Here is a 506,091-nt window from a genome sequence, read left to right on the forward strand (position 1 = left end):
CAACCACAATTGCCATCTCCGCTTTTATAGCAAATGTCTTGAGTAACTGGATTTTTGGTTTTAGTTTAATACTAGCGTTTATTGTCGGGGCCATGGAAGAGCTAGTTCGATCTGCTCTCTTTGAAGTCGATAAACTGTATTTTTTCTGTGTGTTGAAAGACAGGGTCGTTGATGCAGATCCAATGGAGACAGGGTCACAAGGAGTGTGTCTTTTTTTTTCTCTCTCCCTCTCTCTTTTCAGTTTTGTGCCCTGATTTACCCTGGATATCGTCTAAATTTGTTTCGAATAAATGAATTTGATTTCAAACGCTTTTTTCCGGGGGGAAAAAAAGAAAAGAAAAAAAAAATCTTGTGGATAGCCTTCTTTGTGATCTCGCACTTTGCCAGTACACCTATGTGGGTTCTGAAACAATTCTATATATAAAGTAGGCCTATACGTAAATACAAATATTGATATGGGGTATAGCTGTTCTGTGTGATGACGGCAGGTTGTTTAGGCTGGCCCTCTTTCTAGGTGTCCTCCTCTATAATGCGGGTATAACCCAGACCCTGTGTTTGAGGACGGGAGTGCCCCTGTTTCTATAATTGTTTCCTGCAAACTTACCCCACCATCACCCCAAACGCAATGTAGCCTAGGTTTCTGTACTAAATAATCAAGAATTTCTGAGTGAGTGATTATTTAGATTGATTGACTTCCTTGGTCATATGTTATGGTTGAGACAATGCGATAAATTACTTTATTTTTAAAGGTTACCAGTCAAAACTGGTTTGCTGGTCTCCCAACCTGCTGGTCTTTTGGCTGGTTTTAAAGGTCACTTTTAAGATCGTTAAACTGAGAAACGTGCTGTATATATCCTTAGCAAGGTTGTTTGTCCAGTTTAACCATTTTGGCCAGGCTGTGAGACTCCAGCTAAAACCAGCAAACTACCTTATTATGGCTGGCTTAAGATGATTTTGTTTGTTTGTTTCCAGCATAGTGGTAACGCTTTTAAAATGCATAAGAATTTAATAGGCCTTTACTGTCTTCCTGTTTTAGCTTATTAAAATGCCCTACTCCATGTTTTCATAGACATGCTCATTTGGATGCTGGAATTTAGGCCAGTTTGCAATCAACTGTGGTGCTGATGATGGACGCGCCTGGAACTGCATCATTCCCTTTTGCAAGATGCGTGATTTAAATAGACCTTATACAGAACTGACTATGGCCTGCATCTATCCTCGTTTTCGAAATAAATTTATATATTTATTTTCAAAATTAGCGTAAAATAATAAATCTCCAAAACAGCGCATTTGCAGTCCTTTGCGTAATTTGGAAAGTTACATATAGGCCTAGTGAGCAGATTAATTTATTTTCCTCTGAACTTGTTTTGAGGCAAAACATTTTTTACAAAAATATGCTTCAAATCAACCTTTTTATAAAAGCAATATCGGGTAGAACTATATATCATATGCATTAAAGTAACGTGTTCTTTCGATCAAAATTATTCTCATTTGTGAGCGCACCTTATAAAATCAGAACAGTGGAGATTATGCGCTTCCTAAACGAGCAGAGCATGCTGCCTGTGTCAGGTCCGTGATGTGAGTCTTCTATCATTCATGCTATAAACGGCCTTCACAAACTCTGTCCATCGCACAGTTCTCCACAGGTGTGCCACAGCTGTGAGCTTGTGCCAAAACCAGCATCAAACGCTCTGAGAGCTGTCTTTATCTGTCTGAGGTGAGCTTTTCATATGAGACACGGGCAAGCGCTCTTCACAAGTGTTATTGAAACCCATCTTAAATATTACCGAGGCCGTGATCGCAGAGGTGTTTATGGTTTGTTTATGCATGAAGCCATATCTCTTTGACTGGGGCTGTCCACTGTCACATCATCATGCCATACAGGACGCTTGACGTTTGCCGGTGTCTGACACCTGTGGGATTAAGAAAAGAGTTATTCCAGGACCCCAGAGCCGATGGAAGACATTCGTGTAGAGCATGACATTTTATATAGAGGTATAACCAACCACTGCTCTGACTGCTGAACTGTTTCTCTTATATGTATCTATCTTTAGGGCCTTGTTCTGTAATACCCCTGAAGATTGCCAAATCTGCAACATCTAACACCATCATTTTAACTCATTAAATTATCGATATCACTATCATAGAAATCCATAGGGTGGCAATAGAAGATTTGTTTAAAATATGAGGATCTACACGGAAAAAAAGGAAGAAAGTAGGTGTCAATTGTATAATTTTGGTTTATTATTTGATTTGTCATTATCACCTGAATCGGCTTTCCATTAAAACATATTGTTGCGTAGGCCTATTTCTTTACTTTCTTCCAATCTTGAAATTCGATCGCAGACAGTGGGAAAATTAGGTAGCCTGTATCAGTAATATCCCACAAAAAAAAAAAAAAAAAAAAAAAAAATCCCTATTGTTTTTCTGAGAAATTAACGTAGCCTAGAAGCAAAAAACAATAGCATACAGAGCATTTGCTATTAACTCTTAATGTTTTTATCAATCACTACAATAAATCCCAAGTAAAAGAAAGAAAGAAAGAAAGAAAAAGAAAGAAAGAAAGAAAGAAAGAAAGAAAGAAAGAAAGAAAGACAAAATACAAGAAATACAAATACAACAAGAACAAGAACAAGAAAATACAAAAAGAACAAATGCTAAAGGGGGCAACATGAAACAAAACGGGTTAATATTGCCCTTCCAGGGACCCACGACCTAGATCAGCATGACCTCACTGCGTGTGGATTGTTGGGAACTCGTTTGGTGAATGCAGACATCATCTCCCCTCAAAGCTGGCCTGTTAATCAACAATGCCGGTAAACTTGGAAAACCCTGGTGCTTAAATGTGCAATATGGCGCAGGAGCCGTACAGGGCCAGTAGGTCAGCCCCTCTCCCCGATGGTAGGTGTCTGGCCCTCCGGCTCTCTGGCTACAATAATATCCAGTGGCTCCAACGCTGAGCCTGGATAATGCATCTGTCCAAGACCCGTAATTACAAGATCATAACATTTCCCCAGCCAGCACCCAACACAGCACTCGGATCCCCTTCATAAGCTGCGCTCATTGCGCCAGTGTCAAACTGTTTGATCTCTGGTGGCAACACTGCTGGAGAAACATAGCCTACTACATTCGCAAGTCCACTGTTTGGAAACTCGCCAGAGCAACATTGTTTTGCACAGATAACGTAACTGAATGTTTGTCGTATTTGGTAGCCTATTTATTTATTTTTTTACCCTAAATATTGCGCAACATGACTATTGCTGATCCATCATTGTTTACAATTTTTATCTGCTCCATCTCAGTCTTTAGTTGTGTAGCTACTTCTAATAAGCCTATACCCAATTTTCTCATCAAGTTGATGATCACAATTATGCTTATCTCATCTGCTAATATCAGCGCAGGGATTTCACTTTGACAGTTTCGTTTAAGATTTCCGATGTCATTGATTTTAGTTGCGATTGTATGGTTTGCTTTATTATTATTACTGTTAGCCTATTATTATCATCATCATAATCTTCCTCATTAGAGTTATTCAGTGCAACGCTGTGGAGATTTGCTTCTAGTCTTAATTGACTATGAACCCTCCCCATTTTCACACATTACTACGTTGTAAAAAAGAAACCAAGTTAATAAAACTCAGAGGTGTGTGTGCATTATGCACGGAAAGCACATTCATACTGACTTCAGAGGACAGAGTGCCAACACGACACATGGCTCTTAAGCCATTTCTCTTTCACGTTTGATCACGATTACTGTCATCCTATTCAAAATAAATACAGTAATAATAATGTGATGTGTTTAATACTTCAGAACGAAAATTTGTCATGGTGTTATGACGAAAAAGTGTAGCCTATATTAAATGTGTAAAGTTATATTTTGGGCGTTCATATTTAAATCTTCATTCCGTTTTTACATAAAAATGCATTTAACATTACTGTAATTCCGATAGCAAAAGTTGTCACGAAAAATAATTAAACACTAAGTCGCTCATTTACATTACTCAATGCATCATAAATTTACGTTATAAATTGTTTACAGAGACATTTTTGGGGTGAGAAATAATTAACTGCTCGTAATTGCTCGTAAAAAAACGAGAAATGGCACTATTTGCCCTACTTTTTGTAGGCTACACCTGTAAATCTATATTTGGGACGCAATGTGAAGGGAAGAAGGTTGGAGTGGGTATCCATCAGAGTGAAGTCAGAGGGACTGAAATGTGCATTGAGAAAGAACAGGTTCTGCTGCAGCTCCAACTCTCTCCTTTATGGCTTCATCGAGGATATTGAGTAAGAATGTCAAGAGTGGCTTGTCTAAAACATTTATCACTAAATATGAAGACTAGACTACAAGATCATTCCCTGATCACCGATGATGCTAGACGGCCAATTAGGTGGGGAAACATTAGATTAAAATAAATACATGAATAAATAAATAAAGTGTGTGGCTAAAAACAATAGCATAGCCTACACATTCATTTTCATACAACGGGTTTGTTAACATAAAATAGCTACTGCTTAAAATTGTAACACAAATAGCCTACAGAAAACACGTGAATTACACGAGTATTAAATGAAAATAATATTCAACCAATACATTATAACAGCTTTCTTTCTTTCTTTCTCTTTCTTTCTTTCTTTCTTTCTTTCTTTCTTTCTTTCTTTCTTTCTTTCTTTCTTTCTTTCTTTCTTTCTTTCTTTCTTTCTTTCTTTCTTTCTTTCACATTATTTTACATGTTTTGCCAGTAGCTACATTATTATTTTACACATTTATTATAAATGTTTACATGAATGTGTGCGCGTGCAGTTTTTTTTTAAAGGTAGAACAATAAAGACCAAAACCAGGACAAATGAAAATATATTGTCATAATAACAGCACATTATCGAAAATTAAGTCAATAATATCGATGCCCTTTATTTGAATTGAGTTTCGTATAGTCCGTAAATTCGTGGAAGAAAAAATACAGAAAGCAATTCATCAATCGCGTGAGTTGGAAAGTAATATTCTTTTTTTATATATAAAGGTATGGCACGCATATTGTTTTGTGTTGTATTACCATTAAAATATGCTGCACTGACAACATTTATCCATTTTAAAATGTTGTTATTAAAAAGTTCTCCAATCTCGAAGCTCTAATCGAGCAGTATATAACTATTTCTTTGTTTTAAATATTAATCTCTTTTCATTATGAACAGGAAAATTTAACAAAGAAACAGAAAATAACATTTACAAAAAAATCGCATTTAAAATTACATTTTACCATTACAATTAAAATGACACCAACCACCATAACAAAATGTTTACAAAAACATTAAGACATAATTAGCCGACATGTCCTCTTGCACCAGTTTTATTATTTCATATTAAATTACATTTTCTAATTTATTGGAAAACCTTTTTTTCCTTTTAAGATAAAAAATAATTATACTTGCTTTCAGTATTGGTTCGGTGTAAATATTGCTTTGAAATGTGCCTCTATTTAAAAGCAGTTTCAAGCGCATGCATTCATATACAGTAATAGATCACTGAGAAGTTTCAAGGCAAAGCATTCACCTGTAGCATTTAGCCCTTTAAACCACTAGGTGGAGATAAAAAAAAAAAACCTTCAACCGTGTGGTTTAGTGGAAGGCTTTCAAGCGCTGTCTTTAACATCCCTCTAGACTGGATTAAAATAAAACCAGGTCACCATAAAACCACATGCATGTGAATGACACTGAAAGAGAAAAAGAAAACTGGATGTTATGCAGTCATACACCCTTAAACTGTAAGCTCATGTCAATCTCAATGATCCAAAAACATTCATTTTCTATCACATCATGCAATAAAGATCATGACAGAGCCTGAGAAGCCCCCAAAGTGTACTCTTTCACTTCCCCCTCACAGTTCCCTCTGTATGTCTTTTCCAACCAGACTTGTATACTTACAGAAAAAATTGTCCCAGGGAACCCTCTTACTCACCCAGACCTTAAAGGGTGTTCTGTGAGTGGGTTCGACTTGAGAAGAACCCAGGTGGCCACATGAAGGCTGTGTTCCCCCGCCTCTTTGAACTGTACAATGTACAATTGCCAAATGAAAACAAACGTTAATAACGTTAATAAAAATTCAAAAAGGAAATGAAGAGATGGCAACAATACATTAAATGCTAACCTAAGCATTCTTTATTTTTACAACATAAACCACCTTAAATGTATGTATAGTTGGCTCTCAGAATCCTGTCTCAATCCACACACCGATTGGTGTGAATGACTAGCTAAATTATGAAGATACAACCGTGAATGAATCTCAGTACTGACCAAAGCCCTATATTATGAACAGGCAGCTAAATCTCTTAATAATCAAGCTGTGCTCAGCATCAATCACATTTCTCATCCCACTGGCCACAGTTTTATAGCTGCTTCAGACACTAGCTGCTGAAAAGTTAAAAGTGAAGCCCTGTACCTGGATTATGTTGCCTTTTGATGTTTTTCTCTCAGAGGTCCCTGCAAAAGACATACGTATCCACACGCGCGCACACACACACACACACAGACAGTCAAAAAGGCCCCTTCTGCCATCTAAAGGCCAAGAAACAAGACAGACCACCAACAGCCACAGCAGAGACTGTTAGGCTTTTATGGGCCTTGACCGCCTATAGTGGCTTAGAATGCATTGGGTTCAGTTTTTTGGGTTGGGGGGGATCAGTTGAGTTAGGTATAATATGGCCTCCAAAGCCCTGAGGGAAAACGGTGAGTTGTAAATTCAAGAGTCCATGAGGCTTTTTAATGGCGCACTGCGATACGAATGAGACTCAGGTCAACTTTCAATTCAGACTGAAATTAAACAAACAGAGGCTGAACGTGTTTAAAAGCACCGTGGCTTTTGTTTCGGGCCTCATTCGAGACAAAAGCATCAAAGAGGACAAGGAACTCATTGTGCGACGTCCTCTGAGACAATTGAATTGCATTTGATGGCTATGATCTAGTGACAGATGAGTGATTTCATGGAAAAACAGAGGGAAAACAAGAAGGCGTAAAGCAGGGAAGCAAAACTGCCCTTTTGAAATGGGGGAGGAGTGATAGAAAAAGGAAAAGAACAAATGACAAATAGAGAGGAGATAAACCACACTGCCTGCTGACACACATCCAGGTCCCTGCCTCCACAGCAGTATCCCCTGTGCCATGGGTCTTTCCTCCAGCATGGCGTTGTTTGATATAGAGACCAGGCCTCTGAAGCAACAGGGTGCCGACCCAATCACAGGCTTCGCCCATCCCCTTGGGTTACTTTTGGCATTCACTGAAAAAAAACAGATGGCGGCTTGCATCTACCAGCCTGGCTACAATGAACGCGAGGAATCTGTTGTGTTTTCCAGCCTGTGATTGTGCTCAAGGCTAAGCTCTGAACACAACAGGAAAATGTTCTACAAGCAGGATTCTTATGAGTGATGCAAATTCGTTGGGTTTCCAAAAGACTACATCTCCCAGAGATCTTTGCAAGTCTGTAAAGCACCACTGAGTAACAGTGTTGAAAGCTTTGGAGGAGACGCCAATGCTAAGCAGAGCTGCTCAAAAGGGTGTTAGCACCTGGGTGGTAAGGCAACTTTCCCATGTCATAACAGCTCTTGCAGTTTCTGTCACACCGATTACATAGCTGTAAAAATACTTGAAATGCACTGCATTAAACGGCATCAGATTTATTACTCTCAGCGATAACGCAACCTCTGTGTTCGTCAATATGCCCTTCGTGACACTTTGACTGACAGGTCCAAGTATGTGCTGTCAATGCAGAACAATAGCCATGCTTTATTCAAAGAGCCGCTAAAAGGATGTTTGTCTGAGAGAATGACATTGACCCAGACACCTCTCTAGACACTTGAAGGTGATACTAAGTTCACTTCAAATTCATCTAAACCCATGAGGAAATCAATAGTGAAGGAGAATATACAAAATAAAACGATAAATGCAAAAAGTTATTAGCATGACTCATGGAGAACCCATGTGGTCTTAATGACAAAGCCTCTCTCTGTAATGACCTTAGTTAATGGCTGCATTGCTAAGGGGCCCCATGTCTGCGAGACACAGACAGGCATGAGATGACAATAAGAGAGGCCCAGGCAACTAATCAACCACTGAGAACGATACCTTCTTAAAATAGACATGTTAAAGAGAAGCTTTGGAAAACAAAATGATGGTTGGTTGTGAAATCATTTCGTCGACATGGACTCCCAAAATTTAAATTCCATTATAATAAGTTTTGATATGCTTAATATAACGTATACACTAAACTGTAATAGTATAATTGAAAAAGCATTAGTAATTCAAATTCATGCATAAAATGTAGACACGGACAACCATTCAGTGAGTGGAAAAAGGGAAACGTAAACCCCTAATTCCTACCAAACAAGCTGTTTCTCACTTTTGGTTTATGGGCAGCACCACACACACACACACTCAGGGTAAGGCTTCACACCTCATTAGCTGAAATAAAACCCATGCAAGCATTTGAACGAGTGAGGCCAGGACATTTTTACCTGCCTTTGCAATAATAAAGCAAGAATGTTTCATGTATTACAAATTTATGTCCAGGCTTTGACTTTTAAAGCTTAAAAACTAATTCATGTTTGTATTTAAAGGGATAGTTCACCCCAAAATAAAAATTGTATCATCATTTACTCACCCTTATGTGAGCCTGAATATTTTTTTCCCCCACACAATTGTTACAAAAACTGTTACCAACTTTCTTCGAAATATATACTTTTGTGTTCCATCAAGGAAACAAATGTGTAGAGGTTTGGAACGCCATGAGGGTGGGTAAATGATGACCGAATTTTTATTTTTTGGGAGAGCTATCACTTTGTGTACATTCTTAAAAATAAAGGTTCTTTATTGGCACCGGTGGTTGCATGAAGAAACTTTAACATCTATGGAATCTTACCATTACACAAAAGGTTCTTTATAGTGGAAAAGCATTATTTAGATAGATAGACAAATCTTTTTATTGAATTTTCCAAAATTTACACACCAATCACATCTATTACAACATAGCACTTTAAAATTGCAATTAGTGTTTGGAATGAATCTGTCTTCAAAATACAAAAGGAAAGGTCTCCAAACTTTAAAAAAATCTTTTAATGGAGCCTTGCGTGGAGTATTTGAGTTTCTCTAACTTTAAATATGCCATGACACTTTCTACCCACTTGACATGTGTTGGTGGTTTATTTGACTTCCATTGTAGGAGTATTAGCCGTCGGGCCAGCAAAAAAGAGAAAGCCAATGTCTCTGATTGACCTGGTGGTAGTAAGAGGTTCTCAGATGTCTCACCATATACTGCTATTATTGGATCTGGTTCTATCTCCTTTTCGCAAATGTATGAAAATGTCTCAAACACCGCAGACCAAAATGGTCCTAGAACTGGACATGTCCAGAACATATGGCCCAAAGTAGCCTCACCTCTGTGACATCTAGAACACGTCGGGTCTATTTCTGGGAATATTCTCGCCAGTTTACTTCTAGAAAAGTGTAGCCTATGAATTATATTAAATTGTAATTGCCCATGTCTGACACAAATGGATGTTGAATGAATTCGCTTAACTGCTGACTGCCAGACTGTCTCTGGGATTACACTTCCAAAGTCCTCTTCCCACTGTTTCTTTAAAAAATCTAAAGATGGTGAGGCTACTCTTTGGATCAAACTGTAAACTGTTGATATCAGACCCCGCTCAGATACACTCAAGTCTAAAATATCCTTGATCCAACTATGAGGAGGAGGGGTTGAAAGGGTATTAAAATATATTTTTTTTTACTAGGCTTCGTACCTGCAGATACCTATAAAAATTATATTTAGGAATAGCAAATGTTTTGACCATATGTTCAAATGACATAAAACTACTGCCCTGAAAAAAACCCCTTACATATCTGAGTCCCTTTCTAAACCATACCTGAAACGCATGATCAATTAAGGATGGTGGAAACAATGCATTGGAAGTAATGGGTAGTAATGAAAGTGCTTGAAAGCTTAAAGTGTGACCTAAACTGGGCCCATATTTTTTTAAGGAATTAGTCACCAATGGATTGCTTGGCAGATACTTCTTGTTGAGTGGTAGTGGGGCACAGAGCATTGAAAACAGAGAAACTGGTCCACAAGAAGCCTGTTCCATTTCTACCCAAACAGGTTTATTCTCCTGATTCAAATGCACTGCCCGGAAAAAGCATTATTTAGATTATTAAAATACTCTTCATACTAAAGTACTTTTAAGAACTGTTAAATGAAAAGTACTTTGGGAACCAAAAATGGACTTCTATGGCATCATTGCAAAATCCCTGCTTTTGGAACCTTTATTGCAGGCTGTTTTAAATAAACTAAATATAATGAAACTGATATTAAAATAGTTAAATGGTAATAAAAATAAAGTTTTAATTTAAAATAATTTTGGTTATTGGTTTAGCTGCATGGACAGCATTCCAACATTAGCACTTATCAGAAACTTCAAACATAAAAAAGCATGAAAATGTTTCCTTCATCGCTGTGTAGTGTGTGCTTTATCGGAATGGTTCTTCTATGGCATTACAGCAAAAAACCCACCTTTTGGAACCTGTAGTCTTTCTAAAACTAAAATGACATTTTTATTCCTGTTTTTATGCTTTATATTTAGAAAGAAACTAAACTTTCATATAGGCATATGTGATATATCTGATGTGTTTACTGGCAATTGAGACATGCAATGCAGTGAGGTATCTGTAAAGAGTCAATTATGAATGTACTTCATGCTGTAATTGTGTATGTACCAATTAACAGATGTCCCTGTCTCATTGTGGGATCATTTCTCATGGAAAACTGTCTCGTTAGGCCAAGAACTAAAACAATTTAGCTATCACATTTTCCATTATCGCTGTGTGGTGTGTATGTAAGCTGTTATATGGGATTTCCTGTGGCTGCGTGCCTTCTCTGTTTTAACTGTGTCTCCAGCATTCTTTCCCAAGCAGGAAAGAAAGGGACAGTGACAGAGAAAATTGAGAGAGATACTTTTCCACACTGGGACAAAGGCAAGTGAAGTTTTTTTATATACTGTTTATATATATATACTTTCCTGTTTCGACACAATTCACATAATTTGAATATCCTGCATTTTTACAGCTCTGGATAAAGAGATTTATGGCTGTGTGTTTCTCTGGGTTACATAGCCTTTCTTATTGCAGGGTGAAAGGTCAGTGATAATGTGTATGGGATGAAGCAGAGATGAAACACTAAAGCTCGGCTATCTCTGCAGCCCGTTTCCCACAGTAGATATGTCATAGAGGGCCTCTTTTTCCTTACCTTCCCTGACCCCTGTGCTGATGTGTGTGCCTGGATGGTTTTGTCATTTGTTGTGCTTAACATTATAGACATCGTTCACCACCAGGATAGGGCCAATCTTCGCTCTGTGCAGAAATGGCTCCTGCTGAAAAGTCTCTGATAAGTGTTGGAATGCTATCCATGCTGCAAAACTGATGACCGAAATGACAGGAAATAAGTTATTTTTATTATATCTTTTATTAATTTTATGTAAATTCGCATATATATATTATATAAACTTTCATTGTTACTATATTTTTCAAGGAATGTTATTTTCTCCAAACAAATGCTGTCAAGTATGATTTTATTTCATGTTCTGCTGAGACTGATCTTTATTTTCTATATGTGTAACAATAATAGATAATACACAATAGATAATACTGAAGCTCTGATCCAAATAAATAATGTAGAAATAAACACAGAAAGAACATGCACATGTTAATGTTAAAATTCATTGCTTTCACCTATTAAATATTTACTTAAACAAATGAAGATTAAATCTGTCATATTATACAGTATACAGTATATACCAGGATTAAATTGGGCCTGGGACGATTTACCATGGTAACTCATCAGAGGTCTTTCCTCATACATTTAGACTATAGTTCTAAACATTTTACTCATTCTTATTCATTCAAGCAATGATGCGACGCATATGTAGCCTATTGCTGAAAGGAACCAAGTGTCTTCAGAAAAGTTTCGATTGCATTTCAACTTTATCTGATAAAGTAGATTCACAGCTCTGCTTTGTTTACTACCGTTTCTGTGGAAAGCATTACATGTTTGACGTTCCAAAAGCGCCTCCTACTGGCAGAGAATCAAACTGGATTGTCAATAAGCCTGTCTGCTGTTTCCCTCATCCGCCCACATACCTCTGTTTTAAATTAATATAATCATTTATACTTCTGTCCCATCTCTTTTCTTAAAAAAATGAAATGTGAGGTTTATCACATATTATTAATTTTTTTTTTTAATTACAGTCTCTCAACTGTAATTAAATAATGTTTTTACTGTCATTTCACAGTTGATTATGTTACCATAGACATTGCCCTACTCTGCTCATATGGTATTAATTTTTTATTTTTAAATACATTTTTGCAGGAAAAATGTCTTAAAAAGTTGTAAATTAGATTTGTCTTTAAATAAAAAAAAATGAGAAAAACCTTGCTACGTGTACTGCGTCAGGCTAACCGAGACTTGTCATAGCACTTGCATATTGTTGCTCTTTTGTTGGTTTTGATTGCTTCTATTGTCCTCATTTGTAAGTCGCTTTGGATAAAATTGTCTGCTAAATGACTAAATGTAAATGTAAATTATTTTAAAAATCCTGCAGACATTTGAGCATTTCCAGCATTTTAGTGTTCATAACAGAGGGCTCTCTCAACTTGTTAGATTTTATAGTTTGTCAATTGCTATAACTGTTAATTGTAACAATATAACTGTTAATTGTTTGTTAATTGATTTTGTAAGCCAGAAACCCCATGAGCCCCGCCACATAACAAATCCCATTTTAACCCCTGTGTGTATATATGTGTGTGTGTGTGTGTGTGTGTGTGTGTATACTGTATATATATATATATATAATTTTTTAATTTTGTTTTTTAATATATTTTATTTTGTCCTCGTGACTTGACCTTAAAATGTGATTAACAATGCACATGCTTAAAAATAACTTTCTTTTTTGCATTCAATTGTTTTTAGATGAACAACATTAATAAAATTCATAATACATTCTATGGAGTATTTTTTTCACCCATTGCCTTTAAAAAAATCATCCGTATATGCAATACAAACCTTCCCCCACTGCAGAGCATTTCAGGTAACATGTGGAAGCTAATGAGTAAGTCCAGACCACATTAAGTGCATGCTGCATAGGTGCTGTACAGGGATGAAAAGATAAGAAAAAGAGATAAGAAGTACCTCATACAGTGCCTCTCTTCTCTCTGAATGAGCAGTTCTCTTTGATTAGCCAAATGAGCGGAGCGTCTGGTTGTGGATGTTAACGTGATTAGGCCTTTGCTCCAATGCCTTGATGTCACATACCCTAAAACCAGAGGCTTTAGTGGCACTGAAGGCCAGCTGGTAGATTGGTGGCTGGACTCTGGACAGCAGGCTGGGCTGAGGACAGCTGTGGATGGAAATAAGAGGCTCTTAATGGGCCATAACTAGACCACCCATTGCTCTTATGCCTACGAGTAACACTGAACAGGTTACCATCAAATTTAATTCTCATGGGTAATAATGCAGAAATAATTATTAAGTGTGTTAATTGAATTCAGACATAAAATGATCAACACATTAAAGCGATAGCTCACCAAAAAAAATTAAAATTCTGTCATAATTTTCCTACCCTCATGTCTTTCCAAACTCACACGAGTTTCCTTTTTTTGTGGAACATAAAAAGAAGACATTTTCAAGAAAGTTGGTAACCAAACAATTTTGGTGTCCATTGACTTACATTATGGACAGAAAATACAGGATCGACATGAGGGTGAGTAAATGATAATACAATTTTCATTTTGGGGTGAACAGACTATTACTTTAAGCCAAAAGCCATATAATAACCAACAATACAAATGACAGGTTATCGTATTTTATTTTACAAAATCTTACTGAACAAAATTAGATTTCTTTTATCAGTATGGACACAATTTTGTATTATTTAATAATCATTTAAAATGTGTAATTAGGTAATGGCTATACAATATAAAGAAAAATAAATAGTAAGTTTGGATTATAGAGCAAGATTTCGACATTTTCATTGTTTCATTCTTTGCTGTTTTTTAAAATATTAAAGCACAGCTCTCAAACACCTTATGATTATATTAATCAATGATATATCACTTTTAACCGTGTTTATAGGTGAACATATACTATGTAATAACTTACTGTGTTTATATTAATGTAAACATGCATTCAAATATTTTTTGATTACATCATGTTTAAATGGTTCATTGCATCAAATAAATCAATCAGTAAATATTTTAAATAAATTTAATTTCAACACACACACACACACATTTTAATACACATCTACAAAGCCTTGTCTAGATTACTCAAGATAAGTTCAATATATTACCTAAATCACTACAAATTTGTATTAAGTGGATTACTCTCTCTCTCTCTCTCTTTTTTTTTTAAATGTTACACCTACAGCCTCAATGATTCATTTTTATCAGTGCACTATATAAAATATAAAAAGTATAAAACATTATCATAATAAATGGCCAACATCAGCAATTTCCATTATTTAAAAAAAATGAGAGAACTCTGGAGTTGGCAATGTTGTGGTATCTGTGGGGAAAATATGCAATCACTGAAAATCTTGGAAACTGTTTCTAGGCTCCATGTTTCCATGTGTAAATCGTAGCGGTTCTACACAATAGCCACTCTGGTTTCTGCAGCTCTGAAGGCCTTTTGTACGACACTGTGTGTGTGGGCACACAAGCATTGGGCACACCCTAATAACACTGTCCGGGACTGCAGTCGTCTTCATGGCTATTCGTGCAGTCACAAGCAATTAGGAGAATCATATCTCTGTAACACAAAGGTTAGCAGCATGCCAGCTTTCATCTCCACTGTCCCTCTCAGTCTGCGGGTGGCACTGTCAAAGACAGCCATTATCCAGCCTCGCAACTTCCGGGCCAGAAATAAATGATATTGCTGAGTCGAAAAGTCTTGCATGCCGACTGCCAGAAAGCCATTGAGGATTTCCCTAACTGCTGTGTGGGAAGCATTTCTTCATCTTTAAATAAATACATTTAGCACTGACCCAGTGTTTAGTGACCACTGATAAGTAGCCAAGTGTGTATGTTTTGGTCAGTATGAGTGCCCTCATCCACTAGCAGCATGATACAGTATGTGAGAGGGCAACGTGAGGAGCAAAAGGGAAGCAGGAAGCTATAAATCAGACAAACTGCCCGACTGATTGCCCTCGCTAAATCAAATCAGCGAGCAAATGCTTGAATTCTCTCCCTGTCGCCCTAACCCGATTTCAAAACCGGCTCCGCGAAACAACTGATCAGAGAATGAAGCCTCGGGACTTAGAGAGGATGTCCAAAGCCAGTCCAACAAACACAGGCTTGCAAACTCAAACCCTGGCCAGGCAACCGCTGACACTCACCAGATACTCAGCAGCCCCGGTGCTAATCCGTTTAGCCTCGGCCCCACTGTGGTTCTGCATAGCCATCGGCTTTTGTTTCGGCTTTGTGAAAAGAAGAGCTAACCGAATTTTGGGATGGGTAATTGATGCCAGCATGTATGGTTGTTCTTGGAACAGGAGAGGGAGAGTTGATAACATGGTTATATTGTATACGCAACGATTAATCGTAATGTGAAACAGACACAGTGTCTTAGCTGACTTTGTTATTTGTCCATTCCGCATCGTGTGATGTAGTCTGCCTGTGATTTATTGAATCAATGACATAATGTTGCTTTTACCAATCTCATAATGTTTTTTTTAGCCTTCAAATCCTTCATTTGACTAATATGATATCATGCCTCCGTACTTAAAATTCTGCTTCATTTACTCTAATGCGTCTCTTAACTTTTAAGAGGAGGCGAAAGTTCTACATTTCCAGACTCCACTCATTCTGTGAATATGTGCTTTTAAAAGTTTGCATTTATCAGTAGTTTTGGGAGAACTAGGTTTCTTATCCATATCTTAGTGAAGAGAGGGATCAGAGGTCAAAGTTCACCTTGTAGTTCCTAAAAGTGATGATAGGCTCAGCAAGGCTCTGATAAGAAGGAGCCTGCAAGCTCTGCGTATTCTGGAGCCATCAATCCAGAGATAAAGGAAATTTACACTCTGAAATACTGATTTTTTTTTTTTAATGCTTTGATTGACATTTGAAACTTCTTGTGACTCTCATAAAAGAAAATGTAAACATACTGTATTTTGTAGTGCATTTTAAATTGCAATTTCTATTTTATACTACCACACAAATAAACACAAGTATTAAAAGGTTAATGTATTTTCAAAGTCAAATCTCTTATAGTTTATTGATATTATTATCATGTTATTATAATTGTGTGTAGTCGGTTTTGCTCCATATAAGATTAGTCATTAGATTAATTGTTTCTGTTTCCAGAAAGCTGCTGATTAAACTGCGAGTTTGGTCTGGATTGTGTATTAAGTGTCATGAAGACAAACAGGAAACAAGGTTCACAGAATGCAGACTTCAGACTTTAATTTTTTTTTTTTTTGTGGGATTTAGCTCTCAATGAAAAACCACTGTGGGGCTTGACTGCAAATAATAACGAGTAATACTACTATTTTGTTTTTAACGAACAGTACTACTATTTTCTTGTACTGATGCTTTTTTATTGTAACTTGTTTGCTTCATTTGAGTAGGGAACAGTAGCTCCCTGTTGGAAAAAAAAAAGGAAAAGGAGTTGTGCGCAAACTGTTTTGTTACTGTTAATGGAACAACACCTTAGTCCATTCACATGTCTACAATAAATGTTTTGAGTCCAATATAAATATGGAAATAGTCCATAGATCAACAAGCAAGGTAACTAAGGAAATATTTACATTTGGATGGCTCTAATAGGGAGAGAGGCAAAATGCCAGCGGAGCCGCAAGTGGTCAGTTAGTTGTCAGCTCTGCTAGGTATAATGTCTCTGCCCAGCCTCTGCACTACCTAAAGATACTGCAGAGTTTTAATTTTCCAAGTGGTGTAGACAGCAGATCTGAGTAATCTGTGGAAACATTTGCTTTGAGATATTCTACACCATGACAGATCATCAGAGCTCATTACAAATTGTGTTTAACTTTAGTTAAGACAATAATCTCTTTTTTTAATGTCTGTACACCAAAGAATCAAAGAAACTGCCTGCAGTTTCCAAAACAGCATTATAATGTTAAATTTATAGAACTATGTAAAATTATAATTTGTAAATATATATATTCCAGTTTTCTGAAAAGGATAAGGTATACCATTTATACAATTTATCTATTTATTTTATAGAATTATATATTTAATGTTAAATTCTGTGGTTGTTTAATTGTATAATATTATTGTCGTGTATATTGTGTGGGCACGGACCATAAAGTATATAAATTTACAATGTATGAAATAATGCAATTTTACAATATTTTTACAATATTTTGCAACAAAGTAAATATAAATATAAATAAGAACACACACTTTTATTTTCCTACAAGTTCCCAAGGGAATGTTTTGTTAATTATTTTTGACATCAAAATTATCCCAAAAAGTTAAAGTTAAGTAATGCCCCCCTCCCCCCCTCCATCACAAAAGCCAATTACTTTAGTGTTTTATTGCTGTTTCTCATACTCAGTGGAATTCACTCTCAAAAAATGGTTTTATCAGATATGTAAAAGACACTTAAAAAGTATCTTCATAAAATGAAAGTACATTTTTACAGTAAAGATGACACGAACAAAAGATAAAGATGTCAGAGGCATGTTTTTCATGGTTCCTGGTTTTCATTTACTTCAGTATACTGGAGACTGATGGCCAGTGTCACAGCACCAAAACCCATACTGATTTATCACCTAATCAGCAGCTAAATGGGAAAAAAACAATGCATCATTGTTTTTGGAACACTATTAGGATTTGGAATTCTTCATGCGTACTCAATTTGTTCTCACACACACATATTTCTGTACAGAGAACACCAATATGGTTCTGATTTGGATGTCCTTGCCCTCTCAGACATTTCCTCTCAAAGAGATGGGCTGAATTTGAGCTAATAATTCAGGTGTGCCAGCTTGTAAAGAGAAATAGTAAATAGAGGTAAAGAGGAAAAAGCGTGAGTGGAAGAAAAGAGGAAGAGAGAAAGGTTAGCGGTTGTAGAAATAAGAGAGGAAAGTGAGAGACATTTTAGGTTTTCAGATAAAAGCGCAGCACACCCTGTATCCCTGGACATTTTTATGACCCCCTTTCAAGATTACTGTGCAGAAATACCGCGGCTCATTTGGAAATCAATTAGCCGGCGGGGTGATGAGGTGTAGGCCTCTCTCAGCCTGACACCCGCTGTCCCCGAATTATTGTCAGCACTAGCGTGGCTCACGCCCACCTCCGCTTTTGGGCATCTGGACTACACATGTTGGCTCTCTCTGTCTGAAGGCCCCTCTCCCTGAAGCAGCTAAGCTCTCCACACCAACAGTGAATCCCTCGCAGCTCTATTGAGATTAGATGAACATTTTAGCGATGTGATAGAGACCCTCTCGATGCTTTGATCCTCCGGCGGATCATCTGCACGAGCGACAAGGAGTTAAATACGCAGACTACGGCAACGTGTCTACAACTCATTTATATTGCATGCTGTCGAGGCAGCTTTTGAAAAACAACCACAGTTTGCATTTTCAAGGTTTCTGAGACATCATAAAGCAGATGCGAACTGACAAACTAAGCATTCTGATTGGAAAACAAGGGAAGCGAAATGTCAATGACTTGGCTGAGGAATGGCACTAGTGTTGTTCTACAGTAGGAGTTTGGCTTCAGTATCTCAAGCAGATATGCAGTAAATGTGCCTGAATGGGATTCTGTTTTCTCAGTGCGGTGAGGTCACCACTGGCGTTGGGGGTGCCAGTGTCCCAAGCCACCACTGCTGGCCTGCTGTTTGATCATTTAACCCCCCACCCCACCACCTCTTAGCGGCCCCCGGTCTCCCTCCCCTTGCTTGGGCACTGCATGCAGATTAGGACCCAGCTAGGTGCCAGTGTTATCTGTGTTAGTGCAGAAAAGGTTACACTACACTAACAAGAATGTCCCTGGTCATGCATGACAAAGTCCAGCTGCCTGCTATCCAGCAAACGCTGGCTCGATGTTCAGAAGGTTCCACTTAAAAGTCGCTGGCGGGGGGGTTCGGGAATAGGGCGAGCTGCAGGCGTCTCTGGAGATTACGGACTCTAACTAGCCGTTTCCACCTCAGAGAGGAATGGACCGGCTCATTGTGCTGCTATTGGCCCTCGGTCGTTGCTGTAGTTTGGGCCAGGCAGATGAAATCATTTACCTTTATAACCTCTTGAACTTTTTTGGTAGTTTTTGCTTTGTTCGTCAAGGAAACGATGCTGTATTAGCGTTAGTTGATTTGGATTGAGTCTATGACAAGAACAAGAACAACTTCATGTAAATGTAATAGCAAAACCTGGACAAAAACTATGGTACAAATTTAAATAAATAAATATTTCATGAAATTTTTTTTATATTACCGTATTAACTTCAAGCCTTTCTTATCAAATAAATAAATAAATATTTTTTTAATCTCATGAAATGCTTTTGATAATTAGCATATAATCTTATCAAATAAATAAATAAATAAATATTTGTTTTATTTCAAGAAATGTTTTTGATATTAGCGTATTAACTACATACCTTTCGTAAATAAATAAACAAATAACTAAATAAACATTTCATGAATTGTTTTTGATATTAGCAAATTAACGTTGAATCTGTCTTATCACTCTCCTTTCTTTTCCTTTCCTGTTGTTTCATTTAAACCAAACTGTGCTGATAAAAAAGCGGGCACCAATGCAGACGGCTAAATGATAGATGCCGGTCTTTTGTCACCATAGCCTTTGTCACATGACCAATTGTACTCTATTATCCTGTCAGGCTGTTGATAATGGAGAAGATTGCTTGTTTAGACTATGTAGTGACTCCCTTTAATTCACCGTGGCTCCACAGTGACACCTTTAAATGGCCATCATTGGAAAATCCACATTTTCCAGAAGGACTTAAAACAACAGGAGCCTGGCTGGAGCAAAATTATCTCCTCTTTAGGCCTAATTACCTCCTCACGTTTAATCTGCAATCTGTTACAAATTCATCCCATTGCAGACCAGTAAGTGGCGACTGCCAAGAAGAACTACTCAAAAGAGATATGTTTCAACTATTAGACATGGACAAACAGAAGACAAATAATGTGAATGGGAATCCTAGAAAGTTGTAGACCAAAAGGAAATTTTGTGGGAATGTGGTCAGCGCTCATAAGTGGACAACCTGGGGCTGATCTTTAATCATTCATTCGTGATTTTTAATTTATTTTTTTTCTTATTCTACACAGTCGATGTAATTGTTCACATGAGCATCCATCTCAGAAAAACAGATGATCTTTTGATCTCAACACGATCATTCATTTGAATCCGATCAGAGGGTCAGCTTTAGAGCAGCGATATGTAACGACCACATCACAGTGACCTAATACGTTTAAAAACGATCCAAGGCAATAATCGAAAATGCAGTACAGTGCTCCATTGTCTGGGATGAAGCAGCAGCTTGTCTTCCAAAAGGCCCCTTGGAGTCCACCATTCCCCACTCATAAGGTCATCATTGTCAAAATTGCAAAAACCGACAGTTTTTCCCCATGACATATAAATCACACTCAATTTTGAGAAGCTCAAACAACATCACAGACCTTGATCTCAGACTGAGAGCTACAAGGGTTTGATATGGGACCCGTCTATTCACCTTTTTTCCCTGAACAGCTGTGATTTAGGAAGTGTTGTTATGGAACAGAACATTTGCAGTGGAGGATCCAGTGAAACAGTCCAAATTTGCAAAGTGCTACTGACAGTTAAATCAAGCAATGCAGTGGTTAGAGCTCTGCTGAAAGGTGACAGAACTTAACCGCTAGATCATGTTAATGTGGAGTGGTTTCTAAGCTCTGAGGCCTTGGGAGTAGTGTCCTTTAAAATATTTGTTCTGGAAAGCCATATTGCTATATGCAGTATATAATTATTTTTGGGCAGCTTTTCACAATATAGGCGTGGAATCTCAACATCGAAGTGACACCAAGGACACCAATGTGAAAATTAGTTTTGAGAAAAGTAAACAATGAATCTTGTTTCTGCTTCAACTTCCAACTCCTTGGAAGTATTGCCATGGAGACCCCATCTGTGATCATCTGGCCATGAAGAGTTTATGTTTTCCAACAATTATAACTCATTTTTTTTAATAGCGACTTCTCAACAGCCATGACAGACTGCTGTGCTGCTACAAGCTAAACTATTTCCGAGTTCAAGGGGAATTAGCAGAGCTTTGTGTGGTAAGTGACTTCATAATTAAATTATTTTATGAGCAAGCAATTACCTGAGAGAACTGTTGTGAAGCCTGATAGCCTAATACATCCAGTCACAACAATCACTAAAGATTGCTTCCTGGAAAAGCGAACACAGAGCTGAACGTCTAAAGCTCAAGCAGTTGCAGCATATCTAGTACTAACATGCAGTGACAAAATAACAATATTCAACAAATCCCTTTAATATGCTAAAAAGCCCCATGTTTTAATTTTTTGTATTAAAATAAGTTTTAATATTTTAGGGGAGTGCATAAAGTATAAGACGTCAGAGTAATACAACTGTCTTGATATCATTTAAAAAATGGCATTTTAGAAAATAAATCTTATTAATTACTTTGGCATGTTCTTTTACTGCTACAACTAATTTATTTTTTCAATTTTAACAAAACTTCTTTACTGTTTATTAATAAAACTTTTGTCTATCAAATCAAATTTATGTAGTGCAACCAACATTAAGCAGAGGGAACATCTGCAAACCCTCATGACTGTATGTCAAAATAAAAAATACATTTAAAAAAATGCAATATCAGTTATTTTGACATTTTTATCACAAAAATAAATTATACTTATGAATGAATAATTCATGATATATTAGATTTTACATTTAATAATACTTTAAAAAAAATACGTAGAAAAATTAAACATTGAAAACATGTGCATGTACACAAATAAAACTTTTCAAAGTATAGGGAAATATGTTATTTCTTTTGAATTCATGTAATACCACATGGAATTTTTAGAGTAATTAAATTTATATTTATTGTAAATTGTATAAAGGTTTTTCAAAGCAATACGAAACCAAAGATTATGACATGTGTCTTAAACTTTATTTAAAAATATGTTTTGACTCATATAACAACAGAACATTGTTATGCACATTGCCATTTAACAACAGGACAGTGTAGCTTTTTGTAAAAGAATGCATAAAATTTAAAAAAAGAGGAAAAAAAAGAGAGAATGAGCATTATGTAGCTTTCCTATACTGTAGCAGAGAGCTAATGTGCAGAGTGCAGTATGGATGATAGAGGCTCAGCTGTGTACATACAGTAGATGGCATCTGCTTCCTGTAGCATTAAAACAAAACAAACCGCTTGACATTCGGGAGCTGCAATTGTTTTGCTTGTTAAATTTCAAAGCAGCACAGCTGTATGGATTAGACAAGAACAACTACCACAGCCATTTTTCTTTCCATGGCACGCATCCTCACACGCTTAGGATTGTGAGTGTTGCTGGATCAACAAGCAAGCCAGTAATGTTGACGTGTGTGAGTGCAGAAAGTGCTTTACTAGTTCTACATTTATCACCATAATAATCTGATTGGAGTAACTAGATCTGCCGCAATTTGGCAAGCGGTTGTCTTGCTCAATATTTTCTGATTAGGATTTGTGGAATCTCATGATGTTTCAGAATCCTATTCATCACATAAGCACGCAATCATCTTCAAACCAACCGTCCATTAGAGCCCACATGTGCTTTCCTCGATGTCCGAGATCTGCTTGCTGAATTCCGGCACCTCCAGCATAAAAGCTAATGTTTATCCCGCTCACTCAGTATTTCACTCTACAGCATCACTTCAGAGAAGCCAGATGCCGGAGGTTGGATCCACCGTCCGGTCATCAGACATTGACAGAGAGATGAAAATAAGGTCAATCTCCTCACAACAAAAGCGTGGCAGAGTCACAGCCGCCGATACGCTCCGAGATCAATGAGGCATTGCCAGAGTCCTCCTCTCATAACCTTAAATCACAGGTACTTCAAAGAGCCACGGATGGAGCTGGAGATCCATGGAATGGGTTGAAAGGGGGGGACAGTGGCCTGCGGTGCCCTGGATCAGATCGTGTTATCTGCCCTGGTCAGCTTGACCTCCAGGATAGCCCATCTCACCCTCCAGTGTACCGCACCATAAATTCACTCTACATGCTGTTAATGTTGCAATCTGGGAGCCAGGTTTCAGACTTCAGCGCACAAATGTCCATAAAGCGTTCAAAGGAATGTTACACATTTGCTAATCAAGACGGTGCTGTTCGTGAAGGTGGTCAAACAGGGTAATGAGGTAATAAGTTCCCTATAAAGATACAGTACATTTTCTGTTTGTTAGTGTTCACTCTAGGGTTAATACCTCTCTAAAACCTTGTGTGAGCATACGATGGGGTTGGAATTTGCACTTTGTATAGATTACATTTTTAAAGTTGACACAACGAAAAGTTACAAGCAATTCTACTACTAAACTAATATTTCTTAGCGTTACAGCTGATCAAATAAGAAGATTATATGTATATAAACTTTTGTTTTGTCACCAAGGCTATTTGATCCAAAAATTTATTTTGTCAAATATTATTAGAATTTTAAATGGTTTTCTATTTGAATATATTTTAAAATGTAATTTATTCCTATGATGGCAAAGCTGAATTTTCAGCAGCAATTACTTCAGTGTTACATGATCCTGTAGAAATAATTATAATATGCTGATTTGATGCTTAAGGAATGTTTCTTGTTAAGAAATGTACTGCTTGATACCCCCACCCCCATTCATGAACAAAAACATTTTATATTAGGTGGCTTTAACTACTATTCACTTACATCAAAAAATAAGTACAATGTATGGTAAAACTTTATTCTAAGGTGTCCTTGCTATACGTTACATGCACTTACTATTATAATCACAATAATTTATAGTTACATTCAAGTAACCCTAAGCCAAACCCTAACTATATAGTAAGTACATGTAGTTCATCAATATTGCTCAGTACTTAAATGTATAATTACACTGTAACTAGGACGCCTTAAAATAAAGTTTAAACCAAAGTACTTATTGTGTTCATATTATATGGCAAAACACTTTTGCTACTATTGAGGTGGGATACTGGTGGGACAGGTTTGGTGGTATGGGTAGGCGTAAGGGTGTATTAAGGTGTAAGAGATGGGTCAACAGTGTAATTATGGATGCAATTACAGGAATTAATTACAGATGTAATTACATGGAGGTATTTTAATAAATATAAGTACAAAGGCAGAAACATGTATGTACACAATAAGTACATTGTATCAAATTGTTTCAAATTATTAATTTAAATGTAAATAAATAGTAGTCAAGGTCACCTAATATAAAAAGTGGGGCCAAAAAAATAAAAACCAAAAATATATATATAAGAGATAAATAAATAAATTGTACTGACCACATACTAAGTATATTACTTCTAAACACTGAACATGAACCACAGACCCCCCTGTGAAATCTACGCATAGCTGCAACCATAAATCTCAGTTGGAGTCATGGACTCTAAACACTAAATAAAATCCCTACCTACTTCTCACGACTCTGTGTGCGTGCATACATGCGTGTCTACGCATGACATAACGTGGGAAAACCCAAACAGAGATAGCGGCGCGAGCCAGTGACATACTCGCAGCACGGCCGCTGGGCCCCTCTCCCCCTCAGAAGCCCAGATACTAATGACGACTGTTAACATTCCTCCCTTCAGCCTCACATGTGCTCTGGCGCCCTGAGGAGCGCCGAGAAGAGGGGTCTAACACCGCTGACAGGTCAGAGCTTTCTCACCTGTAGTCCAAAGCTTCAGTGCACGCAAATGCTGTTCAGTGGGCAAAGGTCAGCAGGCAGTCCATTTGATGGGTGTTGTGGACTTACAAGTCGGCCCACTTGATATACTGATAATTTTTTATTGCTTATTGGAAGCAGAATGAATAAATCTGAATGTACCTATTCGGAAATGTAATATATATTCACATAAGTGTTAAAGCTAAACATGTTACCTATAAGGCAGTATATAATTTTCACATATGTACCTTCTTCAGGTAGATGAAGAAGTTTATAACATAAAATACCCATAATCAAATTTGTATGTACATATGTTAATAATATCTATATGATAGTTTTTATATGGTATTATATGTTGCAATCATATATGTCAACAAATGCAACTTGTACAAAAAATCTAATACAAAATACAATGCTTATATATGTTCTTGTAAAAACTTGTAAAAGTACAAAGTCTAAATATAATATAATATAATATAAACATGTATTGACATACTGTATATATATATATATATATATATATATATATATGTGTGTGTGTGTGTTTGTGTGTGTGTGTATGTATACACACACACACACATACACAAAACTGTATTAAACATATATAAACATACATATTTGTATGGACTGTATATTACTACATGAAATTGTTGCAGTTTCCAGGTTGTAAAAACCATTGTTTTTACAATGATAATATATTTATATGGAAATGTACTATGCATACACATACATAAATCAATTTGCATATGGCTATGTAAGTTTGTAAGTAGCATTCAATTGTTTTTTTGTTCTGTTTTAGTCTTTTTAGTCTTAGATCTAAGAAAAGAGCAGTGCATCAATTTCTGCAAAATTTCACTCTGAACTCTGAAACAGATTGTGCCGTTACCCTTCTTTTGAATTGACTGCTTGCTGTGGGTTTCATGACGCACATCCAATTTGAAATAATGCGGCTCACTTGTTTCTGGTTATGTGTGTTTACAATCTGCTGCAGTTGCCTAGTTCCCAAATCGCCACTTTTAATGAGTGTTTGTGAGCGGATTTCATATAGTGACATTTTCAGTGACAGAAAAAGAAACTTTACTGTGTGCAGCATCTTCAAAACTCGATGGAAAGTTACATTTTTCAAGCTTTCCAGTCCATGCAATTTGAGAAAGTAGTGACTGGTACTGTAAATATACAGCAGCTCATTTCACTGTTTCTCCTCACATGAAAGTCTAGTTGCTAAAGGTCTCTATAATATCTAAAGAAAGCTATCCATTAGCATTCCCATTCATCTCAAGTTGCTCTCTTGGTGCAGAATATACAGATACTCAGATGGAAAAAATATCTTTAAGTTAAATGGTTAGTTTCAGCGTCTACCAGCAGGGGCTAACTGGATTTTGCTAACCAGCCAAATTTTGACCCTTTGGTAGTAGCAGACATTTCTCCACAGATTAACTTGAACTACAAATCACAAAGAGTTGAAGGAGACTAGTAAATGGTTTAGTGCCAGCGCCCTTTCAGTAAAACACCTACACCCTTCAAACACTGCAATGATCCATTGTGTGGGAGAGTGTTGAATTAACTCTACTAATAACACAAAACTAAACAACTGTTGTACATTATGTATTATCTGATTATATCTTCAGGAAGGATGCACTGAATTGATTAAAAGTAAAGAAACATTTCTATTGTTACAAAAACTTTTTATTTCAAATAAATGCTGTTCTTTTGAACTTTTCCCTTCATCACAAAATTCCGAAAATAATAACTCAAATGTTTTCAACATTGATAATAACAATAAATGTTTCTTGAGCAGCATATCAGCATAAAAGATTGATTTCTGAAGGATCATGTGACACAGAAGACTGGAGAAATGGTTGCTGAAAATTCAGCTTTGCCATCACAGGAATAAATGATATTTTAAACTATGCTAAATATAAAACAGTTATTTTACATTATAATAATATTACTGTTTTACTGTATTATCACTTCTTTCAAAACATTCAACATATTCTATAGATTATTGAAAGGCAGCGCACACAAATAGTATATATATATATATATATATATATATATATATATATATATATACACACATACATATATATATACATACATATATACATATATATATATATATGCATATACATACATACATTTTAGTGAACTGACAATAGTTTTTACTGAATATCTGCCTTCCTATGAATTTTGGGTTACAATGTCCTTATGTTACATACACTTACTATTATAATTACAATAAATTGTGCATAATTACATGCAAGTAACCCTAAAGCAAACCCTATTCCTGACAAAAATCATATAGTAAATACTTGTACAACTACACTGTAACAAGAACACCTTAATAAAGTGCAAATTAATATTGTTATGTGTATATAAAAGATTAATAAGGAAATGCAGAAGATGTTGTCCATCGTCTGTTTATTTACATAATTACTTCTTTACTATCCATCAGACCATGTTTGTATTTCCATATTCCATCATTCAGCATACCAGCAGATAAAGGTACACACAATCTCCTCTGTGACCAAGGCCTCAGGCACCATGCCTCACGCCACATTTCTCTTTACCAATGATCGGCTTTAAAAATACACCCCTGGCTTGAGACACGGTCAGTTACAGACTAATGATCAATCACAGACTGGATGGCCGACTCCCAGGACTCAATTTGCTCGCGGCAACAAGTGCTTTATCATAATTACTAATCAGCCACATTCAGTGAGGCCGACTAGGAGACTAAGAAAATGACAAACATAGGAGTGACTTCATAACAGAACCAGAACTTTTAGCTCTGAGACTCCTGTTTCCAAACAACACAGAGTTTCTGAGAGCTGTTGTTGTTGTTGTTTGCAAGAAGGCAAAATGTGACAGAACGTGCAGCGCCTTGGCGGGCTGTGATCTTGTGTCCATGTTGGCAAACAAGGGAGGCAGACAGGGCGTGACCTTTGACCCCTGCCTTGTGCCTTGTCAAACAATCCCTCCTGTTGGGAGTAATTACTGCACTGAGAGGCCTCTATTTTAACATGCTGCGAGGCTTTTTCAGTCACACCCAGATTTAAATAGCACTGAGCTGTTTATAGAACACGGAGAAACTCACAAGAGGCTAATATGCATTATCTCCAAACACATATGTAAACACGCACACTCTCCTTTCAAAGAATGCTTATGTTGTTTGTATATGATGCTTTGGTTATAGATGTGTTTAAATTAGTGTGAATTAGGGCATTCAATCGATTAGCATTTTTAAATGAACTTAATAACTTGATATCATCAAAGGAAGCACAAACAAATGCATAAATAAATACGGAAAATATTTTCTGAGAAAAAATCCCAAATATAATTCAACAACATTCTATTATTATATGACAATATATATTTTGCATGCACAGTTTTTAAACTGTTAATTATATTAAGTGCTAAATATTGTGTGTGTGTGTACATGTGCAGACATAACTCCAAAAAACATGGATGTTTTAGTGAACCTGTGGCTCCTAAAAGTAGAAATCTTCCTTCCTATGAATAATTGCATGAATATTGTTATCTGAAAGAGAAGTACAATGTTGCGTGAGTAGTCAATGCATTTAACAAAAATGTCAATATTTTTTCCTTGTAAAATTCCATAACTGAACCTACAGCCCACAACAATCCATTTGGTTTGCACTCGATTTTAGAGATGTTTTGAGCCATTTACACAGAAACATTGCATACATCTGCACAGTTTTATAAATTGTCAATGTACATGTGCAGATACATGTTTGGCTTGTGTATCCTGCTGTGTTCAGCTGTATATTTTAACACATTTTTAATTATTTGCACCAAATTAACATATTACATTGACAACTGTAATATATATGAACAAATGTTTATAAATATGCACACTATAACAGGCAAAAAATCTTTATGTAAGCGTTTGTTTGCTGTTTGTTTTTGTCTAAGTGACTTGAATGTTTTAAAGCTAAGGTCAGATGACTGACTACTAATGGCACCGTGCATCTGCTCTTTGCGGATTTCCTTGAGACAAGAAGGAAATCAGGGCCATTAGAGCATTAAGCATCCATTTGTTGTTGTAACGTCTAATAAATATGGCCATTTAGTCTGCGTGCTGGATCTCAGGCTCCTTGACACACATCAATTTTCTTAGGCCCACGTCTGATTCCCTGCCAGCAGTCTTCCAAACTGTTTGCTCTCCTGACAGCGTTATCCAAGAAAACTTCTGGAAGCTCCCTGAAATAAACCACACTTCTGTGTTTCTGTACTAAACTGATATAGCACCCAAAATCTGGAAGTCTGCATTAAATTATTTACTCCCACGGAGCTTTCAGAGCGACTCCATAGGAGCACGGTTAGTTAAAAGGGAGCTGAAGCTAAAGACCCTTTAAAGCTGATAATATAGACTCTATACAGCAATTGACTCAAGTGCAGTCAATTAGCTGTGGTCAGAGCTAATGTGTGACAGAGTTAATGCACCATGAACAAAAGCTGGTCAAGCGCCCATCGGCTTCAGTCAGGGAGTGGTTGAGTGAGGGGCCCAAGTGCATCCAGTGTGGGCTCCCTCGCTGTAATCTGTTTTAGGAGAAACAAATGGACAAGATAAGTTAATTTGGCTCAGAGGCCATCACTCCTTGGAGCCCTCAGGGGCCGTGGGATGCTCAAAAAAAGGTCGGCTCCAGGACTCTTTACCCTCTGATTTAGCACGCGCCTACAGACGGTGCTGCCTCAAACTTTGTTACCATAATCGCATGCGGATCTAAGCAACTAGCCTTTATGTACTTCTTTTTATTTAATTCTTTTTTCTTTCTTTTTTCGGTAGAAGATACAAAGATAAGATTACAGAGAAAAAAATTAGGAGGACAGGTTAAGAGATAGTCCCATTAAATTTAATAAGTGTTGCAGTACCACCTGTTGCTCTAAGCCACAGTGCAAGAGATAGAGATAAAGAGACAGAGAGAAAGGGAAAGAGGTTGTATGTGTGTGGCTGGTGCATGTTAAGATCTCTGTCCCGGAGGGCAGTCAGCTGGCAGGGGGCAGATGTCAGCATTAGCTGATGACCGGCAGCACTTTCTCCCTGACACTTTGCCTGAGGAGGGGAGGGATCTCAGACTCACATAGATGCAAACAAACAAGCACTTCATGTATATATCCTATTGGTAAAACTATTGGAAACATGAACACTTGGAGAGTAGGTTGGTTTCAAATAGAATGCAAAGAAAGGTGTCACATAATCTGTTTTCATAGACAAAATCAGAAGGGTTTTGTAAACATCAGCAATATTTCTCCACTGCCTTTTCACAGTATCATGCACACTTCTTGTCCCTTCACTATTCATTACTGTAACCTTAAGGGTAACTTTTCCTAATAACTTCATGACTTGTGTTATACTACGTGAAAAAAAAAAAAAAAAAAAAAAAAAAAAAAGAAATATATATATATATATATATATATATATATATATATATATGTATATATATATGTATATATATATATATATAGCCACTGGCATGCATTAAAAAATGTATTTGGTTACTTTAAAATGATAATCAATTAATAAAAATTATTTAATTATTTAGAAATTATTAACTTATAAATAATTCTGAATTATACAGAATAATATGCTATTGTGCCTGGGTTAGTCGCCAGCATCTCCGTGAGCCGGGGGCAGATTGAAGAATGGACACATGAATGGAATGGAAAATGAATTATAGATTTTATATTTTAAAATAATTTCATGATAATTTAAAATTTTAAACTTATTATAAAGTAATTCTCAATAAATTATTAAAACGTACACATTTTGCGTATTAAGTTATGCAGTATATCAGATTTTAAGTTTTAATATTTATCACCTATGATTCAGTTATTTAACTTTTATTGGATAGAAAAGGACCTATACATTGCCATTAGAGTAAAATTACTGAACATAAACATAGAAGCCTAATAGAAATGCTCATTTTAGATGAACATTTCAGATGGCACTTAGAGGCTTTTGCATCTGAACTCTTCGTATATTTATAACTAAGAATAATAATTTATATAGATTATATAATTTGTAATAATGTCCAAAGTAAAAGTTAGACAACACTGTTTTTCTTCCAGAAGTAATGGTAACCAACCTGATAACTTGTCTTTTGATATGTTGTAATCACGTAAGCAGGCAATATTCCTCTGTGGCAACAGTGTGACAGCTGAACTGAATATAGACATGACTCCTGTATACAAGACAGAGATAGCAGTACAAGCTCAAACAATGCTTGACACAACTTTTCCCATCATATGACCAAAAGTTGAGCTAAGACTGGTGACGTGAGCGTGTTTACCAGTGGAAATACTGAGAGACCCTAGTCTATCAATGCTTTATCTGTTGTTTCAGACTTATTTATTCAATGATAATGTCTAAACCTTAATGCAGCTCAATGGCTCATTGGGAGAATACAATGTGAAATGGGCCATTATGTCTTTGTTTTGGCGTCGATATGCAGTTACATACGCAATAGTGTGTGAAATGTTTACATCAGGGATATAAAAAAAAATTGCTAAACCTGCCATTCTGAAGGAAATATTGCAGCTGTTATTTATAAATCAGGTGATTAGATAAATTGTACTAGTGTGGAGAGCGAACTTCTTAAGAAAGATACACCTTCAGGATCTGAAAGCATTTATCTTACAGTAGATTTGCCAAATCATTTTCCATTTCCCAGCTTTTCTCCGTCTCTCCTAAATCTGTCTGGAGTAGAAGTAACATTGTCCGCCTTTACTCATAGCTCGGAAACAGCTGGAACTCTGAGGTTTCGTCAACCAATAAAACCAGTTTCCTATCCACAAAAATATGTCTTTCTCACACTGCTCCGGCCGGCTCACCCAAACCACAGTACTCCCGAAATAAATCACCAACACACACCGGAGACAACTCGGCTGACCTTTGTCAAACTATACCAATCACTTCCCTAAACTCACCTCATCTAAATCACACATCTGTGTTGAATGTGTCACAATACACACACTCCGGAGTGAGGAGAGTGTAACGAGAGTGTGTTTTTTAAGGAGCAGCGTATATGTGCACTCATGAGGGCCTGCATAAATGGACTGTGCTTTGAGGTGGACTGAAGCTGCCTGTCAGAGCTCCTTATTGCCTCTCCTAATGAGTGTTCCACTGCTGAAATGCCTGACAAATATATGAGGTGGAATGCATCCATATAATTTGCTCTAAAGATCGCCCTTGTTTCCCAAGGACTGGAAACAATGAATAGAACATTTTTTGTGGGAGTGTAGGGCTTTGGGGAGGGGGAACGTGAGCGGGAGAAAGCGAGAGAGCTGAATAAATGACTAAATAAACCAATCAACGAATGCCTGTAATTTCACGTCACGACAAAAACTACAACGCCACCATTGAGGTAATGTCTGAACTCACTATCAAATGCTTATTCCAATTTTTGATAACGCACATCAAAAATAATGTTCTGTCTGGAATAATGATGAATGTTTAATGATAATGATATTGTGCCACGTTGAAGGGTTCAGAGATTTCCTCCTATGCCCAAATAAATAAATGAGTTTATGCTGCAGACATCATTATTAAGGTTGGCAGAGGAACATATCGAGATAAGAGCCGATTTGTAATTCATTAGTTCATTTTAAAAGCATGTAATGCCTGAAATAATTATGTTATGATTTATATTACCCATTTGGTAATGTTGGTAACACTTTACAATAAGGCTCTTTTTGTTAACATTATGAACTAACAATGTCGTTATTTTCAACATTATTAAAATCAAAAGCTGTATCTTTTAAAATTATCTTATTTAAATGAGCTACGAATTAAAGAATACTTTTATATTTTTATTTAAAAATTAAGAAGCTTTGTAACAAATGTATTACTTAATGTTAGCTGTTAGTTACTGCATTAGTTTTAATTAATGCAACTACATTGTAAAGTAATATTCTATGAACAGTTTGTGAAAAATATGCTCATTTTACTATGTGGTTAAATAACACAATGCTATCTAGTTACATATGTGTTTTTACAACTAGTCTTACAGCTACATGGCCTTGTTTTCACAGCACAGTTATTGCTGCTGTTGGGTCCATTAGGCAGACTGCTGTTTAAAATGAAAACTGTGGCCTTGAATCGGTGCACTGTCTCCTCTAATAGAGAGATGAAGGAATGAGGTCGGGAAGTATCCATAAAAGCAGTTTTATGGGGTTTCTTTAAGGCTCTCACTGAAGTCTGATCAGCCACCTTCCACAGAAAAAGAGACAGAAAGGACAGGAAATAGTGAAACGTAGCCCTAAAATGGACTCAATGACTGGCACTTAGCCCATTACTCAGTAAAACACTCATCTCTATCATCTATGATCATCGCCATCTCAAGGACACTCTAAGATCAAAATGTTTCCATTATAACAAGATAATCTTTCAATTAAGCTGTTCAAATGCATGGGGAACGTTTTAACGTATCTGTCTCTTACTATTTAACCATGGTAGCCTGTTTCTGCTTTGAATGAATGAAATAATGAATGAATGAATGAATGATGGTTATACTGCTTGATTGACTTTATATCTCCAAAACTGAGTCTTAATATCTCACAATGTGACTTTAAATCTTTCAATCTTCATTCATAGACTGTATGTGTTACAGATTGGCCAGGCTCTATCACCAGCCAATTACAGCGCACTCCCTCACCTGAGTTCTGATCACACACACCTGCATGTCGTTGAACCACTCATCACCCAAGCCATAAATACACACACCTCACAGCACCTCACTGTCCGGTCTCACTTATACGAAGAGGACCGCATATGATACCACAGCGAATTACCTGTCAAGACTAAGATACCCAGTTACCGTCCCATCGCTCTCTATCTGGTCAATCGAATTACTCACTCACCTGATCCTGAATCCATAGCTCTGCTGTTCGTCAATAAATACCTGTTTATTCACTAACTTCTTTGTTTCAGTGTCTTATTTTGAACTTTATCTCACAATAAATAATAACCTGTCTATAAATCTAACAGTTAATCTAATTTTCCTAAAATAAATTTATAAATTCTCAGGAACAAAGTCTCTAAAATAAGCAGATTAACCCATGTAGTCATCCTCTGTCAGTTCCTCTGGGGGAGTAAGACAGGATATGTTTGACTGAACAGAGATATTGGGAAGGAACATATGTTCTCATTATTTTTGGAGCCAAGGTATTGATGTTTCTCAATTGGGTCTGTGTTCTGTTACCGGTAATATTTTATGATAATTAAGATTTCAGTCTTGTGCTAATGACTGCGCGGTCACAAGGTTTAAATGATGGCTAATCCTTTCGTTAACCTCCTCCAAATGTTATCAGTGGGCTTTCAACCAATGTAAATGTGCTAGTCTTCATGAGCAATACTTCTTACATGAACTCATAAGAGACTCCCAAGTATTATATTTGATATTTCTCATTTGGGAGACATTTAGAATCACAACAGCTGTGAATAAGAGTGCTTGCGGTGAGAAAGGAGGACTAGAGAAACATTCTTCTGCTATCTGCAAAGATGTCTATCAACCGCAACCAAAACCTCAAAATCTAAACCCTTTAAAAGTCTCCTCATAAAGCAAACAAAAAAAGTATTTGTCTCACAAGGTGCATGACAATGAGATCAATCTTAAAAGCTAAAACAACACATTTTATGTGACATAAAGATATAGCTCACCCAAAAATCACTTACCATCATCACACTAAAACCCATGCTCTTTCTTTTTTTCTTGGAAAATAAGTTATTTAGCAGAAAGTCCAGACTGATGTTGATATTCATAGTTAATATTTACTGTATGGAGCATTTTGGACATCCTGGTAAATAACTGTAGTTGTATTCCACGCACAAAAAAAAGAAAAATAGATTTATAAATTCTCTTTATGAAGCTGTTGTAAGACCAACGATTCCTTGGCTTGACCACCAGGTGTGTCTTGCACAAACTCAGCCACAAAGTGTCAAGTCAGCAGAGGCGAACCACAGTATTTCCCCTAACTTTAATTGCTTTCAAAATATGCTCTTGTCTATGGAGATTGTGCGGGGTGTCCGATGGTGATATGTAAAGAAGATGGCAGCTCCAGTGATTGTGCGGGTGCAATTATCTCTAATGGTAACAAGGGACCTTCCGGACCTATTCTGAAGAATGAGTGTCCCTTTCGTCTGAAGTCAAAGTAGCGCAGCTTTCAGCTATTAGACTAGTCTTTTTCAAGCCTGGATTAGACCTGGATCTTTGTTAGCCAACTTAGACCATGACCTGACTCCTGAAACTCCTGCCTAGCTCATTATTTCTGCGCAACGGAACTGGACAGTTGTTACTGTTTAAATTAATTTCCTGTGTAAAAGGAAAGCACTGATAAGATATTATATGAAACAAAGGAGAACATTTTCATATGAAGTTCAATCATGTGTTGTTTTCTAAGTTCAATCATCAGGTATTGAGCACCAAATCTAGTCTCATTACTTTCTTTTCATATAAGATTAGAGTAATGACTACTGACATTTACACTGAATACATTTTAAAGCTCTATCAAAATAGAAAACAGTTATTTTAAATTATAATAACATTTCACAATTTCTTATTATGTTTATTATTAAGATGTTAAATATACTTAAAATATTTTTCATTGTTTGCCACATAATGGAAATTATGTGCACAAATAAATGTAACTATAAATTTGTAAATACTTTTTTCCTGCAAAATACAATATCATACAATGCAAAACATTACTGCTTGCTTTATAGTTTGTCATTATAATTTATTTTTTCAAGACTTTCACAAAGAGTCCTTGCAAATGAAAAAAAAAATCATGCTATCCAGCTGAATAACATTATTATAGTGAGAAATCAGCTGATTTTTGAAGTCAAGGCAAAACATATGGAAGTACAAAATCAACAAATGCAAAATTTAATTTGAAAAGGCAGGTGAACCCAAAAAATTTTCATCAACTAACACAAAACTCTCACACACTGGCCCCATCATTACTGTTGAGCCCTGCAAAAGCTAGTAAACCTCATTCAAGACCTTGTTTACAAAAAGGTTCATCACATGGATTACACAATGGATCATTTGCAAATACCGAAGCACCAGTTATGTATGGTACTCATTCAGCATCTCCAGCAACCGAAGTGGCCTTTAAGTCTGGAATGGTATTCCTAATTCCCAAAAATGAGCCACAAGCCAACGTTGCTTTTGTTGTCTGATTCCAGTGTGCTATCATGACACAATGAATGGGATGGATGACAAGAGGAAAATGAGGTAAGAGAAGGAGTGGCACTCACAAGAGAGTGTCGGTGGGAGAATGACAGAGGTTTACTGGAGCTGGTGTGGCAGAGCTAAAGTGTTCATTATCACTCTGTTAGTGATTTGATTGACAGTTGTGGATAGCTTTATCAGTCTGGCTCCACTGAGGACTTTGTCTCAGCATTGTTTAGCTCTAAGGCGTCTAGGAATAGAGCGAGCGAGAGAGAGACAGGGGTTTGCAAAGTCGCGACTGTGGGAACCACAGACACTCTGACAATCTAGAGTAGTTCACAGTCAATAATAAGCTATATCTTGCCAAACAGTTAAAAAAACAAATGCCATGCCACTATAAACTGAACACAAAATGGTCACATTCGGAAAAAAAAAATCATATTCTACAGTAATTGAGTTGTGAATTAAGTGTGTTAATGTTTGAAGTCTCATTTTCATTATAAAGAGTGTGATGTGGGCTACGGCATCATAAAGGGTGGAGGCTCTCATTTAAGGAATACAGGTCAAATTTCACTTGACACATCACAGCAAAGCTCACAAAGGGGAGCCATCCTTTCTAGTTTCTGTCTGTCTGTCTGCCAGGAAAGAAGTTCAAGCGCAGATTAGCTCTCTCATCTGTCTACTGACACATGTACTTGTCTATACACAAGCTAGGATTTACAGTTAGCCTTGGGCTACAAAGCAGCAAGCTAGGCTAAGAATGGCAGAGAATAATGAGGTACTTGAATTTGCAATGGACTCTCTATGGAAGATTGATCTTTTATGTTTTGCTTTGTTCTTCGTCCCACTTGTTGTTCTGGGTCTCTATGAACATTAGAATGCAGCGTTATCCATTAAGAACAAACAGCTTTGATAAGATCTACATTTGACTTGTCTTTGGAAAGGTCTCAGTTGGTTCCTACAAAATATGATTTTGTTTAAATTATGTTCCTTATTTGTGTACTGTAGCTACCATACAGAAATGTAATATATGGCATATTGTCCCCAATCAAGAGTGATATTGCCAAATATGTTATCTACAAGTTGACATATAATTTCTATGTAAATTCTCTGTTTACATGAAGATAATACATTTTAGTCCAGGTGATATGTGCAAAATTTGAGGTGATTTGTTCACTTTGTCATAAAAGCATGAAACTTGGTACAGTTATAAAGGTTGGGGCCATAACCAAATTACGTATTTTGTGTCATATTTCCTGAACCAAACATGATAACACAGAAAATGTAATGTCTAGCCCTTTGTTTTGATGGTCAAGGATTACAATGATACCATACACAGTTCAGATGAAGAGTTAATGGTGAAATCAGCAATGTGAGAAGGAAATAACATATCTGAGCATCACAGTATCACAGCATTTACAAAAGTCAATATTATGGCTATTCATTTTTTCTTTCTTTAATAACTAATATTTTACACAATAGTACAATAAAAGATTGTTTTAATTATTAATTCGTTACATTTATATAGCACTTTTCTGGGTACTCAAAGCACTTTACCTGAAAGAGGGAATCTCCTCAACCACCACCAATGTGCAGCATCCACCTGGATGATGTGACAGCAGTCATATTGCGCCAGAACACCCACCACACACCAGCTTAACTAATATATTATTCAGTAGTACAATAAAAGCGTTACGTGTAGCTACTAGTAAAAGCGCACAACGCATGAGTAATCCAAAACAGAGTCTTTTAATGATAAATCCACACAAGAAACAGAAGGAATCCAGGAGCAAGGGTTAGCACAACACATAGAATCAAAACAATAGCAGACAAAGGAGCAGGGCAGGACACGGGACTTAAATGTTGGAGACAAACGAGATAATCAATCAGACACAGGTGGAAACGAATTAACTAATCAGGGAACACAGGAAAAATAGGTAATGTGGAGCAAAGCAAAACACAACCAAAACGTGACAAAAAGATTGCCTTCAAGAATACTCAGTCTAATCTTAGTATCTTGGGCTTAACTGAGACCTGAATTCGTCCAGAAGACTTTGCAACTCCTGCTGTTCTCTCTAACAACTTCCCTTTCTCTCACACCCCCTGTCAGGTTGGAGGGGTACTGGTCTTCTCATTTCTAATAATCGAAAATACTCAACCCACTCTTCCCTATGCAATAAAAATTATTTTGAGTTTCATGCTATTATGGTAACAGCTTTATACGGCATCTTTATATAGGAGCTGTATGGGCTGCTGTCCTCATTATCTGTGGATGGCAGTCTACTTGTAGTCTTTGGTGACTTCGAAAACCATCTGGAGAAGCCTTACACTGCAGACTTCCACTTCCACTCCTGGATTCATTCGATCTCAAATGGCTTACTACCACAAGCACTAACAAATCAGTCAACCAGCTTGACTTAATTTACACATGCAATTGTATAACAAACAGCATTTTTTAAAACCTCTAGACATCTCTGCTCATTTCTTTATTACATTTAACCTACATATTACTACCTGTCTGCCACCAATTCCTCTATCAGTTACTTTTAGGCAAAACCTTCGCTCCCTTTCACCCTTCCATCTTTCCTCTGTAGTGTCATCCTCTCTTTCCCTCACCCACCCATTTCTCATCTCCGGATGTAAATACAGCAACTGACACTTTATGATCCACTTTATCTTCTTGTCAAGACAATATCTGTCTAGACAAGCCGGTGCATACTACCCCTTCTAACCTAAAAAGTTGCCCCATGTATCATCATCTTTACTGTATTTTGCTGAGCAGTCTTTTGGGTGGCTCACCAATGTACTAGATTTCTCTAATACAAAAAAATTAAGTAGGCTTGAATAATTTTTTGTGGGGAGAAGAATTTATTGAAGATGGTAGTGTAGCAGTTCTTCTATAGCGATATTAGCATGTCTTCCTTCAATCAATCTTAACCCTTTGTGGCGGGAGGAGCCAACGACAGACACAGTGGGTGTGGCATCAACCTCGGAGAGGTTTTTATTAAACAATAAAAAGGGAAAATAAAGTGTCCAAGGGGAAAAGTGTCCAAATAAACGGGGAATCTGGTGTCCTCGTTGTGCCGCGGGGCTAGTGAAGGAGGGTAGTGTTCGTCAGGGAAGGGTCCAGGGAAGGGGCGGAGTCCGGTGGCCGCACGCGCTCCCCTCTCGGGGCCGGGAGCGAGTGGCGGCGGCGTCTCTTGCGCGGCTCCTTCCATCTCCTGGATTCCCGGCGCTTCTGGGGGATTCGGCGGCCCGGCATCCTGGCCCGTCAGCCGCCTAACGGGTGCGGCAGTCCTGCTCGACGCACCCTTCCTGGACCCACGAGGACACCAGCGTGCATGCACGGGGAAGAGACCGGTCTCCCGAGGAGAGGCGCGCTCGGCGTTTAAACGGCGGCGGTGATGAGGCTCTATTCACGTCAGGTGCGCCTCATCACACGCCGCCAGCCCTGCGTGTTCAGCGCCCCTCCTCTCTCACACACCCACTCCCGTCGGGAGCCTGGTGAAGGGCGGCGAATACGGGACGGGGTGGTGATGATGGACAGGGGGGAGGCAGCCGACTCGTCACACTTTGTATGAATCCTAGCTTCTCCCAAAGTTCTGTCCGTGGGATATCATTTTATACCTGAATACAAAAGGGCTAAAAACAATACTGCCAGGACCTTCCCACTGGAGATCCTGCAATCTACAAGATGTTCCTGAGGAATGCTGTTCCTTTGTTATTATAATGCAATCGACCATTTGGTTCACACCTTTATAGACACAGTCACATTATTTATTTCACAGAATGACCAATCAGGTTTCAGGAGTAGCCTTTCAACTGAGACTGCTTTGCTGTAGGTCACTGTAGCCCTGCAGGTAGATAAAGCTGATTCCAAAACATCAGTTCTTATTCTGCTGGATCTATCTGCCACTTTTGACTCTATGAATCATCAGATTATCCTGTCTACCATCATCGGGTCTGCACTCCACTGGTTTGAATCTTATCTCACAGGTAGGTCTTTCAGGGTTTCCTGGGGAAGAGAAGTATCCAAAGAACATCAACTGGTCACAAGGTTTTCTCAGGGATTAGTTCTTGGGCCCCTCCTCTTCACTATATACTCTATATCACTGGGACCCATCATACAGGCACATGGTTTCTCCTGACTTTGCTATGCTGATGACCCACAGCTCTATCATTCATTTCAACCTGACAATCCAATTGTAACATGGATTTCAGGCTGCCTGGCAAACATCTCGGCATGGGTGAAGAAACATCACCTGCAGCTCAACCTGGCAAAGACTGAGCTTCTCATTTTCCCTGCTACTCTGACTCTACAGCATGATATCATCATCCTGCTAGGTTCATCAAAAATGATTCTTTGGTGACCAGCTGACCTTCAAGGACCATATTGTAAAGACAGCTCAATCCTGCATGTTTGCATTGCACAACATCAGGAGGATCGGGCCCTTCGAAACAGAGCATGCTGCACAACTTCTTGCCCAGGCCCTTGTCATTTCTAGGCTGGACTATTGCAATGCTTTTCTAGCTGGACTTCCATCATGCGCACTCAAACCTCGATAATTTTTTCAGAATTCAGCGGCACGATTGGTCTTCAGCGAGCCCAAAAGGGCCCACTTCACACCTCTCTTTATCTCCCTGCACCGGCTGCCGGTTGCAGTTTGCATCAAGTTCAAGTCATTGATGTTTGCATACAGAACAGCCACAAGCTCAGCACCCTGCTACTTCCTCCTCACTCTTACAAATCTACATCCCCTTCAGAAGCCTGAGATCTGTAAGTAAGAGATGCCTCGTGGTAACATCACAGACAGGCATTTTCATTCACATTTCCTGGCTGGTGAAATTATCTCCCACAATCGCAGTAATTAACAGAAGACCCGACACGTTTGCTGACAGCAACACTAATCTAATCCATACCCGACCCATTAGACATAAAAACTGGGACCCGAACCGCACCTGCATTAAATCTCCTACATGAGGTAGACAAAACTGATATTTTTTAAAAATTTTATTCAAAATGTGAATAGATTAAATACTGAAAGCATGCAAAGAGCTCGCCCTTTAATATTATCAGTACAGCTGTCATTGGCTACATTGCTCAGCGTGTACTGGATCGAGTCGAAATAGTCGTAACCCGTAACCCACCTGTGCTTGTCACCGTCTGGCCCGCACCCACACCACACCCTACACATAAATATTATTCCACCTGTTACATCAAAATATTAGCGATTCACCTGCGTGTACTCGCCCACGTGCAGGACTCTGGCTTCCCCCATGTGGACAACATAATAGACAACTCTGGCCCCAGAGAGTGATTGTAAATTAGGTTTACATTAAATATATTTGAAATTTCATTCTGCATTTTCTGAGATTTCATTGTAATCCTTCTCATAAATTCACTGAATTAACCATTAACTGTTCACCTGATTGCATTGCTGTCTGTGTGTGATGTTAGAGCATTGTTGAGAGAGAACAAGAATGTATTGGAAACACACTACCACCTACCTGACTCTGCCTGAGAGGTAAGGAAAAATACACTTACCTGAGATTATTTTTTATATCTCTGAAATATATGGTCATATTCTTGAAAACAATCTTTTAATGTATTGAATAAAGCTATTAGTTAATTATCAAAGAAAGAAAAAAATAATAGCCATTATATTGACTTTTGTAAATGCTGTGATACTGTGATGCTCAGATATGTTATTTCCGTCTCACATTGCTGATTTCACCATTAACTCTTCACCTGAACAGGTATAACAGGTATATTGCTGTATATGGTCTCATTGTAATCATTGACCATAAAAACATAGGTGTATGTTTTCATCACCTTTTCTGTGTTATCATGTTTGGTTCAGGAGATATAACACAAAATACATAATTTGGTTATTGAGGAAAATAAAACGGTCGCCATTGCAACCAAAAGGTGTTTTTGCGATGGCTCCATTTCTGAAAATGTTTAAGGTCGCAAACTATACAAGTTTAGCAAGTTTCATGCTTTTATGAAAAAGTGAACATTGTTTTCACATATCACCTGGACTATTTATAAAAAAAATCCCCATAGTAAAATTTGTATATGTATATATGTTATGTATATGAATATTTTAATATGGTATGTAGCAACCATATATGTCAACAATATATATATCTTATTTAAATATGCAACTTTATTAAAACAGCATATATACAAAAATCTTTGTTTGTATACTGTATGTTTTTTGTAATAAATGTATAACTATTGTGTTTACTTATATAATATCAACATTGACAACATTGTATTGAGGGGATTTAGTATAGATATACATGTACATTATATGCCCATAAATGTATTATGCATACTAGATATACATGTTAATATGTAAACTGTTTCAATTTCTAATAGGTTTCATATGTGTTTTTACTTCATGTGACAATATATGTCATATATGTACATGCATTAAATTTCCATATATTACATTTGCAAATGTAAAGAAGTTTTAGTGCATTACTGTTTCTAACCTAATAGTACTCAGAACCGTATATGTTCTCTATCTGATATTAACATAAATATTAATAAATATTGTCCCTGATCAGCCAATGCTACACTGTATAAATCATTTTTTGAAGTAGTAAATAAAACCAAAAACATATTATTGGAGTATGTTTCACAAGAAAAAAACTAATTTAAGTATTTCTGCTTCAAGATTTTATGTTTATTTCAATGTAATACTTGCCATTTCTTCATAATTATTTGTGTTTTAGAAGATGGCTGAGGTTTCTGATTGCTTGGCCTATCAGTCCCGTCTCACCAGACCTGTGATAAGTCTATCCATCAGTCCACACATAACTTATCTACTCATAGATTCAAGTGGGCAAACCCTCATCACAACGGCACTAACCCATGCAGCTCACTACCCCCCATAACCATCTCCATCTCTTCTCATTCAAAGAGCCACAAAAAAGTCTGCGCATTTTAAACAAATCACTTATTCTCTCTAGAAAGGCCACTGACTAAAAATTGTCTGAGCTGCCCATTGTGGACACTGGGTCCTAATTAGCTCTGCTGGCACAGGCCTGCTGCTGAGACAGGGTCAGCGAATAATTGGATTTGTTACTGAACTGTACATCGCTGGCGGGGATGGACAGGACCACCAAGGGTAACACTTGCCACTGCTGGAAAAGCACCCCAAAAATAGTATTCAGAACATTCATGCTATTTGAGGGCATTCATTGTATAATCTATTCTTTAAATGCTGCTATAACTCTTAAACATACTTAATATTCTACTAACATTTTATTATTACATTTATTTAGTATGCATGCACTGGTGAGGAAAAGAATGTGAAGCCCTTGTAGTTATCATTGGTCAAGTAATAACAGTGGATTAATCTTCATCTGAAGTTTAAACAATGATCTGATTCAAGAATCTTGAAAGATTCTGATCCAAGGTCGTTGTTGTTGTTTTATATATCAAAAGTAAGAGCAAAGACACTAAAAATTCTACAAAAGATTTGATGCATTTTTTTTGTATATATAGACATATCAAACGTAAAAGTAAAGACATTAACAATGCTACAAAAGATTTTGATTTAAAATAAATGCTGTTCTTTTGACCTTTATATTTATTATCCATAAATAAATATAAAATAAATTACATTTTACAATATGGAATACTATAGCAAGTTATTTAAATGTATAATAATATTTCATAATATCCCTGTATTATAGATGATTCATAGATGACTCTTACCAGACTTTTGTACAGTAATGTATAATCTTTTTTTTTTATTATTATACAAACAATCTTTTGCATCAACATGTTCAATCAAGATTTTAAGCTTTAAGAATATGCTTATTTTCTGTTATTAGTTGTAAAAAATATAGTACTGTCACTGTCATGGTTTTCAGCACTTCCTTTATTTGTAAATTATACATAGTAAATTATACATTACAGGCTAATTATATACACCATGGCCAGCATTCAGATGAACTAACAAAAATAGCATTATGTGGGAAATGTGTTTTAGGTACAATATTGTAGATACAAATCCTATACAAGTGATGATTCTGCAATGCTCTCTAACTGTAATTTATTGAAATAGAGTTGGAAGCACATAAAATCATAGACTAGAGCCTGTCAACTGTTCTCAAAGAACTATACCTCAGTGCTTATCTCTCCCTCTTTCTGTCTTACTCAGACCCCTACAGACTTATCAGGGAGCCCTGAGGCACCCATAACTTAGGCCCTGGCCTGACAGTACAGCCCAGGCCGGCAGCTGACAATGCAGACAGCGTAGGGCATAATCTTTCTTTCTCTTCTCTATTTCTCTCTTCCTCTCTCTCAGGGCTCTTTCACTCAGCCCCTCCACTGCGCTTCTGAACTGTCAGTGGTGAGCTGATAAGAGCTGATCGATGGCTAGCGCTCTGGCTCCACTGTGACCCAGCCCAGCGGAGGGTTCAGTGCTCAGACAGGGCAGAGGGCTAAAAGGCTCCAGCAAGCTAGAGGACCACAGATTGACCTCTAGAGCGTACCACATATACAGTACGCATGCCTTGTGTTTGTAAGTTAAGCACTAACATTGAGATTTTGGGAAATGCAAAGAACTGAAACAGATAAGGATGCTAGCTTAACACTCTGAAGAATGATACTACAAATATGTGCACAAGCACAACATAAATGGATAATGCATAGTTTGATGGGATGCTAAGGATGTTAATAATTAGTGCTGGGCAACGATTAATCGCATCCAAAATAAACGTTTTTTTGTTTATATAATATATGTGTGTGTACTGTGTATATTTCTTATATAAAGACACACACATACAGTATAGGCTATATTTTGAAAATATTTACATGTATTTATATTCATATAATTTATATATTTAAATATATTTAATATATAGACATAAAATTTTTCTTAAATATATACATGCATGTGTGTGTATTTATATATACATAAATATACACAGCACACACACATATATTATGTACACAAAAACGTTTAAATTGGATGTGATACATTGCGATTAACCTTTGCTTATCACTACTCATAATCTACACTAGTGGTCAAAAATATATATGCTTTTGAAAAAAAGTCTCTTAAGCTCACAAAGGTTCCCCTTCCAGGGAACTCACATTGCGTCGGTAACGACACTTTGGGGAACCCCCTCAGCGTAGCGCGTCTGAAGCATAGACTGTAAAAAAAGATGGACGACGCATCTCCGCTTCCTTCCATTGTAGAAAAGTGAAGCGAATACATCTCAGTATGGCCGCTGCCATTGTGAATAAATGACGTCATTTGGAGCCCGAGTCTGCGCAGTAGAGATTCGTTTGGAACCCGAGTCTGCACAGTAGATTCGTGAGGTGGAGCTGCGGAACCAAACTCCCGCCCAAACTCCCGCAGACCCAATCAACCATAACGACACGCCCCGTTTTTATAGCATCAAATTACTAGCTAAAATAAAACTTACCACAAAAACGAACAATTGAACATATATCAGCGTGATAACAACTACCTTAAATGACCAAAATTATATTTTGGAAAATTGTATTGGAAGTGTAATAAATTTTTTTGTTATGACTCCATTAGTTTACATGGAGAGGGCGGGGTTTATGACCTGTACTGCAGCCAGCCACCAGGGGGCGATCAAAAGGCACGCAGCTTCAGTTTCCAGTATGAGTGAGACACACCCGGTCTGAAGCATGAATGAAACTATTCTAATCCTAATTGGTGTTGCATCATGACGTAATGTGATGGCATACTCGAAAGATACAAAGGGACGCCGGCACACAACAGAGTCAGCTTTTCGCTCTTCAGCAAGCTCTCTGTGTCATTGTGTGTCTTATTTGGTGTTGTTTGTCACAAGCAGTATTTTGCCATGGCGAGTGGACAGTTCAAGCGGTGTGTGCATCCCTGCCCGAGGTTTTTAATGGGTGGGGACACACATCAGCTGTGTGTTCATTGTTTGGGAGTGCAGCACGCCCGGGCAGCTCTCGAGGGAGCTGCCTGTGCGGACTGTGAAGCTCTGCCGATCAGAGTGCTGCGCTGCCGCCTGGCTGTGTTTAATGAGGCTAGCCAGGCTCACGCGCCCCGCGGTTCGGGTCCCGCGTCAGCCGAGGCGGTGCGGCGGCTTATATCATGGGCCTCGCAGATGGATCTGTCAGGAGGGCTCGAGACTGCTGCGGCACATTCTCAGTCCTCGTCTGACAGTTCCGATGTTCTCACCCGATGTTTGAGCTGTCTGATTCCGAGGAGTTAGACATGCTCAGCACCGAGGCGGGTGGAATTGCAGAGAGCTCGCCACTGCATTCACCTGCATTTGAGGAGCTCGTTGATGTGCTGTCTCATGCTGTGGCCAAACTTAATATTAACTGGCCACAAGAAAAACAGGAAGTGCAAGTGAAAAGTAAATTGGATGAGCGCTTCCTGCAGCACAGGTCTCAGCCTTAACGCCGGGGTTTACCATTTTTTCCTGACTTACACAATGAGTTGTGTATGTTATGGAATAAACTGTACTCCGCTCGACTGTCTACCCTCCTGTGTTAGATTATAGTAACATTTTGGGAGCGTGTGAGTACGGTTATGGGACGATGCCTCGGGTGGAAGAGCCTTTAGCCAGCTACCTCTCCCCTGACGTTGCGTCGTCCCTTAAAGCCCCGGTACTGCCCACCAAACCTTGTCGGGTTACATCATCATTGGTAGGCAGGGCTTATATGGCGGCTGGTCAGGCTGGTGCATGCCTGCATACAATGGCACTGATGCAGGCATACCAGGCTCATTGTTTAAAGGATTTAGATGAGGGCAAGGGACCAACTCCGGGTGATTTAGCGGCTCTGCGTAGAGCTGCAGATTTGTCTCTCCGTGTTACCAAGGAGACGGCCCGTGCCATCGGCCACTCCATGGTGGCTATGGTTGCCACGGAGAGACATTTGTGGCTAAACTTATCAGGGATAAAGGAGAAGGACAGAGCCTTTCTCCTAGATGCCCCGATATCGCCTTCTGGCCTGTTCGGCGACGCAGTCAATATGGTCATCGACAGGTTTCTGGAGGCAAAAAAGCAGTCTGCAGCATTTAAGCAGTACCTCCCTCGCCGCTCTAAATCTAAGAAGGCTGCTCTGAGTGGGCGGCCCCAGCTGTCATCAAGCTCCTCGTACCGGCAGGTACAAAAAGAGAGTGTCGCTTCAAGAGCCCCTCCTCAGGGATCTTGGCAACAGAGGCGACGCTCTCGCCCGAAGCCTGCCGAGCCGAAGGTCGATTTGAGGACCGTCCTTCAGGCTAGAAAGGCTTCGGGAAAGAGGTCCTTGCTCTCGCAGGGCTTCTGAGGGTTAATCCCCATGGGGTGGAGCGATCGAGGTCATTTCCACCTCGGAACCCTCAGGAAATCGATGTTGGTATCCCACCATCCAGTACGCTTCAGGCCACATCAATTTCCGGCGAACGCACGCTACAGTGTCCACCCCAAAGGCTTGCGGCCTTGCAGCAACAGTGTCCGCACACAGAAAATTGTTGTCGATCTTTGCCGGTATGCCGCTTCCGCGATACTCGAAGAACACCCGAGGTCAGCCTCAAGAGGCTGATTCCCTTAGTAGATTATATCGGCGCATGACAATGCCTTCCGAATATATCTCCATGGGTCCTGCGTACAGTAGAAAGGGGGTACAGACTGCAGTTTGGTTACCGCCCCCCAAAGTTCAATGGGGTGGTCTGGACTGTAGTGCACCCAGAGCAGGGTCGGGTGATGGAACAGGAAGTTTACTCCCTGTTGGTGAAGGAGGCCATAGAACGTGTTCCTCTGCCAGACAAGGAGTTCGGGTTCTACAGCCGGTACTTCATAATTTCGAAAAAGGATGGAGGGTTGCGTCCAATTTTAGATCTGCGGCACTTGAAACGTTCTCTCAGGAGATTCAGGTTCAAGACGCTCACTATTCCTACTATCGTGAGTCAGATCAGACGTTCCTCTGTGGTGCATGGAGGATGAGGCCTGCGACTCGTTCCAGAGTCCCAACTTGGGATCTGGCTGTGGTCCTGGAAGGGCTGTCACTTGCCCCCTTCGAACCTATTGAGTCGGCTACGGCAAAGAACCTGACCTTTAAGATGGTCTTCCTCCTAGCGATTACTTCGCTCAAGAGAGTGGGGGATCTCCAGGCCTTGGATATCTTGCCAACCTGCCTGGAGTTTGCCCCTGGAGGAGTTAAGGCCGTTTTACACCCTAGGCCCGGCAATGTGCCCAAGGTGCCATCTAATGTGGCACCGCTGGTGGTTCTTCAGGCCTTTCATCCTCCGCCTCATGTGTCGGCGGAAGAAAAGAGGCTTCATCTTCTCTGCCCTGTCAGAGCTTTGAATATCTTTATTCAGAAGTCTTCTCATTGGAGGAGGTCGGAACAGTTGTTGGTGTGCTTTGAATCACCCAAGAAGGGACTTCATGCTTCCAAGCGGACGATTAGTGATTGGATTATTCAGGCTATTACCTTGGCCTATCAGGTGCGCGGTTTGCCTTCACCTGTGGCCTTGAGGGCCCACTCTACTAGAGGCATGGCATCCTCTAGGGCCCTCCTTTCAGGAGTCCCGTTGCAGGAGATCTGCGATGCGGCTGGGTGGTCCACCCCGCAAATCTTCATCAGGTTTTATAGCCTGGACCTTCCCTCCACACCGGGTGCACAAGTGCTCTCATCCTAAGTTGTGCCTGGTTCAGCTTCACACTAGGACAGGCATGTTTCGGGGTAGCATAGTGGGTATACGTTCCCAAAAGTGTCGTTACCGACGCAGTGTGAGTTCCCTCGAGGGGGAATGTCTCGGGTTATGACTGTAACCCTTGTTCCCCGAGAAAGGGAACGAGACACTGTGTCTTTTTGCCACACCTCTCCATGCCTGGGAGCGGCTTGATTCATCGCAAAAGCTGACTCAGTTGTCTGCCGGCGTCCCTTTGTACCTTCTGAGTATGCCATCACATGTTACGTCATGACGCAACACCAATCAGGATTGGAATAGTTTCATTCATGCTTCAGACACGCTACGCTGAGGGGGTTCCCCAAAGTGTCGTTACCGACGCAGTGTCTCGTTCCCTTTCTCGGGTAACAAGGGTTACAGTCGTAACCCGAGACGTTTCAAAAATGCAGTAAAAACAGTAATACTGTATAATAATAATAATAATAATAAATAGCTATAACAATTGAAAATTTATATTTAATCTATTTATATTACCATTTCTATTTCATTTCTATTTGAATATATTTTAAAATGTAATTTATTTCTGTGATGCAAAGTTGAATTTTCAGCATCATTACTCTTCAGTCTTCAGTGTCACATGATCCTTCAGAACTCATTTTAATATGTTGATGGGTAATATAACCAGTACTATTGTTTTTAATTTATTTTTAATCAAATAAATGTAGCTTTGGTGAGTATAAGACATTTCTTTCAAAAACTTGAAAAATCCTATAATTCCAAATTTGCAAAAATTTATAAACAATAAAAATAATTATTTCCAAGTGCCTCTTGACTGCATTGAGAGTTGTAGAGCGCTGTCTTGTAAAAGCCATGCCTAAAGCCATTAGAAGAAGGTTATGATGGATTACAGGGTTGAAAGAAAGCAAACACCATATTTGGAGACAAATAGATAAAACGGTAACCTTGTTCCCTCTTGGATTGAACATTCCAGGGCTGTAATAAAATGTGCGGGTGATAGTCACAGGACTACTCGTCATATACAAAAATAAATCAGCGGGCAGGTATGTAAACAGTCTCAGACGTTTTTTTTCCACGCTGAGCTTTGCAGATTATAGACTGACTTCCCTTTGGACCAGGTTATTTCCTCTGACACTCAACGATTAGATTGTATCACCCACAAGATTTATCTAGTTTACTGTAGTTATAACTCGTTACGGCAGATTGTTCCGTGTTGCCTTGGCAGGGCTGATTTATAGCCTGCTGGCACAGTCCGTTTGAGCTGAAAACTGCAAGAGGAGAAGTAAATTTAGGGGATTAGAGTGAGAAAGAGTTTGTGGAATCACGCAACACCATATACATCTACAAATGAAAGGGAAACAATTTGGTCTGCAACCCTTTTTTTCCATCTCTTGCTCTTTTTCAACTTCTCTCACAATTCATTTTCATTTCTTATTGAGACCTTGAGCCAAAAGCTAACAAATCTTCCATTGCTGCTACACAATCTGTAGTGTAATAATGCTGCTATCTTTTTACAAAGTTTAAGTTTAAGTTTACTTTTAGTGAAAAAAGTATAGAGTCATGTATGTCACACAAAACAAAATGCACAAAAACAAATCACTTAGTGGTACCAAGCAAGAAGCTCGCCATTGTATCGAAAGGTGGAGGGAGTGACAGAAAGAAAGCGCTGGAGCGAGACAAGAGCAAAAAGAAAGAGCAACAGACAGCTGAAATGGATTTTCTGTTTCTAGTGGCTCTTTGGTAAAATGAAAGTGACAAACAGCTGCTTACACTTGGCAGGCGGGCTGGCTCTTCGCAGCTGTTTCAAAATAAACAGAAATGGAGACCCTTGTAAAGTTTACATTCCGTACCAAACTCTCCCTTTAATTATTTTGCAATCTGTCCGCTGAGCACTTTTTATCAATGGGATGTTTATGCCCCCAATAGATTAAACTGAATGCATGTTAAACACAGATAAGTAGTTACTTCTTGTTGAACTGCTTTTAAAGCTAATTTTGGTTTTGGGTGCAATCCCACAAATGGCAGCATTCACTGATTCACTGAGTGCATGGCTGAATGTGACCAGTGAACTGAAGCATACAGGCCCCTCATGGGGCTGTGAGTTTAAAAAGAAAGCATAAAGCATGTAGAGAGAAAAAAGAAAGAAGGAGAAGGAGCAAAAAGTAAAACTTGAATGGACTCATATATATCAGGTGACAAATTATAAATGAATCTGCCTCAGGTCTCTGCCTATTCATGTATGTTTATTGAAAAGAAAATGTTTGAATAGATGTAAGAATTGTGTAGTATAAACAATGGAGCAGCCGAGGGGGAAAAATGATGGGCACGCATGACAGGTATTGATGTAGTGTTTATGAAAGACTATGTATGAGTGTTAGACTAACTATCCACCAGCAGAACACTGTTTGCCCTCAGGGGTCCCTCAAAGGGACAGAGCATTTCAGAGAAGACATCCTGGCACCTAATCATGTTTGCGGTGGTTGTCATTGTGGCTATTTTCTTTTATCACAAAAATAATAAAATTTTAATGCCATAAAAAGGAAGAACTGCATGTCTCAAACAGTCCAAAATTATTAATCTATGGACCTTCTTGTTTTGACTCTGGAAGGATGTTCTTGAATGCAAAGCAATGCTTTTCAATAAAATCAACAGGAGTCAAAGAGGGAAATTATGAAAAGTTTTCAGTTCAGTTATTTTTTTGCACAGAAACTTTGGCTGCCAAGTCAAAAGAGAGTTAAAAAGGGAGGGTTTGAGGGTGTCTCACTTGGATTATTTACCCCAAACTTTCACCTCAGTTTAACTTGAACTGTCTTCGCTGTGATTTATCGAGAGATGTTGAACTATGTGGAGCAGGCCAACTTATAGGAATGTTGTTGATGTTGCACCTCGCTGAAAGACTTCCTCACTCTTGCTGAAAAAGTCTATTTAAGCAAAGGGATGCACAGCGATGTGTAAAAATAATGTAGATCTACATAAGAGCATGGTAAAATACTGCAAATCTAGGATACAATTTATTTCTGAGTTCAATAAATAACTGGGTCTGCTTAATTTAGTTGTCAAAATGGCACAAAAAAAAAAGATGATTCACAGTGATGCCAATCAGGAACAGGTTTGTCATAAAGTTCATTCAAAAGGTTGCAGAAAATATTTTGTTATGGACTAGTTATATTTGTCCACAGGAAAGCTCATAAGAAGATTGCACAATATCTATAAATCACCTAAAATACTTTTGTGAATACATTTGTCAATGCTGGGATATACTTGCAAATCCAACAGAACATTGAATTCTACTGAATGAATATGGTTGAGTGGGGGAAAACGCCCCCCTACTGTTTTTCCCAAAATAACCACAAGATAAGGTCCAGATCAATTTTTATTGTAGTCATGGACTACATTGACAAGAGTGATGTAGAAGTTTTCACCATGAAGCTTACACTGGTGATGTACTGGAGAGAAAACTAATTTCACAGTAAATGATCTCATTTTCAGCAGTAAGACAAAAACTGTTTTAAAGCTTGTTGTTTTGTAGAACATCATAGTTATATATGATATGAGAACAGTATGGCCTATAGATAGAGAGTATGTGTTGTTTAATAAAAATATAACAATATTTTCAGAATTACATAATGTTTTTCTCAAACATAGTGGGGTAAAAATAGAGCCAATTGGGGTAAAACGCCTCCAGGGGGCAATGGGCAATTACTGTAGTTATTCTGTTCTGAACATCTGAAATCCTTTGTTTTTCCATCAAATGATTTCTAACTAGTTGGTTGAATAAAAAAAATTGGACTTTATATTTAAAATATTACCTCAATTTAGCATCAGGCAGCTAGTTAGCTAGAAAGTTATCATCAGCTAACTTTTTTCTTTTTCTTTTTTTCTCAAATAGACTATAATCATTTTGTTATTCATAATTATTGATTATATTATTTTTTACATTTTAAGATTAAACTGCCTGTACTCTGATTTTGCTGTAAATGTTTAAAGCAAATTGCTTTGTCAGACTGGGGGGCATTTTGCCCCATAGGTGGGGTAAAACGCCCCCTTGGCACAAATTACATTTTTGTAAAAAATCTAATAACATGAAAACTCCGGACATTTTTCATACTTGGTTTATAATTTATGTCATTGTCACTAAAACTACGATAACTTTTCTGAACACATTTAATGTTTGTTTCACTGAAAAAAAATGGCACAATCCTTACATTCTACCCTATATAAGGTAATAGGGCTAATGCTCATTGAAGCCCTATATATTAAACACTAAAATTGCTTAGTTCCCTCGAGTGACACTACAATGACGCTGCAGCATTTTCCTTTACCCATATTTAGTAATGGAACTTGTTTTGTACCTAAAATAACAAGGACCAACATTCACAATATGTCAGCATAGAACCTTCCGGGTCCAGGATTGTTGGCAAAGATACACATCTGGAAACACTTCACACGTTCCAGACTAGTCAAAGGTGAGAACCAAGGTATGAGCATCAACTTTAAAGGAGAATGTAACCGAATATGATTCTTCTCAATACTAGACTCTGCAAAGTACTGAACAATTAAAAAATTATACAACCCCCACAGTTATGATAGATTTACTATAGTGGCAAACATACAACTACATCATAAATGTAGTTAAAGATCTCTGCTGACAATTTACTTTAAGATAAATTTACAATAATTTATGGTCTGTATACTTAGCCAGACATTTAGATAAATAATATTTTGAATTTCAAATTAATAATCTAACTTCGCTCTTAAGACTCTTCGACATTTTTGGCTCTAGGCCCTGTTGAATCTGACATATCTCATATGGTGACTTTAATGTGTTTTTGCTGACTTGCCATTTGTTCAGTGGAACATGAATCAAGTTGTAACTGAAGTATTCTTTATGCACAATGCATTTGCAATGTTGTATTTTGCAGGAATCTGTATGCAAATCTATCAGACTTAACCTATAAATCATAGACTACTACAATTCTATATAAATAAAACAAATAACTGTGCCAAAAGTAACTTTACTGTTAACAGACCTAAAATGAGAGTGACTAGCTCATAATATAGAATATAATAGATAATTCCCAAGTGTTACAATCTGAGGAGGAGTGTAACAGTGATTGAAAAAAATTATTTTATTAACCAATTGTGTCTCACATTAGAACTCAGCTAAAAAACAAAAGTGTTGCTAGCACATATTAATATTACTGAAGAATTTTAACCTTCATAATCTGCTGATGCTTTTAGCTGTCAAATGTAAAAATATATATAAATTTTTTATATTTTTTTTTATATATATTAACACATTAAGATACATCTTAGTGTTAAAACGTTGGGATTGCATGTTTACGGTTGTATCATATATATGAGAACAATCTCATAAAATTGTAAAGCAGCTGTTTAAGTCAACATTTGTATGGTTTCCCATCACTGCACTCAGCAGCCTAAGGCCAGCAGACAAAACACAAGTGATTCAGTTACTCTTTGCATTTTTATTTAAATAAATGATATCGTACAACAAAATGAAATTGTGCAGTTCAATAAACCAACTTAACAGAGATGTTTAAAAATAAGACTATAGGTAATAATTATAATAAAACCTATGGCCATTCAGCATTTAAGCTAAATCTGAATATTCAAAAATAGCATTCAGTTCATCTCTCCATTAAAAAAATTAAATAAAATATAAAATAAAATGGTCTACATTTATTCATTTACAACAACAACAACAAAAAATTATTTAAAGCAATTTTTATGCAAGTGGCATACTGATGTTTTGTGAAATCTGGACTTATATTTTGATCTACAGGTTAAGATCTCACATAACCAGGAAAGTTTAAAACCAGGAATGGATGATTGACAGGTAAGAACGACTTTCAGGAAGCTTTAGTGTTTACATTGCAAATGCAATTTGATTACATGTGTTTCAGATCACAATATATTTTTGATTCTGTTTACATCTGTACTTCTGTCCACTTGTGATTAGACTGACCAAATGGATGTTAATACCAGGTGTAAATGAGGCCACTGATGCTTTAGACAGGTCTTAATCAGCAGTGCCTAATCAATGGTACCTAGCCTTAGTGCTAATGTGGACAAGTGGCTAGTTTGACAGCATCTGTGTTAAAAATTACACCTTGTGTTTGTGTAGCAGTTAGCAGGAGCACTGGAGCCTGTTTAACACATCACACCGTGTCAAAATGAATACCTCATTCCTCCCTCTCCCTCGTCAACCCCTCTCTATGCTCTTCTCGTCCATCATTGTCCTCTTTTTGAGGTTGAGTCTGTGTTATGGGCACAGAAATGCCTTTGAAAGTCTGTTTATGGGTTTACGGTGCCTTCCTGGCATGTGGTAGAACAGCAGGACTCTGCTAACAGTCCCAGCAGGAGTTAGAGACCCCAATGTAGCCCCGCTGAGTACCGGAGGATAGCCCAGTGATACAATAATAATAGTTGTCAAATCTCATGCAGAGCACAGATATGGCGAGTCTTTGACCTGCTTCTTCCTTCACTCTCAAAACGTGAGCCACATATACTAAAATGACCACAGAAGGCAAAGATTGATCCTGTGGGTTCCCAACAAGATTAAAGAAAGAACAACAAGCCATTTCTGACATAATGGCATCATTTGCTTGGTTACATTGAATTTGGAAGTGGAGATAGCCTCAGTCAGAGTTTGAAAAGGTCCACAAAGGGAGAGGGAGAGAGAAAGCGAGGGGGTGGCCCCTCCGGAGCGACTGGGTCGTTAGGATAAGTCTACGGCCTCCAGTCGGCCTCTCATCCAGATAACAAGGCAAAGACAGCCTCACAGATCAAGAGGCATTATCAGAGACTCTTCCTGGGCAGTGGAGCATTAAAGTTCCGAACAGATCCAGCACTCTCTCAACCCTGTTGGGACCACCGCCAGAGACCAGCAGGAGGGAAATGAACCTCACATCAGAGCTGATGAACATTCCTTAAGAAACTACTGAATGAAGGACCAGATTCATAAGAGTTGACACAACATTTAAGCATCTAAATGATTCACAATATTTGGATGCTTCTGTGAAGTGGCCTGTGGGTTTAGACCGCAGAGTCTGGGAAGGACAGTACCCACATTGTCAATCAGTCTTTCTTCATAATTGAATATTGAAGGACAACTGTAGCTTGATCAACACTGTATGATGCCAAGCTACAATCATGTTAGTTTGTCAAGACTAGCTTCAGCAAATTTTGGACTCGTATGATTTCACTCAGACTAAAGTATTCGCATGACACTTTAAAACAAAGGTGTCAAATTCTGCTCCTGGAAGGCCACTATCCTGCAGAGTTTAGCTTGAATTCTAATCAAACAAACTTGAACCAGATTACCAAGGTTTTCAGGATAACTAGAAACCTTCAGACTGTTTTGGGGTTGGTTGGAGCTCAACTCTGCAGGACATTGGTCCTCCAAGAAGAGACTTGGACACCGCTGTTTTAAAAAAGATGAATTATTGGTTTAGTCTGAGAGAAATCAAACATTTTAAGTCCATGTAAATGGTGACTGCACCTTGTAGTGGATGGTTTGACAGCACTGTTGCTAGAACACAAACCTGGTAATCTTGAGAACATTCTTCTTCTGCCAAACCTGTTAGGTTTGAGGATTCCATCATTATTCTAAATGAGAACCAGCCGGCAGACACAGCTCCAGGCTAAAACCTCTCCTCCAAGGGGAGGCTCCATAGAAATGCATTAATTTTATTTCCAAGCATCTAGTGGCCACATCAACATCACATGAAACATTATCATTGAATTTATGAAACTGGACAAGAACTCATTCTATACAAAACCGTCGATAGCACCATAGAATAATCTTGTAAGTAACTGAGCTTGCTCACTATTTCCCTCAGCATGAGGCAGACTTGACACATATAGATACAACTACGCTAAGTCAGTAGGGGGTGGAGGGCTGGGGTATTAAAAGATTAAAGGCTCCCGTTTTTACTATATATATTTATGTTGTGTAGCGAGACGCGAGATACAATGGCACTGTGAAGTCAGTGTCCTGTTACTGTTTTTTCATCGTCGTTTTCAATTTGTTATACTGAGGCTCAGGGTCTGGAGGGCAGGTAACATTTGTCATGCAGTCTTTTGCCTTAAAAGCCATCTGTGCAGAGGCTAATTCATTTCCTCTTTCTGCCGACCGCTCCTCTATAAACCCCCACCAAATAAGTCATTAGAAATAAAGTCATCATAAAAACCGCTCCTGCAAGACGAACATGACTGCCTCTCGGCCTGGGCGAACAACAACACTTAAACATCATTGGATCCCTGCACTCATAGAGATTAACCGGCGCCAGAGAAAGAGAGATGCCATGGTAACAGTAGGCCTGTGCCTTGAGGAGGTTTTTGATTTTTGGGGCTTGGAACTCTCTGTGCCATTTTTCACCATTCACCCAATGAGTTTGACTTACATTCACCTAGAGGACCGCATATACCGTGATATGAATCACTGCTGTATATAACAACCACATTATATATGTATCTATATGGGCCTCTTGGCTCATACTGGACAGTGTTCTAAGAACAGAAGTTTTAATAAATCAAGGGGCGCCACGGTGTGAAGCAGCATTTAGAAAGTGCCCGAGTCTATTTCTTGCTCTTGCTACAGATGAGCAATACATCCTGCCTAGAGTTGTGAAATTCTTCATTTTATTTTTTGCCACTAGCGTCAACGTTCTGCTGCAGCAGAATTAAAAAGAGCGCATATCACATTTTGCACTGGCTACAAAATAAAAGTTTACATTTATTGAAAATTTGCCTACAAAACAACCACCTTTATCTAAATTTACTACTTGTGTGCCCTCCAGAAGCTTGAGTTCTGCAAGTGAACAGCACATTATAGTGCCAACCCAAAAGGGACAAAATCACTTTCACAGACTTTTACCTTAACTGTGGAATGACATGCCCAACGTGATCTGAGTCTTTAGCCATCTTCAAGAAACAGCTGAAGACACATCTCGTCCATATACACTTGACCCTCTAAAAATAACATTCTCTATTCTATTTCTATTCTATCTACTTGTATTCTTTTTATTATACAAATAAACATTGGCTCTCTAACACTAGCATTTTCTATTCTTTTTCTATTCTATTTCTTATTCTTTTTATTTATTAGTAAAAAATAAATAAAAAAACCTACGTGTGCGTGTACTGCGTTAGACTATCCTTGTCACAACAGTTACATATTGTTGCTCTTTTATTGGTTTGATTGATTCCATTGTCCTCATTTGTAAGTCTCTTTGGATAAAAGCACCTGCAAATCGATTAAATGTAAATGTAAATGTGAGAGGAATACACCAGTGTGTGGCATCACATACACCAAATCATATAGAACCGACATTTACGTACCATATTATCTTTGATACCCCTACATGTGGATCTCTATATAGAACTAGTCATTTCAAGTACTCCAAACTTTTTTGTGTTTCAAAAGGTCACGTTTTCCTCCCTAACCTCTAAAACTTCCAAAGAAATAAGAGCTTATCAGTTATCGTGAATTAGAACATGACCATCCATCTCCCAGATAGAAGGAACTCTACATCGAGAGGCTTGCTGGAGATGACTCCAGCCCTCCAGGGAAAGGAGAAAAGTTCATGCAGAGAGCGAGACAAAGAGAGAGGAAAATGTACTCCCTCTTCATCCTCAAAAGATGGGCCGCCTTGTTTACAAATTGGACATGTTGGCTACGGCTCTTATACTATGCCAGAATGTAGCATACTGGTTTATCTGTCTGACATTCTTCAAACAGCTCCGTGAACTTCCATGTGAACGTAAACATGTACAGAGGGAGAGGCTCTGGTAATTGAACTGCGAACATCCTTGATAGGAACATCCTAAGGCATCATCAGCAAAAGGAATTATCTGCTCATCACCAAAAAGGGGAAGGGAGAATTCTTATATGAGAGGTTCAAACAGCACATTTCTGTGTAACAAGAGCCAGTACATTTATGCTGACAGTTATTACAGAGGACAGAAAACATGATTTGAAGAAAGAAAAAAAAATCTGTTTAAATTATTACCATTATTAAACATTCAAGCTTTCCACAATAACTAGTGAAAGTCATTATTTGAAGGTAGCAAAATAAGTTAAGCTGAGAAATAAATAAAAGTTGAGAAAATAAATAAAGTTGTAAAATAATTCTCAAATTTGGTTCTACAAATATGATATGATATGACAGATCCCTGTAGTACTATTAAAGTACCAACCAATTGTGAGGGTATAAAATAAATTCATTTGTCTATATTTTTTTTTAATTTGACTGAAAATGTTCCACTGAAATTATGCTATAAATTATTAACTTAACAACAATAAAATGTTTTGTAATTATTAAATAAAATAAGTAAAATATAGTAACATAAAACTGAGTTATGAGTAAAAAATTAGTTAAAAATGCTCTTAGATGCATATGTCAGCAATGTGCAACAAAACTCTTGGAATATTGGTTTGACTACATTTCAGGCATTGTTTTAACTAGAAGAGGTTTCTGCTGTGATAAAACTTTATTACATTCTTAAAGGCCCAGTCATGTTTTTTGATTATCCAGAACTTCAGATCCAAGACATTGTTAAATTCCCAACAAAAAGAAGGAAATAAAACCCAATTGTTTTTGAGGCAAAAGTCCTAAATCAATGTTTACCACATGTGCCATTGATAAAGGCATCTATAGTGTGTCTGTTATAATTACAAAGCGAAATTAAGCCTGTGCAATTGCTTGTGAAGTTAACTTATACCTATAATTGACCTACTCTGTGATCATTGTGGACTATATTAAATATATTTACAGTTGCAATAATAGGGGTAGTATGCACCATCTGGTCATTTTCAAATAATGTGGTATTAAATGATTCCATCATTTTGTAATAACATCAAAATATTTAAATTTTAGACCTGTTTCTCAGTGAATTTATAAAATAAATTGATTTTTATGTGTCTATGAAAGCTCTTTTATTCATTTCTCAAATAAGAAGGATTTTACATTCCGCTACCCTGTTAAAACACTTTATTTATGAGACATCTATTGTTATTTTAAGTTCAGCAGCACATTCCTTTACTGTGGTGACAACACTAAAATAATCAGAGTCTGGACCTCGTCTTTACAGTTCCACATCCTGAGCCTTCTCAAACTTTTATGATTTGTGGCAAAACAAAAAAATATATCTTTCCCCTTTTCGGCTTTGAGCAAGCAGTCCCTGTATATGTAGTTGGATCAAATCCTGGAAAAAAGGATTCAGATGTAAACACAGCAAACGTTTGGGACACTGAAGTGGTCTGAAATATAAGTGGGATTCATAAAACCAAAACATCAAACGCATTTTCAAAATCCTGAGTGCAACAATTTCAAATAATTCACAATGACTAATTATATCATCTCAAAAAGAGCCATGTGACCTTGCCTTTGTACACTTACAGAGATGTGAACGACTACATTACTGTAACTGTGAATATGAAACTTTAAAATACAGAAAAGAATACACATCTTTCATTAAAAAATTTTTTTTTTTTCACAATTTTAATTATATAAAGTGTTACACTATATAACTCTCATAACAAATGTATGGACTACAAGTAACTTGGCAAGAAAACCAATTAGCACCATTTCCAGCACAGAAAGGGTAGAAGTGAATGCAAGCACACTTTATTTTAGGGTCTCTTAACTAGTTGCTTATTAGCATGCATATTACTAGAATATTAGCCATTTATTAGTAGTAATTAAGCACATATTAATGCCTTATTCTACATCCCTAATCCTACCCAGTACCTAAACTTAACAACTACTATACTAACTATTAATAAGCAGAAAATTAGGAATTTATTGAGGGGAAAGTCGTAGTTAGTAGTGAATAAGTGTTCCCTATTCTAAAGTATTACCCAAGCATCTTCTAAATATTACAACAGCACATGTGGTGTGATCACAGGGGTCCAGCATCTCCAGCTTAGGCAACACCGTGTCAATGTGGTTCATGCACACACCATCAGTGTGAGCTGTTCATAATTCCCAGTTACTCCTCTTCAATCCCAGCGGTTATCTCTATCCTCTCCCTCCTTTTTTCCTGACATTTTAGAGTTCACTCCGTGATATGCTCATACTCCTAAAAGTGCTGCTTTTAAGGCCCTCACTTAAAAGATCTTGTTATAAAGCTCTGAGAAAGAATGTCCAGCATGCCCAAAAACACTTTCTAGGGTATTGCTCCACTGCACTGATGTATGTGTTCCTGTTAACAATATTTTAGCATCCACATGACCTTCGGCTGAGTTCTATATCCTGAGAAAATATGTCTCCTAATACCGGAACGGATTATTTTCTGTCACCATATCTTTGGGGAGATGTCGACATAAATATGCACACTTCCTCACCGCAAAAGATTTTAGCACATTGGTTAAAGTTATGGCCATGGCTGTAAATCACTGGATCTAGATTTGTGCTCTCTAAAATGCGTAGGATTGAATCATAAATGATTTATCTTGTTCATCTTCACAAATTAAAACACTCCCCTTACAAGAATAAGAATTATTCACTGCTCCTCACTCCAGAAGCCAGTGCCATCCACTGCTTAACAGAGTTTCAAAGACTTGTGCTAATTTGAGCCGTTGACGCAGGGCCAAAGAGTTTCCCTCAGCTTCATTTATCACTTTTTTCCCATTCTTTTAGATTATCTCTGCCAAATTAGCTGTAAAGTTCATGCCATTAGTTACTTTTGGTTTATCTACAAATATCTCTGTCTTGTCTAACTGGATCTCTGAGGAGTTTCAGGTCCTCGTTTAGAATGCTGATTAATTATACAGGTTCAGGTGACCTGGATTGTTGCCATCACTCCCATTACTGAACTTTTCGGGGCGCTCACTCTTGCCGTTGTGTTTCTGACATTTTTGGCCGAATAGAAAATATGAATCAATGAGTATGTATAATTTGTTTCTGCTTGGCATCACAAGTATGCCAATAAGAGGCAAACTTTATCAGAGAAACACTAAAACTGCCAGGTGTACACAAATTAATAAAGGCAATTCATCATCTATATGAGAAACATCCAGGTCTTGACGTCCCTGACCAAATATAGAAAAAGCCGTTATTATTCTTCAAATGGAAAGGACATATTAGTTCACATTAAATATTGCCCTGAAAAAAAAATGACCTGGCTGTGCTTCAGCAGAGAAGTGTTAATGTTGGCACTTCTACTGTGTACACTTTCAGTAAATTGTTTTAGTGTTTATTTGCTCAGATATGCACTTAGGGATGGATGAATGGGAAATCAGACATCTCTTCTCTTCTATCTTTCCTTTTTCAGTCATAATGACTCACCAAGGTGCAGGAAAGTATGTCATTGACAATTTCCACAAGAGCTCTGAGCCATCAGTGACAGGAGTGCAAAAGAATGGCCTACAATTAAATAGCCTGGAAGGTGCCTCAGCTGTGGTGTACCATCTAAATTAGTGAAATTTGGTGATTCTTGGTAATTAAAGGGCTTGAATAAGACGAATGAGCTAAGTTGGTATCCACACTTTTTTTCTACTAATTCAACATCACTCACTTTAAGTTGTTTGAGTTATAATGATGGTGTACTCTCACTTTTTTTTAATGGCATCAAAATAATACCACAGCTTGTTTGCACCAATGTTCAAAGTGTTTAAGGACATGTTCAGAGTAACACTTGCCATGTGTCAGGATCATGGACCTGTTTTTGTTGTGTTTTGCTCCCCATGTGTTCTGTGACCCAGTTTTTCCCTCATGTTAATTGTTAATTTGATCCCAGGTGTCTTTAGTTCCCTCGTTATCCTGTCTTTAAAAGCCCCAGTCCGTTCAGTTAGTGTTTGTCGGTCCTTGAATTGTCTTCCCTGCCTGTGATCTTCTGGGTATTAAAGACTCTCGCTTAGTGAATTCCTCGTCTCATGGCTTCCGTGTTCCGTGCTTCCCGAGAGTTGTGACACCATGCTATTTTAAAAACATCCAACATTAATTAAAGATGTGTTCAGTGGAAATTAAGCGTAATCAATTTCATTTATTTTATTACATTAAAAACGTACCTCATTTTCATAAAAAAACAAAGCAAACACTGAGGTTACAGTGAGAAACAATTGGATGGAAAGCATTTTTGGAAGATTAATTTGGAAATAATTTTTGGACAATCTATAAACAAAAATGTTAAGACTTATAATTCTATTTTAAACGTTTTTTTTTTTTTTAACACTTAATAGTAATTAAAGAAATATTCTCGGTTCAACAAAAATTAATCTTAATCAGTTTCATTGTAGAATAATGTTAATGTGTTCTATATAATTGCGCTGTCCTTGGAGCGGACCTGACCTACATTTCACTGCTGGTTATAATTGTGTATGTGACAAATAAAAATCTTGAATCTTGAATCTTGAAAATGACCACATTAGAAAGAAAATTATTTTGAAATAATTCTTGGACAATTTATAAACAGAAATGTGAAGCCTTATAATTCTAAAAAAGCACTTACATTAAAATGTGTGTATTATTTGACCTGCACAACTGTTTAAATATTCATTTTGTTGTGATCGACATTATGCCAACTGCTGTCAATTGAGCTGATATTGTGATTTTTAGTTTCAGCACTTTCAACACAAGACCTCTCAACTTACTTCTAGAACTAACACCCTCAATGGTGCAGAAGTCATGACAATTCACAAAGAAACAACAAAGGGAGTGAGCCAAAGTCCAGCGAGACTTTGACCAGTGTGACTCTGACCAGTCTGAACCCAGACTCTTCATTCTCACTGCAGAAGAGCTCAAATTTATTACTTGTTATCCTTTCCCCAAATCTCCCTAACACCATTACATAACATGCCCAAGGTAATGTACACACTAATGGGGAGAGTGGTGTAAATCCATCAGTATGCCATAAATTAGCGCTAGGCACACTTGTGTGCATGGATTACATTGTTGGGGGGTGGGGATAATGGCCGCCAAGAGAGCCCTGCCATGATATACGTCGGTTTTGACGCGAGCGGCACTACTATAAATCGGCCAGGACCACAAACTCAGGCCAAGTAATGCCCAAACAGTCTGGTAAAGATGTCCCTGGATGCCTGGGATTTGACTCATATCTAGGTATTTATCTCTTTGGAATTCCACCGCAGCTCTCTTTGTCTTTCTTTCCTATACATAGAAACAGAAAGACCCACCCACTTTCCCTAGTGAATAAAGAACATGCCGTGTTAACCTAGACACACTTTATGATTGGTGGAGGCATGGATGGACTAAGGTGAAATACTGCAGAGTCAAGAAAAACTCTCCGTCATAGCCGCTGTGACAGTCTACCCTCAACGCATTTATAATGGAATGGATGTTTGGTGTGCCTGGTGTCTCTCCACAACGGTTTGATACGATGACCCACCGTAGAAGTCTCACGAAGCCTAATGGCTCCACTCAGTGGGAAGGAAAACACAGGCACTGACACACGTCCATTGTTTATTCAAATAAATACTGTAAATAAACTGCTGTTGTCTTGCAATAACTGCCATAAAAATATACGGCTGTGAAAGTGTGTAATAACAAACTAATCCTTGTTTGTTTTATTCCCCCATGGAAACAGAGAAAGAGGAAATGGAATGAAAAGACCTGGAACAAGAACATTCTGAGAAGATAGCAATAGGAACTGCACTAAAAGTGGTTTTCACAATGTTTTCCAAAAGACTTATTAGTGATGACCCTACATACAGAAGACTCAGTCTAGACACTAAGTGTAATATATTCCGTTCAGAGTTTAGCGATGCTTTTTTTTTTTTTTTTCAGCTTCGCAAAAACAGTGCATTGCCAAATACGACTCAGAGAAGACATACTGGAAACCCTAGTGTAAAGTCATACAAATAGACAAGTCCAAGACATAAGGAAAACCAAAGTTGGCCTGGCCTTTGCAGCCAAAACACAGCAAGCCACATAAGCAGCTGTGAAGAGAGCAGCCAATGACAAGTAAGGTAAAGGCCTTGTTTTGCTTGGCACATCAGAGCCATTGCAAAAAGATGGAGTAAACTGGGAAAAGTCCATACTTTTGCTAGGCAATTCCCATCCATCATTTTACCAAAAAGAAGGAGCTGGTCTATTGGCATTCATATAGAATGATTCAATTGAAAATTACAACAATTCAGCTCCACAAATATAGTGTCAGATTTTGAAAGGTTTTAAACAGCTGCATTAGATAAAGTGATTCATGGCCTCACGATTCATTTCTGAATGTTTTGTTAATAATCAGACATGCAACATTCCATAATCTCTAGGGAATACACCAGCTGTAGTAACACTCAAGAAATGAGCTGATCATCAAACAGTTTCTCTCATCCATGTAGCATGATTGGATAAGAAGGGCTTTCAGACATGTGTGGCTCAGAGTCCAGAAGGATGTGATGCAAAGCAGAGTAATCCACAAGTGTGTGGTTGATTGAGGGACACAATAAACCAAAGCTTGTTAACAGAGACAATATTATGGGGAACTGAGAAAGGAGATTCCCTGATGTTCAGCCTCAAATATTTATGACAAAGCCTGTTTAACATTACAGTTCACACAAAAAAAGACAATTCTATATATATTTTTTCAAAATATCTCCTTGTGTTTCCAAGAATAAAGAAAGTCTTAGAGGATTGGTACTACATTAAGGTGACTAAGGACAGAATTTTAATTTTGGGGGTTGAACTAAGGTATAATGCCACAACCTCTTTAGAAAAACCTTATTGTTTCAGAAACTGTGGCATAAACTGAGAAAGAGGTCATTTACCGCATCCTGTCTACCGATTGGTGTAAGATGTCATGTTGTTGTGCATACGATGTGCACTGCAAGCATGTGCACATATGGCTCTGATTAAAGCCCAGATTCCCTGTTTTTTATTGGATTTGGGATGTATTGCATAAACTGGTTAGTAGTATTGTGTTAGGGCCAAAGAATGTGAATTATGAATCTCATTTGTCTCTGAAATTACTCTGAGCTACAGAATATATATATATATATATATATATATTCTAGTCGGTAAACGCAAAGACTCTGGGAGCTGAAATTGCTTTAGGTGGTTGCAGCTGCATTAGTGATGCAGAAGCATACAGCAGAAACACCGGAGGGCAGACTGATGATGATGATGATGATGATTGGAAAAGTGAGCTTGACTGAAAACAAGCTGTCCTCATTAGTGTAATGATTTTTCACCCTCATTTTATTTGGGTAGAGATTGATTGGTGATAATACTTAATGTGGTTGCAAATAGACACAGGAGGAAATGGCTGCATGGCGAGCAAATATGAAGTCTGGTGTGTGAACGGATGAGTCGTCCGTGTCTGTTACACTGGGGCTTGTCTGAGTGCACTGGCTCTGAGGCCTATTTTTCCCACATGTCAGCTCTCGTATTACTGTCTGTAGGTCTTCAACGTTGACCTCAATGGTGCAAAACGGACAGCAGCCTGATCAAGAGGCACATGGAGATTAACCCTCTATTCAGTCCGGCCCTTTTTCTCACACTTTTCTGCTTCACGTAATCAGAGAGTAACTCAGGAGGGCAAGAAACAACGGGAGGGTTGATCTTGTGTTTCTGTGTATGTGTGTGCGGTGAAAGGAAGTGAGTGTTGGTGAAGGAGAGGTGAGGAGACTTTGAACCATCAAAAACAGTGCAAGAAGAAAGGGGGGATGAAAACAGAAGTGGGTGGTGATGGAAAGATGAAGAGGAGGAGGGAAGAAGTCTGCATTTCAGTTGGGAAGCCTGCAAAAACATACAGAGGGAATGAAGATAACTTGGAGAGGAATGGAGATAGTGGCAGTGGTTCTGATCAGGTGGAGAGTTAACCATCATTGGAAAGCAGCAGAACCGGCCTATCCACAAATCGCTTCAAAATCTGGGCATTCTGGGAGCACAAGAGCACATCTTTCAAGCTGGCTCTGAAAGTGAGGATGAGATATTATGTGTTAGGGGGTGAACAGGTGTTAGAAGACATGGGCTTCTGAGTGATGATTAGTATAGATAAGAATTATTGATGCGTTGGAGAGAAGGAAATGAGTGACAGGAAAGAGAGAGGAGGGTTCTCAAGAATGAATATTTGAAAATTGATTGCAAGAATTCACAAGAGCTACAGCTACTGATAAAAGTGAAGTGTTTAGGCATTCATGATGCACATGCATGCAACTGTGAACAGCCTTAGAGATTTGGAAATATATAAAATTTATACTGGTATCAGAAACTGCTATGTTATATATGGTGTTATAATTACCCTTCTTCTAATGTTAATTTAAAAGCAGTCTTCTCACACTGTTACCAATGAGTTCTATCCGCTTACCAAATTTCCATTTATTAGTAAATAACTTTAATTTTTATTAAGCATATAAATCCATTTTATAGATCTATTTTAGACCTGCATGTGTTTAATGGTTATGTAAACAGCTTTTAAATTAAACTATACATTTAAAAATATAAAATATCAATAAAATTAAAAGACTTTTACAATTGCACATTACAGTACTAAAAAATGCATTCAATGTTTGTTATTCTTTTGTAGAAACCCCTGCAATAAAAACAGGAAAACCTCACCATCTTTCTTTCTATAATATCCTTAAATATAATATAAATATATTTAAATATACATTTTCCTAATAATTACTTTTTAATGAGTGTCTGTGTCATTTATTTAATGTCTAGATATTTAGGTAAAATAAACATTGCTTCATATTTTTAAAGTCAAATAATCAATAATAAAATCAATGGTATATATCTATCTTAAATACTCACATAAACTAATGTTGTGAATTAAACAAAAAACTTTTCTATGAAAAATTCATTGACAAATAACATTTTAAATGAAATGGTGGAATGCATTAATACAACAACATCAGCAAGAGCGAGACTTTTCCCACATTTTAAAATATGCTCTTTTTATTCAAATCAAGGGAATTATTAAATAAAGGGAAATAAATAGTCTTCTTTTAAATAATTAAATAACGACATATTTGCGATATTAAAGACAATTTTGAAACGGTATTTTGTTTTAGACGTTTTTTTCAGCGAAAGAAAGAAAGAAAGAAAGAAAGAAAGAAAGAAAGAAAGAAAGAAAGAAAGAAAGAAAGAAAGAAAGAAAGAAAGAAAGAAAGAAAGGTGTGTGCCACAACAAATAAGTTCACCGCATGTTTGGAATAACCTGTTTATAATGACTGTGATTCATGAGGGCAGATGAATTGTATTAAAATCTCGTAAATGTCCCCTAAATCTGGCCTTTTGCCTGTTCCATGTCAGTTGACATATCAGATGGGCTTAATACTGATATAAATTAAGCTGAGGCGCTTGTTACGGTTTACCTGTCGGCATATTAGTGGAGAGGCAAGGTGGGAAAACATGTCAGTTTTCAGAGACGGTCAATTATCACAGCTACATCAGCAAAGAGAACAAACGTCTGGCAAAGAAGTTGGGTAACGTGATTTGGGTGGATTTTCCGCCGGTGTGACTGAGCGGCTTTATTTTAAGTCACTGGATTGAGGAAATGTTGAAAATAGCACACGACTCTCTTAATGAGACCTCCAGAGGAAAGAAGGAGCCCACCGGTCACTGGACTGACTGGGGGATGGGACATAAGGCTTCAACCCTTTGCAGGATCAGGTATGTCAATAAAGAAAATGTTCATTTCAACACACTTTAAAATTCAGACTGTCTATATAAAGGAAACGCATATGATAGTTCAGTGGGATACTTTATGAAACATAACAATAATCACCATTCAGAACTGAGCAGGAAAACTGAAAGCAGAGGTGGGATATAATCATTAAATACATATAGATTTAATACATTGATGAATGTGCAGACTATTTAATTAACACGACGCATCTCACGGAGGTTTAAAACGACATCACGGTTAAAGGAATTTCTTCTTCATTGTAAAATACTGTAATTCTAGATTATTTGTTAAAAACATTAACAAAGCCCTATGAATTACGTAGTTTCAGTTAAATAGAATTACAACATGCATATTATTATTATTTTATTTTCTCTCCATTCATCGTTTGCCTCAGTCCTGTTAATGCCAATACATATTCATACATTCTGATCATAGAAAGTATATTAGTTTTGATTCATGCAACGATTATTAAATAACTCTCTTATGCTCAAATATTTGGTTCTGCATAACTTTATTTATTTTTACAAAATTCAGTTTGAAAGGAGATCAAAAGGAGGAGGAGGGGTCTATACCAGGAGTCTGACCAAGTGACCTGCAGGCTGATTATATGTCATTAACTGGAGACTCGGCCTATTTAAATTACTCGAGAACTTCCATTCAGACCGATGAATTACGCCTGAACCCCACACACAACACTTAAACACGAATAAATCATGAACCTTCTTTTGTGAAATTTGTGAAATTTTACACACACACACACACACACACCACTCCCTCTTTCTCTCCTTCCTCTGCCTCTCCCCTCAGTTTTCTCTCTCTCTCTCTCACACACACACACACACTGACACACAGACAGGAATAGCTATGCCCATAGATATTCACACATTGTTTAACATCGCTGTTATATCTGGCACCTGGAGCAATACACTGTGAACTGTCCAAATTAAAAGACTCAAATGCCAGCTCAAAGTCCTCCGAAAGGGCTCGCAATCAGCACCGATACTCGCATGGTTAAAAAAATAATAATAATAATAATAAAAGGATTTACAACCAACACTGCTCAGAATTACCATGTCTTTTGGATTCAGTTCAAATTTTCTGCACTTTTCTACACTACGCTCAAAATATGTGTTCAAACATAGATGTAGTGAAAAATAAACGGCCAATTGAGGATTAACAGATCCAGGAAACATAATTCTTGTAAAGTGTTTCGTACACAAACATACGATATAAACATATATTACAGTCAAAATCACTGTCCTGCTCTTGATGATGTCTAAACTTTAATGGCATAAATAATATTTTAACAACGCGCTTATTTGAACTTTACACGATGAAACAGCGTCGTTGTTTACTTTAATACAATAAAAATCCAATTAAGCTGTCGATTGCTTGATCATTTCAGTCAAAAATTAAAAATGCACTTTAAAAGACTAATGCTTTTACGGTATTACCCTGTTTTATACATTTTACATTAAAATTATGTTTTACATTATCATAATCTTTTTTTTCTATAGGGCTACTTGTTTTTATGTGTTTATAATGCGTTTCTATTAGTTCATTAAAAACTGTTATAGGCCTAATACGGAAAGGAAAATAGATCCATTTATCTTACTACTGCCAAATTAAAAACATTTTTGTTTCATGCACTGAATATATATGTAGATTAAACATTTACACATACAAACTAGATTTCTGCATTTTTGCCTTTTTGTTATTTTTATAAAATCAGACTCTGCATAGCATTATTCAACTCGTTTTTGACAAGCGAAAAGTATAATTATATTCCCTAGATGTATCAAAGGCGCTATCTATCTATCTATCTATCTATCTATCTATCTATCTATCTATCTATCTATCTATCTATCTATCTATCTATCTATCTATCTATCTATCTATCTATGTGCACTTAATAAAAGTTTCAATAATTAGGCCTAAGGAATTTTACAGCCGACTGTAGCTAGTTCAAATTATCATATAGATCTACACATCGTGCTTACTATACCAGATAAAAATACACAGCACACTGAATACAGTTTTAACATGTTTTAAATGTCAAATCTTGATCTGCACTTTGCTATTCTTTGTTTTGTTTTCCCCCCTCAAGAAGCAGTGATACTTAAAAAATAATAACAATAAAATTTTAAAAAATAAAATAATAATCTCATCGAGGTTTCTAGTTTGAATACGATCCATCTCTATTTGGTTTGTTAAAAAGGCATCTTATACCAATGTTTATACTCTCAGCTTATCTGAAAAGGAAAAAGCAATTTTATTTAGCCAGTCTCATTGCTGTATTAAAGGCATTGAATTAAATACGAAAGACTGGATGTATTGTGTCACACACATAGTATACATTTAAAATGTATAAAACACTTAAATGCCACTGGCACGCGCGCACACACGCACATACGCACAAAATATCAAATAAACATGGAATTGCAGCATACGTTACCAGTCCCTTTTGCATGTATTTCAAATTTATTTTATACATGTTGTGTATATAGGCTATATATGCTATAAGTGGGCTTTCTTTGCAAGGGTTTGTGCAATTTGGGAGCGTAAACACCCTAACGATGCAGTTCATGTCCCTCCTCCTCTACAACGTTATTGGCTGAGAACAGTTTTGACGACATATATGAACCCAAGCAGCTCAAAAGATGTAGCTGACATGGAGATCAAACGTCGGAATTCGCCTGCTTCCACAGAGTGAATCAAGCTGCGAATTGCTTGCACAACATCGACTGGGATTGGAAATTTGTCCATCCAACGCTCCACCTCATTGATTCCACGGGTTTGAAATTCAGAAAAAAAGGCTCTGAACACCGCTAAAACATTAATAAATATTAGCAATGGGACTTTCTCGTGATGGATATTTGCAGTGGAGAACATAAGTGTAAGTAAATAAATTTTCACTACTAATTCGAGTGCTGTTACAGCTGAAGCCTGTTTTGTTCGTCTGTTGATGATCTGCTAGAAATTCAGCGGTGACTTTGTTATGGACAAATAAGCAGGACGGCATTTTTACTTTCTGCTAGAAAGCAACAAATGAATTCTTTTTATGGGGAGGCAACCAGTGTGTAAATCGTCAAGTCAAAGTACGCACAATCTGAGAGCCAAAGCGTACTCCGTCTGTGGTTCGCCTTAGGGTACACAAGTCTGTCGCCATGAGTTTAGTTGGAGGGTTTCCCCACCACCCGGTGATGCATCATGACGGCTACTCCTTCGCTGCCGCAGCTGCTGCCAGTCGCTGTCATGAAGAACCCCCCTATTTTCATGGGTGGCTTATCAGCCATCCGGAGATGTCTCCTCCAGACTACAGTATGGCACCCTCCTACAGCCCCGAATACTCGGCGGGAGCCCCCGGGCTCGACCACTCGCACTACGGAGGAGTACCGGGGGCTGGCGTCGTTGGAATGGGACCCCGACCAGTGAAACGTAGACCCACGGCAAACCGAAAGGAGAGGCGCAGGACTCAGAGCATCAACAGCGCCTTTGCAGAACTCAGGGAATGCATTCCCAACGTGCCCGCGGATACGAAGCTGTCCAAAATCAAAACCCTTCGTTTGGCTACCAGTTACATTGCTTACCTTATGGACATTCTGGACAAAGACGAACAGAACGGGGAAGCAGAGGCCTTCAAAGCGGAATTCAAAAAGACAGAGGCCAAAGAAGAAAGGCGAAAGAAAGAAATGGTAAGGTCTTAAATAAAGTGAATAGATCTTCATAAACGTCGAAAAAGTATATTGTCATATATTAGACTTACATATAACCTAATGAAAATTTGCTTTGACTTTGATATAAAAGCTTAAAAGTATGGAAAACTTTATTTTTAGTGAACGCTTCTGTGCCTGTATCTTTGTTGTACAAGTTAATTTATTTAATTTGCTGTCTTTACCGTGACCAGTACGTTAATAAAATTTGGTAATGTGTAATAGCTATACAAATAATCTCTTTTGTGTTGTTGTTTTTTTACAGAACGATGTTTTGAAAAATTCAGGGAGCAGCAATGACAAGAAAACTAAAGGGAGAACTGGTTGGCCGCAGCATGTGTGGGCATTGGAACTGAAACAATGAGACTAATGCAAAAGACACGAAATGAGGCCATCTGACACTCATTTTTAGTTGTTCTCTCACTTTATTTAATGGAATATTTATGTGCAATTTCCCGCTACGGACAGTGGATATTTGAGGAAAAAACATTCCATTTTAGAAGGAGGATACTCTCTTGGTAAGAGATTGTGTGTTGCTGTCTGATATTGGTTTATTATTGTTTGTTTTCTTGTCCAATTGTGAATCAAAATGAGATATCTGCCACTAAGGAGTACACGTGAAGTTCTGTCTCATTCTGTCTCTCTATCACTCTCAATATCTATCTCTGTCTCTCTCTTCTTTAACTATGAGGAAGGTTAGTTGATGTTATGATATAGTAAATGTTTTATTTGAAAATGTCATGAAGTGTTATAATGTTATTTTGTGGTCGTACAATGCTGGTGTCAAACAACTGTCGAGTCCACCCAGTGCACTTCCGTCCAGAGACACAAAATTTTAATAATATTGGAGATGTAAACAATGTAATTAATTCAATAAACCACTGTGTTTTTAACAACCTTAAACCTTTTGTTGTATTGAAATGTAATTTAACATAAAGATGCCACTTGGTAAATTGCACACTAAATAATTCTTCACAGAAGATAAGTGCTGTTCGTAAGCAGAAAATAGACTACACTATAGAAATGAATGATACGTTTCAGGGACTATAGAGACTCTTGAATATATTTTCAATTATACTTACATCAAACAGCACTCACGCGATGCATACCCAGCAGCTCATCGAGCACAAACAGAATTCAAGCAGCCCAAACTGTGTCCTGCTTTGAGACATAGGCTATTGGCTTTTAAAAAGTAATCAAAAATTTTGAAGACAAATGTTTTCAATTTATGCTAGCAACACTAAATAGGCTACTAAAAAAATAGTTACAATTAATTACAAATAAACTGTTATTGCTTGCAGTAGCTATGAGCCTTGCGTACAGGTATAGGCTAATTATTTTTTACAAGGCCTACCATTCAGGCTGCTTCGGGTAACAACGTTGTCTATAGTTTCAAGTAACTACAATTAGAAAATAACTGCTAAATATAATTATAGGCCTATGTCAAACAAAAAATTTAAATTCATCTTAATTTGAAATGCATTTGTCAGAGTGCATGACGAAATTTGCACATTAATGAATTACAGCATTAAATGAACATTGTTGAACAGGTGATACGGTTTCTGCAGCAGGTGCCAAAAAAGATCAAATACTTGGCTAATTAAATTAATTAAAATGATGATTTGCTTCCATGACTGTACATGGTGTTTTATACAATGGTCATATAGGCTTATACAGAAAAAAAATATATCAGAATAGTAGCCTATATTATTGATTGAGGAAAAATCCAGAATACCATCTAAATCTCGAAGAAGGCATGTAATGTTAATTAGGCTATCCTTGACAGTATTTTTAAATATACACGATTCTAACATTGAAACTGCACATGCTAGATCGTACAAAATACAATTATACTCTGTTTAATCGCTATAAGGGGGGGGGGGGGGGGGGACTACAAGATGTTTAATTCCATAAATGCTAAAATAAATGATTGAGTAGACTCACTGGAGCCTGTGGAAAATGCCCAAATGACGTTAACAACAAAATACGGAGGAGGGCCAGACTTTGCTGGAGCAACCAAGGCCTGCTCAGATGTGCAAATGATTGATAACATGCCGATCAAAATGTGCAGCTGAAACTTCCCACTGGTGTGGAGAGGGGTTAGCACCGCAATTCATAGAACCGATTTTTGGCAATGGCCGTATCAACAGAATCAGTCGTATCCGCTGGAATTATGGAATAATAGATAATAAATTACGGAATAATACCGTGACGTCAGTGATTTATTATAAATTCTTCATGTTTTACGATTTTTAAAATGATGCATTCTGTGCATATTTAGAAAGAGCTTTTTTTTATATTTTTCTAACATATTTCTTGACAGTTATTAGCTTTTTTGGTGAATTTTTGTGTGCTAACGTGCTACTTGCTAAGTGCTTTTCTCTCGGAGCAGGCCTCATAGTTTTCGTCTAAGGTTAAGACATGCAATCAAACTGACATCTCCGCCAGAGTAAATCTGCTTAGGAAGGCACAAAGACAATTTAAGACCCATCCAGTTGCATTAAATTACCGCTTACGTTACATTGTATTGTCTGATTCCACAGGTTCTATGCTCTAATAATTGTAGATAATTTGTTGAGAGTGTCAAGATGGCGTCTCAGATAAAATTAACCGTCTGTATTCCCTTGATTAAGAATACAGATAATACTGTGACCTCATTGTGACCTGCTGCCGCTGCTGTAACAGGTATGACTCTCCAAACGGAAGAGAAACACATATCTTACATTGGACACCATGATTCCTGAAGGCCCAGAGTAGTAAAGAGCCCTTATTTCCTCTAGCACTAAAGCAAATTAATTCGTCTAATCCATAAATAGACTATACAATTTCATAGGTATATAGCTCTTTTATCTCTCACTTCCCATCAACTCATGTCTCATATGATTTAATATCTCTAATTCTTATTAATCCTGACCAGCACAAAAAAAAAAAAAAAACTTTTTTAGTCTATCTAGTTTTCTTTATATCAACTTGGCACAAGCCACTTCCCAGCATAATAACAAATTCACTAGGTCTCTTTTGTGTAATTGTCAAAATCTTAAAGTTCGAACCTATAGGGTTGTATTATATTTTAAAGCATGGACCAAACAGCATCTTTTTCTTGGTATTACAGACATCTGTAAACCATTAGCACATAAGACCCTCCTCCATTTTTTTCTGTCTGCAGTAGTGGCTAGTAGACATGTTGACGTCAGAACAGAGCCATCCTGTGCCTATATGGTAAACGTAATCACATACAAGGCCTATGATCCTACCTCAACCTAAGTCCAAGCATCAAAACCGTTCAGTAGAAATCACTTAGCCTATATACAGCCTAAAACAATCTAAAACAAAGTCTGTGTAGTGGCACGATCTCAGATAAAACATTTTGATTAAAAACAATCGCGCAAAAAAAACTAGACCTGAATGTCGCAGTCTTTATCTAATATTAAATTCAGAACAGATACGCAGACCTTTTTAAGCAATGTCGTGTGTTCTTAAAGTTCGTGAAGTTTTAGCACTTGATATGGTTTCCCGTACATTACATTTTAATATAGATCTGGATCACCTCGGTGTAATTAGATGTAAATTATTATTTTTTTTACATTTTGTCCCACATAAATGTGTTGCTCATTGTGTCCCAATATAATAGATAACAATCTAACTTAATTTAGGTTATGCGAGTTAAATGATTTTGGGCGCGTTTCGCAGCCATTTTGATCTAAGTTTTGCAACAAAACAAGTCTGATATTGACTGAAATGGAGAATTAAACACCCTATTTTCAACAAGGAGAGTAATTAAAGCTTAAATACAATATTCCAAATGATTTCGAATAAAATAAAATAAAGAAGTTACGAAATTCTTTGTTTATAAATTTAAGATTTGCATGCCACTTTTTGATCTACTTTTTGTCATCTTAATTTATATTTTATTAGCCTATATTTATATTGTTTATATATATTGTCATTATTTAACTATTATCCAGAGGTTATATGGCTAAATCGCCTTCATTGTAGATCAATGGATTATTAGTCACTAACCCAAAAACGTTTCCCGTGAATCATACAGAAATATCGATATGATATACTTCTCAAATAGTGTATGAGGTTATAAATTACCAGCTAATTTCCTAATAATTAAACAACCAGACAATGCGCCATTCTGACTGTGTTTTGCTGAATGTTCAGGCCAGTGCCCGTGGTGCTGTCAGTTGTGACAGTTCCCAGATGGAGGCCGCTACTGTATGCGAGATTGAGTTTCTCACAGAAACAACTCCCTCTTCTTCCAAACCGTCCTCCAAAAGTTCTTCAGGCACTCTTGCACACAGACTTCTCAAACAACGGTAACGCGGAAAGAATGAGCTGAATGAGCTTTGAAGGAATAAAGACGCTTCGCTCCATGAGGTTATGCTTGACGAGAAGAGATGGCTATACATCTGCATTACAAGCTAGTGGCAGGATCACTGACGTGTACTACGGTAAACTGGTTTTACCTCCTGGAAAGTAATTTGTTGGCTTATTACAACTGGCACAAAACTATCCTGAAAAGCAACTAAGAGCTTGCTTTCTTCATCTTTTGTATCAAAGCCATGGTAAAAATCAGCCGTTCGAAATAGGCTAATTATCATTGATGTGCTGCTTTTGTCGTTGCTGCTTTGAATTGCCACTTTTACTATTTGTATTGTGGTGCACAACGTTCTGAAATCGATTATTTGTAGCTATTTACGAACACCCATTTTTTTTTCTTTAAAAAAAGAAAAAAAAGAAGAAAAACTTGGCGATGCTTCTACAAAGATGGCCCTTCAACATTGATAGATTTTAAGTGTTGTAATTACAACGTTATGTGCAATTAGGCTACTCGACTGCACGGTAGGCTAGTGTACTCTTGGCATTTGGCATATTTTTTATGTTGTATTATATTCTCTGCACAAAAAAAAAAAATCTGTTTGTAAAATAAAAATGTAATTTGATTGTGAACGTTATATTTTGACACCAGAACATCTTACACAACAAAATATAACATATAAATATATAGTGTTGCATATCATAGCTAGGCTACATGTATAAAAAAATCTAATTAGCTAAAAGAATTCCAAGCGAATTTACTTTGCGTGTGCTGAACAGCTGGCCTCACGGCTCAGCACAAAGACTCCTTCACAGACATTTCAGAAAAATCTTATACTGCATAAAAACCGTCACGTATTGAGCCTGTGAGAGGAGAGGAAGACCTCCCAAGTGGTCAGAGCATGCGTGTCATTTCAAGCGAGTCCTCTAACACTCCATTTATCCCTGCGAGCATGAGGCGACTGCTCTGTTTTGTCGGTGATAAACATTTAAAACCTTTAAACGAGAGCATAAATCCAGATGGGGGGAAAATCACATGAAAACGGCTGCATTTTTAAAAACCGACTTGTCAAAAATAACGGATCTGAGCGCTTTAAGTAGAAAATGTTCAAATTGAGCAAGCCTGAAATATTCAAATAAATTTGGGTGCAGTTTTTCGGGAACGTGCGGTCGATAACAAAGGAATAGCGCCCGGTAGAAATGCTGAATGTCAAAGGGTCACACTTTACATTATAGATACACAAAGCCGCTATAAGTGTAATTGTAATAAAAAAACATGCTTCTTAGGTAATTTAAGGTAGTTATTGTTGTGAAGATGTAGCCTAACTGCATAGGCTACTATTTATAGGCCTATGATAATATAAATAACAGGGATACTGTAATCACACTTAGGTGCATGTGCAGCTTATGGACATAGTGGTTGTGAATTTCATATAGCGCCCGAAGGTGAAGATTGTATATGCTAATCTTATCACCTATAGGCTACTTTATCTTCTCCTATGTTAACTGTTGGTTGTGTGAGGAGATGGCGATCAAATCATTAACGGTAGGCCTCATATTGCCATCTATTAAGCCTAATAGTAATGTTTTTTCAACTAAGCGTCCAGGATTGACATTGCCTGACCCTCACCAAATACGAGCTTTTTTATCCCTTTCATTTAAATGGAACCCATAGGAGTGGTGGTACATCTTCAGTGAATAATACATCTTCAGTGAATAATAAACAGACTTCGTTCATCACAGACACAAATTATTCACAGTGTTAACTTTTTAAACTGATCAATTAAACAAAACGAATACAGGTCTATTTGGACCAATGACATATAGAAGCTGTCCTCGCTTAATAGCCTACTCAAGCTTATAGCTTCACTGCTCGTAGGAATAGGCTATTTCGTGAAGATGCAAGTCAAACTAAGATTTTAAAAAAGTGAAATTAGTGCTGAAAATAAATGGTGAGATTTTTTACGAGGCGATTGTGATTTAATTGTGACTGTAAGCTATATGTGAATGAAGCAAATTAGATATTACAAAATATGTCCTTGAACTTGGCATTTTTCGCTTTGTTAAAACCAATCTTTCACTTATAACATGTGGCCTGTTGACGTTTAAATTAAATCGATGCACTCGTGTAACTTGTGTTTTTAATAATAATAATAATAATAATAATACCATATATGCTGTATTTAATTCAAGGTATTTTACGGATAATATAGAGGATGCGATCTCAGCAAATGTTACTTTTGGTAACAACATGCGTCTTTTTTCAGTAGGCTACAACATGTAGCTATTTAGAAAAACGAAATCCACAATCGAGAACAAAGGGAAAAATTCAGGTAGACGCCAGTCAGAAGACACATACATTATTGCCCAGAGGGCCCAAGCTGTCATTACGATGCTGGCTGATGGCCGATGGTCTATAAAGATATCTTAAGCTCCCTCTGATAGACTATGAAAGGCTACTCTTGTGGTTCTAACCATCTGACTATCGCAGGAGGAAATAGCCTAAACGACTTTCAAAGAAACCCCATATCACCTAAATCCACGCAAATGCAGCAATATTGGACTTTTTTTAATTTAAAAATAAAATGAATTAAACTCAGAGGTGGACACAGTACACAACTCCATTACTCGAGTGAAAGTACAGATACTGCTGGTCAAATATTACTCCATTACAAGTGAAAGTTGTAAAGACAGGTTTTTACTTAAGTACAAGTACAGAAGTACTTGAATTTAAAAGTACTCAAGTACCAAAAGTACTTTTTTATTTTTGTTTTATGTAATACTTGCAATACCTTATGCCTCTGAAGCAATTTACAATGCCTTGTACCCACTGAATACTGACTAACTTGTAGTATTTTTGGATTAAATTTATAGAAATAAAACAAGTGATTTGACAAAAAAATAAAAATAAATTAACATCCCTACCCACCCCCACAAAAGCAGGATGGTAGTGATCTCTCACCGTTCTGGCAATGTGCACACATCAGTGAAAATGCTGTAAATACAGACTGATAAAAACTTAATTTAAAAAAAAAAAAAACCAGCAACACAACTGTAGCTGTATAACTTTACAACAGCAACACTGCTTTAACAAAAAAGCAAAACAGCAAGATGTATTTGACATCATCGCTCTCGCGGTAGGTTGATGTCATACAGAGATCGTCTGTGCAGTGCTGCTTCAATTGTGTTTTGTTAGAAGACGCACAACAGTTCTTCTGTGGCTTTATAGGTAATATTTTCGTTTACACAATTTTGCTAAATCAGACAATGTTGTGTCTAATATATCCCACAATATTAACTTCTTATCGAATCATTGCAAAAACATATCACATTTGCAACTGGTCAGTGTTTAAAAAAATGCTGGGAAAATCACTTCACGTAACCCGACAAGAGTGATTACTGATATGCTGTCAAAAAAACACATTTTCAAAAAGAAAAAAAAAATCACTCACTGTCTTTCAAAGCTGCTGCATAACGACTTTCTACTTCGAGGACCTTGAGTCACAAGTTTCCAGAAAAAATAATACTCGAGTAAAGTAAAGATAGGCTGCTCAAAAAGTGTACTTAAATACAATACTCAAGTAAATGTACTTCACTACTGTCCACCTCTGATTAAACTGCGTGTCACGTGCCTTTATATTAAATTCAGTGTGCACTGTGCAAAATGCAAACACAACATTGCATCCCCAATCATGATATTCATCGCCATGTAATGAAACGAAAGGATATGAAATTATTAATGAATGGATTTCCTTTAATAACTTCATCACAAAAGTGCGATACAACTAATTACAGAAATCAGTCCTCAGTCTTTGCGAAGTCTGAAAATGAATTCATGAATATTCGAGGAGATGGGCCAAAAGCTAAAACTAGCATTCTAACATTAACAGCGATGAAGCAATTCTCAGACGACTTTATGTATCTGCAATACACATATGGCCGGTCAGTTTTCCAATCATGAAAGCATCTGTTACTGTGCACACCACAGACCTTGAATGTGCAACAACAGACTGTAAAAATAACCTCATATGGCATGTGGTAAAATACAAACGTCCAGTCACTGCTTGTGGCTGATAGAGTGAAGTATGAGTTGAGAGCATGGTGCCGGTGCCCAACTGAAACGTGCGACTTTTGGGAAGAGTGGCTTCGAAGGACAGCAACTCATGAATCAATAATGAAGAGCAGAAACAGTTATACCATGCCAACCCCAGGTTCTCCTGTCACTCAGGGGCCTCTCAGGCCAGTATATGCGGGTATAGGTTCCTCTCCCATCCATCATGGGCAGTAATGGAGAGTTTCTGGAGCAGTCTGTGGCTGACTGTTTTAAACCACAGCGATGACAGCTATCTGCTCCCCTGCTCTGAGCTACCCTTCTTTCTCTGTATATTTACTATCACATTTATTTTTCTCTCTGTTATTCTCTTACATCTTAACATGTCTCATCAGGGGTGCCCTCTATAGATCACAAAGACTTCCCGGCGTGATCATATTGGATATGCATTTTCAGTTTGTGTTCCCATTCACATTCAAACTTTGTTCCGGTTAGTAACTATCACAGATCTAACATAAGACGTCCCGAGTATGACATATGACTGGAGAATGATTCATGGCTATGCTGAAAAGACAGCGGCCTAAAAAGTTAAGACATCTCTATTATAATAGTAGCCTGATGAACACGTCACTATTTGTAAAATGCATCTTATTGGGGGTAAAAAGGACAAAACTCCAGCTTTTGTAAAAACGAGTTCTGAATTAAACAATTATTCCCTACAAAAATTGGGATTAACATCGACAATGCTTATAGCCTGAAAACTGAATGATGTGAAGTTTCTTTTTCTGACTTCATTTGTGCTTAAGCTTTTGCGTGAATTGAACAAATTTCATGTTTATTATTTTAAATACTGAACCTATAGCTATCGAGTAAATAAAATATAGCCTAACTGATTTTTTGCAGAGCGATCTAGGCTTTTTGTTTTAACAGACTTTCTTACTTTTGCGATTCGGGGTGCAAGCTTCAGGGATCAGGGGAGACATGGAGACAGAGGCCCAGTGACTGAACCTGATAATGATAAGGATATTGAGCACGACATTCACCTTGTTGCCAGTAATGAGAAGTTCATTACGGGAAGCTGCGCTTTTGGGACATTCGCCAATCCCCCATTCATCAGCCTGCAAAGCTCATTATAGACCGTTTCGCCGTTACAAGCTCCCTCTGAATTTAATTCATACAGTCTAGAACAATCAACAATCACAATGCTTGATTGTGTTTTTTTATTTACTTATTTATTTTGTTCTATTTTATTGTCTGTAAATTGTTGTGGTTATCATTAGCCTACTGTGATCACTGGCAAAATGAAAACTGTATAGGCTACTGATGTTAAAGTCACAATGTAGCGGCTGGATTGCAAATATTACATAGCCTACATAATTTGCCTATTTACATTGTCTATTTTGTATATTGTGTATACCTAATTTATCTGTTGTGTTATGTTTCATTATTTCCTTATCTTAGGCTATTTTATATTTTACTGTCTGTGTCCTGCTGTTGTTTTGTGCACTGTAAGCTTCTTCTGTCACACAAAAAAAAAAAAAAAAAAAAAAAAAAAAAAAAAAATCCTTGTTTATTTAAACAAACATCAAATCTTATTCTGATTGCGATATTGTTTAAGTGCAATTTTGCTTTTGTACAGGTGACTGCAGATCTACTTGCGATGCACTTAGAACTGGCCTAGATTGCTCCATGAAAACTTTCGAGACCTGCTTGATAGTGCTTTGCGAAACAGCCCGCAATGGCATTAAAATAAATTAATAATAATGATAAAATGACGTTATTTGCTAATATTTAAACTTAGTCATGGGACACCAAATCAGCGTCCCTATATTATGTATTTGCGTGTAAATGAAAAATTATTTTATTTATTATAAAATAAATAAAATACCTATGATCTGGTGATCCTGTTAATGTTCGTTAATGAACAATTTTTTTTTTTTTACAGAGAATGTCTGTGAATATGCTATTTAAATAAAAAAGAAAACATGGGCTAAGGGGGGAAAATAACTTCTCCACCAACAAATAGTTGTTTAACAAATAGTTAGTTTTATTTTATTTATTTTTTATTTTTTTTAGTGCCTGTTGCGAGGTTGATCCAAACATTCAGACCTCATTATAGAAGTTAAAACAGAAGCGATGAGGCGCATTTGAATGTTTCTTACAATTTGCTCAATAACTTTATTTATTTATTTATTTTTGTCATCGGTGAATGAGATATAATAATTCTGAAAAACAAAAGTGCACTGAAGCCCACTATAAAGTGCAACTAAATTGTTTGTCATCATTGCTTTTCCCACTCATGCACGCTTATTGATTTAGGAGTGGCAGATTGATTTGGGACTGAGTGGCCCCATGTTTATTGGGCACACAAGTCCACAGGTCTGCTGGTATTAGGACTTCTCACGGGTGGCCAGGCCACTGTGATACACCACACCTCACTGCTTTCATTGCTTGACGCAGAATGGTTTTGATCATGGTCAAAGGACAACGCAACACCTTGATTCCATGATGCTGGAGAGGGTGGTCAGTGTAGCTGGCACAATGTTAGGACACTGCAACAACAGTTCAAACATTTTCTGACGAAGGGTCCAATTCAAAGCGTATGTGATAATAACTGACTTACATTTCACTGCTGGTTATACTCTGTATAATTGTGTATGTGACGAATAAAAATCTTGAATCTTGAATAATACTGACTAAATCTGATTAGCCTAGCCTTCAGAATAAATATCAGGAAGTGTCGTGAAGTCGTGATAGCCTTTGCAATAGGTTACTTAGGTTGTACTAAAATAAGGTAAACGGGAGAATAGCGCTACATTTGATCATGACATGGTTGAAATGTCATCTTTAACTTTTTTTATTTTTATTTTTTTTTTAAGATTCAAATTAAATGTTTATGTGATTGCTTTGTGCAGAACAACCTATTACTTTTACATAGCCTGCTCATCATTCCTGCATTCATCGGATTTCATTTGATCTGTTTAATTTTCTCAGATTTGTAGTTGCAAGCCTCCTGCAGACTCACTACATGGCTCATACGACTGAATGTGATTTACCCTGGCAAAGCTGTGTTCTTTGTTATTTATTTATTATAGGCCTATTCTGTTTGTTATTTTATGAACGTATTTAATAGGCCTATAAACAGAATCAAAGGTTAAATAACATCACATAGCCTACTTACATATAGTATAGCCTACATTAAACCAATAATTAATTAAACGTAAATAAAATATCTTCATCCTTATATAAAAGTTACTGCATACCTAACTGTATTAAGGTTCAGTGTAATTTCGCGGGTTTTGTTTATTTATTTATTTAATGTTGTCCTGTTGATGTGCATCTATTCAAATTTGACAAATGTAAAGCACTTTGAACTGCAATTGAAAGATGTTAAATAAATATAAATAAAGTTTATTATTGTCCTGCATGACTCTCTTTGCGATGTACTTCGATGCGATTTACTAACTGCTTGGGGTTTCGATACTTTTGAGAAAATATATTGCCTACTATTCGATCATAACAATTAGGAAACCTGGATGATAGGCTACTGGTATGCAACAATACGCAAGCCCATGTAGTTTGTGTAAATTGTTAAATAAATAAAATGTTGAATTCAAGAACGATAGCAATGCACTGCTAATAAAGGAGAAAAAAAAAAAGAATAGAAAAGACACTCAAAAAACTTCATTGGCATACTGCACAAGCCTGCGGTAAAGCGCTGTTTCAGTCTCAGTGATTAAGGGGGAGCTTTAAAAAGGATTGTTGTTATGACACTGATCTCAGCGCGATTAGAGCACAAACCTTGGGTGATTGGAGCTGTCAAATAGCCACTACTGAAGCTGTCACTGTTCACAATCATTAGCAGAGAACAGCACCAGAAATGTTCTTTTCACAACGATCAATGAGGTAAAAAATAACTTTCTGTTCTTCAGAAAATTATTACTTTTGTAACACTTTAATGGAGAAGGAATAAATATACAATTATCCATATCCATGCGGCCACAAGTGAACGAAACTGAATGAATCTCCTAAGTAGCTTTTGCTGTTAAAGCGGCTCGTCTCGATAGCTGTCTCAGTTTATTATAGCCTACTGTCTCCAGTAGTAAAACATGCTACATATTTTTAGTAGAATAAATAAATAAATAACAGATCATACTTGTGTCTATACATAACAGGCCCATACATATTTCTAAACCACTGATTACTATCTGTGCAAAATAAATTGCACAATATCCATAGCTGTTAATATATAGACTATAAAACAGAATAAGTACATAGGGTAAGCGCGCCACCTTGTGGTCATTGCGTGTTATAGTAGCCATACAAGTCCATTGACAAGAAACAAGACTAAATACTGGGCTGGCTACAGCGACTTTCTCATAAACGTCATTAGGTAGTGGCAAGAAAACACATTAGTAAAATCAACTTGATCTTTGGACCATCCATAAGTACAATTCGTAGAATTTAAATAGACAAAACAACAACGTTATCCTCGCAATTGCATTCATTTAGCCACTGTTCCAGGCATGCTATAAAAATATTCGGTAGTCTACAAATGCCGCGTGATAATACACGAATAAATTAATAACTAAAATATAAATATTTTTATAATAATATAAGATGGAAATATAAGCCATCTTTAAGTCATATGAACTAGGCCTATGTCTGATCTACGTTTGAAACTGACAGTGGTTTTTGAAACTCCACTTAAGACGCAGCCAACATCCAGCCAGCACGACTTTTCTCATAAGATATAAAGCAAATATATAAAGCAAATATAGCTAGCATACACTCACTGGCCACAGGTATGCCTGTTCAATTGCTTGGTAACACAAATTGCTAATCAGCCAATCACATGGTAGCAACTCAATGCATTTAGGCATCTAGATGTGGTGAAGACGACTTGCTGAAGTTCAAACCGAGCATCAGAATGGGGAAGAAAGGGGATTTAAGTGACTTTGAAAGTGTAATGGTTGTTAGTGCCAGACGGGCTGGTCTGAGTATTTCAAAAACTGTTGATCTACTGGGATTTTCACGCACAACCATCTCTAGGGTTTACAGAGAATGGTCTTATAGTGACATAAATAGAGCCATTTTGTCACTTGAGGTGTTGTAGGGTGGTTTCTGACGCGTGAGATCCAAACATGTAAAATCATCCTCCAAATACTACTGCTTTATCAGATTTATTCATCACACAGCTCGTACAGGTCATCTTAACTCAAAGTTCCTCTGCACAATGCACATAAAATCCCATCGGATGCCTTCACATATTTACCTCCAAACACGGTCAAAAGATGTTGTGCTTCCCTCTAATTACACACCTGACTTTCTTACTCTTTACCTACTTATGTACTCAATAAGGCCCACACTCCACCCAGTGGTCTAAAACAGAATTACAGGAGACATAATGGCTCTTAACAGCCCCTAATTGTACACGGCAGGTAGACATTACAATTCAATACAATATTAATACAAAGAGCCATTAAAGCCCAAAGCAACACTGTAAACTTTGCATTAATCAGTCCTCTGTAGCTTAGAAATGAAAGTATTTGCAATTAGTCCATTACGTTTCCATGCTGTCATACAACAGACAAAGCTTTGTCACAGGTCTCTCGAGTACACTGGTTTTATTTTGTACTCGCACAGAACGTACAAGTCCATTTTTATCTGGAAAGACTTCCAGAACTCGTCCCATCAACCAAGATCCACGTGGAGCTGTTGAATCCACAATGACAACATGTCACCAGGAACAAAGTTTCTTCTTTCCTTATTCCATTTCTGCTGATCTTGAAGCAAAGGCAAGTATTCATTTGTCCATCTTTTCCAGAATAAGTCACACATATACTGGACCTGTTTCCATCTCCTCTTGCTGCATAATTCAGATTTGTCGAATAGTCCAGGTGGTAATACTGGTTTACCTTTCATCTGAAGAAGGTGGTTTGGAGTAAGTGGGTCCAAATCATTAGGATCATCTGATAGCTTGGTTATTGGGCGATCGTTCAGAATGGCCTCAATTTCGCACAGCACAGTATGGAATCCTTCATCATCCAAAGTTTGCTGATGTATGATGGAACTCAAAATTCTTTTGACCATTCTGATCACCCGCTCCCACACTCCGCCAATGTGAACCTCCCGGTGGATTGAAACTCCACTGGACACCTTTCACGATCATTGCCTTTTGAATCTTGCTCTTATTCCATGAACTGAGCATTTCCTTTAACTCCCTTTCGGCTCCAACAAAGTTCGTACCATTGTCCGATCTTATGCGAGTTACTTGCCCTCGTCTGCAAATAAATCTTCGTAGAGAGTTGATACATGAATCCGTGTCCAAAGAATAGAATCTTTTAACTTCCACAGGACCAAAATAATCCACTCCGACATTTGTAAATGGAGGCAGATCTGGAAGAAGTCGCTCCTTTGGCAAATCTGCCATCTTCTGCTCACTCACCTTAACTCCAAAACGTCTGCAATGACCACAACTAAATATGATCTTTCTGGCAGCTGCATTACCCTTAATGATCCAATATCTTTTCCTCAACCTGGAAAGCATATGATTTCTTCCACCGTGGCCTAACTGTTGATGTATATGCCACAAGATGAGTGTGGCAATATGCTGATCCTTAGCCAGGATAATCGGATGCTTTCTTTCCTCAGGCATAACCGAATTCCTCAATCATCCTCCAACTGTCAAAAGACCGTCTTGATAAATAGGATCCAATTTATACAACTTGCTGTCTCTTTTTATTTTTGAAACAGGTGAAGACGACAGAGCAGCAATTTCCTTTTGGAACTGCTGCCGTTGACTGAATGCAACAATAACAACTTCAGCTTCATTCAGATCCTCCAAAGTTAAATTCGGTGCGATCACAGAGCCTGTTAGTTTTTGAAGCTCTTTCTCTATCTTCTTAGAAGAAAATAATACTCTAGAATTGTCTACAGAGGTTTGAATTTCCTTCCGCTTTTGACTCCGTTGTTTCAGAACTTTCTTTAACTTCAAGAGCCAAGCAACAGCAACCTTCAACTTTGTCCAGTCTGAAAAATTAGTAATCAGTCTATGAATAGCATTTGTTGCATTTGCCATTTCATTTACAATAGTGCTATTTACACACATGTTTCTCTTTACCTCAGGATCAACCGTTTTAAGAGTAGAATCAAATATTTGTACTGGCCATTCTTCCACTGGTTTCCACAGATAACCTGGTCCATTGATCCATTCTCTGTTTGTTAACAGCTGGTCTGCTTTCAGACCCCTGGAACAACAGTCTGCTGGATTTTGAGATGTAGGTATGTATCTCCACTGTAACGGTGTTGTAATTTCTCTTATTGCAGAGATTCTGTTAGCAACAAAGGTAAGAAAAAAGCAATGCAAGAAAAAAGCATGGATCCATCATGTCTTGTCTCAACGGTTCAGGCTGGTGGTGATGGTGTAATGAATGAATGAATGAATGAATGATGCATTTATATAGCGCTTTATTGTGTATTGCTGTACACCCGAAGCGCTTTACAATCATGTGGGGGGGGTCTCTCCTCAACCACCACCAGTGTGCAGCATCCACTTGGATGATGCGACGGCAGCCACAGGACAATGGCGCCAGTGCGGTGTAATGGTGTGGGGGATATTTTCTTGGCACACTTTGGGCCCCTTAGTACCAATTGAGCATCGTTTAAATGCCACAGCCTACCTGAGTATTGTTGCTGACCATGTCCATCCCTTTATGACTACAGTGTACCCATCTTCTGATGGCTACTTCCAGCAGGATAATGAAACATGTCACAAAGCTCAAATCATCAGACTGGTTTCTTGAACATGACAATGAGTTTACTTTACTCAAATGGCCTCCACAGTCACCAGATCTCAATCCAATAGAGCGCCTTTGGGATGTGGTGGAACGGGAGCAACTGCATGATGCTATATGGATCAAAATCTCTGAGGAATGTTTCCAACACCTTGTTGAATCTATGCACGAAGAATTAAGGCAGTTCTGAAGGCAAAAGGGGGTCCAATCCGGTACTACACTGAAAAAAACAATAAGTAGAATTTACTCAATTTTTCTTTGGCAAGTTTTTGCACGAATGTTTTTCAAGTAAATTTCACACATATGGAAATTAAGTAAATCTACTTAACTAAGTTAAGTAAAATTAACAAACTGAATGAGTACATGTAACTTGACCTGTTAAATTTTATTTAGTAAATTTTACTTACAAATCTGATGTAATTAATATAATTAAGTAAAACCAATTGTTCTTTTACATACATTTTACTTATTTTATGCAGTGCTGGCAATTAATTTAAATTAAATTTTACTGTTGTAATGTGTGTGACAAAATAATACCATGACAATGTGTAATTAAGAGTCTTTTATTAGGAAGAAATAATGCAAGAAATAACAAGCGCTGAAACCTATGATGCTTAAGATCACTTTGCAATAGTTTAAACAGCTTGAGCAATGAGAAACATCCGCTTTCAATAACATATTAAACACATTAAGGCCCGGTTTCACAGACAGGGCTTAGACTAAACCAGGATTAGGCCATAATTCAATTAGGACAGTTAAGTAATTTTATAAACATGCTTAGAAAAAAAACATTACTGGGGTGCATCTTGAGACAAACCAAAGGCACTGATATATTTTAAGATCAGTCAGTGCAAGTTTATTTCAGTTGAAACAGCTTAGACTTACATTTTAGTCTAGGACTAGGCTTAAACCTTGTTTGTGAAACCAGGGGTAAAACTCCAACATTAGCAGTTTTTTGCATAGATATGACAGCTTCTTAATCTCAGTATCAAAACATGACTAACAGACTGCAGTTACAAATAAAACCTGTTAACTAAGACCCTGACCCCACCCCAAAAATGTGTAGTTAAGAGTTTTTTATTTGGAAGAAAAAACAATGCAAGAATTATCAAGCACTTACAGAATATATATTTGTTCTGTACTCACAATTATTGAAAACACAGGTCACTGTTTCATACTTTTTTAGATGACCTCGAATGTGCTCAAAGTATTGTTTTTCTGAATGGTTACTTACTGCATTACAAACAAGACACCTAAATGACAGGGTCTGTGTAGAGTCCAATGATCCTCTGTGATCTCTAGACAAATGAGAGTGCAGGGAACTCCAGGTCCTGAAGCAACAAGGACAATCTGTTTATGGGCAAGTTGCATTTTTTGCACAACAACCTCATCAGTTCATATTTAAATGCTTAAATCTAGAGAAAAATATGAACTGCACCCCTGTGTGGACATACAGACAATTCCTTCCATTCGGTCTCTCCCTTCTGCCCCTTTCACCAGGTTACAGCAAAGACAGAACAAAGGACTGGATGCACATGAGAAATATTCTGCAATTAAGAAAACAGATAAAAGAAATAAGTTAACAGCATACAATTTTTAAGTAAAAGTTGATTAGTATTTGCATTTCACATAATGTATGTCACTAATTTTGATTAAACGAACAAGGAATTTTTACACACTGTAGAAAAGATGGCTATCTTTGAGTTGTACTTTTTTTTTCTGGCTCTTCAGCCAGCCATGCAGAAGGAGATTAGTCTTTAGAATGAGATCACACAAAAAGTGGGAAATAATAATAATTTAAAAAAAAACTCAATGAAACGTCAACACTTTATTGATCCAAATCAGATCAAACTCATAAAAACATGACCGTACAAGATCTCCACGCCATTTCCTTCCATTAAACCACGTTAATTTAGTAAATCGTGTCCATACTGTAGTAATCTTTCACTCGTCTTTTTTTTTTTAAGTCATTTACATTTAAGTGGACACGATTGAATAAAGAAGGGACCTATTAATAAACAGAACGCACAATTTAGTAAATTAATTAAAGAATGGAGGGATTACTTACGATTTATATAAAATGAGGGAAGGAAAACCTCTTCATGTATTTTTAATTCGAGGCCACAACATACTTTTTTTTTTCGAAGAGCAATGCACAAGCAAACAAAATAACACATAACATATTCTCGAATTTTGCCCGTATTTATTTGAAACTTGAAGTTTAAATTTAAAACTGGTTAAATACTTTGCAAAGTAGCCTAGCGTTAGCTTATATGGTGCTCCTTTAACAAAGCTATCTCAAGAACACTCTAAACTTTTCAAAGGCACGAAATTAAGTGATGACAACACGATCATCTAATGAAATTACATTTCTTGAATAAATTTAATCTTAAAATACGTAATATAATGCAGTTTTAAATAATACTTACTTGCCAAGAACAGATAGAGATGTAGAAGCCATCGATCTTCGCGTGATTTCTTTCCACGCATGCGCATATTCCTTGCTTGAAGACTGCGTAAATCTTACATGATTTTTTTAATTTGCTTCAAGTACTTTATTAAATCGTGTAAATATGATAGACATTCACAGGTCAAATTTACTTGTATGTCGGATGTCTAATATTTATAAGAAAAAAATGAGTATATATTTAGATTTTACTTAATATTCAGGAGTGTTTAATTTTACAAAAAAATCTTAGCCAAAGATGTATGATTTTTCTTGTTTTATTTACTGAACCATAAAATCATTTTTTACAGTGTAGCAAGGTGTACCTAATAAAGTGGCCAGTGAGTGTATAGCAAATATAAAGGTAAGCATCCAACAACACATTGAAAGCTCACACGTGGTTTGGACTCTCCATGACGTAAAAACTGTATTTTCTCTCCCCATACCTTAGCCTACCCCTCACACAGAACTTTCTGTATTTTGGAGTTTCAAAATGCACCGTTTAGTATGTTTTTTTGTTTTTTTAAGCCATTTGGTTTATGAGGACAACGTGTCCTAAACCATGTTCACGTTGTAATACATAGGCTATGTCATTATATTTATAAACCAAACTTGTATACACACACACACACACACACAAACATATTAGACAGCTGCCAAAGTCATACGGCAAAAAAATTAAAAACAATATTATTGTCATATTCTGCTAATATTCTCTGCCTTTCAGTATCCACAAATATCAGGTAGCCTAAAATAATAATCATAGAATGAAAAAGAATAATATTTAATTTTCTAAACCTAAGATTTTGTGATAGTGAAATATTATGACAATGTGAGCTGTTTTCTATTTGATATCAAATTATTCCTGTGGTGCAAAGCAAAATTTTCAGCATCGTTTTTCCAATCTTCAGTGCTTCACAATCCTTCAGAGACATTTCTGCTGATTTGCAGCTCAATTAATGGTGCTCCGTTATTGATAATGGTTCTTATTATTTAAAAATAAAATAATATTTTGTGGAAACATTTTTTTCATGATTCGTTGATGCATTTGTTTGAAATGGAATCTTTTGGAACATTACTGTCACTTTTGATCAATTTAATGCATATTTGCTAAATAAAAGCATTCACACCAAACATTTTAATTGTATATTTCAGCATAAATATTATAGGATGCCACAACTGTTTTCAACATTGATAATAATAAATATTTATTGAGCAGCAAATCAGCATATTCACTGATTTCTGAAGGATCATGTGACACTGAAGACTGGAATAATGGCTGCTAGCTTTGCATCAAAGCAATAAATTACTTTGTATATATTACAATAGAAATCATTTATTTTAAACTGTAATAGGCTAATATTTCGCAATATTAGTGTTTTTCTTGAATTTTTGAGCACATAAATGCAACCTAAGTGAGTGTAAGAGATTTCATTAAAAACCGTATTTTCCAAACCTTTGACAAGTACTATTCTCTATACTTCCCTGTTTGGAGTAACACACAGCATCGGTTCAGTCCCCTCTAACCGCCTGCTATGCTACCTACCCCTGTGCTGTTCACGGCAATAACAAGATCTGACCGCCAGAGCGCAGTATGCTAGACATCTGGAAGGGAAGGGCTGCATAAATATTTCTATCTGAAGAGTTCAGATGCAAAAGTGCCATCAGAAATTTTTCAAAACACATTTTACAATGAACTTGTTTTAATGTGTCCACCTTTAAATTAATTTGTTTAACTTTAAATTAATAGTTTTATATTTTTAATTCCATTAATGTAATTCGCAGTTATTGATGGGCTTGTAGTTCTTTCACTCACTAAAGCCTTTAACTACATAGACTTGTACTTGCTTTTTTTCCGATTTTCATTTAGTTTTTTTCCAAATCATTTTATTTTGTAATGGTGTGATTCTCCTCGTAGCTACAAGCAAGTATAACGCTTTAACAAAGACTTTGTCAAATCCCTATGGGAAAATGAATGGGGAAAATACTTCCGGAACCAGCAACGCAACACTGCCTAATTAATATTCATGACCTCGTCTTTATCGTTGGAAGGTTGGTAATTCCGCAAGAGGGCGCCAACTACACCGGATCCGGTCAGCGGTGGTCTTTGTAGCTATTTTGAACCATCTATTAATACATGCACATGATCAGCAGAAGCTGTTTTTGTTTGTTTGCGTTTTCTTCGTCAGCGTGGTAGACCGATATTTATACAAAAATACAGTAATGTACAAATATACAAAGAAAATAGATGCACTTTTGCAAATATCCAAGAGTTGGTGAGACGAACCCACATTCTGGGCTGCGTTGACCAATAGCAACGTAAACTCTTACATCTTAGACCCATTGAAACCAATGGAGCCAGGATCAATTTAGGCTTATGATATTTTTGGGGAAGGCAGCCCTGTTCAATGTAACAATGTAACGATTAAGAAAACTGTGACTAAATAATGGGACTGGACATTTACTGCTATGATTAATAATTTGAAAAGAGTGAGTATGAAAAGCTCATTGTGCTTTACATAGCCTGTGTTACAGACATCTTTATTGGGCGTAAGATCTCTTTTGTAACTCCATGCAAGAAATCATCAGCCTTGAGCAATCCTGAAGAAATTGTTTGCTGGAAATCAGTGATCAAAGCAATTTAGTGTGATAGATAGATAGATAGATAGATAGATAGATAGATAGATAGATAGATAGATAGATAGATAGATAGATAGATAGATAGATAGATAGATAGATAGATAGATAGATAGATAGATAGATAGATAGATTGAATGAAGCTGTTTTAAACTGTTCTAAACTAGGCCTCCATTAGGGGGCAGCATTTAAAAAAAATGCTTTAAATGGTGCCATTGTGATAGTGTTTTACATTTGGCAAATACAATTTAACCTGATTTCAACTATGAAATGTAAATAAATAAATAAAAACAATGTAGTGTTTACTAATATATAGGACACACTTCTATATAATAGGGTTCACATGTGCGTGTGAGAGTCTACACAAATGTAATCCTAGCTGGGGTTTTTTATTTTTTTATTTAAAGAACAGATATCTATCAAAGATCGTGTTTGTGGAAGTGAGTAATGTCATGAACAAAGGAGATCACTGAGGACATCTGAAAAAAAGTTGATGTTGCTCATCAGGCTAGAAAAGGTTACAAAACCATCTCTAAAGAGTTTGGACTCCACAAATCCACAGTCAGACAGATTGTGTGCAAATGGAGAAAATTCAAGACCACTGTTACCTTCCCGAGAAGTGGTCGACCAACAAAGATCACTCCAAAGCAGAATGTGTAATAGTCTGCAAGGTTGCAAAAGTTCCCAGGGTAACTGAGCCTACCATCAGGAGAACACTGAGCAACCATGGTGTGCATGGCAGAGTTGCAAGGAGAAAGCCACTGTTCTCCAAAAAGAAAATCGCTTGCTAAAGATCATGTGGACAAGCCAGAGGACTATTGGAGAAAGGTTTAATAGATGGATGAAGCCCAAATAGAACTTATCGGCTAAAATGAGAAGCTATTATGTTCTGAGAAAAGAACACACTGCATTCCAGCTTAAGAATCTTATCCCATCTGTGAAACATGATGGTGGTAGTATCATGGCTTGGGCCTGTTTTGCAGCATCTTGGCCAAGACAGCCTGCCATCATTGATGGAACAATGAATTCTGAATTATACCAGCAAATTCTAAAGGAAAACGTCAGGACATCTGTTTAAGAACAGAGTCTCAAGAGAACATGGGTCATGCAGCAAGACAACAACCCCAAGCACACAAGTCATTCTACCAAAGAATGATTAAAGAAGAACAAAGTTAATGTCTTGGAATGGCTGAGTCAAAGTCCAGACCTTAATCCAATTAAAATGTTATGGAAGGACCTAAGCAAGCAGTTCATAGGAGGAAACCCACCAACATCACAGAGTTTAAGTAGTTCTGATGTAAGTATAATGATCAGCATTTACAAGAAACTTTATCTTCAGTTACTGCAGCAAAAGGGGGTCACACCAGATATTGAAAGCAAAGATTCACATACTTTTGCAACGCACAGGTATGTAACACTGGATCATTTTTCTCAATAAATAAAATATTTTTCTCTCACTTGTTTGATTCAGTTCTCTTTGTCTACATTCAGGACTTACAGTCATGGTCAGAATTATTGGCACCCTTGGTAAATATGATCAAAGAAAGCTCTGAAAACATACCTTCATTATTAATCTTTTATTTTAAAAAAAATCACAAAAATCTAACCTTTCATTGAACTAAAACAATTAAAAATGGGGGAAAATACACGTTGGACACAATTATTGGTACCCCTAGAAATTCTTATGAGTAAACTATCTCTGAAGTATATTCCCATTCATATTTAAAATTTTGAGCACTCCAGGGTGATTATGATCATGAAATTATCCAGACGTGGCTTCCTGTTTCACAGAAATATAAATAGGAGGGAAAACAAAGCCCACATTTCCATAATCACCCATCACAATGAGAAAAACCAAATAATATATTTCTGATGTGCAGCAAAAGATAACTGAGCTTCACAAATGTGAAAAGTGACAATTCCCATTTCAACCATCAAGGCAATAATTAAGAATTTCCAATCAGCAGAAAATGTTATGAATCTGCCTGGAAGAGGACATGTGTCTATATTGTCCTAATGCACGGTGAGAAGGAGCGTTTGAGTGGCTAAAGACTCTCCAAGGACCACAGCTGGAGAATAGCAGAAAATAGTTGAGTCTCATGGTCAGAAAACCTTAAAAAAAATTGTCAAACAACGCCTACATCACCACATGTTGTTTGGGAGAGTTTCAAGAAAAATTATCCTCGCTCATCCAAAAATAAACTACAGCATATTCAGTTATCAGACACGACTGGAACTATGGTCAGATGAAACAAAAAAAATAGCTTTTTAGCAGCAAACACTCAAGATGGGTTTGGTGAACACAGGGATAAGAAGTACCCCATGTGTACAATGAAATATACTGCTGTTTTTTGGTGTTGTGGGCCTATACCATCTGGTTAGATGCTAACTGCATTTCGTTGCCCTGTACCTTACATGTGCAATGACAATAAAGTTGAATATAATCTAATCTATATTTCTGCTGGAGGTCCTGGACATCTTGTTTAGACACATGGCATCATGGATTCTATCAAATACCAACAGATAAAAAATCAATAAGTGACTGACTCTGTTAGAAATCTTAAAATGGGCCATGTTTGGATCTTCACACTGAACAATAATCCAAACACAAACCTCAAAAACAACACAAAAGTGGGTCACTGTGCACAAAACCAAGCTTCTGCTATGGCCACTCCTCTGACCTGAACCCCGTAGAAAATGAGTTGTGAACTGAAGAGAAGAAGCACCGTCATGGAGCTGGGAATCTGAAGGATCTGGAGTGATTCTGGATGAAGGAATGGTCTCTGATCTCTTGTCAGGTGTTCTCTAACTTCATCAGGTATTATAGGAGAACATTTAGATCTGTTGAATAAAAGGGTGCCGTTAATTGTGACCAATGTTTATTAGAGAAAAACATTTCATAATGATATTTCCCCCCATTTTAAGTTCTTATCAAATGAAAGGTTAGATATTTGTGATTTTTCTTTTATAAAAGATCAAAAGGATTAACAATGCAGATTAATTTTCACAGCCTTCTTTGATCATATTTACCAAGGGTGCCAATAATTTTGACCATGACTGTATATGAAATCTGATGATGTTTTGGATCATATTTATGCAGAAATAGAACATTTTAAACTTAAGGGTTCACAAACGTTCAAGCAGCACTTTACACACACACACACACACACATATATATATATATATATATATATATATATATATGGTAACAATATTATCCATATTTTGTGTAGTTTTTAAGGCTTTATTTATTTAATGCAATCTACCTTAATAAATCATGTAAAATCTCTTAAATTATTTAATCTATGACACAATGAATTTAATATTATTAGTGAAATGTACTCATTTATTTTAAGTTGATTTTCAAAAGTCTATGATTTTGAGTAAGGCCTGTTTATATTTGACTGAATTATTTTGTACAATTAAAAGTGTATACGACCAGACACCTCAAGTAGGAAAAAACATTACTGCACTAGCATTAGCAAAGTTACTGCTCATTGAACAAAACATCATGCCTCAGTACATGCAGTTATCCATAACCATAAGCCCTATGGTAATGATAGAAACTTCAACATAACAGAAACTCTTTCAAATGTTAAACATAACTGAACATTAAACATTAATAGATGTCAAAAACACATAAAGAACACTTAATTTCAATATTTACTTTCCTTATCCAGCCATATGCAAAGCATGCAGGAAATCAAAAATAAAATGGCAGAATTAATTTAATTCTCTTAAAATAAATAGGTAGGCTTCTTTCCTTAATTTTTTTTTTTCAGTTGAATAAAACCTCAAAACTTCTTAAGTTCCTAAAAAAAAAAAAAAAGAGGAAAACGTATCTCTCAATACTTTCTATACAACACCGAACCCCAATTTATTTAATAAAATGCACTTTTTAATTATCATCTTATTTTTTTAAATGAAAATTACAAGACCCATGATAAATTTTTTTACAGCATATATGTGATACAATCCTGCAAAAAGACAACTAATTATAGCACTCTTCACATTTCCAAAAAGAGTATTGTTTTGGTTTGTATCAGCATGTCTGCTCTTGCCAGATCTTGGAGCACTCTAACAGCACCGCACCACAGATACAAACAGGATATGCTTCATGTACAAATCTAAAAGGAAGAGCATGTTACAGAAGAGAGATAATAGCACAATGTTTCACCTGTTCTATACGATTTGTGCAAGTCTAAAGAATGACAGATTTTCAAAGTTCAAACTCCATGAGTCCACAACAAAAAGTTAAGTATAACAAAGAATAACAAAGACCAGAAAACCAACTGTTTTTCTACTACAGAATTTCACATTTAATTAAATGTGTCCTTGCCATGTAGCCAATCGGTCTACTCAGTCCTCTTATTTGACCACAGTTCAGACATTAATCAGCCTTTCAATCATGCCTTTTGTGCTCAGGGTACTTACAGAGCCATTTGGCTAATTCTCCAGAACTGTTTTACACTTCAATTGTCTTAACCTATTCAAATCCAATGGCTAAAGGTGGAGAGAAGTGATTCAGGAGAATGTGAGGTGTTGTTTTCATGCTCAAACATCGCTGGTAACAGTGTCATGCTAATTCATGCTGATGTCCTCATTTAGTCCTCCATCAGAGTTACATCTAAAATTTGTAATTTTGTACAAAGATATCAGATGTTTGTGTAATTTTAGTAATATTTAGAAAGTTTGCATAAATACACAATTTGTGTTCATATAAAACGCTTCCTTTTGTTATACTGCCCTCGTTCTTCATACACATTTAAGTTCCAGTTGCCCCCCCTCCCCCTGGCCTTTAGTTATCTGAACAGAGAAACTGAGGGTGTTTGCTACAATCAATCTTTATCGCTACACAGTGCATGGAACTGGCTTAAGCTGCCCAAGTGCCCATAATAAGATTTCAGCTAGGCTAAATAAACTGCCTATCCTTTTTCTTTTTCTTTTTTTTTAATTGCATTGGCACATTTACATGTATTAGTGTTTTATGATATTAACACTGGCACAAATTATATATATATATATATATATATATATATATATATATGTGCACGAGGCCGCAGGACTATTTTCTTCCGCCACGGATTTAAATCTAAAGTGGACAGTTGAACAGCTCAACCCAAGCCTCCATTACTAATTCCAAAACGTCACTTTAGAACTAGTAACGAAGGAACTGTGAGTAGCTTCATTGAAAACTTATTGTATTACTGTCGTAAAAGCTTGCTGTATTAAATAAGCATTATGAGAGAGATGGACTGAGCGACTCTGATTGCCTGCATCTGATACAGGCATCACATTCTCCCAAAGTTACTTAACTTGCAATTAAGTTTAAATGTCCACTGAGGAAAGCGTTATCTTTGTTTGGACGTCAATATCCTTTCATTGATTTCTGATGACATCGCTCCTTAGTGCATTTGTGAGCTGCATCAAGCTGTTGTTGAAAGTAAAAATAACTTCCGTTTAGAAAAGCGTTTATTTTTCTAAGTAAACGTGTTTATTGCAGTGCTGACTCATAAAAACAGTCTGTTGTCGCCGTCTAATGGTAGATTAATGTAACTAAAATCACAATCACGAACACACGCACCATGAATACTATTATTATTTATATAAAATACTAATAATTGAATAATCATATTTAATAAACAACAACAACAGTCATCATAAAAGTTGCTAGGCAATTCAGTCAACCGTAAGCAAAGGCACCGCGATATACAGCATTGAATTTACATAAATGATCAACTTTTGCCTAAACTATTTGCTTTGGAACAAATAATAGTTTAATGAGACCAAAGACTGGTTAGATTTACCCAACACGAATGATATCTCGTGTGTTTAACCAGTAGCCTATAGAGACATTAGAGCCAGCGGTAAATTCCAGAAGATCTGGCCGCGGTGAGGCGCTCTCTGCGGGTGTAATGAGCGCTGAACTGCCGCTGAACCGCTGGAGATCCTGTCTCTGAAAACGTTGAAGCAAATGTTCAAATAGACCTTATCTTTATTAACAAACCGCATCCTTTAAGTCCAAGCAAGCACATTCTCGCCGAAAAAATGCTTAAAACTGCATTCCGTGACACAAAACAGTATTATTTTTAAATTATAGTGGATATATCCGCCATGACACTAGATCGACAAAACGTAGATAAACCACTGATCTATAATCAGATGTGAGAACCAGAACAAACTGTTGTATAAATATATATATATATATATATATATATATATATATATATGCACATGATCTACCTGTAAAAAGTTTTTGAACAGTAAGATTTTTAATGTGTTTTAAAGAAGTCTCTTCTGCTCACCAAGCCTGCATTTATTTGATTCGAACAGAAAAAAACTGTAAATTTTTAAAATATTTTTACTATTTAAAATAACTATTTTCTATTTGAATATATTTTAAAATGTTATTTATTCCTGTGATTTCAAAGCTGAAGCTAATTTTTTAGTATCATTAGTCACATGATCCTTCAGAAATCTGCTCAAAAAACATTTTATATTATTATGATGTTGAAAACAGTTGAGTAGAATTGTTTCAGCTTTCTTGGATGAATAGAAAGTTCAGAAGAGCAGCATTTATCTGAAATAGAAATCTTTTGTGACATTATAAAGGTCTTTATCATCACTTTTGATCAATTTAAAGCCTTGCTAAATAAAAGTATTAATTTCTATAATTTCTTTACCAAATAAATAAATTATAATAATTATACTGACTCCAAACTTTTGAATGGTATAGTGCAGGGGTGTCCAAACTCGGTCCTGGAGGGCCGGTGTTTAGTTTAGCTCCAACCTGAATTAAACACTGAAACAGTTAATCAAGGCATACTAGAAGCGTCCATGCAGGTGTGTTGAGGCAAGTTGGAGCTAAACTCTGCAGGACACCGAGTTTGGACAGCCCTGGTGTATAATGCATAGCTGTCAACATTGAACATTGAAAATAAGGGAGATTTCCCGGACTCCATCCCCAAAATAAGGGATTTTTTTTATATATACTATAATGTTACAAAAGCTTTTTATTTCAGATAAATGCTGATCTTTGGATCTTTCTATTCAACAAAGAAACCTGAAAAATATTGATAATAGTAATAATAATAAACGTTTCTTGAACAGCAATATATATTTATATATACACATGTGTGTGTGTATATATATATATATATATATGTGTTTGTGTGCGTGTATGTAATATAAAACATATATATATATATATATATATATATATATATATATATATATATATATATATATACACATTTTTTTCAAGCTCCAAATCTTGGTAGAAAATACAAAAACATAGTACAGCTAAACTTAAGTACAGCTTAAGGCATATAACAGACAAAGTGGGTGAAAAGTACTTGAAAAATAGCCATGGGATGGTTGTAACATACACTTTAACGTATGAGGGGGTGAATCTACACACACGTCAGCTTTTGTCCACATGGCGCGACATTGTTTGAATCATTACAAACTTTACCACAAAACCTGAATGTGATTTGTTTGGCAGGGAGATCATCCCTCAAATACTTTCACTCAGCGTATGTAACTTATTCATATTGGTTTCTGACAGTCGTTTCAAAATAAGAATAAAACGGATGTGCTTTTCCTGATTCAAAGACTTGCCGCTCATTATTTTAAATCCCCAGTTCAACCAATAGCCGACAAGATCAGTAATTTTCATAAAGAAACTTGACTGCGGTCATAGACAGCCAATGGGAATTCTATACCGCTCCCAGAACGAGATTGAGGTCTCTGCAGAGTAAAAGAGGGCGTTTCTGAATTTGTGGGTGTTTTCAAACTGCTGGGAGTTTCTCAATCATACAAACAAAATGATCCCCCTTACCTAACCCCACCCCTAAACCTACCATCACTATGACGTCAGCCAATCAGGACACATGGTCTAAAAACGCCCCGATCTGGTAACTCCCATTACTTTGCTGCAGAGACCTATACTTGCCCAGAACGTTGCCGATTCAAATTTGAACTTGTCCCAACCAATAAGACGAGAGCTCTGAGGGTGGAGTCTATGGGCATTTAATCAAGTTTGTGCGCCCTGCAGCAAAGCGACAAAACAGTTTACGAGAAGGTTACGTACGTTTTGCCGAGCTCGAGCAGTTGAGGCTGATTATAGGTAAGCATGTCTTGGTTTATCTGGAAAGTGTTTTTAGAATTTATTTATTTTTTAATGGAGCTTTTATCGAGCGAGTCTAAGAAAGATGATTGTGATTATTTATTGTTCGAATTAAGCATTTTATCACGAAACCTAAGACTTTACTACTATTTTAGTTCAAATTAAGTAACGTTAGAGTGTTGTTTATGAAAAGAAGAGTTCTCGTCTTCGCTGTAGTTTTGTTAATTTAGTGAACGCACACGTTAGGTTTTCCTGGATTTGAGCAGCTTAGTGCTGTTGTGAAGTTAAGAGCAGCCATGACCGGCTGGAGTTTGAGGTCGTGCCTGTGTCCTGAGCCCGAAGCAGCTCAAAGTCCTACGAAGTAGTGTGCCTGGCTAATTTGGTGGGTTTGTTTTCGTTTAAACGCGTAGAATCTGAAACCATTTGCTGTCGACAGACATTCTAGAGCATATTTCCTGCAGTTTAGGCGGGAAAACAAAATGGAGGGCCGCTTATTGTTCTAGTTGAGTGATCTGGTGGAAACGAAGCAGGAACTTGATCGGATTAACTAGAGTTTAGTGAGCGACCGTTTCTCTGTTGCTTTACCAGCATACAAAACGACACCTGAACGGGGTTTTGACTAATACATACTGCTGGTTATTTTTTCTTGTTTAAGTTTTTGGTGTTTTTATCACTTTTTAGCATATCACAGCCATGGGTAAAGATCCTACTAAACCCAGGGGAAAGACGTCCTCTTACGCGTTCTTTGTGCAAACCTGCCGGGAGGAACATAAGAAGAAAAACCCAGGGACCTCGGTGAACTTTGCAGAGTTCTCCAAGAAGTGCTCTGAAAGATGGAAGGTGAGTTGAACATAAGGGCTGCAATGTTTTTCCGGGGGGTGGTGGTTGTTGTTAGGGAGGGGGCGGGGCAGAATTACACGACGCATCTGTTACCCAAGTGAATGAGGATAAAGAGCCACACACTGCGCCTGGCAGAACCTAATCATAGTCTCATGTTTTTCAGACCGTGTCCTCAAAGGAGAAGGGCAAGTTTGAGGAAATGGCCAAAACCGATAAGGTCCGCTATGACCGGGAGATGAAAAACTACGTGCCTCCTAAAGGTGCAGTGGGAGGGAAAAAGAAGAAGGATCCAAATGCTCCCAAGAGACCCCCGTGAGTAGTGCACAAATAAACCCATGAGATTTCTTATGTTTTGACTTAAGTCTAATTTTTTTTTTTTATTATTCCTCTCCTCTCTCATCAGATCTGCGTTTTTTGTTTTCTGCTCTGACCATCGCCCAAAGGTGAAGAGCGACAACCCTGGCATCTCTATTGGTGACATTGCAAAGAAGCTTGGGGAAGCGTGGTCCAAACTTTCACCAAAGGAAAAGTCTCCATATGAGCAGAAGGCCATGAAGCTCAAGGAGAAGTATGAAAAGGTAACGGTTGGCCCAATTTTAGGTACTTCCAATAACAATTTGCTGTTTTTCTCATATTAACACACAATTTCCAACCAGGATGTTGCTGCGTATCGCGCCAAAGGAGTAAAAGCAGATGGTGGCAAGAAGGGTGGACCTGGCCGGCCAACAGGAAAGAAGGTTGAAGCTGATGATGATGATGATGATGATGAGGAAGAGGATGATGTAGAAGAGGATGAGGACGACGAGGATGATGATGACGATTAAAACTTATCAGGAAAACTTGAGCTGAGTTGTTTGCAAAACAACGTGAATGCATTTTTTGGCATTTAAATTTTCAATACATGTACAGAAATGTGTATAGTTTAATACATATTGAGGTCATGTGCTGTTTTGTAAATGTAAGTGGGTTTTTTTTTTTTTTTTTTAGCACTGCTTTTTGTCTTGATAGCTGTGGCTTCTTTGGTTTCTTTTCCCTGTTCGATATTATTTCTACTGCCATTTTTAAGACAAAAGGAAAAATTTGGATTTGTGTAGTGTCAACTTTTAAAACAAGCTTTAAAGTTGTGAATTTGTTGAGACTGAATTTTTTTTTTTTTTATTAAACTTTGTATATTATGACCAATTCCCCTTTTCAGTGTGTGCAATTTTGCAGAATTTCTGTTGTCATACCGTGTCCAAGTTCCTAGCAGCTAGTGCTGCTTAGTTGAGTAACTAAGATTATTGATATATATATATATATATATATATATATAAAAATACTAAGACTAGGCTAAATGCTAAAAACTGTTTTTGGGGGGGGGTTTAGTAAGCGGTTACTGAACTAAACCTTTTAGTTTCCATTCCGTTCTGCTTTGGTTTTCAAACTCTTAAAGCTGTTCTGTATGTGCTCCTAGTTTTACAAGCAGGTGCAACTTTTTAGCCATTTGGTTATTTAAGAGGGAAATACTAATTTCACAGGTAGATGACAATCTAAAAAATAGGAGTAAATGCACATGCAACCTCTTCTGTAACAAGTTGCACTTGAGTACATTAATAATTTGTTCTGTTTAGCTTTTGCTTGGCCATGTGACAAGCGGTCCTATATACCGGTTGGGTATATTGTTCTATGCAGTCTCAATAAGGTGTGCCTAATCATACACATGACATTTGCTCCCGTGCATCAAAAAGACTGCTTGCACATCTGATGCTTTTCCTGTACAAAATAGCATGAAACTTCTCAAAGGGAGGTGGTCCTTTATTTCAGCAACTCTGAAAACAAAATGTAGAACTAATAACCTGTTGATCTTAAAATGTGAGCTTTGCAACTCTTTTGGACACAAATAAGAACAACTCTGTAGTCAAGAAACAATAGCATGGCTTCAGGATTAAATATGCTGAAATGGCCTACTTTTCATGGTTCCATATAATAGATTACATTTAATCTAATATAATTTTGCTACAGAAAAAATTTGATTTATGCCTCTTAAAAATATATATGATCATCTAAATGGTTGAAATCATTTAACCTAAAACAGCACTTTCATTCAGCAGCAGACTGGTAAAAAGGTTCCATTTATTTTCTTGAGAAAACAACCGTTATAAGTTAGATATTTACATCTTCATTGGGAAGCCCACCATATCTCAAAATGTTAATTTAGAAATATTTACATTGTACAAAAGAAACCAATGTACACATTGCAATCATTCTTGCCCTTAAAACAACTTTGCTCGAGATGATTTTTGGCCATGAATAGTATTATAATCAAACATTGATTTTCACATACAAATAAACATCTATTCCCCCAACCAAGCAAACATTGTATGCAGTAGACAAAAATAAATGTATCACTTTTTTTTTTCATTGTTGACCCTATTTCCCAATTTCCCTTTTCTCTCCACTCCCATTATTTACCCATAGTATATGGCAAAAAAATGTGCCATTATGCCAAAGACGAAAATAGTTCAAGTGACAGGTTGTCATCTCAAACATAATGAAGGTCCAGTGTTAAAAAAATATATGCAACCCAGTACTTGATGAACAACCTGTATTTTATAATGGAGCAGCAACAAAAGTGGTATTAGATAATTCATCTCAGCACATATTGTGAAAGGGAAAAACATTCTGTTAGGTAGACCCCTCCAATCCACAGATTCCTAAGAAAAACCCATGCGATGGACACTGGGGATGAACCGATGTAAACATTGCCTTCAATGGAGAAAAAAGGTTGGTTTATGATCAGAGTTCAGAGTTATTCAGGTGATAACTAAAACTTAATTAGTCACATGTATACTGGTAAAACCTGTTGCTGTAGTGAGTGTCTATCCTTGAAGCACATTTGAGCCTGGCTCTCAAACTGCCACAATGTTGTTCATCTCCCACTTCTGCGAGCTCTTACTGTTGTCACAGTCAGCTATATAAACTTTGTGCAAGACGTCAGAGCGATCCAAGCATTTCCCTGTAGGTATATGTGTGAATCGCTGTAGATCCTATGAGAAACCAGAAGCATTGGAAAAGTTAAACACAAGAATCGATACAGCAAGGTAAAAGAGTAAAGTTCGTCAACAACCTAACAACAAACTATTTGTACAGTATTTATTACTAGATTTTATTGATCATTGTTATTACATGTTTGTTAACAACCCATTAACTAAAGAATTTTATGTTTTTATATTTTACTATTGTTCAAAGGTTTGGGGTCAATATCTTTTTTAAAGATATTAATACTATTCATATTATATAATATTAATTAAGATAATATATTAATTCATTAAGGTACACTAACCTTTTTTGTTAAAAATATTAAAAATGTATATACGGAGCAAGTACATCACAGATCCATCTTTCAAACCGTGTTTTTTTCTTATCCATAATCACTACGGTACACCTGTAATATAATACTAGGACGACTTTAGACCGGAGAAGTCCAGTAGCTGCGTGACAAACAGAGAGAAGTAGCTACGTCTAAAATGTTCTTCCGCAAGACGCATGCAGTTTTGTTTAATAACCGCAAGAGCGCTAAAAGTTACACAGTGTACCTTTACAGTAATTTGATTAATTTAATGAGTCCTTAAAGACTTTTACATTGTAAAATTCTAATTAATACTGTTATTTTGAACTTTCCAGTCACCAAAAAAAATCAAAGTTATTTTGTTATTATTTATTGTTATTTTATTTATAACAATATTTCACAATATTGTTGTTTTTACTTATTTTTTTAATTAAATAAATAAAGCCTTGGTGAGAATAAGATGTTCTTTCAAAAACGTTAAATAAAATCTTAACTTACAACAAACTTCTAAACTATGGTGTATATATTAACTTGAATTTCTCTGCAGATAATAATACATTTTTAACAATCAACCATGATTAATGTAGAAGCATTTTTATTGTTATTTCTTGCATGCAATTACATAAACTAGTGTTAACTTACTACTGAAACATATTGTAAAGTGTCATATACAGCTTAATTTGTGTATAGGATTGGACTAAAAAATTATTATTCCAAATGTTTTGATGTAATTAAAATTATTTATTTGTTGTAAAAATTGCAGTTTTATTGATTTAGAAACCAAGGCCAAAGATGACTCGATACCTCCTGTGACATACCTTAAAATATCTCCACTCCGTGTGCTCGTTTAAGCTGCAGTGTGTTATGATGACAGCAGTTCCGTCTCCCCCCTTTGTCAGGCACTGGTCATACTGCATGAGCTGGTTTGCTTCATTAATTCTAAAGAGCTAGAGAAAGGCATAAGCAAAATCAAGAGTGTGAGAGAGGAAAAATAAAAAACTTGCTATACAAACTGTAAAAAGTAAAGTACTGCTGCTAATTTGTTTTCCTGTACCTGATTTCCACCCATTCTATGACAAGGCCCAATTTCGACATTGCCACCATTGGTGTGGCCCATGCTGTCGATGCAGTAGCTGGTCTCAAACCCACGGATCTATTGAAAATAGAAAACGACTGAATGATGACAAATGCCGATATCTTTAAACCAGTTTCTACTGTGTTTTTCTTTGTATTGATCATATAAGCACCTCTCCCCATTCCACATTCTTTGGAGGCAATGGGTAATGTTGAGGGATGTCATAGGCGATCTCTTCCATGAACCACTTGAAGCTCTTGCAGCGATGTTCCTCTCTGAACTTTTTCAAGCTGCTGATGTCTCCGTAGGCCAGCGTCAGAGTCTCAGGTCGACTTGCGTAGAAATAGTCTTTATACTCATCCCACCACACCTCCACCACCCGCACATAGTTCTACACACAGCCAAAGAGGTTACAAACTGGATTTAAAGTGTAAAGTATAGCTGTAAACCAGCTTTGTTTTCAGATTCAGAGAAGCATGCTCATATAAAAAAAAAAAAAAAAAAAAAGAGAGAGACTTGAACTGACCTTAAGTGTAGGGGACGAGCCTACATGAGCAGGAGGTGGGTTTCCCTGCCATCCCTGCAGACGGTAGATGTGCCCCACCCGTGAACATGGCACGAACAGAAGCTGCCCACCACACTGCCATATCTACACAGGACACACACACACACATGGCAGGGATTCAGAAAGGGTTCACACACAAACTGCTGAAGTGGGAGAAATGTGTTGCTTTGTGCAATTAATATAGAGGATAAAACACCCTGAAGTTTATTTTGTGATAAAGAGCATCTAACTGTAGATTACACTATATAAAAAAAATACTTTACTTGAATCAATATATGGGCATAAAGTATTGATATGAGTGAAAATTATTTTATTATCCTATTTGTAAAGAAATCTGACATCAGACTGAACACAAGCACAGCTACGTAAGGAAAAACTGAGCAGTCAAATGTGACATTGACAAAGATCATTATTCAAAATTAATTGACTGAATGACATGGAAGTGACCAATCAGAATCAGTATTTTAGTGTAATAGAACAAATAAAAATAAAAGCAAGCAAACAAAACAAGTCTTGGAAAAAAAATTAGGAACACAGAAACAGAATTATCTTGTATGCACACTTTGGAGAACTAAAAAATTCTAGTAAAAGTTTAAACTGAGAGAGCACTAGCAATTTAAAATAAAAAGTTTACCTTGTAGGAGATCTCAAAGTTTTCTCCTCCCCAGATCTGAAGGCCTGGATCATAGAGGCCCAGCTCGAAGAAGAAATCTCTCTCTATTGCAAAGAGTCCTCCAGCCATCGCAGGAGACCTGACACACACATTTACCTGTCAGGAATTGTTTTTGTTTCCCCCTTACGTTTCACACACAGAAACAGTACGGCATTTTAGAACATTAATAGACAAGGCCTTGTTCAGACTGGCAGTAAAAATCTGAAATTCATTTTGATAAGCTTTAAAACAATTTTTACTAATATGCTTATAATATTGTGTGTGTGTTTGGCCACATGTAACGTGAGTTTGAACGGTTTAAACAATACATTTTAAAATCAAATTTGAGGCAACAAGAAAATCTGATTTCTTTCCTGTAGTGTGAACAAAGCCAAAAGAAACACCAAAACAAGAAGTAAAATGCTGTCATACTTAAAAATAAAAAGCATTCCTATTTAAATAAGAATGCTCATGATTAGTCTCAGTGCCTTTTTACGGTGGCCGTAGTACACAACACAACAAAATCTCCATAACAATAATTTTGCTGTGTAATGGCTTGTTTCCGTTGTGTTGTGTTAATTTTGTTGTGTTGCGCTAATTTTGTTGAGCTGTGGCTTGTTTCCATTGTGTTGCGACTTGTTTCCGTTGTGATGTGGAGATTTCGGTGTGTTGTGCACTACTGGTACACTGAACCTTTTTACTGTTTGCAGCAGAACTGCAAAACTGTTAGCACATAGAAAACATAACACTGTAAAGAAGTTCAAGTAAAAATTCAAGCAGCATACACAATTTCCCCGTTTGGTGACTAGGCCCATGCACTTGGGTACGCTTATGCAAAGTCACTACCACAGAAGTTTGTAGAGATGACAGAATGGAGACTATGCAAAGAGAAGCAGAAACAAGGTCCACAAGTCGTTAGTTTAGTGGTTCTAGTAGTAGCGACTTTACCAGAACAGCCATGGTGGAGTCATAATATATTAAGTATTTTATTAAAATCATTTCATTGCGTTATGACCACTTCATAGCAGTTAGTATACAGCTTTAGAAATATTTAATGAGTGTCATAAGAGCCAAACTGTTAAAGAGCAGAGATAAGCAAACCACCACCAGTCTTTATAAGTGAGAGGCAAGGTCTCTCCACTTATGTGTATTGTGGTCAGCCCTAATCAGCTCAGGAAATTACCGATAGGGCTCAGTTCTAGCTAGTCTCTTCTGCTTCTCCTTGCTATTCAGAGGCACGCGTTTCCAAAGCATGCTCCAGTCCCATGCTCCTCTGGCAAAGCCATCCTCGTCTCCACCCGCCTGGGGCTCGATGGTGAAAGTCTTGCCGTTAATAGAGTCTATGAGAGGCACTGTGCACGCCGTTCTAAACATAGCCACAGAGGATGGAGGAGAGGCAAGAGGGATGTCCATGCAAGCAAACATGGACATACATACACAGACAAGGGGGACAGGGGAGACAAAAACAAGAGAGAGACAGAATGGGTTTAATGATCATGCTTATGGGAGGGTGGAAGTTTACCGATAAGGCTCTGTCTTATGCTTTCTCTTTGCCTTTTCCCTGCTGCTGAGAGGGACCCTTTTCCATAGGAGGCTCCAGTCCCAGGCGCCTCGCGCCAGGCCGTCCTCATCCCCTCCCTGCTGTGGCTCTATGGTATAATCATTGCCGTCTATGTAATCTATCAACGGTACTGTGCAGACCGTTCTGCAACATTAACACAACATACATTTAGGTTAAGATTTAAAAAAGAAAATAAAACATACCTGGGTAGTACATTAGAAATAATTTTTTTAAAAAGAAATGATATTTTATATCAATATTCTAATAACTTGTCCAGATAACTAACATCATGTGGTCTAACCAATACGCAGAAACATAAAACAGCATTATTTCATAGACAAGATCACTGCAGACACTCTTAAAATAAAGTCTCTTAAAATATTAAATAATTTGACCTTTTATGACAATACAAAAGTTCAGACTGTATGTCATGTACTGCAACTCCACAAAATATGGATATAAATATTTTCACTTGTTCAATATTTAAAAACAAAATTGATCAATGATGTGCACACTCATCTGTTTTCGAGGTGCAAGGAAAATATTACGATTTATTTTTAGGTTACACCACATCACATTTTCAGGGTCATCCAATTTAAACCTTTCTCTTAAAAAAATGGTATAACATTTTTCATAAATATGAAATCAGCACGAATAGGAAAAGTACACTTCTAGAACCCAGCACTTGCATTTTAAACTAAATTCAACTTATTAAAAAGAAAAAATGTATCCTCAAAGTCTCTTTCAGCTGGCAAAAAATCATCCTAGAGCTTAAATCATACCGGTCTTTTGAAATGGGGGCCACCAACGGAGCATACCAGTTCACCTCAACTTCACAATGAGCATCGAGGTAGATCAGCACCTAAGGACAGAACCACAATGTGACACAAACAAATCACATTTTTGTAAACCCATTAAACACCATGTTGATAATGGGGCCCAAACCTGTCCCAGGGTGGCTTTGCGGGCTCCTATGCTCCTGGCCTGGATCAGACCCTCTCTCTTCTCATTGCGGAACAGTTTGACCAACCCATTCCATTGTTTTATGTACTCCTCCAGCCTCTCTTTAAGATGAACTAATGAAAGAACACATAAACAATCCCAAAAACTGTCAGATCATGTTATATATATACATATATATATATATATACATATATATATAGTCTAATGTACCTGATGAGCACCATGTCAATATGGTATGAGCGATATAATGTGCAGAGGCAAAACTTCCAGCTTTCTGCCTGCACATATTAATTATAGCCTAACAGTGGATCTAATTTGACCACTTGCAAAAAAAAAAACCCCAAAAAAACAGTGCAGACAGTCAGCCCTAAAGATTGCATTTGAAAAACAAATCGAAGCTGTGTGCGGCATCAACAAAGTTTTTACTGACCTTTATTACTAAATGCATAAAATATTCTGAGCCTATACGCCCTTTATTGATTCTTATCGGCTAAGTCTGCAGCACTGCATTCATTCATAGTTCCCCTGAGAACGATCTCTTAAGAGTAATGATCTCCATTCAGTAACAGACTGCTTGCCCCATATTAATGAGCAAGTGCCCAGCATTAGTCTTCAGGCAGACTGCCTACAGATTGAGGAAACAATATGTCTCTTTCACTTAGGAGAGCAGAATGGACTCCTCTAGAGAGGGGTATCAAAACTAAAACCATTCGTCACTTTCTTCAGGACCGTTCACACCAAGAGTATTTAGAAAACTGAGGACCAAGTAGCAAAAAGAAAAGAAAAAAATAAATACTGAAGTATTCTCCATATTTTGGAGAATTTCATTACAATCATTATAATTTTCTAAATGCATGTTATTAATTTTATTGTGAACAATTCATCTGGGCATTAATTTCTTTATTTATTTTAACCCTATAATTTTTAATAAAAAAATGTCAATATTCAATCTTCTGTTAAAACTTCATGGCGATGTGTGTCTGATTTCTCCATCTATTTAGTTTGCTTAAACCCCACCCCTTTCTTACAATCAACCCTAAACTCATATTCAGTTGATATTCCAATCAACAACTGACAGATAGAACCAAGTTCCTGCCCTATTTTTTATAATTTTTTTTCAATAATCCGTTTCACTCAGATGTACATTGCAATGTGGAAGAAAACATCAGTCTTGCATTTCTTCACAACTTTAATTAAAAGAGACTCAGCATCAGAAAGGGCATAAGATTATCAAATTTTCTTTGCATCTAATTTACAGATTAATTCACACTAAATTCAATCAAATTAGAAAACTCTCTAATGTCAAGTCTATTACCAAAAAGAAAACCGTGAACACTTCAGTTAAATGAACTGGTACTGTTTGTAATCTTTTATTTGAAATTAACAAATGGACAAGATAACCAATTCACTCAGATTCAGGCTTCCTAATGGTTTTTGATAAGGAGGACAGGACATTATGTTTGATTATTGCCTGTTTACTCGGCTGTTGCAACACAATAAAATGTGTAAGGGATGTAAACAACAGCAACACTACTTCCAGTTAGTGAAATATCTATACTGATTTGAAAGCAGCTGAGCTGCTCTGCGACACAAGTCAAGTAATAGGTCTCCTTTGTGATTATTAATACACACTGGCATCAATGCACCTCTTTTTTTTCCATGTTTGTATTGTAAATATGACTTCAGTGTTCTTTTTGTTTGTTTTTTTATTTTGCACAAAATAAGACCAGTATGTGTGCTGACCTTAAAAAAAAAAAGTGACAAGCACAGAGTACACACATGCTATGTAGTGTTTGATGAAGATATGAAAACAACGTTCACACTACCTTTGTTACTGAAGTCATCAATCATGACGATCTCAGCCAGGTATTTCCTTGGGGTTCTTTTGATGACGCTGTGCACCGTCCTCATCAGGGTGGACCAGCCCTCATTATGGAAGACAATGATCACACTGGAGGTGAGGAGGTTTTCATCATAGTGCCAGTATTTACACCTACAGACAAATATATATACACATTATAAAGCACACTATTTTGGAAGTGAATGTTGTTGTGGAGTTGATCTCATGGTGTGCACTTGCACACACAGTATAGCATGCATTAGTGATTTTTACACACTAGCATCCTCCATCCTGTGGAAGCAATTTGTGAGACAGGAAACAGCAACTTTGCACACGGTTTCCTCTGTATAAATGGAGAGCAATGCCCAAACACACTTCCTCATTCTCTTTCTAAGCTCGAATTTCAAGTTTCTTTATTCAGTTTCATTTACTTTCAGTAGATAACTGACAGTTGTGTGTGGGACTGGAGGAGAAATGTTGTTTACAGTAGAGTTTGAATTGCACAAACTCATTCTTATTTATAGTTATAGTAGAAATATAGAGGTAGTTGGAAAAAGATTAAATTTCAGGCCTACTTGAGCTATGAAATTGAACAATAAGTACAAAAAAAAAGCATTATAATGAAAATTATTTTGTCTTTGTTTGTAGACTCCAGGTGGGTTATTTGCACTAGGGTTTATTTTATGTACAAATTCTTACATAGTGCAAACAGAAGATTTAAATTAAAAGCCTGAGTAGCTTACAAAACAGAAAATGTATATAGAGGTGCATCTCAATAAATTAGAATGTCGTGAAAAAGTTATTTTTTTCTTGCAAGTTATTTAAAAAAGTGAAACTTTCATATATTTAGATTCATTGCATGTAAAGGAAAACATTTCAAAAGTTTTTTGTTTTAATTTTGATGATTAGAGCTTACAGCTCATGAAAGTCAAAAATCAGTATCTCAAAACATTAGAATATTTACATTTGAGTTTCAATTAATGACCATCCCTACAGTATACATTCTGGGTATCTCTTGTTCTTTGAAACCACAATAATGGAGAAGCATTGACAGAACATTGACAGCCTCCACAATGACGGTAAGTCACAGAGAGGGTCATTACTGAAAGGTGTGGCTGTTTACAGAGTGCTGTATCAAAGCATATTAAATGCGAAGTTGACTGGAAGGAAGAATTTGGGTAGGAAAATGTGCACAAGCAACAGGGAATACTGAGAATACGGTCAAGCAAAGCTGATTCAAACACTTGTGAGAGCTTCACAAGGAGTGGACTGAAGCTGGAGTCAGTGCATCAAGAGTCGCCATGCTCAGACGTCTTCAGGAAAAGGGCTACCAAGTTGTCTCTGAACCAGAGACAACGTCAGAAGCGTCTTACCTGGGCTGTGGAGAAAAAGAACTGGACTGTTGCTCAGTGGTCCAAAGTCCTCTTTTCAGATGAAAGTAAATTTTGCATTTCATTTGGAAATCAAGGTCCCAGTGTCTGGAGGAAGAGTGGAGAGGCACTGAATCCATGTTGCTTGAAGTCCAGTGTGAAGTTTCCACAGTCAGTGATGATTTGGGCTGCTGTGTCATCTGCTGGTGTTGGTCCTCTGTGTTTTCTGAAGTCCACAGTCAACGCAGCCATCTACCAGGAAATTTTAGAGCACTTCATGCTTCCTTCTGCTGACAAGCTTTATGGAGATGCTGATTTCATTTTCCAGCAGGACTTGGCACCTGCCCACACTGCCAAAAGTACCAAAAGCTGGTTCAATGACCATGGTGTTACTGTGCTTGATTGGCCAGAAAACTCGCCTGACCTGAACCCCATAGAGAATCTATGGGATATTGTCAAGAGGAAGATGAGAGACACCAGACCCAACAATGCAGATGACCTGAAGGCCGCTGTCAAAGCAACCTGGGCTTCCATACCACCTCAGCAGTGCCACAAACTGATCACCTCCATGCCACGCCAAATTGAGGCAATAATTAAAGCAAAAGGAGCCCCTACCAAGTATTGAGTAAATGAATATACTTTCCAGAAGGCCAACAATTGACTAAGAATGTTTTTTTATTGGTCTTATGAAGTATTCTAATTTGTTGAGATAGTGAATCCGTGGGTTTTTGTTAAATGTGAGCCTAAATGATCACAATTAAAAGAACCAAAGACTTAAATAAATTCAGTGCACACTGCACACAGACTGAAGTAGTTTAATACACGAGTTTCACAATTTGAGTTGAATTACTGAAATAAATGAACTTTTCCATGACATTCTAATTTACTGAGATGCACCTGTATGTGACCCTGGACCACAAAACCAGTCATAAGGGTCAATTTTTCGAAATTGAGATTTATACATCACCTGAAAGCTGAATAAATAAGCTTTCCATTGATGTATGGTTTCTTAGGATCGGACAATATTTGGTTGAGATACAACTATTTGAAAATCTGGAAATCAAAATACTGAGAAAATAGTCTTTAAAGTTGTTCAAATTAATTTTTTATTAGCATTGCTAAGAACTTAAGTATTGATATTTACAGTAGGACAATTTACAAAATATTTTCATGGAACATGATCTTTAATCAGTTTTGGCATAAAAGAAAAATCAATACTTTTGACCCATACAATGTATTTTTGGCTGTTGCTACAAATATACCCAGTGACTTAAGACTGGTTTTGTGGTCCAGGGTCACATATGAGGAAACTCTTGATGCATAAAGTAAATAGGACACAGATCTACCTAAGCCAAGCCTATGCATGTAATATAGGCTTGATTAAACTCATTAGATGCTGTAACAAACACAACATTTCCTTCCCAAAACCATAACAAAATATTGTTTCCTGTCTGCAACATACTGCAAGCAATACTTTTTTCTTATGGCAGTTTAGCCTCTTTTAACATCAGATTTAAGTGCCATGTAACAAGTCATAAGGCCTAACTTGTCTTACATAGCACAGTAAAGCCACTCAACTGGAAGAGCAACTCACTCCCATGACATTCAGTCTCAATGGAGTTCGGGGTGTGCTGCACTACTCAAAAACAGGCTGTCACCATTAAATGCTAATGCTACCTGTTCTTTAAAATTACACCGATGGATGCTATTTACACGTTTTAGCTAATTTGAGCACTTAATCTCTGAGGTAATGTTCGGTTGTGACGTCAATTTGTAGGCCAACTCAGAGGGCTAATTCATCATATACTCCCTAGAGATTTTCTATTGGGTTATCTGAATACCAGTTTTTGATTTGTGTGTAAAATATGGCCTTGAAGAGATTACTCGAAGAGACTTTCATGTTTTGTTCTAGGATATAAATTACACATATACTTCAAATGTGAGTTTTAAATAAGCTGATATGAAGTAACTATAGAAGAACTACAAATATTGTCAGAATCAATAAGCACAAAAACCCACATCCTTGTGGTGGCTGAAGTCTTTATTTAGCAAGCTGGCTTTGAAATTCAAAACAAGGGTTAAAGTTAGGGTCTCTTCAGGTAATGTTAACCGCACTGACCTTATTTTACTCAAATCAAAAAAAACAATCTTAATTTGATGCCCATTTAAAGGTAGCAGTGTATTCTGACAATTTCTTTAAAGGCTAGAATATGTTATATATGGGACTGATTATTTGGAGGGCTTTAAATGCATGAAACGGATGAATAATTTCATGTCTGTTTCCCTTCATGTCGCAATAAGTGATGTAATTTTCACAAGGCTGAAGTGACTGCCTCAAGAAACCCGTTTGCTCCAACAAACAAAGATATCAGATTTAAAATGGCAAAATGTTTCGCTGTTAACATGCTTCAGGAGGAAGGCATGACTAAATTATAAACTGAAGCAAAACCTCACTTCAGAGAAAACACTGACATCTTCAGACAAAGGTTGGTATCACTGCATACTCACCAATACAAATGCTCAAATCATGTTATGGTTTAAATCTGCATAGTTAAGTCTGAGAGAGATACAAATATCTAACACCTGATCATTTTGAAAGGGCCATTTACCAACCAATAATGAAATGCCACCAAAAATCAGCGCAGGTTGTTCTGTTTCCAGTAACATTTACCTTTTTACCTTTACACCCTTGCCTGGACCAAAGAAAAGCAGTGTACATTGTTTCAGCCCTGACTTGGATCCAGACACCCAGATTTCTCTACTAAGAAAGGATTTGATTTCCCAAGGAGGAAGTGAGTTTTAGCAAGCATGCGTGCGCATTTTTAAAGACATCCTGGCATTGAGTCAAATATGTAACAGTGATATTACAACACAGCTGAATGAATAAGCACGACCGAGTTGAACTGAATTGAATGACCCTGATTGATTTATTTGTTTGATATAAAATTTTCAAACTTTATATAAATTCAAGAAAGTATAATGGTCAAGTTCAATACAATTTTCATGAAAAGTATAGTTCACCCAAAAAAATAATATTCTGCCATCATTTACTCCACCTCATGTCATTCCAAATCTGTATGACTGTGTAAAATAAAAATATATTTTGAAGAATGCTGGTAAAATAACAGTGTATTGTGTAATGACATGAGTAAAGTGGTCATATCTTTTTCGGGTGAACTATCCCTTTAAAATCCATCTTTCAGGCTCTCTGCAAAACGAGTGGCACTGACTACAATGCCATAAAACCCCAGTAATGATTAAACTGCTGATGCTGCATGTTGTTTTGACTATCAACTCAATGTATAACAAATCGGAGGTGTGATCATTATATAATTACGTCAGAAAATAAATCCTATTAAACAATGTCCAAACTGGATGCGCTACAGGGGTCAGATTTGAGGTTAGACCTGTTGTTATAGCCTCAGGTCACTTCTGAAACTGTTTAAATTTATAAAGCAGTCTCAGGCAGATAATCCAGCTTTCCATCTTGAGGGGAGTTAATGAGAGAGACTGCAGCATATCATTCGGCTGTGACGTGGCCAAACAACATTTTGGTGGCTGAATTATGGGCATAATGCCGATCTTATTTAACGTCTGGAACATTAGTAATAGAGTGCAGCACATTATCTTTTGAGTACTAACTGTCCTCTGTGTGAAAAGTGTATAAGATACAAACATTAATGTACTGCAACACAGTACACTTTTTATATCAGAAGGTATTTTGATATTCACCAAACTACTTCCACGTCCCATGGTGTTACGTCATGAAAATTATGATATTGTGATGCTACCATGAGCAAAATGAGTGGGAACTGGAAAAAAAAGGAAATGACGTGGCTAAAGAAGCAGGTAGTTCATTGTCTACTATGCCACTGAAATAGCTTGTTTAAAAAGGTGTGTCCTTATCGTTTTCATCTTTCTGGGTGTGATCACAAACATAACTTGGAAAACCAACATGTCAGACCTGACTGTCTACAGTGCGAGTGTGGCCTGATCATCTTAAACTTGAGTAAATTTTTTTTTTTATAAAAACTGTAGTCAAACACATGCTAAAACAAGAGAGGATCATCCAGTTAATATCTTGTGAAGCAAAAAGCCTTTAAAAACTATGCAAAAAATGTCCAAAAACCCAAAGTTACCACCACACCCACACTGTCCTCTCATACACACCCAAATACATTCAAAAATCAGAATGGCCTGCGTCCTCATACTCACTCTTCATGTCGTAAGTCGCCGACGGTTCGATCCAGAGAGATCATGTCGCTGGCTACCATATTAAATCCAAACTCCTTGATGCTGGCCTGAACAGAATCTTTGTACTCCGGTCCCAGTGTGAAAGCTTTGCAGCCCTCTCCCGGTCCGCCCTGGACCCCCTGAGGCTCAGGTTCCTTAGGCTCAAAGTTGCCTAGAATTCCTTTCTTCAACACAGGTTCACTATACACATTGGTGTGAGGCTTGAAGGTGATATATTGCTTCTGGATGACATTCTGCTGGTTCTGGGCTTGGAGTGCAGGGTTTGGCTTGTCATAATTTTTCTGGCGGATAGACTCCAGATCGACCTCAACTCCTTCAACGTGGGGCCAAGGAACAACTGGCTTGAACTGGTCGGCCATGTCATTATTGGGAAGGTTGGGCTGCAAGAGTTTACCTGCATCTCGTCCTGCCTATGAAATGAGACAAATATATGAGACAAAGTGGTGGTGATAAAATTCTAAACATATAGGCCTAGTTTTTTATTTTTTTTTTTAAATAGTTATAAACTAGGTTGTGGTACACGTGTCTTTTCATTTTGAAATCCTTAAGGTTTTTTTAATACAGTAAATGTAATTTCGAATGAACATTTACTTAACAGAAGCAACTTGTTTACTTGATTATCTATACTTTGAGAAATCATGTTAAAATGTGACCAGTTATGCTACAGCAGGCTTTTAAGGAATGTTTATTTGTCCCTCTCTCAAAAGGTTATTGGTTTTTACGATTTTGTTGTTATATGTTGTATAAAGGTTCAATAAACATTTATTTACAAAACATAGATTCTGACTATTATTTCACGTCGGCGATACAGGGTTAAACAAACATTTACATAAGAACCCATTATTCAAAACATAACCTAAAGTGAAACGAGTACAAATAATATATGCTCTGTTCAAAAGTAGTTTGCAAATAAATCCAACGTTAACTACAATGCCAGAATGACATGCCAAGGTAAACCAGACATTGACAGAAAACTGTCAAGTGTGCCACGTGTCAGTGTGCAGTGAACACGCTTGCATTTCTATACAATCTCTTGTGAAAGTAGAGAAGTGCGTGTCGGGTTATATTCTTTTATTCGGCCTTTAATTCAGTCGGCAAGCATATTGACCCCCCTATTCAATCTCGAAGACCCCTTTAGTCCACAATCAGTACTAAAACAGCAAACCACATAGAAATGATCTTATTTTACTTGAAAACATCTTTTTTTGTGATTTTACATACATGATGCGTGTCTCAAATAAAGAACCAGTAACCACAATAACGACCTTCCTGGTTTTCACTGAATTTGACACTTGTGAGGATGTAGAGAGCGACATTTAGCTCTACGTGCTAGCAGTTTACAGCCATATTTGCGTGTTTTAGTTCATTTGAATGGAAACGCACATTTAGTAACATCTCGGGGTGAATATAAACGTAGGCGTCTGTTACAATTCATCGGTCAGTTCTCGCTGCTCATCTCCATGACAACCGCAGCAGTTAGCATGCTAATCATCATGCTAGCCGAGCCTGCTGAATACCAACACAGGCTGAAATTAACAGCACAACGAAAACACTCACGTCCCAAGATAACTCAAGAACAATAAAGCGATACTTTACCAGTGCGCCAGCAAACGGGTTATCGTCGCCTGCCGTCGGTGTCAACGAAGACCAAAGCAAAACCAGCCCCAAAAACGTGCCGATGACCAGTAAACTTCGAAGGATGAATCCAACTTTTAACCTCATTTTGAAAAATCAGTTGACAAATATTAAGAAAGAAAGAAAAAGGGGAGCCAGCACAAATAAATAAACACTCCGCAGCTTGTATGGCCACATCGAGTCCCTCCCTCACTCTCTGTTTCTTTCTCTCCTTTCTCCTTTATTCAATTATATTCCCTCTGTCCTCTTTATGATTGAGTCACGAAAACAAGACAGTGATACAAAAAACCGTGCGTGCGCCACGCAGCCATGAGATCTGAACACACACGGATGTGTGAATGAACCACACGGACATGCGGCGTGATTGATAGGAAATAAAAGATGACGTGTTACGGAGACTTCCACAAATGTTGCTGTATAGGCGTCTACAGGCACAACTATTGCAAAAGATTTTGTGTCTCACACACACACACACACACACACACACACACACACACACACATTACTGCTCTTTTGTTCCCGAAGAGATCGAGAAAACCAATTGTTGGTTTTGGGTGACCTTAAAGTATTGTGTTAACCATCTGGTATATCTGGGTAGTAACGGATTACATGTAATCTGGATTACGTAATCAGACTCTAAAAATTAAGCACTTTTAAAATAGGTTTCTCATAATCAGACTACAGTAACTTTTTATGGGTTACATGATTACATATTGTTTACACAATAGCAATAATTGATTCATTATTTATTGATTTTCATATTCTAAATGAAATATAATCTCTTGATAGTCTTCCAGTTTTGTGGACATTCACACAGAGATCAGTCATTATTCAGGTAACTACACAGCATTGGACCACTGGATTTACACAAAATCATTTCAGGATTAGGAAGTGTTTCTACTTTACATCAACTACTGATGAACACGTTGATTTTTATTTATTTTATAGTCAGTTATTTTACCATGTATTACTTTGGAAGGTGTTTGTCTTTCGAACACATCAGAGTACACAAATTCACCAACTTTTTTTGTCATCTGATCCACTTTCTTTATTTGAAGTAACCCTGAGATTTTTATAATAAAATAAAATAGAAAATAAATATTTTAATAATGAAGCATCACATTTGTATGTTCATGGTTCTCTGATGTTGGTTATGGTCACATGATATGCAAATAAACACACACACACACACACACACACACACACACACACACACACACACACACACACACTCATGTTGGGTTTCCATGTTTTATGGGGACATCCCATAGGCGTAATGGTTTTTATACTGTACAATCTGTATGTGCTATTGCCCTACACCAACCCTACACCTAAACTTAGCCCTCACAGGAAACATGCTGCATTTTTAGATTTTCAAAAAACTTTATGCTGTATGATTTATAAGCTTGTTTCCTCATGGGGACCAAAAAATGTCCCCACAAGATTAAGATTTACTGGTATTACTATCCTTGTGGGGACATTTGGTCCCCAGGACGTGATGAATACCAGGTGCACACACACACACACACACACACACACACACACACACACACACACACACACACACACACACACACTATATATACCAGTTGTACCAGGAAATTCCTAATATGGACAAAAGCATCCGGCTATTGTTGTATGATTGAAAACAGTTGTTTTCACAGAGAGAAACGTTTGGAAATATGAAGACATTAAACATACGATTGCGACAAATATGGTTTGTGTTTTTCAAGTCATCTCCAGGTAATAAATAAAGTAAATGAACAATGCAGTGCTAATTGACATAGGCCTAGCATTTATTACAGTCTAGAAACTATTCTGCCTTAGTATGTGATAAAAAGTGTTTTATATAAACAAATCCTTATTATCGGTTATTGCCCAGCAGTGTATCTGATTTCTAAGCCAATTAAAAGCTAGAAATTAAAGAAAAAATAAAGTTGCCTATACACTAGGCTTACCAGTCAAAAGTTTTTGAACCGTAAGATTGTTAATGTTTTTTAAACAAGTCTCTTCTGTTCATCAAGCCTGCATTTATTTGATCTAAAGTACAGCAAAACAGTAAATTTTTTTAAACAGTTTTACTATTTAAACAGTTTGTTCTATTTTAATATATTTTAAAATGTAATTTATTGTTATTTCAAAGCAAAATTTTTAGCATCATTACTCCAGTCACACGATCCTTCAGAAATCATTCTAATATTCTGATTTGCTGCTCAAAAAAACATTTATTAGAGTAGAATGTTTTCAGCTTTCTTTGATGAATAGAAAGTTCAGAAGAACAGCATTTATATGAAATATAAATCTTTTGCAACATTATAAATATCTTTATCATCACTTTTGATCAATTTAAAGCATCCTTGCTAAATAAAAGTATTCATTTCTAAAATGTATTTTCCAAAAAAAAATTATACTGACTCCAAGCTTTTGAATGGTATAGTGAGTGTATAATGTTACAAAAGCTTTTTATTTCAGATAAACACTGATCTTTGGATCCTTCTATTCATCAAAGAATCTTGAAACAATTTACTAAACTCTTAAATATTGATGATGATAATAATAATTTAAAAAGGTTTCTTGAGCAGCAAATCAGCATATCAGAATTATTTCTGGAGGATCATATGACACTGAAGACTACAGCAATGATGCTGAAAATTCAGCTTTGATCACAGTAATCAATTACATTTTAAAATATATTCAAATAGAAAGCAGTTGTTTTACAAATAGTAAAAATATTTCACAATACTGCTTTTTGCTTTATTTTGGATCAAATAAATACAGGCTTGGTGAGCAGAAGATACTTCTGTAAAAAACATAAACAATCTTACTGTTCATAAACATTTGACTGGTAGGTTATATAGCCACTGCTCCGTGTGTGTGTTCACTGCTGTGTGTGTGCACTATGGATGGGTTAAATGCAGAGCACGAATTCCGAGTATGGGTCACCATACTTGGCCGTATGTCACTTCACTATCACTATTCACACTATCACTATATCTATTACAGAAATGTTATATATATATATATATATATATATATATATATATATATATATATATATATATATAGTCGTGGTCAGAATTATTGGCACCCAATATGATCAAAGAAGGCTGTGAAAATTAACCTGCATTGTTAATCCTTTTGATCTTTTATTTAAAAAATTCAGAAAAATCTAACCTTTCATTGGATAATAAGCATTTAAAATGGAGGGAATATCATTATGATATACATGTTTTTTTCTCTAATACACATTGGTCACAATTAACCAATGTGTATTTTTTGTAAGGTTTTCTGACCCCGAGTATTTTCTGCAATTCTCCAGCTGTGGTCTTTGGAGAGTCTTTAGCCACTCAAACTCTCCTTCTCACTATGGATTAGGACAATATGTCATCTTCCAGGCAGTTTTGTAACATTTTGTGTTGATTGAAAATTCTTAATTATTGCCCTGATGGTGTAAATGGGAACCATCTGCTTTCACTGCTCTAGCTCTTTTCTTAAAGCCACTTCACTAATTTGTGAAGCTCAATGATCTTTTGCTGCACATCAGAAATATATTATTTGGTTTTTCTCATTGTGATGGATGATTAAGGGAATTTGGGCTTTGTTTTCCCTCCTATTTATATTTCTGTGAAACAGGAAGCCATGGCTGGATAATTTCATGCTACACCTCTGGCTGTTTAAAAGGCTGTTCCACAGGTGCACATGCAATATTTGTTTGTGGTTCTTTTGTAGTGGACTATTAATCTGAATTGAAACTGGTATGTGGAAACAGGTAGTTTCCTTATTAGAGCCATCTAAAATCAAAGACAAAACTGGTCATATATGGTCTGTGGAATCAGGGAGTTTCCTTTTTAGAGTTATCCAAAATCACAGGCAGAAGAGGTAGAATATAATTTTTTGGAGGGCTTTTATTTTGTAATGCAACATCAGATCGTCTTGAAACTGGTTGAGTGACACCCTGGGGTAGTGGACTATTAATCTGAATTGAAACTGGTCTGTGGAAACAGGGAGTTTCCTTTTTAGAGCTAGGCAAAATCACAGGCAGAACAGGTAGAATATGATATTTGAAGTGGTGTGAGGAAACAGGGAGTTTTTTTTGTGGAGACAGGGGTTTTTATTTTTATAACTATGTGTATTTACAGATAAAAAATGGTTAAATGCAAGTTGTAAAAGGCTTTTTTTTCTCACCAGACTGTTTTTTTTTTATTATTAATTGGTCTATTTATTTATTTATTTATTCATATCAGACCGTTTTAAACTTATTATTTCTATTTATTAATTAATTTATTCATTCATTCATTGAGAGAGAAACTGACTGAATGAATGCCACAGATCGCTTTTCCTTTGATCTGAGTTTTTACTCGCTATTACCGCAACGCCTAGTATATGCGCGCAGCACAAAATAAAGTGGCGGCTAGAATGGCCGTCTTTTTCGAAGTGGAGGCTGGCCTGACCGCGGTAGCAGATTGGCCCTCCAGGGAAAGATCTGAGGAACCCTGCTCTAGTTAGGCTACTCTGTCAAACACTGATCGGTCTGTGCCGCGCCGCTTTACGTCAAACATACCTAATACGTACGCGTATTTGCATCGTCTTTACCGTAGATCCCACCTTCTCACACACTATGATTGGTCCATTATGTACAATGCTTGCATGTTATTGGTCAAACTTTTCCATCATTACCTTCAGCAAGTATGAAAACAGGAAAACAAATCCTGGCAAGGACGTGTCCGGGGAAAATGGCACGTTTGTGCACTGCATTAAACCCTCCTTAGTGCACACCCTTAGCGACGAATAAATAATTCGTTGTCGGCAGGATTCGAACCTGCGCGGGAAGAACCCAATGGATTTCTAGTCCATCGCCTTAACCACTCGGCCACGACAACACATCCGCCTCACTCTTTCAAACTTTCAAAACTTTCAAAGAACAAATACTGTGAAATTCACTCGGCTTGTAACGTTAAACTTGATTGTATCAGTGATAAACCACTTGCAGTAAGATAAGAACACATTTGTAGGAGATAAGCTCCTCCTAGTGTTCACGAATGGAAACGTTTTCCCGCTGGAGATACTGCATATTTGCGGCACGTTTTCACTTACTCCTCGAATCAGAACTTGACCCAGCAAGTCAGTAGGTTCTTTGTCAGTCAGCAGAAATAAACAACAGTAATGCTAATAAAATAAACTGTAGCCTATAAAACTGCAACTTCTAAAACATGTCACAACTTGCCCTTACTTCACATTCATGAAAAATGCCCTTGCCCTAAAAACATATGTCTCTTAATTTACAGAATAAAATTCACAACAATTACTTGGGTATTTGATATCCACATGCAATTGGTCTGAACCATAAACTGAACAGCACTTGTAACAACTATGGCCTCACATAAGCTAAAGCACCTTACAGCAACCCACACCAAAAATATAGTATTACTGTGGTATTAAACCTTTACCTGTGCATATTTGCTGATTATTGTTGTAATGGAAATATACCAATTAAATATAAAAAAATTTTATCTGCTGGGCCTATTTAGTCTGTATTCATATTAAGTGGGTAAGACAGGCTGCCAAACACCATAAATGCTACAAAACCTATAATTAACTGTCCTTTATTCATTATGAAGGAAAAGACACATTTCTACCTCGCAGGAAGGACATTTATAATGTTAATTGCTGCTGTCACTAATATGTCATTAACATGTAAGTAAAAAAAAACATGGTAACAAACAATATGCCTACCAGATTTTGTTATCAAGTAGTGGAATATCAAAACTGAAGGAGTGACTCCAGGTTCAGTGAATTTAAAGGGGAAATAATAACTTGTAGTTTTAAAAGTAAGAGTGATATTGAACACAAAAAAAAATGGCTCAACACCAGAGGGAGCCAAACCACTACTTTTGAGATAATCTATCAGTATGACAAAGATGGACCACACAGACAAGAGACACAGATCCACTCATTTTCTGCTTTATTTATAGACGAGAAACTCTGTAACAAGATAGATTCCATTGAAAAAGTCAAAGATCTCATTTAATTAGGTCAATCCAACGCCAACCCAAGTTTGTTTGACTCTAACAGATAACAGATAGTCAATACATATAACTTAAATCTGGAAAAGGCACCAAATAAATACAAATAAATATACAGTCGAAACAATCCCAGAGAAAAATAAATAGCGTTACAAAAAAAAATAAAAAAATCTTAGAGCAAACTTTCTGGTTTTGTACAAATCCCCCATGCAATCTTCAAGGACTGATACAGAACATTCTTTCACTGGACTCCACTTCCAAAGTCCTAGAGCTGCACTGTTTTTTAATGTATAGGGAGCAACTGGGGGCCCCAAATTAGACCCATACTAGGAGAGTACAGGCTATTTATATTCTCCTCGACCAGCAAGGTGCTCATTGTGGATGCGTTTCCACCAGCCTCGTGTCTCTCTGTGTTTGTAGTCCCCTCTTTCAAGAGCCTGCACTTGCTCAGTCTGCTGCAGAACCTTGAGAGGAACCCAGAGCCAGACAGTAAGAACATCCAGGCCCACGTTAAGGATTGTGGGAGGTGTGTGTATGTGTGGAAGCCAGATGATTGGCTTGACCACAACCCCAGGTCCTATGAGCTGGTGCCGCTGTTGAATTTGTCCAGAACGGTAGTGTTGAATTTCTGGAACATCCACTGTTGTGTTTCAGACTCGGGGTCGCACTTGTTCATGAAAATCCGCTTATCGCCGGGGCTACAGTCCATGCAACCGTTGCTCACCAGGTGGTACAAAGACTTATCCTGGAGCAAAAAGAAGATGGGATGGAGAAAGAGAGAGAAAAAAAATAAATAAACAAGAAACACAGTCACCGGGACTCTGCTGGAGGTCTAATCCTGCTTTATCTCCCACTAGCCTTCAGTCAGATTACAGGGGTGGAACTGAAGAACCAGACACGGAATCCGCTAATCAGAAAAGCTGACTTCATTTAATGGCTTGAGTTTGGAGGTGAAATGTGAGAATTTGATAAATGATGGATGAGAGGGGTGGGAGGTAGAGGAAGGTTAAAGGTAAATTAAAGTGAAAGAATGAGGGAGCGCTTTAACATCAATCTCCTATCAAAAAGTAGAAGACAACAAAGAAACTATCCACTTGAAAGCGTTCTCCACAGCACACAGGGCATGTATATTTTTGCGCTAGAAACCACTGAGTATGCCAAACAGAGCTGGTGAAAAAATAGAGGATGTGTCCCTGAGGGAGTGATCAGGCTGAGCAGAGGAGGGACATGCCTTCGGGCTTTCGGCTCCAGTTCTGTGCCGCTCTCCCCTGGGTTGATTTACTGTTCTCTGTGCCTCAGGCAGCTACACTGCCAGGTACCACCTCTTCCTTTCAACTGTATATTTCCTCTCTCTATAGCGCCGTCATTGACCTATCCTGCAATGACAGTGATTTCTTTGCTTGGCACCTTAAAGCTCTTATGTGAGAGAGAATATCTCAGTTTAGGCTCGTTGTGCCTCGCTAGAAGGCTAGAAAAACTGAGCTTCTGCATTAGATTCCGTCGTTATGATGGGCCCAGAGCGCCAGGCGTTAGTCCACAGGGGCTTCTGTAACAAGGTGTGCACTGCTCTGTTTCTGTAGATATACTTTATTGACCTCCTAAACAAGATGTGGCGAGGGAATATGGCGGAAGACAGGTGCGGCTTTTCCTTAGAGATGGTATATGAAAATGTATGAAGCTATAAGAAAATGTAACACCTGGGTGTAAAACATTACTCATGTAGACTGTAATGGATTTTATCTCCATAACGCCAAAAGCTTTTGTATTCCGTCACTTGTCTTTATTTATATTGTTCCTACAGACAAATACTGTGCCTACTACTTTTTCTTAAAATATGTACAATTATTTATTTTTTAAAGGGCATATACATTTATATACATTTTCCTAAAGTTATAAAATCTTTTTGAAAACAAAGTATTTCTATATTTATTAATCGCAAGGCTTATGTTTTCATCTAATGGCTGACAATAATTTTAAAAAACATGAACAATTCAATTTTGCATATATATATATATATATATATATATATATATATATATATATATAGTAAATCTAAAGTCTTATGCCTACATATATAGTTACATTTTCTCAAGAAGTTTGTCAACTTTTTTTCTTTAAATGTATATACTATAATTACATTTTTGCAATTCGTGTTGCTTGAAAAAGATGTTATTTTATCAGAACACATCTACAGAGAACATGTTACTACATCTACCAGCAGGGGCTTATAAGATCAAACTGACTAAAAAACCTTGACCCCAGACTTGTAATCCATGAAGAAGCTTTTGAAGAAGCTACATGAAAGAAGTTAAAACTAAAGATGAGAGTACAGTAATTCTTATACATTTGTGGTATTTCAGTGAGTGGGTAGCTATGATCACATTTTTGACATCATTACCTTCCTGTAGCTCCAGTGCTGGTTGCCTTTCATACCATGGCAATCATACAGGGTGATGGGGCTATTCTGACTAATAGCATCGAAGCAGAATTTTCTGGTGTGCAGGGGATCCCCAGGCCTGATGTCCTCTCTCCAGCCAAACGTGAAAATCTAACCACCACAGGGAACAGTGATTCTCTCAATTTCAAGGAGACTATCACAGAATGAGCTTCATCAGTTAGGAGCCTTATACCTGCTCATGTGCCCATGTCCGCTCTGCGCCCTCTTTCAGACAAGTGTCCAGACGCAGCTCGGTGCCCGTGGAGCCATGTTTAGAGTCGATACACAAACCAGACGCCGCATTACGGATCTATGGACAGAGAAATAGATTTGTTGAATGCCACCCTTCAATTGCACAAGGATTTCGCAAGGTTAGCCTTAGCATTGCTATTGTATCTAACAAGGTTCAAGAGCAAGGAATTGGAGATCAAAAAGTTTGTAGGACAAATCTGTACTGTAATGCACACAAAAGCACTGTTTCAGCTAGTGAGCTGCCTCGCTGCCTGTACTCTCTACATAGGCAGCTGTGTTTGAAGGTAGCATACTAACAGTCATGGAAAACAGCCAGGCACTCTACACATACAAACAACGCTCCACACACAAAATTTCAGTATCAGCGACGTGAGACGAGTAATTAAATAAGCATAAAATGCACAATACTAATACTTTTTTTAGTTGTTAAATATTGTACGTTTATTATATAATTTATCAGTTCTGAATACATTATACATGGTTCAACAATAAGGAATGTTCTGCCCTGCCAGCATTTTTAACTAAGCAGCCCACCACAAAAAAGTATTTTAATTTATCATTTATTTTTAAATGTGCCAGAAATACTGATTTATCCATATATATAATTTAAGTCCTTTAAACTGCTTTTGCTAAAAACCAATGGCACAAAAAATGACTCATTATTGGTTAATAATTTCTATTCCAGTTGTTCATGTTTACAAAATTTGGTCTTTATTGCAATTTCAATAAAACCTCAGATTTCACAGTTCTGTGAATATTAAACTGTCTAAAATGATGCCGATTAATGAATTGAGAATGTCAAAAGCCTCTGCAAAGTCCTCTGCACTTCTTCCTCAACTGTGCGGTTAGGCACAATCCGACCCCTGGTCTCCAATCTGTTCCAAGTGCTAAATCGGCCTATATAAATAATGATTCATTCAAAATACACCTGTTCACAAAGACGCGTGCACTTTCCCCACTGCATGAACTCCAGAGAGTTCCGCTGCCCCTTGTCCTTATATTGGTCTCTTTTTTTTTCATTTTTTGATTGGCTGTCCAGGTTGCCTAATTTTCTTTAAGGCATTCAGGTGTACCGACAGTGCAGCTCAATAATGCATGAGCGGCTGGAGCCACTGCCTCCTGAGCAGACACAGAAGAGCGGGCAGAAGTTTTGGCCAATTCTGCTCGCTTAGTAACCTCACTAGGGAGACATGAGGGGACCAGGGCCTGGGGCAAGGTCACACATGCACACACACATGCACACACAAACACAAAAAGGAGACCTAACAAAGAGGAAGAACTGTGGTGGAACATATTATGCTGTGCAGTGTAGTGCATGCACAATGCATAAGCTTCCACCGCTGAAATTGTGCACTGCATACCAAGCCCATAAGAGGAAACAGATTACAGGGTGTTTGTTGGAGCCCATTTCCTCAAATATGTTTTTCTCACGCTCATGAGTCCTGAACGATTGAGGTGAGGGATTTAGGGTTTTTGAGCTCTTGGCAAAGCACGACTGTTGAAAGTAATTGGAAATCAGTTAGTAGGCAGCACAAATCAACATGAAGTTCTGCTCCATGCCTTCTGCTCTGTGAATGCATGACTTAAAGCAGATTTTTCTTGTTGGTAACTAGATGCATTTGCTATTGCTCGCTGTCAGAAAGACTAAAATTCACTCGAAATGTTTGAATGAGTTTAAGCCACAGCTGAAAACTAATGCAATCAAATCGGTTTCTACAGCAGATGAACGCTACAAGCTTTCTGAGGCGGGTGAGGACAATGCATGACATCAGAATGAAAGATCCTAACCCTTGCGTTGGTCTTTATTACAGTTCAGGTCAACACTTTACTGCTTATTATTTACGGGAAAGGAAACGGTGCACGATTTGAGCTGTGATTTCTTTTCAAATGAGCTGGATTGGAGAATCGAGCGAGTCTGACAAATGGAACAAAATGAAAGCGAAAAGCAAGGTCACACCAAGCTCTGCCTTGCCAGTTTATTCTTAAAAGCTTATTTTTGTTCCCGAGGTTATAAAAAGAAAACATGTTTAATTCATTTTCTTGTCTATTAGCAGCCTCGCGCTCTCTTTTGGACCTGCTGTCGAGTGATGTTTTCGGGATGAATTATTTGACTTGTTCAACACGGTAACAAAGACATGCATTAGAATCTAATTTACTGCTAGATGCAAGCAATTTACTACCAAACCCCATTTCTGTGAAGTCAGAGCAGCTATAAATGTGTTCCAATATGTTTTAAGAAGCTCAAAGCCAGTGTTGTGGCTTTTCGAAAGCCTCTGTTCTCGTCATTTCTAAAGTTCCTCTAAAATTCAGCAGGAGGTTGTGCTGATCAGAAAGAAACTGCAAGAACATTTCCTCTTGCATCATTTTAAGTGCTCAATTTTGATTTATAATATTTATACCACAAAATAAAGCAAGAATATAAATTAAAGCATAGGAGGTTACACTAGAAGTGTGCATGCAATCACAAGCTCTTTAGAGGTAAATGCAGCAGAATCAGAGCAAATCAGCATGGGTCTCTCCTCTCTTCTTCCTCTCAAGCCGCAGGAAACCTGACAACTGCATTTACACTATAACAGCCTTTGGCAGCAATGGCTACGAGCATAGAAGTGGCTAAAAAGTCTGCTGATTGCATTATTTAAGGTATTTGAGTGTATTGAAGAGGCAATGGATGAGAGAGAGAGTATATACGTGTGCAGGGGGGCGAGTGGCATATGGTTGACAGCCTGCTTACCCATTTCACTGCCCTGTCAGCAGGAGGTCATGCCGACGGTGACCCCTGTCCTTTGCTGAAAATGCCGACAAGGGCCCCCTTCATTCCTTAGCTACCCCCATCTCTCTCTCTCTGTCATGGCCCGTGGGGGTGGCTTCGAAAGTCCAATGAGGCTCTTTTATTGTGCAATACATCAGGCGGGGTGACAGGTGGCCGCGCGGGCAGATCAGCTAGAGAGCATGGCATATGAAGCTATCAGCCTGACAGTCAAATTACTATCATTTCGCCTCAGGAAAGGAGATATTTACCATGCATAAATTTCCCCCGAGCAGGTTCCCCAGCCGCTCGCCACACAGCCTTTCCTTTTTACAATTTACAACAATTTATGTCGCTAATGCAGAGAGAGCCAATAAGTGAAACGGACGGCATGTTGTTGGCTAATGGACTTTTTTGGGCCGCCTCCACTGAAACATTTGAAACAGTTTCCATTAGTACCTCAGTCTGTATGTGCAGTTCGGATACTTTACGGTAAGCGTCAGGCCTCCAATTAATTCGGATGGGAAATTAATTACATTTGTAAATTATTACTTGCCTTTTCTGACACATCACAGCAGGGGATTGAAAAAAGAGGAGATGGTGTTCCCTGGGGGGATTCATTAAGGCATGATGTCTGTGAGGTACATCATTCAGCAGTGATTAAAAAGGCCCATCAAAATGCACAAGATGGGAATCAGTCCATGCATATTAAATACCCCCCACTATAACAGACATGGCAGAACTGCAGATGGAGAGAAATGGAAGGCCCGTTTCTCCACACGTGTTCCTGAGAACCGCTGTTCTGGCACAGGAAACCCAGATGATAATGAATGACTTGAATAGCCTGTCTGCCTGTATCAGCTTGAGTAATAAATGTATTACGCATCTTCTGTTTATTTATGGATTAGGAAGCAGTGCTGCAAACAATGGTTACGATGTGATGTCGCTGTATATTAGACAGTGCGGCTTTAGGTGAGGATCAGCCGCCTGCTTGTCTTTAGTGAAAAATATGTTATATCTCACCAGGCAGTGCTTCTCATAAATCAATGAACATTTCTGCATAAACTCTATGTCAGATGCACACTCACACATGCCTATACCTGTACTGGCATGCTCTGTCTCACATAAGATGTATTCACGACTGTGTCGTTTTTAGTGCATAACTCAAACCAAGCAAGCGGGGAATCTATCTATCTATCCATCCATCCATCTATCTCATATACACCACTGTTACTATTTACACAAAAATTGGTTTTATTCAAATTGCTCTGTTGTTCTAACTGCACTGATTTCTTTAAAACTCACAGCCACTTACATTCCTTCCCTTTCAAGCTCCATTTCAGCATCTTTATGTAGATGATCCAATTCAAATTCCAAATCATGAATAGAATGATTGAAAGCCAGTTATTAAATTCTGCATTTTGCTCAATCCTGGCATGTGCACATTTTAAAAGGGTCTTTGATCACCCACCTCTCCCCAGGCAGCAGGCGGTGGCTCCACAGGTGGGTAATATTTGGGAAGGTCCCAGGCCACAGTGTTCATATACCATTTGAAATCTTTACATTTGAGGTGTTTGCGGAGCTCTTTCTGAGTGGTCAGGTCACCGGTGGAGAGATGGCGGTACTCGGGCCGGCGCTGATAGATGTACTCTGTGTACTCATCCATCCATGTCTCTGCCACTCGCTTCAGGTTCTATGAGACAAATTAAGGGAAATATATGATTGTCGTTTGAAGGGGTGAGAGAATATATTGATTCTCCAATGCATCACATTTTTCTCTTCAATGATTCAGAATCGATTCTGAGCTTAGTTTTTCGCCACATATGGATATACTTTCATTTATGCAGTTTGGAATGCAGTACATGTTAGATGCACGTACTTTGTGCTTGTTGTCCTGAAGCTTGATCTGGAGAAGTTAAATGCACTTGCATCTCTGAATAATTTTATGATACGAAATTGATGTAAACACAGTCAGTTATGTTTTCAGAACAGGACAAAACATCTGATATGTCGAAATTGATCTGTGTATGTGTAGTGCGAATGCTGCCTATTAAAGCTGCCACTGTCTATGATGCCATCAAATCAGCTATAATGTTGAAGAAAAAAAGAAAAACCCAACTATGACTGTCTGTAAACTTTCGGATACTTAAAGCACTCTTACTGAAAGTACTTTTTGTTTATCACTTATAGCTTTCTCATATAATTTAAAATTGAGGATACAATGCATCGTGATATTGAATTTAATGGAAACGTTGACATGATAATTGCAAACGTAAGTGAATTGAATCGTGAAACCAGTGCAGATTCAAACCCCTAATATATACGGTCTACACACACACACACACACACACACACACACACTGTCAAGAGCAGTAGAGTGCTACCTGTTGTCTTCGTACTAATTATCTCTTATCATGTGTGCAGAATATGAATAAGATTGTCTCAGGAACATTGTGAATCTAGAGCACTATAAACTAGCAGAATTGGGCCACTGTAGAGAAACACTCTATCCTTTCTCATTTGGAAGGATAGTGAAGTTCTACTCACTCTTGCCAGGCTGGTCCCTGAAGGCACCTTGTAGGGGACGTACTTCCTGTAGATGTGGCCCACCCTCGAACAAGGTACATCATACATGCTGCCTCCGCACATCCACACCTGAAAAACCACATACGCACACACATTCGCAAACATTTATACTACATCACAGTACATGCAGACTTGTCTCCATCCTTCATTCTCTCAGACAGTTGAAAAAGCTCAAAAAGCCTCATGCATCACATCCTTGTGAGCTCCTGCACAGGCAGTCTGAGAAGGTCTCAGTGGGAATATGTGGACAGACTAGCTATAAATATTGCTACGCTTCCACATCATACCAGCAACAAGCAACGTCCTCGCCGCGGGCTCCAATTACAGATCGACTGGCATCCGCTGTAGGAAAGAACTAGAGTTTTCCAACTGCCTCACGCTTGTGTCTCTACTTTTCCTCTTTAAACCAAAAGAAAAGAGAGATAAAGAAAGAAAGCATGGCGTTCAATATGCTTCCCTTCCCATCTCTCTCTTTCTGTTCTACAAAGGCCAAGGCTTTGATGTGCCTGTCCGTATCGAGTATTGGCTCAGGCATGGTGGAGTGTGGACTCGGCCAGGGCCACTGACACACAGAGGGAGGTGAGAAGGCAGGGGGCTTCTACTTGGACGACTTGAGTCTGATGGTTTCTCTGGGCTCAAGAGAGCTGTCTGCAGATATCAAACCGCACAGACAGAACTTGAAACTTGAAACTTGAAACAGACCTATCTCTCCTGCCAGGCGGTGGGTTAGCGGTCAAGCTAACTTCACAGACCCCATCGTTATGGGGAGAAAATCGTTCGAAACATCAGTGCTACAAAGCCAGTGAGAAAAAGCCCCTGCCGATCCCTCATTTGAGGATAAACGAAGAAGCCATGTAACAAATGAAGTTTTAGGAATCATTTTCACATTTTTTTCACAGCCTCTTTTATCACAAAGCATGAAGGGAGGCAGCCATGGCAGGACTTTAGATATTAAGATGACTTGAATTTCATTTAGAAAGCTGCCTACATCGAACAGATGGATGAAACTTGGACGGAGCGTGGCAGGCAACCAATCAATGGGATAACGCCAGGCCCAATCAGCCCTGACTTTTATTTCAGTTTGTATTTCAGTTTATTTTACGTCCATATTTCAAGGTAAAATGTGAATGCTATAACTTTATGACAAATTACAACAGGCACATACCATGCATACAAGGAAATAACAATAAAAAAACCCTGTCAAACAGACGGGTTAGCCTCTAAACTAATTTTGCGGTTGCCATAGTTACTAGAAAGGCACAGAGGATGGTGTTCCAATAACAAAGTTCAGTGCCAGCACAAGTGAGAGTCTAATGAAAAAGAGTGGGGTGGCAGGTATGTCAGAACTGATAAATAGAACACTTCCTCACCTCCATCGGTGCCAGTTTTGGCCCCGCTAATCAAAACCGAATCACTTCAGAGCCACAGTCAATCACTGGATCACACAATCTAATTAGTTTCAGCAGTCTAGCCAGTCTAAACACAAAAACACACACGTGCAGACTCACAGCTCCACTATCTTTAACCGCCTTATTTTGGCCGACTGGTGTGCTTTTTGGCTTTGCTTAGTAACACAGTGAAGAAAATAACCTCAGCCGTCCAATCTCATTCAGGCTTTATTGTTGAAAAGAATGAGAAAAGATTGTCTAGACAGACAGACAGGGAGCTTCACATTAAGTGTGAGAAAAAGGAATCTGGTATAGTTAAAGTTATTGGTTTGCAATAGATCAGGAGCTATTGGATGTGGTTTTGGAAGGTGTTTCTTGAAATCCATTTTAATGGGTCTTCTTGTGCTCTGTTTGATTATTTTGGTCTGAAAGGCCAACTGCAGGAAGCAGTCTTCGTAAGGTCTGTGAGAACTGATGCATTATTTGCGAATTGCATAGAGGAATCGACCCAGATGCTTTAACTCACCTTGAAAGATATTTCAAACTGCTCGCCGCCCCAGATCTCAAGGCCTGTGTCATATCCTCCCAGTTCCCAGAACCACTGTCGGTTTACAGCAAACAAGCCTCCGGCCATCACAGGAGACCTGCAGGAAGCAGAAAGACCAACATGATCAGCCATTTCTTAGAATTCATACTGCATTTTTTAGAATAAAGTCTTAATAGAACCTGAAGGACAGTGTGCAGGAAGGACCACAAATTAAGGTCAAATAACCCCTGGAGAAACTCAGGACGGAACAGTCACTTAATATAAATGTATTTAATAAAATTCTCATGATGAATCACTTGTGTTATATTATTTCTCACTTGCAAATGGCTTTGGGTTATATTGAATAAATCAATAAATGTAAATAAGAAAAAAAAAGTCTATATTGATGAGTAGGTGGATACACTAGGGCTTGCATGACTACTATCAGCAAACTGGTACAGGAAAGTAGTCGACTAGTCAGCGGGTCAATGTTTATCATAAGTATATGACTCACAATAAGTTGTGCAACTTCGAACACAAATCCAACAGACAGAGAGTCTGTGCCAGAATAATGCTGCTTACATTGTCATAAATAGTGTAAAACTCTCCATATTCCACTTGGTTATAGTTTCTGCCAGCTTATTGGCAACATTTGATTACTTATCATTAATTTACAATTAAAATTATTCAGTTGAATTTGAACTGAATTTGAATTTAGATAGCAAACAGGTTGTGGAATTTCCATTTGAATGTAAAGGAGCATAATTAAAATAATTAGAATCCAAAGCAACTCATATAACTATTTTTAATTAGCAAAATCTGCCAAAGCTTAAAAAAATGTTGTATAATCCTTGAAGTTTGAAGGTTTATAGACCTTAGTGATGACCGACAGATAGCTTTGTCATCACAGTAATAAATTACATTTTAAAATATATTAAAAAAGACAACAGTTATTTTAACAGACAGACAGACAGATAGGTCTTTCAACTATAACTGTACTATTGTTACAATATGTCAGTTGTCAGACGGTTTGTGTGTATTGTGACAGGATTCAGTGGGCATCCCTTCTGCACATCACTGTACAGAAGCAGAGAATATAACACATGGAACCATCATAGCATGAATTAATTAGCTCATTTTACTTTCATGCATCTCTCCAGGTTTCTGTGTTTTGAAAGGTGAATCATAATCTACATCTGAAAACGGTCCCTGATGGTAGAATCAGACACAAGCTGGAAGCTGAATTCTGCTCAGTGACACGATCGGGTTCACAGTCCAGTCAAAATCACTTATGTGAAAAGTGAGATTTAGTGGACAATTCAAGGCAGATCAAAGTGAGAGAGTTGCAGTTAAGCAGATGTCAATCAAACATGCAGATGAGTTGCTGTTATCCTCATTGTGCTATTTTCATTAATGCTTACTGTGCTTCCAAAACTTCCATTCGGTCGTTATATCACATGTACTTAAAGGGCTTAAGCCTGCCAATCGTGTTTGAGAGGGGATACTGATGGATTTAATGGATCTCTCCAGTTGTTCAGTGGTGTTTGAATCCCAAGACTTGGCTAAAGCAGACATGAAGCGGTACAAAGTGTCTGTTGGTGTAAGTAGTGCAATCTTTTAATAGAGCATGTAGAATGAAATATGGTAATGCAAGGGCTGGAATGACAGCATGTTTTGGGATTATGCTTATGCATATACTGCACTTGCACACTGCACTATGGGCGGATATTTCATCCGTTGTTGGTGGTAGTGGTGCGGGTGGCAGGCCTCATTTATTCATCATGGGTGGCCTTTACACAGTCAGTGAAATTGACAACTGTGTTTACTAAGAGGTGTGACTCTCCAATTGTCCTCTTCGAATTGTTTGTATGAACCTAATTTAGATGATGTAGGAATAAAGGGTATCATTTGAATCAATGTGCAGAATTATGGGTCGTTTGAGTTTTCCCTCTTTTCCTCGCTTTCCTTCGGTTTTCAATAGCTTGTAAAAGTACCGTGTGCATTTTTACTTTCACTTTTAAATTTGCGGGAATTCGCCGTCAAGCAGTTGTCTGTTTTTAGTTCATTTGAGTTTTCCCACTTTCCCTCACTTTCCTTTGCTTATAAAATAACAAATAACTTACAAATTTGAAATAGGTATACTAAACTGAAAATCAGTAGACACTGAGGAACAAATAATTATAAAACTTATAACGTTTATTAGCGATTAAGAAAGTTTGGAGGCACGGACTGCATATACCTTGATGTAAAATAATGGGAAAAATATCACAGTTTAAATAAAATAAAAATCAGCAAATACTGTGGAACCAAATAAATGAGAAACGAATGTTAAAAAAAACAACCTTCCAATATCACCTTAGATAAATGGCAGTTCAACAGGCTTTTCAAAATCCAAAATATTTTTAAAACAGGGGCTTTTACATTTAGTTTTGAAACTCTTCTGCCGTTGTCTTTTGTCTGTCTCACCTCACTCTTCTTGTCAGTCAGCTCGACTCACTGTCCTCACGTGATAAATGAAATCTGATCTGTGAAGCATGACTGTCGTTTGTTCGGTGAGCTGCATTGAGCAGCCCCGTTCAGATTGAATTGTAGTGTCTGTTCTCTAACTGAACTAAATTATTTTTATTACTATTAAAAAAATCTAAATGACGGTGGGGGACGGTGCACCGGTGGGCAAGTGACGTAACCAAATCAATACAACAAACCATTGTCAAAAACAGTCAGATTGGCATCTTCACTGTTCGCGTCATGAAACCATTTCTATGGAACGATTTCAAATATTAAAAAAGTGATATTTTTTGCAGCTCTGATCATCCGATTAAATTTTTTGAATAATATATTGAATATGTAGGAAGAGTTAAAAAAATAAATAAAAGGAAGGATTTGATATGAAGTCTTAATATCATCTTTCATCAAAGGCAAAACAATAAAACAACAGATGGATTGACCTACAAATACATACTGATATATCAGGCTGATTTTTCTCCAATTAAAATGAAATAACTATGTGACCACCGAGTGCAGAGTATCTGGTGGAAATGTCATGGTCAGCATTTAACAAGGATGAAAAGTGCAAAGTGCTGGGTTCTGTGTGATCTAAACTAAGCAATGCCAAAATATTATGGATGGCTAAAAGCAGGAAGCGGAGAGGAGAATGAACGAGAATGAGCAAGAGAGTAAAGACAAAGAGGCAAGCCATAAACAATAATTGGAGGAATGGGTTTGTGTACAAACGGCCAAAGTAGAAAAGCAGCACGGCGCCAAAATCAATTTACTCTCACGCAATACTCTCTGGCCTGCTTCCTTCTGATTTAATAAGGTGCTGAAATATAACAGTCTACTTGATCAAGGCAGCTAATGGAGGAACAAGCACTCCACTGGAGAAATTACCATGTTGCTTTTTTCCCTTCCACCGCCAGTAACAGCAGCTCCAACAGATTTTGTGGCGTTGTGGAACATGCCATCCTGGAATGGACGTTTGTGTCTTGGCTGTAGCAGACGATGGACTGTGTGAGTGCTTAGCCAGCTCATTGGCTATGGGGTTTGTCGATGGTATATTTGATCAGCTGGGCACCCAGCTAGGAGACTCAGGCAGAAAGAAATAGAATCACTTAGGCATCAGGAGAGGCAAGAATCAGCGATGGGGATGATTGGAGCAACCGATCAACAGGCTCCGGGGAGCTTTGACGACTTGACAAGTTTCTTTGATGGCTCTAGCCACAGCTAGGGCTCTTGATTGTATTTGCTCGCTCTCATCTCCCAGTGCATTCATGCATGCACAATGACACGGTCCATTTAGGATGTGTCTGTTTTTCAACATTCAGTCTCTTATTCAGACACTGAGGAGGGAGCTGATTACTTCAGGGGGCCGCTTGCATGGTGAGGTTGCCGTGTGAGGTAAATATAAGGATGTAGGAAGAGCTGCGGTGGCTGTATTGATTGGCTATTTAGGTCTTGGTCTGAGGGGAAAGTGTGGGTCGATGTGGTGGAGTGTCAGTGTGTGTGACGGAAAGGCAGGTGAAGGAAGCAGAGAAACCTCTCATCAGGAGTGTTCTGCACCACTGGAGCATTCCAGCAGGTCAAATATCTTACTACAGAAGAAGGGAGAGGAATATAAAAAAGAGAGAGAGCGAGATAGAAATAGAGGGGCCCTCCTGGATGTAGACCCCCTAGCTAAGTATAAATCTAACAAGATGAGCCCTTCCTGTGAGGTGATGTGAAGTGAAAACGAACATGGAGGGGATCTGTGTGATTTTGCCTGGAGCGAGGAGGGATTTTAATATGGAAAGTCAGAATGTTGTGTGTTCTTACTCTGCTACACAGGCACAATGTGTTAACAGACTGTAAGGCAGCAGTTTTTAAGACTATTAGCAGTGCAGAAGAAAGTTTAATCAGAAAAATCAGAAAACAAAAAATAAAAAAACAAATCAAACTTTACCAAAAAATGACACTTATAATCAGAAAGATAAAAACAACAGATTCTTTTTTTCTGAAAATTCATGACTGAAAGTAATAATATATTGTACAATTTAAAAAGAGTAAAAAGATGTATCAAGAAATGATAAAGTGTTCCTTTAAAGACAGTTCACCCAAAATAAGAATATTGTGTCATTATTTACCTAATCTTTTTTTTTTCATCTGCAGAAGATTTTTTTTAAGAATGTTGGAAACCAAACCGTTTTAGTTACTTTCCACTATATGGAATACAGTGAAATATTTCTCAAAATATATTATTTTATGTCCCACATAAAGGAAGTCATACAGGTTTGGTGAAACACAAAGGTAAGTAAATTATGATATTTTATATTTGGAAATATAAAATGGAAATAAAATCCTAATCAGTCACAATGTGACATGATTCCATTTGTCTGTTCATGTTGAAAGCAAAAAGAGGGTGTGATGGAAAACAATCAATCACAAAACACAGCCTCTCTTTTTGTGCACTCAGCATAAAACTAAGAACACCTTGTGTATGAGAACACGTAGTGTTTTCATGACTTCTGTGATGCTTTTTATGGTTTTCCTTAAGGAACTTAAGGGATTTGCTATAAATGTATTTTTCTAAACTCCCACAATCAGTTTCTCCTCAGCAATTTTGGACATCTAAAATACAGGTAGAGTGCTACTTTGGTCCAATGAGAATTCTGCGTGGGCGGGGCAAACGGTGTGACACTACAGAAATGGAAACGAATGGAAGTGGCCACTTTCTAAGAGTTAAAGCTTAAAAGTGTCAGCTCACTAATTAAACAGTCCTGCTGAAAATGTCTTATGCTTTAAAGGGGTCATATGATGCGATGTCATGTTTTTCTTTGTCTTTGGAGTGTTACAAGTTGTTTGTGCATATATAAGATCTATAAAGTTGCAAAGATTAAAGTCTCAAACCCAAAGAGACATTCTTTATAAAAGTTAAGCCACGCTCTCCTAAAATGGCTCATTCAAACACACCCCCACATGTCTACGTCACGGTGTGGAAAGATTTGCATAACATCGCCCAAACGTATACGCAACGAAAGAAGGCCTAACTTTTATTCTCACTGTAGTATTGTTGCCGCCGCCATGTCCTGGAGATGTTGTGAAAGCGAAAGTACTTTGTTTGACCTTCCAAATGAGTACACAACAATAAATCAGTGGTTAAGTTGTATTTACAACGCTGTTCCAGAACAATACAACGCAACTATTCGAGTGTGTGCAGTGCATTTTACAGAGGACTATTTCCTGAACCTGGGAGAAAGTAGCCTACAATGTGAGCACTATGAATGGCTGTGAAGTGAATACTATAAAGTGGGGCAATTACAACGTTGGAAGGACAATTCAGACTATTCAAACGCGAGTTTTGAGCAGTGTAGAGTAGTGCTTGTTGTTTGGCGTTTCAGGCAGACATGGTAATGTTTACACGGCGTGCAAACATTATTGTTTTAGTCTCATCGCACCGGGACACGTCATCACAATACGGTAAGGGATGTAACATTTCCGTCACACGCTTGAGGTATTCGGCCAATCACAATGCACTGGATAGCTGGCCAATCAGAGCACACCTCGCTTCTCAGAACAATGAGCTTTGTAAAAATTTACGCATTTCAGAAAGGCGGAGCATATGGAGCAACAATAATGTACAGTATGTGGAAACTAATGTGTTTTTTTGAACCTCGAACCACGTAAACATTGCATTTACACCAAATGCACAAAATAATGTTCTTTTTAGCAACATCATATGACCCCTTTACAAGTACAAATATACTGTATATATATTTAGACAAACCTTCATGACCCAAATATCTTTGAGAAAACAAGAAAACAAGGCAGTATTTTTGGATTGCCTACATTTTGTTTAAGTCACATATATAGGAATGCTACTTTATTCAAATTAGAATTCCATTTGGACTGGACTAACCAGTGCAAGAAATAAAACCATGTGACCAACAAAATGTAACAAAACTCAATGCTTGTCAAACTCAGCTGGTTTGGACCAAAACAATGATAACATTTACTGTATACTTAATTGTGTTTAATCTGGTCTAGATGGTGTAAAGTTAGCCAATACAATAACAAAAAAAAAAAAAAAAAAAAACTCATTTAAAATCATAAAAATCTAGAAGAAAAGCCAGATATGCAAACAAACAAATAAAGGCAGAGAAGAAATGAAAAACCCAGAGTGGAGTTTGAGCGTGATTATAGAATGCTTTGAGCGAAGATGGGAAATTGCTGTCGCTCCATTCTCTTAACAGTAGGTGTGAAACAAGCACACACACAAACACACACACTCTTCTTTTCGTCTGTATGTAGGACACTCTCTGTGGCAGCTTTCTCTCGGGGTCTTGAGGGACTCAGTAGGGTCTCGACCTCTCAGCCCTGTTTCACACTCATTAGCATTTATCACCTTCTCACACAGTGGCCACTCTAAAACTGCTCTCTTTCTATTACCATTCAGCACAGTGCCCTAAATACACAAGCACATGCACGCACACGCACACACAACGACTCCCAGAGGACATGCATGCCCCGTGTTGACAAGCCCTCTTGGTGGTCTGCCGATTCCACTGGGGCTAATAAAAAGCAACACTAAGGGGTAATTGGTGCAGGTGATTCTGTAAACTCTGCCACGATTGCCATTTTTAGAGAGAGTCTTATGAAAGGCTCTTTTTCGACTATTAATTTGTGTTATTCCTAAATTAAATACCATAATCTCTGGAAACAGGTCTCAGGGGAGAGAGAGGTATTTACATATAGAGTCACAATGAGGTTTTCTCCCTTGACTTTTGGTAATTATTCTGAGAGAACTAGAGAGAGGAAGAGACATTGTTTGTGCATTGTATTCTAGCTAAATGTGCTGTCAGTCTGTGTGGCTCCACCCGTCTGTCCTCTGCGGATGGGCTCTAAGTTAAAGGGTCTGTTTGCTTTGTGCTCATTCTAATATAAATAATCATTTGTTCAGGCTGGTTGGAGACAGCCCTTCAGAGAAAGCCCCTAAGAGCAGCTTGCATCGATCCCTGTCGCTCCTGACATAAATTTAGAGTAAGGACGTGCAAAACAATGTATTTTTGGAAACACTTTACTATAAGCTTTAGTTTGTTAACATACTAGTGCATATGGCATCATGAACTAATAATGAACAACAATGTTTACAGCATTTAATAATCTAGGTTAATCAATCAATTATATTACTAATTTCTACATACACTTATGTTCATTGTTTATTCATTTTTGTTTATGAAGCATTAATGCTCATTTACACTTTAAATGTTAAAATGTATTAGCACAAATAGAAGTTAATATATATTAATAAATGCTTTAAATATATTTATTACTAACAGTTTATAATGTATCAACTGAATGGTTAGTTTAATTAAGGTAGTTTTTGGCTCGGATGAGGGTTACATAATGTTTATTTTCATAGCAAACTCAACTGAAGACATTTATCACTCAACTGAATATTATATTAGCTACATTTATAATAAAAATTATATTTTATAAAAATACACTAGCTTTCAAAAGTTTGAGCTCAGTACATTTTTTAAGAAATTATTTTATTTAACAAGGATATATTAAATTGTTTAAAAATAACATTAAAAGACTTAAAAGTCTACAAAGTTACAAAAAATTATTTCAAACAAATACTACTTTTTAAGGCTTTCTATTCATCAAAAAATCCTGGGAAAAAAATCAGTTTCCAGAAAAATATTAAACAGCAAAACTGTTTTCAACATTGATCATAATAAGAAATGCTTCTTTAGTAGGACATCAGCATAGAATGATTTCTACAGGATAATGTGACACTGAACACTTCAGCTTTGCCATCACAGGAATAAATTACATGTTAATACATGTCAATATGTTAATATATTCACACAGAAAACAGCTAAAAAGTTTTAAATTTTGCTTTGTTTTTATTGTATTTTTGATCAAATAAATGCAGCCTTGGTGAGCCTTTCATACAAATGAATTTTCTTTAACACTCACTCAAGATTCATTAACTCCACATAGCATCTTAAAAAAAGGCAAAGCTCAAGAAACTAAAACAAACTTCCTAAAACATTTGTTTAAATGTGTATGGCTGTAGCACTATAGTAATTTACAGGGGATTAATTTAAGCCACAGCCAGCTGTCAGTGCGCTAATTAAAACACTACCACTGAAAATATCTAATGGCAAAAAAAACAAACAAAAAAAAAACACTTAAAATATTTAAGAAAATCTAGCCAACCTTCTTGACCCATTCCTAATTCAAAGCATTTGTGACAGAAAAAGAAGAAAACAAAAACAACTTTTTTTGCATCATCTTCATGCACCCCCCCCTCCCCCGATCATGGAAAAAGTGCCAGCAACGCAGATGCCAATCACAATTTGCATTCAAGGCCTGAGCAACATAAATCCATTTAAGTTCTCCCCAAATACAACATTTATGAAGCTTAAATGTCTTTGTGGAGCAAGGAGGACACAGGCTGAAAATCTCATCAGCTTTTCTTTTCTCTTTCTCTCTCTCTCCCATCATCCCCGCTGTCCCTGTGATTTCCATAAATATAAATCCACTATTTACTCCCGTCCCTGGCAAATTCAGCAGGAAGATTTCCATTCTCAGTAGAAAAGACCTCCATTTGGAAATGTCCAATCTTGCTTGAATGGTGGGTGGGAGGGGAGCGAGTTCCAGCATAATCATCTCTTTCTGAGTCCTATTGTGCAGCTGCGTATTAAATGGTTAAAGTCACGCGAAACTGTGGGGGACTTAGAAGAGATTTGTAGTGGGAAATCATTTCCAGTGTACTTCCTTGAAGTCAAGGTCACAGTATGCATAAAGTGAGAGAGACACAGAAAGAGACAGAGACGGAGAGGCGGAGAAAGGATTGAGTCCATTGTCATCTATCATACTTTCCAGGAATCCCATTATACCTGGAGAGAAAACTTCATATGCATTTGCACATTTTTGTGAGTTCAAGGTGTCGTACACACCAAGCAAGGGCATATGTGTGAAAGGCAAGGCCGTGAATCACTATTAAAGCATATGTACACCATGAATCCATTATTCATTTCCTCCTCAGAGAAAGGCGGAAGATAGGGGACAATGCGACCCCATTATAGAAAGTCATCTCTAATGAATAAAGGGCCAATAAGGTCTGTAATATATGGAAATAGGATCCTGCTTTTATCATCTCCTGCCATTGACTGTGACTTCTCATCCTGGCCAGAAGGGGGCGATGTGAGGACAAGGATTCAACTTCAGCTCTGAGTTCCCTGTAGGTTGAGAAAGATTCACAGACTGGGGTTATAATATAATTTAACCCAACAGCTAATGCATGTCGCAAGGTAGTGAGGTGAATCATTCGCCATGCTTCCATTAATGCCAATACGTTGGGTTACTCTTTCTTCTTCTCTCAATCAATCAAAGAGAAGTCAGGGAAGAAAGCTCTGACTTCTCAGCGGATCAGTCATTGCACAAATGAGCTGTGATCCAGATAGAGGGCCCGCTTTCATCTTGTAACAGGCGGTAAGATCTATATTAAGGCTTCTTAGCTGCGTACGCTTCATACATGCGAGTCTAGGTTGCTCAGCCAGCAGTCGAGGCGAGAGGTAATAAAGTATTAAAATAAAAGGATGGGGGATTTCGAAAGCCAGAAGGATTCTGTTCCACGGTCGAGGGCGGCTCGCAGGAGAGGCTCATTACATACCCGTCACGTCGCAAAGTTTTCTGCATCTCTCTTTCAGCGCCGATGTCTCACGGAGAGCAAAAAAGGGTGAGTGTAGACTGAACGGATGCGTTTTGTCTTCCTCTCCTATGCTTCTTTTTCACCCTCATAAAAATGCCTCAGCCTGCTCCTTCAGAAGTAAAGTTAGCAAATTGGCAGAGGAGACGTCACCCCTCTAGCAACATGGCTCTGACAGAAGAGTCTTAGCCCACGCGAGAGGCTTGAGTGCAAGAGGAGAGACACGTCAGTTTCACTTTGGCTTGTTAACTGCTTTAGGCAGATGTTACTGTAGGGGGACTTTTCACAGATAATTGAAGGGGAAGATAAACAGCATACGGGGGACTTAGGACTGCCTGGTACACCAGACAGAGTTAAACAGAACTGTTTGTGACTGTACACACGTGGAATGGAAGGCAACAAATCTCTGTTGTGGTTTGCAATACGCATCAAACAGGCCTGGGTCTGCAGAATGAATCGAATTTATAAAAACCCACTGAAATGTTTGAGGGTTTAGTGTCACATTCATGAGTAATGTTTCACAGCAAACATTTTGGCTGCCCTTCCTGTGAAAGAGACAAAGAGAGTGAGAATGGGAGCACAGATATGCAGGTCAGAGTGAAAATGTTAGCTGGTGGGAGTTGAGTTTTATTGGTGGCATGGTGTGAAATAAAAACAATGGAAATCAGAGCCGGCGCCAGGTCACCTCCATCGGGGGGCGCATTTAAATTTCTAGGGGGGGCATGATGGAAAGTGGGGGGTGTGGGTTATTTCCAGCAGGGACATAGGCCCTGCTGGAAATACATGCATTTCTCTCTCAGAACTGAACTCTAGTATCACTCTGTCGTTGCATCCTGCCGTCCAACTATCCCTCTTAATTCCCCTCAGGGACTGGCATGTAATGAGAAATGTCTCCTAGTACTCAGACTGTATTACAGAAGATATGAAGAATATTACTTTCTGCATTGAATTTGTGTATGCATTTCCCCTGCTTTGATTTTTCATAAGCATTTTCGCCAAATGACAAATCACAAAATGAATAAAACTTCAGTCATTAGAGAAATCAAATCCCTAGTTCTTACACTCAGATTAGTTGTTTATTACTTTTACTTCAGATCAAATATATAAAAAAACTTTGAACCGTAAGTCGGAGACAAAAATCCTGATGTGGGGATAGTGTGGGTGCGTCACAATATTAGAAATATTTCTGTTTTAAACCATGAAGGCAAGCCAGTGGATATCATACAAGCAACGTGCAAACTTTGTGCAAGGCTTATGCCGGTGAACGTCTTTCACCATGAAAGTGAATTTAAAAACTGACATCGCTTTCAGCATCTGATGACGTGTAAATTCTCTCAGAGACGATGAGAGACGAATCTGCTACTTAATCTGCGGTATATAACTGTTATTTTATTTCCTTAATGTTTCTCTTGTGGCCCGATCATATTGAAAACAATGAGAAGAAACGTATTTCGAGTGTAACAAGTTGCTCTTCAGTTTCATTGATGACTGAAGTGTTAACAATTTTATTTAGGCCTATAATTAATTTTAAGATATAACAGACCTGTTTTAAAAGACATTTTAAAAACATTATCAATGAGGAGTAGCCTAAGTTAATAGCCTAATCTTTTATTTTCCTCACAGCACGTCAGTTATGCGGTGATGTGCTATGAAATTATTGCAGAGCAAATTAATTGGAATATTAATTTAATAATAAAAGTAACCTAATAATAATAGCCAGAATGAAACATGCCTACATTTATTGGAAATGCCAAATACTCTTAATAATAATGCTTTTGACAACATCTCTGGCTATTATCGATACATGATCATCGTCTTTCAACGCACCCCATCGCATTATCACTGGGCCCCCAACACGTTATTCATAAGACAACGCTTCCCTGCCAAACACAGAATTTTCAGGGTTTCTGTGTTTTCACTGTTACAAGCTAGGGGGCGCTATTACGCATCTCCTGAATGAGTATAAAAAGTGCCGATCAAGAACACACACCAGGAAGACGCAGAAACAAGCCATCTCATATGTAAGTACAGGTCCTTTTCAAAAAATTAGCATATTGTGATAAAGTTCATTATTTTCTGTAATGTACTGATAAACATTAGACTTTCATATATTTTAGATTCATTACAACACGAAGTAGTTCAAGCCTTTTATTGTTTTAATATTGATGATTTTGGCATACAGCTCATGAAAACCCAAAATTCCTATCTCAAAAAATTAGCATATCATGAAAAGGTTCTCTAAACGAGCTATTAACCTAATCATCTGAATCAACTAATTAACTCTAAACACCTGCAAAAGATTCCTGAGGCTTTTAAAAACTCCCAGCCTGGTTCATTACTCAAAACCGCAATCATGGGTAAGACTGCCGACCTGACTGCTGTCCAGAAGGCCATCATTGACACCCTCAAGCAAGAGGGTAAGACACAGAAAGAAATTTCTGAACGAATAGGCTGTTCCCAGAGTGCTGTATCAAGGCACCTCAGTGGGAAGTCTGTGGGAAGGAAAAAGTGTGGCAGAAAACGCAGCACAACGAGAAGAGGTGACCGGACCCTGAGGAAGATTGTGGAGAAGGACCGATTCCAGACCTTGGGGGACCTGCGGAAGCAGTGGACTGAGTCTGGAGTAGAAACATCCAGAGCCACCGTGTACAGGCGTGTGCAGGAAATGGGCTACAGGTGCCGCATTCCCCAGGTCAAGCCACTTTTGAACAGAGAAGCAGCACTGGACTGTTGCTCAGTGGTCCAAAGTACTTTTTTCGGATGAAAGCAAATTTTGCATGTCATTCGGAAATCAAGGTGCCAGAGTCTGGAGGAAGACTGGGGAGAGGAAAATGCCAAAATGCCTGAAGTCCAGTGTCAAGTACCCACAGTCAGTGATGGTCTGGGGTGCCATGTCAGCTGCTGGTGTTGGTCCACTGTGTTTTATCAAGGGCAGGGTCAATGCAGCTAGCTATCAGGAGATTTTGGAGCACTTCATGCTTCCATCTGCTGAAAAGCTTTATGGAGATGATTTCATTTTTCAGCACGACCTGGCACCTGCTCACAGTGCCAAAACCACTGGTAAATGGTTTACTGACCATGGTATTACTGTGCTCAATTGGCCTGCCAACTCTCCTGACCAGAACCCCATAGAGAATCTGTGGGATATTGTGAAGAGAAAGTTGAGAGACGCAAGACCCAACACTCTGGATGAGCTTAAGGCCGCCATCGAAGCATCCTGGGCCTCCATAACACCTCAGCAGTGCCACAGGCTGATTGCCTCCATGCCACGCCGCATTGAAGCAGTCATTTCTGCAAAAGGATTCCCGACCAAGTATTGAGTGCATAACTGAACATAATTATTTGAAGGTTGACTTTTTTTGTATTAAAAACACTTTTCTTTTATTGGTCGGATGAAATATGCTAATTTTTTGAGATAGGAATTTTGGGTTTTCATGAGCTGTATGCCAAAATCATCAATATTAAAACAATAAAAGGCTTGAACTACTTCAGTTGTGTTGTAATGAATCTAAAATATATGAAAGTCTAATGTTTATCAGTACATTACAGAAAATAATGAACTTTATCACAATATGCTAATTTTTTGAAAAGGACCTGTATATGCATATGAAAAATAATGCGATCATCAACATTAACTGCATACAAATGAAAACTGCCTAATGCAGAGTGAAATGTCAGTCCAGAAAGTGGTAAAGGCCTGTGTAAGCTTTGGGATTAGGCCAACTGGTGGAAGCCATCTACTGCATCTTTGCTTTGATAATATTACTGAATATGACCTAGATGTAGTATTTGTTTTAAACCTATCTACAATCAAGTGTTGAAAAAAACAACAACAAAAAACAATGCTTGAAGCTAGAATTAAATGGATTTTTTTTGTCTGGTCTTTATTTTGGTGTATTGCATGTTCAAACATTCATACAAAATATTCTGGGGACCATGAAATATGGTAAAACAATATGGTCCAGTATAATGGTTATGTTTAGGGGTGTAAGTATGGGTATATTTTTTTGGTCAGCTTTTCAACTTTAAACATTAATTTCGCTAAATATTGGCAAAAAGGGAGTTTTTCTGCCTGCCTATCTAAATGTTCTTGGCACACGCTAGTCGCATGTAGTCAGTAATGCTGACAGCCCGGCAGAGTGGAACAGATATACAGAGGTGTGTTTGATCCCTGACAGGTGGGCATGGGTTGAGCCAGTGACTGCAGAAAATATGACTTGCCCTCAGGCCTTGGAGGAGGAGTGGGATGCTGGATGAACTACAGTGGGCCGTACTGGGCACAGCATACATAAGAACCAGCAACCCGAGGGGAGGGAGAGGTCTGGAGTCCACAGAAAGTCACAGAGGTCTGTGGATAAAGCCCTGCAGCATCCCACTAATGTTAACATTCTAATCCACATGTGTGCAGCAGCAGTCATGAAAGGCTGGTTGTAAGAGTGTGTTTTAGTGTTGGTGTACATAAGTGAGTGAGAGAGTCTTCACTCAGACTTCTGCAGTGGAGACACAGCGCGCCTGCACATATAAACACAAACACATACTCCGCCACATTCAGGAAAGCTGATTTTCTCAAGACCTCATATCCACCCCAAAAATTAATCCACAGCTTAATGCCTGGTATGGCTAGTCTGGGGCGCAACGTGCTGTGATGTGATAGGGGACTAAAAAAGCATGCAGACACACACACACAGATATTCACTCTCCCAACACACAAGAGTGTTTCTACTGCAGTGATTCCCATCTAGGGGTGAAATAATTTCGATTTTGTTTGGTTAAAACAATAAAACAAGTTATGAATTTATTATAAAATTATAAAATAAAATAATCTTGTGATTTTTTTTCGGCAATAAATCACCATACAATTTTAAGGAAAGAGATCAAAATAGTACACATGAGTCAATTTATGTGGATGACACATATTTGCTTATATAAAGACCCCAGAGAGAAATAGATTTCTTTCTCCACTCAACTCACTTGGCAGTTCCTAAGAAAACAAACCATTTTTTACTAATTTCACTGCGTCAAATGTCTCAAATCAAACTAAATCTGGTTATAAAATAACAGATTCAGTATTTCTCAAATTGCTTCAATTTACTCAAATCGTCTCAGTTTGAGAGGAAGATACTTGATGTGTGAGTTTTTCACCCACTGTTTATTATTTATTAATTTATGTTAAATTATGTTAATTTAATTTTGAGAGAATTATTTCAATAATGGCCATATCCAGTATAATCAGCATTTGAAGAAACTCATATCTGGTTAATTGTAGATGACTTGATGCCTTCCGATGGGGTTGTGAGGGTACATCAGACAAAAAAAAAAAAAAAAGTTGGGAAAAGCTCTACTGCTTGTGAAGCTGAAGGTTAGAGAGCAGAACTAATATTAAACTCTGAATCATGGATTGACTTGAGCTGTGGTAGAAGATCTGGTAAAAAAATGTGTACAAGTACACAATGAAACACAATGGAACAGTATGGAAATGAAAGACTTTGGATTAAGGCTCCTGACTAATAATTGAGGGTATCATAAATACAGGTCATTGGTCAGAGTGACGTTTCATATATCCTCATTTCATGCACCACAATACAGGTTTAATGAGGTCAATCACAATGTCTCAGTGCAGTAGATATAAAGGAGATTTTGAAACAGACTGGCAGATCAAAAGCTAAAGCAAATTGGAGAGGGAACAACAAAGAATACAAAAAAGGAAGTCAGAAAGAAAAGAAAAGAAAATAAAAAAGTCAAAATTTCTGGATTTTCATTAAATAAAAATAATAAAAAAAAATGGGCAGCAGATTTTTTTTTTTTTTTTTGATTTGCCAAAAAAAGAAAACAAGAAATCTCTGAAAACAAGAAAAACTGTCCACTTATGTGCTTTAGGATCATTTATTGGGTCAATTTGCTCAATAATCTGTGATTTGGAAGAATACATGGTATGTTTGTGTTTCTGTAACTCAAATTGTAGAGAATGGCACTAAAAAGAGTAGAAAAAGTGTTTATTAGTGTATACATTTGTATAATATTCTCTCCATGTCTTTACTTAAATTTTGAAAATTGATCAACAAATTAGGATAAATGTTTAAATATGATATAATATTATAATATTACAAAAGATTTCTAATTCAAATAAATGATTTTTCTTTGTATTCATCGACTTTGTATTCATCAAAGAATCCTAAAGAAAAATCTTAAGGATCATGTGACACTAAAGACTGGAATCATAGCTGCAGCTTTGACATCACAGTAAAAAGATAACATTTTAAAATATTAAAACAGAAAACAGTTGTTTTAAATTGTAATATTTCTCAATATCATTGTTCTGTTTTTTCTGTAATTTTGATCAAATAAATAAAGAATGTGCTTGTCCATTCCACTGCACTACTTTTATATTATTTATTTATGTGAACACACTAGAAAGAACTGTTTGAGACTTTATTACATTGGCATGTAACAGTCTAAGACTGATTTCACTCACTCATATGGGTCGCTGGGGTCTGGTCCTTGTAGCTCAGATGGGATGGGAATGCGTTTATAGTACATCTCCCAGTCAAAGGCTCCCCTCATGGCGTCTCCCGCCTGTGCCTCGTATCCAAAGTGGTTATGGTCAATCACGTCAATCATGGGACACACAATGGTTTTGGGGTTCTGGGCAATCTGGTCTGCAGGCAGAAGGCAAGAAGAGAAAAGGAGAAGTTGTTAGGTAAAGCTAGAAATCTACCATTTCCGTCTCATCACAAACACTGTGTGGAGAAGAGGAGGAAAGAAAAGAAAGGGGAGCCAGTGCGTCTCAGGAGTCTCCCTTCCCTCCTGGATCACTTGCTCTCCTTCGCTCTGCTTGGCTGAGTATGGCGACCTTGTGAAATTTAAAGCCGCCACAGCCGCCCGGCGATTAGAAACAATTACAGTGCTTCAAAGTAGGTTTGCTCCATGGAGGGCTGAACAGAAAGGACCCAAGGCCCTTAACTCTAACTCTGTCAGTCAGCAGCCGCTAAGCCATCCCAGATCTGTCACCCACACTCTCACTCAACACCACTGCACTACTGGACCATGGAGATCACAGAGAGAAAGCAAAAGAGAGGGAACCAACCTGGAACATGGGCTTAAACACACAACACCACACACCTTAAAACAAATACATCATAAAGATTAAAATCAAGAGCACAATCTCCACAGTCTGTCTGAAACTGAGGCTGCAATGACCATTTAGTAATACTCACAATGATAATTCCTCATCATTTTATTTTAGAACATTAACCCCCGGTTTCACAGACAAGGCTTAAGACTAGTCGCAGTCTAAAATGTAAGTCTGAGCTGTTTCAACTAAAATAAACTTGCTCTGGCTGATCTTAAAACATATCAGTGCCTTTGTTTTGACTCAAGATGCACACCAGTAATGTTTTTTTCTAAGGCATGTTAGTAAACATTACTTAAATGTCCTAATTTAACTATGGCCTAAACCTGGTTTAGTCTAAGCCCTGTCTGTGAAACTGGGCCTAACTCTCTTAAAACACACTTTGCTATACTTTTATCTACTTGGTTTTAATCCAAGCCAATTTACGTTGTATTTAAATTATGGCAGCGGCTATGTGCACTAAGTGTAAATAGCGATAGACGCTATTTACTCCAAGTGCAAATAGCATATTTTTTTAGTGACAGATGCTATTTACACTAAGTGCAAATAGCGATGGATTCTATTTACACTGTTAAAATAGCAAGATTTTCTGCTATTTATACTACTTATTGCAAATAGTGGCAATTATCTGCACCTCAGTATTGTAGTACATTATAAAACTGTAAATTAGTGTAAATTATCATTTTAATTCAAATTTATTAAATGGATGCCACCTTATTTGGACAATAAAGCCCTCCCTACACCTACCCTAACCCTACCCGATACTTTATTTTCAACTTTTTGATTATTTCCTTAATTTTTATTGAAAATAAATGCCTTTCTGATGCGATATGAGATTTGAAAAGGGAGAAAAAAATGTTTGGCAAAAGGTGGGCTCGAACTCGGATCGATCGCATCAAAAAGCATGCACCTTACCATCTACGCCACTGAAACTGACGTTGAATTAACTTCTTTTTTTATTGTTGACTAACCCAATCACACGTTAGTGGGCGGAGTTAGTGTAAATAGCTTTTGCCAACAAGATGGGCTATTTGCACTTAGTGTAAATAGACACTCCGTTAAATTATTTTATCAGTCTATGCATTATTTGGGAATCAAAACTACAGTATGACTTTGGCATTGCTAGTGCCATAATCAACTGTTTGAGCTATAGGATTGATATTCATTTTTATTCAGCATGGATGCATTAAACTGATCAAAAATGACAGTAAGGACCTTTATAATGCTACAGAAGATTTCTCTTCCAAATAAAATGTTTTCTATTCATCAAAGAATCCTTAAATAGCACAACTGTTTTCAACAATGATTACAAGAAATGTTTCTTGAGCACCAATTCAGCATATTAGAATGATTTCTAAAAAAAATCAACAGAGATTTTTTGCCCCTGAAAATAATGAAAATTCCTACCACAGCATAACTTCCACCACATCTCAAATTATGTGTTAATTAACATTCTTTGATGGAAATGACATTGATGGAAAGTGCATTTTGAACTCTTTTGTACTAATAGCAATTTCACAGTGTCTTAAATACCTAAAATAATATATTCACACATTTTGAATAATATGTGTAACTCCGGCATCCAAATTTGCCCATTGGCCTCTGACCATCATGGCCTCCTAATCATCCCCATACACTGATTGGCTTCATCACTCTGTCTCCTCTCCAGCAATAAGCTGGTGTGTGGTGGGCGTTCTGGCACAATATGGCTGCCGTCGCATCATCCAGGTGGATGCTGCACACTGGTGGTGGATGAGGAGATACCCCCCTTACCATGTAAAGCGCTTTGAGTGCCTAGAAAAGCGCTATATAAATGCAACAAATTATTATTATTATTATTTGACAAAATCATGCAGCTTGAATGGAAAATGTTTTACACTAAACATAAAAAAGTTTTATTTTCTATGTTTTCGCACATCACGTCTTGTTTCATCTCAAGATCTTCACTGACACTTCACAGTCATATTTCTTGTAAAAACTGATATTAGATATTTTTCACGCAATAAATACTGAAATGTAACAATTCATTTTTAAATTTTGTAAAATTATGAATTGTCACAGTTCAAGATTTAAAGTCTACGTGTGGCAGAAGGGCTAAAGTATGGCTGGGCGATATGGCCAAAAAAAATCATGATAAATTGTTTTCATGTCAGTCGATATCGATGATAATCACAATAAATTTCAAATCTTTATTTCTTTTAAGTTTAAAGGCAGATTTTTGCTCCCAAGAGAAATTTGTAGAAACCAGACCATCAATTGTAGATTTAAACTACTCTTTATGGTCAGAATATGACAAACACTTCCTATTGTTGAGTTCTTTACACTTTTCCAGTGATTTTTCCTTAAAAAACTAAAAATCTTAACAGAAAAATTCATTTCTTAGTTCTAATGAGTGATATAGTTTCAAATCATGAAACATGTTGTGTTGCCTGACTTTAATTCGATATGAATATCCCATATTTCTGCCACAATACCATGGTGCAGTTAGTGTTACTACAGTAAATCCATGGTAAATAACGGTGATTTGTAAATTGAAAAGTCTTGTTTGAAAAGATTGTTTGTCCTGCTTGTCAGCGCTGTTTCATTTGGCTTTAAATCACAGAGACATTTGTGTTCTTCGCTGAATTCAAGTGCTTCACACTGGACTTCAAAGCGCTGTTTAGTGCTCATGTGACCAAGACTCATCAGCCGTTCCATTTTTGGTGCATAAACTTTGTTTAAAATATTTTTCAAACTCTTGTTAACGTTTTATAGAGGAAAAATAAATCGCAATAATTCTTGTTAATGTTGTATTGCCCATCTGTACCAAACCAATATACAAAAGACATTTGGAAAGCAGTAAAAAAAAATAAAGAAATGTTGAAGGTATGGAAAAACTTTTCCAAGACTCTTTTAAAGTGATCTCCATATAACGTAAAATTAAAAAGTTGGAAAACGATGGATGTAGGTTGTATGTTTTATTTTTTATATATATACTAGTCAACATCCATTAGTTAATTTTGTCAGCTATTTTCAATTTTAGTCTTAGTCCCATGTTAAATGTCCTTGTTAGTTTTTATCATATTTAGTCAACCTTATTCTATGTAGTTTTAGTCGACTAAAAGTCTCAACATTTTAGTTTAGTTTTATAAATGGCTGTATAATGGTTGAACTGATAAAAAATTATTTTTGCTCAAAATTATAAATCACAGTGATTGTTGTCATTTGAGAAATTTACTTTTGCATTTCAGGTATTGCACTTTCTCCAGTAAGCACAAATCATGTGGACTCATACATGGTTTATTTTACCTCATCTAGTGTACTGATTTATTATAGGCTTTTTTATTATATAAATTAATACCGAAGACTCTGTCAATCTCTCTGTCTACATTATGAAAACTGGTCAAACAAATGAAGAATATATTATAACAGTGAAATTCCTAGTAATTCCACTAATTCCAAATTTCAAAACCTATTTCTCTATTAAAACAACAGCGGCTGAGTAAGTGCATTTATTCAGCAACCACAATCGCAAACAATAGGCTACAGTCGAGATGACTGGCTGAATGACACTTTCATTATTTCACTAAATCACAGCTTGTTTGTCGGTGTTTTCAGGTCATCGTTGGTGGTGCTTTCGCAATGAGGAGCGAGCACGTGCGCATGGTTGCCAGATTGCTTAAAATGAGCAAAACACCGGGCAGAAAATGTATTCTTGTAACAGCGAAGCTCTGATTCTGGGATTTGAATTCTTGATATCTGGCAACCACACACATAAAAGCTCACATAGTAGAGGAGTGTAGAGCAGTCTGCAATAACGGTTTGTCTCCTTTTTTTAACGAAAAGAAAAATACGTTTTTGGTAAAGTTTGGATTTTTTTGAATGCATTTTAGTCTCATCTTTTTTCATCAACTACATGTTGATATAGTCATAGTTATCGTTTATTGACCTTTTTGTCGTCTCATCTTAGTCATGGGAAAAAAGCTAGTCAGCAAACATTTTATCATAGTTTTCGTTAACGAAATTAAAACTAATCTCCACAAGCATCCAGCATCCATCCATATGATGTGATGGCAGCCAAGACACTGTCCTCTCCACTGATAACTGGAGTGTGGTCAGACTAATTTAGTCAGTTCTCAGGAGGTCTCCCATCCAGATACTAGCCAGGCTCAACTGTGCTTAGTATTAGATAACCAGTCAAGAGCTGCAGAGCTATAATCTGTTGGCTTTCTCACGCAGTAGTTTTCTCTGCTTTTTCTATTCTTGCATTGTGAGCAGCACAATCAATTTTGGTAGTATCCCAGTAGCTTAACTACAACTAAGCACAAATTACATGAATAGACATGTACTGCAGTGCAATGCTACAAATAGCTGTTATGAGTACATGACGAATTTACTGTCAGCTTTGTGTCATTAGTTAGGATAGAGGACGTTTTCTGTCGAGAGCTGTTGGCTTTGCATTTGTTTGTGTGTGTGTGTGTGTCAGTTCAAGAACAGGCTTTCCTAAAAAGCTACCGCACAAACAACCACCTGCGTTCTCCTGCCAACACTCACATATCATGGCTTTGTTTTCTCTCTGGCACCGAGTATACACTTTCCTACCATAAGAACCCGCTCTGCTGTGGCGCCTACTGGGGCTGACTCCTTTGTTTGATTCTTTATCCTGTTGCAGATGTATTTAAGTAGTCTAATCTGAAAACCAAGGACTCCATCTGACGTCTGCCCATTGAGGAAGACAAAAGAAGAAGAATTTAGAGGAAGACTAAGGAGATTTCTGAATTAGATTGGATTGATTTTTGGAAGAGTAGCAAAAACAGCATGAAACCAGACAGACCAGACTGCACATTGTAACATTTCAGTGCATTTCTAAAACAATTAGAAGACAAAGGACACAAAGATCACACTTTAGGAGGACATAATACCAGCACAAAGAAATTTGAGTTGTTCTGGAGATGCTGGATGTTCCTATAGAGGACAGAAGATCTATTTTACTGGAATAATTTACCCTAAGGAGGTCAGCTAACTTTGTGTTTCTCAGACATACTTTATGATTATGAATCACACATGTCTGTGTTTTCACACAGCCTCAGTTAAAATTACAGAGCAAATGACTGTTTTTCAGTGGTCCTCTGATAACATTTAATACTGTCTGGATAGGAATGTCTGTGATGGCTCATTTTCACATGAATGCTTCTCCTCATTAATTTTGACTGCCGTTGAATCAACTAAAGCAAAATTTCACATTGTCTTGTCTGGTTCACCTTAATTACAACTTTCTAGGTAACAATTGGTGGCACAAGTGCTGTTGGCATGCTATCTGACATAAAACAATAATTAAATTAATAAGGAGATCAGGGAAAACTGCCAGTGTCAGCATCAGATATGATCCTCATTTTAATTTCTTCCCTCAACCGATTAATTAATGTATTTATTTTGAAAGATGTCTGTTATGCTCAACAAGGCTGCATTTATTTGAATAAAAACACAGTAAAAACATTTTGAATTATTATTACAATTTAAAATAACTGATTTCTATTTGAATATATTTTAAATGTAATTTATTCCTTGATGCAAAGCTGAATTTTCAGCAGACATTACTCCAGTCTTCAGTGTCACATGGTCCTTCAGAAATAAATCTAATATGCTGCTCAAGAAACATGTCTTAATATAATCAAGTTTGGAAACATTTGAGCTGCTTAATATTGTGGAAACCATTATACATTAGGTACATTTTTTACGGGATCCTTTGATGAACATTATTTTCAAAAGAACAACATTTATTTGAAATAGAAATCAAATAAAAATGTATTTACTGTCTCTTTTGATACATTTTAATGCATTCTTGCTGAAAAAATCTTACTGACCCAAAACCCCAAACTTTTGAACAGTATATACTGTACATATATATATATATATATATATATATATATAGTTTTTTTGTATAGTTTAAAGTATAGTTTATATTTGTTGTGATGCATGTATCCAGAGCACATCACCTTTTGTAACAGCCACATCCAGACAACAACAATTTCAACCTTACTAAAGACTGCAGACATCACAGTATCATCATGAAAATCCCTGACATTCTGTGTTGATAACTTTAACTCAAATGCTATTTAGAAAACCAATCTAGTCTGAATAGTACTGTGAATTTACTCTCCCTCAAAATAATCACTATTCAAGACAATTACACGAGTAAGAACGATAGTAATACAGCATCCAAAAAGGGCTGAATCTACTACCAATACCTATTATGAATGAATGAATGAATGATGCATTTATATAGCACTTTATTATGTATTGCTGTACACACAAAGCACTTTACAATCATGTGGGGGGTATCCACCTGGATGATGCGACGGCAGCCATAGTACAACAGCGACAGTGCGCTCACCACACACCAGCTACAGGTGGAGAGGAGAGAGAGTCATAGAGCCAATCAAGTGGATGGGGATTATTAGGAGGCCATGATTGACAAGGGCCAGTGGTAGCAATTTGGCCAGGACACCGGGGTTACATCTCTACTCTTTACGAGAAATGCCATGGGATTTTTAATGACCACAGAGAATCAGGACCTCGGTTTAATGTCTCATCCGAAAGATAGTGCTTTTGACAGTATAGCGTCCCCGTCACTATACTGGGGCATTAGGACCCACACAGACCACAGGGTGAACAACCCCTTCTGGCCTCACTAACACCTCTTCCAACAGCAACCTAGTTTTCCCAGGAGGTCTCCCATCCAGGTACTGACCAGGCTCAACCCTGCTTAGCTTCAGTGGGCAACCAGTCTGCAGGGTGATATTATACTGTGGCTGTGGCTTATTATAAACTTCTAGACAATCAATCAATCAATCAATCAATCAATCAACAAACAAACAAAGAAGTGTGTGTGTGTGTGTGTGGGGGGGGGTGGTCACAAAGAACATGGTCTATGGAATATTTTAACTATTTACCAGTTAGTGATACAAAAAAAAACCTTCCGTAAAACATTCTGAGCCATAAAAACATCTCTAAAATGAATCACGTTAACATTGCAAACTTTGAATTTAAAGCAAAAAAAGTAAAAATTTAAGATGTGACAACCCATGAAACACTGTGTTGCTGAGGCGAGGAAAACAAACCGAGTCTTTAATATATCCACAGAAAAAACACAACCACTTTAAATGACGTTAGACAGGACAAAGAAACAGGGGAAACTGAACGCTTATAAAGACATGGAACAAAGGAGCAAACAAGATAATTAATACAAGACAGGTGAATAGAATGAACTATGATTGACCAATGACAGGAAAAACCAAATAAGGGCAAACAGGAACTAAACGGAAACCAACGTGACACACTGCAAATGCCATTAAATAAATAGTTTTTATTAATAAATAAATAGGTAAGTAAATAAATAGTCAGCAAGGGTTTTTTCCCCCTTTCTTTTTTTCAAATGTATATCAAATTATTTCATTATATACAAATATTTTATTAACCCAGAGTCTTTTATTGATTACATCATTCACAATGTTTCATGGGAGTGTGTTTTTGCTGTTGTTTTTTTATTATTATTTTTTATTGGGGATCTTGATCTCATGGTAACAGTGACTTCTGTTATTGGCAGAATCAAGAAGGACTTCTCATTAGGATTATGGGTAAAGTAGATTTTCCACCAGAAGATCTTTTACTAAATGTATTTTTAATGACACTGAACTAACACAGCCTTATGGCTTCTACAAGAGTATTGGGAAACACTCTCAGATCTCCCAAAGGTTTATATTTCATTGTAAGAAAAAAAAATCTCTATAAGAAGACATTAATTAAATTTTTACTTACAGAACTCAGCTACTGTACACGATAATTGCTGGAGGGTTCTTGATAAAACAAAGTACCATTTGTGCTTGTGTAAAAGTTTGTTTCCTTTGGTCATTCCATTTTAAAGGGATGGAACCTTGGTGTATCTGGCCAAACATCATTTATAAATAGTCTGGTTACATCCTATCTAACAAACAATGGTCTGATGAGAAGATTACATCTTTACATTACAGATCAGAGCTCTATTTCAAACACTTGTGCATCAGCTCCTCTCTAATCATACATGCTAGGCCGCATCCCAGCATGCCTCTCAAAGGCCATACATAGCTTACTGTAACCAATTAGAACTCGCCGTGCTGTGCCCACGTCTCTGGGATGACCACCTGATGTTCAGCCCAGCAAAAAAACCCCCAAAAAACCCAGACAGATCAAGCCTACTAACTAAAAACCGAACTCCCATCAGATCAATAAGCATCGATATGTTCAAAACATTTGCTGAAGTAGGCATTTTAAAATATCTTGTAACAGGGTCATGCTCATCAAAAGCCATCTGGATTTGCAATGCTCATGTGGCGCAGCAGGAAACACTATAGATTCTATCCTCAATGAGTCTGAAAACAAGAACGGTTTTTCTGTGATAAAAGGAACAAGCCACAGACAAGAAACAAGGAGATGGAGGATTTTTGTTTTTCTTAATCAACCGACTGCAGGGGGAAAGACTTTGGACAGGAAAAAGCAACTGAATTTTGAAATGGCTAGATTCAAAAGAGAAAGATAAGCACAAAGAACATTCTGTGGGATTTTCAGTGGCTTGTGTTTTCTCACAGTGATAGGCATAAAAAAACAGAGAAATCTGTGGCTACGTGCTGTTTTTTATCTGGACTCACCGAGCAGTGGCGGCAGCCAGTTGATGTTGGCTTCACAGTGAGAATCCAGGAAAGTAAGGACTTCTCCTCTAGCCACTGATGCTCCCAGCAGCCGCGTGCGGATGAGACCCTCACGCTTCTTGGTGCGCACGATACGGACCTTAGGAAATCTGGACATGTACTCCTCCAGATGCGCCCTCAGGTGCTCTGAAAAAGTGGCAGAGAAAAAAAAGACAGAAATTACTAAAAAGAATGCACCAGGAAAAAAGGAAAATAAGTCTAGGCTTGTGTTCTGTTAAAGGAAAAAGGAGGGAGATTGATTGTGTGTTGCGGTGCAGTGGTGCGGTAATTTAATCTCGGAATTGTTTCTCCATTCTCGTGGCCCCATTCAAGGGCATTAATGTTTAACACCCCATAAGATTCCACCGTTGTTAACACTTAAATGAATTGTTGAATGTCTTCGTTTCTAGAATATTAATCAGAACAAACAGACCCAATGTTAATTCTTTTGCTAAACTTGATTCAATTGCAGTGATTCTACATGATGAAAATTCGTTTTTTTAAGCAAAACTTACCATGAATGCTCAACTCAGTCTGCGCAATGCAAGTACAAAAACCTAGTTGATTGAATAAGTACCAATAAATAAAGATGTGAATAATTCACTTTTTTTCAGGCTAGTTACATCGAACATTAGCATTACACAAAATGTCTCCCGTTTTTTTTTTTTTATCAAAAACATAAAATAATATTTAATTTATTCTTCTGCTCCAGTCAGATGCAAAGCATCCTGGGATCTAGAACTACACTGCCCTGTTTCAGTCAATGCAACAAAAATTATTCATGTAGTCACACAAATGATTAAGTAAATTTCCATTTTACAAAACTGAAATTAAGACAAAATGCTCAAGAATTGCTGCATTAACTCATTAAATTTATATATATTTTATGCCCAACACATTTGGAAATCAGCTTTCAATGCAATGTTTTTCAGCCAATATGAGTGCACAAACATCTTTAATTATGTGAACATGAGGTAAACACAAACGAAAAGCGAAACAGATGGAAAAAGTAGATTTTCTCAGTGTTAATCAGGGAGTGGGTAATGTATTTGACCCCTTTCAGTGACAGCACAAAGAAACAGCAAAGGCAGTCATTTCAAAAGGGAAAAATGGAGGGAAGTCTTATCTTTCCACACATTACTGTTTGTTCATTTTCAGAAGCAGCAGGAGTTTGCTGCAGCTTGTCGACCGTTTGCATATTATTCAAATACAAAGCATTAATACCTACACAAACTCAATCACCGCTTCCCAGCTGCTGTGTCTGTGCAAGAGTGTGCGTGTGTCCATGTGACTTTGTGTGATTAGATGCTTTGGAGGAACCAAATACATGGGCTTTGGATTACCACCAATAACATAAATCCATTAGGTACAGCAGCCAGGTTTGAACTGGAAGGACCGGTGAATTTCTTCATTACATATGAAAGCCGTGAAGCAGGCATCATTAAAGTTATGCACATGAAAAGAGTCACGCTTTGACTCAAAAGGTTTGTGCGCTATGTTCAACTTCAAGAAGTAATCGTTCATACATTTAAAAACCTCTGAAGTTTTCACTTTAAAGATGCTATAATGGTTCTTCCTGCTTCATGAATACTGAAAGAGATGTCTTCAAATCAAAACACTAGATTTTTTTTCAAAGCACACAAACAATGTTTGACAAAATGCATCTATAAACAGCTGATATACATCCACAACAGCATGAGCATGAGCACTTGAAAACTAGAGTACTCAGAAATTAGAGTAATGACCTGTAATTACTTTCTTTTTTTCATCCAATTATATACAAACATGTCAAAAATAGTTTTCTATTTAATAGTTTCAGTTACTCAAAATACATGCATCATTTCTAAACCAATGAACATTTCATTGTTATGTTCATGTCTTTATTTCAAATATTCTATAGTGTTGCATCCTTCCCCTCATGGGCATTTCATAATTTTGAACTATCCAGTGTCAGTTAAATCTTTCGCACTTTCTCTCTCTCTCTCTCTCTCTTTTAATTATGCACATTTGAATGTAAGGAATGTTTTACTTTAAGACACCTTTCATCATGAACAATTACAAATCACCTACAAATGATTATATAAATCTTAATAGTAATAATTCAGATTGATGTGGTTTTTAATTGGTAAAAAAAGATCAGAATATCTACAGTATTTGCCTTATAATTATGCAACTTCTGCAAGCTTGAAATGCAGAAACAATGTAAGCCATAATTTCCACTGAAACCTAAATGCCACTTGAATAAAAACATAATAATGCTGTCCTCCACTTTCTGATACAACCGGACGTGTAAAACTGGACATTTAAATATGCCCTTCGCTGATTGGCTTGCGCCATGCGAATTTCTCGCTCAAGTTGAAATTTTTCAACTTGCATGGAAGATGCAATTAAGGCAAATATTGTGTGCTTCCTGCAGTCGCGACGCCCAATTTGCGTCATTCATGTCACTCGGCGTGAATTTGCGTCTATTTGTGTCTTTGCATTGACTTTGTATGTAATCTACTCACACAAATAATTAAATTCACATTTGGTATGCACAAACGATAACTATAGAGCGCTTTGAAAATATTGCAACAACATTGTCATTTGATATACATTGTTTGGGCGGGGCAGTTTATCTAAACCATTGGCAAAAAAATGCGGGAGTGTTCAGGAAACCTGTACGAAAACAATCATTAAATATATTTAAATTCTGAAAATATTAATCAATACATTTAATTTCGAAAATAAGTTGCACAGTGATCTGTTGTTTTTCCCTTTTGTTTTTAAGGGAGAATTTATTTAGCAAGAAACCCATGTGACATGATATTTACACGTATGATGTCTGCATACCTCCGGTAAACTCCAGAGAAGACCCATTGTGTCAGAAATGCAGCACTGACATATTTATTTTTAATGTGGCACTGAAAAGACTGGCAACTTAATAATAGTAGCACTTCAGACCCTCAGAGAGTTTCTGGTTTGTGTACAGAGAGCTCACTGCAGGCCCCCAATGCAATTATAAACAACCCAAACAGAGCAGGACATCTGTGATGAAAAATAAAAGCGTATATTAGCCGATGGGGAGACAGTATGTGGGGCGTTCATCTGGTGGACGTCTAACAGCAATGTGTGTGTGCGTGCTTGTTTCTCTTGTTCAGTTCTTTCAGGACAGAGGCCAAACTCACTTCAGGGAACCTCCAGCTGCATCCTCACTGTCTACTAAACTCCGACAAAGTCACTTGCCAGCGCAAAAGTTGCATTCAAGCATTTCAATTCAACTCCCAGGGTGTCTGGCCTTCAAACAAATGGCCCCAATAAAAGTGACAGCCTCAATATGAGTTGCCACTGCACTCTGATCCCACTGAGCTGAGGTGGGGAGGAGACTCGCAAAACTTTTCCAGGCTGCCTTTGTTAGTGTAAGTGGCTCACAGAAGCGAAAGTGTCGGGTGGGTTTTCTCTCTCTCTTTTTCCATGTCCTACGAGCGCTTGATTAAACGAGGTCATAAATCATTGGTGCTGATGCGTGGCAGGCCAAGCGGTGGGGAAGGAAGTGACAAATAAACAGTTATGAGGAAAAGGCAAAGTTTCGTATCCCGCTGGCATAAGGCTGACAAGCCATGATGAAGGGCAGGGCGCATTCTCTGCTTTGATGGTTTGCAGACAGACCTCTCTGGGCCACTACCTTCCCAACCTGGGTGGAAAATTTCATTTTTCTCTTTCCCTGGTGGTCTGTCATTAAGACAGATGGTCGAGAACCACTTGCCCTGCTCAAGGTTTTGATAGAAGCACGTCTTCCCGCACTGTACCCTTCAAATCACATTCAAATCAACACTGGTGAGATGTGAGACTTTCTGAACAGTGCTTCATTAGAGCTTGTTTCTTTGAAACGAGAGCTACGGAGGAGCTAAAATTACCATTGTCTCTGCAATTCAAACTTAACGAGCGAGAGATTCACACCAATGAGTCACTTGCTTTAATTGTTGCTGTGTTACTGGATGAACTCACTTAGAACCGTATTGTTTTACTGGAGCGGCTGCTATTAGGCAGACAAAAGAATATCCCCTATTATTAGCTGAGAGGCATAAAATATAATAATAGGAGCTCTGACCATATGGTGCCCTTTGGTATCCTTTTTTGCAAACTATCAAAAGACATTGATCTTTAAAGTGAGTTTATAAGGTTATTTGGGGTGAGGGGGTGGCATAATAAAACAATAAAAAAAGTTGTTGACACAGAGAATATCTAATAGTGTCAGGACACACAATTGAGCCACACATACAGTCCATACAAACAAAGAACAATGTAAAAATGTTGCTTTTCTAAGACCTCACAAGAGATCAAATTCTGAAGTTAATTAGGAACATAAATATGTAAGCTTGTACAACACAAACAGGTGGATGCAAAAGACATTGTGTGTGTCTGTGGATGTTTGTGGGTTATGTGCAATTACAGACACTGTGGAAATGCTGCTGAGAAACTAATATAAGATTTATTGGAATTAATCACGTATTTATTCTACACTGCAGCAGATTTATTTTGCTTCAGAATGCACTACATAAAAAATTCATTCCAATTCAATATCACTGTTTCACTGCATTTTTGTCAAATAAATGCAGATTTTGTGAACATGAGACGCTTTTCAAAAATATGAAAAAATGTTACCGATCCCAAACTTAAAGGCATAGTTCACCCAAAAAAGTAAACCCTGTCTTTATTTATTCACCCTCAAGTTGTTTCAACCCTGTTTAAGTTTAAAAATTGATGGTCCCTATTGACTTCCATAGTATTTTTTCCCATACCATGGAAGTCAATAGGGACCATCAACTGTTTGGTTACCCACACTCTTCAAAGTATCTTCCTTTGAGTTCAACAGAAAAAAAGAAACTCATACAGGTTTGGAATAACTTGAGAGTGAGTAAATGATGAGACATTTAAAATTTTTGGGTGAACTAGCCCTTTAATAAAACATTAGCATATGTAATTTCCTTCACTTCAAGGCTAATTCACACTGCACAGACAAACGCCAACAAACACCAACAAACTAGTCTGTCGGAGTTTGTTGGATCAGTGTGTTACCCCTGTTGGCGTTTGTTGGCGTTGGTTGCTTAATCGGCGTTTGTTGGGTCGAGGAATGTCTGAGCAGTGTGAAAGGGTTTTCCAACAAACTACAACAAACTTTCCATGACGATGCGCATATTTCATTAAAGCGTGCATCATCCACGGCCTCTTTCAAGTTATTTGCAGAAGAATGACACGCAAAGACATTAATAACAGTAAAATTTTGATTGTGGTTACAGGATCATCAGTTTCGTCCCCAATCAGACTTACACCATCTACACCAGACGCAAGCTGCGTGGTGCGACACGACTAAATACAATAGAGGTTCTATTTAATCAGTGACGCTGTCTACACTGGATGCGGCGCGATGCGACAACTGTCACGTCCGGTGTAGACACGGTGTTACTTGACTCTCTGTGACTCGAAGTTTGTTGGCGTTTGTTAGCCCGGGTGAACATGACAGTTATTTTTAATAAAATTCTAAATCCAACAGCCAACTTGTTTGTTGGTGTTTGTCTGTGCAGTGTGAATTGGCCTCAAGATGTAATTCATTTACATTATACTTATCCAAGGCCTGCAAATCAATCAGTTATTCTAAGATAAACAAGTGCCCTATTTTCGACATGATACATCACTGGCATGTTGCATCACTCACCAAGTATTTCTTCCTCACTAGCTGTGATTTAGCTAGTGCAGGCTTGCTGTAATGGACTCATTATAGTGAATGAATTAGCTGTTTTGTCTCGGCACGTGTGTCGTTGGGCTCCAATAATGCTGCTGACGTTGTAGTCAGGATTAGTCTGTGGCCCCCAGAGAACAGGCACAGAGAATAAAACATCCGCTAAGCACAGGCACCTTGAGCGCTTCGTTGCCACTGCCTTTATTTATAATATACTGTGTGTTTTTGAAGCCTGCCGTTGGCCAGTGTGTGAATAAAAGAAAGGCACCCGCCCCCCTTATTGCCCTGCTTGTTGGCTCCAATTTACTCAACCGCCGTTTTCCTCAGGGGGAGATATGCACTCCCTTGAACCGTTCATAAATCCGTCTCTGCAGCGAGATCAATGTACAGACTCAATCCCAATTTATTACATTGCAGCTGTAAAGAGGAGCAGAAAATGAGGCCTGCGCAGGAAACCCAAAGGGATCCTGAACGTAGAACAAGGGAAATGTCTAACAATGCTTGACAATGTGGCAAATTATTTTGTTGTAGCAGTAAGCCTGTCTCAAATGCCGGGAGACGCATGCTTCGTTCAGAGTGTGGTCATCAAAGCAACAAAAAAGACCGTGAAGCTTTAATAATTCAACAAGCTAACAGACAAACAACAAAAAACTACTTCAAGACAACTTTTAAGTGTTGTTCCTCTCTGCAAGACTTGGCATAAACCTCTTTAGATTGACAGATTCAAGATACTGCTAGCTAATTAAAATGTCAAACCTTGATTAAAATCGAAATTGGTATTGAACACAAAGATTCACAACATAATTCGTTCCAGGATTGTTTTTCAGCGACTTGAGGACCATCACAATGGTTTTTAGTTTTACATTTAGAAAACTATGCACCAGATTTTGACACAGTTTATTCACTGTTTTTGCCTTTTCACCAAAAAATCCTTAAAATCTAATCAATATTTGATCATGTTTTATCAGCTAATTTGTCAATTTTACTAAAATGGCATTCAATTTCAATCAATTAGAATAACGTTTAAGTTTAAAAATTAAATCAAACATCATTTTATATATTAAACATAACGACATTTAACAAAAATGTGTGAATGATCTGATCTCCTGTGTTCATTCAGTTTCATTTCATGGAGCTCAGGCAGAGCAATTCCTGAGATTATTTACAATAACTGGATTATCATAATCTTTCTAGATTTCACTTCTTCAAATAACATTGTGTGTTTTAAATATCGTTTAGTCTCAGTTTTCTTGTCGTAGTTTCATCAGCAGTATATTTTAATAGAACTGTTTGATAACCATCACGATGTATATTTTTTTCTCATCTTCATTATCGCTGAAAAAAATCTAAAGACTTAATTAACAAGCGTTTATGTCACCAATTTCATTAATAAGATTAAAGGGTTAGTTCATCCACAAATGAAAAATCACAGTCCTGGTAATACAAACCTTTTTTCTTCAGTGGAAGACAACAGGAGATGTTTTGAATGACGAGGAATGTAATTTTACGCTGGTAACGTTACCAAATAATAGGCAAAATACTGCAGCACACATTTCCTAACAATAAACATACATTTTCAATTTTCTATTGAACTTTCAACACATTCAATTCTAGAGTATGAAAGGACGAGGTCTTTGAGGGTATAATTACAACCAAACCTCTACTTGGTAGCAAGAATATTATCTGTTTCCAAAGGAAAGGTCTTTCATGCAACATTAAACATCTCAAATGGAGGAGGAGGGAAATAAAAATACGTTTTTATTATTTTTCTATATTCCTCTCCCTGCTGAACACGAGTCAGAGACTCCGGGAAACAGAAGACCTTGGAGGTGAAAGGTTTATGTTGGGTTTTAAGGTTAAAGAGAGACATTCACAACAGTCTGCTCTCTAGAGGATTCAACACAAGATTACAGGACTCTGGGTTGAGTAGGCGGCATATTCTGTTAAGGTACAAGTCTACTTTTTTAGAATAGGCTGTTTTCCACTCTTATCATTTTCAATGAATTTCAAAGTCAAACTTCTCAAACTTTAACTCTGAGATTTATTAACCCATTCAAATGTCAAAAAACTAAAACGACAAGTGAACTGACCACAGATTCTCAGCAGAATTGGAGGACTTGTGTGGGCGATTGCAGTTAAAGACAAGGTATATGTAATGACGTGTGAGGACAGCAATTGATATTCCTCTGTCAAAGTTTGCTGCGTAGGGTGTATGATAATTTATTCGGCTTGTGTTTCAGACAACAGTTGCTATAGCCTAAGAACAAAGACATGGCCTGGATTCTATTGATCTGCCAACTTTGTTTGCCTGTGGACGAGAGCAGCAGGAATAATTGTCAAGGCAAAGAGAGGTGGGACTTCTCCATTGTGATGACCAGCATCCTCTCTACCACAGCTGTCCAATCAAAGGCCAGATGGGTAATTGGCCAGGCTATTGTTGGTGAGGCTAGACAGTGGCGGTGAACCGAGAGGTGAAGCCCCTCCATTAGCCTCCCTCCAGTCCTCTCATAGAGCCCACATCACAGCGTCCGTTTGTTTATCGCTGAGGGGGAAATGTGGCCTTGCTCTGTATGCGGCAGGAAAGCATGCGCCTGCAATGGTCCCTCATTAATGGAGAGGCCGCCTCCACACGAGGCAGGTTTTGTTTGAAAGATTCACCGGTTGCTCAATGCGGCTCTATTAAAAGAGACAAGGTCATTCATCTCGGTGTGGAGCGGAAAGCACGTCAAGCAACAATGAAGCACTACACATGCTGATTACTAGCCAAACAACCCGCTCCCCATCGTCGGCGGTGGATACATGGAGAGCGAGACACGTAAACTAGAATTAATGCCACTCTGCCTATTAGTATTGTGCATGTTTGAAAGAAAACCAGACAATGACATTCATTCTTCAGTTTTTTGTAACATCAAGGACAAGCAGTAGCTACTCTTTCATCAACACAAACTTAGTATCTAGATGGAACATTTCCAAAAAAACATTTGTCATATTCCTGTGATGACCCTCAATGAAACCTGTAATGCAACTATAAAGTTTGTATTGAAGTTTTTCTAAAACCTAGCTTAAAACACATTTGAAAATGTCTTTAGGTTTCAAAAGACTGTTTGGACCATTTTTAAGATCAGTTTAAATTTAGTGGCTCTACAAAGGCCAACAAGTTTCTTAAACAAATCAAAACAGCTTTTTTTTTTTTTTTTTTTTTTTTTTTTTTTTTAATATTGAATTATTCAGATGTAGTTTTTGGGGAGTCAGAACACATGGCATTTCACAACCTAAAGGAACCTTGACCTGTCATAGAAACTTTAAATTATACAATACTTTAAGAGACTTAAAATCTACACATTAGCTCTCTGATGCATCGTGGTCACTCCAGTGGACAGATATTTGGAAGCCATTTTGAACCATTTAAGATCTTGCATCATATCCCAACCACCAACTGGCGGACCCCCAAAGTGTTGTCTATGATTCCATTTAATTGTTGTCTTTTTATCGATCTTTTTGTTTTGAGATATTGCATAATACATTAAAAATGGCGGCGGGAAAAGGCGATGCAGCATGTTCCTCAGGAGTGTTAAATACTTTTATTCTCAGAAAACCAGACAGGTACAACATCTTTTTTTTTTCAACTAAATAGGATGTCAGAAATAGATTTATCTAGATTTAAAAAAAAAATTTCTTGTAATTTTTTTTCTGAAACAGAAAATATATCTGTCCTCTACAATGGACGTCATTCACTATGGCCCTATATATCAGTTCTGCCTTATTTTGTATGTTTATTAAAATTATGATATAATTTACACTTGAATGGTTTTATTGAACAGAAATATTAAATAGTCTTCGTTTTTTGTCATTATTGTTATTTCAATGCTAACAGCCTTTATTTATTAGGTCATATAAAAATGTAAGTAGACATGTATGCTGCTGTATGAGTGCAGATATATGTGTGTGCATGATTGTGTTCGAGTGTGTGGTGGGAGGGTGTGTGTGCTTGTGTGTGTTCGTATTTGTGCTCACATGTGTATGAATAGCCCCCCACTCCCACCATCCCCCACAGCCACATACACCTCTGCCCCATAGACACACACTCTTACGTTTTGTTTGTTACACTTCACATTTCTGTGCCGTCATGACAGCTTGTTCTTACTGAATGTTCTTATGTGTATTCAAACCATTTTCACATAGTAAATATTTTAAAAATGTGTTTTTTTTAAAGACCACACATTTAGTTCTATTGATTCACTTTTTATACTTTTGATGCATGGTGTCAACTACAGTGGGCATAATATGTAACTCCCTCAAAATATAATACTGTCTATTGACAAAAATATTTTTGGCATGATTTTTCTCTTGTTTAAAAGTAAAACAAACATGTAAAAAAATATTACTTTATGATTTAATAATTCATACATCAGAGGGCTAAGGTCCTCTCTATGATACTATTTCCAGTTTTGTGTTTTTCCCCTGCATGTTTGTGCATGTTTTTTCCACCACATGACTTTGTAACATTCACATGGCATTAATAATAAAAAAAGAGAGATAATTTAACCTGAAATAGATTCAAACCAATACAACATTGCACGTACTGTCAAGTGTCCAAGTACTGGCAATCCAATGAAGCAGAACAGGTTTGGGCCTGGCCTGCTCTTGGATGGTAGACCCCCTGCATGCTGATGGAAATGGTGTTAGTGGGGCCAGCAGGGGGCGTTCATTCCTTCAATGGTTTGGGTTCAGAATGTTTCAGAGCTGTGAAAAGTTTTGGCCCTTAAGATGGGAAGTAAAACTGAGTTCTGATCAGTGCATTTTTATTTTTACTTGTTTTAAACTCATGCTTTATTCAATTTATTGGGGTGGTGATGGCGCAGTGGATAAGACACATGCCTTTGGTGTGAGAGACCCGGGTTCAAATCCACTGTGAGACACCAATGTGTCCCTGAGCAAGACACTTAACCCCTAGTTGCTCCAGAGGCGTGCGACCTCTGACATATATAGCAATTGTAAGTCGCTTTGGATAAAAGCGTCAGCTAAATGAATAAATGTAAATGTAATGTAAATGTTATTGAGTTTTATATATACTGTATATAAATATATTAGAAAAAGAGACAAATATTGTGAATAATATTTTTTGGCTAGGGCAAAGCTATATAAAGCTTCTGACAGACTGGCGTGTACAGTGGAGCTACAGCAGACAATGCAATTTAACTATAAAATTTATTAAATATTGGGTTGTTTTTTCCACCAAAACCTGAATACATGCTAAATGTTTAGCCACCTCCACATTTTTTTATTAAATTTTTTGGCTGACAGTCTTGCATCATTAAGAATACAGACTGTTTTCTTAATACAATATATTGCAATTGCATTGCAATTCTCACAAACAGATATTCAATAAATTATGCCCTTTTATGTTCAACAGAACAAAAAATCTCAAAAGGGTTTGGAATGACATCAGTTTAATAAATAATGAGAGTATTTTCATTCTTTGGATGAACTATTCCTTTAAAATTGAATGAATGTTATTGCATTAGATAACAAAATATCAAACCAAGTGGCATTTATTTTGAAGCGAGCACAAGCACAAATTCCATCAAAATATTTAACAGAAGTTCAAGTTAGTTCTGAGAAAACAGAAACTATGATATTTTAATATTTTTAAGTTTGATATAAGTGCCAAAATATTTTTGAGGGCCAGTGCTTGCAAAGCCTTATGAGTGCAAACCAAAGTGTGAAGCAAAGGTAGTTCATATATTCAAAATGATCCCCCCTCCCAACACCCCTTTTTGTTAATTGCCAAAAAAGCAATAAATTGCTCCAGATGTAACAGACTAACCTGAACATTCTTCACCTCTGAATAGACTTTCAAACATGGACTATCTGTGGCATACAGAAAAAAAAAACTCTCCTATCAAATTCCCAATATAATGATGAGAGCAAGTGTCTGCCATTGATGGATGTGACAGAGCACCATGGGAGCTGGAGAAGAATAAGAAAAAAAATATGAACAAGTCATTCTGCAGAGAAACAGTGTACGTACATTACAGTGGGACAAATAAGTATTTGATACACTGCTGATTTTTCAAGTTTTCCCACTTACAAAAAATATATAAGTATACTTTACTAGTTTTTTGATTTGCACATCATGTTAAAACATGGGTTTTTTCTGCCATATAAAGGCCTCTTAATGTCAGCAGAGCTCTATAATGGCATTTGTGAGATGGCAGTGAGTGCTGTTTGATGAACACTTATACATAGGCAGTTATTAAACCTAGAGAAACATTCAATCAATGAACAGTCACAACAGTGCTTTTATTCAAGTCTTCTATTGTGTACTTATGCAAATTAAGATTAATAAGTACAGTGTGACCTGTGACAGATGAATGTACTTAAAAATAGGATAAATGATTGGACACACAACCTTTGATCTCAACCGCAAGAGATATGTGATTTATTGCTTTCTTTTATAAGTTGATATGTCAATTTGCTACCCTTACAATGCACGATTAGATGTTGCATTGCATTTTATTTTTTGCACTTAGCATTTTTCCCTGCAATCTGGGGATCTATTTTTGTTTCTCAATCTACTAATTGAGAACTATTGAATTTATGCTCACTTTCTTTTATCTGCCATTCGTATGCCATTTACTGTTTGGTGTTAAAATTCTGCAACAAAAACAAACCTCCCCCAACAATTTTCATTTAAAAGAAAGACGAAAAACAGTAACACTTATGCCCCTAATGGCTGCTTTCAGGCAGTTACACACTCCAGGTAGCCTCCATTGCACTTCAATGCACCACATCGGGTTAGATAAATACTTCTGTGCTAAATTCAATATGGAAAGCTTTTTCTTCCATTATAATTAGAAGACAGCCAAAATTGAACACTAGCGATGTCAAAGATGGGGAGGGTATGATGGAAGCAGACACATAAACAAACCGTGCCATTTTAACGGAAATTCATTTGAAATTATAAGTCATTTCATGTATTTGAAGCCTCAAAGCATCAAGCAGACAGCTTGAGTGGAACCCCATTATCTGTCCATTAAAACAATCTGCTTTGGAATCAATTTTTCATTTGGTGAGATTCTGTTTGTTTGAAAAGGTGACGTCTCAGCCAAACAGCAATTTGCACAGTTTAGGCAATGTTGTGGCGGTGAGACAGAGTAATGTGCACTGACAGGGCAATAAAACCGAATTGCATGCCTTGTAGTGCAAATCACAGATTAGCTCAACACCATTATACAAGGACAGCCATTTGATGTGATTGTTTTGGTTATTCATAGCAGAGGTTCTCAAATTATTTTGCTTTAAAAACCCAGAACAAAACGGGTCTCAATATAGAACCAAACTTGTTTTCAGATGTAATCAAAAATGTCCTTAAAATCTATTATTATATGCATATTATTATAATAATGTTTGGTCTCTAAATGTCTCTTGAATTTGGTTGTTAAAAGCCAATAATTCACTGCACATATTGGCAACACTTTATTTTAAGAGTGTCTATGTTACACACGTTACATGTATTTACTTTTATGATAACAATTAATTATGCATAATTACATGCAAGTAACCGTAACCGAATCCTAACCTTAACCATAAACAGTAGTAAGTACATGTAGTTAATTAATATTACTCAGTACTTAAATGCATAATTACACTGTAACAAGGACACCTTAAAATAAAGTGTAACCCACAAATCACTTTGTGATTGGCATGTCCTTTTTGCAAATAATTTGCAAATATATTTAATCTTTGATCTAGTCTGGGTCATATTTGACTTATTATATTGTTGAGTATTACTAATATTGATTATCTTTTAAAGTTTATTACTTTAATCTGAAAAAAATGATTTTGCTTTGACGCTTTAAAAATCAAGTTTCAGCCACATCTTTAAACAAACAAATACATAAAGTAAACCTTCAAAGTACTTTAGGCACTAAATCAGTGCCATATGAGTTTGCATAGTCTACTTGTTTGGAAAAGGTTTGTTTTGTCTATTTGTTTTGGAACGATCTGCTAGTTCCTTGTAATTTTGCCTACCAGCAACTTGGAATGCTGGAAGGCAAGTCATATTTGGCCAGCACCATCCATCTCACAACAACTTTAAACTTCAGTAGAACTATTGATCTATGTTTGTCAGCTCAGCGCTACAGATTCACTCCACCAGCATGGCTGAAGGCAGCAGCTCAAACTCCAGGCCTGGCACGCTTCACGGCAGCAGCTAATGTTCCTTCGCTACACGTAACTACAACAGCCTGCACAAAAAGTCCTCTGCGAACTCTCAGCTGAGAATCCAGTGTACAGTGAACGAGAGCAGCTCCCACCACTCCACGAGACAATAACCAGCACTGGATGTAGCATTGCACATCCAATAAAGTCCCTTGTCTTCAAGAAAGACACAAAACAAACAGAAAATAAAGCAGCAATATGAATTCCACTGACAGAGCACCTTGAAATCCTATTGTTCCGCTCTACTGATAAACAAGCGCGGGATAAGCGCAAACATTAATTTTGGGCTTTTGAGTCCTGGAGACGGAGGATTACATAAAAGACTCAAATAGACCCTGAGAACAACACTGTTGATATATATATATATATAAAACAAGCACACAAAACAACAACAATGGAAAACAAGACATAAAGCCCAAATTCTGAGCAACAGACCTTACTTTTATCTACAACTGAACAGGTTATATTTTAAAAAAGGCTATTAAAAAGAAGTCCAATAATGGACTGTCTCTCTAAATAATGACTTAATTAGCAAGTTGCTCCACAACCAAGCCAACAGATGGAGCTGGAACAGGACAAATAGAAGTCATCTGGAAAGCAAAATACAGAAAGCTGCAATCAGCACCTCCAAGAAAGCAGAACAAACCTTTGTTCTTCAGGCGAGAAGAGCATTCAGAGCATGAGGCACTACGCGGAAAGTCAAGTGATTTGGAGGAGGAGGCCGGGTCAGCAGAGAGTTGCCATAGCTGGGGTTAGTGCCAGAGTGCCTGACCTTTTAAAACTAGCCAAATATTCCCATAGAGACGTGTGCTGTGTTCCAGCGGTCGACCGTTTCCCCTCCCCTGAACACAGAGAGGATCAAGGGGGTGTGATGGACGTGCTAAAGAGGATCAATCTATTTGTGAAAAACTTCCACAAACCATTGCCTTCACTGTAATGTGAAGTTGGAAGCCTGAACGTTTGTTAAATCATTAACAGCTGCATTCATCTTTCACTAATTACAGAATTATCATAAATGTATAAATGGTGCCTGGGTGACTATGCATAATGCAACAAAATACAGATGGCAACAATAGACCTGAGAAAACATAACTAACTCCAATTTATGCTAAAAAGCAAGACCTTCCTTTTAAACAAATAACCCAAAATGAAAACAAAACATCATTAAAATGAAGTAAATGAATGTACTGTGCTAATGACACTGTACTTGATGACAGCTGAAGCAGGTACATTCAACCACTTCACATTAAAGATAAACATGATAAAAGCATGGACGTAGTCATTATATTGACTATTTGAGTGTTTCATTTTCTGCAAAACCATAATGCTATTCGATCAGCAACATAAACATTCGTTAGTTGACTGTTGAAAGCATAGTAATGACATGGTTTAGCAATGATGATATGTAATATGAAAACCTTTGTGCTTTATTTTAATCCGCAAAATTGCAATACTTGTTTAAAGCTATTTAAAGTACCTAAACATTAAAACTATATATAACAGCAGCAGCTCATACTCTGAAATGTATCATAGCAACACGTTTGGCAGGAAAATATTTTACGATTTGAATCTCACAGCATGCAACATGTCAAGCTAAATGATCACTGACACCATTGCAAACTCCAGTTCCAAGCATACAACCTATATTTTTTGATTCTGGACTCTCTCTGTGTGTGTGTGCGCGTGTCTTTGTGTGTATATGTATAAACAGTATATGGATAGGCTATGATTCCTATGTATGATTCCTTTATTTTCAGCCATAGCTTATATGGCATATGGCCACAGCATATCCTTATATACAGTTATGGACAAAAATATCGGCACCCTTGAAATTCTGTCAAAAAATGCAACACTTCTCTCAGAAAATTGTCCCAATTGCAAATGTTTTGGTATTCACATGCTTATTGTTTTTGTTTGCACTGCAACAACACACAAAAAAAAAAACAGAAGAAAAGTCTAAATTTTCACACAGAAAAAAAATTCACACAGAACTCAAAAATGGACTGGAAAAAATGATTGGCACCTTGTCCAAACTGTAAGAAATAATGGCTTTTCAAGTATTTGATACTCCTGTAATTTGTATTTAGACACGCCTGCGGCAAGTAACAAGTGTGGGCAATATAGTATTCACACTTGCAACCAGTTAAAATGGAGAAAAGCTGACTCAACCTTTGTGTTGTGTGTCACACTGAGCATGGAGAAAAGAAAGAAGTGTAAAGAGTTGCCTGTGGATTTGAGATAAATTTTTTTTGGAAAAATATGGACAATCTCAAGGCTACAAGTCTATCTCCAGAGATATTAATGTTCCCGTGTCCACTGTGCGCAATATAATCAAGAGGTTTACAGCCCATGGCACTGTAGCTAACCTCCCTGGACGTGGACGGAAGAGCAAATTAATGAAACATTACAACGAAGGATTTTTCGAATGGTGGATAAAGAACCCAGATTAACTTCCAAACAAATTCAAGCTGATCTGCAGACACAGGGTACAATAGTGTCAGCTCGCACTATCCGTCGCCATCTGAATGAAAAGGGATGCTATGGTAGGAAAGGAGGCCACCACTGTTGACACAAAGGCATAAAAAAGCAAGACTGGAGTTTGCCAAAACTTATGTGACAAAACCACAATCCTTCTGGGAGAACGTACTGTGGACAGATGAGACAAAAGTAGAGCTTTTTGGTAAAGGACATCATGGCACTGTTTACAGTAAAATAAATGAGGCCTTCATAGAAAAGAACACAGTCCCTACAGTTGTAAGAGAACTGTTGTGTGTGTGTCATGTGTTCCTGCCTCTTGTGCCCATATTTGGTTTGTTTCCTGTCCTTGTCTCATGTCATTAGTAGTTTATTCGAATCCAGCCGTGTCTGTTAATTTACCTGTGTATTTATAGTCCTGTCTGTGTTGTGCCATTTTGTCTGGTCTACTCGTTACTTCCCGGTGTTTGATGTCTGCCTTGCCTTGTCCTACCCTGATGTCCAAGTAAAGTATGTTTTTGAGTTACATCCTCGTTTCCGTGTTTCATGTGTGCACCGTGACAACAGTCAAACATGGTGGAGGTTCAAAGATGTTTTGGGGTTGCTTTGCTGCTTCTGGCACTGGATGCCTTGACTGTGTGAACGGTATCATGAAATCTGATGATTACCAAATAATTTTGGGGCGCAATGTAGTGGCCAGTGTCAGAAAGCTGCGTCTCCACCAGAGGTCATGGGTCTTCCAGCAGGACAATTACCCGAAACACACTTCAAAAAGCACTCAGAAATGGTTACAAACAAAGCGCTGGAGAGTTCTGAAATGGCCAGCAATGAGTCCAGATCTGAATCCCATAGAACACCTGTGGAGAGATCTCAAAACAGCAGTTGGGAGAAGGCATCCTTCAAATATGAATGACCTGGAGCAGTCTGCAAAAGAAGAGTGGTCCAAAATTCCAGTAGAGAGGTGTAAGAAACTCATTCATGGTTGCAGGAAGCAATTGATTTCAGTTTTTTTTTCCAAAGAGGGTACTACCAAATATTAAGTTAAGGGTGCCAATAATTTTGTCCAGTGCATATTTTTGGGTTCTGTGAGGAATTGCATCAGATTTGACTTTTCTTCTCTGTTTTTTGTGTTGTTCCAATGCAAACAAAAAATAAATAAACATGAGTACCAAAACATTTGCAACTGCAACAATTTTCTGAGAGAAGGGTTGCATTTTCTGACAGAATTGCAAGGGTGCCAATATTTTTGGCCATGACTGTATATACATCTACATACATATATATGTATATATACACATATACATATACATATTGTCACGGGGTGAAGAATCACACGACAAGGACCGTTCCAATAAATGCCCCGGAGGGTGGATTTATTGTCCCAAAAAGGGAAAAAAAAAAAAGGTAACAAACAGGTGTAATAGTGCGCTCGTGCAGTCTGTGCTCTCTTCCTCGGTCCTTGTGCAGGGTGCTCGTGCTCTAAGTGGGCTGTCCGGTCACACGCTGCTGTCTGTAGGAGCAAAGAGATCAGAGAGAGAGTGGTTAGCTGCAGTCTTTCTGGAGGTCCAACTCCACAGTGGCAAGATCTGCTGGGCTTATAATGCTGCCGGCTGACGAGCTGCAGCTGGGCCGGATCAGCCGTTAATGAGGAAGTGCAGGTGCTCTGCCTCCGTTTCCAGGGCGACGCTGATGAAATACCGGGACGCTCGTCACACTCCCCCCCCCCTAAGCGTTGTCCTGGTCCTGTTGGAAATGTGAGACAGTAGGGGATTAACAGGGGGTGGGTGGGGAGTGACCCCTGACAGACCTGCAAAAGCTGCCCAGATCCGAGAGAGACCGTCGGCGTTGGCGTTCGCGGCCCCGGCGCGGTGACGCACAACGAAGTGGAAGTCCTGGAGCGCGAGGAACCAACGAGTCACCCTGGCATTGGTGTCTTTGGCGCGGGCCATCCACTGGAGGGGCGCGTGGTCCGTGACCAGGGTGAACTTCCGGCCGAGGAGGTAGTAGCGCAGCTCCAGGACTGCCCACTTGACGGCCAGGGCTTCCTTTTCCACGGCGGCGTAGTTTCTCTCGGCTGGGGTCAGCTTCCTGCTGATATACAGGACGGGATGCTCCTCTCCTTCTTGAACTTGTGACAGGACGGCTCCCAGTCCTGTATCGGAGGCATCCGTCTGCAGCAGGAAGGGGCAGCTAAAATCTGGGGCTCGGAGGACAGGCTCGGAAGAGAGCGCCTCCTTGATCCTTTTGAAGGCCTCTTCTGATGCTGACGACCACTGTATCTTCTCCGGCTGCCCCTTCCTGGTCAGATCTGTCAGGGAGGCAGCTAAGGAGGAGAAGTTAGGGATGAAGCAGCGATAATACTCTGCCAACCCCAAGAAGGCTCGTACCTGGTGCTTCGTCGTCGGTCTCGGCGCGTGGCGTACGGCTTCCACCTTTTTCTCCTGTGGGCGAATTAGACCCCGGCCTACTTGGAACCCCAGGTACTTTGCCTCTGAGAGCGCAAGATGGCACTTTCGGGGGTTGGCGGTGAGTCCAGCCCTCCGGAGCTCGGAAAGCACCCTCCGCAGTCTCTCCAGATGATCCTCCCAAGATATGGAATGGACCACCACGTCATCCAGGTAGGCCGCAGCATACGCCTGGTGGGGCCGTAAGAGGACGTCCATCATACGCTGGAACGTGGCGGGTGCCCCGTGGAGGCCGAAGGGAAGGGTCCGGTACTGCCAGTGGCCACTAGGGGTGGAAAAAGCAGTTTTAGGTTTGGCATTTTCTGAAAGGGGTACCTGCCAATAACCCTTTGTGAGGTCCAGCGTTGAGATGTACCGGGCCCTTCCCAACCGATCTAGAAGCTCGTCCACTCGCGGCATGGGGTAGCCGTCAAACTGGGAGACTTCATTCAGGCGTCGATAGTCGTTGCAGAAACGGAGGGTGCCATCCGGTTTCGGGACCAGTACGATCGGACTGGACCATGGGCTGCGTGAAGGCTCGATCACCCCTAACTTCAGCATCTGTTGTATTTCCTCCTCAATGGCTTGCCGACGAGCCTCAGGGACACGATAGGGCCGTTGCCTGACGATAACTCCGGGAGGCGTCTGGATATCATGCTGGATGACGTTGGTCTGCCCGGGAAGAGGGGAGAACACATCGGAGAACTGACCGACCAGGTGCTGCAGCTCTCCCTTCTGGGCGGCCGAGAGGTGGGGATTAGTGTCCACAACCACGGGTTCTGTGCAGGCGAGGGCGATGAGCTGGTCCCTAGTCCCAACCCACTTTTTCAGCAAGTTGACGTGGTACAACTGCTCTGGTCTTCGCCGGCCTGGTTGGCGGATTTGATAAGTCACCGGCCCGATCTTCTCCAGCACAGTGTACGGCCCTTGCCAGGTAGCTAGGAACTTGCATGCCACTGTGGGGACTAGGACCATGACTCGATCGCCGGGTTGGAATTCCCGTGGCTGGGCCGCCCGGTTGTATTGGCGCTGTTGAGCCTGCTGCGCTTTGCTCAGGTGTTCCCGGACTAATGGCATGACACGGTCGATCCTTTCCCTCATCTCCCTTACGTGCTCGATGACTGAACGATGGGCTGCCGGCTGCTGCTCCCAGGCTTCCTTTGCCACATCCAGGAGACCCCGTGGTTGTTGACCAAAGAGGAGCTCAAATGGGGTGAAGCCAGTTGAGGCTTGGGGGACCTCACTGATGCCGAAGAGGACGTAGGGGATCATGAGGTCCCAGTCACGCTTGTCTTCAGCCACCACCCGTCTTAACATCTGCTTTAGAGTTTGGTTAAAACGTTCGACCAACCCGTCTGCTTGGGGGTGGTAGACCGTGGTCCTCAACTGCTTCACCTTCAGCAGCCGGCAGAGGTCAGCCATTAGCCGGGACATGAAGGGGGTTCCCTGATCGGTCAGGATCTCCGCTGGGATGCCGACTCGGCTGGACAACAGGAAGAGCTCCTGAGCGATGGCTTTTGCTGTGGCCTTCCGCAGGGGGATCGCCTCTGGGTACCGGGTGGCGTAGTCGACAATCACCAGGATGTGTTCATGTCCCCGGGCAGACTTAGGCAACGGCCCTACCAGGTCCATCCCGATGCGCTCGAAGGGCACCTCGATGATGGGCAGCGGTATCAGCGGGCTGGGGGGAGGTTTCCTGGGTGACGTCACTTGGCAGGTGGGGCAGGCCTGGCAAAACAGTTTCACCTCGGCTTCCATTCCTGGCCAGTGAAACCGGTCCCGAATCCGTTGGATCGTGTTGGCCGGCCCGAGATGTCCCGCCATGGGGTGTGAGTGTGCCAACTCCAACACGGTCTCCGTCTTCGTACGAGGCACCACCAGCAGTAATTTTTTCTCCCCCCTCCGCTGTGCGACACAGTATAGCAGGCCCTTCTGAACCACAAAATGCGGGAGAGGAAGGGGCCCAGGCTGAACTTCTTTCCCGTCCAGGATCCGTACCTGGGCCCAACAATGCTTCAGCCGGTCGTCTTCCCGTTGTTCCCGGCCAAATGAGCCCCCTCCTGTCACCTGTTGGAATACATCAAAGAAAAGATTAGGATTTAGAGAGGGGGATTCGCCATCTCTCCCGCTATCCGAGGCTAGAAGGACGGGGCGTTGATGACGGCGCTTTGTGGGCGCCCGTCTATGGCGGCCCCCCCCCGGGCTGGCAGGCTGGGTGAGAGCCGCTAGGAGGCGGTCAAACCCTGGCCAGTCTCGGCCGATCAACACCGGGACCGGGAGGTCTTTCATTACTCCTACCTCCACTGGCCAGGATCCGGGAGCGGCGGCGATGATTACTCGGCGGGCTGGGACGTGCCGAGTGTCTCCATGGACACAGGTGATCGGCAGGAACGACTTGTATTCCGTGCGAGGGGCCAGGACGTGAGACTGGACCAGGCTGACGGTGCTGCCGGAGTCCAGAACGGCCCGGAACGGTTTTCCGTTAACCTTCACCTCCGCTTCAGGGGCCCCAGCGGGAAGGTCATGGTGCACGATGCAACCTGCCAGCCAGGTTCGAGTGGGAGGTGTTGGTGGCTCCGTTGGCATGGGCTCATCCCTCGGGGAGGGGACCGCCGGCCTGCTTTGGTGTCGCGAGATGCCCTCCGGCGTGCGTCGCTCCTGGCCCACCCTCCGGGGAAACGGTGGCGCTCTCTCCCCAGCGTCCCGTTGTTGGGCCGCATCCGCCAGCTCTATGGCCCCCACGAGCTCGAGTGTCGTGGTCGGACTTCTCATGGCGACCGCCTGTCGATGGGAGCGGGGAAGGGCCCGGAGGAGGCGGTCGATGACCACGCGCTCCGCTACCTGGGCGGCCGAGGGGAATCCGTCAAGCAACCAGTGATGCGCGAGCCGCGTGAGCTCGGCGGCTTGAGCACGGGCGGGCAGTCGAGGCTTGTACTCCCACTCGTGGAACTGCTGAGCCGCGCAGATTTCGCGTTTTACTTCGGCATACTGGTCAGCGGCATCGGCGGGGAGAGCAAAGTACGCTCGCTGAGCTTCACCGGTCAGCAGGGGTGCCAGCGCCCGTGCCCAGTCATCCTGAGGCCACCCTTCCGTGGTCGCGGTGCTCTCGAACATCTGTAAGAATGCCTCCACGTCGTCATGGGGGGTCATTTTTGGGAGCAGCTTTGTTGCTTGTGCCCGGGCATCTGGTAGCGGAACGCGTTGGGCAGCGGCGGCCCGGAGAGCTGAGAGCTCCTGCTCGGTCTGTCCTTGCCGGGTGGCCAGGTGTTCCACTATCTGTTGCTGGCGGATGCTGACCTCGGTGAGATGCTTTAGGAGTTCATCCATATTGGGGAAAGGGAGGAGCGCACACCTGTGACAGAGGAGAGGGAAAAAAAAAACCCCGGGGTGAGAACAGTCAAGGAATGTGATGTCGCTTGTCGGGGATTCTTCACTGATATGCTCGCATTCTCCACCACTTGTCACGGGGTGAAGAATGACACGACAAGGACCGTTCCAATAAATGCCCCGGAGGGTGGATTTATTGTCCCAAAAAGGGAAAAAAAAAGGTAACAAACAGGTGTAATAGTGCGCTCGTGCAGTCTGTGCTCTCTTCCTCGGTCCTTGTGCAGGGTGCTCGTGCTCTAAGTGGGCTGTCCGGTCACACGCTGCTGTCTGTAGGAGCAAAGAGCTCAGAGAGAGAGTGGTTAGCTGCAGTCTTTCTGGAGGTCCAACTCCACAGGGGCAAGATCTGCTGGGCTTATAATGCTGCCGGCTGACGAGCTGCAGCTGGGCCGGATCAGCCGTTAATGAGGAAGTGCAGGTGCTCTGCCCCCGTTTCCAGGGCGACGCTGATGAAATACCGGGACACTCGTCACAATATACATATACATATATATATATATATATATATATATATATATATATATATATATATATATATATATATATATATATACATATACATACATACATATATATATATATATATATATATATACATACATACATATATACATACATACATATATATATATATATATATATATATATATATACATATATATATATATATATATATATATATATATATATACAGTATTATATATATCTCTTTAGAGCAGTGCTTCCCAAACCTGTCCTGGAGGGCCCCCCTGCCCTGCATCTTTTATATGTCTCCCTTATCTAACACACCTGATTCCACTCATCACCTTGTTAGTAGAGACTACAAAACCTAAATTGGTTGTGTCTGATTAGGGAGACATACAAAATGTGCAGGCCAGGGGGTCCTCCAGGACAGGTTTGGAAAGCACTGCTTTAGAGGATAATTTAAAAAGGGTCATCAAATAGTTTTATTTCTGCTGTAGTGAAACTTTAGAGAGTGTCAGAGGGTTGCTCTGAGACAAAGTTTTGGACTTCTAGCTTTCTGAAGACTTTTGTAAAGGTTAAAGCAACTGAACCTATAAATATTCATATTCCGGTAAAGGCGGGTCATCCAGGTCAATAAGGTTTAGGAATATCCCAGGGTCATGCTTTAGAGCATGTCAAAGAGTTGCTATAAGATGGACTTATTCATATTCTAGCCTTAGCTATTCAAAGTCAAAACATGCACTTTTATGCTCAATTTTAACAGTGCTAAAATGCTTTTTGTTTCCAAAATTCACTGTAGCAGACCCCGTCCGAATGATGGTCAACACTTTACTGATGTTTCTTGAAGTTTTATTAGCGTTCCTTTTTTACTCAAGAAATCACCGTAAGAGCTGAATGAAGCGATATAAAAATGTACATTAACATTACTAGACATGTTCTGCAATTTTCACGAAACACTTGCTTTTAACTAACACTATACAAATACACAAAGCTTATGCCTTTTCGGGGGGTGCTGAATAAACTTATAAACAGTCCTTTTGTGCACGAGTTCTGTTAAGCCATCATGAAGCGTTCGCTCTCCATACCATTTCTCTTTACTCTCTCTTTGCCATGAAAGCAGATTCCGTTTCAAAATAAACGTCCCCCGTAAACAATGGAAATAATGCGATCCTTAATGTTTAACATACAAAATATTTCAAAGGCAACACAAAATAAATTGAGAAATTAAAGATAACTCTTATTAAAGTCTGTTATACTCCCACCAAATTATCAATGTTTCTCAAACATGACTAATTTTCACTCATAACCTTTGTGTGTATGTAAAATAGAATAAAGTCCTTTTGAAGATGCATTTACTCCGCTTCCAACAACTAGACCAACTTCTTCAACTACACGTTCAATAGTGGACATTCTACTATTGAGATTTTATGCATTCGTTCTCATTTCTTGTTTAGTCTTTTATCACCAAGTGCTACTCTGGCCTTTCTTACCAGTCCATCTGGGCTCAGAAGAGTCTCTATAATCCTTCCTAATCTCCATTCACTCATTGGTAAGGTTTCATCAATATCCATGACCACATCAACAATTTGAAAGTTCCTTTTTGGAGCATGCCAGCATTGCCGAGCAGCGATGTTGTGAAGATACTCTTTTTCCATCTGCTACAAAACTGTTCAGTAAGGTACTGCACACGTCTCCATCTCTTTTTCGTATGCACATACTCTCTTATGAACTTTCCTGGTGGAGGTAGGGCTGTGGTGGATTTCATGGTAATCAAATGATTAGGTGTGAGCGGTTCTAAGCTCTTGGGCTCATTCAGGTTGTCAACTCTAAGGGGGTGACTACTGACTATTGCCATGGCTTCATAAAACAAGATGCGTAATGAAGCATCATCAAGCCTGAATGATGAAAGTGCAATGGTAGCGCTAAGAAAGCTCCGTACAGTTTTGATTTGCCGCTGCCATACACCCCCTGCATGACTGGAATGGGGGGCATTCAAACAAAGTCACACTGTTTATCTGCAAGAAAACTAGTGAGCCTTTCTGGATCAGGTTCCTGCAGTGCTGAGTTCAGCTCGTTCTTCGCGCCTACGGAATTGGTACCTTGGTCACGACTTATTTGCCGTACTGTGCCTCGAATTGCAATAAAGCACCTTAGACTGTTAATGAATGCATCGGTGGACATATCTTCTAACATTTCTATATGAATAGCTCTTGAACACAGGCATGTTAAAAGCAGACCGTACCTTTTGTGATGTTTTCTTCCTTCTTTAGTCACAAAAGGACCAAAGCAGTCCATACCACAATACATAAAAGGTGGAGAAGGCTCTGCACGTTCTGAGGGAAGATCACTCATCCTCTGTCCTTCAGCAGATCTTCTCAGCCTTCTACAAGTTATACAGTTGCGAATGTAAGATGTGACCGCTCTATTTATTCCAGGTATCCAATAGCCACACAATCTGATTGCATTAATTGTGAAACCTTTACCTTGATGCTTTACACTTTCATGACAGTGTGCAATTATCAGCTTTGTTACATGATGCTCTTTAGGAAGGATCAGTGGGAGTATGATGAGTGACTTAATCTACCCCCCACCTTGATCATATTATCCTTGCCTTAACACATCGATCTCTTTCTGATACTTTTGCTTTTGTACTCCTTTTAAAATCAAGCATTTAGCATCCACTTGTTCACTTACAGAAGCCGGTAAATTTCATCCGGTAATCTTGAAGCACTGAATTTGTGTCCTCATCCTTCCACCATAAAAAGCGCAGATAATCACGATCCTTTTCTTGGACATGGAACTGGTGGAACATTTTCTCAACGTTGCAAGTTACTGCTAGGGGATAACTTCTGAACCTTACAAGGACTCCTGTGAGATTGTTTATCATGTCTGGTCCTGGTAGTAAATGTTCAATGAGGCTTGTACCTTTAAATTTTGTGGAGCAGTCAAAAACGACCCGTATATATCTGGTTTCTTTGGATGGTAGATGCCATGATGTGATATGTACCACTTTTCACCACTGGTTTCATCATCATTCACTGCTTCTACGTCATCTCTGTCAAGGATGTCATTCATGTAAGTAACGTAGTCTGTCTTGTATTTCTAATTTTTACAGAATTTCTTGTTCAAATGATTGAGTCTGACAACCGCAAGTTCTCCTTAAGTATGGTCGCTGCTTAAATGGAAGAGGCATTTCATAATGTCCTTGAGCATTTTTCCTTATTCCTTCCTTGAGTTTGTCTAGGAACATGATTTCCTCTTGTGAGACTGTCTTGTCATCTGCTGTGACATCCTAAAAGTCCGACTCGAGTATACGAACTGCATCCACAGGTGTCAAAGCTGGTATTTCCTTTGTAGCTATTCTGTGACAAAGACTGAATCGTATTGATTCATTGATACTTGGTGTGGAGCAGCCCACAATACTCCATCCTAAGTCTGTTAGAATAGCATGTGGTTCCTCATCCTTACCTAGTATGACTTGCTTGGGAGCTAGCACTCTGGGGCAGTTATAGCCAATCAGTAAACCTACTGCACAACTAAGAAGTGGTGGCATTTTGTCTGCAATTACCTTCAGATGACTCCAGTTCTCTGCTTTATCCTGCGTTGGTATGTGATCATGATTGTCAGGGATACACTCCTTTGTGTAAACTGGAGAGAGACTGATATGTACTGATGAATTGTAACCTCTTACACGAAGATCAGATACTCTTGGCAATGGTCTTTGGGGGTGCTGAATAAACTTATAAACAGTCCTTTCGTGCACAAGTTCTGTTAAGCCGTCATGAAGCGTTCGCTCTCCATACAATTTCTCTTTACTCTCTGTTGTATTGTTCTGTATATGTTGTTTAAGGCATAAAAAAAAAAAAAAAAATTCTTTACTCTCTCTTTGCCGTGAAAGCAGATTCCGTTTCAAAATAAAAGTTCCCCGTTAACAACGAAAATAATGCGATCCTTAAACAATGTTTAACATACAAAATATTTCAAAGGCAACACAAAACAAATAGAGAAATCAAAGATAACTCTTATTAAAGTCTGTCACATTCACCCCTAAAACAAAACATGCAAGAATAAAATATGCACAAAAAAAAGGGGAAAAAAGAAAGAAAAAAAGTGATTTTTATATCCAGTGGCTTCATAAACACGCTTTTAAGGGGGAAAGAAAATACATCATCAATATTAATGTTTTGGTCTCTGAGGGCTTGAGAGTAAAAATATGATGATTAATGAATGAAGCGGCAGCTGAATATGTTTCTTTGGAGATAAGAGAAGAGATAAGCGAAAGAGAATGAGAAAGAAAAACAGAGAGAGCGTACAGTAGTAATACATATTTTTAAATTGCCAGACGATTTCTGTAGTGCCCTCACGTAGCTCAGCATTCATTTCTGCCACACAAACCAATCTTTTGACACTGTAAATTGTAATTATTTTATTATTTGTTGTAGAGGATGGGGAGGCAGAACACTTTTACCCTTGCCGTGGATTTAAATCCCATTTAAATGGGGTGGTGACCAGCCAAATTCATTAGACAGGAAAAACGCAACCTCTTTCACACCACATTGCAATGTGGGTTTATTTTACACCTATCAACTTGCAATTCATTTTCACTCTCCTTAAACAAAGCACTGTGAAAAGCAAAAAAAAAAAAAAAAAATGAACCACTGTTATTATCACCACATTCAAACAAAAGCACTTTTTTCCTCCACTGGAACAACATGGGAATTTTGCTTCACCATTCTTAATTATCATTTCTCATCTGCAAAGATGTTAACTTTACACCTTAGGAAAGGTTTCTAACGAAGCGTGTTTTGATAATATGGTTTGTATTCACATTTACATTTATATCCAATTTCACATTCAAGGAGTGCTCGCAGTGCACAGTCACTGAGGCAAAATGCTTATATTTTCTCTTAGGGTACAGATTTGTAAGTAACACAGAGAGTGTAACATGAAGACTCACTCACATTGTTTAGACTGATCTGTGCCAACAATAATGACATACAAAAAGTGTAATGCGGCCATATTTTAAGGTTCCTATACATTTTGTTTTCTTCAAATGCTAATAAAAAATGTATGGGAACCATAAAAATTGTTTGCATTTCTGGGGCAAGATATGCTGTGGCCATCTATTCAAAAATAATAATTACCTATGTTTACAGTCTTGTGTAATAGGGCTATATAGGAATATACCATGTCTACATTTACAAGGTTAAAAACACAATGAAATAACAATGAATGTTGTGGCTGACAACCAACTGCTATAAAGACCAACAATAAAATTGTAGACAATTTTTGCCTAAATAACCTTAAAATATAACACTAAACTCTAAACAACACTAAAATCATTTTAGTCATTTTAGATGCTTCAAGTTACATCATAACATGTATTAAACAGTATGTAAAACGGATATTAATTTTCAGATTTTCTAAGATTACATTTAACAGTCTCATTAAATTATTAGTGGTTTGCCATCATCCAATGCTCACTTAAAGATAATCTAAATGTAAAGATATAAGCGGGCAAAATTAAATATCCAATACTGACCATTACTAATAAATTAAAGAATCTCTATTATAGACCAATACAGCACTAATATTTTGCACCTCTACTTAATGTAATGAACTTCAAAGGTTTTCAGAGTGAGTACACTTGCTAAATGGAGATAGAATGTGTGACAAATAAAACAAAAACTGGACTGGAGTATATAGAAAGACAAGCTACCAATTACTTTCTTACTCCCTTTTGAATGCTGAAATGAAGGCACAATCTAACCCCAAGAAACACCCCTGAACATCCAAAAGATCATCTACTGTACATGCCAGCAATGGCCATATAAAATTAACGGCAGCTGAAAACTGAAATTTGTCTTAATCACTGCCAACAGCCCATGAAGATCCTGCTCAGTGCCAAGTCTCATAAACATCTGTTGAAACTGAATTAATTTTTGGAAAAGAAAAAAAAGAAAAGAATTCCAAACACATGCTTGTCTAATTTTCCTTTTTTAACATTTGAGAACAAACTCTGACCTGCACGACAAGCAGGCACGAATCCAAAGCAGGCGTGAAATATTACATGTGGTGCTGTCAAAAAGCAACATTTGGCACTCCGCACACAAGAGACAGTAAGATGTGAGGCGAGAGACTGCCAAATAAAGCCCCAGGGTATAAAACTCTGTCAGCATCTCAGAAAAGCGCTCGTGCCATAATCACGTCACTGTTGCAATGTCTCCATGATAACAGAAAGAGACTGCAGGGCCTGCGTCCTGTAAGTAATGAGGTCACATCTGCCTGTTACAGCCCAATCAAATCTCCTTTATAGGGGGGGATTATGGCATAATTAAAAAATAATCCTCATTGGCAAGAGACAGATAAGAATGGCATGAAAAACATATTCTCTATAAAGTGCGGTGGGACAGGATGACAGACAATCTGATTACATATTAAATCAAAGAGTAGACTATAGTACAGATGAAGATTAAGATATAGTACAGTCACGCAGAGTATTACGCAATCTATCTACACTGTACAGATTTCAAAGTGGTACAAATTTTGCGAGATGGATTGTGATTATGATTGGCCCCCTTTTTGCATCAGGAGATTATTATTATAAAAAAAAAAAAAAAGAAAGACAGCGATGGAGAATTCAAATTTAGTTGGTAGGTTGCCTGAACAATTAGTCAGCTAATCCAGGGATTTTCAAACTTTTTGATGCCAAATACCTTCAAACATGACAATCCACCTTTTATAGAGTTGTTTTAATAAACTTAATTAAAATATACTTGAGAAATATACTTGAGATAAAAACAAAGATGCTGTAAAAAAAAAGGGGATGAATTTACAAATAAATTTTCTCAAAGAGTGTTTTATTGTGCAAACTGTCTAAGGGGTTGCTCACACAGAACACTTTTTCCCATTCCAATGCCCAACTTTTCCATAGTTTTTCTATGGAAATATGTTCTAGACGGACATGTGTGACCATTGCACTCACTTGCGTCTTTTGCATCGTCTTGCACATGAGCGGCGTGTTTTTAAGACACTGTCAAGTTAAAAGAATTTGACATTTTACACGCATCGCCACTCAACAATGTCAGCTCCTGGAGGCGGGTCAAGCATTGCAAGTTTTTATTTACAGTAGCAAGTTGGCATGGCAACTTTTTTATTTGACAGCAAAATGCGTTTTTAGACGCAAAGACGTGTTCTGTGTGAACGGACTTGTGCGGACTTTTATGTTGAAGTCGTGGCTCGTGTTTGTGTTTTTGTAGTCCTTTTATAGTCTTTTTCATTGATTAGTTCATTATTACTCCCAGTTGTGTCTTGTTAGCCCTTGCGCTGTGTGTATTTAAACCCCATTGCTTCTTGTGTTCAAGCAGTGGTTTTCAATTTTGTGTTTCCCCAGTGTTCCTTGGTTTCTCGTATATATGTATACTGCTTTGTTAATTCTATTAAATACATGTACCCTGCACTTAGATCCTGCTCTTTCCTGAAATCAGCAGAGATGATAAAAAGCTGTATGATGGCCTGCCAAGTTTTTTTGGGGAAAAAATTCAAACTGATTGAGCTAGATGATTGTCAACAATCATGGTCCAATCCCTAGACAGAGAGACAAAAACAGAGACAAAACATTAGCTGGAGAGAGAAAAAATAAGAATAGTTCCACCTTCAACCTCAGCTTGGGGAGCTATTTTGGCTGTGTTCCTTAACTCTCCATTCAGGCCTGCTGCGTGGCTTTGCAAGTGGGTGAGATGCTGATCATGGTCTGTTGGCCAAACCGGACAGGCCTTTTGCAGTGTGAAGGGGCCCACGGCGGTGCGGAAAAAACAACCACGGTTATGATTACACACAGAGGAGCGCTAGACAATACACAGTCTGCTGTGACGGCTGCAGGACACTTGTGTTACGCTCCAGTTTCCCGCCTCTGTCAGCAAATATCTACCTGTCACACTCAATTACAGCCACTATGTGTTAGTGCAGCCAGTGCACACAACTTCCTCTGCACACCGTACAGGACTACAGCTGTAGCTTCAGAAAAAAACACATTGTAAATCCTCATGTGGGGCACTCATCAATTCGCATGAAGCTCCTCACGCATCCACACAATTATCCTTGACATCCACTGGGGGAAAACAAACCTTTCAAGGTCTGTTTAAGCACAATCACTGCACCTAATCGAATATGTCAAGACTGACGGATGGCAGTCGGTGGATGAACGGGAAAACATGGGGGAGTCGCCCCAGACAATGTGACTCCCCAAGACTCCTTGCGTGTTCATACACGTGTGCAATGCATTTTGTTGAGCTCAATCATCCCTGGCTCAGTTTTTGCTTCATGACCATGGTGTATATTTGCGTAGAGACAGCTCTGCTGTGGGCAAAACATTTTACATTATTTATATCTCTAGCATCAGATAGAGGGTTTATTTAGCTGGGTAAATATTTGTTGAGGATACTCAAAAATGAATAGCCAAATATATCCGTAGGGCTTGTCCACCCATAAAGCCTCTTAAGTCAGTCTGATGAAATGTACAATATTTAAATAAATGGATTTTGTAACAGCCTCTTGGAAATCTAGAATGTTATTTTCTTTTGTGAAGAGACCATGAAATGGTTATAATAAAATTATGATGACTTTAAGTACCGAATGAATCTACGTGACCAAACATTGTCAACATAAAAATCCTGAAGGACTCTGTAAGATATGTCAGTCTGCAGACGGGAACCCTCACAGCTCATCAGTGCTGAGCTAAGACTAAATTACTGTGAATATGGCAGGCAAAGCCGCTTCTTTGAGGGCTGAATTGCAATGACATTTTCTATCCAGAACATTCTGGAAATGAATACTCTTCCTTTAGCTATCTTTTTGCCTCCTGTAGTGAACACAGCAGTATTTATCCTGTGATTACAGAGAGAGAAGGACATCCTAGCTTTGGGGTTTGGACCAGGATGGTTTCAGAAGATTTTTTATGGATTGGTTGGAAGCAACAGCGCTGTTAATTCCCATGGTGTAACAAATGACTTTGCTTAAATTCACAGAGCCAAGGACAAAAATTGTATGGGTTTTCTACCACTGACAATGGCCCCGCTGTAACGGTAAGAATCTGTAAAATATTTTTCAAGTCTATGCTGGCTTGTCTGAAAATGTGAAAAGTATGAAAGTGTTCATCCAACCAACAGAATGGAGATGCCCAAACCATACCAGTTGTTTGTCCAAAAACACAATTATAATGCAAAAATTTATATTGATTGTATTTCATTTTAGTATTCAAACCTTAACTTGTTGTTCGAAACTCTTAAAAGTAACAGAGAGGAGCACAGCATATGAATGAAGTGATGATCTTGTGTTCTTTACAACTGGTTATAACAAAAAATGAACATCAGAGTGTATGTTGAAACGTACAACTTGCTGGAATGAAAAATCTCTCATTTAATCACCCGATCAGTGTTTCTGCAGCGAAAAGTTGTCAGTAAAACAGTTTGTAAACAACATGTCAACTGATGTTACATTTACCTCATGAAATTCATTCAATATACAAGAGCCCCTATGTACTACTAATTTGAAAGTCGTGTTAGAACTAGCAATGGTGGCTTGCTTGGATAACATCACAAGTTACATTGTCTGCTTTTGTTCTGACAACAAAAACAGTTCAAAACAAAGCCACAGCAGATCCACAGTGGTGATTTGATGCTGATTAATTCAGTGTTTTTGAACAAGTTAGTAAATGGTTCAATCACTTACTCATTAATTCAAGTCACTAGTCATTTTCCTGAATGAATCTGTTGAATGAATGATTTAGTGACTCCCTCTTAAAGGGTCATGAAACCCCAGACTATTTTTTTCAGTGATTTTAGCAGAGGTGTTTGTGTTGCACACCATAGAAGACCATGTTAGCATCCGTTCATTTTAATTGATGGCGAAAACTGGTTAATTTTAAGCTTTTTTGCACTATTTTAATTTTCCGGGTTTAAAATCTACATCGTGTTGACGTCACAATTTGTGACGTGGCAAAGGACTATGGTACATCAATGACGCGGCGGTGTCTATTAAATTATTCATGAGACTGCGTGTTCTTATCCCATGAGAAGATGCTTCGCTTAATTATTCACAACAGCATGTGTTGATTTGCTATGACAGACGTTTCAGACAGTGAGATTGCGTACATTAAAGGTGGGCTAAGTGATTTCTGGTAGCCAATGTTGATATTTGAAATCACCAAAACAAACACACCCCTACCCCAAAAGGGTCTCGCCCCTATTTTGATAGCTCTGCCCCACACATATGCAACCCAGACAACGATTAGTTCGGTGAAACAAAGCAAAACCAATGTTACAAAGTGTCTACACCGCACCACGCCCACTTTTTTATGTTTTTTTTTTAAACTGAGGTGAGAACTAATCAGTGCTGAAACAGGGGGTTTCATGACCCTTTAAAGACATACTGGCGCCACCTACTAGCATATTAATGTAATCTGTAGAAAGACCATAGAAACAAAAATCAGCACTCGCAAAATGATGTTCAACTAATCAGACTCAAAGACTGTAACTACTGTAACTGTTGATTAATTGACCCTCAACAATAGGGGGTCACACTTTAGTTTGGGGACCAATTCTCACTAGTAACTAACTATTAACTATGACTTTTGCCTAAATAAAGTCCTAATTTGCTGTTTAATAATATTTAGTAAGGTAGTTGTTAAGTTTAGGTATGGGGCTAAGATTAAAGGGTTATTTCACTCAAAAAAAAATTATAATTAGCCTGTGTTTTAATCATTCTCGAGGCATCCTACATGTATATGACTTTCTTCTTTCAGACGAATCCAATCGGAGTTATATTAAAAATTGTCCTGGCTCTTCCAAGAGTTATCATTGCGGTGGGTGGGTATTTTTTTCAACAGTCCACAAGACATCAAATAAAATGTGCTCATCCATAATAAAAGATGCCTCAAATGGCTCCGGGGAATGAATAAAGGCCTCCTGTAGTGAATCCATGCCTTTTTGTAAGAAAAATATCCATATTTCAAAAATAATAAACACTTTTATATCACTTCATCTAACTGTGTTACGCGGAAGCCATTCCGGCTGATGACGTAGGATGTCGGCGTTGCGTAATTAGTGACGAACACGAGAGAGAACAAAACAAAATGCCAGTCATGAATCAGAAGTACAAACCGAGGATTTCGATATAAGCCAAGAGGAGATTGGTTTTCCTTCGTAAAAAGTATAAGGACACTTTGCTTCCTGTAAATAAACTCTAAAGACTAGCATATCTCAGAGGGGCGCGCGCCTACTGCAATGATAAAGCTTCGAAGAGCCATAACAATTTTTAATGTAACTCCGATTGGATTCGTCTGAAAGAAGAAAGTCATATACATCTAGGATGCCTCGAGTGCGAGTAAAACACAGGCTAATTTTCATTTTTGGGTGAACTAATAAAATAAATCAATAAAACTAACCCTTAAGGTATTTAAAACTTATTTGCAGAATAAAGCATTAATATGTGCTTTATAATTACTAGTAAACAGCCAATATACTAGTACTACGCATGCTAATAAGCAGCAGCTGAATAGTGAGAATTGGTCCTTAAAATAAAGTGTTATCATTTTAGTCAAAACAATGGCGCAGGTGACGTGTATTAAGAACAGTCTATCCTATTGTCTACAGCTATACAATCAGATACTTTAGGGTTCAGAATGTTTTTGGAAAACCAGAAACCAATGTAAAGCTGTTACAATTCATGTTGTAACATAATAAAGAGCAGTGTCTTAATGTTTCCCTCTTTAATCTTTTTATTTGGCCCCAAGACTCAGACAACCATCAGCCCACGCTGGTACCAGCTCAAATGAAATTTGTCATTTTGCGGGCAGTTTTATCCAAAGAGACAGTAAGCCAATTGCAGAGACATTCCTTCAGGAGCAATTTTAGGCAAAGTGCTTTGCTCAGATGTACCACAGTAAAAGAGGGAATTTGTGACCCCACTCTATTCCCCCTCAGCAGCACTTGTACTGAACTCCAAACCCTTCGGGATAGCAGCCAGAAAATATATGAATTGAAAGAAATGAATAGACAATTCAAAAGAAGTTTGAAAGAAAAAAAGAAATACAATATATATATATATATATAATGAATCACAGGTTCCACAAAATATGAAGCAGCATAAACTTTTTCATTGTAAAAATAGTAGGAAATGTTTCATGAGCAGCAAATCAGCATATTCAACTGATTTCTGAGGGATCCTGTGACACTGAAGAGTAATGGTTGTTGACAATTCAGCTTGGCATCACAGGAATAAATTACACTTTAAAATATATTAAAGTAAAAAGCAGTTATTTTTAGCCTTGCTAAACAAAAGAGACTTCTTTCAAAAACATGGAAAAAAAAATCTTACAGACCCCAAATTTTTGAATGGTACTGTGTGTATATGTGTGTTTGCAAAAGTTTAATTTGTAGTGTAGTTTTATTACTCTGTAAGCTGTTTTGCTTTTACCAGCTGAAAACCACATAGGTCGTTTATTTCACAGACATTCTAATAGAAATTGATAGCTTATATTTTGTTCATTCGGTGTGGGACATTTGTGAACTGCATTACAACAGCCCAATACGTCTCTCAGTCATCAAGAGTATTCAGTGTAAAAGCAGTTGTAATGAATGAGCAGCTGAAATTTATTAGATCTTTCACAGGCAAGAATGTGTGGTTGTGGGTGTCAGTGAAAAACATAATTTGCAAACACAGACCTGTCTTTTTCTGCATTTTTTTCTCTTAGATGAAGAGACTGAATTTCCTACGGTTTTATCCACATGGCTACAGATGTATCAATAAAATGTCACCCTGCCATCACAATGAATGATTAGTGCTTTCTGTAATTTTCTTGTGACCTAAACTGTTCCACCAGAATTATTACAATAAAATGTTTGTACAATGTTTACTGTTTATTCCAATTATACAGTGAACAATAACTTTTTTTTTAACAATGATTTTCCATAATGGTTTCATTGTTAAAAGCCACATTGTTTTTGGACTAGGTTAGATCAGTGGTTCCCAAACCGGGGCTTGAGATCCCCAGTAGGGGTCATTACAGATTTACGAGGGAGCGCCAAGCTCACTCTAGCTTGACAGTTACAAGTAGGAATTAAACAGATACCCCTGGAGTTTAGTAGTTCAGTACAGTTTAGAAATGAGTAGGATGTAGAAATGAGTGGGCATAAGAACATGACATTTCAAAAACGACATCACTGTTCATCACATATTTCTTGTTTTTAAATGGTACCCTGGTATCGCCATCCTTTTTAAATAATTGTGTACTGTAAAGTGTTTTCTAAGACCTACTTTCTTCCAAATACAGTCTCTCTGGAAGCTTTGGAATATTTAAAAAAAATAAATTAATAATAAATTAAATACATTTATGGTTACATAGTTATTTAAGTTACAGTAAACATTCTGTGATGTACTCAAGGCCAACTGTGTGCCAATGGTGACACTTCACTTGAATTCTTTTCAGGATTTGACACATAATGAATTGTCTCTTCCTAGGCTGTAATGAGATGCAATGCACCACACTAATGTCCTCTGAAACAAACAAGTCAATCATACGGATTTTGACATTTCTAACAGAATTCAATAGATTTGATTTAATTAACCTACTATACTGTACTCTGGAGTTATTTCCAGTTATAATAATCATTAGGAATATTTTAGATGGTATGGTAGAAAGCCATAGCTAAATGTGGTTATTTAATGTTATTGTTACGGAAGGGGACTCAACACAAGAGAGATGGTAAAAAGGTAAGATTTATTAAAGCTGATGAGCGGTGATGGATGACTGACTAGGTGAGTTCAGATAGCAGATACTTTGAGATGACTGGATACTTGAATGACTTGTCTTGGTGTCTTGACAGGAGCTTGTGGATATCGATGGTGCTACACACCTCACTTCTGGCTGGACAGAGACTCGGGAGAAGGATCTGGATCTTGGACACGGATGATGACAACACTTGGAGGAAACACAAGAGGTAAGTACACACACAGGTTGGTAACAGGTCGATAGCTGCGATAGCATACGTGAGTCCACTTCGTCTGAACGAGACCGGACGTCTGACGGTTGTGAGGTGTGTGGTTTTATAGTGGCTGGTGATGAGGTGAAGATTCAGTGCAGGTGTGCTCATTAGTACTTTGGTGAGGGTGCTCGCTGTGATTGCGTGGACTGAGAGCCTGGTCGATCTGTGACAGTTATTGCTGTTTAATAAATTGCCTGTTTTTAATAAGACCAATATTAAGAAGAGTGAACTGAGGAGAATATCACTGAGGAAGATGATATAAGTGTGGAAATACACATTGCCGTTTGTTCAGGAATACTTTCAGGTCTTTCGCTAGTCAATAAAAAAGGTTTTCAAAAGGTATGTTGTTTATATTTTTGTGCATCAACCGAAGTGTTTTCAATTAGTTGTTTGCCCAACTTTGCAGAAAAGGAACCCACTGGAGTGCAATTGATACACAACACTCCTCCTCACTCTCTATTTAAAAATTCTCAGGTGTTTCAACTCTGACTCTGAGGATAAGCTTTTCATTACTTCTTACTGTGTAAAATTAATGAAATGTTAGTTCAAGATAGAACATGTGAAAACACCAGAGTTGCACGTAAATGTAATTTACCGAGTCTAAGTAAGATGAATAGCTTGAGCATTAGGCATTCATCAGGGTGTTCAGGAACAATAAAATGATGATGAAAGCTTAATGGCATTATTTGATATCAGTCATTCCATTTAGGCTGATACCATCTATTTCAAATTGTACTTGTCCTTGTTGACAAAGACCTATTAGCTTATATTACCCAAAGATCCATGCTCTCTTAATATGTATGTAATGTATGAAGAGGCAGAGTGGGTGGCACAGATGTTACTGTTTGACACATTCACAAAATGTTGTAATGTTGTCAAATTGACAAAATAATAATGATTAAGTTTTCCATTTCCATTGCACAATAGTAGAAAAAGAGTTTTGAGATTATTAAAATGTTCCTCTCAAAAAAGATCTTTTAAGAACTATATCACAAAGATTCTTTGGGGAACCAAAAATTGTTCTATTATTCTATGGCATGGCTACAGAAAACCCTTTTGAAATCTTATTTAAAGAATGCAAACATCCAATCTTTGCTTACTTGAACGTGTGAAATTCTAAATGAAAACATCAACACTTGTTCATCTCATGACAGCTCATCATGTAAAGCAATATGAGCTGTATTCTCTCAGAGCTTATATTACAGCTTCATCCCAAGCACATGTGAGTGCGATTCCTTCTGGGACTCCTGTTGCATTTAAACTAGTGCTGTCAAATGATTAATTGTGATTAATCGCATCCAAAATAAACATTTTTGTTTACATAATATATGAGTGTATACTGTGTATATTTATTATGTATATATAAATACAAACACATGCTGTATATATTTAAGAAAATTATGTTATGTTTATATATTACATTTATTTATATATAATATAAAATATAAGAATATAAAAATATAAATGTATATACATGTAAATATTTTCTAAATATATAATATGTGTGTGTGTTTATATATAAATAATAAATATACACAGTACACATAAATATATTTCGTAAACAAAAACTTTTATTTTGGATGAAAATAATCACGATTAATCGTTTGACAGCACTAATTTAAACCTAATTATTAGTGCAATGCCTTGTAGAGCAGGATACACACACAAAATAATTTCAAGACAGCACATTCCTTAGCAGGAGTTAAGACTTCCACTCCCAGCATCTGCATTTGACTGACTGGCCGATTTTCTGCCCAAAATCTCCTTATCTCAGGAGACCTCTAAAACCCAGGATAAATTAGAGGGAACATCTGAACTAGATTTAGAACAGAACCTTCAATGTTGTTCCTGACCGGTTTACCATAAATAAAAGTCGCATAATCAACAGTACAAAGTATGTGGCATCTGGAAAGGCTCCAGCACAGACCCTCCCTGATATCTCCTGATTGTTTAATATAAAATTAAGGTATGTACTTTGTGTATACCAAATGCCTGTTGTTTGATTTTGAATGAAAGCTAGTTGCGTCAGCAATAATTTGGTGTGGATGAAAGTTGACTTTTCTCATCGTAATGTAATGATTAAAACACTTTTAGGAATCTGCTAGGATATGTTTTTCATTTAATGAAATAACTCAGCAAAGGATTTACGCACGGAAAACTGAGCCGTGCGGGGCGGGGCTCCGCCCTACAGAAACACTTGTGATTGGATCAAACAGAAAAAGGGGCAGACTGAAATTAGCCCAATAAAGACAGACACCCAACTTCGGTGTGCTGTTGCTTGCTGCTTGCTCGTGCGCTGTTTGAAACTTCGGCTCCTCATCTGATCACGCTGTTAAGCGCTCTCAGCCATACACCATCTGGCGAGGATCCACAAATGCCTTCAAAGTTCTGACCAAAGAAACTTTAACACCTGAGGCCGAAATAACTCTAAACAGACTTCCTAAGAGCATCATCATGTCACAGAGAAACCAACCAATTGCAAGAGGGCATCCCCAGTGACATCACGCAACGACGACTTCAGCAGCCAATCCGCACCCAGGGTTCCCTCAACCTGGAAAGGAACGAAACAACTCAGAGCAAGTAATCAAATAATTCTCCATAATTCTGCTGGAAACTGGTTGCATTCATCTTTAAGTTGAAGTTGAAGTTAGAGCATTCTTGGAAATGAGCATTAGAACCTTAAACTCTCTTCAAATCAAAACAATTCATTGCCTGCAGCGTGTATGTGTGTTTGTGTGTGTACGTATTCTGTTTTGTGTTATTTTAGCTTAGTAGTGTTGTAGAGTAGCAAATAAACTTTGATTTATTAAGAAATCTTGTGTCTGGTGTGATTTTCAAGTCTTAAACTATTTGCCAAAGATCCTGTTACCTATGCTCATGAATTTTGATAAAGTACTATTTGGTTTGTTTTATCGTTGGCCACGAATCAGATAAACAAAATTGTTAAAGATATACTGAACTTAACGATTCGCTGGACTAGTCGTTAAATCCTTTATACGTTTTGATTGATATCATATCAATATCGAATCTTAAGAGTAGATTCCCTAAAAGCTAAATTAAAATAAGGGCTAATCCTTACATTAGCATAAAAACTAATTTTCACTTAGATATACTTTATATCATACCTCTTGCTCTTCTTTATATAACACATTAAATTTACTGTAACTACTTTGTAAATCCCAATATGATGATTTATAGTGAGACAACAAACAAGCCTAACGTCAACATACGGATCACTCAAAGAAACAATGGCCCCAGGAAATGAATAAGTTTTGGAGCTGTGCACCTGTCAACATAAATACAATCAGCCTTTCAAAACAGTGCCTAACAATGTCGGCAGCAACAAACACCATTTAGCTTCCCATCCAAGCGAGCTTGACATTGTTCACCTATATGCTGCTTCTCACAGGGTTCACACCCACATACAAACATGAAATCAGAATAAACAAAATGCTCTCCTGAGAGAAGACAGGCAGCTCGGAGCTTTTCATTGGCGTATCAGACAGACTGGGCACGGTTTATACGGTTTCATCCTGTTTTTATGTACCATTCCCAGATTTGAACTTCACACAGGGATGCACTTTCCCCTTGCAACCTTTTCTTTTAACATCACTTGCAAAGCAGTAAAATAAGGGAGACCTTCAGAGCCAATAAAACCGTCACTTTTGCTGCTGAATATGGATTTGTTTGAATATAGATTCTTTCGTTGAGTCAGCCCGAGCGGTGAAGGTGATCTATGTGGATGGATCGATATAAACTACTGTGTGCATAAAACAAGTATTTATGATCATTACCGCATGGCTTGCGTGGGTAGAAATCGGCTGAAAGTAAAACAGATACTCACTCGCTCTCCTCCCTCTCTTTCACAATCTCTCTCCCCTCTCATTATTTCTCTGCTTCTATAAGCTCATCTCATAGAACTGTGTGAACTCTAAGCAGTTATTGGTTTAGACTTCCATAATGTCTGCAATCCAGAGTGAATCACTGATGCTTCTCACGAGCCAGGAATGTTAGCAGGTGGCCAGAGATGACAGCTTATATCTCATCTCGGAGACCTTTTGTAGACTATTTGCGGCAATTTATCCAGAGATGAATCTTAATTCATTATGGCCCTCCATTACAAAGTGAAGCGTCCATCGCTTCATCGGAGGAGGCAGAAATTGCAGCTCTGATTGAATGCTCTGATTATCACCTCTTAGATTTTTTTAATTATTTTCAGCTTATGATGTTTAAACACAATTTTCAGGCTGATGATACACCTAGAGAGATGATAACATCATTTCACATTTCCATCGGGTGTGACTGCAGACATGCACATGTATTGAGCAAATGCAGATCAAAACGGCACGTTAAAAAATTAATCATCTCTGCCGGACGCCGACGACAGGAATGTTTGCATACATTTGTCTCAATGGTGTGAATGCAAGTGTGCGAGCATGTCAGCATGTGAAGAAATGAGCGGGAGAGTGTATAGTGATATAAAGGTGTTTTGTTTTTGTGTGCGAACGTGTGTGCGCCCTTCGCAAGTCAGTGGGCGATGGCACTATTATCAAAGGCAATCTTGTATCATCAAATGCCTGCAGGTCAATAAGGCTTTATGGGATTAACGCCCCCAGATTAGACCCCATGCTTAAAATCATTTGCTGGCATCAGCTAATTAAATGTGGAGGAGCTGGTGAGGTCATTCAAAGGCATATTCCGTCCTCCTCGTTTTGGCTAATTACCTATCATCGTGCCTTTCTTTAATCATACATGGACAAAGGGATGACGGTAATTGTGCTGAACGTGTACATCTTCAATTCTGGACCTAATCAGAACGTAGGATTGTTTGTTACTGAGTAAAGAGTCAGTCTTTAGCATCACAGTTTGGAGCTGTAGAAAAGAAGCTATTGACTAAGCTGAAAGAGAAACTGAAGAAAAATAGAAGAAGGGAGAATAAGAGAGAGAGGGGCAGCCTGCTTGGAAAAGAGGGTTTGTGATCGACAGTGTTCCTACACTAAGTACTCGTATGTAATGATGCTAAAATAGCAGCAATTTTCAAGTTCACACATCAGAGTGAAACTGGGAAATGGGAAAGCGAGAGAGGCTGTGTGAGAGCGTGTGAGTGTGAGCGAGAGAAAGAGAGATCCAAAGTGACATTCTGAAGAAGAATTTTTCCGCCATTCAGAAATCCTCCAGCGAGGCCGACATGTCTGTAGCCAAAAGAACACGGAAACCACTCAGGTTCTGCCTGCTGCCCGGTCCAATTAAAGGAAAAACTTATCTGAGGACAGTCCTGGACCAAAGGCCACCGTTCATGCCTGTATGGAAGATTTGAAATGTGCTAATTTAAACATGTTCACATTCAGCTCCCAGAACTTCTACTCCTCCTTGCAGATTTCTGTTGACATGTGTAAGACAGCACCTACAGAGCTGTCGACTCAAACCAGGGAGACTTTGCATCCACTTCCCCTCGGAATTTCTGTATCTGTCTTTCTGTGAAGCAGTAACATGGTGTATATGCAGTCCCTCCAAGGAAATATCATGTTTATATTTTTGTTACTTTTTGCTTCTCTATATCTCAGCCGCAGTATTGTACTGAAGGCTTTACCCTAAAAAAAAGTAGCTTTAAATATCAGAACTGCAACTTTGTTTCTCATAATTGTGACATTAAATCTCACTATAGACGGTTTCATCAGGTGCACGTGCCTGGCCTGAAGTTAACTTCCGGTCTGTTTGTTTATCAGTCTGGATAGTGGCACTGGCAAGAAATGCAGTTAAAGTTAAAGTGATGAGTAATGAAGTTGGGCTCAGGTTGTTGTGCTGTGGGATGTGTTTCACATACATTTATTTATTTGTGGCAAAATAAATCAATACACGTAATGCACGTTTAAAAGTCAAAATGAAGCGCGGGTGTTTTTATATCACTGTATTTCTGATGTAACCATGGCTCCCCCGAAGTGAACGAGACGCTGCGTCTCGGGGCCATACTTCCGGCATCCCTGCGAGCGGTTGCTTCATTTCCTGAAGCTGACGCCGGTTCCACTGCACGTGCTTTTATGCTTCCTGGCCGATTACGTAACCCGCCCGTGACGTCTCGCCCATCCATTGGACAGATTACACATGTGATTCAGAGCGCCCATAGCGTTTCGACGCAGCGTCTCGTTCCCTTCAGGGAACCATGGTTACATGCGTAACCTGAGACGTTTTCTTTTCTCTTTGGAGTGTTACAAGCTGTTCATGCATAGATAAGATCCCTAAAGCTGCAAAGACTAAAGTCTCAAACCCAAAGAGGTGTTCTTTATAAAATTTAAGACTCGACCACGTCCTCCTAAAACGCCTCGTTTAAACACGCCCCCACATGTCTACATCATGGTGTGGGAAGATTTGCAAAACACCGCCCAAATGTATACGTAAAGAAAGAAGGCGAAACTACTATTCTTGCTGTAGTATTGTTGCTGCCGCCTCCGCCATGTTGTGGAGATACTGTGCTTCGTTGTGAAAGCGAAACTACTTTGTTTGGGCTTCCAAAAGAGGACACAACTAGAAATCAGTGGTTAAGTTGTATTTACAACACCGTTCCAGAACAGTTCAACCCAAATATTAGAGTGTGTGCAGCGTATTTTACAGAGGACTGTTTCCTGAACCTGGGAGTAGCCTGTCAGCTTTGCACAAAGGCTGTTTCTATAAAGTGGGGCAATTCCAACTTTGCAAGGACAGTCTGGCGCTTCTGACTCACAGCCTGTAAATACGTTTTCTTATTTAGAATTTGCCACTGACGATTCAAACACAAATTTTGAACTGTGTAGAGTAGCGCTTGTTGTTTGTCGTTTATCTGATCACAAATGCAGACATGGTAATGTTTCCGCGGTGCAATGCAACGCAACGTGTAAAAAGACAGTATAAGTCATTATAATCAGTAATTATGTCCCCACTGGATTGAACAAATGCCTCGTTTAAAATGGGTTTGTTTGTTTTTGTGTCATCATTTTTAGCAACGTCATATGACCCCTTTAAGTCGCTGATTTCAATCTAAATCTTGCAATCGCTACTGTTCATCATGTTCAAATGTTCATCACTACTGCTTTATAATTCATTCATTTTTTTCTTGCAATTGGGTGTTGTGTCTTGCAAAATTATTTTATTTCTCACAATTTAGACTGTATTTCTTGTAACTGAAACAATTTCAACTTCAGATCTCACAATGTGACTTTCTTTCTCAATTTAGACTCACATTTACCTTTTCATTTTCTTTTATTCTGGGTCAGAAACAAGCTTCATAATATAGTATATGAGCAACACCCATATTCAAGATATATCTCTCATTAATCTAAGAGGAATGCACTGAATGCTGCAGCTTAATCAAATGAGCATGAAAATAGATCGAGCACACTCCCTATCAGACTTATTGCTGTCACTGATTTCACTGAAAGCTATGATAAATGGTCTGTGCTTTGTAGTGCAAACTACAAAGACCGCAACTCAATTTCGCATATTTGTAACTTAATCAGAAATAAGGTATTATGGACCCACTTAAAGTGCACAAGGAAATCAAAGGGCTAAGGCAGAACCCACACAAGCACACAGTGACACTCATATAATCCTGAGCAGATATGTAGAGTCACACACACACACACACACACACACGCTCTCTCTTTCTCTCGGTCTCCACACCTCTTTGAGACAAAAGAGTGATCTGTCTGGCACTTCTTGCATTGCTCCTCTTCACGGCTGACCTCGGATGTTGTTTGGGCCGTAATAACCATTAATCACACTCCTGTCCCTAGGGTCGGGTAATGATCTCTGCTGGACCTCGCTGAAGAGCTTGAGTCAAGGACACAATCTTAACACTTTATATTGTCAGCGGGCAACTCCTTACTTCAGGGCTGAAGATACTCTTTAATGCTGATGTACGAGCAGCTGTTGCGACTGCCAAATCTTAATAAAAGGTATAACGTGTAAATGTGTGACTTTCAGAGAAGTGTCTCCCTGCCCACAATTGCCCCCAATGAGCTGAATAAGATAAATAAATTCCACTTAATTAGTCATTAAAGTTAAAGTGTCATTCCAAATCTGTATGACCTTTAGATATTTGGAAGTAAAAAAAAAAATATATATCATATGAACAATTTAATAATTTCATGTGTTCTACAGAAAAAGACATAGGGGAGATCAGGGTGAGTTGAGCTAGTTCTTATGGTGTGTTTAAAGTGAGCACATGACAGTAATGGGTCCAACTTAAATACAGTATGTACATACATTTCAGGATGTGGTGCATCTTTGGGGATAATCACTATGAATCTAAGTTAAACTGCTTATAAAATATGGCTTTCCAAAAAAAGTGGTCTCTTGGCTCAACTTACAGCCAGTGAGGGGTAAATTGAGCCTAGGGGGAGGGTAAGTTGAGCACATGTAGTTAAACTGTGCCATTGATTATGTTGAAGTAAAACATTTTCACCTTAAGAGAAATTCAATAAAAATGACTTCTTAAAATCTATGTGTAAATCTTGTGATGGACTGGATCCTTGTGAAGGGAAATAAAATGTCATAAAATGGCCTATTTAAAATTTTCAAAAAAAAAAAAAAAAAAAATCAAAACAAAGAATGAAATAAAAATGTTTGGTCTAAAATTAATTAAACATAACATAAAAATACAGTAAAATAATACTTTATAATCATAAGAAGGGGTGATCCACTGGCTCAACTTACCCCAGGGCTTTCGGCTCAAATTACCCCACTCCTACCATTTTAACCTTTAAATGCATGAATGTTTCACCAATCACTATAACATTTTCGGGTCTTTAGCGGTCCGGACCTATATATCCAGCACGGATGGATCTCTAAATATTGGGACAGCGACACAATTCTAACATTTTTGGCTCTATACACCACCACAATGGATTTCAAATGAAACGAACAAGATGTGCTTTAACCGCAGACTGTCAGCTTTAATTTGAGGGTATTTACATCCAAATCAGGTGAACGGTGTAGGAATTACAACAGTTTGCATATGTGCCTCCCACTTGTTTAAGGGACCAAAAGTAATGGGACAATTGGCTTCTCAGCTGTTCCATGGCCAGATGTGTGTTATTCCCTTATTATCCCAATTACAATGAGCAGATAAAAGGTCCAGAGTTCTTTTCAAGTGTGCTATTTGCATTTGGAATCTGTTGCTGTCAACTGTCAAGATGAGATCCAAAGAGCTGTCACTATCAGTGAAGCAAGCCATCATTAGGCTGAAAAAACAAAACAAACCCATCAGAGAGATAGCAAAAACATTAGGCGTGGCCAAAACAACTGTTTGGAACATTATTAAAAAGAAGGAACGCACCGGTGAGCTCAGCAACACCAAAAGACCCGGAAGACCACGGAAAACAACTGTGGTGGATGACCGAAGAATTCTTTCCCTGGTGAAGAAAACACCCTTCACAACAGTTGGCCAGATCAAGACCACTCTCCAGGAGGTAGGTGTATGTGTGTCAAAGTCAACAATCAAGAGAAGACTTCACCAGAGTGAATACAGAGGGTTCACCACAAGATGTAAACCATTGGTGAGCCTCAAAAACAGGAAGGCCAGATTAGAGTTTGCCAAACGACATCTAAAAAAGCCTTCACAGTTCTGGAACAACATCCTATGGACAGATGAGACCAAGATCAACTTGCACCAGAGTGATGGGAAGAGAAGAGTATGGAGAAGGAAAGGAACTGCTCATGATCCTAAGCATACCACCTCATCAGTGAAGCATGGTGGTGGTAGTGTCATGGCGTGGGCATGTATGGCTGCCAGTGGAACTGGTTCTCTTGTATTTATTGATGATGTGACTGCTGACAAAAGCAGCAGGATGAATTCTGAAGTGTTTCGGGCAATATTATCTGCTCATATTCAGCCAAATGCTTCAGAACTCACTGGACGCGCTTCACAGTGCAGATGGACAATGACCCAAAGCATACTGCAAAAGCAACCAAAGAGTTTTTGAAGGGAAAGAAGTGGACTGTTATGCAATGGCCAAGTCAATCACCTGACCTGAATCCGATTGAGCATGCATTTCACTTGCTGAAGACAAAACTGAAGGGAAAATGCCCCAAGAACAAGCAGGAACTGAAGACGGTTGCAGTAGAGGCCTGGCAGAGCATCACCAGGGATGAAACCCAGCGTCTGGTGCTGTCTATGCGTTCCAGACTTCAGGCTGTAATTGACTGCAAAGGATTTGCAACAGTGAAAGTTTGATTTATGATTATTATTCTGTCCCATTACTTTTGGTCCCTTAACAAGTGGGAGGCACATATGCAAACTGTTGTAATTCCTACACCGTTCACCTGATTTGGATGTAAATACCCTCAAATTAAAGCTGACAGTCTGCAGTTAAAGCACATCTTGTTCGTTTCATTTGAAATCCATTGTGGTGGTGTATAGAGCCAAAAATGTTAGAATTGTGTCGATGTCCCAATATTTATGGACCTGACTGTACTTTTTGAAGCTTAGAAGGGTTCAATTTGAGCAGATTATTGTACCATCGCCATCATCGTCAGAGCGCACTTCCACAGTACATTCAGCATCTGGCTCAGATTCGCAATCTCAAACATATTCATATCCACCATCAAATGACAGTTACATGTATATTTTATGGCATACAGTAATTGCTTTGCAGTATAGCCATTCAAACCAGTTACATTTTTGCTTATGTTCTTTTGTTTTAAGCCTGCGGTGATTACGAGCAAAATGTCACGTCATTATTGTCTATTAAACAGTGCCATCTCGAGGAGTAAACGAGAATTGCATGCATTGATTTATCAGATATTTGAATATTTATTTACGCAGAAAAAATATACTTACAATTTTTTTTATAAAAATGATCAGAAAACAGACATTCTTTTAAATTGTATTATTTTTTTCTTGTTATATTGTTTATAATGAATAGATGAAAAGAGGAATACTAAGAAAGTTCATGTCTAACTTTAAAAAAATGAAGGAGGGAGAGGGTAATGAATGACGTCCCGGGTCACTAAAGGTATGCATTTAAGGGTTAACAAACTTGTATCATCCAGCAGTTTAGAGCTAACATAATGCTAACACTACAGCCTTATATTATAACTTCCTAAAGCAGAAACACGTGATATTTTTTCAGATTTGTCAGTAATTGTTCAGACACAAGAAGCATGAGTCCTTGAACATTAAAACATCACTTTGAACAGCAAAAACAAACAAACAAAAAACAAACAAAAAAAAAACAATGTTTTAACTTAAATGTAGTTACCAATTATTTCATGGGCCTCTCTTCATTACAGGGTGAGTAAAATGGATAACTCTTAATATATTTGTGGTCCCATCACCAATTTTGTTTAAGGTTGCGTAGAAACAAGGGGTGGTTCAACTTCCCATAGGCTCAAATCACCCCGCTCTCCCCTACAGGTTTGGAACAACATGAGGATGAGTAAATGATGCTAGCATTTTCATTTTTAAGGGTTAAGACTGGATGAGATGGAAGTCACATTTAGTGAAAGGAACGGTTGTATTGCCCTGCCCTGAGTCTGAGAGCTAAATGCTAAGTGGATGTATCAGCATCAGTCCTCTTCTATACACTAAAAATTCCCTGTTAAAACAAATATCGTACTGATAGGAAGCAAATATAATATTGCATTATTTCAATTCCGTGTTGGCCCATGAATATTTGCAATGGCATTAAAGCACAGCATCTCAGTTCCCCTGTTGTTATTGCCCAGCTCAAACTGTGTGTTGAGTGCTTGTTTTGTTGATTATCCAGAAGCTGGTATTTGCTGTCACAGAGCAAACAAACAAGATTGTGATGAAATCTTTAAATATATATTTGTCTATTCATTTATTCATTTCATCCAGACATGTTTGTTTATTCGTGTGCCATCTGATCAACGAGTCTTTGAGAAAGCGTAAAAATTGAGACCTTTGTCTTGGGATTACTTCCAATTTCAATCAGTTTCACTCATTTTAATTTGCTTTCTGTTAATTTCATTTGCTGGCTCATTGCGCAAATAACCGCAGAGAGGATGATACTGATGATATTGCTTCCAGACAAAGAGACCCATTTGTCACTTTATCAAATGTGTCAAGGTGTTTTGAATGGAAATCTGACCCAGTGACAACTGAGGGGAATGATCCATTGAGTTGTCAAGACAGCTGGATGAGATCTCTGTTTGTCTCTGCTGGGCTTCATGCTGTCCAAATTCACACCACGTACAACACTGGCATCAATCTGCACTGGTTTTCTGCTGGGATGGAGAGACTTCAAAGGAGAAGTGTGATGTAAACATGCAATCGAGAGAGGGGGAGAACAAACAGAGAACAAAGATGAGGTATGATGCTCCCAGGCTGCCGGCAGTGGCAGAACTCGATCCAGACTCATATAGAGGTCCGATTTCCACCACGGTAGTGCTTTATCTGTAGCGTGGCAGGGCGGACCACATGGGTTTACAGGTGCATAGAGTGCAAGAGTACCACAATGCATCAACACCGTCAACAAATATAGCCATCAGATGAAAGTTAATTACAAACTTCCTAGCGGAAACCATTGTGCTAGCCATCAAAGACCATGTGTTTGAATCCAAAGAAACATACATACTTATAAAAGATAGATATTTCCAGCGCACAGTAGGACGCTTTGGACAAAAGCCTCTGGCAAATCAGAGGTTTTCAAAACTGGGGACCTGGAATCCCCAGGGGATAACAAATAGTGTAAAAATTCATCAATTATGCTTTTTGAAGACAATTACTAATACATTTGAATTGCACATGTTTCTCTTAAGGTTTATACTTCTTACATTAGACCATTAGTGGTTAGAACAAAAATGCTGTTAACTTAATAAAAAGAAAATCATTTCCAGATACTTTATTCACTTCTTTTGGCTTTAGCTAGAACAATGATAATGTTAAAGTCAATTAAAAGCCATTTAATTTAGCAAGTAAAACTGTCATGAATCCTGTCCATGGAGTTCTATCCGCTTGCCATCTGATACATTTCACTACGGACTACAGTTCCCATCATCTACTGTACTGATATACACACAGCTGCATCCAATCAGACATGCTTTATAAGCCCTGGACTTCCTCTATCGGATCGCCGAGTATTGTTCTGCGTTTATCACTCACCTGGTGATAGCTGCTATTCCGAGCCATTCCGTGTTTCAGTTTAGTTAGTGTTAAAGTTTAGTTTAGTCTTGTTCTTTCCCTAAGTTTATAGCCTGCCTTGTATTTTTCTCTTGCCTTGTCATTTGGACTCTGTTTGCCCCTGCCTGGTCTATTACCATGTATTTAGATTATCTCTCTTTGATTTGCCCCCTGCCGATCGACCCCATCTGTTCACTGGACTGCTCTTGTCTTTTGCCCTTGCCATACCTGTTTGCTGGTGTTTCGACCCTGCTTGTGTTTTTGACCACGTCTCTCTGTCTAATAAAGCTTGCAAATGGATCCGCACGTCTCTCGTCTTGCTCACCCTTTTACAAAAACATGTCTTTTTAATAACAAGTCGTTTTTTAATAACAAGTAGTTATTTTTTTATTAACTATGTAGTGTTGACACAAAGTATAAAGTATACAAATTTGGGGTCAGTAAGATTTATTTATTTATTTAGCAAGAATGCATTTAATTGATTAAAAATTACAGTAAACATTTAAACTTCAGAGATTTACATGTCAAATAAATGGTGTTCTTTTGGACTTCCTGTTCATCAAAGAATCCTGAAAAATGTATCAAAGTTTCAAGAAAAATATTAGTCAGAACAATCAGCATATTAAAATGAGTTTTGAAGGATCATGTGACACTGAAGACTGCAGTAATGGCTGCTGAAAATTCAGCTTTGCCATCACAGGAATAAATTACATTTTAAAATATATTTAGACAGAAAACAGTTATTTTAAACTGCGATACTTCAAAATATTATTGTTTTTACTGTATTTTTGATCAAATAAATGCCGAAATATTTCTGATTTTATAAATGTTTTTGAAAGAGGTCTCTTATTCTCACCAAGGGACCTCTTTCAAAAACATTTATAACACACTGCTGTTTGTCCCCCATGCCCTGAAATGGCATCTTGCATCAAGCTAGATGGGGTATGAGTGGCAAGTGGCGTATCTTCATGCTAAGCACATCAGCGGGGCTTATAAGTCTGTCTATGGCAGTAAGAGAGCAGAGATCAAGAAGTGAGATTTTCTGGTCTGGATATTGACAGTTCTGAGGGGCTCGGTGCTCAGAGATGACTGTAACACTGAGGGATTAGGGAATGAGAGGAAGCAAGCACAGCTGACAGAGACAGCAACAAGCTCGCCTGTGCGAACGCATATCAACCTTCCCTACACACACACACACACACACACTCCTCAGAGCTCGCAAATGAATTTGAGTGATGAATAACAGGGCCAGTCAGAAAGAACAACAGAGGATTTACACAAGGTGTCACCATGCCGAGATAAAGAGCAGCCGGTGGAACAGAAAGTGTGTTTTCTGTGTGTGGGTGAACGAGAGAAAGGGAAATGGAATAAGTATAGTGGCTTCAAAAGAAAGTTTAGTATCATGGTGCAATGAAAGCAATAGGTCGGCCCAGAGGAAACACCTCTGCATGGAAACACATGTAGTAATCTAAAGATGAATGTGGGAAACATTAAATTACTCAACCGTGGCATATAATTTGCTGCAAGAACATACTCTGTGTGCATTTAGGGAAAGAAAACAAACAGAATACAGGAGCACTGCATCAACAACCGCAGAGTCCTACATTTAGACTTTAAGTGACTAAATTACAGATGTTTGATTAATGCTAATTAGTCACCTGCTGCAACTGGCCTTGGAAACAAGTAGGCATGTTGGGAATCTACTTGTGGAATGTAGCTGTTAATTTAAAGACAAAGGTGAATGTGGAAAGTATGTAATCTTTGTCTCTCAGCTACATAGATTCATCTGGAAGACGAATACCCCGGTGTTTGGAGACAATAGGCTAGACTTAGCTCATTAACAGCGACTGACCTTTACAGCCCTCCTCTATAAGCCAAGTCTATTTGAAGCCGAGGAGCCACTGTGTGTGTGCAAGAGAGAGGAATAAATCAGGCGACTTTTTCCTTCTTTTTTGCATATTCTGTTTATACTGTGATCCGAGATGTCAATCACGTAACTGAACTTATCAAAATACAAATCTTCCTAGGAATATTCATGAGGAGAGAGGCATATTTGTGGGTATTTTGTTACAATGTCATTAAAGGTGCAAATTTTCTCACCAGCATTTGAATAGTGAGTAGCATTACATATAAATGAAGACAGAACAAAAACACTAATTATCATGTCAGCCTGCAGAACATTTAACACCTACAGTAGGGCTGTTCATCTTAAAACTTATTTCTTCTTTTTACTTTCTTATAACTTTCTTATTTATCAGATTTTTTACTTATCAGAAGAAAAAACTTTTTCTTCTGATACAGTAATAAAGGGAAAATAAAGCCTTAAGCAATTTGGCCTAATCTTTTAATATATATATATATATATATATATATATATATATCGTACTCGGTTACTAACGTAACCTCGGTTCCCTGAGATACGTGAACGAGTACTGCGTCGCTAGACGCTATGGGAAAAACTCCTTTTTCTCCGAGGACTGAAGACTTTTTCAATCACGCAGTGTGACTGCACGGCCATTGGTTCATGCAGTAAATAAAAATGAACCATGAACCATTTGACGAGTGTCAGCGGCGCTGCACGAGTCTATGGCGGCAAAGCCCGCCAGAGCCCGCCAGAAAATGCGGGGCCATCTGGCTATATAAGCGGGCGCTTCGCCATAGGAAATCAGGCCAATTCGACTGAAGCGACGACCTGAGTCGTGCAGCTGAATAGCATGGCATGGTACGCAGTACTCGTTCCCGTATCTCAGGGAACCGAGATTACGTTAGTAACGAGTATGTTCCTTATCGATACTTCACTTGTACTGCTTCGCTAGACGCTATGGGGAACAAATACTTTCCCGCCATGCCATGAAGAGAAACGACCAACTTAAACTGGCCTTGAGCAATAAGGCTCAGAGGGACCAATTATGAGCAGGAAGAATCCTGCAGGAGACACGAGGACCGAGCTCCTAGAGGTCAGTCCAGCCTAGATATCGTTTCAACGGTCATAAGTACAGCCTCAGCACCAGGAATGGGGCCAAGAACGTTCTTGAAGTATCAGGCAATGCCTGAAGTGACAGCTTAAGAAAGGTGTGTGCCCTTTAAGCAGAGAGAACCCGAGCCTGTAAGGCCGGGACATCCAAGTTATAGAACCTGGCAAATGTGGACGGCGAGGCCCAGCCGGCCGCTGCACAAATGTCTGCCATGGACACACCACTAGACCACGCCCAGGAAGAGGCCACGCCTCTAGTGGAATGGGCTCTCACTCCAATGGGGCTCTGGAGGCCCAGGGAGGAGTATGCTAGTGCAATAGCATCAACTAACCATCGAAATATCCTGTGCTTTGTGACCGGAGACCCTTTGGTGCGGCCGCCAAAGCAGACAAAGAGTTGTTCCGATTGCCTAAAGGGCGCGGAATGCTCAATGTAAGTTCTCAATGCCCTGACCGGGCAGAGAAGGTTGAACTCCTCAGAAGGGGGGAGCGCAGAGAGTGTAATAACCTGGGCCCTAAACGGAGTGTAGAGGTGAGCCCGCCCTGGCAGTTTATGTATGACACCACTGTCATGCTGTCTGAACAGACTAGCATGTGGTGTCCCTTCAGGACTGGCAGGAAGAACCGAAGAGCTCGACATACTGCTGTCATTTCGGGGCAGTTGATGTGCAGCTGTCCTTCTGCGTTCGTCCAGGAGCCGAAGGACGGTTCGCCATCGCACAGAGCCCCCCAACCTGTGTTGGAGGTATCCGTCGTAACAACCTTCCTTCTGTAAACCAAACCAATTGTCACGCCCTGTTCGAACCACCGTAGGTCCTTCCAGGGGACCAGGGCTGACACACAGGCCTGGTCCACCCTGATGCGGATGCGTCCACGACACCACGCATGAGGCAGAATTAGAGGTTTCAGCCAGTACTGAAGGGGTCTCATCCTGAGAAGGCCCAACCGAAGAACTGGCGATGCGGAGGCCATGAGGCCCAGCATCCTCTGAAACGATTTGAGTGGGTAGAAGGCTCCAACTTTGAAGGAAGCCACGAGCTGCCGTATGGCCAGAACACGATCTGGCGCGACTTTCGCCTTCATGTGGGCTGAGTCAAAAACTGTCCCCAGGAACGAAGTTCGTTGGCTGGGGGACAGGGAGCTCTTGGCCAAATTGATCCTGAGTCCCAGGCCTTCCAAGTGACTGAGGAGGAGGGACCTGTGGGCTATCAGCTCTGCCTTCGACTGTGCTAGAATGAGCCAGTCGTCAAGGTAATTCAGGACACGGATTCCCATCTGTCTCAGAGGGGAGAGAGCCGCGTCTATGCACTTCGTAAAAGTGCGGGGAGCTAGAGCCAGCCCAAAGGGCAGGATCGTGTATTGATAAGACACTCCCTCGAAGGCGAATCTCAAGAATTGTCTGTGACGGGGGGCTATCTGGATGTGAAAGTAAGCCTTTCAGATCCAGCGAAAAGAACCAGTCCTCTGGGCGAATTTGTGAGAGGATCTGCTACAGTGTAGTCATTCTGAACGGCCGTCCCATGAGGGCACGGTTCAGACGTCTGAGATCGAGGATGGGCCAGAGGTCGTCATCCTTTTTGGGGCTGAGGAAATAACTGCTGTACAAGCCTGACTCGCTCTGAGCTGGGGGAACTATCTCTATAGCTCCTTTTGCCAGCAAATTCTTTACCTCGGCTCGCAGAACGTGAGCGTTTCTGCTCAGCACTGAGGTGTAGACTATGCCGCTGTACCGCGGGGTCTTCGAGCGAATTAGGAGTTAGGGTTAGGGTTAGGCAGCTTTTGATGTCATTATATTGAAACTGTTGAGTTTTCTAAAACAGGATTACAAACTCAGTTTATGTGTTTTAAACTACATTTACTGCATAAACAACACAAATATTTTAACTTTGCTTTATTGTGTACACTCTTATTTGTCACCAAGGAATTACATTTATGCCCCAACATACATGGCAGAAGAAAATTCATAAAAGAAACCTTCCAAACCCTAAAGATTTTTTGTAGATGAGAAGCCTGAGAACGATCACAATCCATTAATTATTTATCCCAGCAAATATTGACAAAGCTAATAGTCCAGAGATAATCTATTCCTGATCAGACTTCCATTTGGAAAAGCAAACATTGCCACGTCTCTCTGAAACCTGTCGATTAGAAGACACCACTCTCTAAGAAAGTGTCGTAATGACATGAATCATCTGCAGATATGGACTTTTCTAAATGCAAATCATGCAAGCAAATTTACATTTTCGTGTCACAACAGCCAATTTCACTGCATGAAGAACTGTCATCGTCTAGGCACATTCTGACAACAAGCATTTCAAGTTAATTACTACAGGCATGTTACTGAGCAAGTTAAAGCTACTACTTCAATCAGTGATTTTCATTCAAGCAATGTCCCCTTTTTTATTTTCTAATTAATTTAATTTATTTAGTTTTTTACATGTACACCTGTGTCCCTCAACAGATGGCAAAACCTGGTCCCATTTGCACTCATCTGACAGCAGTCTTAGAAGTAGACAAGACAGAATGAGACAGAGGGCTTCCAGCTCCACCCGTAAGAGCGCGCACACACACACACACACACACACACACACTCTCACGAATTCCTTTCATAATGATTTCAGACTTAATTCACACCATGCAGCCATTCACACCGGTTGCCATGGAGTCAGCAGAGTATGGTTATATAAATAAATGGAAAGGACAATGCAGGGGAAAAGTTCACTTTGCATCAACACTGGGCTTTCAAGTCAGAATGTTCCAATGTTAATATTAACAAGCCTTAAGTTGTCTAAATTCCATATTTTGGAGCATTTATTCTCCTATATTTACCTGTTATTCCTTTCTTTTATCCATTGCTGAAAAAAGTGACAATTTCAAATACCAATCTATGGTACATTCAACTGTTAATGTATATGACAATCAAATCTTAATTTTATAATTGTACACAATAACACAAACACACATACACACACACACACACACACGTTAGTTTTTGTGGTTTATGGGGACTCTCCATAGGCGTAATGGTGTTTATACTGAACAAACTGTGTGTGCTATTGCCCTACACCAACCTACACCTAAACTTAGCCCTCACAGGAGACTTTGTGCATTTTTAGATAAAAAAAAAAAAAACACCATTTAGTATGTTTTTTAAGCCTTTTGAATTACAGGGACATAGGCAGTGTCCTCATAAACCACCTTCATATTGTAATACCTCTGGCATACCCATGTCATTATACAAATTTGTGTCCTCATAAACCACATAAACATGCACACACACACACACACACAGACACACCGAACTGAATCAACTAGCTACATAATTCTAAAAGCAAATGTTATATATGTAAATCCCTAAAACATTAAGTATAGGGACACTGTAGGTCCGTGTACCTTTGTATAATTTGTTTGTTTATTTAATATTGAAATCTGAAAAAAAAAAAAAAAAAAAAAAAAAAACAGCAAATTTTTCGCTTTTCATTTGTTCAAACAAAATGAAAATTCAAGAATTTGTCTTAATTTTTCGTTTTTACGATCAGGGACAGAAAACGGATAAATTACTTGAATGATCTCTACATGTAGGCGGAATGAAACGCCCCTCTCCGCTGATCGGTCAACCAAACATTACAACATAATAATAGTCTTCCGTTTCTACAGATTCTTAACATGTTTATTTCTACTATATTTTATCTCTTTCTCTAAGCTACAGTGCGGGGAAAATGTATTGTAGTGAAGCGCAGACCAGTAGCCTATGTATGTGAACGTACACAGCAGTCGTAACTTTCGTTTTAGACAATACGCTGCGTTTTGGACAATGGAGGAACCTAAATAATATGACAGATATGAAAAGAAATGACTTTGTGTAATTTACCTTCACAGCACATCTATAAGCTATTTTTCTTTTTTTGAGTTTTATTCATAGAGAACTTTATAGGAAATCATATGTTGTTATCCCATTGGCATGGGACTATTAGAGTGCTGTTTCAGTGAAATGTGAATTTGACGTCATGATTTGAAGGTGAACTCATTTGAGTTATAATAACAAATCCAAACTAGAGGGTGACATGGGAGTGGATTTTCAAACCTCTCCCGTCCCACTCCCACAAAAAAATAAATAAAATCCTGTCCCGTCCCAATCCCAGAAGAATGACTTCCATTCCCTCCCACTCCCGCGTTGTTGTTGCTGTTTTTTTGGGGGGCCAGAATCTATCAGTTACTGTAAAAACAGTACAGATCACAGCATGCTCACCAAATGTCCAAAATCTATTTTTTTGTTATTTTATTGAACTGAAAGCCAGTTTAATGCACAGTGTGCATTGCACACACATTGAATTGCATGTAAATCATCCATGCTAACACACGTTTTCGATTAGATTTTTTTTTTTTCATTTGAAAAGGTATACATTTCACTCTCTATAGATATAGTTTTCATTCACAGAGTTTCGAAGTTTCTCACTAAGGTTCACAGAGACCTAGACGGCAGAAAGCACATCCTGTTTGCTTTAATTATTTTTACAGAAGCTCAATGTTTCGTTGTTATTCTGAGTGCACACTGATTTTCTTTTTACCTTTTGTATGCCATATTTAATGTTAAATTCTTACATCAAATAAATTACAATAATATGACAATAGGCTTTTACCAATTAAATCAGTATTCAGTGATATATAACCTGCGTCTGAAGATGCTTTAAGATGTAATTAAAGTTTAATGCTGATCAGATGGCTGCATGTATATTTACATAGCAATAACAAATATACAATTTAATGAAATTAATGTTTTATACAACATTTTTGATACAGAAATTAAGGATAATTAATAAATAATTATTAATTATAATTATAATTATAATTGTACTAATAATTAATAAAGGAGCCTTTTATTCAATTTATTCGTTCAAAATGCTTCATTCATTCATTTAGGAATAAAATCAAGTGGCTGTCTATAATAATTGGTCATTGAATTGTTGTCTATAATAATGGGTCATTCAAAGACTCTGATTCATTCAGGAATGATACACCACTACTGCGAATTAGTCGCACAATGGTTATGTGGTTTAGTTGGCAAAGAAAATAACAATTTTGTATGCCATCAGTTTGCCGGCCAATACTCAATATTAACTAAATAAACTCAGCTTACTGTCTAAAACTACATATGTTCACATAAATTTATAATAGTCTACACTTCGCTACAATATCTCCTGCGCTGCAGTGCATTGCGCAGTTTTGCCACAGATTTTAATAGGTGGTTAGCTATAATAAATCAGGCGGCCGTAACAAAGATGTAGGCTAGTAGGTAGTTGTGAGTGCAGGTGTGAAGTAAATAAAAATGTATCAGCTAAACTAATATTTCACGGGTACGTTGCAGAATTTAAGCCTACACAAAAGAAAACTCTGTCTCGGCTCTGCCTCGGTACGGTTTGTGTCAAGCCATTCCTTAATCTGGCTGTTTAATGAAGAGAAAGAAATAAAATGTAGTAGAAAATGTAGTTTCTCCCCAGCCTGACACAAACGGCTCGATTAGTTCCGGGTTTGATGAAGGCCCGCCTTCCGGAAAACGAAATGCGTTGTGATTTGTTAGCTGTCCCAGTGCGTTGTGATTGGCGAACAGCTTAGACGGTGTTTCAGTATTGCGCCGCCCCTTGCCAAAACAGCAAGTACGTCAATATTGCCATATCATCATACCTCGAGAATATTGAACCTTTGCATGCACGGATATTGCAAGACATATTAAAGTGGTAATGTTATTGTTGTTGTTGTTTTTTTTGGCTAAATCACGTTTTAGATAGGATGTCAACAAGAGCTTAAAAATATACAGATAAGTGCAACAGTAATATGTATTATGTTTATTGTTCTTCAATTCTAACATTATAACATGAATTGCACTGAAACTGTTATACAGTTGAATTTATTTATACCATACAGACTTACACTATTTGTGGCCGCATATTTATGCAAATTAATTCTCTGCTAGCGGGAGGCGCTGTTGGCGCGGAGAGACCGAGGTTTCCCCGATAACGCTGTACACAAAACAGAGCTCCGCTCACAAACGCTGCTTTATCAGACATTATATGCAAGATTAAATGAAAATAACATCCAAAATTTTCTGAAAACAGTAGGTTTCCTCAGAAAAACTATATAAAATGATGCGGGTGTGATATAAAAACACCCACACTGGGTGCAGTGAAACGTGCAGTGCTCAACCAAGAGTTCTCCCCACCCCTCAACCATTAAAATTTCCATAGGCGGGATTTACAATTTGTGATGTCACAAATACAGGAAATTAACTTTGTTGTCAGGGTTCTGTCACTTCGGTCTAGTATATTCATGGTTTTGTGACGGAGCCCTGACACTCCCTTCTTGTCTTGTTTTCTGGTGAGCGCGCTGCTTCGAGTTTGCTCGAGCTGCGCGCTCTCTTGTCTGCGTGCTCTGTTTCATGTTGGGGCGTGGTGTTCGATCCCGGCACTCCTGTCTTGTTCAGACTCTGTTCCGTTTTCGTGTTGGGGTTCGGACACTCACGCTCCAGGTTTGTTCTTGCTGGGGAGCGTGCGATTTCGAGTTTGCTCGGGTCGTGCGCTCCTCTGTCCTCTGTGTGTGTGTGTTTTTTTTCGGCACGCGGTTCGGTCGGTCGCGTTTTGTTTTGCTCTGTGTTGCAGCAGTTGGTGTTTTTTCACTGGCTGCGTGCTTTCATGTTTGTTTTTTGTGAACACGCGGCTTATGAGTCTTCTCATTAGCTGCGTGTTCCTGTCCTGTTTTGCACATGGCTAGTGATTTGTTTTGCTGGCCATGTGCTTGTGTTTTTGTTTTGTTTGAGCACATGGCTGGTCTTGTTTAGTGCTATGTGCCATGTGCTCTCGTCAATTGTCTTGACCCCACCCACCTTGTTTTCTGATTATTGGTTAATCTGCCCCACCTGTTACCTCATTACCCTCCTCATTTGCTCCCTTTATAATTTCCTTGTGCTTTCAGTCCTGGGCCAGTTCGTCGTCATATGTTCCCCTGTCGTGTGCTGATCCTGCCTTGCCTTGTCGTGCCCTGTCCTGCCTTGCCAAGCCTGCCAGCTGTCCTGTTTTTTCCCCTACGGGGTAGTTTTGGTTGGTTTTGTTTATTTTTATTATTAATAAAAGCCCATTCTCTGCAGTACTGAGTCCTCGCCTCATCCCTTCTCCCCACAACCCTGACATTTGTAGTCCAAACGAGCCGTTCATTGTAGTTCTTGAAAAGGGATTTTAAAAAAACAAAATATCTCCCTTTGGAGGGGACTTTGAGATTTGTAACTTTGTAGATTGTTTTATGCCCAAACATACACACTACACACTGACTAAAATTCAAAAAGTGAAAAAGCATAATAGGACCCCTTTAAGAATCCGCCATTGTAGCGGCGGACTCTTATTATGTTTTTTTTAGGACTATTATTATGTTGTAATGTTTGGTTGACCAATCAGCGGAGAGGGGCGTTTCACTCCGCCCACTTGTAGAGATCGAATATTCAAGTACTTTATCCGTTTTCTGTCCCTGAACGTAAAAGCGAAAAATGAAGCCAAATTCTTGATTTTTCATTTTGTTTTCATTTTTCAGATTTCAATATTAAATAAAAAAATTAATTATACGAAGGTACACGGACCACTGTATTACAACATCCATCTAAATCCGTGATTTAACTGTGAGGTTAGTTATTGCAGTCTGCATTTGCAAGAAAAGCCACAGGAGAAATGCTGTCTGTCTGAAATTGTTTCCTGCTCTCCTGTGAACTCCCTGTCTGCCCTTTTGAAGTGACTTTAGGCTTAAAAAATACAAGCAAATGTTTTTATTGAGGTGCAGGATACATTATAAAAAGCTGTCGTGGGAATGTCAGGAGATTTTTTTCCCTGACCTACTGGATGGAAGTTGACCGCTGCACTTTATACCAACCCACCTACGCAGCCACCTACGCACACACACATACAGACAAACGCGCACAAAGTCTGAATGCTAGACCGGATATGTCTCCCGGAGGCACAGTGAGAAAGAGTGTCTGTTGCTTTGGATACAGTGTGCGTGTAAAACCCTCCTCCAGCTGGCCCATCATTGTCTCTCATGACTCTCTCAGAGACCCGGAGAGTCCTTCATTATGAGTCCTTCAGCTTAAGACGTGTCTCACCTTTTTCACATAGCTCTGTCATGGCTGGAATTTAATGGATCACAGCCTAATCCAGCATATCAAATGCAAAGCAAGTACTGTAGCAATGCTACAGAAGCACGTGTTTTTCAGCTAGAAAAAATTCTAGAGGACTATCTGCAGTGCAGAAGCAGGTGCTGTATTGAGGACTGAAGAAACAGCCACAAGCTGATTGCAATAAGAGTTTTAGTTTTTCCTTAGTCAAGTACATCATGTTCCCTGGAGATCTAAATTAATGTCTAAACAAAAATGATGTTCTGCATATAGGGGTTTGAGATATATATCATCTGCTATAATATCGTAATTGTTGTTTTAACGATGTGCGATCTGACAATATCGAGTATTTTGCAAAAAACATTCAAAACACTCCTACAGAGTACACGCATACATTACGCAAAGTCTAGACTAGTGCACATTTAGAGTGTGTTCTTTCACTGCATGATTCAGTCTAATGAAATGCCTTTAGATTGATCACAAATTTAAGACATGGGGGCAGAAAATGAATATATTTCTACCACTTTATATAGCCTGGTTAATCAGTTTCACACCGTTTTTTTTTTCTCCAAAAATGACCATGATTACAAATGTCATATTGATTTTTTACAATAGTTCAATAAACAAGAAGTTAATTAAAAGACTTATGTTTAAGACACCATATTTCCTATTTTTGCACTATTTCGACAACAAAAACTAATTCCAAACACAACCAAAGCATTATTTTGCATCTCTGGGTAACATGACGGTGTTTCGTTCCTGAATGAATCAACAGTTTAAATGATTCGGTTCAATCGCAATAACTCAAATATTTACAGTGACTTGCAGCCACCTACTGGCAGTTTTATTTTCACATTCAGAGTATCTTTTATTATTTAAATAATTTCAAATATCAGTACTCAACACTTTTAAAAAATTTCACTTGTAAAAATGCCCATAAAATGTAAAAATCAGTTAAAACTTATTAGAAAACATTAATTTCTTTCAGTGTGAACTGACCACGAGACAGAAAATCCCAGAAAATATCGAGATATTAACTTTTTGTCAATATTGCACAGCTGTAGTTCTGCGTTTAAATACATTTACTAAAAAATGTCCATCTACCTAAATATCATTATTTTAGTAACATGAATTGATAAACTGAACGGATAGTTCACCCAAAAATTAAAATCCTGTCATTAATTACTCACCCTCATGTCGTTCCAAACCCATAAGACCTTTGTTGATCTTCAGAACAGAAGATATTTTTGATGAAATCTGAGAACTCTCTGACCCCGCACAGACAGCAATATAACTGAAATGTTCCAGGCCCATAAAGATAGTATACTAACTTATAAGGATATTGTTAAAATATTCAATTTTTTTTGGACACAAAAAGGATTCTCGTAGCTTCATAAGATTATGGTTGAAACACTGATGTCACATGGACTACCTTAACGATGCCCTTACTGTTTTTCAGGGCCTTGAACGTGTCAGTAGCGTTGCAGTCTATGCAGGGTTAAAAAGCTCTTGGATAGCATCAAAATATCTTAATTTGTATTCCGAAGTAATTTGTATTCTTACAGGTTTGGAACATAATGCCAGAATTTTCATGTTTGAAAAAACTAAGACAATGCTGAAGGAACTGTTCCATCACGAAGCAACACAAGGTGGTATTTTATTCCTGAATGATTGATTCAGTGAATCAACAAAGGCAACAATATAACTTTAGGTGCTCAGGTCTCATAAATTGAATCTGAAATTTTTCAACAGGGAGGCTAAAATATGTATTAAAGTTGGGAAAAAAGTAACATTTTAGTATAGGGACCAATTCTCACTATTAGTTGCTTATTAGCATGCCTATTATTAAAAAAATGGCTGTTTATTATATACTTATAAAGCACGTATTCTGCATGACCATAATCTACACCCCTAATCCTACCCAATACCTAACTTAACAACTACCTTACTAACTATTAATAAGCAGCAAATTAGGAGTTTAATGAGGCAAATGTCAAAGTTAATTGTTTGTGAGAATTGAACCTTAAAATAAACCACCAAAAAAAAAAAAAAAGATGGCTAAAATTAACAAACAGCTTTTCCACCAACAAACTAACATGCACTTGTCCTTGCCTAGAACAACTTCAGTAAAAAGCCCTTGCAGTATTAGAAGACGTCCTCCTGCTCTAAGCATGGCTAATTTTTAATGTGCAGTGCCACCTCATTCCCCCTCTCCCTTATGAATTTTAAATGCCTTTTATAGGAGCACAGTGTAAGTAAACAGAGCCTTGTGTTAAATATTAAAAACTGATGGGCCATGACTGATGGGACAGACCCTGTCTTCTGCCCTCACTTGAGACCCACGCAGCAAGAAAGTGAAACATAAATCAGCCAACAACCAAACACAGACAGACTGTGGGAACCCCCAGGGACGAGACCCTATGAACGAACCACAAGTTGTCTCTGATGAGTGAGTGACAGCGATCTGAGCTGGCTGACAGATTCTTGCTGATAGAAAGAACTTTGGCTCATTATTTCCCAGACTGAGATACAGCACCTACTTTATCTTTATTTTTTCTGGATATAGACTTGTCAACCACTGCCTTGGCAGAGGGCAACTGTCGAATATTCAAAAGGTTTCAAATGCTGTTATTATGAACATCAAGGCAGAATATGAGGATGAGATATTCCTTTTGAAGACTGACTGTAGTATCCATGTATAGCTGTATCACTAAATTTGCAGAGAATTAGGGCTGAAAGGATGCATTGACTAAAATGATTATGTAATCGCATCACTATTTACATTAATTTAAAATATTCGGACATGTTTCACACCACACAAGACTTACTGGAGCAGATAAAGAGTTAATTTGCAAAATATGATAAAAAAAAAAACACTTTAAAAATGTTGTGCGTTATTTTCCACATATATCACATTCTGAACCATGAAAATGTTTTGTCACAAAAGCTGGTTTTGTCTACTGTCAAGGCATCGCAAGTTCACGTTTTACAGCAGAAACCAACAAGAGCCCTTATTGTTTGTGAAGAGAACCCGATAAGTCCGTTTTAGCAAATCAGCACGCACTATTCAGGTCAGGTGACAAGACTGCTAGTCACTTCGAAAAGATGCACTTGCTGAGAGGAGTTTCGTCTAGCTGCATTTACACTGATATGAATCGGATAGGTGCATTGCTTCTTCAAAGTAAGCGAACAGATCGGACATTCCCCTGTTAATGCGAGTTGGATGTAATATATTTTTTAAACATCTCGCAGTACAGATATATCTATTACAAATTAAACATCTGGTTGACTAGCAGCATATTGATTGAAATGTCCCTGCTCTATACCATCACTGTAACTAACGAACACATTTGGTTTTAATGGATAAAGCAAAAAAAAAAAAAAACTATATCAGGGCAGATTAGAAAACAGACCCACTAACTTAGCAATTACAAAGCTGAAACATTAAATGTGGAGTTATCTGCTTTAGCCAAAAAATGACAGTTTGTGTTATCTGCTTTTGCTAAAAAAAAAAAAAAAACTTTTAATATATATATATATATATATATATATATATATATATATATATATATATATATATATATATATAAATACTTTCAATGAACTTTAATTTTGTACGTTACCTGTATTTTTTGAGCTATTATTACTTAATTAAAACAACCCAGCTGCAGTTTGATTGATATTTAATTTGGAATGCACAATAAAAAAAAGAACTTGATTTATGAAAATTAATAAAAAATGAGCTTTCTGTTTTTGCAAATGAACTCTTCAGATGCTAATGGCTAGTATGCTTAATATGGTTGCATTCATACAGCCTTTTGTTTTTATAAGCATTCAAAGTCATTGTCGGTTGTTTAAAATATATGATGGATAAACTCACTCATTCAAGTCATTCATACAGATATGTATTCAACTTCAAGCTGCTGAATTATGAAAACATCTTATGACACCTGTAAGTAAATGCTGTTTTCAATCCTGAACAGTGACTGTGAAAATGCAGCACAGACATTTGTAGATGCTTTTTTTATTTATTGGCAGGTTAACTAAAGTCATTAGTAAGGATTAATGGACTAATCAGAAAATAATAGGCCAAAAAACTTTTAGTTTAGTTTTAATTTTAATTTAAAATACATTATTTCCATACTAGGTGTTCTTCAAATCCATTAACATATTAATTTACATATCACTTAAGACTTACTGATTTAAAAGTATAATTAAACTTTATTTGCAGTATTTCTTTATTGCACAACGCACATTTCTATCACTGTTAATAAGGACTGTATGATTTCTGTATAATGCATTTAATGTCTTTAAATGCAACATATTTAAAGTGTACCTGAAGTATACTTGTATATCTCAGTATATCTTTAGTTGGATTTTAGCACTACTTCCTCACAATTAAAGTGCATTAAGCACAACATTAGTTGTTTCAATTTAACATCAGTTTAGTATGCCAAAATACAATTGCAGGGTATTTTTATTAAGCACATAAATATGTAAATGTATTTGTAGCATACTTAAAACAAAATTTCAAATACATTTAGTATATTTATTCACTTGAGTAAATACATTCAATGTAAAAAATAATCAATAGATTAATAGATTAATTGATCATCAAAATAATTGTTTGTTACAAAGCATACTTGTGATACACCACATATGATTTTCAGACTAATTAAGTGTATAATTTTATATCACAGTTAACTGTGACATTATCACCAGATTGGAGGAAAACTGTAGCATCAAGTCTAGAATCTGCAGAAAGAGCAGTGAGTCTCTCATCAAGTTTCCTCTCACCTGTGGCTTCTGAGGAGCTGGAATCTGGTAAGTGTCTGCCAGTGAAACTCTCACATGAAAACTGCCCATATCATGGAAATGAAGAAAGTCAATCTTCTTCAGACAAGCATTAAACTCCCCGTCTTCCTTTGGCACCCAAACCAGTTGTACAGACTTGTCTATGATTTGCTGGTGGAGGAAATGAACCCTCTTGTTGCACTCTGTCCAGTGTAGGCTAAATCAGCTGTCATCATACCTACTAAAACAGCATGAATCTGCTGCACTACACCCAGCACTCATGACACTCAAGGTCACCTGCATTAATAATCATGATTCATTGTAGCATCTTTTGGGTGTGAATGAAGGTGTCTTCAGCAAAAACTGTAAGGGTACAATAGCCATGTATTGTACCAAGTGTGCCAAATGAATGGGAAATATTTTTATATCAAGGAATTTGTTCTATTCCTTTTGTGGCAAACAGAATGGGTCTAGCTCATGAATATTAATTAGATGATGCAAGATTTGTCTATTCAGCTTGTTACCGTTTGTTAAGAACACTGCAGAAGTTTAATGGTGCATCCTATTTGTCAGGGCCTTCTTTAGTTGACGCGGGGCCCGGTGTGAGGTAGGGAGTGGGGGGGGTCCCCCTCGTTCTCCGTTCACAATTGCGAGTCACCAGTTGCACCACCCAAAGGACGGCCCTGCCATTTCTACTGAAAAATTCAGTGGCGTGCGCAATACTATACCACCACTAACTTTGGACATGAGAGTTGGATATTTTCTGTGCATATACTGTTTTTATGCATTTTTATCAAATAATATTGCTTATACCAAAACCGGGATTTGTCTGTGTCATCTCGGGTGTGTTAACTCCTGGCTCCCAACATCCAACTTCCAAGGTAAACTGAGCAGCATAAAGACAGCAAAGGCTTCTGCTTGGTCTTAAAATCATTGTTTTAAACATTGCCTTATGTTGCTACCTTGCTATAGGTAATTGAGAGCTATGTTAAGCAAGTAGGCTGAATTTGTTTGCTAACCAAAGCCTAACTAAGAACACAATATATGATATGTAAATTAAAACAAAAAACATTAACTAGTTAATGCTAAGCAAGTAGGCCTAGTTGTATGCACTATTCTAAGCCATTATACTGTACAGCATAAATAGTATAGTAGCACAGTAGTGAAAATTTCATCGACAATTCCAAAAAGAAGAAGAAGTGCACTTTAAATACCCGGATGAAATTTTTTTATGTTAGACACTTAATGTTGGACACTTCAAACTTCAAACACTAGATTGTTGAGTACATAGTGTATAGTATAAGTACACAGTATATGGCCATTTAATGCTTATTAGAAAACAATTAATTTCTATCACTTTGTAATATTATTACTTCATAAAACAATGACTTCAGATCAACATTTTTTCTTCCAAATGCAGCCAAGCTAAATGAATATTTTAAAATGAACTTTAAAATTTCTAAAAGTTATAATAGCTGCTACACCCCTGCTTTCCACATCATTTGCCTGTAAGACCATCCATCAACCTGTCAAACTAAAGTGAAAAGGTCATCTGAATTTGCTGTATGACAGAGTAAAACCAGGCAGACTGTGAGAGACCACATAGGGTTGAACTGCTGCCAAGAGCCCAAAAAAAAGGCCTGATAAATGAATGTTGTTGTGCAACACGGCAGGATAGAAAAGCATGTGAGACCCGATTACCCACTCCAACGATTTCTAGTCAATTCTCTTCTACTACAGCAAATAATAAACTGACTTCCTGCATAATGGGCAGAGTTCCAATCAAAAACGGCCTTCTGAGCAGTCAGATGTGCCTGAAGACAGATTGGAAGAAATGAAGGAAGGGAGATTAAAACAAAAGAGAGAGACAAATTGAGAGCAGCTGACTGGTTCAACTTAAAACCCTATTGCTGTTAAGACACAGCATTGTATAGTTAGTACACTGAAAAGGGCAGTTATATGTTTGAATTAGGCAGTTACAGCACAGAGCAGGGCATATAACACAAATAATGTGGCCATTAAGGCACAGGAAAAGCTCTGAGGGGGATTGATTATTTCTGCAGAGAGTCCTTCAGTGATTGCCCCACTGAGACACTTTCAGTTCACACTCCAGCTATGACTGATCTCAATCCAGGTGAGGATCTGTTTGATTTGTTTCATAAAAAAACTGGAAAGCAGACTCAAAGGGAATACAGTCATGTTTTTGCCTCGTAACTCCGCTGAGTGCTTTTGTGTGGTGTCGGGCGGCACTCTACTGTCTGTGTTCTTCTATGATGGATGCCCTATCTGATCAGAAACATCTCTCTATAGGACGAGGAAATAAAATGGCTGAAATCGTCAGATAGAGTGCACACTGAGCCATTCCAGCACCTCAACTGAAAATTTAAACCCTGACAGGTTTACTGACAAACCTCTGCAATTCACAGGCAGTGTCCAAGACAGGCGGGACGCTCAATAAAAAGCACATTCACACACACACACACACACACAGACAGATGTAAATCTACCCGGCCTCTGTAATGGCTTCTCAACATAGATGTCAGCTGCTGATGTATGGGCTTGCAAGCTCAGCTAGACGCCCGCAGTTACTGACTTTGTGCTGCACATCCTGGACGTAAGCAAACTACCCATGATGCTCTAATAAATGAACATTTACAATGTGCATTTTACAGATTAAATGGGACAATTCACCCCAAAATGAAAACCCTGTCATCATTTGCTCACCTTCATGTCGTTCCAAACCTTTATGACTTATGACATACTGTGGAATACAAAATAAGTTATTATTGAAACATGTCTTCGGCTACATTCACACTGTAGGCAAAAGTGGCCAAATCCAATGTTTTCACACATATGTGACTGAGATCTGTTTTTTCTTCCCTTAACAATGTGAACAGCACAAATAACATGGAATCTGCTTTTTTTTAGATTATGCTTTGGGCTTTTTTAGATTATGCTGCCGAAGTGAGTTCAATGAAAGTCAATGGCATCCAAAATGGTGTTGTTTAAATAGCATTTGAAATATAATATTGTAACAGCTGTTTAACCAAAAAAAAAAAAACATTATTCAAAATATCTTCTTTTAAGTACCGCAGAAAAAAGTCATACAGGTTTGGCATGAGTGTGAAAAAATTATTATTCATTTTTTAACCTTTCCCTTTACTGTAGGCTAACCAGCAGTTTCATTGTTCTTTTCATTCTGCTTATTCATTAAAAAAAAAAAAAAAAAGGTTTGAATTTGAACAGGGAAATATATATTTAAAAACTGAAAGTGCTCTTGGTGACTTTCTCCTTTAATTTCATAATGCAAATTAAATCAAACCTCTTGGCCTCCTATTAACTTTTGACCTTCTCTGTTTTGTTCCTCGCTATACATACAAAAAATACTGCAGCGTTAGATTAGCCTCATGCAGAGATTCAGTAGAAAATTCATTGAACTCTGTCTGACAGAAAACACATCCTCTCTCCCTCTCACTTTTTTCACTCTATTTCTCATAATGCAGAAAAATGTCCATGGCCTTGCTGATTCATACAGATATATATGCCATAAAACATGTTTATTGATGTTTTACAGCAGGTTGGTTACCTAGAAATAAAAAAAAAAAAACCCAGAGTGCAGCGGGACACTTGAGAAATAACATTACCTTGCAATCTACACAGCAAAACAGCTCTAAAGAAAACTGTTTACCACATATTTGTCCAACTGTCAGCTTCAGTGAATTCATAACAAACACAGCGAAGCATCTAGATTTCTAAATAATGACAAAAAATGTAGAACACACCCAGACTCAGTCTTAAAATAAAACCTCAGGCCAAGGTGGTGAGAACTTTCTAGATACCTCTGGGTTTGCTGAAGGACTGGAGCACGTTAGAAATTCTCTTTGGCCAGCGCATAGCGAGTGCATTAGTAATGGATGATTCCAGTTCTCCCTCCTGTTTTACAGAGATATCCACGGTGGATACACTGCAGCATTATACAGGAAGCTTCATTAATATTCATCAGCTGAATGGTACTTTATGCAGTCCAACAAGACATGTCACTTTAACTCTACGTCACACACCATCCCAGGATCCCAGGATTACTGCATACTCAAATGTTTCCAAGGAAACAAGAATTGCAATAGAATTCTGATTGGGTGCTTGCGCTGACAGCACTTTCACATTAAGTGGCTGTTGTCTCCCCCTATTAACTGCATTTTCGGGTGTGAACAGTATTGGCTAGATAACCGTTAGACTGCATGGCTCTTGCATTATTATCTGAACTGTACGCGAGCCCCAGTGCTGTGACAAATCTTGTGAGAAAAAGTGAAGACCTTTGGTAGGTCAGGAGAGCAACAGGCCTCCTCGGAGTTGGGAAAGTCAGACTCCCTGTCAGAAGAGATAAGGATTTGGCCCCTTAGCAGTGGCAGGAGATTTCAGGTGATATCACTACTATATTATCTAAACGAGAAAATCCTCCCTGAAGTCAGACCAGGGCAAAATCAATAGACTACTGGTGCGAGGAGAAGATAGCTAAACTTCATATGGGGATGAATTTGAAGGGAAAAGAAATTAGAACAACATGCCTACATTCAGGGGTGCATTTTGAAAAAATAGGTACAGGATGGATAATTAGGCAAAGGATAATGTTTTTACAAACATTACTTTACTCAAATAGAGTTATTAATGTTCCTCATTACTCCAAGCTATTAAAACGGTTACAGTGCTTGGGCGTAAACAGCTATAGTTATGGTAATGATCTGTATTACTTAGTGCATGAATAGTTTATTGTGCTTATTATTAATATAAATACAATTGTTTATTGAACATCGATGTCTTTTATTAAATTGCTTTTGCACTGCATTAAGCCACTTGAGCCACTTCACTTTGTATCATAACAACATCTCTGAACCATGGTGAAATGGCTGAAATACTTTCTCAGGGCTTATTGCTTTAGTAATTAAATTAAATTGGAGATACTGAAATAGTAAATGTTAAATCTTAAGAATCTTTCAAAAACACTATAATTTTTTCAAATCCTTTAAACTCGCTCTCACAAATACTTGACGGCTCTTGAAAGTAAACATATATCGTTTTGTTTTGCTTAATTTGAATAAAGTTATAAAACCCGGATAAAGACTGCAGTATTTTTATTGGCATATTAAAATGAATCTTAAAGGTGCCATAGAATGCATTAATACAATATTTTATATTGTTCTCTGATATCTACATAGAAGGTATGTGGCTTAGGTAAGGGCAAAAATTCTCATGTGCATTTACAACCCTAGGATTTCTCCCTAGAATTAAATGGTCTGTTATTGGCTTATTTGGAAGGGTCATGAATAATAATGTTGAGCTCTGCTCTGATTGGCTGTTTCACAGTGTGGCTCATTTCAGTACCTCACACAAGAAAAAGGAAACACAGGGAGGCAAATATATATTTCAATACATTCTCTCGCAGTTATATCCTTGGGTAATTATACTCTATATAAAATGCGGGCATCAGGGAGCCGCTATTAATATACAATGCACTGAAACTGCTTTCAAATGCACGGTCGCGTTTTACTTTCACTTTCGAGATTTGCGATCGCACGAACTCTGTTTATACTATGGAGCGGCAGTTCTTACCACACATTTTACAAAATCATTTGCTTGTCAGTGGTGCTCAGGATCTGTAAATCATTCGCCATCATCCTTAGTCATCTCTCCTTACGCTATTTATGTGGTAAGTGAAATCTAATGTACTGCAAAGTAACAGGCTTCCGCTAGCAAGGAGCTAACCATGTCCCTTTAGTGGCTCGTGTTATTTTATTAGAACGCGTTTTTTGCTTTCTGTGCATTTCTGAATACAGACACCAACCCATCCCTGCACTTCACATCCCCTGCACAGCGTGAAACATAACATTTATTTCCATGATCTGCCATTTTCACTGTTGTCCTCGCTTGTTTCTTTACAATACCTGCAGAACATCTGATGGTTCGGCTGGCGGCTGGCCTAGAACATATGCAAATGTTGGGGGCGTAACTATTAGTGATCCCGACTTTTCAGTGGTCTTTTTTATTCACTAGATTTACATAAGAAGGAGGAAACAATGGTGTTTGAGGCTCACGGTATGTCATTTCCATGTACAGAACTCTTATTATTCAACTATGCCAAGGTAAATACAGTTTTCCATTCTATGGCACCTTTAACATAGTAATAGTTAAACATACAATGCTGCAAAATAAAAAGATATACAATTATATGAAAATAATAGGCTATCATAGTATGAAATGTTATGTTATATTTATTGTTCATTGCCCGCTGCTTATGCTGAGACTATGCGATCAGTTAAGCATGAACCGGTCTCCACAAGAACACAAGTCCGTTCTCTGCGTTCTTGGAATTGAGAAACAGTCCATGACTTGATTAGCTGGATCAGGTGTCTTTATGCTGCCTTCACATGCTATCGGAATTATCGTAAATTCGAGTTTCCTAATCGGAAATTGGACGTGAACGGCCTCTCAAGTCGTATTTACTACTGGGAAATTTGGAAATAATTTTGATACCTGTGCTTCCGAGTTGGGCGGGTCATAAACTTTAAACATGGTGGAGGGGACAACTATTGCTGCTGTCAATGCTGTTCTCACAACAACTACATCCCTTTGTCTTGTCGCTAAAGTAGTGTATTAATAGGCTAGATATGAACGATCATTCAAAGAATAATGTCTTTTATAAGCAGTGAAATAAGCATGTATTGGACTGAAATTCCAGAATTGTCAGCAAACTGCATGTATAGTGCGGTGAATGTTTATATGATTGTCAACCAATGGGATGCTACATTTTATTCTTTCCGACATTAAAGCACTTGAAAATGACAAGCTCGTAATCTTGTTCATAAATGGGAAAAATAAAATTTCCGATAGCACGTGAAGGCAGCATTAGGGTTGAATCTAAACTGTGCAGGGCTATGGCTCTCCAGGAACTGAGTTTGACACTCCTGATCTAAACAAAATGTAATGATCACCTGTTTCAATATGTACTGTCAAATTATATATATATATATATATATATATATATATATATATATATTTTTTTTTTAACTGTAACATAAACGAACATAAAAAATCTAAGTAAATATCACTTTTTGACGTCAAATTATGAAAATTATAAGTGTGAAATTATTATTTAATTATTATCTACTAATTTTTTTTTCAAAAAGGTTCCAAATGTAATTCCCTTTACTGTTCTTTCCACTGAGAAATGCTATTAAATAATCATTTTAGACAGAAATTACACTGTGTGAAAAGTCCATATTGGCCGTAGTTGAAGAAATAGCCATATTTCGCACTGTAATGAAGAATCACTAGACCCTTACTGAGGCATGAGCCCCAGTGAAATACTGCTTTTTCTGATTAATCCTTGTCTCAAGTCATATGTGTTTTCTAACAGTCATTTAGAACCGGAACTATTGTGAGTTGTTGTTTCAAATGAATTGTTTCAAATGTTTCAAATGAATCACTATTGACAGAGCTTCAGACCAGGGGCGATTCTAGGATTTTTTTTAATGGGGTGGCACAGGAGGAGAACAAGAACCAGTCAGGGGGGCCCATGGGAAAAGTCATGTGCAAGTGGGATGACATAAAAATGGCACTGCACAAGTGCCTGGACAATGCATCTATCTTTTTATAAATAAAAACCATTGAACAGATAATAATTGTTCTCAACTGCTTTTATTGTCCAAACAGACGTGTGTTTTCCCTTTTAATTTTTTTTCCATTAAATTCTGTCTATAAATAAACAAACCTCTAACTTAATTAATCGTCAAGTAACATTTTAGAATAGGGAACACTTATTCACTACGACATTTGCCTCAATAAATGACTAATTTGCTGCTTATTAATAGTTAGTAAGGTAGTTGTTAAGTTTAGGTATTGGGTAGGATTACGGATGTAGAATAAGGTCATGTAGAATAAGGCATTAATATATGCTTAATTACTACTAATAAATGGATAATATTCTAGTAATATGCATGCTAATAAGCAAATAGTTAAGAGACCCTAAAATAAAGTTTTACCAATCATCAATATTACACACATAGTATATTTAATAGCCATATTCTCATCTAACTGAATAAAGACAAAATCATTTAAAGGGGTCCTATTATACTCTTTTACAAAGTCTTGATTTTGTTTTGGGGGTGTACTAGAACATGCTCTCATGCTTGGTGGTTCGAAAACCACATAATTTTTCACATAATTGACATTATTACAATACCTTTCTCCCCAGCCTGACACAAACGGCTCGATTAGTTCCGGGTTTGATGAAGGCCCGCCTTCCGGAAAACGATATGTGTTGTGATTTGTTAGCTGTCCCAGTGCGTTGTGATTGGCAAACAGCTTAGACGGTGTTTCAGTATTGCCCCGCCCCTTGCCAAAACAGCAAGTACGTCAATATTGCCATATCATCAGACCTCGAGAATATTGAACAAGAGGATCGTGCAGAACCTTTGCATGCACGGATATTACAAGACATATTAAAGTGGTAATGTTATTGTTGTTGTTGTTTTTTTGGCTAAATCACATTTTGGATAGGATGTCAACAAGAGCTTAAAAATATACAGATAAGTGCAACGGTAATATGTATTATGTTTATTGTTCTTTAATTCTAACATTATAACATGAATTGCACTGAAACTGTTATACAGTTGAATTTATTTATACCATACAGACTTACACTATTTGTGGCCGCATATTTATGCAAATTAATTCTCTGCTAGCAAGAGGCGCTGTTGGAGCGGGAGAGACAGAGGTTTCCACGATAACGCTGTACACAAAACAGAGCTCCACTCACAAACGCTGCTTTATCAGACATTATATGCAAGATTAAATGAAAATAACATCCGAAATTTTCTGAAAACAGTTGGTTTCCATCAGAAAAACTATATAAAATGATGCGGGTGTGATATAAAAACACCCACAATGGGTTTCGATTTTGAAACGTGCAGTGCTCAACCAAGAGTTCTCCCCACCCCCCAACCATTCAAATTTCCATAGGCAAGATTTACAATTTGTGATGTCACAAATACAGGAAAACAACTTTGTAGTCCAAACGAGCCGTTAGTTGTAGTTCTTGAAAAAGGATAAAAAAAAAATAAAAATCTCCCTTTGGAGTGGACTTTTTACTTTGTAGATCGTTTTATGCCCAAACATACACACTACACATACGGGCAAGCATATTTTGGGGTGGGCCGGTGCCACTCCATGCCACCCCTCTAGACACGCCCCTGCCCCAGACCTAAAAAATAGAGTAAGGAGCCATTGGCTCCTATAAGAAAAAAATGTAGGCGCCAAATTAATTTGTTAGGTGCCACAGAATAAACGTGTTTTATTTATTATTATCATTATTTAAATTTTAATATTTCAATCATACTGTCATGTGTTTATGTCTCATCTTTTCTTGACTTTATCAGCATTTTAATCCATCTTATAGTTGACCTGGGAACTAAGGTTAACTTAAAGTGGGAACTAAATGTCTTTTCCAACTTGAAATATACAGTCACAAAGAACTGTTCATTACACAGAATCTGTACCAATATCATGGACCATAAGCATCACTTGGCCACTGAGTGCCGTATGGGCTCCTCCTCAATGCATCCTATAAATGTTGTCATACAGTATGTCTTTCACACATTCAATCTGTTTTTCTTCATTAGTAAAATGCAATTTTATAGGAGGAGTTGAATCATGTATACAACAGGTTCAGTAAAAATATTAATATGCAATAGCGCATAAATATAGCAAAATGCTCCTCTTTATAGTTATTTTTCTAGCTGACTGATGACCTTATGGACACCGAATGGTTATTCTGAGGTAAATGTATTATTACGTTGCAATGTTTACAAGCTTTACATGTTTTCCGCAGTTTGAAACACTGAATGAGCTTTTATGTGAGACATTTCAGTAAGTTGTACTAGTTGTAAGATTCAGTAAGTTGTAAGTTGTAGACTTTTCTACAACTTACAACTTTTCCAAGATGGCGCCGCTGTGTTCGGACGCCGATCGGGTCGCTCCGCTGAGATTTTGCTTAAACTTACTTTTTTACCTACTTTTACTTTCTCTTTTTACACATTTCACGTCGGCACTGATCACCTACAACATAGAAACACTTTTGGACATTGGAAACCGCTACACCAACCTGCTTCAGGACACTTTATCCACGAATCCTGCGTGGCCTCTGGAGATTCTTCAGAACGCGGAGACGAACAATAACCCCCCGAGGCGACGGATCAAGAAACACCGCGGGAAGCGCGCTGTAATTCGAGTCAGACTCAGGAAAAGGGCTCACAGTCCTCCTCTTCCAAGCATTCTCCTTGCTAATGTCCAATCCTTGGAGAATAAGATGGACGATCTTAGAGCCAGGATTAGTTTCCAACAGGACATAAGGGACTGCAACATCCTTTGTTTGTCAGAAACGTGGCTTTCGTCCATGGTCCCGGACACTGCTGTAATGCCGAGTGATAACTTCTCTGTCTTTCGGACGGACAGAACAGCAGAGGCCGGTAAATCCAGGGGTGGAGGAGTATGTTTCATGATCAACAAGAAATGGTGTGATCCCAGGAATATCTCCATTCTGTCGCGTTCCTGCTCGCCTCATCTGGAACATCTTTCCATTACTTGCCGCCCATTTTATCTGCCCCGGGAGTTTTCATCTATCATTATTACTGCTGTGTACATTCCACCACAGGCGGACACCGGCTTGGCTTTGTCTAAGCTTCACGATGTGCTCAGCGGCTACATTAACAAACATCCTGACGCTGCCTTTATCATCGCGGGGGACTTTAACAAAGCCAACCTCAGACAGGTCATGCCGAACTGTGCTCACCAACATGTATCCTGTCCAACTTGAGGACCAAACACACTGGATCATTGCTACACTCAGTTCAAGGATGCCTACAAAGCCCGCTCACTACCAGCTTTTGGCAAATCGGACCATGCCACAATTTTTCTAACACCGGGATACAAACAAAGGCTCGTTCAGGAACCTCCGGTGCAGAAAGTAGTGACGCGCTGGTCCTCCCACTCAGAGGCTATGCTGCAGGCGGCGCTTGATGACGTCGACTGGGACATGTTCCGGGCGAGTTCTTCTGACGTCAGCGAGTTCACGGATGTAGCATTAAGTTTTGTAAACACGCTAACCGAGCAAGCTACAGAAACAATAACGATAAGGACATTCTCCAATCAGAAACCGTGGGTGGACAGAACAATCCGTGCCGCGGTTAACACACGCACTGCCGCTTACAATGAGGCTCTTCTGTCTGGGAATACGAGCGAGTACAAAGCATCGTGCTATGCTCTCCGACGCGCAGTAAGAGCCGCTAAACACAGATACAGAGAGAGAATTGAGTCTCATTTTCAGCTCAACACTCTCAACGGATGTGGCAGGGACTGAGGACCATCTGTGACTTCGGAAACAAATCCTCCGCGGAGGTGAGAGCAGATCCGTTGCTGGCCGACGAGTTAAACATCTTCTACAGCCGCTTCGATGGCAACGGCGGCGGCGCGTCAGGAAGCAGCAGGCAGAGCAGCGATGATCCTGTAATCACCGTGTCGGAGGATGAGGTTCGGAGGGCGTTAAAGAGAGTGAACGTCAGGAAAGCAGCCGGTCCTGATGGGATAACCGGCCGTGTTCTGAGGTCCTGCGCCGATCAGCTCCCTGGTTTGTTCACTTCCATTTTTAATGAGTCCCTTGCTACCTCCGTGGTTCCCACTCCATTAAAAAAATCCATTATTATCCCTGTGCCAAAGAACAATAAACCCTCTTGCCTGAATGACTATCGCCCAGTTGCCCTCACATCTATAGTCATGAAGGTTTTTGAGAGACTTGTAAAGAGCCACATCTGCTCCTCCATCCCTGATACTTTGGACCCTCTTCAGTTTGCCTATCGCCCAAACAGATCTACGGACGATGCCATTTCTCACGTCCTTCACTCTTCCCTCACACACTTGGACAGCAACAATGGGAATTATGTAAGGCTGCTATTCATTGACTATAGCTCAGCTTTCAACACTATAGTCCCCATCAAGCTGGCTTCAAAACTCACAGACCTCGGCCTAAACTCCTCACTCTGTGACTGGATTCAAGACTTCCTCACCGGCAGACCTCAAGTGGTGAAAGTTGGCCAGTTCACCTCAAACTCCATCACTCTGAACATAGGAGCCCCACAGGGCTGTGTCCTGAGTCCCCTGCTCTACTCTCTCTACACGCATGACTGCGTGTCCTCTCACAGCTCCACATCCATTGTCAAATTCGCTGATGACACTGTGGTTCTGGGCCTCATCTCCAACAACGATGAGACCGCATACTTGGATGAGGTAGAGAGACTCACATCATGGTGCCAGGACAACTGTCTCTCTCTGAACGTGAGCAAAACTAAAGAGCTGATCATGGACTTTAGGAAGAGACAGCAGCAGCCCTACTCTCCTCTCAGGATCAGTGGGACCCCTGTGGAGAGGGTGAGTAGCTTCAAGTACCTCGGCGTAAACATCTCAGAGAACCTGACTTGGACTACACACATCCAAACACAGGTTAAGAAAGCCAGGCAAAGACTGTACCATCTGCGACAGCTGAGGAAATTCAGGGTCTCACCAGCAATCCTGAAAACTTTCTATTCAGGGACCATAGAAAGTGTATTGACTCAATGCATCTCAGTGTGGTATGGAAACAGCTCCAATCAGGACTGCAAAGCACTACAGAGAGTTGTGCGCTTAGCTGAGCGCATCTCAGGGTCTGCTCTCCCCTCTCTGCAGGACATCTACCTCAAACGCTGCAAAAATAGAGCTGTCAAAACCATCAAGGACTCTAATCACCCTGGTAACCATCTATTCACTTTGCTTCCATCTGGTAAGCGCTTCCGTAGCCTGATGGCAAAAACTGAGAGACTTAGGAGGAGCTTCTTCCCCCAGGCCATCAGGCTCCTAAACTCTAACTCTGTGTCATAATATCACTTGACTCCATGTAATATCACCATATCAATAAGTTATTCATAATTATTCTCCATGTAAATATCATATATCAATAAGCTATTCATAATTTTTCACTACCTCATATTGCTGCTATTCAAATACCCTGTACAACTTTTTGCACATTATTTTTTGCACATTCCTCTCATTACTATTTGTCAACAACATACTGACCTGCACATTTATATTTATATTTTTTTATCTTATCTTATCTTATCTTATTTTATCTTATCTTTTATTTTATTTTATGTTTGTACTTCTTAATATTTGTATTCTTTATAATTGCACTGTCCTTGGAGCGGACCTGACCTACATTTCACTGCTGGTTATACTCTGTATAATTGTGTATGTGACAAATAAAACTCTTGAATCTTGAATCTTGAATCTCTCTTATAAAATAGCCTATCTTTTGATGTTAATTCATGTTCTTTATGTAGTAGTAAAAAGAAAGATATAATGGCTTCACTTGCCGCTTGAACTGAGGCACTAAAGCAATCAAAAGAGTCATCACATCAAAGAGTGCCAAAACCGTATTTATTGCTTGAATTTCATAATGAATTTGGCATAATTTCAAAGCTGATACTTTGTTTATTAAAAAGTAACAAAGCACAAAGCTTTTTGCGATTACTGGACGACAAGTGCGCTACAAATAATTTGAAGTTCACGCTTTAACAGAACACAGCAAAGACTAAGATCTTGATAAAAAGCCACCATATTAGTAATGATTATAAACAAGAATTGTTAACGATATTGCCAATATCCACACAGATGACAGCTTTACCTGTTGTAGTTTGTTCAAGTTGTGCATGAAATACAGTGCTTTTGTGCACGTTTACTTGCACGTCTCCGTCATTTCGATCTCTCTCACGCTGCACAACTGAGCTACGTTTAGCAGGTGTGCCATCAATGCTGATGAGGACTGTTTGAAACTATTTTTTCAACTAAAACTTTGTCAGTTTAATACGTGAACATAACAAAAGATGTGATCGCAAAACAATTGAAATTTTTTTAAGTCATAACGTAAATATAGGCTATATAGTAGCCAGTGGCAACCTCAGCAAAAACTTCACTCGTAAATTAATATTTCTGGTTGCAAATGCGAACGTTTCAGTCGCAGTCTGGAGCCCTGATTGACCTAATTGGTCAAGTAGGTTTGAAAAAATTCTGATACTGATTCAGTTTTATTAATTTGGACAGTTCTCCCAAGCACTGAATCGGCTGCAGTGGTTTCTCACAACAAAATAGTAATGGGATAATTTAGACAGTAAACAAAATAAGCACTGTATGAGGAGATATTTACTATTTATTAACAAATTACATATTGATTAAAAATCAACTGCAGGAAAGAAAACTTTAAATGTCTTCTATCATCTGTCAACAACAAGTCAACTCTTCATTGTGCAGCATGTGAAGCACTCACGAAAGACTAGAAAACTTTTTGGTAAGGAACAGTCTGATCCCTGGACAATTTCTCATTTCTGTTGGCTTTAAGTGACTCTTTCACCTTTCTGAAAATGTCCACAGTGTAATGATTAACAGGCCATTTTCTTCTTCTTCACTTCTAAATACACTTCTTCTATAGAGCCGCAGAGTGGATAGAAGCCACCATGAAAGGTTTTTTTTCTCTCAGAGGACTTGCTATCTGCACTCCTCACATGTAATAATGGCTGCAGAATTTCTTTTGGAGAGAGTGTTTCCATCTGTCTTTTCCAGTGCGTTCACTAACAAAAGCTCAGCAAGATTCTCTTTTCAGCTTCACAAATGCTTCCCTTCAAGCACTGTGGAGGTATCGATGGTTCAACCTTTAGGGAAAAAAGAGGGGGGGGGGGCTATTTATCTTGAAAGTAGAAAAAATGACTGAATCATGTTTCCCAACGCTTAAGTACAGAATCATGCTGTTTTACATCACTGTATGCTGGCGAGCAACTGAGAGCGAAAGCAACAAGGAAGGCCTTCCTTTGCAAACATAAATTAGGAAAGACAGAAACAGTTCTGAAAAGTTCAGTATGATGTAATTCAAAAAAAAAGTCGGGGGATTCATTCTCATGTCAGGACACTACACCCAAAAACATCTCTGCTATTGTGATGCCTTAAGCTGTATTTCTACACTGAATGATCAGTAAGACTCCAACAATAATGAAATAATAATGAGGTTTGAATCCCCAGTCCCATTGTGCTCCTCTGAGGCTGAACTCCAGCAGAATCTGGACAACACCCGCAGACAACACGTCCACTCCTCATGTCCCTGAGAGCTCAATGCTGCTTTATAGGAAATCAATAAAAACGCAAACTCAGTGGAGCATTTGGAGATCAGTAGCACAGCTGACTGTATGGTGGGTTAGACAGTGGATCGCTGCTCTTTCTGTCTTATTACGGAAATTAGTGAACAGCCTTCACTCCGTGAGCTTGACATTTGAGATTTTTTTTGTGTGTGTGTGTGGGGAGGGGGGGGGGATGGATTTGGTGAGACACATTTTTAAACATAGCATTTCTATAGTAAACCTAAAAATTCACACTCTGTGTAAATTCATACTGAAGTGATTTTACTTATGGAACAGCAGCAATCATGTGAGAGATCATGGCTACCAGACACTGCACACAGATTTGTAATTTGAGAAGCAAATTACAAGACAAATAGGCTACAATAAAGATATAAATTAAATAAACTCATTTTTCAAATACAATAGGTTTATTTAACATATACATTTTATGTAGCATCTTTTGTTGTTTGATTATTCTGAGATAGGCTGTCCCTTTAAAACCGAATGTATGGATGTAATATAGCATGACACATCCGATTTTCAAGCCATAACAGACACTGTATTAACGTGAGATACTCCACACGATGGACATTTTGACAGATGTGTGCATATTTGACAATTCACGGCAATTCATATTTGACAGCGCTTCTGGTGTGTGTCATACAGCGTGATTCCGCCTATCCCGTCTTAACCTACTGCAAGTTAAATGATAACGAATTGTGATTAGATAGTAAAATTGAGCTGAAATACGGCACTGCCCCGGGAAAAACGGGACGTCTGGTCACCCTACCATAACTGACTTAGGCGAGCCAGGCACATATAACAGTGACTTTGAGAGATCTCAAATATGTGGCGGCTGCCTTTCGCGATGTGACTGTAGCCTAGGTGAATAGATAGGCAAATATAATGGCGACAGGTCGCCAGGACGGCTCATTTAAGCAAGCACAGAATGTCGAATCGAGCGAAAGGAAAAGCAGCATAAGCATAAAAAAAAAAAAAGGTCTGAGAGCACAAAAAAACAGAAATATAACCAAGGAAAACATGATTTTGTGTGCAAGTTGGATAATTTTGCATTAATATTTCAGTTTTGTGCAATATGAATTTAAATGTTTTAAAGTTTTGATTTATTCTCATTATTTTTTTAAATGTGTTTTTACATTTTTGATTTACGTATATTATTTTTCGATCCGTTGACCATTGTTTGCTATTCTGAAAAAAATCTGCTTTCATTTTTAAATTTTGTGCAATATAGTTTTTAAATGTTGGTTTCATGCTTATTATTTTTTTTTTATCCGTGACTGCACTACTTTAGACGGAAACATTATCCCATGCTACTAATACCCTACTAACACTCTAATGAGAGTTGTTATGTAGGTGCAACATTACTTATAGTCAACAGAATGTGTTAAAGGGACCATTAAAATAAAGTGAAATCCAAACTAAACACTAACACTTCCAACCTAAAGGAAAGCATATCCATTAATTTTACTGCAAACAGTAACATTTTATAAAATAAAATAAATTTAAAGTGACAGACAGATAGATGTTCAGTGACCTACTGAAGTAGACCTTCTTTATGATGAAGGAGAGGAGTGTGAAGTCAAAGGTACAGCGGGTCAGTTATCAACCCATCAATTATTTATTTCTGAATCATCCAGGCAGAAGCAGGAGTGGGTAAAGAACAGGACACTCCACACTCAACGTTACTCACTCGTCTCTGAGAGCCATAACTATGTGCATATTTGGTTTGAAAGCTACATGGATTAAAATGAGGGCTTGTGAAAATACTACCATACCACATCGTCATCTAATCTCTCTCTTTTTTTTTTTTCGGGACATGCTTGGCAACGCTTCCCCTAGGATGTTTATGCTGGAAAATGAAGAAAACAAGTAAACACAGCAAAGCCTGGACGACTGAAGGATGCCTGGAGCATACGCAAGCCTGGATGGAAAACATAATGAATGGACTGTGATTTACAGTAAAGAGTTATCTATGCATGAACATGGGAATCTAATGCAAGAATCTGAGAATCTAATGCAAGAAATGGGGAAAAAAAAGAATGTTTCTTTCCGTGTCCTTTCACAAGGAGCACAGCAGAAACGTATTATACTAAAAGAATATGTGCACTGAATGCAAACAGAACTCTCAAGCATTCCACATTTTTCTAACATCCTGTATGAAACATTGTGAAGATAACAGCTGACAGGAGATGCTCCGACCGCAAGATAAAAGAAAGTTAGTCGTCTGAACTATAACTCTCTTTGTGCCTCAATCGATGAAAAAGCATCTAACTCCTCATAAAACTTAATCTATCTCCAGAAAGACAGAAGGGAAGCTGAGATTTCTCCATATTTACTTTTAAATTTAGGCACCAGGGACTGGAGTGGATTGTCTTTGATGCAGTTTGAGACTGCATTGTGCGGCTGTATTTAATTATACTTCCTTAGCTCCATCGCTAATAACGTCCAAACACACACACACACACACACACACACACACACACACACACACACACACACACACACACACACACACACACTTAGTAAGCAGAGAGTGAACTTTTTATTCATCTAATCCCCCTAGAGCTTGCCTGTGAAATCTTTATGAGACTGTACGAACCCGATCCATCTGCACCCCTCCACTGCTGGGGAAAGTGTCCGGTGCATGAGACGCAAAACTAATGTGAATACGTACTTGCCTATGTGGACAAAGGCAGAATTTACTTTGAAGCAGACCTCTTGCAGAGCTGAAATTAACCTATCTCAGCTTTCTGAATAAACCATGAAGGGTATAAAATTTGCCGTCAGTCTGGGATTAAGCGTCTGGCGGAAGAATTTACGTGGGTTTCCTCAGTGTGGCTCTCTTGTCCCTGTCAGCAAGACCTTCTGAACTCTATCCATTATTCAGGCCTGCAGTAACAGGCCTAACTGTGCAGCCGCTTTCCTGGGTTCATCACTTCTGACAGAGGAGCTCCATTCCTAAGTATTCAGTGTTCATCTGGTAAAGCTGGCAGCTGGCCAGGGTGTGCAATCTGCATTTGAATGGCGGGAGTGCAGCTAACTGCTCTTCATCACCGTCTAAGACTGCATTTAGGGGTATATGGACGTTTTGGATGCTTTTAACACAGCAAAGCACAATGCACATATTTGATCTCTTGACACATTTCTGATTTTTGTCCCATCATAACCAGCTGTGTTACAACAATCATGCACCAAGACTACAGGCTGTGTTTTTAGTGTAAGTGCTCACAATGTTTAACATGACAGCGCTGAACATTACATGATTGTGTGTACTTGTTCTTAGAAAAATCTTCACAATTATCCAATTAATTTTTCAAAAGAGCAGAAGACTACTCATGCATAACTTTTTTTCAGACATTTCCTTCATTATCAGGAAAAGTTGTGCATGAAATGTACAACAGATTATCACTGGGGCAGTACCTTTATAGGGACAATTTTGTACCTTATCTACCTCCTAAAAGGTGTATATTAGTACCTTGGAGAAATTATATGTACTCTTAAAGAGATAGTTCACCCAAAAATGTTAATTATGTCATTAATTACTCACCCTCATGATTGTTCCAAACCTGTAAGACCTTCATTCATCTTCTGAACACAAATAAAGTTATTTTGTATGAAATCCAAAAGATTTCTGACCCTGCATAGACAGCAACAAGGCCCAGAAAGGAAGTAGGGACATTATTAAAATAATCCATGTGACATCAGTGCTTAAACCATAATTTTATGAAGCTATGATAATACTACAAAAATAACGACATCATTATGTCACAATATTGAAGTCAGTAGCAACTTCCAGTTTACATGGACTTTTTAGGATATACTTTCAGGATAAAAAGCTGTCACGGGGGTGGTACCCTTTCAAAAAGTACACTTTTGTACCTAATTTACCCCTAAAAGGGTGCCTACTTATACCATAAAGATACATATTAGTATCTAAATTGTATGTATTAGTACCTAAATGGTACAACATGTACCTTTTGAAAGGATTACCACCACAGTGACAAGCTGTTGAATCCCTAAAGGTACAATTTTTGCACATTTTGTTCTGAGAGTGAAGCATATAGCAAAAAGACATTTCACAAATGCTTGACATATAGTTGCTTCAAGTTGCTTCATAGTTGTTCACATAAACATTTAATAACTGTGGATATTAATGACAGAAAATTGTGAAATTTTGATAAGATGAAAAAATGTCAGATATGTATTGGATTTACAATCAAATAAAAAATCAAATAAAAAGTCGTAAAAGTCGTGACGTATTGTCAAGTATGGTGACCCATACTCGAAATTGGTGCTCTGCGTTTAACCCATCCAAGTGCACACACACAGCAGTGAGTAGTGAACAAATGCACACACACACACACACACACACACACCCGGAGCAGTGGGCAGCCATGCTGCAGCGCCCGGGGAGCAGTTGGGGATTCGGTGCCTTGCTCAAGGGCACCTCAGTCGTGGTATTGAGGGTGGAGAGAGCGCTGGACATTCACTCCCCCCCACCTACAATTCCTGCCAGCCGGGGGCTCGAACTCGCAACCTTTCGATTACGAGTCCGACTCTCTAACCATTAGGCCACGACTTCCCCAAATAAATCCTATCCCCTAAATAAAAACTTATCTGATGGGTTTTTACTGTTTATGCTACGGTAACAAGATTTTGGAAGAAGTGGAACTGGTTGAGAAAACAGATCTGGCCATAATCATGTAAAGTCAATGCACTATTGCTCAGCGAGGCCACACACACACACATTTACAGTGAGAGTTGCTCTGCGTGAGCAATGGTTTTAAGGAAGCATCTGTGTTTTTAAGAAAGATTAATATGCTCCATTTGTGCTTCCTCTGAAAGATGCTAAAACGTCAAAAATGAAAAATGCTCACTTGTACATGTAATGAACAGACCGAACACCCCAGCCGGAGTGGCAAGTCCTGGAAAAGAAGCTTATCCCAGTTGGATTGCATTTAACTGAAATTAGCATATTTTATCTTGCATAATACAACGTTCCAGGCACATAACTTATGACCTTATATCCTCATATGACACTTGTCCTCCAATCAAATCTGATTATGAGATGCCACGCTTCAAGAATTACATTTAAAACCACCCAATGTTGGACTGGACCGGATTAACCTGATTAGACAAAAATGCGGAAAAAGCATGCCTAGGATTTAATTTTTCAGTGGGAGTTATTCACATTGGGAAATAAGGTGAATTAGAGCAAGAGTCGAGTGAAATATCGAATGCTCATCTGCACTCTGTGAGAATGCCGTCTCGCTATTAACCTGCCCTTTGAAAAGTGGCCATTCTTATGTCCAGTAATTGCGAATGATACGTATTCCTTCAGGATCTTGATGTCTCTAGCGGGATGAGTGTGAACAATTATCAGATGAGATGTGCAATTATTTCCAGCCGTGATTCGCAAACAAAGCAGAGGTCAGAGCCTAAAGACCGAACAACATTCTCAACATTAGATTATACAACACTTCTGCTGTTAATTCACTCATATCTACTGGTGCAGTCTACTTATTACTTGGCAACACAAACTACTGTAAAGGCTTGATTTTATCTGTTAAGCTCCACCCTCTTGGTTACTAATGTACTTTACAGTTTCATAAGTATTAAAAAGTTGACTGGTTATTATTCTCACACGGGCTGGATAGATTTGTGACATTACAAAGTAGTTTTATAAAGAAATTGTAAAATTATGCAGTAACAAGAATAAAAACTGCAGAGATTGTTAATTAGAATGAGGCAAGAACTTATGTCAACTGAAAAAAGAAAAGCAACATTTGAAAGTAATTACAAATGACAACACTGAAGTAAGACAAAACTGTCTCTAACATTTCAACAATGCATTCACTGGGATACTGTTGTTAATTATGAAACTACAATGACCTCAAACAATATTTGATATCACATAAAGTGAGTTATATACATTTGCCTTGGAGCAAATTCATTTTGGAATGAGGGCTGATACATAGTTTAATCCAAAGTGTGAATTTAATGATTTGGAAGAAATAAGAAGAAAATATCTGCTTGCATCCCTTCTCAGTACCTTGAGGCAACAAATATTAATATAGTTTTAGTTGATTTCTGTAAAACTGCAGTTAAAACTAATAAAACACACAAATCTTTCATAGACTTACATAAGAAAAGATCAAAAGCATCTGAGAAAATGACCAACAGCAACTGTAGCTATAAGGTAGGATTCGTCAAAAAAATAGTGAAGTGCCAATCTATTGGATAGTCAAAAGTGAAATTAATTCAAACAGTGGTTTTTCTACTGGTTAAAATTACATTTTGTATAAGATTACAAAGATAAATAATATATATATATATTTTTTTTTTTATCAGATGAATCATTAAGACCAGAAAAGTGTATTCAGTAAGTAAACAGAGTCAATTTTGATCTCACAAACTCCATCAACTAAATGTGAAAACTAGACCTCAATAATGTAGCGACCAAGACTGTGATCACTTTGAGCTGCTGTGGGATTAATAAACCGAGTTTAGTTAATGTATAAAATGGCAAGAGCAGCAGTTTTTCCCGTGAGGCATTACAAAGTGGAGCCGTATGGTGCATTCGTCTCGAGCGATAAGGAGAACACAGTGTAATTAAAGCAAACATCTCCTGAGATATGGGACTGAATGGGACATGAACGGGGGATCCATGCTTTATAACAACAGCTCAATCCCCAAGTCCCTCGACGGAAATGGTGCGAACCAGAAACTGCTGAGGAGGAAACTACACGACCCGGACCTGTGTCATCTAATTAAATCAATTAATTAAATAACGTACACGTTCCTCCTTTGATTGTTCCTCTTTCAATAAAGCCAGAGGGGCAAAACTCACAAGCGATGTCCCAGACGCTTGAACACCGTGTTAAAATATCAATTTGGCTTCTACTAGCATGGGACACAAATACCTCTTTGTTTCTGCAGATTAAACAACATGGTGAAAATAAACCAAAGGGCTATTACTCAAAGGCTGCAGGCACCTCCTATTAATGAGTGCCATCTATCAAATCACAGTATTTACCCCAGCAACTGCCTTGCATGGAGAGCAAAATGTATTTGAGACTGGGCGCACTACGTCCTGATATCAGACTAGGACTTCTGCAAGAAAAAAAAAACATGTATCATCAAGCAAGCAGAGGGACTGTGACCTCTTTATATTGGACCTAATACGTTTAAAGAGAGAGCGAGAGTGAACACCATTTCCAACAAGGAGCAAAGTGCTCAGAAATCATGATATATGACTTCAAGAGTTTCTGTGTGTGTGTGTTGGGAAGGGGAGGCGTTATTATGGAACTTTTATCCATGGACACGGCATCATGAGCACAAAAATTTTTCAATATGAACACTACGCAGAGAGATTAATGCCCCTTGTCCTTTGATTCTTTTCTGTGCTTACTTTCAATTGAGTCCGAGCTCTCATAAAAAAAAGAGAAATACAATCCCCAAGTTCTCAGAGCTCCAAATGCAAATCTTTTAAAAGCAAAATGGAGTTTGTGAAAAAGAACTTATAGCAGGAAGACTGTTAATATCGCTATCAGTGAAGCAATTGGGTATTATAAGAACTGCTGGCTCTACTGTCTGCTTAAGATGGGAAGAAAATTTCCCACTGGGTTTAAATAGAACAGCGATGGAAGGAACTAGAATAGGGGATTAATTCTTTCAATGCCCTTCAAAAAATGCATTTGTTAAAGCAAATTATCACACTTATAGCCTCCACCTCCCTGAAAAAGCCTGAAATAGTTTTTAGGACAAAGCAGTTTGCGAGATCTGTATGAGACACATGCATTTAGCTCCTATTTTTTCATTTAATTATGTGAGTAAATCTAATTAGTGCCTTGTTGTCTGGCAGCGGCTCTCCCATGAGGGCAATACTTGCATTTTACTGCTTCTCAGACTGTGGAGCTTCAGTCATTTCCCTCAAGGCTTTCATGAAAGAACATGGTTTAGTTCAGACCCTTAGGAGCAGATATCTCTGAGCAGAAGACCTTAATGCAGAACATCACCCCAATTCTGCAGTCAATCTTATTCCTTTTCGGTTAATGAAGACCTAAAGGTACCATATCAACTCCCACATTACAGACTCATTCATTCACCCTCACTGGAAACAAGATGAAGTCCAAAACGAATTGCGCTGCTTTCACTGTACTTCAGGGAGACGAAATGAGACTTTTCAGAGGAAAAAGGCTGAGTTAAAACATATATAAATATGAGCAAACTGGACCGGGGTGGGAGAAACTCTCTCAGGTGGGCCTCATCTGGCTTCAGTGTTACACTCCAGGGTCGCTTTCATCTCTAGAGCCTATATCCGCACACAGAACATGGCCATTTTTGCTCCCAGCACACATACAGGTCTTTTTAATTGGTCTGCACTTGGGTCGCCATCTGCCGAGCTTCAAGAGGCACTGTAGGACTGTCCAGGCCTGACCTCACTTCCCACTTTAACAAATGGATCGCCTCAGCGGGCGGCTGGGACTTGGGAGAGGCGTTTATTGCGGTCATTTGCCTCCGGTTTCTTAGCTTAGCCATTTATTTTCCTGAACCTCCAGAACATGTCAGGGTTAGGGCAGCCATCACCGAGCTGGCATAAATCAGAGGTTTCCTTGATAACAATGACACTGAAGTGCTATACGGCCCTATTTGTCATCCTTAAGGATTTTAATGGAGTAAATCAAAGCCATTAAGTCTTAACCTTTGCATGGGCCCCGGATGCCATGAGAGTAGCCCTCCACTGAACTTGAAGATACATTTCATAGTCTTCATTTGAGCCGTTTACACTTAATCATAGGTTAGGTATATTGAACTGTACAAATTCCCTTCATGGCATGCAGCAGTGGTTTGCTATGGTATATTTACAAAATACATAAATGAAATAGATATGGAAGAAAAGAGAATTAAAACCGACAGATTGAACTTTACTAACTTGCCAAACCTTCAAACCATTAAAAATGCAACAAAATGGTGTTCCCCTCAACATGTACATTTCTTTTTTTTTTTCTGTAGCTCTGATATAGTCACTTGTTTTCTCTCTGTCATGGCTTGCTACTTGTACAATCTCTTAACATGAAGCATTTAGCAATAGATGAATGTACATGTGTTGCATGTACATGGGCTGCCGTCGGCTAATGTCAAAGGCATATAGTGAATGAATGTACAAAATCAAGCGTGAGATGGTGTCTCATTGACAGCAAGCACATCTATACGTTATAAGCTATTATCAGCCACAATCTGGTAACAAAAGAGCCAATCTACTTTGCTGTGAGGCCTCAGTTTTATCAAAATATTTTATTCTAAAAACAATGTATGAAGGTTACTTCACCCAAAATTCTGTCATCATTTACTCAACGTCATGTTGTTCCAAACCTGCATGATTGTCTTTCTTCTGTGATCTCTGTAAGGTTTTTCTTTTCAAGAATTTCATTTTTATAATTAGGTAATTTTCATAATTATCATTTTTATATATTTATCATATATATATTTAGCTTCCCAAAATATATATATATACAGTATATAAATGCTCATTATAAAACAGATTCTTCAAGTCTTTTAAATAATTTAATGTACAGGACAGAAAAGAGATTGCCATTGACCCAATTATCATGCCAGTTTGAGGTGGAACCTTTTAGTCTGAATCTTAGACAAGGTGAAAAAAAAAAAAATAGACAAAGTGCAGGTAAAAGGGGTAATTACACACTTCAAACCACGTTAAGTTCTGCATTATATGTGTCTTAACTGAGGTCAATTATCTCATCACAACTCTAAGTCAGAGGCTATATGGTGAAAAAAAAAGTAAAAAGCGCACATGTGGAAGGAAAGATTTAGCTGAGGAGGAATTTCAGTCAGCCTGTCACACTTCTAACGTGAGACATCATCAGAGATAGCAAGGTGCTGGACCTCCAGCTCGACTATGTGTGAAGTGAAATCAGCTCAGTTCAGCACAAGGTATATTCAAGAGGAAGTAGATGGAAGGATTGCAGATCGGTGCCCTTTTTTACAGTCATGGTCCAATCAAACCTGTGGAACTACAGGACTGCAGTCTCCCTGTAATGAAGGAGCATGTGAAGGGACTGTCTGAGAAAGACGCAATAAAGGAACCGAATTCAAAGGGGCTCTTCTGGGAAGATGGTGAGCGGTGACTTTTTTAACCAGGTATACTGGGTGCTAAGATTAAGACCCCTCCCCCTCCTCCATCTCCTCCTCCTCATTGGCTTTTAGGGCACACTCAAAGAGGGAAACACCGTGGCAGGTGTCGATTTAAAAGTATGCACATTTCCTACCTTATTTGTAAATGAAATTAATCTCTAATCCTTCTTCTAGCATTTCAGGTTTATCCATAGTTATTCGAATGCTAGAAAAACAGCTTTTTTTAAGTAAAAACCGCCAAATAACGTTTACACGTAGTTATGTTATGATACGTAATATTCAGAGGGTGGGGAGATGGGGGATTTCCTGGTTTATGTCTCTGCAGCGACTGAATTATGTATTTATTTATTTTTATTCCCAGTGAATAGGAGTTAAAACTCCCACCCAGGTGGCATTACTCCAGTAATAGACCATGCAAAACCACCAAAATAATAATATTTTTAAAATCTTGCCAAGTAATGATGGAAACAACAATAAAATCAGGGAAGGACTTTAACTGTAAGAGACACAAGCATACAGAATACGTTTCGTCTTTTTTTCCTGATGTCTGTTATTATTTAAAATTTTTCATACATTTTTATAAACTCTTTTTTTAATTTACCACTTAAGCATGTTGACAATAACGTATATCTTCACCATTGTCTATAAGATATGTTTTCAGTGGACTTTCAAAATTTGCTTTGCTTGAGAAAGCATGAAAATATACAATTACGATGTTTTTTTGTTTTTTTTTTCATTTCATTTTGTCACATTCATTTAGCATCAAACACAATATGAAATCGAATCGAAATCTGGCAGCACCAGTGCATTTTTCCTCTTGGGCGAGCGCTTCGCCGACAGCTTACCTCGTGCATGAAATCAGCCACATGCCAGCAAACCAATGAGAACGCGCAACAATCCTGAAGAGTCTCACAGCGATAGAGTGGAGGCGCCAAAGCTGCAGAGAATCCGCTCACCCGGAAGCTTCCGTAACTGATGTAGATTTACAGAATATTACTGTTGTTTTTCAAATAAATAATTTTACGTACTTATTCCCCACACTTTAATAAGCTTTAAGTTACATCTCAAATGACAAGGTATCAACTTATAATCATGTTTATATTAATTATCCCATGAACTCATTCTCTCAGACGACCTGGCTATGCAGAGCCTTCGCATCTAATATGGATGGAACACCACTGTTAGAACCCCTGGTGGTTATATACGGTAATATGACAACATTGGCATGATCTCTTGACCCAACAATGTAGACTGCAAAAATCAGTTGTTGTGTATAAGAGGGAGTCCTACGCCAACCTATATTTGACTCCATGGAAGTGAGAAGGTTATCTGAAGTGGCCCTGAGGGTTAGTGTAGCTTCTTATGCACGGCTTCCATGCTTTCTGTCTCTCATGTGTATAAAGCTTTTCCTGCCAACATGTCATGTAATGCCATTGCCCGAGAGCTGTGCTGTCTTCATGGATGACTGGGTGCTGCCACTGCTGTAATCACTTTGCATGTAAGATATGCAATGCTAACAGATTCGCAGACACAGTAATAAGCCGGCCCTCTTTAATACAGGGAAATTGAGCATGTGGAAGTGCAAGACATCTGGACAGCAGGGAGCATCGGGAAAATGAATGAAAGGAAGTGTTACGCATAACTGATTTTTTTCAGCATTGGTTACCATGTTTTTGGTGACTGGGTCTACAGTGTATGAGGTGAAATGGTTAAATATTTAGTAATAGGAATCACGATTACACAAGACTGATCAAAAAACAAAGCATACACATATAGTAAGTCCTTTCTATACTCCATATGGTGCTATAATGCACAAAGTCTTTGGTCAAATTTTGATTATTGTTTCAATCAGAAACATGGTGTGTGGATACACTGTCATTATTATATAATCAAAAAGAAAATCCTTATTGGCAGTCTTCAATGGAAACTGCAAGTTATGCATTTTGTTTGTCAGACTCTATTGACTTTCAATATACAGAGAAAAACAGTTCTTAAAAATACCTTCTTTTGCTTTCTGGATAAGAAATAGTCAGAGAGGTTTGAAAGTAGTTCAAGTAATTAATGACACATCTTAAATTTTTGGGTGAAGTATCCCTTTAAGGAATACTTGCTTATGACTGCTAAATCTATCTTCTCAGTCAAAAGTAACATATAAAAATAGACTATTACATACAGTAATTGCTTTGAAGCATTGTTTTTAACCTACAGAACAATTTCTTGCTATGTGCCACTGACTGCATAAGATCAAAGCTTAGTGTACTTGTTAAGGGCGCTAATTGTGCATTCTTTATATGTGTTTAGAAAAAAAGTAAAACACCACAATAAAACAAACTTACCACAAATTTATTTTTACTACTCTAGAAAGTTTTCCATCTAATTAGAGGGAAAACAATTGTGCAGAGCATAAGGGTGTAGAGAAGCTTTCTTCTCCAGTTAATTTAATTGCTCTGTCTAGTTAGAGACGATGAATCTTATTATCATTCTGGAGTCAAAAAAAAAAAAAACACGCCTGCATGCACACACTTTGGCCTAATTTTAGCATCCCAAATGGTTAGTTGTTCTTTCTGAATATCATAATATGCTACTATGGTAACAGAGTTTCTTCTGCATATTTGAGGAAACGTCTTCAGAAAGCGGTCAGAAAGCTTTAAATCGATGAATCAGTGGGGATGGAAAATGCAGACAAAAGATCAGGTATTTCCACATAAAGGGACTTCAAAACGGATGGCAGTCAAAGGCTACTTTTCCAGCATTTAATAGAGGGTAATTGCGAGCTTGGGTAAAACAAAGCAATAAACGGAGAAAACGTCTTGCAGATTTCACTGATTTATACTATTGCTTTCCTTTGTTTGCTTGATGAAAATTACAGGGACTGTTCAACCCTGCTTCTTCTAAGCTGAACAAGCTATGAAATCTATCTGAGTGAAGACAAGAAAAAGAAAAAAAACATGCTGGAGATGACTGAGAGCTGGGTGTGTTTCTGTCATTTCCCACCATGTTTATCGTAATAGTTATTGTGCATCAAAAGCACCAAAATTAAATGGTTGTTTCCATGACTGCGGTGTTCTATAAATGATCTGAAATGAATCGAAATGAGAAAAAGAGAGAGAACTAGAGAGGAACAGGAGGAGAGTCACTGGTTTGCTGATAGGTAATAAAGACTGTGTGTGGTAGAAAACATAGAGCAGTGGCTCTCAACAAGGAGGGTGTGACCCACAAAATGACAGAGTACACTTAAATATACTGAATGTGTACTCGTAGAGTAATTCAAATCCTAAAAGTATATATATATAATATATATATATATATATAAAACTACTTGCAGATAATATGTAAATAATATGTATGAAGACAAATTTTTAGACAAATTTAAAGGATTCACTTTCATGACTATTTCATAACACACTTATGCACACTTAAAATAAATAATATATATAAAATAAATTATATAATAAAATAAAATGGTAACACTTTAGTATAGGGACCAATTCTCAATATTAAATAGCTGCTTGTTAGCATGCCTATTATTAACATATTGGCTGTTTATTAGTACTTATAAAGCATATATTCTGCATGACCATATTCTACATCCCTAATCCTACTCAATACCTAAACAACTACCTTACTAACTATAAATAAGCAGCAAATTAGGAGTTTATTGGGGCAAAAGTCATAGTTAATGGTTTGTTAATAGCGAGAATTGGATCTTAAAATAAAGTAAAATAAAAAAATATTAATAAAATAAAATAATCAATATTAAATTTAAGATAATTTTCCCACTCCTACATAGCTATTGCTTTTATTGGACAATAGGGTCCCACTTTATACTAGGTGGCCCTAACTATTATGCTAAAAGACAGAGAGAGAGAGAGAGTCGGTACTGTTCAATCCTGCTTCTTCTGAGCTGAACAAGCTATGAAATCTGTGAAATCTATGAAGACAAGAAAGAAAAAAAAAACATGCTGGAGATGACTGAGAGCTGGGTGTGTTTCTGTCATTTCCCACCATGTTTATCCCCCTTTTTTAGGGAGCAAAGAAAGAACTGCCCTTCGACAACTTGTAACTTATTCTTTATACTCTCTAATAAAACTTCATATAAGTAATTTCCTAGTACATTCCAGAATGACTGAAAAAACTCTGCTGGTAATCCATCAATTCCTGGAGAATGGTGATTTGATAACTGGCTCATTGCTTTAGTGATTTCCTGTTCATTTGTCAGCTTTGGCAGATCACTCAGCAAATCAGAAACACATTCAGGATCACAAGTCTCAGCACCATACAAGTCCGTATAAAAGTTAACTGCCAGTTTCCTTATTTCCACTGGGTCAGATGTTATGACCCCATCAGGCCGGCGAAGATGATACATTTGCTTTTGCTGGACACTTTTCCTTTCAAGATTAAAGAAATATGAAGAAGGAGCATCCATGTTTTTAATTGAACAAATCCTTGCTCTTATTAACGCTCCCTTCACTTGTTCTTGTAATAATGAAGTTCCTTCTTTTTTGTTAGATGCTCATTGTGTACATTTCCATTATTGTTATTATTCAAAAGCATGTATATCTCTTAGAATTTTTTTGTATAGCTTTTTTCACCACAGACGTAGAACACACAACTGCAGAATATCTGAGTACAGTGAAAGATTGTAAATTAAGAAGACAAATGACGAGGTGCAGACTGAGCAGTCATACTCTGACTATAGAGATGGGCAGATATCCACAGCACTGGCTGCCCAAAGAGAGCTGCATCTGCCCACACTGTACCCATGGGGAAGTGGAGACAGAGCAACACTTCCTCACCAGCTGCCCTAACTATGAAGTAATTAGAAAGACATTTTATCCCAAATTTGAAACACTTTGCCCTGACTTCAAAATGTTAAACAAGAAAACATAACTTCAATATTTATTAGGTGAAAAACAAGATTGTATCTTATTAGCAGCAAGATACATTGAAGCCTGTCACATAAAGAGGGAGGATGCGCCCACACACACGCACACAAACACGCACACACACCACTAAATTTTTAATTGTTCATAGAATTCTAAAATTTGTAGAATTGATTTGTTCTATTTTGTTTAAAAATATATACACTGAATAAAAATATAAACACAACACTTTTTTATTTTTGCCCCCATTTTTCATGAGCTGAACTCAAAGCCACCCGGACAGCTGCTGCAAGAATCGGTTTGCATAACCAAAGAATTTCTGCACAAACTGTCAGAAACCATCTCAGGGAAGCTCATCTGCATACTCGTAACCGACTTGAGTGGGCAAATGCTCACATTCGATGGCATCTGGCACTTTGGAGAGGTGTTCTCTTCACGGATGAATCCCGGTTTTCACTGTACAGGGCAGATGGCAGACAGCGTGTATGGCGTCGTGTGGGTGAGCGGTTTGCTGATGTCAACGTTGTGGATCGAGTGGCCCATGGTGGCGGTGGGGTTATGGTATGGGCATGCGTATGTTATGGACAACGAACACAGGTGCATTTTATTGATGGCATTTTGAATGCACAGAGATACTGTGACGAGATCCTGAGGCCCATTGTTGTGCCATTCATCCACGACCATCACCTCATGTTGCAGGCCCCATGTTGCAAGGATCTGTACACAATTCCTGGAAGCTGAAAACATCCCAGTTCTTGCATGGCCAGCATACTCACCGGACATGTCACCCATTGAGCATGTTTGGGATGCTCTGGATCGGCGTATACGACAGCATGTTCCAGTTCCTGCCAATATCCAGCAACTTCACACAGCCATTGAAGAGCAGTGGACAACCTGATCAACTCTATGCGAAGGAGATGTGTTGCACTGTGTGAATAAAAAATGGTGGTCACACCAGATACTGACTGGTTTTCGGACCCCCCCCCCCAATACAGTAAAACTGCACATTTTAGAGTGGCCCTTTATTGTGGCCAGCCTAAGGCACACCTGTGCAATAATCATGCTGTCTATTCAGCATCTTGATATGCCACACCTGTGAGGTGAATAGATTATCTCGGCAAAGGAGAAGTGCTCACTAACACAGATTTAGACAGATTTGTGAACAATATTTGAGAGAAATAGGCCTTTTGTGTACATAGAAAAAGTCTTAGATCTTTGAGTTCAGCTCATGAAAAATGTATGTACTTATTTTTTATTTTTTAATACGTATTTGTTCTATATTTAATGTAAACACTATGCTTTGGCAATACATTGTAACAATTGTCATGCCAATAAAGCACATATTAAATTGAAGAAAGAAATTGAGAGAGAGAGAGAGAGAGAGAGAGAGAGAGATAGAGAGAGAGAAAGAGAAACAAGCAGTGTTGTTTTATTCACAGCAGAAATATCAGAGGAAATACTTTAACTAATACGGGGGGCCTTTGAATCAAAAACGCTGAGAACCACTGGTAAAAAGAGGATGGCACTAGATTTGAAAACAAATTCCAAATTCTCCACCCCACAAAACAGATTATGATAGAACTCGACTGCATAAAATCATGACTCCAAAGAGCTTAAAAGGGTCTTAAATTATGAACAAAGGTAATTGCCTGTAGAATCTTGAAAATCACACACATTCTCAAACGAATATTAATGACGTCTCATCTCATTTTGCCTCATCTTTGATTTTTGTGTACATATCTGTGTTTGTATGTTAAAAGCCTCTGCTACAGTTTTGCTGAACTCTAGAGCCCTTTTTTGTAGCCTTGACCTCATTTTACAGTATAATTCCCTGATGATATTTCATGTAAAGCCTGTCTTAAGGGAATATAAAACATATAAAATTTTCAGCATCCGCAGCGGCTAATGTGAACTGTCACAAGGACTGTCTGCCATTAAATATGACAGGCCTCTCTGTAGTACTGCCACCCAACCCAGCAAAATTCCATCTGCCATCACGCTGCATTAGTGATGCCACATTACACCAGGTATGACATGAATATTTTACTGCTCCAGGTGGGCATATTTGCTGCTCTTGCAGTTCACTGACTCAATGAACTATTATTTGGCAGACATGTCCATGGAGACCATTAGCGATTATAAGCACAAATATTTTGGTCTCTTAAAATGTAGACAAAGCCTTAGAGTTTTGCTAAATGAAGGGTGATATGCAATGCAATTTTCCCCTAAGCATCATCTGAATTAAAAATGAATGATGCAAATAAAAGCATGCCAATGATAAAATATCCACATTCACTGGCATTATCAAGGAAACATCGGTGTGTGACAGGAAGACGAGTTTGTTCACCTCAGCATCCTGCCAAGCTTAAACAAAGAGCTGTTTCCCCGTCACCTCTGTCATGCGCCGGCCAATCAGAGGCCAGTAAAGAGCAGTGTTTTATTAGCCTACATCTGCCGTGCAGCTGCTCTCTTCCCATCAGGAGATTCTCTTTTTGGCAGGTGTCAGCGGCCGCCAGATGCATCCGCCACCTCCCAGAGACCTGTCGCATCATTAAGCCATCAACACATCACTGCGGACAGAGAGAAAACAGGCCATGGCAGGGACTAATCCAGCTGCAAACCTGTCCAGATGAATAATACATCGGCCCGCCAGACAAATGCTCAGTTAAGCAGGAGTGGACCACCGTGCCCTGCTTGGGAGGGTCCAGAGATTGACTTCCTCCCATCAGGGTTAGTAAGCAGAAAACACTCTTCTTTTGTGCTGAGCTTCAGCATGTTTGTACAGAGAGGGAGATTCTCATGGGTGACTCCTCCTGTCTGTTTGAGCTGCACAGAGTAGATTTTATCCTTACGTGCAAGGCTGTTTTTCTCCTCTCTACATCTCCTCTCTTAGCTAGCTGCAGGTCTAACAGCTATGGATACACTATTCAGTTGCACTGTGGGTTATACACAACAAATTTATGTATTCTGTAAAACAGGTCTCTTTACTTCTGGTATGTGCTTCATTAAATATAGAGCTGTTTTACTCAAGATGCATTCAAAGGAGCTACCAAAGATGGGCATAACCACTGTCCATCACATATGCAGATATCTAAAGGTTTGCTATTTTTCTTCATTTAGATATTAAAGTCCCCCTGTAGTCAAATATTGTTTTCCCTTAAAACTCATCTTTGATCATCAAAATTACATTTTTAAATTTTCTCATGCCTTAAAATAGCTTGAATGTAACTCTACACCCTTGCCTCATGTACTATATCGATGAATCTATGAATATGCAAATGAGCCCCGCCTCCACTCAGTCACACCAGCCAGCACCTCCTGATCCACTGAACTGTAGTAAACGTGAACGGACAATGACTGATATAACTATGTTTTTACTAGCAGACAACTAAAGTGAATACTGTAACATTCGTTAAAGTTAATTAATTGACGATGTTGTGTCCTAAAATGTGAGTGTGACTGTTTGAGGTTGTGGACAGGTGTCTTTTATACTGATAACGAGTTCAAACAGGTGCCATTAATACAGGTAACGAGTGGAGGACAGCGGAGCCTCTTAAAGAAGAAGTTACAGGTCTGTGAGAGCCAGAAATCTTGCTTGTTTGTAGGTGACCAAATACTTATTTTACAGAGGAATTTACCAACTAATTCATTAAAAATCCTACAATGTGATTTCCTGGATTCTTTCCCCCCATTCTGTCTCACATAGTTGAAGTGTACCTATGATGAAAATTACACGCCTCTCTCATCTTTTTAAGTGGGAGAACTTGCATAATTGGTGGCCGACTAAATACTTTTTTGCCCAACTGTATATGTGTATAATTATCAGAAATTATCATTCTTGTGTTTGTTATTCTTTTGAAATAACTTAAAAGGACCAGCTGATCAAAGCCATTTTTTTTATGAATGGCATGGTAACATTTTTCAATTAGTTAACATTAGTTAATGCATTAACTAACAATAAGCAGCCAGCACATTTGTAACAGTATTATTAATCTGTTGTTAACTTAGTTAATATAACTGCTCAACTGCTCAGTGTTAGTTCATGTCTGTTCAGGTCATTTATTTTAATAGTGTAGTAGAAAATTCTGAAAATACCATTAACTAAGATTAATGAATGCTTTAGAAATATGTTTAATTGTTACCTAATGTGGTCACACTTTATTTTAAGGTCCAATTCTCACTATTAAAGGTGGGTAATGTAATTTTTCAAAAACGTTTTAGAAAATTGAGTCGGGACCGTGTACCAAAATAAACTTGTAGCCAATCAGCAGTAAGGGGTGTGTCTACTCATGATATGGAGGAGAGAGCGTTCAGTGAACAGCCGAGCCGAGCGACAGAACGATAGAGATGGCGGATAAAAAACAAAAGAGGAAAACAACTGCGGAACGATAAGGCAAGATGTAGGACCCGTGTAAATATCGGATCAGCTTTCCAGCACTCAAGGAGAACTCAAGGAGCGGAAGGCCTGCGATCGAACGCCGAGGTTGCTTTGTTTCTTCTCGATAGGTGAGTAACACCGTATCTACACTGGGTGCGCCGCGACGCTGCCTACACTGGACGCGTGTATTTCAGGCGAGAATGTAGTTGTTTAAAACTCAAATCTGCGGTTTATTTATAATAACAGTGCCTATTTGAAAATGTGCTTCGCCGATTTCGGAGACTTGAGCTCCACACGATCACCGGGCACCCTGTGCTCATGTATCCCGACGAGAGGAGCATAACCTCGGCTAGTCCTTCTGACATTTGCCACTGGCTCTGATGTCTCTGTAGTGGATAAACAATAAATATAATTCACTTTGGGTAAATCTAACAGGTAATCTTTAGTCTTTATTCTATTGTTCTATTAATATGTTAAAATGAAAATGAAAACAGGCAATGTTTGATATAATATTTTGTTTCATTATAATGTATGTACATTCCCTGAACTACATTTCTGCGGCTATTAATATGTTTAAATGAAAACGAAAAGAGGCAGTGGTGTTTGATATATGTAGTTCGTTATAGAAACGGAGACGGTTGTATGCTGGAGAACAACATGTTTATTAGCTCACCTCAGGAGCTCATATCACTCAAAACACTTGCATTCGCTGTATCGATAACGTATCCCCACAAGGGGGCATACCAAGACCGGAAATACCATATATGTACATAGTCTGAATGCATTTTAACTTTATTACCCATCATTTATCTACATCCCCTTTCCTTAGTTTTGTAAATCCCTCTAAGTGAAAACTCTGCAACTTCACGAACATCTTTATAACATCTAGAAATTGCAAAACTTAAATTGTAACTGAAAATGACAACTAAATATCAGAATTACTCCTTGCAATAGCACGTTCTTTATGTTAGATTCCCAACAACATGTGTGCTTAAACAGAGTACTTAGGATTGGGCTTGGAGACCCGACCATATCTAGTACGGTATGGGAACTTTTGATCTGTTGGCTCAGCAGGAATGTTCTCCTCATCATGCACAGCCTCTTTAGACACATTGTTGCTGTCTGGCATAGATTTGAGTTGTGACAACAGGTCCTCCAGAGTAACTTGTGTGCAGTGTGGAAAAGGTTCCTTTACAGGGAGTAGATGTCGACGATTTCTCCTGTACTCTTTACCATTGGACTCCACCACATACGATCTGGGCTTAGCAAGAGTGCTTTTAACAACTCCAATCTTGTCGTGTCCTTTTGTTGTTTGCATCCTCACTACTTGGGATTCATGTAGTGGAGATAGTGGCTTGCTCCTTTTATCATAGAACATCTTCTGCATTTGTCTCTTTTTGGAAAGTTGTTCTTTGATTTTCACAGTGTCCTTGGATCTTGGCTTCAGCATTTGCTTGCTGATTGGCATGTTGGTACGTGTTACCCTGGACATCAATCTCTGTGCCGGTGAACCCAGTATCTTATCCCGAGGAATGTTGCGGATGTTCAGCAAATTCAAATACAAGTCTGTCCCATCCCTCTTAGTGGTTTCAAGCAGGCGCTTCGCACTACGAACGGCTCTTTCTGCGAGACCGTTCGCCTGGGAATATTCAGGACTACTAGTGATGTGACCAAAGTCCCACGAACTTGTAAAATCTCTGAAAATCTGGCTTGTGAACTGGGTGCCGTTATCGGTGATAAGCTTTAGGGGAATGCCGTGCACAGAGAAGTGCCTCTTCAGTTTGTTGATGACGTTTTGTGAAGACAAATTTCTAAGTGGATTTATTTCAAACCACCCAGAGTACGAATCTACCAGCACTAGGTACTGTTGGTTGTTCCAGTCAAATATGTCAGCGGCAACGACAGACCAAGGCAGTCCTGGGATCTCATGTAGGTGCAATGGCTCTTTTTGTTGATGTGGTTTTAAAGCATTGCATATGCTGCAGGACTGCACAAAGTTGTCAATGTCCTGTGTCATAGTCAACCAGAAAACGACATCGCGTGCTCTACGTTTGGTCGCTTCGGCTCCTGCATGGCCTTTGTGCAAGATCTGTAGATATTCACTCTGTAGGCTGTAAGGAATTACAACTCTTGTTCCCTTTGTGATGATTTCATCCTCAATACTGAGCTCATCCCTGAAAGGAAAGTAGGGTTTTAGTTGCACTGGAACACTCTGAATTCTCTTTGGCCAGCCGTTCTTGATGGTGTTGCACAGAACTTGCAGAGAGCTGTCTTTTTCAGTGTGTTCTCTGAGCTCTTGCAGCCGGTTGACTGAAATTACTTGGACAGCCATCACCTCGAAATCCTCCTCGACTTTGAGATCCGTCACCTTCCTGGGAGCACGTGACAGTGTGTCAGCCAGATAGAGCTGCTTTCCTTTCTTGTATGTAAGAGTCAGATTGAACTTGTGCAGCTTCAGTATCATTCGCTGGAGTCGTGCTGGAGCAGTATGTAGGGGTTTGTTCAGAATCGTGATAAGGGGTTGATGGTCTGTTTCCACTAAGACCGGTTTCCCATAGATGTAGTCATAGAACTTCTGACAGGCGAAGACCACTGCCAATAGCTCTTTTTCAATTTGAGCATACCTCATTTCCGTTTCAGTGAGAGTGCGTGAGGCATAGCTAATGGGCTGATCATCCTGCAGACATGCTGCGCCTAATCCATATTGAGAAGCATCACACGTGATGGTCACCGGTTTGCTTACATCAAAGTATTTCAGCACTGGTGGGAATGTAATGCACTTTTTTAGTGTGTCAAATGCCTCTTGTTGTTGCTGTGACCAGCACCAAACTACATCCCTGTGAAGCAGCTGTCGTAGTGGTGCTGCCAGTTCACTGAAATTTGGGATGAATTTGCCGAGGTAGTTAGCCATGCCCAAGAAACGTTGCAAGGCAGCTTTGTCATTTGGCGGTGGCATCTCTGTAATGGCCTGTATTTTGGCTGGATCTGGCTTTAATCCGTGTTCTGTGAACAGGTGGCCCACATAACTGACTTCTCTAAGCCTGAACTTACACTTTTGTGGGTTGAGTTTCAGATTCACTTGCCGTGCTCTGTTTAGAACTTTCCTCAAGTTCTCGTCATGCTCCTTCTCCCCTTTTCCTCCAACAATGATGTCGTCTACAATTACAGCACATGGAAAGCCTGTGAAGATCTGTTCCATTGCCCGCTGGAACACCTCTGATGCCGAATTAATGCCAAAAGGCATGCGCAAAAAACGATATCTGCCAAAGGGTGTTGCAAAAGCGGTACACAGGGAAGATTCATGGTCTAGCTTAATTTGCCAGAATGAGCTTTTAGCGTCAAGCACTGAGAAGACGCTTGCATTGGACATTTGTGAAGCTACCTCTTCTACTGTGCGCATAGGATGATGAGGGCGCATAAGGGCTTCATTTAGATCCCGTGGATCGATGCATAGACGGATCTTGTCAGTGTCTTTCTTGTGTGTGGCGACCATTGAGGATACCCACTGTGTGGGCTCTGAAATGGGTGTTATGACGCCCAATTTTGTCATGTTGTTCAGTTCTGCTTCTACTTTGTCCCGCATTGCCACAGGTATTCTGCGAGGGGGCCGTACCACTGGAGTAATGTCTGGGTTGATCTTCATTGAGTATGTCACAGGTAAGGTGCCCAACTCGTCGTCAAACAGGTCAGCATACTCTGTGAATATTTCTTGTGAAAGGTTTTGATTTTTGTTGAAATCAATTCCATACACTTCTTCTTTGAGAGATATCAAGTTCATTTTTAAACAGTCTGGCAGGCCCAGCAATGATTTGACATTCTTATCAACAACATAAAACTGCAACAGGTGTGATTTTTGTTTGCTGGTCAAGCATTGCAGCATCACAGTTCCTCGTGTTTGAATCACAGTGCCTCCATATGCCACTAATGTTGCTTTTGACTTTTCTTGGATTTTCTCTTCTTTTCTCACTGCTTGGTATGTTTCAGTTGAAATAACATTGCACTTTGCTCCTGTGTCAATTTTAAGCTCAAGGGGTTTACCATTTACTGTCAGGCTGCAGTGTATTTCTTGCTTGTTAGTTGTACTTTGATTGACTGCATTTATTTCACTGGCACCAAGACACAGCCCGTCGATATGAAATGACTCCTCGCTGCTGTCTGTGTTTACATCATTGATTTGGTGAATGAATTTGAAATTGTCTTTTGATGCAGATCGGCACTGGGACTTGAAATGATTTAACTTTTTACAACGGTGACACTGTTGTCCAAAAGCTTTGCATTGATCACGCTTTGCTAGATGATTTCCACCACAATTCTTACAGTTGACAATGTTCTTTGTCCCGCTCATTTGCTTTTGTTGCGGTTGCTGCCAGTGAACTACGGCTTTTCTCCCTTTTGCTTTAAAGGCAACTGCATCAACGCTCGTAGGCCCGCTACGCGGTGCAGCCAGTACCTTTGTGTGCTGTTCGGTTAATTCGCTGATTTGGCATATTTTAACAGCTTTCGCCAGAGTTAGATCACTTTCTCTGAGCAACACTCTTCTCACACTATCATTGTCTATGCCGCACACCAGTCTGTCTCTAATTAATTCGTCCGTGAGCTCACCAAAGTTACATGTTTTTGCTTTATTTCTTAGTGTACTCACGTAGGCCTCGATGGTTTCCCCTGGTTTTTGATTTCTGGTATTAAACGAATGTCTCTCCATCGTCACGTTTGTCTCCGGACTGCATACTTCTCTGAATTTTCGCTTTAAACATTCTGGATCTTCTCTTGACTCCGCTGGTGTAACTACATCCCGCCCATTGGCAGCCAGTATCGCTGGAGCATATGTGAATGAACGCTCTCTTTCAATTGCCTCTGGTCCCGCAAGATTGAGGAGTATGTAGGCTTTAGTTTTATCTGGCTTTTCACTGTGGGCTGCTGCGATGAATATGTCGAATTCCAGTTCGAATTTTCGCCAGTTTTCTGCTATGTTGCCGTCGAAGATCAGCGAGTCTGGTCGGCGAAATCCTTCGGTCATTGTGTTCTCCTTTATTTTCTTTCTTTCCTGAATATTTTAACTTCTGACACCATGTAGTTCGTTATAGAAACGGAGACGGTTGTATGCTGGAGAACAACATGTTTATTAGCTCACCTCAGGAGCTCATATCACTCAAAACACTTGCATTCGCTGTATCGATAACGTATCCCCACAAGGGGGCATACCAAGACCGGAAATACCATATATGTACATAGTCTGAATGCAATTTAACTTTATTACCCATCATTTATCTACAATATATTTCTGTAAATACAGCAATGAAGATTGGAACAGCCAAGGCGAGCTGACTGACGTTAACAAGTACGCTGCTCTTTGTAGAATTACCAGACTTGCGTCCTTCCGTCCGTGGGAGTTCACACACCCGAGTCTAACACATGAAGTCTGAACTAGCGAGGATGCAAGTCGGAAATTTGCGTACTTGGTATTGAGAAACGCGCGCAGACCTAATGTTACGTCACCAAACTATTTGCCTAAACTTCTCGGTACTTTAGACCGCGATGGAAACACAGACAGCAACAGGTCTGGGGGAAAAAAAAGTTCCTGGCACATATTGTTCCAGGTAATTTCGGTGGAAAAGCGGCTTATGTTTCAGAACTAGTCGTTGCCTGGGTTGCATAGGCTACATATATGTGGGGCGGATCTATGGAATTATTTTTGTGTCTTTATTATTCAAACAAAAATTCTGTATTTGAGAGCAAAACTAATTATTTTGTAATTAAAAAATAAAAGTTTGCAAAAAAAGTCTTCTTAAGGTTCAAAATTAAAGTAATTGAAAACAAAATAATTTGCAGTGCGTGTAAATCTTTAAAAAATATATATTTTTCTTTGTGCACTTCAAAAACGTTTCATCACTAACACAAATGTTGCTCTCTTTCCTGCCTTCTTTTTTTGAGGGTCTAAAACTTTTGTTTGCGAGTTGAAAAGTTTTGCTTGCGAGTGAAGCTGTGTGTCAGTGGGCGGTCTCTACGCACCAGGATGAAAGGCCCTTTTCTATTGGCCACTCTCGATTGAAGTGACAGGTTGACCACGCCCACTACGCTTTCCCGGCGCTGACGCCAGTCTGACAGAAGAGTGAGCTTCTAATTCAAGATTCAAGATTTTTATTCGTCACATACACAATTATACAGAGTATAACCAGCAGTGAAATATAAGTCAGTTCCGCTCCAAGGACAGTGCAATTGTATAGACATATATTAAGAAAAAGAAAATAATAAAAAAAAAGAATAAAATATAAGATTAAAAAAATATAAATGTGCAAGGTCAGTATGTTGTTGACATAAATAGTAATATAACAGGAATGTGCAAAAAAGTTGTACAGGGTATTTAAATGGCAGCATATGAGGTAGAAAAAATTATGAATAGCTTATTGATATGGTGATGTTAACATGGAGTCAAGTGATGTTATGACACAAAAAAGCAGCAATGGCCAGCAACCGCTCCTTTACTGGGTAAGTTAACTAATGTAACATCTTAAATTCAGTGACTAGTGAACTGAATTATTCTCTCTTCTCATGCTCCCCCACCTAAATATATAACGTTAGCTAAGCCTGTATGTAGTTGGTGATACCGCTGAATAGATTTGATTAGACAACAGTACCTTATCTAACGTACAAGTTTCTATAGTCTTTGGTTAGCTAGCTGTTTTGTGTGTGTGTGTCTGCCAACTTCAGTAAGGAAAAATACGGTACAATCGCGTGTATGTATTTTATGTAAGTGCCTAACGTTATGTTAATTAAACTACACACACACACACACAACAGTTAGCTAACCAAAGACTATAGAAACTTGTAGCTAAGGTACTGTTGTCTAATCAAATCTATTCAGCGGTATCACCAACTACATACAGGCTTAGCTAACGTTATGTATTTAGGTGGGGGAGCATGAGAGGAGAGAATAATTCAGTTCACTAGTCACTGAATTTAACATGTTAAATTAGTTAGCTTACCCAGTAAAGGAGCGGTTGCTGGCCATTGCTGCTAGATGCTCGCTCTTCTGCCAGACTGGCGTCAGTGGCTGGAAAGCGTAGTGGGCGTGGTCAACCTTTTACGTCAATCGAGAGTGGCCAATAGAAAAGGGCGTTTCATCCTGGTGCGTAGAGACCGCCCACTGACACACAGCTTCACTCGCAAGCAAAACTTTTCAACTCACAAACAAAAGTTTTAGACCCGCAAAAAAAGAAGGCAGGAAAGAGAGCAACATTTGTGTTAGTGATGAAAAGTTTTTGAAGTGCACAAAGAAATATATATATTTTTTAAGGATTTACACGCACTGCAAATTATTTTGTTTTCAATTACTTTAATTTTGAACCTTAAGAAGACTTTTTTTGCAAACTTGTATTTTTTAATTACAAAATAATTAGATTTGCTCTCAAATACAGAATTTTTGTTTGAATAATAAAGACACAAAAATAATTCCATACGGATCTATCAAAATAAGGGCGAGACCTTTTTTGGGGTAGGGGCGTGTTTGTTTTGGTGTTTTCAAATATCAACATTGGCTTCCAGAAATCGCTTACCCTGCCTTTAACAAACCATTAACTACAACTTTTGCCTCAATAAACTCCTAATTTGCTGCTTATTAATAGTTAGCAAGGTATTTGTTAAGTTTAGGTATTGGGTAGGATTAAGGATGTAGAATATGGTCATGCAGAATATGTGCTTTATAAGTACTAAGCAGACAATATGTTACTAACAGGCATGCTAATAAGCAACTAGTTAATAGTTTAAATGGTTTAAAAGAGTGTGCAAATCTGTGTGTGACTCAGACTACACTGTTCAAGCTTTAGGTTACTGCACACAGCTTGCAACAACTCAATAGAAAACGCAATTATTTGACATATCCAACCACAGTCAAGTTCTTCTATGCCAAACCCAGTAAACAATTTCTTTATGAACCATGCTTTGCGCACTGATACATTGTCATGCTGAAACAAAAAGATATGACCCACAAAACGAAAATTGTTTATATAAGCAGATTGCATGGATGTATGCTTGATTTTATATACCTGCTGACAGTGAGAGTAACTGAAATAGTACAACTCTTTAATTAAAAGAGGGTGTCCACATACTTTTGCATATAAAAAACTATTGACGAGAAACAAACAAGTGAAATTTGTATTCATTACACAGCGTCTTTAAAAACAAGAGGATTTGCTGGGCTTTACTCATGACTCAAATCTAATTAACAAAGTCACAGTTGAGTAGTGCCAAAAGTCACCTCTGCTTTTATCATTACCATCATTTGCCGAAGGAATTAATTGAAAATACAATTAGCTGTACTTGTAAGTACACTGCCATTTCTCAACAACAAAACCCAGTCTAAATCGCTCTAAAAAACTGTGCAGACACGCTTCACCAGTGACCCAACTCTTTGCACGCCCTGTTAAGCATGACCTCACTCTATGATAAAAGAAACACAATCTGTTTAATGAAAATGGACATCAAAGCTCAAAGCGGCAGGGAACATGTATGAAAAAACCCATCAGATCAAATGCTTGTACGTGGAGAGGATATTTCTAAGTGGTGCGTATTAGTATGAGGATGAAAAACAGGACTGTCGTGTACTGCAGGTTTGTTCCTACCCATAGAAATCAGGCTTTTTTTTAAATGTATGTGTGTGACATGTAAGGATCTCATTCAAGTACAAAGTGTGTCTTTTTGTATTCAGTTGTGGTTCTCCACGTCCCTTTTTCTCTATGCAGCCTGACAAAAGTGGATCAAATGCACATTCAGTCCTTGAGGAATGGTAGGATCCCTTTATGAATATTATGCTTAAACAAAACTCTTCCTTTTAAACGTAACGGTGCAAAAACGTCTGCAAAAAGGAGATACTTGCATGATCATAAAATAAATGTCATTTGCACATACTGGCCATTAAAATTACCAATGGCTTTGTTGTGGTGGGGTGGCAGAGTGCACAAACTGGCCCTGTATCCTTGTGCAATGATTTGTCATGTCAGATGGTAATAAATAGGCCCATCTCGGCAGAACAGCATGTTCATCAGTCTCAGTGCCGAGGCGAAAGCCGCACTAGTCCAGCCTGTCTGTTTCAAACCACTACATACCATGGCCTCACAATACCTCAGTCTTGCTCTCACTAGCTGCCCCGGAGTTCACATTACGGCATGTTACAGGAAGATATTTGCAGGGTCACATGGTTCTTGATGCTCACCGTTCTTCTATGGCAGATGGAATCAGATTCAAGGCTCTGTCTCGTGTGCAATGCAGCTAATGGAATCGCCTGATGTGGTGTCCACCTATTCTAGTGCTGTTCTGCTCTGTTACATTTGGATGGTTGCAAAGCCCTCACTCTAGAAGAGTCACGCTGGTCAGCCTTGGTCTGTGAGTTTCCCTATTTTTGTCTCCAAATGCTGGAACAAAGTGCTTATCATTGTCACAACAGCCAAAGGGACACTGGACTGAACTCTGCTATGACAACCATGTGGCAACTACTACACCAGGCATTATATTGATTTATAATGGGGACCAAAATTCAGAGACCATTATTGAAAATGTTTCCAATGCTTCTAAAGATTTCCAATTTTTGTAAAAGTGAACAATTTAACCTTTTTCACACATGCACGCACACACCACAGTTCAACAGCTGGTAAAGGTTGGTAAAATAGTTTGTTTCATTCATTCATTCATTCATTTTATTTATAATAATATATGGAATATTTATAAGACACAAAGATTCTTTATAATATTAATACTAATTTACACAAAAGGATGCATTAAATTGGTCAAAAGTGTCAATAAAGGCATTTATAGTATTAAACAATGACTGAATTGGAATTTTTACTTGAATTTTAGAACTTTGTGTATTTTCACAGCAGCACTGGAGTTAAAAAGTGGTTAACACAGTCAACACCATAAACTGGCTTATTGATACGTGATCTAGAAATAGCAAAGAATTGTAAATAAATATCTTCATGATAATATCATAACACTTCTCTCTTTTCACAGTTTTGTCCTTTGCTTTTTATTTCCAGGTTTAAATGACCTTTTGGGGGAAGTCGTGGCCTAATGGTTAGAGAGTCGGACTCGTAATCCAAAGGTTGCGGGTTCGAGTCTCGGGCCGGCAAGGATTGTAGGTGGGGGGAGTGAATGTACAGAGCTCTCTCCACCCTCAATACCACGACTGAGGTGCCCTTGAGCAAGGCACCGAACCCCCAACTGCTCCCCGGGCGCCGCAGCATAAATGGCTGCCCACTGCTCCGGGTGTGTGTTCATGGTGTGTGTGTGTTCACTGCTGTGTGTGTGCACGCTGGATGGGTTAAATGCAGAGCACGTATTCCGAGTATGGATCACCATACTTGGCCGTATGTCACTTCACTCACTCACTAAATCCTATGACTTTTGGATCTCACTGTATGCTGTATCTTCACAACATGCTTTAAAACTTTAAAGTATATTTGCATTGATAGCTTGCCAGTATTTTTCTACCTGGCCTCATGGTATAAACGTACCTGGGCACACTTTTTAGCAAGACGCAAAATACGTACTGCACTTATCACTGCAGTTTCAAAAGAAATGAACACTAGAGGCAGTAAAACTCCAACGCCTTTTATTCCTTTTCACACAAATTTACAGAGTTTCGATTTATAAAGCGTAATTTTCGCACAATTACTTGAATATCATGTTATGACTTCAAAACAATATCAATATGCTGGGAAATTTGAAAACTGATGCTTTTGAACGTTAGCATCACACATATCCAGCTTCATATCATATCATATTCATATCGATTTTCATAGATGGCAGGTTTGTTCGGTAGCTCACAGAGTACGGAGATGTACTTGAGAGCGAGGAGCTCCGGTTCGAATCCTGTGTAACTACGGTTCGACAAAACTCTGCATTTAAGGAAGTTCAAATAGCACGGTTGCATCAACAAATAAGTTTTTATATCAGTTTTGCATTTGTCAACACTATCGGGTAGGTTTAGGGTTGGGTATGGTGTAGGGCATATTTCCAATACAATAGAGCATTAATTTTTAGCGACGGTCCCCGGATATTTGAATTCTGAACCGACGAAATAAGTACCTGAATCAACGTAATAAAAACACAGCAATACATACCTATATCAACGTAATAAAAACGCGCCAGGGTTTACGCATTGAACCCGTGTTTTAGCGCCACTCAGTGGACATCTTTTCCCTTTGAAACTGCGGCGAAACGTGCAGTAAGGTACATAAAACAGTCTCGCTAAAAAGTGCACCCAGGTATGTTTATGCCATGAGACCAGGTTGGTATTTTTCTACAAGGAGATATATTACATGAAATAAATACCTCCTCAAAGTCCTCCTCATATGCTAGTTAAGGAGATGATTGCACTTTTACTGTTGTTAATTGCAGTAGCTCACGGTTATGTATAATAAATACTCTGCTTTGCTGTTTTCTATTATTCATTGGCAATATGCATCACAGCTGCACCAGATCGCTTAACAAATGATGTTTTATTAACAAAGTTTGGGAGGAGCACGTTCAGATAATTAACCTAATTAACACAAGAGAAGAACAATCAGTAATCAACCCAGTTAATAAGATAAGAGTGTATATATACACAGCAGACTTACCTCTGTTCATTGGCAGTTTTCCAGCATCCCTCCACCACCCCTTCTCCGCACTTACAACTATTCCTGTCCTAACCTGTAGGGGGGGTACTCTGGGTTTGGGCCAAAATTCCGAGCTCCGAGCCCTCCCCTCGGACAGCACGCCAAATATGCATAAACTTTATTCTATTTATTACAGTATATGTAAGTGTGAACTCGTGAACTGTCTAAATACGCATTGGTGACTGATATATGATGCAATATTTACAAAGAGATATTCAAGGCGAACAATTCATCCACAGAAAAGAACACATGAAAAAAAGAAAGAAAAAAAACAAACATCAATTGCTGTGTGCTCTAATGCCATTACCGTAGCACGATTGTGAGCGAGACTCTTATGGGGTCTTGCATTATTCTCTCTGCCAGACTGGCATTAGCAGCTAGGCTGAATTCACCACAGCATGGGACAGCATGGGACTGTGCTCTTTGTAATTAGCTGATCATTACACAATCAGAGCCATTCAGGACAACTCCTAATCAGCTTGGAGACATGAGGCTGATTGTGCTCAAATAGTAATGATAATAGTTGCCGTTTTTCAAATCCACCACCAAAATTGTGCCGGTGGCATCGTGGCACACTGATTTACAGCCAAATAAATAACCGTGCTGGCCACAGCTGCATTCGGCCAAGTCAAGGGAGTCTTATTTTTTCATAGCAATATTCAATTTGCGAGTTTCTTTCAGGGCTCGGCGTGTGCAAGGCAGTTTATTTCCCAGCTTGATTTCAGTTGACTATGTCAAGTGAAAACAGAAGCCAATAAGCACCACACACAATAGTCTCTGCCTTCTCCTCCTCTACTGTGCTGACTGCAAGTTCAGTCATTACATTTGAACAACATCCATCAAAGCTGCTTTTACACTCCCACGTGATGGTAGCTGCTCCTCTACAGAGATGTTACTCTATTTCTTGAGGACAATAATGGCTTTGTATTGAGCAGCAGCACAATTGCCCTAAATGGAGAATAATTTCCACCCATTTCTCAGCCGAGCAAGGCGATGCGACGGATGGCATGAGAAATTATTTTTTGTTTGGTGTTGGATGTTCTTTTGATACCCCTTCTTTAAGAAATCGATATATGACAGCGATATGATAATTGCAAAGGTCTCCCTCCAGTTGACCACTCTTGCAGATAACCCTTGCTAATTCTGCAAAAGAAAAGCAATGAATCTTGTTAGGGGGTCTCTCTAAATCTGGCTGATAAAAAGTCATCATGCTGGGACGGTCGTGGTTTGGTTATCGGCCTGTTAGATCTCTATGACTTCTCTTATCACTTCAGTACTGGTCATTAGAAATGTAGAGTCTCTTTGAAAAATAATTGAAGCTTAGCACCTTTATGAATGCTTACATACTGGAAATGCTGTGCAAAACTTTCATTAACTTCACCTGAAGTCTTAAGCCTTTCATTCACATGCCTTCCAGACACAAGCATGGCGACACAATTAATTAATCCTGAAAGGGTGTATACAATAGAAGGCTGTAAGGTCGAAGGCTGAAAACATTATCAGTAATCTGCAACAATAGACCTCTAGCGCTCACATAATGATGGAAAAATGGCACTAGTTGCTGCATTATATTCCACTCATGCACACAGAATGGTGGTTGCCAGAGGTAGAGCTTTGGTAATGAAGCAAATAATAAAGCCAATGTTCCGGTAATGATTGATTAATGGCTACACCTTTTAAAAAGAGTAGCTGCTGATTTCAATAATAGGAGTACTGATGCATACTCCTGAATATTTCACAACCTCCCACAGCCAAGGAAATGGACTACCTGAGAAGACTGATTGAACAGAGTGGGGCATAGATGTATCTCATTATAAAAAGGCTTTGCCTGTCAAGGAGCCAAGCTGATTTTGGTGGGAAAAGAGACAGAAAAAAGCTCATCCTTTAATGCAGTGCAACCCACAAATCTGTGTTTAATGAAGGTTTTAAAGTTCAAAATGAGCAAGGTGTGGGCTGACCCAAAAATAAAATTTATATATTTGAAGTTAGTAATTTGAAGGACACATTATGGCTATTGCCTACTCATACTGTGTTGCAACCAATTCTGCCATGACCTCTACTGATTCAGTGCCCGTAATTAACTTGGGTTACATTTTATCCAAATCAAATTTCATCAGTCCACTGAAGTCAGTGACCACTAAAGTCTACCCAGTGTATAGCATATGTTCTGATTTGGGAGTGTAATATTGCTTTTATGGGAGAGTGTCACACTTTATTTTGAGGTCCAATTGAGGATATTAACAAATTATTAACAACGACTTTCGCCTCAATAAACTCCTAATTATTGCTTATTAATAGTTAACAAGGTAGCTGTTACGTTTAGGTATTGGGTAGGATTAGGGATGTAGAATATGGTCATACAGAATATGTGCTTTATAAGTAATAATAAACAGCCGATATGTTATTAATCAGCATGCTAATAAGCAACTAGTTAATATTGAGAATACTAAGTAAAGAACATTTTAGATACAACATTGTCAGCTACTGTGTCTATTTTTGCTCTGCCAACAAAAACTGTGAATGATTACTTGTTTGATTCCTGAATGAATCTATGAGTAGGAACAACTCAGTTTGCAATGATTTGATGACTCACTCAAATTTAATTTCTTTCACAACTGTAGTAATTTTTTACTTTTTACAGTATAGCTTGAAATGTAGCTCATGGCTTCAAGGATTATGTAGTACATGCCACGTCTAAAGACAGAAGTTGACAGAGCTCATCGGTAGTGCAGAGCCCGAGGAAAAGGGAGACAGACCCTTAGTGGTGAAGTGTCAAAGTAGGAATGAGAGATAACCATTTTCTCAGCAGGGACCAGTTCTGAGCATCATACTTTTAAGTAGAAAAGCCTCTGAAGTAGCTACAAGACCAATTACTGTCCTTATGCACGACCGAGTGCAGAGAATTGTAAATGAAGAGCATAATATCTGTTGGGGAAGATATGAAACAATACAATCTGCTACTTACAGTAATGTCTGCATTGTGCAAACTAGGGACTGTTGATACGGATGACTATGACTTTTAGTGTATTTTCAGTGCATAGCGGAGTTTAAAAAAGATTGTTTTTGCATTTAAATGCTAACTCCTGTTGAACATCTGCCACTGCCGGTGGTGTTATTAGCTTTATTAACACTTCAGCTCTTGTGAAAAACCCTCAAAGCTCTGTCACCATGACAATCCCTCTCTCTGCACTGGCTGTGTTGGCACAGGATTGATAGATGCAGCGTTCCAAGCACTTTCTGCCAGAGTCCGTGAGCCTGATGAGGGGCACAAACTTTGATGGGAAGGTTAGCCACTTATGACTATCGACAGCCACCATGAGGCCGCCAGCGAGAGAACTGATTCTTGCTTTAAACTTTCACGCCGTGGGGGAGTGGCAGTGACAAAGAGCACATCACTGTCTCTTTTGCCCATCAATTGCATCTATAGCTTTTCCAAAGAGATTCTGCCATCGGCAGCGAAATGTCCATGGGCATCCAGGCAGATCTTATCTGTTCTTCTTGTGGCCTCTTGGCCCATCTAGGAAGACCGAGACTCAGTCAGCAGACCACCAACACCCAGAGGACCAGTGCACTGATCACAGATCCTCTGACAAGACTGGAGGCTGGACTTTCGCTAACGGGTAGCAAAGACTTGCACAGTACGTGATAAACTGCAATGCTGTGTGAAACACATTGGCTGATCCAGAGATCCGTGCCTTTAAATCAGAAACACTGGGGAAACAGCAGTTTTCTTGTGAATTATGCACAAGCAATGATTTTATGGCAATGGCAATTAGAAGCAGATGCACAGGAAGTGTTCGTTTAACAAGCGCCCCTGGATAAGAGAAGTCAACATAATCTTTAAAGCAAGGGAACACATTTTTTCTACAGGTCAATCTCATTAGGCCTAAACTTTGCACTTTTTTAGTCTGAGCAATTAGTCTAGCCAAATAATGTGATGGAATTGCTTTGATTGGGCTTAAGAACATTGATCCCCGAGGCTGATCTTGAGCCCAACCAGCTTAGGGTACATTAGTTGCCTCCTGTGCAGCAAAAGCTATTAGACAATGGATTTTCTCTTCACCTTGATTCATTTATTGCTTAGATAATCCCTGTATTTTGGGGTGATTTACCCCACCACTTGCTACTTGTAATGGCTTTTAGCTAATAGCTAACACATGCAATTAAATAGTGAATTAAGTGGTCCCTACTGGAGAAACAAGTTACATATGTAGTGCACTAAATCATGTACTATATACAGTGCATTAACACTATACACACTATATTAATTTTTATATCATTTTAATGGAACACTAATGCAATTTTTTACTACATAGAAACATGTATTGGCTTTCAGTATGACACTGGTCTTTCCCTCTCTTCTTTTTTAGAAAGAAAGAAAGAAATACTTTTATTGATCAAGGATGCATTAAATTGATCAAAAGTGACAATAAAGACATTCATAATGTTACAAAATACTTCTATTTGAAATAAATGTTGTTCTTTTGAACTTTCCATTCATCAAAGAATCCTGAAAATAAATTTATCACAGACTCCACAAAATATTTTATAAATATTTTATAATTAATAATAGTTATTTTAAATAATAAATTATTTTAAAAATAGAGTTATTTTAAATTTAATAATATTATATCACATTATATATAATACTACAATATAAATCATATTACTGTTTTAACAGTATTTTTGATCAAATAAATGCAACCTTCGTGAGCATAACAGACTTTCAAAGACAATATTTAAAGTATAAAATATGCTGTATACCTAAAGAATGGGCTTTAACATATTGTACATTATACACATATTTAAAAAAAACAATAATGTGAAAGCATTCAACTTAGACCTGTAAGGTGCTATCTTCTCCACAAACTGAAGTTGCCACTTTTTTCTTTTTTTTTTTGTCAATCACCACAACGGCCTGATAGGTGACTATCAACCGTCTCCATGGGGCGACCGACAAGAGGATTGATTCTTGCTTCAAACATTAATGTCATGGCAGACTGGCAATGACAAAGAGCACATCACTGTTTCTTTTTGCAGCAATCAGTCACATCTACAGTGACTCCAGAGAGATTCTGCCATTTTGCCCTCCACAGAAGCCTCACCAAAGCAGGAAACTGTCCAAGGGCATCCGGACAGGTCTTATCTCTTCTCCTCATGGTCACCTGACCTGTCTTTGCATTAATCAGTGGACCACCAATACCCAGAGGACCAGCCTTATCACCCACTGAGAAATTTCAGCAGTCACCACATCCGCCATCTTGACGATTTTTGGTCAAGCACCATCATGTCTAGATAACCCCTCCCGTACCGCTACATGAATTGCATCAGTGCCTAAAGTGTCAACTCTGTCGACTGAACAAGAGCTTTATCTGGATACACTGTCTTATTGAATTGTTCAGTGTGAACACATTACTCAAACTCCTTGTTCTACAAAAATGGCATAAAATTGTCCAGAAGTAGAGTATGTGAAAAGGGACAGACACGTCACTCTATTATTGTTTTTCAAAGCAAATAACATGGGGGCTTGAATGCACACCTAAATTACATGCATATTTTAAAAATGCACCTGCACTTTGTGCTGTTTTTGGAGCAATGCATGTAGGGTGTACTCACTAAAGCACTGACAGATCAGAGATAAGAGCACTCTCTCTCTTTAAGTAACATCCAAAGTTGCTTCGTGAAGTGGTTCACGGCGTGCAGGTGTCTGCTCTCAAAAAGAGGTGAGGTGATTGTAATAATTACGCTGTCTAAGCAGAAGACGTTAAGAGGCTTGACTAGCAAAGTACCCAGTATCCCACTGTCTGCTTCTCAAATCGCATGTCAGAAACAGGTATTATCTGAACAGCTTGTAACTTCAAAGTTTTTATCATTTGTTTCTTCACATCCTTTTGTGGAGGAGCTCAAGGACGTTATCTTGGAGGGGAACGCATTTGGCTTGCAGGAGTTGTTCGCAAAACACACAGCATAGTAATCATTCACTGTCAAGGTGTGCCAGCAAAACTGCAGGCCTGTTTTTGTCTCTGTGTCTGTAGGCTACGTGTTTATGTGTGTGCACATGTACATGTGTCCAGGAGCAGCTAGGCAATCTTCACGCCATACTAATTGTGTCATCTGTAGTGCTCTTGAAAGGGCACATGGAGGCTGGTCAGTAATTACAACAAATGTAGCTTCCAGCAGGTAAAAACACAAATTAGAGGCTATTGAAGTTGTTATTGAGTTCTCTTAGTCGCATGAGATTTTTCACACGTCCAACACTTTTCTCACAGACTGTGGACTGTAAATTTGTTTCTGTAACATTGTTGACCTCAAAGAAAAATTCTGGTTCAATACATGTTTAGAGTGATGGTAATCTAAAAATAATATTCATGTCTAGGGAAGAAAAGAAAGTTGCTGATTATATATATATATATATTTATACACACACACACACACACACACACACACACACAGAGTAATGGTGAGCATCAGACTTTGCATTTATCAATACAATGGTCACCAGTACTGATTTTCTGGATGAATGCACATGCTCATGCAATGATAGTTGCTTTAATTAGCCTTAACAGAAAACAAATGCTGACTTGCATGTGTTGTATCTACATTCACATAAATGTCATCTTTCATGCAAGCCATTTAATATTGGTTCATTAGAAAAGAGCTTTAATTGCATGTTGAATTTAATTGCACATTGAATACTATCTATTAAAAGGGAATATGAATTTAATCATTACACAGTTGACTTTATAGCTTAGCTATAAACACACAAGCAAAAAGAAACATTCTGGAAGGCTTAACAAGTCATCCGGGCCAAGGAAAGAGCAACAAATGTGTACGATGTTGAAGCACTTTCACGCTACTGAATGCCACTGTGAGCTTTCATGACGAGGACATTTCTCATTTAATTCAATGCATGGTATGAATTTAATTTGTTTCCACAATTAATGAGAGCCCAGCAAGGCCTCTTTTGCACAGAGTGAGACGTGGTGGAAATGCTTATCTTCAAGAAGAGCCAGGTTGGCAGCGAGAGAGACACCAGCAGAGCTTCCACTTTAGCAGTGCTCTAAAAATACTTCACACAAGCAGAGTCGAAGAAACACAAACGCTCTACATATTCATGAAAATTAATCACACAGTACAAGTGAGGTGCGCCTCTGTGGTCTTTTCATGACAGTGTGCATAGATGTTTTAAAATTAGCTCTGTGAATGGGTTGGCTGATATACTAATATTAAAAAGTAAAAAGGTGTCTGCCTGAAGAAGTAAAAAAAGAAAAGAAAAGAAATTAAAACAGCTGGACTTTTATTTTTCATTTTTTTTAAATAAAACTTTGATTGTAAATATTGATTTTACAGCACTTTTATTTTGTCACTAATTTCACTACAGAGTCAATGATATGAGAGTTTAAAGACAAATGTTATAAAAAAGTATTTCTGACTGAAACAGATTTTTAGAAGCAAAAAAGTTGTTACATTTAGTAAATAAATCAGTTCAAAATATGCCCTAATAAAAAGTCATATATTTAAATGTAATAATACTAAGTATATTTCAAATCTATTAACATATTTACTGACATATCGCTTAAGACTTACTGATTTAAAAATTATACTGTAATATACTATACTGATTTATAATTAAACTTTATTTGGAGTACTACTTGTGCTCAATGCACATTTCTTAATATTAAGCCTAAAATGTGTTTTAATGTCATTGATGAAGACTGTATAATCTTTAATAATATCAGTCTTTAGATGCAAGATATTTAAAGTGATCCTAAAGTATACTTGGTTCTACTTTAGCACAATCAAATATACTGTACTTCAGTATATCTTTATTTGGGCTTCAGAACTACTTCTGCACAATTAAAGTGCATTAAAATTAGCAGACATTAAGCAGACAATTGAATTGAATTGAGTTGAATTAAATATACCAGTTTAAGTATACTAAAATTACAATTGCAGGGCATTTTTACATAATACATAAATAAATAAATGTATTTGTAGTATACTTGGCATGAAATAAATGTATTTCAAATATGTTTTAATATATTTATTTAATAGTATATTTAGTATATACATTTTTGACTAGGGTAGAGATCAATACAAAACTAAATGATTCATTAGCACTCAAAAATGTTGACAGAAATCTCAGTGTGACATTTTTGATATATGAAAAATTTTATTATAACTAAATATTGCTATATACTAAATATAACTGATTTTGGCTACAGTGGTTGTTTGGTTGAAATTAAAGCTCTTTTTTTTGGAACAGAATAAAAAAATATTATCAAAAAGCTGAAATTTATTAAAATTTCTATAACATCCAGCCCTAATGGATATCATGATATCAGTACAAGAAGATGGGGGAATCAATAACTTCCGCCCACTTCATATCCACTGCATGTCTGGTTTTATTTAGAGCCAGTGATTACGATTGGCAGAAGTGTGGCTCTCTGTCAGCCATTCTGGACTGTCCTCCGCTCTATGCTAATTAGATCTCGCCTATTTTTATTTTTTTTGCTGTTGTGATGATGGTACTGGACATTTTCAAAAGCGACTGTCCAGACAAAAAGGCCACCAGCTGTACACAACCTACTGTGTGTTTGTGTAGAGAAAGTGCAGCTGGAGTGATGCTACTGACAGGTGCTTATTTCCTCTGAAATGCACTTGGACATTATCGGTCAATCTTTAGTCTGAGTGAAATGTAACTACCAAATTATTTTTGAAGTAGAGGAAAGCTAATTATTATTTTTTTCCTGTATACTGGTGATGAAATTGCCTCTCATTGCTAGAGGTCTGAGGCAACCGACAAATATTTGTTACAGAAAACAAGTGTCTGGCAAAAAAAATTATAATCTTTAAACTCTTTAAACCACATAAATGACTCATACAAGCAACGGACGGATACACAGGACATTTTGTGCTTTTTTTCAATGAAGGATCTGCTTTCAAATGTCTGCAACAGGATGCCAGAAAACTGACATTTTCTGTGCTTTGAGAGTTCATTGCTACTCTTGCTCTAGGTCAAAAATCTGTTGAGAGGGAATATGTGTCTCATATGAGCTCATCATTAACAAGTAATGACCAATAAGCTTGCGTTGATTAGCATAGCTGAGTTTGTTTCTTATATACACACACAGTGAACCCTGCAGATGTACAGTATCCATGCCAACTGGCCTTACATTGATTAACAACACTGTATTACAATACATAAACATGCCAACACAGACAACAAATCTGTGTTATAAAAAAAAAAACTTGTTTATCATCATAAGCCAAACAATGCAAGATGCCTCTCAGTCTAATGGCAGCTAATTTCAGCTGGACATGAGTATTGTAATGGGAACAAAGCAGGCCAAAGCGAAGACACTCACTATTGTGCTCTCCCATTATTCCTCTACAGGAGTGATGCTTGCCCAGCTGTGAGATGGAATGCTATTGGCGGAGATGTCTTGTAGTACAGAGGGGCTTTGTGTGGTGGGATGGTCTCACTGATTTACTGTGTGAGGTACTGGGATGCTGTTCCAAAAGACAGAGTATTTGGTGCTGTAGTGTTCACCAGCATGCTATCCATGTGTTTCCAAGCCAAGATGTGATCCTGAAGGATCTTACTGCATTCCACTACCAAAAGTCTTTTCTACTTTTCATGAAAGTACTTTCTACTTTTCATGAACAATAAGATTAAAAAGACAAAGACTTACACAATAATATGGTATATCTATCTATCTATACAAGATAGAAAGATACACTTAACAAAAACCACAAAAAAAGAAAAACACCAATGTGAACTCTACTGTGATAGAAGTATATACACTGTTAGCAGACCAAACCAGTTTCAAAAAGAGTCTTAAGGGATTCAAAATTGCCCTTCTAGTTGAAGAAAAACACAGTACCATTGTAATTGTCACTCAATGGTCATTCAAAAAAATACATTCTGCTATGGAGTGGTAATGTATTTCTATTATAATTTCTTCAAGTGACATTATATATAAATGTATAATAAAATTAATTAAACAAACAATTATTTTTTTATATCAGTTTTTCCAAATATTACAATTGTACATGTGTGGCATGAATTGCAATAAATAATTTTTCCCTTAATTACCTTTTTTTTCTCTTTTTTTCTCTTTTTTCCTCTTTTCTTCAGCATTTAGAGGACAATAAATAGTCATCAGAGAGAGGCTTGCTAAATTACCCTTGCTAAGACAAGTCCAACAAATATTTATAAAAAAATATTTTCTACCATCAAGTCATGGAAATAACATTTGATCATGTAGGTGAAAAAAAACACACAAAAAAGAAAAACACCAATGTGAACTCTACTGTGATAGAAGTATATACACTGTTGGACACTGTTAGCAGACCAAACCAGTTTCAAAAAGAGTCTTAAGGGATTCAAAATTGCCCCTCTAGTTGAAGAAACACACAATTGTCACTCAATGGTCATTCTGTCTTCAATAAATGACAAAGCCCAATCTACCTCTCTAAATGACCAAAAAAAAACTTTTTGTAGCACTCAAGCACCCACCCAGTGTTATCAAAGCTCCATTCAAAATTCATTTTGAGCAGCTACCGCACAAAGACCAGCAACTACCCTGATGTCAAGCAGATGCTCTGAGAGAGAGAGAAAAAAAAAGAGCTCTTCCACTTACCTCTGTCACTGTAGTCGTCTACTAATATGATCTCTGCGATCAGGTGGTCAGGTGTGCGTTTGGTGATGCTGTTGATGGTTCTGAGCAGAGAGGACCAGCCTTCGTTATGGAACGGGATGATAATACTGGTGTTTGGGAGGTTTTCAAGATACAGCTTCTGCTTACAGCTACAGAAAAGAAAGAATGAGATAGAGAGTGAGATTGAGGCAGGCAAACACTACTGTTTATACTTATGCTTTACATAAAATGCTTGATCTGTGCATCAACGTATAATCCACATATTGTAAGACACTTAACAAACACTCCCAACATTGTGTAAGCCTCTTCAGAACAATGGTGTGTGAAATACAAATCTTGTCGCTTATTGCACTAGATCTTGCCAAACTGTAAATACGTTATTTGAAAACAAAGGGACCCGCATGGGCCGCCCCAACGCCGTGGGCAACGGCGATGGAGCTCAGATCATAAATCAATGTTTTGAGAGGTCCTTCAGACCCAGCGTGCTCATAAAGCATTCAGAAATCTGCATGCTAATTGAGCTCCGACAAAGCCGGCACTGACATATGAAGTGGCACTTTATAGCTCACACCGGTCTCTCTAATTCAGCACCCTGACAAACTTGACAAGCCGGCCCTAATTCATACACCTCCATATAATAATCATTCTCAGGGTGCTGCATGGTTTAACATTTCCCTTCCATGGAGGTGGAAAAAAACGACAGAAAACAAAAATACAGTGTAGAAAGAACTACCATGGTGAACGAATGCATTCTGGAGAGGAGCCAGCATCTAAAACAGCCCTCTCTGACCTGTCAGATCAGTCTACTAATGAAATACAGTTCAGGAAGAAAAAGGCACCCCATTTGCATAGTAATAGGCAGACAGTGTCTTGTGCATTACTGGAACATGCAACTGGCACATATGGCAAATACTCCAAATCGGTATTAAAGGATATTTATTTGCATGAAAATGCTACAGTTCAGGATTTGGGCGATGGTATTTTGTGGAAAGAGAAGTGTGTTGTGTTCTAAAATCAAGAAAGAAAGATTTTTATGATTTTTTTTCTTCAGTGATAAAAAATTCCATGTGTCACTATTAGGATGTTGTTTATGATTTCTGTCCTTGAGGCCCTCAAATAGAATCTTTTTATTTTTTTTTGCTTTCGTCTCAATTCAACAATCAATATTCTAATAATCTAATTACAAGAACTTTTACATTTGGGCTAAGAACAAAAACATCTATTTTTGTAAGAGGTGTGTGTGTGTGTGTGTGTGTGTGTGTGTGTGTGTGATTTTTAAAGTTTTAAAAGTCTCTTATGCTCACCAAGGCCATTTATTTGATCAAATAAAGTAAAAGCAGTAATATTGTGGAACACTACTACAAGATAAAATAACTGTTTTCTGTTTTAATGCATTGTAAAATGTAATTTATTTTCAGCAGCCATTACTTCAGTCTTTAGTGTCAAATGATCCTTCAGAAATCAGTCTTATAACATAATATAATATAATATTTCAGATGCAAAATCTATGGGAGAGTATTCTAATGAATTATGTAATGTGATTTACTAACGTTTGCTTTAGTCAAATTACTGGTATTTGCACCATTATATAACGCCCAAAAAAATCATGTCTTAAATTATTTTGTGGCTGTGTTGTAAGTGGATCATCCGCTCCTGATGAGCATTGGCTCTGCTTATTTGTGAATATGCTCATTTGCGCTGTGCTTGGTATATTGAGTTGGTCGATGTGTAAATGAGATGTTGTGTCTGTGTTCTTTCATTTGTTTGCTTTCAGTAAATCACCCGCAGAAATTTCCAAGCTCAGCAGCGCTGTTTTTCTGCTTGCTGTTTGCACAAACTGAAGCTGCAGCAGCATCTGTGTATATCTCTGTTACCTGCATTAAAAGTGAATACACGGGCATGCTGGCTCTCACACTGAGACAGTTATTCACATTCTGTCTATTGGCAGGTTCCACACTGAGAGCCACAGGCTTTTATAGGGGATGTAAATAAAAGCCCCACACCAGGCTCTTCACCGGAACACTGTCTGCAGTGCTTGAAAGGGGTTTACACAACTTTACAGCTAACAGCAGGCGAGCAACAGACAAACTTTTTCACCAAGACGACGGAGACAATGTTCTCTAACCTTGAAACGGCACTAAAAACTTGTTTTAAAGACTTCACATTCATTCACATTATCAAAGCCTGGAAGCATGGCGAGCCAGCAGATGCTTAAATGGACCTTAAGCCTGTTCAGGCAGAATAAATTACATTTTAGTTATCGACAACCCTGTAACTAATCGGTCCTCCTTCAGACACTGACTCTTTGGTGCATGAGTTATAGAGAGATTTGTTCTTGCCAAGGGAAAATCCATGGCAGTGGAGACATTCAAGGGAAGGTAATGGTGCAGAGCCTTCTGAGAACAATTAACGATCAATCCATCAAGGAGCTCATTTGGATGGAAGTGTGAAACAAGACCATCTCCTTCAAATTCTGCTAAATGGAAGGACTGTGAACCACACTCGTGCTGCCTCGCTCTTTTTTGGCATTATGCTTTAATATTGATGATGCCCTTTCATTGTCATTTGTTCTAGAAAATGTTCTTTAGAATTCATTTTGCTGTAGTCCAATCAGTACCATTCAAAACTTTGGGGAAACGTATTAACTTATTAACTTTAACTTTTTATTTTTTAATGTTTTTGAAGGAACTCAAGGCTGCATTTATTTGATCAAAAATACAGTAAAAACTGTAATATTTTGAAATATTATTAACATTTTAAAATAACTATTTTCTATTCAAATATACTTTAAATGTAATATATATTTATTTTTTATATTTTAATTTATACCTGTGATGGCAAAGCTGAATTTTCAACAGCCATTACTTTAGTCTTCAGTGTCATATGATCCTTCAGAAATCATTTTAATATGACAATTTGCTGCTCAAGAAACATTTCTTAATATTACAGATGATGAAAACAGTTATTCTGCTTAATATATTTGTAGAACTTTTTGTAGATTTTTTTCCCATGATGGAAAGAACTCAGTCATTTTTATTTACAATAATATTTTTTTTTGTATATATAATATAACAATAGGGATACAGAAATAAAGCGAGTCATATTTGACTCACCTCAGTATGCTATCTCCCGTGAGCCAAACCAGCACAAAATAAATAAGCTTTTATTAAGCTCCTGATATGACTGTGGTCTTCATCTCATGTGTGTCTACATGATTTTAAACAACTTTCAAAAGATATACTTATTTTCTGTATATATAAAACTATTAATGACGGAAAGTTATTAAGTGCATTTTATATTTAACTAACGCTCATCTTTAAGAAATGTGGGGGTTTTATGGTCAGAATTTTATTCACAATATATAATTACAGGTCTCCTAATAGTCAAAGATGAGGTAAAATCTCAAAGCTTTAGGCTAACAGTCAAAAAAAAAAGAAGTTATCCCCGATCTCCCTTATTTTGATGTTCTACGACAGTAAAAGCTACACAAACAAAAAATCTATCAGCCATGAAATCACTAAGCTAATTAATCCAAATTAGATTAATTCCTCATTTAGGACAAAATCATTAATTAAAACACATTGCGTAAGTATGGCCTGCCACGGATCATTAAACCGACGTTGATGTCTAGCTCAAGCTGTGCAGCTCTGGAGGCTGGTTACTGTGAACATGCTGTGAGAATCAGCTCTACTCACTTTGGATGTCTGATGTCAGGAAGGGAGCGGTCCAGAGCAATATTGTTGCTGACGTAGATGTTGAAGCCATTCTCTTTGTATACTGAGTCATCACATTCGTCCTCTGAGAGCGGGTATGGTTTCCCATGCTCCCCTTTTCCTGAAAACAGATGTGGTCAGACATCAGCAACCATGTTGAGCACAGCAAAGGTGTTGACAAGGTGAGCATGTGTGTACTAACACTGAACATGCACTACTCCAAAGATAGAAAGCACCGCTGTGAAAATTGACACTTTATTTTATTATTATTTTATGACTGAATAGCTGAAACAACTTAACCAACGAGCCTGGTCTTTCCCTGAATGCTGACCAGACACACTCCAGTATGAAGGCTCAACATGCTGATTGAGTTGCTGGCTCTGCAGTGTACATTATGTCTCATCCGCTTCCCACTGTGTCTGGTGTGTCACAGTTGATGGAAATCCTACTTATCATTACTTAATGGAATATTCAAATTCAAATTATATCATCTACTCACCCTCATGTAATTCTAATCCTTATGCCTTCTTCCATTGGGTTATTCTGTAGTATGTGCTGCCCTTTTCCATACAACTAAAGTGTATTGTAACTACAGCCATATTGCTGCAATATCGCAATGTATTTTTTAAATACTGTCAAGAAGAGTGTTATATAGAGTGTATTAAGAGGGAACCTTAATTAACTGCATGTCCTTCGTACTAATCGTTAAACTTAACTTTAACCCTCGCAACAATCTTTTTTGACATAGCATGAAATACCAATTATAGCCCTATGATTTCCACAGAGCAAAAAATACGGACGGAATCACAGAATCTAGTCATTGTAGTGTGGACTGTCAAGGGAATTTGCCATTTTTTGCATGAATAAATCAAAAATAGTGCTGTACAATGAACATGTACATTATTGATATGTAATAATGTATGTGAATATTAAAGTGCAAAAGACCATGTAAACACTATTGTGGAGTTTTTCTTTTGCTTATTGACCAAAGGGACTACCTGGTCTCATGGCATAAACGTACCTGGGTGCACTTTTTAGCGAGACGCAAAATATGTACCAATAATTTTACGTACCAGTTTCCAAAAGAAAGGAACACTAGAGGCAGTAAAACTTGGACGCCTTTTATTCCTTTTCAAAAAAAATTAGAGTTTCGATTAATAAAGCGTAATTTTCGCACAATTACTTGAAGAATATCATGTTATGACTTCAAAACAATATTAATATGCTAGGAGATATGAAAACTGATGCTTTTGAACGTTAGCATCAAACATATCCAGCTTCCTATCTATGGGTTTTCATAGACAGCAGGTTTGTTCAGTAGCTCACAGAGTACGGAGATGTACTTGAAAGGCGAGGAGCTTGGTTCGAATCCCGTGTAACTCTGGTTCGACAAAACAGTTCAAATCTGCATACAAGGAAGTTCAAATAGCAGAGTTGCATCAACAAATATGTTTTTATATCAGTTTTGCATTTGTCAACACTATCGGGTAGGTTTAGGGTTGGATTTGGTGTAGGGCATATTTCCAATACGATAGAGCATTCATTTTTAGCGACAGTCCCCGGATATTTGAATTCTGAACCGCCACAATACGTACCTGAATCAACGTAATAAAAACACAGCAATACGTACGTACTGTATATCAACATAATAAAAATGTGCCAGGGTTTATGTATTGAACCCCTGTTTTAGCGCCAGTGGACATTTCTCTTTGAAACTGCGGTGAAACATGCAGTAAACAGTCTCGCTAAAAAGTGCACCCAGGTATGCTTATGTCAGAATCAGAATCAGAATCAGAATCAGAATGAGCTTTATTGGCCAAGTATGTTTACACATACAAGGAATTTGTTATAGTTACAGAAGCTCCACAGTGCAACAGAAAGACAGTAACAGGACAGGACACAGGTAATGAACAAAATAACAGGAAATAGCCAATAACCAATGTACAAAGCAGCAAAAAAAAAAAAAAAAGAGAAATATATACACAATATATAATATATAATATAGGCGACTATGTATGTACAGGTCAAGTATGTGCAAATTAGAAATGAGAAAATAAAAATAAAATAAGTGAGTGTGGTGAATGGATAATGTATTAGTTGTGTGTTCTACGTTTATTTATTGAGTGTTCATGAGATGTATTGACTGAGGGAAGAAACTGTTCCTGTGTCTGGTCGTTCTGGTGCTCAGAGCTCTGTAGCGTCGACCAGATGGTAACAGTTCAAAGAGGTTGTGTGCTGGATGTGAGGGGTCCAGAGTGATTTTACCAGCCTTTTTGCTCACTCTGGATAAGTACAGTTCTTGGAGAGTGGGGAGGGTTGTACCAATGATTCGCTCAGCAGTCCGGACTACCCTCCGTAGTCTTCTGAGGTCAGATTTGGTAGCTGAGCTGAACCAGGCAGTTATTGAGGTGCAGAGGATGGATTCAATGATGGCAGAGTAGAACTGTTTCAGTAAGTCCTGTGGCAGGTTGAACTTCCTCAGCTGGCGAAGAAAGTACAACCTCTGCTGGGCCTTCCTGACAATGGAGTCAATGTGAATATCCCACTTCAGGTCCTGAGAGATGGTGGTGCCCAGGAATCTGAATGACTCCACTGCAGTCACAGTGCTGTTCATGATGGTGAGTGGGGGGAGAGCAGGGGGGTTTCTCCTGAAGTCCACGATCATCTCCACAGTTTTGAGCATGTTAAGCTCCAGGTTGTTGAGACTGCACCAGACAGCCAGCTCCTTAACCTCCTGTCTGTAAGCAGATTCGTCACCGTCCTGGATGAGGCCGATCAGTGTGGTGTCGTCTGCGAACTTCAGGAGCTTGACAGAGGGGTCTTTAGATGTGCAGTCGTTGGTGTAGAGGGAGAAGAGCAGTGGGGAGAGTACGCAGCCCTGAGGAGCTCCAGTGCTGATGGTTCGAGTGCTGGATGTGAATTTGCCAAGCTTTACTAACTGCTGTCTGTCTGTCAGGAAGCTGTTGATCCACTGGCAGACGGAGGTGGGGACGGAGAGCTGAGTTAGTTTATTTTGAAGGGTTTCCGGGATAATGGTGTTAAAAGCGGAGCTGAAGTCCACAAACAGGATCCTCACATAAGTCCCTGGTCTGTCCAGATGCTGCAGGATGAAGTGCAGTCCCATGTTGACTGCATCATCCACAGACCTGTTTGCTCTGTAGGCAAACTGCAGGGGGTCCAGTAAGGGTCCAGTGATGTCCTTCAGATGAGCCAGAACCAGTCTTTCGAATGATTTCATGGCTACAGACGTTATGGCCACAGGTCTGTAGTCATTAAGTCCAGTAATTTTGTGTTTCTTTGGGACGGGGATGATGGTGGAGCGTTTGAAGCATGAGGGGACTTCACACAGCTCCAGTGATCTATTGAAGATCTGTGTGAAGATGGGGGCCAGCTGATTTTTAGACAGATTTTATGTCATGAGACCAAGTTGAAATTGGAATGTAGGGAGAAAAAATGGGGGAAAATATATTTGATGTAGTCTTTCGATCACCACTGTTTACCCAACTATGATGAGTTCTGAAGCATGTGTGATGCTCGTGGTGTTTTAGTCACTTCACTAGCATTTCACCATTCATTTGATAAAAACGTATCGGGTCACCCCGGTTCTTAGATCCTTACACTGGTTGCCGATTTGTCAGAGAATAGATTTAAAAATTTTACTTTTTGTATGTAAATCCCTTCACAACCTAGCCCCTGTCTACCTCTCTGAACTTCTTCATCTCTACACTCTGTCCAGAAGCCTTTGATCCTGTGACCAGGCTTTGTTGGTAGTCCCTCACGTTAGGCTTAAGCGCAGAGGTGAGCGTGCATTTGCAGTGGCAGGGCCCCGACTTTGGAATGCCCTGCCTCTAGAGATTAGAATGGCCCCTTCACTGTCTGTTTTTAAGTCCCAGCTAAAAACGTATTTGTTTTCCTTAGTGTATTGACTACTGTGATATAGGTTATTATTATTATTTATTTTTTTTTATTTATTTTTTTTTTAAATCGGGTTATATTAAATTTTGTCTGGTCTGTTTTTCTGTGTATGTGGTATCTTCTGTAAAGCACTTTGGTCAGCCTGTTTGGTTCCCTGAACGAAACGCTGTGTCGAATCTCCAGAACTGTACCAATCGGGCAGTTAGCTGGGTCGAGCTGGCAACCTCCGCACCATGAAGTGAAGAGCTTCCACTTCAGGGCGTACAGTTTCCTCATAGAGGAGCTCTGAATTGGAGGATGGTCTCAGCAACCTCGGTTAAGAGACTGGAAGCTATGAGCTGTGCCTCCTCAGAGGCCACACCCACTGCTTCCACAGCTCCGGGCGAGGGTGGACGATAGTGCCCCCCGCCTGTGAGAGGAGATCTCTCCTGACAGGAATCTCCCATGGAGAGCCATCGAGGAGAGAAATCAGGTACGAGAACCATACTCGGCCCGGCCAGAACGGTGCTACCAGTAGTAGACTGACCTCGTCCCAGCGCACTCTCGTCAGAACTCCCTGGATCAGAGCGATTGGGGGAAAGATGTACAAATGAAGCCTCGGCCAAGTCTGTACCATAGCATCCAGTCCCAGAGGAGCTGGAGGAACTAGAGAGAACCAGAGGGGACATTGCGATGTCTCCTGAGTCGCAAAGAGGTCCACCTGTGCCTGGCCAAACACTCTCCATGTCTGCTTCACCACCTCGGGGTGAAGCATCCATTCCCCCGGGCCTCTGCCCCTGCCTTGACAGGATGTCTGCTCTCTTGCGCACCAACACATGGTGATCTCTTAGGTCTGGGAGAAAGTGTTTGAGTGCTCGAAACACGGCCAGCATCTCCAGGCAGTTGATGTGCCATGTGAGATGGCGACCACTCCACAGACCGTGGGCAGGGTGGCCACTCATGACCGCTCCCCAACCGGTGAGGGATGCGTCCGTCGCTAGCATTATGCAGTGACCAGGAGCTCCCAGCACCGGGCCCTGAGACCAGAACCAAGGATGTCTACACATGTCTAAGGCATGTAGGCATCGCCACGTGACCTTGAATGCGAAGTGGGTTTCCCCCTCGGGGAGAACTCCTTGGTTCTGAGCCACCACTGTAGGGGTCTCATGTACAGCAGGCCAAGAGGTATCACGTTGGACGCAGCTGCCATCAGACCCAGCAGCTTTTGAAACTGCTTGACAGTGAGTGACCGGCCTTCTTCACTCTAACGCTGGAGGCGTTCCCCTAGCGACGCAGCTCGAGTTCCTGGAAGGGTCGGGGACCTCTAAGGCTAAGCCGGATCTGCGGACCATACTTCAGTCAAAGAGGTCCTCGGTCAAGAAGCCCTGACGAGCGTGGCTCAGGGCTTACGAGGGCAGGCTCCTCTGGGGACGAGCGGGTTACACCTCATTATACGGTGTCCGTCTCCCCCCAGTGCCCTCGGGAGACCGGTCTGCCAACCCTGCCAGAGTTCCAGGGCGCAGCTGGCTCCAGCGAGAGCTTTTGTCAGTCATTTCCACCTGGAAACGTAGCGGAGCTGAGAAGCTCGCCACCCCTGCAGGGGTCTCTAGAGCTCCTGGTTCGGCCACGAAAGAGAGTCCGGGTTCTACAGCCGGCACTTCATTGTTCCAAAGAAGGATGGAGGGTTGCGTCCCATTTTAGATCTGCGTCAGTTGAACCGCTCAGTCATTCGACTATGCGCAGCGCTCTTATGGGACACAGCAACGCCAAGGCTGGGTCTGCCTCCTCCGAGGGCAGTGCTTACAGGTTCACCACCTGATCGCGGAAGGGCGTGGTGGGAACCTTATCCAGGCCGGGGTCTCAGGACAACGTGAGGGTAGGCTGGCCCAAACACAAGGCACTCTTCGCTTACCGAAAATGCTTGGAGGTCCCCGACCCTCTTGATGGAAGTGAGCGCGGTCAGGAGCGCTGTCTTAGCTGACAGGAATTTCAGCTCGACTGAGTCCAGCGGCTCAAAGGGACCCCTCTGAAGTCCAGCCAGGACGATAGAGAGGTCCCAGGAGGGCATCAGGGGTGACCTAGGGGGATTCAACCTCCTGGCACCCCTCAGGAACCTCACGATGAGATCGTGCTTTCCCAGGGACCGGCCGTCCACTGCATCGTGATGGGCCGCAATAGCAGCCACGTACACTTTCAAGGTGGAGGGCGACAGCCTGCGCTCCAACCTCTCTTGCAGGAAAGAAAGCACTACTCCAACCGTGCATCTTCGGGGGTCCTCTCGACGAGAAGAACACCAGTCCGCGAACAGACTCCACTTCAGTGCATAGGCTTGCCTAGTTGCATGGGCCCTAGCTTGAGTGATGGTGTCCACCACAGCCTGTGGCAGGCCACTGAAGTCTGCCGCGTCCCATCCAGGAGCCACACATGGAGGTTCCACAGATCTGGACGCGGGTGCCATATGGTGCCGAGCCCCTGAGAAAGAAGATCCTTCCTCAGAGGGATGCGCCAGGGAGGGGCTGTCGCGAGGAGGGTGAGTTCCAGAAACCAGGTCCGGGTGGGCCAATATGGCGCAACCAACAAGACCTGCTCCTCGTCCTCCCTGACCTTGCACAGTGTCTGTGCGATCAGGCTCACTGGGGGAAACGCATACTTGCGCAGAGCCCGAGGCCAGCTGTGTGCCAGTGCGTCCGTGCCGAGGGGGGCCTCAGCCAGGGAGAAATACAGCTGGCAGTGGGAGGACTCGCAGGAAGCAAACAGGTCTACCTGAGCTTCCCCGAATCGACTCCAAATCAGTCGGATCGTCTCGGGATGGAGTCGCCATTCTCCGGGGAACGTGAGCTGTCGTGAGAGCGCGTCGGCTGCACGATTGAGCTCCCCCGGAATGTGGACGCCGCGCAGCGATTTGAGCTGTGACTGACTCCAGAGGAGGAGATGGCCGGCAAGCTGTGACATGCGGCGTGATCGTAGACCTCCCTGCCGGTTGATGTACGAAACAGCCGCAGTGTTGTCCGTGCAGACCAACATGTGCTGGCCTAGGAGCAGTGGCCGGAACTGCTTTAAGGCCAGATGCACTGCCAACAGCTCTAGGCAGTTGATGTGCCCAAGCAGTCGAGGCCCCGTCCAGAGCCCCGAGGCTGCCTGCCCGTTGCATGTAGCGCCCCAGCCCATGCTGGAGGCATCTGTTGTGACAACAACATGCCGGGACACTTGTCCTAAGGGCACCCCGGCCCGTAGGAAGGCAAGGTCCGACCAGGGGCTGAAAGAGCGGCGACACGATTGCGTGATGGTCACACGACATGTCCCGCGGCGACATGCCCATCTCGGGACCCGTGAGTGTAACCAGTGCTGAAGTGGTCTCATATGAAGCAACCCGAGCGGCGTGACTGCGGCTACGGATGCCATATGCCCCAGGAGCTGCTGAAACTGTTTCAGCGGAACCACTGTCCTGCCTCTGAAGGAACTCAGGCAGTTCAGCACTGATTGGGCACGCTCGTCCGTGAGACGTGCCGTCATACTCACGGAGTCTAACTCCACACCGAGAAAAGAGATTCTCTGCACAGGGGAGAGCTTGCTCTTTTCCCAGTTGACCCGAAGCCCCAACTGGCTGAGGTGCCGGAGCACCAGGTCCCTGTGACCTCACAACTGTTCTCGCGACCGGGCCAGGATGAGCCAATCGTCGAGATAGTTGAGGATCCTGACGCCCACTTCCCGTAACGGGGCAAGGGCGCCCTCCGCCACCTTCGTGAAGGCACGGGGAGACAGGGAGAGCCCGAAGGGGAGGACCCTGTACTGCCATGCCCGCCCTCGAACGCAAACCGTAGGAACGGCCTGTGTCGAGGGAGAATCGAGACATGAAAGTAAGCGTCCTTCAGGTCGATCGCTGCAAACCAATCCGCGGACTGAACGCATTTGACGATGCGCTTCTGTGTCAACATCTTGAATGGGAGCTTGTGTAGGGCCCGATTCAAGACTCGCAGGTCCAGGATTGGCCGGAGGCCACCGCCTTTCTTGGGCACGATGAAGTAGGGGCTGTAAAACCCCTGCCTCATCTCGGCTGGAGGGACCGGCTCGATTGCACCCTTTGCCAGAAGGACAGCAATCTCCTCGCGCAGGACAGGTGCATCTCGGACTGCCACCGAAGTCTCGAGGATGCCACTGAACCTGGGAGGCCGCCTGGCGAACTGAATCGCATAGCCGAGTCGAACTGTGCGAATGAGCCAGCGAGACGGGCTGGGTAGCGCAAGCCACGCCCCCAGATACCGTGCAAGTGGCACCAAAGGCACAATCGACGTGCCCGCAGTGGTGCAGCGAGGGGGAGTAAGGTTGGATAGAACAGAAGGTGGTGCGTTCTGACTCATCCCCACAAAACTCCCTAAGTCCCCGGGGGGACTGGCTAGAGGTGCGCGGGGAGGCATCGCGTCCCCAGACTGCACTCTCTTGGCCACTGGCAATATGGGTCTCGGGTGAGAGTGAGGAGGCAGTGCGTCGCACACTGTCAGCCCACAGACCTGGGAACCCGGAGGAAAGGGAAATTGCTCTTTCTTTGACAATGTGGGTACCACTGGCCCTTGAGCCAGTGGCAGAACAGAAACAAAAGAAAACACAGGATTCTCCACCCGGCCCTCCTCCGGGGGAAGGAGCGACGCTAGCCTCGTCGTCTCCTGGGAAAGAGCAAATTCCTCCTTCTCCGGGTTGTGCGCGTCAGGGCCGCTTTGTCGTATTCCTGGAGGACTTGGCGGCCGGCTGAGGCGCAGGGGGCTCCGCACTCCTGCGAGAGGCTCGACGCACCAGCCTAGGTGACGACTCAGCACGGGGCGGAGGGGAGGGGATACTCACGGCTGCCCGGGCAAGCATGGCCGTCAGCTCTGGGTCCGGATCGGCAGTGGCGACAACACCCGAGGGGGGCAGCCCCGCCGATCGTTCATCCTCAGAGGACGAAAGCCCATCCCCCGATGCCGCGATCGACATCTGATCCTTGGGCGGCGCACCGAATGAAATTCTGGCGGCCCCGTGGGGCGAACCAGCGAAATCACTCGGGAACCGGACGGAACAAGCGCTGCGAGAGGAGTAAGAGGTCCGCGGGGACGTACCCGGCGGAGAAGCTCTTACTGTCACCCTCAGATCTCCCAGAGCGCCAGCCGGCGGTCCTCTGCTCGAGCCAGAGAGACCGGGACGGGTGGCGGCAGAGGGTGCCAATCCTTTCAGAAAGGAAAGGCGAGATCGCAGCGTTGCCATGTTCATACGCCCACAACAGGCGCATGACTCATCCACAAACGCATCTTCAGCGTGCTGGATGGCCAGACACTGAAGACAACGCTCGTGACCGTCATCCGAGGACAGGAAGCGACCGCAACCAAGAGAACACGGACGGAATGGCATCTTTAAAAAGACGCGAACTGCCCAGTGTTTTAGAAATTTGCTCTTTCAGGTGAAGTGCCCAGGGGAATCGCTGCTGCAGGGACACCGCTGTCTGCACCGTGACGCCACCCAGGAACAAATTCTTGAGGCAGAAGGCTTTGTGGAGATCGCTTAGACTTCTCATCCACTCAGCTCCGAAGCAAAAAATCTGATGAGTGGATGCACCTGTCGCCCTTTTATACCCGTATGCACGGGGAGTGGCTCAGGTATGCAAAATCCACTAGCCAAATTTCATTGGCGTTTTCTCTTATCAGAGGCAGTCGGGGCTCCCAAGTGAATCCCCTAATGTCGTCACGACATAACTCGTAGTGACCGACAGATAGGGAACCACTTATCTAGGCGTGGTGTGGGATTCGACCACGATTTAGGCACGCATGTCTCCTGCTCGGATTGAGTCAATCCTCACCTCAGTCAAGAGAGTGAAAGAAGGCATTCACTGTCAAGCAGTTTCAAAAACTGCTGGGGCTGATGGCAGCTGCGTCCAACGTGATACCTATTGGCCTGCTGTACATGAGACCCCTAGAGTGGTGGCTCAAGACCAAGGGGTTCTCCCTGAGGGGAATACCACTTTGCATGATCAAGGTCACGCGGCGATGCCTACGTGCCTTAGACATGTGGAGACAACCTTGGTTGTTGTCTCAGGGCCCGGTGTTGGGAGCTCTTTGTCGCCGCGTAACACTAGCGACAGACACATCCCTCACCGGTTGGGGAGCGGTCATGAGTGGCCACCCTGCCCGCGGTCTATGGAAAAAAAACAGAAATACATTACTTTTACACAATAGAATGTATTTATAACTCCTACTGTTTTGACAGTAAATTTGTATATGACATTACAATGTTTTATATGTACTCCTGACACTAAAATAAGCCAATTTAAATTTGTAGTTTACATTCTGCAAAACTTTTTATTTTCCTACATGAAAAAAAAACTCACGTAAACTTTAAATGTCATAAGGGTGAGAAGATGAGAGTTATCTCTTTAAAGTGCTAAACAAAATGCCTCAAGCAGTCTGAAGCAGTGCATAGCATTTCAGTTTTGAGAAGACATGTACCCTTTGATGAAATGTGAGAATACGTCCTGTGGTAGCAACGCAAGCTGCACAGCACCTTTTCATCAGACATGATTCTACTTTGAATGGTTTCCTCATGTCCTGGGTAGGTAATTGACCAATCAGTGCCACTAAAATCTCCCTGAGAACAGTTGCTTGCCTGAATCATTAAACAACATTTTATTCTCTCTTGAATATTTAAATGCCAAAAGGAAACTGAAATCTAGCATCCCCAATACAGCTCTCAAACATCTAAGTATACACACATGCTTTTTCTCTGTCAACTAACAGTACGCATTAATCAACTAAAAAGGTAAGACTATTTCCTTTGCCATATTCTTCCAAAAGAAACGTATTTAAGAAAACACTATTCCAAAATTGTTAAAAATGGTTTTATTAATGGAGCTTTGAATTACTTGAAACCAACAGACTCCCTGACATTATTAATATAAACTAATATTTAATATCTAAGCCAAACAGTCTACAGAGTGCTGATAGCAATATTCTCTCATTTACCTGCACAATAGATTTGAAACTGATCAAAATGTTAATTACTGCTCATGCTGCCGCTTTAACTTCCTCACTGAAAATAGGATATTTATACAGAGAGTACCGGATTTTCCGCCATTCCTGCTTTGATTTTCACACTCCTATGAGGAATTTCCTCTTGACAGACTGAAGTCAACACCAAACCACTATCCTACCAATGTAATTAATGCATTCCGACAGATCTTTTGTCTGATCTACAAAAAACATGCTGGCTGAGAACAGAAAATTCAATGCAAGAGTTCTTCTTTGATGTACACAAAATAGAAAAGTTTTAAAACAAAACAACACAAATGTTGTCAAATGCATCTATTGATATTTTCATCATATTTTGATGTCACTTGAAAAAAAGGCAATGCACACACACACACACACACACACAAAACACAAAGATGTTGTTGTCATGTTATTATTGAACATGCAACCTTACCAGAATTAGAGAAAACTTACGATGACACCATCTCATGGATATTAAGTGAGAATGATAAAATATGTGTGTGTGTGTGGGTGGTCCTCGTAATCTCTACGTTATGGGTAAAAAAATGTCCCCACAAAGGTGGCAATACCCAAAATCCTTGTGCTTGTCCATGAGGAAACAAGGTTATAAATCATACAGAATTAAGTTTTTGGAAAATCTAAAAATGCAGAAAGTTTCCTGTGAGGGGTAGGTTTAGGTGTAGGGTTGGTGTAGGGCAGACCTGGGCATTGTATGGCCCCTTGGCCACATCTGGCCCTCTGGCTGTCTTTGACCGGCCCGCGTGAGGTAATTCGTTAATTGTGAACTAAAAGTCAATCGTAAATAGGTGTAATTAGGTGTATGCAATACAACCGCACTGCTTTTATTTTCAAGGCAACAGCTTTGTTTCCTGATAATGAAACAACTTAAAATCACTTCGAAATTGATTTTATTTTATTATTAATGAAAGCAGGACGCGCTTTCTGCCATCTCTGAAGCTGGAGCGCGTCAGAAAAAAAGAACCGAAACTCAGTGTATGGCTGCCTCACAGACATGTGAAATAGGCTATATTTATAGAAAGTTTAAATTGTCTTCTTTTAAACGAACCAATTCAAAAACAAATATGTCCTGATTATTGTAATATGTATGAAGGTTGCATTCATTCTAAAGGCGCGTCCAGTACTCTGGAGATGAAAGAGAATTAATAAATAATTAAAATATCTCCTTTTTTCCAACACATTCATAGGCGACTTATGCCTGTGATTGGTGGCAACCTTTATATGTGTGCTTGAGTGTGGAATTGAAGCTCATTGGATTATTAGCTTTAATATAAACATGCGATTAGTTAATAATGACTTAAATAAATGACTAGTTACGTTGTTGGGGGCAACCCTATTAAATACCAGCTAGAGGTCTCTTAAAGTTTTTAAAGCATTTTAGCTACGTTTTTCCATTGTCGGATAAATTCTGCTTTCAGAACTGTCATGTCCGTAACGGAGAGATGTCCGTCCGTTCTGATTTTTCCTCTGAAACATAAAAACTAATTTATTTAAATAAAAAAAATGCCTATGTATGCTATATTTTATGTTGTGAATAGACAACCCTTTCCATTCGGCAGATATTGTTGCTTCTGGGCGGTGCATTGTAAATCAGAAAAGTCTACAAATAGGCCTCCGTTGTCTCGCAAAAACTCGGGTCTTTTTTTGTCACGTCCTTAACACATGTGCAGGCTATCCTATTTTTTTAAACACTGCAAAAAATTGCACATTTTCAAAACTGTTTTTGTGAATGTTCATTAGCTACTGGTATAATTTGAAAATACAGTTTGTACATCATAAAAACCTTTACACCTATGGAATGTCCCCATAAACCATGGAAAGCCAACGTGTTTGAGTAATTAACACATACTTTCTCGCATGACTTTGAAAGCTTTGCTAATTAGGAGCATTGAGAGAATATTCTAGCAAAACAGATCATTGAGGTTCTGTATTTGTCTGTATGTACTATATGCAAGTATAAAATTTGTGCGTATATCCCCGCATATACTGTATGTATGTATGCACATAATGTGCGTGTGTGTATGTCTGTAAGCCTTATTCATTAAATACATCCCTTAGTGCATTTCAGCACAAAGTCATCTCTCTGATATGTGCATAATTACAATAACTTCACACCCACTCCTCTGGCATTTTCTGGCGTGATAACAGAGTTAAACAGAACATTTAAATCATAATGCAAAATTACAGATTTTAATACTCCTACACACAAGCCCTCAGTGTAACTGTGTACACGTGTTTGCCTCTTAAAAGCACTGAACAACAGCTCCATGCAGAGTTTATTATTGTTATCAGAACTTTTGGGGCAAGGCTTCAGAAAGCATTGCGGTTTTGATCACTGACAGGCATGTGGATAACAGAGGCAAAGGATTTTCTTCAGTTGGTGTAATTGCAAAACAAGCATTAAATCTGATAAATACTGGTTCTGTACTGGATCAGCTGGACCTCTGTTCTGTGTCGACTACTGAATTATTATAATGTGATGTAGTCTATATAACTTGGCAATTTTACACACCAGGATCTCCACTCCTGAATATATGATTTTGAATGTCACTGTCATTGTGATTTGTCAGTTAGATTTAAAGGTCTCTGCATGCTGGGCTGAAGATAAGTACAACTTAGAAATTGCTTCTTCAGAATGCTAAATTATTCTGTACCTAATAATACATTTATAGTGTTTCTATGTATATTTTAAATATGTTATACACACAAACTCAATGCTTTAAAAAAAACCTGTACATTCTCACACAAACACACACACACACATACATTTAAAAGCCTTTATGTGCATGTTTAAATTTTTTTTTTAATTAATTAAAAAGTAATAATAAATAATAATAATAATATTAATAATAAACACCCCTTGTTATGCTTTAATCCGGGAAGATCTATTACTCCTTTCTGGCATTCATATTCTACCATCTCCAGTGAACTAGATTCATGAACAATTTGTGAGTGTTTTTTTTTTCATAATGAAAGCTGCTATCTTAAGATTTGTCTCCAACAGATGGTGTGCTCTGAAAGCCCTCTGACAGAATAATGCAGCATGCTCCAACGTGACGGGTCAACACAGAACAGTTGGGCCGAGTGGGCCATATGCAGAAGGACGTGGTCCTGCCTGCAGGCGCCAGAAAAGCCATCCTCCCTCTAATCTGACAAATCTCCCTGCCTAAAAGTGACTTCTTTTTTCATTATTCCAAAGAGCTACAAAACAAGCCTCTTTCTGGGTACTTACTTTCATACAGTTATCTGCAGAACACAATTATTTGCTATCCTGAGCACTTGCATTTGACATCTGGGATTTAAGAGTATTTGCAAGTATCTGAAGTTAAACATTATTTATAATGTAAATGCCCAGCAATGTCAAAATGCATTCATCGAAAAAGAATTGCAGGCCCCGAAGAGGCATTTAGAAAATAAAGGTGGAATGAGAAGAGCTACTAAAGCTACTATTTACTAGCACTAACATTTATATTAAAGGGGCCATGAAATGCAGTTTTTTATTATGTTTTTGCATATATTTGTAAAAGTTATTATTTTCCATCCTCATTTTCGCTCTCTGTGAAAAACAAAGAAATGAAAGGGGGGTTACCTCTTGAGAATGTGATTATCTAACTTCATTGCATAGTATCCCCACCCTCCTTTACAGCATGTCATGTGTTTTAACAGAGATGTACACTCACTGGCCACTTTATTAGGTACACCTTACTAGTACCGGGTTGGAACCCCTTTTGCCTTCAGAACTGCCTTAATTCTTCATGGCATAGATTCAACAAGGTGTTGGAAACATGCCTCAGAGATTTTGGTCCATATTGACATGATAGCATCACGCAGTTACTGCAGATTTGTTGGCTGCACATCCATGAAGCGAATCTCCCGTTCCACCACATCCCAAAGGTGCTCTATTGGATTGAGATCTGGTGACTGTGGAGGCCATTTGAGTAAAGTGAACTAATTGTCATGTTCCAGAAACCAGTCTGAGTCCCATTGTAACACATCTCCTCTCCACATGGAGGGATGTTGAAAGACGTTCACAACTAGTTACAAAATGGCATAGGCATTCGCCTATTTTCCACAATAATAACCTTTTGTCAGGCAGTTCTCCATTTCATTGTCCGCAATGGACTCATAATAAAGTAAACACTCTGGGAGATATCTATGATGATAGTGGTTTAAAATACTTCCAGAATAATAATATAATATGCCAGGCACCTCCTTCTTTATGTATTTGCACATTAGATCGGCCCTATGGGCATATGGGGTGCCTTGGAACTCTCAACTGCCTATTCACCCTTTGCACAAACTAATCCTTCCTTCTGAGGAATCTTCCTCCTCTGCTTCAGTCATCTATCTCTTTCTTCTTGAGCATTCATACAAACCTTTATCTATTAAAACTTTTTGGGCTAAGGCACGTTTTAGCATTTTTTTTGGGAGTGCCCCTCTCTCTCACATTTTTGGACTCTCACAGGACCTATCATATTTGTTGGGTACTGAGATGTTTGACTCTGCACCATTTTTTCATGAATGACTTTTGGGACTTCACCTTGTCCGTCCAACAAAGATATTGACTGTTAGCTGTTCGCACAGCAGCAAAAAAAATACTACTCAAACATTGGAATCCTCCTCACACAATGGACAGACGAACCTGGACTGTGTATTTGTTGGACATTATCTCAATGGAACTCTCTACTTCTCGTATACATGGATCTAACGTGAAAACTGTAAATTCATGGCATTCAGCTTTTAATGTTGTCTTCTTTTCTAAAATCATTGTAAAAATAATTGTATTGTTATTTGTTTATCTATTTATATTAATTAATGTGTTTATTATTATTATTTATTTAATTGTATTTATTTATTTTTTAAGTTTAAGGTTTTAAATTCCTTTTTGTTTTGTATTACTGTTCCACAAAATAAAACTCAATAAACAGTTGTTAACAAAAAAAGAAACCAGTCTGAGATGATGTGAGCTTTGTGACATGGTGCATTATCCTGCTGGAAGTAGCCATCAGAATATGGGTACACTGTAGTCATAAAGGGATGGACATGGTCAGCAACAATACTCAGGTAGACTAAGGCGTTTAAACGATGCTCAATTGGTACTAAGGGGCCCAAAGTGTGCCATGAAAATACCCCCCACATCATTACACCATCACCACCAGCCTGAACCGTTGAGACAAGGCACGATGGATCCATGCTTGCATGTTCTTTATGCCAGATTCTGACCCTACCATCTGAATGTTGCAGCAGAAATCGAGACTCATCAGACCAGGCAATGTTTTTCCAATTTTCTATTGTCCAGTTTTGGTGAGCCTGTGCAAATTGTAGCCTCTGTTTCCAGTTCTTAGCTGACAGGAGGGGCACCCGGTGTGGTCTTCTGCTGCTGTAGCCCATTTGCTTCAGGGTTCGATGTGTTGTGCATTCAGAGATGGTATTCTGCATACCTTGGTTGTAACGAGTAGTTATTTGAGTTACTGTTGCCTTTCTATCATCTCTAACCAGTCTGCCCATTCTCCTCTGACATCTGACATCAACAAGGCATTTTCGTCCACACAACTGCTGCTCACTGGATATTTTCTCTTTTTCGGACCATTCTCTGTAAACCCTAGAGATGGTTGTGCATGAAAATCCCAGTAGATCAACAGTTCTTGAAATACTCAGACCAACCCGTCTGGCACCAACAACCATTACACTTTCAAAGTCACTTAAATCCCCTTTCTTCCCCATTCTGATGCTCGGTTTAAACTTCAGCAAGTCGTCTTCACCACATCTAGATGCCTAAATGCATTGAGTTGCTACCATGTGAATGGCTGATTAGCAATTTATGTTACCAAGCAATTGAACAGGTGTACCTAATAAAGTGGCCGGTGAGTGTATATGTTTGAGCCTGAATCAGATCCCAAGCCAGAAGAAACTGAAATGCAACAACAGCTATTGCAACAATCTGTTGGTATATAGTTTTCTGTAGATATAGCTTTAAATGTACCATTATTATTGCTGTGTTACAAAAAGTGTTCCATGTACAGTATGCCATGAGTATGTACTGATTTTACTAGCAACACTCAAACATTGATACCCTTGGTGTCTTAACAGAGTAAGGATAAAAAATAATGTTCTTACCTGCATTGCCTCCAAGGACAATATGCTTGGTATTGCCAGATGCTCTGAAAAACCAGCAGCATGTTTCACAAAACGTTGTGAAATGTGAAGAACAAACTTTGTAACGTAATACAAGTAATATTAACATGTAATTTAAGAAAATAGTTTAATTTAGCTCAAAGGGAATAATTTATGATTTTATAGGGATTTGAACAGAATCACTGTTACAGCGATTCACTGAATGAGCTGTATAACAAACTCTGCACTGGATATTAAAATCCAAAATATAGTGAAAACACTATTAAATAGCCCAGTAACCAAATCGGCAGATTAAGACATTAACTTGTGAGCAGAAAACACAAGATACTTCTCTTTTCAATATAAATCAGAGTTTAAGAGAATGGAAATGTGAAATCCCAAGTTTACAGCAATATGTTCAATTGCATTGACCTGAACAACCATCAATCACTTATTTAACCCTCGCTTTGAGTTTCTCAATGAGGCTAAAATTGGTATTAAATGCACCTGATTCAGTCAGAACCTGGAGGTGTACTTGATTGGTTGAGAGTTCAGTAGTCTTTGAAGTGAAGTCTTGGGTGTTGGCTGAAGATGCGGAGTTGGTCTGGTCGAAGTTTGAAGCGAGTGCAGTCAGAGCTGGACTTTGTAGCAAATTTGCATTAGAACACGAAACTCCACAGAAAGAAAAGATACTAAAGTAAAAGAATAAAAATAAAAGGATGTAACGAGACTAGGTTGGTTTTCTTTCCATTGCGGTAGCAGCTGGCACGTGGGCCAGAGCACACTCAAAGAGTAGCACGCGGTGGCAAAAGTGAAGCACAAAGGGCGTAAGAGAGTAAGAGAAAGAGTTTGAGAAAAGAGGAAGTTTGATGGTGTCCTGAGTTTTTAAACTCTGCTTTCAGACCGTCCCATCTGAACGTCTTGACCAATTAGATACTGTCCTTGCTTGGGGTATTGCTTTGTTTCTCCACCCCACTAATAAATCGTTGTTATCTGTTCAGTCAGAGGTCCGAACTTTACAGGCTCTTGCAAATTATACTTTTGAACATCGATTTCTATAACAAGACTATGATACATTTGACAAAGAATTGATTGGAAGAAACATTTAAAGCATGAATTTTCAAACTCATACATACCACACATGCATCTGAATCCTTCAGCTATTCAATAGTGATTAAAAAAACCATACATAATATTTGATTAAAGCATGATAATCTAATGTGTAGTTCACAAACATAGTATAGGTTATTTCTATGCAGAGAAATAACTTGTATGTCCTTTTAAGATTATTTTTAGTACATGTGAACAGATTGTCTCTATGAACGAAGGACTTTCAGTCTGGTTCTTTGTCTTCTGTGTGTGGAGACCCACCCAAGAGAGTCTGTAGCTCATGATTTTCTATCACAGGTTTACATGTGACCATCAGTCTTGATTACTTGCAACACATTTGACAGTCTCCTTCCTGAATTGGAATTATCAATAAGTGTTCTTTTGTCTCAAGGTTGTAAGCAATTCTGTGAAAGAGGCTTGCTGGTTAGTTTGCTTGTTAGGAGCCAGGAATCCGATTTATGACGTTGTCCTGTTACAGTTTTGAGGCCCCCTCTTTCTGGAATCTACGCTTCTCAGGTTTCAATGTTCTGATGCATCTTAAATTCGTCTGATTCGGTCTCTGATATCTTACAAGTCGCTCAAGCATGTCGTTAATAAATAACATTCATCCATGTATTCTAATGCTCAGATCTTTAGGAAGACTATGCAAAGTGTTTCTTTACATCCACTGACAGATCAACATCTTAGTTTGATGGTCTGATTCAACATCTTTATCCAATAGCAGTATCGCTCTTGTGATCGATGGACGGACACGAGTTGTTCAGAACACACCTTCTTGATTACATATGACAATGACGCATGTTAAAAGAATCGTGACATCACCATAATAAATAAATACATTATAGCTGGCACGATACCTACTGTCCATGCCAGCAGTTGACTGATCTATAATTTAAATTGTAAACAAGTCAAAGATTTTGGCAATTTGTGCTTGGCCAAAACCCACATCCTTTTGAGCACCTTGGGTCATCCTTGAAAATGGAAATGGATGAATAAAATAAACACCAAAGTAAGCACCTCGACAGCCATTTATATCCTTAACTGCCGTGGACCTAATGCAGCTAAAATTTAACACCGCAAAAAGACACCCTTACATTATTAACCAGCCGTAAATTCAGATGGATCAATAAAGTCTCTTTAGCCACAGGGGCAACCAGTTGATTTACAAGGACAGCTTGGCAGGGATTCTAAAATAATGTCCTACCCTAAATGAAAGCCATAAAGAAAACGTCATCATCATCAAATCATTCCTCTTTAGTCTGGTTGATGTCCTTTATGCTGTGATAATGTGAGGTTTTCATATGCTTTGAGAGGAAAAAGTATCAATTATAAGAAAGACAATGCCTATTCTGAAGTATTCAGTGGATTTAGTGCACGTACCAACACGTTGGCTGTCTTTCATGATGCTCTCGTTGTCATGCCAGTCTCTTCTTCTCAAACCGTTAGTCCAGGTATAAATGTGGCCATCATTTAAGCCCAGCGGGAAGCCCTGTGGAGAAATAAACTTTTTGAAGTGAGATATACTATCAAGCTAAATCAAGTTAGAACTCAAATAAAAAATACAACAGCAAGAGCATAATTATAAGAGGTAATTTAACTTCAATTTGAAACATCTCCAAGAACTCCCCGAGGTACCTTGTTGTTCATGCCTAAATTGTCCTATAATGCACTGATTAAAACTTCAAACATAGCTGATGTTTGAACACACATTCAGTTGGCTGAAATCAGTGTAGTCAGCAACTTAATAACCAGAAAGCTTTCCAATCTGATCCGTAAACATTATAAAGAACATTCCAGCCAAAGGCAAAATTCTCCTTTAGATTTGATCAGCTGCACGAAAAAACATAGTTTACTTGTGGGTTTGTGTTATGCGGGGTGCAACCCTTAATCTTTAGAGTAATTGCATGCGCATGGTGCATATTTTCCTTCCTAGTTGGACGTCCATCTAAGATTTCTCAATCTTGGGAGAGCAGAATTGGTGCCAACCTTCAATTCCATCATGCTAGCACAACATGTTACAGTTTTCCTAGTGGATTCTTCTAATTTGGGAATGAAAAGCATCTCAAAATGATCATGTGGTGTGCAGTAGACATAGCTTAAGTGCAGCAATGTGCTCCTCTGTTGTACCGACGCCTCTTCTATTTGCGCAATAGGCATTTACTGTACAGGATGTAAAAAGTGCCAGCGATCTAAGAGGCCCCATTTGATCTACAATTTACCCATTCTCACAGATAGACCCCTGATAACAGCTATTTTCACTGGTGGCGGGTGCTAATGCACTGGGGATGCACTAGAACGAATGGTTTTGATGAGAGCTCAGAGATACCATGCTTCTGACATACATGCAGAATAGGTCTACATGCCTTTTAGTGCTTTGTCTTTGTGCAAGCTTCACCATGGAAATGCTTCAGGTAAGGAAATTGGAAAAGACAGAGACTATTCACTCAAGATTAATCCGCCGAAAAAGACACAGAGATTTTTAGGGAAATTATTTAGAGTGCTACTTAGCAGAGTGGATTATGGGGAGGCAGGTGCTTGGATTCCAGTAGCAGCTCTGAGGATTTGGGGCGGCTTTTTTCCATTGTTTGTGAATAATTTAAAAACAAAAGCATTGCTTTATTAAGGCCTCAGAGAGATTCTGGGGAAAAAAAAATTAAGAACGCAAGCACATCCGAGTTTGTCAATGGGGAATTTCACTAGAAGAATATGACATCGACTTGACAATTGCAAAAAGGGAACCGCTGGCAGCAATGTTGGATATCACTCTCCCACAGGGATGCAGAGGCTTCTGATGGCAAAACTTTGTGGCAAAGCACAGGTGAAGCTTGCTGATGTTATAAATTTAATGACTGACTTAAGTTTGCTGTGAGTATTTTATATGTAGGCCTTGTCCCAAATGACACCCTCAGCCCTTGCAGTTCTCCCTAGTAAATGGTGAATCAATGCAGCAAGCTGCCAAATTGTATTCTTCTAGAAAACACAACATTGCGTGATATTAACAATATGCACTAATAATGTTTTAGAAAAAAAATATTTCAAATAAATCAATCATAGTCAAGAGTGTCTGGGATTGATCTGCCTGAGTCATGTTATTTTTTATTTACTAAAATTAGATGCCATTTTAGTCAGAGTAAATTTTATGAATATGACAAATTGAATAGAAGAAATGAAGAAGAAAAAAAAGGACTTTGGAAAAAATAAAACTAATAAAAAAAACTGTGGCTGTACGGAATAGGACAAAATGGTCACATGATTGTTTAACACTAAAGTCAGCATGAACACACTGATGTGGCATTGTCACCTGAATGAATGACATGTTTAACTGCATTATCAGCTGAATTCAATGAAACGACTGATTAAAGCTGCTTTTGAGGAGCGCTACAACTGACAGATGTATGCATACTGTAAGGAAATGGCTAAAACCCAAGAATAGCTGAAACACTCAAACCCACAGGCCTCAATTTTGCTTTGCAAAGCCACAGCGCTATTTATTTCTCCATGTCCTGTATATAACTCCCTTACAAAACAACATTCTTCATTTATGATGGCCTACATCTGGGGCCGAAGGAAACAGTCTGTCCTCAGGAACTAGACATATTAAAAAGAGAAAAAAGACATTGCATGTAGAAAAAGCACAGCAGTCCAGTGTTTCTAATTTTCTTCTTGTTTTCCAGAACAGTGAGGTTAGCAACAATTTACACGGAAGAGCTTTGAAAATAAGGTGTTTTAGACTTTCAACCTAGAAATTGACTATTTTCAAAAATACAGTTATAGTTAAAAATCTGAGATTAAGTAAAAGGACTCTGATTAACTAAGTCCTCTGAATGTTTCTCTTTTTCCTATTTTTGTCACACAGGAGTTTTCTGGCAGGGCATCAAGCTCTGCTTTCTTCACATTGATTACAGTAAATTTAGCAATTACTGACTCAGTCCAGACTGGAGTGGGGTGGCTCACGGCACAATGCGCTGCCTAATTAAAAGTGGTCAACAAAGCGCAGTGGTGGATGTCGCCTTCAAAAGTGTCACTGCCTTCAATATCCAATTCATATGGCTGCTCCAAAGCAGAATCATGTAGGAGGAGTGTCACTATTCCCCAGTACAAAGACAAATCAATCAGTTTTGAGTTATTTTTTATTAAAATCTAATAATTTTTTCATTACAATTAATTGAATACTTATTTGCAACCGTTTTAAATGACAAATTAATTAAAATTTTGATTGTAATGAAATCACAGCCATTCACAGCTATGTCCATTGCTCACGTTTTGGTTTTTCATTCTTATTAGGCCATGTACAACAGCAGAACTTGATTAGTTCTCAAGATGGCGCCGCGCATGGCAGCCATTGTGCTTGGCTCTCCAGTTGCTTTAGTGTTTTAGTTGGTTTTTCCAGTTTTTTGTTTGTCCAACACAATCAGTTTCACCAGGGAAGAACTGCTGAACATTCGGCAGAACACACCACAAAATCTCCAACCGGTTGTCGATTATTCAGATGTTTTGCTGAACATAGTAGTTGCCGGAGCTGCGGCGCTGTTTAGATGCTTTAGGATGCGCAGACGGGGGAAGCGAGTCGGCGTGCTCGTGAAGCTCAGACAGGGTGGATTTCGAATGCCGTTGCCTAGCATTCATCTGGCTAATTTCCACTCTCTACCCAACAGAACGGACAAACTCCTTCTGCTTTCCCGGTTAAACAAAGACTTTTTTTTTTGTTAACAACTGTTTATTGAATTTTATTCTGTTGTAGAGCCTGGTCGAAAACAAGAACACATACACAGGTCTATTAACAGGACCGCAACATTCCGGAGGAAGTTACTACTTTCACTATCTGTGGCCATAAAGTTAATTAACGACCAGCACCGCGCTCAAGCATCCTGCTCTGCTCTCCTTAACGCCTCACGATACCCCTAAAACAAAGGGGCATATGTGTGGAAAAATCTGGAATGTATTTAAAACAGGATTTCTTATCACTTAAGCATTTATACCAACTCAGTCCTGGAGCACATCAACAGTTGTGTGAGCAGAGTGACCACACACACAAAAATAAAAATTTTCCCCAATCAGAAGCCCTGGATGAACAGAGAGGTTCGCCTCCTGCTCAAAGCAAGAGATGCAGCCTTCAGGTCTGGAGACCAGGAGGCTTACAGCTCAGCCAGAGCCAACCTGAGGAAGGGTATCTGCCAGGCCAAACTCACACACAAACAGAAGATTGAAGATCACTTCAATTCTTCAGACCCCCGGCGTATGTGGCAAGGCATACAATCTATCACAGATTACAAACAACCTAACTCTGTGCCCCCCTCCAGCTCTGCCTCCCTCCCAGACGAGCTCAACCACTTTTATGCTCGTTTTGATCAAAATAATAAGGAGATCTCACTCAAAGCTGAGCATCAACCCAGTGAACTGCCTCTCACACTCTCCACATCAGATGTTTACTCCACTCTGCGTAAGGTGAATGCACGGAAGGCAGCTGGCCCTGACGGAATACCTGGTCGTGTGCTTAAAGATTTTTTTTGAAAACTGCTCAACGGATCACCGGCATCCAGTTAACTTCCATTGAGAACATTTATCATAAGCGCTGTCTGGGCAGGGCAAGAAACATCATCAAGGATGCCTCTCACCCTAACCATTGACTTTTCACCCTCCTTCCATCCGGCAGGCGTTACAGGTGCTTACGCTCTCGCACTAGTAGGCTCAGGAAGAGCTTCTTCCCCGAAGCTGTGACACTTCTGAACGCCACACCACCAATCTAACCTGCACCTGCTTATTACTGCACTGGTCACAGTACTTTACACACATGCATTTGCACTACTCATATTTTGCACAGACTGCATATTGTTAAAGTTATTACAATATAAACTGTCTAAAGTTGTTACTGTACAAAGCACAGTAAACTATTTCTTAAAATGAGTGTGTGCGACGAACAACCGTATAAGTCCAAAAAAACAAAAAATGAGATAACCATGTGACATTAATTGTATGTGTGAACTTTGTATACAGAAACAGTTTGGGGATATTTTCGCGCGACCAAGAGTCCGCATTTTAAACGTTAAAATAGCATCACGCGGAAAACCCGTTTATGTCCACAAAGAAGAATGGAGATGCCGCTTGCTGTCATGTCCGCTTCGGACATTAAAAGGCAAAACCTCGGCAAAAAAAAGAGAGCCGACATGATCAAATGGAAGGACAGAGTAAGGAAGGCTTTGAGGGATGCTGGAAAACCATATTTGACTCGAAGAGGAGAACAAAAACCGGGGAAAAATCCACCGAAAGAGGTGAGTGGAAGAACCGTATATGATGTGATCGTTCTCCCTCTCTGAACGCGCTGAGGAGCGCTAAACACCGCATAAACAGTTAACCTATCAAAATAAACCACATACCATATATAATAAAGCTGTATTCATTCATATTTGCCGCCAGTCCTGTGTAAAGTACGGCAAGCAGAGTTTATTTGTTTACATATTTATTTATATTGTGAGATGGCGGAGCGCGAGAACAGTTTAAAGTAGTATACACAGGTGCGCTGCGCCAGCTTTTCTAAATAAACGACAAGGTGCACTATTGGAGCTATCTAAACATACAAGAAGTGATCAAAGTTCAGAGATTATGCCCATCATGATAAACAACGGAAAACTGTCCTCTTATTTATTTATTTATATATATATATTGTTTTTTGTTAATAATTCATTGTTATTGCCTGTACTGTAAGAAGGTCTATGTATTGTCCATTGTTCATACTGTATTTTCTGTTTTTAAAATAATAAACTTGAAAGAAATGCTTAATATTAACCTGAAGTTTCTGTTACTGTATTAAAACTAAGATAAAGGAATCAGATCTTTAGTGGTTTAAAGTGATATGATGAACTGGAGTTATACTGTTATTCCACACTGGACATATACCGTTCTTCCACATTTCAGAAATATAAATCACAATAACTTTTGATTTTTAATACTGACACTGAAAAATGTTATCTCCTTAGTATTGAGAAGCTTTTGTTGTCTATTTTCAAGTAAAATAAAAATATATAATATAATGTTCACAATCCAAATGAAAAAAATCTTATTACTCAAAATTTGAAAATATGGACTTGTATGGTTCTTCGTCTCAAGGCTTCAAATATTGCACTGCTGTTATTTTGCATAGAATACATTGTTATATCAATACTTGCACACACTCATCCAGCTGTATTTATTTATTTATTACCACTGTTCTCACGTCTCTGCTGTTCATAATGTGTATATACAATCCCACATTGCTCTGTTCATAATGTACATACAATCCCTACATTGCATTCCTATTTATATTATGTATATACTCTGCTCAATACTGTATATAGCAATTCCACTGTACATTCTGTAAATCATATCTTCACTTACTATGCACTTATATGTATATAAAACACTATATTCTTGCACTTCTGGTTAGATGCTAACTGCATTTCATTAGCTCTGTACTTGTACTTTGCATAATGACAATAAAGTTGAATCTAATCTAATCTAATAATTAGGTTTCTTATCACTTAAGCATAATTCAACCAGAAACAGGACAAGACCTTGGCATCTGGAAAAGACTCCAGCACAAACCCTCCCTGATTTCCTGACCATTAACGCAGTAATTCAATGATGTGTTTACGACACACGTCCGAGGTAAGAAGATCTCCAGATGCGTGTCCAACGGAACACTCGTGACCCCCGGACAACCCCTCTCTCTCTCTCTCTCTCTCTCTCTCTCATTTGAACAATCATTTTCTTTCTCTAACATACAAAGAGACTCAATGCTTTGCTGAAGGATTGCAAAAAGAACAAATTATACTAGCTTCTGCCATTGAAGCAATATACTCGAAAACAATATATACAATATATTTACAATATATATTAAGGTTGTTTTCATGTCATTTATAACCTTGCTGTGTTATTGGAATCTATGGTATTGTTGTAATCTTTTGAGGTATAATTTTCCTGATCACTATTGTTCAGTTTCACATGCTTGGTGTGATTTATTTAGGATTGTTTAATCGATGCATTAACCCATGAAGTACATAAAATTAAGGTATGTACTTTGTGTATGCCAAATACCTAATGTTTGATTTCTAATTGCGTCAGCAGTAATCTGGTGTGGATGAGAATTGTCTTTTCTCATCAATGTATGATTAGAACACGTATAGAAATCTGCTATCAATAATTTCTTCATGTGATAAAATAACTGAACAGATAATGTATGCATGGAAAAAAAAAACGTGCAGGGCGGGGCTCCGCCCCACAGGAAGAATCCGATTGGGTCAGTCGCCCGTGGGTGGATCCCAAATTAGCCCGTTAAAGACAGACACCCAACTGTGTGTCTCAGAGCTCGTCTCTCTCTGCTTGCTCACGCGCTGTTTGAACTTCGGTTCCTGCTCTGATTGCGCTGCTAAGTGCTTCTTGCCATTAACATCATGGCCGAGCATTGAACAACGATCAGGACTCAGTCAAACTTCTAAAGAAACTTTAACACCAGAAGCCAAAGAACTGCAACGAACTTCCTGAGAGCGTCATCACTTCCAGGAATGGAAACTCAGCTGAAAGCAAGGAAAGTCAAACAATATTTCCTAATTCTGCTGGAAATTGGTTGTATTTATGCGTGTGATTTCCTCAGGTTGAAGTAGAGCATTCTTGAAAACAAGCATTAGAACCTAAAACTCTCTTCAGATCAAAACAATTCATTGCCTGCAATGTGTGTGTGTGTGTGTGTGTGTGTGTGTGTGTGTGTTTACGTATTCTGTTTTGTGTCATTTAGCTTAGTATTGTGTTAGAGTCGTGAAATAAACTTTGATTCTATTAAGAAATCTCTTGTCTGTTGCTGTGATTTTAAAATCTGAAACTATTTGCCAAAAGATCGCGTTACCTACGCTCAAAGTTTACCTATGCTCATGAATTTTGATAAAGTACTATTTGGTTTGTTTTATTGTTGGCCACAAATAAAATAAAACTGAATTGTTAAAAGATAACGTACTGATTGTAATGCTTGCTGGACGAGTCGTTAATGAGGTATCGTTAATAAGGTATAAGTTGGACATTTTGATTAATATCAATTAATCATATAAATATTGAATCTTAAGAATGATTCCCTAAAAGCTAAAATTAGAACAATAGTTATAAAGTTACTACACTGTGGAACAATAGTACAAAACAAAAAGGAGCTGTACAAATTTAGAACCCACCCCAACCGATCTCACCCCCTGGTAGACTAAAATAAGATAAATAATAAATATATATTAATTAATATGAATAGATAAACAAATAACAATAAAATAATTTTTACAAAGATTTTAGAAAAGACACAACATTAAAAGCTGAATGCCATGAATTAACAGTTTTCATGTTAGATCCATGTATACGAGAAGTAGAGTTCCATCGAGATAATGTCCAACAAATACACAGTGGTAAGTGCAATACAATCAACAGGTTTATTGAGTAGTAGCAGAGGGGAATGAGATGAGCAGAATGTCCAGGTAAGCAGGTGGGGAATGGTAATGTCTCTAGGGGCTTATCTGAGTATGAATGTCCTTTTTCCTTTTCCAGGGGATCTGGAGGTAACAGTGGAGCGTGGAGACGGTGGAGAACTGGAGCGGTGAAGAACAGGGATAGGAACACTGGAGCAACTGGTAAGTAGACAAAAGGTAAGTGGGTCAGGTTAGTCAACATGGAAAGTTTGAGACCAGACAGTGAGTGAACGGGAGGAGTGCAGGCATATAGTGCTGCTGATTAGTGCTGACAGGTGGCGGTGATCAGAAATCAGGGGATTGGGATCTGGTGTCGTTGGTGGAGACTGCGGTGACTGTGGTGACTCTCTGCCAGCATGAGGTTCACACACTCATTTTGAAATTATATAAAATAATCAGGGTTGGATTTAGTTTACAATTTTGATTATTTTTATAACATCCAATGAGTCCTGATTAATGCAATTTCAACTATTTCTGAAGTGCTTCTTGTTGGCAAGCACTCTTATCATAATTAATTTTCTGTTGGACTTAGGCCTATGCTTTTATTTTTGTATTATTTTGTTAAAAGCTGTTAAATTATTCTATCCGATCTCATGAATGTGTGTATATATAGTATGCCAAATAAAAACGAAAACTCGTTTTATTGATATGCAAAGATGGACTTTGGCATGTCTATGCTACGCGATGGGTAGGGTTAGGGTTGTGGGATAGATGAGTATCATATGTACGCAAAAAGTGCGTATCATGTGCATGCCAACAAATTTCGTAACATATGCACGTGAAAACTGCGTATTATATGCACGCCAACAAATTTCGTATCATATGCACGCGAAAACTGCGTATTATATGCACGCCAAACACATGCGTGTCATATATACGCCAAAGTCCATTTTTGCGTATCAATACCACGAGTTTTAGTTTTTATTTGGAGTACTATTTATATGCATTTTCAAGAGACCGGTCTCAATTATTAAGCGGTGTGTCATGTAAGTTTTTTTCCCCTTGTGTTTTGTGTGGTGACCACTGGGAGATGCTCTGGGCATAATTTTTTCTTTCTTGGTTTCCTTCCCTGACTTGATTTTCACAGAATTTGCACAGTGAAAGTAAAAGTTTCACGCAAGTTTGAGTTGTCTTTTTTTTTAAATCAACACTTATTTTTTAAAGAACGCTGCTTTTCTCACATAACGCATTGAAGCAGCCCCTGCATGGAGTGAATAATCCATCCTCGAGCCATCGATATCAACCAATTCAGCACCACCGCCATGGACAGTGCCTGGTAATGTCACACGTAAGAAGCTATACCTTAAGCAACCCTTTAAGGTATAGTTCAGGGAACGCGGCTAGAAAAGGTATACCTTTAGTTAAGATATACCTTTAGAGTCTTTGTAGCACACTAAGAGAACCCGTTATCGGGAAAAGCTCCCCTAGAAGATGCAATTGTCCAAAAGAGACTTGAGGAAACACTGAATGGTAGATGTTACATACAATGAGAAGAATGAAGTATAAAAGTATAAAATGATTATAAATTCAATTGTGAATAAACTTGTGTTTAAATATTTAAACCTGCACATAATAGCCACAATAATTCGACTCCTTCAGCAATGTTAAATTCAAACTCTCAGTCTGTAAATGAGGTGTGCAAGGTAAAGGTCTTTCTTTGAACCCCACATTTGGCAAGCTTGTTCTCCCTGCAATTCTCTGCTGTTTTTCTCATCGCCCTTTCTTTTTTTTTCTATAGATAAGCAAGCATATGTTTTATTCACTGCCAGCACCACTATCTAATTATGTCGTTTAGCAGCACTGTCCAAAATCCCCATTGCCGGAGCTCTTTTTCACAGTTTCCTCCTCAGAGCTGGTTTTCAATGTCCTGAGTCTTGTCTGTCAGCCGCCGCTCCTCTGCTGGCATTATTATTGCTGATGCTATATGCGCTTTGTTTGATAAATATAATTCTTCTCTGAATGGCCTACAGTAGGCATCAGCAGAGGTGAGACTGAACTAAGCGAGGTTCCATAAACAGGCACTGCTGATGAGGACAAGGATGGTTTAAATTTGCCTTTTGTGCAGCTGCTGTCAGGAGCTATTTGATCAAGCTGGCTGATATTTGAGAGTTAATGCATGTATGTGTTGGTGTCAGAAGGTCGTCTATCTGAACATCACACAAAGTCAAGACAAGAGTCTAAATATCATCAACAACATCAAAGTAACACGTTCTATTATGCACTGAGAACTCAATTCTCCAAGGTTGTTTCTAAGGAATGAGGACAACAGTAACAAAAGAGGAACTATCGACCTAAAACATTGGATGTCCACTGCAGGATACATCATTATCTGAGAATACGGGATCATCTCCAGTAGGTGCTGCTAATGAGAACATCTGCACATCAGAGCATTGCTTCACATCACAAACGGAATATAGTGCCGACTGCGACCATTCGACCCGTGATGAGTTCAAACGATAGCAGGAAAAAGACATGTCCAGCAGAGCAGGATCCATTGTGTTCTGATCAACCACATCATTTGCCCTGTGTCTGGCGCAAGAGATCAGAGAGCCCATCTTGTGCACCTGTGAAATAAATAAGCCCCATGACAATGATACGCACAAAGATGATGGAAAAATGGAAATGCCTGTCGAATCTCACATCACATCTGTTTACAGTCATAAATAGGTCATGTCAGCCTGTAAGAGCCAGAGTTTTAGTAATAATGTGTAAGTTCTTATACAGTATGTGTTCAAAACATTATCCTGGTCAAAATTTCTGTCAGATTTAACACACAGGGAAATGGATGGATGGATTTTACCCTCATTTTAATGTTTATGAATTCAGATTATTCTACATGAGATGGGGTATGGCCATTTGTCACTCTTTCTAAATGTACTGAACACAAGATCTTCGAGAGAAACCAAGTCTGATATTCTCAAAACCAGCAGAAACAAAATAAACAATCTTTTTAAAGCCTAAACAAAGGGTCTGGGTAGAAAGTTTACTGTGAAAATACTATTAACAAGAAATGAATTTGAAATTAAAATGTTTCAAAGAGCCATATCACACAGATAACCATTTCAGATAATACAATTAGTATACACTACTGTTCAAAAGTTTGGGGTCAGTTTTTTTTTGCTGTTGTTGTTTTTTTAACTAAATTAAAAAGTGACAGTAAAGACATTTAGAATGGTACTATATATATATATATATATATATATATATATATATATATATATATGTGTGTGTGTGTGTGTGTTTGTGTGTGCGTGTGTGCTGTCAAACGATTAAATCGCAATTATTCCATGGTCTGTGTGAATACTGGATTCTGATTGGCTGGTAGGTATGCAGTAAAACCGTTTTAATGCACAGGTAGCTCCAAGTCAGTTTAATCACTGTTCCATATTAATGCACTGTTTTAATTGATGCACACAAACCCACACACACACAAAACTGGTTGTCAATGCTTCCCCACGATTTTTATTAATAAGATACTAGATCACTACACTATATTCCTCAGCTAACATGCTGTAACTGACGAAAATAACTAATTTTTCCCCATTCGGTCAAATATTGCGCTGCAAAGAGCAGTACTAGTTTTAACTTGTCTATAACTTGGCAATTGACCATGGAATAATCGGGATAATCAATGGCTTGCCGTGCATGAAGGGATTTTAAATGCACTTCGCAGAGGCAACCACCCTCCGCGAATGCACAGCAAACAGTTGATTTTCCCTTACTTAATCGCATCCAAAATAAAGTTTTGTATTATATGTGTGTGTACTGTGTATATTTGTTATGTATATATAAATACACACACGCATGTATACCTTTAAGGAAAATATTACGTTTATATATTAAATATATTTATATAAAATATGTTACATCAATATAAATTTATACACGTAAATACATGTGTATATTTTCTAAACATATACTGTATCTGTGTATGTGTTTACAACCCAAATTCCAGAAATGTTGGGACGTTTTTTAAAATTTTAATAAAAAGAAAACTAAACGAATTTCAAATCACATGAGCCAGTATTTTAGTCACAATAGAACATAGAACTATAGAATAGCCTTGGCCCACAGGACACGACGGCGCTTCTGGACCATGTTCAGATATGGATTCTTTTTTGCATGATAGAGCTTTAGTTGGCATCTGCAGATGGCACAGCGGATTGTGTTTACCGACAGTGGTTTCTGGAAGAATTCCTGGGCCCATTTAGCAATGTCAATGACAGAATCATGCCGATGAGTTATGCAGTGTCGTCTGAGGGCCCGAAGACCACGGGCATCCAACAAAGGTCTTCTGACTTGTCCCTTACGCACAGAGATTTCCCAAGTTTCTCTGAATCTTTTGATGATGTTATGCACTGTAGATGATGAGATTTGCAAAGCCTTTGCAATTTGACGTTGAGGAACGTTATTTGTAAAGTATTCCACAATCTTTTTACGCTCTCTTTCACAGATTGGAGAGCCTCTGCCTCTCTAAGACATCCATTTTATAGCTAATCATGTTACAGACCTGATGTCAATTAACTTAATTAGTTGCTAGATGTTCTCCCAGCTGAATCTTTTCAAAATTTCTTGCTTTTTCATCCTGTTGTTGCCTTTTTGAGACCTGCAGCAGGCATTCAATTTTAAATGAGCTCATCTAGTGGATAAAAGTGTAAAATTTCTCCGTTTAAACATCTGTTATGTTCTCTATGTTGTATTTTGAATAAAATATTTATTCATGTGATTTGAAAGTCTTTTAGTTTTCATTTTATTCAAATAAAAAAAAAAAAACGTCCCAACATTTCCGGAATTCGGGTTGTATATATATATATATATATATATATATATATATATATATACACATAATAAATATACACAGTACACACATATATTATGTAAACAACTTTTGTTTTGAATGAAATTAATTGTGATTAATTGTTTGACAGCACTAATAGATAGATAGATAGATAGATTTTTACTGTATTTTTAAGTCAAATAAATGCAGCCTTGGTGAGCATGAAACTTCTTTTAAAAACATTTTACAAGCTTAACACTGCTGAATGTTTGAATGTTTGTGTTAGAGTTCTCAACAAGAGGAGAAGAACTGAAGTATTGGTCTATTGGATATTCAGGCACCTGTGTAAGAGAAAGGATTCTATGAAATACCGTGGTGCTCTATACGTCATATTCTGTTTGATAGAGTTTGATTTTTGCATTAACCTCCAGTGCCCTGTAGGGAGAGGGACTCCAGATCTGATGCTGTTCAGCATGAACAACATCCACCTCCTCTGGAGAGAGATTAAACATCTGCTGAAATTACAGGAGAGTATAGAGCCAGCCACTGTGATTATCACACACACACCTAACTCACATTATTCAATTTCTGAAACATTCCTGATGGTCACAGCATGTCTGTAACTTGATTAATTCCAGGGCTTTTAAACTTTATTTCTTTTTATGACTATTCATTTAGGCAGGACTCATTTGCCCAGAATCATCCTCATGAAATTAAAAACTCTAAATACCTTTTTTCTCTCCTCTGTGGCCTCTCGTTCTCTCTCAGTTTCTTTGTTACTCTGTCTCTTTGAAGTGCTTCCACATTACTTTCAAATACTGGTCTAAACCTCTATAAAGCGGGAGATTAGAGACAATAATACCTATAGTAAAAAAGTACATAATTTATAGTCACAGCCTCAGAAAGCACACCCACAAACTGTCCATGAGATGTTCATGATCTGTCTGATAAATAATACAGAAAAAGTGGCAGGTTTTGGTTTGAAATGACTTCACAAAATGCACCATCCTGCCATCTCTTCCCCAAGTAAACAACGCACATGCATCCGGCCAGCCAACTTATCTAAAAAAAACTGATTCATCAGACCAGCCAACTTTTTTCTTTTTCTCCAGTTGGTCCAGTTCTGACACTCATGTGCCCATTTTAGATGCTTTCGATGGCAGAAAACGGTCATCATGGACACTCTGGCCTGCCTGTGACTATGCAATCGCATACACAGCAAGTTGTGATGCACTGTGTGTTCTGACAGCTTTTTATTATAGTCAGTATTAAGTTTTTCAGCAGTATAATTTGTTTTAGACCAGACAGGCTTTCCTTCACTCTCCAATTGCATCAGTGAGCCTTGGGCGCCTATGACCCTGACGCCAGTTCACCAGTTATCTTTCCTTTCACTACTTTCTGTTTTGGAGATGCTCTGACTCATATGTGTGTGTGTTAAGAGATGAGAAGATTCCCCAATTCACTCATTGGCATTAAAAAGTTAACGATACGATGCATCGGTTTAAAAAGTGTGCATCAGCTACAAGTTGGCATTTATATTGCGATGCATCGTTTCTAACATATTTGCATCGGTAAAACTTTTATTATATATACTTAGTAGTGGATGTGACCAATATTTTATATGTAGATTGATTTCTCCTCTCTAAAGTGTTTCTCAAGCGCGTGCTCTCATCACTGCTGCTGTGTGTATATGACGAATCACAACACCACGAAGACCCAAGGGGTCAAAGTCCAAAAACAGGGATTAAAGTACAAGACCTGGCTTGAAATAACCTAACAAATCAATCAGGACTAAAGCGGTTCCATAAATGACAAATTAAGTTCACGCAATCTCACTAATTTGTGCACGCTTATTCTTAAGCAGCCCTTAATGTCGATCATGGATCAAATCGATCCACCATGGCAAACAGCGAATGTATTTGTGCTGTTTAATGCATTTGAGACACTGTATTTTACTCAGTGCATAAGATCTATGAATCGGTAGCTGCTTCATATGTATCTTCAATGTATCGTATCGTTGGCTATGCATCGAGATGCGTATCGTATCGGCCTGAGTCATGAGATGCATATTCCTAGTGTGTGTGGTCTGAAATGGCTTAAAATGTGATTTTTTTCACTCAAAATTTAACCATCATTTTAATTAGGGTAAACGTACCTATTAAGCTCACCAAAATCTACATTGTGACATTTTTAGTGCACAAGATATTGGTTTCAGTAATAAAAGTTATGTTAAAATTAAATATTAATCTCTCACACAAAAATATTTAATTTAATTTTAAATGACAAGCATTTCAGTCTCTTAAGCCTGGAATACACTACACAGTTTTTGCCCTGATTGTCCACAGATTTACAGTCTGGAGAAGTTGATGCTAGTTGGCAAAGGTCAGTGCCAGTCTGTAGATTTTAGTGGATAGAATACATGGAAAATCGATTAACTTAACTTAAAGTGACAACCATCAGTTAATATTTAAAGTCTGTTTATGAAGTATTTACATAGATGTTCAATGTGGAAGAGCTTAAAGAGAGCACACTGAGCTTAATTGGAGCAGCAACAATTTTTTATAAATTTAATGTAATATTTATTAAAATGAAAGGATTTGTGCTAAATAAATAGTCTAGGTCATGTATTTGTAATGAGGACTGGAGCGTGACAACAGGGATAAGATCCAAACGCAAGCTTTATTATACAGATCGTGGTCAAGGCAGGCAGGGTCGATCACCAGCAAACAATAACATCCAGGGCAAGGCAAGAGAGTAAACAGAAACACAGGCAATGGTCAAGGCAGGCGGCAAACAATCAATAACCAAGAGAACAGTCCAGAGTCCAAAACACAGGCAAGGCAAAAACAAGATAATGACAACGCTCAGAAATGTCCAGATACAGCGGAACAAGACTTCGCAAAGGCCTGTTTGGCATGGCCCTCTTTATATGGCCGCCAAACAGGAAGTAACCATAGAAGCAGAGGGAGCAGTAACAGTCTGTACTAGGGCAAGAGCTCCCTCTGCTGGTGTGGCGTTACAGAATCCCCCCCTCAAGGAGCGACTCCTGGCGCTCAAAAATAAACAGTCCAGGAGGGTGGTGGGAATGAAGTAGACCAGGGGGTGGGACGGAGGGCCAGGTCCATGCAGAGGGAGTGGACCTGGATCATGGAGCAATGGAGGACCTGGATCATGGAGCAAAGGCAAACTGTGGTACAGTGGAGCATGTGTCCATGGAGGAGTCGACAGGTTAAGCCATAGCAGAGCTGGTAGGGTAGGAAGCCATGGTGGAGACGATGGGACTGGAGCCCACCAGGGCGAAGCAGACGGGACCAAATCCCACCAGGGCGGATCAGACGGGGTCAAAGTCCACCAGGACGGAGCAGACGGGGTCAGAGCCCACCAGGGCTGAGCAGAAGACCACCATGGCGGAGCAGATGACCAGACCGGAGCAGAAGACCGCCACGGCGGAGCAGATGACCACCAGATCCGAGCATAAGACCACCACGGCGGGGCAGACAACCACCAGACTCGAGCAAGAACCCATGACAGAGACTGGGATCTGGGGAGAACAAGGACAGACAACACAGAGAGAGCAGAGACAGACAACACTGGGAGAGTCCTTGTTGCAGGGCAGGACGGGACCAGAGCCCACCTGGGCGGAGCGGGAGACCCCCAGAGCCAGACAGCTGACCACCACGGCGGAGTAGACGGAGCCGGAGCCCACCAGTGTGGCGTAGACTGGGCAGAGCATCCCCAAGGTAGAGCGGACTGGTCAGGAAGCCATGGCAGGATCAGAGACCTAGGGAGAACAGAGACAGACACCACAGGGAGAGCAGAGACAGACAACACAGAGAGAGTCCCCCTGGTCCCAGGGGCCGTGACCGGGCAGGTCGAGAGTTCGTAAACGGTCTCTATGGCTGTGGTAGGACAGGAGGAGGATATGCAGACGGCCTCCATTGCTGTGACTGGGCAGGACAAGGATTCACAGACGGCCTCTTTAGCCGTGACAGGACAGGGCGTGAGTTCACAGACGGCCTCTTTGGGGCGCTCAGGAGGAGCGGGCACTAGGGAGCGCTCTGGAGGAGTGGGCACTTGAGGGCGCTCTGGAGGAGCGGGCACTTGAGGGCGCTCTTGCAGCGTGGACACTTGAGGGCGCTCTTGCAGCGCGGACACTTGAGGATCAGGAACGGCACGCCTGGCCGTGACTGGAGAACAGGATTCTCGGGGATCTGGATCGGCACTCCCGGCCGCGACCGGAGAACTGGATTCTCGGGATACGGGATCGGCACACCGGGCTGTAGTTTGAGAACTGGATTCTCGGGATTCGGGATCAGCACTCCTGGCCGTGACATGAGAACTGGATTCTCGGGATTCGGGATCGGCACTCCTGGCCGTGACTTGAGAACTGGATTCTCGGGATACGGGTGTAGGTACCACCACCTCGGGAGGCCCCGCAGCCGAAGCCGCCACCCCTGGAGGTACCGGAGCAGACTCGTGAACAGGAGAGACCTCAGAAACAGACTCGTGGACAGGAGAGGCCTCAGGAGCACAGTGTGCAGCCCACACACTCAAAATGGCGACCGCCACAACGGGAAGCGCTGAGGTCAGGGGAACAGCCTCAGTAACAGCCAGGGTTGAGGCCCTGGGAATGCCAGCTACTCGCACTGACATCAGTGGTGGGTCCATCACACTGGATATCAGAACTCGAAGGACTGACCTAGAATCTGTGGTAACAGCCTTTGTCAGTTTGTCGGAGGCGTGAAGAGACTCCGGCTGAGTTGCCGAGGCGCGAAGAGACTCTGGCTGGAGCACTGAGACGTGGTGTGACTCTGGCTGAAGAGCTGTGCCTTGGCTGGACTCGCGAGGATCAACTGTGGCTTTGCTTGCCTCATGGCAATCAATTGTGGCTTGGCTTGTTTTGGGATGATCAACTGGGACTTGGCTTGACTCCTGACGATCAATTGTGGCTTGGCTTGACCCGTGATGATCAATTGTGGCTTGGCTTGATTCGTGATGATCAATTGTGGCTTGGCTTGATTCGTGATGATCAGCTGTGGCTTGGCTTGATTCGTGATGATCAGCTGTGGCTTGGCTTGGTTTGTTGGTAGCAGTTATGACTTGACTTGGTTCTTTAACATCAGCTGTGATTTGATAAGACTGTGGAAAATCGTCTGAGATGTGATGTGACTCTTGTATGGTGGCCATTTTGTACACAGTTTTTGGATTGACAGCCGTGACATGGCTGGGCATAGGCATGGTGGCCATCCTGGCAGAGGACTCAGGCATGGTGGCCATCTTGGCCAGGTATTCTGGCGTGATGGGAGTAGGTCCTGTAGACTCTGGCTGGGCAGGCATGCCGTGAGCAGGCATGACGCGAGCAGGCTCTGGCTGGGCAGGCATGACGGGAGCAGGCTCTGGCTGGGCAGGCATGACGGGAGCAGGCATGACGGGAGCAGACTCTAAAACTGCGGCCATTTTCCCAAGAGACTCTTGTGTTGCCGCTATCTTAAGATGGAGCTCTTGAATAGCGGCCATGTTACGGATAATCTCCTGAGTAGCCAGCATAACGTGAGCAGGCCCTGGGGTAGCAGACATGACGTTATCAGACTCTGGGTTGGTAGATATGTAATCAGACGGTGACGTGTTAAACATGACAGGAGTAAACTGTGACTTAACTGGCATGACGTGAGTAGGTCCTGGTGTAGCAGACATGACATTAGCAAGCTGTGGCGTGGCAGGCGGGATGTTGGGAGGTTTCGGGTTAGCAGGCATGACGTTAGCAGGCTTTGGCATGGCAGGCATGACGTTAGCAGGCTTTGGCTTGACAGAGGTTACGTGAGTAAGTCCTGGCTTGGCAGACGCAACATTTGCAGGCTGTGGCTTAGCAGACGTGACTTAAGCGGACTGTGGCTTGGAAAGCGTGACGTGAGTAGACTTAGGCTTGACGTGAGCTCGCCTTGGCTTGGCAGGAATGACATGAGCAGGTTGTGTAGACTCTGACACAACGTGAATAATTCCAGACATGACATTCAAATACTCTGGTGCGGAGGATGCTGGAGGATAGCCGGGTTCCTCATCAGCAGTCCCCACAGTAAGTGCAGAGCCACTCAAACACAAAGCAAAGTCAATGTAACGAGTAAGAGTCCAGTGAGGGGTATTTCGTGGCATTAAGCGTGATATTTCCTTACTTAATCCAAACCGAAAAATGTCTTTCAAGAAGCTTTCCTTAAAGTCTGTCTGGTAGGAAAGTTCACAAAACTTAGCCACATAATCTTCAATGGGCAGCTCACCTTGACGGAGGCGCACGAGACAATCCTCAGGATTCATCGTTGATAGTAAAGCTGCTGGATCTGTGGTAGGCGAAGTCTTCTGTAATGAGGACTGGAGCGTGACAACAGGGATAAGATCCAAACGCAAGCTTTATTATACAGATCGTGGTCAAGGCAGGCAGGGTCGATCACCAGCAAACAATAACATCCAGGGCAAGGCAAGAGAGTAAACAGAAACACAGGCAATGGTCAAGGCAGGCGGCAAACAATCAATAACCAAGAGAACAGTCCAGAGTCCAAAACACAGGCAAGGCAAAAACAAGATAATGACAACGCTCAGAAATGTCCAGATACAGCGGAACAAGACTTCGCAAAGGAAGTAACCATAGAAGCAGAGGGAGCAGTAACAGTCTGTACTAGGGCAAGAGCTCCCTCTGCTGGTGTGGCGTTACAGTATTAAGTTCATACATATTTTAATATGAACAACTAGGGATGGCTCGATACCATAATTTTGGCTTCGTACGATACCAGAATGTAATACCTCGGTATCAAATACTAAATCGATACCAAAGGTGACAAATAACCAGCCTCAAAAGATAAGTGAATTTAAAACAATTGTATTAATAATAATAATAACAATAATATAAACAGATTCATATCTTAATACCTTTGTATCAAACTGTAACGAAAAACCTACAGGGAACATAGGTCACATTTTGATTTTGGAGAAAGAAAAAGAAAAAAATAGGCTAACTGAAGTAATAAGATGAAAATATATTCAAAGCTTCTTACCTTTTCAGTGCAAACTAAATGTCTTAAAATGTAACAAAAAAAACTATCGGGAACATAGGTTACATTTTGACTGAGTTTGAAGAAAAAACAGAAGTTGCGCAATTAATGCAACAAATGTTGCTTTATTGTAAAGTGTTATTCTAACAGTCAAAGTAATATTCAAAATCACGTTATTATTTCTCTCTCTCTCAGATTGTTTTCAGATTTCAGACTCAGCCAAAGAAAATTAAAGCATTAAATATATATCTCACACTTTCGGCTGCTTCATATTAGCGGTCGGCAGCGCATCAGAAACATTCCCTTCATATCATTGATACTAAAATGAATATAGCAAAACTCTTGCTCAATTCAAATCCAATGAATATTTGATTGTATGAAATGCAAGTGCATATATTACGTGACCAAAACTTTGAGTCACACACACACGTTTGATCTTACTGTATCACATCTGTATGTGCATTGATCAGTTGTAAATAAAAGTTCAAATTAAATCTGAATTTATGAATGATGCACTCACTTGTCGATCTCTTAATTCTCTAAAAAGATCAGTATGAGCAAGCGACAAATGCTTAAAAAGATTTGATGTGTTCCTTTGTCAACATGATTTAGGCCTATATCAACGCTTGCATACAGGTGCAGTAAGGTCAGTTTGTTCACCTTTGTCATCTGTTTTGTATCCAGTGTAATGTCATATTTCACGTCTACTGTTCTCTTTGTTTTATTAATTTCGGGTTCGTTGATCGAGTTTAATCTGTTTGATTCATCGCGTTGTTCTGTTGTCACATTTTAGCAGTTGCGCAGCAATTTGGGAAGCACTGCCAACTACAGGTGCATTTCGCAACTGTAGCGTATGAAATACTGAATTGAGCAAAATTATGATATCGTACCGTTTGAAATATAATATATACTGGTACTTTTCCAGTACCGATATACCACGCATCCCTATGAACAACTATTATTAACAAGATCTATGAAATTATACTTTTTCTTATTGATGGCACACTGAAGCTGGGAGATTTTCATAGTAGTGTACCCTTTAAGCTCACCTTAAAATAATATGAAATCTTTAAAAATTACAGCACTATAAAATGACAGACCAGCAATAAACTGTCAATTTATAATTTTATGGATGTAAAAGTACAAGCCAGAAATGCCTGTGACGTAATATGTTAGCGTAGCACACAATCTTATACAGCTAGTCAGCTAACTGTGTTCTGTAGCATCTGTGCTATGTTGCTAAAACTATCTAATGTAATTATATCCCACATCCAAGTTCCAGGTTTCTATTATGCAAAAGTCTGCACAGTACGATAAGTAGTGATACTTACCCAAAATAAAGGCTTAAACATCTAAAAAAATGCACATATATGGGGCTCCTCTTTTGGTGAAAGTTTTTAGACAGCTTTCAAAATGGCCGCCAGACAGTGTGAATATCTGGAGACTCATATCTCAGCGTGCAATGATCTGATTGACTTGAAATTACAGATATAGTAACAAACGCATCAATTGGTTAAGACATCAAGTAGGATAATAAATTACTTTTTCTTTTTATAATCTGATCTCAAAAATGGAAGTGTGCTTAATGGGTACGTGAGCTTAATAGGTACGTTTACCCTATTTTATTGAAGCCATGGTTGCAAAGCAGATGCAAAATATTTAAAGTACACAACCGTTCAGTAGTTTACGGTTGGTGAGATGTGTGTTTGTTTTTGTTTTGTAAAAAATAATGTAAGTACCTCCACCATGCTCACCAAGGCTGCATATATTTGATACAGTGATACAGTAAAAACACTACTTTTGGGACATATGTTATTATTCCAGCACAAGATTATTGTTCCAACATCTGTGATTCCATCCTTGAAATATCAATCTTTATAAATCATGCAACATACATGAACTGCCTTTACTGTCACTTTTTATGTTTAATGTGTGCTGGTTGAAGAAGAAAGAAAGAAAGGTTTGAACAGTAGTATAAGAACTAAAACATGTTTTTACTGTACTCATTTGTACTAAAAGATAAAGAACAATTATATTTCAACATGTTTATAAAGAAAAACATCTGTGTGATGATAAACAATTCAAGAAAATAAATAATTAAAATTAAATATTTTTTTTAATAATTTTATATCACCTGTAAATTCACGGTGAATAAATTGTGAAGATTAAATATACTGCCTGACACTATCTCTACACAATTTCAAACTGTGTATATGTTTGCTAGAACAAGCCCCACTGACTAGAACTATTTGTAGTTTTTCTACAAATCTTCTGGAGTTGTCTTTCCAGCCTTTACTGAGTTAATCACATATAATTGATTTTTGATTTAATCACATAATCATGATATTATCACATAAAAACAAAAGTATCCTTTCTAAGTGGCCAGTTCTTGACATGAATATATTGCAATGTCGACCAGACTGTATGTCAAACTCTGGCTACATGAGACCAGAAATAAAGCTATACATGCTGATATCAGTGCTGCTATTTCTTTTACAAAAACATGACGAGGCATCTGGCTTCAGATTTGCAATTTAATGCAAAGACAGTCATATCGTTGGATAAAGATAGGGATACGTGCAAAAGATAGTGAGCGTGGCTCCACTCTCTGTGATCACATCATTACCTCTGACAGTAATGGCTGCTGCATAGAATATCAACACAGACTGATATGTTGAATGATTTTGATTAGAGGCAAATATGCCACACTGTGAGCTTTGAAAATCTAATTAGCCCATCTGAATGTAGAGTTCAACAACAGCTGAAAAGCTTTTTGCCTGTGCGTTTAAACACGCTGTGCTCAGCCTCTTCTCGACTTTTCTGTTTCGCTTTTTTTTTTCTGTTCAAGTGTCTCACTGTTCCAACTCCTTTGACTTCAAGCTGAACCGCATCTGTGATCTGAGCGCAAGAGCCCCAATATTGCGCTTTCTTGTTATTACAGAGCACTTTATTACTTTATGCTGCTTGGATTTTATTTCTAAAAAGCCTTTCTCCACAAAAAAAGCAGCTTTGTGGCATGAGCACCTTTGACAACACCGAAATGAAAGTGTGTTCATTATATTTTAACAGTGTTTTATTGCAAAATAAAACTGGTTTATAATTGCCTTTCTAATGCATTATTCATGTTCAAGATTTCAAAAATGGATCATACATGTGCAACTGTCACGCATGCTTGTATGCAGAGCAACACAAGCACACACAGTCAGTGACTGGCACTGACAACCATAACAGGTGTGACTGCCAAGTCCCAAGTTCACATAGTTTTAACCTTCTAGGACACTGTTAAGTTGCAGAATAAACTTCAACATAGATCAGGGAATGAGTGAAAGTGGTGCAGATTTCTGGAGATTAATCCTAAACTAATCTGATTAAGAGGGCTACGGGTTAAAACTGAGTGACGAACAACAACAAAGGGGGTTTCCATTCACGGCTTAGTATGTTTATCTATTAATAAAATCTAGAGACGCTGACATACAGTTTTTTGTAAATATACAGGCTTGTGCAGGTATGTGTGGCTCTTAGGGATATGTGGCCTTGCTGAAACAAAGCAACTCAGCATGAGAACAGCGCAATGAGGACCAGTGCCTCCCTGCTAGCACAGAGGGAAAGAGGAACCTTCATTCACAGCATATAGTGAGAAGATATGCCTCAGGGCACACTCAGTAATGAGCACATGCTCTAGTGGCTTTGACGTCTCCATATGTAACTGCAGCACCTCAAATGATCATCTTACTTCAGAACATGATCACTTACTTTAAGTTAATCATTATTAGAAGTTCCGGTGAAACACTTCTAAAATCAGAACCCCCATCTGCTATTTTTTAAAAGACATTCGGAAGACGGACGCTTTTCCAACATGCATGGAACTGAGATATAATTTGAGCCAAATGTATTTACCAATCCATTTTGGCTTTAAAACCACCCAAGAACACATATCTACAAAATACAGCTTATTCTTTCACCTCGAAACATTTTAATTATTTAAAACTAAAAGAAGGTACAACATTTTACCTTGCCAATAAGATATCCAAACATATACTTTTGTTATGTAAATGCTGTTATCACAGATCCATGAACTGATCTTCAGCACTGGTAATAATAAGAATTATTTCTTGAGCAGCAAATCAGCATATTAGAATGTCCCTGAAGACTGGAGTATATTAAAATTGTTATTTGAAATTGTGATAACATTTCCAAACTTTACAGAATTTGAATACAGAAACAGAGTAATGACTTACTGAAATAAAAATAGCTTTGGCATAAGGCTATGTTCACACTGCAAGCCTTAGTGCTCTATTCCATTTTTGTTTTTGTTTTTTTGTATAGCTGGTCACATTGTTGTTTTCAATGTGGCCAATATCAGATTTCCAATGTGAAGAGATGATGGTTCTGAACTGACCTGCATGAGGAAAAGAACGATACGAACAGGGTTCCCAGGTTTTCACAACAAAATCCGCCCAATTGCTTCTCAAAATTAGTCCAAAACTAGCCCAATCATGTTCCAACCGGCGGCAACAGTGGAAAAAGTAGCCCAATTCCGAGGTAAACACTTGCACAGCGCACTGTCATATGGACGTAAACACGGAGGAGATAAAGCAAGAGAATATGCGTTTATTTATAGTGTGACCTGCTGCAGAAGCCAGCGAAATTATAAGCAGGAAATATGAAAAATAAAAACAAAGGTGTGACAAAATAAAGTAGTTTTGAAACTTTTATGATACGAGTCCTCATGTTTTGCTTTTACAGAGAGTTGTCATTGTAATTATGGTAACACTTTAGAATAAGGAACACTTATTCACTTTTAACTATGACTTTTCCCTCAATAAATTCCTAATTTGCTGCTTATTAATAGTTAGTAAGGTAGTTGTTAAGTTTAGGTATTGGGTAGGATTAGGGATGTAGAATAAGGCATTGATATGTGCTTAATTAGTACAAATAAATTAGAGACCCTAAAATAAAGTGTTACTGTAATTATTATGAGTTTTGACACATCACTGTACTTTTACTGACTACCTGTCGAAACTGTCTTGATAACTTTAGGTATGTAAAATCTTTGAAGTGACTCACTCCCATGACCACAGAATTGTGACGAATGTTGATCTAGAGTGACATAAATGTCGCATGAATTCCGATATGACTGTTCAGACGGCAATCACATTGCAAAATGTTTGACCTGTATCGGATTTAGCACCACATATGAAAGTGGCACAAATCGGAATTGAAAAGATCAGATTCCATGTGGTTTGTGCTGTTCACACCGTCATAAGAACAACAGATCAGAGTCACGTATGAGCAAAAAAATCGGATTTGGGCCACATTTACCTGCAGTGAACGTAGCCTTACTGACCCCAAACTTCTTTTAAGATTTATTTTTGGTGCTTTATTATGATAGGACAATGAGCAGACAGGAAGTGAAGTGGGAGAAAGAGGGGGGACGAGACTGGGAATGGTCAACAAGCAGGGACTCCAACTCAGGATGCCCAAGGAGAAAAAATGTTATATGTCAACACGTTCTCACTCCCAAATCGTCACATATTGAAGCTTGGCCAGGACCACTTGGCGTTGCTTTTTGATGCTCAAGGTACCCCTACAGCGTAATTTTTCGACTTGCAGGGCCCCCCCTATAAGAAACTTTTGGCGTCAATATGCTGACACAAAAGGTATTGGGAATTTTATTGTCAAATTATAGGCTATTTTGGGTAATAATATTACCATTGTTGCATATATATCGGGGGGGGGGGGGGGTTCAATGTAAACAGTCACAACAGTTTTATTTATATTACACATTTATGAGCACGTAACCCAACCTACCACTTGTCAATAAAACACAAGATATAACAGGCAGATACAACTACCATAATAATTTTTTCAAAAAGTATTAATATTCCAAGTCTTCCGAGGCAAAGCAATTTATTTGTGAGAGGAATAGACGCGATCGCCTTCTCCGTCCGCCGTAAAGCTCTTCCTGTGTGTACGCGAATTCAAAAAATGCCACCAGAAGCAGCCATATGTCAGCCTTGGTTGTGAAATGCTATTGGCTCTTGTGTGTCTCATGACCGATTGCGTCATGCTACGGGACGGGAGTATGCTTTTGAATGAGATGTGAGCGCGTTAATGGAGCGGGATTATTTTCAGCGATTAAAACCTTATGTTTTACTCTCTTCTTCGCATAAAGACTTTGAATGGCTTCAGAAGACTTGGAATGCAACACGACTTGTTTGTAATGCATCGGCACTAACACTGACACTTTATTTATTCATGAGTGCATGATTGAATGAATGAATGAATGAATGCACATTTCCATGTTTAAATTTAATTTCTAATCCCATACTGTCAATGTGGTTTCAGATTTTTGGACTTCACCGTACACACAAATATATGTTTATGCCAGAGTAAAGCCTTTGTTCCTGAGCAGTGGAACAGTGAGAGGACAAGTGAAGGTTTTTAAAAGGAGATCAAAGCAGCGTTTGCAGCAAGACACTTTGTCTGAGTTTGAGCTGCTTCCTGTTTGCTTAGACATTAACACTCCAAAAGGTGCACGTTATATCAGCTTTTGATGTTTCAAAGCACCGGATGTGAATTTTTTTTTTTTTTTTAATTAAATACAAAATCTTGACAATCAGGAATCATACAGTGAGCAGAAAGGTTTGTTTGTGTATGTCTGTTTGTTTTATCCATTATTGAAATGGAATACAGGGTCATCTCACGCAAGCGGGAAGAAAACTTGCCATGAATAAAAATGGCTTTCTCTCTCTGATATAAGATATTTGTATGAGAAGTATTTGATGATTTTGTGAGATGTTTAAAAGTAGAGAACACTTCTGTCCAGAACACAAATGCAAGTCTGACTTCGAAATTTTCAGTGCTTTATATCACCCAATTTAAAGTTTTTCTTTCACACCATCCCACCCTCAGTGTCTGTGTGAGGTGCTAGTTTCTGTTCCTGACTCCTCACAGTAAAAACACTTGCTTTAACAACTTGTTGACTGGTACCACAGCTCATGGCAAGGCTACAGCAGTGGTGTCCGTAAAGATTAGTGAGGAAACAAGCTCGCGTGGTTTCAGAGGTGTTATGGTCGGTAAAGAAGGAAAGGAAAACATTTAGGTTTCTGCAGGAATACATAGTACAAGTACGGTAGTTTTATCCTATGTATATATATATATATATATATATACTGTACATAGTGATCCAACACTTTATAGTCCATATATATATACTGTATATATGGACTATAAAGTTTTGGATCACTATTAGGCCTATTTTTTTAAAGGGTTCATGAAGATTTTAAAATGTTTCCTGCTGTGTAATTACAATGTTATTAGGATTTTTATGTCAAAAACCTGATAGAAATAACCGGCCATTTTCTAAGATGATTTTAGGCCTCTGATTTGAACACTCTGGTTAAATAAGCGAGTCTCTTTTAACACTTCAATGTAACTCAATGTAAGAAGTGGAACTCTTTTGAAAACTTTTACTATGTCTTTATTATTACAGCTGCAAGACTGATTACTTCTTAGAAGTGTTTATTACCACATTATATTTAGATCTCCTGTTGCATAAAAGGTTGCTGCTCTGAGCATTGTAGACACACAAATTCAATGATCTCTGCATTGCAACACATTTTTTTGCACTCTCACAAATGCTTTCATTGTAACTAGTGCAAACACAATGCAAATAAGAGACTCATTGTGCAGTGTAGATTATAATTAGAGATTTGTGCAAAAGTGCTGAACTCAAACCACTGATAGACTCTTTTAACCATGCGCTGAACTTGGAGAGATTATAAAGAAGTATTCTTTACTCCTTTCTCTATATAATTTAAATCACATTTTACATAACAGTTGATCTTTATGCTACTAAGAGTAAGTGTGTGAAGTTGAAAATTTAGTCACTGGCTTGATTCCCTGATGCATAATCAGCAATAAACGATTTGGCAACAAAGAATGTCTGATTTGTTTAGTGTCTTTATATTTCACATCCCATCATGATGAGATATTTATTTTATATTTCAATTAAAATGCTATCATTTAAACTTTGTTCAAAGAAACATGCTTTGAAAAAAAAAATTGTATTGTACACAAAAAAAGACAATGTATTGCAGTTTCTAGACTTTTCTGTCCCTTAGGATAATTGTATACATACACATAGATAATTACAAGAGAGGTTTATCTTAATCATAAAGACATTATCCTAACCTTTGTTGCAAAACAAATGCATCTTACATGCTTAAATCACAACAAAAAAAACTAAAAGCTCTTCAGGGTTATGCCATGTGTTAGACATATGACTTCAGTGAAAGGTATACTGTAATTACAGCATCAAAATATCCAGGTCAGGTTTTGAAATCCTTTTAGTGAAGACACCCATTTGTGTGAGGAAATCTGAGGAAAATCAGTCAGCATGAAACCTCATACCCAGTCTAAATGGGTATTTACACCACAGGTGACAGACTATGAGTGATGTAGCAGCGGAATATACAGGTCAGCTAGATAGCTGTCCTAGCATGACTCAGGATTACCAGCTGTCAAAGGGGACCATCAAATCCACCTGGGAAAATGACTAGTGTCTCTGGGCTTTGAATTTATCTGACCTACTCCAGGATGCCAAAATTAGCACAAAGCACACAAAAACCGTGTGTAAAAATCAAATAACATGTTAAATAGCCAACTGATGATGAAGTAATGATCTTATAACGCTCCATAGAAGCTCTGTAAAGTTAATCTATAATTTTGTTGTAATGAAAACTTTTCAAAACTGTATTTGTTATTTTATTAAATGTGGTATTGCCAGAACGAACTCCCCCCCCCCCCAAAAAAAAAAACACTGATCTACTCTCAACTACATCAGCTTTAAATCAATGTCACAAAAGTGATAACTAGGGGTGCTCCGATTGATCGGGTACCGATCACTATCGGCCGATAATCGCCTGGGGATGTTTGATCGGCGGTCTCTATAAAGGCCGATCTAAAAAAAAAAAAACTATCTCAAGCTGATGACACGCCTGTTGTGAGAGATTTGGCACGACATGCAGCGCACCGTCTCAGTCTTTGTCTAGCACGGGTGAAATAATTATAATGCTGAAGGTGAGGTACAATTCATATTTCTTCATTAAATAACTTATGAAGTAATTTGAAAACCTTATTTCACAAACAGCGTGAGTGAATCACTGCGTGCTCTCTCTCTTTCTCTCTCAAAATGCACTATAAGCGAGCTGCATGCTGAACAGTTGACAGAAAGTGTCACTTGCACAATTGAGGCAGGGTCGCGTCGTCACTATAGTTTATAAATAGCATTTCTTTTTAATTCTTGCCAGTGTTTAAACCATTCAGCGCTCACACGCTCTCCTGGAGACCGCGCACACACACACACACACACACATAACGCCAGGTTCACATCTATTTGCAACGGCAAACAGATATGGTACGGGCAAGACACAGAGCAATCCTAGGGCTAGCGAGAGTCGACGATCGGCGAACAATATCCAACAGGGCAAGGCAGAGAGATAATCCAGGTATACGAGCAGTAGTCCAAGAGAGGTGCAAACAGAGTCCAAATGGCCAGGCAAAGGGGTAAATCCAGGAAACGCGGGCAAGAATCAAAACACTAGAAAAACACACAAGGCAAGACTATGACAACAAAGTGGGTTCCGTATCGCAGCTAAAACTAGGAGAGTTATAAATGGAGAACAATACTGGAATTAAACAGAAAAACACAGAATGGCTCGGTAAGGCAGCTAACACTAGGGGAGTGATAAATGCAATACAATACTTGGCCGAGAGGAAGAGGAAGTCCATGGTTTACGTAGGGTGTGTGATTGTGTGATGGTTCTCAGGTGTGAGCGTGTGATTGAGACAGCTGTGTGTACTTGAATGCTGGGAAATGCAGTCCAGGTTATTATATGACAGTCTGTGTGGTGTGAGAGCCAATATGATGGAGAGGCGACCTCTTGTGGCAGTTGGAGAAAAGACCACGGACCGGATTCGTGACATAGATAAGGCAATGATAAATGGTACTCTTGGAGGTAGAAATACAAAGTTCTTTATGAACCGCAGGATTGCTTGTAATAAAGATTTAAATGCAAAAGGAAAGGCAGTAGAGCTGACTGTTTCTGTCAATGGTAAGTTTGTGATAACATAAGAAAAGTAGTTTAAATGTTTTGGCACTTGAGCAACTTAATATATAAATCTAGAAGTAAACGCAAAAGTAAAAAGCATTGAATAATGTTGCTTTGCTTATATTTATTGTGTTTAAACACATCTATGAAAGACTGTATTACTGTACTGTGTAAAAAAAATATCACAAAAAGCATTTTCTGTGACAATGTTTGGAATTGAAATCAAAATAATGGATAAATGTTGTGTTTGTGGTAAACAGCCACAGATCAGTTGCAGACTCCTGTGTGAAAGCACAGTCAGTGCTGCTTCTGCACCACACACATACACACTGCAAACGGAGTAGGCCTATGTGTGAACCTGGCATAAAAGGCCACCTCATATACAGCTCACAAAATCAGGCTTGTGCTGTGTGTAAGTTCTTGCACGATTGTAAAAACAAAAATGCACAGCATGATCAAACATTTAGGTGAGATAAATATTTTTGAAAAATTTCTAATAAATGCCCCCTCCACCCTCAAATTAAAAAAATCCCCTCTCACAAGAGTCACCTAAGAGGGGAATTCATTCTCAAAAATTAAATTCAGGCCCTGAATAAATGTCTAAAAATCATGATTGGAGTATCACTATAAATAATTCTACATAATAAAAAGAAGGCTTTAAAAAGATCGGTATCGGTGATTGGTATCGGTAGATACTGCTTTCTGTGATCGGCTATCGATGATCGGCCTCAAAAATCCCTATCGGAGCACCCCTAGTGATAACACATTAAGACCATAAAAATCATTCACATTACAGAGTAAATCTATAAATTTGTCTGTAAAACAGAAAAGAAAGCAGGTGAAACAATGTTGTGTGCATTCTAATACAATTTTTTATCATAATTACAGATGGGTTTAAAAATGTGGGTTAATACAGCATTTGATTGATGCTGAAATCCACAATACAGCAACAACTATTATGTAAAACGCCCTTTAGCTATGACTATATTCACAATATTGCATGTCATATTTCACCTTATTACTTAAATATTTATATTCAACAAATGGAAAAAAGTTCCTCTGCTGTTTCTAATCAAAAGCTCCATCTCAAAACTGATTTATTCCTTTTTCATGGTTGGTAGCATTAATATTTACACAAAATAACCTCCATTTGTTGAAGGTTGGAGGCCAAAGACCTATAAGAAATGCTGCCAATTCAATCGTGTCACATGCTTATTATGCAGTTCATGTCGCAGGCTTACATTCTTCTGAAACGAATCTTCATGAAATAGAATTTTAGGGCTGCCACTAACGACTAGTTTTATTTCGATTAATCTATCGACTAATTTATCAATTAATCGATTAATCTAAACGATTAATTTCCCGCAAAAAAAATAAACTATTTTACTTAAGAATATTTTATTAAACTATATTTTATCAAACCAAATTAAATCCAAATTTCTATTAAATCCTTTTCTATTACAAAGTCCCTCCTTCCAATAAGCACAGTCTGCTCTGATTGGCCGAACATCACAAGCTGCGTTGTAAATGTAATGCCCCTTTCCATAATCGCGAGCTTCAGCTTCAAAATTAAAGTAAAAACAGTTAATAATGTGGTTAGTTTTACCATCAGTTCAAGCCCGAGAGGGGACAGAGTCGCGTGACAGACACAGTGATGAAGCTCGTATGTGTTTGCACACAAGCCGCGGTTAAGACGAATTCTAACGGGCTGTACACTACGCTGTGATGTGACCGTCTCTCTCTCTCTCACACACACACAAGCCGCGATTAAGATAGCTGATGTGCTGAGATGTGACCCTCTCTCTCTCTCTCTCTCTCTCTCTCTCTCACACACACACACACACACACACAACTCTGCATTAGAACAGTCAGTAGCAAATACTTAAACTAACAACAAAACATACTTACAGTCGCTGACTCAGAAGCGCCAGATTGTCATAGCAAAGTCAGAATTACCTCCTCTCCTTGGTTCACGAAACGGTTGTCCATAAAATGCATTGTCATAACATTTGGGTTGTGCTGTTTTGTTGTGAGTAATCTTAGTGATTCCTAAATGCATATACTTTCAGAAGTCCAAATAAAGTGCTTTTGCTTTCGCATAGAAACACACAGCGTCTCCCTCTCATGGCTGCTTCAACACTACTGCAGTTACTGAAACCACACCTTCTTTCTTTGCATGAACATTTGGGCAGCATTACGCAAATATTTCCACATCGTGATGTAGACATGTGAGGGCGTGTTTGAATGAGCAGTTTCAGGGGGGCGTGGCAGAGTCTTAACTTTGATAAAGAATATCGCTTTGGTTTTGAGACTTTAGTCTTTGCAACTTCAGGGATTTTATCTATGCACAATCAGCTTGCAACACTCCAAAGAGAAAGGAAAACTTGAAATCGCATCATATGACCCTTTTAAAGCAAAGTAAAGTGCAACATAGAGTGCAAGAAGCAAGTGTCCATCTCATAGTCCAAATCACAGTAATCAAAGTTCAGTATTATAGTGTAAGAATGACAATAGTTACATAAAGTTCTAGTCTACTAATAATAAAATTATAATCAAAAATAAATGGAAAATGGAAAAAAAATGAATTTGGAAATAAAACGGATTTCATACGACCCCATAATTATATATATATATATATATATATATATATTTTGTGTGTGGTAATAAAATAGATGTAAGTGAACAATAGCCTTTAAAATGACTTATATACATATATAATAGCAATGAGGCAATAATAATTAGTTCAAATAAAGTATCAAAAGCAAGAAATCATATGGTTTTATTGAACAAAACTGTTAAAATACATAATGTATTATAAACAATAGAGCTAATGTACATTACGCATTGCAACAAAGGCCTGCAGGGGGCGCCGATGGCCTGACGATTGTTTTTACACATTACTGTGCGATCTAACCCTTGTTTAATATTGACCAAGCACCATTTAATTCAAATGTCCATTTCTTTAGGTCAGAAATGCTATAGCCACTGTAATTAAATGAATATGTGGACATCAAAACGTGTAAACCAGGGATCCTCAAATCTGGCCCACGAGATCCATTTTCCTGCAGAGTTTAGCTCTAACCCTAATCAAACACACCTGAGCATGCCAATCAACGTCTTCAGGATCATTAGAAAATCACAGATAGGTGAGTTTGATCAGGGTTGGGCTAAACTCTGCAGCGTATTGGTCCCTCCAGGGCAAGATTTGAGCAACCCTAGTGTAAACTGTGAGGGTTTGAGCTTTTATTTTGAAACAGCGATGTACTCTCCTGTGTTTGCGTAGATTTATAAATGATTTACCTTAAAAATCTGATGAAATGCCGCACGTTGCGTTCCTAGATGAATGATACGTTATAATAAACCCAAACTCACAACAACATGCAGAGATGGAGTTTGAGACGCTCCACACATGTAAATGGTAACAGTTCCTGTGAAACTACTGTGAACGCTGTGATGCACGTACTTAACCTACACCCATGTAAATAATTAAAGCGCATATATTGTATTAGAACTGCATTGCATATAATTATTTAATTAAATTGTAGCGTTTGTGAATTCACAATTATGCTTAATTATGATTTTTAAATGGGTTTAATATATCATGCAGCCTTGGAAAACAGTCTTATAATGTGTTTTATGGATTCTCGTCCGTGAAATGCGCCCCTTCCGGTATTTTGCCGGTTAGTCGACGTAAGCAAAATTAAGTCAAGGATTGAAAAAAAATCAAATAGTCGAATAAAATCGACGGAACGCGACAGCCTTATAGAATTTACTACATTTCTCAGTTAATCAACACCAACCATAAAATGAATCTTTACCATTACAGAATACACTGAAAGTCTGTTTAGGGATACAATCATAACATGTGCTCATTAAAATGTACATTATTTTATTCTAAATATGTTGTATATGCTATATGAATAACTTTATGTAAAGTAAATAGAATACGACTAAAATCAATATGAAAAAAAAACCTGGGGAAGTTATTTTATAAAGAAAACCAATACACTGACAATAAAACTTAAGGTGAAGTAATTGGTTTAACTGCTACCATCACCTTCATATTTTACTATTAAGACAAAGCAATTTCACAAACCTAGACACTTGCCCTATTCATACTCTAATATTTAATGTAAGTCATCCATATTACAGTATCAAACTGAAAGTGGGAATTTAAAATCCAGAAATAGGACAAAACCCTGAGGTAGAGAAAGCACTCACCCCTGTTATCTTCTTTAATAACTCAACCTGAGAAACGCACAATGCTGACAGGTCCCGAGACCCTGTGATTAATGACACCATGCTTGGCCTTACTATAACGACATCTCATCTTTAGGGCTTAAAGTCTTTTCCAAGGTTATTGTTCCTATTCTGAATAACGCTTGTTATAGAACAGTGACCTTTTCAGGTGCCTGCCTTACAATTTCATATTGAAAAAAAGAGGTCATATTTACAGATTTATTCGTTCAGATTCAAACAGACTTTTTCTATAAAAAGCAAGAATATTTAAAAGGCCCTTGTTATAATTGATTGAATTTCTGTAGTAATACAGGAGCGAATGCCTGAGAACAATTACAGTCAATGGCAGCTTTGTAAGTGTGGCAGATCTTCTGTAGCAAGATAAAAATTGTGCTGAAGATAAAAACCCATCCAGTTTACTGTTGTTGTTCCATGTAATTCAATTTCCCCTAAAGCTTTACAACGACTATAAACCACAAATCTTCTTCTCTGAAGCCGAAATTGAATACAAAATACATTCCATGTGGTCTGTGATCTACGCTCACAAAGTTGAAGACTTCTTGCCAACTTTCCAGCTGCAAATAGTTTACAGTAATCACAATTCTTTTGTGTTTAGCCTCAGGAGAGATACTAAGAAGTTTTTCGTAAAAACATATAAGAGGAGGATTCTTTGAGGATGGATTATCCACGCTTTGCGTGGTCTTGCTGATATTAACAGAAGAAGAGTGCTTTCAGGAAATTCTGTGCTGATTCCCACACGCATACTAATGTCCATTCACGAGTGAGGCCGCTGGGCGTTCCGCATCCCTGAATCGCTTCTCCGTTAATAAGGAGAGCCGAGTCACTTCTAGCTGCTGTAGGGCTTATTTCCTGATCATATTATACCACTTCCTCTCGACGGCCTTGACTCAGCACAATTCTAAATATATTCCCCCACACAGAGGCAAAAAAGTGACCCCAGGCTGAGGGTGATCACTCACACAACCAGTTAGAGGACTTGCAGAGCTTTAATAAGGGCCTTTAATTAATGGTTGGCGAGCTTCCAGCGGAGAGGTGGAGGAGAGCGGGTTAAAAGGGTGGAAAGGGGTCGACACCTAAGGACATTAATGCCCACTTCTGAGATTACATGTCCCCTGATGCCATGTGAGAAGCTGGCAAAATGCTAGTGTGGTTAACTAAAGCAGCAAACACAAATACAGCACAGGGATTTACACACGTGTTCTAACATCCATATATTTTTAACCCCAATCATACATAGCAATGTTTTCTAATGGGGCTGCAGCCACTCCGTAAGAGTCACTAATCTGGGTCTTTGTTTAAATCAGAGACACACGCGCATGCGATAAACCACCAGGGCCAATTAGTTATGATGTTAAACCACAGACACTTAGGACTCATCCAATTTAAGAAACAAATAAATTCCGAGGGCACTTACTTCGGTGGAGTGCTCTCAGCAGCCTGTTGATGCTGATTAAATATCGGCGCATGGCGAGGGAGGCATGCTGCATTTATTACCCTGCCTTTGAGTTCCTCTCTGCTTAGAGGATACATTTTTAAAGTAAATGACTCTATGCTCAAGGGACTACTCTGTTGCCTTGAAACATTAGAAACAACAACTGCCTGTACATGGGCTCGGCACACTACAAAAACATCAGAGAAATGGAAATAAGAAGGATGAATCTGGGTCATACACTTTCAGGAAACAGGGCTCTAGTTCAAAGAGGGGATTGGAGGGGGTGGCTTGATGTTTCTTCAAATGACATTGGAACCTAACGTGCATGGAAAAAAGTTCAACGGGATCATGTGGGGAAAGGTTTAGTGGTGGTCAAAGTGGAAGCTGATTCGCTTTCATCATAACCTAAATGCAACTTTCAAAGTGAACAAGGGTTTCTATTGTACAACCTGGAATGAGTCTAGTGTAAAAGCCTTTTTTACAGAGATGTCATTTCTGATAATCTGAAAAGCATTACAGAAGTTTTGTTGTAAATTACTATGCACATGTAAAGTGGCCAACTTGATTATATATATGTCAAAATATGTTCTTTTATTTTCAGCAAAAGAAAGTCATTCATGTTTGTAAATCACGACAGACTGCTCTTTTCTTTTTTTGGTGTCATTACTAAGAAAGTCAGTACTGAGAAAAAAATCTTTCTAAAGTATAGTACTGAGTACCAAATCAACTTGACAGTTTTGGCTGTCTGAATGACAACTGGCTGCTTTTAAACTTTTACATGCATATTTGTGTATGTGCTCTTTGAAGAGTACTTGCTCCTTGCAGTAATGCATGTGAATGCAGCAACAGTTGAATGACTGACTGTATTAGTAAATTATAATGTATTAGTGGAAATTTGGGGAAATACCTACAAAACTAATTTACAATCAATAAGTATATTATAAAAGAGAGCAATCAGAATTATTAATAATGTGGGATATCTGGAACAGAGAAATTTATTACTTTTACAGTCTAATATATTGAAGTTCATTGATTTGGTTAAATTTAAAACTGCACAAGTTATGTTCAGGTCAAGAAATAAGTTACTTCCGGGAAACTTGCAAAACATATTTCTGGAAAGGCAGGGTGGTTATAACTTGAGGGAAGAGTTAAACTTTAAAAAGATTAATATAAGAACAACCTTAAAAAGTATGTGCATCTCTGTTTGTGGGGTGCGGTTGTGGAATGGTTTGGAGCAGGTGTTAAAGCATTGTATAAATATTAAGCAGTTTAAAACGTTGTATTAAAACACTTTATTAAAAGGATATGTGGATGTATAGGGTGATTGTGAGGGTTGTGGGGGTTATAAGGTTGATTGTGATAGGTGATTATAGAAGGATTGGTTGTTTTGGATGAAAACCATGTGGTTGGGGTTTAGTTATTGTGGATTTTGTTAATTTGTGAGGAATATATAAAAATAATACAGGGACTGATGTAATATATTAAAAAGATATACTGGAACGTTATGGAATTGCATAGGGGGTGGGAAAAATAATAAGCTTTTGCTTCATCCCACTCCTTTTCGGACACTTTGTAATGTATAGCGTCTTTGGGACGTGGTTTCTCCTTGGTTTGGCAACAATTTGTTGTGTTTATATATTTTGTTTTATATTGTGTTTTGTTCGAAATAAATAAGTAAAAATGTCTTAATGAGGTATTAATCTAGACACAAAAAGGCATAGTTCCCTCAAAACCAAAGACTTTGTCATCATGTCATTCCAAATATGCATGACTTTCTTTCTGGGGAACACAAATGAACCAAACCTCTCAAAATCTCAAAAGATCCATAGAAGACAGAAAGTCATACAGGTTTGGACTGACATGAAGGTGAACAAATTATAACAATTTAAATTTTTGGGTCAACTACACCACAGGTCGAGTGTAAAGCCCTTTTTTCTAAAAAATAACAGAGATGTCACTCCTCATCACCTGAGAGGCATTTCAGATGTTTTTTTTTTTTTTCCAATTCCAATGTAATGTGACCAACACAAGAATATATACATTTTTAAAATATGTTCAGCAGAGGAAAGCCATTTAGGTTTGGAATTAGGATGAGTAAACTCAATGACAAAATTTTAAACTTTTTTGGGTGAACTATCCCTTTTAGAAAAAAATATTTCTGGTATCGGCAGTATTGGGTATCAATTCAGTTTGCTACTTGAAGGCTATTTGACTGACAACTTGTTGCTTTCAAACGTTCATGTGTACATTTGCATATGTGCTCTGTGAAGCTCCTTGCGGTAACACACGTGAATGTGTCAACATGTGAATGACTGAATGTATTTTTAGTTTAAATTCTTGCCAAGGTATTAATGTAAACACAAAAAAGCATAGTTCCTCAAAAGAACCACAGAACGAAAGTCAAACAGGTTTGGATGAACATGACAATGAGTATGACAATTTTCATTTTGTGCACTGGTCTTTTTTTCCTTATGTAAAATAACAGATGTCAGTCCTGATCACCTGAAACACATTTCAGATGTTTTTCTTTTAGTTAGGCCTACTATCCTCATGTAATGTGGCCAACTCAAGTATATACTGTAATTCAAAGGATTAACATTATATCATTGTCCAAACATGTAATTTTGGTGCTGGAAATGTGAATTTGTTCAACAAAACACCATAACCAGATAATCTCCACAATATTATATAAGGCTTAAATCCTTTTATGATGTTCAAGGCAATGTTAATACTGTCATATGCTGTTCTATCGAGAGATCCAGGTTACTGTTCATTATATTATATAACAAGAAACTCCACATTTTAGAACTCTAGCGCACTTGCTCAACATATTCGAGTTTATATAATATGAAAATGTACACTGTTTACACTGGGCCTGCAGATTTGGTGAAAAGCCTAAAGATAATCTTAGCTTGTTCATTATGCTATCAGCCACTCAGAGGCGAAATGACAAAAATGTCACCGCCTGAGCCATAATTACATTTCTAAACCCTGTGCAGGAAAGATAAACACGGGTGTGGTGTCTATATTAATATAGCTACTGGGGGAGTCATCCATAAGAGAGCAACATAAACATGCAAATATAAGGTAATTTGGTGACATCAACGAATGCACATCATTTGAGAGTCTGCTTTGCATTATAGCTTCTCTGTTAACAGGCATCTTATTACAGAGTAAGATGTTAAAATATTTGGCATTTTTCCAACCAAGTCGGTACTAAGAATATGCAGCAGCACTCATGAATGACTGAATGTATTTCTTAGTAAAAATATCTATCCTGGCAGTATCAGTATCAGTTTGTCTTTAAGGGAAAGTTTACCCCAAAAATGTTAAATCTGTGATGATTTGCTCAACCTCATGTTGTTGAAAACCTACAGGACTTCTGTGGAACACACACAAAAAAAATAAAAAATAAAATGAAAAGATATTTTGAAGAAAGTTGGTAACCAAACCATTTTGGTTATCATTATGTTCCACAGAAGAAAAAAAGAAAGGCATACAGATGGATTGACATGAGGGAGAGTAAAATATGACAGAGGTTTCCTTTTTTGGGTGAATTGTCCCTTTAAATAAACTCTGACAAGCAGAACTAAAACTCTTATTTGTGTCAAAACATCAGATCTGTGCATTAGACCAGGCTGTTCAAATGCAGCCTAATATATCTGCCACTATATTATGCTGATATTAAATCAAACAACAATTGTATTGCAATTGTAAACAACTGTTCCTCAATATTTTTTTGTTCTTCATGAATTGTCCTTGAGTTTACTTGAATAATTACTAAGCTGAAGCAATCTTTATAATTAAGGCTACAGACATTTTGTTAATATTGTATTCAAACTTAACATTAATGTTGTGATAATACTTTGTAATGCCACAGCAAAAAGAGTGTTGAATGAATGAATGAATGAATGAATGAATGAATGAATGAATGAATGAATGAATGAATGAATGAATGAATGAATGAATGAATGAATGAATGAATGAATGAATGAATGAATGAATGAATGAATGAATGAATGAATGAATGAATGAATGAATGAATCAATCAATCAATCAATCAATCAATCAATCAATCAATCAATCTAACTGAACACCTAGACTGCCAGAGAGTTAAATGCATGTTCTCACAGTGCACCTTTGCAAGCAGCAATGACAGGCCCAAGCCCCAGTCATATCTGTTTGCAACTATATTTATAATTCTTTTTCAGTCGTTTGGGCTTTTTCTTATGAGGCCTTTAACATGCTCAAAAAGTAGTGGGGGGGGGGGGGGGGGGGGGGTCTTGGCACACCTTTTATAAAGCCATTTTTAAGGGATTCTGTAGCACAGCCCATTTAATTTACATTTTACCAAAGGTTAATGTAACTTAAAAAAATATATTAATAATAGTTGTTGATTCATTTTTGTTTATGATTCAATGCTGGATTATACTAATTGAAATGTTAAAATGTATTAGTATATATATCAATTAATAACAAACAGAGACTTACTGTAAATTGTTACTATTATTATACATTTGAATAAAAAGTGTGTTCAACTTTTTTATTTTTTTTTTATTTCTGTGAAATTTCACTGGAAAATTAACTACTGACATTTTATTGTCCTGATCATGACCTCAATCACAGGTTGACCCTGTGATATACTTCACAGTCCTGTTGCTTTGAAATGCCAGCAAGAGCTGGTAGAATTATGAAACAAAGAGAGGGTGCATTTTGTTTAGTTTTCCTGAGAAAAATAATTAATTATTAAAAAACCACAACATTGCCTTGATGTTCAGTATAGGCTTGTTGTATAATTCAACACCCTAAAAAATGGGTACAGTTTCTAGTTTGACTTCTGGTGCTGGGCAATTCTCTGCAGACCTGAAGACAACAGAGCTGGGGAGCTGTCAATCATCCGGTGACACACAGAGGGCCGTGTCACCACAAAGAGACAGCTGTGCCAATCTCATCTTTGAATGTCAGTGATTGGAATCTCGAGGCTCACAAAGGAGCAGCCAAATGAGGCTTTTCTGCAAAATCTACCTCGATTGTCATTCCCAATGATGTGCGCTTCTAAGGAGGTGTGCTGCTCTGCGTGTCTGATTGTCAGCCACACAATTTCGGCTTCTTGCTTTATGAATCTGGGCAAAAGAACAAGAGACATGTGACGAGAGGCGGCAGAAGTTATGAACAACTTCTCCTGTAAATGCCTTATTCAGGGCGCAAAACTTCTCAAAGACGCAAATAAGAAAAGTATCTTACCCAATACATCTTATTCATGCGAGGATTCAATAAAGCCATTCACGCTCGGTGTAACATCAAGCAGACTTTATGCTTGAGATGTGCTGCACCGGTTAGTCAAGCGAAACAAACACACACACAGCAGTGGTACTCATTAGGGGTCCAACATTTCTTAAGCCCACGCGAGCTTGCTGTAACTGATCATCTGTCATCTGACATGAGACATCAGGGAGATGACAGCGGTCTTGAATGTACTGGAGACTCGCCTGTGTTTGTCGTGGTGTCTCTTACAGAGACTGCCTGGAAATTTGGAGAACACAATGCAACGCAAATAACATCACAGAGAAGAAGAGAAACAATAACACATGTAAACAAATCAGTCACAAAGTGGCTGTCAGACTCAGCAGAGAGGATTGCATCAAGTGCTGGTGGTGTCATGTTGATTTGAGGAAAGGATGACAGGAATGCATCACTGCTGTTTTTGTCCTGATTTGTTTTTTGGAAGGATGATGAGAAGGCTGTCATGGTTTGACTTTGTTATGGTTTTAGATTCAAGATCTCATGGACAGTAGTGTTCGTGAGATTAAACAAGAAACCACCAGGCATAAAAAGCTTTTCAGCAATGGTACGGTTTGATCAGTGTAGGTAGAAACCGTGTTGTTACAGATCAGCATGAAAAGCTCTGAGAGGATGTTGTCCACCTCCGACAGTGCCCATCACGGGCAAACTGCACTCACTGTACCCTGCTGTCAACTCCCAAGATGCACAGTAAGCTGATATTGTGCAAACATGGGCAAAATGTATTTAGGCTAACCTCATTTATTTATATGGGGCAAATGTTCATCTGAATGAATCTGACAAGAACAACAAATCATTTAAGGAGAATTTTTTTTGTGAAAACCAGTGGGCAAGTCTTGGCTGTTAACATGGTCCCACTAGCCCCTACTGGTAGATGATGTTATTACAGTAATTACAGTACACCAACTGAAAAAAAAAGTTTTTTTTCTCTCTAAAAAATACATAGCTACTTTTTTATGTTATGATAGATTACAGCAATCAAGATTGCTTGATTTTTGGTTGAAGATTGAATTAATGTTATTATTATGACTTGTTCAAAATGAATAACAAATCTGTTCACTTTTATTTTTAGCAATTTTATTAGCATGTAATTGGCATGCACTTTACTCTCGCATGCATGGAGTTCGGTTAATAAGCAGCTTTCTTCACAATGTAATTTCTTTGTGAAACTACTGTAAATAATGAATATGGTATCTAAAGGACTTTATCGCATTATAGTCCTCCACGTCCATTACGTTCTCAAAACTCTGTCCATTTGATAATACCTAGAATATCAAAATCAACTGCGGGGGGCAGATCCTTTTTCTATTTAGCGCCCAAACTCTGGAACAATCTACCTAACACTGTTTGGGAGGCAGACACACTCTGTCAGTTTAAATCTAGATTAAAGACCCATCTCTTTAACCTGGCGTACACATAACACACTAATACGCTTCTAATATTCAAATCCATTAAAGGATTGTTAGGCTTGCATTAACTAGGTCAACCGGAACCAGGAACACTTCCCATAACACCTGATGTACTTGTTACATCGTAAGAAGATGGAAGATGGAAGATCTACGCTAATATTAGTCTGTTTTTTTCTTATTCCGAGGTCACCGTGGATACCCGATACGGTCCGTATCCAGCCCAGATGGTCACTGCAGTCACCAAATCCAGTTCATATCCAGATCAGATAGTGGATCAGCACCCAGAGATGACCTCTACAGCCCTGAACGTCAGCGGAGACGAGGACACCTAGATGAGCCCCAGAGACAGATCCCCAGTGAGGACCTGATTGCACAGAAACTATTTAAACTGAACTGAGCTGGACGATGACATCACTGAATTCAATAATGAAATGCCTTTAACTGAAAAGTGTTTAATCTTGTCATTTTACATTATTGACACACTATTTTTCCTAATTTGATATTGTGCAGTTGCTTTGACACAATTTGTATTGTTAAAAGCGCTATATAAATAAAGGTGACTTGACTACTCTGCTATTTTTGTTCTTAGTTATCTTGCTTTATTTACATTTTTGATTCAATCACAGTGAATTAAGTTTTCTACATATGGAATGGAAGAGATAGGCCTACTGCATGTTAGCTTGCTTATATTTGCTCAGATCTGTTTAAGTCCACATATCATACTATGATCACACTTTAATTTGGGGACCAATTCTCACTATTAACTAACTATTAACTATAACTTTTGTTTCAAAAATCTCCGATTTGCTGCTTATAAATAGTTAGTAAGGTAGTTGTTAAGTTTAGGCATGGGGTAAGATTAAGGGATCTAAAATATGATCATGTAGAATAAAACATTAATATATGCTTTATAAGTACTAATAAACAGTCAATATGTTAGTAGTATGCATGCTAATAAGCAACTAGTTAATAGAGAGATTTTATCCCTAAACTAAATCATCATCACTTTTTTATATTACATATTCTGAATATGTTATAGGCCTATATACTATATACATTAGTTCTATTTTATTATTATATTGCTATTTTGAGTTCATAACCTCACTCCTACCCTAAACCTAACACAACGAAAACCATAACAGGCAAATAAATGTGCAAAACACAAACAAATAATGTCAAATCAGGAAAATGGATTAAATAAATGTGATGCTACATTCTGATTAATCTCACTTTTTAATTGCATGAATTCAAGATTTGCTTAACCTAAAAAAAACAGATCAACATTTGTACATCTCAAAAAGATTTTGCTTACATTTTAGATGGCATTAGTTAGATATATTAATAATGTAAATTTCAGGGTCAATGCAAACATTAAAAAAAAAGTGTTAGAACCAAACTTTATGTACGAACACCTGCATCACATGACATTTACAGCTCAAGTTACTGACTCAAAAAACAACTGTGACCAGAAAGCTCACAAGCAAAGATGGCACATATAAAATCACAAACTTCAGGGGGTGTCCTGCGCCAGCCAACAACTGCCTCTGATATACAAAAACAAAAACAACTACGAACTTGATAAACATCTCAAATCTTTCTTCTCCGCTCAAGAGTAGTGAACAGCCTTGTAAAAATATATTCTGTATATATATATTTTTTTCGTCTTTTATTTATTATTCATAGTCTCTATTCATTAGGTCACAATCCAATGATTTTACAGACAAGGATTGTCACGGTTCACTTACCCACGGTCTCACCTCGTCCCGTGGTTTGTCATGTGCGTGCGTGTTGTACGTGCAGGGGCGTGGCCGAGCCGTCATCCACTCACTCCCTTCAGCTGTGTCTCATCACTGAGCCAGCTGTAGCCCATTTCCTCTACCATAAATACCTCTCTCTCATTCCTCTCCTCTGCCAGATTGTTCTTGATGTCTACCCACGTACAGTGTTCCAGTCTTCTCGTCGTCATCTCGTCATCTGGTGTCCCGTCTGGTGTTCGTGGATCGGAGTTCGTGTTGGTGTCGTCGTGTCCTCGTCTCGTGTCTGGAGTTCCCCTGTCGTCGTTGGGTCTGTCTTCACCACCACTCCACCGTGTAGCCCATCCAGTTCCTGTGTCACTCCAGTACCACAGTCCTGTCGGTGTCTCACTTCATTTCATCAATAAACCCTGTCATTTCACTTGCATCTTGTTTCCTCTTCCCTTCAGCCGATCATGACAAGGATAAAACGTAAGGCCAAAAAAAGTTGTATTCCGTATTAGTTTGGAGCTGAACTGGGAGCTACAACAAAGATTTATATCAATAAAGCTGCAACATCAAAGCAACAGAATGTACAAGGACTGGAAGTGAGGGGGGGAAGAAGAGATCTGCAATATTTCTAAAGCAATACATGGACTGAGAGGTTATATCAGGAGAACATTAAAGACTTTCATCAAGTAATTATCAGCTCATGTCACCATTAGTGCTATAAGAGGCCTTGTAAGATTAAGAGATGGGACTCACTCAAAGCATCATCAAGTTTTTCACCCATGCAGAGTTTAACAACCCCCTTTAGATGTAACCTTTAAGGTGAGGGCCATTGAGATATCTCTTTAATGTAACGATCCTACATTAGCAGTGGCATGAAAGGCAGGAGAAATGTCCTCTGAGCGCAGAGTTAAAAGAAAGGCAACTACTAGTACTTTGAACCGACACAGAAACAGACAATGATCATCGTGGGAGAACAGAGCGAAAGGAAATTAATTTGGGACAAAAAGGTGAGACAAATCACTTCGGCTTCAGCCAAGAAAATTGTTTTCAAGCAGGTCCAGGCATGTTGTGAATGCTGAATGAGGGAGTTTGCGCCTCGTTACAATTCTTTTACTAATAAACCTCCGTTCAGTGGCTACGGGGAATCTCGAGGAGCCACGGAAACATCCATCAGTCGTGTGGGAATAAGGTAAACTTGGTAGATGCATCTGGATGATATGGGCCATTAATCTTAAGTGAAGTGTAATTAGGATGGACTTTATGAGTTCACGTGATGTCATAAATAACAGGAAAGCAAAGGAGCAGCAGCCTGAGAAGAGAGGAGCTTGTCTTCTAATGACCCAGAGAGCTTCTGAGAACAGCCAGGTGTCAATGAGGGCTTTGATGCATGTGTCTGCTGTGCTTTATTTCTACATAATGAACAGTTGGCAACACAACAGCTGTAGACCTGCACAGGGATTCTGTGGCTAAATATTTATGTATAAGCTATTGAGTACAGGAAAGGTAATTTAACTGTACTGCACACTTAATTCAACTTTCTACTCGTTGATTCCAAGGATAAATTAGCTTAATAACAACACTACGCGACGCGAAGGCTGCAGCCAGCATTCCGATCAATAGAGAGCTGAAGTGTAATTTGAGTAACACAAAGCCACGTTTTCAAAAGGATCAATTGCTGGTGCTGCATGCGGCTTCAAAACAGTTATGCAGTCGCAGCAGCAGCACACATAACACCGATACTCATACGGCAAACTAAGATAAAACAAGTGTGACTTAAAATGGCATCAACAATGCATTTGACGTATTGTGGTGTACTTTAGAGTGAAATGGAATATTCACCAGGAAATAATGTAAGGCTAGATTTTGTTAACACTTTATTTCGATAGTCCTCTTTAGACATTCTACTAGCAGTAAGTAACTTTGCAACAACATGTCAACTAGCAGTCATTAGATTATTAGTAGACTGTCTGCTTAATAACCTCTAACACTTTATTTTGATGGGTCCCCAACATACAACATACTGACTATGAGAAACTTTGCAAGTATGTCAACTTATTCTACTAACCCTAAACCTACCCTACTGAGAGTTAGTATGTAGTTGTAAATTAATGAGAATTAGTTGACATGTAGTTACTTATAGTTGGTAGAATGTCTAAAGTGGACTATCAAAATAAAGTGTAACCTAGAGTCTGTCCTTCAAGATTTGATTGAATAGTAAATAGTAGAACTTGCCTGGTTGCCAGCTTCAGAGGCATAAAAAGTTAGGATTATTATGATGTCCAAAAACTAACATACACTGATGCAACTGGGTCATTTATTACAAAACAAAGCAAAATTTTGAAAATTCTTCCATTATTTCCTCATACTCATGCCATTCAAAACCCATATGCTATTATGTGACTATTACATTTCTAGCAAACCATCTTTCACAAAAAAAATCAATAAAATCAATCAATAAAAAGATTGAAAGAAGTCTATATGACCTCTATTCAAAAGTCATACGATATGACAAAAATTTAAGCCATTATTCACTGAAGTTGAAATATGAACTTGTTCTGCGGGGGGTGGGAGTTGGGGGATCTATAAACATAATTTGCAGTCCATGATGGAATTTCTCCTGGAGGTTATTTAAATCAATACTGATCAAAACATTAAGAAACAGTGTTTTATAAACGTAAATTATAAGACTTTTTAAAATACCAAGTAAAGAAAATTCCAAGATAAATTTAACAAAAGATGAAAATTCTGTCATTAAACACTCATCCTTATATTATTCCAAACCCATAAGACCTTCTTCGGAACACAAAATAAGATATTTTTGATGAAATTCGATATCTTTCTGACCCTGCATAGACAGCAATGCAATTGAAACATTTTATGGCCCAGAAAGGTAGTATGGACATCGTTAAAACTGTGTCTTTAACAATGTCTTTACTACCTTTCTGGGCCTTGAACGTTTCAGTTGCCGTTGCTGTCTATGCATGGTCAGAAAGCTCACAGATTTCATCATTTATTAATTTGTGTCTTGAAGATGAATGCAGGTCTTACAGGTTTGGAATGTAATTAATTAGTAATTAATGACAGAATTTTCATTTTTGGGTGAACTCTCGTTATCAATACAACATCCAACAGATCATTATTACCTTTCGATTCATTTTTACAAAAAAAAAAAAAAAAAAAAAGATAATTGAAAAGTATTAGTATTAGTACTGCTTAATTTTATGTTCTAGACCTCCTAACGTTATGTTTTGTTAAAGTGGTGATAAAATGTACAGGGCTCGCAAAATTTAAAAATCCCTGGTAGCCCTTTGGGCAGGTACTCTTCAGATTTTGGTAGCCCGAAAATTTATTTAACTAGCCCAAATAAAAAAAGACCATAAATGTCAATCAAAAACCTTTTTAATACACAAATATCAACGAATATCAAGGAAAGAGTTTTATTTCACTATTTACAAGGTATCTGCAGAATTCTTAAAAATCTATTTAAGGCAATTTGAAAAATTATTTCTTATACCATTTAATGTATTTAAAACTGTCTAAGGCCTTAAAAAAATCTTCAATTTAGCTAAATTTAAGGACCCGTGGGAGCAATGTTCCCTCTAATTTTTTTTCTTGCTGAGCAAAACTTCTCTATTGGGCGGACATTTCGGTCACCTGAGCAAAAGCATTCTTTATACCAGACACAACATGCACACAAAAAAGTGTGTAACTTTTAACTTTAATGTGCTATTTATATTTGATTTGACCCTTGATGTAACTAAATGATGTACATTTTAGGTTACCTGAGAAATCATGTTTACTGTACAATACACTACAGTTCAAATGTTTGGATCAATAAAGTTTTTTAAAGATGTTTCTTATGCTCATCAAGGCTGTATCTATTTGATAAAAAAAATACTGAATATTATTTCACAAAATGATATTGTGAAATATTATTGCAATTTAAAATAAATGTTTTCTATTTTAATATACTTTAAAATGTAATTAATTCCTGTGAAGCAAAGCAGTATTTAGTCAAAATAGAGATTTTGTGTTACAATATAAACTATTCAAAATTTTGGGGTCAGAATTGTTTTTATTTCTTTTTTAAAGATACTTTAAAAAAAGTTTAAAGAAAGTTAAACTGTAATGCCAAACCAGCAGAGGGAGCCCTCACCCTTACAGAAAAAACACATGAATTTCACATGTTATCACATGTTTTTCACATGTGATCACGTGTGACCTCATGTCACCACATGTGAACATAATGGAGCACATGTGGAAACATGTTACTATAGGTTATAATATGGAGCACATGTGAAATATATTTGAACATGTTTTAATAGGTTTTAACATGTGAATCATGTTACACACGTCACAAATACTGTACATTTTCAGCTTCATTGTAATGGGAAGTTCAGATCATTTTACTGACTCTGATCTTTTTGAAACTCATTCATAATTAAAATGTTATATGAACAAATACCCAAACACAACTTTCACGATGTTGATGTTTCATTCATCCCCATAAGCTGAGCTATGCAGTCTAGTGCCGGATACAAAAGTGATAATTAAGTGGTAAGTACTGACAAGCAGAGTCCTGCATGGGTCCGATTTTGTAAATCCGCACCCGCATCCGACCCGCTTAAAATAGAACCGACCACCCGACCCGCAACCGAAATAAAATCATTTTAGACTATCATATTATAGACACACTTACAAAAATGTTTATTGCCAGGTCATACAGAAGTTATTACATGACCATTAACACAAGGACAACTTCAGCCAAAGCTGTCAAAAGGCCGTTACATGAAGAACATGGTTAACATTACCACGAAACTGAGTAGCCTTATAACATTTTACAAATCGAACAGACGCGGCTACAACACTATATGCCACGCAATTTCGTCTATTTCTAAATTATTTGATCAACTTGAAATACAGGCATATTTTTGTAGATGTGTTCCTAAAAATATGCATATATTTTTACGTTTGCACATGATTGTTTTAAACCCGTGTTTAGACCCGCACTGAAAAAAAAGGAAAAGCAGTTTTACTGAATTCACTTAAACAATACACTTACAGTCTACTTAATAAATTTATGTTTGAGATGCAAACATAATTTTATTGTGTAAAGTCTAAATGAAATTCAACAGTCATCAAAACATGATATAATCACTTTGCAAGAAAATGTTCAAATTGATTCAGATTTCCAACAAATGGTGATCACGTAAAATTATTTTTTTCTGCTGTTTGATTTACTTAATTAAAATGAGCTCATGTCACACGATTACTTTACATTTTCTTCTCAATTTAATTCCATTGTGTACAATTAATCTAATTCAGTTTTGTGAAGTTCTCTTATCATTTACGCGGGAGCAACGTGCACGAGAGCATCCGCTCATGCGCTTTGAAAAGCAGAACCGTTGGTCTGGGAAAGCACACTTGAGGGGACTGACTGACATGTTTCCAAAGCTCGTTAAAAGGTAAGAATTTCATTTTAAAAAATCGTATGATAATACTAAAAATGCATTCATTGTCAGATTAAATGCAACAATAGTGTTTTAAGATAGCTCCACACGCTTTTAAATCATATCGACGGCATATTTCGTCGAGTGTAATCGCAGAATTTTTTTTTGAGGTAGCAGCTAACGTTAGCTGCTAACTTAATGTTAGGCCTATAAGGTTAAATATTACTCGTAATTTTCCAAACTGCAATTAAATCACTCACAAATAGATACTAAGTTTTCATCAGGCGATTAATAGGCTAATGCCCGTCAACATTGGCTAAAAAGTGTTCATTTCACAGCGTTTAGAGTTAACTTAGATTTTCAAAATCAGTGATTATAAATATTTAACGGAATTTTGTGCTGAGGGTTGATAGGAAAGAATGCGTACGTGTAACAAGGGGAAACCTAACTGAATTTATTAATGCTTCATAAGAGCAAGGTTTAATAATACCTTATGACAAAGAATAATTATACAAGTCTTAACTATATCGAGATGGAGATTGACGTTAAACGTTTTTGCACTTTACATGGAACGTAAAGCATTGAAATTGGTTAAAAAAAAATGTCTTAAATATGTCAACGTTGTTGTGCTTTGTAGTCAGAAAACCCGCTGCTTCCAAGTTCACTGATAGCAGCTATGTGTTTTTAGGACCAGATTCGACAATCTGTGTTACCTCTGAGCTACCCTCCACTGACTTTAGGTTTGTATTTAGGTGGGGGAGGGGTTCGTCGCCGTTGTCTTATCACAGCAATGGACAAAAGCGCTCCATGCTCCGTCAGTGTATGTAGGTTTTCTGACTCGCGCCCATAGACAGCAACGTAACTGACATTCTGCGCTTTGAATGTCAGTTACATTGCTGTCTATGGGCGCGAGTCAGAAAGCTCGTTACAAAGATGAACGGATGTCCTAGGGTTGTCAAACGACTTGAGGGTGAGTAATTCAAGGGGAAAGTTAGGTTCCAGCTGGTTACCTGCCATTCTCCCACTGTGTCTGCACAGCATATGGACAAGTTTTTACCAAAGGTTTTTACTATGCTGATAGCACTGACGTTAACATTTGGTGATTCAAATGACCCATGTGAGGTCTCTCTTAAAGTTTTTAATGCATTTTTTATTTTTAGTGAATGATTTTCCATTGGGTTTGCCTGTCAGACTGCTAAATTTATGGGTCAAGAGTATTTCATTGAATCACACAACATGATATGATAAGGTGTAAAGCAGTCAGTCTAGCTGTATTTTCTTCATTATTTACCCCACCTTAACCCATTTTGCATCAGACATGACATTAAATGTTCAGTAGATTAAACTGATTTTAAAAAATGCATTGTTTAGCTTCAGGTTAGCACACTAGAAATTATTTGCATGTATTCATACTCTATTTTTTGTACTTGATGTTAATTGCATTACGTTTCACATCATAATATCAAGCTATTATCTGTTTTCTAGAATATAACATGCATGTTTGCCATACTCATAATATAAATTATGAACTTTTAGTGAATGAGACCTATTGTGCTCTTTTGTTTAATTGTGTTTTGAGTAATGTCTGTAACTAACCTTTCTTTTTCTGCTCTGGCTTATTTTTTTAAGGATGACATTGATGCAGCTCGTGAACTTGCCATCAAAGGACTCTGTATCTATCTTAATGAGGACCCTAAAGATCTCATTCAGGAGTACGTGGTGAGTGGTAGTGTTGTCACGATACTGGAATTTCTAACTTCGATACGATACCTTGAAAAATATCGATATTCGATACCATTTTCGATACCACGGTGAAAAAAACTGCCACAATATTAAGGGGGTAATTTTTTTAATTTAAAGATAAATGTAACAAGTCGAGAACATGCGGTATATTTTACATGAACAAAAAAATGTCTCGAGGTACTGCATTTGTTGATTTATTTATTAATCTTAGTTAAATGTTAATTGCAACTAACGTTTACTAATACATGTACTAATTAAAATCCAAAGTTCTATTTGTTGATATTCTCATTTGCTTCATAACCAAAATATTTCCAGATATAGGGCCCTATGAAATCAGTTTTATTTTTCCCCAAATTCTGTTTTATTTTTTTCTACATTCAATTTTTTCCATTTTAATTTTTCTGGATTCCGTTTTTTTCAGTTTGAATTTTTCTGGACTCTTTTTTTTTTATGAAATTAAAAAATTAAGTCAAATTAAATGCTATTAATCTAAAAGCATGTCTAATTCATTAAAATCATGAAAATTATACAATTTAAAATTTAATTTATTAAAAGTGTAACAAAAATGACACGTTTAGGGCCATATGAAATGTTTTATTTTTTCCTCACCTTATGTTTTATTGTTACCAAATTCTGTGTTTTAGCATGTCTATTATTTGAATGCATACAAATTGCATTTTTATTTATTCTTACAGTAGCCTTATGAAATGTGTTTTCCCCCTCAGAAATTCTGTGTTGTGTATTTACATTTTACTGGATATCAGATGAAGGCATAAAATAATTTTAATTAATTTATATTTGAATTAATGAAAATTAAACATTTACATTTTTGGCAAATGAAGGGGATTTACTATTAAAATTTAAATATTTAAAAAAAAAAATACTTTAAAAAAAATTAACAGTAGTAGTAAGTAGTAGTATTATGTACATTCTACTAAATAATAGTAATATAGCCTATTTCTGGCACACGGTCTTTAATAGGCTTAAATAATAAGTTAAACCAAACTTTTATTTTGACGGGTTGCCGTGAATACTTTTAAAGTCTGTGTGTGTATGATATGAGCTAGTTTTACTCAAATTAAATGGTAAAATGCTCGTAAAGTGCCTTTCAGATCAGTTCTGGAGATATTGTTGATGTATTTATGTCCTCGTTGAGACGGCAGACGCTGAAATCACCGCGAGCGCCACATTAGTAAACACAACCGCACGTGCAGCACATTCACACAGAGACGCGCAGAACATTCAGGGTTCATATTTAAATCGACTTTTGCAGCTTAATATTTACAGATACTAGTCCATATCGCGATTTGATTTAAGTGTAATGACCTACTTTTGATTAATTCATCCAAACTTTGACAAATTCCGTGACATTCCGCGTTAAACTGTAAATTCAGTTTTTATGACTGGATTCTGTGCGCGTTCTCTGCATCGCGGAGATCATAGATCCCTACAGATAGCGCTCCTGCTGTGTTCTTTAACACCCAGAGCAGTCATCTTTCTATTCATTTCACTTTTGCTATTTAACCAGAGCGAAGGAGACGAGTGCTGTCACGTGTGGTGCTTGTCCACGTGCCTTTGGAGAGAAATGAAAGTGACAGCTCCGCTAGTATCGGTGTATCGATACTTCGGGAAATTAATATTGGTACCGTTCAGATATTTCAGTATCGATATTTATCGAAATATCGATATTCTTGACAACACTAGTGAGTGGTTATAGTACAGATTCCATCGGTCAAGCTATGTTCAACAAGCAATACATTACTACATCTAAAAACCATGGTTTCATCTAATATGCACTTTTTTGTTTTTGGTTCTAAAAAACTACCCTTACAAAAAGAAGTATACTTTAAATTAATTTTATTAAGTATACTTAAGTAAAGTTCAAGTATATTTTTAAGCATACTTTATGTAGTAAGTATACAAATATCAGTGTACTAGTAGTATACTTGTAAGTGTACTATTTCAATACTTCTTGATACTTATTCAATACTTCTTTGGACTGGCTCAAAAGTTGATTGATTAGAGAGCTGAATCTTTGACACATGGATGATCTAGCATAAATAAGATAAATTGTTTATAGTTTGTTTTTAACAGGTTTCACACAAATATGTAATTCAAACGGTCTTTAATTAAGGTTGTCATGAAAATGCAACTTTAACCATCACTTACAGACATAAGTTCTTCAGAGTTATGAAGACAAAACGTGTAAAAGATGATGAAAAGTGCTCAGCTGTGCTTCAGGGTTGTTGCATGCATTGAGAACTATGGCAAGTCTGAAGAGACAAACAACACGGTGTAGTAATTCTTCTACCTGCTTTCTTAAAGGAGCAGCACATCAATAGTTGTGATATATGAAAAGTGCTGAGCACGTCCGTCTTTGGCTCAGCACCAACCATAATGCGAAAGCACAGTTTGAATCTGGCAGTTATGTCACATCATGTCGCGTTGTCATTTCACTGTACATTCTCTCCTTAATGGTCAGAAATCAAAATCGTTGACACTTTAAATGCAGTTTTGGTATTTTATATTTTGTTCCTGGAGTTCATAAAGTTTGCAAAGTGTTTTGCACTAAAAATATCATTTTCTAATCTCACCTCTTAAATGTGTATATATCAAGAATATTTTGATTATCCATTTCATGACTCCTTTAGCACACAAAAAAAATATTTTTCACATCTCCAAAGCAAAGAGAGGTCATACTCTAATGAAAATAATACTTTTGCACTCTTGGATGAAACACTGACATCTGTTTTACACAGTATGGATTATTGTATTATTTAGGCTCTCTTTGGCAACTAACTCCAAACTTGTTTTCAAATTTGAATATTATCAATCTCATTTCTTACAGACCATGTCAAAAAGACACACCCAGGCATCGGAGGCACTGAGATCAAGGTCTGCATGGCACAGAAGTTAAAAGATCTGAGGAGACGAGCAGAAAGGTAATCTTCAGATGATCCAACATCAGTCTATTCCTCAGTCTATTTTGTGATTTATTCACAAATTGTCAAAAGTGCTTTTTATAAAAGAGACGCATCACTCTTATACAGTTGTTTTAAGCCAAGATGAAAACGACATTGCTGTTCACCAGCATTTTTTGTTTCCATAGCATATTCACAAAACATTTAATGACACTATTAACAATACAATTACAAATTAATAATAATAATATCACTAAAAATATATAGGCTTAATAGCTAACAGTCTTTAAATCCGAACACAGCAAATCAGTCATCTGTGAAAATCAAAAGCAGCTTCAAACACCTTTTTTTCAACCTTAAAATAAAACGTATATCATGAAATCAAAATTGACCCTATTACCCCAAAATTACCCAACACGTAGGTGGATCTGTCACCTATTTTAATGTTTAAGCCATGAATGAAATAAAGGCTTTTTAACTTTTTTCTACTTACTTCGGGTGCCTTGGAGTTCCTAAGTTCTTATATCTTAATTATCCCAAACAACCAAAGAGCACCGAGATGTTACACCCTGAAGCAGCACTTTTGCATTATTTGCTCTGATTGACCCTATTTACTTTGCTTAGTTTATCAGGATAGACTTGTGTTTGCACTGCCCTAATCTTTGATTGTTTTTCTATCCCAAAACAGGATGCCTGCTGAAGGAGGCACAGAGGACTGAGACAACACACGTTCACAAACACACAATACACACACATGCCCTTATACATAATCGTTTTAGAGGCTTTTTTTTTATTGATGTCTTTTTTTATTGATATTAATGTATAATTTTAATTTGGTTTTGCTTTGTTTTAAACATTCAATTTGTACTGCATATTTTTGAAATGAAATAAAAGCTCAATTTGAATTATTTGTTTTAATGTTGGGAAACATGGCTATAGGCCCTACAAAAGAACATGGTAGGCCTACCGTTTTCTGTGGTATTTTGCTGAATGATTTTTACATGGGTTTCACATGAAGTTGCAGGTTTACATGTGGTGTAGGTTTAACATAGATTGTTGATGGGTTTCAAATGTTATTCCATGGGTCTCTAATGGGAATTTTACGTTTCACATGTAATTATATGTTTCACATGGGAATTTTCAGGTTTAACATGTGATCTCATGTGTTTCACATGTGCTTATAGGTTTCACATGTGATCTCATGGGTTTCACATGTGCTTATAGGTTTCACATGTGATCTCATGGGTTTCACATGTGCTTATAGGTTTCACATGTGATCTCATGGGTTTCACATGTGCTTATAGGTTTCACATGTGATCTCATGGGTTTCACATGTGCTTATAGGTTTCTCATGGGGCTCTAATTGAAATTTAACATGTTTCACATGTGATCAAATTTAACATGTTTCACATGTGATTACATGTGTTTCACATGTGATTTACATGTGTTTCACATGTGATTTACATGTGTTTCACATGTGATTACATGTGTTTCACATGTTCTCACATGTGCAAATGTTCCAAAAGCACACATTTCCCATGTGCAAAACACATGTTTCACATGTGATCCACATATTTCACATGTGCAAAATCACATGTTTTTACATGTTAAATTTCACATTTGCAAAATCACATGTGCATGTGGTCACATGTGATCACATGAGTTTTTGCACATGTGAAGTTCATGTGTTTTTTCTGTAAGGGTACTGACTGTGCTCCACTCCCTCTGCTTCTCTTATCACTTCCTGTTTGGAACATTTATAAGCATGCTGACCTTTTTAGACCATGCGAAGTATTGCCAGTTACACTGCCTTACCGAGCGTTCATCCTGTATTTAGTTTGCCTTGCTGTGTATGATTCTGCCTGTTTATCTGACCACGATTGTTCTGGATTCTCCCTTCTGCTGTGCCTGCCTGATTCTTCTGATGTTTGTGTTTGGACCTTATGCTTGCCTACTCATCTTTGTCTATTGGATCAACCCTGTACTTGTCGACGGATCGGACTGCTATCCTGGTATTGACCCATTGCCTGAATTCTCGTTTCTGCCTGTTAAAAGTCTGCTTAATAAACTTCTGCTTATGGATTCTAACTCCGCCTCAGCGGCCTCATTACAGAATACTTCGCCACCTATGAGTCCAGCGGAAGTTTCAAACTTACAAGCAGCGTTTGCTTATCAAAATGAGTTGCTGAGGGGTTATCAGGAACAGCTCTCTAGTCTACAATCAATCAACGAGCACCTGACGAATTACATACGGGCACTTCCCTCACCAACACCTAAGATGGTAAGCTTTGCTCTTCCTGATAAGTTTGATGGATCTCCTGAACAATGTAGAGGCTTTATTCGTCAAGTGAAGATCTACTTAGATCATCAAGATGATAAGTTTGAATCGGAAGAGAAGAAATGTGCATTTTTGATGACTTTGTTGACCGGTAAAGCTATCGACTGGGCAGCCGCTGTTTGGGACACAGACTCACGGTTTAGATCCTCTGTTGATTACTTCATTCATCAACTCCAAGAAGTGTTTGAGTATCCTGCTGGAGGGAAAACTGTAACAACTCAACTCCTACACATTTCACAAGGTACTCGTACTGCCGCTGACTATGCTGTGGAGTTTAGAACACTCGCTGCCCAAAGCGGTTTTAATGATGTTTCTTTAAAGGCCATATTCCAGCAAAGTCTTAACATTGATCTGCAGGCAGAGCTAGCTTGTAAAGGGGAGGATCTACCATTTTCAGATTTTGTTACGCTCGCTATTAAAATAGACAATCTGATGAGACAAGCACCCAAACGAAGAGGCAACAGAGGCATCCGACACGACTCAATAATTCCACCCCGGGATTCGTCTACAGCAGAGACCAAGGCGAACAGTGAGCCCATGCAAATTGGTGTTTCTAGATTGTCTGAAGATGAAAGGACAAGGCGTAGACAACTTCGATTGTGCTTTTATTGTGGGGAGGCAGGCCACGTCAGCATGGGATGCCCACACAAGTCTCAAACCGCTCAGAGGGTGAATATTGAATATTTTTCTCTGCTCGATAATAAATTATTCTTGCTTCCCGTTACCATTAAGACTGAACATATTTCTCTTGAATTAACAGCGATGATTGACTCTGGAGCCGCTCTTAATCTAATCAGTGAAAACATCATTGAAAAGTACAGCCTTCCCACCCAACCATGCAACCCCCCAATTAAGATTAGAACCATCGACGAAGCACTTATTGGGGAAGGAATCACTCAAAGAACACAAACTCTCACTCTGAAAGTTGGACTGTTTCATCAAGAATCCATTACCCTGTATGTTGTTAACTCTTCTAAACATGAAGTCATTCTCGGTCACCCCTGGCTATCCATCCACGACCCGAACATTTCCTGGCATCATGGTGAGCTCACTCAATGGTCCACGTTTTGTATGAACCACTGTTTTGATTTACTGCCGCAACCTTGTCTTACAACCAGCATCGAAAGTCCAGAAACTAATAAGACTGTAAACATCCCTTCTTGCTACCATAACTTATCTGAAGTGTTCAGTAAAACCAAAGCCACTAGTCTACCACCACACCGACCAGGGGATTGTGCCATTGATCTTCTTCCCAATGCCATGCCACCCAAAAGCAAAATTTATCCCCTGTCTAGAACCGAAAGCCAGGCTATGGAAGAATACATCGATGAAGCTCTAAACTCTGGTTTCATTCGTCCTTCTACCTCACCAGCTGCCGCAGGCTTTTTCTTCGTTGAGAAGAAGGATGGCGGACTAAGGCCTTGCATCGATTACAGAGGACTCAACAATGTCACGGTCAAGTTTCGCTACCCACTCCCTTTAGTTCCATCAGCCCTAGAACTACTTCGTGAGGCCACCATATACACCAAGCTTGATTTAAGGAGTGCGTATAATCTTATCAGAATTAAGGAGGGAGATGAATGGAAAACAGCCTTTCTTACCACCTGGGGGCACTATGAATATCAGGTCATGCCTTATGGGCTTGCGAACTCACCAGCTGTTTTCCAATCGTTCATCAATGAAATATTCCGAGACCTGCTTAATAAGTATGTGGTAGCCTATATTGATGACATCCTAATCTACTCCAAATCAGAAGAAGAACATATCAACCATGTAAGAACTGTTCTCTCTCGACTTCTAGAGAATCAACTATACGTTAAAGCAGAGAAATGCGAATTCCATGTCAAACAAACAACATTCTTGGGTTACCATATTAGCCACGAGGGGGTAAAAATGGATGAGACTAAGGTAAAAGCAGTCACTGAATGGCCTCGGCCGACTACAGTCAAAGAACTTCAACGATTTCTAGGTTTTGCTAACTTCTATCGACGTTTCATCCGTAACTACAGCATGATTTCCAGCCCTCTGACATCTCTCCTAAAAGGTAAACCTACAAAACTTACATGGACAGAAGAAGCTGATACCGCCTTCACTTCCCTGAAAGGAAAATTCACCACAGCACCAATCCTGAAACATCCTGAACCCAATTTACCATTCGTGGTTGAAGTCGATGCCTCAAACTGTGGAATCGGAGCTGTACTTTCCCAACGTCATGGTCAACCAGGCAAGTTGTTCCCATGTGCATTTTTCTCAAGAAAGTTGACAGCAGCAGAACGAAATTATGATGTGGGTAATAAGGAACTTCTTTCAATGAAAGCCGCTATTGAGGAGTGGAGACACTGGCTAGAAGGAGCCATCCACCCGTTCCAAGTCATTACTGATCATAAAAATCTTGAGTATATAAAAGGTGCCAAACGTCTCAACCCACGGCAAGCACGCTGGTCCCTGTTTTTCACCCGATTCCAATTTACAGTCACTTATCGACCAGGCAGTAAAAATAGCAAGGCTGATGCCCTATCCAGGCGTTATGACCCTCCTAATGAAAATGTCTCACCAGAACCGATTCTTCCTCCTTCTGTTATCATTGCTCCCGTAACCTGGGATATTATGGAAGAGCTTCAACGAGAACAACAACACGATCCTTCACCTAATAACTGCCCACCAAACAAACAATATGTACCACACAATCTACGTCAACGAATTATGCAGTGGGTCCACACCTCCATCAGTACGGGTCATCCTGGGATATCTTGCACCCTCCGCCTAGTTCAAAATTCATTCTGGTGGCCATCCATGACCAAGGACACTACCATGTATGTCAAGTCATGTCAAGTCTGTGCACAATCCAAAACTCCCAAAGAACTACCATCAGGGCTACTTCATCCATTACCCATCCCACAACGTCCCTGGTCCCATCTCTCCATCGATTTTGTAACCGATCTTCCCCCATCTGATGGCTTTACCACCATACTTGTAGTTATAGATCGATTCTCCAAATCCTGTCGTCTAACACCACTGAAAGGATTACCCACAGCTATGGAAACCGCACTCGCCTTGTTCCATCAGGTCTTCAGAGTTTACGGCTTACCTGAAGATATTGTCAGTGATCGAGGCACTCAGTTTACCTCCCAAGTCTGGAGAGCCTTCTGTAAACATTTGGACATTAATGTGAGTCTAACATCTGGTTATCACCCTCAGTCAAATGGCCAAGTTGAACGCCTCAACCAAGAGATTGGCAGATATTTACGAACCTATTGCATGCGAGAACAACACAGATGGTCAGAGTTCTTGCCCTGGGCTGAATACGCCCAGAATTCCATCACGCATCCCTCTACAGGCCTAACCCCCTTCCGATGCGTCCTAGGGTTTCAACCCCCACTGTTCCCATGGTCTGGCGAACCTTCTTCGGTACCTGCTGTGGATGATTGGATCCGGCGTAGTGAGGGGGTGTGGGACAGTGCGCACGTCCGTCTTCAGAGAGCCGTAAGAACACAGGAGTTCCAGGCTAACAAACGACGTCGCCCACATCCCTCCTACCAGCCGGGACAGCGGGTCTGGCTCTCAACGAGGGACATCAAGCTTCGGCTACCCAGCAGGAAGCTCAGCCCAAGGTATGTTGGCCCTTTCAAAATTCTTCGAAGAATAAATGAGGTCACTTACCAGCTAGAGCTTCCTGCTAATTATCGTATATCTCCTTCTTTCCATGTTTCCCTCCTCAAACCGGTCCACCGGGATGCTGACCCCGGAACCGAGATCCAAGAGCCACCACCACCTTTGGACATTGATGGAAATCCTGCTTATCGGGTGAATGTGTTGCTGGATTCAAGGAGGAGAAGGGGTCAACTCCAATATTTGGTGGACTGGGAGGGCTATGGGCCTGAGGAGAGGTCCTGGGTATCTGCCCGGGACATTCTGGATCCATCGCTCATCGAGGAATTCCATCGAGCCAGACCCGACCGACCAGCGCCACGACCACGGGGACGGCCACGTCGAGCTCCAGGAGTCGCTCCTAGAGGAGGGGGTTCTGTAATGCCAAACCAGCAGAGGGAGCCCTCACCTGAATACTGACTGTGCTCCACTCCCTCTGCTTCTCTTATCACTTCCTGTTTGGAACATTTATAAGCATGCTGACCTTTTTAGACCATGCGAAGTATTGCCAGTTACACTGCCTTACCGAGCGTTCATCCTGTATTTAGTTTGCCTTGCTGTGTATGATTCTGCCTGTTTATCTGACCACGATTGTTCTGGATTCTCCCTTCTGCTGTGCCTGCCTGATTCTTCTGATGTTTGTGTTTGGACCTTATGCTTGCCTACTCATCTTTGTCTATTGGATCAACCCTGTACTTGTCGACGGATCGGACTGCTATCCTGGTATTGACCCATTGCCTGAATTCTCGTTTCTGCCTGTTAAAAGTCTGCTTAATAAACTTCTGCTTATGGATTCTAACTCCGCCTCAGCGGCCTCATTACATAAACAAACTTTATTCAGCAAGGATGTGTTAAATGGATAAAATTGATAGTAAAGACTTCTATTGTTAGAAAATATTTATATTTTGAATAAATGCTGTTCTTTTAAACTTTTTATTAATCAAAGAATCAAAGAAAAAAGAAACAAGGGTTCCAAATAAATATGAAGCAGCACAACAGTTTCAAAACTGATAATAAATCAGCATATTATAATGATTTCTGAAGGATCATGGGACACTGAAGACTGGAGTAATGATGCTGAAAATTCAGCTTTGATCACAGAAATAAATGCTATTTTAAAGTATAGGTATTAAAATAGGAAACCAATATTAGAAATTGCAATAATATTTCACTATATCACTGTTTTTCTGTATTTTTTTAATGAATACAGCCTTGATGAGCAAGAGACTCAAAGTCAAAAACCTGATAAATAATTGACCTTGTTTTTGAGTCTATAATATAAGCCTAACATAATATTTTATCAAAACAAACTATTTAAACTGATAGAATAGAATAGAATAGAATAGAATACAAACTGAAGCTAAACTTAAGTTGAGATCTGTAAGTTAAATATAAAAAAGTGAACATATGAATTCTTCTATAGCTGTCTAAACATCATTATGAAGTACAGTTTGTACAATACTCTTGTGTGTGACTGTACATGTTTCAGAGTTTTGTTACCGTTCTTTGCCCATCCTCCGTTATTTCCAGCACTTAATCAAGCCACTCTTCTTTAATACATGAGGACGTTTTATTTCACGTCATTGTGTTTGCGTTGGCTCTCGTGTTGAGTGCACTGCAACTATTGAAGTATTCAGTTTCTACAGCGACTCATTTGGTGCTTATCGTTCTCTTTCTATGAAACCTGTAAACCGCATTCACCGGTTCTAACTCTGTCGTGACATCAGCTCTATAGCGGTTTGCCCGAGCATTGCTATTCTTTCCCTTTTACTAGCGGCATTCAATCAAATGGCTTCCCAACTCATTTTTGTGTGTGCGAGGCACATTATTTCTTCTGCGCGGTCGTGCTCAGCTTAGAGGGAACACTGCGTGGGAACCCTGTATTTAAAGTAGCCCGTCGTGCAGGGCAGTGATACATTTTGGTAGCCCGACTGGAAGACGCAATAGCCCCGGGACATCGGGATAGCGATTTTGCGAGCCCTGATGTATCTCTGTTTTCACTTTAGAAAAAGCGCTCAACCGCTTGGTTGAGTTGCCCAGTCAGGGTAAAATGAACTGAACACTAGCTATACTCAGCATCGGGATCATAACTCGGTATAGCACTGCACAAGATCATAGATGAAGTTGTTCCTTTGTTTGAACAAAAAACAATGCTTTGTTACATATCACAACATATCATTTTAATCATTTGTTCTATTATATTTCTGTTATATTGACTAATATATATATATATATATATATATATACACACACACATCTATATATATATTGACTATATGCCTTTTACCTTACATTTTATCCAGATTGTCACTAATCTATTATTTATTATTTTTATTATTTGTAATGTAATTTAATAATTATTTTATTATGTTTCATGTTTTTATTTTCATTATTTTGTTTTGATGTATTTGTTTATTTACTTAAAATTATTAGATTTCTATTACATTTAATGTTGATTTTTTTTACAGTGGATTGTGTTATAATAAGAACAGGTTTTTTTTATATATATATATATATATATATATATAATCATGGGTAAATCATGGGTATTGTTAACATATTCTACTGTCTGTAATGTTTTTATACACAAAAACCTTAAACTTCAGTTGCACAAATGAAAAATTAGATTAATGCATCATACTTTTTAGTTAATGTCGAGAATTACCCTAAATGGGCAAGTCAACCGGCCGGTTTTCATCTGAAAAAAAAAAACTGAAAAGTTGCTCAGTGTGATGTCAGGAACCCAATTTTAACAATAAATAATTTTTTGTAAATTTATTTCTTAGTGTGACTGTTAAAGGGTTAAGGCCTTGATTTGTGGAAAGTCAAATTAGGACTTTTTAAGTCTTGAAATAATGTTGATAATTAATCACGTGAAGAGGAACTCGGATCTTCCACTCCTCCATTTTGGCAAGTTCATACAGGGCCCTGTTGTTCATTCCAATAGTCATGCAATGATTAAAAATTAAAACCAAGGTACTACATATAAAGAAAATAAAAATAAAATATATCTCATGTACATTAGTTACTGTATGTATTAGTAGGAGTGGACAAACAAACTACCCACATCGAAAAAGCAAGCACACATGTACAAGACCTCAGGTCACTGCAACTCTCTGAGGGTGCTGATGCCACTAATAGCTGTTTGCCTCTTTTGTCACACATCTTGCTGTATACTTCTCCTCCCTCAGCACCCCCTATCCCTTCGTCTGCGGCACATACATTGGCCTTACCTCAAGATAAATTGGCGCCGTGGACAGCAAGTTGCTCCCAACTTTACAGACTAATATCTGTCTCAGTTTTCCCCACAGTGGTATGATTGGTCTCAAGCTGTTCCCTTGCTAGTTTTATCATCTGTCTGGCTGTGCAGTATGGCTGCTGAACATAGGTTCATCCTTGATGAATTCAGCATCTAGCATAATGGAAAGACACCTCCAGCCTCTAAAAAAGATTCACTGACAACACCTAGCAAACATTCATCCTAGTCAGTGCCTATTTTCCCCATTAAGAGATGTTCTGTGGGGAATTAATTAAATTGGATAATGTGTTAAAAATGACTCAAAAATATCCTAATAAGCATCAAGGTCTTTCTTGTTAGTTTTTTTTTTTTTTTTGGTCCATGTGCAATAACTTATAGGGGGGAAAGAGAGAGACAAAGGGAGAGAGGAGAAATAGTTCATTTTTAAAGGAGAATAAATGAATTTAAACATGTATTTTTGAGACCCTCTAACAAGCCTGGAGGATTTCTCGCAATATTAAAGATACTAATCAAGTTCATTTGAAATTAAAAGAAGGTAAAATATTCGCTGGAGTTCATGAAATGACTTTTAAATAGTCTCGCTGTTGAAATAAGATCTGGAAATATCAATTACTCTTAGAAAAACTGAACCGTTTCCCACTGGTCTATTATATTTATTCTGTTGTAACCTTACTCAACTTTTATTCAAAGTCACGTAGACAATAACAAGCAATTCTATAATTTTATTTAGTGAATCATTAAGAAAAATGTTACTGCTTCCTGTTTTAAACAAGATCTGCAGCCAAATACTAAATTTTCCTGCCAAAGCATTAATGGATAACTATGCTCTGAATTTCTGTAAGCCCTCAAAACTTATTCAATAGTCTCCATAGTTTCCAATAATTATGATAAATTACAATGCATGCCAGCAAGTCTTATACATTTATTCTCTGGTCAGCCTATATATGGCTCAAATAAACCATTTGATGGTGGAAAAATTATCAAAAGCTGATTCTAAATTGTGCATTAACCACACATTTCGTATAATCACCCACTATCCCCCAAGTCTGATGATAGCATCCTTTACTGGGCTACACCATTAAACCGGCTGCTCAATTTTACTGTATTTTTTATGCCAATGACAAATATCACCTTACACGACAGATTTGAATGCCATAAATCTCCACACGCTCAGAGAGGAGCCATAAAATATAACAGACCTCACTTTCCTTAGATAACAATCACTCGGGTGGAGGAGTCAGTGAAATCTGCCAGTTGAAACGACCATAATTCAACACAAAGAGCTCTAAGATCACCTCAGGACAAATAAAGAGAAGATTAACACACTGCTGCATACAGACACTTACATAATGTATAACAGCATTCACATACATAATGATACATAATACTTTTATAGCTATTATGTTTACCTGTAATCTCAATCCATATGCCTGTTTAATATGCATGCTTATTTTTGTGAATTATTTTAAGCAGCTTAGTCTGTGTTAAAGGTAGTATTTAATATTATAGTTTTTATTAAAATTAGTTTTTCAACATTGCACATGCAGTACATACAACTGATCAAGCCCGTTTGCCCTGATCAGTGTGAGCTATAGTTTCTGTTTAAAAGGTTCTGTTAATAATACTGTTAGCAACCTAGATGAGTGTGTTGCATACTGTAATTATGAATATAATCTGCCATACTATTTAGATTTTGGAAGACAGCTACATGATTTGGATCTAGATTGTTTTATAACATTATAATAAAAAAAGGTCTGAATAGAATAGATGTGTGCAGTAATCCTGAATACAATGTCAGTTAATGCTAAATAATTAAATATAAACAAGTATGTGCATTTTTTTTCACAAACCATTCACTTTATCAATGAAAAAGGGCTATTTTGCAGCAGATAAACACATTTTAATAAACTATGGAAATGAAAGTGAAAGTGACATGACACACTGCCAAGTATGGTGACCCATACTCTGAATTCATGCTCTGCATTTAACCCATCCAAAGTGCACACAAAGCAGTGAAAACACACCCGGAGTAGTGGGCAGCCAATGCTGCGGCGCCCGGGAAGCAGTTGGGGGTTTGGTGCCTTACTCAAGGGCACCTCAGTCGTAGTATTGAGGGTGGAGAGAGCACTGTACATTCACTCCCCCCACCTACAATTCCTGCTGACCCTAGACTCGAACTCGCAACCTTTGGATTACAAGTCCACTCTCTAACCATTAGACTTCCCCTGTGTACATTTACTAATGTAAATACTAATTAGAATGAACTGAACTAATGTACATGTACATTACTAATGTAAATGTACATTAGTTCAATTCATTCTAATCAGTATAGGCTAAACCTACTGTAAAAATCATGCACATGGCCAAAATCATGCACATTGTGTGTGTGTGTGTGTGCGCATTTTTGTGACAAATGAAGACATAAATTTGTATAATGACACAGGTATGACAGGTATTACAAGGTGAAGGTGACTTATGAGGACATAGCCCCATGTCCCCACTTTTCAAAATGCTTATAATTCATAGAGAGTGAGTTTTTTTGGGGCAAAGTAGAAATGCACAGTCTCCGTTGAGGGCTAAGTTTAGGTGTAGGGTAGGTGTTGGGCAATAGCACATACAGTTTGTACAGTATAAAACCATTACGCCGATGGGATGTCCCCACTTTTCACAAAAACAAACGTGTGTGTGTGTGTGTGTGTGTGTATGTGTGTGTGTGTGTGTGTGTGTGTGTGTGCATCTGTGTGCACGTCACTCTCATGGCTAAAGACCAAGAGAGAAAATAAGAGCTCTCCAGAGGCATTCAACCTCTCGTAATTGTGTTATTATCTTAATGGAGGTGCCAAACACACAAGACTGGAAAGGTCCATGTCCCTTTGTTTTGTGAGCCTGAGAGTAAGTGGTTTTATATTACCCTGACTGCTATATGGCTACCGCTCAATATGAAATGCGCATTACTCTTAGGAGCCACGGTGAACAGTCCAAGACATTGCTCCATCCTCACCTCATGAGGCACATCAGAGTAATCAAGTTTAAATGGTCTCTTTCTCGAGAGGGTCATGCCGCTGTTCATATTAGGGGCACGGGCCATCAAGTGCATCTGCAGGTGGTAATGGCAGAGAGCAGAATATTTAACATTAAAGCAAAGTGTATGTATGAAGGAAGGTGGGTTTGTGCATCAGAGTTGTAGAATTTGATTCCGGACATGACCGAATTTGGACTTAAGTCCATCTCAAGTCCGAGTCTAAAATCATTTTTTTTTATGAGAAGTGAAGACCTTGGCTGCATTCCTCAAAAGCATTGTGACATAAGTTGATCGTAGAAACCACTGTTCGCAATGGATCTACAATCTACTTTGGCTTACAATGCTTTTGGGAAAAGTAGCCATGGTCATTCAAGTCTGAGTCTAGGCCAAGTCTAAATCCTCAGAAAAATATGAACGTTGTTGTGCATTTTCTTCGTACACAAAGAAATCCAATTATCTTTACCCTTTTTCTGGGAAGAACACAATCATATGGAAACAATGTGACGCTGATGACTTTCGATAACAGAATGCCATGGGATAGTGGAGAAAGGATGTATGGTCTATGGGATTTGAAGACCTGGACACTATCACTGCAAAGAGGAATATTCAATTACATCATCTCTCCTGGTACTGATCACTTGGCTGACTAAGACCCCCTCCCTCATGACAGCACAATTTAATTTATATTCAGCCGAAATGGAAATTATGAGGAGAAAAACACTCGTTCCTTCTCTGGCTAAAATGGTGGCCATTTACTTGTATATCATCAAACCCATTCAATTTCCAAATTGAACCTTGCCCTTGTGTCACACCGAATGGTGCTGCTCATCAAGGAATGCTTATAATGCTTCCTGAAAAGATCTTTACAGTGTTCATTCTCTGGTGATTCTAGCCTCTCTACAATACTATTTGTGTGATCTTTCAGCATTCCCAGACCACAATTCAGTTCAAATCATCTGGTGCACTCTTCACCCATGCTCTCACCGACAGCTTGACATGTGCATTACCATAATGTATCTCTCTAGTATGACACTGAGGGTAATTGCAATTACTACATCTCTCTTCCCCTTGTCACTTTGCTGGAAAATGGAAAGCGACAATAATATTCCTTCGTCTGGAATGACATAAACATGGTCAGCTTAAAAACTTGATCCAGGGAAGCTTAAAGAGTCTGAGGTCACCTTGCCCTCCACCTGTGCCGTGCTTCCACCCCAGGTAGTTAACAACGACGAAGCTATCGTTATCCACCATGATATCGGTGATAGAGTTGCACGCCCCGTTGTTGTCAACACACTGAAGAGCAGTGGCACGGGAGATAGGATTGCACAGACAGCCTCTTCATAATGCTCCTGGGCAATGTCATGCTCAACGGTGGGCTCTTGTTAGGAGCTGAGGGAAGGTTATCAGTCCTGACACACGCTTATCAGCACACATCCATCTCGTAGCACTGGTGCTGCGCGCACCACCCACCGAAGTACACAGATGCTGTTTACCCGCGCCAGGAGTGGGCCGCCACAGCTAATTCAACATGATTGTCTCCCAAAGGACAGAAAGCCGAGATTTTGATGGGGAAGGAGGGACAGAACTCAACACACGTCTTCCCAGAAGAAAGGGACCCAGTGCGAGGAGTCTGTGTTTCCTGTCGCTATTTTGTTAAACCTCGCTGAACATCGCTGAGGGAGGATTTTTGGGAACCGAGGGCTGATTCAATCATGGGTAATTGCTATCGGATAATAAAAGAGGACACACAAGGCGGGCTTATTCACCGGGATTCTTGGGGGCTTATTGACACAATATCTCTGCTGTCAATTATCTCTCCCGCTCTGACAGGTGCACAATAACAGGCACTGGGATATTTCTATTGAGCTGGTAAACTCAAGCTCCTTTTGAGTCCGGAAAGTGTGTGACATGAGGGGGTTGAATCTGATTCCAGACTGCGCTCATCCCTGCACTGCCCTCCCCATCCTCTTCCCTCAATCCACTAATCATATTCGCTTAAAAACTGCTGGAGAATCAATAGCCGGCCTGATTTACTTTGCTAGACAACATTAAATATTCAGACAACAGAGTCTACATATTTAGTCCGCTATCTCAAGCATTGCCGAATGTTTCGGGGTGAAGGCCTACCTCTCACATTGGCTTTAACTGCATTAAAGCATCTACATAATTCCCAAGGTTGTTTTGCCTGAACAGCGCCTCTTTGAGGAAATCGTAAATAGGGAGGTCAGTAGAGAGCGAAAGGACAGCACCCTGCATGAGGTGCTCTGGTATTTTTGGCCCTGTCAACAACGTGGTGTCTGCTCACTGATTTGACTTTAATGAAGAGACTGGATTTGTGCAGTTGCGCTCGCCCAAGGCTAAAGTCATGCAACTCCGGCAAAACAAATGAGAGAGGAGCAATTACGAGATGCAATAAAGAGACTCAGCATTTTCCCCTTGAGCACTAGAACTACATCACAGTTGCAGAAACCAAAAGCAAGCAGGTACCCAAGGGCAAAATCAAATTAACCAACAGCACCCCTCAGCAGCTGGTGAGGGGTGCAGACATAAGGACGTGGAGAGAGGGAATTTACTAGAAGGGAACGCTAGCTCTGTAATGTTGAGAAGAAGGAAGCATCATCTAGTAGCGATGTACGTAAGTGAGTGCAGCCAACCCAGCCCAAGTGATTTTCCACATGCAAGATATTTTCAGGGGACTAAATATGCCACAATGACATCTGGCTGAGAGAATCACTGATTGCACTCTCATCACAAGCAGCAGCTAGTTGCAAAGTAAATGAGCTTATCCATGTTGTTCTCTGAGAGCTAAACATGATTAAGGAATTCAACCTATGAAAATTATGCTATAATCCCAAATCTCTTGAAGATCAAGCATCCAGAAGGCTGAATTGTTCTTTCCTTCTCTCTGAGAGCATTAGCAGAAGATCAACAATAAATATTGAATATTAGCATGAGATAGAGCTTCATCCTTTTCTTTTCTGCATGCCTTGCAAGAAAATGTTCCTTCATTTTTGACTGGTGATTTATGTCTCCCTCAAGGCAAAACTGCTGACTTCCTAAGTGCTCCTAAATGCATAATCTTGTGGGAGGCAAACACACAATAATGTTAACTATTCATTAACAACTGAACAAGGCACATAAAGATGCATTTTTGTATTCTAAAAGTTTAAACAACATGCTGTTGAGTTAGTTAGAGAAGACGGGATGTCAAAAGCCACATTTTCCAGGGGCACAATACCGCTCAGCTGGGTAATAAGCAACTTTGATTAGAGTGGTGTTGTGCACGATAATCATTTCCAACACTATAGAAATGGCCAAACACAATAATCTTGACCATTTTCCAACCCTTTAAATAATGAGTAGAATAAATTACTAATGTGAGGCAGAATAAATACCGAATGCCGTTTTAAGAAATTCTTCTTTACAACAGTTTGCAACTTTTACTCAAAGATCAACATCGCCTGCCACCCATTTAGTACAGTAAAGGACTACTATGACTTGCAGCACTTCTAGTGATATTTCACTTGAAAGTATAGCTAGTCTGACATAGAAAATATAAATAAAACTTCTGTAAGAATGCATGCATAGAATCTGCATACAGTATCATTCTGTACAGTACTAGTCCAGGTGTGCTGAATCTTATCCAAGCTGGTTATTTACTTAGATTAGGCTGCACGCACTAGATCTGATTGACAGTAACTTAACATATAAATGCTGGAGTCACATTGCTGTCAAAGGTTTGCACTCACCTGCACTCCTGGCTCATGCGACTTCATAAGGCTCTTCTCTCTGTACATTGACCAAAGGCCGACGTTTGGCAGAAAAATTAAAGCCACCATGAATAGAAATGCCATCTGCAGAACGCGCTTTTGCCTTCTCTTCATTTTGAAGAAACCAATGAGACACAATCCAATGCTAGATAGACGCGTGTCTGCCGTGTGTGGACTCGAGCTCCGTATCTCCCCTCGTAAAAGATGACAAACTTTCACCTGCAAGGAAGACAGAGTCGCCGCGTCATATAAACAAACACTCCAAAATGAAGCGGAGCAACACAGTGTATATTACGCGTATAAATCTCAGGCTCGAGAGCAACACTAGATGACTCTTAACTGACATACGTAGCCTAATTAAGCAAACATTAACTGAACACGCTATATAATAGTCATGTATTATCAATAATTAAGACAATTCTGTAACAGCCAGTAGAGCTAAAACAAAAAATAAGCAGATGAGCTCGTTTTTATCAGTCACGCTAGACGCAACGCGCGTAAGCAATACTATGAAAAGACTTACAGTAGAGGGTTATTTGCATGTTGAGACATATATGTTGCTTGGTAATCCCCCTCTCCTTTGTTGAAGACACACAAGGGGAACGTTTCCGAGTACAATAATTGCAGAACAACGACGAGCGCTACGTTTTTATCTGTGGAAATGCGCTCGAGCTACAATTTGAAACCGTCTCGTGCTCTTCATTAAAACCCTCGCGCGCGTTCCACCAACTGAAGGTTTACGGATTCTTTCTCTTTCCTCCTTGGGCGACTTATCATTGCCCTCAGCTTTAGATATTGCAGTTATTGCTGTGCATTAATATGAAAACATCCTCGCAGTCGGGCGATGCTTTCCGATGTGTGGGACAGCACAATGAAGCAGCAGTCTTTACACCAACACGAGCTCACCGAGTAAAGAGGTGAGCGATTCTTAGCTTTGCTTTGAGCTGGTCAACTGTAGCTTTGCTTACAGCTCTAATTTGGCTACTTCTGTTTGTTATTTTTGGAAATGACTCTTATAAACACTGTAAACGCACGTGTGAAGTAAAGTAAAGGTTAGTAAAGGAAAACTAATGAAAAAATCTGATAACTACTAATTACTAGGCAACTATAGATACATACATATATACACACACACATACATATATATGCATAATGCAATTTTACTATAAAATCTGGATGTCTGTAAGTATAAGATGTATTAATTGCTTAATAATTAACTATATTAATATTTAATAAGATATATGTAACAAGGCAATACTTGTACAGTACCTTTAGATAAATATATGTAAAAATACTGAACATGACTCACCTTGCACTCACAGTACGCTGTAAAAAAATGTGAAGAATAGAATTTGATCACATGTAACATGCAGCATATTATATTTATATATTTATCACATATGCACAGCATTGTCTTTTTTTCATCATTTTAAGTGATTTTTTTTTTACTTTTACTTTTTGCTTTTTAGCTTTAACCCTCTGGAATCTGAGATGTTTTTTGGCCTGTCCATTTTAAAGGTAAAACGTATTTTGTATTCAAGCTTAGTATATCAGCATTTATCAATGATTTATAGGCTACTATGAATTTATAGGCTACTATTAAGAATCTTTTGTTCACTGTGCATCATTAATTCTGCTGCTGTACTCTAAGAATTCCTCACACTAGATCAAGACTGACTCATGATCATGATCTTTTCTTTATTTATTTTTTGAATTGGAGTCTCTATTGTAGAAGCACACATATCTTTGAAGCTGTTTATTTATTATTGAATGCTGCTATACTTGATGGGAACGAAAGGGAGACAGATGGGGTGGGGTGGGGGTAAGCTTACGCCAAAGGCAACTGCAGCACAGCATATGGAGACAGCATACACTAGGGATCACCTGATGTTTCTAAGTGAATTGCAGATCTTCATGAGTTTTGGCAATACTAGGTTGGATCTGGTACTGAATATTTAAAAGCACTGAAACACAATCTTGTTTTGCCTTGTTATTGTAAATAAAATATACAAAAAGAACAAACTTTGTGTTGGTACAGTTTGAGTTTCCAACCACCAACAGAGGGGGCCATTAGGTGCAGCCTGCTCTAAAAAATGCAGAATATATATATATATAAATGAATGAATGCTGCTGTAACAAAACTATGATTACCATGATTTGCATCACTCCATTCACAGCCTTTTTGTTTCAGCACCATGGACACCGATTGGCAAGCACAGTAAAGCAGGTAACTGTGGGTCAATGTAAGAATATCCACTGGTCTCACGAGAAGACTCTGCTTCCCAGCTTAGAACATAAAACTTAATATATCTTTGAAAACATATAGCAAATTGAAAATGTATATAAAATGTAAATTTATCTTTGAAAACATATAGCAAATTGAAAAGGTATATAAAATGTAAAATCTACCTAAAAAAAAGACACAACGGCACATATCTTTCCTAGGCATCAGACTGCGCTCACACTGGAGAAAATCATTCATTCTAGGCAAAAATTCACTATGTCTGCTCTTTGTCTTAATTATTACGGTGCAGCACATCAGTCAAATCATTTGATGCAGCATATTGGCTGTGACAGAGAAGAATGAGCCATCTCAATCTTGGCTTTGAAAGAGAGAAAAAGATCTCAATCAATGGCTTTGAAAGAGAGAAAAAGAAAGCAGTTTTTATGATGCTCACAAGGTGAGAAGTGTGATATAAGCACCATACTGTTGTTCTGATAGAAAACAAGAATGCAATTACCTTTTCGCATCATTTCAGCAATAAACAATTCTTTGTGATAAAAATTCAATGTATTCATTATTATATGAACTATAATAGAAATAATCCCTCCACTCTGAATACCAACGTGACTGACTTATGGACTCTACAAATATTGAAATGTATAAAAATTCCCTAACTTTGAGCACAGGGCCCTGCTTTGCTAATTATATCTCTCGCAGGTAAAAAAAAAAAAAACACCTCTAGAGAGTGACTCATGCAAGACTGAACTAAAACTGAACTGAAAGGTGCTAAGAGATCAAAATATGACATTGTGAAATATGCATCAGCTGGACTTGATCTTCTACTCTTGAGTAATGTCTAACACTGGATGTGTGACAACTCACTACTATTTGCAACAGTCGGTTTAGTCATCCTCTCAAAGCCACAAATACATGTTCACAGGGAGTGTTGTTAGCTCTAATGTCAAACCAGCTACTGCATTACCCCTGGAGAAAATTGGGGGTCAAATGCCAAGGTCTTACATTCAGTTATGGCTGTAACTGTCATGTTACAGGATTTGACTTTATAGGCCTTTGGGAATGAGCTGTTGTTTTTCATTCTACTCTGTAACTTGACTGTCTACTGTGCGTCCCTTCAAAAAATTATTAATTAGTCCAACCCATCAACCAACCATCCCAAGATCCCCAAGTGAACTGTCTTGCACACAAAATTAATGCACCATAAAGCAAGTGACATAAATAAATGGCTGGGATGAATACTGGATGACAGCCACACACAAATCACCGCACAAATATAGTTTTCATCAAATGTATTCAGCATCAGTTTAAACTGATGAAGTGACAAATAATGGGCATGCTAATATTCTGCAGTCATGTGTCCAGATGCTGTGGAGGACAAGCACAATGAGTTATTCTAATCACAACGCAATGAGCTAAATGCCATGCCTGCAGCTAATTGTGAAATGTGACAAATGAGTGTTCATCTGAGGAGAAACAGATGAATTGTTTGCCTGAGGAAGACTACGTTTGAAGGATTTTAAGGGAAAAAAGTTATGAGTAAAAACACAGACAGCTTTTTGTGCACATAAACACACACACACACACACACACACTAAAATCTGTCTGATAATCACTATAAAGCATGCAATAACTGATGTACGGTATAGGTGCATTTCCTGCAAACTGAACTTCACAGGGTATTCTGCCATCCTAAGTGAGATTCCTATCTGAAAGGAGCGTCAGCGTACAGTTTATATACACTTTCATTGGCACTGCATAGGGAACAAGAGTATGTTGAAAGATCATTTAATAAAACTGATGCTACTTTAACATCTGCACAGAGACCCTGTCTGCTTAATCCCTCTTACTGTGTTCACTGCAATACGTAATTACTGTAATTACTACAGTACATGGCAACCCGGATGTTCTACTTGCAGTTGTTCACATCCTCGAACTAGGAATTATGTGTTTCTATGGCAACAATGTTAACAGCAAAATTAGTTTGGGTGATTTTAAGTCATCAATGGACAAAACCACAATACATCAAGTAGCAGTCATTACACAAATGCCTTATTAATGATCTATGCTACATGTACTACAGTAGTTATTCAACTCTGTGCTTGCTACATTAAACTGTATTTTATGTTTTTTCATTTATTTTGTAGTTTATTTCTGCTTTAAGACAATAGGTAATAACTTTAAATTATATCAGTGTGTTACATCAGTGGTTCAACCTAAATATATAGCCTTTTAAATAATCTTTAACCTTGTTGTTTTTGTTTTCTTTGCACATAAAAAGTATTCTTGCAGCTTCATAAAATTATGGTTGAACCATTGATGTCACATGGACTATTTTAACGATGTCCTTACTATCTTTCTTGTCCTTAAACGTAGTAGTTGCGTTTCTGTCATAGAAAGTTCTCTAATTTCATAAACAATTTCATAATTTGTGTTCCGAAGATTAACAAAGGTCGTACGGGTTTTGAATTACATAAGGATGAGTAATTAATGACAGAATTTTCATTTTTGGGTGAACTATCCCTTTAACTACATTTCCCTGCTGAAACCGCTGTTATGAGTGTTTCCACATGGTGTTGCATTGGTCAAGTGGTACAAGTTATGCGTTTTTAATTTCGAGTTTTACAAAGACATGAACATTTTTTACAAGTCGGAATCTCATAATTACAATCATCATGACATGATGTCAATGTACTTTCCAAAAAAAAAAAAAGATCCACTTCGCTGTTGTAGCTGTCAGGTGGTACAACGTTACAAGTTGCGATTATGAGCTTTACAAGGATTTCAATTTCTTTTTATACAAGTCAGAATCTCGTAATTAACATAATTCCGGCATGGGGCCAATGCAGTTTCCATCTACTTTATTATCCACCACACTGTCGCGGTGATGAGGTGGAACAACTTTACAAGTTGTAATTCCGAGTTTTACAAGGATGAGAACATTTTTTACAAGCTGGAAACTTGTAATAATGTTACAGTGGGGGAAAAAAATTATTTGATCCCCTGCTGATATTGTAAGTTTGCCCACTGACAAAGAAATGATCAGTCTATAATTTTAATGGTAGGTTTATTTTAAAAGTGAGAGACAGAATAACAACAACAAAAAAATCCGGAAAAATGCATTTAAAAAAAAGTTAGAAATTGATTTGTATTTTAATGAGTGAAATAAGTATTTGATCCCCTATCAATCAGCAAGAGTTTTGGCTCCCAGGTGCCTTTTATACAGGTAAGGAGCTGAGATTAGGAGCACTCTCTTAAAGGGATTGTTCCTAATCTCAGTTTGTTACCTGTATAAAAGACACCTGTCCAAAGAATCAATCAATCAATCAGATTCCAAACTCTCCACCATGGCCAAGACCTATAGCTGTCCAAGGATGTCAGGAAACAAGATTGTAGACCTACACAAGGCTACAAGACCATTGCCAAGCATCTTGGTGAGAAGGTGACAACAGTTGAAGAATTACAAAATAACTGTTAATCTCCCTCGGACTGGGGCTCCATGCAAGATCTCACCTTGTGGCATCTCAATGATCATGAGAACGGTGAAGAATCAGCACAGAACTACACAGGAGGATCTTGTCAATGATCTCAAGGCAGCTGGGACCATAGTCACCAAGAAAACAATTGGTAACACACTACGCCGTGAAGGACTGAAATCCTGCAGCGCCCGCAAGGTCCCCCTGCTCATGTACAGGCCCGTCTGAAGTTTGCCAGTAACTGAAAACTAGTCACTTTGCAGAGAACTAGATGAAAGTGTTGTGCTCAGATGAGACCAAAATCCAGCTCTTTGGCATCAACTCAACTCACCGTGTTTGGAGTAGGAGAAATGCTGCCTATGACCCCAAGAACACCATCTCCACCATCAAACAAGAGATGGAAACATAATGCTTTGGGGGTGTTTCTCTGCTAAGGGGACAGGACAACTGCACCGCATCAAAGGGATGAGGGTCGGGGCCATGTACCGTCAGGTACACAAAGAAGTGTCTCAAGAAGAAGCACATTAAGGTCCTTGAGTAGCCTAGCCAGTCTCCAGACCTTAATCATAGAAAATCTGTGGAGGGAGCTGAAGGTTTGAGTTGCCAAACGTCAGCCTCGAAACCTTAATGACTTGGAGAGGATCTGAAAAGAGGAGTGGGACAAAATCCCTCTTGAGATATGTGTGACCTGGTGGCCAACTAAAAGAAACGTCTGACCTCTGTGATTGCCAACAAGGGTTTTGCCACCAAGTACTAAGTCATGTTTTGCGAAGGGGTCAAATACTTATTTCACTCATTAAAATGCAAATCAATTTATAACTTTTTTGAAATGCGTTTTTCTGGATTTTTTGTTGTTATTCTGTCTCTCACTGTTAAAATAAACCTACGTACAACGTACAAAATCAGCAGGGGATCAAATGATTTTTTCCCCCACTGTACTTCCAACATGGTGTCAAAGCACTTTCCATCCACTTTATTTTTCAAATAAGCTATTTTTTATGAGTGTGCAAGCTTTAGGTAAATAACTAGATGAATAAATAATAATGTAAACAGTAAAATAATTTGCACTACAAACCAGTGCATTTATGATTAGGATAATAAAATAATATGATTACAAATTCAATATCAATCAGCATTATGGACTGTTTTATACACAACTAAAATAACTAGAAGTGAATGATACCAGAAGCCTCACACACTCAAGTTATGTATGTAAAAAGAATGAATGTAAAAAAAAAAAAAAAAAAGGAGAATATCACACCGCAGAAACTGTCTCTGGTTTTTTAAAAACCCAACCAGTGTCATCCACCTCAGTATTCAAGTGCAGCATAAATAACTTCAGGATTTTTCAATAGTAATACTACTTTTTACTGCAATATTCATCTTGCTAGCTTGATTTGTTTTTAACGGAACCTTAATATATGTATATTATTTTTCTGCAGTGCAACAAGAGGGATAATGTCATTTTCACAAAAACAGTAACCAAATATATGACATTTTAGACTGTCACAAGCAGTATGGAATTAACGACTATGCAGAGAAATAAATATGCAGATATAGTTTGAGCAAGAGTAGGCATCAAAAACGTCCAAGAAATGTTACATTAAAAACAACACATTAAACTATGACAAAATTCAGTAACACTTTGATTCATATATCAGAAAATCATCAAGGGGACCCAAGGCGAAACACAAACTTTGTTCATTGGACGGCCTTTTGAATAAGAAATAGGCCTTGACAGACTGTATGAATTCATAAATCATTTTACAAAGGGCTGAATGATTTCATAACATTCATTTGCCTGGATACAAGAAGGTCATATTTAATAGGGTGTGTGCCAGTGTAGTTACTAAAGTGTTAACATCAATAAAAAAAAGGTTAATGGATGCAAGACCTCACACAAACTTACAAAATCTGGAGGGCTGTGCGATTCCATGACTGTTCTGCACAGCCGTTCATTCCGTAACCTTTCTAGCAGGTGTAATAGTTCCAGTGTACATGGCTGAGGTCTATTCACATCCCCATGTTCTCCACGCCGAACAGAAAAAAAAATAAATACTGCTGAGAGCAGAGAGAATGGAGCCCTACTTAATCCCTCTTGACTGGGATTTCCTCTTACGCTTGTTAACCGGACACTGCTCGAAACAATGCTTCACGGCACATATCTAAAATTCCCATCTACCAAATATACTGCCGGCACAACTCTAATGCTTTATGGCCCTAGTCTGTGCTTTCCTTCGTTCATGAAAACCACAGATCTAGATTTAGCTGATATTTCAGACTGAGTATAGGAACTGGAGAACACTGAGGCAAGCCGATTAAAAAAGCGTCAATCAACAACATGAGATTAAATGCACATGCCATTACCAATATATGACAACGATTTGATTTTCCTGACAGCACAGCATCTGTGCCTCCGAGATGAGGCGAGTGGGCTGAATCGGTGCTGCTGCTGCAGTTCTTTGAGCACAGGTCTACCACGAGAGATGAAAGCTGAGGATAAACCAGACAGTTGCCGTTCAAATGGATGCTACAGCCGCCTGCATGTGCAGTGATAAGGAAAAGGACAGCGTGAGAGCCCTCCAGAGCCCGCTGGATAAGAACACCCAGGTTCAGCTTCAATCGAAAATAAATCTCCTGACTGAGTTTTAGACAGCATAGCAATGGTCCTCAGACAGGGGAGCAGACTGACAGTGAGTATCACGTGACTAGAGATCATAATTTCATCAAAATACTTTTCTGGCCAACTTTAGATTCTATAATTGGTTTATTTAGTATATTTTAGTAAGCAAATCAATTAAATTAAAATATTCATAATTAATCATAAGATTTTAATGTGCATATTTGACCAATTTAAATCTCTCACCAGTCACCAAATACAAATAAATGCAGCAAGTTATTAATAAATGTTTTAGTTTTTGTGAGACATTCAAATCAGTCAAATATGCATATTAAAACAAAGATGAGAGATGAATAGTTTAGCTAATTTGCTGTATATATTATAATATATATTTGATTCTTTCCTGAATTTTTTGGCACCAAAAGTTTTGTGCTTGAAATTAACAGCAAAATGTTCGGTGTTTCAGACTTATTACCCCTATAATGGAGAGTCGATTTAACACCGGGTCTATAAATTACATAGAGGAACAATGCATTCAATCAGCCAGAAACGTCAATCCAGAAAATGGAGGAGGGAAAAGATGGTCTAATTCAGCCAAAGTCCACTTCGGTTCTCAGAAGATTTATAACTGTGATAAACATCCACCACTCAGCAAGGAAACTACACAGGAAAAAGATACATTAGACAGCTTCAAAAGTGATCATACGACCTTGGCTGTCAAAGAGCAGACTTGAGTACAATCAGAAATGTCTAGTGGGACTTTAAAAAAAAACACAGGGTCTTGTATTGATAACATCAAAAATGCAGACTTTTCTCTTTCATCTCTGTAGGAAACAATACAAGTTGTGTTTTGGTGAAGGTCAGATCAGCCACTTAGGTTGCAGTGCTGACTTTGCAAGACATGGTCCCTTGTTCTAGAATTATAGGATGGTGAAGAAAAAAGTAATCCCTACACCCTGGTACCAATTTACACTAAATCATCCAACATGTATTTTTTAAGACAAACTTATGCTGTTTGTCACAAATCCGGTTCGTGGTCTTTTGTCCAACTGCCACAAGAGGTCGCCTCTCCATCATATTGGCTCTCACACCACACAGACTGTCATATATTGCCCTGGACTGCATTTCCCAGCATTCATTGCACACAAGTACACACAGCTCAATCACACGCTCACACCTGAGAACCATCACACACCCTACTTAAACCGTGGACTTCCTCTTCCTCTCTGCTGAGTATTGTTCTGCGTACAGTACTCCCCAAGTGTTAGCTGCCTTACCGGGCCATTCTGTGTACTCTAAGTCTAAGTTTAGTTTATTTTGTTTATAGTCTCATTTCCTGTTTCCCGCCCTTGTATCGTGGATTTACCCTTGTCTCACCGTTTCGGACTCTGTGTTTACCTCGTTTGGATTATGGCTCAGGTTATCGAACTACCCCTCTTCTCAAGCCCCCTGGATAGTGTTCATCGATTGAGGACCCACGCATGCCCTAGGATTACTCTTGTGTCTTGCCCGTGCCATACCCGTTTGCTGTTTTTTTTACCCTTTCTGTTATTTGACTGTTTATTAATAAAAGCTTGCAAATGGATGTGCACGTCTCATGTCTCGTTCACCCCGTTACACTGTTAAAACAAAAACATACAATAACGCTGCACACTAGGATGACCAAACAACTTGAATTTGGATAGTAACAGCACCACAGAACAAACAGAAACTGTGTTCTGAGGACTTGAATGTTGTCCCCAAAAGTGCTTTGAAGTGCCATATTAATATTCATTTAGCTGACTATTAATTTAGTTTTTTTTTTTTTTTTTTTTTTTTTTTTTACGAGAGTGTGTTACCATTTAGGCGAGTGTCTGGCTTCAGGCTTAGCCTGAGGACACCGGCAACCTTCTGATCCAGTCTGCTGAAATCAAGAGGTTAGTTTTCTAAGGGTCCCTAGTGAGAAAATGGGAATGTGCAATTGAAAAATGCATGTTATCCATGTCACCCTAATTGTGAAAATCCCAGTGCAAACGAAACACAGAAAGTTATTTCGTTGTTGGCTACCCATCGATTGTGAGCACCAGCAAAATAAAAGCTGTTTATTTCATAAGTGTTTCAATCCATCGAATTACACTTAAATCCTTCAATTTACTTATTAATGTGGTTTTGATTAATGTTGCTGGCTGTTTATAACCCACAACTACACATCTCTTACTGTACAGTAGGTGCCTCTAGAACAGAAATTGGCACCATTATGAGAGAAGCTAGTTTATTTAGTTTTGTTTTAATGACTCCATAAAAGTAGAGTGCTAAAGAGCCGCCAAAATGTGACAATGACTGGTCCTTCAAAACAAAACGGCTTTATAAATACTCTTAATATATAGGGCTGCAATGTAATGTGATTCATTAGAGCTTCATGAGAAAGCGATTTAACTCTGCTCATTTGTGTTTTGAATTAGTGAAGTTTGTCCCAAGGGAAATACACTCTATTATATTATCCCCAACATGCCTGAAATGACAAATTAGACTGTCCAGTGTGCAACATTATGGAACTTAGATGTAAATGAGCTGTTAGCATTGTCACATATTGGATTCTGAAACATCTTCATAATAAGAAAAATGTCTAACGTAAAATCCATCAAACTAAATACTCAGTTGTGTACATGAAAATGCACATTAACTAGACTTTTCCTTTCTGCATTATCCATCTGTGTTTGTGGAGACACAATAAAAGTGTAAAAACAACAGCGCTATGACTTCTGCTGAACCCAAAGTACTATTTGCTCAGCATAATAAACATAAACTAGATTGCATGAGATGGTATTTTCCATAAAGACACTTTTCATTCCACCAACACCACATGCAGATAATATAGGCAGAATTTAAGGGGCAGAAGCTAAAGGTGGGGAAAAATGTCCCTTGCAGTAACATGAGACGGACGGCTGCTGGCAAATAGCTCTAATTTTGTGGGTGAAAATAGATAGGAATGAATAACTAAATGTCGGTCACCATCTTTCTCCGCATGACAGTTCTCCCGCTGGGCATCTCCCTCTCTCTCTCTCTCTCTCTCTCTCTCACTCTCGCTTACATGCTCTGTTCAACCTTTTGGAGGTGGGAAATCTATTGAATTTCAATTTCTTCTTCTGTGGGAAAGAATACCCCTGAGGTAGAATATTTGACACAGGCACATCAACAGAATAAAATGATATCTATATCAGGCTCTGGGAGGCCACGCAAGGGCGAGAGCAACTTCCTTTTGCTTACAGAGTATTCAGAGGAAAGGCCATTAGGAATCAGCCAATTGGCACGTGGTGGAGATAAAAAAGGGATGAATTGTAGATACACTGGCGCAACACACACACACACAAAACGGTGCGTGTGGATGTTTTTCTTGATGTGGGAAACTAAATTTGTGGTTTTTAACCACTGACCCATTAGTAGAATGAATTACAACCTTTGAGCAGGTGAAATATTGTCCACTTGTGGAGTCAGCTTTATCCTGCCACCCCAATACTCACGGGACAGAGCGATGGTCCAGGTGAGGTGCTAGGCCTTGCTCATTACTCTTCATTAGTCTGGACTTCATTCCTCGGTGGGACTTTTTGACGTGATCAGGGGAGCAGCTGCATTTTCTTCATTTCCGCTCTCTGCGTGATAATGAGCTCATCACAGACTCTGTGTTCAGGGGTCACAGACGTCATTTCCCTCAGCATCTCTCTGTGCTCCACAGCGTGCTGTCCATTCTTTCCTCCAGCCCTGAGGCCCTTTAAGTCTCAGCAGCTATTTGACATTCCTGCCTGCGAAGCTTCTCTTTATGTCTCATGGCGCCTAGCGCACTGGAGTCATTTGTCTAAGTCGAGCCAATGAGACATAATCATTCACCTCCCGCTCAGGAGTTCTGCACTTTGACTTTAAATTAGTGCCGGGGAACCTGAGGAGACTGGAGAGGGAGCTGATTGCAAGCAGATGTTACAAGCAAAATTGGCAAAGCTACATAATGCAACATTTAGTCATGGGATCAAGCACATACATAAATTCAGTGCAATCAGAAGTCAATCACACTAGAGCACTGATCTACCTAGGAAACTAAAATTATGCTAATTAGCCAATACTAGTAATGGTTTGTCAATTCAAATGTCTGGGACTGTACCCAAATGTTCAGTGTTGCTTTTGAGAACTATTACTATTACTATGGTAATTATGGATTATTATTGTCAGTTCAGTATACGCTAAGCTCAATCATCAAACTTTGTATCAAAATGTTGATTACCACAAAAAAATTATTAGCATTTTTCTCAACTTAAAATGTCTCAAAGGTGAGGCAGTGAGGTACTTACAATGGAAGTGAATGGGCTCTAAAAAAACCAATATGCTTGCTAACATAATTTTGGTATGAAACAAATTCACTAATTTCACAACTTTAAAATCCTTTATGACTTTAATATCCTCCATAAATGAGTCCCTTTCACTTTCATTGTAAATGCCTCGTGATGTTTTTTTTTTTTTTTTTTAATGAGGGATGAGTTTAGATTATTTTTGTGCTCATCAACATTATGCCACAAATGGTGTCGAGTGACCCTACAGCAGAGTTCCTGCTCTTTTTCAGAGATCACTTTCTAAGACTTTTCCGGGACATTCTGAATTTCCTTATGGCAGACATAAATGACAATTAAGTAATATATTCCTTATTGAATTAATGTTAACAAGATTCCCTGCAACATTCGCTGCAAAAAGTTGAGCAGTTAATGATAATGGTATTTCCTTGCTCCTGCAAGCACCACCACAAGACTAAACTGTCATTAAAAACACTTCTCTCATGCACTTTCAAAATAAAATAAAATAAAACAAAAAAAAATAAAAAATAAAATAAAATAAAATAAAATAAAATAAAATAAAAATATTTCCAGGACAACAACAAGACAACAACAAGATTGTTTGTACATTTTACATTTTCTCCAGGACTGGAAAATTAGTGTTTTTTTTTTTCTTTCTCATGCTTCCAGTATTTTTCAGAATGCATGAGAAGCCTGTTAAAGGGATATTTCAATCAAAAATTCAGTTATTCACATGTTCCAAATCTGTATGGTTTACCTTCCTCTGTTCAACATGAAATAACTTCTTTCTTTCTTTCTTTTTTTTTTTGAAGAAATGTCTCAGTGTTTTTGTCCATGCAATGGAAGTCAAAAGTAACAAAAACTGATTATCAACAATCTTTCAAATTAGTTTGTTTGTGTTTTACAATAGAAAGAAAGACAAGACAGGTTTGGAATGACATGAGGGAGATGAAATGATTACAGAATTTTCATTTTTGGGTAAACTATTCCTTTATCTTATATTGAATAGCTCATTGGCACCATCTCTGTTTTGTACTGGAGGTCTGATCACTCTGTCAGGGTTTAATTTTTGACAATGACTGACAGACTGTACATTACATCTTTATTCTCAGAGCTAATATATAATAATGTTGCAGAACTGATTTCATGACTCTTAAGACTGCAATCGTATGTCAGAATGCAAAAAAATTATAATAATAAAGTATTAAAGGTTTGATATTTTGTATTGGTATTGTAGGAAGCTCCACATAAATGAACAAATGAACATTGTCAGAATCAATGACAATCAACAAACATCCTGTACCTTTAGATTTAAAGAAAAAACCTCATCGGCTGACGATGACACCTGAAAGAACTAAATAATGCAATGGTAAAATTAACTCAAGCCACAAAGCATGAAGAAAATCTACTGTAAGCATTAGTACATTACTGTGGACATTCCACCTGCAGCCCTGTAAATCAACAGGACAGGGCTCTACAAAGGTCAGGCCACATGTAATTACAGCTAATTAAACTGTGCCAGGGAGATGGAGCTGAAATTTACCACCACTCATTGAAGCAGAGGAGACGGCACTAATTGGACATCAACCCTCCTGTAACTCACTGCCCTGTTAACTGTCATGCTGAATCGCCTTCATAAGTCACGATCAATGTAAAACATCAGCAAGCGCTTTCGAATGAAGTACAGTCGCGTGCACAGCATAACTGCAGGAAGAGTAACCAACAGAGCGAACAGAGCTTTAACCCTCTATAGCAGTGGTCGGCAACAGACAGTCAAAAGTGGCCCGCCAGCAATAATACCTGGCTCGCACCCACAGCAAGATTATTTTGATAGAGGCTGGTTCTGAAATAGATCTGTCTTGACAGCAACAGTTAGCCTACTCACAACCAGAGTATGTGAGCGGAGCGGAGCGCGAGTGGATCGGTTTTATTTTGAATGGAGAGAGGAGCGGATTTTTTAAAAGTCGGAGCGGCATGGTTTTCACTCGCTCCAAGAGTGCTCCATCACTGCTCCATCACGAGTACAATTCATGCCAACGACCCGGCCGTAATATAACTGCATATTTAGCAAGAATTCACAAGTTTAAAATATTTAGATAGCTTGATAGAGAAGGATCACTCAAATCAGAAAGAATGTGAATGACGGCAATGGACATGAGCGGGAAGTTATAATAGTTCTCAAGGAATTTGTTTGTTCCTTCTAGATACTGAATATTTTGAGCTGAAAGCATGATTTAAACAACTACTACAACACTTATTCACACGCAATCGCTCTCTCAATAATGCATTCAAACAAATGTAATTTTTCATCTGTATCCGATCTCGAATGAGCAGAAATCTGTAATAAATGCATTGATCCGTAGGTAAAATACCTGATGAAAACGTACTGACATTTTCATCACAAAAAAAAGCAGCAATTATGCCTTTTAATGCTGACAACCATGTAATTAGCTTGTCATGTGGTAGGAAAAAAAGTTTGCACACTAGTGTTCCAATAAGCCACGTTGAAACAATCTTTTATTTATTTTATTTTTTAAGATAGGCCAATGAACAGAACTGTGATACTGAAATACTTTAGCCGCAGAGCGAAGACAGAGCGGTGTTTCTGATTTCAATGAGCTCACAGTGGAGCAGGAGCGGGAGAGGGGAATGGTGAACCCGGAGCGGAGCAGGAGCCCGGAGCCCGGAGCCCAGAGGGGAAATTGTTGAAGCTCCACACTGCTCACATAGCCTACTCTGCCTGTCACCGCCACACAAATGTGGCATTTTGTTAATGACTGTCCTACCACAGGATTTAACACCGAGTAACAGCTCACAGTTACAAAAGACACTGTAACAGTATGTCACAGGCAATTCTAGTTGCATTTTTCATCAATTAATTGCTTAAAACCTGTTAGCCTGCACCAGAGCGACCTCGCACTGAACGATCTTTGTTTGCATGTGTCATTGTTTTCTAATAGAATAAATGAAACGGGACAAAGTTAATCTTGTCAAACTCTATATCATTCTGAGGGTCTAAGCCTCAAGCATCGACGACAGATCGCTGTTTTTCGATGGAAAGCTTATAAGGAATGAGTGGCACAAATTTGCTACATTTGTGTAAGCAGTACACATCCAAACACGCAGAGTAAAAAAGCCGTACGTACCTTTATCATTGTAATAACGAGCCACAAACGCGTCCACTGCTGAAATCCCAGTTTAGTTAGAGAGGTAAGGGTCCACAGAAAAACATCCCAGCGAGCACTTTTAGTCCAGCGAAACAATAACGTTGTAATAAGGATGAATATTCCTTTGTTTACGTTTCATTTCTTCAGAGAGTTATTGTTCGCGTCCGTTATGGAATAAATTACGCTCAAAAACAGCGTCTTGGTGGTAAAAAAACAAAACGATTTTGTAGAATACGGTCTTACAAACATAATGAGACCGTCTACGGAAAAAAAAGTCTCAGAAAAGCGGAATATAGATTATTTGAATTTGGCGCTCCCTCCTGCCGGCAGTGACGCTTCTGTGACGCACGCTGTCATCTGAGCGGGGCATAACTTAGCGATCTGCTTTATCCATAAAAAACTGTTTTTTTTTTCTTCTACATTTTTTATATGTGTGTGTGTGTATTGTGTGGGGAATGTGGCCGTGTCTGCATGATTATAATCTGTATGGACGCACATCAGCGTGTTTATTAGCGACTCTATGAGGGCTATCATTGTGATTCATTGATCAGCTATTATTGATTATATGGCCCATCTGTTTGATTATAATCTGAATGGAAGCACATCAGCGTGTGTTTACTGACTCTATGACCATGTCTGGCAATATCACTTCACGTCTGGCAGTGATATTTATCATTGTAATAACGAATAACGAAGAATACTTCAGTATACATACTATATACAAAGCATTTTTTTCTATTTTTTTTCCTTTTTTATTACTCAAATAATTATTTTTGTATTTTTTAGTGCTCAAATAAATCTGTCTATTATTTTATAATTGAAAAACTATGCAGGAACATGTATAATGACTAAAATAGCTTGTATAATTCTGCAATCCATTTGGTGGTTATTTTTCCTCAAACAGGGGGGTGGGGGGACTATAAATAGTTTCAGAAAAAATATTGCAGGAATCTCATTTTTCATGGTATCTTCTTCAAATTTGAAATATGAACTGATGAGACACATGGCTTTCGATCCATTACTTTTCTGGATTGCTCCAGGACTTATTTCATGTATTTGTATATGAAATAAAAAAACATTCAGTGTGGAAAAATATTTTTCAAGGCACGTCAGTGTCTATAACTTTTTATCTTTTTGAGCATTATCAACTCTGGATGATAGATAGTAAAGCCCAGAGTCTCTTCTTTCCAAAGATACCTAATTTGTTTGTGTAAGCACACTTTGTCACAAACTGTTACCATTTTAATTCAGGTAGGTTATTTTCACCTGCGAGGCCCTAAATGGGGTTGAAGGTTAAAGTCCTTTGACTATATTCTGGCCCGCCATCTAGTAGCAAAAGTTTTTCAGTTGTACAATGTTGCCTCTAGGCGACAAACATTTTTTAGAAATCTAGCATAACTAGTCATTTCTATGACTCTAACTGTTATAAAATGGCATTCACTCACTAACAAATGCTGAAAAATTGAATTGAAAAAGGTCAGTATGAGGGCAGTTCACCAGAGCACAAATGTGAATCTCCACAGTGTACCATGCCAGAAAAATAATTCGAAATGACTGCCAAGATGTGTGACCAAGAAAAACAATTTTATTGGTTTATTCAAAGCCACCCCTTCATTATTAACCATCCAGTATGCATCATGTGTTTGCAGAGTAAAGAATATGTGTGTAACCCTGAGGCAACATCATGCAATAGAGGGTTAATAGGAAGTGGCATCTACAACAACTCATGACCAACATATTTTAAGTGATGCAATCGTGCATGTGACTCCCAGATCTGCCCAAATAAAATGCCACAATATAACCAGTTTTTTGCTATAACAAATCGGGAGTGTGATCCTCCCAGAAGTCTTTATTGCTAGTTTTCATAACTGCTCTCTTCTTTGTTTTGCATGTCAGAATGTTTATGTGATGTTGCCTCTGAACAAGTGACACCGCAATTGTAATCTATTCTTTATCCATCGTTGGATCTTGACAAGCCTGATTAACACTCCCCTCGGTTGTCAGCATCTAGGACTTTCATGTTCCATCAGACTGTCTCTGTGATGTACCACCTTCCTCTCTCTCACTTTACCCTTCGCTTTCTGTCATTTGGTCCATTTCCCTCTTTATTTTTGTAGTTAAACTGATTTATGCAATATATGGAGCAATATAAATATATACTATAAATTTTACATTATTGGTATCATGTTTTGTTTATTCGGTTTTGTTATGAGGTACATTAAGAGCTGCAAATATTTTATTTCACCACAAAATGACAACAGATGGTAGTGGTTTTGTGAAGTGTAGGTTATAACAGCTGATCAAACTGAGCTTCTGTGAGGCAGCTAATATCTTGCGCTTTGAAAATCCATCAATTTTTCTCTTCAGCAAAGGATTCGGAAGAGTCAAAATGTTGAGCTGTTAGGATCACTGCTCAGTCCAACCATCAAATCCAAGATGTTCTCATAAAAGAGATTTATGGAACCAGTGTTTTTCTTGCATTTGCTGTCAGTCTGTTTTGTGTGTTTTCCTTTGTTTCAAAATAAAAATACAAAAATATATAAAAATGTGCATATACTTTTAAATAGTAGAACAAGATGCTTCGAGCAATACAAGCTGATTTTAAGATACATTTTTAGTTCATTTACTGTATGCATTTACCATTTTACTGTTCACATATTATTTGAGCAGGGCTGTGCATCATTCAGAACTGAAGTGAGAATACCTTTTGAATTCCAGCTAAATTCCTGATTAAATGCATTCACAATTACAAAGGTCATACGAATGCCTTTGAATTTCATTCCACTTCACATTAGAAATGTACATTCTATTATGGAGGACACACTATACCTGCTGGACTGGAGTAAAGGCTGCTGAAAATTCAGCTTTGCCATCATATGAATACAATTTAAAATATATTAAAATATAATATTACACATTATAGCAATTTTACTGTAATTTTTTATCAAATAAGTATAGCTCTGGTGAAAAAGTTATTTCAAAAACAATTAAAAATATAAACTTTTAAAGTAAGTTTCATGATATGGACCATAGAAGAAAAGCAATTTTTCCCAGCACATTGGAATAATCTCAAAAGTCTTTTAAATTGTGCCAAACAACAGCAAGCCTAAGAAAACATTTGTTATTGTGTTTGACAAATGAAAATTTTCTTTTTGAGCGACTGTTGAATTTCTTTGAATAGCAGTTCCAGTTTATGTCATTCTCACTCAAATTGCATTTCAACATCATGTTGAGCGTGAACAATTGTTTTTGAATCCAAACTTGTTTGTTCAACTCAATTGTTCAATTCTGAATGTTGACTAACCCTGTTGCTCAATAAAGGAAATGATTATGACTGTGAGAAAGTCAACATTCTACAGTGCCATAAAATCACTCACCCCTTAAGATGCAACCTGTGCTGGAGAAGAAACTAAATCAATGCTGCTCTACCATTACCCATGGTGTTCCGTCATAGAAGCGCAGCCTACATACATCTGAAAACCACATAGACATATACCCAAATTTGGAGTTTATCGCTCTGTGCCTCAGCCACAAGTACCTTCATACATAATGGAAAAGAGATCTGAAAAATATGTATTTTACAACTGCACGTCCATGGAGCCCCTGATTGTACCCTGAAGTAGGAAGCTAAGCCCCAACAAAAGTAAAGTGAACTCTTTGTGAACTTTCTAAGACTGGCAGAGGTTATTTATTTGTTTACTTAGTATCTCTGTGCTCTCAAGGCACCCTGATGTAGCCCCGTTGCTTGTGGAGGTGTGCCTTGCAAGCAAAGACACAGGTGGGAAGCTTGTTATCTTGAACAGGGCACAGCTTTTCCCACACAGGGCACATTCATCAAGACCGAGAGGGCCGGACAAGGTTCCTCGTCTTTTCTCCTCCAGCAGCTTCTGTTCTTCCGGTAGACTCTCATGTCTGCATCTTTCCATTCCATGTTCACCATCGACCTCATATTCCTGTGCTGAACTGCATAGAGCTTTTGCTTCCTCTCCCATGGCTCATTTGTCTTCTCAACACCTCCCTTTCAGCTCGACTCCCCCCTGTTCCTAGGGCTGCACAATTAATGGAATTTCTAATCGCGATTACGATTATGGATGCCATGATTATATAATCGTTCAAACATTATTCTGTGTGCATTATTCTGTGTGCTTAAGAGGTGTTTGCAGCGCGGGGTTTAACAAACTCAAACACTGGATAAAAGACATTTTGTCTAACTGATAGTCATTGTCACTCTGTTGTGCATGATAGATTATGTTAAACGCCAAATGTGTCAAAAGCGAACAAAATAGCGGTACTCATTTGAACTGCACGAGCTTAGAGCGTATGTGTTTATTACAGTGACCAGTCGCGATCATGCACGAAACAACGCTGTGAAATCCAGTAAGAAGCACTCGAGTTCAGCGCAGTCTCTTTAATTTAAACAAGTTTAAAGCCAAATAAATCAGAGCTGTTATTGTCATCAAAACTGATGCAGAAAGCAGCAGAAACAGTGCAACAACGATGCAGTTAGAAGACGTTTCAATCCACAAATCACCCACATTTACTATAGTTTTACTGTAGTAACACTAACGGTAACAATGGTATGGTGGCAGAAAAGTAGGATATTCATTCTGAGTATTATTATATTATTTACCCTTGTGCATCAATAAAAAAAAAGTTAGGCTACACATCATAGCTGTCAACATTGAACATTGAAAATAAGGGAGATTTCCCGGAATCCATCCCCAAAATAAGGGATTATTTTTTTTTTTGCTAAAGATGTTGTGTGCCTAGCTGACTCACTCGCGCGCTTGTGTTTCAGTGATTTGTCGTGCTGCGAAACGTCGTTTTTCCCTCCATGACCAACACTGAAATTACAGCGACAAATTTTGCAGTGGGCATAATTTGGACCTACATGGCTGCTTGTCAGGTAGTGGAAGGTGGTCTCCCATTTACTCAAATATCGGCATAATGTCCTCGGTTTTGGTTGGTTAATTCGGTGATTTTGGCCGTCGGCGTCCTCCTGATCCATCATCGCACATCACACTCATCTACTCTACCGTTAGTCTCCTTGAAGTTCCCGCTACTTTTTCCCTCTTCCTCCCGCCCGCCGCTGCAACTGTCTTCTTCTTCTTCGATAGTAGCCTAAGCTACTGTCTGTATACTGCCACCTGCTTTACTGGAGGTCTGGTCTAGTAACCCAAGTGCAAGCCACTTCACAGACACAGATAGTTGCTTGTTCTGAGTTAACACAATCAGAGCGTAAAAATACGGGATATTTTACGGGAAAATACTAAAATGGGAAGACAGCGGGAAAAGAGCTAAAATACGTGAGAAACCCGGAAAAAACGGGAGGGTTGACAGCTATGCTACACATAGGTCCATAGTGGACAAAAATGTCCATGTCAAAAAACGGTCATAAATATTTGAAGCTTGGGAGCACAGAGTTAAGTTTGGTCTCATTTTAAAGAAGACCCATGGCAGATTATTGTTGAAGCAAAAAAAAAAGTTTAAAAAGTGAAACCAAATAAAGTTATACAGGTTTAAGTTTATGAAAATGATTTGTGAACAATATTTTATAAAAAATATATATTTAATGAAACATGTTGAACTCTAAACCTGCTAGAAAATCTAAGCCATAAATCGACACAAGTTGTGTTCCAAATTTGAGTTTGATATTTCAAAAAATTAGCTTTCAGTAAAATTTTGTTTGGGCGCAGTACCAAATTTTCCCCATTAGATGCCAGCAAAACTCCACTGGTGCACACAGTGGTTGGATTTGTGATTTGTGGTACTGTTTTTTCTCTCTCAAATATTACAAGAACACGCACATACACACACACACACACACAATTTTTTATGACACACATACAAATCACACTCTGACATCCATACCAACACACCCACACAATTATAGCTTTATTTATCCAGTTGACTCTATAATATGCAGAAGCAGAAAACAGGAATAAAGCGAGTATTTGCTTTATAGACCAAACCTGAAAAAACTGCACCATCTGGTAAAAAAAAATTATAATAATAATTGTAAAGCCTTGCCAAAAGAATGAAAGGCTATTAACAAAACTGCATCATTTTACAGTACATTTTTTCAAAAGGCGCTGAGAGGAACTATTTTTTGTACCTATTGCAAAATAGATTTATTAAAGGAAATGAGGGTGGAATTTTATAATTCCAATAAAAATACACACCTGAGCCAAAATTTATGCAGTTAGCATTAACAGAGGCAAAATTATCGAGAGAAACAAAATTTAAATAAAATGGACAAAAATGTGCAAAAGGTTGCACAAGGGTTAATATACTAAATATGTTAAAGGAGTAATGGAATATAATTACATTATTTTGTTAATTATTCTATCAGTTGATTTTGTAATTGACAATTTCTGTAGGCTACTGTTTTTCAATTCAAACACCATAGAAACCATATTGTTAGGCTACTTTTTTACCATGGTAATGAGGTGCTGTACTTTTGGTTATGTATAAAAGATGACGCTGTTACAGTTTTCATTGTACTGTCAAATGTAAATCTGCATCCCAACTTAAGCTCCTGTTCTAATGTGCATTTCTAAGAGACAAAACTTGTAATATTACATGTTCAGTGCTACCAAATCAGGTGCTGGTGCCACTGCTCTCGAATGTTAGTCTGGAGCCCTGATAATATAAATTGTACTGTAAAATGTTACTGTAATTTTAAATTTTGTCTGTTTAATTGTAAATTAAATATATAGCTTTAGTAAACCATTTTTCCCCCTTTTTTTCTTTTAGTTTTAGTATAACATTATTATACCATGCATAATTTTACCTTTTTTTGTTTAAAGAAGAAACCAAACCAATAGTTGACTTTTGAGGCTCAATGCTATAGAAAAGCAATAAAAGTTCAGGAAGAGCGTTTCCAGCCTTTTTTAAAATATATAAGAATATAGCATGCAGCTTCAAACAATGTCATAAATCTGTTCAAAATAATCGTTATTAATAATCACAATTACAATATCAAGGGAATAATCGACAATTATGATTTTTGTCATAATCATGCAGCCCTACCTGTTCCCCCTCCTCCCCATTCTGCCTTTCATTTGTACTCCTCTTCTTTTGGAACCATTCTCACATTCAGTCATCACCTCATCTCCCCTGACATCATGTCTGGGCATATCCCGGCTCCGTCACACATGGCAACATCTCCCATCTCTCCCGTTCTCCTGCCAGTGTGCAATGGATGAGGACTGACATCCCTCAGTAGAATGCATTTCCCCTCAATGAGGAGTTAGAATCCTACAAGTGGTTTGTGTTTGTTTCTGCAACACAAAAAAATTAGATGTATGTGTGTTTTTCCGAAAGAATGTATTTTATTGCACCAGCATTGCCTGCAGCTGTACGTACTGTGTGTACAATGAGCATTTGCTTATTGTGGTTATTAATGGTACTTACTAAGTGGTGCTTATTAAATTTTCCTGAGAATAAACGATGAGTAACTCATCCACAAAGGCATGAATGACTGACTTTTCTACGAAAGAAAGCAGAATTGGCTAAAAAGTAATAGACTTCCACTGAAAATATCATATAGGTTCAGAAATGGCTTTTTTTTTCATGTTTCACTTTGAAGAATATTTCAACTGTTTTTGTCCATACAGCGAAAGCCAGTGGGGTCCAAAATGAAATGTAATTGGATGTTATTAACTTTTATCCCATCAACTATTCCTTTAATGCTTTAGCCAGCAACCAGCAACCAGTACCCTAGCAACTTAATGGCACCTATAACTCAACCAGAACTCAAACAACTCCTTCTCAAAGCACTAGCAACTACCTAGATGACTTTAGCAAATTATTTTACAAATAGTACCAATGGCTAGGGGTGGACTGGGGCCAAAACTGGTGGCCCTGGACTTTTGGCACAGAGCGGCCCACCAAACCCGGTTCGCAACACACCACACCATAAATGAGTGGCATATTCTTGACATTATAATTTGTCTTTTCTGGTGTATATGACAAATAGTAAATAATTTTAAAGATTTTTTACGAGGGACAGTTTAATGTCACTGAAGTTAAATACCAATATTATCAGTCCATATGACATGATGCTCCGGTTGTCACGGTGCACACACGAGGGAGGAACCAGGAACACGCAGACGAGGATGTAAACTCAAATAACACATTTTACTGACATCAAGGCAGGGCAAGACAAGGCAAGGCAGGGTAAGACACAGACATCCAACACCGGGGATAACGAGTAGACCAGACGAAGTTTAACTGAACAGACAGGAGTAATATACACAGGTAAATCATAGATAACGAGACGAACACGGCTAGACAAGAATTAACTAATGATTACGCTTAACAAGGACAGGAAACAAACCAAATATGGACACAAGGGGCAGGAACACATGACACACACACAACAGTTCCCTGACATAACTCCCCCCTCCCGAAAGGCTCGTCCCGAGCCTTAACAGTTCCATCAGGGAGGGGGGGGTGGGCGCTCTGGAGGCCTCTCAGGACAGACACGGACCACAGGACGGGGACCTCCAGAGCGGAACAGACAGACAGGACCCATGGCGGAGCAGGGAGCTCAGGAGGCCATGGCCATGGCATCCTTCTTCGGCCCACCCACTCCACCCAGAGCTCTACTACCCCCCCCCAAAATTTCCATGGGGAATCCAGGGGGTATCAGGAGCCCTCCGGGGCTAGACAAACAAAATAGTACAAGACACGACATGAAACCCTCCAGGGTCAGACAAACACAATAAGACATCCCACAGGAACCAGAAGCCCTCCTGGGCTGGCTAGGAAGCTGAGGCTTCCTCTGGGCATGACGAGGAGTCAGGGGCCCTCACAGGGTCCCTCAGCAACCTCCTCCACTTCTGCGACAGGGGGGGCAAGCGGCTGCGACTGGCCTCCATGGCCACAACCCAAGAAGCCGCCTGCCCCAGACGAGTCTCCATGGACAAGACATGACATGGTTTTTTTTAAATGTTCCTGTGGGCACAACAAACAAACAAACACGGCTCTCCTGGCCGAGACATGTGGACTTGATCCACGGAGAGGGTTAGAGGCGGCGGCCGGCAGGCTTGAGTCAGCGGCAATCCGGCGGGCATTGAGTCAGCGGCGGACCGGCGGGCATTGAGTCAGAGGCGGACCGGCGGCGTGCACAGGGGAGCCGCGGACGGCGGCGTGAACAGGGGAGCCGCCGACGGTGGGTGGGCTTTCCCCACGGACGGCGACGTGATCTCCCGCGAACGGCGGGGTCGGTGAGCCGCGGAAAGCGGCGTGATCTCCCGCGAACGGCGGGGTCGGTGAGCCGCGAACGGCGGCGTGACTTGGGGAAGCCGCCGACGGTGGGTTGGCTTTCCCCACGGACGGCGGACTTGGGTGAGCGGCAGGCTTGGGATAGCCGCGGGCAGCGGCGGATATCTCCCGCGATCGGCGGGCTTGACTTGAGGGCTCGCGGCCAGCGGACTCGCGGCACTCGCGGTGATCCCACCAAACTCCCACGCCCACTAGACGCAGGCTAAGGCAGGATGACGAGCGGCGACTTCCATGCCGCGAGGGACAGACAAAACAGGAACAAAACAAGACTTGTGAAAACGAAAAACAAAACGAGGTGAAGGGGCGCCGCTTACTGTTTAGGTCTGGTCTTCTGTCACGGTGCACACACGAGGGAGGAACCAGGAACACGCAGACGAGGATGTAAACTCAAATAACACATTTTACTGACATCAAGGCAGGGCAAGACAAGGCAAGGCAGGGTAAGACACAGACATCCAACACCGGGGATAACGAGTAGACCAGACGAAGTTTAACTGAACAGACAGGAGTAATATACACAGGTAAATCATAGATAACGAGACGAACACGGCTAGACAAGAATTAACTAATGATTACGCTTAACAAGGACAGGAAACAAACCAAATATGGACACAAGGGGCAGGAACACATGACACACACACAACAGTTCCCTGACACCGGTATTGTCTAGAAGACTTGAATAGTGCAGAATGTGGACTGTTTTTATGGGTCCTTTCTATTGATCATCATGTACAGTATTTGTCCTTTTGCAGGAGCTTGACATCTATCATTTTAAGGAATAGAGCTCCAATTGTGGAAAAGAGTATACAAATATTTTGATGAAAAATACAGTAAACAGTACAGTGAAACATATAATGTTACAATTTAAAATAGGTGTCTTCTATGTGAATATATAGTAAAATATTATTAATTGCTGTGATCAAAGCTGAATTTTCAGCATCATTTCTCCAGTCTTCAGTGTCACATGATCCTTCAGAAATCATACTAATATGCTGATTTGCTGCTCAAGAAACATTTCTGATTATTATGAATGTTGAATACTTGTGCTGCTTAATTTTTTTGTGGAAAATGTGATACCATTCAGTCTTGAGTAAGATTAAAAAATATAAATTAATATTTTTCTTCAACAATGTTGAATTAATCAAAGATTATAGAATACAAAAAGGGACTTTGATTAAATTGATTTAAGTGACAGTAAAGGTATTTACACTTATTACAAAGTACTTATATTTCAAATAAATGCTGTTCTTTTACTGAGAACCATTATACCAATGATAAAACCATTATTAATAATTGATCACAAATAATAACTGATAATAAAAGCAGCAAATTAGGCAGCATTAGAATGATTTCTGAAGGGACACTGAAGACTGAAGTAATGAAGCTGAAAATACAGCTTTGATCACAGAAATAAATTACATTTTAAGACATCCTAAATAGAAAACCACTATTTTAAGTGTAATATTTCATAATATTAGGCTATTGTTTTACTGAATTTTACTGATCAAATAAATTAAATCTTCTTTCAAATAAATAAATAAATAAAACCCTTAATTATTTTAAACTTTTAACCGCCAGTGTGTATATAAAATAGGCTAATGCATGTGAATTAATAAGCAAATTATATTTTTATTATGCCTATAATATAAATCACTTTCCTATGCACAGCACTCAAAAGCAAAAGTCTTCAGATTTACAGTGTTCTAGAGTAAGATTGAGAACGAGTTTTTAGATTTTTAACACGTGAAATCACGGAAGAAAGCAGATTTACATGAACTCTTATCTCATGTCTGCTGAAAACTGCATTATGTAGCCTACATTGTGACGATTCGAATAACGGCATTAAAATCTGAGAAATGTGAAAAGGCCAGTAATAGTTTGCATTCCTGAAAATTAATGTCTGTCGTTTAACTAAACGGTTGGCAAATATTGCTGAATTGTCTCTCGTCATGTTTAGCTGCTTACAGCTTACCTCAGCTCGCATTCAAGTCGCGCGCAGCGTCTGCGTCTGCACTGAGCCGGAGAACTCTATATTAATTAGAGTTTTTGAATGAAGTGGGCCGCGTGGGCCATTCGTCTGGGCCGATGGAAGGATATATGTACATTTACTAATAATCCATGGTTTATATATATTATGCGAAGAGCCGGCCCACATTGTACAACGGCCCACCGGGAAAACTCCCGGTGCTCCAGATGGCCAGTCCGTCCCTGCCAATGGCTTAAAAACCACAAGGAACACCTAGGAACTGTTTAACAACATACTGATTGTTCAGCTGATGAAAATCTTTCTGAATAATAATAATAATACTTTTAGTAGACAAAAACTCAAAAACCCTACAAGTAACTGTTAGAACCCATCTACTACAGAGCTAGCAACCGTCCAGAACACACAACAAACCCCTAAGCACCAACAACAACCAACAGTAACACCCACTCAGAACACCCTAGAAACTGACTACAAATGGCCTAACAATTCTAAAACACCTTTGCAACCATACCAATGCACTGTCAAGAACCCAGAACACCGTAGCAGGCATCTACCAATGGCCAAGCAACCAGTCAGAACACACAAGCAACTACCTACGAAACATCCTACCCAGACTCATTATCAAACAACTGCCAATGGACTAACAACCACCAAAGACCATCTATCACTGCGCTAGCAACCATCCAAAACACACAAGCAATCCCCTAAGAGCCACAAACACTCACACACACAGACACACACACACAGAGAACCCCCTAACAACCAACTAAAGCACATACAGTGTTAATGGCTTAACAACCACCCAAAACACACTAGCAACCAATCAAAACCTCCCCAGCAACCAACAACCAATGGCCTAGCAACCACCCAGAACACCTAGAATAGCGCAAAAGAGCTGTAATGTACCTTGTTTTTTGTATAGGTATTGGTGTTGTGGGGGGATATGGGGGCATGGTCAGGTTTCTACAACTGACTGTAAAAAAAAAAGAAAGAAAGATGGACGATGCATCTCCACTAACGTCCACTGTAGAAAAGTGAAGCCAAAATGTCCCAGGTATGGCCACTGTCAACTTTCAACAACGACGCTATTTGTAGCCAGCAGGCCCAAACACAAACTCCTGCAGACCCAAACGTAAGCGCACAGTCATGATGCAATAGATTCATGATTTAATAGCATCAAATAACTAAATAAAAGGAAACTAATTAAAAGGAAACAGAAACCATCTTTGGGAAAAAAATATATTTGAAGCGTAATTTGTTATTTTTAGTTTGACTCATGTCCCATTTGTTTACATAGAGAGGGCGGGGTTTATGGCATATACTGCAGCCAGCCACCAGGGGGCGATCAAAATGTTTTGGCTTCAATTTTCAGAACATGCGCAGTACACTTGGACTGTGTCCAAAATCACCCCTAGGGCACTATTTGAGGGGACAGGACAGACATTTTTAGTTGCGTCCGAAACCATAGTGGACATTAGCGAGTACACTCATTCAATCCCATAACACTCAATGGTTAGAGAAATAATGCACTCTGAGAGTCATGCAGAATTAATTCCCACGTCTCACCAGAAGATGGTGCTTGCAGTTGAATCATCCATCCATCCATTTTCCAAACCTCTTGTCCAATGTGAGTACAGCATAATATCATGCAGACATAAATACAATTTTAATTCATTATTAAATAGTTTATACATGCTATTTTCCATGACAGAGTTCAAGATAAAGATTTCAAACACAGCTTTGGTTTCTTACGCATGCCCACAGAAGAAATCTTACAATCACTCCAAATGCATGCGTGTATGTGTTTGTGTGTGTGTGTGTGTGTGTGTGTGTGTGTGTTGTCTTATTAGAGGCCTCGCACATTTGAGTCTTTCTGGCACGCTGATCACCTAGACAGCAGCACATCAGTTGAGCAACAGATGCCGTCTAACACTCAAATTGCTTCCTAATTCAATTATTCTGCCCGTTTGTTTTCAGGTCACACCGCCAGCATGCTTCACAATGGCAAGCAAACTGGGCCAGTTCACACCTGCCACCAGTGAAGGTGAAGTAAGAGGAGGAAAACGCAATTCAGAGGAGAGGTCTCGTCCACTGCACTGGTGTGGCTGTAAGTCAGCAGGGCTTGAGCTTGATGCTATTTATTTTCAGAGCATCTGACAGTGTGATTAATTTCTCCTCTGCAGTCCAACAGACTGTAAGGTGAGAACAAGAGCAGAGCCTGGGGACGTGTATACACAGAGTGCGTACACTTGGATACTCACACTCGCACACTCTCTCCACATGTCAGCAGAGGATGGAAGAGGGTGAGGATAAGAGCAGCCTGCAGCATGGTGAGGCCGCGTGTGAGTGTGAAGTCTACGGCTGTGATTCAGTGACAGGTTGAGGAGAGAGAGATGCACGCATGATGTTCACAGCGGTGCTCAATTCCAGAAGTGACATCTTCAGTGTCTGTCTTATGCTCCAGTGAGATTTCTACCCACATCCATGGGCATTTTCATACAGGGGTCAGAGAATGGCTGACTCATGCACTCACACTCAGAGTTCAGTTTACGTAGCAATCTGCAAGAATAAATTCATGAATTAGAAAATAAATGTACGCAACCAAGGATGTTTTTATTACACAGTCAACTAAGCCTTACATGAGAAGTGACTTATGTTGGAGCCACAGGAAATAACATCATGACAACATTGACTAGCTGATGGGACCATAAAAAGCACAAGTATGAAAATTAAATATCCATGAAGGATGCATTAAACTGATCTAAAGCTATTGTAAAGAAATTTTATGTTATAATGAATTTTCTATTCATCAAATATCCCTGAAAATAATGTATCAATATAAATCAGCACAATAGTTTTCAACATTTAGAATAATAAATGGCTTGCACTTTATTTTAGAGTATATTTACCTACATGTTCTTCCAGTTTACCTGCCTAAGGAAATTCTAGTAATAAAAGGTAAGTACATGGGATAGGGTTAGGTTTAGGGGTAGGTTCAGGGTCAGTACCTGGTTATTGTAATTATACTATGTTTCTTGAGCAGAAAATCAGTATATAAGAATGATTTTTGCAGGACCATAACACTGAAGACAGGAGTAATGGCCTCAAACTTTTGAATGGCAGTGTATATGTTTAATGAAAATATTCAGTTGCTAAAATGGACTATAATAATCATCCAAACCCCTTTATTACAACATGTTTTAGTTGTGTTATTAACTCACACAGTTGGATTTAACAATGCAAAGGACTCCATTACGGTACTTACACTGAAAGTGTCCAGCATCAAGCATCACACAAAAACAGCTAGAGGCTGCCTTCACTGAATTCATTACACCAGCATATTATCTTGGAATATTCATTAACAAAATGTTGAACTTAAAAGCAATAGTAAAATAAATAACCCTAATGTTACATCATTATCTAGAAATTCAGTTGGCATGCAAAATTTCACATTTCATGCTACAAATACAGTACACACATATGTTAAAAACTTAATATGATTTGAATTAGAGATTGAATGTCACATGATCATTTAGAACTCATTCTAATATCCTGATTTGTTGCTGCCTAAGAATGTAAATATACTGTATATATATATATATATATATATATATATATTATATACACACACACACACACACACACACACACACCCGAATTCCGGAAAAGTTGGGACGTTTTTTTAAATTGTCATAAAATGAAAAGTAAAAGACTTTCAAATCACATAAGCCAATATTGTATTCACAATAGAACATAGATAACATAACAAATGTTTAAACTGAGAAATTTTAAAATTGTATGCACAAAATGAGTTCATTTTAAATTTGATGCCTGCTGCAGGTCTCAAAATAGTTGGAATGGGAGCATGTTTACCACAGCGTAGCATCTCCTCTTCTTTTCAAAACAGTTTGAAGATGTCTGGGCATCAAGGTTATGAGTTTCTGGAGTTTTGGTGTTGGAATTTGGTCCCATTCTTGCCTGATATAGGTTTCCAGCTGTTGAAGAGTTTGTGGGTGTCTTTGACCTATTTTTTGTTTAATGATGCGCCAAATGTTCTCTATAGGTGAAAGATCTGGACTGCAGGCAGGCCAATTCAGCACCCGGACTCTTCTGTTACGAAGCCATGCTGTTGTAATAGCTGCAGTATGTGGTTTTGCATTGTCCTGCTGAAATATACAAGGCCTTCCCTGAAATAGACGTCGTCTGGAGGGGAGCATATGTTCCTCTAAAACCTTTATATACCTTTCAGCATTCATAGTGCCTTCCAAAACATGCAAGCTTCCCATACCAAATGCACATATGCACCCCCATACCATCAGAGATGCTGTCGTTTGAACTGAACGCTGATAACACGCTGGAAAGTCTCCCTCCTCTTTAGCCTGGAGGATACGGCGTCCGTGATTTCCAACAAGAATGTCAAATTTGGACTCATCTGACCATAGAACACTTTTCCACTTTGTAACAGTCGCATCATTTTACAGTAAGCATCATTTTACATTTTAAATAAGCCTTGGCCCACAGGACACAACGGCGCTTTTGGACCATGTTCACATATGGCTTCCTTTTTGCATGATAGAGCTTTAGTTCCAATCTGCAGATGGCACGGTGGATTTTGTTTACCGACAGTTGTTTCTGGAAGTATTCCTGGGCCCATTTAGTAATGTCATTGACAGAATCATGCCGATGAGTGATGCAGTGTCGTCTGAGGGCCCGTAGACCATGGGCATCCAACAAAGGTCTTCAGCCATGTCCCTTACGCACAGAGATTTCTTCAGTTTCTCTGAATCTTTTGATGATGCTATGCACTGTAGATGATAAGATTTGCAAAGACTTTGCAATTTGACGCATTCCACAATCTTTTCATGCACTCTTTCACAGATTGGAGAGCCTCTGCCCATCTGCGAGTCTGCGTCTCTAAGACTTTTATAGCTTTCATGTTACAGACCTGATGTCAATTAACTAAATTAGTTGCTAGATGTTCTCCCAGCTGAATCTTTAAAAAATTTCTTGCTTTTTCAGCCCTTTGTTGCCCCCGTGCCAACTTTTTTGAGACCTGTAGCAGGCATCAAATTTGAAATGAGCTCATTTAGTGGATAAAAGTGTGAAATTTCTCAGTTCAAACATTTGTTATGTTATCTATGTTCTATTGTGAATAAAACATTGGCTCATGTGATTTGAAATTCTTTTAGGTTTCATTTTATTCAAATTTAAAAAACGTCCCAACATTTCCGGAATTTGGGTTGTGTGTGTGTATATATATGAACAATAGTGCGCGTTAAACAGTGTCTGAAAAATCTCTGAAGCACTTCAAAGATGTGTGTTCATTAACTGAAACACTGCACTGATTTTAATGGAATCAATCAAGTTTTGAGACACTATGACACACAACACGTGTCCAGGGCAGATATTATATATCTAACCTGCCTAAACATAAACCTAACCCTAGAATCTGATTAGCTGATGAGAATATTCTTCCAGGACCAGCAAAGATGTTGATTCGGCAACATGTCCTCCTTGTCTACATCACATTAAGCTCATTAACTTCGAATGTGAACAATAATAAGAGCTATAGAAACACCAGGGGAAAACAAAGAAACCTTTTAATAAAAGTTCTGCCTTCCTAGAGGTGTACACATCAAATCATTATAATCTATTTAGGTGTTGCAGTGGTGCCATTGTCTTAATGAAGTTTAGATGAAATGCAAAAAGTTACCCGCTGATGGGATTTTCTTTTTCATCACCAAAACAATAATTCCCTATTACCTCTGTAAACCTGTAAGAGGATAAAGCACTCACTCTCCAGGCTTGGCATTAAACAGATGACTAAGCACAGCCTATTTATCTTAATTAAAGCTCCTCTCAATCAGCGAGAAAGACAGGGCCTCTGAGGACAGGGAACAGCCACACACACACACTCTAATTCTATGTTCATGGTCACATCTATTACGGTTGAATTGTGAAAGAGATGTGCCCTTCCGACACCCTGAAGCTTTGCTGCTTTTATTTCCCCCGGAAATCAATCATGGGCAGATAAAAATACAGCCATATGTGAACACACCCACTGTAGCTTTCACCTTTCACTGTACAACTTTTATTTCAATCCTTCTCTGTCTTGAGATGGAGAATTTACACATAATATGTGTGATCCTGGACCACAAAACCAGTCTTAAGTCGCTGGGGTATATTTGTAGCAATAGCCAAAAATACACTGTATGTGTCAAAATTAGCGATTTTTCTTTTATGCCAAAAATCATTAGGACATTAATAAAGATCATGTTCCATAAAGATATTTATTAAATTTCTTACCATAAATATATCAAAACTTCATTTTTGATAAGTAATATGCATTGCTGAGAACTTCATTTGGACAACTTTAAAGGCGATTTTCTCAGTATTTAGATTTTTTTGCACTCTCAGATTCCAGATTTTCAAATAGTTATATCTCAGCCAAGTATTGTCCTATCATAACAAACCATGCATTAATGGAAAGCTTATTTATTCAGCTTTCAGATTACATATTTCGAAAAATTGACACTTAAGACAGGTTTTGTGGTCCAGGGTCACATTTAGTTCAGAAAAAGTTAATAGGCACATTTTAAATACCAAAATGCAATAATTATTTTTTTATTGTTATTTGGGGGTAGCTGTTTCATATTCAAAGTCTGGGTTACGCACTGTAAAAAAAATCTAAGTTGTAAATAAAGATTATTGTAGTACATTTTACAGGAAAATGCTATTTCAGTCTTTCTTCTAAAAAATATTAATTCAGTGCGTTACTTTGTTTCATTATTTCTGAATTTTACTAATACTTTCAATTTCTGAGTAAAAACCTTATTTACCACCATTTTTAAAGTGAAATGAAATCTGAAATCTGTCGTCTGGCAGATCCCCCCCCCCCACACACACTTGCCCTCAGCCCCCTATCTGTACGGTGCAAGTCCCGCGGGTCTGCCATCCTGCAGTGTTGCTGGGGCTGGAGTATCCCTCGCCTCTGAGGCCCGGACTCCGCCTCGGCCTGTAGACCCAGCGACTCCACCTCGGCTCCTAGCTCCCTCGCCTCCACAGTCACCTGTCGATCCACCAGCTCCGGCTCCGGCTCCGCCTTGGTCAGGCGTCGACCCGCCATCGCCTCTGGACTCCTCTCCTCTGGCTGCGCCTCGTTGCTCTGTCCCACCGGCTCCGTTGGTCTCCTTCCTCCCTTCAGCTCCACCTGGGTCCTCAATCGCTGTGGCTCAGCCGCGGATCTCCGGATCCTCGGCATCCCCCTGGTTCGTTGGCTCTCCTTATCAGGCTCCTCCACCACCTGCTCCGCCGCCTTTGGTCGGCCCCCTAGAGTCGGCGGCCATCCCTCCTCCATGGCTCCTCCCTGGCTCCCTCCTCCATGGCTCATCATGGCTGTGGCCTGGGTCATGCTGTGCGCCTCCTGCTCCGGGTCCCTCCTGTCTCTTCCCTGGCTCCTCCTTCCTTCATTGGCCACTTGAACTCTGTTTACCGGCCCCCTCCCAGGGGTTCATCCTCCTCCTTAGTTCCCTCCCGCCCCTCCCCTTTGGATGTTACTACGGTGCGAGGACACACCTTCCGGAAGGGGTGAAAAGGGATTCTGTGTAGCAAACCACAACCTCAGGAGCAGCTAAAAATGGAAATGAATTGCTGTGTAATATTCATGTTTGGTACTTACATATTGGATGCACAATGTCACAGTTGAGTGAACAAATCAATACATCAGTGAATTCAATTTAAAGTTTTCAAAGTTTGAAGGTAAACATTTTAAATTGCCCAGTTAGCACTATTTATACCATTTTAATCAGCTAGTCACGCAGAATGATTCCCTCCCACAGACTAGTGCAATTTAGCTTTTGCTATGGGCCACAATATATGTATAAAAGGTATTTACTGTGTCAGGGTTTTTTTTTTTTTTTTTTTTCTCCTTCATTGTTACATTAAAGTAGGCTTTTATTTCGCCACCCTTTAAAAAAGTGCGCTATCAGAAGTTTTTTCCATCCTGTTGCTAGATAATGATGAACCAAGCATGACCTCAAATTGTTTTACATAAAACCGATGATATAAAAATTCTTATAAAAATACATAAATGAACCATAATTGGGAGGACCATTGGTATACAATCTAAGCTGAAATTATACTTAAAGGAATAATTCACCCAAAAATGAAAATTTGCGGAAAATTCTATTACATAATTTGCGTCACATGACTTGCTCGCCAGTAAATCCTCTGCAGTGAATGGGTGCCGTCAATGAGTCCAAACAGCTGATAAAAACATCACAATAATCCACAAGTAATCCTTAAATCTCCAGTCTGTCAATTAACAACTTGTCAAGTGAAAAACTGCATGTTTATAAGAAACAAGTCCATCATTAGGATATTTCAACTTTAAACTGCCGCTTCTGGCCAAAATACTGGATTCTGTTGGAAACCGTTCACTCACACTAGTGAGCAAATTATGTAATGCTAAATTTCTCCAAATCTGTTCTGATGACAAAATCAAACTCATCTACATCTTGGATGTCCTGTGGGTGAATACTTTTGATTTGGGGGTGAATACTATTCCTTGGAGATCCTTAAACATGAATTTATCATTTTCCTAGAGTTTTTTTATTTAAAACTCAGTAAGCTTACACAAGCAGAAGTAAGTCTCCTCCTCACAAGCTCTCCTGCATTATCGAGTCAGGAATGTTTGTCGGCAGATCTAAAACCCTGTGGTTTCTGGCTCAGCGTGACTTGCACACTCATATCATTCATCTTGCGCACGATCCTCCCATGCGATTCAAGCCTTTTAGATTGCTGACACTTGTGTGTAAACTATCGCTGTTAGAGGCTGTGCGAGCGCTACTGATTTTTGTAAAACTGTATAGGATTCATTTAACTCTATAAGCACAGCCCGTGATTAACACTGCCACTGTGACATTTCATGCAAGATGAACTTAAATAAACTCTTACTTAGCAACTCGACTTTTTGCATCCACAAACTTATTTAAAAAGGCATTTTTAATATACAAATATTATTTAATATATATATATATATATATATATATATATATATATATATATAAAAACAGTTCCACAGTATATTTATAGCACATCAACTTTAAGGCAAGCAAAAAAAGATAGGATTATTTTAAGGCTGCCACATGGGATGTATATTTGGTTTGCAGTTAAAAACTACTTTAAAAGTATTTGATAATGGTGTCATGGGGCACCAATACCTTGATTTAGTGCTTGGATAAGTCTGTGTTTTGAATAATTGAACAAAATGTGGTTTAAAATTTTCTTAATGCTTGCCTCAAATGTAAATGATGCTTTGAAACAACTCTCTGGAAACACCAACTTGAGAATCTTGTTTAAGACTGATTTATAGGCAAGGCCAGAAGGAATTTGAAAAGTCTTTAGGGGGAAGAATTCAGCGGAATAGATTTAAACATCATAAAATGTGTTAAACAGCAAGTCATACACTCTTATTGGTAGCTGAAATAATTAAATCAGCTTTAATATTTTAAAATAATGATAGGTGTTCAAATTCTGAGGAAATCTGTGAAGTGTTTTGTGAATTTCTGTGGGTGCAAATTCTAGAGCGATGCATGCAGCAATTTGTGTATTATATAGATCCTGTAATGCATTTGACTGTTACAGATTCCATTGTGGACCAAATCAATGCCTCAACATTTAAAGCATTTTAATTAAAGATCTGCATTTGCTATTTCCTAGAAATGGTATTTAAAATAAAAGTTTCAGTGTATTAGCAGGCAGCACTCACATTTTTGATTAACACAATATTTGCATTTCAAAGCACCTTTCACATTTTAAAACTTGATAAAAGATTTTTGTTTTGTAACATTACCAAATAGCCTACTTTATTTTTATTTTTTGCCTTTGAAAATTTAAAATCAGACATTCAAAAATACCACTTTTAAGATTTGGAACATTAATTAGGACACTGTACTCTATTTACTTTTCTCATCCTTCTTTTATGAAATTGTGCACATATAAGTTAAAGTATTGTTGTTGGGGCTTATAAAGTTATTCTTCAGAAACCTGATTAATTTGATTTTTTTCAGCATCCACTATAACCGGCAGCTTACAAACACGAGGCATAATAAAATTTGCTTTGGAAATGCAGTCCCAATGCCTCAAATCTGTAGTGAGGTCTCAGTTTAGTTTTTTGTTTAAAGTGTTATTCTGTGAAAAATTGTCATGATCAAACCATTAAGCAGGTCAATATATGAGCAGAGTCCATTTAAACATTTGCAAAGGGCTTTAACAGCCAAAGATAATGATATTTTATAATAATCTCTGTTATCGGCTGTTTTGAAGGCTTTGAGGAATTTGGATAAAACGGATTAAAACATTCTTCTGAGACGCTGAAAACTCTGAAAGGAAGAATTATTTGAGTGACTTAACCATATGATGAGAGAAAAATAAGCTGGGACATTTTGACTGATAAATAGACTCTCTTGTGCATTTGCAAACATTCTCCTACATGTCTTCACAGTATAATCCTTGTCCTGCCACTGTTTATGTCCTTTGCAAAAAGCCTAGCTGATGGATGAGGGTGAGAAAGGTGAACCATCGCTCAACTTGGATGAGATGGATTGCAACAGCTCACAGCATTTCCCATGTCACTACTGCCTCCACTACGGTTTTGAGTACTCGGTATAACAGTGATTGCGGCAGTTAAAATTGACCTCGACAAAAAAAGGAGAATTCAATACAGCGTCCCTCTTCTGTTCCACCAATCCCCGGATAATAACTCAAAAGCTCAAACTTCCCCGCATGTACTAGACAACAGCATTAATTGCTTGCATCCCCGTGTCTAAAGCTGGTCAATAAGTGGCGTGCGTGTTTTGTAGAAACTTACGGCAGTGTGCTAAATCCGATCTGGTTAACCTCTTGGCCTCTGTGTAATTCCTTACATAATGAAAGAGGATGAGCGGAATCGGAGATCTGGCAACTAAAACCTGCTTTGACAGCTGTGGAATCATCACTGTGTCACTGGGCCAGTTTTCACTCAGAAAGGCAGCCGTTTTTAATGGAGATGATTGCAATAATTACATCCTGACATATTCCAGCAATTAAACATCACCGGCATGCAGCTGATTACTAATGAGGAAACTGACGGAGTAAGGTGGTTTGCTCATGCAGAAGACAATAATATGCCAGACTAAATATGGAAAACAAATACAGTCCATAACCAATAAAATATAAGATTATCAATTTCAAAACGGGAAGACAACAAATGACCTAGTTTATTTTATTTTGATCTTTTTCCCACTTGTTTGTAGAAACATATACAGAAATATAACATATGGCATATATTGTCCTATATCAAGAGTAATATTTCCATAGTATGTTAGCAACAAGGAGATTTATAATTTTCAAATAAATATATATTCTCTGGGTAGATGAAGGTAAAAGTTTGTAACATTTATAAGATTCCCATAATACAATTTATTTGTATATGTTAATAATACCTAGATGATGATTTTTATATGGTATATGCGTATTATATGTATCAACCATATATATATATATATATTATTTATTTTTTTTAAAACTGAAATAAGTACATTGAATAAGTATTCATACGCTTAACTAAATATTTAGCTGAAGCACATTTACAGTCAAGTATTTTTTTGTTTGATGGGACAAGCTTTGCTCATCAGCATTTGGCAATTACCTAGCATTCTGCTCCACCTCTTCACCTCTCAAGCTCTGTCAGGTTGGATGGGAGCAGATGTACATTTTTAGGTTTCTCCAGAAATATTTGGGTTCAAGCTCAGGCTGTAGTTGGGCCACTCAAAGACATTCACAGAGTTGTCTATAAGCCACTCTTGCTGTGTGCTTAGGGTCATTGTCCTGTTGGAAGGTGAACTTTATGCCCATTCTGAGGTTCTGAATGCTCTGGACTAGGTTTTCATTAAGGTTATCTCAATATTTGGGGCCATTGAGCCTTTCTTCTATTCTGATGAGTCCCTCAGTCCCTGTCGCTGAAAAACAGCCCCACAGCATAATGAATGCTACCAGCACACTTTACTTTTGGGATGGTACTCTGCATGTGATGAGCAGAGCTGGTTTCCTTCAAACATGATGCTTAGAATTGAGGTTCATCAGACAGAGAATATTGTTACTCAGAGTCTGAGGGTCCTTAAGGTGCTTTTTTGCAAATTCCAAGTGTGTTTTTATGTGTCTTCACTGAGGAGAGGATTGAATTTGGCCACACTGCCATAAAGCCCAGATCGCTGGAGTGTTCCAGTGATGTTTGTCCTTCTGTAGGTTTCTCCCATCTGCATATACGGTCATGGAGCTCAACTAGAGTGACCATCAGGTTCTGGGTCACCACTCTAACCAAAGCCCTTCTATCTGTAGCGTGTTTATTGAAGATGCAGGACAACCACCTAGCAGTGCATTACAATAGTCCAGTCTAGAGGTCATGAATGCATGAACTAGCTTTTCTGCATCAGAAACAGGTAGCATGTTTCGAAGCTTGGCAATGTTTCTAAGATGGAAGAATGCTGTTTTTGTAACATGGGAAATGTGATTTTCAAAAGACAAGTTGCTGTCTAATATAACATCCAGATTTTTGACTTTAGAGGACGTAACAGTTCATCCGTCTAGTTGAAAATTGTAATCCAAGAGATTCTGTGTACTGTTTTTTTTGGTCCAATAAGTAATATCTCTGTGTTATCTGAATTTAATAGGAGGAAATTATTGGTCATCCAATCTTTTACACTTTTTACACAATCTATTAGCTTAGATAGTTTAGAAGTTTCATCTGGTCTTGTTGAGATATATAGTTGAGTATCATCAGCATAACAATGAAAACTAATCCCGTATTTTCTAATAATATTACCAAGGGGCAACATGTATATTGAAAATAGCAGAGGACCTAGGACAGATCCTTGTGGTACTCCATACTTTACTGGTGATAACTGAGATGACTCCCCATTTAAATGAACAAAGTGGTAGCGATCGGACAGGTAGGATCTAAACCATCTTAAAGTCTGCCCTTGAATACCAGTATAGTTTTGTAATCGATCTATGAGTATGTCATGGTCTATAGTGTCGAACTCAGCACTAAGATCAAGTAATAGTAGCAATGAGAAGCAGCCTTGGTCTGAAGCAAGAAGCAAGTCATTTGTAATTTTAACAAGTGCAGTTTCTGTACTATGGTGAGGCCTGAAACCTGACTGAAATTCTTCATATAGATAATTTTTTTGCAAAAAGGAGCACAATTGAGCAGACACAACTTTTTCTAAAATTTTAGACATAAACAGAAGATTTGAAATGGGTCTGTAATTTGCCAGTTCATTAGAATCTAGTTGTGGTTTCTTAATGAGAGGCTTAATAACTGTCAGCTTGAATGGTTTAGGGACGTGCCCTAAAGATAACGATGAGTTAATAATATTGAGAAGCGGTTCTTCTGCTACAGGTAACAACTCTTTCAGTAGTTTAGTGGGTACAGGATCTAATAAACATGTTGTTGGTTTAGATGCACTGATAAGTTTATTTAGCTCTTCCTGTCCTATAGTTGTAAAGCACTGCAGTTTTTCTTTGGGTGCGATGAATGAAGCTGAAATACTAGACGCAGTAGAATCTACATTTGTTATTGTATTTCTGATGTTATCTATTTTATCAGTAAAGAAATTCATAAAGTTATTACTATTAAACTGATGTGTGGCTTGACACAAACCTGTTTCTGAGCTCTACAGGCAGTTCTTTTGACCTCAGGGCTTGGTTTTTGCTCTGATATGCATTATCAGCTGTTAGACCTTTTATTAAGACGTGTGTGTCTTTCCAAATCATACCCATTCAATTGAATTTGCCACAGGTTAACTTCACTCAAAGTGTAGTAACACCTACAAGCAATATGAATGCTCCTGAGCTAAATTTCAACTGTCCCAGATAAGGGTATGAATACTTATGCAATGGAATCATTTTTTATTTGTAATAAATTTATAAAGATGTTAAAACCCTGGTTTTTGCTTTACCATTATGGTGTATGGAGTGTAGATTGATGTGGGAAGAAAATAATTTAAAGCAGTTTAACATAAAGCAGCAACATAAAACGTGAAATAAAATGAAGGGGCATGAATACTTTCGCAGGGCACTGTGAAACCAAGGAAATTATTTGAAGTTTAAGAGGGTGACTGGAATCTGGATTTTTGCAATCATATTGATATATTCATGACATCTACCATCAAGTGATAACTGGATCATGCTAACCAGCCAAACCTTGAAATTCTGTAATAATTTACTTACCCTTCTGTCATTTCAAATCCGCAAGCTGTTATTTATTCAATGTTTTTTGGAAACGTCTGTGCCAAAAGGTTTCAGGTTTGCATAACAAAGCCTGTTTGAAGATTCCATAAAATAAAATAAAAATAGATAACAGACATACAGGCTAAACCATCTAGTTCCCACACAATTCCCAAACAATGCTGACACCCACTGAAAATCACTTCACTTATAATAATATCTCAAGCTTCAAGTTGCCAAGTTAGCTTGTCACCAATGGCATATTTAGCATTTACTTGGTTAATTATGTACTGACATAATTACAGATGCTGTATTTAGGCAAAATGTGGCATTATTACCACTTTTATAGAGATAAACGATTTGAAATCTGCAATCTGTGCTCATCGGCAGCAAGTTCCATATCCCTGTTCTTTCAAGCCAATTAATTAAGCTGTAAATGTCATGCAATTAATCACTCTCTGGCAACTTTTGAAAGGCCATTAAAGGAGAAAAAAGCTTTTTGGGTGTCCAGACAATGTCACATTGTATGACAAAATATTTATGATTTTAAAAACATTAAAATTTAATTTTTTTATTTAAAACAAATGCTCTGACAAGGGAAAAAACAAGAAGATATAATCCAACTCTATCTCCACAGTGACTAATATCATCTCACTGTGTCTAATGTCTTCTTTAGTATGACGTCAACCTGACAGAATCAAATACTTACTCAAATGCAGATCTTCTTTTCCTGTACTGCTGGTGAATTTGTGTTTGTAAAAATGATCACTTCACCCTGGTGGTGGACAAATGGTTGAGATGGCAATCTGGCGGTAGCTCTCAGTAATGAGAGAAGAGGAGCCGTCTCCGGTGCTCACAGCACTGTCAGCTGCCTGCTTAGATTTTTCTCAGGATTGACAGGTAGACAGTGAGAGAAAAGGGGAAGGAATGTGCACAAAGCCTGATGATTAAATGACCTAATTTTCTTCATAATAAACTGTTATGGTCTCAACAATCCAAAGGCTATTTCTTATCAGATGTTGCAGGACGTAACCTGCAGCTAACCAAAAGAGGAGAAAAACGGCAAAGCGAGTGAGGAGGATAAAAATATGTGCAGCTCAAACAGACAGGAGGAGTCACCCATGAGAATCTCCCTCTCTGTACAAACATGCTGAAGCCCAGCACAAAAGAAGAGTGTTTTCTGCTTACTAACCCTGATGGGAGGAAGTCAATCTCTGGACCCTCCCAAGCAGGGCACGGTGGTCCACTCCTGCTTAACTGAACATTTGTCTGGCGGGCCGATGTATTATTTATCTGGACGGGTTTGCAGCTGGATTAGTCCCTGCCATGGCCTGTTTTCTCTTTGTCCGCAGTGATGTGTTGATGGCTTAATGATGCGACAGGTCTCTGGGAGGTGGCGGATGCATCTGGCGGCCGCTGACACCTGCCAAAAAGAGAATCTCCTGATGGGAAGAGAGCAGCTGCACGGCAGATGCAGGCTAATAAAACACTGCTCTTTACTGGCCTCTGATTGGCCGGCGCATGACAGAGGTGACGGGGAAACAGCTCTTTGTTTAAACTTAATTACCAGACAGGATGCTGAGGTGAACAAACTGATGTGTTAACTCGTCTTCCTGTCACACACCTACATTTGCCTGATAATGCCAGTGACACTAAGTGTTTTCATTATTTTCTATGTATGCTTACAATCCTTAAAGCTTCTGTTTGTGTATCAAATAAAAATAAATACATTTATTGAGTGAACCACAAGACTTGTCCACCTGGTGTAACGGGGCACTGCTAATGCAGCGTGAAGGCAGATGGCATTTAGCTGGGCTGAACTGCAGCACTACAGAGAGGCCTGTTGTTTTTAAAGTCATCGTGAAACTGATCAGTTCTTCCATAATGTGACATACATACAAGCATAATTGATTTGTTACAAGTCGGTCAGGTTCTCCCCTCAGCCAGTCACAACGCACAGCCTCTCCTGAATACTAATCACCTGCACCTGTCCCTCATCACCTCATCAATCAGGCACAGTTTATAAGCACACACCTCAGCTTCATCCATTGTCCGATCTCGTTAATGCGAAGTGGACTCAACCAACTGGTACTATCGGCTGATACAAGCAAAGTGACTTACCTGTGTTACTTACCGGAATTCTCTTCCTCCAGTTGTGCATGTTATCTGCAGCTCCAAACTCCACGCTGAGGTGTGTGCTTCCCGATCGCCGTTCCCCCTGGTCTCCGTCTCCACAAGTTCCTGAAAGGCAAAGGATTCCTGTTACTCCCAGTATTCACCTCCCTGGACAAACTCAGTGTTGGATTACTCACCTCAAGTTCCCTGTCATCAATTCTGACCTACCTATTCAATAAACCATTCATTGTTCATACTCACCCCTGTGTCCAGATCTGTACTCACGTAACATGATTATTGTGCTTCAGTTCTTAACTGGAAAGATTTTTTGGTTGTTTTATCTATCTATAATATATATATATATATATACATACATACACAGTGGGTAAAATAAGTATTGAACGCGTCACCATTTTTCTCAGTAAATGTATTTCACCAGATGTTGATAACAACCCAAGTAATCCACATACAAACAAAACAAAGTAGTTCAGAAATTAAGTTATGTGTAATAAAATGGAATGACACAGGGAAAAAGTATTGCACTACTTATATGTATTTAATACTTCGTACAAAAGTCTTTGTTGCTAATGACAGCTTCAAGATGCCTCCTCTATGGATAGTCACATGCATTGCTTAGGTGTGATTTTGGCCCATTCTTCCACAGTGTCTTCAAATCTTGAAGTTTCCGTGGGCCTCTTCTTTGAAATCTGATCTTTATTTCTTATTTTCTATTTCTAGGTTATTGGCTGGGCCATTCTAGCAGCTTTATTTTCTTTCTCTGAAACCAACTGAGAGTTTCCTTGGCTGTGTTTGGGATCATTGTTTTGCTGAAATGTCCACCCTTGTTTCATCTTCATCATCCTGGTATTGGGACTGAACCAACTGATATTAATTTCCACCGAGAAGGCGCAGGATTGCTTTCTAATTACTGATAGATTTCTGCTGGTGTCTTGGCTTTTCATGCCTTTTTGCACCTCCCTTTCTTCATGTGTTCAAAACTTTTCCGTGTGTCATTCCGTTTAATTACTTAATTCCGTTTAATAGTTTAATAACTTAATTTCTGAACTTATTTGTTTTGTTTTCTTTGTATGTGTGAATTACTTGGGTTGTTACCGACATCTAGGGAAAATTTAATGTCAACAGCACCCTTATAAATATATTTTCTGAGAAAAATGGTGACGCAGTCAATACTATTTTCAACAGCTGTACATATATCTGTCTATGGAGGGTCAGAAAGCTCTCAGATTTCATTAAAAATATCTTAATTTGTGTTCCGAAGATGAACGAAGGTCTTACATGTTTTGAACAACATGAGGGTGATTAATTAACTGAATTAATGACAGAATTTTCATTTTTGGGTGAACTATTCCTTTATTTATATTCCGGTGTTTTTACAAGATGGAATAATTTTACAGAACATTGGGTTTCAATCCAAAAAGACAAATTTCTTGACAGGACAGCTAAACTCTTCCTACTATGTTGGACCTTTTATTGAAAGTATTCTGTTTTTACCTGTTGAAACTTCACTTTTTACAGACCTGTAAGAGTTGTGCTTGTGGTGTTTGAGTTGGGGAAGACATTCCATGCAAAAGGGTCGTTTCCAAAGGTGCAATAAAAACATGCATTACTTTATGTAGTTCCCCTACATGATGCTCCACTCAAAAATAGAGGCAGATAAATGTGAAACAAGTGAATTGAAAAATTGTTCACAATAAGGTCTATAATATGCATTTAAAAAATAAACAGTGAACTTTCATTTTCTACCAACTTCAATGGCAGACACACTGTTTCGCTTCTATGGTCACTAAAAGTTTTACGATGTATTTGCCTTTACCTTAAGGCAGGACTGTCTACTGCAAATTCTACTGAAAGTGAGGTCAGGGACTTTTTGAGGCTCTTCATAAAATTCCAGGCCAAAAAGTGAAGCACAATGAGAAGGAAGACAAACCACAAAATTGTGAGAGATAAAATTTAGAGAGTTTATGTGAAATTTTCATCCTTTCAAGTTAGATCAGTAAGACAAATTGATGAGAAAGAAATATTTTGGGGTTGAGAATCGGCCTCATTAGTCTGAGCAAACCAGAGAATTTCTTTGTGTTAACACATCGGAGAACGGCACAAGAATTCCTCAGCCAAAAATCACAAAATAATTTGTCTCAAATTGGCATGTCTTACTTCAGTGCTGACGGAAAATCAGTATTCTGACTATTACAGAAACATGATGGGAAAAGACAATATACACACAGCTTTCAAAACAGTTTTTTGTATCCTCCACTCAAAGAGTTTTCACTGCCGACTGCTCCATCAAAACACAATCTAACAGTCATACAAACAAGTTGATGAAGCAGGACGTAATTAAGAACATTTCTCTCGATGTGTGTGATTCTTGAGATAGTTACGATAAAAAAAGAAGCTTGTGGCAGTTATAATGACATTTTGTTTGGACGGCAGCTTCTTTCAGTTTCTGATACAACTTTCTATTCCTCATGACTTTGTTGAATACAAGTAGACGCATAAAAGGTTTAAGTTGAAACTGAAAGAAAACAAGATAATTAGAATAAACATATCTACCTTATTTCCAATTGGAAATATCGCAACAAAAAACAAAGTCTAGCTTTTTACATGGCCCTGTCAGTGTCATTTATTTTCAACATAATTAAGAAGCTTCACTCTTAATTTTGTTTTTCATGAAGCTCATTTTTTGTATAATATAAAAAAATAATTTTAAATTTTTATGATTACTAATATACAAAAAGGAGCTTCATGAAAAACAAAATGAAGAGCGAAGTTTTGTTTGCTTATGAGGACAGAGAGAATAAATGCAGCCAGCTGTCCAGAATATACGAGTACAACTCTGCCTGCAAGTCAGTGCTACTAAATGTGTTGAATATGAATATGAATGAGGAGCTGTTTTCTCTCGACGTCTCCCCGCTGTGCTTAAACAATGCTTGCCTATTGAGAAAGCCAGTCAGGTGCATATTAATATGCTCACAAACGCAGCATCTGCAACTCTGGCTCTTCTTATGCAGCAAGGCACATGTAATTGCATATTTATGGTTCCTCACAATTTCTCAAGTGACTTTTATGACAAGGGAGGGTTTAGAGCGCAACCAAAATAAACTCTCCTCGCTACTCGATAGAGTCGTTTCAATTACCGACTGGGTTGGCTCGTATGTTGTGATAATGCATTCTGTGTTTATCTATACAGTCACATATTCATATATAAACGCAAAAATTAGATGCTAAGAAGTAAATGTTAGTCATAACCACAAATGATTTGGTCTTAAATTATTCTAAACACCCCATTTGCAAAAGAACATTGTAAAAAAATATAATTGAATCCATCTCTCCACACTTTCAATTAATTTGCAGTTCCACATTTATACAAAGGACTGGGGAAAAAATTATTATCTTTATTTATTTAAAAGGAAAAAAAGGAAGCAGATCATCAAATCTTTTTTTTTTTTTCAAATTGGCACGAATAGACAAAATGGTTAAAATGGTTTATTTAATTCATGGTTAAAATTATGTTTTTTTAAATGAACAAACAGACATTTAATTCATGTTTATAATGTTAAATGTAACAATAAAATACACCTTTTAAAATATGTTTAAAGGGGGGGAAAAGGCATTAGACAATAATTTTTTGCAAAAGCCCCCCCCAACCCCCCATTTAATGATCATGTGAAAAAAATACCATTCGTACCACAGTACATGAGAGTAACCAATGAACTAAATTAAATATTTATTTTATTAAAACATTTCTTTATTTTACTTTAAAATGCCACTCCTAGTCCTCTATACTTTGTATATATTTTTATTTATTTAGAAATAGATAGTTTATACTTAAAGCCAATAGTTTTACATATTTTGCATCATCACTTCTGATCATATCCGAAATTATTCATTTGCTTCTTTGATTTTCAAATTACTGTTTGATAGTATTGTAAAACTTATGAATCTTGGAGCTGTCCAATTTGTGTATTTGAAAAATAAAATATTGCTTTGCATATACACTGAACAAAATTCTAAACACAACACTTTTGTTTTTGCCCCCATTTTTCATGAGATGAACTCAAAGAGCTAAGGCTTTTTCTATGTACACAAAAGGCCTATTTCTCTCAAGTATCGTTCACAAATCTGTCTAAATCTGTGTTAGTGAGCACTTCTCCTTTGCCAAGATAATCTATTCACCTCACAGGTGTGGCATATCAAGATGCTGATTAGACAGCATGGTTATTGCACAGGTGTGCCTTAGGCTAGCCACAATAAAAGGCCACTCTAAAATGTGCAGTTTTATCACACAGCACAATGCCACAGATGTCGCAAGTTTTGAGGGAGCGTGCAATTGGCATTGCTGACTGCAGAAATGTCCACCAGAGCTGTTGCCCATGAATTGAATGTTCATTTCTCTTCCATAAGCCGTCTCCAAAGGTGTTTCAGAGAATTTGGCAGTACATCCAACCGACCTCACAACCCGCAGACCACGTGTAACCACACCAGCCCAGGACCTCCACGTCCAGCATCTACTGCTCCAAGATCGTCTGAGACCTGATCAACTCTATGCGAAGGAGATGAGTTGCACTGCGTGAGGCAAATGGTGAACCCCCCCCAATACAGATATTTGAGAGAAATAGGCCTTTTGTGTACATAGAAAAAGTCTTAGATCTTTGAGTTCAACTCATGAAAAATGGGGTGCAAAAACAAAAGTGTTGCGTTTATAATTTTGTTCAGTGTAATGGAGTACTTTGTAATGCATATTATATGCTTTGGTTCAAGACTTAAAACTCTTTATGGGAAATTCACCTGGGTTACTGAAAAAGTGAGCAGACGCTATGGCACTTGTTCATGCTTGCCACGGTTTTACAGTGAGATTTGTTTGTTCACAATTCAAAAATTGACGATAAACTCAAAAAAACACCCACAGGCCTCCTACCTAGAGCCAGCTGTATGACAGTTTTTCTGGTCTCATCCAGAGCTTCCATGGCCACAGTCTCTCGTGTGCACAAAGCTTTTCCTGCCAACATGTTGTGTAATGCCATTGCCCCAGAGCTGTGCAGCAAATCTGTGAGCCGCTGCTGTCTTCATGGATGACTGGCTGCTTCCACCACTGTAATCACACAACACATATGCAAAGCTCAGAGGCTCAGTGACATGCCAGCTCCCTCCAATACATGGAAACACAGCATATGGACACAACTGATCTATTTACAGCAAAATGATCCACCAACACATGATGATTGTTTTCAAAAATTAAGGATATGTCATGCTCTCTTACACTTAGCATTCCATGCTTGTCTTATGAAATACTGACATTTCAGCAACAACATGTTTTATCCAGAAAGTTACAGGAAAAGAAAGTTTTGAGCTATAATGGCAATTCACTGAAATATTGCTCCAAATATCTGCATGGCCCATTAGCATAGCGATTCATTCATTTTGTGTATCCTACTGAATTCTCACCAGATCATTCTGTGCATTCCTACACGGACTAAAACACTTTTATCGGGTGTTTATGGACGCACTTTACAATGACGAACGATTCGATAGAGCACATATCCACAGGCTGTGTGATCAATCGATAAGGAGTCCTGCAATTCCAGAGCCATCAATCTCCACTCAGTGTGTGACTTAAATCAACAAATTGGCTCTGATTCCAGGAGGTAAAATGCTGATGTGGGAGACTCAGCATGTCTTTTTAAACAAGCATCTGTAGGGAGAGAATGAGAGAGAATGAAGCCTCAACAAAGAGCGAGAGCATCTCAGCAAGACACAAACCAACAAATAAAAAGAAATACTATTATATAATTAATTGACTCAGATTTCAATTAAGAGATTTTAATTACCAATTGATAATGGATTATTAAGAACCTGTGTAACTTTCTTTCTTCCGTGGAACACAAAAGAAGACTTTTGAAAAATGTAAAAAAAAAATGAAAAAAAAAATGTAGGTACATACAATGACAGTCAGTGTGGTCCAGTGTTTTTTTTTAGAACCAATTGACTTTCATTGTATGAACAAAAACAGCTCGAAATACAGTAGTTCCCTTTGTTTCCCACAGAATAAGAGAAAGTCATACACATTTAGAAGTACTGAGGGAGAGCAAATGATGAGAAATTTTCATTTTCCGGGTGAACTATCCCTTTAATGACTTAAATACTTAATGTACTGGTGATAATTTGTGTCTTTAAAAGCATAGTTAACCCAAAAATGAAACTTCTGTCATCATTAATTCACCATTGTGTCATTCCAAATCAATAAGACATTCGTTAATCTTCGAAACGCAGAGATATTTTAATGAAACCTGAGAGATTTCTGTCTCTCCATTGAAAGTCCATTCCACAAAACATTGATGCTTTGAAACGTTCATAAAGAGAAGTCTTCTGACTAAACATGAATCCTTCACATGATGAACAGTGCTTAAAATATATTTTATTATATATAAATTTGGTCACATTTTATTTTAAGGTTTAAATTGTCATTATGAGGAATTCCCTTATTTGCACAGCATACTGGGGGCCCTATTTAGCAAGCAGAGTGAGCAGCCATCGTTTCGCTTCAAGCTGGAGGTGATGTGTTTTTCTTTCTCAATAAATCATGCAGGTCTGTGAGGGTCTCTTCTTATTGCCTGGGCCTAATGCCAATATATCAAGGAGAGAAAGACCTGTAAGATTGAGATCTGTGAGAGAGTGGAGATGTTGAAAGCTGTTTTTTTTTTTTTTCTGGGATCAATAAAACAAAATTATTTTTTAAATAAATAAAAAGTAAATAAAACAGATTATTGGAGAATGTTTTACAAAACAGCACTACTTCAGTTTTTCTACTTCAAAATTTTATGTCTAATTCAATGTGTTACTTGCAGATTATATATATATATATATATATATATATATATATATATATATATATATATATATATATATATGTGTGTATATATAAAGGCAAGAGTCAGAAGTAAAGATAGGCAGAGGCTCTCCAATCTGTGAAAGAGTGTAAACCGATTGTGGAATACTTTAAAAACAACGTTCCTTAACGTCAAATTGCAAAGGCTTTGTAAATCTCATTATCTACAGTGCATAACATCATCAAAAGATTAATAGAAACTGGAGAAATCTCTGTGCCTAAGGGACAAGACCAAAGACTTTTGTTGGATGCCCATGGTCTTCGGGTCCTCAGACGACACTGAAGCACTCATCGGCATGATACTGTCATTGACATTACTAAATGGGCCCAAGAATACTTCCAGAAACCACTGTCGGTATAAACAATCCACCGTGCCATCTGCAGATTCCAACTAAAGCTCTATCATGCAAAAAGGAAGCCATATGTGAACATAGTCCAGGAGCCCTGTCGTGTCCTGTGGGCCAAGGCTCATTTAAAATGGACTGTTTCAAAGTGGAAAAGTGTTCTATGGTGAGACGAGTCCAAATTTGACATTCTTGTTGGAAATCACGGACGCCGTGTCCTCCGGGCTAAAGAGGAGGGAGAGCTTCCTGCATGTTATCAGCATTTAGTTCGAAAGTCAGCATCTCTGATGGTATGGGGGTGCATAAGTGCATACGGTATGGACAGCTTGCATGTTTTGGAAGGCACTATGAATGCTGAAAGGTATATAAAAGATTTTAGAGCAAAATATGCTCCCCTCCAGACAACATCTATTTCAGGGAAGGCCTTGTGTATTTCAGCAGGACAATGCAAAGCCACATAGGCCTACTCCAGCTATTACAACAGCATGGGTTCCTAGTAGTGCATAAAATTGTAAAAAAGTTTAGACATTTGTTGTTATCTATGTTCTATTGTGAATAAGAAATTCGTTTAGTTTTCATTTTATTCAAATTTTAAAAAACGTCCCAACATTTCCGGAATTTGGGTTGTAAAAGCAAAATGTGATAATTTTATAATTATAATTAAAAAAAAATAATAATTCTTCTGTTAAAACTTATCAAGCTGAAAAGTAGTTGTAATTTTTTTTAGACATTCAAATATTGTATAACTTATAATTATACATTTATTATATAAAATTGGATAATTGGATATAACTTACAGAAAGGGTAAGTGATTTTTCTTATTGTTAACATCTCGTGGCTATAACTATTGAAGTATTTTTGACATTTTTGACAGATTGGCCCCATTCACTACTATTTTAAGTGCATTTTAACTGAATTTTTGATAAGATTTTTGAAAGAAGGGATAAATATAAATATTGTGTGTGTGTATGTGTGTGTGTGTGTGTGTGTGTGTGTGTGTGTGTGTGTGTGTGTGTGTGTGTGTGTGTGGTACATGCACTGCTGATTGAGCTTAAATTGTATTGACCACTGAATATCCTGTGTATGCAGTTGTGCAGCTCTCATTAGCTTAAACCAAATTAAATGATGTAGGATGGTACACTGAGAACTGCTGTCTCCTCCTGAAAGCTGGAAATAGGAGAATAAAAAAAGCACAACAAAATCTACAGAAAATTCAAAACACACCTCTCGGGATATTCTTTGTCATAGAGTGCAATGGACTAGATAGATTCACTCACAAATGAAGTTTCACACTCGCCAGAAAGGACCATAGCTCAAAGTCATAAAACAGTGTGTGAAACTAGCTCTGAAAAGAACCATGTAAGAATACCTAACTTTGAAATAAGTGAATAAGGAGGAGGAGAAAGGCTTCAGGCAATGTACTGTACAAACATATTTTTGAAGACAGGTTAAGCAAGTGAGATTCAACAAGTGAGCTGCTTGTGAAATTTCAAAGCCTAGTGGGAAATTGTTCTCTCATGGGAGCCTTTCTGCAAAAAAAAATGGTTTAATGTGGTTCTCTACATGGTATTTCTGAAGGCTTGTAAAATGTATCTGATGGAGGGAAATATAAAACTTCAGTTTTTGAAGTAAACTTAATGCAGTCTTGGGTCTACTGTGTTTTTCATAGACATACTTACAAACTTTTTCTACAGCTGTTTTGAATGGAGACCAGCTTAAATTTAGGCATTATGAATCTTTTTATTTTAGGTTCACAAAATGAGTGAAGTTTTTAAATGGACAGAATTAAACTAATGTTAGTTTGGATGTTTTTTTTTTTTCTTTTCTTTTTTCTTTCTTTTCACTTTTAAGTTTAGTTTTCTTAGACGGCATAAACTCGATCAGCAAGTATGGTCCAAAAAGAACAACAACAGTACGGTACAGACAAATGTACACAAATAAAAAGAAACAGAAAAAGTATTAATACATATCTCTGATACATGCAAAATTAAAAGGTCAGACAAGTCAAAGGATCACAATGATTATATCTTGAAGATACACAGAAAAACAGCACACACACACACACAAAAAATACATTACAATGAAAATGACAAAAATACAATATGAAGTAATCATATTCCCAGGTGGTCTAAAAGTAGTTTCCAAATTTCCTGAAATAGATCTGCCTTGTCATTGTTTGTAATAAATCATAATATAAAGTATTTACTTTACTTTATATCTATCTGTGGAGTGTTCATCAGCTCATTAAGCCACACATCCAGTTTCCACCTCTGAAGAATCAATCTCTTTGCAAGTTTGGAGTTATTATTGCGCTATTATACTAATATATTATCCCGCGTTATTTGAGCTAGAATAAATAACAATAATAACAATAATACATTTTCAACTGTCAGGAATATGGACCTGTTTTGTTGTGTTTTTCTCCCCATGTGCTCCCCGTGACCTAGTTTCTTCCTCTTGTTGATTTGTCATTTGTTTCAGGTGTGTCTTGTCATTTTACCTCATTTAGTTTAGTATTTAAAGTGTAGTCTGCCCCATGTTTCCTTGTCTGGTGTTAAACGCCGATGTTGTGCTACATATGTGTTTCTGCCTGCCCTGTGTTTCCCTTAAAAGACTGTCGTTCGTAATTCTCCATTGTCTCCTCATTCCTCGCTCCTCACAGTAGGCAACCGTGACATCAACAATAATTAGATACAATATTCGAAAATGGTCTTACATGGCAACTAGCGTAAATGTAGGCATTGTGAATAATTTTAATTTTAGTAAACAGAATGAGTGAATAACAGCCAGATCCAATTTTTTTTTTTTTTTAAGTTGTTTTGCATGGAGACCAGCGTAAATTTGGTCATTATGAATCTTTTTATTTTAACAATAACAATGATAATCAAATTTCAACAATAATCATGCAGTTCAAATTTTCATTCTTCCTAAATGTAGGCATTATGTATATTTTTTTCTTTACAGAATGAGTGAATTAAAAAGATTACTTGGTGTTGTTCTAATTATTACAGTGTTATTTTACATATTTACCCTGAGTTAACTGACACTGTGCTATAATCAATAAAAATAAATCAATATTAGATAAGTGCATAATCAGCCAACAATCATGCTTTAAATCCTGTTTTATATAACCAGAGTTTAGATAACTGTGAGTGCATTAGTATTCCATGGCAGTCAGAGCCAAAACAAATTTATACGTTAGCATGCAGCACAAGTCTGGCATGTCAGTGTAACAGAAGCCGCCACACTCTGTCTTTTGTAATGGAAAGGCCCAATTGCAAGACAAGAGGGTGATTTAATCTATGGACTCAGAAGACAGTCAATTGTAGAACAGAGGTTTGTTTCCCACTGATCTATAAGGGCTCTGCCGTGAAAGCACTGTTGATGTTAATGTCGTCCTTTGTGCTATGCGATTGGCTCTCAGCATCCACACCTGACCCATTTTGTAAGCATGGCTAAGTATGAACAAAAAGCATACTTTCAATTAGCAGTTATTTAGCACTGGAAACTAAAGTCCTAAATGTATACTGGCTTAAATAAAAATATTCCATTTTTTTCAATAAACAATTTGTTGCAGTCGTCACTAAACTAGAACACTGAGCGAGATGCATGAAAAAGCTAATAATGACTTAGACCTTTTCCTCAGCACTCCGCTCATGGTTGCCCCAATGGGACGCGCAGCAGCTGTAATTAGATGATGTTAGCATCAGTGTCACTGCCCGGGTTAATGAGTACCTCTATTTACCATTAATATGGCTACCTGTTCTCAGCCCGCAGGCTAACGCTGCAAATTTAGCTAATTACAGAACCTCGTAATACACACCTTGACCTAAAACACGCATCGCTAATTCAGTTATGCAATATAGTTGCTTTTAAAGAATGTATTTCTTCAAGGTTTATATGCTGTGGATGTTTCCACAAAAAGTCTTGACATTTTGATATATAAAGCTACATATCTATAAACAAGCTACAGATCCAAAATGCAGCGGCAGAGTTCTTACCAGCTCATTTACAAAATATTATTACTTGCCTATAAGGCCCTAAATGGTTTAGCTCCTGCATACCTAACTTGTCTTCTACCACGCTACAATCCAACCCGCTCCCTAAGGTCGCAAAACTCTGGACTTTTGGTAATACCTAGGATAGCAAAGTCCACTAAAGGAGGTGGAGCTTTTTCACATTTGGCTCCCAAACTCTGGAATAGCCTTCCTGATAACGTTCGGGGTTCAGACACACTCTCTCTGTTTAAATCTAGATTAAAGACACATATATTTAGCCAAGCATTCACATAATGCATTTTATAATCTTGTACTGCAGTTATATCTGATCAAATGTACATTATTATTATTCTTTAGCTTGGGTTGAACAAATCATGTTTGCTTAGATGGAACAGCAGCTATGCTAATTATGTCTCTATTTGTTTCTCTGTTTCTGCCACGGGAATGACAGACGCTTCAGTCTGGATCCAACCCTTAAATGATCTGAGATGACCGAACACCTGAGGAAAGATAATGCCAACCCCTCAGAGGACTTCGGAGGATGCCAACGCTCAGACAACATACAGAATTACCAAATTTTGCCATAAGTTAAACATATTAAGGTTCTGCAATATATAAATATATTGTGGAAACTTAAATTCCTGTAGAGCTGCTTTGCAACGATTTGTATCGTAAAAAGTGCTATACAAATAAACTTGAATTGAATTGAATATCTGACACTTCTGAAGCTGAGCGCCACGTTGAGCCATTCTGTCTTGTTAGAACAAGGTGTGTGCCTTAATCTCAAAATCTAATTTTGTCAGCTGAATGAAGTCTAACTCAACAGATGAGTTGTGTTTTGTGAATAACATGTTTGTCTGCTTGACACGAGAATGTAAGTCACATCACTGAGTGGAATGGGCAAAAAAAAAAAAAACAGTTTGCTTCACACACTAAAAAAAATTATACTAATTTTTTTTAAGGTAAGTGGTTGCAATCAATTTATTTTAGCTACATTTAAATAAACAAGTCAACTAAATTTGATTATTTAAATGTAGCTAAAATAGATTGATTGCAACCACTTATGGGGAAGTCGTGGCCTAATGGTTAGAGAGTCGAAGTCGTAATCCAAAGGTTGCGGGTTCGAGTCCCCGGCCGGCAGGAATTGTAGGTGGGGGGAGTGAATGTACAGCGCTCTCTCCGCCCTCAATACCACGACTGAGGTGCCCTTGAGCACCGAACCCCCAATTGCTCCCCGGGTGCCGCAGCATGGCTGCCCACTGCTCCGGGTGTGTGTTCACGGCGTGTGTGTGTGTGTGTGTGCATTTGTTCACTACTCACTGCTGTGTGTGTGCACTTGGATGGGTTAAACGCAGAGCACCAATTTCGAGTATGGGTCACCATACTTGACAATACGTCACGACTTTTTACCTTAAAAAAAATAGTGAGTAAATTCAATGTATAATTTTTTTCAGTGCAGAAAAGAAATTCACTTAATGGATTGAAATACCCCAATAAATATAGCATTGCCCAAGGTGCTTCCAAAAGATTTCCTAAAGTCTTCTGTAATGGTGAGATAAAGTTAAAAATAAAGTAAAACTGTCAGAGTCAAAATTGTGAGATATAATGCAATTACCACAATTTTTTATGGATTTTTTTACTCACAAGTGAGAAAAAAGTCTAAAGATGCACTGTTAGATGACATTATTTTATTATGCAAAATAAAGCCACAATTGTGAGACAAGAAATAAAAGAACAGTTATTTTGTTATTTGCAATTGCAAAAATAGTCATTTTGCAAGATATAAAGATGCACTGTGAGATACAGTGTCAAAATAAAATTGAGAAAGAAAATAGGAATTATGATAAATAAAGTCAATTGTGAGATAAAACAAATTAATAGAGTCGCAACTTACAATTATGGAAAAAAAATAAGATATTAAGTCACTTTGCAAGATATACACTGTGAGAGCAGTATAATGTGAAAATCGAGGGAGAAATAGCAATATTGAGAAAAAAAAAAAAAACTATGAGATGAGAGGTATTTTTTTAAATTTCAGAGCCAAAACAGGCTTCCATACATTATGCACTACATATTTAGGGGTCCATCATCTTGTCCTGCAAGACATTTTAGCCAAGGACCACCCCTGAAATATAAAGCAATTAACCACAATTTTTGCTTCATTTTTATGTTCTGTTTATGGGCAAATTTATCTAAAATACATTATATATATTAAAAAAAGAGGGGAAACCAACAAATCATTTAAAAAAAAAATTAAATTTAAATGTTCAAATTAAAGTCATAAATGATACCACTAGCCTTACAAACCTTCACAAATCTAGCAAAGTGCTTGTTTTATCAACTTGGTACCATGTAAACACAAGATACATTCCATGTGGACTGATAAAATAACCTATGGGGTGTTACTCAATGAAGTTGTGTCGATCCAGCCAATCAGATTAGAGTTAGCCTGATGGGGAAAGTGCTTTCCAGATTTGTGTGTTATATGCATCAGACTGTCAGTGAGAGCTGAACGTGGACGTGCCGCTTGAGGCTGAGAGCATCGTCTGGGATGCGATCGTGCATGCAGGACCTAAAGTCGTAGGCTGAATAGGATATTACTTTCATCAATGAAATATATGAGAACCTTTCAGTTAGTGAAGAAAAATTGTATTGCATCTTTATAAATTTCATTTTCAGTCACCAGGGGATTAAACGAATGAAAAATTCCCACACTTCTAGAAGTGCTATTCTTACATTATTAGAGAAGAGATGGAAAGAGTATAATTAAATATAGTTCCAAACAGCAAAGTCCCATATTGCATCGAAAAAAATAATCTAGCACCTCATCTTGTGTTGAAGATGAAAGTAAATAGCTAGGCCAATTAATTTTATGTTACTGTAAAGCTCATCCTGCATTGTAGCTGATCAAGGCAATATAAGAGTTTTTCCCTTTTTGATGTTTTCTACAATGAAAAACAAAACCCTCAGATTAATAGGCTGTGTTATCCTCAGCTAGGTGACTTCTATGGATTTATTTGGTGAGATAAAAATAATTACCAGCCATTGATTCAAAGGTCTTTTCTAATGTTCTTTATTTTCCAGACTGACATAATGGGATTCTGTAAATGCCATCAGTGCAGCCATTTGTGTTGGGCTGCCACAAAAGGAGGCTGCTTGATTGGCAGATGAGAAAATCATTATATTGAAGTCATACATTAATAATCCTCCTACTTTATTTGAAGATATGGGGACTGTCAGCAGCTCCTAGCACATCAAATTAAAAATGGATCCATGCTGGATGCAAGCAGACAGACGGTGTCCACCCATCTTCACCGAGAGAACAAAAATGTGAATGAAGCAGAAATGAGTCTCTGCATGATGAGAGCTATTTTGTGTAACTGACAGTGTGGGCTTATCGTTGAAGCCTTACATTGTACAATTAATCTTCTTTTTCTTTCTTGTTCATTTTTTTTTCTTTTTAGCTATTTACATTTGATAGAATATTTCTTTCTTTATTTGTTTGCTTGTGCTCGCACATATGCACATGTAAAATACATGAGTCTGAACGTGATTCAATGCCTTGATATACTCATGCCAAATTTCTTTCTTTGCTTGGAACAGAAAATAAGTTGGAAAAACCTTTGCAGCAATATACTGTTAAAGAACATGCAGTCACCACCCACGTCGCTGAGAAAGACTTTTATATGAAGATGTAAAGATGTGCTGTGCACTTTCCTCTCAATAACAAAATAAACACACTACAAAAATGACCACAGTAACAAAACAGCAGTTAAAATCATAGCGATGTGGATATGTTTGCATGAGCTCTGCAGTTCACCGGCATGATGTTGACAAATGACTGTAATGAGAGGTTAATTATAAAGTATATTTGAAACTATGGGCTATATATGTGAGTCTGCAGTTTGAATGAATACCTTTTCTTTGCACGACACACTGACACTTGAACATTGTATAAGCAGTCGCTTCATGTGTCATAGAATGGAAGAGAGGCTTTCGGGAGTGCATGTAAATGTCACCTCCTTTTGATTTTCCTGGCAAAAACATCCAGAGTCCTGCACATAAAAATCTGCATGCTTTCATAGACAACCTAGGAAGTCGGGGAAGGTTATGTTTTATTTATTTATTTTTAAGTTTCGTTGAAAGCTGTTCACACATATTCAATAAATAAAAAAAGATAAATGAAAATTCTTAAAGCCATGAATACACAAAAATTCTTATAACGCCTTTAAAGTCAGCACAAAAAGAAAATTCACACTCTCGGTTTTCTAAATGCATGTTATTTATTTCTATCTATTGTTGACCCTCTATTTTTTCACTTTAAAATGCCATAACTCGATCTTCCGGTAAAAGTCCACAAATTACATTTTTCTTTCTTTTTTGATAATCCTTTACAGTCCGATATGTCACAATCAATTTTGGAAAGGTTACTTTGGAAATGTAATAGGTTACAGATTACAAATTACTCTATTTAAAATGTAATAAGTAGTGTAACTATTTAAATTACTTTACATTTACATTTATTCATTTAGCTGACGCTTTTATCCAAAGCGACTTACAATTGATATATGTGTCAGAGGTCGCACGCCTCTGGAGCAACTAGGGGTTAAGTGTCTTGCTCAGGGACACATTGGTGTCTCACAGTGGATTTGAACCCGGGTCTCTCACACCAAAGGCATGTGTCTTATCCACTGCGCCATCACCACCCCTTTCCACCAGTTACATTACTTTATTAAAGTAATGTAACTGATTGCTTTTAAATACTTTTTGATTGTTTTTTCACATTTCTAACAACTATGTTCAACTGTTAATCATTTTGAAACATTTAAAGCAGGGAGGGTTAACCTTACTCAACACTGATTATTGTCAGACTTTCAAAATCCTTGAATTAAGATACAATCATTTCATTTTAAAGCACACAAAATCAGACTTTAGCACCTCTTTTTACTTTGAGATTGTTCTGAGGTTAAATTCAGATTTAAAATTATTAGACGATATAGTCTAATAGCTATGATACTGTTTTTGACATCAAAACCTTTCATAGCTATGACAGGAAATGCTGGCATCTCCAACCCAAATTCCGGAAATGTTGGGACGTTTTTTAAATTTGAATAAAATGAAAAATAAAAAACTTTAAAATCACATGAGCCAATATGTTATTCACAATAGAACATAGATAACAAAACAAATGTTTAAACTGAGAAATTTTACACTTTTATCCACTAAATGGCTAATTTCAAATTTGATGCCTGCTACAGGTCTCAAAAAAGTTGGCACGGGGCAACAAAGGGCTGAAAAAGCAAGAACTTTTGAAAAGATTCAGCTGGGAGAACATCTAGCAAATAATTAAGTTAATTGACATCAGGTCTGTAACATGATTAGCTACAAAAGGGATGTCTTATGCTGGGTGCACACCACGAGATAACTGGGCTGATTTTGAGCCGATTTCTCCCCTTCGGACAATCCTAGGTAATGTCCCGATTATCTTGGTGGTTCTAAAGATTATCTTATCAGATTTTCCTGTGGTGTGAGGTGTGTTAAGAGTGACTGAATCTGCTCGGAAGAACGTAGGAAGCACACCGATCGCGAATCAAAAATCCTGATGTGTGTGTGGGAACCCCGAAGACACCATAGGAGCAAAACAGTTAAATCTAATCTCATGTTTGTGGTCTCTCACATTTTGAAGATCTTATAAGATTTTAAAAAATCTTTTAGTGTGTACCCAGTATTAGAGAGGCAGAGTCTCTCAGAAGTAAAGTTGGGCAGAGGCTCTCCAATATGTGAAAGAGTGTAAAAAGATTGTGGAATACTTTAAAAACAATGTTCCTCAACATCAAATTGCAAAGGCTTTGCAAATCACATCATCTATAGTGCATAACATCATCAAACGATTCAGAGAAACTGGAGAAATCTCTATGCGTAAGGGACAATGCCGAAGATCTTTGTTGGATGCCCGTGGTCTTCGGTCCCTCAGACGACACTGCATCACTCATGATTCTGAGTCATTTACATTACTAAATGGGCTCAAGAATACTTCCAGAAACCACTGTCTGTAAACACAATCCGCCGTGCTATCTGCAGATTCCAACTAAAGCTCTATCATGCAAAAAGGAAGCCATCGTGTCCTGTGGGCCAAGGCTAATTTAAAATGGACTGTTTCAAAGTGGAAAAGTGTTCTATTATCAGACGAGTCCAAATTTGACATTCTTGTTGGAAATCATGGACGCCGTGTCCTCCGGGCTAAAGAGGAGGGAGACCTTCCAGCGTGTTATCAGCGTTCAGTTCAAAAGCCAGCATCTCTGATGGTATGGGGGTGCATAAGTGCATACGGAATGGGCAGATTGCATGTTTTGGAAGGCACTATGAACAGGGTTGAACAGATATGACCAAGTTAAATTTAAGACTTTTTAAGACCTTTTTAATACGAAATTTAAGATCTAAACCTTTAATGGAAATACACATTATATTACATACATATATGTAATATTTAATGTTTTTAATGTAAAAAGAATACAAAATATCATCGCTGTCATAAATGATACTTATTCTTACATTATACAGTGAACTTTTCATATCAGCAGGCAATAATCCATACAAAATATCCCCAAAAAGTACCACATCACCGAGATTTTTGGAGGTGTAAACAATTTATTCTGAATAAATATTTTCAGTGTTCTATCAGCTTTTACATGCTTACATCTGCATATTTTTTTATTTATCTTTAAATGTATGCATCATCTTTCATGTCAAATTATTACAATTAATCAATAAATTCAATATACACTATAGGGCTGTTACCAGTTAGATTAATAATTTACACTGCAGAATTACAGCTGCAATAAATAAAGTTATGAGATTAATGTTTTAAATATATACATGAACATACAAATAAGAAATATTGGGGGGGGGGGGGGGGATGCATGCTACTGGTAGTTTATTACTAAACTACCAGTAGGTGGCAGTAAGTCACTTAATGAGTGAGTCAGTCATTAATACAACTGATTCGTTCAAAACACTGAATCATTCAGTAACAAAACACTGCGAGTGTTGCTTTGAGAATGTGTTATTTCTGCTGTAATCCTTGTTTGGAACTATTTTTTTCGTTGGTGAAATAGAACAAAACAGTAAATATTGTGTCTAAAATGTAAGTAACATAATAACTACTTGACTACTTAACTTGTTTATTGAACTAAAATTAAATGTAACTAATGAAAATATTCAGCAATATAGCCCCATTATCATGGTATGTTACTTAACTAGGTCTATATCATGTTATGAATAAACCAAGCATTTTGAATTTATACATCAGTGTTACTTCTGGTTTAAATAATTCCGATAGCATGTGAATGCAGCATTAGGTCCATCAGACTTAATATTTTAGCAGTATTGCAACCAAAAATATTTAAGACCTGTCAATCTGAATTTAAGTCATTAAGACTTTTCAAGGCCTTTTATTAGGAAAACGTTATTTAAGACTTTTTAAGGACCCGCGGACACCCTGTATGAATGCTGAAAGGTATATAAAGGTTTTAGAGCAACATACAGTCATGGCCAAAAATATCGGCACCCTTGGTAAATATGATCAAATAAGTCTGTGACAATTAATCTGCATTGTAAATCCTTTTGATCTTTTATTTTAAAAAAATCACAAAAATCTAACCTTTCATTGATAATAAGAATTTAAAATGGGGAGAAATATAATTATGAAATACATGTTTTTCTCTAATACACAAATGGCCACAATTAACGGCACCTTTTTATTCAATACTTTTTGAAACCTCCATTTGCCAGTTTAACAGTTCAAAATTTTCTTCTATAATGCCTGATGAGGTTAGAGAACACCTGACGAGATCAGAGACCATTCCTTCATCTAGAATCACTCCAGACTAGTGCTGTCAATCGATTAAAAAAAAAAACATTTTTTTGAAATTAATTGCGATTAATCCCAGCTAACATTAACGTTTTTAAATATATTTTTATATTGCAATAATTTCACATTCAATCTTCAAATTAATGTACAAACAACATAAAGACAGTATATTTTTAATATTTGTTTAATGGCATCTTTATTTTTATGACTGAATGCCAGTATCACTGATACCAATTAATACTGATTTCCCTATATAAATGTTTTCCCCTAATATTTAACCATTGACTATAGCCATTCAGTTTTACATTAGAATTAAGAGCTATCAATTTTAACATTTATTAGACTTTAAAAATAACTTCTAATTTAAGTGAACTTAAAACAATCTTCACATAAACCCATTATAATAAATGTCATATAACTACTTGTGTCCCTCAGGAGAAATATACAGAAATTGAATAAAGTTATCAAACACTAAATTCTAAACTAAATACAGATAATGTATATGATTTCCTCTTTTTTCTTTTGTTCTTGATGAACAGACATCACAGCAGCTGGTTATTAGGTTGTTTTGGCTTCTATTTCTTTAAGAGCTGCCGCTGTTGAACATGACACGGATCTGACACGCATTGTATTTTCATATTCAGGTTGGACCCATTTCATTCTATACTAATGAGCTGACGAGTTGAATTAGGTGTGTTAGATGAGGGAGACAGTGCTAGGATGCTCCAGGACAGTTTTGAAAACCATTTCAGAGACATGTTCTTAATGTAACTCATATATAACATATTACATGCATGCACAGTTTTATGGCAGCTTTAATCGCCTTTTTGGCAACTTCATGACTTAACTAATCACGCCATTGCATGCTCATAGTTTCTTTCCCGATTTGATATGAAATGACAGGCTATGCGCACGCCGGGACCTTTGTGCATGTATTGAATAGCATGCTGCGAGCACAGTACAGTTTCCAAGCTCGTTTGACTCACGCCTGACGCAGAAGTGAAGTTGAAGCGCATCTGAAACGTCTCCTGTTAGATGTGCTCGTAAAGACGTTCTGTGACTGAATAAATACACTCAGTCACAGAGCAAAACAACACAAGAATGGGTCAAGAAAAAAAGACAGAATTAGCACTTATGAGTGGGGTCGCCAACCCCTGGGTTAACGGCGTTAAATAATTTTAAGGCGTTACACTGAAAAAATCATCGCCTGCTCTGGTCCTTGGAGAGTCTTTAGCCACTCAAACTCTCCTTTTCACCATGCATTAGGACAATATAGACAAACGTTCTAACAATTCTTAATAATTGCCCTGATGGTGGAAATGGGAATTTTCACTGCTCTAGCTCTTTTCTTAAAGCCACTTCACTAATTTTGAAGCAAATTATTATTGTCAATTATCCTTTGCTGCATATCAGAAATATATTATTTGGTTTTTCTCATTGTGATGAATGATTAAGGGAATTTGGGCTTTGTTTTCCCTCCTATTTATACAGTATTTCTGTGAAACAGGAAGCCGTGGCTGGATAATGTCATGTTCATAATCACCCTGGAGTGCTCAAAATTGCGAATATGAATGGGAATATACTTCAGAGATATTTTACTTATTATCCAATGAAAGGTTAGATTTTTGTGATTTTTTTTTTTTTAAATAAAAGATCAAAATGCAGATAAATTTTCACAGCCTTCTTTGATCATATTTACCAAGGGTGCCGATATTTTTGGCCATGACTGTCAGCAGATAGACACGGGACACAGAGGTAAGTGCAATACAAACAACAGGTTTATTGAAAAGCAGCAAAGGGAAATGAGATGAGCAGAATGTCCAGGTTGCCGGAATGGGAATGTCTCTAGGGGCTTATCTGAGTGTGAATGTCCTTTTTCCTTTTCCAGGGCATTCGGAGGTAATAGTGGAGCGTGGAGACGGTGGAGAACTGGTGCAGTGGAGAACAGGGATAGGAACACTGGAGCAACTGGTAAGTAGACAAAAGGTAAGTGGGTCAGGTTAGTCAACATGGAAAGTTTGAGACCAGACAGTGAGTGAACAGGAGGAGTGCAGGGATATAGTGCTGCTGATTAGTGCTGACAGGTGGCGGTGATCAGAAATCAGCGGATTGGGATCTGGGTGAGTGTCGCTGGTGGAGAGTGTGGTGAATGTGGTGACTCTCTGACAATGACTGTACACTCTAAAAAATCCTGGGTTATTTGTTTTAACCCAAATGCTGGGTTGAGCCTTTTGGGTCATTTTTTGGGGTTATTTTTTCAGTGTTTGGGTCATTTTTGTGTTACTCAGCCCCTGGGTCAAATGTAACAACCCAATGTTTGGGTAGTTTTTTAGTGTTACTCAGATCCTGGGTCAGACGTAACCCAGCGGTTGGGTTATTTATCGCAGGGATTTTGCGTCGTCTTCTGGAGAGAGCAGTTCTAAGCAGTTCTAAGTTTGTGTACATTTTATTTTATTGATCAAATCGTTACTGTGCTGTATATCGTTCAATTTTTACGATTTAAGTTAATCTGTAAACATTATTTTATGCATAAAGTAAAAGAAAAAAAAAAAGCTAGTATTGGATTGGGTTGTTTTTAACCCAGTGTTTTTTAGAGTGAATGCTCCCCTCCAGACGACGTGTATTTCAGGGAAGGCCTTGTGTATTTCAGCAGGACAATGCAAAACCACATACTGCAGCTATTACAACAGCATTGCTTCATAGTAGAAGAGTCCGGGTGCTGAATTGGCCTGCCTGCAGTCCAGATATTTCACCTATAGAGAACATTTGGTGCATCACGAAAAATTTTACGAAAAATCAGTTAAAGACGACCACAAACTCTTCAGCAGCTGGAAAACTATATCAAGAATGCCAAAACTCCAGAAACTCAACCTCGATGCCCAGATGTCTTCAAACTGTTTTGAAAAGAAGAGGAGATCTGTAGCAGGCATCAAATTTGAAATTAGCTCATTTTGTGCATAAAATTTTTAAATTTATAGGAACAGAACATGCATAAACCTAAACAGCAAATAAATCAGTTATCGAATAAGCTTGTGTTGTGTTCTGTGTCCTAAAATCCTAAAACATTGGTTTCCCATATTTTAGAGCAGTCCATTCAATTTTGGAAGAAATCAATCAAATCTATGTGTGTGAAAATATTCAGATGTAACCCCCCTTTGTAACTGTTACAATTTTAAGTAACAGTAATTTTTATTTTTTCTCAGTAACTGTAACAGATTACAGTTGCATTCATTTTGTAATTAAATTACATAATTCCATTACATGTAACTAGTTACTCCCCAACACTGGTCACAATACAGTACAAAAGGATATTTTTTTGCTCCTGGGTTTTACAGGCAAACATCAAATAGAGAAGGCTGTATCCTTCAACTCTTTTGGCAAGTGTCTAAAATCTCTGGGATGTGTATTTTAATTTAAAAGTGTCCATCCACTTGTTGAAGGTAACATTTTCAGTAAATTCTAATAACAATTTATTCAAATGCCTATGACTCAAGAATTCAGCACTTTTTTTCTCTACTGAATAAGCAATCACAGATAATTTGTGCTCATTTCTTAAATACATCATTTGTACTTCCCTCCTTTGCCAAGTCAATTCTCTGTAGCGACTTTATATTGCACATTCTTAAGTCAATTACCGCAGAATGTAAGCCAACCTCTGTGGAAAAGCATACAACATTTTCTGCTAGTTTCTTCTTCTTCCAGCTGGAGTTCCAATGAGTGAACAGTCAAAAAAGTTTTTCTGTCTGCTCTCTCACCGATCTTAGGACAGCCGGCAGGGTCTCTGCTTGTATTGATTTCCTGTAAAGCAGCATTTGAGCCTCTGGTTCTCAGGGACACGAGGAGTCGACGTGTCCTCTGTGCTTCTGTCCAGGCTCTGATGGGGTTCGGCCTCTAAGGAGCACAACAACACGGAGGATTCAAACCTAATTATTACTGCATTGCACCAGGGACCTATTGCAGTCATGTGCTGAGGGCAATCGCAAACCAGGCTAGATTGCAGATCTCGAGACATATTTGCGAAGGAGGATCTATGGATGAAAAAGCCATCTTGCTTGAGCATATATGCCAAGTGTAATTTACTAATATTTAGCACTCATAGATGGATTTGTCTACTTAAATCCATCTATGAGTGCCTAATTGAATGTTTACACAGAATTAAGGGGATCCATCTCAGTTCTAACCAATACTGAATGCCAATGAAGGATGCATACTAATAAGCAAATCCGTATGGAGCAAATTCAGATTTTTTTTTTTTTTTTTTTTTGCATTTTCTGCACTGACTGGGGGAAAAGCTAGTGGAATGCTTTTAAATATGGTGCAATATGTTAAATGGAGCTGAGAACTACACTCTAATTGGTAACTGAAAGCATAATTGAATCAGTCAAAAACATTTAATAAATCAACACGCAAGGGAATGACAGACGTTCTACTTATGTGGAAATCTGTGGAGCTTTCTGAAGAAGTGTGTGGGCGCAGATTCAGTGTGGGTCTGCTAATAAGGCTATGTGTCTATTCTAGGACACAGACAGGACATAGGTGTAATATGATATTTTTAGTAGGTCACAGGATGTTTATGAAAATAGTTTTTGAAATTTAAAAAATTTAAAACGGCTTTTCTATATCAATATATTTTAAATTGAATAATGTATTTGCTGCTGAAATAGTATTGCTATTATTATTGGTGCTCACTCCTTATTAATAAATAATTTTCAATCAAACAACTAAAAATTATTTCACAGTATATTACTGTTTTTTTTAAATAAAATGCAGCCTTGGTGAGCAGCATAAGAGAGTTTTGAGAAAATTGCAAAAACAGCTTAATTACAATTTTAGTTATTCCAAACTGCTGACTGATGTTGTGTTTATACAACATATCTGTCTGGTTCTCGATTCTGATTGGCTGAGAGCCTTTTCCAGAGGTGTGATATTCTAGTGATAACAGAACTCTGCTTGCGGTATTTGTGTCATGGCGGACGCCCAAATTCACTATAATTTTATAAATAATACTGTTTTAGTATCACATAATGTAGTTTTACATTCAATGTAAACTAATGTTTTATGCTGAATATAAGATTGATCTGAAGAATGAATGCTGTATCAGATGCAGGTAATCACACCTCGCTCAGTCCATCTCTGTCTCATAGTACTCTACTCAACATAATACAGTGAGCTTTTAATGCAGTAATACAATAAGCTTTTAATAAGGCAACTCAACGTTCCTGTCAGGGAACTGTTGTGTGTCTGTCATGTGTTCCTGCCCCTTGTGCCCATATTTGGTTTGTTTCCTGTCCTTGTTAAGCGTCATCATTAGTTAATTCTTGTCTAGCCGTGTTTGTCTCGTTATCTATGATTTACCTGTGTATATTAGTCCTGTCTGTTCAGTTGGTTTTCGTCTGGTCCACTCGTTAACCCCGGTGTGTGATGTCCTTGTCTGCCTTGCCATGTCCTGTCCTGATCTTCAGTAAAGACTATTATTTGAGTTTATATCCTCGTCTGCGTGTTCCTGGTTCCTCCCTCGTGTGTGCACCGTGACAGTTCCTTCCTTACTAGTAAAGTGGTGTTTTAAAATTAGTTACGGAGGCTTGGGCTCAGCTGTTAAACTGTCAAACTGAGATTTAAATCTGTGGCGGATGGAAGTAGTTCCACACACAAGAGGTTTTTTAAGACACTCCGTTGTTGTCTCTTTTAACATTGAACTGTTGTATGAACGCAATATCACACTAGCTGTGCGATATGGCTATATCAGCATGCTGTTATTACCTACGGCTGAATCACAGCGAACATCCTTATTGTTGAGCCCTGGACATATACTGTCATATCTACTTTTGTATAAGCCAGAAATAAATGGTTTTCACTGGCTAAGTTATCTGACAACAGGTTTTCATTGACAAAATACCTGCAAAATTGACCACATTTTGGTATATGCCCAAACTGGCTGAGAGAACAGAATGCATTTTTATCTGTTAAACAGTAATCGAGTCATTCGTGTTAGCTGATATATCACAGAACAGAAGGCCCCTGATTATTGAACACTGCATCACTGAACAAAGCATTGGCCATGGTCGTAAAATTGTGTCTGGCCTGGTTTAGTGAGAAAGACAATTTCTATCATCCCCTGTAGCGAGCAGTTAAAGATCAGGCAAGGCTGCCCAATCATTGCTCCAGATTGCCGATCAATTTTACTCAGTGTTAACTTTCCATGTGGAGGTGTGGGGTTATTTTTATCAGTAGGCTGTAGTTAAAGACACACAGGCACTGAAAGGATTGGATTTAGCTCAATTTTGCCAAATGTGCTGTCAAACCCTAATGAAGCACTGGTTTACTCCTCCAGCTCCATGTGCATTACATTTCGACCAATTAAACAATGCATGTTGAGCTTTTATCAGAAGCTCTTTCCTGCACTTGGGCAGATAATGAACAAGCTCTATATTGGACTTGCTTCTTTAAAGCTGCTGTATGTAAGTTTTTGACTCTACTAAAGCATAAAAATACCATAATATGTTTGCAGATATTTAAGAAACATGCTAAGTTAACATACTTGTTTATCTGAAAAACAATGCTACAGTCAGTTATTCTCCTTTGAAAATGTGCATTACAGGCCGGAATGTCGGTCTCTGTTTTGGTTTGTGAAACTCGCCCACTGCCAGTTTACCCAATTGTTTTCGGCACCCCGGGTTGCCAGTTGGCAGAAAACACAGCGTATTTCATGTCATTCATTGTCATGTCCACTTGTTCCTGTTGGTGTCGTTAATGTGGCAACCTGTGTGTGTGTGTCAAGTCTGAGGAGGAGGGGCCGGGTGAAAAAAACCCTCTCCAATATTTTGAATTTGGACTGCAATACTTAGTTCAACCTTACAGTACATTTAAAACATGGAAAGCAGAAAATAAAACCATTTATGATACTTGCTTAACATTTTCACTTGCATGACCTCATTTTGCATGGCTGTGCCGCTCAGCACAAGCACTTCTGTCGGAATCCATTTCTCATTACAATTTTTTTCCCCTGTAGACAAGAGGTTTGTATATCTTTTATGCGGTTGAGATGCTTGGATGGTTTTTGAGGAAAGTTAAAGTGACATCTGATTGCAGTCTGTAAAGTACCTGTTAAACAGTAAATATTAATGAGGCAGCAGTAGGTGTACTGAAGCAATGACTCCTCTATTTAAATGCTTTTACAAGTTTGTGATGAATATTTCTGCAAAACAGGAGAGAAAACCAGAATCATCCATTACTAATGCATCTACTGTGTGCTATACAAAGAGAATTTCTAACACCAGTCACACAGCAAATGCAGAGATATCTGAAAAGTTCTCTTTCAGTTAGTATAACAGCTGAAGGTCCCCACCTATGCTTATTTTCACGCAGACAAACAACTGGTAAGGAGATGTGACCTAGAGATGCTTAAAGCAAAAACTGCATGTATCTAATATTATTTTACAACACAGAGTCAAATAAATACTTTTAAATATAGGATACACAGAATTTGATTGTTAAAAAAGTTTTGTCTACTTTGTAAAAATAATTATTTCTTCTCTAAATGTCACCAGGGCAAACCGGAATAACAAAAACACAAATATGTTTTATGAAATGGTGTGACAGCTGCAGTGGCCCTCTGGAAGATTCTGTCCTGATGCCTAGCAACCAGTGTTTGGAGACATCCAGTTTCCTTTTTGATGAATGCAGGGTCACAACACAAGACTGTTGCTTAGTTTGGGAAAAAAAGCAGTAAATCTCCACTTAGACTGTGATCACTCACCTAGTAAAAGAACCAAGATTTACTCATTGGAGGAAATCACAGCAGCATCCTCTGCTGAAATAATCAATCTTCCTCAATCGCGACACAATCCTAACTGCCCCGTTTACTCCCGTAAATGTCGTTCTCGGCATTATAATCCTTCTATCTGGTGTGCCAAATTCTGTCAATGTGTGGAACAGTCTTAGACATGGTCTGGCAGGTATAGCGCACCTTCTGCTAACTGTTTCCTGTCACCTCTCCATTGTCCTCTCAAGCAGAAAAAGAAACAATAATAAAACTAATTATAATAATAGCAATAAAACCAATGTATGGAATTATTAACTAAAATACTTGTGTAATATCTACATTCATAGCATATATATTACAATAGCTGGCTAGTTTTATTACAACATCCTTATACATTACCTTAAGACTAAAATTTGTCATTTTTATCTACGTTGTGCTTCTGTCATCTTAGACTACGGACACTTGAATGCAGCCCCAACAAAAAAGCAATGATTTTTGGCTGAAGAAATGCACTACTCCCAGTCAGCTTACTTTATTTTATAAATGAAAGTTTTAGCCTACATTTAGGACTGGAGTTTTAATTTCGTATGTTGAAAGTACTATCCATTTCTTAAAGCTGCATACTGTAACTTTTTTGGTTAAAACATAACCAATCAGTGTTCAAACCTATTACCTTACCTTACCCCAATTCACAATGGTAAGCTTATAATAATGTTTTCTAGTTTGAGTGGTTTGGTTAACAAATTAACAACATTTAAATTTACATTTAGCAGACGCTTTTATCCAAAGCAACTTACAAATGAGGACAATGGAAGCAATCAAAATCAACAAAAGAGCAAGTGCTATAACAAGTCTCAGTTAGCTTAACACAGTACATGTAGCAAGTTTATTTTTTTTTATTATATAATAAATTAAAAGAAAACAGATAGAATAGAAAAAGAATAAAGCAAACTAGTGTTAGATGCCTTTTATGCTTTTGTTAATTGTACAATAACTAAAAAGAAAACAAATAGATAGAATACAAAAATATATATATATATTTTTTAAAGAATAGAATTAGAATAGATAGTGCTAGAGTTAGAGGGTCAAATAAAGATGGAAGATATGTGTTTTTAGGCTATTCTTGAAGATGGCTAGGACTTGAAGATGGACAGGAGGGAACATTCAAATTTAAAAGTCTGAGAAAGTGATTTTGTGCCTCTTTGGGACGACACAATAAAGTGATGTTCACTTGCAGAACGCAAGCTTCTAGAGGGCACATAAGTCTGAAGTAATGAATTTAGGTAAAGGGGCGCAGAGCCAGTGGTGGTTTTGTAGGCAAACATTAATGCCTTGAATTTTATGCGAGCAGCTATTGGTAGCCAGTGCAAATTGATAAACAGAGGTGTGACGTTCATTCTTTTTGGCTCATTAAAAATTAATCTTGCTGTTGCGAATAATTGTAAAGGTTTGATAGAACTGGCTGGAAGACCAAGGCAGCATTGCAATAGTCCAACATGGACAGAACAAGAGCTTGAACAAGGAGTTGTGAAGCATGTTCCGAAAGAAAGGGCCTGATCTTTTTGATGTTGAATAAAGAAAATCTGCAGGATCGGGCAGTTTTAGCAATGTGGTCTGAGAAAGTCAGCTGATCAATCAATCATAACTCCAAGGTTTCTGGCTATTTTTGAAGGAGTTATGGTTGATGTGCCTAACTGGATGGTGAAATTGTAATGAAACGATGGGTTTGATGGAACCACAAGCAGCTCTGTCTTGGCAAAGTTGAGTTGAAGGTGATGGTCCTTGTCACAGAATTGCCCGTCTCCACCTTCACTGATCACTTCCACCTGCACCTCATCTAATCATGCTCACCTGATCATCGTCACCATCATCAGCTTGCACAATAGAAAAGCACGCACCTCCAGTCACTCGATGTCTGATCTTGACGTTACAGCACTACAAAGTCTGTTGGGATTGCTACCTGGACCGTCTCTGCGCAGCTAGAAGCTGAGTATAGCTACCAGTTTATACTTACCTTATTTACCTTCTGTCTTGTCATCCTCCAGTCATCCTCTTCTCCCGTTCCTGGTGTCCTGTGTGTGCGCTCGTTCGTCTCTGCCACTTTGATGCTGCCGCTCTACTGGATCTGTCAAGATAGAGAGACGAACTGTTACTGGGACATTCACCTCACCTTAATCTCACGGATTGATACTCACCAAGTCTGAAGACTCTTCACTGCTCCTGTGTGCTGCACCAATCTAATTTTTTTTGTTTTTAAGCCCTGCTTTATGCAATTGACCAATAGCGGTATCGGTATCAGTATCGGCCAATAGTTGTTTGTTGAAATCTTATGTAGCGGCCAAAACAAATCCTATCATCACTAGTGAAAACAATCTATTCCGAAGTACAGTGAATACCCACACTGGTGCGTTGACTGACAGCCCACACATGCACCTCAAAACATTAGATTCATCCACGCTGAGGAGCCATGCCGACACACAACCCACATAAAGAAGATAATTCCGCAAATAACTGTAATTGCAGGTTTCAAACAGAGATGGCGACAAAGCAAAACTTACAGACTGCAGTTTAAAGGGGGGGTACAATGCTGTTTCATGCATTCAGAGTTGTTTACACCGTTAAATAGGGCTGTGTATTGGCAAGAATCTGGCGATACGATACGTATCCCGATATAGGGGTTGCGATACGATATATTGTGATACTGTAAGCAAGGCGATATATTGGGATATTTCTTATTTTAGGATATATATTTTAGGAAAGCTGTCATTAAGAACACACCACCATATGCAAACCTTAGCAAAAAATAAATAAAAATTGTTTAACCAGAACACACTGGGATCTGCATTTGCAAAAATCAGTCCCTGTAACATTCAATGTTACTGAACCACTTTTTGTGCAGTATGAGTAAAGGGGGAAAAATTAAAGTGCTTTGCAGGATTCTTTAGTTAAATGTATATGTATAAAATAGATTTTATAAAAAGGCCATATATATTTTTAGACCCTGCTTTAAAGGTTAACAGTTTAAGTTTACAATTGTGACGTATAATGTCATAACATTTTGATCTGAACAAAAAATTACATCTGCTTAATTTCAATGAAAAAAAAAAAGTGCTTGCAGGATTCCTAAAGAAAACAAAACAATTGTAAAACAATAAAATAAATACAGATGTTGAACATTCTCAGAACCTTTCAACTTGGATCTCACAGGTTTTTCAGTTTGTATTTATGTTCTGCGTGGAATCGCCAAGACCGCAACGTGAGCCCCAACACAAGACAAAGCTGTAGCCGCACGGCGACCCTGCCACACCCCGCGCCTAGGCTCTTCAACACGGAACTTGGCAAGCGGCAGAAGCGAGGCGGATGTGATCACAAAAGCCCAAATAACACCACATTTCAGCTTTGTACACGGAAACGGGAACTGGAACAATTGATCCTCCATTACTGGCAGCAAACTATAACGCTAACATTAGTGGCGTGCCCAAATGCTAGTACGGTATTTCCTGTTACTGTTTAAGTTCAGAGATGAAGACTGCCATCTAGCGGTTGGGATATGAACTCAAAACTGCCATATTCCGTTTTTAAGAATCGATACAGTATCAGCAAACAAAATATCGCGATACACACGTGTATCAATCTTTTCTTACACCCCTACTGTTAAAGAGTTGGATTCTCATGCTAAGCATGGACAAAGTTTCAAAAAAACTATTTGGATGTATAACAGTCCAAACTGGAGTTTTTTTTTTATCATAACGTAAACGAGGGTGGAACTCCTTATATGGGCATTTCTCCTGAAACAACACGTCCTTGCATCGACCAGAGCAAGAGCAAGTGCACTCCCAACAACTAGCTTCATTCGGCTGCACTGCATGGGACTCGCTTGGGAAGAATGTCTCTAAAGTGTGTTTTTGGTTGTGAGGGAAAGATAACCTTGTTCAGCTTCCTGAAGAACCCAGCATTATGTAAACAGTGGATGCAGTTTGTTTTTTTCAGGGCAGCAACTGAGTTTCTCAAGTTTGTTTGTTGATGAAGGTTGTAAAAACAAGGCCCAGTTTGACGCTGGATTTGTACATCATTTGATACTGAAAGATGGAGCGGTCTCAGCTATAAAGATCCTGGTCATGATTCAGAACTGCAGATAGTAAGTTAAAGGACATCAAATGTCTGTTTTGTTAGCGATGGGCGCTTAAAGGCTCGTCACTCTTTAACTCCGCCCACGGCCCGCCTCCACGAGCTCGGCTTTTTTCGGAGAGAATCGTAAAGATATATCTTTTTTTGTAAATATGATAAAACTAAAGACTTTTTGGAGATATGAAGGATGCAATACTACTCTACAGGTATTCAAGATTAACATGAGATTGGGTGAAACTCTGTGTGTTATGTCCCCTTTAATATTTAGAAACATCTCAATACTTTAAAAATAATGGGCATTAGGATAACTTGCTTTTGATGTTTTTCATTTGTAAGCCACTTTGGATAAGAGCGTTTGCTAATTGAATAAATGTAAACATAATATTTCTTTATATAATAGGCTAGAATATTTTCAGACTGGTAAATGCACTTTCCACAAAAGTGAATATATAGGCTATATTGCCAGTTTTTTTTTTTTTTCATGAAATATTTAGCTTTTAGTGTAACTAATCTATAAATGATAAAGATTAAAGTAATCATAAAAATTAAGCCTGAATGGGGTAGCACAAAAAGGCTTTTCTCCCTTACATGCAAGCATCTTTCTTAGATATTTATTGTCCTTTTCTGCACAAACATCTCCTAAGTCATCTGTATTTAGTTGGGATAATTTCACAGTAGATTTGAGGTGGATAGTTAGATTAATGTAGCGTGGAAAAGCAGAGAGGTTGATGTGACCCAAATGCCTGTTCTTGGGCGACCAGCTCCAGCCCTCATGAAATGGTTGAGAGACTGGCTGTAAACCCATTTCATGGCCAAATTTAACAGCCTTCCTGAGTCTCCTAAACACACACACTCACACGAACCGCCAAACGTATGTCTTTATTTTCTATAAAGTTTCACATAAGATGAAACTGCTTCTGCATGAAATTGAACATCCTGACACTCTGAAAACATCATTTCACACGTCAAATAAGAACCTAGAATTTGTCTATGAGACTGTATGTGACCATCTAAGTCCATGTTATTGTAACGTTTCACCAAATATCTTTCATAAAGTTTATAACAAACAAATATCCAAGCTATTTCATAGATCCATTTGCTATAGTCACAAAGACACTATATTGCCACGAAATTGCTATATGCCCCTTTCATAAGAAAAGAGATACCTTGAAGGCAGTCATAGAGAATACCACTCAAAAAGTCTATTCTATTATTCAGTGGTTACCTAATAATCTCACCGTACAATAGCTGGTCTGAGATATTGTGTGGGAGGATGAGTGTTGTTTTTTTGTTTTTTGTGATGCTGCTCAAAAATACACAAAGTTGTACTTTATATAAATTAAAGCACCTGAAGAAGAACTCTTAATGCATTGATCTCTCTGCTCTGATTTAAGGTTATGATTTAACAACAAAACAATGAACAGCTCAGAATGTACGATTTTTCTCTCAATACACAGCTTGAAGTCTTAAGAATTTGTATGCATTTTCATATCTGGCATTTACATATTTGGAGATATGCTGAAATGTATAATACTGACAGTATCTAAAATGTAGAATTACATAGCGTAAAATAATATATGGATGCTTTATATCATAAGTGTATTTTTCAAAATGATGCATATTATATACTTTTTTGTTGTTTTAGTGGACTAAAAGTCAGGGAATTGTAGTCTAGTTTTAGTCTATTAAAATGTTGTCATATTTTAGTCACGCTGCATAATGTTTAAACTGATAATCAATTATTTTGCTCAAAATTAAATCGTTATTACTGATCATGATTGTTGTCATCTGATAAATTTGATCAGAATTATTACACTTAATCACATAATTATTATCAATCAATTGTTGCACCAAATCACCAATACAGAGAATGTCAACTCATACACATGGTTTATTTGACCTAATATAGTTTCCTGATTCCTGAACTAAATTAACACAGATATCACATTATATTATATTACACCTATTATGTTATATTATATTATATCTTCACCCCTAGCATAAATGTAACCCCTCTCAACAACATAAAGCAATTATATACACAAACACATACAGTATTTACATATACACATATAGCCTACATATTATTTAGCCATAGTTATTAAGGATTTTTAAACATTGTACATGTATAATGTTGATAATGCATAAAATTGTTACATTTTACATGCTTTCAATGAGTATATGTATAGTTTCAGTGCCTATGCAAACATGAGAAATTGTACATGTGTTAGTGTACACCAACAGAAAAGAATACTAATGAGATCATGTTGAAATACACCTTTCTTCTGAGTCAGTGGTTGTTTTATCTGCTATAACATTGTACCGCAGCCCACGCAACATTTTGATCCAATGTTTCAGTTCACCAGATCAGAGAGAAGATGATGTAATGTCTTTTGCATTTAAGTTTCAACATTTGTAGCTCAGGACCACAGCAATCCTTCAAAACAGAAAGAATGACTTCTTTAACTTCTGTTTTAGAGAGACGATGCAAGTGTGAGCTGTTATATGAAACATAATAATACAGGCCTATTCAGTATTGAACATGTAATGGACACAATGAATGCAGAGACAGGAAAAGACTGCATAAACATTATCAAATATTTCAGAGCCGTATGAAAATGTAGCAAAAAAAACCGAACAAAAAAAAAAACAAGGGAAGGCGACACATAGAAAATAGAGAACAAGATTAATCAAGACCCTGGGAGGAGGAGGGTATATGAAATGCTGTCCAACGTTGCACAGAAATATCATTCTGAAAAAGGTCATTAGGCAGCAACTTGGGCAAATTGAAATCGTGTCATAAATAAAGGCTTGTCATTTCACCTGCCACCGTGCATGCAGAAAATTCCACCCTGACATTATCTGTGTCACTTGGTCATTACTCTTAATACCAACGGCTGCTCTGCAATGCAAACACAATCCCCTGACACCAAAAAACCAATACCCATGTTTCCTGAAGCCCCTCCCCACTACTGTCAAAAATTATATGATATATTATTATATTGCTTTCTAAGACTGCAAAATGCTCCCCCTCAGAGAAAATCCAAATCAATGTAACCTTTTCAGTGTTGAATAATGAAGCTGAGGTAAAAGCCAAAGCCAAAACACTGACTGGATGTCACCAAGAAAATAGCGGTAATTACATGATTAATGTCACATGGAGAATAGCAATGGCGTGGGGAGATGGGAGCAGCCACCTCAACTGTTACAGGATATTAAATATTAAATAATTTCCATGATCACAGCACAGATAATCAAATTTTATTCATGCAAACCTGCATGTTGGCCCAGCTGTTCTTCGAATCACAAAAACTGTACAATATTTTGTTTTTGCAAACACAAAGAATATTGGGTATATTAAAGACCCCATGCAATGGCTTGGCAAGCACAATTTTCTCTCCTCTTTGTATTTCCAGTATCGAAAAAGGAAGCCTAAGTGGCACTTGAATGGTGTCATCCCTTTTAAATAGCCAAAATGCATTAGTTACATCACAGCCATGATCTGTTGCTTTTTTAGTCAGTTGAGGTATCAGTAGGGACACATTAAGCTAAATAAAACATTCATTCTGGCAAAAAAAGGAAAGTTATCAATATTTCAACAAAATATTGTATATATATTTATTGCTATTGATACTGACTCAATACTTGTATACTGGCTTGTGGGTGAAAAAAGATACTAAACTTAATTATGTTAATTGTATAAACCTATTGAGAAACAATCCATTCAATACAAGTCTATCTATCTAGTTCTTTTGTAATAAATGCGATAAATTTCAAAAAGTGAGAGAGAAAACTTTGCTCAGTGGTGAGTATGTTGCAGGAAAAAAAATTAAAAAAAACTTTTTCAATGTATGTTTTACTTAAAACAATCTACTGTACAAAATGGATTATGCACTACATGCAAATGTATTTTTAATTGATTCTAGTTTTAAAAAAAATAGGGCAATCAATAGAATAAAATAACTGTGTTAATCACATTATTTCTGAAACAATGCAGTATAAAATTGCAAACATTAGCTATGATCTTAAAAAAAAAAATCTCATAGACCCCTTGAACTCCCTTGTGGCATAATGAATAAAAAAACTGAAAACTTCTGCATTAACATACACACTGTATATGTGCACTGTATATGTTCATAAGAAAATACTAGTCTTTCTAAAAAAAAAAAAAAAACATCACAAAATCACATTTAATTCATTGTGTTGCTTGCCATTTCTTTGTAATTATTGGTGAAATTTACTTCCAATTGTTTCTACATTTTTTTTTCAAGGTTGATGTCTTCAAAGCTTACAAATATTAACTAAATGCCACAAAACTCTGATTTCTGATTTCATGCATTTCTGAATATGATGCATATACAAATTATGCCAAACAAATTTAAAATGCTTCTGTGTTCATCTTAACACATTAGCAACCTCTGAGAAGCTCAGTGCTCAAATAATTACCCTTATTTCACAAAGAAGGATTTTTACATCAGCTTTGCATCAATTTTATTACAGAACCAGAATTTCAAATCAAAATTGTATTTTAGTTAATGTAAGACAGAGATAAGCTGAAAACTGTATCTAATTTTGCAGTCTGAGGCGAGGCTGTATTGAAAGCTGATGGTCAAGGCTGTTCTTCCATAATTAAGCTCTCAGGCCTTTCTGGAAGAGAGGAGCATTCGAAAATGAAATCTCTTAGTTAATAATGCAGCAAACACATAAAAAGTGGCCCTGTAACCACTGTCTTCATCTATCTCCCTCAGAGTACGGTATTGATTTGGCTGACATGCTTCAGGCTGAAAGGACACCAATAAAGAAAAAAACCGATGAAGGAGCAAGCCTCCTCTCTCAAAATATCCCGCCCTCGATGAGGGGCAAAGTCAAGTAATTTCCATGTCTGGAAAGCCAAGCAGGTAGAGCACAGGGAAGATAACAGCTCCCTTCCAGTAGTGAGCTCTTTGTGGGTCAGGGAGTGTTACTGTAAAAAAAGCTTCGGCAGTGAGTAATTGGCTGCCTAATGAATTGTATTGGCAGACCTTGTTCTGTGGAGGGTTGAGTATGTCACAGGGCACTTGGCGCACACTCAAGGGCGGTGCTTTATTGGCTTCTCTTCGCTTCTGCGGCCAGTCATTCACCTCTACAGCTGCTGCATTGCAACTGTATGGACCTATGGAAACTTTCAGATGCCATTATTAAAGAACATCAATTCAGTATATGTTTTCTAGGAATGTATAATGAGGGTTCATTGATACTGATCACAAATCCAACCTTGCATTCAATTAAAATAAGTTTGTTTCACATAAAATATTCCACAAGTCTAAGAAATGTAAATTGACTTGAGGTAATATTTTCATCTCCTTTTTTAATTTGAAGGCAGGTCTGATGCATTATTATCTCTAATACAGTCAGTGCTTTCAAACTCTGGCTCTGGCTTCTAGAAACAGCATGGGATGATCTTTGACACTATATTTGGCTCTCAAATGCATCTCACACACAGGGGGCTTTTGGCTCTCATGTTTGGCCACTCACATGTGAAACCTTCCGATGACCGCTGATGCACATTATAGTACACTCAAAAGTAAAATTATAATGGAATATGTTGAGTAATTTAGGTTTACATTATGCTAATTTAAAAAGCAACTTTCTTTACAAGGAATGTATAACTGTGCACATACCACCTGAAATTACAATGTTTAAAATGTAAGCAAATGTTATTAGTTAATAAACATAATGCAAATATTAATATTGCATAACAAGCACAATCATCAAATTTTAATGTAGAACAATTCATGAGAGTCTTTCACATAAATGAGCCATTTACTGTAAAATGCACAATATTAAGAACTTAAAAAGTTACAGATTTTATTGGGTGATAAACAATAAAAAACTATTATTTAAACTATATTTTATCTATATACCAGAGGTGGACACAGTACACAACTCCATTACTTGAGTGAAAGTACAGATACTGCTGGTCAAATGTTACTCCATTACAAGTAAAAGTTGTAAAGACTTACTTGGTGACTTAAGTAAAAGTACAGAAGTACTTGCTTTTAAAAGTACTTAAGTACCAAAAGTAAATTTTTCTTTTTTATGTCAATGCACTGTTTTATTATTGTTGTACTTCAAGTCCAACAACTATTCCCACGAGGCTTAAGCTAGTCCCAGACTAAAATGCGTTTGAGCTGTCTCAACTGAAAATATCTTGCTCTGACATACAGTATGTCAGTGTCATTGTTCTCTGTCAAGATGCAAACCTGAAATGTTTTCTTCCCAGGCATTTTTGTATAAGTTACATATCTTAAATATCTTAATTTAACTAAGGCCTAGTCCTGGCTTAAGCTAAACCCCATTTGTGAAAAACCCCATTTGTATTTCGCCTCTGCTAAATACATAAAAAATAAAAGACTTTAAAAAAATAATTTGTTTTATATAGCAGAAATGCATTTAGGCAATTCAACAAAATTATGAACAGTGAAAACTGTATATAAATAAGTGTTAGATGAAGACAATAAGGAAATTTAAACAATTCAGTAGCACTTTAGATTTGAAAACACATTCACTATTAACTATTAAGAGTTTTTCCTCAAACTCCTAATTTGATGCTTATTTATAGTAAGTAAAGTAGTTGCTGTAGTAGTTAGGTTTAGGTATTGGGTAGGCTTAAGAGATGTAAAATATGGTCATGCATTAATATAAATAATAATAACAATTCGTTACATTTATATAGTACTTTTCTGGGTACTCAGAGTGCTTTACATGAAAGGGGGGGGGGATCTCCTCAACCACCAACAGTGTGCAGCATCCACCTGGATGATGCAACGGCAGCCATAGAGCACCAAAGCGCCCACCACACACCAGCTTATTGCTGGAGAGGAGACAGAGTGATGAAGCCAATCAGTGTATGGGGATGATTAGGAGGCCATGATGGTCAGAAGCCAATGTGCAAATTTGGCCAGGGTGCCAGGGTTACACCCCTGCTCTTTTTTGAAGGACATCCTAGGATTTTAATGACCACAGAGAGTCAGGAACTCGGTTTAACATCCCATCTGAAGGACGGTGCTTTTTACAGTACAGTGTCCCCGTCACTATACTGGGGTATTAGGACCCAAAAAGACCACAGGGTGAGCACCTCCTCCTGGCCTCACTAACATCTCTTCCAGCAGCTTCTCAGGAGGTCTCCCATCCAGGTACCGACCAAGCTTAGCCCTGCTTAGCTTTAGTGGGCAACCAGTTTTGGACTACAGGGTGATATGGCATAAACAGCCGATATGCTAGTAATATACATGCTAATAAGTAACTAGTTAATACTCACTAAAAAATGTTGGGTTAAAAATAACCCAACTATGGGTTGGTATAGCACCTTCACATCTATGGGTTATTTTAACTCAATTAATTGGGTTAAAATCCAGTTCGGTTAAAAGTTACCCACCAGTTGAGTTAATTATTTATATTAATTCAGATCGGTATTTTTTTTATAAAATTATAAAACTATAATTTGCAACACAGATCCATTGCTTGTAGTAAGGTCTTCTGTTCCATTGTCTCCTCATTAAAAGTTATTGGAATTAGTACAGCAATGCTGGTGTCATCCAGTAGTGTAAAACTTTCTTCATCCACTCCTTCCTCTGTGATAAGATGAAGCAGAAGAAACATTTTACAGATGAACTTGTAAACTAGTTAGAGCTGCTCAGTTATAGCAGAAATATCATGAACACAATTATTTTAGTCAATATTAAAATCATGGTTATTTAGCATGATTATTGGTAGGCATTATGAACAGCTTTATGAAGTCTTTCATGAAATTAGTCAATTTAAATATCAGGGAAGTTTCACAATTGTTAATACTTAATCAAAAACTAGTTCTAGGTTAACTCATGCGAGTAAATTTTACCACACTTACATATTTGACTGATTTGGTTGTTAAGTTTGGACTTGTAAGGAGGAAAAAAAGTACACCGCTGTGAACGTAAGGAAGCTGTGCTGGACGGAATGCGGCAGCAACACACTAATCATTTCACCTCATTTATCTTTTTTTATAAATGTTGGAAGTCATAATTGAAGTTGAAAACCTACACTACCAGTCAAAAGTTTTTGAACAGTAAGATTTTGTTCCCTGTCGATACTTCACTTGTACTGCGTCGCTAGACGCTATGGGAAAACTCCTTTTTCTCCGAGGACTGAAGACTTTTTCAATCACGCAGTGTGACTGCACGGCTATTGGTTCGTGCAGTACTAAAAAACGAACCAATGGCTCGTCAGCGCCGCTGCACGAGCCTATGGCAGCAAAGCCCGCCAGAGCCCGCCAAAAGGGGCGGGGTCATCTGGCTATATAAGCGGGCGCTTCGCCATAGGAAAACAGATCAATTCTCCTTCAGCGACAACGATCATCCCTTCGCTGACACTCGAGACTGGAAGACACTCGCCGTAGAAACGCCTCACTGCGGATAGAAGCTGCCTTTTCCTCTGCGCTCTCTCGCTGCTCTGCCTGCTCTTCAAGCTGCTCCAGCGACCTGTGCAGATGACAGCCTCGTCCCCTGCGGCCATCCGGTGAGTCTAAAATCAAATTTCTCTGAAAGAGCAAAATTTCAAGCGACGTTGTTGCAAATGTTGCACTGCGAGTGTGGCTCGCGCAGGGAACTCTGCACGATGCAGAAGGGCAGTGAGCGCTTCTCCTCTGTGGGCAATGCCCACACAGACTGCGCGTTCACTGAGACAGAATGCTCACTCGAGTATGAGTCTCGCTCTTCTCCACTCGCTGGCCTTCTAGCAAGGCAGCTCCGCTCTTCCGTTTCTCCTCTCTCAGCAAGCTCGGAGAATGAAACTATAGAGCCACGGGGCTAAGTAACCGGTTTTGAGTGATCCCACGCCGGCTCAAGAGCCCGCGTGCTCACTCTTACCGTGACGCTCTGATCCGCCGGTGTTTTTACACGTGAAAAACTATAAACTAAAAACTAACAGCGGCTATATCCTCTGGGCGGACCGGAGTAGAAAGCTATCTTTGACAGCTTTGCGTGTGCGTGTGAGTCGCTAAAGCTGCTCCCTCACAAACAGACTGCTTTCGTCGAAAGCCGCCCCTGATTCGCTCGCTATAAGGCACCACCGCCTTTCCTGCTTTCATGTTCCTCTCCTCCCAGACACCTCGGAGGAAGGAACACTTAACTCGCGGAGCGATCAGCCTTGAGTGATTGCATGCCGGTTTATCTCGTGTGCTCACTTTAACCTGCTAGAGTGTGTTAAACACGCGAGGATCTGCGCTCCTCATCGCACTGAGCGGCACAATCCTTTTATACAGCTCTTACAATACTGCGCTGGTTGGCCCCGCCTTCCCCGCTCTCACTCTCTGGAAACTGAGAGATCGCGGGGCACACACTCTGCACACAGCGCTTTGATCTGCCGGTGTGTTTGCACTATTAGCGCCTCTGGCAGCTCTTTGATCTGCTAGCGCTATTTTCAGCATTAAGCTGTCCTTGCTGCGCTCGCGGTTATCCTACTTCAACGAAGTTGGCCCCGCCTACCCTGCTCTCGTGTTTCTATATCAATATCAAATCGCGGGGTTGAGCGTTCAGGCTTGAGTGAATTTACGCTTGCCAAAGCCCCGTGTTTCACTCTCCATACAGCTTTGATCTGACAGCGTGACAGTCTGTGTCTTGTCCTGCCTCCCCTCGTCTGCTACGAATGGATCTGATGGGATGCGATCAGTTTTTGATCTGCCAGGGTGAGTGGTTAATGAGTGGTTTGATCTTTCTAGGCAGATCGATAGAAAAGGCTGTCATTATGATTATCTCTGTCAGGTTCAGACTCTAGACCCCGCCCACGAGGGGGGGGGGGGGGGGGGGGGTTAACTGCTCTCCTGATGGAAGCATTGAGTCTAGCGCCGCGAAACGGCCTCTGTCACGCTTCCGAACACCCCGTTTACCTCGGCGTGTCGACGACAATGTGTTTGTGTACATACTGTTGTGAACTGGGCCCATTCATATAGCGCCCACACAGCCGATCACTGCTATAGTGAGGAAAAATAAAACACAAACATTTTCAAAAGAGTAATTTTCTCTTAACAGGTGTGTCGAGTCCCCACACGGCGACTCACCACCCAAATGAATTCCAACACCCTTGCCACACGGGCCGAGGCCTGACGGGCCATCCCCCGAAAAAAAAAAAAAAAAAGAGCAAATTTCCTCTTCCAATAACAGGTGTGTCGAGTCCTCACACGGCGACTCACCACCCAAATGAATTCCAATACCCTTGCCACATGGGCCAAGGCCTGGCGGGCCATCCCCGGAGTGTCACAGTGGGTTCTGGGGATTATAGAAAGAGGTTACACACTTCAATTCGCTCGAAGACCCCCGCGGTACAGCGGCAGGGTCTCCACCTTAGTGCAGAGCAGCAACGTTCACGTTCTGCGAGCCGAGGTGGAGAAATTGCTGGCAAAAGGAGCTATAGAAATAGTTCCCCCAGCTCAGAGCGAGTCAGGCTTCTATAGCCGTTATTTCCTCGTCCCCAAAAAGGATGGCGGCCTCCGGCCCATCCTCGATCTCAGACGTCTGAACCGCGCCCTCATGAGACGGCCGTTCAGAATGACTACATTGAAGCAGAACCTCTCGCAAATTCGCCCAGAGGACTGGTTCTTTTCGCTGGATCTGAAAGACGCTTTTCACATCCAGATAACCCCCATCACAGACGATTCTTGAGGTTCGCCTTCGAGGGTGTGGCTTATCAATACACGGTCCTGCCCTTCGGGCTGGCTCTAGCTCCCCGCACTTTTACGAAGTGCATAGACGCGGCTCTCTCCCCTCTGAGACAGATGGGAATCCGTGTCCTGAATTACCTCGATGACTGGCTCATTCTGGCACAGTCAGAGGCAGAGCTGGTAGCACACAGGTCCCTCCTCCTCAGGCACTTGGAGAACTGGGGACTCAGGATCAATTTAGCCAAGAGCTCCCTGTCCCCCAGCCAACGAACGTCGTTCCTGGGGACAGTTTTCGACTCCGCCTGCATGACGGCGAAAGTCGCGCCAGATCGCGTTCTGGCCATACGGCAGCTCGCGGCTTCCTTCAAGATTGGAGCATCCTACCCACTCAAATCGTTTCAAAGGATGCTGGGCCTCATGGCCTCTGCTTCGCCAGTTCTTCGGTTGGGCCTTCTCATGATGAGACCCCTTCAGTAATGGCTGAAACCTCTAATTCCGCCTCCTGCGTGTCAGCCCTGGCCCCCTGGAAGAACCTGCGATGGTTCGAACAAGGCGTGACAATGGGTTTGGTTTACAGAAGGAAAGTTGTTACAACAGATGCCTCCAACACAGGTTGGGGAGCTCTGTGCAATGGCAATCCGACCTTCGGCTGGACGGACGCAGAAGGACAGATGCACATCAACTGCCTCGAAATGACGGCAGTATGTCGAGCTCTTCAGTTCTTCCTGCCAGTCCTGAAGGGACACCACGTGCTAGTCCGCTCGGACAACATGACGGTGGTGTCATACATAAATCGCCAGGGCGGGCTCACCTCGAAACGCCTTTTTGAGATGGCAGAGCACCTCTTACTATGGGCACATCTCAATCTGCGTTCACTGAGAGCAGCTCATGTGCCCGGCGTACTGAACCAAGGAGCAGACATGCTCTCTCGGAACAACGTCCCCTCACAGGAGTGGATGCTCCACCCACAGACGGTTCAGGAAATCTGGCGAATCTTTGGCAAGGCAGAGGTCGAACTCTTCGCCTCCAAAGACAACTCTCACTGCCAGATTTATTTTTCGAAGAGCAAGGGCCACGAATGGCCCAACCTCCTTCTATACGCTTTTCCCCCGATTGCTCTGATTCCTCATGTAATCAGGCAAATCAGGGAATGCAAGCACAAAGTGCTTCTAGTGGCCCCACTCTGGAAGAACCAGCTTTGGATCCCGGAGTTATCTCAGCTGCTAATACCGACTCCGTGGCCCATTCCCCTGAGGCGAGACCTCCTCTCTCAGGCAAACAGAACGATCTGGCACCCCCAGCCCGAGCTGTGGGACCTGCATCTATGGGCACACGATGGGACTCAATAGATCTCCCCGAGAATGTCCTGAATACCATTGAACAGGCTAGAGCCCCATCCACGAGACGCCTCTACGTCTCTAAGTGATCGGTTTTCTCCGCCTAGTGTCAAGCCCGCGGTGAAGACCCGACAACATGTGACATATCAGCGATATTGTCATATCTACAAGAGCTGTTGGACAAGGGCCGCGCCCCTTCCACGCTCAGAGTCTACGTGGCAGCTATAGCAGCTTCTCATGCTCCTATAGCCAGACAGTCGGTGGGCCGGAACAACCTGGTTGTCCGTTTCCTGAGGGGAACTGCAATCTGCAAGCTTAAAAACACTGTTGCTCAAGACCGCTCTGTGAAACGCCATACTTTGTATTTATATTCTGAAATTATTTTTACACCATTCATCATTGGAGGACAGAAATATTGAACAAAAATATTGAAAATGAAACAAAAAAAAAGTGTGTATCTAAATGGGTACTGTTACGACCCCAGTGTGGATCATATTGTGTGGGTTTGGTTGTCTTTTGTTTTGTAGGTTGGAGTTGGAGTGAGTGACGTCATGATGACTGATGGTTTACACCTGTGCTAGAGCTGATGCCGGCAAACTAAAGCAGCTCCCTTCAGTTGTGACGGGGTGCTTTCCCCTAGTGCCATTTTGTTGTCGTCTTAGTTGTTGTTTTGTTCTCGTTTTTGGTCTGTTCTCTTACTTTATTACTTTTACTTTAATAAATGTTATCCCTTTTTGCATATCACTTTAACGTGTCATCTCCTTCTTTGTCACGGCTTGCGAGCCGGCCGTGACAAATGGGGGCTCGTCCGCTCGTTTGCTAACTTTTGAAAATTCCTGTTTTTGTCGACATGATTTGGAAGCGTTTTTGTTGCGTTCGGCTATTTTGTAATGAACTTGGCACGTTCATTAACTGAACGTAAAACCGGAAGAATGTTGTTTGGTTAAACGCTATTGTTTGGGAGGTCTTATTCGTCGTTTGGAAGGAAATGCGCGTTGAATTTATTTGTTTTGAGGACATTTGTTGCTGTATCATCAGTTAGCTGTTCTATGCTGTTTCTAAGAGGTACGTGATTTTGCAAATCATATCGTGGTGAGAATATTGTTGATGTTCCCTTGTTAGGTGTAGCTGCTTGGTCCCTTTTGGAACAAGTAGGTAATGTAATTTTTGTTATTTTTGTGTGGCGACCGTGAGTAGAGCAGTTGTCTCGGGAGCATGGCCGTGGTATGAGATAGTCGCCAGCGTGCTGGTTGCTTTTCTTGTACCAGCGGGAGTTGGTGTTTAAATACCCCTCGCCAGTAACCACACGAAGATTAAGGGTGAGTTAGTTAGTTGTTTTTTTCCTATAGATAGGGAAAGGGAACTTTTTATTCCTACCACGTGAGGTTTGTAAATCACACTATATTAATAGCAACGTATATTTTAAAGGAAGTATGTCTAATCTCGTAGAAGATTTTATTATTTCTCCCTCTGAAGTGTTACTTGAGTCGCTTACAAAAGATCAGTTGTTTAAAATTGCGGATCATTATGAAATCGAACTTGAAGATAAGAGATTAAAAGATAGTACAATTAGGGAAACAATTAAAACAAACTTGATAGAACAAGCTATATTGATTGAAATGTCTGATACAGCTACTGCTAGTCAAATTAAACCACCAGTTGAACTTTTAACTTTTGAACAGCAAGAAAAGTTATTGCTCTTACAGCTTGAACAGGAGCGTGTAAAGTTAGAAATGGAGCGTGAAAGAAATAGAACTAAACAAACAGATATAGAGCTGCAAAAATATCGCTTGGGTATGATTAGAGATGGCAGAATCGATGATGGTTCAGATGACGCTTTTCAGGGTGCTTCTAAAATATTTGACACTGCGGGAAACTTGCGTTTGATGCCTAAATTTAGTGAACGAGATCCGGATACATTTTTTACCTTATTTGAACGGATTGCGGAAGCGAGAGGTTGGCCTAGTAGGGAACGTACACTACTTTTACAGTGTGTGTTTACTGGCAGGGCTCAGGAAGTCTATTCTTCTCTTACGGTCTCAGACTGTAACGATTATGATATCGTAAAAGCAGCAGTTTTGAAATCGTACGAGTTAGTACCAGAAGCGTACAGACAAAAATTTAGAACTTTGTCCAGAGGTGTTAATGTTGATCATGTAGAATTTGCTAGAGAGCTCAGTACTGCATTTAATCGCTGGTGTATGGCATCTGAGGTAACCACATTTGAGGAGTTGACTGACTTAATCGTGCTGGAACAGTTTCAGAATTCTGTACCCGCTCGTATTGCAACTTATATAAATGAGCAGAAAGTGGACACAGCTGCTAAAGCTGCTGAATTGGCTGATTATTATGTGTTAACACACAAGAGTTTTGAGTTTCGGAGAAGGGACGAATTTTTCGAAGATAAGGGAGATGGTATGTCCAGAAATTCGTCTCTTATCTGTAATTACTGCCATGGTAAAGGCCACTGGAAAAATGAGTGACCTGTGCTTAAAGCCAACTCGCGTTAAACCAGCTGCTCTTGTGGCACCTGTGTTAAGTCCTGTTAATTCATTGTGTGAAGGATTTCCTAAATTGAGTAACCTTTTGGGAACTGGTGATTATGCGCCTTTTATCACCTATGGACATGTGTAATTCAGCTGGTTTAATGCACAAACTTCTAAAGATTCTTAAGACACCAATATGTTGCATAGGTATCAACATGTAATATTCACTCTCAATTAGATCATCCGAAGATGAATTGATAGAGACTAAACATGATACAGCTAGAGTGATATTAACTAGTGATCTATCATAAGCATGCATAAAATGGTGTACAATACACAAAAACATATACAAGAACAGTAATAATATAGACAATGACCTGTGTGTTCATTCAAAGAAAGGTTTTTCTATGAATTAATTAGAGAAGATTCCATTTTATGACATAATGTGTCTTTCCTAAGAGGAAGTATTGCTCTACTCGCATTCCATTGAGCAACAAAACAAGTGTTATCAGATGGGTTGCCATGAAACCAGGGGCCTGGAGTCGTTGACAGACACACCAGCACCAGTATGTGTATTAGGTGGGGGGGGTATGTGACCATTTGTTAATCTAATAACTAATTGATTTGTTAAATCAAATGCACAATTGTGTGTCTGATTGGTCAAAATGTTACAATGCTTTACAGTTTAATAGTAATTTCAGGTCTGATGCTGAAAAATATTCAGAGAATATAGTAATTACTGTCAAAATGCTGATTGAGTTGGACAAATCATTTACATTTATATGTGATGGCATTTAGCATGCATTTAGTGCATTGTTGACCCAGAGCACAGTTTGACAGCTGAAGAACGATAGGACAGGTCATCTGCAGAGTGCTGAGGAACAATGTACAAACAGTCATTACAGAAGCCATGAAAAGCCATGCCTAATTGTCTCTCATGGGGTGAAGCCACTGAGCTTCAGATGCACAGAGGCTTGTTCTCACCATTGTAGGGAATAAACATGTTCTTCAATGCACCAAAAGATAGAAACAGCTAATTATAGCAAACATTTGTGGTCAGGGAATGATTAGCATAGTTAATATGGATCCAGGATGGATGTTTGTTTTTTAAGCAATGCAAAATAGCCCAAGCAGACTGATATGGATGAGGAGTGATGCTGACTAGCGTTTCCCCATTTTTATTTTCTGTGAGGTCTGATGTTGAGTAGATTGGATCAGGTTGAGTTATGCCCTTAGCAAATAAGTTAGAATAGAATCCAGACTTCCAGAGTGCAATAACAATCAATCAGGCGACCAGCAATGGTGGATGTGAAGAAGGTGAAATAAAAAATCATTACTAGTGACAAGAATCTGATATATAGGATGACAATTTATTACTTTCAGGTCTAAGAAATGCATGTGCTAAATTCTGCCTGGATGTGAACTGTTGCCTGTTCTGTCAAAACAAAGGGCAACAGTAAGTCATTTTGGAGGTGAATGCAAAGTTTTTCTGAAATGTTTGAAATTAAATTCAGTTTGGCCATTTAATGGGATATTTATGTTAGCTGTAAATTAATGAGCTTTATTTAATTAATTAGCTCCTTTACTATACACTCAATTGCCCAAAGAGGGATGCCACATATCTGAGGTAAATTTGATTCAAACACTCCAGAGCAAAATATACTAATTCCCTTTTAATTTGTTGACTGCCACCCAGGTTAAGGCTTGGAGGTTTAGCATAAACTTGTTAGGCCCTGCTAGTACCCATACAGAAATGTATCAAGAGTAATATTGCCATACAGTATATGCCATATAATTTTCACATACATACATTCTTTAGGTAGATATAAGTTTATAACATTAATAAAAATCCCCACAGTAAAATTTGTATATGTGGTATTATATGTAGCAACCATATATGTGACCCTGGACCACAAAACCAGTCTTAAGTCACTAAAATACATTGTATTTTTCTTTTATGCCACAAATCATTAGGACATTAAGTAAAGATTATGTTCCATGAAAATATTTTGTAAATTTCCTACAGTAAATATATCAAAACTTAATTTTTGATTAATAATATGCATTGCTAAGTACTTCATTTGGACAAATTTAAAGGCGATTTTCTCAATATTTAGATTTTTTTGCACCCTCAGATTCCAGATTTTCAAATAGTTGTATCTCGGCCAAATATTGTCCTATCCTAACAACCCACACATCAATGGAAATTCAGCATTCAGATGATGTATAAAACAGAATGACAAAAAAAAAAAAATTATAAATTGATTTGCATTTTAATGAGTGAAATAAGTAAGTTACCTGTATAAAACACACCTGTCCACAGAAGCAATCAATCAATCAGATTCCAAACTCTCCACCATGGCCAAGACCAAAGAGCTGTCCAAGGATGTCAGGGATAAGATTGTAGACCTACACAAGGCTGGAATGGGTTATGAGACCATCGCCAAGCAGCTTGGTGGGCACAGTTTGTGCGATTATTCACAAATGGAAGAAACACAAAATAACTGTCAATCTCCCTCTGACTGGGGCTCCATGCAAGATCTCACCTCGTAAAATTTCAATGATCATGAAAACGGTGAGGAATCAGCATTGAAGTCAGGGCATTGAAGCCAACCAGTGCATTGAAAATGGGTCGTGGATGGGTATTCCAGCCTGACAACGACCCAAAACACACAGCCAAGGCAACAAAGGAGTGGCTCAAGAAGAAGCACATTAAGGTCCTGGAGTGGCCTAGCCAGTCTCCAGACCTTAATCCCATAGAAAATCTGTGGAGGGATCTTAAGGTTCGAGTTGCCAAACGTCAGCCTCGAAACCTTAATGACTTGGAGAGGATCTGCAAAGAGGAGTGGTACAAAATCCCTCTTGAGATGAGTGCAAACCTGGTGGCCAACTACAAGAAATGTCTGACCTCTGTGATTGCCAACAAGGGTTTTGCCACCAAATACTAAATCATGTTTTGCAAAGGTTCTCTCTCGCACTGTATGACATTACAGACACCTAGTTGTCCAGTCCTGTTCTGTTCACACAGTGCGTGTTTTCTGACAATGCGGTTGAGAGTCCTGAAAATTTATGGCCACGTTCACACAGCAGCAGAATACGGTTGTCAGTCCTGCATTTGAGTCCTTAATACGGTTATGTTCTCACATAGTTCGGTTATTTATGGGTGTGAAAACTGCATTCTGGAACCGAACTCACACCTGTAAAGTTTCAGGACTCACAACCACATTCTCGTGAACTGAACAGGACTGGACAAATAGTTGTCTGTCACGTCATACAGTGCGACGGAGAAATGAGTGGTGTGTCATCTGAAAGTTTTAGATCCAGTCAGTTTTTCCTTCACCAGAGCCGCTCACATCAGTTTGTGATTTGCGCACGACTCAAATGCTCTGCAAACCACCCAAATATAAAAGCTGCTGTCGGTTAATATAGATTTAACGGATGAACTCGTGGCTTGATTGTACTCTTGTCATGTCAGAAAGTGATAAGACTTTCAGTTTTACGGACATCACCATCTTTGATATTACTTGGGTCACTGTTCCTATGGTTACTGGTAAGGAATACAGGCTTGAATCCCGTTACATGGTCATACAGACAGTATTCAAAATGCTACTGTAAGCTGCTGTGTGAGTGGAACATTTCGAGACCCACACCAAGTAAATTTGGTTGTCTATCCCAAAAACTGACAGTGTGAATGTTGCCTAAGTTTATTCAACTGTGCTATTTTGAGACACCATGAATATGAACTAAAATGCGCTCTTAACATACTATCTCTGTATTTAAAAAATGTGTTTAGTCATCACTTGTAGTACACTTGAGTGTACTAGTGTATGAAAGATGGGTTCAAGTGTACAACAAGTGGTAATTTGTGATTTAGGTTAAAAATGCATACATACTCAGCACATATCAAACAATCTATAAGAGGAGACAAAGCTATGGTGACCACGTAATGAAAACTGTTACTCACACTTGTGTTGCAACATTACTGTTGGATCCAATTTAGTTGGCACAGCATCATCTTTTTAGGTTTCAACCTTTTTGGAAATCCTGCATCGAATTATGCCTTGTTTGTAAATGAATCCAAGGTAAAATTAAGTGTACAAAGTACCGAGTTCTTACTGACGCGGTCTGGATCTTCATTAAAAATAAAGTTAATTCACTCTTTCCTAACATTGGGATCAGAAGAAAGGCAATGCAAACACTGTTCTTCCACAGCTTGGCACTGCACTGCACAATATTCATTATATGGAAATTAATATATGTACATACATTTGATTTGTGTACAGTAGATGCTGTTTTTTTATTTATTTTTTTTTTTTTGGGGGGGGGGGTATGAAATATATCTTAGTAATATATCACCCTAAATAAATGTGATATAAACATTTATTTACATTATTTTATAGATGTAAAAGTTTATTATTTTTTTCTCCCATTCATTCATTCATTCATTCATTCATTCATTCAGCTGCCAGATTAATGAAAGTGCTAGTATTGTCTTTGGTTGTCATATCTACTGCAGGATGCTATAATAATGCTAAATGGTTTCATCAATCAATGACTTTATCAAAGAACAAATCAATCAATCAATCAATCAATAACCAAATAAATCACCAAACGATCCAATGATCCAAACCTACCCATGACAGTAAGCCAAATCATTTAGAATTCATAATGATGTCTTGGTTACGTCATGGTTACGTTATGTCTTCCCATTTGACAAAATAAGAACAGAAACCACCCTATAGTTAATTTCTCTCAAGAAAATAATTTAAAGGTTTGTTTGTTTTATTTTGTATGTTTCCAATGCAAATAAAGCAGGATGTCTGAGGATACAACCTCATCTGTATACAATCTAAGGCAAACAACTCCAATAAAACTCCTTCAGAGCAAAATAAAATGTTATGTGATGACTTAGCAGGGATTTAGTCACCAAACAACCTGAACATTTAGGAAGATAAAATACATGGACACAGCTGAATGCTTTTTCTACAGAAAGTCAGAAGGTTTAATTGAGTCCCAGTGGAAACGCACTTCCCGAGCAGTGTTTTCTTTGTGTTAACCACACACTTAAGAACAGATTCAACAGAAGCAGTGATCAAAAAAATTGGTGTTGTTAACTATTTTTAATATGGTCCAAGGGAAATTAAAAATGTTTGGCTTAAAATTGTTTTGTGGTATTATGTTTGTATTTTTCTAAGGAAGGCATTTTGAAGAAGTACCCAATAATAACAGCAAAACAAGTCTGTTTCACAATTTCAAGCAGCACAGCATACACATCTCTGAACCAGAGCAGATCCATATAACGAATAGTATATGTTGGTGAATTGTGTTAAATGCGATACTACTGCGCATCTCAAGGGGGGTTGACGTTTCTCTTAATAATGAAAAAAGATGGCTGCCTCAAAAACAGCAGTCACATCACGCTTATTTTACCAACAAAATTGCTTTGTGATAGTATATTTGGAGCCAATATTCCAGTGGGGACAATTTAGCCCTTCAGGCGAATGAACTGCAGTGAAATGAGAGCCTGAAGTGTGGGAGGGGACCACTGGGCTCATTTCAGAGGAGATGAAGGTATGACTTTACCTCTGATGTATTGATGTTGAAGTTTATTGCTTTCTCAAGCTGTTCTTGGAGAGCACTGGATGTGGAGAGCGATTTCTTCATTCTTATTTATATGTCCACAGGACCATAAAAAAATAAAGAAAAAAGAAAGGTTCACAATGGTTCAAAACTAAATTCAGTTTCCCAGCATGTAGTACAGGTCATTTAACATAAAGAGCAATTTGAGAAGATTTTTTATTTTTTTCTTTCCTGTTTAATCTTCAAGCATGTAATTTATTCCTGTCTCAAAGTGCGCCATAAGGGAAGATTCATCATCAGCTGTGCAATAATGCTTCTTTCAAATGTAATACTGTCCTGTGGTTTATCCTCTGAAACGTATTAATAAAAGCAAGGACAAGCTAAAAAATGTATGGTTGTGTTTATGTTCCCGGGTGAATAGAGCAAAAAATGGGAATATTTTGGTTTTACTCATCTGTCAAAATCTTAGTGACAGTGACTATAAATCAAATGCAAATCTGCCTGACATTGGACTGGGCCTGAAACGGTGTTAAAATTCATAGGGAGAAAAACTGCCTCCAGAGACATCTTATATCCTCATTAAACTCTCCAACATTGATCTTTTTCATTTCCCCTTTTGAGGGCATATCTTCTCGCTAGAAAAGCACACCCTGAACAGCTCTGCATTACAACAGCTTTAGTTGTTTTTGTCACAAAGGTCCTCAACTCTCTGAAAACATGAAACCTTGTTAATTCAGTTGATAGCAGGATAGTTAGTGTAGCTGATGGCGCAATTACCCAGTTTCCAAAAATACATCTGTAACATGAAACACTGCATGTTGAGTAATGCCTACCAACATTTCACGTTTATAATTACTGCATATTCAGAACTTATTATTAAATAAAAAAATAGCAATAAACTGATCAAAAAGTGACAGTTAAAGACATATATTGTTTAAAAAAAAGAAATCTAAACAAATTCCAGCCTTTGTAACTTTCCATTAATTAAAGAATCCTGGAAAATATTAAGCAGCACAACTGTTTTCAACACCGATAACAAGAAGAAATGTTTCTTGTGCAGCAAATCAGCATGTTAGAATGATTTCTTAAGGATCATGTGCACTGAAGACTGGAGTTATGATGCTGAAAATTCAGCTTTGCCATCACATGATTAACTGTAACATTTTAAAACATATTCAAATAGAAAATAATTGTTTTAATTTGTAATATCTGCATTTTTTTAAATAAACACAGCCTTGATGAGCATAAAATACTTGTTGTTTTTTTTTTTACTTACATATTCCAAACTTTTGAACTTCAGTTAATAAATAAAATCACTTTTGGCATAACCTCTTATAAGAGTTTCCTGTATTATTCTCCTTTTTTTAAATAATGCGCCTAAAGCATCAGGAAAAAGGATAACCCATATCAATAAAATGGTGTTTACTGCCATTTAGTGTTTTGGGAGAATATTAAAATCAAAAGGTCCATTTAGTCACTTTGCACCACACATGCACATGCTTTCATTTAGTGTTCATATCCATTTGTTACATCTCACAGAAATTGTATATTTCAACTGCGATGTGATGGATGTTTTCTGACATCTCTTTATCTAACTCATCCTATTTTTCTTCATGTCTTTCTTCTTTGCTGTCACAACCATGACTGCATGGTGATGCATCATGGCATCATAAAAGGATGCAGGCACATAGAAATCTACATGTGCATAAGCACATAAACGTGACTGCACACTCATAGGCACACAAAGAACTGAGGAACCACTCTCAAATACTGCATGCAGAATAAAAATAGGATTGTACCCACTAATATTAAAAAAAATTTCATATATTAAATATACCAGAGACTAAGAAGAGTTCCAGACATGCACAGATTCACTGAACACAGCCTCACAATAGGAAACCTCATGGACAACTTCAAAAACCACCACAAAGACTCCCATCTTAAATCAAATTTTATTTTATACAAATGCATATCTTCATTATTAAACCATCGCATTGTCTTTAGTGTGAAAAAAACCTCAGTGTTCAATGGACACAAAATTAATCATAATTCAGGTTCAGATTGCTAATTTTCTAAATCATTTGAATGACGAGAGTGATTATGTATAAATAGGGTTCTCTTCAGAGCTGGTAACACAAAATCTCTTCTCCAAAGTTCTGTGTTCTTAGACTTGCAAGTGTGAAAACTACAGTACAGTGCAGTGTGACAAAGAAATAGTGGGAAAGAATGTGACAAGCCATTGCAAACTAGAGCGAGTGTAACTACAAATCGATTTGGCCTTGTGAGTTGCTCACTAAAAAAAAAAAAACTATGGTATCCACTAAGTAATTATTAGTATGTTCAAGATGTTGTTTACCACAGTTCTTTGTTCAGGATTGGCCCTGGGGGGTTGTAAATAGAGTAAATAAATTTATTAAGAGGGTTTTTTTTCTCAGATCAATAGCAGTAATTCAATCCTGCGTAATAAGAAACTCTTTCTCTAGCAAGTTTTTCCCCTTGCTTGTTTGTCACTTACCGTATATCTGTATGTCTGCATTGTACTGTACATGCAGGCAAGTAACATAGAAAGTACACTGGCTTGAAAGTGGAGAAACAGGTCGTCGATGACAAAAGCACACTTGGCCTTCATGTCTGATTGATACATCACAACTATAAACAAATCACACTGAAGCTGATGAAGTTCTGCAAAAGTTACATTGGCGAGCTACACTGTCTATGATTTCTCACACTGGTCTCTTGTTCAAACACTAGAATTGTATAAATTCATACACTAACCACAGAACAAAATAGGGTGCAATGCATTTTTCTAAAGGGTAACATGGTCATAGTCAAACAATTATAAATTGCACCATAAACAAAATGCTTTTTGAGTCATGAGAATCATGTTGCATATGTACTCCAATTCACTGTCTTGAACTTAGATGACGATATAATAAAAATGCTTTTGTATTATTTTAAAATTTAATACAAAATGTTTTCTTACAAATTATATTAAAAATAGTCATTTAACTTAAAAGTTGAACTATTTTATTTTATTTAATTTTTATTTTTTTTTGGGCGGGGGGGGGGGGGGGGTATTTGTTACTGCATAGGCCCACCTTTTGCTTTAGCCCCAAAATGCATTTGGCCACCCTAATATATTCAACATTTTCTTGAATTATTCTTTGATTGTGGAAAATATCTTCTTATTTAATTAGTACTTAAAGCAATGTCTTATATACTTTAGAAAGTAAATATTAAGTTATCATGGTTTAAAGGAATAGCTCACCCTAAAATAAAAATTTGTATTACATCACTTGCTCACTAACGGATCGTCTGCAGTGAATGGGCCATCAGGATGAGAGTCCAAATAGCTGATAAAACATCACAATAATCCACAAGTAATTCACATGACTCCTGTCCATCAGTTAACATCTTGTACAAAGAAAAGCTGCATGTTTGTGAGAAACAAATTGATCAAAATGTTTTTACATTCAAACTGTTCGCTAAAATATGAGTCCTCTATTCATAATGTTGCTTTCCCCAGAAGTGGTCTCGTCTGAATCAGGAGCGAAACCAAGCACAACCCAAAACAGTTCTGAACAATTATGTTGGTGGATTTTGATGCAAGAGGGCCTTTTCACTGGAGGAAGGGTTATTATGGACTCATATTTTGGCCAGAAGTGTCAAGTTTAAATTTAAAATGCCTTGATGAATTTGTTTCTCACAAACACAAGATCTCGATGGACTGCAGTGATGTGTATTTGTGGATTATTGTTTCATTTTTATCAGTGGTTTTAACTCTCATTCTGATAGCACCTATTCATTGCAGAGGATCCACTGGTGAGCAAATGATGTAGAGCTAAATTTCTCCAAATCTGTTCTGATGAAGAAACAAACTCATCAACATTTTGGATGGCCTGAGGGTGAGTAAATGTTCAGCAGATTTGAATATTTTGGTGAACTATTTCTTTAATAAGCTAGCAAGAAGCATTTGATCATTTGTAGCTGTGTTTGTGTGGCAAATTCTAAATTCTGAATATTTTGAAAAATATGCATGTTTTTGAAAACAAAAAAAATATTACAACAATAAATTAATAATTTTTCTTTTTGTAGCCCTATAAATAAATAAAAGCTTTTTTTGCCAGGATCAGAATTGCTGTCATCACAGAGAATATTACTAAGATCTGTTAAAGCTAAAAATGAAATGTCAACAGACCTCACTGACGGCGAGAGACACCATCATACATCATTGAACGAAAAAAGGAGCAAAAAGCCAGAGACGCATTTAACAACAGAACATCAGTTTTCTCAGCTGAAATATGTATTTGAGCTAAAGTGAAACTAAGACAGTGAAGGAGAGAAAATCAGACAAATTGAATGGCGGAGGGAAGCAAGAAACAGAGATGTTGCACATTAAGGCAAGAGAAGGTGAGTGTGCATTGTCCTACCAGACGACAGCTAAAGGAGCTTTAATTGCACCTGTCAAAATCCAGAGCTGGGTAAAAAGAAGAATGTATTGCACTGTCATTTATTCTGAGCCCATATCACAGACCGGCATGCGAAGCGAGATCGAGAGAGGTTATGAAAGTTGTCATGGCAGAGTGCTTCTCCCACAGAAGGAGGGAATTATCATTGAAAAGGTTCTGAAAAGCATGAGCAAAAAAGCATAGCGTGAAAGATGGAATCATGCCATATTGAAATTATTGGATGCAATCATTAATAACTGTACTACTCCACCATTAACAGTAATTTCATAATTTGCGCAATTCAAAATTTATAAATAGCTTTGAGTGAGCATTTAAGAAACATTATCATGTTTGCCTTATAGTTTCAAACATGCCATTTGAAAACAATTATGTTCACCAGTAAGGAAAAAAAAAGAAATGTTTCAGGTGACTGATTTTGAACGAGGCCTCAACACAGCTCTGCTTTAGCTGTACACTTGCTGCTGACATTTATACTTGAAGGACAACAGCATGTATCAGTGACAATGTGTCTCTTTAAGGTCCATTGGCTTTTTGATCAAACTACTAATTAACATAAATATTATCGCATATCCACTTTGGACCTGGCCGGTCTTAATCAAAGAGTGATGTGCACTGAGCACATTCAGAGAAGACAGCTTGGTGTGGCCATGCTGGTCATATGAAAGATTTATAAATGTGTTGGTGTTCAGTAATGAAAGTCTGGGTCCGTTCATCACCGCGGTTGCGGCAGGTGGCCGATCTTATCAATAACAGCACAGTCTTTCCAAGACTCTCAAATCAAATGCTCTATTACACTAACACTGAGAGAGGGGGCGAGAGAAAGAGGATGACAAAATGGAGAGAAAGAATGTCGAAGCAGGAACAATGTGGTGATGTCACCTTCGCATAACAAAATTATGGGTAGAATAGAATTGAATATGACTACAATAAATAACTCGACTGTTGGTTTTGGTTTTTTAAGTTTGTATCTTCATTTATACATCTAAAGTCACCACTCCCATTGTCAACATTTACAAAGATTATTTTTTTCCTTGAAAGACAAAATATGCTGAAAAAATGTATATTGTACTTTGCTCAAAATGTCACTACTGATTGAAAATCTATTAAATCTCTATGCTCTTGTATATTCAAACTTACAAAAACAACTTAACTTCCTTTTAAGCAACTCAAGGACTGTCAAGTACAGTTATGAAAGTGTTCTAAGTCATTCTGAAAGCTAAGTTGAGAAATAATTACACTCTGAATGTCAGTCAGTGAGCGAATATAGTGGATAAAAAGCTTAAAGACAGTTCAAGGGATAGTTCATCTAAAAATGAAAATTCTGTCATCATTTACTAACCCTCTTTGCTGGCAAAAGTTCTGGTTACTACTGACTTCCTTTGTACAGACGACAAAAAAAACCTCTCAAAACATCTTTTATGTTCCTGAGAAGAAAGAAATTCATACAGGTTTGGAATGAAATTGAAGAAATGATGATGCATTTTCACTTTTGTGTGAACTTACCTTTGCCACACAACAAAAGGGACTGACAACTCAAACTTTCAAACTAAAAAAGCCCCCCAAAAAAGTCCTAAAAGTAGCTTGTTTTAGAAAGTTTTTAATCATTCTGAATCTTTAAAAAAGTAGCCATATTGGAATCAGAATCAGAAAGAGCTTTATTGCCTAGTGTGTTTACACACACAAGGAATTTGTCTTGGTGTTAAGAAAAAATGTCCATAGACAGAACTGTGAATGTGCATATGTCTTATGTACGGATGAGGGTTTGATGAGTTATTTACAGATGTACAGTACTGGGGTGTGTTGTGTGTTGTTCAGGTGGGATATGGCCTGGGGGAAAACAAATTTCTTGTGTCTGGCTGTTTTGGTGCTCAGTAGCGCCGGCCAGAGGGCAACAGTTCAAAGAGAGAGTGAGCTGGGTGTGAGGGGTCCAGAGTAACTTTCTTGATGAATGAATATCAGAGTTATCAGAAAGTGGGAGAATTATTGGCAGATATGTTTTGTGATTTTTCAGATATAAATTGGATTCTTTTCATTTGGCTCTTGCTAATAGAATACACACAATGGCTTTCACATGCTCACACCTACTTGCAGGACTTCAGGGAAAAAGATATAGACTTCTTATACTCACAGCTCTTTAAATTACAGTTCTTATTGGCTTAACTGAGAGAGAGTTTAGTGAAGCGAGAAGATGGAGAATAAGGCAGCAAAGTATGAGAGAGATCCAGTCTCTCTGCAGAGGGAAAGGACGTCTGTGACCCCTGAACACAGAGTCTGTGATGAGCTCATTATCACGCAGAGAGCAGGAACGAATAAAATGTAGCAGCTTCCCTGATCACGTCACAGAGCCCCAATGAGGGATGAAGTCCAGACTAATGAAGAGTAATGAACAAGGCCAAGCACTTCACCTGGACCATCGCTTTACCAGGGGAGCAAACGTCTGCAGCGACATCTCGGCAAGAATCACATATGACACAGCCTTGATCAGATTAACAGCAATAATGGCCGCACATATTACCTCTCTTTCCGACACACATAATGTGTAAAAAAGTTCACCCAAAAATGAAAATTGTCATTTGCTCTCCTTAATGCCATTCCAAACTTGACCTTCACATTATTATGAAGAAATTTGGAAGACTTTTTTTTCAGGTCCTCTGATGTCTGAACTTGACATTTTAACTGTTAACTGAAAAATTTAAATCCATTTTAGCTTTCTTTGGTGCATTCACTGGAGTTCATGAGAGAAGTACTTATGTATGATTTGTAAACAAATTATTCTGCTGCTTCAGACCTTTTTCAAAGAATCAGGAGGTCTGGTTAACTAACCCCCGGTTTCACAGACAAGTCTTAAGTCTAGTCCTAGACTAAAATCTAAGTCTGGGCTGTTTCAACTGAAAGAAACTTGCACTGATTGATCTTAAAATATATCAGTGCCTTTGTTTTGTCCCAAGATGCACACCAGTAATGTTGTTTTGGTAACGCTTTAGATTACAACCCGCAAAGAACTTAAATATACTGAATTTACAGTGTACATTTCTGTAATTATAGTGTACCTATAAAGAATGTACGTGTAGGTATAAGGGAACAATATGTTACGTTTGGGTAATAAGGGGGTAACAACCAGATATGCAACCTGCAAAGAACTGCATAAGTAAACTGAAGTTGCAGCGTAACGTTTTTATAATTATAGTGTAAGTATAGGGGAATATGCAACGTTTGGGGAATAAAGGGGTAACAACCTGTAAAATTAGAAATAATCTATACTGTAAGTATTTTGAAACTAAGGGGTACCTATTCTCATATTACATGGTATGGCCTAAACAATAATCTTGTGTTTAGGAGTGATATAATAAGAGAGCCGACGGATCCTATGCTTTCGAATGGCTCTCGCGGTACTTTGATGTCATAAACGGACCATTCTGCGCAGCGCCGCTTAAAGTCGAACGCGCCTATTGGCATGATTGAGAGCAAACGTGAGAGGTCATGGTTCTAGGGTGTGGCCAAGTAAAAAATTTAAAATCTCCAAAACAAATCTCTATTTTTATTTAAATATAGCTAAAATAGCTCCTTGTCGCAAAAAAAAATCAATAAAAGTCGCAGGAACAATGAGAACGTAGTTCAATTTGGCTACAAAATCCCCAAAATGGCAACATTGGCGCCATTCAAGCTGTTTCCAGTTCCCAATCAGCACATTCACTGCTCCAGTTTTAAACGAGCACAGTTTAAAGGTTGTCCCTCGTCTGCGCTTCGATTATTTTTTTCCAATTTTCCACATGTTTCCATCCTCAGCGCTGCAGACACTGATTTCGTCGCACACAGAACCGTTCGCGCTTGAACCTCCACATTCCTAACCAGGGTTGCCAGGTTTTCCAAACAAAGCCCCCCCAATTGCTACTCAAAACTAGCCCAACCGTGTTTCGAGGGTGGTTCCGCGGTAAAAAAAATTCCCAGGGAAAACCGTGGACTTGGCAACACTGTTAACCCAGGACCATCGCGTTACTTTTATTACTGATATCCACCCAAATTGGGTCAAATCAAGTCAGCTTCCCAACACAACAATCTCAACCGAGCGTTGGGATTGAAACAATAACCTAGCGTGTTTAAAAAGTAGGCCTACACAGTGTACGTTTAATTTGTAATTTTACAGGTTATTACCCCTTTATTCCCCAAACTTCACATTTTATTCCTTTATACCTACACGGAGGTACTGAATAGTGTAGTGCCTAGTAGACCAGGACACACACACAAAATAATTTCAAGACACATTCCTTAGCAGGACTTAAGACTTCAACTCCCAGGATCTGCATTTGACTGGCTGGCCGATTTCCTGCCCTAAATCTCCTTATCTCAGGAGACCTCTAAAACCAGGATAAATTTGATGTATTCTAAATAGTTTTAAAATTACTACAATAGGTACACTATAATTACAAAAAAGTTACACTGTAAATTCTGTTTACTTACCCAGTATGTTGCGGGTTGTAATCTAAAGTGTTACCGTATTTTTTCTAAGCACGTTTATAAAAAATTGCTTAAATGAACTATGATCTAATCCTGGCTTAGTCTAAACCCCGTCTGTGAAAACGGCCTAAATGTCTGAATGATCCAGTCACAGAGTTTAATAGAAAATAAATATTCAATACTTACATTTCAGTCTGTTTCTCACAAATTTAGAAGAATTTCTTTCTTCTGCAGAGCACAAAAGATATTTTGAAGAATGTTGGTTATATTGACTTTCACTGCATGGACCAAAAAAAACAAAAAAAAAAACAGACATTTCTCAAAATATTAAGAATAAGAAAGTCATACAGTTCTGGAACAACACAAGGGTGAGTAAATGATGACAGAATTTTCATTTTTGGGTAAACTATCCCTTTAAATAATGCATTTAATAAGTGCATGAGTTGTATGGACCACTTTTCCATCCCAATGCCTGGCGCATGGAGGATGACATATCAGAAAGTGAAATGGCAAATTATCTCTGTATTTGTTTGACGGTCAACAAAAAGGTCCCCTGGCAAACAAATTAGATACCAACTTCACTAAAACCGATACTTTCATTAAGATTTAACATCATTTGTATTTAACTATAATGCCTTGGCTTAAAACAGGGCTCAAAAAAAAAAAAAAAAAAAAGGTTATTTCAAAAGACCTTGTCCATAACCATTTATTTCAGTTTTGTTGCCAAGCAGCAATAAGCTCCATTACAATACTGTAAACAATTTAATAACACTTTCTGCGCTACCATGTATAACTCAAGTGTGTTTTTATGTTAATGACCCAAAAACTGATAGTCTTTATTGAGCCTGCATTGCTCACTATTGATGTATTCTAAGTAATGCAGCTCCCTCCACCCGAACACCACACCCAGCTTGGAAATGTCTACATCCCATTTATTTTAGTACCTCATAATCAAGGCAGCTGACACTGTCATTACTCAATTTAATGTGTCTGTCATCAAAGCAGACTATCCCAAATGCAGCATTGTGAATCTAAGCCCTTGTCATAACAGAGGGAGGAAGTTAAATCAGCGACGTCTGACACACTGATAACAGGTTAATATATAAATCTCATCATGGGAGCCCCCCCTTTCAGGATACCAGTGCTTATAGAGATGAGAGAATGAGATTGTATGCAGTAAATGTGTCCCTAATTTATAACACTTTCAGTGATGTTGAAATTCATTGCACTCTTAAACAAACGCAATTCACATGACCTAGATGCAAAATGTTAAACCAACACACAAACTTTGTCTTGAAAAGATAAAGTTTCAAGGACATTCAAAAACGCCACGGCTGTAAATAAAGCGGAACCTGCATCTCCTAATTAATACTCTTTACCCTTGAAATGATTAGACAAGATCAAGCATGAGAATGCAAAACACTGCAGCAGAATTTAACTCTGAATATGTATAAGCTTCCATATCCACCTACATGTGCATCCTCTCTTTCTGTGGGTCTGGCTTTATGTCATCATTTTTCAGTCACCTGAATATTTATTCTCTGTTCATTATCATATAATAAAATGTCAGCATATCACTGAAGCGAGATAAATTACTTGTTGTTCTTTGACCTTGTCACAGTTCAAGCCTCCTCTCTTTTAACTTGGCCATTTTTTCTCCATGGTAATAAAAGCAAAATGATTCAAATTGGTTTTTGAAGCATGTCTTATATATATATATCATTTCATGGATTTACCATTATTTCAGCACCTGGACCGTAAGTGAGAGGCATGAAGCAGTTTGCACTCAGTGTTCCAAATCTAGGCCCATCACACTGAAAAACTAACCTGTCGATATCTGATTATGTGCTGCGAGACATCGGCAGGCCTACTTTGAAGTTTAAGAGCATTGATTGGGTGTGCTGTAAAACTCGGTTAGGAGATGTATTTTCGATTGGAGACAAACCTGGGAGTTCTTTTCCAGCGGGCTCTGGAGGATCCGCGCTGTCCTCTCTCTTATCTATGCACATGCAGACGGCTGCGGCATCGATTCAAACAGCAAGTACTGTATGGGTTTATCCGCAGCTTTCATCTCCTGCAATGGACCCTCGGTTGACAGTGGCAACATCTAAAGCTGGACTTGACTGAGTGACAGGCATCATTCTGATTCATCCATCTCTCAAAATCATATTTGATTGAGTCAAAGGCAGGATGGTCATGGAGTCCAGCGTATCCTGGAAAAGAAATTAAGTGACAGGTGACTTTAAAATATGTATCTGATCATAACGTTATGACTAAGAGAAACAGTAAAAGTAATATTTCATCAGGATGTTATTTTGAGAAACATGATGCTAATTTTTGTCTGGATTTATTTAAAAATGCATGTCATACACATAGTGATATACAAACACACCTCTTCTATGATGAGCACGTTTGTAATTTTCTGAAGAAAAATTAATTTTGGTCTTTTTTGGTATTAAGTAAAAAAAAAAAAAAAATCAAGATGATAGAACATAACGAAAGCCAAATTAAAAAAAAAAAGAATCTTGAAGGACAACTTTAAGTAGTTTAGCATTATCTATTATTGCTTATGAAATATTTTGTGTTACAACACTCTCAATATCTTTTTAACATTTATCTATCCTTGAGCGTCAACATCTTGTCCTCACCTAACCGTGGGTTTTTCCAGCTGAACACCAACATAACATATATTGCAATTAGCTTGAGGCTTGGCATTTAACTCACAGTATTGCACATACAGTATCTAATTAAGCCCGCTGAAATGTACTCTATAAACCTGTTGTGTAAACCATTCTAATGACTTATGCATCAGAGTTAACAACTTCATGGAGCTGAAGGCCATGCAGGATCAGTGATACATGACAGCAGTAGTATATATAACCAAATAATACACCAAAACAGGGGTATGTTTATAGGTTTCCAATGCTTTAATCTGGTAAGTCAGTGCAGTACTCCACATGTGTATTATACCCCTAAACATAGTTTAACTTTCAATAAATAGCCCAACTGACCCAAACCTCAATTAAGGGGCTTGTCAGATTACCATAATCATGATACATTCCACCTGACCCAAAGTGCCTCTCTGAATTCATTTCCATCTCATTAGCAAAGGCTAATTGTGGACCCAAATACCGTATAACAGAAACATGTGGCCACTGATAAACTCTAAACCATGCTCTCATATACTCAGGGGCTGGAGTCCGCCAGAAAATTGAGGTCTTTTAAAGGTTGTGCTGAAGATCATACAGCCCCATGGGCATGATTAATACTGCATGCTGAGAACCAAGTGAGGCTGTTTAGAAACCCAACCAGTCATAACGGGTAATAATATCTATGTGCTGACAGGAGACTGGGTAGAGAAAAGGAAATAATGTGTACAGGTGACCTTTTCTATGGCAGGACCTGGCCTAACCTCCACGCCGAAATCTGTCAACAGTAATAAGGACACCATAGCACCATGCTATTTTGAAGTACAGCTGAAAACCAAAGGAGCGTTCAGGGAGGTTTCATTGTTCATCACAATGAGTTTCTAGAGCAAGCGGCAGTTTGGGTGCTCTCTCTGCTAAATAACACCTGGCAGCACTGATTTCAGTTAAACTACCACCTACACTTAAATAAAGCATACAAGAGCACTCCATAGTGGTTTAAGACACAACTGGGAATGTGCGAGACGAGTACCATCATCCTAGCTGCACACAAAGAACGGCAATTCAATAAACACTTGTTAATTGAGGGCACAGACTGAACATTTATTACAAGGTGTACAGCACTGGAACAGTTATTAACTCTCAGTATGGGCAGAGCTAACAGTGGCAGCTCCGCAGACCGTAGCTCTTTAACGGAGTCTAATGTATTGAGGCACCTCAGGTGGCGGCCTCTTTCCTTTGATGAGCATGTTTACTTTTAATATCTTCTTTGCTGGCGAGCTGCAGGGCATTATTAAAGCAATTTTCTGACTTCAGAGAACCAATTACATCGACTATTTAGGGTAAACAATACCCCTGGTATGGCACCTTCTCAATGGAATTGTGGGCAAATCATCTAGATAGAGGTAATGGAAATTAGAGAAACAAATAAATAACACTCTGTTAGAGTGTTATTTAGGTTCTGTTAGACCTCAGTTCTGCTTTTGATTTAGTTGATCATAATACACTTATATCACGTCTTGAAACGTGTTGGCCTTTGGGGCATGGTATTGCAGTGGTTTCGTTCTTATCTCACAGATAGGAGGTATGCTGTTAGTATTGGAAACCACTCCTCGTCTGAAATATCTTTAAAATATGGTGTCCCTCAGGGCTCAATCCTTGGTCCAGTGTTGTTTTCTCTTTACATGCTTCCGCTAGGATCTATTCTTAATAAGTATGGGGTCTCTTTTCATCTGTATGCCGATGACACACAAATATATATCCCTTTGAAGCGTGATAACAAGCAGGCTTTAAAGCCTATTTTAAATTTTTGGATGAACTAAAACTTTGGCTTACAAGTAACTTCCTAAGCCTCAATGAAAGTAAAACAGAGTTTATTTCCTTTGGCTCAAATGACCACTGTGTACATCATTTTGAATCTGGACCTCTTACTTCATATAGAACTACATGTGCAAAAAACTTAGGTGTATGGTTCAACAATAATCTTAAATTTGGTAAACAGATAAGTGCTGTGGTTAAGTCCTGTTTTTATCATCTTCATCTTCTGACGAAGGTGAAGCCATTTTTGTCTCTAAAGAAGTTTGAAATGGTTATGCATGCTTTTGTAACATCTCGATTGGATAACTGCAATTCACTGTATATCGGTGTTCCTCAGTCATGTGTTTCTCGTCTACAGTTGGTTCAAAATGCTGCAGCTCGGCTTCTTTATGGGAAGCACAAATATGAGTCCATCACGCCTGTTCTGATTTCACTGCATTGGCTGCCAGTCAATTATAGAATTGATTTAAAAATTCTACTGTTTGTCTATAAATCTCTTCATAATCTGGCTCCACAGTACCTATCTGATCTGTTACAACCATACACTCAGTCAAGAGTTCTCAGATCTGCTGATTCTGGTTTATTGCAAGTTCCTAGGGCACGTCTCAAAAATAGAGGTGATCGTGCTTGTTCTGTTGTTGGTCTTAAGTTGTGGAATAATCTCCCAATTCATATTAGAACTGCTTCAACAGTATCTGTCTTTAAGTCTAATCTAAAAACCTCTCTCTTTTCCTTGGCATTTAATATTTAATATTTTTTATTTGTTGTGCAATGATTTTTATTTTAGTGAACCTCATTCATTTTACAGTTTGTTTTATATATTTGTGTTTTATGTGTATATATATTATATAATATATACTGTATATATGTATGTATGTGTATGTATGTATATATATAATTTATTTTTTTATTTTTTATAAACTTGTCGACTTGTTTTTGTTTTGCATACTCTGTGCAGCACTTTGGTCGACTTTGGTTGTTTTAAATGTGTTATATAAATAAACATTGTATTGTATTGTAACACTCATTTCATTTTCTTAGTCTCTAGTTCTTTTGAGTCCATAAATAATCCAGTAGTGCTGATTTATTAAAATATGTCTGAAACTTGCCAATTATTCTTGTTACTCGAATTAAGAAAGCACAAGGAAGAAACAGTAAATTAAGCCATTGAATTGGCAGGATTTTAACAGCTTTTCCTGTTTTAGTATTTTTATACCATGGCAGTGATGAAGAGTGGAGAAGCTCTCTTTATTTCACAGATCAGTGCATGTTAGAGTATGCAGAATAAAGAAAAAGGAGAAAGTTGCACTTTCTGCTTTCATGTTGGTTTCAATGCTGTCGAATAATCAAGTAAAAAGTAATTTTCCTTGGACCTTGAAAATGTTTTTTTTATATATATATATATATATATATATATATATATATATATATATATATATATATATATATATATATATATATATATAAGATACATATATATATAAGATACATTATAGATTAAAGTTATTGTTTTTTTTTACAGTACACAGTATGACGAGGTTCTTTGAAATATTACTTTTATGACAAAATACTCAGTTTTCTTTCTTAAGATTTTATTTTTTTATTTTAATGACCCTGACTTCTTTTTTAAATGCACTCAAGCAATATTACATTTTTAATAAAGCAATTAAAAACACACCCACCATAAAATAAATGTCACTGTATGTATGAATAGCATTTTTATGTATTGTTAAATACATTGACAAGGAGAAAAAATTTGCTTCACATCACTGACATACAACATCTGTGTTAATTACACAAACTCTGCCATGCATATGACACATATAGCTCATGAAAAAGTGTGCTTTTTACACTGCAGTTAATTTGTCATCAAATCAAACTGTAATTGCTTTCTCTTTCTCAATCAGTGGGATTCCGTTGTGCAATCATGCAGATATTATACACTTTTCAGCTTGGAAGGATGATAAATCATGTATTTTCGTTCCCTTCAAATTTTTCCCAATATTTCTTTTCTCCTCAAGTTAAATTTCCTTTAGATGGGCTTACTGTTCTCTGTCATATCAAATATGTTCTCATCAGCTGCTTGATGGATATGCAGGCCTGGTCTAATTACAATGTGGGGGAGTCTGTGCCAGGTTAGGTAGAAGGACTAAGCCATTTTGCCAGGTATTTTTTAGAAGCACGGGTTTCCAATAAGATATACATTAGCTTGAGAACAGATGAGGGCTGTTTTGAACAGATGGTGCTCTCATTAGAAAACCTATTGAGTTCCAAAGGCAGGTGCTGAAAGCAGTTTAGGAGGTGAATGTTAATATTTTCATCAAAAACATTCATGGATTCACACTGCTTATATTAGGATAAATATGCTGATTTGAACCCTCTAAAATGACGAATTTTCTCAGCACCATCATCATCAATTCTCAATGGATTACATGGTTTGGAGAGAGATGCCAATAATCATGTGGTTATGTTTGCCTGCCGCCCAATTTAGGATTAAATGATTTCTCAGCTATATTTTATCAAACCCGAGGAAAGAAAAGCAGTCGAGTGTAGACTGAAAGATTATATTTCTGTACGACAGAACTGTAGGCAATTGGGGTTCAATTGGTTATATTACAGGTTGAACATTGTTCCGACTTGATTGTTCTATTTCGTGTTTTTATGTCCCAGAGACACGAGGAGCAGGTCTGACAGATTTACTGCTGTCTCAACAGGAAGCTTTGACCTACTCCTCAACCAAAGTGTCTGGGACTTGAAGACCGATGGCTCTTGTATTTATGGTTACTCTTCTCAGCGAATGTGTAGATTTACAGCATTAAAATGTACTGGGTGAGGTCACATTTGTCACGGTTGAAACATATCCACCGTAAAGTTGGTTAACAATGCAGCTGACAGTGATAGTGCTTGGATTACTGGATTATGAGAAAATAAATTATCAACAATATATTGCATATACAGTCATTTTCAGCTAATCATGCTGAGGTCCTTGAGGACTTTTAGAAAGTAGGGTCATCAAAAGACAAGCTCATCTTTCTTCAGGAACTGGCGAGCAATTCCAGCTGCAGTGTACCAACAGCCCATTGAGATTCTCCTCATTATCCTTTCCTCTCGTGTATTTGTCCATTATGGACGACCAGCCTTTTTGAGGCACTTGAACAAGTTAGTGACATAGTAAAGATGCAATATTCTGGAAATAACAGATTTGGCACGACCAACTTCTCTTGCTCTGGCTGCTATTGGCCTTCATCTGGACAACCTGCTGTTGCAGGGTTTCAGTCACTTTAGAACAGCTCACCATCTTGCAAAGTCAGTGAAAACTGGAAAGTTGGGCTGCCAGTTAAATAAAGTTTGACACATAATCAAATAAATTAGCACGAGGTGCCAGATTAACACAAATAACTGGGAGGTATCTGAAAGTGTTTTCTTTTTCCATCTCATTTCAGTTTTTATACTGTGCTTCAGAATATACTTAACTTATGAAATAAGTTTAAAAAGCTGTGTTTTTTACTCCTGTTAGGATAACTTCAAATAGGACTAAGCAGTGACCTTGAAATTTAGGAAATAGGTTGTTCTCTAATTTTCATCTCCATAATACACACATATATTTAACTTGCACATTTGTTTGTAAATAAACACCATATGTGTATCTGCACAAGAGGGCAGTGTAATTTTGGATCTTTAGATCTCTTCTTATTTGTTAGATGGTTGCACACCTCTAGAGAAACAGTGATGGAGAGAGGATGCTCTGCTGATTCTGTCTGTGCATCTGTTTGGGTAACAAATTATCTTTAATTTTCATGTTTGAGCAGCTCTCATATGGATGAGTCTCTCCATCAGCTTCATTTATTAAGATTCAGCACCAGTGTTTATCCTCTAGCACATGGATTAAAAATGTAATTACCGATTAGAAGTGACATTCTTGTCATTTTGGTCCAAAATGAACAATCTCAAGTTTTCCAGTAGGCTTTTGCTTAAACTCTGTTAGACAAAGCAAAAGCAAAGAGTGACATGCATTTCTTGCCATAACTAATCCAATGTTCAAGATTTTACCCACATGCATAACAATGAAATGGTATACATACAGTAACGAATGTGGTACATTTTACTATTTCTTTGTGAAATTTTAAAAATATCTTCTATACAAACACATGAAATATTACTACCTATTCCTTTGCTGTTAAAAAAGTGATCATCAACAAAAGACCCTTATATGCCTGAAAACCTACCCTTTAGATCCTTGACTAGATCTATTGGCCTATTTCTTGTTCATCTTTGTAACGCACTCGCCAACAGGGATGCCATTCTAGGTGAGGATCACAACCCCTCTGACAAATGCACCTGTCTAGATACATGTAAGGTCATATCCTGAAGCGCTGATACAACCCAGCTCAGTCAAGTGAAGTAAATGCGGAAGGTTAATAAACAGATTCTTACCTCGCCAAGTGCCTGAGAGGTAGCTTATTTTGAACCACCAATACATCATCCATCTGTCAGCAAAACAGTAGAATGACCTTAAGAATGTTTACACCCCTATACACTATAAGCAAAGATTCATGGACCACACAATAGGGAAAGCCAAGACTCATAATTTCCTGCATCTCCAGAGTGATTTGTTACATGGCATTTACAGCTCAGATATTTGGAGCCCAAAGTGATTTCACTGACTGAGACAACTTTTTATGGTTAGTCTACTCTTGGTTAGTCTGATTAGAAATTTGTTAAGGGCTGTTCACACTTAGGACTGTAACCATAACTATAAAGTTGTAACACTGATCTAAATTTATGAGAATTACACCACACCACAACTATTACAATTAATAATATAATAGGAATCGCTTTCAGAATGATTTTTTTCTAGCTGATGATCCACTGACAGCCAAGAATCAACTTGACTTTAAAGAGCTTGAGAATTTTATAGTAACACATGATATACTGTATCTGCAGCATGCACTTATAACGTTATCATGTGTTGGTGTTTACATGTTAATATTAAAGTGTTATAGTGCTATAGTGCTTGTACTGTTATAGTGCTTTCCACACAGCTTTGCTGTTAATATTATACCAGAAATTAACATGCTTTCAAAGTTATTAAAAGTTCTCCACTAACACTTATTTTTTTCTGACAGTATAAGCTTTATACTTTGAACATTTTAGCTAACAAGCTAAACATGTTTCACAAATTGAATCTGATGTATGAAAATCAGAGCATTTCATAAGGCATCCTTTTTGGCCAAAGAACACTTTCAGCAATTAGAACCAAGGGGCAGAACGCAGTAAAGTGCACTATAATGACAGGAGAGCTAGCATTCAGATCCCAGATGCTGTACAGCTTGAAGCCAAACTAGTTGGAACAGCAAGGCGCTCTTGAGAAACTGCAATATCTTCAAAACAGAGACTGCTAATGAAGAGAAGCTGAGCAGAGTGTGTTTAAATGCATTTGAAAATGCTGTGCAGCTCATGTCCACATTTAGTGGCTAGAATTTATGAGAGAATATTAAAACAAATTTGCAATTTGGTCAAGACCACTTAGGGTGTCTGTAATTGTTATACACATGCATGTAAGCTAAGATTGTCACATAGCCACACCGTGCTTTCTATGAAGTAGAATGATTTCCAGCTAAAAGGTTTCTAGACTCTTAATTCTCAAATCATATTGGATAAAATTTATTATGAGTTGCTTTTTGTTTAATACAGACATTTGGATTACATAACATAACATATATTTAAATATATTTTAAAATGTAATTCATTCATCTGATGTTAGAGCTAAATTTTAACAATAATTAAAAAAATAATAATATCATAGCATTTCAATTAACTGCACAATGGCTAAATTATTTGTTTAAAATAAATTGATTTCAGAGACCCACAACCCTACAATCGGTTTGAAAAATGGACTGATGGATGATTTCAGAAAGGCAGCTTGATCCAAAGGATTTAGTTGTACAAGGTACTTGAAAGTAATATAGAAATCCGTGAGGGGAAGAGAGAGAGAACAGAACACAGAAGAGGAACACAGACATCTGGAGTTTTTAATTTCATGAGGATGATCCTGGGTAAATGAGTCCTGCCCAAATGAATAGAGTCATAAAAAGAAATAAAGTTTAAAAGCCCCGGAATTAATCAAGTTACAGACACACCGTGATGTACGCGTGCGTGCGTGTGTGTGTGTGTGAGAGAGAGAGATAATCACAATGGCTGGCTCTATACTCTCCTGTAATTTCAGCAGATGTTTAATCTCTCTCCAGAGAAGGTGGATGTTGTTCATGCTGAACAGCATCAGATCTGGAGTCCCTCTCCCTACAGGGCACTGGAGGTTAATGCAAAAATCGAACTCAGCAGCATGTGACGTATGGAGCACCGCTGCACCTCATAGCACCCTATACATACAGTATGCTTTGTTCTAAAACTTAGCAGCACTTTAAGGAGTTAACACAATGTTAACACAAAAAGTAGGTCTAATTATGCTGATGCCTAATTCTAAAACACATTTGTGACCCTGGACCACAAAACCAGTCATAAAGGATATATTTTTTTTTAATTGAGATTTATACATCACCTGAAATCTGAATAAATAAGCTTTCCACTGATGTATTGTTTATAGGACAATATTAGGCTGAAATACAATAAGTTGTCCAAATTAAGTCCTTAGCATTGCATATTACTAATCAAAATTACGTTTTTATATATTTACGGAAGGAAATTTACAAAATAATTTCATGGAACATGTTCTTTACCTAATATCCTAATGATTTTTGGCATAAAAGAAAAATCAAGAATTTTGAACCATATGATGTATTGTTGGCTACAAATATATCCGTGCTACTTATGACTGGTTTTGTGGTCCAGGGTCACATTTAGTGTGGCCAAAAGAACCGGTACTAATTTGAAAATTTTTTACAATACCAGCCATTGTGCAGAACAGATATAGCACCAAGTACAGACTTAATTTAATACCAGCCGATGTATTATCGTGCATATTTGTTTGAGTGAAGAGCTTTAAAGGGTTCTATTTACATGTTTTTGAAGCCTTGAGTATTGTAGCCAATCACAGACAAGTCTGTTGAAAGCATTAATGCAATGGCCAATTAGGCTAGCTAATCAGAAGCCACTCAATGCCGCTCAAAATACTAAAGTTTTTGTTCAGCGCAAGCTTGTTGATTAAGTTCTGCACATTTGTGAACCCTTTCTTAATAAACAAAGTATAAAGACGATGTAAATAAAAGATTTTTGACAGTAATGGGAGTTTTCGAGAGCACTAAACTGAAGTGACTGACAACTTTAGTGATTATAAAGCATACTTTAATCTTTCTATAGATAACCCTTTCGCAAATTGAATAATGTTTTATATTTAAAGGTACTAAATACACACTGAAAAGTTTGGGGGTTATGTCACATTCAGATGTGCAACATCTGAGTCCACAATTGCGATGATTGACATAATGGACAAAAAAAAAAAAATCTGTTGTCAAAACAGATATGTGCACTTAGTCTTCGAATATAAATGCAGACTAACAGACCTACCACTTGTTCTTCTGCATGTAATATGTTTCTTTGTTCTTCGTGTACTGTAATTACAAACTTTTAACTTTTTTAAAACAATGTTTACTTAAACATGATAGTTGAAAGATGCATGCTAATGAATACGTGAAGCACTAGCACTAATAATTAACTCTATTATAAATATAATAATTAACTCAATAACTCAACACCTCAGGGCTGTTGAATGCTTGAATCTGATTGGTTGACAAATATTCTAAAAGGTGTGCAATATTATTTTCAGGGAAACGCATGGCTAAAGTAGTTCCAGGCAGGTCTTGACCGCATTACATGTCCATATCACTTCACCAAACGATTTCCGTTATTTCAATGGTCCTTACAGCTTACAACAGGAAAAGCAAGCCAAAAGCTTGACCAAGCAAATCAATGTAAACAATATGAAAAAAAAAAAAAATCATGTTTTTTGCCCAAAAATGATGTTTTATTATGTACAGAAAGCAATACTCTCTTTCTCCCGCTGTCTCCCTTACAAATGCACATACATACAGTATGGACACACACTGGCACAGATGGATCCACGTGCACAGAAACGTGTTGTCAGCGCTGCTCTGACAATTTTATCAGTAGAATAGTTTAGCAAATTAAAGCTAAATGACATTTCTCACTAGTGAGGTAATAACGGCACTGTACATGAAGCAGATGAAATTACAGTTTCGCTATTAGTAGAGACACTGCTGTCAAACACTGTTGAGAGACACAAAGACTTAAGTAATTCACATGCGCTAAATCTCTCTCTCTTTCTCTTCACTCTCTTTTAATGTCAAAAACCTGACGAATGCCTTGAAATACAAAATCTGAACAACGTCTCGAAGTGTGTTAACCGTATACACACTTCGTGTCTGCTAAATGAATAAATTAGGGCTGCAACTAACGATTATTTTGATAATCGATTAGTTGGCCGATTATTCTTTCGATTAATCGGATTAAAAAAATATTGACCAAAAAAAAACACTATTCCACATTCTGCCCAATGTCCTTCAAACAAACGTGACAACTGAATGCTATGAAAACATACAGTGCTTAATTTATTAGACCACTTAGCATAATAAAGAGAAAACATATTTTAGAAATTTGTCAAAAATTTGTTTAAATTTAAAAATGTTATTGTCATTTATTAGACATAATAATAAAAAATGGCCTCATAACAGCTTGCATTCTTGCTGGTATTGTTTATGTACTTTTTGACTGCAATTGGGTATCGCGAAAAAAAAATACTCAAATAAAAAATACAAGAAAATATAAGTGCTCTGGTTTTCTTTCATAGATAACAGCAATAATTATATTATAGCATTAAAAATAGCCTACTATTGTTACTAAAGAGCTTACACATATTGGAGTACTAACCAGTACAGAAAGCCGAAAAATGATTTTGGTTATCACCAATACTGTTACTTTAGAGCAGCAGTGGCACAAACCTTACATAAACACATTGTTAAAAAACTTACATAAATTTGTTAAGCATTGTAAAAATTGAATATAGTTTAAACCTCTATTAAAAATTAAAATAATAAAGATAATAATAAAGACGAATAAAAACACAAACTCAGTGTTAACCAACAGGTAAGAGTAATGTTCTGCAGGAACTACTTTGATCACAGTCACCTCGTCATTTCTTTATCCTGTAAAAGGCCGCTATGGAGCGTCTCATGTTTATATTCAGACAGACAATTACACGCTGTTATCCCTTTAAAGTTCCTACTCTCATAAAATATTTTAATTTATTCTAAACCTTAAATTAACTTTCAACAACAGATAATTCAGCACAATGGATATGTTTGCGCTGAAAAGCCTATTAATTGTCTCCCTCTCTACTGTGTTCTGTCCGTCTGACGCACGTGCGCGCGCCCGCCGCGCCGGCGCTCATTAGGTATTTTAAACTTAACACAGACTGTCAGGACGGACCTTTATGCAAAAATGGATATGCTCGCGTGAATTTGTGGCATTTATAGATAAGGATATGACCGTAAACTGAACGTTTTTGCGCTGAGGACGCACACGCATCTGTCAAAGCGCCTGACAGGGCAAGCCATTACTGTTATGCATTAACTTAAAGCTTAAAAAAGAATTATCATGTTTTGGGCAGCTTGGATCACGTGCTTCTCCGGCAGAATCTCATTCTGTTTCCTCCACTATTTTTAGATGCATTTTGTCCATAGAAATGCATTATTCAGTGCCGTAATTTGACTAACCAGCTGAAGTTGGACGTGCACTGTGGGCAGACCCGATTAATCGATGATTTTCATAATCGATAATAATCGATTTTATCGATTAGTTGTTGCAGCCCTAGAATAAATCTAAATGTAAATGAAAGAATCCCATTATAACATGTACATGAAAAATGAAGAAACAGTGGACACAACTATGGGGCACCATTGTGCAGCAGCAAGCATCACGACAAAAAAGGAACCTCAAGGTTGATCTAGGTAAATGTGTGCAAATGTATAGGGCCCCATTCCCATATTTGCCTATACACAAAGTGTATAATTGGGACACAGTTCATTGATCGAGCTGATGATCTGAATCAGGTGAGAGAGAGAGAGAGAGAGAGAGAGATGCAGAGCAGGGGGACATGAGAAAAAGGATTAAGAACTGCTGCTTTGGAGCATTGATTTTGAAACTTGTGAATCCATAAGAATCGTTAGAAGACAGAATCACAATTCATATATGAATAGATTTTTTTCATGCACCCCTAGTTTTGACAGCATGGCAACAACTCTTGCATGTTCCCAGGGGCGGAGTTTATGTAAATTTCAGGGTTTGTGACATCACCAACCCCGGTAGAAGCTCGTTGTAGTCTCTACCAGCTGTAACTGTAGGCATTAAACTGCCATAATTTTAAAATACATTATCTCCGTTTGCATTGAACTTTCAGCATTGTAACTTTGCAGATATAGTTTCAAACAGCATTACAACATTACAAACTAACTAAAATAAAAAAAAAGTGAAATCACAATCAACCACCCCTTTAGGTTTTGGTATCTTGACACACTACACACACACTAAATGCTGTACAGTGTTATTAACAGAGTCCACTAATATGTTCCCTTTGCCTCCTCTACTATATATCCTCACATTTGAAACAAAATAATGCCAGAGGATAAACTTCCAAGCTTTTATCAGATCTTTTTCATCAGCTTTTGTATCTCATTCCTCCCTCTGGATATTAGAAACATAACATGGTTTTGTCTTCAATTAAGGATGGAGCACTGATAACCGACACACTGTGCTGAGGTTTGCAAAGTGCTGCTCTGCTGAAAGCTAACAAAAATCCTCAAAAGACATTGAACCTGGAAGGGAGACATGTAACACGCGCCACTGATGAATAATGCGATTACAGCGGCACACAAAACATCCCTCCCAGAAAAAAAAAAAAAATGGAAAAAACCAACAACAGCAATCTAATCGAGGGTTTTGTGCTCATACTCGTGCAGAGAAGAATGGCCCATTTACAAGAACATACTGGCCAGTGGTTATCTCCTCAGTATACCAAACCAAATAAATGTTCTCTAGAAAATCAATATTATGAATGTGAATAACCTTCCAAAACCCTAAAGCACAGATACGCACAAAAACCGAGAGACCACTTTAAAGGACTGTTCATGGTTATGTACAACTTAAGCTCTGTATACTGCATCTAATTTTTTTTCCCTTAAGGAGCACATGTTTTTACCATCTTATTTTTTTCAACATTTCCCAACCATATTAAGTTCAAGCACCACTGAAGTAATTTGTTGAAGCCTCAACACCACATGCCCAGACCAGTGTGGATATGCACGTGACTGCTAGACTAGGCTACTTGAAGCTAAATTAAATGCTCTTTATGGAACCACAACATTGCTAATAATATTCCTCTTTTTCGCCTCATAACAAATTTACCCCTCGTTCTATACAGATGAAATCATCCACGCAATGTGGGAACATTTGATGACGAAAACGTTCTTTAATGGTCTCCCTTGGATAGGGTAGTGATTTACTTTTCTTGCCAGAGATAAATGTAAGTCGGCAGGTGGCCTGCTGGCTAAAGGGGTTTTATTGATCCTTTAGAATTTACAGTGCGTTAATAATGTTAAGGCTTTCGGTATGCAACATGTCCAAAGCCTCTAAAAACAAATGGCCTTGATGATACTTTTTAAACATCACATTATATTGCGTGAGGGGGCTTGTTAACAAAACCCTTTGATCGTGTGATTATGTGCGAATTTTGATTGGTCATAAAGAAACTCTTACCTGACCCATAATCTTCATTAATGCATCTCTCACAGTCAACGATTTGCTGTTGTAATTTACAGTTTAACCACTGAATCTATTGAGACATTTTGTTTAGGTGTTAATTAAATAAGATAAGCATTCATGTTATATTGCTTGGTGCATTACTGCCTGAAATTTAAGGTCAACTATGTCAATTTACAGTTAAATACTTCAGTATATATTCCTTCAGGTAATCCAATGTACACTGCAATCAGTTAATAGAATTAAAAACATTTTAGACAAGAAAAGCAAACAACACTTTAAAAAAGCTCAATATACAGTACACACATATATTGTTCAATAGTTGTATATATAGGCCAATGATCTCTCATTTAAAGGGGTCATCGGATGCCAATTTTCCTCAAGTTTATATGATTATTTAGGGTTTTATACCACCTTGTCAAAATCAGCTTTAGCAAGCCATTCTAGTCCATGTTGCTTTAAATGATCACGAATGATTCGCGCAAACATAGACTCATTTAGGCAGATCGGGATCGGCGCATTCGCCTCAAAACGAACGTAACGTTAATCCTCTGCCTCTTCAGCAGCTCAGATATCGGGAGTTAATGACGACTGCTATATTCATTATTACATCCAACAACAAAACACCTCTTCTTCAGGAGACGTTCTTGTCTTCTCCTGCAGCAGAGTCAACACAACGGCGGACAGCTCTCAGCTCCCTCAGGGTGGATCTAAGGTAAGATGGCCTTGTCAATCAACTATTGTGGGAGCGTCCTGTGCAGAACTACGTCATTCTGACTGGAATCTCAGAACAGCCTGATTTGAGAAAGGGGATTTTAAAATAGGGATTTAAAAAAAAAAAAAACACTGGGTGTATTTTTATCATTATAGGATGGATGTGTACACACACTTCCAACAAACATTTATGTTCAAACAACTTGTAAAGTGAATTTTGCATCCGATGGCCCCTTTAAAGGGTTAGTTAAAATTAAAATTCTGTAATTAATTACTCACCTTCATGTCCTTCCAAACCTGCAAGACCTTCGTTCATCGTGGGAACACAAATTAAGATATTTTTATTAAATCCGAGAGCTTTCTGACCCGGCATAGACCGCAACACAACTACCTCAAGGCCCAGAAAGGGAGTAAGGACATTGTTAAAATGGCCCATGTGACATCAGTGGTTCAACCGTAATTTTATGAAGCTACAAGAATAATTTTTGTGAGCAAAGAAAACAAAAATAATGACTTTATTCAACAATTTATTCTCTTCCATGTCAGTCTTCGGCATGTTCACGACAGTACCCTGACACATACGTGTGCTTTCCTCTGCTTGCAAACAAGGCGCAGCGTCTTGCGTCAGCAGCATCACATGCATGTGTCATGGTACTGTCGTGAATACGAGGTGAAGACTGACACGGAAGTCAGTCTCTATTTTTTGTTTTCTTTACACACAAAAAGTATTCTCTTAGCTTCATAAAATTACAGTTGAACCACTGAAAAGCTCACGGATTTCATCAAAAATATCTTAATTTCTGTTCTGATGATGATGAATGAATGTTTTACGGGTTAGGAACAACATGAAGGGGAGTAATTAATGACAATTTTTATTTTGGGGTGAACTATCCCCTTAAAATTATGGACAGCCTCACATTCGCTGTTCATATTCACTCTATAACTATAAAGCGTCCTTGTTGCAAATTTTATTTTTTACAGGCACATCACTGGTTCATCAGCCATGTAACTACTTGCTGCACTGATGCCACTTGATTAACAGCAGTTATTAATAAAAAAAAGACTATTATTATTTTGCGGAAGAGTATTAATTGTGTCACATTTGACAGTAATTGGTCAAGAAATTTAACTGAATTGCCTTCCTTAATTATGCCTGCTCTGCGAACACATTTAAACATGTCTTTTCTCTTCTTTTCTATATCTAGGCTACATCCTTTGTAATCATTAGTGTACCAAGCAGCTTCAAATGTGACTCCAAAATCAGCAAGTGTGAAGCGTTAATACTAAACAATAACATGTGGGCGTTCTGGAAAGATCGAGAAGGGTTTTTTGATTGCAATTCATGTTCTGCTGCTATTTTAAAAGGCTGTCAATATGTCCCTGTGTGGGTGCTCCATTTGAGTAATTATGAACATAGGAAAATGTTGTTTTCTTGTACAATAACCATGAACTATATCTCTCATTGTTACAACACTGTGCATCATGTTAAATAATGTATTTTATACAGGCTACATATTTATTACAGAATACAATGTGTCATAATACAGTAGGAATACATATTCCACTCTAATCCTTTCTGTGTTAGATTTTATAGTCATCAAATTTTACTTCCTTTTTCTCAGTTTTTCAGGCAAACATTCTATTTGAATAAAACATGTAAGATTAAACTGCAACAGCTTGCACAGTGCAAAGAACCGATGCTCTGTGTTTGGTGGCGGTGATATAAAAGCCTTGTGTTTGTCTACCTGCTGTTATCAATAAAAAGATTGCTCTGTGTCCCACAGACGCACCACCACTTCACCTTATGAGGTAGGCAGAGTAATGGCCACCAGGTGATGTGCCTGGTGTGGGGTGTTTATTTATGTGCTGTGTAAGAGCCTGAAGTGCTCAGCGTGGGATATGTAACAATTCTTACAGACAGTATATGAATAACTGTCTCAGCATGGGCCACACCTGGCGCTACTACACTTTGGGAGAATTACCACATAATTTTTAAACAATGATGAGGAATAAAATACCCAGATCAGACGAGTTATCATATGGCAAGAACAGTAGGGTTTATTTACAATAGGGGCTGCTGTGGTGCAGAATTCATTGCATGAATATTAGTTATTTAAATGAATAAAATGTAATAATAGTAATAATAGTAATAATAATAATAATAATAATAATAATAATAATAATACCTGATTGTGTGTAGCTTATTAACTACATTCAAAAGTTGAGTGTACATTTACTATAACTGTAATGCTTAAAATACTACTTTTGAGCATGTAGCAAAAAGGTTTTGGGATATACTACTTCGTAATTATTGCATCTTTAACAGAACAGTCTGTTGCTTAGTTATGTCCATCCTGTCACAGTTGAAACTGTCCTGTCAATCATCTTTTCACAGTGAACATCCTCCAAATTTCATTTCAATGCCATATCGGAGAGAAATAAAGTAGCACGTTGATCTACCAGTTGTGGGTTTTTTTCATGCCAAGAGATCTCTTTTTATGTTTGCATGTATTTAAAAGTTAATGACCAAATGTATTTTTTATAAAAGTTCAAAATGTTGTTGCAGATGAAACATTATGAAATCATGATGATTTGCAGTGATTATTAATCATTGAAACAAATTTCACTCAATTCTTAAAAATTAAACCATCCAGGTATTTTTGGAATACTCATTCCAATATAGTATGATTTGGGACACAATAATTCTAATTTCAAATGCTATTTAGTACAGCTGCACGATTCTGGATAAAACTTTATTTTTATTTTTTGGTCTCAAATAGAGATCATGACGCTCCCATGGTTCTGAACCTAATGTGTAATTTACTAGAGGCTGTGACAAAATATTAATTACTACAGTCTATTTAAAAGTGTTTAATTAATTTGCATTATTTTTTCATCTCAAATGAATCATTCAAATGACAAATATTTTTTTAATAGTCACTTGTCCCCACCTGGTAAAAAACAATGTAATTAACACAAACATTATTTGAAGCACCAATTCCTTTCAAAAAGTGATTTGCTCTATTCTGATCGCTACCATAGACATCAATGTTTATATCCGAACTATAAACTTTCATCCCAGTATTTCTGTGAGAATATGAATAATGGTACGACAGAAATAATACTTTGTGGTTGAAAAGACTTTGTAAAGCTGTTTCCTACCTAAACATGGTAACTGCTCGCAGATTTGAATGTTCCGGTATGACTTTTTCAAGGATTTAATACACCGGTGAATCATTGTCCTTTATAAATGACTTCATGTTGGTGTTTGAATCAAGATTGTGATCTTTAACGATTAATCGTGCAGCTCGAGAGTATGTGAATTGAGACACATCCTTTACAGTTGCCCAACAGCAACAATGACCTTTAGCCTATATGGTCCATTCACCTCACTTCCCACACTATCCCATGACTTACTTTAAAACATATGCAAAATATATGCAGCTGCTTCATATTTGTATTCTCATGTGTGAGAGGGAAAAAATCCTCCTCCTCAGTCCAAACATTTCAAATAGCCTTAAGATAACCACCCATGTACACAATGGCATGGTTCAGCTGGACATATGACATTATCTGGCTATTACTATGCAAATGGTTGCCTCTTCTTCTCCTGAGCTGTATTACATATTGTAGAATTATCTGACAGGGCAGATGGAGCTGCACCGTATTTTAAATGCTGGATGAATTCAGTTACACCACCAATGATTCACTTTAAATGCATAACTTAGAATATATTCACATCAGTTAGTTAATGCTACTCGTATTTGCTAACAGATTTGAATGGTGTCTGTATGTGAAATGTGACTATCGAATTGTTCTTTTCATACAACTGCTATCATGTGCGGCTAAAAAAAAAAAAGTATGAATGAATAACGTAAGTGAAGCCCCTTTTGTCACACCATGAGCTATGAATTCAACATTATTTAATTTACGAAGTCTGACTGAGGCACATGTTTATCTGTCAAATTGGATAATTAATTGACAGCTAAATCAAATAAGTGTTACAACATTTAGGTCACGGAGAAACTGCAAAAGTGATGTAAGCACTTCCCGTGGAAGACAGCAACTGGACTGAAAACCTTCAGATGAGCTCATATTTCCATATTTTTAATTGACCAGAACCCTACTTGAAAAGTGCATAATGATACATGATAGACAAAAGAGTTCCTTAAAATCTTCAGTCTGGAACAAAGAACTGAAAATTAAAAAATTCTTTTTCTGTACCAGGTAGCGTACAATCACACTATTTAAGTTAAAGATGGAAAACAACACCTACATAATTTCTGCAGTGACATGCATATTTATTAATATTTACTAAAATAATAAAAAATTCATTTATATTTTTAAATCCATAAAATAAATAATTCTATTAAATTTGCCGAATAAATATATTTATACTTTTATATGACAAATATATACAGCCAAATATTAGAGATGCACTGGTCAATTGGCTATAAACCAGAACCTTTTTTCTTTTTTTTTTCTTTTTCAATTCCTTGAACACACACTGCTTTGCAAATATTTTCCAAAATGTAATTCGTGTGGAAATATTAAGTTTGAAAACGGCCATTAACAGAGGCCAGAGACACTGAAGACGGACGCAGAGAGGAGAAAATACAGTACCAGGCAGAGCAAGCTCATTGTTCATGGTGCATGAAATACTGGAAGAAAAACCTAAATATTGAACTGGGGGTGGGAGTTTATGAATGTATCTCTAAGGGGAACTGACTGTCTTCAGAAAAGTTTAGATGGTATTTTCTTTTCATCTTGCCTCTGTATAATGCATATAAATGAAGTGTTTATAAGTACAGTTATTGCTTGGTTCATAAGTCAAACTTGAACCAGGGAAGAAAGAAAAATTAAAAAAAACTGTAAATTAATTAGTATCCAAAATAAAAACTAAAGAATACCGTCAATTTTTACGTTTTTGTGTCCTGTAAAAAGGTTACTCACACTACTACATTGTTTTAGTTAAATCAATGTATTTTCTGATTATTATTTGTACATTTTTAAATATTACATGCTTGAATCCTGCTCTCAGTGTTACAGTCGACCACCCAACAGAATAGGCTTATATTACCGTGCACAAGAGAAGATCCTATTTGTTTAGTGAAAAGTTTCTGTGGGTGCCCTGTCGGTAGATCACAAGACCAAATTTAGCTCCTGTTGGCTGGCTCACGTTCGCTGAATTCAGCGTATGGTTCTCTCTTCCAAATTTCCTTTCAGTCCATTTAGAACAGCAGAAAATGAAAGCCACACTGCAGGTCTGGGGACACAGCGCACTGGGGAGAGGTTACTTTTATCAGCTCAGAGCAAAAATGTAATTACATTAACAGAGAACCTGTTATAAAAGGAGTGATGTTTAAAGAGCACAGACCATCGGAACATAATATGCTGCTTTTCTAATAAATATATTAGATAGCAAACCAAAACATAGCCAGACAAAAAAGGACTGGTTAACTAATGGCCAAGATTCTCCTATTTTTGCCCCCTACCAAATGTATTATTATTAGCCTCTGAGAAGACAGTTGGCGAGAGACATTAGCAGCAAAAAATCATTTAACAAGTTCAGCAATGAGCATTTACAACTCTACACCTGCTCTACATGGCAGAAAACATGAGAAAAGGTCATTTGAATTAGCCACGGGCGGTGGCTGCCAATGCGTCATTATGCTAAACCCTGCAGCAGATCTGTCTCCATAAGGAGCTCCAGCTCATTGGAAGGAAAAAAAAAAAAGCTATAGTTACTATCTTCCCTTCAGAAAAGAGTTTTACCCTCCCCTGAAGAAAATAAACATCTCTTTCCCGGAACTCTCTTTCAAAGTTATATTACATCAACATGGAGCTGATGTTAAAGACCACATGCAATCAATACTAAGAGAGCTGTGGTTTTTAGTCGATGAGCATTCTCTTTGACACCACCAAGAAAAAGTGTACCCCTATATGTAAGCTATATGCAGATATGAAGAATATGAAATAAAACAAATAAATTAAATCCAATATCCTGCCTAAACTAGCCATTTCAGTAGTAAATATGGAAGTAAATTGCACTCGTTAAGCAATTTTAAGGGGTCTTTAATCTTGCAGATTACATGCCATGCTATGTCTGCTGTATTCATTCTCAAAGTCGCGTTGGGAGCCATGGCGAGTCAACTTTTATTTAATTAGGTATTGTAATTACTCTAATCTAGAATGGCATGCAGGCTGCATGCCTCAGTTACAGTAAAGCGAGCGAGCGATCAATTGTGTCCTTTGAGTCATGTTGTGTTCCAGGAGTGGTGTATGAGATTATTAACTTTCCCCAAAGAAATGAATTTATTAACTGCAAATATTTGATCATATGATTCTGGCTTGTGTCCATATGAAATTGTCACTGGCCTCTGTATATGTTCTCAGTTCACAGATATTCAGCCAAATACTTGCACACAAAAAAAGGTGATGCGGTTTACAGTAGCTTACAATAAGAATAAGGAATCTGCATACAGTGTATCAAATACCAAAACAAATAAATCTTTAATGAAGAATATTTGTAGTTAATTAAATTGCACATTTGCATCTCAAAGCTTAGTAAAAAAAAAAAAATTAATTAATACGAAGATATAAATCAACTGACATATCTTATTAAATTCTGAAATATTTTTATTACTGGTCTAACTGAATAATGAAAAGAAAATGTTATCTCATGGCCCTTAATCAGTCTTAATGTCAAAAGAACCTGAATGTAAAAATTTGGAGGAAATATAAATATTCATATCAGTTGTGATCTCTGCTGTTGAACACAAAGTATGCCAGTAGCTTGAGAGGAACACATTATCATGTACTTACAAAATAAACTAATTATATTATTATGTCTATAAATTGAGTTGCACTTGCATCACAACACAGCATAAAAAACAACATATAACAACACAATATAATCGACAATGTTTCATAATCCCTCAGAAGGAAGTGCCATTCAATCACGACAGTGACAGCATAAATAACATGATGGTGATAAGTGTGAACTTGCTGACATAATATTAAATTATTCTTTTTCTCCGATAAATATCACTTTCTGAGGGTTTTTAAGATATGTTCTCCCAGTTCACCATATCAGTCTTGAAGTGATTAAAAGTCTGTTTTGCTACACTTCCTATTTTAAATTAATCAGGCCCTGTGGGCTTTTGGATTCCTGAGAATATATTTCCAGCTGCAGAGACGAGGCCAATAGCTCCATCTACAGAAACTCAAGGCAAGCTAGCAAGGATTTCTGCATCTTTTTTTGCGTGCATGTGAAGCCCCAGTGATACAAGAAAAATGTTGGCTGCATGCAACACTCATCAAAGCTAACAATGCAATGTAAAAAGCTAGAGTCATTACTGAACATGTTCCCAAGTTTATAATTAGGCCACAGCTTCTGCATTTCCTCACACATCAGTCATTCTTCTATGTTGCAAGCGTCCGTAGAGATCCTAGTGAGCACTGCTATTGTGAAAGATTGATAGGAACGAATTTCTTGCGAATTAAAAACCTGTTGCCTTCATATACACCTATGGTCCTGCTTCATGTGGCTTGTGGTTTGCAGCCAAATCCAGTGGCACCAGAGAGATAGAGAGAGAACATCAGACTCTAGAGACTCAATTAGATTCTGCATGTCAGACAGATTTCTCTGTGTCTCATCAAAGCACCATCACTAAATTGTGGCTATTTGTTTCCACGCCTACATGCACCACAGTCTCCACATAATAAAGGCTACAGAAAGCTGCTG

The 506,091-nt window shown here is 38.3% G+C and overlaps 4 protein-coding genes and 2 long non-coding RNA genes across 12 annotated transcripts; 3 read left to right on the forward strand and 3 right to left on the reverse strand.

The window, feature by feature from the left end:
• Positions 1-4,717: 4,717 nt before the first annotated feature.
• On the reverse strand, positions 4,718-13,432 carry LOC306873612. The gene is made up of 3 exons (XR_013784506.1): positions 13,225-13,432; positions 6,436-6,476; positions 4,718-6,044 (listed from the first exon to the last, which is right to left on the reverse strand). It is a non-coding gene; the product is annotated as an uncharacterized lncRNA (long non-coding RNA).
• A 57,619-nt stretch (positions 13,433-71,051) lies between these two features.
• On the forward strand, positions 71,052-73,000 carry LOC306874017 (heart- and neural crest derivatives-expressed protein 2). Of its 2 annotated transcripts, none has more exons than XM_079423676.1 (3): positions 71,052-71,283; positions 71,426-72,082; positions 72,366-73,000. In XM_079423676.1, exons 2-3 carry the CDS (start codon positions 71,555-71,557, stop codon positions 72,462-72,464), a joined length of 627 nt encoding a protein of 208 aa, XP_079279802.1. In that variant the 5' UTR covers positions 71,052-71,283; positions 71,426-71,554; the 3' UTR covers positions 72,465-73,000. The 2 variants fall into 2 exon arrangements, with proteins under 2 accessions (XP_079279802.1, XP_079279803.1); XM_079423677.1 differs by having other exon boundaries at positions 71,625-72,082.
• A 28,305-nt stretch (positions 73,001-101,305) lies between these two features.
• Positions 101,306-103,499, forward strand: LOC306874062 (high mobility group protein B2-like). The gene is made up of 5 exons (XM_079423784.1): positions 101,306-101,481; positions 102,163-102,321; positions 102,485-102,633; positions 102,725-102,899; positions 102,978-103,499. Exons 2-5 carry the CDS (start codon positions 102,175-102,177, stop codon positions 103,143-103,145), a joined length of 639 nt encoding a protein of 212 aa, XP_079279910.1. The 5' UTR covers positions 101,306-101,481; positions 102,163-102,174; the 3' UTR covers positions 103,146-103,499.
• A 599-nt stretch (positions 103,500-104,098) lies between these two features.
• Positions 104,099-119,957, reverse strand: LOC306874292 (N-acetylgalactosaminyltransferase 7-like). 5 transcript variants are annotated; one of them, XM_079424251.1, is made up of 13 exons: positions 119,526-119,954; positions 117,891-118,339; positions 112,292-112,458; positions 110,448-110,578; positions 110,285-110,364; positions 109,125-109,307; positions 107,924-108,041; positions 107,251-107,373; positions 106,897-107,115; positions 106,704-106,802; positions 106,468-106,596; positions 105,161-105,347; positions 104,099-105,066 (listed from the first exon to the last, which is right to left on the reverse strand). In XM_079424251.1, the coding sequence occupies exons 1-12, from the start codon at positions 119,649-119,651 to the stop codon at positions 105,210-105,212; spliced, it is 1,962 nt and encodes a 653-aa protein (XP_079280377.1). In that variant the 5' UTR covers positions 119,652-119,954; the 3' UTR covers positions 104,099-105,066; positions 105,161-105,209. The 5 variants fall into 5 exon arrangements, with proteins under 5 accessions (XP_079280377.1, XP_079280379.1, XP_079280380.1 ...); XM_079424253.1 differs by lacking the exon at positions 109,125-109,307 and adding an exon at positions 109,464-109,646 and having other exon boundaries at positions 119,526-119,937; XM_079424254.1 differs by adding an exon at positions 109,464-109,646 and having other exon boundaries at positions 104,099-105,347; positions 119,526-119,930.
• Positions 119,958-125,510: 5,553 nt separating this feature from the next.
• galntl6 (polypeptide N-acetylgalactosaminyltransferase like 6) lies at positions 125,511-378,801 on the reverse strand. The gene is made up of 13 exons (XM_079423273.1): positions 378,414-378,801; positions 377,870-378,109; positions 307,568-307,676; positions 288,024-288,162; positions 284,311-284,477; positions 161,510-161,695; positions 152,190-152,373; positions 135,523-135,640; positions 133,570-133,677; positions 132,494-132,715; positions 128,218-128,334; positions 127,986-128,135; positions 125,511-126,332 (listed from the first exon to the last, which is right to left on the reverse strand). The coding sequence occupies exons 2-13, from the start codon at positions 378,002-378,004 to the stop codon at positions 126,165-126,167; spliced, it is 1,803 nt and encodes a 600-aa protein (XP_079279399.1). The 5' UTR covers positions 378,005-378,109; positions 378,414-378,801; the 3' UTR covers positions 125,511-126,164.
• LOC306873789 lies at positions 357,109-362,997 on the forward strand. 2 transcript variants are annotated; one of them, XR_013784526.1, is made up of 4 exons: positions 357,109-357,204; positions 358,819-358,908; positions 361,781-361,874; positions 362,542-362,997. It is a non-coding gene; the product is annotated as an uncharacterized lncRNA (long non-coding RNA). The 2 variants fall into 2 exon arrangements; XR_013784527.1 differs by having other exon boundaries at positions 357,147-357,204; positions 357,942-358,908; positions 362,542-362,756.
• Positions 378,802-506,091: the final 127,290 nt, after the last annotated feature.

This window comes from Barbus barbus (assembly GCF_936440315.1).
Source record: "Barbus barbus genome assembly, chromosome: 8".
NCBI classification, from domain to species: Eukaryota; Metazoa; Chordata; class Actinopteri; order Cypriniformes; family Cyprinidae; genus Barbus; species Barbus barbus.

Bases quoted from the DNA above. Each gene is read 5' to 3' on its own strand.
- LOC306874017 (XM_079423676.1), top strand. From the start codon at position 71,555: ATGAGTTTAGTTGGAGGGTTTCCCCACCACCCGGTGATGCATCATGAC. The intron at 72,083-72,365 runs GTAAGGTCTTAA...GTTTTTTTACAG, and splicing joins AAAGGCGAAAGAAAGAAATG to AACGATGTTTTGAAAAATTC.
- LOC306874292 (XM_079424254.1), bottom strand. From the start codon at position 119,651: ATGAGGTTAAAAGTTGGATTCATCCTTCGAAGTTTACTGGTCATCGGC. The intron at 109,647-110,284 runs GTATGATTTAAG...TTAATGTTGCAG, and splicing joins GCCCCCATTTCAAAAGACCG to AACGGTCTGCACAGTACCGT. The intron at 107,116-107,250 runs GTCAGTTCAAGT...GGCTGTGTGTAG, and splicing joins GCTCGTCCCCTACACTTAAG to AACTATGTGCGGGTGGTGGA.
- LOC306874062 (XM_079423784.1), top strand. From the start codon at position 102,175: ATGGGTAAAGATCCTACTAAACCCAGGGGAAAGACGTCCTCTTACGCG. The intron at 102,634-102,724 runs GTGAGTAGTGCA...CTCTCTCATCAG, and splicing joins AATGCTCCCAAGAGACCCCC to ATCTGCGTTTTTTGTTTTCT. The intron at 102,900-102,977 runs GTAACGGTTGGC...ATTTCCAACCAG, and splicing joins TCAAGGAGAAGTATGAAAAG to GATGTTGCTGCGTATCGCGC.
- galntl6 (XM_079423273.1), bottom strand. From the start codon at position 378,004: ATGAAGAGAAGGCAAAAGCGCGTTCTGCAGATGGCATTTCTATTCATG. The intron at 161,696-284,310 runs GTAAGTGGAAGA...CCACTTTTTCAG, and splicing joins AGACGACTACAGTGACAGAG to AGCACCTGAGGGCGCATCTG. The intron at 133,678-135,522 runs GTGAGTTAAAGC...GTGGTTTTTCAG, and splicing joins AGTTTGAAATATCTTTCAAG to GTGTGGATGTGCGGAGGCAG.